The 576,716-nt window shown below is 42.8% G+C and overlaps 6 long non-coding RNA genes across 8 annotated transcripts; 3 read left to right on the top strand and 3 right to left on the bottom strand.

Annotated features, from left to right (window-relative positions):
- Positions 1-152,115: 152,115 nt before the first annotated feature.
- LOC123386844 lies at positions 152,116-154,568 on the bottom strand. Its single transcript, XR_006601287.1, has 2 exons — positions 153,016-154,568; positions 152,116-152,692 (listed from the first exon to the last, which is right to left on the bottom strand). It is a non-coding gene; the product is annotated as an uncharacterized LOC123386844 (long non-coding RNA).
- Positions 154,569-158,897: 4,329 nt separating this feature from the next.
- LOC109501778 lies at positions 158,898-165,701 on the top strand. The gene is made up of 3 exons (XR_002744019.2): positions 158,898-159,705; positions 163,139-163,196; positions 164,674-165,701. It is a non-coding gene; the product is annotated as an uncharacterized LOC109501778 (long non-coding RNA).
- A 5,744-nt stretch (positions 165,702-171,445) lies between these two features.
- LOC109501779 lies at positions 171,446-176,665 on the bottom strand. Its single transcript, XR_002160055.3, has 3 exons — positions 176,439-176,665; positions 174,553-174,679; positions 171,446-171,718 (listed from the first exon to the last, which is right to left on the bottom strand). It is a non-coding gene; the product is annotated as an uncharacterized LOC109501779 (long non-coding RNA).
- Positions 176,666-178,294: 1,629 nt separating this feature from the next.
- On the top strand, positions 178,295-190,578 carry LOC109501777. Its single transcript, XR_002160053.3, has 4 exons — positions 178,295-178,428; positions 185,774-185,946; positions 189,626-189,726; positions 190,218-190,578. It is a non-coding gene; the product is annotated as an uncharacterized LOC109501777 (long non-coding RNA).
- Positions 183,144-575,008, bottom strand: LOC123386727. 3 transcript variants are annotated; one of them, XR_006601089.1, is made up of 4 exons: positions 574,118-575,008; positions 287,457-287,548; positions 257,545-257,716; positions 183,144-186,488 (listed from the first exon to the last, which is right to left on the bottom strand). It is a non-coding gene; the product is annotated as an uncharacterized LOC123386727 (long non-coding RNA). The 3 variants fall into 3 exon arrangements; XR_006601091.1 differs by lacking the exon at positions 183,144-186,488 and adding an exon at positions 197,148-197,733; XR_006601090.1 differs by lacking the exons at positions 287,457-287,548; positions 574,118-575,008 and adding an exon at positions 258,057-266,016.
- Positions 240,187-240,847, top strand: LOC109501776. The gene is made up of 2 exons (XR_002744142.2): positions 240,187-240,429; positions 240,587-240,847. It is a non-coding gene; the product is annotated as an uncharacterized LOC109501776 (long non-coding RNA).
- Positions 575,009-576,716: the final 1,708 nt, after the last annotated feature.

The raw sequence follows: 576,716 nt of genomic DNA, 5'->3' as shown, positions 1-576,716 counted from the left end.
GGGTACCAGAAGAACATGGGACATCTGATCCATGACCATCCTCTGACCTTGAATGAAATGTCTTAACAAGGTCTTTGCTGTCATACATTGACATTTGCTTCTGTGGTTCATGCTCAGTGTGACATCCTCTTTCTGACTCTGAGTCCTTTTTGCATCAGCTACACTCCCTCAGCACTTCTGCTTTCTCCTTAATGGCTTTGAAACTCTCAGTGTCCTTGTCATTGGAGTATACAGGGCCCCACACTTAAGCCCATCCAGCAAGACTTCTCCCTCTGCCATTGCTTTTCTGAGAAGAGCCTCTCTGCAAGGTTTGCAGATTCTCCAAGAGACACTGGAAGAGAAGGCACAAGTCTTCTCTGCTCTGAGGTCTCCTCAAATCATTTTGGCCCTTCTGTGAACCACCTTTTCTTCCCAACTTTCAACCACTAGCTACGGCAAAAACTGTGGTTCCTTCCTCTGAGATTTATCCAAAATAACTGACTCTCTCACTGCCCTCTCCCAAATTTCTGGTAAACTACCTCTTCCTCTCAGCCCAGGTGGTATATCTTACTTCCTCTCTTAGTCTTCTTTATTTCTTATTTAGTGCTCATGCTTCGTTTTGTTCAGGGCTTAGCTCCTGATTATTTTGCTCAGGAATTTGAGACTGCTGTCACCATTATGGCATTCTGGAAACCAACTGAGTTTGTTGTTGTTGTTGTTGTTGTTGTTGTTGTTGTTGTTGTTGTAGTATCATGTTTCCCCATTGAGGGCAGGGCCATATAGAAAGTTTTTACTGCTGGTTGACATGGTTGGGGGCAGAGGGGAGGATTGAGTAGAACCTTCTACATCTTCCAGATAAGGCTTCTGTGTTGGGGCAAATCCAAGTTTTATTAGTAGTGCAGAGTTTTCAAGTGACACATCATTTTCACAAAAGATTCCCCTAGGGGTAGTAGTAAGTCAACATAGTCACTCTTAGGAAAGGGTAAGAGGCTGGCAGGGCCATGGCTGGGAGGAAGGTCATCACAAAGGATAGAACAGCCAGTGTGGATGCAGGTATGGAGCTGATGCCTCCACTATTAGATCGAAGAGAGTAGGGGGTTGTTACCAGCTATACGGCAAACCTGAGCACCCATGGTTAGCCCATCCATAATTCCAGTGCCAATGTATCATCCATCAAGAAATTTTTTTTCACCAATGATTGAGTACAGAACTCCTGTCCTCCAAAGAGTAAGGACGGTGGCAGTGAGGTACCATAGCTTTGCACTGCAGTGCTCTGAGGTTGGTGAAAATAAACTTAAACCTTGGTTTACCCTTGTCTGCTATGTGGCCTTGGATGAGTTACTTAATTTCTTCAGACCTCAGGTTTTTAAAAAAATTGTTTTAACATTTCTTCATTTTTGAGAGACACAGAGAGACAGAGCACAAGTGGGAGAGGGGCAGAGAGGGAGGGAGACACAGAATCCGAAGCAGGCTCCAGGCTCTGAGCTGTCAGCACAGAGCCCTACGTGGGGTTCGAACCCACGAACTGTGAGATCATGACCTGGGCTGAAGTCTGATGCTTAACCGACTGAACCACCTAGTTTTCTTATCTGAAAAATGTGAAGATGATACAATATCTAACAAACATGTGTTTGTTAAGAGAATTAAGTTAACGGTCATATGGCAAGTCCCTGGCAGAATGCCTCATACTTAATAAGTGCTTGATATTGTTCTTATCATGTCGTTTAAAAAAAATTATTTATTTTTTTAAAAGTCTTAATTTTTTTTAATGTTTATTTATTATTGAGAGATAGAGACAGAGCATGAACATGGGAGGGCAGAGAGAGAGGGAGACACAGAATCCAAAGCACGCTCCAGGCTCTGAGCCGTTCAGCACAGAGCCCGATGTGGGGCTTGAATCCACAAACTGCGAGATCATGACCTGAGCTGAAGTCAGATGCTTAACTGACTGAGCCACCCAGGTGCCCCCCAACAATTATTTTTTTAATGTTTATTTATTTTTGGGAGACAGAGCATTGAGCAGGGGAGGGGAAGAGAGAGATGGAGACAGAATCTGAAGCAGGATCCAGGATTTGAGATGTCAGCACAGAGCCCAACACGGAGCTGAATTCATGGACTGTGAGATCATGACCTGAGCTGAAGTCAGAAGCTTAACTGACTGAGCCACCCAGGCGCCCCAATCATTTAAAAATGTGGTTGTTGTTGCTGTTGTTTTTCAGGAGAATTTTTTAATGAATTTTTGCTTTGGGCCCATTTTTGTTCTTTTGCCAATGACTCATCCTGTCTGATGTCAGACTAAGGATGGACAAGTGTCAGGTGCCACTTCAGTTAGGGTTGCTTTAAGTGTTCCTTGGCAAGATCAAGGTCATACAAAAGGACAGCAACAGTGGAACCCCATCATGTCTGTTGATAAAAGTATGAGCAAAAAACAGGGGAGCTGTGTCAACATCTCAAGTTCAATCTAGTACTGATGTGGACCAACCATGTGGGAATCATAAGGGCAGTTGGGCTTTCTACTTTCCTATCACTGAGATCCTATTCTTATAAAATGGTGACCATGATAATGATACTTCTCAGGAGTGAAACAATACCTTAATATAGTGTGACATAAAAATGCTTTTCCAGATAGGTAACTTACGATCTAAGACTGTTTTCAGATAACTAGGAACCATCCATGTAATCTCAGAGGCCCATAGTTACATATTAAAAATTCCTGTTGCTGGTCCCTTTAAGTGCTAACAACCCAAGCCATCTGTCCATCCCCTAGATCACCCAGGCCAGCTCTGTACACATAGTAGGTGTATAACAGATTTATAATAGGTGTAAACCAGGCACTCATTCAATTGAACTGAAAAGTCTTCGGGACTCCAAAGTATCCATTTATGATGGTGAATGAGAAGCAATGGAACCCACGCTTCAGGGGGCTCCCTCTCAAATCTGATAACATGAGTAACTGTCTTGTACACGCCAAACTGAAGCTTTATTACCAAATTATCAGTCTGTGCAGAACTCTGCCAGAGGGAAGAGATGAGAGAGCATAGGAAATAAAGCCAAAGAAGGGAAACTGGGCAGGTGGCCAGCTGGTGCATCGAGGTGGAGGGGTGAGGCTGAAGTCAGGGGCTTGGAGACTGAGTGCGAGACAGCGTGAGAAAGGCAACACGGAGGGAAACAGAGCCGGCAGACTGGGTCTGATGACTATGAGCACATCCTGGGAGATTTATTACTTGTCTCCGAATGAGGCAACCGGGAGAAGCAGGTGTGATAGGAGGAAATTGGGAGCTCTCTTCTTTTCCTCTCAGTAAACAGATAATTTTAGACAGTCTAGTGATGATAAAGGACCTTCATGGGTGAGGTGATGGCTCCTCCAGCCAGAAAGACATCCCCTGCTGACTCAGAGCATCCACTTAGGATCTCCATGGGAGGGAGTTTGGTGCAAAGGCTTCTGAGAAGAGCCAGGGCGGTGCCCCAGACTGCTGGTGACCTTGGAAGAGCAGAGACAAAGGGTGCATCTGCGTGATCCCCCGCGCTGTGCAATTAGGACCTGCTGAGAACTGGCAGGCGAGGTCAGAAGATCACATGCAGCTAAGGAAATCCACCCCAGCATTCAATTTTTATTACACACAAATATAGTGTGTGTCAAAAATGCGCTTAGGAAGGGGAAAGATCACACTGTGGCCCAGATCCGTAAGGCAGAAGCTGTCAGTGTTGGGGTGCCCTCCTAACCCTGTCTGAGGGCAACTCCCAGGAAGCAGGGCACAAGCTGTTCCCTTTAGCCACACACCCCCCACCACCACCTTTCGCCACCCTGAGTGCCCTCTGCTCCTCCTTGGAGCCTGAATCAAGTCCTGGCTTCACGCTCAGCAGGGCTGCCCACTGGTTTGACTTTGTTCTGTAATTCACGGGGCTAGCTAGAGAAAGGCATTTCTCCAATGAGCCTCTTGAGACTGAAAACTTAACCCTTCAAAGTTTTCTTGGTCAAAGCAAGGAAAGGGCTTCCCCTGGGCTTGACTGGCAGATGCAAACTGTCCCCTGCCCCCAGGTCAGATGGGTTTGCACCCACTGTTGCTGTGCGACCCTGACCCTCAGAGCCCACCTCCAGGGTGGTGGGGATAAGGGACATTCCAGCAGAGACATCCCACAAATTTAGTCTCAGAGATTCCACACTGGTGTTGCCTGCCAAGCACCCATCTCTGTCACTGCTTAGGGGGCAGAAAGAGCTAATTAGAAAGATCTGCCTCTGCTCTTTGCCAGCTGTGTGACATCGGGCAACTTGCCTGCCCTCTCTGACCCAGTCTCCTCATCTGTAAGCCAGAGACTGCAATACCCATGTCTGAGAGTGACGGGGTTCTGAGCAAGATGATGCATGGAAAGCATCTGAAGGAGAACCTGGCTCCGTGGATCATGCAGTACATGCTTTATTTATTTGAAGTTTATTTATTTATTTTGAAAGAGACAGAGAAGGGCGTGGGCAGCGGAGGGGCAGAGAGAGAAGGAGAATCCCAAGGAAGCTCCACAATGTCAGTGCAGAAACCCACACCAGGCTCAAACCCACAAAACTGTGAGATCTTAACAGACTGAAGAACCACCCTGGACACCCTGTTTTCTTATATTTTTTAATTGTCACCTACCTGCCTGTCTGTCTCCTATCATTTGCTCTTTCACTGTGTCTTCTTCAGTGGAGAGACTTGGCCAGGATCCCCTAAAATCCATGGACACCCAATGGGGCAGACAGCCATTGAGGCAATGGCTGGGCTTGCTTTCTCGCTGGATGTTGGCCTGCAATTTCTCTGAGATTTCCTACTGGGGTGAGCTGGGTGATGGCCTGAGACCTGTCTTTGCCTGGACTAGAGGGGAGAGCAGGCTATTTGGGGGGGGGGGGTCTTACTTGTTTCCAGACTCTTCAGTCTTTGTAGTTTCCTTCAAGTATAGGAATCACTGGGTGGGAACCGTGGTGTTTCTCCTTGGCTCCTTCAGCTTCTTGGGAGAGCAGCTCCAAGAGGTGGAATAGTCCTCATACCTATGCCAAGGACAGTATTTCAGAAAAAAAGAAAGAAAGAAAGAAAGAAAATAAGCTTTCAACTTCTCCAGAGTCTCCTCTTCAGAGCTGCATGCTCCAGCACTGGGTCCAGTCCTGTCCCTGTTTCCGGTCTCAATCAGAGCAGAGCCCCGAGGGCACCCCCAGGCAGAGGTGCCTTACCCTGGCTGCACTTGGAGTCACTTTGGGAGCCCCACCCTGGACCAATCAAGTTGGAGTTACTGGGGGGATGGGCAAGGGGCATCCATATTTTAAAATCTTTCCAAAATGATTCCAACCTGCAGCCACAGTCAAGAGGTCCAGGCCTGGAGAGCGTGAGAGATCTCTCTGAATCCCTTCTGCTCTGTGACGGAGACTTATTTCCGGCTTGGGCCTGGAGGGGCTGGACGCCGTGTTCAGCCTGCCTGGCATGCCCTCTGTGCCAGCCTCAGGCCCTACAATTTTCAGGAGACCCCTCGGGGGCCTTGCCAGGGCTTAGCCCTGGGGCTGCAGAGGGACTGAAGCTGGACTTCAGTGATTGCTATTTCCAAGTCTTTGTGACATTTGCTTGCTTGGTTATTGCTGAAGGTTTACAAATACAATAGCGAGGACCCTTCATGTCCCCATTCCCCTCTCCTTGCTTTCCTACCTTATCTGTCTTCTCAGCTTTATTTTTCTGCCGGTCACTTTATTGCCGCCTGACATTCTGTTTTCTCTCTTTCTGAAATCAACACAACACTTTTTCTTATTGCTTTACTTCATTAGACTGTAAGCTGTAGGAGAACAAGAATTTTATTTTTTTGTTCTTGCTGTATCTCGAGCATTTCGAACAATGCCTAGTACAAGTTTTCTATAAAGATTAAAAACAAATCTGTTTTGAGTGAACACATGGAATCTTCTCTTCACAGTCTGGCCTGGTTTATAGAAAGGAGACAGACAAGAAGCTGGTAGCCACGTGCAGATCAAGGCATTAACATAATTAAAGCGCTAGGTGAACATCTTACACCTTCCACACGCCTGTTCCTGGATGGTGGAGGTGACCTAGCATCCCTGGCCCCCTCCTGTCGGTATCCAGAGACCAGCACGTGGGCCTTTTAACTCAAATGCCGATGATTACAGAAGACGGGCTTTTGAGGGAGGCGCACTCAACGTTCCCTTCTGGAGCCAGCAGAATCACTTGCTGAGGTCCTGTGGCTAGTCACCAGCAAAACCAGGATTCAAAGTGTGTGGCTCAGAATGAGGCTCAACTATACTCTACAAATCACCATAAACTTTAGTCACCATCAGGGTATTCCAGAAAATGTGGCTCGTTTCCACACTTAATTTTGCTCCCTCAATTTTTCTTCTTGTCTCTTCCCCCAAATTCATGGCTCAGTGTACAAGATGGTGGGAATCTCAACCAACGGCCGACCTAACGCCCTTATGAGGGCAGAGTGTCATGGGTGGGGCTCTGACCCTTGTAAAATCTACAGCACTGGGAAGTGGAGGAAATAGAAATAGAGGAAGTGGAGGAAATAGAAATTTCCTCCAGCAGCTCATAGTAAAAAGTAAGAGGCAGAATCCCTATCTCTCTCTCTCTACACACACACACACACACACACACACACACACACACACACACATATGCACGACACACAGCCATACTACAAACATATACATTCACGTGTGCACACAACACCCACTCACACAATAGACACTCACACACTCATGTGTGCACAGCATACACCCATCCATACCACATACACACCAGAAGCTCACTCACTCATATTCACTCACATATATATACGCACTCATCCAGAAATACACACTGACTCACACACATATACACAGTCACACGACACACACACTCACATACACACACACTCATAAACACATTATTAGGTAAGACACTCTTTCTTGGGGAGCCTAGTGGCTCAGTCAGTTAAGTGTCCGACTTCGTGAGTTCGAGCCCTGCATCTGGCTCTGTGCTGGCAGCTCAGAGCCTGGAGCCTGTTTTGGATTCTGTGTCTCCCTCTCTTGCTGCCCCTGCCCTGCTCACGCTCTGTCTCTCTCTATCAAAAATAAATAAACATTAAAAAAAACCACTCTTTCTTTTTTCTCTGGGAAGGGTAAGTGAAAGAGAAAGGCCAAGAGATTCTCCACACATGGAAGGAAGGATCTGGTATAGGAAAGAAGCACCCTACCCCACTCCCCAACCACAGCTGTATGGATTCTTTCTAAAACCTACAATACCTTTGAAAGTCAAATGCAAGCCTGAGAGGTGAAACATTTGATCCAAGCCTCTATAGCTAGCAAGGGACTTTAACCAGAAATATCTAGCTCAAAGTTGGTATTTTCTCCTACTGTCAGCCACCCCTAAATGGTCTTTTTTTTTTCTTTTAATGTCTATTTAGTTTTGAGAGAGAGAGAGAGAGAGAGAGAGAGAGAGAGAGAGAGAGAGAGCGCGAGCAGGGGAGGGGCAGAGAGAGAGGGAGACAGAATCTGAAGCAGGCTCCAGGCTCCAAGCTGTCAGCCCAGAGCCCGATGCAGGGCTCAGACAAACAAACCATGAGATCATGACCTGAGCTGAAGTTGGAGGCTTAACCAACTGAGCCACCCAGGCACCCCTCTAGATGGTCTTTTTAAGGCAGAGTAGGATGCAGTGAGGCTGGGTTAAGAAAGCTGGTCTCCAGGGTGGGGCATCAGCCCAGATGGGTTGAATCTCAGCCTTCTTGGAGGTCTTAGTAAGGCTCCACATAACAATGTAGACACCACCTAATTAGGGGTTAGTGGATGTGACTAGCAGATTGCGGAACGGGTGGTGTTAGCAAAAATTATTCCTAGTATCAGACCCTGTTTGTGAACTGTCAGTCAAGCTCCTATTTCTTCATCAATAGGAGAGATGGGTGTGATTCAATAAATAAAAACTCAGGGTTGTAGAGGGAATGACCATTGGCTCCGCCTCCTTTGGTGGTGATGATGGCAATCATGCCTTCTACCGTTCATCCAACACTGACTACACATCAGGCATCATCTCTAGCACTTTGATTCCTTCACCTAAGTTACCTCACCTAACAACCCTGTGATGCCAGGCCTGTTGTTATTCTCATTTGGCAGCTGCACAAACAGTGGTCATCCAGTTGGTACGTGGCTGAGGCAGGAGCCCCATCTAGTTCTGTGGACCCTGAGCCAATGTTCTTTAATGCTCTGTGCTTCCTGCATAGAAGGCAGACATCTCCTGCTCCTGGAAATGTGGTTTCACTGCCTTGGGTGCCCACAGGGTTTTTCTTGGTGCCCAAGGCATGTGCATACCTAAGAAGCAGTTCTCAAGTCTCCTTGTCCCTGTGCTGGAGTGGGGTAGAATCCTGGGACGGATGGAGACATTGGAACTGAGCCCCTCCTCATCTCCACCCTCATCAGAAGAGGTGAGAACCTCACTCTGGCTGGGACCCTGTCCAGGCCAGCTGCCAAGCTCGAGAGGGACCACCTAGATTTGACATCCACATAGAAACACCTCTCTTCCACTGTGAAGATTTTCCCCAGGAGGGGCCAACGTTTGGATTTTCCCCTGAGAAGCAAAAAGAGAATCCACTTCTGGCAATTCCATTTCTCCAGGCTTTAGCAAGGCCCAGCACCTCTATCCCGAAGGAGCTGTTTAATCTGAGATCAGCTCCTGTCACATCCAGACCCTGCTGACAGCATTAAGGTTCAAACTCATTCAGCACCAGGGCATGTTATTTCTTTCCATCTTTTACCAGGTCCCTAATATGAATTACTTCTTGGGAAAAAAGAGACCATTCGCAGACCTGGCCTTTCAAATGCCAGTGTGCTTGCTTATCAGATTGTTTGACTGGAAGGAGGTATGCTGGCTCTTTGGTGTAAGCCTTCTTGGAGAAAATGAACTGCTGCACGCCTATTGGAAATTTAAAAATTTTAAATAAATAGGCAAAAAGCCACAGAACTAATCAGTAAATCCAGAAACTTCTATGGAGCTTTTGTGAACTCTTCTACTTAAACCGGACCTTGTCCAGTGAAATGCATTTGCTGGTAACTGTGAAAGACAACTGTGGGTTTTGCCTGCCTGATTAACATTACCTCTTTTTCTGGTTATTGCACTCAGATTTTATTATGGATATGTTTGCTTGCCCATTGGATGCAGCCTGTGAGACTGTGGGTCAAGGAGCCGTACCTCCAGGGAAGGAGAGAGCACAGGACTCGTGCTCAGCCAATCAAATGCTCTTTCCCTGGAGTTTGACTCAATCCAATCCAACAACTGCCCAAACTGATCATCAGCTTGTTCCTGACTCCCAGAGACCCAGATTTGCCTTGGTTCCCATTCTTTCCAAAGACCCATTTCTGAAGTTTTCCATTTCCATTCTATCCCATACTCTGCCAATAATTCATTTTCACTGAAGTTGGAGTTGCTGTTTGTTGCTCAAAACCGAGTCCCCAGTGGCTGCTCTATTCCTCAATGTGGACACATTGCTGGCAGGGCCCTGTCTGCAGCACCTGTGCATTTTACGGTGGGGTCAGAGTTCCTGGGAATGCCCTTGTCTAGCTTTATCTGAAACTGGTCTTGCCTCACATCCAGATCTGAGGGCAGCTAGCCTGGGATAAATATGGTGGTTCTAGGTTAAAGTGGACCAGGTATAGCATGGCCTCAGGACATGGCCTGGTGTGAGCACTAAGCAATCTGACTGGCTCTTTCTGAATTTGGAAGAGAGAATATGGAAAAGAGTGGCCATTTGGTAACAAGAGAGTGCAGCAGTGGGCTCACAGGGAGAAGCAGAGCAGACATTGGTGCTCTCTTCACTTATCTGGTATTTCAGGATGACCTCAAAAGTGAGGACATGCTCTCTGCTTGATTCCTGCTCCTCATTTAGACTTAATCTTAAATGTCACCTCTTCAGGGAAGACTTCCCTGACTACCCCATTGAAAGTAGTCACTCCTCGGGAGCCTGAGTGGCTCAGTCGGTTAAGCCTCTGACTCTTGGTTTTCACTCAGGCCATGATCTCACAGCTCATGAGTTTGAGCCCTGCATCAGGCTCTGTGCTGGTAGTGTGGAGCCTGCCTGGGATTCTCTGTCTCCCTCTCTCTCTTTGCCCCTACCCCATTTTCTCTCTGTTTCTCTCAAAAACAAATAAGCATTAAAAAAAAGAAAGTAGTCACTCCTGACCAGCTTATGACATCCATCCTTCACAAACACTATCCATATTTTCTTGTTTGTGTCTGTTGGTTAATGGTCAGTGCTAGTAGCTCCCCCAATACCACCTCTAGAATGTACGCTCCCTGAGAGCAGGTTTCTTGCCTATTTTGTCTTTGTCTCCTAGATCTAGAACAGTGCTCATCTCAGAGCAGGCACTGAATAAGTGTTTTTATAAGCAAAATATCTCCCTTTTTTATAGATGGTGTCTGTTGTGGGTTGAATTCTGTCCCCCCAAAAGATCTGTCTGAGCCCTAACTCCTCCTATCTATGAATGTGACCTTATTTGGAAATAGAATCTCTACAGACGTAGTCAAGTTAAGATGAGGTCATACTGGAGTAGGGTGAGCCCTAATCCAATGACTAATGTCCTATAAGCGGGAAATTTGGATACATGCAGAAGGAGAACATCATGTGGAGATTGGGGCAGAGATTGGAGTGATGTGTCTATAGCCAAGGAACACCAAAGATTGCCAGCAACCACAGGAGCTGGGAGAAAGACAGGGAACAGATCCTCCCTTGGAGTCTTGAGAGGGAATCAATGCTGCTGCTACCTTGATTTCTGACTTCTAGCCTCCAAAATGCAGGAGAATAAATTTCGGTTGTTTTAAGCTGAGTACTGAACTGTGGTACTTTGTTATGACAGCCATAGAAAACTAAGACAGTGTCCTAAATAAATTCCTTTCTTAACATTATAAAGAATTTGCAAGCTATTTCTCTAACTTGGGGACAATTCCTTATCATTCAAAGCTTAGTAAAATATCACTTCATTCATTCACTCATTCTTTCATTCAGACATTTGTTGAGTGCTGCAGGCCGAGCAGTGGGATATAAAAATAAATAAGATGTTTTTGGTAAAGTTCCTCCCAATTAGCCACATTCTCCTCTGTGCCCACCCAGCATTTTGCAGAACCCCCTTGGTGTAACCCTTTCCACCCTCAATTTTGGTTACCCCTTTTTGTTTCTTTTTTTTTTTAATTTTTTTTCAACGTTTATTTATTTTTGGGACAGAGAGAGACAGAGCATGAACGGGGGAGGGGCAGAGAGAGAGGGAGACACAGAATCAGAAACAGGCTCCAGGCTCTGAGCCATCAGCCCAGAGCCCAACGTGGGGCTCGAACTCACGGACCGCGAGATCGTGACCTGGCTGAAGTCGGACGCTTAACCGACTGCGCCACCAGGCACCCCTTTTAGTTTCTTTTTTAAAAATTTACTTATTTATTTTTTATTTGAGAGAGAGAGAGAGAGAGAGATCCCGTGAGAGAGGGCGAAAGGGGCAGAAGACAAGAAAGCACTGGGATCATGACCTGAGCTGAAATCAAGAGTCAAATGTTCAACTGACTGAGCCACCCAGGAGCCCCACTCTTTTTTAGCTTCTTGATTTCAAGGGCCCCTAGGCTCCTTAATGGTCAATGCATGGTACCTAGTACAGAGGAAATGTTTAATAAATACAACAAATGACTGAGAGAATGGTGGACTAAGGTAGTCATCGTACAAATGGGGGAATATTAATGTGCTGTCAAAAATATTATTGGAAATGATCTGCCTGTCCTTCTCACATGTCCCTCTTATGGCAGGAGTGGCACAGTGTCAGGCGACAAGCAGGCAATGGAAGTCAGGAGACCTGGTTCTGGTTCTGACTCTTCTACTGGTGGGGGCGGGGAGGGTCTCCTTCGTGTGGCTTCAACATGGACAGCGGGAGTGAATGGGCAAGACTGGGGGACAGGGAGGGAGGGGAAGGGGAGAAAGTGATTGCCTCCAGCTCATCTTCCCAGCGGTCAGAGGTAAACAAAGATAAAATGAGTTGGCTAGGGTTGTGATGAGTTCTCCACTGCCAGAGGTATTCAAATAGAGGCTGGATGAATGAGGCTTGGCAGGAATCCTAGAGGCTAAGGCTACTCATGGGGAGGGTGGTGATCATATTAGGTGGTCTTTTAATTTCCTTTCCACCTTATGCAGGCTGTAGGGTTCTACCTGTGTGACTTGGGCCAAACCATACTTCCTCTGGGCCCCAGTTTCCCAGCCACCCAAAAGGTCCCCTAGAGTAGGAATTCTGTGAGTCTAACAGAATTAAGAGGTCTGCAGTCTAGAAAGCTGGGCGGTTATAATGGGAAGTGCTGGCAGGTCAGAGAAAGAACGACCACCAGGGACTCCTACAGGGTAGTATGATGTAAATCTTGGAGTCTTGGGAAAATGTGACTGAAATGTACCTGTTAGCTCCAAACAGACAGTGGCTCAGGGCCTTTTGCTCTTGAGGTAAGTATATCTAAGAGGCAGGATGGTTCAGTGGCATTGGCAGAAGATTACACCCTTGACTGTAAGCCTGGGACCAATGTTATTTCTCAAGTTGGAGTCCAGTGACTGACCCTTGCTGCCCCAGGCTCTTTTGCAAAAATTTGTTTCTGCAAGCATGTGATTGCCTCATATGGCTTTCTCACTCATGCAGCTCATTTTGTAAAATTTGCTCTTTCTGATAATTAATTTTCAATGAAAATGAAATCTGCAACAATAAATTAGCAAGGTTTGCAAGGAAAGCAGTGAATACAAAGCAATGGATAAAGGAGTTGCCAGAGAGAATCACCTGGAAACAGATATGCAAGGGGACCAAGTCATGGCAGAATGAGGTGGGATGGGAGAGTCAGGACACAGAGAGTGGAAAAGAGGTTCACTTTGATTAATAAAGAAATGTATTAAGATTGATTTTTAATGAGATTAAATTGAACCACAGGCTACTCAGGTTCTGACCACCTCCTCATTATTTATTATCATCTGCATGGCTCTTTACTGTTTTGCAAAATGCTATTATAACAGTTATTTGTTTAAATCTCCATAAGAACCTTGCATATTAAGATATTATTATCTCTATCTTGAAAGTTAAGGAAATGAGGTCAAGTGAACGGTCATCCCAGATCTTTCAGACCTAATTCCAGCACCTCCCTACCCAATACTCTACCCCATGCCACCCCATAACTGCCATCAACTCTTCTGGGTGTTCTTGGGCCCAATGCCAGTGTGTGTGGGGTTGGTGAGGGGGGCTTCCTTACACACCAGAAGCAAGTGATTCTCCAAACACGAGCTGGGCACCCAACAATTCAACTCAATTCTGACTCTATCCACCTGAAGACAGACAAGATATGACAGGTTAAGGGCTCAGTCCTACAAGACTGCCCCCTGTATTCAGACACCAGTCATAAGCCCAAGTTGTCACCCGTGCTTCTGACTGACCAGCTACATACTGAAGGTTCCAACGACACCCTCCAACTCAGGATGTCTGTCACCAGCTCAGGTTGTTACCTGTACTTTAGATCAACTGACTGTAAACCAGAGGTTCCCAGGACCTCTTCCCTGGGTTTGATTAATTTGCTGGAGCAGCTCACAGATTGCAGAGAAACATTTTACTCACTAGATCACTGGTTTGTTATAAAAGGATGCAACTCAGGAATAGCTAGAGGGAAGAGATGCATAGAGCAGGATCTGGGGAAAGGGCACAGAGTTTCTGTGTCCTCTCCAGGGACACCCTCTCCTGGCACTTCCAGTCCTTCATACCTTCTCTCCCCATTTTAAACACCAGTGTTTTTTTTTTAAGTTTATTTATTTATTTATTTTGAGAGAGACAGAGACAGCATGAGTGGGGGAGGGGCAGAGAGAGAGGGAGACAGAGAATCCCTAGCAGGTTCCACAATGTCAGCATGGACCCCAATGTGAGGTTCAAACTCACGAAACCAGAGATCATGACCTGAGCCAAAACCAAGAGTTGGGCACTTAACCAACTGAGCTTCCCAGGTGCCCCTAAACACCTGTGTTTTAATCGCCCATTCTAATTCCCCATCAAGCTGGTACTCTCAAGAGGATGCCTCTCTGCTCATTGTTGGACATCACAGGCTATAAACTGTCAACTGTCAGCCATCAAGATTGGTGCAATATCTTCTGTTCTGATTCTTTTATAAATGCACTCTGAGCATTTACATCCACCCCTGGGTAAGCAAAGCCTGGTCCAGAGCCAGTGTCTATTCCTGTTAGGATCCACCGGTAGCCTCTTAGAGCTACTAGCCATCAGGGCCACTTGCCAGCTATGTTTAGGGCTTTCCCACCAGGGAATCTGCCACGTAGCCATCTGTACTCTGTCTCTTTTTCTGGCAGACAGAACAGTTCTTACTGGCATTTTGTGCCTCTGAGGGTGCAAGAGGACTATGGCTAGATTCATCCCATCTCTGCACTTCTGTGGGTCCCCCATGTCCACTCACCTCATGGGCCCAGGTGGCTACCTCTGTCAAGCACACAGGGATATCAATTTGTCAATTCTAGTCATCTTTCAAATTTGGAAGGAGGTCTGATAGGCACTGACATGTCCTACTACAATGAGCGCCTCAAATTCCCATAGGGCTGTGCCCCATTCAGGTGTCCCTTTAATTGACCAGCCTTCCTCTGCCCTTAAATCTAATCATACGGTCAGGCCATTGGCTACTGTCCATAAGTCAGTAGAAACCCAAACATAGGGACTTTGGCCACTGTTCAGTTCTTTCCTCACTGCTAGGAAAACAGCATGGAATCCACCTGCTGAACTGATTTGTTTCTCTCTTCTTCCATCAAGGTGGTGGCCTTCCAAACAGGATGTTGTTTGCTCACTGTGGAAGTGCTCTACACAAACCAAGCAGCTCTTTGCCAATTGAGAGATGTTTATAGAGTGCTGTCCAAGTAACAGGGAATCCACGGCTCCTTACACATTTCCAGAGACAGTCCTAGGGGAATAGTCCTGCTCATGAGTATCACTTCCTTGTGTCCTTCCAATAGCAAGATCCTGTATAAACCATTTCCATATTATTATGGAAGTCTTCTGGGTACTGCTGTCCCCATGGGACATTTCTCCAACATCATTCCAGATATCATGGCTATTTCAGATTTTAAGATTACTTTGTCCTTCAGTTACTGAGGTGGCTTCAGCTAGTGTCCAGTGGTAGTAAATCCGCTTCGGGTGGAGATTCTTTAGTCCTAAGTCCAAGGATTTGTCACTGGGAGGCACCCATAGCCCCTTGTCAAGCCCCAGTGTAGTCCTCACAAAGGGCTATGGTACAGACAATGTGTCCCTACCAGTGCTCCAGTTTTTATTTTATACTACATGGGCTCAAGCAATCTTACTGGTTCCCATCTAGAATGTCCAATTGATATTGCTTGAAGGAAAGATTTACATGCCTTCTGTTTTGCAATACTAGAGAGGGGGGATGTTTCCCAGTGAGATACAATGTCCATCCTCACAAAATATAATCAGGCAACAGAAACACAGCCTCTTCACATGAAGTCTGTTCAAACATACCAATTCTGCAAACTTTTACCTTAATTCCATCAACCCCCATTCAACCTCCATTGATTCAACCTCCATTAGGACTTCATCAACAGATTTTGGTTTTATAATATTAGGTAGGGGAAGTAGCCATAATCAGGTGTGATATCTATTTCCATAAGGCATTTGGGTAAAGTTGACACAACATTACATAAATAACCACTTAAACATCCAGCTTTTGTAATTGCCTCAATGCTCATACTTTTAGGTTTTCCCTAGTCAGGGCTTCACCAATGGGATTTGCTGTCCCAGTTCATGGGGGTGCCATATCAAAGGGTCTTGGAAACTTCTCTTCTCCACCCACTGACCATTTTACCCACTCTTGTGCAACAGATTTGGGTCCCCAGTGAGAGGTTGTACCAAGGGACCTGGACCCTTTTGTCAATTGTTATCTTGATTAACTTGCCTGACCCGTGCCACAAATCATTGTTGGTCATGTTTCTCATTGTAATCTTTGCCTTCTGTCTTTTAACATTTCTCCAAACAGGGTTATAGAGAGTGGAGTTATTTGGTACCTTTTTTTTTACACTTATTTATTTTTGAGAGACAGAGTGAGACAGAGAGTGAGTGAGGGAGAGACAGAGAGAGAGAAAGACACAGAACCTGGAGAGAGGGAGGCTCCAGGCTCTGAGCTGTCAGCACAGAACCTGATGCAAGGCTCGAACCCACAAAGTGTGAGATCATGACCTGAGCCAAAGTCGGATGCTCAACCAACCTGGGTGGGACGCCACCCAGGTGCCCCCTTTGGTACCTTTTAATGGGGACTTCCTATGGCCCTCCCAACCTTAGGCCATGCTCTGTTAAAACCTTTGTTTTAGCTCCAGCAAGGTCCATTTTAGTCATCCCATTTCTTTTCTTCTTTTAAAAGTGTATTATTTATTTTGAGAAAGAGAGAGAGACAGCAGAAGCAGGGGAGAGGCAGAGGGGGAGGGAGAGGGAGAATCCCAGGCAGGCTCTGCACTGGCAGCATGGAATCTGATGTGGGGCTTGAACTCATGAACCATGAGATCATGACCTGAGCTGAAACCAAGAGTTGGATGCTTAACCAGTTGAGCCACCTAGGTGCCCCAGTTTTAGTCATCCTATTTCCCATTTCTTAATAACCATCTAAAGATTTCCACCCTGCTGGAACCAACCCTGTGACTGCCCCTTTCTGTTCTCTTGGTTTCATTTCTTCAACATTTGCTTTATTCATCTTATTTCTTAATGACCTTTTAAAACTTTCCACCTTGTTGAGCAGAATCCCTTGACTCCCCTTGGCCTTTTCCCATTCTCTTGTTAATTAACCTAATATTTTTATTAGTGCCTGTAAGACTCGGGAGGGGAAGCTGAGGCAGCAAATTCGATAAGGCTTCCACAGCTTTTTTTTTTTTTTTTTTTGGTTTTGCAGCAACAAAGTCATATGGAATGCCCACATGAAAGGAGCCCTCTTGGGGTGCCTGAGTGGCTCAATTGGTTAAGCATCCGACTTTGGCTCAGGTCATGATCTCGCGGTTCGTGGGTTCAAGCCCCACGTCGGGCTCTGTGCTGAATGGCTGGGAGCCTGGAGCCTGCTTCAGATTCTGTGTCTCCCTCTCTTTATGCCCCTTCCCTGCTCATGCTCTGTATCTCTTTTTCTCAAAAGTGAATAAACGTTAAAAAAATTTTTTTAAAAGAAAGAGACCCTCTTAATTACAGCATTTACCGTGACTTGGGGAGTGGGCTGTGGGTTCTGTATCTACCCAAACATGTTCTTCCACTCTGCAGTGCTCAAAACCATATAGCTCCTAAATAAATTACTCTTTAATCCACTATGGTAAGGGGCCTTCAGTAAGCCCATGATACCAATCTACAAAATGCAACTCCTTCACAATAAACCCCTGGTTTCTATAGTGTCTCAGTTTTGCCCTTTCTTCACCTTCGGCCAGTGGCCAAACCTCAGATGCACTGAAATCTGAGCAATTCATTTACCTTGATGGCTTTTGGTTCCAGTGGAGACAATAATTTCTATTTTGTGAATGTCATGGTGTCAGTTCATCCATTAGTTTCATTCATTCATTCATTCATTCATTCATTCAAGAAACACTTCCAGAGCAGCTTGCCTTCTAGCACTGGGTAAGAGGAGCTGGAGACCAGGTTGAAGACCAAAAACAAAAAGGAAGTGAACGTGCTCTCCAAACTCTAAATTGCTAACTAAACATAAACTGCAGTATTATTATTGCTTCTGGAATATGTGCATCTTAAAGGACCATGGCTGGAAGACAGCCAAATATAACACGAAAGGATAAATTCTTAATGGTGGAATTCTAGGTGTGTGTGTGTGTGTGTGTGTGTGTGTGTGTGTGTGCGCACACACACACACGCTTGTGGTAGAGAATGCTTAATAGCACATTAGTAAATGCAGAAGGAAATAGGAAGGAGGAAGAGTTTTTTACTTATGGAAAATTTCCATTAAATGCCTCTCATGGTAGGATGATGTGCCAGGCTTGTTCTACAAGTGGGAGCAGAGAGAAAGGGCTCAACTTTGTGGAGACCCAACAATGAGCTTGTATCATTGTTTGCTACACAATCATTAGGAGAAGCAGGGTTTCTGGTCTCTGATGAACTTCCCTTGCTTATAAATGCTATCTTTACTGACTGTCTGAACTTCAGAGCTGATAATGAATATATTTTAACTTTCCACAAAGGGGAAGAGGTTGCCCCTTTATTGAAAACATCCATTCTCCTGAGAAGCCGCAACATCACAGATTATACTTTTTAAGATCAGAGGGCTTGATAAAACCCTGGGCTGGATTTTAGTCATTCCATTCTGGGAGAGATGTCTTTGAAAGTGAAAAAGCTCTGGTGAAAGCTCCTTTTTCTTGCCCATCACACCTGGTGTCTGAGTATAAGTCTTCAAATACCAATTCATTCACAAGTGCTAAATATCATCTGTTTCTGGCTGTATATTAGCTCCTGAGATCTCACATTTATTACATTTAGCCTCACTCTGAGCCCTCTTACTTCTGTACCTGGTAGCTGAGAGTGTCTGGGACAGATAGCACATGCTTTCAGAATCGTCTCCATCCTGAGTCCTGCCTGGCTCTCAATGCTGCTCCCACAACCTCCCATTCTCTTTACCAAGTGTGTGCCTTGAATGATGCTCTTCCCACATCATCCTTAAACTGAAATGTCCCCCTCCACTGTCACCTCCTCTTTGAGCTTCCCTTAATAATAGCTGCCATGATATGAGGCACTATACTTAGTGCTCAGAGCACATCTCCAATCTTCATAACAGCTCTGAAGGAGGTGGAAACTGGGGAGGAAACTGAGCCTTAGCAGGTTAAGTGGCTTGCCCAAGGTCACACACCTGGCAAGGGGCAGCCCCAGTCTCTGAGATCCTTGTGACTCTTCCTTATACTCTCAGAACTACTCTAGTGTTTTTATTTATATAAGCAACCTAGGGTTGAGTACCTATAACCCAACTCTGGCGTGTATCTTTCTAGAGACAGAAAGAAATATCCTATCATCCAAAACCATTCATTCATTCATTCAGTCAGTCAGCAAATATTTGTGAAGTGTCTCCATATGCCAGCAGTACTCTAGACACTAGGAATACAGCTGTGAAAAAAATAGGCGGACCTCTGCTCTCCAGGAGCTTAATGGCTCCTTGGGGTAAATAGAATCAGTTAATCAATCAAAATTGTCAGGTGAAGATACATACTGTGGGGAAAAATGAAGCAGGTAAGAGGATGGAGAATCCTCTGGAGACATTGGGGAATTGAGTTTTCAGTTCATATAGAATGGTCAGAGGAGGCCATAGTGTTAAGGTAACATTTGGACACAAAGCTGAGAGAAATGACGGCATGAGTCATGTGGGTATTTGGGAGGAAAGAATTTCAAGCAGAGGGAGAAGCAGGTGCAAATGTCTTGAGGCAGATTATTTGCTTGGTCTATTTGAGAATAACAAGAAGGTCAGTTGATCAGAGAGAGTGAGGGGACAGTGATTGTGGAAGATATTTGCGAGGTTGCAGGGGGAAAGATTGACTTGGGCCTGATCAGGTATTATCATAAGATTCTTTCACTTTGAGTGAGGGAGGGAGCCATTGGGGGATTTTGAGAAGAGGTGTGGCATGATCTGACTTATGTTTTAAAAGGTCATTCTGGATGCTACTTATGAGAAACACAAAAGGAGGAAAGACAGAGACAAGTGGGCAGTTACAAGGCCACTGTGCTCATCCAGGTGGCTTGGACAGGGTTGTTACTGTGCAGATGGAGAGCAGTGCTCAGATTCTGGATGTGCTCTGAGGAATGAACTGACAGGACATACTGATGAGGTCCGAGAGAAAGAGATAAGCCAAGCATGAGTCACGCTGGCCATTTCCTGAGAATATAAATTCCCTCTATTAGAATATAAACTCCACGTGGGCAGAGGTCTTCATCTGTTGTATTCAGTTCCAAGTGCCCAACACATAGAAGGTGCTCAATAATTTTTAAAGAAATGAATATAGAGAAACTGACTTGGCAGTGGGACTTGAGAGTTTATATGTAAAATGTCATCTGCAAACACGTTCTTCCAGTGCACAGCCTGTCTTTTCATTCTCTTAAGAGTATCTTTTGAAAACAGTCTTCTTAATTGTGTTAATGTCCAATTCATCACTTTTAAAATGGATCAAGCTTTTGGTGTCATAGCTAAGAAGTCTTAGCTCTAAATCCAAGGTCACCGATTTATTTTCCTGTTTTCTTCTAGAATTTTAATGTGTTTATGTTTCATATTTAGGGTTGTGATTTTTAGGAGTTAATTTTTCATATGACATTTTCATATGGGTTATGGAAGTTCTTTTTTTTTATAGATATTCACTTGTTCCAGACCTGTTTGTTGACCTGAGTTAGTTTTGAGGAAAAAGCAGGATGTCACCAGCTGGACAAGTGAAGGGCGGGCAGGCAGAGGAAGCAGCAGGTGGAAAATCATGGTGGTGAGAATTACTAGCAAAACTGATCATGAGAGTGTACAAGTTCTCTGGTTGACTGGAGCATAACATGTGAATGGAGAATGATGGGATTTCAGGCTTTAAAGGGAGGCAAGGTATGCACTATGGAAGACTTGGCACACCTTGGTATTTTCCTGGAGTGTTAAGCTGGGAGTATTCTTGGAGATCACACACTAAATTTCCTCCCCATTTTACACGTGGACAAATGAAAACCCAAAAAAGGGGTATCACTTAATTTTAGAGTTTGATTACTACTCTGACTTTACATGTTTTACTAACCAGAATTACCTTATATAAAAGGAAAAGATTAAACAACAACAAAGGAGAAGCCATGGTCTTAAAGAAAAGATGAATCATGTTCTATTTTCATGCAGGACTGATCCCTACTGAGAGGGTGCTGATCAATAGATCGATGCCATGTTGGAAAGGAACCCTAATGGCACAGTGCCCTGTATGAACTGATATTTTTATCTGTGCCCAGGGTGAAGCTGGTAAAGGAACTCTCATAAAATGTGTGAAGGACCAGAGAAGTTGGGAAGAGAGAGAATATGTTGAATGAGAAGGTCAGGACCCTAGAAGATGCCAGGAGCTTGGAATTCTGGAACAAATATAAGGAGAAGATGTTTTAAAAGCTAAAGTTATACCCTTGGATTCACAAAGCAGCTGAACAAACAGAGTCAGGGAATCAAGGCTGCACAAGTCACAATGAGAACCCTATAGGGGAAGCGTGTCTAAATGGATGAAAGCTCATACAAGAAACAATGACACAATCTTGAGCTGTATTGGGAGAAGATGAAGGTCCTAATCTGCTATTCTGCTTGGATCAGACAATGCTTGAAAAGCATTCAGTTTTAGAGGGGATCACGATTTAAGAAAGTCATAGTTACCAAATATAGACTCTGGAGCTAGACTGTCCTGGTTCATGTTCTGGCCCAGTCTCCTGCTGGCTGTGCAACTTTGGGCAAAGTACTTAACCTCTCTGTACATTGGTTGCTTCATCTGTAATGACAATGCCATGACTTGTTATAAAGTAAAAATGAGTTAATGTATAAAGTGCTTAGTATATGCTCTGTAGGAATTAGCTATAATTAGTATTTGGTTACTATTTACTGAACACTTCGTCATGCTGGACTCCACGATAAAAATTCTTTGTACAATATTTCATTTGATCTTCATAACAATATTGCATGATAGGCAGTTTCTCCATATACTATAGATGAGGATGTTGAAGTGCAAAGGGTTATGCATGTAGCCAGTTCACAGATACTCTTGATGTGACATCCCTAGAACTGAACTCCAGGTCTGCCTGGCTCCCAAGCTGATAGTTACCACTGCTATTGCACTGTCCCCTGGTGCTGATTCCAAGAAGAATGTCTAGGATGGTGAAGGGCTCAGAGCCATGTCATGAAGTTTGACTGGAGGAGTTGGGGAGGAGGTGTTGGTGACTAATTCTGGAGAATAGATGCCATATGTAAAAGGAATCAAACTTGTTTGGGGGTAAAAATAGTCTTTATCTACTGGAGACAAATTTAGATCAATCTAACAATCTTATTCTCTAGAGATGGAATGGGCATCTTACTACACTAATGAGTTCCCCATCACTGGAGGTGTTCAAGAAAACACAGGTAGCATTCAAGTACCAGATAGGTGGTTGGAATTGATGTCTTTTAAAGCTACTTATAATGCAGCGATTGTCTGTTCCCATCTCTGTACCCTGGTATCTTTGTTTCCAAAGTAATTTTAACGATATTTATATCTTCCCAATTCTAAAGGGCATTGTGAGGGTTAAGAAAAAAGTGCTCATTAAGCACGCCAAGATCCAGAGAAGAAATGCACTATTTTAAGATAAACTATTATTATAACACTATATGTAATTGCCAAGTGGATAATGGAACCAAGAATCTGCTAAACTCATGTACATAACAAACTGTGATAATTTCTTAGAACCAAATGTGTTTATTGCATGTGCCCAAGTATTGCAGTTGATAATTGCTATTATATCCTATGCTTTAGTGCATAACAAATTCTTGTAAATTATTTGGAGGTTTCATGAACAAAATACAACTTAAATAAAAGCAATCTTGCTATGCATTTGAAACCTCCCCCTAGAATTTCCTAACATATAAAAGCTAAAATTCCTAGTGATGAGGTTTTTTACTCAATTAGGAGATCCAGAAAGGGGACCAAGTTGTGGCCTCCTGGGGAATGGGTGATAGATACTCCTTTTTGTCATTCCAATTTGGAAGAGTGGACCATGGCCCCTTGTCCATTTCCAGTTTGCTTCTCTAGCCAATGACGTTGGCATGTTTTTGTCCAGTTGGCCAATGAGACTTAATTGCCTGCTAATTTTGTACTGGATTGAATTAATTTTGAGACCAAATTAATTAAAACAGATGAAGCTCCCTTCATCTATTATTCATGAGCTTGTTAGAACAGGAGGGAGCACATTAGCTACATTAAGGATATTACATTGTTTTAATGAACTTCTTTTTGGTGCCCATTAATGGGACTTTTGAGGAGCCCAATGTGCTTTCCCCAATCTGTGGCTCTGAAGTTGCTTTGGTTTGCTCTGGTAAATAACACATTTTTGTAGGAATGACTGCTTTCAAATCCTCACGGACTTTAAAAGGTGAGGGGTAGGTGTGTGTGGGAGGGGGGCGGTAGAGGGCAGGGGACAGAATTACATACCAAAGGAAATACCCTTGCTGCAAATGAAACTTTTGGTTGTCCAGTTTCCACGTGCACTAGGAAAATGAATAAACCATATGCACAGATTGACAAGATAGTGGCCAAGGAGGGCAACAAGAAATAAATGATATTAGTAAGAGTGAAAAGTTTTGGTTTGGTTTGTTAAATTTACCAGTTTAAGGTTTCTGCAAGCATGATCTTCGATTAACATGCAGTCGAGGCTGACAGGTAAGAACTCGATGTACTTTTAATTTTTTGAGGAACCTCCACACTGTTTTCCAGAGTGGCTGTACCAGTTTGCATCCCCACCAACGGTGCAAGAGGGTTCCTGTTTCTCCACATCCTCTCCAGCATCCATAGTCTCCTGATTTGTTCATTTTAGCTACTCTGACTGGCGTGAGGTGGTATCTGAGTGTGGTTTTGATTTGTATTTCCCTGATGAGGAGTGACGTTGAGCATCTTTCATGTGCCTGTTGGCCATCTGGATGTCTTCTTTAGAGAAGTGTCTATTCATGTTTTCTGCCCATTTCTTCACTGGATTATTTGTTTTTCGTGTGTGGAGTTTGGTGAGTTCTTTATAGATTTTGGATACTAGCCCTTTGAGTGTTATGCTAAGTAAAATAAGTCATACAGAGAAAGACAGATACCATATGTTTTCACTCTTATGTGGATCCTGGAAACTTAGCAGAAGACCATGGGGGAGGGGAAGGAAAAAAAAAAGAGAGGGAGGGAGCCAAACCATAAGAGACTCTTAAAAACAGGATAAACTGAGGGTTGATGGGGAGGTGGGGGGGGGAGGGGAAAGTGGGTGATGGGCATTGAGGAGGGCACCTGTTGGGATGAGCACTGGGTGTTGTATGGAAACCAATTTGACAATAAATTTCATATTAAAAAAGTATAAGGCCCTCAGGTAAATATGAAAAAAAAAAATAAAGTGGCCAACATCTAATTTGGGTACTTAAAAAAAAAAAGAACTTGATGACGGCTATGTTCTGATGACTGGTGTGGTCCATTCTGACTGCCAGAATCTTGCTTCTAGGGGGTAGGTTATACCTATTTACAAATTCATGCACAGGTGGTCTTCTTAAAGCCTGATTTTAATGGAAAAAAAAGACCTATTGGGAATGACTGAATGCAGTGGATTGTGGGATTCATATTTGTAGGCTTCTCTGCCAGACTCTAAATACTGTCCCATTAAGCTTCCCTTGTTACTCTTCATTGAGGATGTAGCAAAGAACTTTTTACAGGGAATTGTTGCCTGTCCTGGGAGACAACCACATAGCCCGGTTGCTAAGTCTGTAATTAGAGTCATGATCCCTTCTAGCTAACTGCAGAGGCACCAGTCAACCTTGGGCTGGTTCCCAGAAAACCTTTTTAGGGTGCAGTACCTGTCAGGCACTGGGCCAGGCACAAAGTTGAGCATGACCAGATTCCTTTCCTTGGGAAGATTGTAATCTCATCCAAGAATCTTTCTGAGAGGAGAGGAGATAGGGAGAATGGCCCGGCACTGACACAGGATGGAAGCTGCACCCCGTTGCTGGCCAGAAACCACAGATGGGTGATTGTACAGGTTCTGCTGAAGGGCCCTAATTTTAGATATTCTGTTCATTTGTCAGGCATAATTACTGACTTGTACTTTAGAAAATATCCACACAGTGAAAGGAATGGGAACCAACACTTACTGAACATCTACTATGTGTCAAACATACTTGACACTTTATGCATCTTATCTCATTTCATCCTTGTAACTGCCATGTGAGGAGCCAGTTCCATTTTTCCTACAGCTCCTGTAACACACAAGCAAACCAGGGTGCAGTAAGGGGAAGCAACATGGCTAAGATGGCTTGTCTGCCTTTTCCATGTTGGTTTGGAATTCCGAAGTTCATTGCAGCAGAAAGGAATGGATGATGTCAAAGTAAAATGGGGCAAGGATGTGGGAAGGAGAAGAGGGAAAATGAAGAGGAGTGTTGATATGTGTCTTTGGTGGAGGTGGCAAAATGGTGCTCTAGATTTTGAAATGGGAGTGATATTTCTGTCCCACTCCTGGGGAGTAAGAGAGTCTTTTGGGAAAGGAAGTGCCTAATTGGCAATGGTGTGGGCAGTTAGGAATGAGAGGGAGAACTGAATAAGATGAGAACATGTAGAATGATTTTGAAGGTACACCCATTTGTTAGACAGATTTGGTTACTAAGCAAGAACCTGAGAGGAGGGGGAAGGGATGGGGAGAAGGGGCAGAGGAGGAGAGGGAAGGCGGCAAGGAGAACGGAATCCTTAGTAAGCATGGGATTAGCATCCCAAAGTGTTGTAAAGCTTGGCTGCTGTTTGTCCTTGGACCTTAGGAGGATCTTGACGATACCTTGAGGAAAGGTTTTCATACTGTTCTCTGCATGTTTAGAAAAAAAATGATTCCTTGTGGGATGATGATGATGATGATAATCATCATCATCATCATCATCATCATCTCCTTTTTATGGATGTTGGAGCCAAGGCTCAGTGATAACACAGAGAGCACATGACTCTAGACTCTTACTGTTACCACTGCACATTACTGTCTTCCTCTGGGACCTGTCCATTCTCCTTCTTCTGATTGGCCTATGTACCTGTTACTCCTGTCAAACCAACAGATTATAGTGATTGGAAAGCCCCAAAAGGAGCATCTTCTTTCCTTCTTCCTCCCTCCCTCCTTCCCTTCCCTTTCCCTCCTTCCTTCCTTCCTTCCTTCCTTCCTTCCTTCCTTCCTTCCTTCCTTCCAGAAATATTAAATTTCTTCTGTGTTCCAGCTAGAGTGTTAGTGTTAGGCTCTGGAAATACACCTATCAACAAAAGATCCATGGTTGCTTCCCTCAAACTGCTTACAACTTACAACTTAATGGAGGAGACAGACATCAAGCAAATGATCATGGGCATAAACACATAGTTGTGGTAAGCACTCTTCATTAAATGAGCAGATATACTGGGGAGACTGATGCAGCTGGGGATTCAGGGAAGATGTCCCTGAGGGGGTGACACTGAGCTGAGGAAAGAAGGTTGACTAGAAATTTTCTAGGTGATGAGTAGTCAAGGGAAGGCTGGGAAGGCAAGATGACAGCAGAGAAGAGGGAGGGCTGAGTCAGGAAGAAGCAGTCTTTAGTGAAGACTAAAGAGGTCTCCTGCAGCCTCAGAGGAGAGAGTGAGGTCAACAGTGGGAAATGTGGCTCCAACATGGAGGAGGACCAGCTTACCTGGCTTCCAGAACCACACCAAGACATTTTACCTTTATTCTCAGAGAAGAAAGCCAGTGGAAGGCTGTAAACAAAGGCAGGATGGAGATGCTTTGCCTGATTTTGGGGAGTGAGCAAGGAAGGGAATAAAGTGTTGGGGGGTGATGGTGAGGAGTGAGCATTGAGCTCAGGTTCACGATGTTGGTGTCTTGAATTAAAAGGGTGGTGGTAGTACGAAGATAAGGGGATGCTCCAATAGTGTGGCATCATGGACGTTTGGCAGTAACCACAGGTTATGATGTAATTTAGGACCCTATGTGCAGAATGTCCCTAACACACATTGGTGGTATGCTCTATTGCATGGAAATGTAACTTGGACCCATTAGCTCTAAAGTACTTTGAAGGACTTTAGTCACATAGAAGTGTCCATTGTTTGGCACTGGAGGGAATTTCAAGGAAATGGGTCATTTCAAGGGAAGGATAAAGGAAAAATACTTAAAGTACTTTAGTGCTTGTCTTTGGTCCGCTGATCTCCTCCACTTGCTTTGGAAAAGGAAGGAAACATCAGAGGATGGAAGGGTTCGTATATGGCATGAGAGACCTAGCTTCTGGTATAATCTGCCAGTAAGTGGCAGCAGTTACCAGGTAGCCTTGGTCATGTCTCCACCCATCTCTTGCCCTCTGCTTTTCCATTTGTGGTGTGAGGATGATCCCCAGTGAACTCACCTCTTTAAGAACCAAAGGTATCCTAATATGCATCATCCCTACCAACACATGTTATGTGCCTTGTGTTGTGGACAGCCTCAGCCTCGAGTCTGGGGGTGGACGGTGTATGAAATCAATAGTATATGGACATTTCTATTTTAAAAGGCCAACTTTCCAAAGTTAAGAAGAAAACGTTCCCTCCAAAGAAAAAAGCATCCTGCACCAAGTGTTGGATTCCATCAATTCTGTGCTCTAAAATACAAAATGGAATGAAACCAAAAAAGGACACATCCACAGGAAAATACACCATTAGAAGTAAGTGTAAAGCAGCCGAGAAGAATTGAGAACCACTGCTAAGAATGACTTAGAGTTTAAAAAAGAACATCAACCAACCCCTCTGAGTTTTGATTTTTCCAACTGTAAAATTGGGTTAAGGGTTTTTACCTCACAGGTTGGCTGCTTGGAATACATGAGGTAATGGGCATAAGTTACTAATGCAGAGAATGGCACATGGCATGACTCATCTTTTGCACGATTCTTTATTGAACATTTACTATGAATTGGAAGCCAGTTTACACTTTGAGCCTACCACCAAGATAAAGGAGGCCCCCGTTCTCACGGAGCTTCCATTTTGGGTGGACAGAGAGGAACAATGGAAAAATACACAAGGATACTTTGGAGAATGAAATCATGCTAGGAAGAGAATAAAGCAAGATGATGAGGCTCCTTTAAATTGGGTGGCCATCTCTCAGGGTAAAGTATTTATTTTATTTAAATTTTTTAAAAAGTTTATTTATTTTGAGAGAGAGAGAGAGAGAGGGAGAGAGAGATAGTGAGCAGGGGGAGGCAGAAAGAGAATCTCAAGAAGTTTCCATGCTGTCAGCACAGAGCCTCATGCGGGTCTTGCAATGTGAGATCATGACCTGAGCCAAAATCAGGAGTCAAATGCCCAACCGACTGAGTCACCTAGGTACCCCAGGGTGAGCTATCTAAATTGAAATTTTAGGGGCATGGGTGTGAAGGCAACGTTGTGACCCAATCTGATCTACATTTTAGAAAGGTCACTCTGGCTCCTATGCAGAACCTGGATTGGAGTCACAGTAAAGGGACAATGGGGAGCCCAGTGAGGAGGCTATGGTTTGTGGTTTGCACAAATGGGCACAACTGTCCCGCTTCTCCACCCTCCAGTCTCCATGCCTCTTGTGGTGTGACTTTTCAGTTCTTCCCATCAAACGGTGGAGTCTGTTTCTCTACTGTTTGAAACTGTGTGGGCCTTGCTACTTTCCTTGTTCATGGAATGGGGTGGAAGTCACAGTATGCTCAAGTTTAGGGCTCAAGAGACCACACACGCTTTCTTAGAACCTGATCCAATGGCTATGTGAATGAGCCTGGGCTGACCTGTTGGAGGAAGGATGGCCACATGGCCTCCCAGCTGAGGCCATCCTAGACCAGCCAGTTCCAGCCAAGTCCAGCAGCTTACTACATACACAAATGAGCTTAGCAGAGACCACAAGAGCCCCTCAGATAAGCTCAGCCCAGGTTGCTGACCCACAGATTCTGAGCTAAATAACTGGTTTTGTTTTAAGCCACTAAGGTTTGTATGGTTTGTCACACAGCAAAAGCTAACTGATACAGAAGCTACTGAGGTAGCCTAAAGATGACCGTGACTCAGACCAGGATGACTACCATCCTGGGGATCCATCCATGGACTACCATCCATGGGGAGGTGTAGACATGATTTGGCACATGTCCTAGAGTTAGTATGGACAGGATTTGGTGTTGGTCAGCAGTGAGAACAAAGGAAAGAGAGGAGAAGGACAGTACTTATGGATTGAACAGTAAGCAATGATAATATGGTTTTGAATTAGAAGCTAGAGATGTCGACGTTAGATGGTTTTCTGATTTGCTGGCTTTCTGCAGATGTAAACCAAGATAGTAGTTCAACTTCAAATGTATCCATTGAGGACTTACTATCTGCTAGCATCTGGGGTTGAAAACAATCATCCTAATAGTAATAACAGCACTTATATAGTATTATTGTACTATACTATATAGTACTATACTATTGTCCATGTGTTAGGCACTGTAATAAGAAATTTACATTTAACTCATTTAATACTCTTAACAAGCTTTTGAGGTGGGTATTGCTGTTATCTCTATTTTATCTGTGGGGAAACAGGACCAAAGAGGTTAAGCAACTTGCTCGGGTTCACAGAGCTGGTAGGTAAGGAAGTCAGCATACCAACTCAACCAGGGTGACGTCAGCATTGGACGGTTAGCCACCCTGCTCTGGTGAAAAGTGGATAGACTGAGATCATCCACTTCAGAAGTTTCCAACACAGTGCAGAGATGACTGTAAAAAGGGAGAGATTCGGTACAATGCAGCATGTGTTATGATGCAGGGTTTTAGAACAGGGGTGGGTAAACTTTTCTTGCGGAGGGCCAGACTTTAAGGCTTTGCCAGACATATAGTCTCTGTGGCAACCACGTGATTCTGCTGGTACAGCATGAAAGCAGCTAGACAATATAGAAATGAATGGGTGTGGCTCAGTTCCAGTAAAGCTTTATTTATAGAAACAGATGGCAGGCCCCATTTGGCCTGCAGACCACCGTTTAGTCCAAAGAAAAGAGACCCAAGCTCGACTAAGGGGAAAGGAGGGAGTTGGAGAAGGCTCTTCGGAGCTTTGGTTTGAAAGGCAAGCAACAGAGAACCAGGCAAAATAGTAGTGGGAAGGGAGGACACCGGGCAAAGGGGTCAGCACACAGCAGGGCAGGTGTGTGTGTGTGGGGGGGGCAGTATTGCTGGAGCCTCGAGAGACTTGAGCGTGTAAGAGAGGTGAGCCAGTTCTCAGACCACCCAGCCACCCATCCGAGCTCATGTCCAGGTTTGTATTCCTCAGGAAGTCCTTCCAGCAGTGGTGTGGACTGTGAGTAGGGGTGGGCATACAGAGGAGACAGGAGAACCGGGACCCAGGACACGGATGGGAGTGCAGGTCTGGGTGGGTCAGCATGTCTGGGTAGAGGAGGGAGAATTTGGTGGGAGGGAGGAAGCATTGCATAAGGAGAAAGGAGAGGGCAGGAGGAAGTGGGTGGAAAATTATTCAAGTCAGAACCCGCTCCCTCTCACCACTCTGCGTGAACAGCAGGCATTCTGTGTATGAGCATTTGGAAGAAGAGACAAGTCCCAAGACATAGGGTCCGGATATACCTGTAACTTCACGTTTGGTTTTACTTCTCCTTTTGTGGGTGGAAAAGCCACCACTAGACCCTCCTGTGGCCCAAGGAAGCAGGAGAGGCTTTAGGAAGGAAACCGCTCTCCAAGAGCTGGAGGAACACACCAGGGCCCCTCTGCCAGCCTGCTTTGTTCTGGGTCCCAGAGCCTGAGGGGCCTCTTGGATCTGCTGCTAGACTACATCATTATCCCCAATATTTTAATCTGCCTGTGTGGGAAATAACATCATCATCAGCCATGTCTCAGCTGTGAAGGAAAACAGTGACTCTATATATCTACATGTCTAAGTCCAACGGACCATGAAAAGTAACCCAGCATCCTGCTTTCAGCAGCTGCCGAAGAGTTCTCTATGGGAAAGGACCACAGCTGCTGTGGGCTGAGCCTGGCAGGAGAGCGCATGAGCATGTGGCCCCCCTCCCCCTCATTTCTTAGTCACCTGCATGGTATTTGATACCTTGCTGACTGCCTCCTGTTCACCAGAGACTCTACACAACTTGGGTCAGGAAGAGAACATATTTTATCTGTCTATCTATCTATCTATCTATCTATCCATCCATCCATCCATCCATCCATCCCTCAAAGGCCCTGGACTGAGTGCAAAGTGTTGTAAGTGAGGAAAAACCAGCAATTTCTCTTCCTCTTGCACCGGGCGTTTGTTTGTTTTTGGACTCTTCCTTTGGTCTGTGAGTTCCGGGATTGACAAACCCCGTAGCAGAAACGAAGGTGTGGGATTTGAGGGGACTGGCTTCCGATCTCTCAGGAATCGCAGAAAAAGATGCCAGCCAACTGTTCCTCAATTTACAGAGGAGTCTCTCCCACACTACATACTGACCCCACACAAGTTGGGGTGGGGGCTCACGGAACACCCCTTGAGCTCATCGGAAATCTGTGGGTACTTGGCAGAGAAGAGAAGGTCAAGCAGTACAGCAGTGTCTAAATTACCCAAGGCACCAGTGTTGCACCTCCAGAAGGCTCCAGAAGTCCAGTGATACAGTTCAAAAGAGGAGAGCTGTGATTCTGACGTGCTCCACAACTGTCCTGGTTGGGTGGGGAGTGGGGGGCAGCACGTATCTCTCTGGGGCCAGGAGCATCCTTCAGGAGCTAGTGCTTGGCAGAGGAGACAACCATCAAGGCCACCGAGCTGGCCAGGGGGGCTCTGCCCTCCCCCTTGCCATGCAGTTTTCACAGCGCTCCTGATGATCTCAGTACCTCTAAGGAGGTGGCTGGAGTGAGCAAGCATTGGGCCCACCAGTGTTGACGGGAGATTTACTGGGTGCTAGCTGCTTTCACTCTTGCTGAGTCTGCAAGACTCAATCTTGGCAGCAGCAATTAACCCCATCGTACAGGTGAGGAAACCGAGGCTCAGAGAAGGCAAGTGTCTTGCTCAATAGTATTGAAGAGAAAGGAGACTCCTCTATAGATGTTTATGGAGGAGGAGTAATATGTTCTCTGTTTTGAACCCATCTTTGATGAACCCCTGCCCTGAAGCTGAGAACAGCTGAGAACATGTCCTGGGAGGTCCAGTTAGCCCAGGCACTTTGAACCAGTTCTAGCCCCAGGTGCCGGAGGGAGGTTAAGAATAGTCACTACTTGGGCACCTGGGTGGCTCAGTTGGTTAAGCATCCGACTCTTGATTTTGGCTCAGGTCATGATTCCAGGGATGGGGGATCGAGCCCAGCTGATCAAGCTCAGTGTGGCGCCTGCTTACGAATCTCTCTCTCTCTGCCTCTGGCCCTGCCCCCCATTCATGTGCTCACTCTCTCTCTCTCAATAATAATAATAATAATAATTATAATAAAGAACAATCATTACCAACTGCTGAGTACTAGCTATGTGCCATTCCCTGTATAATACTACACACATCAGCCCATTTAAAGAGAGAGGTAGTACCAACCCCGTTTTATAGCCGACAAAACCAAGCTCACAAACCCTAGATGCATTGTTCAACAATGCTCAGTACAGAGCTAAAGTACAACTCTCTTACTCTTTGACCCAAAGCCAATTTTTCTCAGTGTTACATTATATTTTAAGGGGGTTTTCTTTCAATGTGGGGAGGCACGAAGATCAAATGCTGTATTCTGAGGATCCCAAATGGAGGCAGGTGAATTTTTATTAGTGTTGTCGTAGTTGTGGTGTTAATAATGATTTCACCGTTAATTCAGGACGTTTACTGAGTGTGGCTATAGGGTGAGTACCGTTGTAGACACTGGAGGCAGGGAAAGAACAGGCAAAAATCCCTGTCCTCATGGAGGTTTTATTCTAGTTGGGGCAGACAATAAGTAAGAAAAATAAGTATAATATATGGTATACTGGGGGCTAATAAGCTATGGGGGAAAATAAAACAGGAAGGGGAGATGTGTTAGAAGTGAGGGTACAGGTTTAGATACAATGGTCAGAAAGGCCTCACTGAGGGACACCTGGTGGCTCAGTCAGTTGAACATCCAACTTCAGCTCAGGTCATGATCTCATGCTTCTTGAGTTTGAGTCCCGCATCAGGCTCTCTGCTGTCAACGCAGAGCCCACTTCTGATCCTCTGTTCCCCCACCTCTCTCTACCCCTCCCCCACTTATGCTTTCTCTCCCCAAAATAAATAAAACATAAAAAAAGAGAAAGACCTCTCTGAGAAGATGAATTTTGAGTATGGACCTGAAACAAGTGAGGGAATTAATCTTGTGGATATCTGGGGGAACAGCATTCCAGGCAGAGGGAACAGCACATGCAAAAAAATATAACAACAACAACAACAATAATAATAATGCTTAGCTACCCTGGACCAGACCCATGGTTCTCAAAATAGGGCCAGTGCAATGGCAACAATGCCACCTGGGAGCTTCTTAGAAATGCATATTCTCAAGCCCCTCCACAGAACTTCTCTGTGGGTACAGCCCATAATGTGTGTGTGTGTGTGTGTGTGTGTGTGTGTGTGTGTGTGTGTGTGTATTTTATGCCGATTTTTATGACAATACAAGTTACGTACTATAAAATCCAACTCTTTCAGCATGCATTCCTTTTTTTTTAAGTTTATTTATTTGAGAGAGAGAGAGGCAGAGAGGGGCAGAGAGAGGGAGAAAGGGAATCTCAAGCAGGCTCTACACTGTGCACGCAGAGCCCAACCTGAGGCTCGAACTCCCGAACTGTGAGATCATGACCGAGCAGAAATCAGGAGTTGGACACTTAACTGACTGAGCCACCCAGGCGCCCCTAGCATGCATCTTTTAGAGTTTTAATACACTCATGCCATGACATAAGCATCGCCAAGATCAAGACAGAGAAGAGTTCCATCTCTCCCTAGATGCTTGGTAGTCACCCTGCCCCTTGTCCCAGGCTTTGCCACCATTCATCTGTACCTCTGGTTTTACCTCACATTTCGAGTGTTCCAGGAGTACTCCAGGTGATTCTGATTTACGCTAAGGTTTAAGAACTATTGCGTTATTCTAGATCCTCAAGCCACTTTAGGAGGCATTCTGGATACCTGTTTGACATGTGAGGACTTCCTCTGGGTTCTCTCAGGAGATCCAAATTGCCTTTGTGCTATCATGCAGAGCAGTGTCACCTCCTGTTCAAGGGCATGTGTGATGGTTGGTGGGGTGAGATTCATCTTCTACCCCAAATACATATTAAGATATTCTTCTAAACAAAGGAAGTATATGCCCTAAACAGAATGATGGTAAATAAATGCTTTTCCCTTTATTACAGCTAAAACATATCTGGCTCATAGAAATGCAAAAGCCTTTATCACCTAGCTAAAGTGTTGGGGAAATGTTCCTTTTCCCCTTCCAAAGATGTCCCACTGGTGGTATATATGTTGCCTGTCTTTGATTAAATTCATGATGAAATTTTAAAAATGTATTTACATTACATAAAAACATTCTTAAAACATTTAAGCAACATATAAATTTGAAGAATAAAAGTTTGTCCCCCTATATCTGGTCCCTGACTTCCCATTATTTTCTCGCAAAATAATCACTTAGAGTCTGGCATATCAATTTTTAGACATACGGACATACCTACACACACAGATAAGATTATGTGGGGGTTTGTGTGTGTGTTTTCAAAAGAAGAGCTACAAAGTACTGTATTTACTACATAGTTTTATATTTGATCTAGTTTTCCTGAGAACTTACATTTCTAGCAATTTAATAAATTAGAAAATCTGAAAATCTTTGAATTACAAGTTATTTAATGTATTGATTGAGTGTATCAGACATCCTTTTAAAGACATTGCTGAGTTTGAAAGGATATCTCTGGGGTTAAAAAGAAGAGGGAACTGAAAACCACAGTGTGATGTAGTCTTCCTTTTCCTTTTTAGTTTCTACTGCTAAGAGGATTGGGTTTCAACAGCCACATGGAGATAAAATGCATGCCTTTGGCACCCTGAGAGGGTTAATTGCAAATGAGACAGCCACTGAAGCCAGGACCCTCAAATAGCTAGATCCTCAGTGAAAACATGTATTAGAAAAATCTGTCCACCAGCCTAAGGAGATAATAAGGAAAACTGTGTGGCTTCTGCTCTCAGTGTAGAAAATCCCCCTTAAGAAGTTATAATCAGAGATCTACTCTCATGTAGGTATAGGATTAACATTTGTATTACCCATGCCCTCTAGGACCTGCCAAACTGAGATATTATGTAAGTGGTTTTGGGTGGTGACAATTTAAAAAAAAATGCTTATTTATTTTTGAGAGCAGGCAAGAGAGATTGAGAGAGAGAGAGAGAGAGAGAGAGAGAGAGAGAGAGAGAGAGAGAGGATGAGCACACTTGTGTACCTGTACAGGGGAAGGGCAGAGAGAGAGGGAGACAGAATCTGAAGCAGGCTCTGGCCTATCAGTGCAGAGCCCCTCTTGGGGCTCAGATTCATGAACTATGACTTCATGACCCATGCCAAGGTCAGATGCTTACCTGGCTGGGCCACCCAGGTGCAGGAAATGTCACCCACCCAAGACAGCAAAGGATTCCCACAGATAAAGTTCTGATAAAGATGGGTCCACAACAAAAAGTTACGACGCACACAAAGAAACAACACACCAAGGAAGAGCAAGTCAGCAGACACAATAAGCAATACAATTAGGTCATCCCACATTTTATACAATTGGTCTTTTTGATGGTAATTATAAAATAAATATATTTAAAATGATTAAAGCTATAAAGGAGTTAGAAAATGAAAATATAAATATTTCATAAGTCCTAGTAGATTTGAAAAAGAAAATAGCAGAACTCCTAAAAATGAAAAAAGTATGATAGATTAAAAAACGAAAAGACAGGGGCACCTGGGTGGCTCAGTCAGTTGAGCGTCTGGCTTTGGCTCAGGTCATGGTCTCACAGTTCGTGAGTTTGAGCCCCATGTCAGGTTTGCTGCTGTCAGCACAGAGCCTGCTTCGGATCTTCTACTCACCTCTCTCTCTCTTTGCCCCTTCCCTGCTTGCACTCCCTCTTCAAAAATGAATAAATATTTTTTAAAAAGAAACAAAAGACAAAAAGCAATGGTTGAATTAATCAGCAGATTAGACCCAATTAAACAGAGGATTGGTGAACTGGAGCCAATTCTGAGGAAATTATCCAGAATGCTGCATACAAAGAAAATAAAGTATATTAAATAGAAATTAAGAAAAATAAAGATAGGGTGAGAAGTTTCAATGTACATCTAGTAGGAAAGAATAGAGAATAAAAGAAGCAATGTTTGATGAATCAATGATTGAGACTTCACTCAAATTTATGAGACATGAATTAGCAGTTTAAACAAGCATAAATACTGAACATTAAATTTAAAAAATCAGATTATGCTGACATATTATATTTGCAGAATTATAAAGAGATGCTGCTAAAGAATATTCATATTTTGCTTTTATACTTGAATGGTGATTTGGTGATATCAACATTCTTGGGCCATATTTTTTTCCTCAAGATTTTGTAAATATTGCTGTATTTCTTCACATAGTGAATGTTCTGTGAAAACGTCCAAAGTGAGCCTATTTTTTGTATTCCTTTGACTTGCCGTTTCCCTCACCACTGGCTGGGTTCAGGAATTAATAGCCTAAGCATTCTTTGTAAACTTTCCAGTCATCCTTTGATGATCATTGGCTAGGTCCATGAGTGGTATGCAGTTTTAAAACTTATTTTTAATATTTAAAAAGTGAAATTGACCTTTTGGGGGGGGCACTTCTTTTTTTTTTTTAATTTTTTTTTCAACGTTTTTATTTATTTTTGAGACAGAGAGAGACAGAGCATGAACGGGGGAGGGTCAGAGAGAGGGAGACACAGAATCGGAAACAGGCTCCAGGCTCCGAGCCATCAGCCCAGAGCCTGACGCGGGGCTCGAACTCACGGACCGCGAGATCGTGACCTGGCTGAAGTCGGACGCTTAACCGACTGCGCCACCCAGGCGCCCCGATGGGGGGGGGGGGCACTTCTAAAGCTTGTGTAGCCACCAACACAATCAGAATACAGGAAAGTTCTACCAACCCTAAATCCCCCTTCTGCTATCCCTTTATAGTCATACCCTGCCCCACCTCTGTAAGATTTGTCAAGCACACACCTGTTCTCCACAGGTATAGTTTGGTTTTTCAAGAATGACATATATGAAATGAAATCATACAGTATGTAATCTTTTGAGGCTTTTTGTATTCAGCATAATGCTTTTGAGATTCATCTAAATCATCACGTAATTACATATTAGTACTTCATTCCTTTTTATTCATGAGCAGTGTTCTATTGTATGAATGAACCATAGTGTGTTTATTCACTCGCCCACTGAATGACATTGATTGTTTCTATCTTAGAGCAATTATGAAAAAAGAAACTATAAATATTTGTTTACAGTTTTTGTATGACCGTAAATTTTCATTTTTCCAGGGTATATACCCAGGAATGGGATTATTGGGCCCTGTGTTAATGTATCTTTAAGCTTGTAAGAAATTTACAAACAATTTTCCAGAACAGCTGTACCATTTTGCATTCTCATCAGCAATGGATAAGATGTCTAGTTTCTCTGCATTGTCACCAGTACTTGGTATTGTCAGCATTTTTTAAAAAATTTTTAGCTGTTATAATAGATTTGTGATGATATATCATTGTGGTTTTGCATTTTACTTGTGGCTAATGATGTTGAACATCTTGGTGAAGTGTCTGTTTTAGTCTTTTGTTCATATTTAAATTGGGTTGTTTGTTTTCTTACTGTTGAGTTTTGAGATTCTTTATGTATTCTGCATGAAAATTATTTGTTGGATATGATTTGAAAATATTTTTATCCTAGTCTGTATCTTGTTTTTTTAATCTTTTAGCAACATCTTCTGCAAAGTAAAATTTAAATTTTTGATGTAGTTCAATTTATCCTTTTTTTTTTCTTTCATGGATCATAATTTTGGTGTAATATCTAAGAACTCTTTGCTGAACCCAGCTGACAAAGATTTTTCTTCTATGATTTTCTCTAAGTTTTACAGTTTTATCTTTTATGTTTAGGTCTGTGACTGATTCTTAATTATTATTTTTTAACTTTTTTATGGTGTGAGGTACGGTTTGAACTTCCCTTTAATGGATATTCAATTAGAGTATCATTGAATTCCTTTTGTACCTTTGTTAAAAATAAAATTTCTCAAGCTTATTCTATTTCATTGATGTATGGGTCTACTCTTCCACCAATACCACACTGTCTTAATTACTAAAGCTTTCTAAGAAGTCTTAAAATTGGGTAGTGCAATTCCTTAACTTTCTTCTTTTAAACATTGTTTTAACTGTTCTAGTTCCACTGCTTCTCCCTATGAATTAAAAAAAATTTAAGTTTATTTATTTTTGAGAGAGAAATAGAGACAAAGCATGAGTAGGGGAGGGCCAGAGAGAGAGGGAGACACAGAATCCAAAGTAGGCTCCAGGCTCTGAGCTATCAGCACAGAGCCTGATGTGAGGCTTGAATCCATGAACTATGAGATTATGGTCTGAGCTGAAGTTGGGCACTTAACCAACCGAGCCACCCAGGTGCCCTACCCTATGAATTTTTGAATAAGCCTATCTGTCTATGAAAAATCCTGCTGGGATTTTTATTGGAGTTGTGCTAAATTTATAGATCAATTTGAAGAGAACTGACATCTTTACTATGTTGAGTCTTATGATCCATTAACACGATACATCTTTCCAGTTATTTGGGCTTCCTTTGATTTCTTTCATGAGCTGGTTTTTGTTTGTTTGTTTTTTAGTTTTCAGATTTCAGCATACAGATCCTGTATGTACTTTGTTATATTTGTAATTATATGTGTTTTTAATTTTACTAGGTAGTGCTCCCAAAAGACTGTATTAATTTATCCATCTACTAGTAGTCGAGAGTATCCTTTTCCCCACATTCTACCCACAGTGAATGTTGTCCATTTTTGAAATAATTTTGCTCATTATACATATTTATTTTAAAGTGATTTATTTTGTAGGATAGACAAGGTCATCTTCCTCCAACTCCTTTAGTTTTATCCCAGTGAATTATAACATGTGTCCTGAACACTGGGCACTGCAGGTATGGATGTGTGTACCACATTGCACAGATAGCTTTTACCTTCTCTCATCTCAAAAGAAAGGCTGCAATGAGCCTAGCTTGACATCTTTTTAACTTTATAAGGAATGAACCTGACCAGTTTCCAAATGAGCATTTTGGATCTGAGATTCTTGGAGATCGTTCAGAGTAAATGAACTATGTATGGATTGTTTGCTAGAGACCACAACCTGCATTTCCAACTCTGCTATTGACCTGAGATGTGAGTTCAGAAAACTGTCTTGCTGTCAGGTTTTCAGTTCTTGTGAGTTTAATGAGACTGAAGATCCAAAGATTGTTCTACTTCTGTGGTTCTGACTTATACAAATAATTGATTATACTTCTCAGGTGGGAAATAAAGAAATAGAAGAATGGAGAAAAGAAAAAATATATAAGGAGAGGAAAAGAAAGAACTATAAGGAAAAAAAAAATCCAAGGCCTGATGGCTGACTTGCCGGAGGTTGACTAGCTGTCCAAATCAGCAGTCATTCCAAGAAAGCTTTCCCAAGAGGGAATAGAGGTAACTAGAGGTTAGTCATCTCTACAAGTCAAAGTACTTGACCTTCTGACTGTGGGTCAGAAACCCCATTTGCAGACTCTAAGACAGCTGTGATTAAAAATCTGCCTTTGCCAATTTTTTTTTTAGTATTGTGATTATCTCCCTTTGCACAATAGACCAATAAATGTGTTAATCTTGTCAATCTCATATGTAAATGTGGCTTTTGAAAATGCCAGTTTCTTGGAGGCAACAGGTGGTAAACAGAAAACAGAGGGGAAAAAAACAATAATTTTGCAGTAGAGGGAATGGAGGTTCAGAGAGATCAAGACACTCAAGTCCACAATTATTTATTGCGACTCCATTTGGCTCCAGATGCTACGCTGGGCGCTGAGGTTTGAAATGAGCAAAGCATCCATGCTACTATTATTAGTGACGTTTATAGGAGTTGCCCAAAGAGATACCCAGTAAAGGGGTGGAGCCTGGATGCATACCCTGGACTGTGAGGCTTTAACATCAGCTTAGAAACCAATTAAATAAACCATGCTGCTTTTAATATCTGTGACTCGTGTGGCTGAGAACTCTGATTGACCATTCCACTTCTAGCTAACCCCAGTATTTCCTAACCCAACAGAAAAGTAACTTTGCCATTTACATTGCTGACTAGATATTTGATTATAATAATGTTGCTGTTATAATAATACCACATTTACTGAGGGATTTCACATACTAGAGAAAAAGATACTGGTTGTTTGATAGACTTTTAACTTTTTATTTTGAAATCATTATAAATTAACAGGAAGCTGTAAAGATAGTAAGGTCCCTGTACACTTCACCCTGTTTCATAACTGTATCTATCTATCTATTAATATCAAAGTCAGGAAATTGACATTGGTATAATAACTGTATATAATTCCATGCCATTTTATTACATGTGTATATTTGTGTGATCACCACTGCAATCAAGACATGGCATTATTCCATTACTACAAAGAGCTTTTTCATGCCATTCCTTTATAGCCACCCTTACCCTATTCCCCCTATGATTCCTAGCTCTGGGAAACCACTCATCAGTTTTCCTTTATAAGTAATTTTGTCATTTTGAGAATATAATATAAACAAAATCACACAATGTGTGACCTTTTTAGGTTGGCTTTTTTCCATGAAGCTTAATGCCCTTGAGATCCACCCAAGTTTTGTGCATCAATAGTTTATTTCTCAACAGTGTTCATGATATGGATGTACTGCCTTTTGACTATTTTCCTATTGAGGGACATTTTGATAATTTCCAATTTTGCCTATTATAAATAAAATTGCTACGAATATTTGTGTTTGGGTTTTTGTGTGGATATGCACTTTCATTTATTCTGCGATAAGCTTCCTGTGATTATAATTGCTGGATCATTTAGTAAGTGTACATTTAGTTTTTTAAAGAAACTGTCAAACTTATGCAAAGTGGCCAGACTATTTTACATTCCCACTAGCAATGTAGGAGAGATCCAGTTTGTCCATAAATCACTAGCATTTGTCACTATCACTATTTTTCATGTTAGCTGTTCCAACAGGTGTTAGTGATATCTCATCATGGTTTTAATTTTAATTTCCCCCTGTAGCTAGTGATGTTGAGCATCTTTTCATGTGCTTATTTGCCATTCATTTATCTTCTTTGGTGAAACATTCATTCATGTCTTTTGCTTACTTTCTAATTGCATTGTTTTTTTCACTAAAGTATTCAAAGTTTTAAAAATATCCTAGACGCCAGTCCTTTTTCAGAGATGGGGCTTGTGAAGATTTTCTCCCACTCTGTAGTTTATCCTTTCATCCTCCTAACAGATCTGTCTCAGAGGGAAATTTTTTAATTTGGATGAGGATGAATTGATCAGGTTTTCCTTCTACAGACTGGGCTTTTGGTGTCATATTTAGGAACTCTTAACCAAGCCCTGGATTCTCAAGATTTTCTCCCATGTTTTCTTCTCAAAGTTTAACAGTTTTAGGTTTTATGTTTACATCTATGATCCATTTTGAGTTCATCTTTGTCTAAGGTGTGAGGTTTAGGATGAAGCTTCCTTTATTTTGTTGCCACTTAATTGCTTTGGCAACTTGGTCACAAATCATCTGGCCATACTTGTGTGGGGCTATTTCTAGGTTCTCTAATCTATTCCATTGATGTATGCATCTCTCCCTCTGCCAGGACCACACAACCTGGATTCCTGTAGCTATGTAACACATCTCGAAATTGGGTAAAGTGAATCCTCCCACTTTATTCTTCCTTTTCAAAACTGTCTTAGTTTTGGCTCAGTTGTCTTTCCAAGTCAGTGGAAGGGTGATAGTCTTTTCAATAAATGGTGCTGGAACAACTGGATAGCCAGAGGAGGGAGAAACCAACCCAGACCTTAACCCTTACACCTTATACAACAGTGAACTCAAGGTTGATCATAGAGTTAAGCTTAAAAATGCAAAGCTATAACACTTTGAAAAGAAAACTTAGGAGAAAATCTTCAGAGCGTAGACTTGGGAAATAATTTTTACACTTGGTACCCAAAACATGATCCACAAAAGGAAAAAAAAATGGAAGTATTGGACATGATCAAAAGGAAAAACTTCTGCTCCATGAGGGACCTGTTAAGTGAATGAAAAGATGAGTTATAGGGCAGGAGAAAACAATTGCAGATCAAATATCTGACAAAGGGCTAGTGTCTGGAATACATGAAGAACTCTCAAAACTCAGCATCAAACAAACATTTTAATAAAAAGATGGGCAAAAGATATGCACAGACATTTCACCAAAGAGAGTATACAGATGACAAATAAGCCCATGAAAAGATGTTCAGCATTGTGAGCCATTAGGGAAATGCAAATTAAAAGCACAATGAGATGTCACTCTACACCTATTGGAATGGCTAAAATAAAAGAGTGACAACATCAAACGCTGGTGAGGTTGTGCAGAAACTGGATTCCACATTCATGGCTGATGTCAAATGGTACAGTCACTCTGGAAAACACCTTGGAAGTTTCTTATCAAACTAGACCTGGAAGTTCCATTTTTTAACCTGTTAACATTATAACTAGCAATGCTGAACTCTAGTTTATTCTGATGCTGTGTCTATAGGTAATCATGGCTTTTCTATGTAGAAAATAAATTCTTTGAATTAGTATCCTTTGCTTATTCCTTTCCATTTCTGGTATCTATTACTTATTTTTCTGTTCATATTGTATTGGTTAAGACCTCGAGGATAATGCTTTATTGTAGACTTTACAGATAACCTTCTAATGTTCACCACCCAATTTGAGGCTTGCTTAGGAGGTCGTATATGACGTTAATAAGTTAAAGAAACCTTTTCTCAAATCCTAGTTTGCCAAGACTTCTTTTCATAAATTAGTGCTGAATGTAGCAATTTTTGAAAGCCATACATTATTATAAACAAATTGCTTTCTCCTTGAATTTGTTAACAATTTGTGGTAAAATAGATTGCTAGATTTGGTTGTGTTGTTTTGTTTAATACTTTGACGGGAAATCTCATAGAATTGACTCATGTTTCTTCTACATCTCAGAGGTTTTCTGTTTCAAGACGACATTTCACATTAATTTCTTGCTCTAGGATTCTCATACTGTAAGAGTTGTGCAAATTCTGACCCATAGCCAACTGTGGAGTAAACTTGGACTTTTGACTTTTCACAGGAGATTCTTTATTTCTCTACTCAAATTCTTAGACAGAAGACAATCTCTCTCTGCTTTCTTGGGCTTATATTTTTCATTTGCTAAGCCCTATTTTTCTAAGCCTGAAGTGTTTATTCTCAAGCCCCAGCCCTTTGTCCTCTTTCTGAACTGGATGCTTCTGGACTACTCTGACATAAACCCAAACTTGTATTTCTTCAATTTTGAGCTATCTGTTTGCTTCTAGAATCTATGAATTTCTTATTCTCTTCTCCACCATCAAGCTGAGTGTATATTATGTTATATTCCATGTAGCATTTCTGTACAGGGGGATTAGGGGTAAACCAGCCTAGTCTATCACAGTTCTAAAAAGCTTATCCACTTATGTTTTCTTTTTTTTTTTCCAGGAAGGAATATTTTTTGATTTCCAAACTGCTGTCATATTACAAGAAAATATAATATGAATATAAAGTGAATCCCTACCAGACAGCTTCATTATTGAGGTATTAGTACCTACCTCATGGGGCATTTGGGATGATTAAATAAAATAAGGCCAGGTAATAAGTTTATTCCAGTTTTGGGACTATGGTAATGCTCAGAAATTGTTAATTATTGCCACAATTATTCAGATTATCCATAATATCTAGAGACACTTGCTCTGCTAGGGAAACTTTTCATTTATTTATTTATTTATTTATTTATTTATTTATTTATTTATTGTTGACACACAATGTTACATTAGTTTCAGGTGTACAACACAGTGATTCAACAAGTTGATATATTAAGCTGTGTTCACCACAAATGTAGCTACTATCTGTCCCAGTTACATCATTATTACAATATCATTGATTATATTCCTCATGCTGTGCCTTTTATTGTGACTTACTCATGGAAAACTGTATTGAGGATCCTCAAAAAGTTAAAAGTAGAAATAATTTATGATCCAATGATTCCATTATTGGGTATTTACCCCAAGGGAAATTACCACTAATTCGAAAAGATACGTGCACCCTTACATTTACTATAGCATTATTGATAATAGTTAAGATATGGAAGCAACCTAAGTGTCCATCAATGGACAAATGGATAAGGAAGATGTGGTATGTATATACAATGGAGTAATACACTGCCACAAAAAAGGATGAGATTGTGCCATTTGAGACAACACAGATGGGCATAATGCTAAGTGAAATACATCAGACTGAAAAGACAAATATCATATGATTTCACTCATAAGTGGAATCTAAACAACAACAACAACAACAACAACAACAAATGAATAAACAGACGAAAAGCAGAATCAGGACCATACTGTCTTGATGGTTACAGCTTTGTAATATAGCTTAAAGTCTGGAATTGTGATGCCTCCCACTTTGCTTTTATTTTTTCAACATACTTTGGCTATTTGGGGTCTTTTCTGGTTACATACAAATTTTAGAATTGTTTGTTTTAGCTCTGTGAAGAATGCTGGTGTTACTTTGACAGGGATTGCATTAAATGTGTAGATTGCTTTGGGTAGTATCGACATTTTCATGATATTTGTTCTTCCAAGCTTGAGCATAAAATGTTTCTCCATTTCTTTGTGTCTTTGGTTTCTTTCATAGGTTTTTTAATAGTTGTCAGAGTACAGATATTTACCTCTTTGGTTAGGTTTATTCCTAAGTATCTTATGGTTTTTGGTGCAGTTGTAAATGGGATTGATTCCTTGATTTCTCTTTCTGCTGCTTCATTATTGGTGTATAGAGATGCAACAAATTTCTTTTTTTAAATGTTTATTTATTTTGAGGTGGGGGAAGGATAGAGAGAGAGGGAGAGAGAGAGAGAGTATCCCAAGCAGGCTCTGTACTGCCAGGACAGAGCCTGAAGGAGGACTCAAGCTCATGAACTGTGAGATCATGACCTGACCAGAAATCAAGAGTTGGACACTTAACTGACTGAGCCACCCAGGTGCCCAGAGAAATGCTACAGGTTTCTGAAATGCTACAGTTTTCTGTCCATTGATTTTATATCCTGTGACTTTGCTGAATTCATGTATCAGTTCTAGAAATTTTTTAGTGGAGTCTTTCAGGCTTTCCACATAGAGTAGTCTGCAAAGAGTGAAAGTTTGACTTCCTCCTTGCTGATCTGGATGCCTTTTATTTCTTTTTCTTGTCTGGTTGCTGAGGCTAGGACTTCCAGTACTATTTTGAACAACTGGCACAAAAACAGACACATCAATCAATGGAACATAAGAGAGGACTCAGAAATGGACTCCACAACTATATGGCCAACTCATCTTTGACAAAGCAGGAAAAAATATTCAGTGGGGAAAAGACAGTTTCTTCAACAAATGGTGTTGGTAAAACTGGACAGCGACATGCAGAAGAATGAAACTGGACCACTTTCTCACACCATACACAAAAATCAATTCAAAATGGACAAAAGAATTAATTGTAAGACAGGAAACCATCAACATCCTACAGGAGAAAGCAGGCAGCATCTTTTTGACCTCAGCCATAGCATCTTCTTACTAGACACGTCTCCAGAGGCAAGGGAAACAAAAGGAAAAATGAACTATTGGGACTTCATCAAGATAAAATACATCTGCACAGTGAAGGAAACCCACAATAAAACTAAAAAGCAACCTACAGAATGGGAGAAGGTATTTGCAAATGACATATTGGATAAAGGGCTGCTAGTATCCCAAATCTATAAAGAACTTATCAAACTCAGCACCCAAAAAATAAATAATCCAGTTAAGAAATGGGCAGAAGATATGAACAGACATTTCTCCAAAGAAGACATACAAATGGCTAACAGACATGTGAAAAAATGTTCAACATGACTCATCATCAGGGAAATCCAAATCAAACCCACAATTAATATCACCTCACACCAGTCAGAATGGCTAAAATTAACAATTCAGGAAACAGATGTTGGCAAGGATGTGGAGAAAGGGGAACCCTCTTACACCATTAGTGGGAATGCAAACTGGGGCAGGCATTCTGGACAACAGTGTGGAGATTCCTTAGAAAGTTAAAAATAGAACTACCCTATGACCCAGCAATTGCACTATTAGGAATTTATCAAAGGATACAAAAATACTGATTCAAAGAAGTACATGCAACCCAATGTTTATAGCAGCGTTATCAGCAATAGCCAAATTATGGAAAGAGTCCAAATGTCCATTGACTGATGAATGGATAAAGAAGATGTGATTTATATATACAATAGAATTTTACTTGGCGATCAAAAAGAATGAAATCTTGTTATTTGCAACAACATGGGTGGAACTGGAGGGTATTATGCTAGGTGAGATAAGTCAGGGGAAGATAAATACCATATGATTTCACTCATATGTGGAATTTAAGAAATAAAATAGATGAGGATAGAGGAAGGGAAGGAAAAATAAAATAAGATAAAAACACAGAGGGAGGCAAACCATAAGAGACTTTTAAATCCAGAGAACAAACTGAGGATTTCTGGAGGGGAAGTGGGTGGGGGTATTGACTGAATGACTGATGGGGATTAAGGAGGGCACTTGTTAGGATGAGCACTGGGTGTTATATGTAAGTGATGAATCACTAAATTCTACTCCTGAAACCAATACTACACTATATGTTAACTAATTTAAATTTAAATAAAATCTTAGAAAGAAAAAAGAATAAAAAGCAGAATCAAACCTATAAATACAGTTAACAAAGTTATGATTGCCAGAGGGGAAGGGTGGAGGGATGGGGGAAAAAAGGTAAGTTTTAAAATTTAAATGATTTTTTTTTATTTTACAGTAGTTTTAGATGTACAAAAAAGTTGCAAAGATAGTAGCTCGTTCCCAAATAGCCCTCACCCAAATTCTCCCACTGTTCACATCCACATCACCACTGCACAATTGTCACGATGGAACGACCTTACTGGTGCATTTCTATCATCTAAACTCCATATTTTATTTGGACTTGACTAGTTTTTACATAGTGCCTTTTTATGTTCCAGGATCAAATCTTGGATACCACATTACAGTTAATTGTCATGTTTCCTTAGGCTTCTCTAGTCTGTGACAGTTTCTCAGATTTTCCTTGTTTTCAATGACCTTGATAATTTTGAGGAGTCCTGGTCAGGTGTTTTAGAATGTCCCTCAGTGTGGGGTTGTCTGATGGTTTTCTCATGGTTGGAGTGGGTAGAGTTACATTTTAAGATCTGAAGGGGAGCTATCAGGATGGAATGTGTTGCTCACTTTTAGCTGAGGTAGGAAAGAAGGGAAAAATTTGTTGAATTTCACCCCCAGTGGTTATCTTGCGCCTCTTCCAGTGACAAAAATGGCCACAGCTACCACACAAACACAGATTTTACATATGTGGTATACATCTGTATCTGTATTGGGTTTCTATCTATACCATTTCTGCCTCTTATCACTGTGTTCATACGCATGCACACATGTATGCATGTGTGTGTATGTAATAGATTATAATCTTAAATTTCCACAACAACTCATCCTTGGTAGATTCTATGTTCCCTATTTTAAAGAGAGAAAACAGGGTTCAGAAGTCTAAAGTGACTTCTGGAAGCCACCCCACTAACAGGTGCCAGAGTTGGAATTTAAACCCCTGGCCAGTTGGCCCCAGAGATGAAATTCCTAGCACTGCACTGCCCCCTACTGGCATCATCCTCTGGTCACCTCTGACCAAGGACCATAGTGGTAAGAAGGCCCATAAGATGGATTAAACCTTTGCACTTTCCCCAAGTTTGTTTTTTTTTTTTTTTCTTACTCCAATTTCCCCCTTTGGTTGTCAGTGGTAAAATTTCTAAAACAAAAAGGGTCGCTGTGATTTCTTTCAGAGACAGCCTGGAAGAAGAATGTGGGGAGCCTGAGTCCCACTCTGCAACCAGACCTTGGGAGAGCAGCTCCCTTGGGGAAAAGAGTGGGGACAACAGCGTTCAGACTAGAAGGAAAACGCTGGAACCCCCTCAAGACAGCAGGAACCAAGCCTGAGACTGAAAGAGGACCCTGGAGCCTCAGTACTTCTCAGCCGTTTACCAAGATGCCTTTTGGAATACATCTGCTCAGGAGTGTGGGACTGTAAAATAATAGCGATCCTACTAATAATAGCACAGAAAGTAATTTTCAGTGCATCCTTTCTTCTCACATTCCCCCTTCCATTGTTTATCTTCACTGGGCTTGTTCCTCATTCAGACACTTTCTTTACTAACAGTCCCTGCTCATCTCGGGGTGGATGGAGTGCTGTGCGTGACCGAAACATTCACGATTATCCCCTTATTGATTAGCTTCCATAAAATTCACTCCTTGTCTTCTAAAGTTTGCTGCAATCTGATGTCCTGATTATTCCCTTATTAGGTTCTGCTTTGGATGGAATTACTAAGCCAAATTGAAATTCATGGTTGTTATGAACCATTTCCAAAACATCACTCAAAAGCAAGTCAAGAGATGCTTCTTGCCTGCGTCTGCTCGCCAGATTTTGGATCAAGATTCACATCCCATGCCATGCCCATTAATGTGAGGTTGTTGCTTTATTTATGACCTTTATTCGGTATGCCGTAGTCTATTTCTGTTGTCACATTTTTCACCAACTTATATCAAATTCTGAATCTCACCTTGCATGGCTGTGGAGTCTGCATGTCTGTGTTACTTTATTTAGCAGATGCCTGGACCAATTACAATTCCTTTGCCTTTTCCTCCCCCTTGGACAAGGTGGAGGAGAGTGAGTAAAACCAGAACTTCCTCTATGTTTATTTTTAAACAAAGCATCCTTAACACTTGAAAGATATCATCTCCTTCCTCAGGAAGCTGGCAGCTGTCTGGGCCAGGGACACAATTATAGCTTCATCCTTAAGACCAGAAGTCACAGGTCAGTACCTCCCTGTCCTCCATTCAGTGTATGCTGAGGGGAATTCATTTACTAAATTAGCACAGAGGACAGCATAATCTCCTAGGAATTCTCAGAAGGGGAATTCGGAAGCGCATATGTATCAGTGGGGAACCACCCTGCATTGGTTTCCCCAGAAGTTCTTGGAGTTTTTTCTTGCTTGTTATCCACCCAGCACCCTGACCTCAATAGATGCTTAATTGTGTGAGTGTCAGGTGCCCCGGCTCACTTCAGGGCGATGAGGAGGCAGTTTTCTGGAGCAGAACCAATGAAAGGGAGGGAGTCAGACTGTCTTGAGTTCTAGTCTCAGTACCATCACTTACTAGCTGTACCACCTTGGGCAAGTTACATCATGTCCTGAAAACTCCATTTTCTCACCCATAACTAGAAGTCCCAATACTTAATTCCTAGCATTTGGGAGAGGATCCAGGGTGTTACTAGATGAAATGTGCCAAGTATTAATGCTTACAGCATGCCCCATTACTAGTTTAAAATAATTTTCTAGAAAACTGTAAACCTTTGGGATATGCTGCAGCACAGACTCTTGGGAAAAGGGCTTGGGCTTGAGACAGACTTATGTTCAAAATCTTGTTCTGCTACTTATCAGCTTTTTGACCTTGAATGAATTTCGAAGTTTTGGAGACTTGGAATCCTTACTTGTAAAACAAGAATAGTTATATGGAGTACCTAACATAAAGGCAAAACTGTTAGTGGTTTTTCCTCTTTCTTTGACCTTGACCTTGATCATTTGTGCCAGTCATTTCAATTAACGTGGCTGATATTTGGTCATTTTTGAGAGTGGTCATGTGGCTTGGTAGTCTTAAGATGACCCAACACCTGAAGGTATTTTCCCTGATCTAATTTGCGTGTGTGTGTGTGTGTGTGTGTGTGTGTGTGTGTGTGATTATATAGTTACATAATAAATTAATATATACGTATATGTAAATGTATGTGTTTTTCCTTTTTCTTCCCAATCCTATTTAATCCCTTTAATTCTCTCCACCTGTGATCCACCATTGGCTAAGTCACATGTCTTTTACTGACCTTCAGGTCAGCTGTACCATTGTACCTCTGATGCAGAGACAGGGTGGGCTGAGGTTGTGATGTCCTTCTGTCCATTGCCCCTCCAAAGACCCCCCAGCTCTGGGGATTTTGAAATTCCCCCCTTCTTGCCTCCTTATAACCACAGGGATGGAAGTTTAACCTTTACAACTTGGGTGCAAAGATTCAAGAGAAAACCTCAACTTCCTCTCCTTCCTTGTCCCTTCCATGAACTTATAGTGCTTCTGTCTCCCAGCAGTGATGAACCTGGCTCAGTCTTGTCACCACAATTGGCCTCAATGCCTACATTTGCAACACAGGAATAATATGTCCTCTTCTCCCATAGTTGGGATTGTCAGGGGGTGCTTAAAGAGGGTAAGCACCTCTTTAAGGGTAAGAACCTCTTTACCAAGGGTTTACCCCATTTACCAAGGGTTTACCAACGGGCTTGCAGAGTCTGTCCCATGTGACACATGGAGATAGTGGTGACTCTTTCCTTCTCCTGCAATTCCTCCTGGCTTTCCAAGGACCTTCAGAGTTATACCAAAGACAGTCTTCTTGTGTGGCAGCTCTGTATGAAGCACTTTGTCACTGTGGAGTCCTTCATAGTAGCAGTGGGGATCAGGCATTACTCCCCCAGTGTTGTAGACAAGGAAGCTGAGGCTCAATTGTGCCACTTGCCTGAAATCACCTAGTTACTAAGTTGCAGAGCTAATCTGGGCCTTAGATATTCTGAGTGCAGGACTGGTGTGTACAAGCTTTCTAAGAGCCTCCAAAAATGTTTGAGACCTGGAAAATGATTAGTTCAAATATGGTACAAGAACACTGTACATTCAAAATGAATATGCATTTAGTTACCTTTGGACAGAACATTACAGTAGGTCAGCTTGTCCCTTGCAACTTTACCCTTACATAGTTATGTGTAAATTGCATTAATGTGGAATGTGGGTGCATTTGACTGGTTTGTAAGCTGTGAGATCTGTGAGTAGGGCCTTCAAAAGCAAAGGAGCTGAGATCCTGGGAAGAGATTGAAGCAGCTGGAAGTGGAACTCGTTCAGGGAGTCTGGTTCTTCCAAGTGGTTCCAGCCTCTTCTGGAGTTGAGCTAAGTCACTACTCTGGACTTCCTGTGGTCTGTAGGTTGGGTACAGATACTCTAGGACTAATAGGTGAGCCCGCAAGTTTAAAGACTCTCATCCTTCCACAAAGCTGTCTGTGATCCTTTTTCTTCATTCATTTATGTCACATGCTCAGCCATCAGGACATACGTGATCTTAATTAAATCTCCTCGATGTTTCTGCCGTGCAAGACTGATTGTTAGTGGGACTCGTTGGATATCTGCCTCATACAAGAGGATGGGGTCCTCCCTCCCATTCCCACTCTGGAGAAACGAGGCTGTTGCCTTCATTCCACCTGCCTCTACACTCAAATCAAACCCAAGGACACCAGCCTAATTTGCCCACCACTGACGACCTCTCTGCTTTCCTGGCTAGTTTTATTGGCAGAAATGTGCAACTTATTCCCAGCCTGGACACTGCCATCTGTCACAGTGTCTTGTACCCCAGCAGGGGGATGAATGACTTGCTGGATCACAACAAAAATTAGGTACATAGAGAGCCCTGAGTGGATGAGGTGGAACATTTCCACACACGCAGAGTGGCACTAGTCATGGGAGCTTTCAAAGCCCATGGATGTGCTGTGGCTACACTGCCTTCCTTTTCTCACTGAGCATGTTCTTCCTCTAGATTGTTCTGAGTCTAGATCCCTTTCCAGAACCTTCCATGACACTATGTTAAAAGGCATCACAGCCTTCCCCCAGCAGAACTTTTGGGATTCCTGGTGTGATATTCAGAGTCTGCCATTGTTTATGTCTGACTTTCTTGTGATGGTTAATTTTATGTCAACTTGACGTGGTCACAGGGTGCCCAGAAATGTGGCAAAACATCATTCTGGGTGTGTCTGTGAGGGTGTTTCTGGATGAGAGTAACATCTAAATCGGTAGGCCAATTAAAGCAGATTGCTCTCCCTAATGTGTGTGGGCCTCATCTGATCAGTTGAAGGTCTGAATAGTGCAAAAAGGCTATAAGTAAGACATTGGTCTTTTCTGGCCTTTGGACTCAGACTGAAACATTGGCTCTTCCTGGATCTTGGGCCTGTTCATTTTCAGACTGGAGCCTGTACCATCAACTCTTGTGGTTCTCAGGCCTTTAGACTCTGACTAGAACTACTCATTGGCTCTCCTGGGTCTCCAGCTTATTGACTGCAGGTCTTGAGACTTCTCACCATCCAAAATCATAAGAGCAAATTCCCTATAATAAATATTTCTACATAGAGATTTGTTACATGATATTATTTATTATGTATACATGCATACATAAAGAAATTTATTTTATACACATACACACACACATCCTGTTGGCTCTGTTTCTCTGGAGAATCCTAATATAGATTTAATATTATGGACATAATGGATGTGGCCAATATTATATGTTGAACTCTTACCCCCAAGGTGATGTTATTTGGAGTCAGGGCCTTTTGGAGGAATTAAAGGTAAATAAGTGATGAGGGCAGGGCTGTGGTCTAATGATATTAGTGCCCTCATAAGAAAACACATGTGAATGGCCCCCCTCCTTTGAGCATGTGTGAAGAAGAGGTCATGTAAGCACATGGCAAAATGGCAGCCACCTACAGCCAAGAGAAGAGTCCTCAGGATGAAACTTACCTTCCTGGCACTATTATCTTGGACCTCCAGAACTGTGAGAAATAAGTTTCTGCTGTTTGTTTTACTTTATTTAAGTTTATTTAGTTATTTTGAGAAAGGGAGAGAGAGAGAGAGAGAGAGAGAGAGAGAGAACATGTGAACCAGTGGGGGAGGGGAGGAGAGAGGAGAGAAAAGGAATCCCAAGCTATATCTTCACTGTCAGCGTGGAAACCAACACGGGGCTCAAACTTACGAACCCCAAGGTCATGACCTGAGCCAAAGTCAGATGCTTAACCAACTGAGCCACCCAGGTGCCCCTAGTTTCTATTGTTTAAACCTCCCCAGCATGTGGTATTTTGTTACAGCAGCCCAAACAGACAAACTTTTAAGTTTTCCCAGGAAAAAACCCCACCCAGAATCACATAGCAGCTATTCCTTGCACTTGTTACAGGAAGCACACACATCTGCATGTGGACTATAATGCATGCTGGGTGTGCTGCCCACATTCTTCCCTGAGACCCAGGCCTTCAATCTTCCAGCTGTTGGGAATGTGGAGAGCTCACAGCTGAATGTCTCTCCAAGCACTGACCTCAGCAGAAATTCACATCCTCACCTAAGCTTGTGTCCTATCTTCAGGGACAGACTACATTCAGTGACAAGTATATATAGGGTTGTAAAAGCCTAATCCCCTTGCCTGAAGGCGGGACAACTCTGAAGGGCCATCCCTGTGGGGTGTGCTGAGGTCTCTGTTACAACTAGATCCCAGCTCAGCATCATCCTCTGCCCTATCCTACCCTTTTGGTCTCCCACAGCTGATCCCAGAGGCTCCCTCCAATATGCTTCCCTCATGCAGGTTTCCGTCCCAGTGTCTGTTTCCTAGAAACCTGGCCAGAGACACTTTTATATTACAAATATTTTATTATGCCCTCTCTATATGAAATTTACAGAAAATACACCTACCTCCGTATGAAATTTTTTTAACTTATTTTATTTTTTATTTTTTTAAGTTTAGATCCAAATTAGCATATAGCGCAACAATGATTTCAGGAGTAGATTCCTTATTGCCCCTTACCCATTTAGCGCATCCCCCCTCCCACGACCCCTCCAGTAACCTTCTGTTTGTTCTCCATATTTATGAGTCTTTTCTGTTTTGTCCCCCTCCCTGTTTTTATATTATTTTTGTTTCTCTTCCGTTATGTTCATCTGTTTTGTCTCTTAAAGTCCTCATGAGTGAAGTCATATGATTTTTGTCTTTCTCTGACTAATTTCACTTAGCATAATACCCTCCAGTTCCATCCATGTAGTTGCAAATGGCAAGATTTCATTCTTTTTGATTGCCGAGTAATACTCCATTGTGTGTGTGTGTGTGTGTGTGTGTGTGTGCGTGTGTGTGTGTGTGTGTGTATGGTATATATATGTGGTGTGTGTGTGTGTATATATATATTTATATATATATATATATATATGGTATATATATGTGGTATGTATATGTGAGACACACACACACACACACACACACACCCCACATCTTTATCCATTCATCCATTGATGGACATTTGGGCTGCTATAAACATGGGGGTGCATGTGTCCCTTCGAAACAGCATAACTGTATCCCATGGATAAATGCCTAGTAGTGCAATTGCTGGGTCATAGCGTAGTTCTATTTTTAGTTTTTTGAGGAACCTACATACTGTTTTCCAGAGTGGCTGCACCATCTTGCATTCCCACAAACAGTGCAAAAGAGATCCTCTTTCTCTGCATCCTCGCCAACATCTGTTGTTGCCTGAGTTGCTCATTTTAGCCATTCTGACAGGTGTAATGTGGTATCTCAGTGTGGTTTTGATTTGTATTTTCCTGATGATGAGTGATGTTGAGCATTTTTTCATGTGTTGGTTGGCCATCTGGAGGTCTTCTTTGGAGAAGTTTCTATTCACATCTTTTCATGTCACTGGATTATTTGGTTTTTTTGGGTGTTGAGTTTGATAAATTCTTTATAGATTTTGGATATTAACCCTTTATCTGACATGTTGTTTGCAAATATCTTCTCCATTCTGTCAGTTGCCTTTTAGTTTTGCTGATCGTTTCCTTCACTTTGCAGAAAGAAGGTTTTTATTTTGATGAGGTCCCAATAGTTCATTTTTGTTTTCATTTCCCTTGCCTCTGGAGATGTGTTGAGTAAGAAGTTGCTGCGGCCAAGATCAAAGAGGTTTTTCCCTGCTTTATCCTTGAGGATTTTGATGGCTTCCTGTCTTACATTTAGGTCTTTCATCCATTTTGAGTTTATTTTTGTGTCTGGTGTAAGAAAGTGGTCCAAATTCATTCTTCTGCATGTCGCTGTCCAGTTTTCCCAGCACCACTTGCTGAAGAGACTGTCTTTATTCCATTGAATATTCTTTCCTGCTTTGTCAAGGATTAGTTGGCCATATGTTTGTGGGTCCATTTCTGGGTTCTCTATTCTGTTCCATTGATGAGTGTCTGTTCTTGTGCCAGTACCATACTGTCTTGATAATTACAGCTTTGTAGTATAGCTTGAAGTCTGGGATTGTGATGCCTCCTGCTTTGGTTTTCTTTTCCAAGATCATTTTGACTATTCAGGGTCTTTTCTGGTTCCATACAAATTTTAGGATTATTTGTTCTAGCTCTGTGAAGAATGCTGATGTTACTTTGATAGGGATTGCATTGAATATGCAGATTGCTTTGGGTAGTATTAACATTTTAACAGTATTTGTTCTTCCTGTCCAGGAGCATGGAATGTTTTTCCTTTTGTGTGTGTATGTGTGTCTTCTTCAATTTCTCTTATAAGCTTTCTATAGTTTTCAGTGTATAGATTTTTTACCTCTTTAGTTAGATTTATTCCTAAGTATTTTATGGTTTTTGGTACAATTGTAAATCAGATCAATTCCTTGATTTCTCTTTCTCTTGCTTCATTGTTGGTGTATAGGAATGCAACTGATTTCTGTACATTGATTTTATATCCTGTAACTTTGCCGAATTCATGAATCAGTTCTAGCAGTTTTTTGGTGGAATCTTTTGGGTTTTCCATACAGAGTATCATGTCACCTGTGAAGAGTTAAAGTAGACCTCCTCCTGGCCAATTTGGATGCCTTTTATTTCTTTGTGTTGTCTGATTGCAGAGGCTAAGACTTCCAATACTATGTTGAATAACAGTGGCGAGAGTGGACATCCCTGTCTTGTTCCTGACTTTAGGGAGAAAGCTCTCAGTTTTTCCCCATTGAGGATGATATTAGCATTGGGTCGTTCATATATGGCTTTTATGATCTTGAGGTATTCTCCTTCTATCCCTACTTTCTTGAGGGTTTTTATCAAGAAAGGATGCTGTATTTTGTCAAGTGCTTTCTCTGCATCTATTGAGAGGATCATATCGTTCTTGTCCTTCCTTTCATTGATGTGATGAATCACGTTACTTATTTTGCGGATGTTGAACCAGCCCTGCATCCCAGGTATAAATCCCACTTGGTCGTGGTGAATAATGTATTTAATGTATTATTGGAGCCAGTTGGCTAATAACTTGTTGAGGATTTTTGCATCCATGTTCATCAGGGAAATTGGTCTATAGTTCTCTTTTTTAGTGGGGTCTCTGTCTGGTTTTGGAATCAAGGTAATGCTGGCTTCATAGAAAGAGTTTGGAAGTTTTCCTTCCATTTTTATTTTTTGGAACACCTTCAAGAGAATAGGTGTTAACTCTTCCTTAAATGTTTGGTAGAATTCCCCTGGAAATCCATCTGGCCCTGGACTCTTGTTTTTTGGCAGGTTTTTGATTACTAATTCTATTTCCTTACTGATTGTGGGTCTGTTCAAATTTTCTATTTCTTCCTGTTTCAGTTTTGGTAGTGTATATGTTTCTAGGAATTTTTCCATTTCTTCCAGATTGCCCATTTTATTGGCATATAATTGTTCATAATATTCTCTCATTGTTTTTATTTCTGTTGTGTTGGTTGTGATCTCTCCTCTTTCATTCTTGATTTTATTTATTTGGGTCCTTTCTTTTTTCTTTTTGATCGAACTGGCTAGTGGTTTATCAATTTTGTTAATTCTTTCAAAGAACCAGCTTCTGGTTTCATTGATCTGTTCTACTGGTTTTTTTTTGTTTTTTGTTTTTGTTTTTGTTTTTGTTTTTGTTTTGGTTTCTATAGCATTAATTTCTGCTCTAATCTTTGTTATTTCCTGTATTCTGCTGTTTTGGGGCTGTATTTGCTGTTCTATTTCCAGCTCCTTAAGGCATAAGGTTAGGTTGTGTATCTGAGACTTTTCTTCCTTCTTTAGGAAGGCCTGGATTGCTATATACTTTCCTCTTATGCCCTCCTTTGCTGCGTCCCAGTATATATATATATATATATATATATATATATATATATATATATATAATATAAACCTATATATATATATATATACACACACTATACTATATACTACTATAGTTATATACTATATACTATAGTATATACTATAGTAGTATATAGTATATACTATAGTAGTATATAGTATAGTACTATAGTATATATATACTATTTATACTATATATAAACCTATATATATATATATGGTAGTGTGTGTATGTATGTATGTGTGTGTGTATATATATGTATATATATATACACATATATATGTGTGTGTGTGTGTATATATATATATATATATATATATATATATATATATATGTTAATCTTTTCTCCCCTCAGAGATTCCCCCTTAAAATTTCTTGCAGGGCTGGTTTAGTGGTCACAAACTCCTTTAATTTGTGTTTGTCTAGGAAACTTTTTATCTCCTTCTATTTTGAATGACAACATTGCTGGATAAAGAATTCTTGGCTGCATATTTTTCTGATTCAGCACATTGAATATATCCTGCCACTCCTTTCTGGCCTGCCAAGTTTCTGTGGATAGGTCTGCTGGAAACCTGATCTGTCTTCCCTTGTAGCTTAGGGACTTTTTTCCCCTTGCTGCTTTCATGATTCTCTCCTTGCCTGAGTATTTTTTGAACTTGACTGTGATATGCCTTGTTGATGGTTGGTTTTTGTTGAATCTAATGGGGGTCTCTGTGCTTCCCAGATTTTGATGTCTGTGTCTTTCCCCAGGTTAGGAAAGTTTTCCACTATGATTTGCTCACATAACCCTTCTACCCCTATTTCTGTCTCTTCCTCTTCTGGGACCCCTATGATTCTGATATTTTTCCTTTTTAATGAGTCATTGACTTCTCTAATTCTTTTTAATTTTTTTTTTAATTTTTTTTCAACGTTTATTTATTTTTGGGACAGAGAGAGACAGAGCATGAATGGGGGAGGGGCAGAGAGAGAGGGAGACACAGAATCGGAAACAGGCTCCAGGCTCTGAGCCATCAGCCCAGAGCCTGACGTGGGGCTCGAACTCACAGACTGCGAGATCGTGACCTGGCTGAAGTCAGACGCTTAACCGACTGCGCCACCCAGGCGCCCCGACTTCTCTAATTCTTAAGTTGTGCTCTTTGCTTAATCTCCCTCTTTTTTTTCTGCTTCATTATTTTCCATAAGTTTGTCCTCTATATCACTGATTCTCTGTTCTGCCTCATCCATCATTGCCGCCGCCACATCCATCCGTGATTGCAGCTCAGTTATAGCATTTTTAATTTCATTCTTGCTATTTTTTACTTCTTTTATCTCTGCAGAAAGGGATTCTAATCTATTTTCGACTCCAGCTAGTGTTCTTATCATGATTCTAAATTCTGGTTCAGACATCTTGCTTGTATCTGTGTTGTTTAAATCACTGGCTGTCATTTCTTCATGCTCTTTCTTTTGGGGTTAATTCCTTCGTTTTGTCATTTTGAAGGGGGAAAAGAAATTAATGAGGTAGAAAAATTAAAATTAAAAAAATATTAAAATTAAAAAAGTATTAAAATTAAAAAATTAAACACACACACACACACACAAGATCGAATAAATGATGCTAGATCCTAGGTGTGTTTTGGTCTGGGTGTTAAAAGTGGTTTGACAGATTTAAGAAAAAAAGGGGGGGAGGAAATTGTTTGAGAATTTGAAAAAATGAATACACTGAAGTAGAGTAAAATGAGATGATGGGAATAAAATAGAACTTGAAATAATTTACACAAAAGTAAAGAATATAGTAGAAAAAAATTAAATAAAAATATTTTTAATAAAATTTGAAAATAAAAATGAATTTTTTCTCTTTCTGTATTCAAGAAAAAGAAAAGAAACGAAAAAGAGAAAAAAGAAAAGGAAAAGAAAGAAATCGTTTGAAAATTTGAAAAAGTGAATACACTCTAGTAGACTAAAATAAAATGATGGAAGTAAAATAGAATTTGAAAAATTTACATAAAAGCAAAAAATATAGTAAAAAGTTAAAGAGAATATTTTTAATAAAAATTTAAGATAAAAATGAATTTTTTGTCTTTCTGTATTCAGGAAAAAGAAAAGTAGTGCAAAAGAGAAAAAAAGAAAATTGGTAGATGGACCTGCTAAAAGATTGAAATAGGACTGAAATTACTTCGTTTTTCCCTAGAAGTCAGACAACGTAGTGCTTTATAGTCCATAAACTAAGTAGACAGTGAGACTTATGTTCTTGAAGAGCAAGGTTGGCCCAGTTGGGCGGGGCTCAGTGTAACAGCTCCACTCTCCACTAGATGGCGCTTCTAACCTACTGGGGTGGATTGTTGCTGCGCTCATAGGTGCATATGCGCACGCGCGGGAGCGGTGAAAATGGCATCACCCAGCTACCCAGACTCTAGTATCGGAACTCCGTTCTCCCCGATCAGCGATCACGCACTCGTCCTCTGTCTTCAGCTTTCATCCACTCCCTGCTTCTTCACTGTCGGCGACCAAGCCTCAGGCGGTATCTCTCTCCCAAGTTTTGTCTCAGATGCGGCTGTTTTCCCCAGCCCCTTACTTCTGAAGGACTGCGGCTTTGACCTGTTACACCCCTCTGTGGGAGGGTCTCACCGATCGATGGCTGAATGCTAGCTGGACCCAGGAACGCCTACTGGACCGCGCTGCTGCCAGTGCCCTGAGACTACGGCCGGGTGCCAGCCCGCCCCAGAAAAAGTTTGCGAGATAGTGTAACAGCAGCGTTTCAGGGATTATGGAAAATCACGACACACGTCTGGCATCAGGCTTCACCCTTAACGACCCTGTTCCAGCACCAGTGAATGTGGCCATTTTCTGGGGTCCTCTGGGACCAGGTGGCTTCAACAGTCTCTACCAAGTATCCTTCCAGCAGTGGAACCGCTTTTCCCCCGTGTGGCCTGAGAACCTCCCAGACAAAGATTCGCCCTTCCCACCAGAGCACCGCCAGGTATGGAGCTGCAGAGTTGCAGCCCTTGCGCTCCCTTTGTTTCCAGTCTTAATGGAATTTGAACCCTCTCCTTTCTCCTTTCTCCCTTCTCCCTTTTTTAATTTAGTTCCTGTGGCTGTTTCCAATTTTCCACTTTCTCTCCAGCTGCTTTTGGGGAGGGGTGCTTTGCTTTTCCCATATTCTCTCCCCACCCCCTGCCTGCCCCCAGTCTCTGTCCTCTCTCTGCCTGCAAAAGAGGCTCCCTGCCGGCCGCCGGCTTCTCTCTCCCCAAGTTCACCTCTCCGTGCCGTGTACCTGCTGAATTCTGTGGTTCAGGTTGTGCAGATTGTTGTGTTAATCCTCCGATCAGTTTTCTAGGTGTGTAGGATGGTTTAGTGTTGGTCTGGCTGTATTTCATGGACGCGAGACGCACAAAAAGCTTCCATGCTGTTCTGCCATCTTGGCTCCTCCTCCACCTACCATAATTTCAGTGTGAAATTAAAAAAATATATTTTCTAACCATGAAAAGCAAAGCCATGTTTAATAAATTAATAATGCATTTAATATTTAATAAAGTGGTAATGTATCAGGTGAGACTATATCAGAAGAGAAGTCAGGTGCTTGTGCTATAAAACCACCATGAATGGGAGGGCCGCGTGATCTGGGGTATTGTTTTGGAGCTTGAATTCTGTCAGACGCCCTGCTTTTGGGAATACTTTGTGAATTGGTCATCAACTCTTGGGAAAATTCCAAACAAAATGAATACGATATTCTCTTGATTTACATGGTAGTCATCCTCCTAGATAATTCAGGGTAAAAATAATATAAAATTAGGGAAAGAATTACTTTCTGTTTTTATGGAAAGCAGAGAAAGGTTCTCAGCTCAGATAATTATAAAGTTGCGGGGTGTTTGTTTGTTTGTTTGTTTCTGTTCTGGGAGGTTGCGAGGGTCGTGGGACAACTGTGGTTATGCGACACTAACGTGACCACTGCTGGATGTGAGCACAGTGGGCCCCCACCTACCAATGCCCCCCATCATTGAGACAACCAGAATTCATCCCCTTATGCCTCCCAGGGAAAACACTGGCTCTGGTGAAAAAGAGGCCAGCAGGGGGGAGGAAAGGAAGTGAATTTCAAGTAGTAGCCCCAGACAGCAGACGTGTGCTGCGGCTTCACACTGGTCCGCTGCAGACCCCCGTTTTGGACCCAGGATTGTGTGATCTGTACCAGTCCCTCCCCTCCCAGTCCACTCTCCTGTTCCAGCATTATTAGGGGACATTAGGGTCAAGGAATGACTTCTGGGGCTCCCACTACCATCCTCTCTTCTCACCCTCACTGATTTGCGGAGTGCAGAAGTGCAGAACCTTTGTAAGAAGCCCCCCACCCCACCTCCCATTAGCCTCAGGGGTCATACCTGTGCCCTTTGAGACGCTGCCATGTGGTCTCCACTAAATTAATAGCTTCTATTTTGAGCACCGTAATTGAGGGGCTGTGGCACTAGCCTTTTATAACTTTTGATTTTTTGTGATAGACAGTGGGAAAGTTTAGCTCTTATGGTTTGACAGCCTGATAATTGGTAATTAGTTGGTGAAGGTGCATTTTAACAGTTGCAGAGACCGTTGTGGGGGTGGTGACTCAGCAAGGCACACATGTCCAGTCCCTCTGTTTCCTTTCTTCTTTCCCGTGTCTCTGAGCCTTCTCCTTTCCTCCTGCACCTTTCTTAATTAGACTGCCCTGCTTCTCATCTGAAGATGTAGATCAAAAGGAAAGAGAGAGAGAGGAAGAGAGAGAGAGACTAAGAGACAATATGCTTACTCACAAAAGATGTAATTTCAGTCTGCGCCTCCTTTCCCAGTCCCTACTCCTGGCCACATTGTCTTAGGCTGTTCAGGCTGCTCTAACAAAATGTCATAGACTTACAAACAACAGACATTTATTGCTCATAGTTGTGGAGGCTGGAAGTCCAAGATCATGGTGCCAACAGATTTGGAGTCTGGTGAGAAGGGCCTGCTTCCTGGTTCATAGACAGCTCTCTTTTCACTGAGTCCTCACATGGTGGAAGGGGCTAGGGAGCTCTCTGGGGTCTCTCTTATAAAGGCACTAATCCCGTTCATGAAGATTCTGCCCTCACGAACTAGTCGCCTCCCAAAGGCCACACCTCCTAGCACCATCACAAAGAAGATTAGGTTTCGACACAGTTTTTTCAAAAAAAATATTTATTTATTTTTGGGAGAGCACAAGCTGGGGAGGGGCAGAGAGAGGGGGACAGAAAATCTGAAGCAGCCCCTGTGCTGACAGGCTGACAACAGTGAGCCCAACGTGGGGCTCGAACTCATGAACCGTGAGACCATGACCCCAGCCAGAGCCGGACGCTCAACTGACTGAGCCACCCAGGTGCCCCTCAACACACGATTTCTATATAGCATTCAGCCTAGAGCACACATTGACATTATAGTACATGGCTGGGGGATACTGAAGACCCCTTTTTCCTGTGGTATCTCTTTGGTCGAGCATCAGGGAGGCATTATTAAGCTATGGGTTGCATAATTAGTCATAGAACTAATGAAGTAATCCTTTCTGCAGGGGTTCTATCTTTGCAAGCAATTAGGGACTGACCCATTAGCTGGCATAGTGAAGAGCCATAGAAGTAAGTGGCACTTACTTGAAGGCTATTGGAACTCCCAGAATGAAGGGGCTTGCTGAACATCCAGCTGGCAGAAAAGCCAGGAACCAGGGCACTCCAGGACGTCTTAGCACTCAAAACAGGGGAACTGGTTTCATGAGTCGCTGCCTTCCAGTGACCAATGGCAAGCACCGTCTGGCTTTCTAAACATGTTTTGAGATTCAAAGTCTTCCTCAGAAAGAGATGCCAGTTATCTTAGTTAGGTCAAGCCCAGCCCTCCAGTGGTGGGCATAGGGGAGTGGGGTGTGTGACACAGAACAGAGCCCTGAGATTTGCAACCTCACCCATGCCACCAGGAGGGAGGAAGGGAAGTTCCCCTAATGGAGAAAATGCTGCCTGAATAAACTCAAAAATATCCACCAGAGAAACATAGGACTGAAGGTTATCTTGTCTACATGTCTTTTTGATACTTGGGAGCCCACCACAAGTGACAGACAGCTCAACAATATTGAGGCCACCCTCAGATGGAGATTTGGGCAACTCTGCCCTAAAACAGACTGAAATCTACCTCCATGTAACCACTCCTGTAGCCCTTAGTGCATTCTCTGGGAGCCCCACAGATCAAGTCAATTATGTCATTCAAGAGATGATCAGTTAATATTTGATGATGAAAATATCATGTTTGTGGGGGCATTTCTTACACAGAATTAAATATTCTTGGTTCCTTTAACCATTCCTCAATCTCTTGGTGGTTTATGACCATTGGATAACTGCATTCATTTCCAGAATTACACATCTCTGTATAGTTGCTTAAGGCAGATTCTAAGTTACAGATCATATGTTCATTCAAGAAATACTTATGGAGCTTAGGACCAGGCACAGTCCTGGATTCTGGGGATATCCAGCAAGCAAACAAAGACCTCCCTGCTACCCTATTGTCTGAATATTGGTCCAGGATTGACAACCTTCCTCACATGCCTCTTCCCTTCTATTGGACAGACTGGGTGGGGAAAAATGAAAGAGGTAACATAATTGTTAATTATATCTACTTCCTCTTCTCTTCAGCCCTAGAACACACCTAGGGAAGTTTCCTGACTTTCCAAAAAAATTGAATTCTTTCTTTTCCAAATAAATATGTAATTCACATATGTTGAGTTCTTCTGCCATGTGTCAGATGTTAGAGAATTTCTTGTATTTTATCATTTATCAGAAAACTTTTGGGAGTAAGTATACTGGCCTGCTTTTTTTTTTTTTTTTGAGAGAGAGAGAGAGAGAGAGAGAGAGCAAGCAGAGGAGGGTCAGAGAGAGAGGGAAAGAGAGAAAAATCCAGGCAGGCTCCGCACTGCTTGAACCCACGAACTGTGAGATCATGATCTGAGCTGAAGTCAGGATTCATACACATAACTGACTGAGCCACCCAGGTGCCCCTGTACTGGCCCACTTTTTACATATGAGGTGACTGGGACCCTCCAAGGCTAAGTCAATTGCCCAATGACCAGCTGGTACAGGAGCAAAACGATGTCTCTATAATTTAGCAAAAGAGAAAAAAGTCCCTTGATTTATGCTGCTAGAATACCATCATAGATGACAAGCCCAGGAGTCTCTGCAAGGAAGACACTGTGGATTGTTCAGCTCTGAACTCCTGGCACCTGGCATATACTAAGGGCTACACACATGCTGGATAATTGGACAGTTGCCAGATTCTCAGGGTGGGAAAAGACATTTGAGGACATGGAGTCTATCCCTTACCGTATATGAATTTCAAAGGGATGACCTCACTACACCCATTCAGAAATATTTGTAGCTCCCTCCATGAGTGAGATTCACTCATGCCTTTGTTGTTCCTTCTTGCATAAGCTGTCCCTTCTCCTGGAGGGCCAGTTCCCTGTCCCTATCTCCTTTTTTTCCCATTTATCTCTGAAGCATCACATCTGAAGGTTTCCCTGATTCTCTCATTTGGAGTTCCTCCACTCTTGTTTCCATAGGCTTAGCACAGACCACCAAAGTTCCAGTCACCTTGCTGTGTTAAATAGTCAGTTAGCTTGACTCTCTAGGAGTGTTTTGAGGGCAGAAGCTGTGTTTCTTCTACCTTGAATATTCCACATCCAACATAATGTGTGTCACACGGCAGATGGTCAGTGAATACTTGTGGAATGAATGAATGAGTAAATAAAGGATATATCTTGGAAGTAATGCAATATCCAAGAACAATAATGTCATGACCATAAATGTTATTGAAATCTCCGGTGTCAAAAATAATAATCAATAAAGTGAGAAGTTTAGCATTTTATTTAGATTTCAGGAAAACCATCAGAAATCACTTTATTAAATGATTCTGTGCAGCAAGAGTAGGAACCAGGAAAATCATCACTCTCCACCAGATGAGTGAGCTTTTTATAGCTCCTAAGACAATGTTCCTATAGAAAGAAGCATAGTCAGTACTGCTGATAAGATTTATGAATATGCACACATTTTCACACTGTCATTGTTTTATGACTTAAGTAGCTACCTAAAAATGTTTCAGAAACTTGAAGCTAACTAAGCAAAGTGGTCCTAGTGTGCATTCTTTCTTAGAGAAAAACAAGGTCAAAGCCAAAAAGAACTTTTGTTTGTGTGGTTGTTATTGCTTTCCTCCTTGGGTGTCAAAAAGTTTAGGGAGTTAGAAAGAATCACATGAAGTAGAAATTCAATCTGATTTGGGACTTGTTATTCTTAGCAAAACACTTCCAGATAGCAAAGTATTTTACTGCTTAAAGCAGACACATTTCTTAAAGGAGAAGCTCATAATATTTTATTTTCCTCAGAAAGATGATCTTGTATGTTTTGTTTTTCTTAATAATATGTGGAGCTATGCAAACAAAACCCCAAATACATATACCCAATTTTCTTTTAAAAAAATTTTTTTTAAACTTTATTCATTTTTGAGTGACAGAGCGTGGGTCTGCCGAGAGAAAGGGAGACACAGACTCTGAACCAGATTCCAGGCTCTGAGCTGTCAGCACAGAGCCTGACGTGGGGCTTGAACTCATGAACCACGAGATCATGACCTGAGCCAAAGTCAGACACTTAACTGACTGAGCCACCAAGGTACCCTGATATACCCAATTTTCTAGAATTTTCAGCCCTTGACATAATAAAGACTACCCACAAAACATCAGAACTGGAATGAGGTACAAATGATCTTCACTTAGAAAGGGATCTGTTTAATAAACTATCATTTATTGGGACCTACTGCATTCTGGGTGTTTTTCAGACATCACTTGACTTAATTCTCATAGGTCAACCCCTGGGATATTGTCATTTTCCAGCATTGTGTCCTGCCTGGTGGAAGGCAAACCCTGGTCCCTAAAACCATTCACCTCATGACAGTCAAGAAGGGAGTTTTAAAATGGAAGCTTGAAATACAGAGAATGAACTGATGGTTCCCACACAGAAGTGGGTAGTGGGTGAGGGAAATAAATAAAGGATATCAAGAGCACACTTATCGTGATGAGCACTTGTCGCAGATTTTGAGTCTGGAGTTCTTTCTTGTCCAGCAAGAGAGCAGATGCAGGATTGAATATGAGAGAGGCTAATGTCTGGGCAGAGACAAGAGCCCCGAGTAAGGCTCCTTTCTTCATATTTGTTAGGATCAGAAGGCTTACATACATGATGCAGAAAGAGACAATAAAACAGTGTTCATTAAATAATGGGTGTGAGAGAAAGGGTTTCAAAGGTATGTGGTGTCAGGGTTTAGGGTCAAGACAAATCAAAGTCCTAGTGCTGAGCAGATGGCCTATTACTGCAGGGCCCAGGCACCGTGTCTGTTTATCTTAACTTTTCTATGGGCTAAGACAGATAGAGCATGCTACCTCGGGGTTAACAAGGCATTTTTCTTGCTAATTAGCTCTGAGCACTTTAGCCCTGTAGCTGTTTTTCGCTCTATGCTTTGTTTTACTTGATAGATTCGGGGTGCTTTCACCCTGCTGCGGTGCCTTTCCACTTCTACCTGTTCTCAGATGCTTTAGTCCTGTGGAAGCGGCTTTCCGCTCTATGTTTTGTTCTATGCTGGGTGCTTTTACTTTGTGGTGGCTTTCCACCCTAAGCCTTGCTAACCCATTGGTGCTAGCTCAGGGAATTTTTAAACTAACTCCCCACAAGCACTGAGTAATGTATAGAATTGTTGAATTATTATGTTGTACACCTAAAACTAATATAACACCATATGGTGGTTATACTTTAATAAATAATAAATAAATAAAATGGAAGTCTGGTCATGTGGCTCTTCTACTCAAAACCACCTGTGTGCCAAAGCAATCTTAAAAAATAAAGACAAAAGTGGAGACATCACAATTCCATACTTCAAGTTATATTACAAAGTGGTAGTAATGAAAACAATATGGCATTGGCATAGACCAATGGAATAGATTAGAAAACCCAGAAATAAACCTGCAATTATATGGTCAACTAATCCCTGACAAAGGAGGAATGAATATACAATGGGAAAAACACAGTTTCTTCAATAAATGGTGTTGGGAAAACCAGACAGCAATATGCAAAAAACTGAAACTGGACCACTTTCTCACACCATACAGAAAAATAATCTCAAAATAGATTAAAGACCTAAATTTAAAATCTTAAAAATCCTTGAATAGATCACATGCAGTAATTTATCTTGACATTGGCCATAGCAACATTTTTTTTAAAATATGTCTCTTGAGGCAAGGTAAGCAAAAGCAAAAATAAACTATTGGGACTACATCAAAATAAGAGGGTTCTGCACAGCAAAGGAATCAATCAATAAAGCTAAAAGATAACTTACTGAATGGGAGAAGATATTTGCAAATGATACATCTGGTAAAGGGTTAGTATCCAAAATATATAAAGAACTGATACAATTCAACACCCAAAAAACAAGTAATCCAATTTAAAAATGGGCAGAAGACACGAACAGACATTTCTCCAAAGAAGAAATCCAGATGGCCAATAGATACATGAAAAGATACTCAACATCATTCATCCTCAGGGAAATCAAATAAAACTACAATGAGATATCACCTCACACCTGTCATAATGGCTAAAATAAAAAACATAAGCAACAACAAGTGTTGTTGGGAATGTGGAGAAAGGGGAACCCTCTTGCCTTGTTGGTGGGAATGTAAACTGGTGCAGCCACTGTGGAAAACAGTATGGAGGTTCCTCAAAAAATTGAAAATAGAACTACCCTATGATCCATCAATTGCACTACTGGGTATTTACCCAAAGAATAAAAAAATACTAATTCAAAGGGATACATCCACCCCAATGTTTATAACAGCATTATTTACAATAACCAAACTATGGAAACAGCCCAAGTGTCCATTGATAGATGAGTGAATAAGGAAGATGTGATATGTATATACAAGGAAGTATTAGCCATAAAAAATGAAATCTTGCCATTTGCAACAACATGGATGGAGCTAGAGAGTGTCATGCTAAGTGAAATAAGTCAGTCAGTGGAAGACAAATACCATTTGATCTCACTCATATGTAGAATTTAAGAAAAAAATGAACAAAGGAAAAAAGAGAAAGACCCCAAGAAAAAGACTCTTAACTATAGAGAACAAACTGATGGTTACTTGAAGGGAAGTGAGTGGGGGAAAAGGGGAAATAGGTGATGGACATTAAAAAGTAATACTTATCATGATGAAAAAAATGAACACTTAAAATAAATGACATGTTTTAAAAAAATTTTTAAAGGAAAGATACTAGATATTACCAAGAAAAAAATACCACCTGTGGCACCCTGTCACAGTGGGATGAGAGATTGAGAATGGCTGGTTTAAGACCCATCCTCCGGACCTTGTCACCTTTCTGGTCTCATCCTCTCCTCCTTCACTCCTTTGCTCCAGTGTTTCTGGCCTCCTTGCTGCTCCTCCAACTTACTAGGTAAATGCTCTTCTCTCTGCCTGTTACCCTCTCAGGGTCTTTGCCCTTAGTCTTCCCTCTGCCTGGAATTTTCCCCCCACCCCCAGATATCTACATGGTTTTCACTCACTTGTCAAGTCTGTGTCAAATGTCTCCATCTTAATGAGATCTTCTTTGACTGCCGTATTGAAAACTGGATCCCTCCAGTGCATAGCCTCTTTTTTTTCCCCCTTACTTTATATCCTCAGCTTTCAATGCCTTCGAATATACTAATATACTGTACAGATTACTTATTTATGTTGTTTATGGCCATCTCACCCCCCACACCTCCACTAGCTCCTCAATAGACCACTAAAATGTAAGCTCCACGAGCACAGGCTTGTTTATACCTGATGTCTTAATTTGACAGTTGTTGGGTGCTAAATAAATATTTGTGGAATGATTCTCAGAAATCAGCTTAGAGTGGTTGAATAACTTGGCTGGAGTCACACTGATATTATACAGAGGTGCAAGTATTCTCACCCAGGGTTGTTTCAACTGGAGCCAGTGCTATCCCCATTCTGTGACACTGGGTCTGCATCTTAATGGGTGAAAGGAAAGAATGATTAAAGCATTGTACCTATTTGAACTGCAGGAAAATCTTGTGGGGGTGGTGGTGTCTTTTCATCAGACTGGGTGAGAAAACACATTGGTGATGCCAGACCTGAGTCTGGGTCCCAGTTCTCAATTTTCTAGCTGTGTGACCACAGCTAAATCACCTAACTTCTCTGAAACTCAGTTGTGTTTCTACAAAGTGAGGATGAGGACAGTCATCAGAAGGTTGTCATGAGAATGAAGTTAGGCAGTGCTGGTAAAAGTCAAGGTAAGAGTTCCATAGATACAGGTCATTACTTTGTGAAATGATAAGTTATTAGGGCTTGCGTGCTCTCAGGTTTTCTACACCTTTCTTATTGCTTAAATGAATCCTGACTTAGCCCCATTCAGTCTCCCCTGCTCCCCATCCTGCACAGTGGAAGAAACATCCAATGTATGTATTTGCTATATGTACCCTGCACAGGGTTCAAGACACCCAAGCAAGTGCTACTTGGAATTGTTTGTAACCATTTGAATTCTGCTCTTTGGCTACTACTCTGCTCCAAGGGCTAAGTGTTGCAGGTCTTAGCTCTCTGAAAAGTGTGCTAATATTATTGAATTTGTTTGTGACACCTTCTTCTACAACGGAGCCTGCTCTCATTTATCCCTAACACGTCCCTAATTCTCCATCCAGATTGTGTTAGGTTTCACATTCCACCACTACTCTAAATAATTTACCACTTCCTCTCACAGCTAGCTCACCATCTATCACTGTGAATTATTTACAGAAGAAATTCTGACTTCAGAAACTAAGATAATGGCACAAGTTATTTATGCAAAAGGAATGTGAGCTTTCTCAGGCTTCATTCCTGCCTTCTGACTTCCTTTATTGCAATTCTTAGTACTTGCCTGGCACTTTAGAAGCATTAACCAAGTTGATATTTACAGCCAATCTCCCATAAAAATGGGAGAAGTTACTGTTCCTATTGAACCAATGGATAAAGGCACTAGTTCACAGACAGAGTCTTGGGAGCATGTCCTTTCAAGACCTGTGAGTAAAGAAAGCCCTGGAGAGTGAGACCCATTTCCCCTATAGCCTATTTAGGGTATAATGTAATTGTGTCTTCTATGTCAACTTAGTTGTCATTCAGGGCAGCAAAAAAGGTGTCAGAAATTTTCTGCCAGTCTTCTATGTGTACTTGGGTTGCTGCTCACAATAACAAGAGGAGTTTATTCTTTCAGTAACTAGTTCTTGACCCCTTTTACAGTATTAAGAAGACGTGCTGTCCTGAAAATTTCTCTTTGCACAAACACAGGTGAGGAGTTATATAAGGAGCATAAAATGACTTTTGTCATGGCATGTCCATAAGCATTATTGTCTACACTCCATCATGAAAGCCATTCTGTTGCCTCAATTTGAGAAGTGGGAATTAATCACACCATTTCTCTTAACTTTGACTCCAAAACAAATGAGAAATAGATGTCACATAATTGAAAGGCAAAATATCACTTTTATTATGGGTTATAGTAAATTGGGGAGTGTGTCTTAGATCTGCAGTGACAATCAGGCATCCTAGTTTTTACTCCTGAATTGAGACCTCAGGATGATGCATCCAGGGGAAAGCTGGGATATTTGAAGCTGTCACCCTTACCCAGAATAGATGCATTAATCCTATTGAGGTTGAACAGTGAAGCCAGAGAAGGATAGGCCTTGAGACCTCCATTAGAATGCAGGCATGAGCCCTGACACTGATGAGTGTGCCCCATGGTGGCAGCAGTAGACTATGAAGTATCCAGTTTGCAAGCAGGTTGGTCAGAAAGGGAGGGTCAGATGGGACAGACCTACACATACTTATTTCCATTTCCTGATATCACCTGTCAGATAAGTCATCACTACATCCAGAAAGGAGGTGGAAGAGTTACATACTTATTTCATCAGGGAAGCAGAAGTTTCCTTATGAGAACACAAGGGCTGAGGATAAGGGTGGCCCCCAATGTCTCTCTTGTAGATTTTGGCCCTAGACTGTTATCCTCAGACCCAGTGTGTTGGTCAAGACTCTTGTGGTGGCAATTGATTGAAACCCCAACTCATGCTTGCTTAAGCAAAGGGACTCAAGTGGTTCATCAAACTGCAAAATTTGGAGGCTAGCACTCATTTTGCACATGACATGTTGGGAGCTGAAAGGACAAAATCAGTACTCTTCTGTCTTTATTCCTGTCTCAACTTTGTTTTAGCCTCTGTCTTGACACTATTTTCAGGCAAGATGTTGCCTTGTGGTAATGGGAGGGCTGCCAGTTTCCTCTCAGTGATCCTGGTGGGGTGGGGGAGAGTATCTCTTCCCTAGTAGTCCAACAAACACTGGAAAGGAGTCTCATGGGCCTGGCTGGGTCACATGCCCATACCTGAACCAGTCACAGTAGCCCTGGTGATGGGAAACTTTGGTTGGCTACACTGGGATCATACTTTTCCCTCCACTGGAATAAGGATGTAGGGAGGTTTTATCCAAACTATGTGGACTAAGGTTGAGTGGAGAAAGGATTCCCCAAGAAGGTTAAGACGCAAACACACACACACACACACACACACACACACACACACACACACACACCCCACATAACCAATCACAATCTTTTATCTTTTTACTGATCCCTTTGGACTTTTATTTTATTTAAAAAAAAATTTTTTTTATTGATTTATTTACTTAGAGAGAGAGAGAGAGAGAGAGAGAGAGAGAGAGAGAGAGAGAGAATCCCAAATATGCCATACACTGTCATCACAGAGCCTGACATGGGGCTTGAACTGACAAACCATGAGATCATGACCTGAGCTGAAATCAAGAGCTGGATGCTTAACTGACTGAGCCACCCAGGTACCCCAGTCCCTTTGGATTTTTAAAATATAAACTTTAAATTTTAGTAGTTTTAAATTTAAAGAAAAATTGTGAAGATAGTACAGAGAATTCCCATATACCCCACACTCAGTTTTCTCTATTATTATACATTACTGTGATGCATTTGTCACAATAAATAAACCAATATTGATACATTATTGTTTACTGAAGTCTATATTTTATTCATATTTCCTTAATGTCTAGCTAATGGCCCTTTTCTGTTCCAGGATCCAATCCAGGATACCATATAACATTGAGGCATCATGACTCCTTGATTCTTCTTGGTTGTTACAGTTTATCAAAATTTTCCTTGTTTTTGATGAACTTGACAGTTTTGAGGAGTACTGGTCAGGTATTTTATAGAATCTCCCTCAGTTGGGGTTTGTTTGATATTTTTCTCATAATTAGACTGGGGTTATGGGGTTTTTGAAGGAAAACCATACAGGTAAAGAGTATCATTTTTATCTTTTTCCCATCTTATTAGGAGTATGTGCAATCAACACGACTTGTGACTATTGATGTTTATCTTAATCACCTAGCAGGGCCATTTTTGTCAGGTTTTCCAGCTGTAAAGAATTTATTTTCCTATTTCATCCACACAGTTTTTTTTGGCAAAAAGACACTAGACACCATCTACACATAAGTAATGAGAATTATTCTCCATCACCTCAAGGGTACAATGCTCACATTCATTATTTGAAATGTTTCTATACAGAAGATTTGTCTATTCTCATTTATATTTATTCAATCATTTATGTCAGTATGGGCTCCTAGATACTTGTTTAATAATTTGGATTATAATCCAGTTCTTATTTATTTATTATTTTTAATGTTTATTTATTTTTGAGAGAAAGAAAGAGAGAGTGCGGGATGGGCGGGGGGAAGGGCAGAAATAGACAGAGACACAGAATCTGAAGCAGGCTCCAGGCTCTGAGCTATCAGCACAGAGCCCAATGCGACGTGGGGCTCGAACCCACAAGTGGTGCGATCTTGACCTGAGCTGAAGTTGGACGCTTAACCAACTGAGCCGCCCAGGTGCCACCCAGTTCTTATTTATTTGGCTCAAATTGTTCTAGCTCTGGCCTGGTGGTGGGGGCGTCTTCTTGCAGTTGACTCACATGGCCCTTTGTCTTACTCCGTCATTGTGCGTCTCCTCCCTCCCTCCCACACACTTTCCTGCTTCAGATCACTAGAAGCTGCTCCAGGATCATGTGTGTATGCTTGTATATCTCTGCCCCAATGTTAGAATCAGTCATTTCTCCAAGAATCCCTGGTCTATTTTATTGTAGAATATTAGGGACCAAGATCTGGGTGTTAGATGTGCTTGCTGCTTCTGAGGTGTCCATGCTTCCAGGCTTTTTCAGAGACAGAGCAAGGAAATTCATGTGTGAATACTAACAGGTGCATATACACATATCTATAATATTTCTATAAATAAACATCTGAATCTATATTGAGCTAAACATGAGTTCATACTTATGTGTTGAACACTGATCCTTTCTCAATCCCATGGATTATTCCAGCCCCCTCTCCTTGCTTGTCCGAAACTTTGCACATTAACAGTGAGCAACTTGGTTTCCACCATCTGCCATCTATTTACTTGATTGTTCAAGTCCAGTATAAACGGGTAGTGGTGTCAGAATTGCAACCTGCAATCCCTTTGGATTTGCTCTTTACCTTGCCTTTCCACCAGCTATGCTATACAATCCAGTAGCTGTTAACTGTGTGTAGCTATTTAGATATCAATTTAAATTCTTTAAAATTAAAAAAATGAAAAATCCAGTTCCTTAGTCACAGGAGCCACATTTCAAGTGCTGTATTTCCACCTGTGGCAAATGAGTAGTATTGGCTATAACACACTTTCATCATCACGTAAAGTTCTGTTACATGGTCTAGATCCCATTTTCCCTGAGATCCTCTGCCACAGATCTGCTAGCCACAGGCCAGTTGCCTCTTCCTAGCCTTGGCTCTCCGAGGTTACCTCGCTCAAGTCAGATACAAGACCTCTTCTTTACCCAAGGAGGGGAGGTGAGGCACCATCTGCTGAGAGCTGGGGGCCAAACAGACTCTGCACTGAAAAGCAGTGTCTGTGTAATGGAGGAATATGCAAGCCGTCATGGCTGCCAGAGAAATACAAGGCTTGGAGTGGGGGTTGACTACAGAAAGCATTCTAAGAGAGGCAGATGCTGGATCTGGGTCCTGAGGATTGGTGCAGGGATCATGAGCTGGCTAGGGGCAGGCCCAGGGACCAGAGCAGCAGGGAAGCACGTGGGGCATGAGAGTACTAGACACATCGTATTCACCAAACAGAGCATTAGAGTGTCAGTGTGTTCCGTGCAGTGAATGAATCTTGGAGCCTGGAGGAAGCAGAGAGCTTGTTGCGTGTAGAGTACGTCTCACAAGCAGTTTTGGGCTATATCATTATGGAGATTGTGAGCAGTTAAGAGAGTTTTACATTGAAGAATGATGGGATCGGATCCCTATTTGAGAAATACCATCTTAGTGCCTGTTGGCTCTTATGATGGGGAGTGGAACTGGAAATAGAAGGTGAGGGTCAGCAGGAAGAAGACCAGGATTTCTGGTCTCCTTTAGAATTCCAGTAATTCTTATAACAGCCACCTGCTACTTCCTGAACCTCTAACCTGCATGGGGTTTCTTGACAAACGCTTTCTCCTGTTTTCACATCTTCCTGTTTTTCTTGAGTGTATTAGTTTTCTCTTGCTGCCATACATGACAAATTACACAAATTTAGTGGCTTGACACAACATAAATTTATCATCTTAAAGTTCCAGAGTTTAGAAGTCAGACACAGGTGTCACGGGGCTAAAATCAAGGGGTTGATAACACTGTGCTCCCTGCTGGAGACTCTGGGGCGAATCTGTTTCCTGGGCTTTTCCAGCTTCTAGAGGCTGACCACATTCCTTGGCATTCCAAGTCTTTATGGTAGTCTTCTGACCTCTCTTCTGCCTTCCTCTTCTACCGTTAAGGACCTTTGTGATTACATTGGTCCACCCAGGTCATCCAAAGCAAGCTCTCCATCTCACAGTCCTTAATTCAAGCAGCCATTTCTGCAAAGTCCCTTCTTCCATGGGAGGTAAGATATTCACAGGTTCCAGGGATTAGAGTGTGGACATCTATAGAGATGGTACTTTTTAAAAATGGAAATAGATGCAAAGACTTTTGGCAAGGAGTACAGACTGATTGCCCTGAGCTCTCACATTTCATTAGTAGAAGTGGCTGCCTAGAACATAATGATAGCTACCATTCAGTGAGTATTTAGTATGTCCTGTGCACTTGTCATACCATCTGTATTTAAGAGATTAGGGAATCGAGGCTTAGATGTAGAAAGGAGAGCCAGGATTTATACGAAGGTCTGCAAGATGCTAAAACCAGGGCTCTTTCAAAAACTTGAGGGAAGTAGTTGGGAAAGGGAGATAAGAGAGCCAGAGATCCACAGAAGACCAAACCCCCGCGGTGGTGAGGTCAGCTTGTGGTGCTGTCCCAGGAATGGTATTCGCAGACAAGAGTGTGTTTAGAGAAGGCCAGTGATGATGGTCAAGAGCCTGGGAACCATATACGAGAACTGCTTTACGAGAAGTCTAGTCTGCTGTAGAGAGGACTCCGGAAGCAACTAATTTACTTTTCCAAATACCTGAGGGTTGACACCTGGAAGGACAGCCAAGAAGAAGTCACAGAGAAGTAGATTTCAGTCTTTTAGAAGCAAGTGTTCACTTGCCTTCATGGCTCACTGACCCGGGGGGGGGGGGGCGCCTGGTTGCTGCTGTCATCCTGCATGGTGCGTCTGTGCACTGCAATAGTTCCAGCATAGACTGTCTAACAGGCATCTGTCAGGTGCCATCCAAAGAGGATTCCATCCTGAGGACCAGCTGCATAGGTGTCTCTAAGGTTCCCTCCATGCTAGGATTCTTGCTTTCTCTTTGCCTTCTCTTTACCTGCCAACTTCTTAGGGCTCTCTCCAAAACCTTTTTTGCCCCCAGAGAGTCCTCCCATACCATTTATTTCTGAGAGAGAGAGAGAGAGAGAGAGAGAGAGCGAGCAGGGGAGGGGGACAAGCAGAGAGAAAGGGGGATAGAGGATCTGAAGCAGGTTCTGTGCTGACAGCAGACAGCCCGACATAGGGCTCAAACTCACGAACCGTGAGACCATGACCTGAACAGAAGTTAAATGCTTAACTGACTGAGCCACCCAGGTGCCCCTCCAGACCGTTGAAGTTCACCATAATGTAGCCTCCTTTGAAGATATATCCTTTTTCATATAGGCCAGGAGACGGAAAACTTTGCACAGGGCCAGATAGTAAATATTTGGGTCTTTGTGAACCACATGGTTTATGCCACAGCTGCTTTGCTATCTTGGTAGGAAAGTATCCACAAACTACTGAAACAAACAGGGTGGCTGTATTCTAATAAAATTGTCTTTACAAAATCAGGTGAGGATTGAATTTGGCTCCTGGGCAGTAATTTGCTGTCCCTTGACCTAGACTATTTATTCTGTTAGCAATAATGTCTTGTTTAGAGTTATATTTAGCCATAAACAACATATTATTTTTAACTCTTTAATTATTCTTTAATATTTTCCATGTGGAGTAAGCTCTAGTTCCCCCATTAAATTGGAAAAGCATGTTAGGGTAAAGGATCATCTTCTTCGTTTCTCGGAAATCTAGTGTAATGACGCCAACCCCAATGCAATTTAACTAAGATTTATGGCCTTGAACAAGGAGTCATGGAATCAGTGACATGTATGTGGGCCAGAGTGTATCACAGAGGTCAAGTGGTTAGAAAAACCCATTCCTCAGATGAAAACGCCAAAGCATAGGCAAGAGCTATGTCCTTCTTACTATCACACTAGTTAGAACTCGGTCTCCCGATAAGCTGGTAAATAGTCTCATTCTTCACTTTTTAGGGGGCCATGGTTGTGTCCACTGAACCAGCCAGGCACTCGTCCTGAGCCTACTCTTTTCCAGGCAGAGATCTAGGGACTAGAGACCGAGAGGACAGAACTAAGCCTTTACCTTCAAGACATTGAGTTGAGTCGGGGGCATCAGATGTGCCATGGGCCCAAGTCTCCCTTACCACCTTCAGGGAATCCTCTGAGGTAGTTAGCTTCAGACAACAGTACCATTTACTAGGCGTTTCCCCCATACCTGGCATCATATGAAGCACTCTGAAGGCATTTAATTCCCTTTCCTCGAGCCCTCCTGCCACAAACATATTAAAATTTTAATTAAGAGAACACACCGTGGCACACACATATCCTCTATTAAGTGTGTTGCTTCATTAAGTATTTCGCTGCTGACAGGCAGTGGGAATTTCTGGGCAACCTCACTCAGCAAAACTCCATTTACCTCAACTACATGGGAGAAGTGCAGCTATTTCAAGAGTCAGGCCTCACGGCTTCTCTGTGTTTTTGCAGCTGAACACTCCCTGCCCAGGTTGCCTCAGGAAATGGGCTTCGGGGAGGGCACATTCTTGCTTCTATGCAATCAAGGTCTGGCTCCTCAGCCCTCAGAGCTGTGCATACATGCCAGTTCCCACTATGACCACAACACCATCTTCTGATGAGATTTCTTGTATTAGTGATGTGATTTTAGTCATTGCTGTTCCAAATTCCCATCATAGCTGGGTAGATAAACAAGAAATTCTTGCCCTATGGAAACTCTTTTAAACTATCAGCTCTGCTTACATGGGCAGGAATGCATGATAGGCACTTAATAGATATTTATTGATCGATCATTTATTTTTTTCATAAAAATGTGCTTGCACGGTGTTTGTAACACAATATGCACACCATCAGTTTTCTGTAAAACTACAGAGGCTTGACAGCGGGCTCCCTTCAAAGGCCTCAAGCCTCCTTTGTTTATTTTCTGCCATCAGTATCTGGTGGGGACTGTGCTCATGGGGAATAATGGGGCAGAGGCCTTTCTCTTTTGTCTTCAGCCACCATGCCAATATTCAACCAACCTCTTCCTATGTCCATGTGGATGCCCATAAATCATCACCTGAGCAGACAGGAAAGAGGAAGAAGAATCAGTTTGGTCAACCTACGATTCTGTGCTCCAAAAGCTATGTTTGAAGTTGAATGGAAGTCCACTGCAACACAAGTCCTAAGGAAAAGGTGACATTGGCCCGGAATGACAGCATGGTGTATTTTATAAAAGCACAATGGCATTGAACTAGCTGGGGTTGACCTAATCGGACCAAGCAGAAACATGGGGGTGGGGGTGGAGTAGAGCCCTGGACGTGCATTGATTTCCCCAGGGAGAGCAGTGGAAAAGTACAAGGGAGAGAGCTGGGCTGGGAGGCCGGATTCTAGGCTCAGCTCTGCTGCTGGGAATAGTGCAACTTGGGGCAAATTATTGTACTTCTCATAGGAAAAATGAGCGAGCAGTAGAGAGGGGGCAGTGGTAGCCCCCCACTGCCCCATCATACTCTGACATTTAGGGATTCTCTGGAATCAGGGAACACTGCTTTGGCTCTGAATCAGACCATGAGACAATCCAGGTAGGATTCAGTAGGGCCCCTCCACTAGATATGCCCACATTCTAATCCCCAGTACCTGTGAATGTGACTTTATTTGGAAAGAGAGTCTTCTCAGATGTACTTAAGCTAACGATCTTGAGATGAAGAGGTCATCCTGGGTTATCTGGGTCCAATGTCCTGAGGGGGCTGCAAGTCCCAGAACCAAAAGCTAGAAGAGGCAAGGAACAGCATTGCTCCCCAGCCAGCCAGGTGGAGTACAGACCGGGTGCACCTGACCTTCAGGCATTTAGCCTCCAGAACTATGAGAGAATAAAGTCTTGTTTTTTTTTAAGCTCCCCAGCCCCCATTGTGGCCATTTGTTGCAGAAACCACAGGAAGCTAATATACACCCCCCAAAGATGCAGAAAGAGGGGACTGTACCAGGAAGCAAGCAAAGACGTGATTTTTCAAATTCCGTTTAATTTTTCTGAATTAAGAGCCCTCAGCTTTTTCTGCCGGAGCTTTCTGCCCAGTGTACTTGAAGCATGAGCACTTAATAACTGAGCTCCTGAAACATTAGAACACTGGTGGCTTTGCTACCTGCCTTCCCTAAAGGATAGAATACCGTTATCCCTTTCCTGCCACATCCCAGAACAGTACGCACCAGTGAAGGTAGCCAGCTGGTCAGCTCTGCGCCCACAGGTGTCCACAGCAGTGCAGTGCTTTCAGAGGAGGTGGTCTTTCACACCCAGATATTTTTAGGGCCATTAAAATCAAGAGTGTGGCCTCCGGAGCCCAGCAGGACTGATCCCTGATCCAGGCAGAAGCTCTGGACAATGATCCTTTCAGACTCTGAAGACAACATGGGAAGGATCAAGTCCCCAAAGTTTGGTGCTGGCAGTGAGGTCTTTCTCCCCATGCTTCTGTCTACCAGAAGTCCTGTCTTTGGGTATGTCCTTCCTCTCACAGTGAGGTGAAATGCACAGGAACTTGAGGCTCAGGGGGATCCCAGCTTCTCAGCCAGTGCTGACTCTTTCCAGCTTCATGACCTCAGGCATCATCCTTAATCCTACCAGAGACTTTTCATCCTCATCCATGGTGCACAGGTGATGAGAGCCACTTTGCGGGGCTGCTGATGATTAAGTGTCTTCTGATATAATTGCAGCTAATATTTACTGAATGTTTATTCCATGTCAGAGACTATGCGAAGCACATTACAAGTGTTACCTCATTTAGTTCTTGTAAAACTGCTGAGACAGGCTCAGCTGTCATCTCCATGTAATACAAGATGAAACAAAGAGTAAAAAAGGTCAAGTAATTTGCCCCAGATTATCTAACCAGTATAGGGGCAAAGCCGGACTCCTACACAAGACTGAGAGTTACATAAAACCTGTGCTCGAACCCTTATGTCATATGGCCAGCTGGTTTGTCAGTACACTTATTCTGGTAGCATTTGGTGCAGTGTTAAGATTACTTCCCCTCCCTCCTGTGTGAGTCCCTGCAGTATCCTTTTTTTGTTTCTTTTTGTATTAGTGTGGGGCAGGGGTGGCCAGTTATGTCTCACATGCCAAATTTGGCCCACCTTTGGGTTTTGTAAATAAAGTTTTATTGGAATACTGCCGTGCCCATTTGTTTACATATTGTCTATGGCTCTATGGCTGCTTTTTCACTACAATAGCAGAGTTGAGTAGGTGCAGCAGAGACCATCTGGCCTGCAGAACTGAAAATATTTGCTTTCTGGAGCTTTACAGAAAAAGTTTGCCAACCTTGGGGTAGAGGAGAGAGCATGAGCTTTGCAGTCAGGAAGAACTGGGTGTAAGTCCTAACTCTCAAGGGTCTTTGAACCTAGGTGAGCCCTGTGAACTCTCTGGCTCTCACTTCCCTCTGGGAAACAGGAGAACTGACAGGTATCCTGGAGGTTCATGAGAATACCTAGCAGAGTACCTGAACAGAGAAGAGATAGCTCCCTCCCATATCCTCTCCTCTCCTCCCTCTCTTTTGTGACAAATGTAACCAGGAGCATTTCCTGGCAGCCTCCTCTGCACCATCTCTAGCCTTCCTGGAAAGAGCCTATTTTACAGTATTCTGGTCCTGGGTGGTCTGCAGGCCTCCCCCCTCAAACTCTGCCCTGGCCATGCAGGACTCCTGTTCACACTGAACATGTCTGCCTCTTCTTCTAGGCTTCCAGTCTCTAAGAGACCCAGAACCCTCCTCCGGTGGTGAATGGGACCAGTCCAGCCTGGTCCAGACATCCCTCCTCCAAGCTGGGCAGAAATCTGGCTTCCCCATAGCGAGCAGCCTTTAGATTCTTTGAAACATACCGCGGCTTGGCCCCCGTTTTCCTTGACTCCCTGCCAAACCTATTACACGTGTCGGAGCAGCAAGGGACTGGAAGAATTACGATTTCCATTTGGCTTCTGTGGCCGCTTAGTCTAATTTGCACTGGCTTGAAATATAGCAATTGCTGTTTTCGTTGTTTGGATTTGGAGGCTGTTTCAAGTTCTGTCTCTTTTCTCCTCTTCTCTCTTAGCTCTTTCTCTTTCTGGGATGGAGGTGGGGGGAGAAGGAATCACAAGTGGGAAAAAGTCAAGTTCAGTGCCACCATCAGAGCCCCCCTCTCCTACGTGCACTCATTTGCCCCAGCACCACATTTCATTAACTGAAAGGCTACATTGCAAGGCAAAGCATGGTAATGAGGTAGTAGCTAATCAGAACATATGGAATGTTTTTACTCTTAGCTCCAATTCCTGACTTGGGAGGGGGTGTGCTGAAGGTGCAGTTTAAGCGGGCTACCATTCCCCACATGGGGATGTGTGAACGCTCCTTGGGTCCCTTCTCTCCAGCACTGCCTCCCTCTCCTATCTGCATCCTCCACCCTGCAGCCCCTGCCAGTGCTCCCATGGGGAGGCCATGGCCACGGGAATGAATGACAGCTCATGGAATCAAGGAGTTGCCTGTCATCTCCTTGTTGACATATCCAGTAAGAACTCTTTCACCCTTCTCTGTTTGACCTCTTGGCACATGTGACACTGCTGACCATACCCGTTGACCTCAAATGGGTTCTGAGACTTTGGTTTCCCTTGCTTGATCTCCTCTTTCTCTGGAGGCTTCTTCTTCATCTGTCCATTTTTGCAGGTTCATTTGTACATCTTTAGAAGTATCCTTGATACTATCTAAAGTTAGGAAATTTGGAGGATCAAAGGCATTAAAATGAAATAACTATGGTATTTCCTCAATACTTACCCAACTGACCTGTTCCCTCTTCTTTCTCTACCTCCCTTTTCCTTCTTTCTCTTTCTTTGTATGGACTTTAAATGCCAGTTGCTGGCTGGGTACTGGAGATGCAAAGATGAGGGGCTATAGCCACTAGCCTGGAGAACATCACAGTCTGTGGCCCATGGCCATCATTTTACTTCTCTCTCCATACTCCATTCTTGAATTTTCCACCAAGCACACACTTCTGGGGTTCAAGGTGGCAGAGACTAAAATGTTTTCAGGTTGTAATGTCCAGCCAACTCTAACTTTATAGGAGTTAGGATCCATGTCAGAAACATGGATTAAAGTCCCCACTCACCTCGGGGGGAAGCCCGTGACCAATGGCTGTTGCATGGCACCAAGTCTCCAGCTCTCTTGCATTTGGGAAGGACAACTTCTATGCTGCAATTTCTTCCCTTGATTCCTAGAGGAATCAGGCCGAGTGTAGGCTTTGAGTGAAGCCATGTGTGGTCTAGTTTCTTCCCTCCCTCTCTCCTCTCCATGTTTCTCCCTTATCTCAAGCCTATCCTCTAGGAAACTTGCCACATGACCAGTGCCACCACCTCATCGGCTTCAGTAGGCCTCAGTTTCCCCATCTCTTAAATGGAGTGGTCTGCCTACAACATGGCTGTTGAGATGGCCCAGGCAAAAATCATACTATAACTGCCCTCTGCATGATCTCAGAAGTCCACACCAAGAGGTGGCCATCATCCCTGTTCTCTGTCCTACTCAGAGTGCACTGTAGGCTCTTGAAATATGTAAGATGAAGAGGTGGGGGGAAGCATTTCTCTGGGAGAGTGATGAGGATGTCTTGACTGAATAGACGTGGTTATTAAAAAACTGGATGCCAGCACAAGAGCATGAAGCACTGTCTCTTTTCTGCCAAGTGTTACACTGCACGGACACAGCAGTTTAATTTCCTCCCGGCAGATATGGTTTCTATGGCACGACACAGGTTAAGTTGCCTTCATCTGAGAATCACTCAGAATTAGATGACAAGAAGGGCCTACATTTAAGAAGAGGAAAAACAGTCTGGATTGGATTCAAGCATTTTTCTTTTTGGTGCTTTTCAATTCACACCCATCTGAGAACTTAGGGATGCTCACTGCTGGTACATTCCATCCAGAAGTCAGCTCAAAGAAACACATAAATTGAGAACTCCTTTACGTGCAAGGGGCTGGCCTGAGGGGGTGTGTGTGAACACACAGTTTGATGGGAAAGGTTTGTAACTGGGAGGATCTTGTATTTCTCTAGCATATGACCCTTGAGATACACCATCTCCACTGCCAAGTCCATAGTCCAAGCTCCATCCTTTCTTTCCTGGACCAGAGCAATTACTTCCTCATTGGTATCTCCACATCCAGCCTTTCCTCCTTTCCATCTAGTCCCAGCACACCAAGATGCAATGAGCTTTTAACAAGGTAAATCATTCAATGGCACACTTTTGTGTTAAGAATTTTATTGACTTCCCATTGCTTGGACGGACCCCCCCCGCCCCGGCCCCTTCCCTGCATTGTGTATATGGGATATTAGCTTCCCTCACTCTTGACCTTGCTCCTTGGCTCCAGCTACTTTGGCTTTTGCAGCCATTCCTTCTTGGCCCCAGGCCCCTTTCATATGCTCTTCCTCCTACCCAGAACTCTTACCCAACCTTTGGCTCTCAACTAGAGCACACCTCCCCAGGGAAACATTCCCTATGCTTTTGGAAGACATCCGTCTCCCTTCTGTAAGCCTTCACGTTCCCCAAATTCTGCCTTTGTGACATATGTGAAGATTATTTATTGCCTGAGGAATGTGCAATTGCTGGCTTCCCTGCTTTATTCACTAGATCCTATTAGGGTGCCATGTACATTATAGGCCTTTGATATGTCAAAAAATTTTTTTCAGTTTATTTGTTATTTATTTTTGAGAGAATGAGAGCAAGCACAAGTGAGGGAGGGGGCAGAGACAGAGGGAGAGAGAAAATCCTAAGCAGGCTCCGTGTTGCCAGTGCAGAGCCTGATGCGGAGCTCAGTTCAAGAACCGTGAGATCATGACCTGAACTGAAATCAAGAGTCAGACACTTAACTGACTGAGCCACCCAGGCACCCCAGCCTTTGATGTATTTTAATTGATTATATGAATGAACATAGAAGTTAAATCATATAGGGGTGCCTGGATGGCTCAGTCAGTTAAGCATCGAACTTTGGCTCAGGTCATGATCTCACGGTTCATGAGTTTGAGCCCCATGTCGGGTTCTGCACTGACAGTTCAGAGCCTGGAGCCTGCTTCAGATTCTGTGTCTCCCTCTCTCTCTCTCTGCCCCTCCCCTGCTTGCACTCTGTCTCTCTCTCTCAAAAATAAATAAGCATTAAAAATTTTTTTAATTAAATCTGATAAACTGATCATATTGGACTCACGTTTTGATCTCTATAACTCTCTCTCTCTTTTCCCTTCCCAAATCCTTTGGCTGGTCTAGAATAGCCTGAAAATAACAATGAGAGGGACCACAAAAAGCACTTACATTTCATAAAATACCGTCACATGTATTCCCTAACTTGGACCTTACCACAAGCCTATGAGGTAGGTCACACTATTCCCACTTTACAGATGGGAAAACTGACACCCAGGGGGATGTGGGTATTTGGCAGATGCTGGTACCAGCTCTGCTGCTTACTAGCTGTGTGGGTGTGGACAAATCGGGAAAATTCTCTGAGTCTCCGCTTCTTAAGAGAGAGTCAAGCTCTTCATGAGTGTCCCCACAGCATCTCTGGCCACCCCCATTGTGGTGTTTTTCATACCAATTTTCATTAAGAATTTTTTCTCTTCCCTGCACCAGATCTGAAGCACATTGAGGGTAAGGTTTGTGTTTTATTCACAAACATGGTGCTCGACATAGAGTAGGCCCTTGTTTTAGTCCATTCTAGGCTGCTATAACAGCATACCGTAAAACTGTGTGGCTTATAAACAACAGACATTTAATTTTTATACTTCTGGAGGCTGGAAATGCAAGATCAAACTGCTGGCAGGTTTGTTCTCTGGTGAGTTCTGCTTCCTGGTTCATAGATGGCTATCTTTTCACCGTGTGCTCACCTAGTGGAAGGGAAGGCAGATCTCTCTGGGGTCTTCTTTATAAGGGCACTAATCCCATTCATGCGGTCTCCACCATCATGACTACTCAATACCAAAGACCTCCACTTTCTATCTAATAGTATCGTGTTGGGGGGTGGGATTTTAACATAGGAACTTTGCAGGGACACAAACATTCAGTCCCATAGCAGCCCTCAAAACGTTTGCTGAGTGAAAAATCTAATGGGACAGTGCTTGGAGAAATTTCCCAAACCATGATACTAACATGGTAACTAACTGTATCATCACATAAGGCAAGAAAAGACCAGGACTTTGGAGTTAGGCTGACCTGAGATCAGGACCTGCCACCACGCTGGGGTGTAGCCAGGATTGCTCCCAGAGTTAATCCTCATTACTAACCACATGGGAGGGACTTGTGGGGCAGACATATCACCTAAAATTCCTGCTTGAATTCATCTTGCAAGGTCCAGCGGCATAGTATGTATCTCCATAATTTGTATGGAAACTTCCAGGCCCCTAAATCGTTAAGAACCACTCCAAATGGAGTGGGGCTGAGGCTGCTTTTCAAGCCCTTGATTGCGAAGTTGAGTCACTACATCATGCCCCCGATTGGGCTTTGTCTTGATTTTGGTTGTGTGTGTTTATTAATCTTCACTTCCCACTGAGTTACCTGAGTTTCCTCACCTATGATGACGGCAGTGATAGGAGAAGCCGGCGGCACGCCCCTCTTTCCATGACCCTACTTTTTATTTTTCTCCTGTACCTCCCAGGAAATACTCTATTACATCTTAAGAGTTGCTTACGGAAAAATGTTAATTTTTTTCCAGCAATTATTTATTTGCCAACATCTGTCTTCATTCTCTTGTACTTGGTTAGAATGGTCCTATAAGGCCGTATTCTTCTCAGGCAACCACAGTGTGTGGGTGTGTGTGTACGTGTGTGCATTTGCGTGCACATGTGTGTGCATGCAGGTTGGAGGGGGGGTCAAGGGTGACCTTGGTGCATGATATGCACAGGAATCAAGTAACTGCACCAGGTTATTAGTATTTTTTTAAGTCTAATTTCGGCTGGTTTCTGTGCCCGGGTGACTCTGGTTATTTATGGCACATGGTGAAACTGAACTACGAAATGAATTTACAGCCTGGAAGGGGCCAAATAAATCTTAATAACAGTATCTCCCCTAAGAGCCCCATTAAGGGCCCTCACATCTGTGGCTTTGCTGCCCGTGTGCTCAAAATGGGTTCCCAGGCCTCAAAAAGCCCATGCTTCAAGGGACGTTTCCATCTCACGAGCACTCCCTCCATGGACCCACCTCCCAGGCCACCCTCAGAGCGCAGCATTTAGAACTCCTAAATCACACAGAGGAAAGGTAGGAAGAGGGGATTTCCTTATGTGGGAGGAAATACAGATAGGAATTAAATATATGGGAAAATATTCAACCTCCGTTATCAGGAGAAAATACACAGGTTCCATTTTATCTCTATTATGTAATAAAAAATAGCAGTCTTCCACACAACCCACGCAGGCTGGACAGCTCTATTAATGCTGTACTTACAGACTGTGTGTGGTGGTGCAAATGAGTACAACATTTTTGCAGGGCAATTTGGCAGGACATTTCCAGAACTATAAGATGCTTCATACCTGTTGGCCCAGCATTTTCCCTCATCTGTATGGAAAATGAGGAAACAACCCAAATGAAAGAGGGAAAATGCCTGACAAGCCTGAAATTCTCATAGGCAGTGTTATCAATATTACTTAAAATTAGAAATACCATGCAACAGTGTAAGAATAATTGCTTACATAACCATTGCATAGTTGCTCATGGAAATGGTTATTAAGAAGTGATTCTAAAGAACAGAGAAACAGTAAAAATATGTACAACATTGTGCTAAGAGAGAAAAGGGCATAAAAATCTAATCTAATCTGTAATTACAAAGTAAACACATACTTATAAATGCTTATGACAAAACAAAAGGAGAGAACTCAGAAAGGAATCTTCGCAAAAAGATTGTTGTATATACATACGTGTTTTCTGTGCGCATGTATATGTGTGTTTATGAGATAACGTTTCCCTTTTTAAAAATCTTGATATTAAAAACCCTGTGGAGGTCAGGGAAAGGCAGTATTGCATAACTGTTAAGTTCATAGGTTTTTGTAATTAAACGTGATGAAATATGAACCACTTGTGTAATCTGGAGCAAATCACTTAACTTCTCTGAATCTCTGTTTCTGCATCAGTAAAATGGGAATAAAAAAAATACAACCTGTGTTTTGGGACTATGGTGGGGATTAAATGAAACAATATATGTAAAGAATTTACTGTAATATTGACACACCTAACTTTCAATGATTGCCCATTATTATTATGTCTATCTGCTTATCTATCATCTATCTATCTATATATCATCTATTTATCCATCCATCACCTATCTAATCTTATCTATTATAGTTTTAAATGACACAGTAATTGACTCTCCAACATCCATCATTAGTCAAAGTCATGCATCATTAGTCAAAGCCAGTCACTGTTATCCCATCCTCTTGCCAGTGATTGATCCAGGCCTTGGCATATGAGCTAATCCCAACTAATGAGACTTGAGAGAAGAAGCACACACACAAAACTGGTATGTTTTCTTTCTCTGGGCATTGTCAAGTTTAGAGGTAACCCTGGGACCTGTGGAGGCCTTCATCCTCTGAGGATAGACATAATACTAGGAATGGCCAAGCACAGGGATAGAAATGTTGACATTATTGAGTCTTTGGATGAACAGTACACATGTCCACCCTACCTTACTTCTTCCAAATACACGAGAGAGTAACTTTCTCATTATGTTTTTCAGTTTGAATTAAGGCATTCAGTTACTTGCAAATAAAAACATCTCAATATAATCAGAATATAGCAGCTATCTTTGGGATATTTATCTTGGGATACCTGAACTTTATTGGTCCAAAAATGGTTTATATGGCACCTTGCTGCTCTGATGCCTTCCTTTCCTTGCTATTCTCATTGAGCTCCAGACCTTCCTACATACTATTGACTTGACAGTTACTCTTGGTCTTGGTATGAAAAGATGCAGCCTGAACTTAACATTTCAGAACTGGACTTGTGGTTTCTGCACGTGCCAACACACACACACACACACACACACACACACACACACACACACATATTTGTGCTCTTACACACCTTCCATCGTTCCTTGTCTCAAGGAACATAACCACTGCCTATTCAGCTGTATAAGTTGGACCTCACCCTTGATACCTCCCTCTGTTCTCTTCCCCATATTCAATCTATAACCAAATCCTATTGATTTCACTTTTTAAATATCTTTGACCTTATCTACCTCTCTTTACTTCCCCCACCACTACCCTGTCCAGGCTATGATTCATCTCTCACTTGACCCATGACAATAGCTTCATAGTGGGATTCTCCATACTGAGTGTTGCCCCCCTCTATGTATGTATGTATGTATGTATGTATGTATGTATCTCTCTATCTCTCTCTCTCTCTCTCTATCATCTATCATCCATCATCTATCTTCCTAACCTCTATCATCTACCTATCTATCTAAGCAAACACATCATATCACCTTTTTGTTTAAAACCCTTCAGTGTCTTTCTTCCATTTGCTGTTGGAAAAAAGGCAAAAATAGTTTAACATAGGCTAAGGACCCTACATGATTTGACTTCTTCGGCTCTAAATGTCCACCCACCATTGTTTTCCAGTGCTGGAGTTTTCTCATTTCTTTCCTATATGTCATGTTTCTGCCATCAGAGGGTTTTAGCATATTCTTTCTACAGGGAAAAATCTTCTGTTTTATGCCAAGCTAATTGCATTAATTTTTTTAGACCTTGGCTCAACTGTCATTTCCTTGGGGAAAAGCTCCAAGACCAAGTCAAATCTTTCTGTTAAACACACTCATGTATCTTCCAAATGGGCACCTAAGGCCACTACAATTTTGAATTTATTTGCATGACTGTTTGATCAAGATATATTCTCCAGTAGACTGTAAGTTTTTATTGTCCACCATTCTGTCCCCAGAGGAGAGACTCAACAAACAATTGTTGTGTGGCTGATGAATGAATGGGTGTGGTCCTCACACTACGTGCACTATAATAATAGCCCCATAAATGGTTTTGTCTCTCCAGTTGTGCATACGGCTGCTAGAGTCAACTCTGAATCGTAAATCTGATTGTTGTTCTTTCTTTGCAGAAACTATCTGATGGTTCTCCATTGCATCAAGCATAAAGCATGTTTCTTCTTAGCCTAATTTTTCAATTTTGTCTCCTAATTTGACTCTTTCCACTGCCCTCTGCACTTGTTATTCAACGTATATTCATACCCAATACTTGCTGTTCCCTGACACTTTTGCTCTTCCTTGCCTCATTCATGCTCTTCCCTTCAACTAGACCCCCCTCATTCAACCATGACCTCCCATCAAAATTTAATCCATCCTTCTAAATTCAGAGCAAATGCATTCTGCTTAAAGTTTTCTGTAATTTCTCTGATTAATATTAATTTCCCTTCTCTCAATGTTCCCATAGTCTATAAGTTATTGGGCACAAAATAATTCAGAACTATAATATGCTTTAATTAATACACCTGCAGGTATCTTGCATGGTGTTAGAAGGGAAGAGGCACATGATCCATGTTTCTGTACAATAAAGAATCTATTTTTAACTTCACTCCTGTGGTTGCCTGTCCTGGTGATCACAAGTATTTCTACTCTCCCTGGGAGCCTGAGTCAGTGTACAGCCCCAGAGTTTGGGGTGGTACTGGGGAGAGAAAGGAGAGAAGGCACTTAGGAGAAGGGATGCAAACACTTGTACGTATATGTGTATTTCACATGGGGGAAATAGGCTTCTATCATCCAGCTCTTGGGATTGTGACCTAGGCAATCTCTCTTTGAGGCAGGTGGGACTGGGGACAGTGAGTTATGCATGGCAGCAAGGAGCCATTGACACCCAAATACTCCTTTGCCAGCTGCATTCCCTAACTGCATTTCCCCGGCACCCACCTTACCACGGTGCCCTCTGGGTCCCTCCCCGAGTACATTTCTGTAAATCCTTTCTAGGTATAAAAGAAGGAGTTCTTGCCCTTGACTCAGAGTTTCCTTTTAAAACACATTTACCCAAGTAAAATTACATGCATCAATGTAAAGAAAAAAGTGACAAGTAAATGGTTGGTCATATGGTAGTAAACAGATGACTGAGGTCTGGGAAGTAGGGCCATGTACTGGACAGCTGCCTGCAGATAATCTGGATGTCAGTCCATAAGCTGGCCTCCTCCAGGCTGCCTGACCAGGAGGCCTTTGAAAGAAAATTAAAGCAGCTACCTGCCATTTTGTTGTTCACTCCTTTTTAATAGTTCTTGAGTTGTTGACTTTTCTTCCTTAAAAATAAGTGGAAAACGTCCTGAACTGACAGATAAGACTTGATTTCCTCCTGGGAGTTTACTATACAAACAGGCACTGGTTGGAGTCTTCAAAAGATAGAACAAAGCAACGTTTGAAAACAGGGAGGTGGAAATACTGCTGACAAGGAAATTGGAAAAAAGCTAGCCAACAAAACATGTCCGCAGGTCCCCAGGCCGCTCCCAGACTGGGGAAACTTGTAGCAAATCATGACACTGTCTTTTTAAATTAGACTTTTAGATCTTTGTTAGGAAAAAAGGAATTCTGCAGCTCTCCACTGCAGAATGTAATGTGTTGGACAAAACTGTTCAGCTTTGAGCAGAGAGAGGACTACCCTCACTCATCTCTAGGGGGCTGTTGGCAGAGGCGGTGCTGGCTGGTGGGGGCAGGGTGTGTGTGGGGAGGCTACAAGGGCTACAATGTGTGGGCAGTCCTGTAGACACCTGGATGTCTGGTTAGTAAGCACTGTACCAGGGTCTTTAATTGCTGTCTGGGCCTGAAACAAAAGCCTCTACCATCTATCTGGCAATTACCCCACCATCTCATGGTGCTAACCCTTCAATTACCCTGTCTCCACATGCTACCCGCCAGATCATTAACTGCCGTGCCATGCCACTCTGCATCACAGGTAAATTCCCTGTGACCCAATTCCGGTGTTTCTCAGGTGAAACTAGAGCACCACTCGCATGTGTCCATTTTATATTGGAGATGATTATGAGGCCTGCCGGTTTCCATCCCGGCTCTGCCACCGTGTGTCCCAGGCTTTCAATGTGCAGCGTAACTGTCTATAATTGACGGGTTTAAATCCCAGTCTGTCGGTCCACAGGACATAACGAGGTGCTGTGGAGAGCTATTGAACATTTAAAAGATGTGTACCAATGCTAGGTTGAAATCCTGTTGAGAGATCTGAAGTCTCTGGTGTATTTCTCCTCTCCCTGTACAAGAAGAGCTGGCATGGATGAGACAGGCTCAAGGTCAACTTTGTGGGAAGAAGTACAGAAGGAAGGTCATGTGATAAACAAAGTGATTAAAACTTTGATCTCAACATGGGGATGTTCTCTCCCTCTCTGTCTCTTTCAATTCTCTTTTTCTCACAAAACAAGTGCAGCGTAATGGACCAGAGATTGTTCCTTTGAACACATCCTCACCATGAGAAGCCAGGGATGGGCAGGACAACTGCATTAGACATCCAGCCAAGCTGGTGTTGTCTGGTGAATGTTTAACCACAGATCTCTGGGAAACAAAACAAACCAAACATTCTGGCTTGTATGTTTGCCACTTTCTGTGGTGTAAATACTCCCTCTGTGGCTGGTTTCAAGCTACCAATGTGAAGTCACTGAACGTGATGTTGGGAAGAGATACACACACTGTGGCTCTCCTGAGACCACAGGAGCCAGCTCCAGCACACCACTGAGGCCACCCCCTTTGCCCTTTCTTTCCCTGGAATGCTTTTCCTTAGGCTTATCTTTCCTGTCCACTGGAGAGCAAAGACAATGCAGAAATATATGGTGCATCCATAGGGAAAGGGAAAAAGAGACAGCTCGATCTACTCTGGTCCTGGCCTTGGGCATGTAGCCTTGGGGCTCTCTAGTCACTAGGACTGGGCTTCCACATAAAGGTTTTGGGTTCAGAGTCACAGGGGCCACTTGCTTGGCCTTGTCCACAATGCAGATGGGTGATTGAGGAAGGACAGGGTTTCAGCTCAGGATTTAGGGTCCCATCCCTACAAGGCCACTCACGTAATAGGGACAGCAATGGACTTCGATCACCAGGGCAAACACTGCCTACAAGTTTGTATTCTTCTGTTCATTCACTTTACTTAGAGTCTGAACCTTGCCTGCCCAATACTGCATGCAAAAGGATATTAGACTATCCTGGACAAGAGCACAGGGTGGCCCTTGGGCTGGTACAATTCCTGCTTGGATAGAAGTAACATGGTGACCTGCACATATGGATTAGGGTCTCCTCCAAAGTGCAGTGACTCAGGAGCAGCTTTTCCTCTCATGCCCGGGGGCTCCTGTGTAAGGCACTTAGCCAGTCTCTTCACTCAGGCACCCATGCTCAATTTACAGCTCTGACTGGTCCCTTTGGGAAATGTCTGAGTCCACTCTCCCCTATGGGTGTGTTGCTGCTTCTCCTGTGATGTGAAGACCCTAGGAATCTGGGACCTCAGGTAGGTATCCCTAGACTAAGGGTCATATGAGAATAAATACATATTCTCATATATATAAGGATCTATATATAAGTATACATACACACATGCACATGCATACACATATCCCTGGATTAAGAATCATGCTAGGAATAATGCACATTCTCATGTATATAAAGATACATATAAGATACACATATATGTATATATGCATACATGCATATACATATACCTACCCCTAGATTAAGAATCATGCAGGGGTGCCTGGGTGGCTCAATTGGTTGAGCGGCTGACTTCAGCTCAGGTCATACTCTCACAGTTTGTGAGTTCAAGCCCTGTGTCAGTCTCTGTGCTGACAGCTTGGAGCCTGGGAGCCTGCTTCGGATTCTGTCTCCCTCTTTCTCTGCCCCTCCCTTGCTCATGCTCTGTCTCTCAGGAATAAATAAATGTTAAAATAAATAAGTAAAAAAAAAAGAATCATGCATTTTGGGGTGCCTGGGTGGCTCAGTTGATTAAGTGTCTGACTTCAGCTCAGGTCATAATCTCACGGTCCATGAGTTTGAGGCCCACGTCAGGCTCTGTGCTGACAGCTCAGAGCCTGGAGCCTGCTTCAGATTCTGTGTCTCCCTCTCTCTTCCCCTCCTCTGCTTGCACTGTGTCTCTCAAAATAAAATAAAAAATAAAAAAATTAAAAAAAAAATAATAATAAAAGAATCATGCATTGAGTATATGTGTGTGTGTATATATATATGTATATGTGTGTGTGTGTGTATATATATATATATATATATATGTAATATTTATAACATGATTAATCTGGAATATTCTTAATCTTCTGTACCTAAATGAGTATTTATATTTGGTAAGAAGCAAGTCAGTTTCCATTTTGGCCCCTGGCTCAATTTTCCTCTAAGCTCCATGACCAGATTTTTATCCCAGTAACTTCAGTCTCCACCTCCCCTACCTCACCATCCTTGATCTATTCAGGGTCTATGCCAATGACCCTGACCCTCACAAATCTTTAACCACCTACTCTTATGGCCACATTCTGGCTTTTTTTTCACTTTTTTTTTTTGAGGTGTGATTTACATTCACAGAATTTACCTTTTCTGGAGTACAGTTCTACACATTTTGCCAAAAATTGTTGGTACCACTACATCCAAGATACAGGACAATTTAATTTCCTCAAAATATTTCCCTGGGCCTCTTTGTAGTCAACATTTCCCCCTCCCCAGTTCCTGGCAGCCATGGATGCTTTCTGCCCCTATGATCTTGCCTTTCTGAGGATGTCATATAGATGGAATCATATAGTGTGTGGAGAAGATTCACCCGTGTTGTTGCATCGATTTCATTGCTGAGTGGCACCCACTGTATTAATGTACTGATTTTGTTTATGCACTTACCAGTTGAAAGATATTTGCATTATATGCACTTACCAGTTGAAAGATATTTCCAGTTTTGAGTAATTATGAAAAAAGAACTATATATTGTATTAACTTAAGTTTTCATTTCTTTTGACATATGCTGGATCTTTAAAATTATTATTGTGGGGGTGCCTCCCTGACTCTTGATTTCTGGCTCAGGTCATGATCTTACTGTTCATGGGATGGAACCCCAGGTCAGGCTCTGTGCTGACAGCATGGAGCCTGCTTTGGATTTTCATCCTTCTTCTCTCTCTGCCCCTTCCCCACGTCTCAAAATAAATAAATAAAACTTTAAAAAAATAAATAAATAAGAAAACTTAACATGAGATCCACCCTCCTAACAAATGTTTAAGAGCAGAATGTAGTATTGTTAACTACAGGTGCAATGTTGTACAGAAAATCTCTAGAACTTACTCATCCTGTGTAACCGAAGCTTTAAACCTGTTTAACAGCAACCCTCCGCACCCCCCACCCTTGGCTCCTGGAAACCACCATTCCACTCTCTGTGACTCTGAGGTTGACTATTTCAGATATGGCATGGAAGCAGAATCATGCAGTATTTGTCCTTCTATGTTGGGCTTTTTTCACTTAGCATAATGTCCTCCTGGTTCATCCGTGTTGTCACATATGGCAGGATTTTCTTCTTTTTTAAGGCTGAATAACATACCACATTTTCTTTATCCACTCATCTGTTGATGGACACTTAGGTTGTTTCCATATCTTAGCTCTTGTGAATAATCCATACTGATGACTCACTAATCTCTGCACTTTTCGCACAGAACTCTCTTGAGCTTCAGACCTATAAAATCAACTCCTCATTAATACCCACCAGCCTGTGAATTTTATGGGCATCTAAAATACAACATGTCAAAAATTAACTCATGTCTTTCTCTCCAAACTGTTTTCTGATGTTCCTCCTTTCAGTGATAACACCCATTTAACTGTCAACCAAGCACAAAGCACAGCCATCATTCTTAACCTCATCTTCTTCTTTTGTCTCCACATGCAATTAGTCACCATGTCCTGTGAATTCTCCCTCTGGATTGTCTCTAAATTCTCTCCTCTCCATCTCTACCTAGTTAAGGCTCTTACTATCCTTTGCTGGATTACTACAATAATCTCTAACCAATTTCCCTCCACATAATAGCCAAAGGGATGTTCCTTAAATGCAAATAAGCAATTCCTTATGTAAAAAGTATTTAGTGGGTCCCCTTTTGCCCTAAATGTTAAGCATGACCAACAAACAATGCCATTCCCTGGCACCTCCTGCCTGTCCAGCTGCATCTCTTTCCAATCATTCTCCAGACCTACACTTTAGTCACAATGAGCCATCTGAGGTGCCTCTGACATGTCATCTCTATGAGGGTCAAGTCTCCTTTATTGGAGCTTTTCCACATGCTGCATCCGGAAGCTGGCATGCTCCCCTGACACCATCTTTAAATATTTTTTCATTTAATTTTTACTTGCCATGCTCTATTTTGGTGGAAGATTATATTTATTTGTATCAGTGTGTTTCTATTAATAGTAGACTTGGAAATTAATATTTTTGCAGTTTTATTGACAAATAATTGACAAAATTATAATGTATTTAATGTGTACATGATAGCTTGATATATGTATGCATTGGGAAATGATTGTCATAATTAACACATTCATCACCTCACATAGCTTTTCTCTCTCCCTCTCTTTCTTTCTTTCCTTCCTTCTTTCCTTCCTTCCTTCCCTCCTTCCTTCCTTTCCTCCCTCCCTCCCTCCCTCCCTCCCTCCCTCCCTCCATTCTTTCTTTCTTTCTTTCTTTCTGGTATGGTGAGAATGCTTAAGATCTACTCTATAAGTAAATTCAAGTATACAATACAATATTATTATGTTTCCCATACTGTACATTAGATCCTGAGAATTTATCATCCTGTAATTGAAAGTCTGTACTCTTTGACCAATACATCTCATTTCCACCACCCACAGCCCCTGGCAACCATCAATCTGCTACCTATTTCTATGAGTTGAAGTTTGTTGCTGTTGTTGTCGCTTTAAGATTCCATTTGCAAGTGATCCCATACAGTGTTTGTCTTTGTCTGGCTTATTTCACTGAGCATAATGCCCTCTAGGTTCACCCATGTTGTTGCAAATGGTAAGATTTCCTTTTTTTTTAAGGCCAAATGATTTTGCACTATATAGCATATGTTTATCACATTTTCTTTATCCATTCATCTATAAAAGGACTCTTAGGTTGTTTCTATTTCTTGGCTGTTGTGAACATGGAAGTGCAGTTATTTCTTTGAGTTCATGACTTCATTTCTTTGGGCATATACCCAGATGGAATTGCCGGATGATACAGTAGTTCTAGTTTAGTTTTTTGAAGAAACTCCATATTGTTTTTCTTAACAGCTGTATCAATTTACAGTCTCATCAACAGTGCCCAAGGGCTCCACTTTCTCCATATCATCACCAACATTTGTTATCTCTTGTCTTTTTTGATAGTAGACATCCCAAAAGATATGGGGTGATATCTCATTATGGTTTTGATTTGCATTTCTTTGATGATTGATCATGGTGAGCAACTTTTCCTGTATCTGTTGGCCATATGTACATCTTTTTGAAAAAAAAATGCCTATTCAGGTCATTTACATATTTTTAAGTCAGGTTATTTGGAGGGTTTTTTTTTCTTTTTGCTATTAAGAGTTCCTTATAGGGGCGCCTGGGTGGCTCAGTTGGTTAAGCATCCGACTTCGGCTCAGGTCACTATCTCACTGTCCGTGAGTTCGAGCCCCGCGTCGGGCTCTGTGCTGACTGCTCAGAGCCTGGAGCCTGTTTCAGATTCTGTGTCTCCCTCTCTCTCCAACCCTCCCCCATTCATGCTCTGTCTCTCTCTGTCTCAAAAATAAATAAACGTTAAAAAAAATTTAAAAAAAAGAGTTCCTTATATATTTTGGATATTAATCCATTATTGGGTATATGGTTTGCAAATATTTTCTCCCACTCTGCGGGCTGTCTCTTCATTTTGTTGATTACTTCCTGCGCAGAAAAATTTTAATATGACATAGGCCTACTTGTTTATTTATGTTTTTGTTCCTTTGCTTTTGGTGTAAAATTCAACAAGTCATTGTTTTTTTATTTTGTTTTGTTTTTTAGATTTTTTTTTGAGAGAGAGAGTTGGGAGAAGGGGCAGAGGGAAAGGGAGGAAGAGAATCTCAAGCAGGCTCCATGCCCAGCATGGACCCTGAGGCAGGGCTTGGTCCCAAGACCATGAGATCATGACTTGAGGTGAAATCAAGAGTTGGACACTCAACTGACTGAGCCACTCAGGCAGCCCCAAAAAGTCACTGTTAAGACCAATGTTAAGGAATGAGGTACTTGGAACAGACAGGATTTTTTTTAATGGAAAGTTTAGTCTTAGGGAGAAGAGGAATATTTTTTCTACTGTTAAAAAAAATTAAATGAGGGGCGCCTGGATGGCTCAGTTGGTTAAGCGGCCGACTTGGGCTCAGGTCATGATCTCACGGTCTGTGAGTTCGAGCCCCATGTCGGGCTCTGTGCTGACAGCTCAAAGTCTGGAGCCTGCTTCTGTTTTCGTGTCTCCCTCTCTCTCTGCCCCTCCCCCATTCACGCTCTGCCTCTCTCTGCCTTTCAAAAATGAATAAATGTAAAAAAAATTGAATGAATTTCAGATGGCATTAGATAAAAATAAGGTCATAATTAGAGCAGGAGATTTGGATGGCACTTCTACTCCTTGGCTATATTTCTTATGTGAAGTAAGAAGTGAACTAGGAAGGAGATCATATACTGCAGTGGGGTCCGGGAGGAACTTGGTGGCTCAGGTTGGGAGATAGAGTTTATGAGATCCTGTACCTCTCATCCTCAATGAAATTATTATGTTCTTATGTCCTGTAGCACCAGATTCCCTTGGTGGATTAATTAAGAGATAGGATCTTGTCAGGCAGGGATTAGAGGTCAAAAGGCAGAAGTGAGATTGAGGGTAATGTCACAAGAATAACCAAATCATTGATTCTGGGGCACGTAGGGAAAGTAGTGAAAACAGAAAACTCCTCTAATAGATTGGGGGCAAAATCAGGTGTTCAAGGAAGTAAAGACCTCAATGAGGGAGTGAGATCTAGAAGGACAAGAAGTTGGGATTATAGGTAGGGCAGATTTTTGGTAGTATCAAAATCCAGGGTAGGTATGATGTAGTCCTACTTAACCATTTTTACTTCTGTGGCTTGTGCATTTGGGGTCATATCCAAGAAATTATTGCCTAGATCAATGTAATGAAGGTTTCCCTGTATGTTTTTTTCCAGGAGGTTTAAAGTTTCACCTCTTATATTTAAATGTTTAATCCATTTTGAGTTGATTTTTGTGTATGGTATAAGATAAGGACCCACTTTCATTCTTTCACATGTAGATCTCCAGATTTCCCAACACTATTTGTTGAAGACCCTATCCTTTCCTGTTGTGTCTATATTCTTGGCACCTCAATTGAAGGCCCATTGACTGTATATATGTGAGTTCATTTCTGGGCTCTCTATTCTATTCCATTGCTCTATATGTCTGTTTTTATGACAAAATCATATTGTTTTAATTACTAAAGCTTTGTAGTATATTTTGAAATCAGGAAATGTGATGGCTCCAGATTCTGTTTCTTTCTTGGGATTGTTTTTGCTACTGGGGTTCTTTTGTGGTTCCATATGAATTTTAGGATTGCTTTTTCCATCTCTGTAAAGAATGCCATTTAAATTTTTATAGGGATTGCAACTGAATCTGGAGATTGCTTTGGGTAATATGGACACTTTGAAAATATTAAATGTTGCAGTTAACGAAGATGGGATATCTTCTCATATATTTATGTCTTTATTTTTTTCGTCAATATTATGTAGTTTCCAGTGTACAAGTATTTTCACTTCCTTGGTTAACTTTATTCCTGAGTATTTTATTCTTTTTTAATCTATTGTAAATAAGATTAGTTTCTTCGTTTCCTTTTCAGATAGTTTGTTGTCAGTGTATAGAACACAACTGATTTTTGTATGTGGACTTAGTTTATGGGCTCCTCTTATGGCTCCCACAACATTTCATACTTTCATCTAATGTACCACTGATCATATCATATTATAGTAGTTGTGTTACATGACAGACACCCTCTACAGAGAGGAAGTCTTTAACAATTTTTTTTAATGTTTGTTTCTGAGACGGAGAGAGACACAGCATGAGTGGGGGAGGGGCAGAGAGAGAGGGAGACACAGAATCAGAAGCAGGCTCCAGGCTCTGAGCTGTCAGCACAGAGCCCGACACGGGGCTCGAACTCACAAACTGTAAGATCATGACCTGAGCCAAAGTTGGTCCCTCAACTGACTGAGCCACCAGGCACCCCAGAGAGAGGAAGTCTTTAAAACCAGAAATTCCTTATGTTTTTCAGGAATGATTACTGCTAGACAGTCAATATAATATCGTGAAGAGAGCACAAACCTTGAAATTAAAAAGACCTGAGTTCAAATCTTGACTTCCATTTATGAGGTGTGATGACGAGAATCAAATGAGAGAGCAATTGCAAAGTGCCTCATAAAGTGTCTTGCACTTAGCAAGCATTAGGTAAATGGTCATTATTATCATTGTTGCTGCCTGCAATCCTTGGAAAATTACTTAACTTCTTTTTTTTTTTTTCAATGTTTATTTATTTTTTGGGACAGAGAGAGACAGAGCATGAACGGGGGAGGGGCAGAGAGAGAGGGAGACACAGAATCGGAAACAGGCTCCAGGCTCTGAGCCATCAGCCCAGAGCCCGACGCGGGGCTCGAACTCACGGACCGCGAGATCGTGACCTGGCTAAAGTCGGAGGCTTAACCGACTGTGCCACCGAGGCGCCCCTTTTTGTTGTTGTTGTTTTTGTTTTTTGTTTTTTGTTTTTTTACTTAACTTCTTTATTGAAGTTTTGTTTTCTTCTTTTGTCAAACGGGGGATAAAAATGTATTTAATCAAGCAGACACATGTAATTCTGATTCCTCTTCTTCAGTGTTTCTATTCTAGAATGCCCGTGTTTGTGTGCGCACGCGCGTGCATGTGTATGTCTGTGTGTGCGCGTGTGCTTGCTCAAACATTTCTTCCCCATTAATATTCCTTCCCCTTGCCTTATGAGAAATCCTAGCTCCAATCTGATAATGTGAGGGAGTGAGAGTCCTTTAATACGCTCCACCTATTTAGATTTGAGAAATTTCTCAGCAAGTCTAGCTCATACTCCTTCATGTCTTTTGTTGTGTGTTTACTGACTGGGGGCTTAGTTTCTTAATGCATGGTGGTTGTTATGGGGTCAGTGAGTCTCCCAACAAAGGCTACCTTTACTGATTGAAAAATTCAATATGGTATACAACAGATTTTATATAACTAATTTTTGTGATTCTGTGTTATTATGATAGCTGACAGCAGAGGATGCTTTAGTCAAATTAATCTCAAAATTTTAACTATGAAATATTCAATTATACAAGAGTGTAGATTAGGGTTGTCCAATGGAATTTTCTATGATGATGGAAATGTTCTATAATCTGCTCTCTTGCATATGGCAGTCACTAGTCTTCCAGTATGGCAGCCACTAGCCACATATGGCATTAAGCACATGAAATGTGGTTAGTGTACTAAGAAACTGAATTTCAAATTTCATCAAATTTTAATTAACTTAAATCTAAAATGAATTAGCCACATGTGGCTAGTGACTACTGTATTGGAAGGGATAATATTGAAAAGCCCCTTGTCTCTACTACCCAGATTTATCAAAGATTTTTCATGTGTGTTTCAGACTTTAAAAAGGAACGAAACATTATAGATGCAGTTAAATTTCCCTATAAACACGATCTGCATTCCCCGCCCCATCTCACTTATATCCCTTCCTCACCAGTTATAATCACTCTTCTGAGCATAGTTTAACATTTCCACGCACATTTTTATACTTGAACAAAATATCTATCCATAAGCAAGATGTTGATGTGTTTTGCACATTTTAAACTTGGCTTATATCATACTTTTCATATCTTTCTACAACTTGTTTTCCCATATGCCCTTGGGACTCATCCATTTTGATATAGATAGTGCTAGTTCATTTTTTTGCCTCCCGTATTCTACTCCAATAAATGAACATAGCAGGAGCTGTTTACCTGTTCTCCTGTAAATGGAAATTTGGGCTGATGAATCTCTCACATTTACAAATCATGTTGCAGCTAACAATCTTGTACACGTCCCCAAGTGTGTGAGAGATCCTCTACAGCTAGGACTTCGGTCATAGAGTATGTGCATCTTCAACTTTGCAAGATGCTGCCAAATTGCTCTCCAAAGGCTTGTCCCACTGTACACTCCCACCAGTGGTACATGACCATGACTCTCACTCCACATCTGGGAGTGTCCAGGAAATCTGTCTCAGGGTATGCACAGGTGTTCTGTGCATACTATCCTGGCCAAAAATTTTGTATGAGGAACTGAAAGTAAACTATTGACCTTTCCCAGCATTTTTATTCTTTTGCTATATTAAGAAATGCCTTTCCAGGGGCGCCTGGGTGGCTCAGTCGGTTAAGTGGCCGACTTCGGCGCAGGTCATGATCTCGCGGTCCTTGAGTTCGAGCCCCGCGTCGGGCTCTGTGCTGACAAATTAGAGCCTGGAGCCTGTTTCAGATTCTGTGTCTCCCTCTCTCTGACCCTCCCCTGTTCATGCTCTGTCTCTCCCTGTCTCAAAAATAAATAAAACGTTAAAAAAAAAACCTTTTTAAAAAAAGAAATGCTCTTCCATTCATTGCTCAGACCCCTCCTTTCCTCCTTCCCCCCTTTCCTCACTCCCTGACTCTCTCTTCCTTCCTGTTCACTAGGGCAGCAAATAGTTACAGAGGCATTTAAAATGTAGATGGACATCAAGATGAAAGGCACAGCTGTTTTCTTAAGGAGCTCCCAGCTGAGTGCACACACAGGGCTAAACCCCTGTGCACACACAGGCTGTGGAGGATGAAAGATGGAAACATAGAATCTCTGGCAGTCTGAGCATCAGGAAGGGCTGTCTCTTAAAAGATCACATCAAAGCAGAATAAAACACGGTTTGGGCAAAGAAACAGTCAGGGGGCATTTCCAGTAGAGGTTCAGAGGTGAAAAAGAAAGCAGGGCATCCTCCAAGAACTGCGGGTTGTTGGGCATCACCAGAGCACAGCTAGAGTCCTAAGAGATGAGTCAGGGGAGGCTAACAGGGCCATATGGTAAAGGTCCTTGTATGTCACGCTAACAGGCCTGTATTTCATCTTGGGGGCAGTGATGTGCCATTAGTAGTTGCTGTCTGTTGTTTCTGTCTGCCACATGTTCGTTTCCTTCCTTTTGTGATATGGCCTTCCCCTGCCCCTCTTTTGGCAGAACTGACTTCCTCAGGTCTGCATGGTTCTGAGGAGCTAGCCAATCACAGCCTTCTCCCAGCTGCATGATCCAGGCCTGACAAATCACAGTTCTCCAAGCCCTTGTCTCAAGTTCTGGGTATGTGATCTAAATGGACCAATCAAGGTCCTTCTCAGGAGCTATAAATAAAGACGTGGAGAAGGAATGTTTCCTTCGATATAAAGGAGATAAAGATTTTACTTTTAGATTCATCATATAATATTCAGGAGGAGATGTTGAATGAATGGAGAAATGTTCTGTCCTGGAGATATGGATTTGGGGGTCTTTACTTGATTCTCACTTTCTGTCATCTCTTCCACTCCAGAGTTAAGTCCTTCAAGCTCTGCCTCGAAACTCACCCAGAATCCACCCATATTTCTCCATTTCCACTGCTGGGGCTCTAGTGTAAGCAACTGTCTTCTGTCTTCTGGGCCATTGCACTAACCACCCATCGTCTACAGTGTCATCTTTTTCCTCCATACGATATGCTCTCCACACAGCAGAGTGATCTTTTCAAAAATACAAATATGACACTTCTTTACTTCCCCAAAAGTTTCCCATCAAGTGTGGAGTGGTTTAACTTCCTAGTGTGGTTTACAAGGCTCCATGTGTTCTGGCCTCTGCCTCCTCTAACTTCGCCTTACAGCACATTTGGTATCCATTCACTCATTCATTCATTCAACAAATATTTATGTAGTACCTACCACTTTTCAGGCAATGGGGATGCAATGATAAACCAGGTAGACTAGATCCCTGTGATGATAGAGCTTACATTTTAGGGGGTAAGGAGGGAAAATCAGTAACATATAAACAAGATGCTTTCAGACGGTGATCAGCATTTATGAAGACAACACAAGTAGAATGATAACAAAACAGTGATCGGTATTGATTAAATGGGTGACACTTAGATTAGATAATTTTCTTTTTTCTTTTTTTTTTCTTCACGCCAAAAGGCCAGGATGTTAGGAAAAATAAGTAAAACGATCTGATTTACATTTCAAAGTATTTTTTTTCTAGCTATTGTGTTAAAATACAGTGTAGAAATCAAGGACAGAAGCGGGAAGAACCAGTTTGGAGGTTCTTGCAAAAATCGAGGTCAGAAAGACTCTTTTTATTTTAAGTTTATTTATTTATTTTGAGAGAGAGAGTGTGTGTGTGCACACAAGTGGGGAAGGTGCAGAGAGAGAGGGAGAGAATCCCAAGCAGGATCCACAATACCAGGGCAGAGCCCAATGCAGGGCTCGAACTCACAAACTGTGAGACCATGACCTGAGCTGAGGTTGGATGGTTAACCAACTGAGCCACCCAGGCACCCCTCCCTTTCTCTTTTTTAATGTGAGTTGTGTTTCTATCTCAGGGCTTTGCTTGGAGCCCTTTGCTCTTGTGTCTTCCCCTGGCTGCCTTATTCTTGCCGTTCATGACTCAGCCCAAATGCCATCTTCTGTGTGAGGCTTCTCTGACCATGCCACCTAATGTAGCTATAACTGTAGTTTCCCTTTGTTTCATGAGTTGCCCAAAGGGGGACCTGGCCATCCGTGAACTAGGACAGGGTATGTATCCTCAGAAAGGGGAGGAGTGCTAAAGGAACATCCACTTCTCAACCCTTATTCCAAACTCCTACTCATTTTGGACTGTGAGGGGCTGTCTCCACAGGAGTGCCCTAGAATGCTTGTATTTCATATAAAGTAACAAAACATGAAATACTAATAATATAGCTTAAAATAAAATCTGGAAATTGAGAGGTAACCAGAGATGTAGGCAATTTCTTCAATCAAGCTGAAAGCCACAAAAAAGATTCTCCCTTTCTCTCTCTTCCTCCCTCTCCCTCTCTCCCTTGTTTTCTCCCCTTCACAGGATCTCAGCTTTTTCATATGTAAAGTGAGACCATTAAGACTAGGAGGTCTTGGGAGATCTTCCATTTTTCTGAGTTCTGCCCACCTCCCTCCTAGTGTTTGCAGCACTGAGCTGCTCCATATGGTTCTGGAGTGCTTGGTGCTGGCACAGGCAGAGAAGAGAGACTCCTGTTTGCTAGAAGAGTCCGTGTTCACATTCAGTGACCCTGGGGGCTTCACCAGAGATTCAGCAGCAAGCCTGGAGGAGAACAGGAAGGCCAAGGGAGCTAATTAAAAGCTCTCTGATTGATCACTGGAGGAAGGATGAGTTACAGGGGTGGGCCCAGGAGTTGTTATGCATTTGCAGCTACAAATTGCTTTTCGGACTCAGAATTGGCTCTAAGGAGGGACCTATTGCATATGAAGTGCTTGCTCCCCACCACCATCTCCCAGATTGTCATGTAAGCCTCTCCAAGGAACTCACAGAGAAGGCAGCCAAGGCACTGTGTGCACAAGAGGCTTGCCCAAGAGCAGGAAGTTAGCATCATCTGTACTATTTTGTATATCCAAGGCTGCCGTGTAGCCTCTGTGTATCTAATGAGGCCAGAAACCAATGCACCTTCAGTCTGTCTGTTGGAGGTTCCTCCCAGAACCTGATTCCATCTGGAGGAACTGTTGTTTCTGCCCCATAGGAGCTACATCTCTGGGACTGCATGTATGGGGAGGGTGAGCCTGGGCATCTGTGTGGGCATTGAGCCATTCAGCCCAGATTCGTGGACAAGCTTCCTACTTCAGTCTCCTCTTGAACACATCACTTCTCAGCTGTAGTTGAAGCTCTGTCTTGACCCTCAGCCTCCTGACTCTTTTACCCATCTCTACCTCTTAGCTGTCCTCTGGGGGTCCTGGCCCTGTTGCTGGAGGGCCTTCTGATGACTTCTGATGACTCACATGCAGATCACAGATGTGACCTGACACCTGACTCTGAGCATCACTATTGTCAGTCAGACAGCCAGACCTGTCTGACTAGGTTGCTGAGCCCCTGCAGATATGATGGACTGGGCCACGGGGTGCCGTGATGGCTGACTCCATACCCTATTGCTGCCTAGACCCATCTTCCCACCCGCACACCTTGTAGCTGAGTCCTCCCAGTCTGTGACTTGACCCTATGTGAGCCATTCTGTTTGGGAGCTAGGCCACAATGGGGAAAGAACAAGGTCCTCAATCCCAGTGGGTCTCGAGGAGGATGTTCACACTGATCAGAGCATACCTTGGAACAGATCAGGGGAGGTAGAAACAGATGTTCTGGGGATTAATTACGTGGAGAAGGTGGAAAGCAGAGACTGGTCAGTTTCAGTCAGGGAAGCAAGGCCTCTGCTCCTTCTCACCCATCGACCACCATCTTCCCCTTACCTGGTGCCAGGTGTCCTGCCTTTTTGCTGTTTCCTGACTGTGTCTGGCAGGGTCTGCTTCTTCTGGGTCTGCATGGGTCTTTCTTTCATTTCATCCAGGCCTCCACTCCACTGTCATCCCTCTCCTGAGAGAGCCTCCCCTTCCCACCCTTCCCTCTGTGTCACCCCATCACCATATACTGCTTATTCTTCCTTAGAGCACTAGTCACCATTTGCCATGGTGCGAGTGTTTATTTGTGTATTTGCTTATTTTCTGTCTCCTCCCACTAGAAGCTAAGTCCCCTCAGGGCAGGGAATTACTTACTATTTGTGCTGCTGAGTCCCCAGTACCTCAAAGATTGCCAGGCGCATAGTACCTGCTGAATTGATGCTTCTTAAATGAATGAATAAATAAATAATACAAAGGGTGGCCAGCAGATGGTAGACCTTGGGTTGGCCTTGAAGGACAGATGGGGCTGAATTGAGTAGGCATTCCAGGAGGAAGCATTAGTGGGGGCAAAAGAATGGAGGCAAAGAAGTGCAGGAGAAATTCAGCAGGTGGGGGATTGGGATAATGGAAAGAGGAAGGCATGAGTGTTGGTAGCCAAAATGGGACAGGTGCATGTCAGAATAGATAAGGAAATTCACATCAGCCTGTGATTGTGTTGGATCCCCACCCATCCACCTCTGGGCTTCTTCCTCCATCCAGATACTACACATCCCTCAAGCCTTGGCGTCCCACCTGCCTAACAAACTGGGCTTTGGAATCTCGTAAATTTTGGTTAGTTTTGTCCTTGGCACTTACTTGCTGTGTGACCTTGCAAGAATCCTGTCTCAGAGCCCCTGTGTCATCCCCTGCACCACACATTGTAAATGTGCTGCTCAGAGTGGTCTCTCAGTGTTTCAGGTGATATTTTTCATCCATTGTCACGAGCTTCTCTAGCACATGACTCTGATTGTTCATCAGTATTATGAAAAAGTGACCCTCAGGATAGGGAGAAAAGCAGAGATGAATCTGATTCCTGGTTCTACCCCCCTTACAAGTTGTGTGACTAGTAGCTGGACCTCAGTGTCCTTATCCATAAGATAGGAGTGAAAACACTTCCCTCATGGGTTTGTTGTGAAGATTAAGTGCAATTCCACTTACAGGTGCTAAGCACAGAGAGGTGCTCAAAACAATATATCTTGCCTCCCTCACTACCAGTCTCCCACCCCCACCAAAAGGACCACAGCTTTTTGCTAGAACTTTCTTACCAGGCCAAGTCCCCAGCTCCTGGTGGGCCTGGACCACCTCAGGCAGCCAAGGCTCTTGCTAATTAATGGGTTGAATTCTCAAGCAACCTCAGCCTCTTAGAGGGGATCATCAGCCCCATTAATCAGAGGAGGCCTTCCCAGTTCTCCTGTAAGGCAGCCTCGGGCATCGTGCAAAATTCATCATAAAAGCCAAAATGAGATGGCAAAAGTATGTTTCCATTTGAAAACTCTGATTACCAGTTTGCTAATGCAAGCTGGCTCTGAGACATGGGTGACATTTTTATTTATTTATTTGTGGGTTGGTGTTTGTTCTTGTGATGATGTTTTTACCCTTCTTCTGAAGACTGATTGGACCTCCTACAGCAAGTGGGGTATGTTTATTTGCTTAGAATCTAATTACATTATAGAATGGTCAGGCGTGGCACCTTGCCGTTTTTCTAGCCTGCTTTCCCTTTCCAGAGCATGTGGGAAGGTGGACAGCAAAGAAACGTTATAAAGCAATCATTCCTCTTGGATTTGGTGAATAAGTGGGGACCAGAGGATGTTCGTGGATCCATTTCTGAAGGTGAAAAGGCCAAACCATCCCTTTCAGTTCCATGCCATGAAAACACTTCCCATTCTGCTCATGTAGGTCAGTGGAAACTCTGTGTCCAGAGCATACCCTGAAAAACGTACTTTTTCCTTCCCATATTTACACAGCAGTAAGTACTAGTTGGTACTTATATTAGTACTAATATTAGTAATAAGTACTAATACTTACTGAGCTTTTACTAGGTGCCAGGCACTGTCCTAAAGACTTTAGTTGCATTGTTTCATTTAACCCTCACAAAAACCTTATTTATTAGCTGTATTATTCCTATGTAACAGATCAAGGAATCGAAGCATACAGAGGTTCACTTGCCCACCCACCATCAGCTCTTAAATGGTTGAGCTAGGTGTTGATACCAGGCATATTTGATCCAAAGCTGTGTTTTTAACTGTATTAATATATTAATATTAATGTTAACATATTAATTTGTATTGATATTATTATTCATATTAGCATATTGTTAATAAACAAATTAGTTGACAGAAAATGACAAATAATTAAATTGATAGGATTATGACTGTGGCAGCTTCATCTGTTTATTTCCCAAGCAGTTTTCCTTTGGGATTCCTGGTTGCTCAGCTCAGGCTATACTTAACATCCCTGGCTGTGAGGTGGAGTCATGTGACCAGGCACACCAAAGGAATGGAAGTGCAAGAAATGTGTGCAATTTCTGTATCCCTTGGATCATAAGAAGCCTCAGTCCTGGGCTTTGTTTCCTCCCCACTGATGGGATATGGTGATGACTGGGATAGCCTTGGGAGCCTCGTGTTGAAGGCAAAGCCACACTCCAATCCTGCCCCAGCCCAGTTCCTTTGATGATTTTATGGAGCAGAGGGTGGCAATCTGCCCTATACTGTTATGCACAAGAATCATAAATTTCTTTGCTCTTTAAATGACTGAAATTTGAGTCTCTTTGTTATGGCAGCCTAGCTCTTACTCCAACTAATGTAGTGATTTCTCCTCCTTTCATAGAATCAAAGGTAATCTAGGCTAACTTTTGAATCTATCACCTGATAGACCATCTCTTGAAGACATTTAGTTGTAGATGGTTTACTTCCTATTGAGTCAGCCCTAAAGCTCTACCATTAGAAAGCTGTATCATTAGAAAATTGTTAAAATTTAAATTCTAAGGTAAAATTTGTCTCAGTAATTCACATGCAGGGTCCCATTGTCCTGAAGGCCATATAAAGCAATTGTGATTCCCTTTCCAACATTGAAAGCCTTTTTTTTTTCCCCAGAAAGAGAGTGCAAGCAGGGGAAAGGGACAAAGAGAAAGAGAGAGACAGAGAGAGAGACAGAGAGAGAATCTTAAGCAGGCTCCATGCTTAGCTCAGAGCCCAACACAGGGTTTGATCCTATCACTCTGGGATCTTGACTTGAGCCAAAATCAAGAGTCAGATGGCTCCACAGACTGAGCTACCCAGACCCTCCAAAGAACCTTCCATTTTCTGAAGACAACAATCATGCCCCATGAGTGGTCTTGTGCACCAAATATTCTCCATTCTTTCAATTTTCTTCTTACAACATTGTTTTGAGATCCAGGCACCAACTCCCCAGCTATATTCCAGGGTGTCTATAGTTCTCAAAGCGTGGTGACTCAAGACAAATCTCAACCTCACATGTGTTTTGTCCAGTTGGAGAACAACAACATAGTTATTCTTATTTTCATTTCTGTGCTTGTATTCATTCATCTTAATATTAAATTCAACAAACATTTATCCATCTTTCTGCATTCAAGGATGCTCAGAGCTTGTAGGTGTGGCTTCTGTGTATGCTTAGCATGGCTGATTTTCTCTGAGCCTCCTGCGGGCTGCTGTCATATTGTCCTCACTGTTCTGTGAAGACAAGGGCAGCTGGTGTCAGAGAGCCAGAGAGAAGGGGTGTCCTATCCCCTTCAAAGTCTCTCTAGCTGGACTAAGAACCAAATTGACATGAGACAGATTAGCAAGAGAAAATCAAATTTAATGACGTTCAAACAGGGAATCCACACAGACAAGGAAATACCAAAGACAGACCAAATGAGGTATATATGTCATTCTGGAGTAAGGAGAAGGGGCTAGGGAGCTGGACCTACAAAGAGAAGGAATGCAATTTACAGGAAGATGAAAAACAGTACATGTTATAGTAACTAAATGTTTGCTGAGCTGCTCAGAAACAATGGGACATGAAGGACTTTGATCAAACAGGTCTTGCTAGGCTCCTCTGTGTCCATCATACCTAGCTTATAGTATAATGTAGTTCTCTGTGGTGACAGCTCTCTTCCTGGAGCAAGTCCTCTATCCAAATTCTTTTTAGGCAGTTGAGGGGGAGGTAAAGAGCTTTTCTTTGATCTGCTGAGTTTTGATTGCTTTTTAGCTCAAAATAATCTTCATGCCGAAGTAGCCCATCTTGGGGCAGCCTACGCTGGTTTCTTTAGACACAAGTGCAGAATTCCATATAATGACAGTTAGTTCCTCATATTGTCCAATCAAAATTGTCCTCTCCTGATTCTGTCATTTATGTTTCCTCCCAGGAAGGTGATGGAAAAATAGAGATAGTTTTGACAGAGAGCCTCTAAAGAGTTATAAGCTTTAGTCCGTCACCCACACACCACATCATTTATCCTCAATCTAATATTTAGTTTATGTGCATGAAAGATGTCATTTTTAATACTGGAGAGGATGATTTACTTGACCTTGAGAACTATGTTACTCAGATTATTATTGTATGGAGTTGTTGCTTTAAAAAGCCTGTGTCATATTCAGTATAAAGCCTTTAGGTCTTTAACTCAGGTTTGAGTTATTTTCTGGTATTTGGTAAAACAAACAGTTCCTTTAATCAAAATTAAAGACATGTTAGAGAGCCTTGGTGGAATGAATGGACATGGCATCTGAGGTATTTGAAATGTCTGCAGAAGAAAGAATTCTTGGAGGTTTCTCCAGGGAACATTGCTTCATTCGTATACTCTCTCTTCAAGTTCACCCCTATGACCATGTGCATTAGCCCATCCCCCCTCTCTGTCATGTCTCAGTCTCTGTCTCTGTTTCTCTTTCTCTCTTACACACAGACACACACACACACTCACACACATATACACAGAGCCAGGAAGGTCTGTTTTCCATGACCGTGCCTTCCACAGCTTTTAGCTCTGCTTCTGGCTGTCCTTTTTCTCTCTGGCTAGGTATCCCTGGTGACCACTGTGAGTACTGCTGTCCAGATCCACTGCAGGGACCCTCATCCTGGTCAGGACCCTCCCTGGCTTCTCAGCAGGGGGTGATTTCTGCATTTCTGATGTCCTCAGACAACTTACAGACTGGTCACCTTCCCGAGGATGGCTTGGGACTAGGAAATTCAGTGACCCAGGGACCAAGAATGACACAATTAAAGGAGACACAAGAGACAGACAGAGAAGACCTAGTCATTCTGTCATTTCTGGGACACCTGAGAAGCTTGGTGGGGGAATCGGGTGAGACAGGTGTTTTGGTCAAGGCTGCCAGGCATATATGTCTCATGAGGACAAATGTCTCAGTCTTCTCAGGCTGCCATAACAAAATACGATGGGCTGCATGACTTATTTACTTCTTACAGTCCTAGAGGCTGGAAATCCAAGATCAGGGTGCTGGGTGATTTGTCTCCTGATGAGAACCCTCTTACTCGCAAACAGGCGTCTCTTGCTGTGTCCTCTCATGTGGTAGAGAGTGAACAAGCTCTGGTTTCTCTCTTCCTCTTATAAGGGCACTAATCCCATCATGGGGGCCCCACCCTCATGACCTCAGCTAAACTGAATTTCTTCCCACAAGCTCCAGATCCTAACACCATCACACTGGGGTTAGGCCCTCAACATATGAATTTTGGGGGACAAACCTATTTAGTCCTCGGCATCAAGGAAAATAAGCCAGCTCCTTTCATACCCAAACTTAGAATCCCAGCTCTGCCATTTACTAGCAGGAAACATAAATTCTCCAAACTCAGTTTCCCCTCTATGCAGTGGGGGCATGAGCATTCATGTTGATGCCCTTAGTGATATCCTCATGATCTTATCTCTTTCCCTTGGAAGCCTGGTCATACTTCTTTCCAGCATTTGCCTTTGGTTATCAGTAGAGGTGGGGTTAAGCTGCAATGGATTGGAGGCCAAATGTGTGGATAAAAAAATATCAGACCATCATCCCAGTACAGCTAACTTGAGAAGAAGGCAGAGGCCCACCCTCATGCACACATTCAGTCTCGGTATCCACTCCCTAGCCTCCCAAGGGTCACGGTTATTTCACAAGTGCAAGGAAGCAGTGGCAGGATGGTTAAGTACCAATCTCCCTCTACTCCCCCAAAGTTGAATGCGAACCAAAACTGGGCCCTTTGAATGCCCAAAACATACTGTGATGGCCGTGTGGTGTTCTTAATAAAGAGCTTTTCATCTAACACATATTTACCTGGAATTTCCATGTGGTGGGTTTTCATACTGGAGGCTGGGGAATCACAATTATAATGGTGAGTAACAGGTGTCACCACAGCTTTGCTTATGCTGTTCCCTCTGTCTCAAACACCCTTCCTCCTAACCTCCTTGTTTGCCTGGAAAACTGATACTTCACACATCATATCGTTTCATGCCTTCCCTGATCCTTCTAAATATCATTACTCTCTCCTCTGTGTTTTTATGGTACCTGTTCATACTCTTATTTTAACGAACCACTTTAAGTTATAGTGCTTTATTACAGAGAAGTAAGCTCCTCCAAGGCAAGGACAATACCTTAATATTTGTCTCTTGGAGATCTTGTAGGGATCTCAATAAATGGAGGTACTCAATAAATGAATGAATAAAACGATTCTTAAAAAGTTCTCTGTCGGGGCGCCTGGGTGGCGCAGTCGGTTAAGCGTCCGACTTCAGCCAGGTCACGATCTCGCGGTCCGTGGGTTCGAGCCCCGCGTCGAGCTCTGGGCTGATGGCTCAGAGCCTGGAGCCTGTTTCCGATTCTGTGTCTCCCTCTCTCTCTGCCCCTCGCCCGTTCATGCTCTGTCTCTCTCTGTCCCCAAAATAAATAAACGTTGAAAAAAAAATTAAAAAAAAAAAGTTCTCTGTCCTGGAGAACTCAGGGTCTAAGAGTGAAAGAGCATTTATTTCCTCTACATCCCAACAAAAATAACAAATGGTAGGTTTTATTATGTTCATTTTATGGATGAGGAAACTGAGTCTCACATTGGTGAAACCACTTGCTCAAGGTCACATGGTGAGTGGTTACCAGACTGGAGATTCCAGTCTGAAGCCAGAGTTTTTCCCACTGCTTCAAGTACACAATTAGCTGTGATATGTTGGGCTGAAGATGACTGTAGCCCCAGATGGAATCCATACTCTTCAGGCTTGAAAGTGTCATAAGAAGATTTGTTGGTTCTTCCAGGTCCGGAAGCGATGGAGAAGGCTCAGAATAGATATTAGGGAGGCAATGGCTTCTCACTGATCAGATATTAAAACAAGACTCTGATGGGGCTTGGGATTACCCGGCTGAAGTAAGGCCATCAGCCTCCAGATGGCAACTCTGCAAATTTCCCTTCCCTGACTCCACCCTGAGCCTCCTGAGAAGCCGGGGAGGAAATGTGAGACCATATTCAATCCAGAATATCCATTTGGTAGAGTGGAAATGCCCTGATGTTTGATCCCATTTACTTGAGTAAGACTTTATATCCAGGCATCTCAGGTTCTAAATTACATGTTGTAGGCAATTTTTCTCTTTGGACATGACACGAGGGGCTGTCCTTTCAGGGAAGCCAATATGAGCTCAGTGTTGGGCATCTCTCTGTCTCAAAGAAGGGGAGGTTCCTTGGTTTCATACATTCAGCATATCTATGCTGAGCATCTCTGCAGTGCCGGGCCCCATAGTAAGTGTTGGAGATACAAGCAGGAGTGAAACATGACTCCTCGTTTTAAGACGCACAAAACATGGTAACACTAATAGCTACGATTATTCTATTCATTTCTTCCACAGATACATGTGGTGTACCTACTCTGTTCAGGCCCTTGGAATCTATCAGCTGGAGTTTATATTTTAGCAGGGGAGAGAAGTAGTAAATAACACAATAAATGAGTAAATTATGTAATATGTTGGAATGTGATACATGCTTAATAGAAGGTAAGGACAGGGTTAAAGAGCTGGAGAGTGCTGATAAAAGGGAGGTTTGTCACTGCAAAAGGTGGTCATGTGGATATTGTTCAGGAAGCATCCTGTGATGGAAAACATGAAGGAGAGAATGAGTACATAGATTATATTAGGAATGCACTTTGAAGCAAGGGCATAGCTTGTGCAAAGGCCCTGAGGTGGAGTGTGCCTCATGTGTTTTGAGGCACAGTGCAGGCATTCCTGTGGCTTCAGAGGAGAGAGCAAGGGAGAATAGGAGTTGAGGTCAAAAAGGAAAAGGGGAAGCACAGTAGGCAGGGCCTTGTAGACCATTGCCAGGACTTTGGCTTTGATTCTGAGTGAAATGGGAAGCTGCTGGAGGGTTTTGAGCAGAGGGGGGATGTGATCTTACTACGGCAAACTCCACCAAGGGTGGAAGCAGGGAGACAAATGGGGAAGCTGTTGCCTAATCCAGGTGAGAGATGGTGGTGACTGGGTCAGCTGGGGCCATGGAGGTGGTGAGAGATGGTCGGGTCCTGGGTATGCTCTGAATGTAAAACCAGTGAGATGTCCTGATGGATTAGGTGTGGGATGTACTAGAAAAGGGGGATCATGATGTTAGCCTGAGCCCTGGAAGGTTGGTGTAACCATCCACCGAGGTCAAGGAAGCTGTGTAGGGAATAGGTTTTGGCGGGAAAAGCCTATTCCCTTTGAACACTTTGCATCGGAAATGCCCATTAGGCAGCAAAGCAGAGAAGCTGAGTTTTTCATGCAAGCCCAGAATCTGATGTTGTGGGAACAGATTTGAGGGGAGGCTTGGACTGGAGACACGAATTAACAGAGCACTTACTAATTGCCAGCCCTGTAGTAAGCAGTTTATATGCTTCATCTCACTGAATTCTTAACACTGTCCTGGGGGGTAATATGTCCTCATTTACTGTCGAGGAAACAGAGGCTTACCCGGTTTCAGGTAACTAGCCCAAGGTCATGCAAGGAAGCAGCTGTACAGCCAGATCTCAAACTCAGTGTCACTGTGGGATGAGCAGTGGGCACTGGGGAGATTGGTCCACCCAGCCTGGGTTATGCTGTGTCAACTGCTACACAGCACTGGGACAGAGCTTGGGGACAAGGCAGGTTTGTGGTGGTGGTGGTGGTGGTGGTGGTGCAGGGCCACTTAAAATCTGGAGTATCGAAGAAATACAACAAGTTGGTGTGGGTGGGACCCGTTAGGTAGCCAATCCAAAGGAATCCCAGGCTGCTAAGCCAGAGTCTGGAAGGGTTGGAATTAGAACCAGAGAGTGATAGAAGGGAGAAAAGGAAACAGGTTGTGGGGATCCCCTGGATGTCCTAACCTCTGGTGGCCCAGCCTCGGACTCCCTCTGCTCCTCATGAGTCTTCCAGAGCCACACTGGTGAGTCTGATGCACAAAGTCAGACATTTCACTGTAAATTATTCTCTGTATGACACAATTATGACATCAGAACCTTTTGGCAGATCTGAGGGTGACTCCCAAAGGGAAGGGTGTCTGCCAGCCCCCATTGTAGATAATGGGCAGTTAAAAGGATCCAGGTGAGACTGCTGACCCTGAGACTCCTCAGCATCCCCTAGCTGGGAGGATGTAGACAATGAAAGATGAAATAAATGTCCTGACCAGATTTCCATGCCATTCTTGCTTTGGATACTTGTTTTTATCCAGGAGAGCTCCTCTTCTTGATCTTACTTGAGAGCACTAGAGATTGACCTAGTCTAGAATGGAATAGCCAAGCGAGCCTTCTCGGCCAGTCCTACTCACAGGATGTCAGAGGTAAAAGGACATTAAATTATAATTCTATAATTAAAATTCCTTATATATTTTCCATACATTTCTAATCTTTTCTTGGATGCCCTCAGTATGAGAGAATTTCTTAGACTATTGATGGAGAGAAGACAGGTTATGGCTAAAAGTGAAGGAACAGCCTTTGGAATTAGATGGCTATCGGAATAGGCTCCTCTACTGATCCATCCGTGACGCAAGCCCCTTCATTTTCTAGCAAGTTGCTACATTCTTGCCTTCTGATGACTCATTGCTAGAATGAAGATGCTGTCCTCTTCTTAGCTGGTCGTTGTAAGGATCTACTGAGGCAGGATAGTTCTATGGTCAAGAGCATGGGCTGTGGAGTTAGACTGCATTCAAATCTCCACTCTGCTCAAAACCTGTATATTCTTGGGCAACTTACCTAAATTCCCTTAGGCCTCATTTTGTTTAGCTCCAAAATGAGAGCCAGAATAATGCCAACCTCCTAAGCAGGCAGGGTTACTGCCAGTTCATGCATCACCTGGACATGAATTAGAGAAAGGTTCTCTTTTCTCCAAGCCAGCATAGCCCAACACCTGGGCTCAGGACTTGGCAGACAGCATGGCCCCTCAGCAGCCAGGCAGGCCTCTTTCTGCAGAACACGTGTGCGTGATGGGTCACGGCTGTCTGTTCGTGGAGCTCTTGCCACAGTTCACTCCTGTGAGCCACCCGGAACGTTGTCTGATACACATAAATAGGTACTTCATTCACATCAGTAATTATTATTATGTAAAAATATGGATTCTTAAGGCAGCCTGTTTTACTGTGGGACAGTTTGGACTATTTCCTCTTGCATATTCTGAGATGAAATCTGCCTTCTAACAATAGCTCTTCACCCTGATCCCTGTGGCTTCACGATCTCTCCTCTGCAACACTGTTGGGCGGGCTACCCTTTTGGAAAAGCGATTGTCGGAATCCCCACCTCTCTTGGTATCTGTGCCCTTTGCCATTGGACTTCTCCTGCCAAGACTCAAAACCTATGTTTCCCATCCCAAGAATCTGGGCCTTGAGACTCAATCTTTTGTGCTTCCATTCTTTCTTGGAACTTGGCTACCACCATAGGGCAAGCCCAGGCTAGCCTGTGGGAAGATGGGAGACACCTGGGGCAGTTCAGTCTGACCCCAGCATAATGCACCTTGGCACTGCATATTTTAAGCTGAGGGAGTTTGAGAAAATGGCAGAAGCAGGAAGGCCACTCCGACTTGTTTCTGCCCTTCTCCCCTGCAGCAGGTCAGGCAATCCTCAGGTGAGAGGTCCTCTCCCTGCACTCACAGAAAAGGAGCATCGCCCGTCTGAAGACAAAAGGACACGGAGAAGAATTCAAACAATCAGGACTTGCTAAGTTTCCCTCAGTTTCCTACACTGACCTCATAATCTTTGCTCTATCATATTTCTCTATGCCTGGCCACTCTTCATCAAACCCAGCATACAGACACTCCGCTTTAATGGCTTCTTTGGGTCTCCATTTCCTTATGATGTCTCCTCTGTCATATAAATCATATTAAATACATTTATATGCTTTTCTCCTGTGAATCTTTGCCAGTTTAATTTTCAGACCCAGACAGAGGGTCAAGAAAAGCTTTTTTTCTCCTCACACCCTCATTGCCTCAGCTGATAGCCAGTCAACTGCCAGACTTGTGAAAGAAAATGTTCTAGATCAGCCATGCCCCGGTGGACCCACCCGCCAACCACAGACACAACAGGAAGACCAGCTGAAAAGAGCTCCACCTGACTCACAGACCTTGTGCGAGAAAAATCGGCGCTGACTGTTGCATGTGTCTGAGGTTTGGGGACCGTTTATTATGCCGCGTTATTGTGACAGTAGATAACTGATTCCGGTCCGGACTTATTGGTGGCTATATCCAGATTGTGTCCCTGTTGCCGGCAGAATCCAATCTGGCCCATATCATTAACAGCCTCCTTCCCCCTTGTCCTGCCCCCCACCAGGCTCTGAATTTATAAACCTCCCCCACATCTCTCTTGAGCCCTGCCCCTAAAGCCAAAGTGATTTTCTGCTCCCCCCAGTTCTTCTCTGCCACATCCTAGATGAGGCTATGGGGACCAGACTTGGTCTGAAGGAACACAGCACGAGCCCTGAGGCTTTCTCTCTGCTGGTCTGGATTTCAAAGGACATTTGATTCTGGCCCCGCCGCACACAGTTCCGGGCTTAATGACATCTCAGTGCTCCCACTAGAAAAGCCCTGGTTTTTCCAAGGGTATATAACTTAGCTATTATGACTCACTCTAGGGTAAAACTGGGCACACAAGTCCTACCGCCCGAAGGCAATTTTGATTTTTAAATTATGAAATAAATCATCTTGAGCTTTTATGTTTTCTTGGGGTTTGTTTTTGTTTTTCTCTTTTGCTCCAAAACTTCCACAGTAGCTTTCTGGTTTGGGATTATTTATCACTTGGCTCTCTTCTTGCCCAAACCATATTTGTTTTGTAAAATGACAAATCACCCCATACACTCCAGGCCAGAACCTGGTGCTGAGCGGAGCATGCGGGCGTGGAAGGGGTCAGAAGTGGAACAACAGAGGTTAGCTTCACTTCTGCTAAGAGGCTAAGGTTCTGGAGGTAGAAAGGGGCGGGGGAAGGAAGAATGCCCAAGCTATGTTGGTTATGAGGACAGGTTTGGATACACGTTAAGTCTCTGCTTTGGCACATCTGCTTATTATGTTTGCGTGTTTGTTTTCCTTATTGAAAAAGTCTCGGGGCGCCTGGGTGGCGCAGTCGGTTAAGCGTCCGACTTCAGCCAGGTCACGATCTCGCGGTCCGGGAGTTCGAGCCCCGCGTCAGGCTCTGGGCTGATGGCTCGGAGCCTGGAGCTTGTTTCCGATTCTGTGTCTCCCTCTCTCTCTGCCCCTCCCCCATTCATGCTCTGTCTCTCTCTGTCCCAAAAATAAATTAAAAAACGTGGGAAAAAAAATTAAAAAAAAAATAAATAAAAAAAAGAAAAAGAAAAAGTCTCCACAGATTTGTTGTGAACCCCAAATGTTTCAAACCAGGAATCAGACCCTCCCAGAAGTTATGGGGCCATTGTTTAGGGTCCTCAAATCTATGAATGTTCCAGAATTGTCTATAGAGTAGATAGATATGATGTCTCATAAATTCACATGTTCATCTTCTAACAAAATGGATAGTCATCACTGCACAGGCAAAATTCTATTTGGATTAATAAGGCAGCATTTTTTTAAAAAGCATCTCCAAATTCATCACAGATTTTAGCCTTTATCCACCTTCTCAGTTAATGAGTGTTAAATGTATGACTTCCACCGCTGGGGAGGAGGTGGGCTACATTTTATTATTATTATTTTAGATTATAAAAGAGGTTTTGCACTTGAAATCTTTGGGAAGCAGTTTCTTTTTTTATATATAAATTTTTTTAACGTTTTTTAATTTATTTTTGAGACAGAGAGAGACAGAGCATGAATGGGGGAGGGCCAGAGAGAGAGGAAGACACAGAATCTGAAACAGGCTCCAGGCTCTGAGCTGTCAGCACAGAGCCCGACACGGGGCTCAAACTCACGGACCGCGAGATCATGACCTGAGCCTAAGTCGGACGCTTTACCGACTGAGCCACCCAGGCGCCCCTGGAAGCAGTTTCAAATATGGAGGGAGTAAGGGTGCCTGAGCATTTGGGCATGGGGAATGTCAGGAGGACTAAGTATTTTCCTGCTGGGGGTTGTTGGCCAGATTTATGGATATAAATTAAGATTGCTGCAGAGGTTGCAAGTCTGGGAAAGCAACGACAAAACAGTCAATGGCAGGTTCCTGGCTGGCTCAGAGCCACAACCCCCAGCTATGTGTAGCTGCACTGAGGAGCATGACTCATGGTGGAGACATGAGTGGGAAGGGGAAAATGGGAGAAGGTGACCACATGGCTACTCAGGGGCCATGCAGACTTCCTGTCCCAGGAGGAGACACATTTTTACTGCTTAGGTCACTGTTATGTGGGTATTCTGTTACTTACAGTTAAGAGCATTCCTGATACCGCAGATACACATGAGTGCTTGCTGGATATGAGCCTACACTGCACTGCACATCTTGAGGGTAGAATTCAATATTGTTAACATCTCGGCTCCCCACGGCCTTTAACGTAGTGCCTATTTCGTGCTTGGGCTTAAAACACATGGCGTTGAGTTACATCCCTCTGTTCCCTGCCAAGTAGGAAACCCGAGTAAACCTAACTAATCTAGCTGCTGCTAGTCCCTGCTCCAGTGTGTCCTTTGCACAGACACCAGACTAATGGCAAAATTTCTCTTTCCCAAAACCTTCCATGGCTCCCACCGGCTTCCATAATAAAGTCAAAAGTTCATTTATAAGGCAATCAAGTTTCTCAGCAACTTGACTCCAGCTTGTTTCCAATCTCATTCCCCTCTGCATCCCAACCAATCTTCCTGCACACGCCAGTTTCTTCATTGTCCTCACCCCAGGCCAGGCGTATTCCCACGTGATTCTCCCAGCCTGCATCACCTGTCTGCCTCCCCTCCATGCATCCAAACTCTCTCCTTTTTAGATAGAACCCAAGCTCCAACTGCCATGTGTGTTCATCCTAATGAGGGGGAGCAAAGCCTTGCTTGGAAAGGACAAGACCGATAGAAGAGACTTAAAAAGAGAAAACCAAAAAAGAAAAACCAAAAAAGAAAACCAAAAAAGAAAAATAAATAAATAAATAAATAAATAAATAAGAGGGAAAGCTAATGACTGACAATTGAACCAAAAGGACAATTTAGCCTAATCAGATAGAAACTGGCCTGTGAATAAATCCATACACTTGCAAGAATTTTTAAGAGATTACCACTGAGTCTGGTATTCCACTCAAGTGGAATCAATCACACTGTGGACTTCGATACTGTAAAGCCATAAGATCAGAAGCTTGTTCCGGGAAACACATTTCGAACTGCTAAGCCGTAACTCTTGTGCTGGGTTTCCCACCTGGCCTGAGCCCCTCCTCCCACAGGGCTCCAGAAAAACATGATGAAGAACAGTATTATCCCTAATTGAAAAATTATTCTTGCACCTGCGAGTTGTAAACGCTCCATTCAGATGGGGGCCACATGCCCATTTATGCAAAGGCCGCTTGAAATTCATAGCCACACAGGGGCTGATGTCTGGCTCCTGCAGCCTGTGGTTGTTTACTGCTATTGCTCAAAGTGGCAGTCAGTGAACATATGCACATTTTGTCTCTTTTGTGTGGGGGGGAGTGGGGGGGAAGCAAGTGAAGGCACCTGAGTGCATAAAACCCCAGTCCAAGTTCACATACTCAGGGAAAGTCCACTGAAAACAATCCCTGTGTTGTTCACTCAGAAATTCATTTGGAAGGGAACATTTCAGGTAAAGCTGGATGCCAAGCAATTTCTTTTCCAGCCAACAATGTGTGGACATGGCATTAGGTGTGTTAGCAACGAGAAAAGGAGAGAATCGGTACTTACTGCACTATTGTGTGCAAGGTGCTTTACGTGCCTTCTCAATTATTCTTTCTAATAAAGAAGGAGGAAGATATTGCACTTCCCATTTCACAGATACAAAAAGGGAGGTGCTGGGGGCTCCTGGGTGGCTCAGTCAGTTAAGCGTCCGACTTCAGCTCAGGTCATGATCTCACACTCTGTGAGTTGGAGCCTTGCATCGGGCTCTGTGCTGACAGCTCAGAGCCTGGAGCCTGCTTCAGATTCTGTGTCTCCTTCTCTCTCTGCCCCTCCCCTGCTCATGCTTTGTCTCTCTCTGTCTCAAAAATAAATAAAAACATTTTTTAAAAAGTTAAAAAAAGGGGGGGGGAGGTGCTGGGAGCCAACCTGAGTAACCAGACACAAGTGTGTAGAAAATGGTGGCGCTGGTGTTCACATCCATGCTTGGCTAATGTCCCCGAGTCCCATTTATTCATTTAATTAGGATCCCTGAGAGCCTACTGTGTGCCAAGCACCAGTCTACAGCTTTATGGGAGACACCAGATTGCAGTATGTGCAACCTTTGGAGATGAAAAATGAGCTGGAAAGTCTTGGTCACTGACTGTGCAAGACCGGGGTCTGGAGGGCTTTATTATCTTTCCCCAGGTCACAGGGCTAGCACGCAGTGGTGCTGGAACTAGAACTCAGTTTATTCTGGCTTCAAAGCCCATGCTCCCTTTACTGTTTGCCACTTCAGCTGGGCTGGGCTTGTGTCTAATTTCTGTGCCCATGACCATCCCTGGAGGAGCCCTCTCAAGGCTCAACTGCATTTTCCTGCATTGTGACCATTCACTGCCTACTGGGTGGTTATTAGCCAATCCAATAAATTAGTTGTGCCACAGTTTTAATGGGCACCTTAATGTTTTGTGGAGCCCAGAGAGCACATTTGCATTTTAACAGAAGCTCTTAATTCAGCCCCATGCACCCCGATTTAATTCAACAAATACGATAAGGCTCAAGGTTTGCTACATATGAGGCACTTTGCTATGTGATGTGGGGGGACAGAAGGTGAAAATGACCCAGAATCTCTTCAAAGGACTCTCCAGTTCTTGAGCAGTGGTGGGAGAATGTACACAACAACCTAAATACACAGAAAAATGATCCCAAGCAAAAAATGTAAAAGTTCATTATAGAGGCACAAAGAAGAATCATTTTGCCTTAACCCAAATGAGTGACTAAGGTTTAAGAAAAAGGTAATGAGGGCCCTTGTCTCCCAACCCCTGAATAAGGAAACTGAAATCCAAGTTCAAAAGCCAGAAACAGAGGTAATCTAACTTCACCAAACATGTGTTTAAAGAATTTAGGGGCCAGAGGTTCCAAATGAACCAGCCACCATCTGGAACACTGCAACAGCTTACTGACTGATTTTCTGCCTTTGGTTTTGATTCTTCCAATCCATTCTCTTTTCTGAAGAGCTGGAGTGATCTTACAGAAACTCAATTCTGTTCATTATTCTCCTGCTTAAAATCCTGCAGTTATCCTCCATTGCCTTTAGGATAACATTTGAACCTCTGAACATTTGTGAAGTGACTGCAGAAATAAATAACTAAAATGTTGGGTAGGACTTCTTCTCCCACTCAGTCATGCCCCTGCTACACAACATCTCGAATATTGTGTCCAATCATAGGGTCTGTGCTGTAGAGGGATAGAGACAAATTTGCACCCATGCAAAGGATATTATGAGGACATTAACTGGACATAAACTCATGTCATAGGAGGAAGGGATAAAGGGACAGGATATGTTTAAATGAGAAGACCAGATGATAGGACAGTGACGGGAAGTAAAGGCTGAGGCTTAAACCCAGTCCTCAAGTCTCTTTAAGACTTCCATGTGTAAGAAGGTGGGATCTTGTCCTTTTAGTTTATAGAAAGTGGAAGCAAGTTTAAGTAATGGAGGTCAGAGGGAGTAAGACTATCGCTTAACCAAAGAATGTCCCAAAGACTAGAACACCTCAAAGATACAGACAGGGTAGTATTTTGAGATATCAGTTGAGAGTTATTTACTGTGATATCCTCTACTCGCCTTGAACTGCCTCAGACTCATTCCCCAGCCTTATCACAGTCATGGCCTGATGCCAAGGACATAGCTGATGTTCTGAATGGATCTGAACTAGAAGAGACAGCAATCTTGAAAGACAAAGCTTTTGTCATTGTCATTGCTATTCTGAGACAGTGAGTGCATTTTTGTTTTTGCTTTTGTTTTGATTCTGCATGCTAGATGTTGAATATCAAGAAGAAAAGTTCTCATGGAATTTAAACTAGAATCAATAGTTTGAGAGGAATGCATGATGATAAAGAGCTGATTTTTACCACAATTCATTTATTTGTTTATTCAACAAATATTTATGAACACTTATTATTATTATTTATTAAGCACTTCTATTGGGGAATAGAAGCAAGCAAAAACGAGAACTTACATGTAGTGGGGTGGACAGCTGGCCAGTGTCAGCCTGACTAATAAACCAATGTTATACATATTAGAAGGTGAGGAGGACTATACATAAATGAGAAACGGGCTCAGGGGTGCTGGCTGAAAGGGAATTGCTATTTAAAAATGGTGGTCAGGGTAGACCTTAGTGAGGAGTTGCAATCTAAGCCCAAACTTGAAGATGTGGAAGTTAGCCATTTGGATAATTGGGAGAATGGCACTGTAGGCTGAAGGAACAGCTAACATCGAGGCTGAAATTTGAGATTGTTCCTGGCAGGTTGTGTTAAGGAAGAGTAAGGGGACCACTGAGGCTGGAAGAGGTGAGTAAAGGGGAGGAGACAGGAGACAGAGAGTGGAACCTAGGAGAGGAGTCTAGAGGGTGCTTGTAGGTTGCTATCAGGACTTTGGCTTTTTCTCTGAGCAAAACAGGGAGCTGTTGGAGGGGTTGGAGCAGAAGAGGGATGTGATACAACTTAATTTATAATGGGATCACTCTACCATGGTTGAGTATGAGCTGCAGAAGAGCAGGAATGATAGTGGGAAACCAGGTAGGTGCAACTACAATAAAACAGGCATGAGAGAAGATGGGGTGGAGAATGCCACATGATCAGATTCTGGGTGTATCTTGATGGTACAGCCACCAGGATTTCCTGAAGAACTGGATACCAGTGAGAAGAAAGGAGGAGTCAAGGATGAGTTGAAGGTTGGGGGGAAGTAACTTGAAGTCCCTACACATGGTGATGGATAAGACTGAGTGGAGCAGGTATTAAATTGGGGGAGAGACCTGCAGTCCAGTGTCAGACAATTTCAGTTTGTTCTGCTTGTCAGACCTCTAAGGGAAGATGTTGAGCATGCAGGTGACAGACAAGATAGGATTTCAGGGGAGAAGTCTGGAATGGAAATACAAATATGGGAGTGGTCTTTATGGAAAAATCTTCACTCACCTTACTTTATAGTTTCATTCCTGGAGAACTCAATATATATTAAATTCAATGTATATAAAATGCAAGGTATATTAAAGTAATGCAAAAATGTTTTGTGTTGATTCTGACTCAGGTTATGATCTTTACAGTGCTGGGGTTGAACTCCATGTTGGGCTCCATGCTGGCGTGGAGCCTGCTTAGGATTCTCTCTCTCCCTCTTCCTAAGCCCCTTCCCTGCATGCTCACACTCTCTCTAAAAAAAAAAATCTAAAAAAATGCTTTGTGTTTATTTGTAATGAGAGTCTAAGCACAGATCATTATAAGCAGCAAGAGAGTCATGCAAGATGAAAGATTCTTTGTGTAGGAATGTCTCCAACATTGTAGGACATCTAGAACGCCTGGGTCCCACCCAGTAAAAGGCAGTTAGTGTCCCCAATCACAGTGACAGTTTAAAAATTCCTGCATACACTTCCAAAATGTCCCCTGAAGGGTATTGGGACACTTCCCTTGTTAAAAATCCCTGCTCTGCACCCTCTACTCCAGGTTTTAAGGACCACGTGTGCACTAGTGACAATTCTGTATTGCCAGGTGGAACTTTCTTGCATTTGAGACCCACTGGATGCTAGACACCTCTGTATGAATGTCTTGCTGGCAGCTAAAACCCAACATGTCCAAAGGTGAATTTATCTTATCATTCTGCCGAACTGGATTCTTACCTATCATTCCCACAAGCAGCACATGCAGCTACCTTGTTGCACAAACCAGAAATTAAGGCTTTATCCTTCTATTCCTTCACCCCCAGCCAACCCCCTAATTTAACACGTCATCCCCATCTATTCATTTATACCCTCTGTATCTCACAAAAGCTCCCACTTTCTTCCAACCCTGCTGCCATTATCAAGTCTGGGCCACCACTCGAGACATTGCAACATCCTTTTCTGGCTTCTTGCCTTGTCTTGATTCCTTCAATGCATCTTCTCCTCTGGAGAGCTGGAGTGATCTTCAGGAACCTCAAATCAGATTATTGTTATCCTGATAAAACCCTGCAGTGACTCTCCATTGCCTTCAGAATAAAGTTCAAACCTCTAGACAGTTGTATACTCTTTCATCTGATCTTCCCCCTGCAATATATTGGGGGTAAGTTACTTATCCTTTATTCTCAACTATACATATTTTTCTTCAGAAAGCATTCCTCACCCCCTGCCCCCAAATCTGGGCCAAATTCTCCCCCTACACGCTCTCAAAGTGTCCTGTTTTCTTTCTCTTGCACATTTATCCCGTTGCCTTGTAACTGCTGTTTGTCACTCTCTTCACTCAACTGTAAATGACACGAAGGCAAGAATCTTGTCTTGCCTTCTGCTGTCTTCTTAATGCCTCAAACAGTTCCTGGAACATGGAAGTGCCTTTGAAAATGACCCAGTGGGGTGCCAAGGTGGCTCAGTCCATTAAGCATATGACTTTGGCCCAGGTCATGATCTTGCAGTTTGTGAGATTGAACCCTGCATTAGGCTCTGCATTGACAGTACAGAGTCTGCTTGGGATTCTCTAAACAAACAAACAAACAAACAAACAAACAAACTTAAAAAAAAGGAAAATAACTCAGTGGCAGTGGATGGATAGTTAGATAGAAGGATGCATAGACAGATGAATGACAAATGCAGGATTAATATTTGATTCAGCCCATTGAATATATCCTGCCACTCCTTTCTGGCCTGCCAAGTTTCTGTGGATAGGTCTGCTGCAAACCTGATCTGTCTTCCCTTGTAAGTTAAGGACTTTTTTTCCCTTGCTGCTTTCATGATTCTCTCCTTGCCTGAGTATTTTGTGAATTTGACTATGATATGCCTTATTGATGGTCAGTTTTTGTTGAATCTAATGGGGGTCCTCTGTGCTTCCTGGATTTTGATGTCTGTGTCTTTCACCAGGGTAGGAAATTTTTCTGCTATGATTTGCTCACATAACCCTTCCACCTCTATTTCTCTCTCTTCCTCTTCTGGGACCCCTATGATTCTGATGTTGTTCCTTTTTAATGAGTCACTGATTTCTCAAACTCTTAAATCATGCTCTTTTGCCTTAATCTCTCTCTTTTTTTCTGTTTCATTATTCTCCATAAGTTTGTCCTCTATACCGCTGATTCTCTGTTCTGCCTCATCCATCCTTGCTGCCGCAGCATCCATTCAAGATTGCAGCTCAGTTATAGCATTTTTTATTTCATCCTGATTAACTTTTACTTCTTTTATCTCCACAGAAAGGGATTCTAATCTATTTTTGACTCCAGCTAGTATTCTTATTATCATGATTCTAAATTCTGGTTCAGACATCTTACTTATATCTGTGTTGGTTAAGTCCCTGGCTGTCGTTTCTTCCTGCTCTTTCTTTTGGGGTGAATTCCTTCATTGCATCATTTTGAAGGGAGAAAAGGAATTAATGAGTTGAAAAAATTAAAATTAAAAAAATAAAACTAAAAATATTAAAGTTAAAAAATTAAACTCATACACACACAATCGAATAAATGATGCTAGAATCTAGGTGTGTTTTGGTCTGGGTCTTGAAAGTGGCCTGATAAATTAGAGAAAGAAGGGGGAAAAAGAAAATAAAAAGGAAATTGTTTGAAAATTTGAAAAAATGAATACACTAAAGTAGACTAAAATGAAATGATGGAAGTAAAATAGAATTTGAAAAAAATTACACAAAAGTAAAAAATATAGTAGAAAAAAATTAAAGAAAAATATTTTTAATAAAAATTGAAAATAAAAATAAATTTTTTCCCTTTCTGTATTCAAGAAAAAGAAAAGAAAGGAAAAAGAGGGGAAAAAAGAAAAAGAAAGAAAATTGAACAGTTGGACTGGCTAACAGACTGAAATATGACTGAAATTACTTTGTTTTCCCCTAGAAGTCAAACTATGAAGTGCCTTATAGTCTATAAAGTAAGCAGGTGGAGAGACCTGTGTTCCTGAAGAGCGAGGTTGGCCCATTGGGTGGGGCTTAGTATAATGGCTCCATTCTCCACTAGATGGTGCTGCTAGCCTACTGGGGTGGATTGTTGTGGCGCCTGTAGGTGTGTATGCACATGCACGGGAGTGGTGAAAATGGCGTCACCCAGCTACCCAGTCTCTGGTATCGGAACTCTGTTCTCCCTGATCAGCAATTATGAACCTGTCCTTCGTCTTCAGCTTCTGTCCACTCCCAATTTTACAAAGTCTGTGACCAAGCCCCAGGCAGCACCTCCCTCCTGAATTTTGTCAGATGAGGCTGCCTTCCCTGGCCCCCCACTTTGAGGGATTGCAGCTTTGACCTGCTCTGCCCCTCTGCGGAGGGTCTCATGGAGCAATGGCTGGGTGCCAGCCACACCTAGGAATGTTCACGGGATAGTGCTACTGCTGATGCCTAGAGACTGTGGCTGGGTGCCAGCCTGCCCCAGAAAAAGTTCACGAGACAGTGTAACAGCAGCACCTCAGGGATTATGGAAAATCACAACAGACATCTGGCACCAGGCTTCACCCTTAATGACCTTGTTCCAGCACCAGCGAATGTGGCCATTCTCTGGGGTCTGCTGGGCCCAGGTGGCCTCACAGCCTCTGCCAAATGTCCTTCCAGTAGTGGAACTGCTTCCCCCATGTGGCTGGAGAACCTCCCAGACCCCACTCTGCTCCTGGGGATTCACCCTTCCCACCAGAGCACCGCCAGTTATCGAGCTGCGGAGTTGCAGACTCTGCACTCCCCCTGTTTACAGTCTTAATGGAATTTAAACCTCTCCTTTCTCCTTTCTCCTTTCTTCTCCTTTCTCCTTTCTCCTTTCTCCTGTCTCCTTTCTCCTTTCTCCTTTCTCCCTTTTTAGTTCAGTCCTTGTGGCTGTTTCCAATTTTCCACTTTCTCTCCAGATGCTTTTCAGGAGGGGTGTTTTTCCCATATTCTCCCCCACATCTCTGTCTTCTCTCTGCATGCAAAAGCAGCTCCCTGTCCTCTGCAGCTTCACCTCTCCATGCCACGTACTTGCTGAGTTCTGTGGCTCAGGTTGTGCAGATTGTTGTGTTAATCATCAGATCAGTTTTCTAGGTGTGCAAGACAGTTTAGCATTGGTCTGGCTGTATCTCATGGATGCGAAGCACACAAAACCTCCATCCTGTTCTGCCATCTTGGCTCCTCCCCCTGCAAGATTAATATTTGAAATAAACCTGTGAGATGCGGGCTTCTACCAATCAGAGTAGAGTCTGACCATAAAAAATACCACCTAAATCATGCACTTACTGAATATCAGCCCTGGATGGATGGATAGATGGATGGATGGATAGATGGAGCACAGCCCTGAGGAATACAGAAAAGTAAAAATCTTTGAGAAATGAGATCAGAGAGATAGATGCTCAATGGGGTCCTTCAGAGAAGATTTGGAAAAGACACCTTCATGTGGACATCTTGGCCATGATTTCAGAGTAATAATCCTTATCATGGGGTCTATGGATACTGTTCAGGATGTCCACAAGCCATGGCAGTCACTGACAACTTTTCCATTAAACTTGTTGATTATGTTTTTGGCACATGACTCTATAGCTTTTTATTAGGTTTCCAGAAGGGTCTATGACCTAGAAAAAGGTTAAGACCACTGCTTTAAAGGCACCAGACCATCAAAAGCTAACACTGCCCTGTCTTTGAAGCTTTGCCCACCACGGTGGCTTTGAAGCTGAAAAGGCCATTCTCAAAGTTTTTTATGTTCAAGCAGGGGACTGATATTTTTCTGATGAGAAGCTATTTTTGACTTCTCTGAAGCCTCCTGAGAATGGGGCTCTCAGGTGGAGAGGTGAGGGGGGCTGGCTCTAAAGTGTAAGTAGGTGAGGGTGGTGTGGGCAGGTGCTGTGGTCTGGTCCCTAATGGGGATCCCAGTGAGCTCCAGAGAAGGGAAGCTACATGATAGCAGCATCCAGCTGGGCAGTCAAATATTTTGCATTCATTTGGAGATTTTACAGACAGCTTTAGAAAAGATCATTCCTGCTACTGACACTGTGGATTGAAAACTCTGCATAATATCTATCCCTGGGCTTCTTCCAGAGGGTGTAACATATATATATGATTTGATATTTGATTTGATATATATATATAATACATATGCATACAGAAATATATATTTTTCTTTATATATACATGTATACATTTCTTTTCCAAAGAATTGCAGAACTAATTATTTTATAAATATGCTCATTTATAGAAAATTAATTTTTTAATGTTTATTTTATTTTTTAGAGAGAGAGAGAGAGAGAGAGAGAGAGAGACAGAGTGTGAGCAGCGAAGGGGCAGAGAGAGAGACACACGCACAGAACCTGAAGCAGGCTCCAGGCTCTGAGCTGTCAGCACAGAGCCCAAAACCGGGCTTGAACCCACAAACCATGAGATCGTGAACTGAGCCAAAGTCAGATGCTCAACCGACTGAGCCATCCATGCACCCCTATAGAGAATTTTAAATGAAATCAGATTTGTACCGTTCAACCATGGCCTCAGGAGCCTTGAAATACCCAATCTGAAGAGGCCAGATGAGCCCCAAGCAAAAATAAGGTGCACATTTCTTGACCCCCAGGCTTGACCTTCTCCAGACATTGTTCCCTGCCATTCACATGCTTCCCTTGTCTAATTCATTCTATCGTTTACACACATGCTAACACACACACAAGGAACTTGTCCCCTGTTAATTTTCCTTTGGGACAGTGAATCTTTGCCTCATGAGGACCCAAGATGGATGTACCCAAGCAAATGAAGCTTTGTTCTTTTACATGAAAATATAATGTATATTATATGGTTGGAGAGAAGGGAGGGTGCGGGTTGGGCTACCATGTCTTGTCTGCAACTGTAACCTATGGTGTCCAGATTCCTTTCTGAAAGCATGAGGCCACAGACTTTAATTAACTTCCTGCACTGAGCCCGGCTGTGGCTAATGAAGCAACTAATTCCCTGGCAAAGCAGCTTCTCACAGTGTGTTCAGGAGCCCCAGAACCCTGCAGTGCTCAGACTCTCAGCCCCTGCCTGTCACCCCTCACATTTCTGCACATTTCTGCCCTCTGTAGGGTGGTTTTGCCTGGACTGGTTTCTTTGGCATTAAAGGCTTGATTTTTCTTGAATGTAGTCCTGATGGGGATCTCACACCCCTGGCCAGGCAAACCCCAGAGGCCCTCCTGTGTGTGTTTGTTGTGTGTGTATTGGGAAACATGGGCTTCTTCCCATTTTATAGTTGTTCTGTGACTGTCACTCCGGAGTCCACAGCATATAAAGAGTGAGTGGGATATAAGATGACATACCTACTCTTTTTTTTGAGGGACAATGAAAGGTGCTCTTAGCCCCTAACCACACTCTAAATACTTGTACAAATTCTTAAGGTGCCCTGAGGGGTCAGGTTCCCTCATTCCACAAGGAAGCCTAAGGGTAAAAGAGAAAATGTCCCACAGAGAGAAGACCCTTTGACCTGAGTTTATTTATGAAAGAAGCATTTATCTGGACAAGACAAGCTGCAGTGATTGTCTGGCACCTACTGAAACAGCTGTCAGGAGGCAGGAGGGGCACCTTGGTCTGGGAAGCCCCCAGAGCTGAGTTGTGTGAAGCAGAGTTGGTGTAGAAAGGTAATTCCCCAAGGTGGGAACAACATAAAAGACAAGAGGAAAGTGAGACATTCTCCAGGTGAAGCAAGGGACCAGCTGCTGATACGTTGGGGATTGCCCCTCTGCTCCAGATGGGCATTTCAAAGCCATAATCTCTACAAGCCTCATCTCGTTTAAGATTTGACAAGAATCACTGATGTCTCCATGAGAGTTGTGGACTTAGAAAGGGTGAGGGAGAAGAATGGGAGAGTCTGAAGGATCTGAAACGAAACTGGTGTACCAGCAGGGCAAAAGAGTATAGGAGAGGATTCTGGGCCCTGGACCTGAGCTTGGCCTGTGTCTGAAGAGGTAAAAGTGTGCCCTCTGCAGATTGAGTGGCTGGGCATTAGATCTCAAAGTCCCCTTTTGCAATGTGTTGCTGACTGCGAGTATCAAGGTTTAATCAGGAAAGCTAGGAGAGCATTCCCAAGAACTACATCATGGGTAAATTTTATTTACAAGCAAGCATCAGTGTTAGCAAACCTTTAATCTAGCAGTCAAAACTCCGCACCTACATTTCCCAACAGCGATGCCAGGTATTATGATTCTGTCTTTTAGAAAGAAGCCATTTCCCACCCCCACCCTCCAAAATGCTTGCATTTCCTGACAGGCCAACACTAACACATACAAGAATGGCTCACAGAATACGGACACTTCTCTACCACTCAGGTGACTTGGAAATGTCATTCAACATCTCCCAGCCTGCTACCTTATCTCTAGCCTACAAATGACATGTATGGGTGGTTACAAGTATCAGAGGTTCAGAGTGTGGGGTTGACTATTTTACAGCGATCTCTCCTCTCTTCTGGGAAGGAATGTGCACACAGGGAGCCAGAACCAGATAAGAACCACTGGCATAGGCCTGGAGACCCAGCAAGACATCCTAATTCATGCCCCTAATGGGAGTTTTAGAGGCAGTAGGAACAGAGGGGATCTGTGTCCACTTGTCCAGTAAGTCACGTGATGAGGAATAATGTAGTTGTGAGTACTTAGCCTTACAGGGCCCAGGGTAAGATAAGAAGCTCAATTTACAGTAGCTATTAACTATTATGAGTGATAATTTGATCTAGGATCATAGTCTCCTAGAAAAGATAAGTACATTCCTACATCTTTTATATTGAGAACCTCCTCCTTATTGCCAAATAAATTTAAATTTCAAAAAACATGCTTAAGAAAGGCAGAGGTGCCTGTGGTCTAAGTATAGCCATTAGATGAGGTTAAGAGAACTCAGGTACTTAATTTATTTGGGTGACACGCGCTGAAGAACAATAAGACACAGGTAGATTTCCAATACAGTCAACCTTCGTCTGTGCTGGTGTACCTTTAGCAGAGGCATCCCTGACCACCTGCCGTGCCTGTAGGATGGCGTGTTGTCCTCATCAACTGTGACATCATAGTCACTCTCCGTGCCTCAGTTAACACGTCTGTGAAAAGACTATAATAATGCCAGCTTCACCACATTGCAGCCGGGTCACATAGACCTTCTCTCTGATGTTTGGCACATCAGAAATAGGATACTCGATAGAGTTACTTGTGGTCTCACTAAAAAAAAAAATCACTGACTTAGAAGTCTTGTTGTCAACCTCTGCTTCCCTCACTTAGAAACGAGGAACTTAGCCAGCTTGGGTCTTTTCATTTCAGTCCTTCTGCGTTTCCATGTTATGATCGTGACTAAGAGGTGCAGGTGGAAATGTTATATAGCCAATGCTAAAAGAGAGTTCATAATAAGAGAACATGGATCAGACGGTAGGATCACAAACAACTGAGCCACATTTAAAGAGAGAGCTAGAAGTCATATTCAAGAGATCCAAAAGTGAGAGTTTTTCTGACCCAGGACACCAATTCTGAATACTCAGCTCTGGGACTTCTCACACCTGTCCCCAAAGACACAAGTGAAAGGGTATTCGTGGGAGTGTTGTTTTCAGCGTCTGGGAGACAGAAGCTACCTAAGATCCAACACTGGAGGGAATGGCTAAGAGAAAAGAATGGATGCTAGCTAAAGAACATTAGTTAGCTGTAGTTAGAAACAGCCAACTAGTATGTACACAGCAATAGGTAGAGCTGGTAAATATAGCTGAGTAAGAAAAGGAACAGAATGAACCCTATTCTTGCAATGCCATTCTTTTAAGTTAGACACCAATGCTCATATGACAAAATTACAGATTTACAAAGCTCTACATAAATTCAAGAATTGCTAACAAACACATCGGAAAGGCTGTTCAGGAGATTAAGCAAAGTGAGTTGGGAATGGAGATTTTTTTAAAAAGGACACATGACTCGAGAAAAGGAGGAAAATATGAAAAGGAAAACAAAGTAAGAGTCTTAACATCAACCATCAGCGACCCACACTGGAGGATGTTATGTGCATTCTGGGAGATTGAGAACATATGAAAAGAACAGGAAGCAGGGCCTCAGTCAGAGTGAAGTGATGGCCAGGTTTTGTGTGGAGAACATATGGTTTGGAGCTGGGTCATGGTTCCGGAAATGTTCTGTGTGCCTCTCCAGATCTGCTCCCCACCTTTCTCCACTTGCTCTGCATCCAGGAAGCAGGTTTCAATCAACAACATCTGCCTGGATCCCTTGCCCTAGGTATCTTGATGGTTTGGGCCAATGGGAGAGGCTGGCAGGAGATGAGTGGGCAGGAAGAGGGAGAGGTTGGGGTGTTCATCTCGGGGGGTTCCTCCCCACCAGGCCTTTGTTTAGCAATGTTGTGCTCCTATCCTGAAAGTTCCAGCTCTAGCTGGCCAAGACTCTCCTAGGCTTCAATTCTTGCTAGTTATGGTAAACATTCCCATCCCTTGTCCCTTCTAGACCTAGGAATGGTTACAGCTTCCTGCTGTGGATGACCTTGGCTGCTTTACCCTCTCTTGCTGCTGCTCCTTACCTCTGCTCATGCATTCATAAATAGTTCCTTCCTTAAACTCTTAGGACCCTGGTTTATACAGTGACTGCACCAGAACTAGTCAAACAGGATTCAGGGTTTGGCTCACTCACATATCTGATGAGTGCTCTGACAGCCTCCTTGCTGTGGGGAATGAGACACTGGTAATTCGTGGCATGTGTTGGCGTCAATTACTTAAACTATTGCTGGTGGCAGCATGGGAGAGAGTGCTGGTGGAGACCAAGAGTTTGGGAGATGGAAGGACTGAGATACTTAGTCACTATGGCAACAATAGAGATCTCAGAGATGTCATGTGGGCAGGTTGCATCTGGTGTCACTAGAGAGAAAATACAGAGAAAAGGACAAATTGCAAGACTTAAATATCCTTGAATGAGCATGGGGGTAAAATCAGAACGTCCTTATGGTCATTGTGAATGGATCTCTTACTTCCATGAATAGCTGCTTGGCAGTAAAACTCAGGGCCTGATTGTTAGGGCTAAGGAGTTGCAGAGCCAACAGCTGCTGGGTCTCTTATGCTTAAAGCAAGGGACTGGAGGAGAGAGTGAGGCCCTAAGACATGGGATAGGGATTTGGGACAGATGTAGCTGCAACTGAGAGCTGTGCCCTCAGGGCAGTGGCACAGAGAGAGAGAGAGAGAGAGAGAGAGAGAGAGAAAATTTCAAGCAGGCTCCATGCTGTCAGCACAGAGTCCAATGTGGGACTTGAACTCATGAACCATGAGATCATGACCTGAGCCAAAATCCAGAGTCAGACACTTATCTTACTGAGCCACCCAGGTGCCCCTAGGGTGGATTATTACTTAGCAAACTAAAACAAATAGCAAAGCATTTGCAGCCATCTTTACCAGATTTACATGTGCTGATAAATTTGCAGTGTCTTGCTGACTTTTTTCAACAAAAATCTGGAGATTATGAGAGTTGATTCTAAGAGTGACAGATCAAGGGGATTACAATATAAGATTAAATCAGAAGAAATTTGTCAATAAGGGACGTTCATTTAAGATTTGGGAGTGATATATTGATGTAAATGGCAGGGAATGGCAGTAACTATTTACTGGACTGGGTAATTGAACATGGATTCAATAGCACTCTCTAGTACCTTTTCCATCAATTACAAAGAACCAAATTCTGCCAACAATCTGAATGTTCTTATAAATGGCTTCTTCTCCAGTACTTGTATGTAAGTGCCCAGTCCAGGCAACACCTTGACTTTGAACTTGTAGGACCCCACATGGAGAACCTTTACCTTCCTCTCAGGTGGGCTTGTTTGGTTACTACCACTTCTGAGTGCCCAATTCACCAGCAGAAGAGGCCATTGCTGAATTTCTGATTTGGCACTTTTCTTTGGGGGATGTCATCTTCCTTAATTAGGTAGATTCAATTAGATTTCTTTTCTTGTGGAAGAAGTAGGAGTTTATCTTCAAGGGAATGTGTGTGTGTGTGTGTGTGTGTGTGTGTGTGTGTATAGATAGATGATAGATAGATAGATAGATAGATAGATAGATAATACATAGACAGATGATAGATAGATATACAGATAGATAGATATTCTAAGTATAAGCTAACCTTCTTGTTTGCACTGCTTCTGCCAGCACCACCAGCCAGGGACTTATAAATGTTTTATCTATTGCCATGGCATCCCACAGTTTATGTCTCTTCCTCTGACAAAGAAACTTATTTTATGACCAAAGAAATACACCACTAGACTTACATCCATTAATTTCCATCATTGAAGAGAAGCTGGTTTGATAAACTGATGGAATGCCTGTTGAAGCACTTCTGGTGCCAGCTGGAAGACAATACTCTATGAGGTGAGAACTTGTAGGGTGCAGTGTATACTGTAAATCAGTGGCCCATGTATGGTGCTGTCTGCTTCCTCTAAAGGGGTAGAAGTGAAAGTGTACTTAAGGAATTTTCACTTCCTTTCCCAAGAACCTTACCCTTAATGTGTTTGGAGGCTCTTGTGCCCAAGGGAGGAATGCTACTGTCAGGAAAGACAGACGTGGTTCTGTTAAATTTGAAGTTGAGAATTCTCCTATTTTGGGTTCCTCATGCTGCTGACCCAACAGGCAAAAAAGGTGGTCACCGTAAAGGATGGATCCTGATCACCAATGAGAATGTTATGTGTTGTCGTAGCCATCACTGTGGTAGCCCACAATATGCCATCTATAGTATTATTGATCTATTACTGTGTAGAAAATCATCCTGAACCTTGGTGACTAAAAACAATAGGCACTTATTAGCTGAGTCTTAGGCTTCAGGGTATCTCACAGGGCTGCAATCAAGGTGTCTGTCAGGGTTACATCTCATCTGAAAGCTCAACTGGGGAAGGATCCACTTTGAAGTTTACTCACATGGTTGTCAGCAGAATTCAGTTCTGCAATAGCTATTGGACTGGGGGCTTCCATTCCTCAGTTCCTCGCCTGTTGACCAGAGTCTACCCTGAGTTCCTCTCTATAGGGTTCCTCATAGCACGTCAGTATGCCTCATCAGAACAAGTACACCTGAAGAGCGAGATACAGGGAGGGAGGGAGGGAGGGAGGGAGGGAGACAGGGAGAGAGATCAAAATCCTTAATGATCTAATATCAGCATGCCATTTGTGCTGCATTCCATACATTAGAATCAACTCACCAAGTCTATCCCCCTACACTTAGGGGGAGGAGTTTACACAAGGGTGTGAATAACAGGAGGTAGAGATCATTGGGGGCCATTTTAGAAAGCTGCATGCCTCAAGGTAATTCATTTTACGATAAAAGAATTGAAGGAGTAGTCTTACATCCATTGTGTTCTATCACCTAGAAGGACTAAATTGAAGACAAATCCAGGAGCCAAGGAAATTCTCTTGGTCCTTCTTAGTACTTCCTTGACCAATTGTCCTGATCAGTGGAAAACTGTTACCTTTCAATAAAGAAAGGTGATCAATTACTATGAGTCTAAAAAAGTGAGGGTTTTGTTACCCCACCAGGTAAAAGATTAGGAGATGTTCTGTAGATAGTAATTGTAACATGGTAGAAGGAAGCTATGGTTATCAATGCATGCCTTGTGATTGTTACAGAAGTGTGAACTGTAGCAGCTAAATTTTAGGTGAATTAATTATTCCCTTGCCTTCTTCCCCCACTGGCTTTATATTAAGAGCCCTCTTGGTGTTAATATTTTAGGTTTAAGGTGGGAATGACTGAGTTGGCATTATCAGGTGATGATATCATAGCTGAGAAAATTTTGGGTGTTCCATCTGTTAAGGACAGGAATTTTCCATCCAAAGGATAAAAGTAAATGAAAATGGACAAAGGAAGGTGGATTATGTTGGATGCTCTTCGTTTGTTCTCCCAGCTGCACTCCCTACTCTTTTCCATGGCTCTTCTGTGCCCCAAGGGACCAACTTCTAAGGGCTGTTGGGTTCCTGTGGAATTCAGCCAATGACAGTCATTGGCAGAAGTTTATAGGGGGAAGGGGGAAAGACTTGAGTATTTACTTTCTTGTGTCCCTTCTGGGTCACAGTTTGAAAATGGGGGCTTTCTTCTAATGAAAACCACAGTTCCAACTGGGAGGCCATGACCTATAAAAATCATAGCTCTCTTCAATTCTGATAGCAGCCTCTTCCCTTGTCCCTTTTGTGTAGGGAAGGTAAAAGTTTTCACTGTTTCTGGCCCCAGGGTACATCACTGTCCCTTGTGGGTTTCTCTTTCTTCGCAGGCTTTTATAAATAGTCTCTTCTTCAATCTCCATCCTTTTGTGCAAACCATCTGTTTCACGTTGGGGCCATGATTTTCATGAGCAACTTTGCTTTTCTCTTCTATTCAGAAAATATACACAATTTAAGTTTATGCTCATGAATTATTTAGTATAGTTTATTATAAAACTTGTTTTGTGTTTCACAAAGGATGTTCAGCAAACACTTATTGAATGGAATGTGTGAGTTGTGACCTGAAATCTAACAGGAGCATCCTTTTTATAGAGACAGAAGCTAAGGAATCTTCAAACATAACAAGTCACTGCCACAGTCCAGAAGGTCTTATTTGACTGGCCAGAGTTCATTGAATGAGTTAGAGAGCTCAAGTCATAGGACGTGCAGTCCTGAATTTCCTCAAAAGGGGAGCTGGCCAAAGTCTGCCCTCTACAGAGATAGGAGAGAAGGAGGGAGAAAGCATAGTGGATGATGACCTTCTCTGGTGAAAAGACTGGGAATGTTATATACAACTTTCTGCAAGTGAAACCTGCCCAAAGCTGTTCCTGAAATTCCACTCTGGTCTCCCTGAGAGCCATCAAACCTGGCCCTCCTTCACATCTGCCAAATGAAGGCTGATGCTATTCAGTGTCCATCAGAATATCTCAGAGGCAACTAGTTAGGCTTACAAAATGGCTCTGACTATTTTTAAGACTTGACTTTCAGTTGACTTTAAAGCAACATATTTGGCTAAAATGCTATCCTTGGCTTTGAGAAGCTGGCTTGAGTCAGCTCCGCTAGGCACTGTTTGATCTTTTCCTCCAGTGGAGAGAGCCCTGGACACGGTGAGCACCAGATATCTTAAGCCTTGTTCTGAAGTTCCTTCAAGACTGGCACCCTGGCCCCTGGAAAGTACCTGCCAAAATTTGGATCTCAAAGTTTCCATCTGTCTACATTTTCTCTTTTAATCTTTCTAGAAAGATAGTCCCTGGAGCTCTTTGTTTATTTTCAGCTATCTTTGGCCATTCTCTGAGTTCCCTAAGATTTGATGATGTCTTTCTGATTGATATCTATGGATGAACCATTTAAAGTGACACTGATAGAGATTTGTAGAACATGAAAGAGCCTATATTATAATGTTATATTAGGAAATAACTGTACAAAGCCATATATATATACAGTATGATCAGAACTCCTTGAAATATACTCAGGAAATACAGCAGCATACAGGCCTTTGGGATGTGGGAAATTGAGTTAATTTGTATACATATTAGAAATATTTTTTATAAAGAGTATGTATTACTTGTGTAGTATAAATATTAACTTTATTTGAAATAGAGTTAAGATCACCATTTGCAATTGCTGAGTTTGTACACTGCCCCAGGCACCTGGCCAGAGGGGTCAGCTGGGGCTGAAATTTAGACCATGCTTGGCTGTGGCATGGCTTGGCATGGGCACATTCCCAGGGTACCAGTTCTCTCACATTTATCTGTTCAGAGGAGGCAGCTTTTCCAATCTCTATGGGGGCGTTAGAAAGAACAATGGCATTTCAGAATATGTAGCTGGTGAGTAAACTGGTTAGCCTCATAATGGTGAGGCTAGGGTCCTAAGTAATTCTTCTAAATGTGACAACTGTGCTTTACATGTTCCCCATCCTCTGACATCATTTAGAAGCCCAGAACAACTGTTGTGTAATTGTGCTTTGTTGGTTCCAAATAGAGCTGAACGACTTAAGTCCAATCCCCTGTGCTAGGAAGACACGCCAAACTCAGTGGCAACTTCTCAGCCTAAAGTTTGATTTTGGCAAAACGTGGTAAGTGTTTTGGATTATTCAGCGTTAAGACTCTCTGAGTAAGTGTTGTTCTCAGAGGGAAGTTGGGCTGATTCTATCTGGTGCAAGTTAATCAGAAATTTCTTAGCCCAGGTTTTGCAAATTGAGCTCTGCAAGATGTTAACATGGTTTATGTCCACGCATCCACACATGGATGATAGAACAATGATTTGTTCTAAAGTTCACATAAAAGAATATTAAATGAGGTGCTTCCTATTTTCTCAGGGGCCTCAAAGGTCAAGAACAGCACAGTAGTCTGTGGTGTTCCCTCAGGCTAAAGAGATGTGTTTCTTTCTTTTTTCTTAATGTTTATTTATTTTTGAGAGACAGAGAGAGACAGAACACAAGCAGGGGAGGGGCAAATAGAGAGGGAGACACAGAATCCAAAGCAGGCTCCAGGCCCTGAGCTGTCAACACAGAGCCTGACACGGGCTTGAACTCATGAACCATGAGATCATGACCTGAGCCGAAGTCAGATGCTTAACCAACTGAGCCACCCAGGAGCCCCTAAAGAGAAGTGCTTCTAAGGATGTGAATACATCACGGCTTACACTGGCCCCAACCCCCTTCTAGCCTCGGTATTAGGAGAGGTTGGGTGGATAGAGGACTTCGGAGAGATTAAAAAGTGAACACTTGTCAGAGAAAGAGCTGCCAGGGAGCTGTGAGTCTCCACTCCCCTCTTCACCATAGAGCAAGGGATGCTTCCCCCACAACTCCAGCCAAGCAAAGAAAGCTTCAAGAAGACATTTCAAGAACTTGACATGTGTTCCCTGGGGTTGAGGAGTGCAGGGCCTGGTATCTGACTCACATTCGAAAATTCTGGAAAGGAGAGCTGGTGCGGATGTCCCTCCAGTTGGCATGAGAGCAAGGAACAGCTGATTTGGGAAGGATCTGACTTCTAGCGTTTTGTGGTACAAGAATACATGCCTATTTCCAGAGGATCAAACGTGGACCCCTAGGAAAGGCACATGGAATGGCAGTCATGAGAGGGACTCTCCTCAAAAAAGGCCATCTGCAGGGGTAGAGAAGGAACAAGAATAGGAGAGTGGGCCAGGAGAAACCAGGGAGCCAAGGAGAAAGTCATCAAGGGGACAACAGTGACTGAGAAAATTCAATGGTCCAGGGAGTTTATGAAGAACTGACAAAGACGCTGGAGGAAAGGAAGGGTCGCTTCTGGACATTGAACTTACCTGTAAGATTCCAACATGAAACACAAACAGTACTTGTCATAACGTCTCACAATGGCAGGCATCTCAGGTAGCAGCTGGTGAATGGAGAAGGTTAGCATAAAGAGGGAAAAGAGACAGAAAGGAGCTATAATTCTCCTTTTGTATCTCAGCTTCCCAGCCTAAGGTTCACCTGAACGGGAGGCAGAGAAAGGTTTTAAATTGCCTGAAGTTTGGAGTTTTGATATTTCACTGGACTATATATATATGTATATATATGTAATATACATATATATACATATATATACATATATATACATATACATATATATATGTATATATAATATATATATGTATATATATACATATATATGTATATATATACATATACATATATATGTATATATATGTATATATAATATATATGTATATATATATACATATATATGTATATATATATTAATATCAGGGCAAAGTCTACTTGTTTAATAACATAGTTATAAAATGATGATATCTTCCAGAGATTTCATCACAGACAAGGAGGAATAAGTCAAGAGAGGGGGCTCAAAGAGAAAGTGGTGTGAAAGAACAGAGTGAGTCTCTGCTCATGTCTTACCAAGGTTAGCTCAATTGAAAAGCTGGTTATGGATGTCTAAGTATAACACCTTGGGTATTGATCTTACCTGAAGTTAATAGCCACCTGGACTCCTGCTTCCTTTACAGCAAAATATTATAGAAGGAGCACCCACCCTTCTACTTGCTAGAAACGATTTCACATTTAAGTATTCCCCCCTTCTGTCATTTCTTTTTTTTCCCCCTGTGGAATCGCAATCCTTACACAGAAGGGCACATTTTTCTGATCCCCGCATGTCAATTTTCTGGTTGCAAACTGCGGCCTCTCTTGTTGGTGAATCTTGTGACAAATTGCTAGTTTCCATTGGTTCCACGGGACAGGTGACTCTTCCCTGGCCCCAGTGACAAGGCACTGCCTTCCTCGTGTGCACAGTATCAACCTTGGCTCCTCAGATGGCTACTCTGGAGCAGGAAATCCAATCTTCCCCTTGAAACAGGAGGTTTTATAACTGCTGTCTATTTCAGAAACTAGCCATTTCTCTGTGCTCCAGGTGCTGATGCTGCCACCAGTTGAGAACTCCTGCAAAATCAAAATGCTCAGTGGTGCCACTTATGCTTCCCTGTCTCCATATATCCCAGGATCTCCCACCTCAATTACCATCCCAGCTGTGTCTACATGTTGCCATTGCTCCCAGCCCCAGAGAGAAGAGTCTCTTTCTTCTCTATTCCAAATCCACTCCATTTCCTGGCTCCAGATTAACTACTTCTCCAGGATGCCTAGAGGGCAATTGTTAATTTCCTTTAGGAAAGTGCCTTACCACCAACCACTTGTGTATCACTTTGGCCCCAGCAACCTAGCAAGACAATAACAAAATTGACTTTTTCTAGGGTTCAGATTATCTATGACTAACTTTCCACTTAGGAAACTAAAAGTGTTTGTATAATTGCCTTAATCATTATATGATAAACTATCTTTACAATGTATCCTACCATACCATTGACACCACATTAGCATTGCTTTTGTTATGGACAGTGTCCTATAATTTCAACACACTTTTGTGACGACATTCAAATTGTATTGCATAATAAATATTTGCATGATTCCAACTTATTCCCTGGGGATCTATGGCAAAAAGAAGGAAACTTTGAACCTATCGTGGAGTTTCAATTCCCTCAAACTGTCTGAATCAAACAAAAACTCAGAACACAATCCCCAGTGAGGACAAATGATTGCACTTTATAATGCATGAGCTACTGTTGGCATTCCATCAATGCATAAAAGCTATCACAGCGTGCCAAGTGTCAAATAGTTTAAGAAATGCTGTATTATCAGATGAGTGGGGGCTGGTAAGTAGAAGGTAGGTGGGTGCTGGTCAGGTTGTTTCAGAATCATGTGTCTGTGTGTCCATTGTGCTAAGGTGTCAGTGGCAGAGGATGAATAATCAGACTTTGCTTAGCAGTTAAGGGTGTGGGAGTTTTAGAAGGTGCCACAAAGATCGTCATTTATCTTGCTGCCCAGGAGGTGTGGACAGAGCTCCAGTGACCTGCAGGGAATGAGTAATGTTTGTCTTTCTGCCTGGAGGCTCTTGTCAATTATGGGTTCTATAAAAGTACACTGGGTGCCCTGCTGGGGAGAAGGTGAAAAGGCCTTAGGGATTTCTCTCTGCTATTCTTCTTATTAGTGAGGATGAAGCAGTCCCTGAGTGGGTGGGAGACATAATCCAACAAAGCAGTCAAAACAAAACAAAACAAAACAAAACAAAATAAAAGGATGCAGGGAGGCAGAGGAAGGATTAAAACCATTGACGTGAGGCTGGTCACAGAAAGAACGCAGCTCACAGCTCAGAAGAGCAAGGGACGGGAAAGGCTTTGAAGCGGGAAGACTGGCAGGTCTGGGGCTCTGCCTGCCACAGGGAAAGCTGTGCCTTCTAACAAAGCTGCTGCAGCTCATGCTTGGAAAGCAGGTTCAAGGAGACTTGTGCCTCCAGGGGTGGCCTGGAAGTCTGCTGAGCTGCATGGGGTGTCTGCACGCAGATCCCATCCACCTGATCTGGCGGGAAGCTGGCTTCCTGAGCTGACTGCACATCTGCCCAGATGTATCAGACCCAGCAATCACTACCCACTTCCTTCAGGCTGTGTGGGTGAAATTGATCCAGCCCTAAGCAGCTTGAAACTTGCCTCAGTCTTAATAGTTTGATGTCTGGGGAAGAAGACTGAAGGCCCTCAAGACGCTGATATTGACATTTCTTCTTTCCCCCATGAAAGGATGATCATTTAGAGGAGAAAGGAAGGTGTGTGGAGTGAACCTGGTAGAAGATTTCAAAGAAATGGGTCACGGCCTTCTAGACTGTATGTTGAGATACCAGAATAATGAGCTTGCTACTGCTAGAGGCTACTGGGAAGAAAGGGTCTTGTTAAAAGTGAACTTCTCCCCTGATCAAGGGGGCTTTCAACTGAAATTTGAGAGGAGTGTTGGAAGGACCCAGATAAAAAGGTGTGCCAGGAGATTGTGGAGGATGAAGGGCATGATCTAGAACAGCTATTCTCAAATGGGGGAGCTTCAGTTCTGCATGAGGTTAATTGTTGTTCAGCTAAAAACGGTTCTGTGATGAAGGAAGAGTGAGAATCCCCAGGTTACACCTCAATCAAGTTTCTCTAGGGAATGGCGGCTCACACCACAGGCATGGTGACTTTCAGAGGGGGCTAGAGACAAAAGTGTTCCATAACTTATTGGACCACAGAATGTGTTTTTTCTCCTCATTGACATGTTTTAATGTTTCATAAAAATGCCAGTGACCCATAGCACCCCATTTGGAAACAATGATCTGGAGGCATGTAGCAGTTCTATAGAACCCCCTCCATCTCTTTCCACAATTTTACAAATCTCTGAGTAGGTCAGTGGGCATTTAAGACAGCTCAGTAAATAAAGTCCTATTCCCTGCCAGAGTTAGGAACTGAAATAAAGCAAACCGCTGAACCAGAAGGAAGAACATCCAAGAGTCCCTTTGTTACTAATCAGAGTTGGGCAGAGAATAAGGTGTGAGGTCTTTTAGTCATGTGGTGCTATGGAATGAAGTTTGTCCCCCAAAATTCATATGTGGAAGCCCCACCCCCCAGTGTGGTAGTATTTGGAAATCATACCCTTGGGAGGTAACTAGGTAACCCCATGATGAGATTAGTGCCCTTGTAAGGAGAACCCTGCCCCTTGCCACGTGAGGGCACAGAGAAGGTGGCCATCCACTGAGCCAGAAAAAAGCTCTCACCAGAACTCAGCCATGCTGGTACCCTGATCTCAGACTTGCTGCCTCCAAGGTTGTCCAGACTGTTGTATCTTGTTGGGGTGGTCTGAGCTAACTGAAACATGTGGCCTCCCAAAGTGAACTCCACCCATCCAGTCATAGAGAACACTGGAAAAATGCAGCCTTCCACAATGGAGAAGTTTACCTTTGGCTAAGAACTGACCAGAATCCATGCAAGTGAGCAGATCTGCCATGCAGGCTAAGTGTGTTCTCCTAAACTCATTGATTACATATGTCATGGACCCTACTTTAGGATGGTTGAGAATGTGCTATTTCCTCACAAGTTTTCCATTAACCTAAAAGGGAAGTTAAACTGGTGAGTAAGCATTTGGAACACTACTGATGTCCTGTATGACCATGAAATGAAATCAAACAAAGAGAAGCAAGAGGGCCTGGTATATTGTATGTGCTCAGTAAATATCTGCCAAATGGGTAAATCTGTGAGATGCATCTGTGTCTCCCTGTATGCTCACAGAAACTCCAATGAGCTCATTAAGATGAGTAAACACTTCAGTACACACTAGTTCATACCTGTGGACCCACCTTGATGGCATATCCAGGACCACATGCAGAGAAGAGAAAAGACCGTGAGCTAATTATGTCCTTAGACACTACCAAGAGATCAGAGATCTGACCAAGAGATCAGAAGCTCAGTGTGGATTCTAAATATTCTTGGCAGAGAGGTTGGGAACTGGGTACCATAGTTCTGAGACCTGGTCAATTCTGACCCTTGTAATATTCTTCCATAACGGATTCTTCTGTGAGCTTCTCCCTCCATTTCTGTTGGTTTCCATAATGATTTATAGTTATAAAAAGTTATAAAAGGAAAATTCCAGAAGAAGAGAAACAAGAGAGTCAACTGGGAGAGGGAATCCCAGGGACAGAGGAGCTGTGAATCCATGGCAAGGAAGAGAGGGGTGTCCAAGCTGGTCTGGGCCAGAGTAGGGCCTTGGTCTTCAGCAGTTACAGAACTCTGGGTGGTACTTATGCCCAAATATGAGATAGAAAGATGCAACTTGTTTTTAAAAAAGTCTAAGAAGGTGGGCTTGTTCCATCCAGAGAATGAACAGTGGAGTGGAGAAGTTCAAACATGCAAACTGAAGAAAGGGTTCTGTCATCCTGAACTCACCCCATAGGCATCTGCAAGGTGCACACTGGCTCTTAAAACCATGAATTCATTTATTAATTAAATACACAGCTTGCCTTATGTAGATCTCTACTGGTTATCACACAACTGAGAATTAGAAATGCACAGTAAAAAATAATAATTGCTGAACTTCCCTTGTGTGTGTGTGTGTGTGTGTGTGTGTGTGTGTGTGTGTGTAGTTTTTGTTTTGTTTAAACTCTTATGATCTTTGGCCTCTTAGTTTACTTAGGTATATGCTACATGCAAAACTGTTCATATAATGGTCAATGGTGGTAAGTAAGACTACCTGTGACTTGAAGGGCAGACAAAACTGCATTGGGGTTTGGTTTTGAACCATTTTTAAATGAGTTTATTATTTTTAGCTTGCAGTAACAAGACCAACATTGAGCTATTAAAAACACCTTTAGCTCTGGATTTTTGGAAGAAAAACAGCTTTGTTATTTTGACTCTGAAATTCTCTACTCTGAATTCTTTCTTTCCTAAAAGAAACAATTGTTATTGTAACATGATTTCCCAACCAAAGTTGTGTTTTCTCAAGAACACAACTTCCATGTTTTCTAAGAGAACAAAGAGTGCTTGCAGGATCTGTGATTTCACAGGTTCTTCTTTTCTGTTCAGTGTCTTACCTTGGGTGTCACTTTTCTGGGCAATATCCCTTCCCCCATCTCCATTCCAAAGTTGGACCATATCACCATGGGCTATTCCTGTGTATTTACAAGTTGGTCACCCCTTCTGGACTAGTATTCACCTTCCTAAATGGTGGGAACTGTGCCTCATTCACTGTTTTTACTACACTAAGCACAATATAGACCTTCAATAAATAGTGGTTGAATAAATGAATTGACGAAAGGCAGATTTTCAGTGAGGTTAAAAGGGAGAAGGAACAGATGAGGTCTTGTGGGATTCTGGAAGAGCTCATTTGACCAAGCCAAGACACAAGTAATGAACAGGAGAAAGTGAGTTGAAAAGGTGCTGAGGTGGGGAGGAGGGAAAGAGTTGGGCAAGAAGAGCTGCATGAGGTGGGAAAGGTATTTAGAACCCAAAGAAAGCAAGGACGTACTGTGCCTGTTCTGCTAGAACAAGAATGTAATGTTCTTGAAAAACTTCATATGATAAAAATTCAAGTTATTAAAGTATCATTTCAATGGGAAAAGAGGGTTAAGGGGTTAGAGATTTTCAGGCTCAAAATAACAGATGATGCTTTTTCTATATAGATCTCAAAATCTGCAAAGAATTAAGATCTTTTACCAGTGGGAATTTCAATGAAGCAGACATCTGCTGGAGGTCTAACTCTGTGAAAACACACCAACTGATAAATTGTTATAAAAATCTAATAATCATTTCATTTTTCAGAAGCTGGAATAAGCAATAAAGGGAATAGAACTTAATAGCGATGGGCACAAGACAAGGCAGAGATAAGGAAGTGGAGGACCTTTATTCAAGCCCTCCTCTCTTCTTCCTTCCTGTTCTCCTATTTTTCTTCAACATTTACTGTGTGCTCAGTGCCAGAGACACAAAGTGATGATTAATAATGTTCCATTCTTTTCTGTCTTCAAGGAGCTCACAGGCCAGGAAGAAAACAGCAGAACACAACTAAAAAGTAATGTAAGAAGTCGCATTGAACCCAGAAGTCTGGGTTCAAATTGTGCAGCTATCTGCAAAGAGTTATTTGCAACTGCTGGCATTGGCTAGGAGGCTGGTCCCACTTTGTACAGGAGTTTCTTCTTTAATCAAGTGGGATAGGCAAAGGGATTTTACAGAATTCCCAGTGCAGGAGACAGCTTGAGTAGAGGCATGAGGGACACAAAAGGGTGTCATGTGTATGTAGGGGAATCATGACTGTATGGTATAGCTGGAATTAAGATGATTAAAGAAAAAAATAAGGCTGGAAACGTGAGCCTGTAAACAGTGTCTGCCTTCACACATGTTATGTGTCAGATAAATGTGAGTTATAAAGACAAAGAAATAGACAGAAGGGATTTAAATTGATGAGTTAAATGAGTAGGTTTGCATTTTAGCTGATAGAATCTACCGAGTGGTTAATGGCACAAAAGGGAGAGCTGAACATAATACAATACAATCTACCGTACTTAGCTTTAAGACAGTAGACTTTAGCAGGATCAGAACAAAGAGGGGGAGTCTTACAGGTTCAGATGTGAAAAGAGAGAACTCATCAGGATATTTCACAAAATGTAACTCTTGATACATTTATTTATTCACTATTCAACCAAGTTTCACCAAGTAAAAGTGTCAGGGATTGTGGCAGGTTTCAGAGATATGGCTGTGAACAAGAGCTGTGATCCCTGTCCTGGTGGTGCTTTACAGTACTGGCACAGCCCATTAGTTGGCTGTGAAGTGAATGTAATGGGTTCTGTCCAGTGGCAGAGGAAGAAAAAGGAGGGTGGGGGAGGAGGAGAGGGAGAGGGAGGGAGAGGGAAGGAGAAGGAGGGGGAGGGGAGGGGAGGGGAAGGAGAACAAAGAGGAGGAGGAGGAGAAGGAGGGGCAGGGGGAGGAAGAGAAGGAAGAGGAGGAAGAGGAGGAGGAGGAAAAGGAGAAGAAGGAGGAGGAGGAGGAGGAGGAGGAGGAGGAGGAGGAGAAGAAGAAGAAGAGGAAGAAGGAGGAGGGGAGGAGGAGGAGGAGGAGGAGAAGAAGAAGAAGAAGAAGAAGACAAGGCAGGGGAGGAGGAGGAGGAGAAGGAAGAGAAAAAGAAGAAGGAGGAGGAGGAGAAGGACAACAAGAAGAAAAAGAGTAGGGGGAGGAGGGAAGAGGGGAACAAGGAAGACAAATAGCATGGCATAGAATTAAGGAGAATAAGAAATATTGGGCACATCTCACAAAGTGGGAGTAAAACTGTCTCATTTCCTCCTATGGCATCCATATATGAGTACATGTACTGAGTCATGATATAAGATGTATGCCTGACTGTGGGTCACAGTCAAGAGAGTTTGAGAAGCTGCTGGTTTTGGACATAGCACTTTGACGGCTTCCTCGTTGGTATCCGTTGTAGAAATAACCCAAATGCCAACATCCCCGAGACTTTCCTACTGATTCCACACCATTTGCTTTCTCTCTCTTCTGCTCCTGATACTTCTTTTTCTCTTCCATCCTTTTGGTCCTTTAAAAATTAATCTTACAGTTACTTACCTTTGTGTGGAATTGGCCGGTAATTATTTAGTTAATATAACATTCATGGAGATTCCCCATCATGCTAAACACTGATGATTGAAAAGTGACTTCAGTAAGACTCCCTGGCATAATAGGGTTTATAATCTAGTGGGGAAGGTGAATGTCAATAAAAAGATCACACGAATAAATAAAGAACTACAAACTGATGAGTGATCCCAAAGAGAAGCTCAGATTTCCAGCACAGTATATGAGTAGGGTGTGTGCATGGGAGGCGGTGGGGTGTTTCTGATGAAGCTGGAGGGGAGAATGTGTGTGAGGGAAGGTGTACTCATTTCCTGTGGCTGCTCTAACAAATTGTGCAAAAGTAGATGGCTTAAAACAACAGAGATTTAAACTCTTAGGATTCTGGCAGCTAGAAGTCCAAAATTAAGGCATTAGCAGAGCCTGCTGCCTCTGAAGGTTCTAGGGAAAGGGCTTCTTCCTGGCTTCTGGTAGTTTCCAGCAATCTCTGCTGCTCTTTGTCTCATAGGCTCATTACTCAGATGCCTGCCTCTGTTGTCACATGGCCCTTGTCCCTGTGTGTACTTCTTGTGTCCTGTCCTCTTTCAAAAACAAAACAAAACAAAACAAAACAAAACAAAACACCAGTCACTGGATTTAGGGCCACCCTAATTCAGTATGATCTCATCTTAAGGAATTACAGCTGCACAACGACTTCCAAATAAGGTTCCATTCTAATGTTCTGGATGGATGTCAGTTTGGAGGAGTACTATTCAATCCCCCCCACCAGCCAGCTTCTCTGAGCTAAGAGCTAAGGGAGGAAGCATAAAAAAGGGTGCATTAGGCAAAGAGGTTTGGGGGACAGAGTGATCCAGAGAGAGGAAAGGTGTGAGCTGGAAGAAGTGTGGGAGAAGTTAGAGCCTCATAGGAACTAGCAGGATATAAAGTACATTATGGTTCCCCTCATGGGGGCCAGATCATGAGGCCTGACCTACCATGTAAGGGACTGGGTCTTCTAGGATAAGGAGCAACAGAAGCCCCTGATAGCTTTAACCTGGGCCAGATTCACATTTTACCTGTCCAGCTGGCCTTGTCCATGAGAATGCTCTGTCTCAGGGGTGCCAAGGATAATTTGTCCTCTTGTCAAACATCTGCTTTTCATCAAGTCCTGGCTGAATAGACCTCCTTAGCCAAACCCTTCCTGACACTCTATCTTTCCCAAAACAGGACTGGGCCACTCATCACAGGACTCCCATTGAACCTGGTGTTTCCTCCTTCCCAGTTGGACTGGAACTGACTATGGAGACTTGGCTCTTTCTCTCCATGAAAGTGTGAGCTTCCTGAGGACACCTAAGCCCTGATGCTTAGCATAGATTTAGCAGGAAGTACTTAGCGAAGGAAGGAAGGAAGGAAGGAAGGAAGGAAGGAAGGAAGGAAAGTAGGAAGGAAGGAAGAAAGGGACTGAATAGGCCAAGATCCTCTCCAACAGGGAGACAAAGATCTTCCTCCCCAAAGCAGAGGATGGCCAAAGAAACCATGCACTTCTTTCAATATATATCTCTGTAGGGCATTTTCTCCTGTCTTCCCCAAACCCTGTGGTCAAATCAACCCCTTGTTTCCATCCCACAGGCTCCATTAAATATGCTCCATGTGTGTAGCCTGGGAGCTGAGAGAAGAAGGATATTTCTGATGGAGTCACTTATTCCACTTTGTAGTCTACTGAATGCCTAATGCAGCTTGGGAGGTGGAGACAAGTTCATTACTTCCCAAATTAGGAGTTGAAAGTGAATTATAGTATCACTGACTGGCTCTCGTTTTAGCCATAGTTCTGCTTAAGAAGTTTTTATATTTTATTTTTTCTAGGTCCATACATAAGATATGTGAGCTGGACTCACTCTGCTATTTAGGCTTTATTGATGGGCAAGACTACTGCATCTTCTTCCAGATCATTCCTCTGATCAGTACCTGCCTTCAGTATGTGCTTTCCCTCCAGGCTAGATGAAAATGGTGCTTCTTTTGGTCTGTGTCTGTAAGGCAGAGGCAAGGAAATCAATTGGCTGCCAATATCAGTGTGATTCAGTGGTCACTGGGCAGAGGCTGGGGCTCATTTCTGATTCCATGGGTAGGTAGGGAGGCAAAAGACCACGAAATAAGAATTACCAGGCATGGAAGATGTGAAAGTGTTTTTTAAGATGAAGACACATAGCACCCCGGGGCTACTGGAAGAAGGGGACTCTGGCATCTTGTAAGCACGGAAAGAATAAGAAGAAAATACGTTAAAAGTATCCTTCTGGAATCTAGGAATCTCAAAGATCTGATTCTACCCTAGTGATTCCAGCTCAGCTCTCAGGTCCCTCAGATGGTCTTAGCAAGGAATCCGTGCAGTGAGGTGACCAAAGCTCTGAGAGTCAATTCCCTGCCAGGTGCTGTGCAGGGTACTCTTCATCTCCAGGCTCGGCCAACCTCCTGACTATTCTATGAGAAAGACCTCATCATGCTGTGGACAGCTCACAGTACCGAAGCTTCCAGAGGAAAGTAGCTTGGACAAGGTCAATCATTCATTCTACAACAGCAATCTCTGTGTTCAGCTCCGCAATGGGTAAGGGGATACTGTGGTTAACAAAATAGGCAAGATCTGTACCCTCCAAAAGCTTCAAAAGGATAGACAGCTGGTATGTAAACAAATAAAAATAAAATTTTAGAGTGATGAGTGCCATGGAAACAATAATGGTATAGTGTGATTAAGAATGACTGGGGTTTATTTTAGAGGCTCTGGCCAGGGAAAGCATCATAACAGCGGTGACATTTGAGCTGAGAATACTTGACAAGAAGGAGCCAGGCATGGAGATATATGGGAGAGAATGTTTTGGGGGGAGACAGAAAATGTAAAATGTTCTCAGTGGGGAATAAGCTTGTTATGCTCAAGGGGCAGGAAGAAGGCCAGTGTGGCTGGAGCATCATGAGAAAAGGATCATTGAGGCCCCTCAGGTCAGGTTAGATCAAAAAAGCAGGAACACTACAAATTATATGGATAAGCTATTTGTTATGGGGTTTGACCTTGTGCAATTGTAGGAACTAGTTAAAGAGTTTATGGAAGGGGGCGCCAGGGTGGATCAGTCGGTTAAGTGTCTGACTTTGGCTCAGGTCATGATCTTGGGGTCTGTGAGTTCGAGCCCTACGTCAGGCTCTGTGCTGACAGCTCAGAGTCTGGAGCCTGCTTAGGGTTCTGTGTCTCCCCTCTCTCTGCCCCTCCTATGCTCATGTTGTCTCTGTCTCTGAATAATAAACAAACATTAAAAAATTTTTTAAAAAGTTTATGGAAGTCTGTCGCTTCTACATCTGGTGTTGGGCCTGAAGTCAACTGACAGCCAGCTGGAAAGGAAAGATGGACATGAGGTATCTCCATGTGTGACCTGCAGAAGCCTTATTCCAGCTTGCTAGATCAACTCATACTTTACTCTTTGTTAACTTGGTGCCCATTAATGTCTCTTGCAGCAACATTTTCCTCAATGATAATAGCAGGAATATTGCTTTCACCTAACATGCTTTTTAACAAATTTTTGTTTTAATTTTTTTTTCAACGTTTATTTATTTTTGGGACAGAGAGAGACAGCATGAACGGGGGAGGGGCAGAGAGAGAGGGAGACACAGAATCGGAAACAGGCTCCAGGCTCTGAGCCATCAGCCCAGAGCCCGACGCGGGGCTTGAACTCACGGACCGCGAGATCGTGACCTGGCTGAAGTCGGACGCTCAACCGACTGCGCCACCCAGGCACCCCCTAACATGCTTTTATATACAACCAAAAACACAAGAACACTGTCCCCAAGAAAGGACACAAAGTCCTTTACTCGTCTTCAGGTGGTGTCCATTCTTTTTCCAGCTAAGTCACACTTCTCCTTTGATACCTTGTGACTTAAATATTGACATATAGGATTAAACACTGTTACACACATTTTATGTTAAATTGTGGGCAAATGAGAGAGCAAAAGAAAAAATAGCTAATATATATGTAAATATATTCACATTAAAATAAGGAGGAAACACAACCATTTCAGTCTTTATTTCTGCAACTGGTCATGTAGTGGTAACTGATATTTATAACTTCCATTTACCATACATTCCATATTCCCATTGCCCTCAACAAGCAAGTTGGTTCCTTATGTTTCTGTGCCTGGTGGATGACTCCAGAGTTTATTCCTGAAGGGTGTGGGTCACTGGCCATCTTGCCTGTATTGGGTTGTAGTTTTCCATTTGACTTTAATCATAGGACATAGGGGTAGAAGAGGCACTCTAGAGCATCTCTTCTTCCAGACATCTCCCTTCTTATCCTGATTGTGTAAGAATATCCCAATTTCCTCTTGATAGTCAAGATCAATCACCCCACCTGGTAACTCTCTTCATAGCTTGTTGACATGAGAAATTCCAAGTGGCTGAATGCAAGTCTTGACTTCCAGTTTAATGGAAACATTGTTTTGTCCCCAGAGGCAGCATTACATGATGGGTACCTAAGACCTTTAGACCAGCAGAGTCTGAAGATGCAAGAATAAGAAGCAAAAATTTCACTTGTAGATCATTAAAGGAGCCGCTCCTACTTTTATCCATTGATTCTTCACCTGTGAAACCTGGATGTGGGGAAACACACCATGCATTGGTTGCTGATCAAGAGTATGTACTACAACATCCAGGAGGACATTGCCCTGATTCTGTAAGATGTGACCCTGCTGGTGCCATAGCTGAGACTTCATACAATTTGTTCCAACTGTCTGCTGTTGGGTAATGAATCATCCCAAAACATGGTGGCTTACAGCAATAACAATCATTTTATTCTTAATCTCTCCCAGTTGTAGAGTTGACTTGGCTTAGGTAAGGGTTTCTAGCATAGGGTTTTTCATGTGGTTCAAACCAGCATAGGGGATGGAGTCACCTCAAAGGACTCCTCACTCACATGTCTGGTATTGTTCTGGCTGTTGTCTGGAACTTCATCTGAGACTGTCAGTTAGAACACGTACTTGTGGCCTCCTCACGTGGCTTGGGTTTCCTCTTAACATGGTGACTGCATCCAAGAGTGAGTGTCCCAAGATACAGGAAGTAGAAACTGCCACTTTTAAGGTATGGACCTGGAAAATGGCTGAGCATCATTTCCACCATATCCATTGGTCAAAGAAGTTATAGAACACCTGGACCCACCTCTTACTAAGAGAAGCAGATAGTCATTGACAAAGTGAGTTTTTAAATGCATATCTAGCTGAAAGCTTATGAATTCTCTACTTATCTGTGCTGTTTTTGACTAAGAACCCTGGGTTTAGGTCTGGATAAGGGACTGGTTAATTCTGTGATACTTAAGAGAGTTTTGTTTTCCTCCTCAGTTATAAGTGAAAATGAGGGCATGGATGAGGTCCCTTCAAACTGTAAGGCATTAGGCCTTCTCAGGATCCTCGGGACAGTCTTAGTCATGACTGATTTTGCACATGCTGAGGCCTCGTTGGAAGCCTTCCCAAAGCTTTCCACAAATGGAACACCCTAGATGTTCACGTCCGTAAGTGAGACGCCCCAGGTGAAGTCCTACCTCCTCTTTGACCACAGGCTGCACTAGTACTTCCCAGTGCAGTTTAGCATCTCGGCCCATAATTCTGTGTTTTAACTATTGGTTAATTAATTTTATAGATTTGATAGTTCACCCTCCTGCAAAGAACATTTGGGATATGTTCTCTGAATTTCTGGATTGTTTTGGAAGGGTGCAGGGAGCAGAAGGAAGAGTATTGCATCTGGGCTGCCACTCCGCCTCTGCCTTAACTGCGTTCTCTAGACTAGGCAAGCCACACCTCCTTTCTAGACTTCAGTTTTGTCCTCTGTAAAATGAGATGGGGGACAGGCTTGGGTAGGATGATATTTAAGGCTGCTTCCCCCCTCCATTTTTTAATTTAAATTTTAGTTAGTTAACATACCACAATATTAGTTTCAGGAGTAGAATTTGGTGATTCATTACTTACATAACAACACCCGGTGCTCATCACAACAGGTACGCTCCTTAGTACCCATCACCCATCTAGCCCATCCCCCATCCATCTCCCTCTGTCAACCCATAGAAAGGCTGCTTTTGACTCATCTCGGCATCATGATTGATGCTTTTATATTTTATTTAAAAAAACTTAGAGCTTTGTATATAGTAGGTGCTTAATGTATTTATGCTCCTGACATGATGACTTCTTTTGTTTTATAGATATTTCCCATTTTTCTCTCTTATCCCCAGTGAGATTATTGGTTCCTTACAGAGAGGGGCACAAAGAATTGGTACGTGCCAAATATTTGTTGAATTGATGCTGAAGAGTTAGGACTAACAGAATACCACTTCAGGCTGGAATAGGGAATCAAAGAAATATAACCAACAGGGGCGCCTGGGTGACTCAGTCAGCTGAGCGTCCGACTGAAGCTCAGATCATGCTCTCGCAGTTCGTGAGTTTGAGCCCCATGTTGGGCTCTGTGCTGACAGCTCAGAGCCTGGAGCCTGCTTCAGATTCTGTGTCTCCCCTTCTCCCTGTCCCTCCCCTGCTTGCACTCTCTCTCTGTCTCCCAAAATTAAATAAATGTTTAAAAAAAAATGAATTCTAGGCTCTATGGTTAAAGTCTGGACAGAGTCTTATGGGAGATCACAGGGAGGGACAGTGAATTATAACTGGGAGCAGGGAGGGGTCCATTCAAGAACAGAATGCAGGAATAAAATCTTGGTGGCAGAAGGGACACTAAGAAGGCTATTCAATCATTTATTTGACAAACTTCTATTGAACACAAACAATATGCTAAGTGGTTTTGTGGACATGGGAGATATAGGTGCACAGAAATTACTTTAAAGTGGAAAGGGTCAAACTACAATATAAAATCCAAATAATAGCAATAATATCTGACATTTATTGTATTCTTAGCAATGTGCCAGGTACTATATTCTAAGTGCCTTTGTGAATTAACTTAATCTTCACAACAACCTTGTGAGGTATATGTGGTTATTCCTCCCCTTTTATAGATGGGAAACTGAGGCATAGAGATGAAATATAGGTAACTTTCCTGAGGTTTTATCATCAATAAATGGTATGGCCAAGATTTGAACCTAGACAGCCTTAGCAGGAAAAGAGGAAAGTCTTAGCAACAGGGTCACATTACCTCTTCACTAATGGATAAAGAGATTTTGGAGAATGAGAAGTGCCATAAAGAAACCAAAACAGGGCAGAGGGTAAATGAGATGGGGTCGGGGCGGGTGGGGGGGGGGTTGCCACTATAACGGGATGCTTGTGAAAGACCTCACACGGGAGGTGATATGTGAATGGTATCTGAATGATGGGGAGACTATGGTCATGAAATGATCCCAGAAGGAGAGTCCAGCGGACTCCACTGGACGATTGAGAATAAAGGAGAGAAAAGCAACAAACATGCACATTGCCTTCTGGCTGGATGTACGGGTCAAGAGACGGCTGAGCTGGAGATGCTCTCAAAGGAGACATCAGAAGGGATGCCAGCAATGACCAGCTTTGCAAGGCCCAGAAGTTTTCCCCGCACTGCCTAACTGCCCTGGACGCCAGCTTGCCACGAGTCTTCCCAGGTCTCAGCTATTTCTGGCTAATGTTCATTGGCCTGATGCTCTGGTTGAGAATTTAATGATACACATAGGCAATCTGGGCTTTGAGCAGGTGAACATGTATTTCCTAATTCTGCCAGAGCTGAAAGCCAAGTCTTGGGGAGCAAATATGTAACCAGATGTCTTTGAAGTGGGTGAGGTGGTTAAGCTTGCAGCAGAAGGTGGAGGGGCTCTCTGCTGGTCAGAAGACCAGAAGCCTCATCCAGAAGGTTGTGTGGGAGGCTGGGTCTTTGGAAGGAACTCTGGCTAAGTTTCTGGGAAAGCAGATGGGGGGTAAAATGCTGTTCAAGTCCTGGATCAAGAATTTGAAGATCTGGGTATTTACACTACTTTTGCTGCCAGCTTACTGTGTGATCTTGGCCAAGTCATTTTTTTTTCTTTCTCTGGGCCCTATTCTCCATGTAAAAACAGGGCATTGGATTGAGTGAACTCTATCCTGATAGGTGCCTTCATCTTAGGGTTCAAGCACTTAATACATAAGGCAACTGTAAAGTAAGGATGGAAATTAAAAAATTTTTTCAAATAACTTAGTATTTCAATATTTCAACAAATGTACCTAAGTCTCTATCATGGGAGAGGTATCAGAAGTTTGTGGGACTCTATTTTTGTTGAGGTTTAATATGATTTCTTGAAAATGAGAAATACACATAGGTTGCTCAGGAAGCACTGTCAACTGATTACTGAGTATCCCTGAAGGTCTAACCCAGACTTGCTCAGTCCTGCTCTTGCCTTCATTCATGTCTAGAGAGGACAGGCATTTGGGGGGGAACAGGGGAGTCTTACCTGCTTTCCCAGATTCTTGTTCTCAATAGAAAACTTAGGTTTTTGCCAAAAGTTTTGAAAACATGGTGTTTAGGGATGGTACTGGGTGGTGCCTTTGGGCTAAAGGAATCTCCATCAAATTTTTGCTTCTATTTCCCCCTGAGCTCTGGATCAGTACTCAAGACCCAGAACCGAGCTTGAAGAATGGAATTGTGAAGTGCAGACACTCTGATTCCCAGAGGATGTGACAGCAGATGTTTCTACAGGTCTTTCAAAGCTTGGTGCATTTGTTCTTCCAACTTAGAGGCCTCTCCACCATCCCTATTGAAATGAGTGTGATGCTTTAATTCAGAGCTGATGGCCAATTGGGCACTTGGCTAATCAACTTCACAGTTAGCAGGTGGAAGGGTCCTTGGTCACAGCCAGAAGGCCCACTGCAAGTGCATCATTTCTCAGAGAAATCTGAAATGGCTATTTCTCTTACCCCTCTTACTCTTTTCCTTGTCTTTCTTTCAGGGAGCTTGAAGCTTCCCTGCTTCTCCCAGAGAGATGGGGACAGATTAGCACAAGTAGGGACAGAGCAGACAAAAGGCAGAGACTATCCCAAGCAGCCCTCTCTTCCCCAGGGTTCATCACCAGAGGTGGGTTTATCTTAAAGGCAATAAAGAAGCTGAAGATTCAGGACCCCCAACTGCCCAAGACCATTTGGAGGCTCTGGAGGAAGTCCTATCAGTGTGTTCACATGAGCAAGTCTGTCTTAATCCATTTGGGCTGCCATAACAAATATCATAGAGCAAGTGGCTTAAAAACAACAGAAATTTATGTCTTAGAATTCTGGAGGCAGGAAGTCCAAGACTGGGATGGCGGTATGGTTGGGTTCTGGCGAGGGTCTCTTCCATAGTGCAGATTGTTGACTTCTTACTGTATCTTCTTCACATGGTAGAATGAGAGCTAATTAGCTTTCTGCCCTCTTCTTAGAAGGAAACTAATCCTATTCACAGAGGCCCCACCCTTATGACTTAATTACCTCTCAAAGTCCCCACCTTCAAATGCCATCACACTGAGGATTAGATTTCAAAATTTGGAATGTTTGGAACTTAAAGATTCAGCCCCAAACAATGTGCTATTATAAAATTTGCCAGAATAGCAAGTATTGATCACAATTATCCCCCTAGTGCTGGGTGGTTGTTGGTTTGAAGTGGCTCTGGACCTCTTTGGCACTGGCGAAAGGAACATTGAGATGGGGACACATTTGATTTGGGGTTAGTGACCTATATTTATGTAGTTGAGGCCATTTCTATTTATAATTACGATATTCCTGGCCATCCTGGTTAGGAATTGCTTCCTGTTATGGCAACTCACTTTTCAGTGGGACCCACAGATAGAGCCTAGGGCCTATTGTGGTATGAGTATGTACTATACCATCTCGTGCTGGAGGTCCATGGGTGGTGGGAGAAAGCAAGTTTGAAATGCACTGAGCCAGAAATTAGTACATGGCCTCTTCTTCCCCTCATGAGAAATGCAGATTTGTAAATGGAGGATTGCTTCATCTCTAACCAATACCTGGTCCCTAGGGAATTTTCCCTTGTCAAAAATATACTTGATAATGCAACACAAACAATTATGGACTGTTTGGGGGTTGGGGGTTTGAAGGGAATTGTGGCAAATACTGTTTATCAAAATTCCCATATTTTTAGGGAGAAAATTTATAGCTGTAGCACAAACATAAGTACACCCATAGCAGCTCATATATAAAGCATGTGTGATAGAAGATTTACCATATTTTGACTATAATCATAAACATTTACATGAAATTACAATATGAAGTTGTGAAGCTACAAGAGCATTTTCATAAGCCATTAATAAATTGTTTTGATCTAGAGCGAAGCTTAATTATCTCTCTGTGTTTTCCATAGAATAATACAATTGTTATCACATGGAGAGCTTATAGAAGAGTATATAGCCACAGGGAGCATTATAGAAATGGTCACTTGATAATAATATTTATTTCTCTAATGTTGTGATTTTTGTATGTGTCATCTTTTAAAAAATATTTAAAATTCTTTTTTAAACCTAGTTTTGCATTCCTTTCCTTAAAAGGGTCCCCAGGGATGCTTGGGTGGCTCAGTCGGTTGAGCATCTGACTCTTGATTTCAGCTCAGGTCATGATTCCAGAGTCGTGGGATCGAGCCCCATATCAGGTTCTGTGATGAGCATGGAGCCTATTTAAAATTTTCTCTCTCTCTCTCTTCCCCTGCCCCTCTGCCTTGCTTATGCTCTCTCTCTCTCTCACTCTCTCTCAAATTTAAAAAAAAATTAAGAAGGCCCCAAACACACAGGCATCAGACCCCATAAAGCATGGATCCATATTGCACCTCAGCTGTGGCTTCCGATGCCCCCACAGTGGACTGCAGCCCACACCTCCTCCTGTACCAAGACAGGAGCTTCCTTTCCTCATGTCTGTAGAAGTTGGGGTGCAGTCCCATTCTCGGGTCTGGGCTGGGGCTCAGCACTCTTCTGGGGTCTTCTTCTACCCCTGGAGCCCCCATGCATCCCACTCAGGTCTGGATCCAGCAGTGCAGAGGTGAACCCCAGATTTGGGGGGCAGTAGCCCCTCTCCCAGCCACACATGCACTCCTTATTCTCCTCCTCAACCTCCCACCAGAATGACTGAGGCCAAGAATCCAGGCCTCTGTCCAGGCCTGATCCTATTCAGGCCAAACATGCACACCTGGGGCTTGCTCTGGGTCAGGATCCAGGGTGCAGGACTGAGCAGGATGCAGCACTAGGACTATCGGAACGAGTGGCAATGAATAAGAATGACAAACCTTTCCTGACATCAGGTAAGGATGGTGACATGCAGTGTGATGTGGGCACTCCTGGAGGTTGCATGGAGGGGACAGGGGGGTAGGGAAGAAAGCAAACTCTCCTTAGTTACTCGTAATAAAGATGACAGTAACACTACACCTTCAGCTGACAATAATCCTCAGCAAGAAGAGCAGTCCATGGTGAGCTGTATAAGGGCAGAAGCCACACAGGTTTGGAAACTTGCTTATCTGCAGCATCTGGACCAGAATGTGGTGCTTAGTAGGTTCTCAATGGATGGTGTTTGTGAGTGAAATGATAAGAATTTTGTGTGCTTACTTTGTGTCAGGCACCGTGAAACGTGCTCCACTTCATTCAGACCTTACAACCACCCCATGGAAGGTGATGTCAGTATCCTGTTTCACAGATGAGAAAACTGAGGTGGGTGTAGCTTACATGGCCAAGGTCCCACAGCTGCAGGGGTGGGTCCTGTCTGGTACTCAGCTTTCTTGCTTCGTTCTAAGCCTGGAAAATTGCTTTCCCTTACTCAGTCCCCATCTGCAGCCAAATCCCAGACCGTGTGGTTGGGAACCAGATATCCCAACTGCCAGCCTTTGGTCTGGTCCTAGAATCCTGCTGCCTGCAGAGACAGGTGTTCTGGCATGACGACAGAATGGCCGGATCCCAGGTGTTAGGCCATTGGTTGGGCTCGCTACCTGGACTGCTCCACCAGTTGGCTGAATGTGATCTGCTTCTGAAATTAGGGCTCATCTGGCTGCCCAGACTAAACCCACAGAGTACGGCCAGGCTGTCCTACATGATAGATCTAAACTCACACCTCCCTGCCACCTGCCTGGGGGGCTTCTATTTGCATCCACCTCTCCCCCTAGTCTACCCATCTTTAGAAATTGCTAATAGCTTGTACCCCTGTAAGTATCATCAGTGTTTATGTGCCTGCCTCCTCCAATGAACCACGCATCCCCAGAGGTAGGGGCTGTGTGATATATGCACCTTCATGCCCTGTGCCCTTCATGGAGTCCTATATGTCCAGGTAGTGGCAATTTCGTACCTCATAGGGTTGTGTGAGGATTAATTTAGTCAGTAAACATGAGGGAAAAAAGTGGCACCTGACACAGAGAAGCTCTCTATCAGCGTTAGTCATTATTATTCTTAGTGACCATGGAGGACCTGATTTTCTTTCTTTTTAGCTTGTTAATAGTGCATGCAACACATTTTAACACCAAACCATTGGCTGTCTGGTGTTTTTCTCTGATTGTTTCTTATGGACACATTTTGTTGTCTTGATTACATTTTATAAACTCTCTAACGTTAAGGACCATTTGTTCGGAAGCTGCAGAGTTTTCACCTGGTGTGGGGTATAGACCTCTTCAGGAATCTGAGGAAAATCATGACTGCTTCTGCTCAGGGACTCATAGATGCAGAGTATCACCTCCCTTGTCTTCCCACTGCCAGCAAGGGCTCTCTAGTCAAGAATGTCCAGCCTGACTCTAGATCTGAACTGTCCCTCTTTGGGCTTCTGCATAATAAGGGAGACCATAGGGGCTTGATGGGTCCTTCTAGTAGGGACATTCCACACTTTTCATCTTTTGCTTTACCAAGCAATAACTTCCTTCTAAATTCTATTAGATCCGATAGAGGGGTAAAAAAAAAAAAAAAAAAAAAAAAAAAAAAGTCTCATTCCATTACAGCTCAAAGCTTTCTCTTCTCTTCATAGTGCCTTTTAAATGGGATAGACAGAGAGAAAGCTTCATAAATCTCCAATAAGCCAGGAGCTTGACTAAAGTAATTGCAATGTGGGGCAGACAGGGCAGTGTGGGTCTCCACTTGCCGTGGCTGGACTCAGCTTCCCTCAATCTTTATATATCAAAAGCCAAAAAGGAGGGCACCGTTGTATATCACCTCAACCACAAATGGAGGTGGGGTCAAGGACTGCTTCTGATAGGACAATCGGACCCTGGGGACCTGCTCTCCCCATCTCCAGTCTCAGGGGTCCATTACTCTGTCTCCATTTCCTAAACTTGTCCTTCCTCCACACTTCAGATGCACTCCTCCACTGCCCAGATGTTGGTACTGGGCAGAAAGTACACAAAATATGTCATCTTTTGTAAGCTCTTGGCCCTTTTTTTTAAAAAAAATTGTTTTTATTTTATTTTGAGAGATAGTAAGCAAGCGGGCGAGGGGCATAGAGAGAGGGAGACAGAATCCCAAGCAGGCTGTGCACTGTGTGCAGACACAGGGCTCGAACTCACAAGTGGTGAAATCATGACCTAAGCCGAAATCAAGAGTTGGACGTTTAAACAACTGAGCCACCAAGGCGCCCCTTGCCTTACTTTCTTAGACTTTAAAACACCTTCCCACCCCACTGGGTTGGCATTTCCAAGGTAAGGCTCCATCAGAGGGATAATGACACGCAAAAACCCTGTGGTGGGCAAGCTCTATAGGAACTAAAAGAAGGTCAGAGCAGCTGGACACTGAAGGGTGTGGTATGAGATGTGGTGGTGAGCAGAGGCCAGTTCTTGCAGGACCTTGAATTTCCTACATAGTATTTTAGTGTCCAAGAGAAGTAGAAAGCCTACTGACAGGTTTCCAGCAAGGGTAGGGACGGGATAGTGTTTTAAGTTCAATGGCAGCTTACAAAGCAGGATGTCTTAGGAGAGAACATGGTGTTCACCCAGACAAGGCTCAGGCCACAGGGAACAAGCACCATATGGGGCCTGGGACACAGGAAGCAAGCAGAGGCTTGGCTTCCAGAACTGGGATGCAGGTTAGCAAGAAAAACAGCAAAGCATCCTTAAGTTGTGTTTAAACTGGAGATTCTTGAAACCACACCTCTCCTCCTTCCTAGGGAGTGGGTCAGTGATGGCCCATGCTGGGGAAAGGACAACTCAGTCTGCAGGTGAGGGTCAAGTGATACCAGCTGGGGACTGGAGGGCTGCAGGATGGGCCAGGGAGAGTTTAGGGCCTAAAATCAGGACCTGCACTTGGTCCTGTCTTTGAGGAGCTGTGGAGGGGACTCCTGAGGAGGAGGAAGAGTGCAGAAGACGGAGGGCTGGTGCACAGGTAGAGTGGCTTTCGGAAGATGATGTAAAAGCACAAAAGAGGAAGCCCATTTCCTTATTTTTAGTGCATTTGCATTCAGGATCTCCCTAGCTGAGAGCTGGCCAAGTTCATTGCGATAGGCATTTTCTCTTGCAGGGACCTGTTAATGTATCCCATTATAGCCACGCCTCTCCTTTCTGTAAAGGTACTTAACATACATCTAAATTCTTCCTCTCTTAAAGCTGAGCCATGGAAAAGGCCCACTGAATTATGGGGGTGGGACCCTTCTTCCCACTCCCTCCCCCCAAATTCCTCTAACCTTACTTGTCACAGAATCATTATCACCTGTCTGCAGTAGCCCATTAACTAAAGAGCATATTAGCATAGATGGCTTTCTCAGATGTACATCTTCAGGGTGCAATTCCACACAACCCTGGGCCTTAAGGGGGTGATCACGAAGGTTCATTTTTGTGGAAGGCAGCGTGGTCTCCTAGAAAGGAACAGGACCCCAGGTTCTAGTTCTCATTATGCCATTTCTCATCTATTCATTCATGTAAAAGGTTTGCCCTCATATTTCCTAAAGGCAGGAATCGACCCTGCCCTTAAGGATTCTTAATATTCTGCAGGAATGACATGATAGTCATACAGAGACTTATTTTAGTGTATCCATGTACTCAATTAAATGAATTTGTATTTCAGTTTAGGGTAAATTAAGAAGTCTTCATGGAAAAGTTAGCATTTGGAGAATGAAAAGGGACTGAACAACTCTTGGGGCATCGTCTGTAACATGTAACTTATTCTTTCTGTGTCACAGCTTCTGACCAGATCTGCAGATGGAGAAGCTCGCTTCTAGGCATGCGAATCGACTTTTAGTAAGTAACTTTCATGAGGCAGGGGCTGAGTTGCACACTAGGGTGTAACGATGCAGTGACTGGGACCTCTTGGTAAACAACCCCCAAGGCCATCACAACACAGAGCCATCTGCTTCAACCCCTGACTTACCCACACAGGCCCACATCTCTATTTCAGACCAAAATCAGCACTTCTGTTGCCTCCTTCCTGGGGGAATCACTGTTGGTCAGATTCTACCGCTGACTTGTTTCTATCTTTGACATGTGTGCAGTGCTCATGCACAGTCTTGAGGTGTTGCACAAACGTGATTAACACCATCATGTCTGGTAAGATAAAAAGCAGAGTATGGAACTTTCTAGCACAAAAAGTTCTGGGATAATGGAAAGAATCAAAGTAAGAATCTTGAAAATAAATTGTAGTGAAGAAATTACAGATGTTGTGGTCTGCGTGGGATGATTTGACTGTAGAGGTACCTCCAAAGGGCAAAACGCACACCATGAAGTATATGCAAAAAAAAAAAAAAAAAAAAAAAAAAGGCTGAATGTGTGCAATTGTCAATCTCCAGAAAAAGCAATCATAGTGACAATGGCAGAGCACCTACAACTTGCCAGGCAATTTCTAAGTGCTCTGTATACACATTAACATGCCTGTTTCTCACAAAAATGCTCGGGAGGTAGGGATCACTATTAGCATTAGCTCCATTTTACAGATGGGGAAACTGCGCCTCAGAGTTGTTATACAACTTACCCAAGGTTAGGGAAAAGCATCCCCTAGCAAACAATAAATAGGCACAATTAAACGTGTGTTGAGTATGTATTATGTGTCAGTGGCTGTTCTAAGGGCCATTGATCCACCTATTTCCATATAAGTTCATTTCATACTTACCGTGGCCCCATGAGGTAGCCTCTAATTGTGCCCCTTGTCCTGACGTGGAGAGAGGTGAAGTGACGTGGTCAAGGAGGCAAAGCTGAGAAGTGAATCCAACCTTCCCAATTCCAAAGGCTTCCCTTGCACAGGAGAACATTAAGGCAGTGCAGTGTTTATGGAGAGAAGGGGACCAAGCTGAGAAATGCTTGAGGCAAAACCCAAATGGCTTCGTGGCTGAGGGTGCAAAACAGGGAGAAGCTGAGATTTCTCTAGGATTTCTTCCAGCTTCCCCTCTATGATTCAAAGGAGGATAGCAGATGTGGGGGCCTTGGTGAGCTGTCTGAGCATTTGAAGCAAAAATTGAACTGGCATGGCGATGTGAATGCTGGCTCTGGTGTGCAACCAACTTCTGACTTCAGGCAAATTATTTTTACCTCAATAAGTCTGTTTCATCATCTGGAAAATGGAGGAAATAAGATCTGCTCTCCACTTACTTCACTTCAGTGTTTTTCAGATAAAAGACTGAATTATGCAGAACAGCATGTCTCAGCCACTGGGGTCGGGGAGTGGGGAGAGCACAGGTGTGAATGACTGACATCTGCAAATTCATTTATTCCCTCACTCATTCAGGTATGGGATCATAGACTCTTACAGCTGGAAGCCTTAGAAGCTCACTCCATCACCTCCCCAATGCAGGAATCCCACCCAAAATCTCCCTGAGTGTTCTGTTGCACAAACACCTCCAATGATGGCTACATACTGACTTCTCAAGGAATGTTCTTTCCATTGTTAAAAAAGAAAAAAAAAAAAACTGTCAATGGAGGAAGTTATCCTTCCATTGAACTGAAGGTCATCTCTTAGTAGCTTCCTCCTATTGTTTTTATTTTATTCATTAAAAAAAAGTTCATTTCAACATGCAACATTTGGTGATCCACTGGCCATGTAGTAGACACTGTGGAGGACCCAAGGGAAACAGCCACTGACATTGCCATTGAAGAGCTGCTAATGTGGCTAAAGATATAACATGAAAGCTCCTAAAGACCTGCACAGCAAACGAAAAAAATAAGAGTTATCAGAAAACTGAGCCCTGTAGGGGCCGCACAGGAGGTACAAAAGTAAGTGCCAGAGGGACTCAACAGAGGAAGAGAATCCAGTGTGGACTGAGTGGTCAGGAAGACCTGCCATAGGGGGACTTTTGGGGGATCCTTAACAGAAGAGTATCATTTGACCGGGTAGGGGAAAGGAGATCATCCAGGCCTGGGGAAACAGTAGGAGCAACGTTCAGCGACAAGACAGCACAGAGGCAGTACAGAATTTCAGTACTTCAGTACAGTACTTCAGAATTACTGTGTGAGGCAAAGGATCGGACCCAAATTTCTCTCCGGATTTATGTATGAGAGCAAGTTAACATCCCAGTTGTGAGGAGCCTGAAATGGCAGCTCCAAGGACTATAGATAGGACTGAGTGAAATGTGATGTGCCCAGTGGTTACAGTCTGGAAACTGAGAGTCATACTGGCTTCCATGAATCTCTGTCTTCACCTCTTAGAGCCGGTGGCCCACGCAACTTCTCTAACATCTGCAAGCCTTAGTTTTTCATCCGTAAAATGGAGTCAATAGTGACTTCTTACTCATAGGAATGTAGTGAGGATAAGGTGAGATATGGGGGTCAGGTGAGATGCTGAGCAGGTGAATGTGAGCTGCTATTGTTCTTGTTGATGCTTTGGTGGTTTTACCTAAACTCTCGGCAATGTGGAACCACTAATCCTCTATAAGCCTCAGGTTAGCATAGTTTTCTTCCTGGGAAAAGCCATTTATCTTACTAAGACCCAAACTGGCAGACAGACTGTTCTCTTTTGATTGTTCGGATCCTTTTCTGGCAGAAGATAGCAATGACCCCAAAAATGGCCCAGAGGCCTCTTTGCTAAAGGAAAGAGAGGGAAACCAGCAGACCAGAGGAAAAAATGTCAGTGTTAATCTCAGCTCTGTCACTGACCTTGAGTGAGCCCCCCTACCCTTTCTTGCCCCGTTTTCCTTACCTGTCACGTGAGGGGCTCTGTCCTGGCAATCACTGACATCTGTTTCCTTTTCACTCTGGGGCTGGGATATGCAGTCTATGAATCATTGTGGCTTGCCTCTATATGAAGTGTAATCATTATTCAAATTAACTCTTATATTTGTCTAGCACTTTTTACACTTCATGGAGCTTCCACATCCATCATCTCACCTGTGGCTTGTCACAGCCCTCTGACAAAACCAGGGAAACTGCTTTTGTATCTCCTGACACATAGGGAAACTGAGGTCTAGAGCAGAGAAGTGTCTGGCCAACCAACCCAGAGCCTCCAAGTCTCTGGATTTGTGCTTCTCATCTCTGGGCTGATTTCATCCCAGGGAAATCTTTAAAAAATAAATAAATAAAACCACCCCCAAACATCTTATGTTTTAAGTTGAATGTTGTTTTTCTATTTCCAAATGAAACAGTCTATTTAATTTCTCCTCCAACTGCAATCTTGGTCCCTAATTTCTCTAAACCTTTTCTTTTTTTAATTGAAGCTGCCAAAATTTCAGGTTGCTTGCAGTACAGATATTAATTTGACTAATGAGACTTGGAAACTATGTGATCCCATTTTCCAGTTCGTACCACACTATAGAAATTAAAGAAACATGCAGAGATTGGAGTGACAAAGAAGTATCAGATATTTCTCCCTGAGGAAAATCTTGATAAAGGCTGAGGTCTCTGGGTGGGTGAGAAGTTTGGACAGGTATATGTACCCACCGAAGCTGGTTGAGTTAAACTTGAAAACATACTTGAATATTCAAAATATCAACACTTGAGGGACATCTGGGTGACTCAAATGGTTAGGTGGCCAACTCTTGATTCTGGCTCAGGTCATAATCTCGAGGTTTGCGAGATCGAGCCCTGCATCAGGCTCTGGACTGACAGTGCGGAGCCTGATTGGGATTTTCTCTCTCTGTCTCTTTCTCTCTCTGCCCCTCTCCCCACTCACACTGTCTCATTCTCTCTCAAAATAAATAAATAAACTTAAAAAATATCAACACTTGAAACATGGGGTTTTCAAGTATGAAGAAAAAGTGCATGGACTAGGTTTTGAGTTGTGTCTTTGTCACTTACTAGGTGTGTGATATGGGAAATGTCATTTAAACTTTCGGAGCCTTAGTTTTTTGTTTTTGTTTTGTTTTGTTTTGTTTGTGGGTTTGTTTGTTTGTTTTTCTTTGGAGCCTGAGGGTTTTTTTTTTTTTTTAATCTTTTAAGTGGCAATACTAATAGCATCTGACTCATAGGATTGGATTGAAGTTTGAATAAGGCAATCAGTATAGACTATCCTTTGTAATGTTTGGTGCATACTAAGAGCTCAGAAAGGTTAGTTGCCATTAATATGAGCTTAGGACCTAGAAGCCCATGTTTCCAAGATGTGCTTATATGTTGAAGTCCTCAGGCCCTTTACATCTCAGCCCAGCTCCTCAGCAGAACTTCTGACCTACCTATCTCCCATTCAACATCTTTTTCTGAAAGTCTCACAAGCACATTGGTCTCAACAGATCCCAAAGGGCTCTAATGATCTTCCTCCCAAACCAGCTTCTCCCCCAGGCTCCCCTGTCTCAATCAACAGCATACATACCATCCAACTATTCAGCCAAAAAAGCTGGAAACATTCCCAGGTCTTCCCTCTCTCTCCTGCCCTACAATCCCATTAATTCCACCTCCTCAGCATGTCTCAACTCTGTCCATTTCCTCCTAACATCCATTGCCATCACACTAGCTTGAGAATCACCATGTCTCCCTTGAAACACCCCCACCATCTCTCCCCATCATTTCTGGCTTGTCTCTAATCCACTTTTCACAATCAGTCACATGGACTTTTGAAGTCAGTCCCGGGCTGCTTATTGGGATCTGTGCAGTTCCCCTACACACTGATAAATTTCTGACCACAGTCCTGTGCATCTCCACGTGATCCACAATCTGTTCTGGCCTCCCCACTGTACTTGCAGCTCAGGGCTCTGGATGGTTTTCATTTTTATCAATATGCTTTATTTTTTATTTTTTAGGAAAATTGAATATATGGTACAGGGAGATCCCATACATACCCTCTCCCCACATCTTCCTCTATCAGTAGTGGGATAAATTTGTTAAAATTAATGAACTAATATTGATACATTATTATTAACTAAAGTCCATAACACAGAGTTAACTTTCCATTGAACGACTCCATGGGTTTGACAAAGATGGAGTGCCATGTAACCACTGTCACAGTCTCCTGCAGAATAGTTTTGCTGTCCCCAAACGTCCCTGTGCTCCACTTACTCATGTCGCCTCTCCTCCTCTAAATCTTTTTCCTGTTGCTATAGTCTTTCTTTTTCCAGAATGCCATACATTCTGAAAGCCATACAAGTGGAATAATATAGTACATAGCTGTTTTAGATTGACTTCTTTCACTTAGCAGTGTGCATTTAAGGCTTCTTCCTTAGTTTTGTTACTTGATAGCTCATTTCTTTTTATTGCTGAATAATATTACATTATATGGCTGAATAATATTACATTATATGGCTATAACTTGATTTGTGTAGCCATTCACCTGCTAAAGGACATCTTAGTTGCTTCAGTTGCTTAGTTGATGATTATGAATAAAGCTGGTATAAACATTTGTGCGCAGGTTTCTATGCGGACGTAAGTTTTCAATTCTTTTCGGGAAATCCTTAGGAATGCAATTGCCGGAGTGTCTATTGTTAACTTTGTAAGAAATCACCACACTGTCTTCCAAAGTGGCTGTTCTATTTTGCATTCTCATCAGCAGTGAATGAGCATTCCTGTTGCTCCCCATCCTTGTGAGCGTTTGGTGTTGTCGATGTTCTGAATTTTAGCCATTTTAATAGATATGCCAGAGGTATCTCATTGTTGCTTTAATTTGTAATTCCCTAATGACTTATGACGTTGAGCATCTTTTCATACACTCAGTTGTCATTTATACAGCTCTTTGATGGGGTATCTGTTCAGTTGAAAAGACTATCCTTTCCACATTGTACTGTCTTTGCTCCTTTGTCAAAAATCAGCTGACTCTAATTGTATGGGTCCATTTTTGGGCTCTTTATTCTGTTCCATTCGTCTGTCTATTCTTTCCCCAATACCACACTGTCTTGATTACTGTAGTTCTACAGTAAGTCTTGAAGTTGGATAATGTCTGTCTTTTGTTATCCTTTGTTCTGTGGTTTTGACAGCCCTAGGGTATACCTGTCAGCCTCCAAGGTTGATTCCTAAAGGATTCTTGATAAGCCTCACAAATGTAAGAGGGGTGGGGTCATAAGCAAACATGTTCATCCAAGTCCCTTTCTCCAAACCCCCAAGTTTCTTACCATAACTTATTCAGACTCTACAAGTCAGGCCCTGGCTTCCTCCCTGAACTCATCATTCTCCTCTTTCCCTCTAGCACATTCTGTCCTAGCTACACTTGCTCCACACTGTGGGTCATACGTGCCATGCTCTAGCTGGCTTGTGGTCTGTGCTTCAGTGTCCCCTCTATCAGGGGCACCCTTCTTTCAGACTATGACATGGCTCAGTCACTTCATGTAGGCTCCTGTTCCAATGGGACTTCTGCAGATGTCTCCCCTGGCACCTGTAGCCAACTCCCTTGCTCTCTGTTCTCTCATCCTACACTTACCATTATCTGTGTATTGTCTCCCGCAGGGCCCTTGAATATAAGCTCTGTAAGGGTGGTTGGATGTCTTGTTCACCTCTGCATCTTCAGTGCCCAGACCAGTGCCTGGCACATCACAGGTGCTCAGAAAATATTTGTTAAAAGATTCAATGCACTAATAACCCTGGCAGTGCTGATTACATGCTTGATATGGACCACGTCTCTTGGAATCATTTCTACATTTTATTTCTAGCATTTCCCAAATAATTTTGATTCTAGGATAGAAATAATTACCATGAGATTGTTAGAGGACCTAGCACAGACCTGGGCACACACTGAGGACACAATGACATTTGTGGATGGATGGAGCTCTGCTGGACCTTTGCTTTTAGGTTGTGCCTTGAGCTGAATACAGTATATGCAATATCTGCACAGAGCCTATATGAGTAGGAGTTCCAGCAGCATTTGATAGGATATTTGATAGTGTACTAATTTTTCTCGGCTGCTTTTAATTTTAATTCATTCTAACCTTTTCTTCTCGTTCACAGTCCCACTGTGGTGCCTGTGAGCTGATGTCTTCATCAAAGCAGCATCGCTGGTGAACGTTCTGGGATGGCCCTAACTCTCCCTCAGGAGCCTGCTACTAATTCCACCCATTACAACATGCATGGAGAGTTACCATTTTCCTTCCAACACACTCTACCAAGCACTTTTTTGTGTCTTATTTTGTTGTCTGCTGTATTGAGTAATTACCCAATTAAAAAAAGTTCCTAAAGGTCCTCACATTCTTCCTTTTCCCCAAATCCTCTTGATCTAACTAGAAAACTTTTAGTTTCACATAAGTCTGAATTTTAGGAACATAAGATAACTTAGACAGACTCTTTTGATCTACTTCACTCTTGCATGTAGGAGGGACGGATTGCAGTGGCTCAAGGGGTTAGAAATGGTGCTATTTCCATAGGGCAGAAATTTCTAACTGACTCAGCCAAGGGTTTTGAGAACCTGAGAGTCATATAAAATCAGCCTTTCCGGGGCATCATAAATTCAAACATCAGACACACCAAGTTAAAGCCCCAAGTCCAGGGTACCAGGATCAGAGACGAGGATAGTGTCTCAAAGCCAAGAGCTGACAGCTCAGCTTTGATGGGAAGAAATTCAGAGGAGGTTGGATGGGATTTGGAATGTTCTCAGTGGCTGAAGCCTCATGAGGAGAGACAGGTAGGCCAAGAGCAGGGAGAATAATCACTTCTTCGGGAGGACTTTTGATATTTCTGTGTGACCACAACTGTCACATGGGCATTCAAATCTTGATATAGAGTTTATGAAGGATTTTAACATGTGCTATTGTGTGTGACCAGTTCTGCTAGTTAGAAATGATTATATTTTCTCATTATTATTGCTTAGAAAACTAAAGGATAGAGAAGTTATATGACTCGCCCAAAGTTACAAGCTAGGAAATAGTTGAGACAGGATTCAAGCAGAGTTGTATCTAATTTAGAAGTTCTTTTTATTTACTCTATAGATACTTACTCAGTACTTACCATATGCCAAACACCATTCTAGAGGCTTAGGAAATATCAGAAAATCAGAAGGACAAGCACCTACCCTTCTGGGTCTTACATTCTCTCCGTTATAAGTACATCATGCAGACCTTCTTGGTAGGCTCTTGATCTAACGAGTACAGGGTGGTTGTACCCAGTGCAATAATACAGCATATCTGTTTATGAAAGAGGCATTTTCCAACCACAATTAATAAGAAGAAGAACAAGCATTTATTAAAGATGTATTATGTGTGGAGCATTGCAAGAAGTGTTTTCTGTGCATTATCAAATTTATTTTCACAAGCACCCTCTGAGGCAGGTACTATTGTTCCCATTTTAAAGATGGAGAGATTGAGGCTTGAGGATTTTTTTTTTTTACATGATTCACACAGCTAGCCATATTACAGCTGGATTTGGATCCAGGAGAGTCTGACTCCAAAGCTCATGCCCTTTATCATAGCACCTCACTGTTAGCGGTTTTGTTGCTTGACAAAAAAAGAAGGAAAAAAAAAGAAGTGGTCAGAGATATACTCAAAAGGGGGGGGGGGTACCATTTTGACTGGATGTCAGCAGGAGCCGCACTTTTCTTTTTTCTCACCCACATCAATAGGACAGTGTTTCTTCAGGATTTCCAGCAACTGTGGGCTATGGTCCCTCTCCTGATAAGGTCTTGTGAGATTAAAACAATCAAAAATCAAAATGACTCTCAGTGACCTTTGTTAAAGTACTCACAAAAGAGGGCTCAAATGTATTTTTTAAAAAGTAAATAGGGGCACCTGGGGGCACTGTATCCTAGTCAGTTAAGCATCTGACTCTTGATTTCAGCTCAGGTCATGTTCTCACAGTTCATGAGCTCAAGCCCTGCATCAGGCTCTGTGCTGACAGTGCAGAGCCTGCTTGGGATTCTCTCTCTCCCTCTCTCTCTGTCTCCCCACCGCCAAAAAAAGATAAACAGTAAAAAAAATAATAGGGCGCCTCAGTGGCTCAGTCAGTTAAGCATCTGACTTTGGCTCAGGTCATGACCTCGCAGTTTGTGGGTTTTTGCCCTGCATTGGGCTCTGTGCTGACAGCTCTACCCCTCTCTCTACCCCTCTCTTACTTGTTCTCTCTCTCTCTCTCAAAAATAAATAAACATTAAAAAAACAATAAAAGGGGCACCTTGGTGGCTCAGTTGGTTAGACGCCCGACTTCGGCTCAGGTCATGATCTCAGGTTGTGAGTTAGAGCCCCATGTCAGGTTCTGTGCTGACAGTTCAGAGCCTGCAGCTGCTTTGGATTCTGTGTCTCCCTTTCTCTCTGTCCCTCCCCCACTCATGCTCTGTCTCTCAAAAATGAAGAAATGTTAAAAAAAAATTTTTTTAATAATAAAAAATAGAAAAGCAAATGTAAAAAGATTTCAAAAATAAATAAAATATTTAACAATAATAATCCAGGACTAAACTCCAAATTCTATAAGCAAAACAAGAAAGTTGTGGAGAAACATTCATGGAGACAGAAACTTGCTCCTGTCTTCATTGTATGGGGAAGTAAACAGGATTTCATTGTTGAAGGTGATAATAAGAAAAGTTAATTTTGAGTATTTTTTAATGCACAAAGGGTTTGACATTAAAGACACGCTATCTCCTCTTCTCAAAGTCCCACTAAAGGAAAAATGTCCCACACGATGATCAGGATGGGAGAAGGCTCCTTAGCAGCGGGAAGAATGGAGGGAAGGCAGAAGGGAGAAGCGGCAGCTAATCACACTGTGTCAGACTCGCTTTATGGCCCTGTATATTGTTAATTTTAACAAGTATTTTTTTTCCTGTATCCCCTTTAAAAAGTAGGCATTTGCAGTTTCTAAATGCATGTTTTGTATGTTTCATTATTTCTAAAATTAAGTACGTACCTGTTATTTCTAAATTATCATAGTAGGAGCTGTGGGGAAAGAGCTTTATTTGAAAGCAGTGGTGCCTATTTTTAAAGAGCTTAGAGCACAGCTCCCATCGCAATTTGAAAAAAAATAGGTTTATGTAGGCAATAAAACCACCTGTAATCTCATGGTAACCTAATAAAAACATTAACATTTTATTTTACTTATTTTAGTCCCCCCTCACCCCAAATACCTATTACTCATCTAAATCATGTCACTCGGGCAAACTGAAACACTGCCTTCCCCCTCTCTGTTAGATACCTTTGCTCTTTCTTTCTACACCCACTCCCCTTAACCCTATTCTGTGTCCTGGGAATCTGGCTGGTATGGACACATCAACACTTTCTCCTTCCTCTGGCATCCAGTTGGCATTTGGCTAATGGGAAATCCCAGCAGGGTTGCAGAAGGAAGGAGTAGAATGATATTGGGTTAATTTTTCTCCTTGCTCTCTTCCTGCAGGTTCACTGCAGGTAGACTTCATTTTTCAGTTGAAGATCAAAGCTCCTGTCAAGGAACTCCTGTCCATGTGACTTTCTCCTTCCAGGTGCCAGTAACTTTATCCTTCCATCCACCCTCCAGATTTAGGGGGTTGCCACCACCCTGGGGTAATGTACTATGTGACTGTACTGCACTCTCCTCTCATCTTTGTAAGGAGTCTGTTTATTAAGCTTATGTCAAGTTAGTCTAACTAAAGCTTGCCATTTATCTCCTGTTGGGATCTTGATTAAAACAATAAATGGTATCGTATGAGGTCCCAGAACAGAGACCTTCAATATTGGGTCCTGGGATTGGGTTGCTCATATGTTTGACTAATGTAGGGATAACCTCCTTGCCGCGGGGAGGTGGGATGTGGGTAATCCATGGTAAGTGGAGACATGCATCATGATTAGGGTTTCATCAATAGTAGCATGGATAATGTGCAGGGGGGGATAAAGTGCTTGTGATACCTTATGGATATGGTGATAATTATCATAAATATTGTGAAATCACATGGCTTCCTCTGTTGGCTCTGGAAGGTATTCTTGGGGGAGAGGAGAATTTGTAAGCTGTAAACACTGAACTGAGAACATGGTGGACACCTGGAAGCTTTCAGGCTGTGTTTGAAGAAGCCCTTCAGCTGCTATCATAGGGCAACTACAGTGAGGATGAGGCCACATGTCTTTGTAGCACCACTTATTATGCATCTGGTGCAATGCTACACCACAGAAAAGACTGTCATGGGAGAAAGTATGTGATCCCGAGTTGTGGGTTGAGTACATATGAGCAGGCAAGTATGAGACTGAGACTAAAACTTTAAATCCTTGAATTTCTCAAATTCCTCTGAGCTCCCTTTGGCTACAAGGCAGTTCTACCCATGCACCGCCTCTGACTCCCACCACCCACCCCCAGCCACCGTCAGCAGCAGCCTTACCATCAGAGGGGCAGCTGCGTCAGAAGCTGAAGTTGATTATCCCAGGGCTCATTCCCAGCACACCTCCCTGTCTCCAGGCCTGTCACCAGACCCAACAGAGCAAGAATTGAGGAGCAGAAGGCTATTCCTACAAGAAAGAACTTATTCACCAGAAGAATTTCAAGGCTGGGACAGCAGTGTGGGACTGAATTATAAGGGTGTTTGTGCAAGTAGGAGAGAATAGCAATTTCTAATGGGCCAAGTTCATGAACACTGGAGCATCCTTCTAGGATTTGGGACTTAATGTGTTGGTTAAGCCATGTTCCTTGGGCATTCGTGTCTCCTAGATTGGATAATTGAAATTCAGACTCAAAGCATGTGAGTTAATGAGGTTGAAATACTGGAACTTCCTTGATAGGTTTCAGAGAAGGGAGTCTGAAGGTTCAGGGAGACGGAAATGTGACAATGTGTCTACCATGTGCCATCTCGTAGCCTGCCTCTAACCATATCCTCATAGGAGAGCCTGGAGACATGCCCTTCACCAAGGCATTAACACATTCACTAGCGAGAAGAGCAGAAGCATCCTTAAAGCATGTTGTGTTGTCTGTATCCTGTGGGCTGGAGATTTGGGAACTGGATTTCCTGATCTTGATGGAGTTAATGGGATCCCACACAGCATAAGCTAGGTGGCAGCTCTTCACCATTAGACACAGAGTGGGTACAGGTAACAAGATAGACACAGGGATGGAGTGGTCACAAAAACACTCTAACTCTCAGGGATCTCTGAAGTTGGTTAATTGACCACAATATCCCTAAACACAAAGTAATCTACTAGGGTGCTGCTTTATATATATAGTAAAAATTCTAAGACTACTGGCCAGAAATATGACTTGAGTCTCTGCAGTGAGGATTTTCAACTTTTTACTTAATCCCAAAACCAAAACCGATTCACATATCCACAATCTCTCAGCCGTGGGTGAGACTGGCCCTCCTTGAAGAAGGATCCTGCTATGTTTCTCCACGTGTATAATGTGAATCTTCCTCAAATATTTCTCCAAAGGGGACTGCAGCCACTTACTAAGGTGTTATGCACTGAAAAAAAGGATAATAGCTATGTTTTCCATGGTCATTAGATACTGGCTCCTAACTGATGCTAGTATCCAGAGACCCAAAATATCTCCATGGTCCACCCTTCAGGATGGGGTCTTATAGAGACGAAGTAATAGATGGGATCTTGGCTCTAGAAGGTCTCACACGGACCCAGTGGCCCAAACACCCACCTGCCATTTCTCCCCAATCCTGGAATATGTAGTGGGAATAAATATACAGAATTGTCAGAGTAAGTGCTATGATAGTTGAGAGGGTCAAGACCAAGTGAAAGGCCTTGTAACTAATGTGAATTGATAACTGTCCCCAGAACAAGACACATAAATCAGAAATTAGCACTTACAGCAAAGATTTGAGAGACTGCAGGAGTCCTGATTCCTACCCAATTCCCATTTAACTCATCTGTTTGGCTGCTACAAAGGGCACTTATATCATGGAGTGTAACAGTTGGTTATCACAAATTTAGCCAAATGGTACTGCTACTACCAGCTATGATCCCAGAAGTATCATCTTTACTGGAGCAACCCAGCACAATTCCTGGCACATGGAGCTATGACTTGGCAAATGCTTTTTGTCCCATCTCAATTAGTAAGCAAAATCAGAATCATCCTGTGTGTACAGTAAAGCAGTGTATGACCATCTTGATCTGGAGCCATGTCAGCTCTCTTGGTGTTTGTCACTGTAGTCTGGAGGGGCCATGATTATTCTCATAACCTACTAAATATCACCCTGGTCTGTTACATTGGTGACATTATGCTAATTGGTTATGGTTAGCAGGAAAGAGCAAACACCCCATATACCTTAAGATATATCCATGTCAGAAGACACTGGACAAATCCTGTTAAATTTCAGATGCCTAGCACATTGATGAAGTTTCTAGGGTCCAATGGTCTGTGCTTATCAGCATTATGCCATTGAAATCACAGCCTGTTTGCTGTGCCTTTCATCTTCCACCGCGAAGAAAGAAGTGCAGCACTTGCAGGCTTCTTTGTGTGTTGTAGACAACATGCATCATATTTGGTCATGCTCCTCTGACCTGTTTATTGAGTAACTCATAATGATGACAGCTTTGAGTGGAGCTTAGAGCATAATAATGCTCTGTAACAAGTCCAGTCTGTGATGTAAAGCATTACAAAGCTTTGTGATGCTGCAGGCCCAATGGTATTGAAAACATGTATAGCAAACAGAGATCCTGTATGAAACCTCTGGCAAGCCCCAAAAGGTGCTTGACTCCTAGTGTTTGTAATGAGGACTTCTTCTGTGACAATTATTCTCTATTCGAAAAGCATTTACTGGACCCTGGTAGAAACTGAATGTCTAGCCATCAGACACCAAGAGACTATGAGACCTGAGCTGCTCATCATGACCTTGATGTTATTTGATACATTGAAGCATAAAATTGGCACATACAGCAGCCTTGCATTATAAAGTATAAATGGGATATACAGAACGGGGCCCCGATTGTCTGGGAGATACAAATAAGCTGCACTAACAGATGGTAAGACTCCCCTAGAGTCTCATCTACTGCTTTGCTACCTCTTCCTCAACTCACACCTCTGGCTTCATGAGACATTTCCTATTGCCAGTTAATGGAGGAAGAAAAAGTATGAGCCTGGTTTAATGATGGATCTGCAAAGTATGAGCGTATACACTGGAAGTGGATGGCAGCTGCATTTCCCCCATGCTGGGATGTCACTGAAAGAAAGAAATGAAGGAGACTAATCCAATGGGAACAGCCTCAGGCACTACATCTGGTTGTCCAATTCATGGGGAAGGAAAGATGGTCTGAGCTGCAGATATACACCACCGACACATGAGCAATGGCTAATGGGTTGGCTGGCTGCTTTAGGGAAAGAACAAGATTGGAAGACAGGAGACAAAGAGATCTGTAAGGAAGAGATGAACTGGAACCTAGAATAGGTAAAGAGAGTGAAGACACTTATATCCTACATTGATTCCTATTTGAGGGCATCCATTGCAGAGGAAGCTCTTACAAACCTAGACAAGAACAAGTGTCTTGTGGATGTCAGTCCCTACATACCCTTGGGCTTGCTCAGTGGGCCCATGTATGAAGTGGGCATGACAGCAGAAATGGAGGTCATGCATGGTCTCAGCATCATGGACCCCCCCTCATCCATGCTGGCCTGGCTGTGCCATGCTAGGTGCCTACCTTGTCAAGACCGGAGTCCAACTCTAGGCTCCAGATATGGCACCATTCCAGGGAGAAGCGGCCAACTCTCTGTTAAAATACCATATCATTGAACCGCTCCTCTAACAGATAGGGAAACCCTCTATTCTAACAGGGATAGGCACAAATTCTGAGGGTAGATTAACCTTCCCAGCTCAAACTGCTCTTTAGCAACAGTGCTGTTAGTTCAAAAATACATTATGCTTTATCCATACTGTGATATCTGAAACACCATCTCTGTGGACTGAGAAACTCGCTTTACAGCAAAGAAAGTACAGTCGTGGACTCATATCCATGGTCTTCACTGATCTCACCAGTCCCTTCACTACTCAGAAGAATTGGCTTGACAATATGAGGGGATGGTTATGAAGGTCCCATGTATGGCGCCATGTGGGAGCCACACCTTGGGTGCCAGTGAGAACCACCACAACCCAGGAAATGAGAATCACTACAACCCAACCAGTGAGAACCACTACAACCCAGCCAATGAGACCACCACAACTCAGCCAATGAAAAGTTGCCACACCCCCAAACCCTCCCTTTCCTCCAATGGACTTTCATTTCAAACAGCCCCTTCCAGCTCCCTTCTTTTATCTTTAAAGGTAAGGCCCACTCAGTGTTCTTAAGACTTGCCTATGGTTGGGCATGTTTTGCATGACCTGTATTATAATTATCCTGCTACTCCTGAATAAACTCATTTTGCTGGTAAATTAACTCACTATTTTTATTTCCAAGGTTGATAGGGAGAAGGGGAATGATACTAGAATATTCTCCTGGATCACTCCACGGAGACTGACTTTAGGATGACTGTGTTCCTTGGTTTAATAAAGGCATAGCTCCTATCAAGGTGGACCTCTCCATACTACTTTCCTTGCCCCTTTCCCACACCTTATTAGACTTAGAGGTAGCAAGAGCTCTTTTACTAGCTCCTTATCATAAGTTTTCCTATACTCTGTCCATGCCTTTGTAAATAGTTTCCTTCTTGAACCTGTCTCAAGTCATTATTTAAAAAAAATTTTTTTTAAATCTTTATTCACTTTTGAGAGGCAGAGAGGGAGCATGAGCGGGGGAGGGGCAGAGAGAGAGGGGGACACAGAATCCGAAGCAGGCTCCAGGCTCTCAGCTGTCAGCACAGAGCCCAATGAGGGGCTCAAACTCACAGACTGCGAGATCATGACCTGAGCCAAAGTCTGCCGCTCAACCGACTGAGCCACCCAGGTGCCCCTCAAGTCATTCTAATGTAAACCCATCGCCCATTTCCTTCCAGAACCATGACTGATTTACCTACCAACACCCTACAAGCATGGGTGAATATATCATAATTAACTCCATTTCCTCCTTGTCGTTAATGTTACTTATGATTATTATTGTGAATTATGCTGCAGAGAGCCTCTCGCTAATGTGTCTCCTTCTGTGTCTTTTCTCGATCTAACATTTCAACATATTTTTAGCTTAGATTCTGAAAATTGAAATGCCCCTTAAAAAGTATCTGAAGTCTTTTCAAGTGTCTTAGTACAAATTATGAAAATGTTTTGTGAAAGCATTACACAAATTCATACCATGCAGTAGATAAGTGTGATCATTTTTTATACTTTTACCAATATTGAATATTTGTATTTAAAAATAATTTTGCCAATTCTGTCTTACAATCCATACTTGATTTCTAAAAATTTACCATTCTCTTAATTGCTAGTGAGCTTGTATCTTTCCCCACATTTGTTTATCAGATATATTTTCCTCATATGTGAATTTTCTGCCTTCTCCCATTTATTGAGCTAGCTAGTAGTGTTATTTTATATTGACTGATATAAGCCATTTATAGGAAAAATTAATACTTTGTTAATATTTGCTGCAACTGTTATTTCAGGTCTGATTTTAGCTTTTGTATGTCTGTGTGTCAGGATTTTAAAAATTAAATTGTAAGTGGTTGAATCTGTTAATCCTCTTTGTGCTTTATTCTATTGGTCTAAGCTTAGAAAGTTCTTACTCCTCTGGGGATTTAATTCTTATTCACTCTTCTTTTTTCTCTAGTTTTTCTGAGATTTGATATTTTTATATTTAATTATTTAACCCATCTGGAATTGATTTCTCTGCATGATGTGAAGTAAGGGCCTAAAATTGATTTTTTCCTCCTAAATTGCTACCCAGGGGTCCCAGCACCATTTGCTAAATAATCCTTCCTTTTCTTATTGATGTGTGATGTCTCCTTTATCATATATTAAATTCTCACACATACTTTAATCTATTTCTGGACTATTTTGTTTCACTGGTCTATCTATTCCTACGTATTCTAGTAAAAAAGGACTTCTTTAGATATGCTTGGGGTAAGAAGATATGCAAGGAAGAAACAGGCTGGTTATTTGGGATCAGCTGCAAAATTTTAATGCAATGATGAAAAAAAATCATACTCTTTATTTTTTCCTGTTTCTCTTTTCTCTCAGAAAAACACTTCATTAAAAAAGAAAGGTCAAATTTTAGTCAACAGGGTATTAGCAGTTAAAAATGGGTGCAAGTTATTAAAAAAAAGAATAAAAAATTTCATTTACTTTTTTAAATGAGCACAAGTCTCCTGGCCTCATAAGCAAGTTACTGGTATCTTCCATAGTCCAGGAATTGTGTCTGAACTTAAATCCATGATCTCATTTAATCCTCAGATAATTTCTTTGTGGGACACATGTTGTTATCTCCATGTGTCGTGTCCCCAGGATTTCTTAGGCTTCAGTAACCCAACCATGATTCCAAACAGACCCCCACTAACAGAGACAGAATGCACTCTTTCTCTGGCTTCATCCTCGACTGTAATGTAGGAGCCATAGTACTCTCCACATTCTTTACAAATAAGCCAGTGGAGTCCAGTGGTGTCCTCTGTCCAGTGGTGTTCTCTGTGATTAGTTGTCTCATCACCAAGTGGCATCTTACAACTTACCTCCTGTCCTGCTCCAACAATCTTGCTAATGCTCCACCAAGGCAGCATCAATTCTGCTAAAACTTGCCAATACCCAGCCAAGGCTGCTGGTGCCCCATGTTGAAGGGAATAGAGTAGGGCTGGAAGAGTCAAGATGAGGGAACTTCAGCAGAAAGAGGATAACTAGGCTCCATCAAGGAACTGATCAGGATATGCAAGGAGCAAAGACAGAACATAGGTTATGATGTTAGTAAGGTTAGGAAGATAATTATGGAGTTGTTTAACTATAACCACAGAATGCTGAGTAACAGTTCCCATAAACCTGGAGGAAGTCATCAGGGCCTAGGTGACCATCTCCCTCTGTATCTCTGTCCTATTTAATCTTTTCCTCAATGAATTGAAGAAGGCACATTCATCATGTCTGAAATTAACACTGGAAGTGTAACATTGGAAGTAAACATAGGGTGATATAATAGGAACCCAAATCATTCTCAGTGGATTGGTTAGTGGACCCATATAACTGACTTGGAATATCATAGGCTGCTCAAGTCCTGGATGAGGACAGTAGTCCAGCGATACGTTCGAGAAAGGCTAGGTGTTAACTGAGTGTGACTTCAGCATGGCTGCTCAAATCTTAGCTGTCCTATCTTCCAGTTTGCTTCTTTTCCCCACCACGTTCTGTGTCACACAAATTATCTCCCTGAGAAGTCTTTACTTGGTATGGTAGGCAGACTTCTAAGATGACCCCCAATGACTTCTCCCACATACAATTCCCTCCTCTGTGAATATGGTGAGATATCACCATGTTAGGTTATAAGACAAAAGACATTTTGCAAATGTAATTAAGGTTACAAAGTTGACTTTGAGATAGATTGGGTGGGCCTAACATAATCACATGAGCTCTTTGAAAGCAGAGTTTTCTCTGGCTTGTGGTATAAGAGGAAATCAGAGAGATTTAAAGTGGGAGAAGGACTTGACACAATGTGGCTGGTTTGGAGATGGAGGGGCTATGTGAGAAGGGATGTTGGCAGCCTCTAGGAGCAGAGAGTGGTCCTGGCAGCAAAGAAATGGGAGCCTCAGCCCTGCAACCAAAGGAACTGAACACTCCCAACAATCTAGATGAGTTTGGAAGTGGATTCTTCCATGGTGTCTCTAGATATCTGCCTGGCCCAGTTGGCATTATCATTTCAACCTTGTGATATCCTAAGCAGAGAGCCCAGCTAAGCACATCCAGACTACTGAACCACAAAACTTTGAGTTAACAAGTGGGCATTGTTTTCAGTTGCTACGTTTTTGGTAATCTGTTATAAAAAGCCATAGGAAATGAAGACACTTGGTTAATGTGCCTTGATGTCATAATAACAAAACAATAAAAACAACAATAATAGTAATGTATTGCAAGCTTGCTATGCATTGAACACTTTATAGGATTCCTCTCAATGAACCCTTAGCTCATCTCTATGACCTAGTTTACAAATTGCTCAAAGTGACCTGCTAATTAGTAAATCCAGGATTTGAACTCAGCTGAACCCTTCCATTCAATTATAAAATGATCCTACTCTCCACGCTTCCTGGCTTGGTTCATCAATGTGCCCCCGGCCTGCAATCTCTTTGCATGATTCTCAGATACAGACGCCACGCTCTACATATCATCATCCACAGTCTAAGGAGTTATTCCCCAAATAACCCTTCAAAGCTTCTCTGGCTACTCGAACCCTTGGATCTATTTCCTCTTTATTTCCTTAGTACCAGTTATTAGCACCATTTTATTTGGCATTTAGTGCCATGCAGCATTATGAGAATTTCCCCCATATTTTATTTCCTGTCTTTCTACTCCCAGTAGAATATAAGCCCAATGAGAGAAGCAACATTTCTGTTTGGGTACCGGCTATAGGTCCCAAGAACCTAGAATACTTGCTAACTCATTGGAGATACTCAATGCATTTTTGTTAAATGAATGAATAAACTTAGACACTTTTCATTCTCTCCTTCAAATTATGGTGATCTGATCCATTTAAAATCAACTTTTTCCAGAGTTCTCTCTGCATGGCCTTCTGCTCTCTACTATACTTGAGCTTCTTGGAATTCATGCAGAAGATGAAATGTCGGTGTTTTCCCTTGAACATATAGCCATTAGCGCTCTAGCTGTGGAAGGGAAATACTATTTATTGATTAACTGCTTTGTTCCTGGTCTTTACCAGGTATTTTACATGTATGCATTATCTCATTTAACCATCATGCTACTGTACAAAGTAGGTGTTATAGCTCATACTTAACTAGTTAAGAAATTGAAGATCAGAGAAGCCAGCCCAAGGTTACATGTCTAGTAGAGGCTATAACTGTCATTCAGGTGTTTCTGAATAAAAGTCTACATCTTTCCACTCTACCATGACCACTAGAAAGTCAACGCTGTGAAAACAGGCTCTTAGTTTTTATTTATTTCTCAATCTTTAGTGCTTAGCACATATTTGGAGATCAATATACATCTGTTGAATAAAAGTGAATCAAAGAACAAATGACTGAATCAAAGAACAAATGACTGAATCATGCTTCTTCTCTAGTCTTACTTCAGAGAGAAAGACTCTCATCCAAGTAACTTTGATTTATATTCTCCTATGCATGTTTCTGCATACCTTCCACATTCTTCTTGGCTTAATAGGGGTATTAGCATATTGGAATTGGAAGGGTTCTTAGAAGGTGGTTTTTCAGCTTCCCACCAATGTAGAAATCCTTTTTATAGCATCCTGGACAGATGGTTGGCCAGTCTCTGCATGAACACCTCCAGCGATGGAAGACAGAGGAGAACAGGAGGTGGCCTGCTTTATTTTGGAAGCAGCTCTGATGATTAGAAACATTTTCATTGAATTGAAATCGATTCTGCTGTGTCAATAAGGATTCTTCATGTTGTAAGAAGCAGAAAGCAAAACTGAGGTTGGATTTAAAAATAGAATTGGTTGACTCCATGATTGAGAGGTTCAGTGCTCAGGTGAGTTCTAGGTACAGTTTGAGTCAGAGGCCCATGGTGTCCTCAGAGTTCTGTACCATTTTTCAGGAATCCTCTGTGTCCTGACATCTTCCTTGGGTTGCTTTTGCCTTGTGGTGGGAAAAAATGGCAACAGCATATCTAGAGCCTTCTAGCCACAAACTACCATTACAGAGAGGAAGAGAGAAAGCTTCTATTCCAGCCAATCAAGCAGAAGTCATGAGACTTACTGAGGAGACAGGATTAGAACCTAATTAACTCATGGGTCCGGGATAATGAAACATGGTGATTGAGCATAAGTCAAGGGTTCCAATACTGTTATGTTGTAGGAAGGGAACTGTAATGAACACTGTCAACTACCCTGCAATCCTTCCACCTTTCCAATAGGAACCACATTTTATTCATGTGTCTACTCATTGGCCATGCAATCCATGTGACTCAGAGGAAGCCACTCTATCCTGGCATAAATTCTATGGTTAACCTCTGATTAGCCTAATATAATCAGTGCATGAACTCTCCCTGGTGACTGCTATTGGCCTGGGGTTAGGCCATAACCTAACTTGAACCAATCAAATAGAAAGGAAAGATGGAAAGATCATATTCTGTGTTTTGGAAAGAGGGGTTTCTCTTTCCTTCATGGAGATGAATACGAAAGTGTATAGTCCTGATTGCCACCAGCTACCACTTTGTGACAATAACAATAAGAGGTCAGACCTCAGGCAAAGCTATTGATACTGGCAGCAGAATATAGATGAAAGGACCTGGGTATCAGTATTGTTGAGCTCCTAACAGCTCCATGCCTGAACCCCTCCCACCCATAGCTTCCGATGTCTTCATTATTTAATTCTTCGTGTGTGGGGATTTCTCTTTGTTTAAGTCAAAGTTAACCTTACTGGCCCAGGTAGAACAGATATTGCAGTGGCTATCGACAGGCAGGTGCAGCCTCATGGGATCCCTCTGTCATCTGTCCACTGGCTCAATTTCCACCACTCAAGAATTTAAGAATGGGTGTCCTCTGACATGGTGCAGTGTTTTAAGTCAGCTAACATACCTACCTTCAAATTCACACAACTGCTCCCGGTGGAGATTGATCATGGTATGTTCTACCTTGAGTGGTTGTGTCATCCACACTTAGGGACCTCCGTCTCTGGTTTCCCTTCCAAGTAAAGCAATAGCATTTACCACTGTTCTACTGGTGTTGACTGTGGCTATTGCTGGAGTCTGGTTCTGATATGCTCACAGACAGGGCTATGATCTTAGTTTCCCAGGACCAGGGAGTGAATTGGGGAGAGAGAGAACAGGTCCCTGAAACCCTGATGGTATATGCATGAGGATGTGTTTCTTGGAGGTGTGCAACAGAGAGAGTGTAAATCTGCTGGTTAGCTGGAAATGAATACAAATCAGCCCTCATTTGTATTCATTGATTCACAAGCAAGCGGGTTTGGGAGGCTGCAGATGAGGCGAGAGAAAGCCTGGTCTCAGCCGTGCCTCTAACTTATAAGTGAACTTGGGCACATTATTTGCTGAATGAGTCCGAGAGTCTTCTCTGTGAGGCAGGTTCATTAATAACTGTCTGCAGAACAGTCATGTACTTATGGGTCACATAGGGCCATCCTTGAATCCCAGCTCCACCGTCTGCCATTTGTGTAGCACTGAGCATGTTACTTAAACTTGTGAGCCTCGGTGTCCTTATCTGAGCAGTGGGAATAAGTAAGGATAGTAATCCCTAACTCAGAAGGCTACTGTGAGATTAAATGAAGTAGAGCATTTATTTCACACAGAACTTGGCACATGGTAAGCACTAAAGCAGCGTTAGTGGTTCCCATCAATATTATTCTCTCATAGGGTTGTTGCACATAGAATATGAGACTTTATTTTCCCAACTGATTCAACCCCAAGAAATAATCATAATTATATATCAACAGTAAAAACTGCATTATGGATTTAAAGGATCACTGATATTGACCAGTACATAGCAATATACTAAGATAATAGAAACATCTATCTTTTGACTAATAGAATTTTAGAGATGATTTAATCCTGCTCTCTTGTTTTATAGGTGAGGATACTGAAGTTCTATGAAATAGAATTGCTTGCCAATATCCAGAGCTAATTAGGGCAGATCGGGACCAGAAACCAGATCTCCTGACTCAGATATGGTTATATTTCCATCTGCTTCATTTTACATATACAGAAGCCAAAGTTGGAGACTGAATGCCCATGGTCACACAGGTCAGCAGCGATAGATCTAGGACTCCTATTTATGTAACTCACAACTACGGTGTACTTTGTATATGCTGAGCACTGTTCTCCGTGCTTTGCGTGTATCCAAACATTTAATCTTCCCTGCTACCCTATGAGTTACTATCAGGACTCCCACTTTTCAGATATGGATGGGGCTGGAGGACAGACCAGGTCAAATAAATTGCCCAAACATTCATAGGACATGCCTGCATTAGAACACAGACCATCTGGTTTCTAGGTCTGCATACACCCCCATTACAGTGTCCCTCAGCACCAGTAAGTCTGAACTAACCAGCTACAGCCCACACAAGGATCAGCACTTGCACCTGGTACCTGCAGTTCAAGTGTGGTTGTCTCTGAAGAACAGCCTGTGGCAGCATGCCAGACTACTGACCTGCGCTCCATGAGGGAAGGAGACTGCTTTGCCTTCCACCTCTGCATTCTGGAAAACCCACTGCTGGACCAGCATTGACATCAAACAGCAATCCACTGACTCACTGGATGACACAGGGCCAGGTTTTCAGTCAAGCCTGTATGAAGCAAGAGTAGGAAATGGGGGTCAACCTACTGACTGGATTCTCCAGGTCTGGGTTCTGGATTCTCCAGGCAGCAGAACTGCCTCCTTTGTGCTGATTAAATACTCTTGGACCATTCCAGGGCAGTGGAGAGGGCCCCAGTAGGAAATTCTGGGCTTCTTTGTAATCTGGGCATATGGGGAGCTTGACAAATTAATTGCACTATTAAACGAGATGCGACTTTATTTGTTCTGCGACTAGTTACATGAAATAATAGCAGGGACATTTAATGAGAACTTACGATGCTCTAGGCACAGTATCAAGTAATTTACATAACTTAACTCCTTTAATCTTTGCAACACGAAGGGGTAAGACGTACAATCCACCCTTGAGACACAGGACGACTGAGCCCCAGGAAGTTACATCACTTGTCCAAGGTCACAAAACTAGGCTGTGGCAAAGTATTCATAATCAAGATTTCTAATAGCAAAGGATATCCCTTTTCACTGTGAAACACAGCCTCGATTAAAATAGAGAAGGAGAAATATCATAGTAAACATAGTAGATAAAAAGATGCATATGTGTTTTTGTGAGTTCTCTGGCAGGGAAGGAACTAAATGGCCAGTGAGTCTTGCCTTTAAGAGAGAAGCTTTAGTGGAAGAAACTGGTGTCCAAAGTGGGGAGGTAGGGGGAGAGCCTGCTGAGTGAATAGGCTTGCCAGGTGAACTTGGCCAAGTCAATTTTCTTTCGAGTCTAGAGAGCAGCCCAGCTGGAAAACTGGGCATAGCACAAGAGCCTTTTCTGAAAACCAGATCTCGTCACTGAGCCAAGCTTTGTCCCTGGGAAAGAAATTGCCACAAAATGAAAGGCAGGAAGGGTCCTTTTCTAACTGCAAGAGCTATTTCAGAGCTGCATGAGAATGCTGTGCCAGGAGGCAACACAATTAGCAAATCCTGACACCAGTGGCTGCTTCTCTCCTGGGCAACGTCTGTGTCGGAGCCAACATCTGCTGGCTTACCTTGCCCAGCCAGGACAGGGACTGTGCCAGCCTTGCTGCCCACACGCTCCATGCCAGGTGCACTTGGCAGGGCCCTGCTGTCCCCCTGAGGGCTGTGTGGCATGGCTATGTTGAGGAAGGGACAGCCGAAAGACCACAGGTGGCCCCACAATCAATGTTACTGCTGCCAACGCAACCTCTTGCTGTAAATACTGACCATGGCTCAGAAGAAAAGATAAGCCCAATAAATAAGATTGAAATGGACTCTGAGCATATTAGGATGTCTTTGCTGCAAGGCGCCGGCAGAATGTGTTTGTTCAACAGAACTAATAATATTAGTTACCACTGACTAAGTGGAGACTCAGTGCCAGTCCCTCTTCTAAGGCTGTGTGACCATCATCTCAATGGATCCTTACAACAACACAGAGAGGAAGGTGCAATTGCACACTCCATTCTACAGGCTGGGAAACCGAGGCCAGGAGGCTAAGTAACCTGACCCACAATATCAAAAGTGACAGAGCCCAGGTAGAGTTAGAATCAACCCCAATCCTGAAAACTCTCACTCCACACTGCCTTTGCCTCCAGTTCCATCCCTGGCACAGTGGATCTGGAAGCACATACCCCAGAGAGTCAATCCTTTTGAAAAAGAACACAAACACAAAAGACCATGTTTACCTATTGGATATGCTTTTGTGCCTCTAGATTCACACTCATCACTAGAAATAGCAGTTTCCCAGGAGTCCTGAAGCTAGATTGTGACTCTGGTCAAAGAAATGATTCTCAGAGCAAGTTTTGGACTCTTAAGCAAAAGTCTACGTATTCTTTTTTCTCTCTGGGCCTTAATCTCATCTCTAAATCCACGGGGAAGGACAACAGAATATCTGAAGTGCCTTCCACCTCCAAAACGCTAAGGTTCCTCAGAAAATCTGCACCACACACATGCTGGGGCCAAAGAGAACACAACCATCCCCAATGCACAGAGATGGTATATCAATGTTGGATCTATTAGCCTCCATCATTCTCCCTACAAATGGCCTCTTTTTCCTTTTCTGTCTGTCCAAATCCTCTCAAGTAGTATAATCCCAAATCATGGACCATCTGCTTCCTGAGGCCTTCTATGAGCCACTGAGCCAGACGTAGCCTCTTTTTCCTCGAAACCATGTGAACTGGCAGCATGTTAGTGCCTCTTCCGTGCTGTCCTATAGCACACCAAGGTTGGAAACTCCATACTTGCCCCCCCTGGACTGGCCGGCAGATGTGAGCAGAGCAGGTGCCCAGGGGATGGTTATGCTGGGGTAGAGGAAGGAGGAACATGGCAATGAAACATGCATGTAAAGACTTGGGGAACAGAGGAAGGGGCAAGATGTTTCATAGGTGCTGAGTGTGAGACTTTGGGGAGAGGGACACAAACCTAAACAATAATATTAGGAAATCTTAGAGTCAACTGTATTCCTACCCTTTGGTATTTTTAAGTAAGATCACTGGGAAAAAATTGATTGCCACTGATTACCTCTTGGTAACTAGACTCTTTCTTTGAATGTGACTCTGTACAGGGACTGGGCCACATGGAGCATGGGGATGTATACAGTTTATAGCAGTGTTAGCTGACAGTGTATTCCCACCAGACTCTACATCTAGCTGCTTCCCACCCCATGCCTGTGATTTGCCCCACTGCCTATGGTTCCCTTCATGTCAGTTTGCTTTTATTATTTTTTTAAATGTTTATTTAGAGAGAGAGAGAGAGAGAGATAAGGGGAGAGGGAGAGAGAGAGAGAGAGAGAGAGAGAGAGAGAGAGAAAGAGAGAAAGAATCCCAAGCAGGCTCCATGCTAATAGCGCAATGCAGGGCTCAATATCACCAACCGTGAGATCATGACCTGAGCTGAAATCAGGAGTCAGATGCTTAAATGAATGAACCACCCAGGTGACCCAGTTTGCTTTTGTTCTTACTTTTCTTTCTGCCTAGAATTCCTTTTCTTTCCATTTTTTGGAAGCCATCTTTCTAGACTTATCTGTAGCATCACCTTTTTGAAGTGTCTGCAGACATTTTGGCCAAATAGAAGTGTCCAGTCACTCTGATCCCAGCATTGTAGCCATGACAGTTATGTCAGACGATGGATGCTATAGACTTACCTCCATTGATTTGTTGTTTACAGATCTGTCTCCTCCCCAACACGGTGCAACCAGAGGGCTGAGACCCATATCTGATTCCTCTCCAATCCCCAACATTCAATAAATTTTTGTTGAGTTCACAAAGGTGAGAACTTTCAGAGCTCTAGTACAGAGTTTTTAAAATTATGTATAATTAATAATATCTCGTATTTACTCTGTTTACTATTTACCAGAAAGTATGCCAATGTTTTTAGTGGATCACCAGATTTAATCTGTTTAACAACTCTGTGAATAACCTTATGTGATAGGTTCTACTATTATCATCATTTTGCTAAGGAGAAAAATGAAGCATAAGAGGGTCAGCTCAAGTCCCCACGACTAGCCAGCATCTGAGGAATCTAAACTAAAGTGAGCTCATGTATTCAACCTCAAAACTATATTGTATCAAGAAAGGATAATGCATGGAGGGAACAAATTATATGTAATATGAGAACAGAGGCTGAATATTACTAAGGTGTACTAACAAAGTAACATATCTAAATTTTAAATAAGAATGCCTCATCTTATAAATCTTGGTAATTATTGATTATATATTCTATGTTTAGTATACATAGCTGATTACTCTCCCCGCCCCAGGCAGCCACCTGGAGAAGCTTGGGATACACCAGAGTAACAAAGCCATGATTTGGAATGTTCCTGCTCCTTCTCCATAGGCAGCTACAGATCCCTGAGCGCATTCACCTGACTTTCTTCAGCAAGAGCAACCAACTCAAAGACATCTTTGTGCACTAAGAAAGGATGCCCTGTGTGGAAAGAGTCAAAAGTCACAGGGATCCGCACCTGGTGGGCTAGGAGGCAAGAAGAAAAGCTCCATCCTCTTAATTAAGAAATAGAATGCAATGTTACAGGAAGAGTAAGGTCTCTGAAGCCATGAGGCCCTCAATTCCCATCTCTCACATGACACTTCAAAAACTTTGGTAAAGTCACTTAACTTTGAGTTTGTATTTCTTATAGTAAAATGGAAAGGCTAATAGCACCTACTTTCCAGTGCAGCTGAAATAAGAATGTACGTGAAGAACATGCACAGTGCCTGGTACATAGTAAGCATGAGATAGTACTCTGGCAGGTATGACTTTAAAATTGTGATCCTTACTTTCAAGCATACATATGAGTGTGTGCTCATGAAGTTCAGGCCATCATCAGAGATCCAGAAAAGTTCCGAGGAAAGACTGTATCGTGTAACTTCTGCAAAGAGTTCCCCTTTGAAGGAGAAACTTCATTCTGGTGCATTAAGTCACGTATTTTGTGAAATCAGGGAACATCTTCATTTAGACACAACTCATATACCTCTGGGCCCTCTAAAGTGCTTTGTGTGCAGAAAGATCTCACCAAACGTGTAGTGAGTTGATTCATAATTTGAGAACTTAGCTGGAAGTCATGGTGGTGGGGAAGTAAATACTCTAGATTTATCCTTCCACATCTGCTGGTCACCTCCTTCTAGTATGCTTTCTTTTGTGCTGCAGAGACTGGAAAACTAAAAATGGCATTTCCTACCTAGCCTTGCCGCTACAATTTCAGATGTGATTTTGGTTGTGCAATCAGCCACAGCTGGCAAGACTTGAATCAGTCTTAAGCTAGGCAGGGAAGGTTGCAACCTAGGAGGCATTGTGTTGTTGGTATTGACCTTATAGTCTCTATATGAACCTGTGCACAAGAGCCCCTGTAGTGCATTCTTGGCCTCCATCATTCTCCTTATGATAGAGGCAGTAGTTCCTCTAGGAGCCAAGTGTAGTTCCTCTCCAGTGTTATTCTAGAAATCAGTCTCAGAGGCCAGTTTCACAGCCAGGTTCTCTGGATCCTCCAATAATTCCCTGTTTTAAATCTCTCAAAAATTGTTAAAGGAGTCCTGTCATATACACATCAGCCTTGATGGATATAACATCTGGTACCAGAAATGGCTTGTAGGTGTTAGACTCCCAAGGATGGAAATCTGAGATAGGTTATGTAACCTGGATGGACTGAAGGTAGTAAAACCCTGGATACCGTCAGAGAATAGAAAACTAGTAGTCTATAGTACCCAGTGGTAAAACAGTGCTTAAATGCTCACTTGTAGTCATCTGGCATGAAGCAGCTATTGAAGCCATAGTTTTGGCAAATGGAGTGGTGGCTGCTTTGGTTCTGCCGACACCCAGTACCTGGCATCTGATGAAGGTATGACGGACTAAGAGAGTAAAAGGGACAGCAGGTCTGACTCACCTTCCTGTCCCAACAGGGCAACTTATTTGAATACCCTCATTACCCTCCCCTTAACGGAATTTCACATTTGCCTGAAATTGGCGGTGGCCCCATGACTATAGCATGCCATTCTTCCAGCTAGAATTATTACAGTTTTAGGTGAATGAGCAGGTATGTGTTCACAAGTGAGAAAAATTACTCCCTAAAATGACTAACATTCATTTTAGGGACAACAAAACTGGCTTTATGGTTTTTTTTATAGATACATCACGCTAGTATGTTTTAGTTTTTTTGCACATACTTTCCAGCCCAAATTTGAGAAATGCCAACCTATCAAGGGCACATGAGGGCACCTGCTCTCTCTGCCTCACCCCTTCCCCAGCTGCTCGGCAATCCCACCAGTTGTGAGGGTTGGACTGGTCCCTGTTGGCGGCATCCGTGAGGAAGCCCCGAGGCCCTTCTTCACAATTTGGAATTGTGTTTACTGCAGTGTGTACTGAGGCATCCTGTTCCTGACGCCAGATGACACTGTCTACATAAGAACAAACTGAATCTGTGCCTCGCGCTAATTGCCAGTCTCCCCCAAAGTTGATGGGTTGATGTAGTGGAGGTAAAGTTTCTCCAACCCTCAGCGCATTTGGCACCTTTAATTCCATATTCATACTTAAAAGTTTTTTCCTACATTACTTTTTTTTTTTTTAAGTGCTGTAACCATTTGTCTTTTGATAAGACTCAGGCAGCCACATCTTGGTCTTCCCTTGGGTCCTCCACAAAGCGGTTTTATTTTTCCACTGCCTGGCCACAGACCACTTGGAGATCAAGGCTTCTGCAGCCCTTGGTATTGAATGCAGACAGGAGAGGAAGCTGCACTCTTGAATATGTAAATCCTCCCTGGCCGACAGCCTTTGTCATCTCATCTTGGTGTGAGGAGTCTCAATTAAGGGCTGAACTCTAACCCTGGAGCCTAAAAGCCTTTGAAGGAAGCTCTGCAAGGTGTCCACGGAGAGAATATTGAATATTGAAGGTTAAAGAAGAAAGCTAAAAAGGGATCTTAGAGAAAAGGCCTTGATTATAGTGGGACTTTTTTCCCCTTCAATTCAAAGGATAGACTGGTAGCACCATGCTGTCACCGGCAGAATCGATCCTAATGAAGGCTACTCTCTAGAAGGTTTCGGGGCCTGGAGTTCCTCAATGGGCCGAGTAAGTGTTGTCGTCTTCAGGGCCATTTACCTACACATCCAGATAACACCAGAGATGATGCCAAGCAACACCGACTTTAAGAATCAGTGGTACCCAGGCTGAGCAGAACAGAATAGTGATGAGTTCCAGTGTGCCAGGGGGTGGCACCTGGAATTGAGGTTTTGCTGCCCCGATGATGCCTGCAGCTTCTCTATTTTTAATTCACCCCATCTTATTTCTGATGGACTCTTCAGTGCCCCTGCTGGTGCTAGAACTCACTCCTGAGTTTCTCCCACCCCCTGTAGCCTGCTTGATGGCTTCCGAAAAGCTGCCCCCGCCTGTCTGTCTGTCTCACCAGTGTCTCCACATGACAGTGGCTCCCTGGTATTTGTTGAATGCATGAACTCCTGGCTCTGGGCTTAGGGCCTGCATTGTAGCCCAGACTGCTCTGATCCAGGCTGCTTGGAATTATATGGCTTCCACCAAAATGACTCAGAGTATTGCCCCTTCCTGAGCTTTCTGGGTGGTAGGGTGTGGTTGCAGCGGGCACTTACCAGATTCGGTCCCTGGGAGAGCAACGTTGGCACCGAAGAAGCTTGCCATGAACTTTGAACATGCTTCGGCTTTCCCTGAAGCATAACTACTCTCCTTACCCGCAGGTCTTTGCTCCTTCCCTCCCTCTGCCCAATCCTTTCTTTTTCCCTGCCCACTGGCTAACTCCCACTTAGTCTGCCCCCTTCAGACTTTGCCTCAGGTGTCACTTCATCAAGGAAGAATGCCCTGATGTACCACACTCCTGCCACCCAAGGTTTGGTTGAGAAGCTCCTGTTTCCATTACCCTTGTCCTGTAGTGTAACACTTACCAATCCATAGCCTTGCTTTCTCCCTTGTCAAACTTCCATTTGACTGGAGCAGAGGATGGGGTGGGGGCCAACTGGGTACAGGGGTTCAGATTGTGAAAAGGTCTGCGTCTCATAAGAAGGAGATGGGAGCACATTTGTGACTCTAAGGCAACCCCCAAGCCAAATCTGGCCTGTTGCCTGTGTGTTTTAAGTGGAGTTTTATTGAACACAGCCATGGCCATTCACTTAACTTGTGTTTGGCTTCTTTATCTCTATAAGGGCAGATTTCAGTAGTTGCAACGAGGGCTGTCTGGCCTGAAAAATCTAAAATATATACTCTCTGGCCCTTTATAGAAAGTTTGCAGACCCTTGCCTAAAGCCAAGGAGCAATATGGCCAGATTGACCTTTTGGGAAGATCATTCCAGAAACGGCATAATGCTTCTCATAAGACCTCATTTGGAAGAATAAAAGATGATGTTTCTAGAAGACTTGGAAACCTCCAGACTATGCAAAAACGTCAGATCCCCCTGCCACATGCGGCATGATGATGATGATTTCTTTGCCTCCTTCGAACCTGTGATCATGTTTATGTTCCAGTCTCTAAGAACACATTCTTCCAGGGCAGGGGATTGTAGCACTGTAACTTTTTGTCCTCATGCCCCTGATATCTATCTCACTGCCTGCCACCCATGGCTTAATATTGAATTTCAATGCATTGTTGAATGCTCAGCTGACTTAGAGACCCACTATCATCCCATTAACCCCTCTGACTGTCCCCCTGGCTGAGTGCCCATCTGCAGGCAGGAATGCAGAGAGGAGACAATCTGGTCCCTTGCTCTGCCTGGAGCCCTAGCAAAGACTGAGTTGAGAAGGTTTTTATACTGCCATGTCTGCAGCTCTTTTGCTCTTTGGTACCTTGAGGAAGATCTATTTTGAGGACTTTTCCAGGCTGTGTCCCCAGGTTGGCAACTCCTTGGCTGAAGTCCCAGAGAGAAGAAAGTGAGGTGAGGGTTGGGTTTACTCCTGGCCACCGGGAGTCCTTTAGGAGGCTAATCGGAATTTGCAAATGAAGATTAAGGACCAGGCAAACAACCCAGCAAGTGATAACTGCAAAGCTGACCTAATCTTAATGAAATCTGCAACATATATTTATATAAATCATAATGACTCTTGCTTGCTTTCCATGTAATTTGCTCAGATGGGTTTGGAATGACACGGCCAATTGTTTTGCCACTGCCTTTGCCCTATTTTGAAGAGCTTCTCAGCAGCCCACGCCATGCTAACAATGACATCCAGCTGGTCTAGTGGGACCTCAAGCCCGTGGAAAATGCATTATGTTTAACTCCTTATCCTCCTAGGAAAGCCAAGGATTATCTTCTCACCTGAATCTCAGAGAGGATGCGGTGGAGGGAAATGTGGGTGTGCCATTACTGGGGTCCCATTAGGAAGAATTTCCCTCCATCCCATACCAATTCTCTCTCTGGATGTCCTTAGGGATTCCAAGATTCACAGAATCAAGTTCTTTAACATTCCTTGCTGTTATTATGACTCATCTTGCTGATCTGGGCACAAAGAAGCCAGATACAAGCATGTCATGGAGAAGCATGGACAAGGATGCTGACGGTACACCTTCCTCCACCCTTCCTCTGATTCACTGCTTCCCCCGCTCCGCCACACCCTGCACCTGTCATGCCTCTTCTGTGTCCAACCGTAAGCCTCCTTCTTGTCTCTTTAATTCCGTGCTTCTCCAAATGTGTTCTGAAAATGGTCTGCATCAAAGCCAACTCAGGTGTTTGTTGAAAAGTTTTCTAAATTTCTTGAGGTGAAGTCCCAGAATGTGCTTTTTAAACAGACTCTGAATTATTCTTACGCTCATTCAAGTCTGACAACTATTGCACTTAACCTAGATATTAGAGGACTTTGTACTTACTTTGTAGCTGGGATTGGTCTTGTTTTTAATTCATCCAGTGCCCAAAACCCCTTCCTGTGATATCCTGGTTTCTTTCTATCCATGACTGAGATTACCTGGGTCATTTCTGATTCTGTCTTATTTTTTTATGGCTAGAGTCTTATACATGTGGTCTCATCTAGCTGAGCTAGGCTGTTCCCGCCTCTCTGCATGGCCAGTTCCACAGCCTGTTTTCAGATCCAAGTTCAAACGTCACCTCCTCAGAAAGGACTTCCCTGACCCTCACATCTAAAGTATCCCCCACAGCTTAGTACCTACCACGTTGTTCTGCTTCTTTCCTTCAGAGCATGGAGAACAATCTGTCATCACGCTGTTGTTCATTTATGTGTGTTACATCCAATGGGAATGTAAGCTCTGTGAGGTCAGGAGCTTTGTTTATATCTTTGAATCCCCAAAACCTAGCCCAGGGTCTGACATGTGTAGGCACTCAGTAAACATTTGCTAACATTTGCTAATGAATGGATGAATGAACATTGCTGTGTTCAAGGAAGATGGCAGACGTCAAGTGGAGTGTAGTCACATGTGTCATCATGAGCAAAAGTTCTGGGGCTACCAGATGATGGGGCAGAGGCAGAGGTACAATTATGGGGCCCTAAGTAGTCACCACAGGGCCCTAATTAGTCAATCTTAACTATGCAATGAAGCCTTTATAAAACCCAAGAGGATGAAATCCAGGAGCTCTCTGGTTGGTGAACACTCAAAGGAGCAGGGACAGTGTTGTCCCTGGAGAGGGCATGGAAGCACCACACCTTTTCCCCAGACCTCGCCCTATGTATCCCTTCATCTGGCTGTCGATTCATATCCTTTATCATATACTTTAATAAACTGCTGAATGTTAAGAGAGTGTTTCCTTGAGTTCTGTGAGCTGCTCTAGCAAATTATAAGACCCCCAAGGAGGAGGTAGTTGGAACCCTGGATCTGTAGTGCGTGGGTCAGAAGCACAGGTACCACCAGGGGGCTTGTAGCTGGCATCTGAAGTGGGTGGTAAAGGGGCAGTCTTGTAGGACTGAGCTCTCAACCTGTGGGATCTGGTACTGTCTCTGGGTAGATAGCATCAAGATTGAGTTGAATGAGAATTGCTGGCTGTTGTGTGGGGGACACCACCCCCACGTTGGAATTGGGTCCAGGAACCTAAAAGCAGAACTTACAACTACCCTGTGCTCTGCTAAGCTCTTCTTCCTAAACCACTCATTTTATATATTTTTAAAATGTTTTTATTTATTTTTTAGAGAGAGAGACACAAAGCAAGTGGAAGAGGGGGCAGAGAGAGAGGTGGGGGGAGACACAGAATCCAAAGCAAGGTCTAGGCTCTGAGTTGTCAGCACAGAGCCCTACTTGGGACTTGAACTCACAAGCTAGGAGATCATGACCTGAGCCAAAGTCCGACACTTAATGGACTGAGCCACCCAGGCGCCCATGAACCCCTCCTTTTCTTGCCTCTAAGACCTTCCTTAGATTATTCCCTCCTCTAAGAATTCCTAACTCACAATTCTATTCCGTTGAAAGTGCTAAGACTCCATTGGCACATACAGAAATGATTAGGGAGTGACCCCCTGCCACTGGAGCTGAAGGGCTAAAACTGTTTCCTGTACCACGCCTGGTGACCTCAGGAAGCCGCATTGCCCTGCCCCCACCCCAGCAGTTCTCAGTTGACTCATGTGCCACTGCCCAAGGTGTTTGGATAAAGTTCTCTGCAGGTTCCCCCAGCTCTGAAAGTACTATAATGCTCATCATGGAACCGTGGGCGCTGTGTCAGGCCAGAGGAGACAAGGCATATCTGGGGCAGACTTTTGTGCATTTCCTCAAATGCTGGCATGTCGGAAAATTCCTCTCTGCCTCTGATCAGCCCTTGTCTTCTCTCGCCTCGGTGCCTCCCAGACAGCCGGGTGACGTTTAACGTTGGGCAGAAATCAATGCGGCCAATTTCTGAAAAACAAACAAATAGCCCCAGTGTCATGTTGAGGCTGATAATAGATTAGCAGCACCTTCAGATCAGAGAAGTCATTAAATATTGGGCTCCCCTGAGCGCTTACAGGAAAAGAGCTTCCAACACCAAGTCGAACCTACCCCCGCTGAGAGGTTTCCTGAATATGGAGCCTGCAAAGATAGCCATGGTGATGAGAATATGGCCCAACCAGCCCAGGGCCTGACACTCCACCTGCCCTTTCCAAGGCCCTCTTGTTGGAACAAAAGACATCAGAATTAACTTCATTGTGCTTATGTCTACATCTATTCAGGACACATCTGAGCTGAGTGAGAAAAGGTCTCCCAGGATCTCCTGAAAGCATAAGGACTTTGGGGATAGACAGATCCGAGTGTGAATCCTGAACCCTCTCTGTATTGCTTAAAGTGGACATTGATCACATTGCTCAACATTTTAGTTTTCTCTTCTGTCGAAGATGCCATTGCCAGAATCATTAGACGGCATATATGAGGTGCCTGCCCACGTGCTGGGGAATACTGGAGGTGATGAGCAAGTTAGGTTTCTTTTCCCTTGGTCTGTTATTCGGACCACTGCTGTGAGCCAAACTGGTCATCTCTGAATATACAGTTCTTTCACCACACGCTGCCTGCCCCCACCCCCCATTTTTCAATCCAGGTGTTTGGTGGAAGGTATGCAGCTCTGTTCCCTCCCACAGGCCACATTCATCCCCAGCTTTCTGACTGGCCTTCCTCACATCGCAGACCACCACCTCCCCGCCCCCAGCCTAGTGCTTATCAAAGTCCATCGCAGTTGGCTGAACCATGTCCCTGCTTCCCGCCCAAGATGGAGAGTTATTTAAGGAGCTATGGATTGTGTTTGTTTCTGTATCCCTATTACCAAGCAAACCGCCTGGTACATAATAAGTGTTCTGATTTCCTGTGGCCAAGAGATTAGAAACAGCACCCTGGAAGAGGGGAGATACAATGACAGCAGGAGATTCAACAGCTGATGGCTTGACATAGAGGTCAAGAGGGACACATCGTTCTACTGGCTACAGAAACCCAATATATAACAACAGAACTTCATAGGGAAGAAATGACTTTCTATTCTCTATGCGCTCATTCATTCAACAAATATTTACTGAGCATCAATTTTGCATGAGACACTGTGAGGCAGAACTAGAAACAAACTTCGAATCCAGCCCTATTCAACTCAGCCCAGTTCAGTTTCGAGAGGAGAGATACCCTAACCCTGAAATAGAGTCACTGTAAAACCAAAGACATCCCCTATGCCTTCCAGCTCCAAATATGGCTGCAGACACAAGATTGAAAAGCAGAGAGTAATTACGTATTTAAGGTTTTAACCGTATGATCTGTCATGTTAGCACAAATATTGTGTCAGTTTGTTATTTTCTTTTTATTTTGTTTATGTGGGTTTTGATATCGAGAAACTTAATTTCTATATAGTAATCTATCAGTCACTTTCTCCTAGCCTCTTGGGATGTATGTGTATATGTGTGAAGGCTCTGATTGTTTCTGTGCTGGTGGGATTTTTCCCCCCTAACTGGCAATTTTTATTTCTATTCAGTAAGACTAGATTGCATTTGTAATAAAAACTTTTTTTTTCATTTTGCAAAGGAAGTCATTTTAAAATCAAACAAAATACATGGGCATTGAACAAAGAACCTAAGGATAGCCATGAAGAATGAAAATGTGTTCCAAACCTCTGCTTAAGAAAGCAAGGAAATATGTATTTACTTCCTGTAAGAATTATTTCCATGAAATGTCAAACCAAATGCTAACAATAAACCTTAACCTGAGCTGTATTGACAATTGATCTCACTTCTTTCCTAACCTTTTTGAATAAGGAAAGCATGATTACAAAAATGCGATATGTGTGAGAGTGAGCAGCATCCTAGTCCAGGTTGTGCCATCAGAGGAGGGACTTGGAAATTAACTTATGAATCATTGTCAGTGTGCAGGTGTTGAGATCCTTAGAATGTAACTCATTTTAGCCAGTGCAACAACCGTGCGGTTCTGTGTTTTTATTTCCATTTTCAAGAGGAGGAAACTAAGACTCAGAGACACCAAACTATTTCCTCCAAGAGGTGTGACTGGTGAGTTGTACATTTGAAATCCAAACCTGTAAATTTAAATAAAATGTAACTGGAGACCCTCCAGAGTCTCCCTACATGGAGCCTAAGACCTACCCATACCCCCCTGGAAGCTACCGGCTAATGTTTGTCCCTCTGGAGGAAGCAGCTGAGACTGTTAGAGTAACATGGAAGCTTGAACATCTCTCAGGCAGAAAAAACCATGTAGGCCACTTGAGCAACACTAAGCCTGGTTTATTTCAAGGACATGAGCGACACTTTACCTAGGTTATATAATGTAGATACCTCTGATAAGCATAAACAAAACCGAAGCCATCTTTCTAAAATGGTACAAGATGATGATTTAAAACATTTTTTTTATGTTTATTTATTTTTGAGAGATAGAGAGAGAAAACAGGTGGGGGAGGGGCAGAGAGAGGGAGGGAGACACAGAATCCAAGGCAGGCTCCAGGCTCTCAGCACAGAGCCCTACACGGGGCTCGAACTCGCTAGTTGTGAGATCATGACCTAAGCTAAAGTCGGACACTTAACCAACTGAGCCACCCAGGCGCCCCCAAGATGATCATTTTTAACCATGCCCCTGCCTTCTGGAAACCCCCACTGTAACAACCACTCACTGTAAAGGTTGAACAATTTCCTCATTTTCCCTATATAAGCCATTCTGTAACATCACTTCCGAGCTTCATATTAGTTTTGGGTTTGAAGACTCCCAGTTCATGAATCGTTCTTCTGTATGCAATAAACTCTTACTAATTACTCTCTTGCTGATCTGGTTGTAGTCTTTACCGTTCCTAGATTTTTGACAAGATACACAGACTGTAGCTATTATCAATTATTTGTAAACAAGGGTACCCCAGTTTCTGGTTGCCCATCTCAAAGATTCATTACCCCTTTGCCACATGAGAAAAAGCATGTAGGGTTTGCAACCTCTGGTTTAATGACCCTTTCTTTGCAAGCATGCTCACTGGTCTGTCCTGTTTTTTACATTAGGAAGAGACATATGCCCTTTTGGAACTTAAATAAAACAAAAGAAGATTCTAAATAGATTTTCCCATAAGGGGGGGGGCTTATATTTGAGGGGCTGGATTATCTGCAGCCTTCTCTCCCCTCTCCAGAAACTGAGTGTGCAATCAGTCACAGCTTTGGAGCCCTGCCACCCATAGGGCTGAAGATTCCCACCTTCATAGAGATTCTGGGGGAAGAAGGGCCATTGAACATGGCCTTCTGCTTCCTCCATCACCACACTCAACTGATGATGAGGGGTTTTTTCTGTTTGTTTTGTTTTTAAAAAACTTAAACCTGTAAGGGCAAAGAAAGTAGAAAAGGACAGCTTATTGGGAGATGGGAATTCAGTGGATCCAAGAAAGCTAAAGGGAAGCAGTGTTGAAAGCACGTGGATCACCCCAGAAAGGCTCAGAGCATGGACAGAGTCCAAGCAAACATGGCAGTGAGTGTGGGGCTGCCAACAGAGGGGTGTCTGAAAGTCTGTGTAAGGAGGGGTTAGTGCCCATCTCTCTCAACTGTGGCAGATGAGTGTTGTTTCCACTCCGGTGAAGGAGAGATTCTGGCCCATGGAATGGAAGATTGAGCAAGGGCCTTCAGGAGACCTGGGGCTTGAGGGAGAATCTAGATCATGTGCCCTCCGTTATTTCGACTTTTGGGCCCTATGAAATGGAAGCCAGGCCATTCTATACCTCAGAGCAGGAGATGTGATGATTCTTCTCAGGAATCTGGGTGGCTCAAGAGAAATATTTAAAGATACTGTCAAAAGAAAAACCAATAGAGCTTCACTTGATATGAATATTTTATTGCACAAGAAACAAACGGTTCACAAACAGGGATACTTCGAACCCAAAGTATGGGTTCTGAGTATGAAGCTCAGAGGCAAATTTACAGGATGGTTTATACAGGGCAAATGAGGAAATTGTTCAACCTTTTACAGTGATTGGTTACTACAATGGGGGCTTTTAAAATGCAGAGGAGTGGTTAAAAGTGATTACTTTGTATGATTGTAGGAAGACAACCTAAGTTTCATTTATGATTATCAGAGGCATGTACAAGAAATAATGTAGGTTAAGTTTCAGTCATGTGCATGAAATAAACAAGTTTTAGTTGTCGCTTATGTGGCTTACATGGTTTTGTTTGTGTGCGAGATTTTCAAGTCTGATCTCCATTTAATTTTCTTTTAGCAGTTCTGACTATAAAAGGTCTCCTAACCAGGTACTCAGGCAGACTCCTTTGGGGCACAACTCCCTAGTTTTGATTCCAGGTTCTCTTAATATGAATATGTAGATAAATGTTGCCAGACATCCGAGGAAAGCCTGGAAAGATGGAGACAAAAAAATAAGAGAAAAGGAAAGAAATGAGATGAAAACAGTAACCTTTTGAGAGGCTCTTTCCAAAGAAGACAATGAAGAAAATTAACTGCTCAGGCAGATCAGGAATGATAGTATATCCACATAACAAAACCAAGGCGCCATAAAAGGGAACATTCAGAGAACAAAAAAGAACTTTGGAAAATTAAAGACAAGACAGTAGAAATGAAAGACTCAATAGTGACTATGAAAGATCAGTGTGAATAAATATGTCAGAATAGAGATTAAAAAAGATCGAAATGGGCACTGGCAGCAGTTCTAGGAGGGAGAAAATACAAAATAAAGAGGGGGAAATTATTCATAAAATCTATAAATAAAAGCAAGGTTTCCAGAACCACAGGGACCCAATTCTTAGACCAAAAGGTCCACAGTTTGTCTAGCCTAACGGATGAAAAAGACCAACAACATGGAATTTCAGAACACTGGAGGAAAAAAAGGAGATTCTTCAAGTTTCTAGAGAAAAAAAAAAGAAAGATAATTAAAAGACCAAGTATGAGGATGGCATCTGATTGTACAACAATAGCACAAGAAGATAAAAATGATGTAAAAATCCTTTAAAGTTTATTTATTTTGAAAAAGAGAGAGAGCAGGGGTGGGGCAGAGAGAGAGAGAGAGAGAGAGAGAGAGAGAATCCCCAGCTCTCAGTATGGAGCCTAAGGGGGTGCTTGATCTCACGAACCTCAAGATTATGACCTGAGCTGAAATCAAGATTCTGACCCTTAACCGACTGAGCCACCCCAAGAATTCTTTTATGATTCTGAAGAAGTTCTAACAATGCTGAACAAACTTCCAGTTCCGCCTTCAGCCAAAAGAATCAATTATGAGTATATCATAAATTATCAGCTATGGAATCTTCTCAAGATTTCCCTCCCCTGCAGTCTTCTTCAGGAAGCTGCTGGAAAAAGGCTTTACTGAAATAAAGGAGTGAGCCCAGAAACAGGTGTGGGAGCTAAGAAACAGGTGCACCGACAGGGAAGGGAGGAAAGGCAGGTTCCCAGGATGAGTGTGATGGCAGGCGTGGGCTGAAGCAGCACTTCAGCAGACATCTCCGGGAAGGCAAGGCTGATAAATCCCAAGGCATCTGAGTGCATTGAAGGGAGATTTACACACAGACGGGAGTTTGAGGTTCTGTGATGGGAACATGGGAAGTTATGACCTGAAGGAGGAATAAATGGTTACTTTCAGGGTAGGGGGCGGGGCAGAAACAGGGAAGGAGATGAAATCAGAGCCTCCTACCTCGTTTGGCTATAAATGTGGTCACACAATCACGGTAATATCATGGGATGAATCCCCCTCGTCTAATAGTGAGGAAATGAACACACAATGACTGAAACTGGGAGGGTTAGGTTTTGCAATAGAGGGATATTATTTTTAGATACAAAAGTGAATTGCAAAAAAACACAGAGGAGTTAAAAATGGTTGCCTCTGGGGAACAGGAGTGAGGAGGTTGAGGACAAGGGTGGGGCAGGGGCAGGGGCAGGAACCACTGTGTGTTACAGTAAGTCTCTCTTTTTTTTTTTAAGTTTATTTCTGAGAGAGAGAGAGAGAGAGAGACAACACAAACGGGGGAGGGGCAGAGAGAAAGAGAGAGAGACACAGAATCTGAAGCAGGCTCCAGGCTCTGAGCTGCCAGCTCAGAGCCCAACGTGGGCCCAAACTCACAAACTGTGAGATCATGACCTGAGCTGAAGTCAACACCTAACCTACTGAGCCACCCAAGTGCCCCTGTCATAATAAGTCTTATAGAGCTATTTGACTGATTTAATATTCAGGGATAAAACCCAATACCTGCAGACAGAGGGCAGGTGGCCTGCAGATCGTACCTGGATAATGCTTTGCATTGTGTTTGATAAGAGATAAAAGAATGATACAGGGCACGGAATAATCATACAATTTAGCTCTCATGGAAAGAAAACAAAGATCAAAGTTTGGCTTGGATATGAGGGTAGGTGGCCCAAGTTCGGCAGACCCTCCCTAGAACCTCAAAGTCAAAGTTGCAAGGTAAAAGCACACACATGGTTTAATTTGATTCTCATGTGAATCCATTCTCATTATAGGGAAAGTAATAATTTGTCTCCATTTTGCAAACGAGGGATCTGAAGCTCCCAGAGACAAAGGGCACCTGGCTCTTGAGAAGCAGGACCGGGACGCCAACCATCGAGTTCAGCATTTCTTCTGGTGTTTTGGTGCCTGTTATTCTAAAGGACTGAGCCTGAGCTCAAGGATAGATTATCGATACCGAGAGCAAACAGCCCAAGAGGTGCATTTATTTAAGCGATTATTGACTAACCATCCATATTCATTGAGATGGTTACAAGATGCTTAACCAGATGGTCACTATTCATTGCCCACATGGTCCAGAACTGAATCCAACAAAGAAATTGGAAAAAATAAGGTGACCCAGGCACTGGCAGCTTTGACTCAGAACAGAGACTTCCTTAGATACCTTGCCTTTACTGCATGGTTCTTCTCCTTCTTTTCGGTTGGTGTTCTCTGCCTATTGCTGCCTTTGGAAACACTCCAGCCTTACCGTGTGGCTTAAAAACTGACATCTGGCCTTGGCTTGAGCCACAGTGACCAACTTGTTTCAGTTTACCTGGTCTCAGCCCTGAAGGTCCCCTACCCTGGAAAGTTCGGCTGGCCCAGGCAGATGGGACAGCTGGTCAAACTAGGGCAGGCATTTCTTTGCCATCTCTATGAATATGAGCTAGTCCAATCCACATGCTCAAAGATGATCCAACAACTTGTGAATGCTTCTTTGAGAACTTCTCACTTCCTTTCCAGGTCATGGCTTCAACTGTCTTGAAAAGCAGGCGGATCCTTGTGTGCACATGCACCCAACTTGCCTTTCGTTCCCTCAGGGTTCCAAACTAAACAAAGATCTGCCTACAGGATCTTGAGAAAGTTATTTAAACAGCTTCAGATCCCTCACCAGAGCTAACAGTGCTTCATAGGAATGATATAAAGATTAAATTACACCATTTGTGAAGTGTTTGCTCTGTGCCAGAAACTCCAAGTCTTTTATATACCTTCTAATTATTTATTTGTTTTCTTTCCTATCTCCTTTCAATAGCATATAAGGTTCATGAAGGTAGGAATTTTATCTTTTTTTCCCAGTGAGGGGGAAATGTATATATGAATATACCCTGAATATGTGTTGGGTCAATAAATGAGGGGTGTTATTTAGTCCTACACAAAACTGTAAAGTAGCTGTACCCACTCCAGTTCCACAGATTAGGAAATGGTTGCTCACAGGAGTTAAGTAACTTGCTTACGGCAATAAGTGACAGACTCAGGGGGCGTCTGGGTGGCTCAGTCGGTTGAGCGTCCAACTTTGGCTTAGGTCACGATCTCGTGGTCTGTGAGTTCGAGCCCCGCGTCGGGCTCTGTGCTGACAGCTGAGAGCCTGGAGCCTGCTTCTGATTCTGTGTATCCCTCTCTCTCTCTGCCCCTCCCCTCCTCATGCTGTCTCTCTCTGTCTCTCAAAAATAAACAAACATTAAAAAAAAATAAGTGGCAGATTCAGAATTCAGAACCAGGTCTGCCCAACCCAAAGACCAGCCTCTTGGCCATTATGCTGAACTCACACAAGGCATGTGAACCTCCCACACGGTGCTGGGCCATAGAAAGATGATAAATCCCTTCCTCCTGCTTGACTATACCTCCACTCTTTGATCATGGCTGCAGCCTGCACAGAGATGCATGGCCTGTAAGTTTCTAGCCCTGAAAACTGCTTCCTCGATGCCTTCCTAGCTCACTTAGGTCTGTTCCAATAGGAAGGCAAACCCAATGGAGCAGCATTAATTGCTGGTGACTGGTGTGCACATCTAAACCAAGGAAGTGGCACCTCCTATCAGTGTTTGTCTCTTCACATCATACTGGGAGTAATCTGACCTGACACCCCATCACCATTTGACAGGGACATCGCAGCCTGGAGACACAAAAATAATAAACAGAAAAAAAGCCCCGGCAGAGTGACAGTCAGAACGTCTGCACGGGACAATTGTGAGTGGCCGGCACAAGCAGAGCTTCAGGCTTGCTAGTGGTTGCTCACCCCATTCCTCAGCCTGTGTATCCTGCATCTGTATCTGGCTCTGTTGAAAGTACAGGTTCCTGGGTTTGCATCCTGGCTGTGCTCCCCCCACAACTGTGTCCTTCCGTGGCTCCTAGATCCCTTCTTCCTCCCTTGTCACTTACCTTTTCCTGGTTCTCCCAAGGCTCTCTAAATTCCTGGAGTTTTGCAGCTGTTCTGTTATGCACCTTTATTCTCTCTTCCACCCCCAGTATTCACCTGCAGGTGGGGCATACCCTGGTGTAAATTTCTTTTATTCTCTAAATAAGATAAAATAAAAAGAACATGTGTGATAGATCCCCCCCCCACCTCAAGATATCCAGAAACAAAGGACGTTAGAAGGTAGAAAGCGAGAGGAAAAAATACCCTGTTGCCTCGTTACTATTAACGACTGCATCATTCTTCGAGATGGCCCCCTCTTCCGCTTTGCTCCTGCAGCAGCTTGCCTGGGCTTCTCTGCAGCTCCCCCTCTGTGCTGCTCACAGTGGATTCATGCTTATGGTGCTGTCACCTCTGGTTGACCACAGACAGCTCTCCTTGTTCTCTCCAGCCTAACATTCATTCACCCTATGGCACTTAGCAAAGAGCAGGTGTCCTAGGCTCAGAAGCTGGCTGCATTCAGGCTAATGAGGGCAGGTGTATGACTAAGCCATAGGCGAATGAACTGATCACGACTTGACTCAAACCACACATGCCTCCAGAATCAGCTCTCACCGACCTTCTTTGTGCTTCCTCTGGCCCTAAAGCAGCCTTCAGACTCAGGCTCCACCTTTACTTCTGATGAAAAGTGGCTGCCCACCTGTGGATTGTTCCAGCGTCCGCTTTCCCAACTCTGCTTATGCTTTCTTCCCACTGCATTTTTTGAAACCACCTCATCCACAGTGAAAATAAAAAGTGAATATATGGCAAAATTGAATCACTGGATGCTGTACAATTTATTGGCATTATTATCACTGCAGTGTGATAAGGTATGACGTATTCATTTCTGAGAATCCCTAGCATTTCATTCTTCCTTCTGATGCCTGCCTCTCATTTAGGAGAATTTTCTCACTCAACTTTTTCCTCTTTCCCCACCCTTTAAAGGAGTTCTGTATTTGCTCAGAGGTCCCCAAACATACTAAGCAGAATCAAGAATCTGAATACAGAGATTCCTAAAGAGATTAATCCAACACCAGAATGTAACATTTGTAAATATCTTTGCACCCAACACAGAAGCACCTAAATATATAAAGAAATATTAACAGACCCAAATAGGGAAATGGACAGTGATACAATAGCAAGGGATGTAAATGCCCCACGTGCACCAATGGATAGACCGTCCAGACAGAAAATCAATTAGGAAACATCTGGCTTAAATGACACGTTAGACCAGATGCACTTAACAAACATATATAGAACGTTCCTTCCCAAAGCAACCGAATACACATTCCTGTCAAGCACACACGGAAAATTCTCCATGATACATCAGGTGTGAAGCCCCTAAACAAGTCTTAATAACGTTGTGAGGAAGGAGACATCGAAGACTGGGGAAATCAGGGAAAGGAGACATTTGCTGTTCAGCTTCCAGGCTTCACTGTGAGCGGTGGGTGAAGCGAGAAACCTCCAGAGAGGGGATGGTGTGGGGGAGGAGGAGATACAGCAAAAACAGGACAGGGATGTGGCTGAGAATGTGTAGGAGTGAGGATGAGACATCTGACAGCTGGGCCATCCATACAGTGGCCACCAGACATGACCACCTATAAAATCTAAACTTAAAGTAAGTAAAATTAAACAAAAGTAACAATTTGCATTCTCAGTCACCCTAGCCACAGTTCAGATGCTCACATAGGCAGTGGCTACTGTCCTGGACAGCTGGACATAGAACATTTCCAGCATCACAGAAAGCTCTTTTAGATAGTGTGGTTCTGGGGACACCTGGGTGGCTCAGTCAGTTAAGCGTTTGACTCTTGATCTCGGCTCTGGTCACGATCTCATGATTCGTGAGTTTGAGCCCCACTTCAGGCTCCATGCTGACAGTGCAGAGCCTTCTTGGGATTCTCTCTCTCTCCCTCTCTCTGCCCCTCCCCTGCTCATTCTCTCTCTCTCTCTCTCTCTCTCTCTCTCTGTCTCAAAATAAATAATAAACTTAGATAGTGTTGCTCTAAAGGTATTATATAATGTGAAAAAATTAAAGAGAGGGGATTTTTAGGAAGTATTGTTGTGAGTTATAAAATAGATTTTCTTTTATCCTATGAGAGATACAAGTAAATGTTGGATTTTTTTTTTTCTTTTTAGGTGGTGGGAGCATTTTGACAGCTGATATATGTCGTGTGTGTGTGTGTGTGTGTGTGTGTGTGACCAGGAATAGAGTAGGTCTCCATGAGAACACTAAATTGGTTCTTGTTACAATGGCTGTAAATGTAGTATTGATTGGGAGGTACCATTACATAGGAGAAAGAGTATTCGTGTTGGCTTCAGAAAATCTGGGTTCAAATCCTAGCTTCTCCTCTTACCACTTTCATTCAAAAGATGCTGGCTGAGAAGAGTGGATCATTTTCCACTGGCTTTGTCTTGTTCTACAAGAAGAGAAATGCCACTCAGGGAATATTTACTGAGTTGCTACTAAGTCCATCCTAAGGCTCAGATAAGAGAGCAAATCAGATGGAGGGAAATGGCTTTTCTAGAGGAATCCCGATCATAGACAGAAGACAAAACAAATAAGCAACTGAAAGAAAAAAAAAAAAAAACACCCTCAGGATTTCTTCACGTAGACGTACAGACACATGACAGTCTCAGAGAATCTGGAAAACAGATAGAACTGAGCCTGACTTGAATGGATCAGGCACCCGTTAGTCCTGGGCTATCTGCCTGGGGCTATCTATCAGCCTCTCAATTAGTCTGTGCCACTTGGAGGTGATTTTATCTATATCCACTAAGTCAAGACACTCATTGCTACTCAATCTCTCAGACTTGTTAGGCATTCGTTGGCATAAATGAGATGAATTCATGTTTGCAAAGAACCTATCACCAGACGAGGGTTTGTACCTGGAAGCTCCTCAGGTATAAAAAGATGCTTAGATTAGTTTTGTCAAATCAGGAACCTGTTTGGTTTTTCTTCTACCAGCTTAAAAAAAAATCTTTCCCATGGATCTGTGTGTTCATAAAGTAGGATTGTTGTTTGAGTTTCCTTTTGAGCTTAATATCTAGATGCCTGGTGAGAACTATCCCTGAGTAAAACCACAGTTTAAGGGACATTTTACCCTTCCCTTGCTTTGACCAGATGTTGAACTGGGTTTCGGAAAGGCTGCCAAAAGACGATGGTTTCCCCAAATACTGTGAAGATGATCACAGGCTCTGGTGCGTTATAGCCATGTACACCAAACCTCCTTCCCTAACCCCACGCTTCACCAATTCACTCATCCGTGTTTCTTCCCTCCTATTTTATGACTTGACCTACTGGGAAAATGAAACCACATGCACTGAAGCCACCCTGACTAGGCAAGCCCTAATAAAATATAACTTAAAAATCTTTGATAGCAACCCTCTCAAATACTCGTTGACTTTGTTCTTAGCCTCCCATGCAGCCAGGCTTGGTCGGTAATGCAGTTCTTAAAAACAAGAATGACAACCCTAATAAAATATGTAGCATTTACCAATTTCCATGATGCAAATGCTTCCACCATGGTTGATGCCGAGCCACCAATGGTTAACAGCTGGCACACAAATTCCCTAAGAATTTAACAAGCAACTATTGAAAGTTGGTATAAGTCAGCTTAAACAGACAAGTGGTTCTAGCCAATAAGACATTGGCTAGATTCTGCTGGGATATCTGGGAATTTTTTTTACCTTTCTAGCAGGGGAAGATAAATATTGCAGGTGCCATGCTTTCTCTATCCTTCCTGTCTTGAACATGGATGTGATGTCTGAAATTTCAGCAGCAATATTGCCACCGGAAGGCAAAGAAGTGCAATGCTAGTGTGGTAAGATAGGAAGATGAAGGGAATCATGGAGCCATCTTGCCAGTCACGGCTTGCCTACCTACAGTCTTCTCAATTTATGAGATAAAAACAGACCCTATGGCTTCTAGTTGCAGGTCAAAGGAACTCCTATGTGAAGGGGGGTTCTAAAATGAGTGTTAGGGTAGAAAGAAGAAAAGAGACAGGTGGGGTAATGAGTCACGCATCGTAGCTGGACGTTGAAGCTCAAGTTACAGAAATGCTTGGGGCACCATTTTCTCCCTCATACTGTATCTTTCTTCTCTAGTGTTTGGAGGTTATATCCTCTATTTCTGTTATTTAAGAATTACCCTAGTAATTTTAATGTACATACTTAATAAGTCTAGAGTTAATCTAAAGTCCCTCTGTGGGATGGGGGTGAAAGTCAGTCTTTCAGACTAAAGGGCAGGTCCTCTCACTGGTATGTGGGTCACACTTACAGACACAAAAAAGAGGCTGGAGATGCCAAGGGCTCTAACTGTGTTGGAGTGGAAATCCCTAGGGGAGGCATGAACTCTGTGACCTCCCTCGACAGTGTGCCTGGGTCTCCAGCGACAGGGAGCTCATTACCCTCCAGGGCAGCACTCCTAGGTGTCAACACTTCCTATCATAAGCATTCTTTCTGTGTGTTCTTGGCCACGGGTGTAATTTCTGAAGTTAACTGAACCAGCTTAACCTTTATTTCTCTCACAACCTTTCAGATATATGAATACAATAATATCCATTTTAAGCCAATGTCATCAGATAGTCAGAGAAGTGGTTGGTAGGAGGAAGGTACACTGCATGTAGTTCCAAATCTATAGCTGTCTGGAAAATCACTATTTGTCCTGAACCCAACAGTTTCCGAAACACTCTTTCTCATAAACACTGCCTCCTTCATCCTGCAGGAACTCTGAGAAGAGTATCTCATTCCCTTTATGCAGATGGCACCTGGGAGGCTCTGCAAGTTTCCATGACTTGCTCAGACCACAGGCTCTGAACAGTGGAGAGTTCAATGCAGAGCTTCTGTGGCCAAACGTGTGTTCTTGCCACTTCTTATTTTCACCGGATTCTGCTGTCCCTCTGCCCATCCCTGTTGCTGAACAAGCATTTCGATTTCATAACTGGTTGCTGGCTGATTTATTTTGGAAGCAAGGATTGACCACACATGTGCCCATCTTACGAAGGGCACAAACTGAAAAACTCAGAGGAGGAGGGGGCAGGGTCTTCACAAAAGAAGACACATTGGAAGAGGAAATGCAAATGGGTTTGTGGGGGACAGACAGCCAAATTCAGTCCTGGGTTTCAGTGGCCTTTGCTGATAATGGGAGGTAAGTCAGACACCCAACTCTGGGAAACACGAGGGACATGAATTCTCAAAGGTTCTTTGCCTCAGTCAGAGCCCACATGAAATGCAGTGAATCTGCTCTAGAGCCCTCCCCCTTGTTCCAGCTTCCGGTGCTACTGGCTGATGCATGGTTTTGAGGCAGAATCCAGACAGATTCGATGGGGATTTTGTACCCTATCTTCAGAGGGAAGGATGATGGGGAGAACTACCATTCTGGCAGCATAGAAACAGCATGAGGTATGGAGCTTAAACCATCAGGTTCCAGTTATGACTCATTAACTTAATTTTTCCTTCCAACAAACATTTACCTAGGGCTGACTCTGCATCAGGGACTGTGCAGGTGTGAGGACACAATGTTGAGCTGAACCAGGTGAGGCCGCTGCTCTCAGGTGAGGCTTTGAGCTTGCCCTATGATAACAGCAGTGAGGCCGCTGCTCTCAGGTGAGGCTTTGAGCTTGCCCTATGATAACAGCAGTGAGGACTCTGTACCAGGGACCAGTGTCAAGTACTTTCACATAATTAGCCTTCACAAGGACCCTCTGAAGAAGAAAGATGTCACCTGGGAAGACAACGGAAGGTTACACAGTTGACCCCAAATCCAGTAATCATTAAATGGCAAAGTCAGATTCAAACACACATCTGTTGACACAAAAGCCAGTATCCTTAAATCTCGGGACTGCAGTTTTGTGACCCATGAAACAGGACAAATTAAATAATCCTAGCTTTTAATGGGCTTGTTGTTAGTATCAAATAAAAACAGTTTTAATTTCGGGGCACCTGGGTGGCTCACTCAGTTGAGCATTTCAGCTCAGGTCATGATCTTGCATTCATGAGTTCAAGCCCCGCATTGGGCTCTGCACTGACAATGCACAGCCTACTTGGGATTCTGTCTCTCTCCCTCTCTGCCCCTTCCCCACTCGGGCCCGCATATGCCTGTGCACAGGCTCTCTCTCAAGTAAAATTTAAAATAAAAACAAACAAACAGTTTTAATTTCATCTGGGCACACCGTCATCTGGAGTTGACAGTATGTTTCTTGGACCTAAGGTGGCCACATGACCAAGTCCTATGTAAGCAGAAGCGTTGTGTATAATTTGTGGTCACACTCTTAAAGGGAGGGTATAGTTTCCCCTTCCTTTTTCTCTCTGCCCTGTTGACTGGAATGAAAGTGTGTGGTGACCAGGAGACAGAGAGCAACACCAAGGGATGGTGAAGCCACAGGACTGAAGGAGCCTGAGCCTGTCACCATGGGGAGCTATGCCAGCCTCAGACTTATTGGAAGACTATTGTGGGAGGAAAATTAACCTTATCTTGTTTAGTCTTCATTACTTTGGATTTCTGATATATACAACTGAACCCATAGCCCTACCAAAATACATCCTTACCAAAATATCATCTATGTAAAATGGCAGGATAGCAGAAAGGACCTGTGACTGGCGATCAGGAAACCTTCTTTATCCTTTGTCTCTAACTTACTGTGTGACCTTAGGCAAGCCACTCTCCATCTCTGAACCTCAGAGTACTTTCATGTGAAATAAAAGGGGTGGTATGAGAAATAATAACTCCAGCCTGGGTGGTCTCTGGACCAAAGAGTGTTACTTGTGATAGAGGGCTATGTATTCCATAACTATTACCAGTTCTTCCCAGTACTGGGCTATGTACTAGGGCTCTAAAGATGAACAAAAATAGCCTTGTTTTGGTTCACAAGAAATTTATAGTCCAGAGAAGACATACATGCAAGAAACCAGTTACAATCCAATGAGATTTGCAGTTTGGCAGACATGTATGAACTTGTAATGTGGGCATAAAGGAAAGCACTTTCTAGATCTGTCTGGAAAATCTGGGAGGCATCCAGAAAAGTAATGACAGCCTAACTAAAACTTGAAGAGTAAGTAGCATTCTGCCCTATAGATTAGGTGGGGGAGAAGGCTAGAAAAAAAGAATAATATAATCAAAGGCTTGGAGGAATACACTCAATGGTGGGTCTGAAAAACCGGAGACAATTCAAGATGGCGACAGGGCCGGGGTGTTGGAGAGGCTGGCAGGATATGAGGCTGCACAGATGAGCAGAGAATAGGCAAAGAAGAAACACTGCTTGACAAGGAGCTGTGATCACTATCCTGGAGGCAGCCAGGAGCTATTGAAGGGTTTTAAAAAGGAAATGGCATGATCATATTCGCAGGAATAACAATTGTGGCCAAAGTGGATGGAAGAATTTAATGGGCATAAAAACATCAAGGACACAAATTAGAGACTACCACCATAATGCAGACAAGATGCTTTGTGCCTGCAAAGAAGATGGATTCAAGAATATTCAGGGGATATACTTGACTATTTGACAGGTCTTTTTCAGTACCTGGATGAGAGGTGAAGGAGGAGGCAATGTCTAATCTAGGGTTCTGGCTGGGGGTGTGAGGAGGCTGAAGAGATGATGGAGGCATTAACCAGATAGGCAATCTAAGGATGTGAGCAAGCTTCTTTGTTTAGAAGGGAAGAGATGAATTGAGAATGGGCATATTGATGGTAAGGGTCTGTGGACATCCAGGTGGGGGGGGGGCGGTGCATATCTGATGGCAGCAGTCATAACTTCTGGCACTTGCTTGGAGCCTGGCACTGTTCTGCATGTTGTACATATATAGTGAAGCTTTTACCCCTCACAACAGCCCTACAGGTATGGTTGCTCTCCCTGTTTTCAGAGAAGGAAACAGAGGCAAGGAGAGTTTAAGTAACCCACCCAATGTCATGTCTAGCAAGTGGAACACTGGCAGATGGGCTCCAGGTCTGTGCTCCGCACCACCAGAGCACACAAACACGAGCTATAAGGGTATGGTGCTCCGGCACAGATCCCCAGTTCTGCAGCAGAAATCTGGGCTGGGAGGCACCAACATATTTGTAGCATGATGAACTTAGGCTAAACGAGATCATACAAGGAAGGAAATCAGAAGGGTGAGTTTGTGACTCTGGAAAACAGCAATATTTAAAAGCTGGGCCAGGAGATCTCCAAAACAATAATAAATACGCACAAAGTGATATGGATGACACCACACATGGGAAGCAATTAATCATATGACATTTCATATGCTTCTAGCACCTACTAAGTGACAGGTCTCGTGCTAGAAGGTTTAGCACCTGTCCTTGCAGGTGTTTATTGGGGGATAACAGACGTACAAACACACAGCTACCCAATACAATGTGTATGACAGAGGACATGTCTATGGGGCACTATGGATGCCCACAGGAGAGATCCGCTAAGTTTCTCTGGGACATCCAGGAAAGATTTCATAGACGTGGGGAAACTTGAGCAGAGATTGCAAAGAAGAGCAGAACTTTATTTGACTGATAGGGAAATAAATGGACATTCCAGTCATAAGGGAAATATTATGTTCTAGATCCACTGTGACTCATGTTTGCATCAGCTAACTCAACAAACTACGGCTTGTTGCAACAAGAAGCAGGTGGGGTGGGGGCAATCTCATGTTGCGGTAATGGCTCCACAATGCCATAATGATATTAGACTTTTTTTTCTCTGCCATTCTTAGCATTTTGTCCCACAGTGAGTTACCTCATGGCCCCAAGACGGCTGCTGTGCTTTCAGACTCCTATGTTTATGTTACAGGCAAAAATGATAAGAAAGGGCCACAAGGGTGAAACGATGCACTGAATCTGTACTGACTAAAGTAGTTTCCTAAACACCTCACATGGTCAGTGCAGGCCCACATGGTCACAGCTGCAGGAAAGTATGGAGAGGTGAGTATTGCCAGCTGGGCATGCTGTTCTTTCTTAGTGAGAAGAGGAATGGAGGTTGGGCAAGTAACAGGTGTCTACCATATTGCTATAGAAAAACTGTGGGTCTGGAGGATGGGAAAACATGTCCCTGGCTGTAGCTATGACTTTAGCCAAGTAAGATCAAAACTCTGTGTCCTAATTTTGCCCTCCATGAAAACTAGACATAGTGATATGAACCCCTCCCCCCATGTCACACAATTGTCATCAGCATCAGGGTTGAAGGTGCATCACAAAGTGCTTGGGACAAAGAGTAGACAGCTCTGCCTGAATGTGAAGAAGCACTGTGGTATTCTATTAATCATTTTGAGAAGGAGACTCAGGAAATTGACTACCATCCATTCAGGAAAATGTTCTCCAAGGTGCTAAAGGGACGTGTGCAATGTGTGTTTATCTCAGCAGTGACATTTTTAGCAGATGCATCTAGTGCCTTAGCCTCTATTCCAATTGTAACGGATAGGTTTTTTTGGGGTTTGTTTTTAGCATTCACAGATAAAGTATGTATTGTTGGAACATATTGAAACCAGATTAATCTAAGAAGTAACAATGCTGGAAGCATAAGAGTGTTGTACTGGGGGTCTATAGCCCTGGATAGCTCAGCAGCAAGAGAGAGGAAGGAAAGGAAGCTGATAATGCCCTTATCTGATGGGGAGAATGTGGTTTGTGGGGCCGCCTCTTCCAACAAATCCCATCTTCTTTCTTCATTTCCTGAGTAATCCCGCCAGTGGCTGGGAAGGGGCAAGCTGGCATTTTTGTTGCCTGCCTGCAGAGTAAAGCCAAGATGATTAATTTTCATTTGCAGAAGGCTGAATTATCTCTGCCCCCCACATGTTAGCACACATTGTCCAGTAATTTCTTTTTTCCTCCAACTTCTTTCTAACAGGAGTCCAGATGGGACTCTGGGCCAGCAAGTCAAGATCTCTAAATGGCTGTGTCTTTTGGGAATTAGCATGTTTGCCTGAAGATGATAGCCAATGAATATTTATTATTAATAGTAATAACAGCCAACAATTATTGAACACTTAGTATGTATTGGACTTCTATGTGCATAATTTTACAGATGATGAAATTGAGGCACAGGAAGATGAAGGAACCTGCCTCATGCTTTACAGCTAATAAACAGTGCGGTTGGGATCCAGATCCAGTTTTATCCAATTCCTGTGTCCTTAACCGCTATGATATACAGTGATCATCAGATCAAGTACCTACTATATGCTGGACACCGTGCTAAGGAGGGGCAATATTGTTCCCGACCTTGAGAAGACAGGCTTGTAAACAAGTGTTACAGAGGCTCACTGAAATCCAGACGGGAAGGTGACACAGAGGAAAGTGAACAGTTCTAGAAGGGAAGAAAAGAAAGGTCATGAAGAAGTTGAAGCTTGAGCTGTGTATTGCTGACCAGTGATTCAGGAGTCCTGAATGTCATCCCTTCCTTACTCTGGGGGGCCATGTGACAGTGGGCAAAGTGATTCCCTCTCTAAGCCTCAGTCTTCCCATTTACCAAATGGGAGAATCGCCTTGACCGTCTGGCTGGGACGTGATGAGAGTCTGTAACTTTGTAAACATCACAGCTGGGTAAAGCCAGAGGGTTTACCACTATGGGCTTTCTCTTATTCTATGGAGTGCAGAAGTGGAGCAGGGAAAATTTACTAACTTCCTCCTCCATTTCCATGTTCTCTTCTTGTTCCTTTCTCTATCAGTGCATTTCATTCTGATGAGCAGCCTAGGACCAGAAACCTTCCCCTGCACCTCAGATAGAAGCCTGGAAGGGCCACCCTCAGAACAGAGGACTTTGTGACTATCCCTGCACTGACTGAATCATCCACATCGATAGGTCAGCACATGAGGGTCAGTGGACAGCCTGGCAAACCTCCAGGGCTCACATCTTGATTTAGCTGTTATCCTTTAGTCTTTATAGCACACATATTTAATAGGGACAAATTTAGGGATTCGTGAATTGATTCAATCAGTCAACAAATATTTATTGAGTTCCTAGTGAATGCCAGGCACTGATGTAGATCATGGGGATACAACAGTTAACAAAATTGGCAAAGAACTCGCATTCATAGGGCTTATATTCTGGTGATAGAGGCAATTACTATAAACCCAACACCAGGTAAATGGGGATCTGAGGAAGCCTTGTTATCAGGTCTTCAAGGCTCCTATTTAATTCTCTCATGGTTTATCCCGTCTTCCCCATAATCCACCACACTGAACCTCTTACAGGTTTTGATAGGGTCAGGCTCCTTTTGTCACTGCTTTGTTGTGAAAGCAGTTCCCTCTGCCCAGCCTTTATCACCTTCTTACTTGGATAATTCCTCTTCATCTTTAAAATTTGAACTTCAATGTCACTTCAAGAAAGACTTTCCTATGTACTTCCACATTTACTCCACACTTTTCCCAGTATAGCATAGATCAGGCTGTATTAGATTCACTGGTTTTCCATCTTAAGGACAGGACCAAGTCATTTAATCGTGATAGGAATCAGATCAGTGGTTGTCTCTGCTGGAAGGCAAGGGGAATTGACTGGGAAGGGGCAGAAGGGAACGTTTTGGGAGGATGGGAATTTTCTATGTCTTGAATAGGGTATTGGTGTATGGGTGTACACATACGGCAAAATATTTCCTATTACTCACTTAAAATGGGTACACTCATTTATTGTATCTAAAGTCTACCTCAAGAAGTTTGATTTGAAAATACTCTCTACTGCTCTATAATTGAGTATTCTTCCCAAACTTCATGTGCAATTGGAGATTGGATAGGCACACAGCTAATACTTCCTGGTCTGTGTTCAGCCTACAGAGGATCAAACCTTGCCCTGCTCCTATTGGTAACATCCTTCAGTGGGCTCGTCTGTGGTGGTGATTCTTAATGACAAAGCATCTCAGAGCAAGTCCAGGTTGACTCTTCCTCTCTTTTTTTGCCCAAGGAGGAGGGCACTGGCAGTGACAGAAGACACCTCATGTAAGCTGTGTCTCAGGAGTCAGTAGGATCTCAGGGGGCATTGGCACACATCATCCCCTGGCATGGGGAAGTGGAAGCTGGCAAGATGCTTCTCCTTCCCAGCAGGGCAGGAACACCAGGGCAGAAGCTGGGCTCTCCATTCTGGACACTGTCATGGGCTTGGAAACAATGTCCTTCAATTCACTCATGCAAGCGCATTCCAGGTCAGGATAGTGTGTGGAGTCCAGTAAAGACCCTAGACAGATTATTTGTTCTCCTTTCCTCTTGGTCCTCTTCTCGGTCTCATTGCATTTTATTTTAGGACCACAACACACACAGGGTCAGATCATCTGAGGACAGCTCCCAGAGACTCTGTCTGAAATAAGGGACCACATGAAGTGGCTTCAGGGTACTCTCCTGCTCCCTCCCATCTGCCTTTAACTCTGAGCATCTCTGCTCTTTACCTCAGACTCCAGCAAGTCCATGTTATTTTTTGGCACCTACTTTGGTGAAGTGGGGGTGGGGGAGAGAGTGTGGGGTGGCAAAAAGGCATTCTCTAACAGGGCTCCTCTCCATCTCTTTAAACATCTGTTTCTCGGGAGATTAGCAGCTTTTTGAGGGTGGGAATAGTGTTTCATTCATCTCCCTACCTGCAGAGCCTAGCACAAGCCATGACGTTGTGTATTGAATGAACATTTATATCCTGAGCATTGTCTACATAGATTAACCATCATTAGGGGACAAAATAAAGTGAAGACATATTGTTTTTTCCTCAAGGAATGTGTTCTGCTGTCATGAAGATAAAACATTTCCACATAAAACAATTAGGAAAAAACACAAGTGAGCACAAACTTGGCTCCCAGCTCTCTTACAGTCAATTCCCATTCCTGCTATGGGGAAGCAGACACCAGGAGCGATGTGTGCAGAATGCACTTGGTATTAGGAACATGGTCTTGGAGGGAATGGGATTTGACCCAGTATTTGGGGGGATTGGTGCATTTTAGGTAGACAGGGAGAAAAAGGAGAGTGACTTCGCGGTAGAGGACTGGGCATGAATAAGACTTGGAGATGCACATTATTATTATTACTAGCATTGCTTATCCAGTTGAGACTCACATCTTTCATAGACTTTTCATTTCAAATGCTTTCCAGATTTCCCATCACTCGGGGATGTGAGCTTCCTTTTTCTCTCTTCCATGTTGTAGGATAGCAAAAAGCTTATTGGCATGGCAATCTGGAGAGCAGGGCTCAAATGTCTGCTCCATGAGTGTAGTGCTGGGCATCCAATTCAGTATTTTTTTGCACAGGGGTGAAAAACAATCATGTACATGTATCACTTCACCCACTGGAGTGCATACTCTGAGAATTGGTTTTACGATTTATCTCTAAGACTAATACCCTAGTACCTGGAATAGAGCCACATACGGATTAAATACTCAGATTAAATATTTACAGAATTTAGTAATTAGCTTCTTTTTTTTCAGCTAAGCCCCCAGAGAGCAAGTTTTCATGAAATGGGAATAAGCAAAAAAAATTTCAATACCCCAGGCTTGGAAGTATGGGGAGACCTTGGTCCTGGTATAGAAGTGGTATAGAAGTGGTATAGAAGTGGTATAGAAGTGGTAGCCTGAGGTGTAGAGAATGGTATGAGGTTATGGGTTGGGCTTAGGTGGGGAAAAACACTGGAAGGGTTGGCTGTGATCACTGCTCCCCCTAACTTCTGGCTTGAGACCTGGATTGAATCCTGGATGTGTTAGCTTGCCTTAATGATCCCAGTTTTGTGCCCCTTCCTCTATCTACATCCTTTATCATGCAACTTTGTATTATCTCTCTATTATGATTCTGGGCTCATCTATTTGATATTCTTTAGCCAGTAGAATGAGGTGGAAATAACTCTGTTCCAATTCCAAAACTTGCTTTGGCCAATAGAATGAAACAGAAGTGACCATGTGCCACTTGCAAGACTTCGTACATGTTTCTACTTGTTCTCTCTGACCTATGCCATAGCCATGAGAAGGACCTTCCCAGGCTAGCCTGATGGCCCGAAGAGGATTAGAGACACATGGATCAAACTTATCCATAGCAGAGGCCAGTCAAGACTGGCCAAGCCCTGGAAAATCTGCCAATACATTATAAATCATAAATGATTAAGGTTTGCATTTCTGAATTTTGGAATCGTTTGTCAGATAACAATAGTGAACTAGTAATACACTGGCCCTTTCATATATTCATTGGGTGGCCCTAGGCAAAATACTGACCCTCCTATCTTAGCCATCATGGGCCACCATAACAAAATAACCATAGACTGAGTGGCTTAAACAAGAGACATTTATTTTCTCATAGTTCTGGAGTCTGGGAAGTCCAAGATCAAGGTGTTGGTGAGAGCCCTCTTCTCTCTTCATGGCTTGTAGACAGCTGTCTCCTTGCTATATGCCCACATGATATCTTCCCAGTCACCCTGTGCAAGGGTGAGCGGTGGGGTAGAGTGAGCAAGCTCTCAGGTGGCTCTTCTTATAAGTACACTAATACTATCAGATGAGGGACCCACCCTTATGGCCTCATTTAACCTTAATTACCTCCTTAGTAGCCCTATCTCCACATACTGGAGGTTAGAGCTTCAACATATGGACTCAGTAGGGGAACACAAACAATTAATTCATAAAATCCCTTAGTTTTCTTTTACTCATCTGAAAAATAAGGGTGCTTGGTACATGATACACATTCAATAAGTATTTGGTGAATGGAGAAAACTGGATTTTATAATTTCTAAAAGCCCATCCAAGGTGGTTTCCTTTTACATTTTCTTTTTCTTTTTGCCACAAAGTCATCCAGAGTTGATGTGAAAGGAAACATGCCCTCCTCTACTGAAAGTAAACTGTCAGTGAGTGGGGGGTGGGGCATGGACATGCCTGACATTATATACATACAAGTACAGTTCATATCATTGAGCAAGGAATGCAACCATTTCGTTCAATGTGGTTTCCTCCATTCTGTATAGCTTTTGCTATATAGTAGGTACCTTAGTATATTTACTGAAAATGAATGATCAAATGAATGAGTCAAATAAGGACTCATGCCTGCCTGCAGCTGTCCTCAAAGAGTTCAGGGAGATGAATCAAAATGAAGTGAGTCATTAGAGAGACTGGGTCATCTGCTCCACTAACAGGAAGTCCAAAGAAGGAGGCAGAGGGGGTTCTGAGCTATTTGGATGGTTGGAGTTCCCTTGCTGCAGTCAGCAACTCCTGCCTCTTTCCTTGGCTTCCCTTCCCGATTATCCTCCTTCCCCAGGTGTCCCAAAGGTGCGTCAGCTGCAACATTCCAAACCACACTCATTTTCTTCCTCCTTCTCCAAACCTAATTTTGCTTATCCTCAGTATCCGCTTAGTTGTCCAAGTGAGAGATGAGTCATCTTCCCTACAGCCACTCCACTGAAATGGAGAAATCCAACATGACCGTAATTCCAACCACTGACCTACCACCTGCTGGGATTTACCATGGGTCAGGCACTGTTCTAGATGACCAGTGTAAAAGATCTCATCAAATCCTAACAACAACTCCATGAGGTGGGTATCATCTTATACGGTAGTAAAGACATGCGAACTCAGAAAGGCTACATGACTCCCAAGGTCACAGAGCTGGATAAGGAATTTCACCTTACCTGATGGACTTTAACACCCCTGCCCTTTCCAAGCTGTCAGAATGCCTCCAGGTCAGATATTCCCTCCTCTTCTTTCTCCATTGTCTCCACTCTGGAATTGGGTTCTCATCTCTATTCCCATGCATATCTCTCTACTATTAGCCCTGATCATATGAGAGGCTAATTTTTCACTTGCTCCTTTATGACCTGCTGGGAAGTGTCTTAGTTCTATATTCTTTATTCTCAGCTCAGAGTCAGCTCTACATAGCACCTACTCCATAGATATTTTCAGAAATAAACTCCTATGTTCTCTTTTATGGTGTAGAGGGTTACATCTCACATAAATTGTGCGGGAGAAGAAAATCTTCCCTATCAGTCCAATCTTTTCTCTGAGAACAAAACTTTTACCGCCCCCCCCCCAAATGTTCAGGCCTTCCTGCTATAAGATAAGAGCTGTGGAACTACCTCCATACCCCCACTGGCTGGAGGGGATGGATGCTCTTGAAAAGACTGACCTGCCAGGGGAAGCTTAGTGCATCCAGCTGAGCCAGGCTAAGTCAGAGACCCCTCTCCTTCTAGAAGCCTGAAGGGGCTGCACCCCATTTTCTTACTGTATTTTCCAGACCTTGTCATTACAAGATATACTCTTAAACAAATAAATAATAACAACAAAAACAAAGAAAACAGTAACCTTTGGCTTGCTGTGTATAAACCATGGTTCTTGCTACACAGCTGTGCTTCTCTTCCCTCCAATATCACAACTCAACTTTTCTTTAACGGTTCCATTCTCTCTGTCTTTCAGAATTCATGCTTGGGCACCAAGCAGACTCAGGAAAAGACTTCTAAAAATTGCTTGCTGTTCCAAAGGGGAAAAATGAAGCAGAACAAGCCCGATTTCCTGAATTGCAAAGAGGCAGCCATCTTGGCTGCCGACTCATTCCAGCATTCAAGTAATCCCTGAATTCACTTGGCAAAAAGCAAACCAGCAATTACCCAAGACAAGAAGTGAAATGGTTTTTATTCTTGCCTGCTTTTTTTTGCCTGCAGGAGAGAAATGACTGAGTGATTTTTATCTTGCTCTCAAAATAACTAATCTTGTTGGCCCAGAAGGAAAAAAAAAAAAAACCACTACTGTGTTATGTCCTACACCGGGAAATATTTCCAGGATGTTTCAAAGAATGGATCATGGGTTGGGGGCCTTGAGAAACTACAGTGAGTGCCACTGGTGTGGTTTGGTGAGGGCCAGAATTTGCGGAAAACAGGTGATTCTGTGGAGAAAATAAAGCAGGGCTTACGTCTAGTTGTCCTAACTTTAGCTTTTTCAGACTCCTCTTTGTCTAAAACTCTGGACTCTTAGGAACATGAGTGCAATTACTTCTGAACCATCTACCTGGAGTTAAGACAAACTTTAAAGGGTACATTCACAGTCCTCCATAAGACCACCCTCACCTCAAACATCAGCCATGAGTTTGGGAGTTCCTAGGACACCCCCACTTCTCACCAGCTGTCTGCAAACTTGTGGATTCCTGCTAAGTCCCCAGGTTTGGCAACTCACTAAAATGACTTACAGACCTCAGGAAAATGCTATAAGTTTGGTGTTATTATAACAACAACAACAACAAAAAGATACAAAGGGAGAGAAACACAAGGTGAGATGTGGGAAAGTCTCAGATGGGAAGCTTCTGTATCCCCAGGGATGTGTACCCTCTGGATGCATTGTTAGGTATTGTCAATGAAGGGAGCTCACTAGAGCTTTTCACCGGGGTTTAATTATAGGGGCATGATTGACTGAATCACTGGCCATGTACTGGAACTGGATCTCCAACTGCTCTATCCTGCTGGAGGTGGGATTAATATCAACAGGGCACAAAGCCCCCCTCTTTTAGTCACTAGGCTGGTCTTTCTCACCTGGCAGCCTCCACCCTGAGCAATCTTATTAGCGTAAACCATCTAGGGGGCCATCTAGAGTGACCTTGTTAGCATAACTATCAGGTGTGGTCAGAGGCACTCACCAGGAATAACAAAGACACTCCTAGTACTCAAGAAATTCCAAGGACTGAGAGGTCATCTCCCAGAAATAAGGACAAAGTCCAGCCAGTTTCTTTATTAAACAATAAAGAAGCCCAGATTCAGACTTTATGTCTCAGCTCGCAGATTTCACCATTTCACCTCTGTATATAAAATGTGTGCCCTTATGCATGAGTATCTGTAGTACAAAATTCCCAGGAGAAGAATCGCTAGGCTACGGGAAATCATGATTGTGTGGAAAATCCCAAAGTATCTACAAAAATCTCCTGCAACTAATGAGTGAGCACAGCAAGATGGAAAGATACAAGGTCAATAAGAAAGTCAGTTGTTTTTCCTATTTACCATCAGTGAACAACTGGAATATGAAAGTTATAAAATCACCAAAAATAAAATATTTAGATATAAGTCTATCAAAATGTGTTTGGGATCTGTATGCAAAAAACTGTAGAGCACTGATGAGGGACATTAAAGTTCTAAATAAATTGAGACATGTACCGAGCTCATGAATCAGAAGACTCAATGCAGTTATTAATTCTTCCCAACTGGACTTATGGATGCAACACAAATAGCAATCAAATTCCAACAAGTTATTTTGCAGTGTTGGCAAACTGCAGAAGTTTCTCCAAAAGTTTTATGGAGAAACGCAAAATATCTAGAATAGTCCATACAATACTAAAGGAAAACAAAACCAAAGGACTCACCTTAACCTAATTTCAAGACTTGGTTATAAAGTTACAGTAATCAAAACAGAATAGATGACACAGAGGTCAATGGAAAAGAACACAGAGCCCAGAAACAGACCCACACAAATATAGTCAACTGATTTTTGATAAAGGAGCAAAACACTTCCATTGAGATAGGATAGTCTTTACAACAAATGGTATGGAATAATTAGACATCCATGTATGAGCAAAGTAACCTAGAAATAGACCTTATACCTAAAGGAAAAATTAACTCAAAAGCTATCATAGACCTAAATATGAAATGTAAAACTATAAAAATGTCTAGAAGAAAATAAAGGAGAAAATTGATGTTGATGAAGTTTTGGGGTGATGAGGGGTTCATGGGGTCTGGAACCGACAGCCAAGAAAGAATTCTTGAAGACGTCTTTGGTGCAAAAAGGTGATTGTATTAAAACATGGGAACAGGACCCACGGGGAGGGAGAGCTGCACTAGGGTTGTGACCAGTAACTCATTACACACCCTCAGGTTGGCAGGGGGCAGGGGTAGAGTGAGACTCTAAGATATTTTGGAAGCAAGGTTTCCAGGACCTTGAGGGGCTAGCTGTTGCTAGGGAAACTCCATTTATCACCATTTAATAAAACCTCAGTCATGAGACCCCTCAGATGTATATCAGGGGGCCATAAGCTTGAAGTGTTATTGCCAGCATATTATCTTGGGGCAGTTGAGATAAAGGAAGTACATTTACCATATCCTTGAGGTTGGGATAATGTGAAGCTAAGGTTCTCTTCTGCCCCTAGCAAAGTGTCATCATCAAGGCAGCTGAGCTCCTGGAGGGAGGTCACTCTGCCGACTTCAAGGACTTGTCAATGGGCTGTAAGCAGTAAAGGAATTTAATTTTTCATTTGCCTTAGTTTCCCACATCACCACAAAAAACACTTAAACCCCTTTCCTTTGTTCTTGGGTAGCTGGGAGAGTCCAAGGAATATCACACAGATCCCACCTGGGGGTGGGGGTGGGGGTGGGGTGTGTGTGCCAGCCTGTATTTTGCCCTCAGCTTGCTCCAAGCTCCCTCATCAATATGATTTTGAGTTTGGTGATGAATTTCTAGATACAACATCAAAAGAACAATCCATGAAGGGAAACAATGATATGTTGAACTGTACTAAAATTGAAAGCATCTGCTCTGTTAAAGACAGGAAGACAATGCAAAGAGGAGGCACAGAATAGAAGAATATATTTGCAAAAGTGCATCTGATAAAGGATTTGTATCCAAAATATATAAAAGAGCTCATAAAACTCAACAATAAAGAAAAGAAATAATCCAATTTAAAAATATGCAGAAGATCACAACACCTTACCAAAGAAGATATATAGATGGCAAAAAGGTAGAAGAGGTGCTCAACATCATTTAAATTGAAACCATAATGGAATGCCACTACATATACTTATTAGGCTAAAATAAAAAAAAAAACCTGATAATATCAACTGTCATCAAGGACACAGAGCAACAAGGACTTTCATTCATTGCTAGTGGGAATGCAAAATGGTACAGCCTCTTTGGAAGACAGGCAGTTTCTTACAAAGCTAAGCAAACTCTTACCAAAACCCCCCAAATCATGCTCCTAGTTCTTTCAAAACTGATCTGAAACATCATGTACCAGAATGCAGATTTTTATAGCAGCTTAATTCATAATAGACAAAGACTGGATGCAGCCAGGATATTCTTCATTAGGCGAGTGGATAAATAAACCCTGACACACCCATACATGGAATATTATTCAGCAATAAAAAGGAATAAACTATTAAGCCACACAAAGATATGAATGGATGTTAAAGTACATTGTTAAGTTTACAAAGCCAATCTGAAAACACTCCAGACTGTATCATATTTATAGAACATCCTAGAAAAGATAAAACTATAGCTATGGCAAGCAGATCAGGGCTTGTTACCATGTGGTCAAGGGAGGGGGCTGATTAGGTGAGAAACAGAGGATTATTTAGGGTGGTGAAGCTATTTTGTATGATCTTGTAATTGACACTTGGCATTGGTCAAATGTAGACAAATTTGAAAATAATATATTTAGGAGGTCAGGAAATGCCAGGATGGAGTGCAGAACAGGACAAAAAATAATCTAACTCTATTCCAAGTGTACAAAGCAGCCTCACTGAAAGAAGTGCTGATTTAAGTTAATTTTGGGGAATGAATGGATTCTGTAAGACTGAAGGCAATATGAGCTGCAATACAAGTCCTCTACTCTGGTCGATAGTTGTTTCCCCAGGAGATATGGGATAATGATTCTGGAACCACTATACATACAGGCAATTAAGTAAATGGATGATGGGAGTCAGGCTCCTTGCTGTTGGGAGTCTGATGTTACAAATAGGCAAGAGGAGAAGACTAGAATAATCCATGTTGTAATGGATTAGAATTGGACACATCAGTATCAATTAATATGTTGTCTAATATAGATGCAGTTATTTACATATAGAAATATTTAAAGATAGGCATCTATAAAGCAATTAGTATATTCATTCTGTAGGCAAAGAGGGCTTAGAAACCAAGAGTCACCTCCGTAGTAAGAACACCTTGTACCTAGATCTTGGTTTCTAAGATAACATTTTCTAATAAAAGGAGCCAGTGCTCCTTGGAGAAATGGATGATTCTAGGACTGGGGTAGGGAATTTACAAGATGAGCCTGGAGCATCTTGTAGTTCCAGAAAATAAGAAAAAAATTTTTTTTGTTTTAAAGTACAATGATGAAGACATGTCAAAGGGATAGGGAAGGAAGCCTAAGGAAAGAGTTCACAAAGGAAACACTGGAACAGTTTGAACCACAAAATAATGTAGTTATTTGACTCTAAATATAAAATAAAAATTTATGAATCAATACTGATGTAAAACAATGTTGAATAAATAAATGGAGGAGAAGAGACAAATTCCTCACGCAGAAGGACTTTAAGTAACGTATGTAGAAAATCCACCTGCAGGGAGTTGGGGCATGTCTCTCCACTCCATAAGTGGGGACTATACATAGTGATTTCCTTCCAGACAGCCCAGTAGGGAAGAGGGAAAATACAGAGGAGAAAACCTGGCAAACACTGCATCCGCAGTAAAAATTCATGGTGATAATATGTACCCTTATTAGGATGGGATGGGTTCCAGAATGTCATTTGGCCTGTTTGGTCTTCCTCCCAAGAACATGTGATACATGTTGATACATGAGAAAAACATCAGCATATCCCAATTAAGGGACAATCTTTGTACACAGACTTTGTAGTACCTGACCAGGACTCTTCAAAACTGTCAAGGTCATCAAAAACAAGGAAAAATCTGAGAAACTTCATAGCCAAGAGGAGACCAGGGAGACAGGAAGACTAAATATAATATGGTGTCCGAGATGAATCCTAGATGAGAAGAGGCACATTAGGTAAAAGCTGAAGATATCTCAGTGAATTAAAGACTTGACTTAATCATAATGGATCAATATTGGTTCATTACTTGTGACAAATGTGCCATAATAATGGGAAGTGTTAATAATAGGGGAAACTGGCTGTGAGGTGTATGGGAACTGTCTGCATTGTCTTCTTAATTTCTCTGTAAATCTAAAATAATTCTAAAGTTAAAAATTTGTTTAAAAATGTTGATTGAGGGGAACCTAGGTGGCCTCCAACTCTTGGTTTCGGCTCAGGTAAGGATCTCACAGTTTCATGGGTTCAAGACCCACGTTGGGCTCTGCGCTGGCAGTGTGGAGCCTGCTTCACATTCTCTCTTCCTCTCCCTTTGCCCCTCCCCCACTTGTGCTGTCTCAGTCTCTCTCAAATAAATAGACTTAAAAAAAAACCACTCTATAAAAAAATGTTGATTGATATTGACAAATTACCCCATTAAAATGTGTTCATATACACTTCCACCAACTATATATGAGAGTTTCTGTTGCTCGGTACCCTTGACAAAAGTGAATATTATCAGTCCTTTTAATATTTGTAAATTTGAAAGGTGACAAATGAGATCTCATTGCTTACATTTGCATTTTTAAATTACAAATGAGATTTAGCATCCTTCTCATTGATTGGACATTTACATTTCTTTTTCTATAGCTGTATGTTGCTATCGTTTGCTCATTTTTCAGACTGGTTGTCACCTTTCCCTTGTGTAGAGCTTTTGATGTGGTAAAAAATAAAAATAACCCTTTCTTTTCAGAAGTTTGTATTTTTTTGCAGAGTGTTTTGACATTCTTTATGTTTTTTCTTTAATGTGCAGAAAATGTAAACACTTTTAGAAAATCAAATCTCCCTTAAATTGCAATTTAAGAGTTTCAACCCATTTCAATTTTATTTTTTTTTTTTAATTTTTTTTTTCAACGTTTATTTATTTTTGGGACAGAGAGAGAGACAGAGCATGAATGGGGGAGGGGCAGAGAGAGAGGGAGACACAGAATCGGAAACAGGCTCCAGGCTCTGAGCCATCAGCCCAGAGCCCAACGTGGGGCTCGAACTCACGGACCGCAAGATCGTGACCTGGCTGAAGTCGGACGCTTAACCGACTGCGCCACCCAGGCGCCCCCAATTTTATTTCCAAATTAAGTGCCCAGTGGCTTGATTACCATAAGTGGGGTCCCTTCAAGCTGGTTTCTAATTATTTTACATGTTCATGAAAGGATGTCTCCCACGGGTTCACAGTCCACTGTCCGTTCAGATCCCTTCCGGGTTTTGCTCTTGCTCTCTTCCTGACCTGCCACTGGTTTTCTGAAAGCCATATGGAGACAGGCAACTGAGTCAGCCCTGGAGACACTAACACCCCCACCAAGAGTGCTGTTCTATCGTTTTGGGTTCTATTCTTCTGCACATCAGAATAGTTTGGTTCACAAAGCAATGGTAGGAATGCCTTCTTTTCTGTTTATCATGAGGATCATGTTGTAATGTATATAAATGCTGACTTACGATGTTATACACCTGCAGCTAACATGATATTGTATGTCAAGTACACTTTAATAAAAAAAAAAAAGAGAAAATAAATAAATGTCTTCTTTTTTGAAGGACATTTTTCATTTGGTTCCTGTACACACACCTCTGATCACTCACCTGTTCTTCTTAATATCCTTCTTTGGTTTCTCCCAACTTCCTAGGGATTAAATGGTAGGTTTATGCTCTAGGTTTCAGTTCTTGACCTCTCCAGCAGCAATCATTTCTCAGGTGATGTCAGTTCATTTCATGGCTATAGCTAATGCTTCCTGAGATTACATATCCCCAGCTATAATTCGACCCTGGACCTCCTCTCTCCTCTCTAGACTCATATATCCAAACCTACTCAGCCTTTACATTGTTTATTTAATACACCTCCTATGGTTAGTAAGTCCAAAGTTGAACTTCTGATCTTCATTCCCTGTCTCCAACATCTCAATAATTGGTGACCCCATTATTCCAACTGCTCAGGCCAAAAATATTGGAGTCATTACTTATACTTTATCCCACACCCCATATCCAGTCTGCCTAGAAATTCAGTTAGTTCTTTTAAAAAAAATTTAACATTTATTTATTTTTGAGAGACACAGAGAGACAGTGTGATCAGGGGAAGGGCAGAGAAAGAGGGAGACACAGAATCTGAAGCAGGTTCCAGACTCTGAGCTGTCAACACAGAGCCCGACGCAGGGCTCGAACTCACGAACCACAAGATCGTGACCTGAGCCAAAGCCAGACGCTTAACCGACTAAGCCACCCATGTGCCCTGAAATTCGGTTAGTTATAACTTCAAAATATCCATAATCCCAAGGTCTTCCAGCACTCCTACTGCTATGACCTTGGTCCAGGGTAAGGCCATCTCTCTTTTGGAATGCTGCTTGAGTCTAAGTGATCCTCCCACTTCAGCCCTTGTCCCCCCACCAGCCATTCTTTAAACAGCTACTGGGGATGTTCTTCTAGAACATGTCAGAGTATTTCACTTCTCTGCTTAAACCCCTCAAATGGTTTCCCCTATTATTCCTGATAAGACTCATTAAAACCCCAAACCCTACCATTGGCCTCAGGCCCAACATTATCCTGGCTCCTGCTGTTTCTCTGAGCTGATCTCCAACACCCACTGCTGTCTCCCCGAGAACCACCGCCACCAAGGTTCTTTGCCATCCCTTGAATACACCAGGCGTGCATCCACATCAGGGCCCTGGCCCTCCCTGGTTGCTTCCTCCACCAGATAATTACGTGGCTCCTTATTATTTCACTTAGCTCCCTTCTCACACACAAGGCTCCCCACACACATCTTCTCCGAACCCCCAAATAGCAACTCTCCTCACTTTCTGTCATCCTGTCACCTGTTTTGTTTTCCACCTGTGCACTGGTTCCCAACTGACATTCTACGGTTTTGTTTGTTTATTGTGTAACTCCCCCCACTAGATGATAAACTCAAAGTAGAACAGAGATTTTATTATTTTCCTGCTTAAGGCCCTAGCAAATAGAACAGGACCCAGTGCCCAGCATATACAGTAAGTGACTGCATCTGGTTATGTGCCTGCCAACCAAACTTGAAATAGACATCATTACTTCTAAGCTGCGGCCATATTTGCATCCCTTCATGTCTCAGTGGTCAGCACACTGGGGGCACTGAATGCTTTCTTGAGAAATAGAACTCAATTCCCAGGGTCTTGGCAAGCTAAGAGGAGGCCACAATGAAAGCAGAACAGAGTCTCTGGGAACACGTTGGAGTATGACCCTGGGGAGAATACACAAAAGCACAAAGTACAGATGACCTATGAATGGCATGTGCCAGATCTAATGTCAAGGTGGATGCAGAGAGAAATGACACGACTCAACCATTTTTCTGCACCCTTTTCCCTTCTATAGGAGCTCAGTTTTCCTTCAATCCACTTCCAATGTCCAGCTGCTCTTGGAAAAGGCAGCAGGATCATGAGAAAAGAGCCCTAAACTTAGGAATCAGAAAGACTTGGGTTATAATGCTGCTTCTGATATGCAGAGCTGAACGAACTTGGACATGTCATTTACTCTCTGGGGATGTCACTGTCCTCATCTGCAAAGGGCAGTGAACAATGCCTTACCTCCCTAATTTTGCAGGAGTATTACATATGACGAAAGCCAGAAGAAAACATTTGTACCCAACATAGAGTAGATGCTCAGTGAATGTAAATGAAACCTATCCTACTGGCAGAAATTGGTAGACTTTATGCATGACCTTACAGCTTTCTTGCTTTATTTATAGCATCAGCTGGTGGAATTGGAGTTTTTTCCCAATCCTTGCTTCCTTGAGTGTTTTGTTTGTTTGTTTGTTTGTTTGATTATCTGGACCCGTGGAATTCTTAAGTCAATCTGATTCTTCTCTTTGTACACACGATGTTGAACTCTGAGTTTTAGAACAGATAGAAGCAAAAGAGAAGATGGTTGGATATTGTTACCTAAAGAAATGGTCTCTCTCTCTCTCTCTCTCTCTCTCTCTCTCTCTCTCTCTTTCTCTGTTTCAAGGTCCACAGTGGGGGAAAAGAAATGATTTCCATATCCTGCCCCAGCAAGCCTGCTACAAAAGCAGAGCTGGTTAACAGAGCCCCAGGACACCTCTTAAATGCATTCCTCCCAGTGTGGCATCAGCAGGCTCTACCATTAAGAAACAGCAAGGACAAGTAAGGGTTCAGAATAGCCTGGGCCCCTGGGGCACACAGAGCTGCCTTGATGAGAACAGACTGGGGCACCCTCAGGAGCTGCGACTTCTGACCCTTGGGAGGGAAAGAGAGGCTCAAGAATTAGAACTGAACTTGAATTCTGGGAGGAGAAAGCGTCTCTAGGCCCAAGGGGCGTTGTCTCAAAGTGACACAGTTGAAACCATTAGAGAGCATGAGAGCCACCTCCAGGGTGCGTCTGGGCTGCCCCTGCAATTTTCTTGGGCTCCCCTCTGAGTTCCAAGACTGGACAGAATAATTCTCACCTTGATTAAGACAAAGCTTTCTTCCCAGCATGGTAGCCTCAAAAAGTACACTTTCAGGGCCATAAAACTCTGAATTCCATCTCTGCCATTCTGCCAGTTACTAGTGGTTGGCTTTAAGAAGGTTAGTTAACATCTGGAAGCCTCAGTCTCCTATCTATAAACTGGGGGTAGTGATACTTGTCTCCCAGAGGTCTTTAAAGCCTTAAATGGGAGAGCATACACAGAACATGAATCTGCAGGTGTCAATCATTTCTATTTGCATAGAATATTTCCACGTGGCCAAACTCTTTCTTCTTTTCCAGCTCCCTGGAGAATTTCTGAAGTCTGGGATATAAATGTTAGCAGAGGGAATGTAATTTATATTCTTATCACTGATACTCATCCATATTATCTCTGCCATGTTTCCACCTCACCAAGATCTCTCCTTTTCTCTACTGTCTACTGTCAGAAAGACAATATGGTCACCCATGGACCACTCAACTCAGCTGGTCCTCCAAAAATATGTCTCTTGGAATTGTCTTGTATTCCTCACCTCTGCTTGCAACCAAGGAGCCCCAAATATTCTACCCTCATTAATAAAGGCAACAGAGTACACAGCAATGTGATATTTTCTGTTTTAACTCCTGCCCTCCCACGATTCCATTCTCCATATGGCCATAGAGTGCTCCTTTAAAAATTCATAAGGATCTCACTCTTCTGGTAAAATTCTCCAACAGACTCCCATCTTATGGAGAAGTACAAACCTTTTACAATCACCTGCAAAGTCCTCCTTTGTTCTTCCCTCTGTTTTCTGTTCTGGGCTAAGTAGCTAAGAGTGGTATGTAATTCCCTCATTCCTTGCACTACCTGGCCAACAGAATAATCTTCCTAAGTAGCCAGTCTTATTACTTAACTCTCATCTTAAAATTGTTTACCAGTGATGTTTGTTACCTGACAAACTTTTTGAAAAACTCCTGCATAAAAAAAAAGTACTTGGAAATGAACAATAAAATGTAACAGCATTCTTTTAAATGCATAGCTGAGCTTTTGAGAAGAAAGGATAAATCTCCAGGGACCTGAAACAGACATGAAAATTCAAGTTTTAAGCTGCCACCCATGCAGCCACTCTCCTGGAAGCATTTGCTATGCTTATTAACCAAGATATTTGAGTTTTAGTGGCTGTTACAGGAGGAAACAAGGCTTTTAGCTTTTTAAAGGTGGAAGTTGGAACTGAAACTCTGCATAAACCGGAGACCCTCAAGGGGCTACACTATAGGTAAAATAATGTAATAGAAAAAGTGTGTCCTGTAACAAAGGAGGCTGCAAGGGAATGTGTTTGCTTCAGCATGGGGCTTTGGGAAAGAAAAAGTCTTCTTTGAATATATATAACCATAGGCTGCCCATTCTGAGGGGCTGGGGTACTGAGAAACCCCAAATACATCAGGGTCCGTTCTCAATAGAACGGAAAATCCTCTCTGGAGGGAAATCCTCAGTCCAGGCTTCATAGGGTTTTCAAAGCTGCAGATGTGCTGAGGAAGATATCTAAGTTCAAAAGGGAAGCATAAAAATCTGAGAAATTGAGTCAGAGAGCAAGAGTCAGCAGAAAGAGGGGTGCCTGGCTGGCTCAGTCGGTTGAGCGTCTTGACTTCGGCTCAGGTCATGATCTCACGGTTCATGAGTTCGAGCCCTGCGATGGGCTGTGTGCTGACAGCCCAGAGCCTGGAGCCTGCTTCAGATTCTGTGTCTCCCTCTCTCTCTGTCCCTGCCTTGTTGACACTCTGTCTCTGTCTCTCAATAAGTGAATAAACGTTAAAAAAAAAAGAATAAATATCAGAATTAGACCCTCAGTATCCTCAGATAATAGAACTATTGGATTCAAACTATAAATAGGTGGAAAATTAAAAGCAGACTTGAAAATACAAGAAGTAAGCAATATCCAATAAAATAATACAACACAGGGTTGGCTTAAGAACCAAACAGATCTTCTTAAAAATAAGATAGGATTATTGAAATTGGCAATTTAGTAAATGATTTAAAAAAGGAAATAGATAAATGTTTGAAGTGGAATAAATATTAGGAAATTATTAAGGATGCAGTACAGACAGTAAAAAAGAGAGAACATATCAGGTATAGAGAACAAACTGAGAAATTTACAACACACATCCAATTAGATTTCTAGGACAGAAATTGAAAGAATGGGGGTGTGTGGCAATTGTTGAAGATATACATGGGTAAGAATTTTCTATGAATGATGAAATCATATATTCAGATTTAGGAAGCACAATGAATGCCAATCAGGATAATTTTTTTTTAACCCACATCCAAACACATATTGAAGAACCCAAAATGGAGGGAATTTGCTAAAGTAGTCAAGAGGAAAAGACAAGAGATTTCAGTCTAAAATTACTAATTTCTTATTTTTTAGGGAAACAGAACTCTGTTTATTATTAAAATTCTCTTACTAAATGAATGTCTAAAAAAACATGTCAGAAAGAAAAAAACTCCTGCCCAGAGGGAAGACTTAGATACTGCAAAGATACTGAGTAAAGCAACAGTTAATTGTTGTGTAGGCTTTTGGAAGTATTATCTACATAAAATAATGATAATAGCGACTAACTTGGGAGCATGTTAACAACAAGTCGTAAATAAAAATATACTAGGTGATAATAAAAATAATATGAGAATGTGATGGCAAAATTCTAAGTTGCTTGAGTAGTTCTGAAAAAAGATTATACACTTAATTATTTTATTTATTTATTTTTAGAAGTTTATTTATCTTGAGAGACAGAGAAAAAGAGAGAGTGTACATGCAAGTGTGCAAGCAGGGGAGGAGCAGAGAGGGAGGGAGAGAGAGAATCCCAAGCAGGCTCTGTGCTATCAGTGTGGAACCCAATGTGGGGCTCAACCTTACAAATCGTTGAGATCATAACGGGAGCCGAAATCAAGAATCAGATGCTTAACCAACTGAGCCACCCAGGCACCCCACACTCAATTAAATTTTAAAGACCATCACAAAAAGAAACAAAATGCAGTGTATAACTTGCAAGAAATGAAAAAAGAATTTAAACTATTTGATCAATCAGAAATAAGTCAGGAAAAGAGAAATACAGATGTAAGATAGATAAAGTAGAAAGCAAAAAAGTAGATGTAAGTATATATATATTTACAAATATGTTTATATACATCTCTATATACAAAATATTTACAATATTGTATATAATATAATATATATGCATATACACATGTATTTATATTTTTATTTATTTTTAAATTTTTTAAATGTTTTTATTCATTTTTGAGAGAGAGAGAGAGAGCGTGTGCGCACTAGTGGAGGAGGGGCAGAGAGAGAGGGAGACACAGAATCTGAAGCAGGCTCTAGGCTCTGAGCTGTCAGCACAGAGCCCAATGTGGGGCTCGAACTCACAAACTGTGAGATCATGACCTGAGCCTAAGTGGGATGTTTAACCATCTGAGCCACCCAGGAGCCCCTATTTATTTTCATTTTTTTAAATGTTTTTATTTATTTTTGACAGAGACAGAGTGGGAGCAGGGGAGGGGCACAGAGGGAGACACAGAACCTGAACCTGAGCTGTCAGCACAGAGCCTAACACAGGGCTCAAACTCATGATCCCCAAGATCACGACCAGAGCTGAAGTTGGATGCTCAACTGACTGAGCCACCCAGGCACTCCTACGCATGTATTTTTAGGTTGAACTTTTATTTATTTATTTTTTTAAAGTAACTTTTCTTTTTCTTTTTTTTTAACTGATTCTTTTTTTTTTAAGTTTATTTATTTATTTTGAGAGAGAAAGTGTGCATGCATGTGCACATAAGCAGGAGAGGGACAGAGGGGATCTGAAGTAGGCTCTGTGCTGACAGCAGCGAGACTGATGTGGGGCTCGAACTCACAAACTGAGCCATGAGATCGTGACCTGAGCCAAAGTTGAACACTCAACAGGCTGAAACACCCAGGTGCCCCTGGATTGAATTTTGAAAACTAAGAGTTATAGTTTGAATTGTGTTCCCCTAAAATTCATATGCTATAGTCCTAATCCCCAGTACCTCAGAAAGTGACCTTGTTTAAAATTTTTTAATGTTCATTTATTTATGAGAGAAAGAAAGAGACAGACCCTGAGTGATGGAAGGGCAGTGGGGGAGAGAGACACAGAATCCAAAGCAGGATCCAGGCTCTGACCTGTCAGCACAGAGCCCCACACAGGGCTCGAACTCACAAACTGCGAGATCATGACCTGAGCTGAAGTTGGACGCTCAACTGACTGAGCCACCCAGGTGCCCCCAAAGTGACCTTACTTAGAAATAGGGTCATTGTTGGGGCGCCTGGGTGGCGCAGTCGGTTAAGCGTCTGACCTCAGCCAGGTCACGATCTCGCGGTCCGTGAGTTCGAGCCCCGCGTCGGGCTCTGGGCTGATGGCTCAGAGCCTGGAGCCTGTTTCCGATTCTGTGTCTCCCTCTCTCTCTGCCCCTCCCCTGTTCATGCTCTGTCTCTCTCTGTCCCAAAAATAAAATAAATGTTGAAAAAAAAAAAAGAAAAAGAAATAGGGTCATTGCAGATGTAAAGAGTTAAGATGAAGTCACATTGGAGTAGTGTGAACCCCACATCCAATATGACTGGTGTCTGTAGAGAAAGGGTAAGAGGTAGACCCAGAGGCATAGACATAGGGAGATCACATTTGAGGATGAAAGCAGAGATCAGGTGATGTTTCTACTGACAAGGAATGCTGGAAGTTACCATCACATCAGCCAGCACCTAGGGAAGAAGTATGAGGCAGATTTTTCCTCAAAAGCTCCCAACACCTTGATCTCAGACTTCTAGCCTCCACAATTGTGAGACTTTCCAAATTTTTGTGTTTAAGACACCCAGTTGATTGTTCTTTGTTATGGCAGCCTTAACAAAGCAAAACTCTCAGGGGTGTGTGTTTTACAAGAGACATACATACATACCTGAAAGATAAGGACAAACCAAGGTTGGAAGGAAAATGATTAGAATAAAGATGTATTAGGTAAAGTCAGGGGGAAAAAAAAACACAAAACTGGTTTATTTTAGTAATAGCAGCATAAAAATTTAACCTCAAAACCAAAGCTTAATGATTATAAAAAGGATCATGATATGATCATAAAAAATGAATGTCACCGGGAAAATGCGGCAATTCTGAATGTATATGCATGTTACATAGCTACATGCACATTATGTACATGTACATACATACATACATACATGGTTTATGGTAGAAAAACAAACAAAAATTAAAGTGGAGAGCTATAGGATATTTTAATACGCCACTTCTAGTATTCAATAGGAAAAGCAGACAAAACAAACTATGTACAGAAAGGAATAGAACAACACAACCGACAAATTTGAGAAACATGATTAACAAGCTTGATCGAAGAGTCCTGCCTTACAAGAATCCTGTCTGCAATTCAAAAGATAGATATTCTACTTGAGAATACAATAAACAGTCATGAAAATTAATGACTACTGGATCAATAAGCGAGTCTTCACAAGTTTCCCCAAATTACTATTATTACACACATCACATTGAGGAGGGTATCTATATAAACTCATGGTAGCAGAGTCCTACTTTAATACAACTAAAACCCAAACAAAACACAGAGCATAAATAAAAGTTACATTATACTACATTAAAATCAGTAAATTAAACATCAGAGCTAATGTGGGGCGCCTGGCTGGTTCAGTGGGTAAAATGTGCAACTCTTGATCTCGGGGTTGTGAGTTCAAGCTCCATGTTGAGTCTAAAGATTACTAAATAAATAATAAATAAATAAATAAATAAAGTAAATAAATCTTAAAAAAAATCAAAGTTATGGGCGCCTGGGTGGCTCAGTCAGTTAAGTGTCCTCAGGCCATGATCTCACGGTCCGTGGGTTCGAGCTCCATGTCGGGCTCTGTGTTAACAGCTTGGAGCCTAGAGCCTGCTTCAGAGTCTGTGTCTCCCTCTCTCTCTGTGCCTTCTCCACTCACACTCTGTCTCTCTCTCTCTCTCTCTCAAAAATAAATAAAGATTTTAAAAATTTTGTTTTAAAATACACATTTAGGGGCACCTGGGTAGCTCAGTCGGTAAAGCGTCCAACTTCAGCTCAGGTCATGATCTTATGGTTCGTGGGTTTGAGCCCCAAGTTAGGCTCCATGCTGACAGCTTGGAGCCTGGAACCTGCTTTGGATTCTTTGTCTCCCTCTCTCTTTGCCCCTGCCCCACTCGCTCTCTGTCTCGGTCTCTCAAGAATAAATACACGTTAAAACAATTTTTTAAAAATCAAAGCTAATGTGAGTAAAGAAAAAAGACCACAGGTCTCCAGAAGATATCCGCATTTCAATGTGATAAATAAGAATGACTAACTTAAAAAAAATTACTAACTAGAACATATAAGCAACTAAGAAAATATTAATTTTATTAAAATACCCAATAAAATATGAGAAGATACTCTATCTCTCCAATATCCAGGAAAATGAAAATTAAAGCTACAATGAGGTACCTGTCAGGTAGGCAAAATCTAGAAAATATGACAAAACCGGGGCACCTGGGTGGCTCTTTGGTTGAGCAACTGACTTGATTTTGGATCAGGTCATGGTCCCAGGGTTGTGTGATGGAGCCCCACATCAGGCTCTGCACTGAGCATGCAGCCTGTTTAAGATTCTCTCTTTTTGTCTCTCTCTGTCTCTCTTCCTCTGTCCCTCCCCTGGTCCGTGAGCGCGTGCATTCTCTCTCTTCAAAATAAAAAAAAAAAAATTTTAAATGACAGTACTAAGGATTATGAAGACAGGGATAAATGAGGACTCATACGCTGTGGTGGAAGGGAAACTATTTCAAACACTTTAGTGAACAATGTGGCAATATTTATTATGGTATAGCTGAAGATGAACATACTTGATGACCCAGCAATTCCACTTATGGATATAAATCATAGAAAAACAAGACATCAAAGAGAAAGAAAAATAAGGCAGACTGGCTTGTTCTAAAGGAGAAACAAGGACAGAAAAACTCACCTCTGGAGAGAAACAACTACTGATGCTAAAGCTGATTTTCCCACAGAATCTCCAGAGAAATGCCAAGCTAAGAGTCACCAAATACAAAGATCTTCAGGGATCATGGGAAAATAATCAGAGAAATTAACTAGAGAATTAAATTTGCAACAGCTGCTCACATCCTGCACATTGAATATCTCGTGGCCATCTTCTGCCCTCGGGGAAAAAAACCCTGAGAACCAGTATATAGACCAAGCAAATGACTTATTTTGGAAAGGCTCTTAGCATGAATGTTGGCATTGGAGAAATAGACATAGCAGAATTCGAGGCAAATGTGTAAGCATATACATACAAACAGACACTTTTGTTTTTGAAAGAGTTGGTTGCATTTAAAGTCTCCCACAAAGTAGTGAGAAGTATCTTGGGAGACTTAGCATGTTCTATGTCCAGAGAATCAAGATACAACACCCAGGTGATACAGCACAAAAACTGGAGATATGCACCCTTCTGCTCATGTGTCATCACTGATGAAATGCTCTTGGAATGTCCAGAATGTAGATTCATTGATGAGGAAATAGAGATGTATATTTGATGTAATAAAGGGTGTGCCAGCTTTCACTATTGTTCAGTTTACCCTTTAACTGCAAACTGGACCAGCCAAGAGCGGTCAAATATTTGAACAGACATGCACCTTGAAAGAGGACCAGGACCGAATGTCAGAAAAATTGGCCCTCCCCGCTAAAGAACAAATGTGATTGAGGATATAGAGAAAATACTTCGGAATAAATATAGTTATGTCCTCAGGGAGATTAAAAAGCCATCTGCTATGAAATGGAACCATAGTTCTGGAACTTAAAAGTAAGATAATTAGACCCCAAATATTTCCATATTCTAATCCTCAGAACCTGTGAGTGTGAACTGTTATGGCAAAAGGGACTTTGCAGATGCGATTAAGTTACAGATCTTGAGATGGGGAAGATAATTCTGGATTATTCAGGTACTGTTGTATTTACAGAGATCCTTATGAGAGAGACACAAGACTGTCAGAGACAAAGGACAAAGTGATGTGTCAACAGAAGCAGAGGTTAGAGTAATGTAGCCAGGAGCCACGGAATGCCTGCAGCCTCCAGGACCTGGAAGAGGCAAGGAGCAGATTCCCTGGAAGTCTCCAGAAGGAACCAGCCCCACGGACACCTTGATTCTGGTACTTTAAGAATCACTTTGGACTTCTGACATACAGAACTGTAAAAGAATAAATGTTGCTTCAAGCCACTAAGTTTTGGTAGTTCGTTACAGCAGTAATAAGAGAGTAGTACCTATGGCAAAGAGGAATTAAGGTTACAGATGAAATAAAAACTGCTCATCAGCTGGCCCTACACATCTGAAAATCATGAAAATAATTCACACATTAACAGATTAAAAATAAAAAATCATATGATCACCTCAAAAAAAAAAGAAAATCATTGCGAAATTCAATATCCATTCCTGAATAAAAAAAAAAAAAAAAAAAAACCTCCACAAACTAGGAATAAAAAGTAAGTTTCTTAACCTGATAACAAGTATCTATGGAAAATCTACAAGGAACATTTAATAGTGAAAGACTAGGGGGCATGCGGGTGGCTCAATCGGTTAAGTGTTCGACTTCAGCTCAGGTCATGATCTCACAGTTCGTGAGTTTGAGGCCCGCATCGGGCTCTCTACTTCAGCACAGAGCCCGCTTCAGATCCTCTGTCTCCCTCTCTCTCTGTCACTTCCCCACTCACACTCTCTCTGTCAAAAATAAATAAATAAACTTTAAAAAAAATGTGAAAGACTAAATAATTTTCCCCTAAAATCCCCTAAAAATGACTTGTCCCCTAAAACAAGACAAAGCTGTCCATGCTCAGCACTGCTTAACATTGTACTGAAAATTCTAGCCAGTATAAGGTAAATAAAAGAAATCCCAGTCAGAGAGACAGACATAAAACTCCCTGAATTCACAAATAACATTATCATTTACATTTTAAAAAATCACATGCACTACACAAAACTACCACCACAAATACGTGAATTTAGCAACGTTGCATGATATAACATCAGTACACAAAATCAACTCTATTCCTATATACCAGCAGTGAACAATCAAAAAATAAAATGACAGAAACAATACTATTTTCAAGGGCATCCATCAAAAATATAAAGCACACAGGGATAAAACCAGCAAAGGGTGTTCAAGACAGGCACTTGGAAAATTAAAAAACCTCGCAAAAAGAGTATGAAGAGGACCTAAATAAATGAAGAGATGTGTCATAAATTGAAAAACCTATTAACTTAAAATGATGTTTTTCTCCAAATTGATCTATAAATGCAACACAATACCAATAAAAAAAAAACCCTCCCAATTATTTTGTAGCTGATTCCAACATGCATATAGAAATACAATGAACCAAAAATGGCCAAACCAGTTTGAAAAAGAAATCTGAAGGCTGTACACTATCTGATATCAAGATTTATTATAAGTCTACAGAAATCAAGACAGCGTGGTACTGGTGTAAAGATAGACAAATAGATCAGTGAATCAGTCCAGATTCCCTACAAGTAGATCTACACTCGCATGGTCAACTGATTTTCAACAAAAGTGCAAAAACAATTCAGTGGACAAAGTACAGTGTTCTCAACAAATGGTACAAGAACAATTATCTATCAATATATTTAAGAGCTTCCATTTATACTTTGCACATACACAAAATTAACTCTAAAAGAATGATAGAACTAAATGTAAAATCTAAAAAAATATACTCAGGATATTTGTTAGAACAATAAAAAGGCAAATGACTGACTGGAAATAAAGATTAGCAAGTTACAGGGTGCCTGGGTGGCTCAGTCGGTTAAATGTCTGACTTTGGCTCAAGTTATGATCTTGCATTTGTGGGTTTGAGCCCCATGTTGGGCTCTGTGCTGACAGCTCAGAGCCTGGAGCCTGCTTTGGATTCTGATTCTCCCTTGTTCTCTGCCCCTCCCCCACTCACGCTGTCTCTCTCTCTCTCTCTCTCTCTCTCTCTCTCAAAACCAAATAAACATTAAAAAATTACATATTTAAAAAAGATTAGCAACTTACATATTCAATACCTGGACATTTACCGATATAAATGAAAGTATATGTCCATAGGAAGACTTGCACATTAATGATCATAACAGTGTTACATATAATCATCTCAAACTGAGAACTACCCAAATATCCATCAAGAGGTGAGTGGATAAACAAATCATTTACCTACACAAATGGCTACTACTCAATAATGAGGATTGAACTATGGATATGTTCAACATTGATGCGTTTCAAAATAACGCGGCTGAGTTTTTAAAAAGACAGACAAAATGGGGTACATACCATCGACTTCATTTATAGAAACTGCTAAAGGATGCCAACTAATGTACTGTGACAGAAAGAAGATAGATCTGTGGTTGCCTGGGGGTAAAGAGGTTTGGGAAGGGGGGATTACCAAGGATATTAATAAACTTTTGGAGATGATCTATATGTTCATTTTCTTGATTACCATGATGGTTTCATGGGAATACACATAAGTCAAACTCATCAAAATGTACACTTCAATTACGTTCATTTTATCATATGTCAATTACACTGCATTAAAGATGATTAAATAAAAAATTTTCTAAAAAATGACAGTAATGAATTATAACTTATTGAATAAAATTTATAATCATTTAGAAAGTTAGTTCTAAAGGGATAGTAAATCTAAATGTGAAAGATAAAAAAAATAAATCTAAAAGAAAATATATGACGTATATTCATGACATTGGGATAGGCAACGTTTTGTTAAAGTAGATACATGTCCATCAATAAATGAATGGATAAAGTAGACATGGTATATATACAATGGAATATTATACACCCATAAAGAACGAAACCTTGCCATTCATGGCAATATGGAGGGACCTAGAAGGTATTATGGTAAGTGAAATAAATCAGAGAAAGACAAATACCATATGATCTCACTTTTATGTGCAATCTAAAGAACAGAATCATTGAATCCACAAGCAAACAAACAAAAACAGAAACAGACTCATAAACACAGAAAACAAAATGGGGGCTGCCAGAGAAGATGGGAACAGAGGAATAGGTGAAATAGATGATGGGAATTAAGAGGTACAAACTTCAAGTTATCAAATAAGTGGATGCAAAACACAACCTAGGGAATATAGTCGATAACATCGTAGTAACTTGGGATGGTGACCAATAGTAACTATACTTAGCATGGCAAGCATTTCATAATGTATATAATTGCCAAATCACTATGTCGTACACCTAAAACTAATAAAATATTATAGGTCATCTATACTTCATTTAAAAAATAAATACATAAAGTAGGTACAAAGAAACTAACTGGAAACATTTGGATAATTTAGTTAAGTTAAATTTTCTGTTAGTTAAAAGACAATATTAAAAAAAGTAAAAAATGCACACAGTGAGGACAGATAAATACATGATAGATAGATAGATAGATAGATAGATGATAGATAGATAGATGATAGATAGACCCAAATAAATAACTTTTATCTGTAGCCTTAAAGGAAGTTTAATCACCTAAGTGTGACATCTAAGGCTTTTCTGACCTGGATCCTATCTACCTCTTTGTCCTCACTTCTATAACCCTCTGGTTGGCACATAAAACTCCTCTCCTGAGCAATTTACTATCTTCTCCATATGCTAGGCTACTTCAGTCTCTGCCCCTTCTCATGTGCAGTTCCTTCCGCCTAAAATAGCTTTACTTCCCTGTCTAATTTGTGAGTGTTCTTGCTGACACCTCTTTCAGGAAGCTCTCACTGACCCCAGCACAGAATTAGGCACCCACCCTCAGGTTTCTGACATCACCCTAGGCACTTCCTTTCAGTGCAGCACCACTCTTTATCACAATGGTCTGCTTAATTGCTCAATATACCTTATTAAATTGGGAGTCTGAGTGGCAGAAACTATGTAGCTTATCTTTGCATTCATGGTCCCGGAGATAGTAGTTGCTAAATTAATGTTTATTGAAGGAATGAAGGAAAGGAAGAGAAAGGATACATCAGCTCTAATCTTACAAACATAAATCTCAAAACACTTGAAGAAAGCATTCCTGTCCCACAAGATAAAGCAACATCTGGCAGGCATCTGCAGTCCCCCTCTGTTGAGTAGCTTCTGGGAAATCAGAAATGCATGTAATAAAAGGTTTGGGCTTTTTTCTTCCATAGGGTGTTCAGTGAGCCCCATGGAGAGCCAGGGGAGGAGTCAGGACAGCAGCCAAGCAGAACCTGATTATAGATCAGCTGTCAGATTGCAAAAGAAGTCTTTCTCATGCTGGACAGATTGCTTGCTGAGGATCATTAACCATTTAGGACACATGACATTTTTTTCCCCCATTGAAATTGCTTTCCAACCTAGCAATATGAAAATGAAACCCCATTATGACAAAATCATCTTTCATTCATTATCAGAATCTCATCCTTCAAATGCGATTAGGGAGAACTTGAGGTCATCTCCCACTTCTTGAGGTCGACCAGGAGGAGTACAGTGGCAATTCTGAGAGGGGTTGAAGGTTTGGCTTAGAAGAGGTGGTCTCTTTCTACTTATATATATCGAGCTCCTACTATGTACAAGACACTGTACATAATTTCTTCTTAAGATGATGAGATAGTCACTTCATAATGAGAAAGATGAGTCTCCAAGGGTGTAAGTAAATGCCACAAATTCACAGGCAGTGTCAGAGACAGGATCTGACATCAACTCATTAATTTATTCATCCAATAAATATATAATTATTGACTGCCTCATGTAAGTTCTATCCCAGGGACAGAGTGGGGAGGAAAATAGTCACAAGCCACAGGGTCACACAACCTCCAGCCCCCCCCCAAAAGATAGACTATAAAGCATTAATTACCATAAATTAGGATACCAGGTACTGTACTGTGGCCACATAGAACCAGGGAAGCTAGTCTGTGGATTGAGGGCTGGCTTCCAGGAAGAAGTGACATTTAAGCCAAGATCTGTAAGTACAAGTCAGGGTTAGACCCACGAGAGTTTGGGAAGGGCTTTTTCTCAGGTGGAAAAAGATTTAGCTAAATGTCCCGGGATTGCGGAAGATCCTGAGTTGCTAGAGTAAGTGAAGTTTTCAAAGTGAGCAGGCATCAGGGAAAAAGAGGGTTCTGGGAGAATCCACAACAGTCAGGTAGATCTAGGACCTTCGAAGCCAGTGGGCACAGCTGGACATCATCCTAACCGCAAGAGGGGGCCAGTGAGGACTTGGAATCCAGAGGGCAGCCCAGATAATAAGTAACTAAGGACTGTGCCCTCCTTGCCACTTTCCTAAGCAGCATACGGGCGCTAACACTTTAGTTGCAGTAGCATAAGCCCCGACACTGGCCTTTGGTAATGGCAGAGCCCAGACCTGAGCTTTGATTGGCAAGGTATCTGCTTCAAAAGGGGGGCTACCTTCGCAAACACATTGCCAGTTGCTCTAGGTGAGGAGCCCACCCCCCCCACCTGTCTTCTTTGTTTTAGAGATTTGATTTGATTTGATAACTGACCCTTTCGGCCCCTCGTTTTTTCTCTTTCTGTGCTTCAAATTCCATCCTTATGTTTTAAATTCACCAATAAAGAGAGTCAGCCTGAGAAACTCTAGGCTCCCAAGCTGGACCCCAATGAAAGCAAAACCCCAGGCCTATTCTCTCTCTCTCTCTCTCTCCCTCTCTCTCTCTCTTTCTCTCTCTATCTGTGAACTTGCTGTGTGGCCCAAAGTGTACCATGTAAGTTCCAGGACTTGCAAGTAATGAACCTAATTGTCTCCCCCCATTTCCCTCAGGGTCACTGTAAAGACATCCCGCGGTCAGAAAACCACAGGGCTGGTCCCATCACAGCAGTGGTTATTGACAGGCTCAGACCAGCACAAAACAGTTGCCTTATGATTTATCAGCCAAAGCAGGACAAGTTTGAGAGTGAAAATAGTAATTAATAACTAGGCTGGGACACCAGCAAAATTGTTCTAAGCAAATCAGAATGTATGGTCACCCTACATCTAATCCCCAGAACAAGCTCATGAGGTAGGTACTATTATGTCCATTCTGTAAATGAGAAAACAGATAAGCAGGGGAGTTAAGTTACTTAATTAACCAAAGCCATACAAGGTCTGTCTAAGTGACATTTCAGATTTGCCTCCTTTGAAAGATTTTTCTTTCTTTTAAAAATTTTTTTTCGGGGCGCCTGGGTGGCGCAGTCGGTTAAGCGTCCGACTTCAGCCAGGTCACGATCTCGCGGTCCCTGAGTTCGAGCCCCGCATCGGGCTCTGGGCTGATGGCTTGGAGCCTGGAGCCTGTTTCCGATTCTGTGTCTCCCTCTCTCTCTGCCCCTCCCCCGTTCATGCTCTGTCTCTCTCTGTCCCAAAAATAAATAAAAACGTTGAAAAAAAATTTTTTTATTTTTATTTATTTATTTTTGAGAGAGAAAGAGAGATTGAGATACAGAGAGTGAGTGGGAGAGGGGCAGCAAGAAAGGGAGACAAAGAATCCAAAGCAGGCTCCAGCCTCTGAGCTGTCGGCACAGAGCCCGACCTGGGGCTCAAACCCATGAACCGTGAGATCATGACCTGACCTGAAGTCAGACACTTAACCGACTGAGCCACCCAGGCGCCCCAAAAGACTTCTTTCATGGGTGCAATCAAAACTGACTGGTTTTCTATCTTGTGCCAGGCACTTGGTATGCGACAGTGAGCCAGAGGGCCAGTGTCTCCCTCTATGGAGCTTCACTCTAGTGTAATGGAGCTGATGGGATCACAGAACTCCAGGATCCAGAGGATAGACCAAGTAAATAAATCTGTGACATAAAGTCAAGCGGTGCTAATTGCTCAACAGGGGCATGAGACAGGGCAGTGGTTCTCAACCAGGGCCGATTCTACTCCTCCTGGAGACATTTGGCAATACCTACAGACATTTTTAGTTGTCACAGCGGAGGCAGGTGGTACCAGCTTCTAGTGAGTAGAGGGCAGGGGTGCTGGGAAACATACTGCAGGCACAGGACAGTCCTCCCCAATAAAGGATAATCTGGTTCCAAACAGTCATAGTGTTTGGGCTGAGAAACCCTAACACACACTCCTTCCTCCACAGACAGACACCCACACATAGTCACACCCCGCACCCCTACAGACACACCCACAGACACACCCACAAACACACACACTTCACTGCCACCGCCTACCCTCTTGCCCACCATTTTTTTTCTTAATATAAATGCTTCTTCAAGGCTGCAGAATGTGAACTCTTCAGTTCGTAAAATCCAGTTTTATTGAAACCATCCAGATTTGGGCACTGCATAGATGCATGTTATGACTGAATAAACACACTAAGAGTAGATAAAAGCTGCAGTTTGGAAGATTAAATTGGTTTTATTAATTTAACCCATTACAGGTACTCTAAGCAATTTTCCACGCTTCTAATAATTTCATTTAAAAGTTAAAGACTGCAGTTATTATAGGAAATGGGTGTCTAAATGGTAGGGTCTTAGGATTCTCTCAGGTGTTTCGGTTTGAAATTTGGAATACAATTTTTTCCCTATAGAAATCCAAGAAGATATCAAGACATTCTTGTTTATGGGAATAGGGAGCAAAATTATTTTGTTTCTTTCACAGTAAATAACAAGAACAACAATCCAACCTCTTTTAGTGTTCTCAAACCCAATTTCAATGTCAGAGAACTTCCCCCCACAACACTGAGCAATTCTCTGACACCAGCAGGGTGATAAAGATTTCAACTCAATTCTGACGCTGTCTACCCGGGGACAGCACTGGATCCCACAAGATGAGGGCTCAGTCTCCATCTTAGACGCCAGTCGCAAGCCACCCGCTGGTATCTGCGGTTCTGACCCACTCGCTACAGATCTGGGGTTCCAACCACCTCCTCCTTAATTTGCTAGAGCAGCTCACAGAACTCAGGGAAACACTTACGTTTATTAGTTCATTAAAGGATATGATAAAGAAGAGGAGTCAACAGCCAGATGAAGGGATGTATCGGGCAAGGTCTGGGGAAAGGGTGTGGTGCTTCCATGCCCTCTCCAGGGACAACACTGTCCCCTCTCCCCTGTGTGTTCACCAACCAGGGAGCTCCAGAACCTAGTCCTTTTGGATTTTTCTGGAGGGTTCCTTGCACAGTCAAGACTGACTCAGTCTCAGGCCTTTGGCTGATGAACCTCCAGCCCCTCTCTTCTCCCCTGAGGTCCGGTGGGTGGGACTGTAAGTTCCAATCCTTCAGTCACCTGGTTGGTTCTCCGGGCAGCCACTCCCACCCTCTGGTTACCTAATGGCTTTCCAAATGTTGCCTTAACATAACAAAAGATGCTTTTATGGCCCTTATCACCGGAAATTCCCAGGGTTTTAGGAGTGAGTCAGGAACATTGGACAAAGATCAAATACATATTAGAAAGATACATTAGAAATATATATTTGGTCATTCAGGTAGACAAATATATATTTCTGACAAATCACAATGTCGTACAACCTTATTCCCACATCCTGAAAACTGAAGAGACTTCTTCAGAAAGAAAATGTTATACTTTATAGTATAAATATAATTTATTTATACATTTTGCAACTTTACAATAGCCCAAATAATATGGGAAAAATCATAAAATACTGACAGAATTAAAAACTGAATGGTTATAAGCACTAAAGCCTGATCCTCCTCCCCCTGTGTTACCGTTAACACCCTCTCCTGAATCACTCCACAGTGTTGTCCTATAGGAATCCTCCCTGCCTGCACCCTTCCCACTCCATCTATTCCCCACAGATGAGGAATTATGTAAATTTCATACACTGCATAAAACTCAATTGTTGTGCATACTATTTACTTCCAATCTTCTTTGCCAGCTAGAATGTAAGGTCAGAAGATCTTCGTTTTGCTCAATGATATCTTACAGGAACCTAGTACAGTGCCTGGAGCAAAAGAGGATTTCAAAACATGACCCATGAATGAGCCCCTTTAATTCTTATCCAGGCACATGGTAGCTAGCCAGACTCGCTCGCCAATGAGAGCCTTGTGCACATTATGCATCTCTTAATGTGCAATCATACACCCATGCTAAGATACTATTTTGCTTTTGGCCCTCATCTAGGTATGAGCAAAACAAGCAATGAGGCCTGATCTCTATCCCTTGTATCCCCCATTCATTTTATACTCCGTCCTAATCAGCTCAGTTTTCCCCAAATATGCAAAATTCTTTCAGACTCCTTTGCCGCTAAGATTTCGTCCGCCCGATGAATAATACTGAATGACAGCAAGCGCTAACACGCATGGAGTGTGCTGTTCTAAAGGCTTTCTATGCATTTACTTCTTTAGTCTTTATTACCATACCATGATTTTGGTGCTTTCAGTATCCCTCTGCTTACAATGGAAGAAAACTGAGGCTCAGGAAAGCGAAAATAAATTGCCTAATGACACGTGGCTGGTAAGCAAGGAATCTCTGACTCAAATACAGGAGGTTTGATTTTAAAATGCCCCTCTTTTAAACCACTCTGAGGTGGGAAACAAAGGCAGAAGGAAATGGCGGATAGAACTAAGTTTCCTTATAGCCTGCAGCCCATTGACAAATACTTGAAGCTGGCAGAGTAAGACTTTTCTCCAGGAACTCCCTACATCTTAATGCTAATACTTTGCTAGAGGGAAAAAACATTAGCTTGACAACAGCTAGGCCTCCAGTATCCTGTGAGTCTTCTTTAGCATATGAAAATCTCATTGAAAACTTCCCCTGGACTTTACCTCCCCCAACTCCATAGTATATAACCAGTCTCTCCTCATGGTCCCTGGGCAACTCTTTCTGCCCTTGGGTCCTGTCCCTGTGCTTTAATAAAATCACCTTTTTGCATCAAAGAGGCCTTCAAGAATTCTTCCTTGGCCATTGGCTCCAGACCCTATGAACCCCACTATCCCCCCAAAATCTCATCACACTGTACAACAGAGAAGAGCCCTTTTCTGTTCTTTGTATGCCCCAAATCTTCTTTTGGTCTAAATTAGAAGTCTTGAACTTAAATTCATTCAGGAATCAGGTGGGTAACAAAAATAGTGAAGGTGTTGATTGAAATGAAAGGGAATTGTAGGTCTGTAGTGAATTTGGGACTTCCCCAGTTTTCTTACAAACGCCATATGTGTCCACCAAGCCATGTTTCTGCTGGATTCAGCCCATAGGTCGAGATTTAGCAACAGTGCTGTGGATGCGCCTCCAAGGTCAGGGTCAGTCACTCCCTCTTGGGCGTTCCCATGGCCTTTATGCCACTTAGTACTTCATCTATGACAGTACTGAGCAGGTTGTTAGCACACAATGGATGAGCACAGACACATGCAATATGGTGGTGTCTAACACAGTGAAACATCCTGTCTTCTGAAGCTTCAATGCGGTAAGAAGAAAGACCCACAATAATGGCACTCAAGTATTACAGCCGCAGTGATAGAAGCCTGCTCAGGAGAAGTAGGGGAACAAAGGAGAGGGTGAAGCCATGGAGAAAACAGGGAACAAGGTCATTCCAGGCAGCATGAACTAAGTCATGAAGGCTTGAACAGCCAGAAATCATCAGAGGAATTTAGGAATATCCATATGGCCAGAACTAAAGATCTACATGTACAGGGGGGAAGGGACAGCAGAACAAGAGGAAGGCAAGAGTTTTCGTCTGGATACAAAATTTCCACTGTGGGCTAAAGAAGGATTTTAAGATGACAAGTCCCCCGAGCAGGAAGGTTAGGTGATTTAAATAGGTGGATGAGAGATAACATGCTTTTGTATTCTTTGGAGAGGAAAGAAGGCAATGAAAAACAGATTTTAGAGATGGAAAACATGGAATCTTAAGGGCTTTCTAACTAATTGGGTCTAGATGAATGAGAAGTAGTCTAAGATGATGGCCAGATTCTTGGCTTAGAGGGTAAGTACGTGACAGAGCCACCTGATACAGAAAGCATGGCTGGAAGGGTAGGATTTGGGGGGAGACATACTAAGTTAAGTAGACTTTTAGGGCTCAAGAAACATCTGCGTGGAAGTTCCCAGTGAGGTTTTAATACATAACGTCTGAAACTCAAAGAACAGCTCTGGGCAGTTGTTGAACCCATGAAGAGTAAACGATTTCAAGTGGATGCAGAGTAAATAGAGCAGAAGAAGCCAGGACAGACCCCTGGGGGAAACAAGAAGATCTATGAGGCAAGAAGAGAAAGACAAGGCTGCAAAAGCAGCTGAATGAAGAAGGTATGGCCAGAGATCTGAGGAGAATTGTGGCAGAAGGGAACTGAATAAACATCACTGAGGACATCCAAGTATCTGCTGCATTCATCAAGACAGTGCTCAATGGTGGCTCTGCCAGGGCAGTGCTAGTCAACAGAGGAGGAGTATCCTGATGGTAGCGATCGGATGGTGATATGTGCAGAAGTAGACACAAGAAAATGTAGAAAATTCTTTTGAGAAACCTGGCTCTGAAGATGAAAGAGAGAGGACTGGAGGGAAATGAATGGTTGGGGGAGGAGGTTCTCGCCATGGAAAACACTGGAGTGGGTTCTTCATCTCAGAAGAAGCAGTCAAGAGCAAACACAGACAGCAGCATGTGGGCTGAGACGGGAAGGCAGGAGATGCTCTGCACAGGTGGAGAATGTCCACCCGAAGAGGGAGGGCCACTGTCTCTGAGGCTGGGAGAAAGGAGGTGAAAGTGTAGATACAGGCATATTATAGGGCCCCCCCCAGGAAGTGGGGGGAGTTTCCATCTGACACCATCAGTTTTCTCAAAGAAGTGGGAAGGAAGGGCCTCCATTCAGAGCACCTTCTTCACAGTCACATGGTCCACCTTCCTCCGCAGAGCTGCCCTGGGTTTTTGTTTCCATGTGTGCTTGTTCCTCCCTAGGTGGTTGGAGGGCTTCTGTTGCCATAACAACAGAATGCGGCATTTTAGATTAGTTCTTAAAGCATGTGTGTGTGCGTACGCCTGTGTGGGTGCACGCTTCAGTGTGCATGGGCTACAAAAAATGGACTTGAATGTTCTAGTAACTGTATGCGAATATGTGAATATCTAAGAGTATTAGAGTAGGTACTTCTATGACTGTGCATGTGGATAAGTTGGCAACATGTAAGTCATTTTTGTGTGCTGGCTTGTGGAGATGGAAGTGAGAAGCAAGTGAGTGTGAATATCTCCTTAAGGCATGAGTGTGTTTGAGTGTATTAGCATGATGGTGTATCCACAAGGGCAAGTTTGGTGTCTGGGCATGTGTGTGCATGCGGTATGTAGGTCTGTGTCGGGAAGGTCTTATAGGTACATGAGTCATGAGAGTGTATGAACAGCTGAATAGGTATGTGTCTGTGTGGGTGTATCTGTGTGGTGATAAATGTGTGTGAATCTGTGCACATGGGGGTGTGAGGATGTGTGTATGGGTTGGAGTGTGCCTGGTATGTCCCACAGCATCCTAGGTAGCCTTAAAGTCCTTATGCAGACTAGTGAAAAATTTCCGTGCGCTCCCTTTCATTCCCCACATAGATTTCAAATTTTATTCTGGCCATCTTTTTCTATGTCGGTGCTCCCTTGGAGCTGGTCTCAGCTTTTACCTGATGTTAGGAGCAATCACATGGGGACTTTGTGGAAACCCTATAGATGTGAAAGTGTACCTCAGAGGGTATGTGAGGACTATGGTGTATGTATGTGTTCGAGTCTGCATATAAGCTGTATGTGACAGCCGGCATCCCTTCTTTCCGCAAGAATTTATAGAGTAAGTTCTATGTCAGAACAGGCTTTGTGTCAGATACAGAAAACAATAGTAAGCAGAAAAGCCAGTTCCTGCACTCCTAAAACTTAGGTCCCTGCGAGGTGTGAGAGACAGTAAATTAATAAACTGGTAGGTAACATGTAGAAGGTGAGGACTAAGAAGAAAAATAAAGAAGAAACTGATATGGGGAAGCTCTTTTAAATAAGATGGTCCAGGAAGAGCTGCTCCCTAGGGAAGTCACATCGGAGCAGGGACTGGTTTGGGGTGATGGAACAAACTGTGGGGTGGCTGGGGAAAGTGTTCCTGACAGAGGAAGAGCAGAAGCCCTGAAGAGGAGGGTGAGGAAGCCGGTGTGGCAGGAGCTGGTGATGCGGGGAGAGAGCGGGAGCAGGGGGAGGAGAGAGTGGGAGCAGGGAGAGGAGTGAGGGGTGGTTCAGAAGCCAGGTCAGGACTTGGGATCTTACTCCAAGGGTGCTGTGAGGGGAGTGAGGGGAGAGTTTTAGCAGAAGACTGTCATGAACCAATAAAAACTGTAAAAGATTGCTCCACTTGCTTGCGGATGGACTTTAGACTCTAAGGAAGCAAGATTGGAAGCAGGGGCACTGATCAGGAGGGGCTACGACCAAAGTCCAGAGGCAGTGGAGACTGTGAGAAGCTGTCAGATCACGGGCACATTCAGTAGATCAGACAGGACTTGTCAGTGCACTGCAACTGAGAAGGGAGTCAGTGGATCTCCAAGGCTTGTGGCTTAAGCGACAGGAATGGGGCAGGTACCATTTACAAGAATAGGGAGGAATACAGAAAATGTAGGATTAGGTATGGAATCATGACTATGTTGTTGGAAGTGCAGTCTGAGATGTCCCCTGGATTTCTGAGTTGAGAGGTCAGGTAAGCATTGCAGACAGGAGTCAGCAGTGTGAGAAAGGGCTCTGAGAAGGAATGAGAAATCTGAGAATCACCAGTCCAGAGGTGGTGTTTAAAGCTTTGAGATAGAGTGAAACCACGTGGAGAGGGTTGCGGAGGAGGAGAGGCCCCAACACTTAGCGTTCAGGAAGTGAGGAAAGATCCCACAAAGGCAACTGGTAAGGTGCCTCTGGGAAGGTAGCGGGAAACCCATTTGGTTCCCCAGTCCTAAGACCCAAGAAAGGATATTTCAATGAGTCAGTCACTCCCTGTGTCAAATTCTGCTGATAAACAATTTAGATGAAGACCCAGCATCGGCCACCAGATTTGGTGATGTGGCAGTTGTGAGTGACTTTGACTTGAAGAACTTCCATGCAGGGGTGGGGCCAACAGCAGGTGTAAGGACATGGAATGCTGGGTAGTGGGCTTTGGAACAAACTCATTCCCAAACTGTTAGGGCAATAGCCCTGAGGCCACAAGATGGGAAATCTTTCAGCCACTTGCAAAATGCATCTATCACGAGACCCATTGTTTTTGAACAGGAAGCCAAAGTCCTTAACATGACATAAAAAGGTACTGCATGATTTGACCTCAGTCCACCTCTGGGGTCTCATTTCTCTACTTGCTTGTTGCCCCCTCCTCCCCCAAATGGTAACTCTCCCAGGAGCAGAAAAAGAGACTGCATTTTCTCTTCCCGTTCAGTCCATTAACCGCATCTCGCTTCTTCCTCAATACCTTGCTCTGTAGATGCTGCATAAATGATTGAATTTTAAACTACATGATATGGACCAGAAGAAGGGGGAGCCCAGGGTTGCCCTTCATGCCGGGGAGCCTGACTCCTTCTCACTGGAACCTGAGAGCCCTGCAGGGCATTCGGAGTTTGAATCTGGCTTCTAGACCCCAGCATGCTTTGATTTACTGATGTTCATTTCTGTTCCCTGGCTTCTCAGAGCTGTCCCCTCTCTCCTCCCTTACTCCCTTGTGGCCTCAATCAGGGGCATGAAACCCCAGCAGGAACAGTGGATGAGCACCTGTTCTGGTCAGGCTGCTCCCTGGCTGGAATCCTTGAGTAGTGGTGACCCATCTAGGACCACACAGTCAAGGGAAACACCCTGGGAAGCCAGAAGAACAGGCCAAGTCAGTTTGGTGGGGGATGCCCCTTACCTACCATATGCTCTGGCAACTGACCCTTCGGAAACTGACTTTGAAGAAAGTAAACCCTTTCTTCCCTCCAGCTCTCTGTAATGTCAAGGGAGGGTGACCTCCATCCATTATTAAACTTCTGCTTCGGTAGGGGTGCCTGGGTGGCCCAGTCGGTTAAGCCTCCAATTCTTCATCCTGGCTCAAGTCATGATCTCATGGTTTGTGAGATGGGAGCCCCGTGTGGTGCTCTGTGCAGACAGCATGGAACCTGCTTGGGATTCTCTCTCTCTCCCTCTCTAAAGTTGAAGGCTGAAATAAACCTTTAGACTTCTACTTACTTACTTACTTTATTTATTTATTTATTTATTTATTTATTTATTTTGAGAGAGAGAGAGAGCAGGGGAGGGGCAGAGAAAGAGGGAGAGAGAGAGAGAGAGAGAGAGAGAGAGAGAGAGAGAGAGAGAGAAGAATCCCAAGCAAGCTGTCGGCTGTGCTGTCAGCCCAGAGTATGATGAGGGGCTCAGTCTCATGAAACATGAGATCACGACTGGAGCTGAGATCAAGAGTCAGACACTTAACTGACTGAGTCTCCTAGGCACCCCAAACTTCTTCATAGTTTTAAATTTCAAAAAGGTCACACATGAAATCACTGCTATTTACACATATGTGCTTTGGGGAGAGCACCTTACATTTCCTGTGGCTCAGCTTCTTCATCTGTAAAATGGGGACAAACATAGTATCTTCCTCATAGTGAAGGACAAATGGGTCAAAAGGTGTAAAGTGCTTAGGAAAGTGCCCAGCACATAATAAATGCCATTAGCACTATAATTATTATTATTCTGTGCAGGGATAGGTTTAAGTTCAGATGGCTTCTCCATAAGCCTATTGGACAAATTCCTTGAATACCAGGTTGCCCTTCCAGATTTGCAAGGGGGTTATAGGTCTCTGACAAACATCAGGATGTAGATGTGGCTGCATAACAAAGACCCAAAATAAGGGTAGCTTGAGCAAGATGGAGGTGTATTCTTTCTCATGGAACAAGTTGGGGCTGGAATCACTTCTCCACAAAGCCAGCAGGAAGCCAGGCTTCTTCTCTCTTGCTACCTGGTTTCCCTGGGGTGTAGCCCATGACTATGTGGCCCAAGGTGATCACCACCCTCCCCCTTTCAACCAGGAAGCAGGGGGAAAGAGGAAGACAAAACCATGAACTTGTCATTATCAACACTGCTTGCCCTCCATTGGCCAGGACATGGTCCCCAGATCCCATCTGGGGTACTAATTCTCTGTGGCCATGTGTCTGGCCTCAAATTCTGTTATTCTGGAAGAAGTGTAGAATGAATGTTGGAGGACAAAGTCCCTACCATACTCTTGGTGTTCATGAATGTCTATTTCCAAGTTTCAGAGATCAGGGCATAACCTGCGGCTAAGGCAGCAGTTAATAGCACTAACTCTGGAGCCAGACCATCTCAGTGTGAATCTGCTCACTAGCTGGGTGATCTTGGGCAAATTACTGGAGGTCTCTGTGCCTCAGTTTACTCATTTGTAAAATGCAAAAAAAAAAAAAAAACCATCTCATAAGAATTAATTATACACACAAATCTCTATCTAGCTTAGACTGTGGTCACTTTATATTAACCAGGAAAGTGTTCGCTATTATTGTATTGGTGAACGCTGTATTATTATAAACTCACTATTTTTTTTTTTTCTGAAATAAAACATGTATCTAACCTCTTCTAAGGTAATAGTATGTATGTGCTGATAGTATATAAGGTTTAGCATACCAGTTATATGTAAGCTTTCCTTTAATATATTCTACTTTATAATAAAATAAACATGTAAGTCCTAAAATACTATTTTAGAAATTTACACACGCGACACCTGCAATCATCTTTACATCACCAGTGCACGTGCTTCCCACTTCAGGAAAGAATATCTGACCGAGAACCAGAAGACTCAGATTCCAGTCACTGGCTGTTTGACCCTGGGCTATTTCTTCTGACACTCAGTTTCCTCCTCTATTAAACAAGGAAGGAGTCAAATCCATCCCAGGGTATGGCAGGGAAGAACGGATAAGGAGGACGTGGGGCAGCATGGAGACTTTGCACCCGGTGCGGGACAGGTATGCAGCCGAGTGCAGCCGAGTCTGAACCTACCAAAGACAGATTATGTCTTCATTACCTTGTGAGAGGGGTCGACTGTGGGCAGCTTCTTCATCTGAGGGCTTTTGGAGAAGAAGTAGCAATTTTAGAAACCAATGGCCCATGACTGTCTTCCTTGCTGGATCCAGAAGTATTTTCCTTGAAGAGTGAAGTCATGAATCTGCCACATAATTGTCTACTTCTTAAAGCTCCTGTGAAAAGGAGGGCAAACCGAGGTCAGGAGCCAGGCAGTCTCCAAAATGGAGGAGAATGCCCTTGAGACAGCAGCTCCCTTCTGCCCACCTCCCCCACCTCCATTTCCTTTTTCCTTCCCTCTGAGGTGGATTACATCTCCCCTGACAGGCTCTGGAGATGGAATTTTCTGAGAACTGGGGCAGAATCTCTAATAGAGAGATGCAGCTGCTTATCTGAGCCCTGTCACAGCTGCCTCCGTCTCTCCTCTCCCTTCTTATCTCTCCCGGCCCCTCCAGGTCTCCAACTCAACTGTTTCTCCTAGTTTCTTTCTTCTCTTTTCCCTCCCCCCTCCATTACCTCTTGGGTTTGCTTTGCAAGCTTCACAAGAAGTGAATTTCCTGTCTTGAGACCTAATGTGGCCTCTGTGTGTCTTCTTTCTTTTCAGGGAAGCTTGCAACTTTCCTTCTATCTTCCATCCTGATGGCAACTGTGGATGCCAGGCATGGAAAGTTCTGGAATCTAACCACTGCACTAGTTGTGTGTCTTTAGTCAAGTCAAGTTACCATACCTCCCAGAGGCCTGGTTTCCTTCTGTGGAAAGGACAGATGTCCTTTCCATGTGAGGACCATGTCCTGGCCAATGGAGGGCAGGCAGTGTTGATAATGACAAGTTCCTGGTTTTGTCTTCCTCTTTCCCACTGTTTCTTCTCCTGCAGGGAAAGTCAAACCGGGAGGTACACTTGGGGGTCCTAGCACAATTCCTGAATGGGGACAGCCATTCAGTGGATAGTTTTCTCTTCTTTGCCTTCTTTGACTTTCCTCATGGCACTCTGACCGTTTCATTCCTACAAAGGCTGTAGCATTTACTCACAAATGGCTAAAGTCCCAAAGCCCACAACTGGGACCAGGAAAAGAGGTGAGTCTGTTTCTTGTTGATATTGAAGAATATGACTCTAGGTTACTGAGTATGGACCATGTGCCAGGTTATTTTCATACCATTTTCATCTAAATGTGAATGTGAATTCACTGAAAATCTTCCCAAGGAGTCTAGGAAAACAGCCAATTGGCTTTGGCTAGAGGCTGCGCACCTTGTCTGAAGGCCCTGGAGTCAAAAAAGCAGACCTGGAATCTGATCCTGGGTATCTTTTGTGATGAAGATGAAAACACTTTCCCCAATCTCACGCTGTCTTCTCCACGTGGGGGTGAGATGATGCATCTGGGCCGGTGAGGAGCACGAAAATTATCTTAACTATTTCAAGCAGAGGAAATTTAACACACAGGATCAGTTACACAGATGATGAGGGAACTGACAGATCATACAGGGTTCCAGCAGTAAGAAGCTGCTGCCTAAATCTTAGGACTTTAGGGTCATGGGGAAATGACGGTGCTACCAGAGTCTAGGCATGAAGACCCTCCAGGAGATTTGTTGTAGTGGGAACCGCAGTGGGAACTGCCCTCCAGGAGCTGGATCCCAGAAGAGATGGTGCTAAAGTGGGAGATGTTTCCAGAAGCCCAGCTTCTCTCCTGTCCAGTCTTCTGCCAAGGCCCACCCATCGGCTGAAACCACTTGAAAGCCAAAGAGCAAAAGATCTTGGGGAGTATAGTTCCTTGCAGTGATGAGTACAGCAGGAGATGACCTTGGAGTAGACTTGGACTTGTGGGAACAAACAGGAAAGAGGTCTGCTAAAATAGCAGTGATGAGGTGCGCCTGGGTGGCTCAGTCGGTTAAGCTTCCAACTTTGGCTAAGGTCGTGATCACACGGTTCATGAGTTCGATCCCTGCATTGGGCTCTGTGCTGTCAGTGTGGAGCCTGCTTTGGACTCTCTCTCTCTCTCTCTCTCTCTCTCTCTCTCTCTCTCGAAAAGAAATAAACATTAAAAAAATTAAAAAAAAATAAGAAGCAGTGATGAAGCAGTGATGAAACAGGAAGAGAACTTAAACAAGGCCCGGTTAACATGTCACAGGTGCACTAAGAGAGGTACGAAGGGAAGTTGTTTGTCAAAGGAAGGAGAGCTCACTTCCACATTAGGTCGTGTTTTCCCAGGGAGATGGAGAGAAAGCACACCTCAGGGGAAGGAAAGAAACAGTCCAAGAGAAGTTTTCCTATGACAGGAAACACCTGTACCTGCAGGAAACTTGGGCACAAGTACTGGAAGAAAGTTTTTTAACGGGCACTGGTGAACCATTGCAGGATTTTGAAGGGAGCGCTGGTCAGCACTGGTCCCAAGGCCATGTTCAGGATGGCAGCTGCCGATGGGGTAGCTTGGAACAGAAAGGGCTTGAGAAGCCTGAAGAAGCCCATCCCTGGCCCCATTACCTCCTGAGGGGAGGGGATGCTGTGGGGGTCTGCCCCCTTTTCCTCTAGGAACTGGATGTCTACAATCAGTAGCTCTCCAGCACAGCCCCTGTGCTTCAAGTCTATCCAGCAGGGGTCAGGCCACAGACAGCAACACCCCAAGGCCACAGAAGCAGTGTGGATTCTCTGTTAGACAGGACAGGGTGTTTGTCCCCAGCTGGCAGCACAAGAGTTGGAGAGACATCCACCACACCCTCCTGTTGTCTTCAGCTTCCGTTTGTTCCCCCAGATCTGGAATGTGCCCTGCTCTGCAGCAGGGAGACGGTATCCCTGGGCGACCTTCTATGCTGGCTTCTCACTGGACTCAGTGGGAGGTGCCAGCTAGAGTCTGAGGGTGCAGGAGAGAGGCATGCAGGCATTTCTTCCTCACTCCCTCTCTGCCGGCCTCAGGTGGCTTTCTCTCCTGAGGTTACAGGACAGTAGCCACCTACTTTTGCCACTCCGGCTGCTTCACCCAAATCTCTGTAAACAATCCCCTCATTAAACTTTTTCCAGCAAACCCTCTGAATGTGCCACTCGTCTTCCTGCCGGGACCCCGATGGAGCCAGCATCCTGAGGAGAACTGCCAAGTCACAAAATCTCTATCAACAGGGCATCACAGAAGGCCTAGATGTCATCGGCAGCGAGAAGGGCATTGGCCATCACTAGGTCTGACTTTTGTCATTTTTCATTTGAGGGAATCGCAGCCCACATCACAGTTAAGTTTTGGCTGGATGAGAAAAGACTCTTATCACAGAGAATTTCCACAACATGACACCCATTTTGTGCCTTAAGTAAGTATAATTTTGTTGTATTCAGTCACCTCTTGAAAAACTAAAAAAAATAAAAATGTTTCATCAAAGCAGAACTTCCTTACATAGAGATTCAATAAGCTGCTATAAGCATAACATGCACTAAAGATAACAGTAATTTATGTTTTGTCGTATTGCCCTACTGACGCTGAACTTTGGTGTATTTGCAGAATAAAAAATTCTCTTTCCATATCCCATGTCTGTCGAGTCAACCTTTCTTGGCAGCAAAATTTAAAAGGAGAGCTAGCATTATAAATTGTAACCTTTACTGTGAACACAAAATGGCAGGGTCTTGATCATACCCTGCACCTGACAGCAATCGGCAGCCCTGGTTCTTGAGGAGGAGTCAAAAGATTTCTCTCCCATCTTTGTCAAAATGAAGATCTCTAACAGTCTGCCCGGTTCCTAACAGCTTCTCAAAACTCCTTCTCACCCCAGGGGTGTGGTTCCCAGTAACTAAGAGTATAAGGTGATCCAGTGTCTCTGGCCACAGACGACTGGACCAAGCCTGTGAGCCAAATTCTCTTCTCCGGGGATTTGGACTTAAGAGAGGTAGACTGCAAAAGAGAAGGGCAGAGGGCACAGAGTCACGTGGCCAGAAAACCCCAGAGGTGTGGGTGGCTATTTCCCATCATGTGAACTGGAGAATGGAGAGAAATGAGACCCACAAAGCCAGAGTGGTAATACAGTCTCTGTTACCAACAGTCCCCACCAAGACTTTACCACCTTCCAGTCCCGGATCATGGTCCGTGTCCTATATCAGGATACTTTCTGCTTTTAATTTGCATAAAGCATAAGTAGGTTCCTGCTAGTTAAAAAAACATGCCCTTGCTGTTCACATGTCCTGAAGGAGTTGCAGTCAACTATGAAGACACAGAGCTTCCTCGAGAGACAAACTCACAAGTTCTAGGCTGGAGGCATACTTAGAATCTGTGGGTCGTGGCACCTCTGATGCACTAGGTTTCCTTTGGTGACCTGCTCGGGTTGGCTCAGAAAAATCCCATGTCACCCAGATAAGGGAAGAGTTTCCTTTCAAAATTGTTTACCTTTTACCCTAAGGGTGGAGACCCAGAGAGTTTGGGCGACTACTTATCAAGAGGCTGCTATGTGCCAGGCACTTCCCACAAGCTGCTCATGCAGCTTCAATTCCCAGGAAATTTAGGAGGCAAATATCTTTGCTCTCCCCCAGCCCTTGCAGATAAAGAAATCAGTGAAAAAGGTCAAGAAATATGAAGCAAGATAAAATAACAAGTGTGTGTTAGAGGCTTAACTTGGAGGCAGGATGCTACACACAGAACGCAAATTCATTCATTTCTCCTGCCTTGAGGAAGTGACTTGATTCTTCCCTCAGTTCCAGCCACAGCCATTTTTCTAGGGCTTTCTGCCAGATGCAGAGTCCTTATACCCAGCTCACCCACCAGTTCTTCAGCTTTATCACGGTCAGAACCTCCTGGAGGGCTGATTAAAACACAGATTATTGGGCTCCACTATCAGGGCACCTGATTCACTAGGTCTTGGGTGGGGACTGAGATGTGCACTTCTAAGCAGTTCCCAGATGATACTGACTGATGCTGCTGGTGTGGGGACCACAGTTTAAGAAACTGGTTCAACACTTTCATTGGACATGTGAAGACCCTAAGGCTCAGAGGTGCAAGCAACCTTCCCAAGGCCATACAGTGAGCAGTGGAGCCTTACAGCTCATACCTGCAGCTCCTTGTACCACTTTTCATTCCTCTTTACCCTGCTCATGCACCTTTCAAGGTGACCATGAAGGTAATTATAGCAGGTAATTTTTCAGTTCTTCTGAGAAAGAATAATTTAGGATGAAACTTGGAGGTAGAGTAAAAGCCAGAAGCTTGGTTTCCTAAGTCTTGGGACTATGCGCCCTTTCTCTGTTCCATGATGTTCTCTTGTAGGGATAAGAGTACTGAGTTAGGTAAGGGACCCTGGTATCTCTGAGGAGTAGGACAAGCATCCCACTCCCAGCGTCCATGTCCTCATCTAGATTAGGAAGCTCTGCCACTTACTAACCAGGAGCAATTTGGCCAATGTCATTAATCTCTATGACATTCTCCATCTACCTGTGAGTAAAGAGTAATAGTAACTCCCTCATGGGGTCGTAGTGAGCCTAACACGATACTAAACAGAGTATCTAACAGAGGCCTTGCAAGCCAACAGGTGCCCAAGAACTGCTCATCTCCCCTCACTTCTCCTTCAGGAACAGAACAAAAATAGCTCCAAACTGCTATAATAACAATGGATGAGAGTAAGAAGAGAGTGTAAGACCTTCTAGATCATCTAATTCAACCCAAGCATTTTGCAGATGGAGAGATGGAAGCATGAAAGTGCAAGCTGGATGGACGGAGAACTTTCCAAGGATAAAGCTGCACAATCTCCTCTATGTTCTGGTTTTCTTCTTAGAACAGAGTGCATTTACACGTGCAATGGTCCTGCCTGAAAGCCTGAAATTAGATCAAACAAGTACTAGGTGTTATGAGACAATAAAAGGGGGAAAAAACCCTTGTAAACTGAATAACTGTGGAAAAGAACTTACATTTTTGAGTGTCAAAGCAGTATATTTTAAGTGTCAAGCATTATATTAGACCCTTCACTCGTTTTATCCTACTAACAACACTGTGGGGGAGGATATTGCTTCTCTGGTTTGCAAATATAGGGGGAAAATGAAGTCCAGGGAGATAGAGTAGCTGGGCCTAAGGGCACAACATATAGCAAGTCTTTTAAAAGACAGAAAGCAAGGTTTGAATTGGGTGTGTCTGGTTCCATAGCTCTTATTCTTGTATGTTTACCACAATCTCTCTCTCACTCTTGGATGATGTATAAAGGCTTTTTACTTGTTATGATGTATAAACACTGTCTTTATGTGTATATACTGATGCCCCAGGTATACCAAGGATCACTTGACCATCTGGCACCTAAACAAGGATGCTATTTGCATGCAAACTTCACATTCAGCTGATGTTAGGAACATTGGGTAGCAAAGCCAAGTCTCCTGTAGGGCTCTGAGAATGGGCTGCTTCATCACAAATGAAATGGAGATGTTCCAGGAGCCATGACTTTCATCCATACCCATTACCTGTACTCTGGATGTCGCACTCCATTGGGTTGTGTACACAGAGGGGGTCTCAGATTGGCAGATCAACAGTGGCTTGCCTGAGCTGAGCACTGAGCAGAAAAGTCAATTACAGAGAAACAGCCAACACTTGGGAATATCTCCTTCCCGCGGGTTATCAGACCTTGACATAACTAGGGGGAATTGTAGTCAAGTTGATGTGCCGTTACACTAAAAAGGAATAGACTTTGTTAAGTTCATTCCATTTTATCTCTGAGGGATAGAAATAGGGCCATGAGATTGAAATTACTGGGGATCAGAATTGGCTCGATCCACAAAGGAACTTCTTATTCATCACAAGTGTGCAAAGGTGAAAAGACTGGCTGTGTAAGGTAAAGAAGTCCCTGTCACTGGAAGTGTATAAATACAGCTTGCATGAATGCTTTCAGAAGATGCTGAAGATAACATTCAGTCAGTAGATAAATGGCTGTAATATTAGAAATTCTTTCTTTTGCAAACTGCGACAAGGTTCTGATAGCATCGTAGCCAAGAATTCTGGAAATAGCAACATCATAGCTTCATCTCAGTAACTCCTTCCCTATGAAGTTCCTGAGGAAACTTACAAGGTACAATGGCAAGTGAGAAACAAAATGAATACTTTATAATTGATTGAACTAGCATGTTTTACCCCAAAGGAAAAAATCTGGTATCCCTGGATTACACCAAAAGCCTCACTTATACAACCCATTATGATTTCTATCTTTCTTCAAGCCCCAGTGGAACTTAAAAACTCAAGCTCTTTGGTTTGGTGTACTGGTCATGAAAACAAACTGATCACATGTTTGTCACATACACACGCAGGGAACAAAAGAGAGGAGATTATAATAGCTGGATATTAAGTGGCCTCTAGCTGAGCTTTCAACACAGCTGCATGGAGAGAAGACCCATGTGCATTTATACAATGTTTTGATGCACATGACACTGTGCACTTGCAAATGTGGTACAGTGTATGGTCTGGATTAGGACCCATCATTGGTAACTCCTCTGTCCTTGCGGAGGATTGGCAGGGATGGGGGAGAGGAAACTTCCCTCCCACTTGAGCCTACTCCCTCCGGCACATAATGAATGTATTAAACTGTGGAAGAGCCAATGAGTAGAAGTTGCAGTGAGCTGAAGTTCTGAATCAATTTTAGGAAGGTGTTTCTGACATAGCTGCTCCAAAATGGAATACGCTACCTATTACAAATTCTTAGAGTGGGGACACTTTCTTTCTTACCCCTATATCCTCCAGAATAGGTAGCACAGGGCTTGTTGTGAAGCAACAAAAACATGTTGTTGGGGAATTGTGTGTTGAATTTGGGCTGACTAGATCACCATAAAGGCCAAAAGACCATTCAGAAGGCTCCAGAGGAGCTGCTCACATGAAGTGGGTCATTACATTACACAGGCTGTAAATCATCCATATCTAAAAGCCAGTGGCTTATTTGTGTATTTCAAGAGGGGTCAGGCATATTGTGAGCCCTGATACTACTGAAATGAATCTTCTAAAGTCATAGTTGTAGTTTTTAATTGATGAGGGAAATTATGATTCTACGGTATGGTAGAAAAAGTTTGGGTTGGAAGTTAGAGAAACCTGGGTTGGGTAATGATTGAATGAGATAATAGAAGGGGACAGATTGTAATGGAAACTTACACAGGCTGGTGTGTTGGACTAGCTAGTTCTGAAGACCAGCTCTGCCACCATAAAAGGCGTAGAGTCCAGATGAGAAGCCAGAGATGAAGAGGGTTCAGGTTGGATAGTGTCCAAGTCAGAAACAAGTACAGAGATGTTGCTGTATTAACACTATGAGACAAAACTGTGGTCACAATCTGGGAATTCTCAAGTAATACCTTCCTTCTCTTTCATAGCTGAGCAGCCATAAAGGTAGCTTTAAAAAATCATATCTAGATTGCTTTGGGCAGTATGGACACTTTACCAATACTAAGTCTTCCAACCCAGAAACATGGGATGTCTTTCCATTTATTTGTATGTCTTTTAATTTCTTTCATCAGTGTTTCACAGTTTTCAGTGTACAAATCTTTCATTTCACAGGTTAAGTTTGTTCCTAAGCAATGTATTCTTTTTTTTTTATAAGACAAGAACTGTCTTGTCTTTTTATTTTTATGCTTGTAGGCCTTACTTGATTTTCTTTTTGTTTTTTAACGTTTATTTATTTTTGAGACAGAGAGAGACAGAGCATGAATGGGGGAGGATCACAGAGAGAGGGAGACACAGAATCCGAAACAGGCTCCAGGCTCTGAGCTGTCAGCACAGAGCCCGACGCAGGGCTGGAACCCACGGATCGTGAGATCATGACCTGAGCCGAAGTCGGACGCTCAACCGACCGAGCCACCCAGGCGCCCCAGCAATGTATTCTTTTTGATGCTATTATAAATAAGATTGTTTTCTTAATTTTCTTTTCATATGGTTTGTTATTAGTGTATAGAAATGCAACTGACTTTTGTATGTTGATTTTGCATCCTGCAACTTTACTAAATTTGTTCATTATTTTTATCAGGGTGTGTGTGTGTGTGTGTGTGTGTGTGTGTGTGGTCTCTAGGATTTTCTATATATAGGATCATGTCATCTGCAAACAGAGACACTTTTACTTCCTTTTTGTTTTGGATTCCTTTTATTTCTTTTTCTTGCCTAATTGCTCTGGCTAGGACCTCCAGTACTATGTTGAATAGAAGGGACAAGAGTGGGTATCTTTGTCTTGCTCCTGATATTAGAGGAAAAGCTTTTATTTTTTCTCTATTGAACATTGTGTTAGCTGTGGCTTTTTTATATATGGCCTTTAATATGTTGAGGTACATTCCATCTATAGCTAGTTCGTTGAGTGCTTTATGTTATAAAAGGGTGTTAGATTTTGTCAAGTGCTTTTTCTGCATCTATTGAGATGATGTGATTTTTATCCTTCATTCTATTAATGTAATAAATACAATCTATTTTATTTATTGATAGGTGTATGTTGGAACCTACTTGCATTCCAGGATAAATGCCACTTGATAATGGTGTATTATCCTTTTAATGTGCTGTTAAATTTGGTGTACCTAGTATTTTTTTTTTGAGGATTTTGCATCTACATTTATCAGGGATATTGACCTCTAATTTTCTATTCTTGTTGTATCTTTGTCTGGTTTTGGTATCAGAATAATGCCAGCCTCATAAATGAGTCCTAATGGAAATTTTTACAGAAATAGAATAAAAATTCTAAAATTTATATGGAACCACAAAAGACCCATAGTAACCAAAGTGATCTTGAGAAAAGAAGAGCAAAGCTGGAGGTGTCATATTTCCTGATTTCAAAAAATGTTACAAAGCTACATTAATTAAAACAGTATGGTATTGGCATAAGGACAGACATATCGGCCAATGGAATAGAATAAAAAGCCTAGAAATAAACCCACAAATATAAAGTCAACTGATCTTTGACAAAGGTGCTTTGAATACATAATGGGGAAAGGATAATCTCTTAAACCAATGGTGTTGTGAAAACTAGGTAGCCATGTGCCTTAATAAATAAATGGAAAGAGAAAAAAGAAATTGAATCCCTACTTTACACTATATGCAAAAATCAATACAAAGTAGAATAAAGATTTTAATATAAGACTTGAAACTATAAAACTGCTAGAAGGAAACATAAGGGAAAACCTTCCTGACATTGGTCTTGGCATGATATCTTGGCTATGACCTCAAAAGCACAGGCAGCAGAAGCAAAAATAGATAAGTAGACAAAACCTTCTGCACAAAGAAACAATTAATGGAATGAAAAGTCAATATATACAATGGAAGAAAACATTTACAAACCATATATCTAATAAGAAGTTAATATCTAAGGTATATAATGCACTCTTACAACTCAATAGCAGATAGAATAAAATAAAACAAAACAATTCAATTAAAAAATGGGCAAAAGACTTGAACAGATGTTTCTCCAAAAAGAGTATACAGCAGCCAACAGGTACATGAAAAGATGCTGACAATCACTCATCATCAGAGAAATGTAAATCAGTACTACAATGAGATATCATTTCACACATGGTAGGATGGTTATTATAAAAAAAAAAGATAATGTGTGTTGATGAGAGTGCTGCGAAATTGGAACCATTGTACGCTGTTGACAGGGATGTAAGATAGTGTGGTAGCTAGAGAAAACAGTACAAAATTCCTCAAAAAATAAAAATAGGACTACCATATGATCCAGCAATCCCACTTCTGGGTATCTATCTGAAAAAACTGAAATCAGGACCTTGAAGAGATACGTGCATTCTAATGTTCACTGCAGCATTATTCAAAGTAGCCAAGATACAGGAACAACCCAAGCGTCCATCAACAGATGAGTGGATAAAGAAAATGTGGTATATGCATGTAAGGGAATATTGTTCAGTCTTAAAAATAAGGAAACCCTGCCATTTGTGACAACATGGATGAACCTGGGGATATTATGCTAGATGAAATAATCTAGTCCATAGAAGGATAAATACTACAGGATTCCACTTACATGAAGTATCCAAAATAGTCTACCTCATAGACACAGAGAATACATTAGGCATTGCCAGGGGCTGGGAGCTGGGAGAAATGGGGAGTTATTGCCCAATGGGTATGAAATTTCAGTTATGCTAAATGGATAGGTTCTAGAGATCTGCTGTACAACATAGAGCTTATAGTTAAGGATCTACTACTGTGCATTTCAAAATTTGTTAAAGGGGTAGATTTCACGTTGAGTGTTCTGACCACAAAACAGATCAAAAGCAAAGAGACAACAAGGAAACTTGGGGAGGTGATGATTGTGGTGATGGTATCACAGGTGTTTGCATACGGCCAGCTCATCAGACTGTACACATTAACTATGTGCTGTTCCTTGTATATCAGTTATACCTCAGTAAAGATGTTCTATATGTTTCCATTTTTTTAGTACTTTTTTGGGTTTCCATTCTTTCTTCACTGAGCATGGCTTCCAAATTTATATCACCACTTTGAACTTCTTTGAACTTCAGACTCACATATGCAACTGTATCCTTGATTTTTGCACCTGGATGTTTAATGAATGATATCACCCCTCCACTCAAAACCTTCCAGTGGCTTTTCTTCTTACTCAAAGGATGACATTCTTAGGCAATTATTTATAAGGCAACAGCACTCCTTTAATGTTCTTCCCTCTGATAGTCCCATGGCTTCTCCATCACATCCCTCTGGTGAGTGCAGAGTTCCTACATCCCTTGAAGTGCTATCTTCAAGAAGCACTCCTTCTCTTGCTAGCTTTCTCACCATAATATATATTATCATCTCACACACTATATGCTTCTATTTACCATCTATCTCCTTCACTAAAATGTAAGCTTCATGAGGGCAGAAACTTTATTCCCCAGGGCCTTGACTTATACCCAGCACATGGATCAGTAAATATGTGCTGAGTGAATGTACATTGAACTTTTTTTTAGCCAGAAAGGGTAAATAAAAACAAAAAATAGTAGAGAAGCAAAAGTTCCTTTAAAAAAAAGCACTCAGCAGTGGTGAGATGGATATTCACATACAGACATGTCTCAAATTTCAGGGCCATATTAATGACTGCCGTGATTTGAGTGACATCTCTGATGTATTAGGCTTCTCACTGTGAATTCAATTGGCACCCTCAATCGTTGGCACAAATTTATTCATTTCTCACTTACAAAATAAAATTCCTTTAAAAAAAACCTGTCCCTATTTTGCTGATAACAATAAAAAAAATCAACTAAGAAAAAATTGAAGTACAAAATTGCTGCATTTTATATTTTTGCAGAATTTTATAGTTTTCAAAGATCTTGTATATTCTTGGTCTCTCAGCAACCATAATGAGGAGCCATGTTCATACCCATCTTATAAGTGGAGCGGCAAAGGCTCATAAAGGTGAACTGACTTGCGCAGAGTCACTGCAGAGCAGAAGTGGCAATGCCAAGGCCTCCGGACACCAGGGCCAGTGATCTCTTCTACTGTCCAAGTTCCTTCAATCTCCTATAAGGTGCTGTGTGAAATCAAATCACATGAGGGGAAGTTCTCTACAAATGGCAAGGTAGGTGATGTGCTCTTGCTATTATTAACAGGTCTTGCCACCACTACTACCATTCTCATGGCTTATTTGGAAAACTGTGACCTCATCTACAACTGAAGGGTCTGGACAAAGGCGTCTCCCTTGATCTTTCTCACCTTCAACAGTCAATGATTTATTTTCCTTTAAGATCCTCTGGCATTCCTAAATGGGCCTGGGCAAGTCCCTCCAGAACAGATCAAAGGAAAGCCTGTCAAGGATGAGAGGCGAACATGAGAAAATTCAGCACCTTAAGAAAAGAATTATTTCAGAGCAGGAGAAGCCAGACAAACAAAAACACCACACTCAAGGGTTTCAAATGAAAGTGTCTCTTCAACCATGGCTTTAATGGAAACCACTAATGAATCAGGGCATCTGGTAAGGAATAAACAACTTCAAAGGGGCTTGGGGCTAAGATGGACCACAGAGGCTGATCTAAGACAGTCAAACAGGGTGTGGAAGGTTGCTTTTGTTCTGCTGGAAGGCAGTAGCATGGGACATGTCCATTATTTATTGATTCATATCCCTAAATGCTTACTGAATGCTTACTACGTGCCAGGCATTGCTCTTAGAGATAATACACTTTCTAGCTGTGAAAAGAGGTAAGGAAGCTAACAGGAACCAAGTTAACCAAGATTGTGTGATATCTCAGTGACTTAAACACTCAGCTTCTTTCTTTAATATTAAAAATTTGGAAGGAGCTACATAGGTCCTTAGATGCCTGGGTTCACTGAACAATGTGCATTTGTTGGTGGGAATATACCTGTATTTGTTTGCTAGGATTGCTGTAACAAAGAGCACAAACCAAACTTCTTAAACAACAGAAATTTAGTGTCTCCCAGTACTGGAGGCTAAAAGGCTAAGGTTAAGGTGTCAGAGGGGTTGATTTCTTCTGAGTCTGTAAGGCGAAGATCTGTCTCGGCCTCTGTCCTTGGCATGTAGATGGCCATCCTTCTCCTGTGTCCCTTCACACTGTCTTCTCCCTATGTATCTCTCTCTGTGTCCAAATTTTCCCTTTTTATAAGGACATCAATCATACTGGATTCGTGCCCCACCCCCACCACCGCATCACCTCATGTTAACTTTACCATTTCTGTAAAGACTCTATTGCCAAATAAAGTCACATCTGAGGCACTGGGGATTAAGTCGTCAACATATGAATTTGGGAAAAGACATAACCCAACCCATAACATACCCCTTTGCAGGCAAAACCAGCCACGGAAAGGGAGTGGACAATGTAGTTTTGTTCTACTGAAATTTAGTGAAAACCTAGCAATCCATCACACACAGAGTATATTCAGAGATGACTAGGACATGGCCCTGCCCTGAGCAGTAATTATATTCATGTCACAATCTTGTTTAGTGGGCTTGAAGCCAGGACGTAGGCATCTAAATATGAATAAGAAGTGACCCTAATTCTACAAGAAACAATTATTGAATAATGAGAAAATTCAACTAGCCCAATGTGAGATACTAGGGAAAACCTCACTTTGAAGGTGCCATTTGAACTAAATCATGAGGAGTGCTGATGCACAGGGGCACTGTACCCCAATGTTTATAGCAGCACTTTCAACAATAGCCAAATTATGGAAAGAGCCTAAATGTCCATCAACTGATGAATGGATAAAGAAATTGTGGTTTATATACACAATGGAATACTACATGGCAATGAGAAAGAATGAAATATGGCCTTTTGTAGCAATGTGGATGGAACTGGAGAGTGTTATGCTAAGTGAAATAAATCATACTGAGAAAGACAGATACCATATGTTTTCACTCTTATGTGGATCCTGAGAAACTTAACAGAAGTCCATAGGGGAGGGGAAGAAAAAAAAAAAAGAGGTTAGAGAGGGAGGGAGCCAAAGCATAAGAGACTCTTAAAAACTGAGAACAAACTGAGGGTTGATGGGGGGTGGGAGGGAGGGGTGGGTGATGGGTATTGAGGAGGGCACCTTTTGGGATGAGCACTGGGTGTTGTATGGAAACCAATTTGACAATAAATTTCATATTTAAAAAAAATTTTTTTAATGAACTAAATCATGAGGAAGGAATGGGAATTTTCTAAATGTGAGTGAGAAGTCCATTCCCCTCTATGCTAGTCAGAGGTCTCCAGAGGAACAGAACCAATAGGATATGCATGTATGTATGTGGATAGAGAGATATCTATCTGTCTGTCTATCTATCATCTATCCATCTATCTATCCATCCATCCATCCATTCATTCTTCTACCTGTCCTTCTTTCCTTCCCACCCACTGACCCACCCACCCAACCTTCCATCAACCTATATATCCATCCTTCTATCTATCTATCTATCTGTCGATCTATCTATCTATCTATCTCTCATCATGAGATTGATGCATGTTAAGGAATTGGCTCATTGGCTCACATGACTGTGGAGGCTGTCAACTGTAGAATCTGAAGAGTAGGCTGGAAGGGTGGAAACCCAGGAAGAGTTGATGCTGCAGCTTGAGTCCAAATGCAGACTGTAGACAGAATTTCTTCTTCCTCAGGGGACATCTGTCTTTTTTGTCTTAAATTGATTAAATGAGGCCCACCCACGTTATGAAGGGTAATCTGCCTTACTCAGAGTTTACTGATTCCAATGTTGAGGAACACCTGGGTGGCTCAGTTGGTTAAGTGTCCAACTCTTGGTTTTGGCTCAGGTCATGATCTCATAGTTTTGTGAGTTCAAGCCCCATATTGGGCTCTGCACTGGTAGCATGGAGCCTGCTTGGGATTCTCTCTCTCCCTCTCTCTCTGCTCCTCCCTGACTTGTGCTGTCTCTGTCTCTCTCAAAATAAAGAAGTAAACTTAAAAAAATTGATCTCATTTAAGAAATACTTTCACAGCAACATCTAGATGAGTGTTGGAACAACTATCTGGGCACTTGGCCTAGCTAGGTTGACAAGTATAATGAACCATCACATCCTCCATTCCCTGTGTACTAAAGGACGCAGACTATACTAGTGTGACTTGGCCTCACTCTCAGACAAAACCAGGGTACATCCTGCCATTGCACTTAGCATCTAGAGGTCCTCTAGAGTCACTCATGAATGACCATGATGCTGGGAGGCATTCTCAACGGCAGTTGGTCATCTGGTGTGTGAGGATTCTTAGCACGTGCACAGTATTGATTGCATTTACTTGGTGAGAGAGTTGAAGACAAGGTCTCAAAACCCAGGGTGATGTCCCCTCTCCTGTGACTCCCAGATGTTCCACATGCAAGATCCAAGAGCAAAGCACACTATCATTCCGGACAATGGGACTAACCTAGGGAGACTTCCCTGCTATGGTGCAAGGTTGGTTTTTCTATCCAGGACAGTTCCTGGACACTCCCATATGGCCCTTTTCAGTAGATGTGTCCGCCCACTGGCCTAGTAGTTTCTCTTTCCCTACCAATATTAGGGCCATTCCCAGGAAACAAATCCCTCATCTAATTCATCTAATTTCTTCAGTTTCTTTGTAAAAACAAACGCTCCCTGACATTAAATTGATGTGTTTTCTATCTTCTTCACTAGAATATAAGGACCCCAAAGGCAGACTTTTAATTCTTTTGTTTACTGCAATTTCCCTGGTATCTAGAAGAATGGCACATCGTAGGCACTCAATATATAATTGTGGAAGGAAGGAAGGAAGGAAGGAAGGAAGGAAGGAAGGAAAAGAGGGAGAGAGGGAAGGATAATCCTCAGACCCAGTGCCTCTTCTCCCTGACCCTTTCCCTCCCGGTATTTTCTCAGGGGCAAATTTCCCCATTAATTCTCTATCTTCCCTACTCCCTGGCTCATTAGCAAATAATCGTGGACTGTAGTGACAGTAATCACTAATACTTATCATGTGCCTAGAACCATTCTAAGTGCTTTACAGTAAATCTTTATGACAATCCTATGAGGTCAATACTATTATTGTCTTTACAAAGAAACTGAGGCACAGATTGATGATTATACTTGCAAAGGTTGCCAAACTGGTATGTGGGGCAAAGCTTGGAATTAAGCTTAGCAGTCTGGATGCAACGTCTGTTCTTTTAACCATTCCATTATTCACACACACACACACACACACACACACACACACACACGGGTACACACATACACACACCCTTGAAGGAATTTTCCTACTTCCAGGTAGCTTTGTAGAAATACTTTTTTAATGCTGAGTTACCTCAACTCCAAAAAGGTTGGCAGAAGGACTTCTATAGCCCTGAAAACCCACAGAGTGATTTTTCAGTAGGTCACTGGGTCACATCTCCCTCCACGTTTGCTGGGCCATCTGTATTGTCTAGTCTACTGCTATTAGAAACAGTGGTCCACACATAATTGTAATAAATTGTACTGATGCTGTGGAAGGATCTTAGGACTACAGTTCTTTTATTCCTATAGTAGAGTCACATATTTTGGTCTTTTCTCTCAGTGATGTTTATTTTTTAAAGTATCAGCATGGCCTATATTTGGCAAGCTGCAAATGCACTTATTAGGAAAAAAAATGATTTTCAAAAATTTTACATTTTATTCATGGTGCCCAAAACAAGTCTGAGCACATCAGACATATGCTAAATAAAGTAATAAATAATTGCACTGTGACTCATGAGGGTATTTCTATCAACTCAGTGCATCAAGCTGTTAGGATCTAAGTGTACTTATGCTGAATCACTGAATCATCTGACTCCATTTATGCACTGTCCTGCCACTGGAAGTATCCAATATTTCCCATTTGCTTCCAAAACCAAACCATCAACTCCTTAACACAACATTCAAATACTCTCCCAATCTGGCCCATTTACTTCTCCAGCCATATATTTTTCCAGTTTCACATATTTTCCTAACATATCATATACTTTTCCAACTTTCTAAGTTTGCTTATATTATTGCCTCTTCTTAGAATGGTTGTCTCCCATTTTTCTCAACCTAGACAACTCCTATTTATCCTTCAAAACCCAGTTCAATAATGACTTTCTCCATTTAGTATTTATTGACAACTAGAGTTGGTTATTCCACTCTGTATGCCCACAATTCTTGGTATGTAATGGCAGCGTAGAACATAATATATCATGATTTTTTAAAAGAAACATATTCATCTGCACTAAGGCAGTTCATGGCATGAGCTATGTATTCATGAAATCTTTTTTGAATAAAGGCACTGCTCTCTCATTTCCTTAAAAACAAAATCAAGCTGGTAAAGAATGGCACATAGAAAATCCTAATATTCAGTAATCAGAACCATCTGGATGCTTTGGATATATAGCCATCCAATACCATCCATGAACTACTGACTGACAACCAAGCAGAAAACAGACTCAACATACTGAACAGGCTATGAATTTAAAAAACTCTAGATAAGAATTGCTCATAACTCCTAAGCTCTACTGGGTTAGATTGTAAGACCCAAAATGTGTTTTATTGCCAACTTAAAAAAAATTAATTAAATTTTAATTTCTTAAGTAATTAAGAAAACAGATTTTTATAGTATCTTTTAAAATAGTTGTTATGATTTGCTTCCTTATCTGTAGACTCTTAAATACAGAGAACAAACTGAGGGTTGCTGGAGGGGTGTTGGGTGGGGGGGTGGGCTAAATGGGTGATGGAGATTAAGGAGGGCAATTGTTGGGATGAGCACTTGGGTGTTATATGTAAGTGATGAATCACTAAATTGTACTCCTGAAACAAAAAATAAATAAATAATTAAAAAATAAAATAAAATAAAATGGTTGTTTATCTTGATAAGTAGTTCCCACTACTTGCACATAACTAAAAAATACAACAATTTATGAAGGAGGAAAAAAAAAACCCCAAAACATACAGTTCCACATTCCCCCAGATAATCATGATGAAGTATTTTATTCTAGCCTGTTCTCCTACTAGCCTATTACATTAAAAATTAGTGAAAAATTCAATGAAAGTGTTTACTATTCTATTGTTTTCACTTAATATATTTTGAGCTATTTTCCATGCCATTAAATATTATTTGAAAGCATGATTTTATAACACAGTACTATCTGCTCACATTTATTTAGCTGTACTCTGGTTGTATATTTGGCTCATTCCCTTGTTCTTTTGTTTCTATAGGCAATGCTGTGTGCACACACTGGAACATAAAGCCTTCTCCAATACTAACTAGCTTGCATCAAGTAGCAGGATAATGTTTTAAGGTAAGTATACATTTACAGACTAAATTTATTGTCCAGACCAGTTTGGAGGAGCCTAGACCTAGGAATAAGGATGAGCCTGATCACTGGCCATTTCCTGACCCATCTGACAAACCCCGGAGGTGATGGGGTTGTGTGAGTGTCTGTGTGGCAGAGTCCTTGGTTCTGAAAGTGGGACTCTGGTCCTAGAAGAATATCACGTAGCGCCCTTAAAGAGGAAATGCCACATTGTCACACAGGAGCTTCCACCTCTTTGGGGATAGATGGAGTCTCAGGTACAAGCCCACTCAGGAGGAGAGTGCTGGGGGCGAACCAGACTGTGTTGGATGAGGGACAGGGAAAGCCCTCCGAGGTGGCCAAAAGTAGCTCAAGACTCCATATCCAAAGGGAGTGCCAACTCAAGCACAAGCAAAAATGGAGTCCAAGTCCAAAGGGAAGATCCAAGGTCAATCTGGTCAATTCAATATGATAAACTGGGTATCTCTGGCTTTAAATTCTCCTTGCACCTGGATTCCCAGCCAGGCTTTGCCTTTTGCCAGCTCTTTGATCTAGGGCAGGTATGTAACCACTCAATGCCTCAGTCTCCTCCTCTTAATACAATAAGTAATATCTGCCCTGAGTTAGAGCTGTAAGGTCTATGCATAAGACATAGTGCATGGTCTGCAAATAGCAAGAAGAAGAGAGAAAAAGAGAAGGGAGAAGTGTATTATGTCCGATGCTCTGGGAAACAGAAACAGAGATGTGTGTGCAGGAAGTTTCTTGGGGAGGGATCTCAGGACCCACACCTCTGTGAGAATAAGGGAAGCAGGACAGGGACAGAGGGATGGTGATGTGGCAACAGAGGCCTTGGCCAATCCCAAGGGGACTCTGAAGCTGAGGTGATCCTTTTAGAGTTGTTTTGAATCTCAGCAAAGGAGCCAGGCCTGCTTGAGGAATGACTTTCAGATGCAGGCTGTGGCCCCATGGAGATGTGACCTTGGGGAAGGCAGCCCCTCTGCCAACATTCCCTGCATTTGGGGGAATGTGCATGTCGGCCCGAAGAGGGGGGCTGGCGTCTAGATGGCAAACCATTGCATCTACTACAGGGAGAAAATGTGTCATTCATCGAATGCTTCTACCATGTTTCAGACACAGCATCACAATAAAATAAAATACTTCCAGTATTTACTTTGTTCCAGACACAGTTCCCAGTTATAGACAGTCACTCATTTATTCCTCAAAACAGTCCTGTAGGAAGTGTTATTGAGGAGGACACTCAGAACAGTTAAAAGATGGACCCAGTAGAACACGTTCACCCAGTAGAACACGTCAGAGGCAGGATTTGAACCCAGGAGATCTGGCTCCAGAGTCTGTGCTCTGAATTTCCAAGATAATAGCAGACACTCTCTGGAGGAAACCACCACCTCATCGGATGTAAGGCACATTCTTGTTAAAGGCAGCGATGATTAGTTTTCTATTGCTACCTTAACAAAGTACCACAGATTTAGCAGATCTTCCAAGGTCATTCCAAGTTGCTGGCCAAATGTGGTTCCTTATGGTTTTAAGACTGAGGTCCTGTTTCCCAGCAGGCAGCCATAGGGGACAAGGGGGACAAGTCCCACCCCCCCACCCCCCCCCCACCCCCCGTGAAGATGAGGGAAGGAAATCTCACTGAAGGTGGAGTGCGAACCCTGCAGGGGGCGCTCTCTGCAGATCCTTCTCCTCGCAGCCTGCATGTCCAGTGGAAGATAATTCTTATCTTGACAAGGGAGGATACTTTTCACACAGGAATTTTATCGCTTGCTTTTAAGAAAAAGAAGGAAGATGTTTCCCTGCCCAGTAACTAGGCACTACCCACCGCTGGCGGCCAATGAGGAACAGCCACAACCTCCAACTCCTCTCCGGTGAACTTTTGTTCAAAACAACCCTCCCGGTTTCCTCCTAAACCCTAATAAAAGCTGACCTTTCCTTTGTCTCTTCGGACTTGCCTGTAGTTTGCCATAGTTTGCTTGTCCCGAATTGCCGTTCCTCTGCTGTTCCCCGAATGAAGTCATTTTGCTGGTGAAATAGCTATTTTATTTTTAAGGTTGCCAGCCCAGAAGTTGTCCCCATTCCTCCTTAAGCTTTCCAACTGTCCCTTCCTCCAGGAGCAGCAGGCTGAGTCCCTCTCCTGCTTTAAATCTCCCTGACTTCTCCTTCTGCCACCTCTTTCGTACTCTAGACCTTTCTTAGCTTTTAAGGGCTCCTGTGACGAGGTAGGGTCCACCCAGTAATCTGGAATAATCTATTTTAAGGTCCATAAATTTAATGACAACAGTAAAGTCCCTTGTGTCCTGTAACATAACATATTCGCAGAATCCAAGGATTAGGACATGTTTCAGGGGTTGGTCTGCCTTCAACAGGCAGTTTAGGGCTATAGGCACATCATCACAGTGATTGGTCTCTATCACCTTTACTTTTCAGGCAGACCTTCCCCTTATCTGTGCAGCTGGCACCCAGTAATGAGGGGGGTGGGGCACCATAATTCAACTATCACTGTTATTTTGGCTCTCCCCTACTTAAGGAGCTTCCCACTTCATTCTTGAATTTGCCTGGATTTTGGCCTTCTTGTTTTTATCTCCCCCTTCTAACTCTGCCTTTGTCCCTTGGGCTTAAAAGCAAATCGGGCTTTCCTGGTTTTCACCCATGTCAACTACCCTAACAAGGTTCCTTCTGTGGTTGATGAGTCCAGGAAAACTCTCCATCTGATTGGCCAAGACCTTCACTACCTAGCATCTGCCTACCTCTCCAGCTCCGTTTTCCACTGTCCCTACTCCCCACCCCACCCCCTTCCAGAACCTCCCTGGAGGGCAGAGACAGTGTCTTATTCAGATCTGTAGCCACAGCTTCTAGAATAGTGGCTTGCATAGAAAATAATCAATACAAGCTTGTCAAGTTTTGAATGGGAGTAAAGTGGATGGATGGATGGATGGATGGATGGATGAATTAAATGAACAAAAGAACTCAACTAGTTATGAAGCATTGCTTTTTCCTAAGTGTTATGATTCATGAGGTAGGCCAGCAGGGTGAAACCCAAATGTATTTTCCTTTATAGTTTGTTTATTAAACAAATATTTACTGAGTGTCTACTGCAAATTAGATTCTATAATAGGTTCTTCTGGTGATGCATAAGACATGCTCCTTGAGCTGAGGGAAGTTTACTTTCCATCAGGAAGTGTAGCTGTATAGACATTTGTTTCCATTTTTCTCCCTCATGTCTTCTTTTTTTTTTAATTTTTTATTTTTTTTTTAACGTTTATTTATTTTTGAGACAGGGAGAGACAGAGCATGAACAGGGGAGGGGCAGAGAGAGAGGGAGACACAGAATCCGAAACAGGCTCCAGGCTCTGAGCTGTCAGCACAGAGCCTGACGCGGGGCTCGAACTCACAGATCTCGAGATCATGACCTGAGCTGAAGTCGGACGCTCAACCGACCGAGCCACCCAGGCGCCCCTCCCTCATGTCTTCTGACCCATCCCTTCCTCCTCTGTTTCTTCCATTCTGCCTCTCCTCCCTAAATCACTCCCAAAGCCCGGACCTGTGACAGCAGTTCCATAAAGAAAGAAATTTCCCATCCTAGGTTAAAGTTTGAAACTATTAGGAAGAGTTTGGGAGCTGGTTAAATGTCCTCGGTGGCCAAAAAAAAAAAAAAAGAGAGAGAGAGTAAAAAATAATTTTAAAGAATTTTGTTATTTTGATTGTCACTCTTGAGGTCATTTGCTTTTACCTTCCATTCTTTGTAGCACAGATCTATTTTGGTGCTGGTCTCATGATCAGAACCAAATGAGAAAAGCGTCATGGCCATGGCAAAGCAAGAAGACCACAAGCTTGGGGCCAGAGTGGCTGGAATGTTTTTGTTCTCCCTCCCCCCCATCCCCCACTGCCACCAATGGAGATGAAATTCACTTGACATAAAATTAACCATTTGAAAGTGAACAATTCAATGGTATGTGTGATGTTGTGCAGCCACCACTTCTATCTAGTTCCAAAACATTTCCATCACTCTATAAGGAAGCCCTGTATCTTTTAAACAGTTACTCCCCTCCCCAAAGCCCCTGGCACACACCAATCTACTCTGTCTCTATGGACCTTTCTTTCTTTCTTTCTTTCTTTCTTTTTCTTTTTTTAATGTTTATTTATTTTGAGAGAGAGAGAGAGAGAGAGAGAGAGAGAGAGAAGTCCATCCAGGGGAGGGACAGAGAGAGAGGGAGAGAGATAGAATCCCAAGCAGGCTTTGCACTGTCAGTGCAGAGCACGGTGTGGGACTTGAACTCACAAACCATGAGATCATGACCTGGACAGAAATCAAGAGTCAGACAGTTAACTGACTGAACCACCAGTGCCTCTCTAAGGACCTTTCTATTCTGGGTGTTTCATTTAAGTGGAATCATATAATATGTGACTTTTTATGTCTGGCTCTTCTCACTTACCATAATGTTTTTGAGGTTCATGCCTACACCTTGTAGCATGTGTCAGTATTTCTTTCCTTTTTATGGCTGAATATAATCATTTGTATATGTGTGCCATAATTTATTTATCCATTTTTCCATTGATGGATGTTTGGGTTATTTCCACCTTTTGGCTATTGTGAATTATGTTGCTATGAACATGTGTGTACATGCATTTGTTTGAGTAACTATGTTATCGATTTTGGGGGGGGGGCATATTACTGGGTCATGTGATAATTCTGTGTTTAACCTTTTGAGGAACCAGTGCCACTTGGGTTCACACCATTGGGACATATGGATGAATGGGTATATTTCTGCACATACTTGCCAACATTAGTTATTGTCTGTTTTAAGGAAATTATCGTGACCCTACAGGGTATGAAGTAGTAGCTCATCCCTTACCCATAATTTTCTCTCCACCCCACTTCCCACTTTCCCTCTAGTTGGAAAAGGCTTATTCTTCTGAACTTTTGCCTCTTTTATGCCAACATGATCTCACACACTCCAGACTAAGCCTACTTATTCTGCAGGGATGCCTTCTCGGTTCTTCCAAGACTTCAGAAGATCTGAGTTCCAGTCTCTGCCCACTGCATACTACCTGGGTGATTTGAAGGAAGCTACTTTACCAACCATCCCCCACAGGGTTGGTGTGGGACTCCAACAGGCTGTGAGTTGTTCATGCTATTGTTATTATTGGTTAGAAGGACTGGCTTTATTTTACTGTGTTTCCCTAGCACAAGATCTGGCCAACAATAGAGGATCTAGGATGAATAAATGAATGAATGACTATTATCATTATTATCTCACTGTGTGAATGACATTGAGCTGGAAGAGATATTCTAGTTTGTCTTTAAAGAGAGTTTAATAAAGGATGCACACGCTGTAGAGTGCATCATCTGGTCTCAGAAGGGGACTCCTCCTTCACCTGGATTGTACAATCTTGGGTCCACTTGCAAAATGAGGTGCCAGGCTCAAAAGGGGGCCCACTTTCCACCATTTTTCTGGCTTATCTTGGTCACAATATGAAGTGGAAAGTCAGAGGTATTAAGATCTCAGTTTATGGGCCATTAAGGCCCTAGTTCCAAATGGACTACAGAGGTATGGTCATTTCCATTTATGGGATGCACTCAGTCCCTATCCCCATCTGGGAAAGGGGTCTCCCACCTGCCTCTGATCCAAACCCCCACAGTTCAAGATGGTTTAGCTTCAGGATTACTACTCCGGGTTCTCCATTATCTATTTTCTTCTCCCCCCCCCAATGCTTTTGAACACAGCCACATTCTCCTTATTAGTATATAAAATATTTGATCTATAATTTCTATGCAATTGGATCAGAGAGAGAAGTGTCAGAGAATACTCACATCTCCAGATTGTCCTAGAGGGCAATGTTCATTGCTCTTTCTACCTTTCCATTAACAGGGCCCAGAAGGTTCATACCACGCCCCTTCCATTTATAAATAAGTAAATAACAAGCAGAAAGTAACTGACATAAGGCTTACTATGTTTGCTGGTTATACAACCCTATGCAACAGATGGTATTATCTTCATGTTATGGAAGAGGCACCAGTTTGGCATGTTCAGGATGCCCCTGTGAAACTGGATTCTGGTTTCGCTCTGACTCTATCACTAAATGTGATGTCTGTATATACTGCATCGGTGTGAGGAAGAGAACACACGCATGCGCGCACACACACACATATTGTGCAATGGAGATGCACTCTGCTGCGAATCATACATTGAAAGGATCTTTGCTTAGAGCTTGTCAACACCATCTACTTTTCTGCTGTTTAAATAGCAGCAGAATCACTTGTCTTTCCACTTGATTGATGGGAGAAATCAAGGCCTTTGCAGTGGGCCCAGCCTATTAACAGGCTACAGAGTGGGTGCCCTTTGCCCCTTCCCACTACCCCCCCCTTTTTTTTCCCAGAAGCCAAGGGATATGGAGAGACAGGGAGCACTGGATCCGACAGTAATGGACTGTAATTTGAGTTCTCAGTTTATTTTAACTGCCCGGGTGTGATTGCCTGTGAAAATGGTTTGATTTTATGTTCTTTGTGAAGCTGCGTCAAGCCCCATTTGAAATAACTAGGCCCTTACTTTCTCTTGTTTCTGCTCAAAGTGGGGATGAGTGGGGTGGGGAGAAGGGAGGGTAAGTCTCCAAGAGAACTTGCCGGGGAAGACTGCTTGGTGATCACGTGCGCAAGTGAGCGGGCAGATGGGGGAAGCAGTGCTACAGAACTGCCCTCAGGCAACCTGCAGCCTCGGCACATAACAGGTGGGACACGCATCTGGCACCTTCTACGCTTCTCCTCCAATCAGCAGCTGTTCTGTCAGGCCTGGTTAGGCAGGCATGTGATGAGATCTGCTCCATTTCCATGCACAATGGTAGCTCGGAAAGGGAAAGTAGGAGAGGTCAGAGGTTAGGCGTACTAACCAGAGCTCCGTAGAACCCACTGGAGAAGGTCACATGGCTTTGTCCTGGCTCTTTTTCACACAGGCAGAGCTCAGAGCTGTGATGTCCAGCTCAGGAGACACTATCCACAGGTAGCTGCTGAGCACTTGAAATGCAGCTGAATTGAGATGTGCTATTAAATATAAAGCACACACTAGATTTCAAGAGCTTCATGTGATAAAAAATGTGGAAGAGCTCAATAATATTTTATTCCACGTTGAAACGGTAATATTTGGGATATATTAGGTTAAATAAAATATATTATTAAAAGTTAATTTTTGCCATCTGTGTTTTGTTAATGTGGCTAGTGGGAGACGTGAAATTACACGCATGGCTCACGTTGTATTTCCATTGGATGGTGTGATCCAAGGACTTCCCCAAATCCAGCATCCTCGTTCAGGATGAAGCACAGACAAAACTAGCAGGGATCCTGCACAGTTTCGCTGACTAGAACCTCCTGTCTTGAGGAATCATATTGAGATGCAAGAGAGTGGGAGTTCTATTGTCACAGGAATTCACTAAAACAAATCTGATGTTTCAGTAAAGTGACTCATTCAACGCTGTTGTGTTTTTGTTGTTTAATTAAGAGCAAATTCCTTATGTCATATGGGTATCAGGTAAGACCTCTCCCGAGCTGTTCAGATTTAAATTAATTTGTCTGGATGACTTCTAATCCGTGGTCTATGGAAGTTTCTCAAGTCCTGCTACTGGTGTAGGTGGTACAGGAGAGAGCTTCTTTCTTCAGGCCCCCTTCCCCATTTCTCCACCATCAACCGGCACAAGGAATATCCCCACCTGGGGTTTCCTCCACAAAGAACTCACATACCAAGCATTCATGACTTTAGAAGGCTGCAGTGAATACAGGGACTGAGGAGCTTCTGGGGGGAAAAGTCACGTCAGGCTGTGCAGAGCCCTTCTACACCATTTGGCTGTACATTGGTCAGTATTTGCTTGGGCTATCCTGTGATGACCCAAGATCTCAGAATCCTATAAGGACAAAGACTTATTTCTCACTAACACTGCACGGTTCGCAGCAGGTGGCCAGTAGCAGGTGGCTCTGCTCCCACGGGTCTTTCATTCTAGGGTCCAGGCTGAAGGAGCAGCTTCTAATTGGGAGGCTGGACAACACAAAGGCCTCCTGTTTAAATGTGACATGTTGACGTCTTCTGCTCACATTCCCCTGGCCAAAGGTGACCTCACTGGGAGGAGGAAGAACTCCACAGGAAGGTGCTGCAAGTCACATAGCAACAGACTAGAGTTGCTTTTGCTCACAGTCTGTTAGCCAGAACTAGTCACGTGGCTCTAGTACAACCACAGTGGAGGCTGGGAGGCAGGGAAGTATGAGCCATTTGGTGAGAACTGTTTCTGCCATCGTCTCCACTCCATTCAGTCTGTGGTGGCTTCCCAGAGCACAACCCTTTGGACCATGGCCGATTCAGGTGGTCATTCCGAGACATGAGCAGATGTCTCCAATGGAACTTTGGAGCCTTTGGCTCAAAAAAGGACACACCAACAAATCTTAAGAATTGCTTAGAAAGAAGCCTGACTTCTCAAGACTTCTATATGTTCTTCACCCTCAGGGTTATCTGCTTCACTTCATAAAGGTGCCCTAACAGCAGTTGAGACTGTTGTCTTAGAGATTCACATGCCATCTCTCACTCAGTGAACAACCTAGAGTGGATGGTTGACTGGGATCGGCTTGTACTCGCACCAAGGACAGGTGACCACAGAAAGCATAGAACTGTCAAGAGTGTGTGGAGGGTGATAATCTGCTCTGGTACTTACACCCTGAGTAACACAAGAGAAGTCCCTCCACTCACTATGCCTCGGTTTCCTTGTCTGTAATATGGTGACGATAATCTTTGCCAGCTCTGCCTCCTCAGCATGTGGGAGTGGGGGGCATGTGCGTAAGGAAGATGTGAGTTGGAAAACTCTTACAAACATAAGGTCAGAGCATTGGCTGGAGCGCAAGGGCTGCATTTCTCAGTTCTGGCAGGAGCTCTCGAGTACCCGGAATATATGCAAAAATGTGTTTGAAACTGTGAGGAGATACTGATTTGCAAGGTAACCCCCCCTGCTCTTGAGGAGGCTGGAAACTAATGGGAAGGCAGCCCATCCATATAACCAAGTTACCTATAGGTACAATCAGTACCTGTAACTCAACTTATGGCTGTTGAGTTAGAAGGATCATGGTGAACACGGTCTAGATTCTCATAGACGAGGAAACGAGGAGGAGGAAGGAGAGAAAAGAGAGAGAGAGAAAGAACAACTGCAGCTCATTACTGGCAATGTGTAAACAACCTCTTAAATGTCGTGACTCTCCAAAATATGTTGGACAGAAACTGGCATATTGTAGGTGCTTTAATTAGTCAGGATATTCAACACTAGTTGCTTTAACAACAAACCCCAAAATAAATCTCAGTGGTTCAACAACACAACAGAAGTTTACTTCTCACTCCTTTGCAGTTCCATAAATGTCAAATGGATCAAGTGGGCAGCTCTTTGCCAAGGATTCCCTTGGAGCCCAGCCCCCCTACATCATGTGGCTGTCCTGTCACAGAATCCTTCACTGTCATCCATGTGGCCAAGGGAGAGAGAGAATGTTTATAACATCTGGAGAAGAGGACCATGCATTATTGTTCTTCTTTCCTTTTCTTTTACCCTCCCATCTCCCCTACTCCTTCCTTTCTTTTCTATTTCTGTCCATTCTCCCTGCATCCCCTCTTTCTAACAAATATGTACTGAGTATCCTGGAAGAAATGTGAGTGAATGATGAGAGGGAAGCAGAATAGCCTTACTGAGGAGCTCTTCCAGCACAAGGGTCTTCTTGGGGTGGTATTAGGAGTGGGAGATGGGGAGAAGCCAGGATGTGTCCATCCCCCCTCAACAGATGGCCAACATGCAGTGCAGTAGATGAACCCCTAGGTTTCAGTTGTGTTGATAGGTCAGGTAACACAATGTTAAAAACACTTTCTGTGAGAAGATGTTGCATATCAGAAGAAGAAAGCTGTCACTGATGGAGTTGGTGAGACCAGAACCAGTCTCCTGGCCCACTGTGGGGCTCTTCACCAGCCTCCCTCTGCCAGTGCCCTTCCTGAGCTTCCTCTCCACCAGCTGGAGAGAGTGATGGCCACAGCATTCTTCCCATCCACTGCTTTCAATGTCACCTTTCCAGTGGTTAGCGCTGAGCTCCCTACATGGCGATCTCACTTTGGCAACCCCAAATGTAGCTCAGTTTATTATAGACTCATAAGAACAGCTTTATGAGCCCTTAATTGCTGCAGTAAAGGCTCAAAAAGGCTTGATATTCTAACTCCAAATGCAGTCAGAGCTGCAGGGTATTGTGTGGGCAGAACTGTGAAAAACAGACGGCACAGAGGTCACAGTCCCCAGGAAGGCACTCGTTGCCTCTGCCGTCCACACCAGTGGCTTTGTTCTTCCCTCTCTTCAGACCTCCATCTTGTTTCTTAGCTTTTCCTCATGTCCCCTAATGCTGGAGGATCCAAGCAATATCCACTGGATGGCTACATGTGCCAGGTATGTGCCCATGACCGTCACAGCACTCCTCCGAGTGGCTACCATTGTCTCAACAGAAAGATGGTGGAACTCAGGCTCTGAGAGCTGGGGGCATTTGTCTGAGGTCATATAGCCAGGCAGCAGCAAAACTGGGACTCAGAGTCCAAATTCAGTGCCCCCGCTAATTCATTGACTTATTCATCTCCCATTTTGCCGAACCACCTCCGGCTGTTAATTTTACTACCCTCACCCTCACTTATTACAAGAAGCCCTGGGCTTCATGCTTCACAGAGGGAAATAGTAGAGGAACAGGAAGGAGGCAGCTTTGTGTTACCTTTTATGATAAATATATTATCTTGCCTTTTTCCCCCCTTTGATTGGTTGATTTGCCGCCTCCACATTCAGGATATTGTCTCCTGTGCAGCAGAACACTCTGTGAAATGTATACGTAGAACCAAGGGAGTCCTGCATCCTGGATGCCCATCTCTGACCTAACTGGCTTGCTCACCCTTTGTCCTTGTAGGTTGCATTCTTGTTGGTGTGACCTTCATCTTTTGTCCCAAAGCCTAGAGTACCCAATGCCACCTCCTTTAGTTTATCCTAGTCTACTTCATCTCTAAGGACCAGCTTAAACGTATCCTCCTCTTGGAAGTCTTCCCTGATCCTGCTTAACCAAACATGATCTCTCACTGTACCTATCATATGTTGTCCGGTTGGCCCTTTTCAACCTCGTATTATAATAAGGATGCATGCATGCCATCTCCCCTATGAGATTTTGCAGGAGAAGCAGGCATTGTGGTAATTACATGGATTTAGATGGCAGAGAGACTTGAGTCCACTGCTGGTTCTGCTACTTACGAGCTCTGGGACCTCAGGCAAGTGATGTAGACTCTCCAACTCTCAGCTTCTCTGGCTCCAACGTGGAGACTTTAACATCCACATCATGGGTGCTGTGGGTGCCAGAATAAGATAGAGGAAGGAAACACTTTAGCATAGTATCTGACACCCAAGAGGCTAGCAAATAGCAGGTACTATTACCTTTGTTATTAAATAAACAAGGATTTGAATCCCAGATCCACCTCTTACTTTGACTTTAGATCTCTCCTAAAACCTCAGTTTCTTTATGCTTAGAACAAGGGAAATAATACTTCTCTGATAGGGTTTGAAATTAAAAGAGATCATATGTAAAATGCATAGCACAGTGAAATAGACATAAAGCAGGTATTCGTTAAATGTTTATGGAATGGATTAATAAATTAATAAACAGGCATAATGGTGATAGGGGCCACAGATACACAACAGATAGAGTCAGAGTTAATTCTGGCTTATTTAAAGGCCATATGACGATTTATTGAAGATCTTACAAAAAAGTAAAGAAGAATAATAGTAACCATTTAGTGAGCACATCCTCTATGCAAATATTTTAAAATAGTATCTGATAACTGCAAGAGACAATAATTATTACCCTCAACAAAGATCTGGCTGATTTAGGACTCAAACTCCTAAGCACTACATTGGTTTTCCACTCATCAGATGGGAAAATCCAGGTGTTTTGAGAGTCATATTACTGTTAGTCTGAGTGGTAGAAAGGCAGGTCAAAATAGCTCAAGCCAAAAAGAACTTATGGTCATAAAGCTGGGAAGAATATAGGATCTCTCTAAGAATTGAGAAAAGTCCTGGAACCTGATGTTTAAACCAGCAGCCCCACCTTTCCACCTGTTAAAAATTTGCATATCATTTAAGTGCAGAATCAAAGCTTCATTAATCATTATTTCTCTTCCTCTTCCCCACCAGACACGAACTGCTCCATTTTCAGATTCCCCCAAATACTTTGTTCATAGTAAAGTACTTGCCATATCTTGCCTGGTAGTGGTAAATAGCACAAATAACCTTTGTTATTCAATAAACAAGGATTTGAATCCCAACTTCAGCTCTTACTTTGACTTTAGATATCTCCTAAAACTGCAGTTTCTTTATGCTTAGAACAGGGATAATAATACTTCTCTGACAGCATCTGAAATTACAAGAGATCATATGTGGGGCGCCTGGGTGGCTCAGTCGGTTAAGCCGCCAACTTCGGCTCAGGTCATGATCTCACGGTCCGTGAGCTCGAGCCCCACGTCAGGCTCTGTGCTCACAGCTCAGAGCCTGGAGCCTGTTTCAGATTCTGTGTCTCCCTCTCTCTGACCCTCCCCCAGTCATGCTCTGTCTCTCTCTGTATGAAAAATAAATAAACGTTAAAAAAATTTAAAAAAGAGAGATCATATGTAAAATGCATAGCATTCTTACATGGTAGTGGTACTTACCTTTGTATTCATACACAGACCAATTCGGCATTTGGTGCTCAAAAAGTTTCTGAATAGATTGATGAATGGACCAAGGGATGGATTGATAGGTCCATCGATAAATGGGTAGAGGTAAGGTAAAAATAGAAATTAATGGATAGACGAGTGAATAAATGAGTAGATGGGAAATATATTGATGGGTAGAATTGTCATTGGGTGAATGGATTGAAGAACAGATGGACACAAATAAATGGATGAAGGGGGATAACTTCATGACTGATAGATCGACGGGTAGATGGCTTACTGAATGAGTAGATGTATGGGTGAATGGGTAGATGGATAATGAGGTGGGCAGATAGATGTCAAAGGCTCCTCTCCCTTTCAGGTATATATAGAATTTTAGTCCCCTCTTGTATAAATAAAATGGGCAGCTGGAACAATTTTCTTTAGTTTTATTTTTTTGCCATGATAATTCTCTTAGAAGACATCAGGACAAAGTTGATGCCTTCTTTAGATGGAGTCTGAGAAAATGCAAGCAAAATGTCTACCTGCTGTCGTTTTTATATTACTCGTCATAATGTGTTTGAGTATCTCACTGAAGAGGAAAAGGAAAAACAGATTTTATATAATACGTGACAGTCCATTAATCCTGACTTGCCTCCCTCTTGGATTCTGAGAGTAATGCCCCCCCACGCTGACTAGGGAGGGAAGAAAGATCTGGGAGGTGAACAGAGCAGCAAGATGGACAAGTTCATCGCTTATTATCATTCATGGGGCAAACAACCCCCAAGAAACATATCCTGCTGGCCCCCTCTATTTTATTTTATTAAAAAAATTTTTTTTAATGTTTTTATTTATTTTTGAGAAAGAGACAGACAGACCACGAACAGGAGAGGGTGATAGACAGAGGGAGACACAGAATCTGAAGCAGGCTCCAGGCTCTGAGCTGTCAGCACAGAGCCTGGCACTGGGCCTGAACTCATGAACCGTGAGACCTGAGTGAAGTTGGATGCTTAACTGACTGAGCCACGCATGTGCCCTCTGCTTGCTCCCTTTAACCCGCCCTCTGCTGCACTCCTGACTCTGGCTCAGAGGGGCTTCCTCTGCTTTGGAATGACCTGGAATGAGCAGGAACAAAGTTGTATTGTGGAGCAGAGTCATGAAGAAAAGTCAATGAGTTCTTAGAATTCAATATAGCCCCAGGTTCTAGTCTGATTAAATTGGAACAGTCACTACACTCATGTTAGATGTAATATGGTTCCAAAGTGATGCAAGAGGATGGTGTTTAAAGGTCCTTGGAGGCAGGCAAATTTGAGTTTGTGTCCAAATTCTTTCTCCTGTCAAGTGAGGGACTTCTGTTTCTAGCGACATGGTAAACCAGGTGCCTCCTACCAGCACCAGCCCCCAACCCTCCTGTCAATGTTGGATAAAATATTTTCATATCTTTTTGAATGCTTCTTTGAGCTGGCCAGAAGTTAAGTGACACTCATGATAGAGACATAGAAATGTAAGGATAGTACCAAAAGTACCTTGTGCCTGAATGACATTTTCTGATCTTTGTGAAACTTGATTTTAAGTTCTTGCAGCTTTACAGGCTGGAGACAGAAGACAAACCCAGAACCCACTCAAGACAAGGTGATAGCTGCTGTAGGATCTCCCCAATAAAACTGGGCTCTGTAGAAGTCAGTACACTTTAATGCACAGGAGAATTAGAAATAATACGTCCTGGAGAATTGCAAAGAAGTTTGTAATAAAAAGAAGTTTGCCTTAGAAACCATAGCAATAAATAAAGAAGAAAATTTTCCCATGAGAAGTTACAAACACAAGAGCCATCATCCAGGCTGCTGCAGTCAGAATTCACTCTATCTATTGAACATCTGGCTAAGAGTTTAGTTTAAAATGGTCTTAGTCTTGTAGACCCCCCTGCCTTGGGCAGTAGAAAGAAACCTAGGTAAATCTTGACTGCAATAACCCACCCCAAGTTATTTCCAGAGGTAAAGTATCAGGGAAAATGTGCATATCTCAGTAAAGTAAACCACTAACTTTTTATATTTTTTTATGGGCTAGACATAGCTTTCTCCCTCAACCCTATAGTTGTCACTTTTCAAAACGGCAAGCTCTCATTTGAGTCCTGGGTAATATAGCTTTCTTTGAAAGAAGAAAATAGAACGGATGATAAGAATAATAATGAGAGTAACAATGAAAACAGGAGAAAAGATGCAAATGTACAGAAGGAAACATAATTTACATGACTGTTACTGTATTGCTGGATATACAGACTGTGACCAATTTCAATTAATATAAATAATGCTGAAAAGAGTACTTTTATGTTGAAATATTTGACCAGATTCTTTTCATTTACCTGGAATAAATTTCCTAAAAGTACAATTACAGAAATGAAATGAATGGCCATTGTGGGGTCTCCCAATTCCCAATGGGATCATGTATACAAAGAGCCTTATGAAACCTCAGTCAGGTAAAATAGAAGGGATTTTATGTTATTTTTATTAAAGGTACGGATAAATGAAGAGTAATAAATGCATTGCATTTCAGTTTGATTAATTCACCAAATATCTCTTAAGCTCATGCTGTTTATCAAGGAAATCCTAGATGCTAGGGATACAAACATAAAAAGTCACAATCCTTGCCCTCCAGAAACTAACCATAAATAAGACGGGATGGGTAATTAATTGTATATCCATGCTTGGCACTGTGCCAGCACCTAGTAGCTGCTTAGTAAATATTTGTTAAGTTCAATGAACAAGCAGTTAGCATGTAATAGTGCCATGGTAAGGATGTAGGAGGGATTTTTCAGTTGAGCCTAAGCAGCGACAGGATGTGGGGTTGACAGAGAACTCAGCACCCAGCTTCCAGGCAAAAAGCCAGTGCCCTGAAACAAGATGTGAAAGGTGAAACGCCACCTTCTCCTGGGGGTTCCCCTTGCACAGATGTGGGAAGCAAATCCTAGCAGGCATGGGAGGTGGTAGAAAGTGGAAGCACGGGGCACCTTGAGTTTGAGCTTTCGGGAAAACCTCCAAGATGCAAGCCTGTGTGCTGAGCGCTAAACACCTCTTGTCTAGGAACTTGGAATTTGCTGCTTTCATGGCTGGACCACTCTTCTCCAAGAGCCATAGCCTACAGCTCAGCCCCACACTCCACGTGGATCAAACATCACCTCCTCAGAGAGGATTTTCCTGGCCCTCTTGGTACTCAGACCTCCCCCCCCATTCCTGCCTTAATTATCTCCATTTTATTACCAGATGACTACTATTCTTATTAGTTAAATGTTGATCCCCCCTCCCCAACGAAAGGAAAAGGGTCTTTGTCTCTTTCGTTCCTTCTTGCAACCACAGTGTTCAGAACAGCCACGTAATATGCAGCAGAAGCTCTGGGTAGTGTTTATGCTTAACAATACTCACGCTCAGATGTTAAGTGTTCTTACATACACAAAAGGGACTCAAGGAATTTTTGGAGGTAATGAATATGTCTACACATTACCTGGATTGTAGTGATGGCTTCATAAGTGTATGCATATGTTCAAACTCATCAAATTGTTTACATTAAATAGGAGCAGTTAATAAAACTTGTAAAACAAACAAACAAAAAAGATACCCGATGAATATTTGTTGAATGGATAGATGAATGAATAAGTAAATAAAGGCTATTTTGCCTGGAAAACCACCTTATTTAGCTACTTAGTTTCTTGTAATAACTGCCATTTCCTAAGTGCTTACTATTTTCAGGCACCATTTGGCTTTTCTTTGTACATTATTTCATTTAATCACCCAAGAAACTTATGCAGTGAGCCCTACTTCTATCTCATTTTATAGACAGAGCGATTATATAAGCCAGAGAGGTTATAAAATGTTCGTGGCATAGTGGCTTGATCTTGCTGTTGTTCTGCTTGTTGTTGTTTTTGGTTTATTTAACATTGAGAGGGCTTTGTGTGTCCTCTTAATCATATCACCTAACAGCTATAACATAGCAGAGGGAGGTTGCGGAGAGAACGTAGGATTTGAAATCAGGTGACCTGAATTCTGGCTCCAGCTCTGCTCTGTCAGAATACAACTTTGGTGGGAGCCTCACTTTCTTCATCCATAAAATGGAAGCTCCTTCCTGTCTGTCCTGCTTTACAGAGTTATTGTGAGCAAAATGCAAATTAATAAATGGGAAGGTTCTCAGCAAGCAATAATTTGCTATACAAATCTGGCTATATTCTTACAGCTATACCCTCAGGGGAACTAAGTCTGAAAGACCTGAAGTTTCTGAGCTTCCAAGTTTATCTTCCTTTGCATATTTCATTTGCCTGACTTTGGTAGACAGGATCATTAATATTAATGTTCAGGCTTCATGAATTATGCACCTGAACCAAGAAAATTTTCTTCTACCTTTCCCATCTTCTACTTTGTTTCACTGGCCCAATGAACTTCTGCCACTGACAAAGACCCCACAGAAAAGGAAGACAAGACCTGTCCTTGGAATGACAGAACATGCGGCCATCCCCACACCAGGCACCGTCCACTGCCAGCACAAAGTCTAAACTTCCGCATATGCCAGCACACATTTGAGTTTCCAGGTGTTGATCTCCGTGTTCGCAAAAGTCCTGTTGGGCCACCTACTGACCTGTGGTTGGAAACACTTCTGGCAGAAGTCCAGCCACACACTCAGTCAATGGCTTGTCCAGTAATGGACACTAAGGAGGTATGTTGAAGATATAACTCTCAAGGAAGAGAGGGAAGAGCATATATATTTGGTAACTTACATGATCTCAACATCAATCAACAAGGTATCAAGGGAAGTGGAGGGAAGTGGAGGGAAGATGCCTGGGCAGAACATTGCCCCCACCCCAAAAATGTCCTAATACCTAGAATGAGTGACTATGTTACCACACATGGGGAAGGATTAAGGTTGCAATTAGAATTAAGTCTGCTGATTAGATGACTTTGAGACGAGCCAATTCTCCTGGATTCTCCAGGTGGGCCTAATGTAATCACAAGAATTCTTAAATGGATAAGAGAGACAGAAGAGAGAGCATGTCACAATGTGATACAGTGTGAGACCCAACTTGCCATTGTTGGCCCTGAAGATGGAAGGGGGCCAGGAGCCAAGGAGAGTGGGCAACCTTTAAAAGCTGGAAAAAGCAAGTAAATACATTTTCCTCTAGAGCCTCCAGAAACAAATCTAGCTCTGCCAAAACCTTGATTTCAGCCCAGTGAGGCTCCTTTCAGATTTCTGACCTCTAGGACTGTAATGCAATAAATCTGTGCTCTTTTAAACCCCTGAGTTTGTGGTTATTGTTTATAAAAGTAATAGGAAAATAATACAGTGCCAATACTCTAAATATCACCTGGAAGTTTCTGATCAGAATTGTGGCTCATTGCCCTGAAAGCTAGAATATTCCTCTGCTATATCAATCTGGAAGCTACAAGACCAGACACATTATCCATACACTAAAATCAGTGAGCTGACAGATATACCTCCTCTCTGAATCTCCACTTACTCACAACTGAGAGGGTTCAACATTGATCTCCAGGGTTCTTCTAGATCCAAAACCCAAGTCTGCAGGAACGTTTTGCCTCTGTGGCTTGCAACTACTGTCCTGATAGGAATGGACTCATTCATGTGGCTATAGAAGACTGACATACAAACACCAAGATTGTTTTTTTTTAATGTTTATTTATTTATTTTGAGAGAGAGAGGGAGAGAGAGAAGGATACAGAGAAAGAATGGAGGAGGAGGGACAGAGAAAGGAAAGAGAGAGAATCCTAAGCAGGCTCCATGCTCTCAAGCACAGAGGCCGATGTGCGGCTGGATCCTAAGAACAGTGAGATCATGACCAGAGCTGAAATTAAGAGTCAGATGCTTAACCAACTGAGCTACCCAGGTGCCTCAACACCAAGATTGCTTTTAGAGACAATTCACTAATACATGAAGCATTTCATAACGCTGCTGAATCAGGTACTCACTGTTGCACAAAAATTTTGCCCCAGAACTTTCAGTTCAGGACAACAAACACATGTGTCCCAGTTCCTGTGGCTAAGGTCTCTGGGTGCACCTTAACTGGGTGCCTCTGGCTTCATGTCCCTCACAAGCCTGCAGTCGAGATGTCAGCTGGAGCCACAGTCAAGGCTTGACAGGTGGAGGATCTGTTTCCAAGCTCCCTCGTGTGTTCATGTGGCTGCTGGACTTCAGGTCCTCACTGGCTACTGGCTGGAGACATTAATTCCATGCCATATGGCCTTTTCATAGAGCAGCTCACAACAGGGCAGCTGGCCTCCCTCAGAGTGAACAACATCCGGTGAAGCACATGACCCTTCTGCTCACTAGGAAAGAATTAGTGAGTTCAGCTCACACTCAGCTGTTGGGGGCTGCAGATGACACAAGCGTGTGAATATCAAGAAGCCCGGGTTGTGGCAGGCCATCTCAGGGGCCACCTGGTTCAGATGCCCTCTATAATATGTAGGATGATGAATCGGTGAATATCCCCAACTATTACAGGGAATAATGAGTTTCATTCTTGGATGAGCGAAAGAATCATATCTTACTGTGGCTGGTTTGACCAAAAGTTAGGAGATTGATCTAATGAGCCTGAAGTCGTGTCTTTAAACCTCTTACAGGCCCAGGCCCACTACCTTCATCCTGGCCTGAGGCTGCTGAGGGTGAAGGATAGGAGCGTTTCTGCTCTTACCCTCACATAGGCTGGCATCATTTCACACCTGGATGACTGCAAGAGTTCCTTAATGGCCTATTGCCTTTTAATCTTGCTCCTTTTCAACTCATTTTCTACAAAGTAGCAAGAATATCTTTAAAATAAATTATGCCACTCCTCTGCTTAGATCTTTCAATGGTTCTCATTTATTTAGGATAAAGCCTGAAATTCTTAGCAGCCTACAAGACCAGCATGATGATATGGCAGCTGCCTATTTCTTCATCTTATTTCATGCTTCTATTTCCCCCTTGCTCACTGCTTTCTAAGCACTGGACCCTCCTGTTTGTCCCTTGAACCTATCCAATTTCTTTTTGCCCCAGGACACTTACACATGCTATTGTTTCTGCCTCATACATGCTCTTAGAACTCCATCTGGCTAGTTTCTACCTAGTTTAAATGCCATATCTTCAAGTGATGTGATTTGTAATTATATATGTGGTTTCCTATTTGACTCTAAGTTTCTGAGAGGAAGACCCATATCTCACATGCTTACCATTATACACCAGCCTAGCACATAGGAGCTTGGCATATAGTTATTAGAGTGAATGAAGAGAACCCAAGAGTATCTAAGCCCTAGTTTGGACAAGCCACATCTCCTTCCCATAGGTCTTAGAAGAACAACATAAACAAAAGCAGAAGAACAAAGTAGGGAACTTAGGGTTAAACTCTAATAAGTGACACTCAGCCACAGGTAGGATTTCTTTTTCTCCTCTACTTGTTAGCTTTCAATATAACCTTGAGCCGATCAAGCTGAAGGCCTAGGATGTCTATTTCTTCCCATTGTTCAAATATGTCTCCTGCTTTTTCAATGAACCTAGAGGGACCATAGGAAAAGGGTCTGGGATGGTGGGGCCAGGGGCGGGGGGAAGAACACTTACCCCATGGTGGAGAGCCAAGCTTGCTAAGGCTGCCCACAGACCTCTTGGTCTAGGGTTGTATCAATGGGCCATATTGTGTCTCTTGGAAGAAACGAGAGCATCCAAAAGAGAAAAAGAGAGGTGAGACCATATCATCACCAACTTGAAGAAGGAAGAAAGAGGGGGACAGGTGCACTATCTTATCTTTCCATTTCCTTGAAAGTGCCACCCATCAGAATCATAGTTCTCATTAAATAGATGGAATGAGGCCACTCAGGCCAGCATCCTTCCAACTCTTCCTCCTCAATGGGAGAATGCTGTGACCTTGATCCTGCTACATCTTTGGGAAGATAGGAAAGGAAGAAGGATGAATTGTGTGCTGGACTTTTCTACTTAGAGAACAGTAATGACAGTTACTGGACTAGAGCCATTCCTGTGTGTGTGGAAAATGGAAGCCTATCTTGGGCCTTTTATTCTTTCCCATCAAATGGCACTTTAAATTTTGAATAGGGACTTCACATTTATTATCTCATTTGATCCCTATAGCGCCTCTACAACATCGGTTGGGGTAGGATGTTAATATTATTTGAAAGATGAATCATGAGACTTAGGTCATCTTACATATTTGAAAACATTACCAGCATGAAAATATTTTGAAATAACTTTTTTTAACTCTATACATTTTTTTTTAATGATACTTCTCGAAAGTATTAGAGGATCTAGCATTGTTATCAATTTACGCACATATTTGTGAAACACTTGAGTTTGATTGTTAAAAAACAATTTTTTTCCTCAAATATTTCTCCATTCTTCTTCCCTCCCCTCCCTTTGCTTTCTCTGTCATTGAGTCAGAGAATAATTCAGCCTTAAGTCAATTAGGTGGGACAGAAGAGGGTAGGCATCAGCATTTGCAGGGGAGAGAGTGCAGTGCTCTGGAGTGGGGCGGGAGGGGAGAGCTCAGGGAGGGGAGGAAGGCTTCATGTGAGGGCTGCCCAAGCAGAATAACCTGAGCCTGGCCACGCAAAGGAGTAGCCTGATGTGAAGTGTCAGGGCCTGGAACGTGTGAAAATGTTGTCTATGTCAGGGAGAGCCATCCCAAGTGTGCCAAGGGGGGGGGGCATTCACAAAGTGGAGCAGCCTTCAGGGCCCAAGTGGGGTGAGAAGTATATCTATTCAGTCAAGGAGGGGCAGCTGCCTGGCCTGGGAAGTCAGAACCTTAGCAAGATGAAGAGTGTGATCCTCAGGACGGACAGTCCATGGGGAGTGTCATATGGGGGGGAGGGTGGCAGGACTAGCTTAGAGTGGAGAGTCAGAGCACGAGCAAAGTGAGGAGGGGTGCCTGGCAGTGGGGGGGGGGTGCAAACTGCAAGCATGATCCTTAAGAGTATGCCCCTGTGTGGGGGCAGCTCAGTGCAGGCGTATCCAAGGCCCAGCAGGGTGAGGCAGGTGTTCATACAGTGTGGTGGCCCCACAGGGGATGTTGGAATTCAAATGGAATGAGGGGGCCATCCGCTCTGGGAGAGGCAGTGGGGACGGGAGATTAGCTGTGTAGGAGAAACTGACCAAATATAAGTAAATAAAGTAGGGGTGGTGGGAACCATTTGGAGAAGTGAGATACAAACGTGGAAAGAAAATTAGAAAAGAAACTGCGGAGTTGGATTACAGTTGGAGCAAATTCAAGGTTTTTAATATTGATAGTCAGAAACATGAATGCGTAAATATATGCACATATGTTCCCTGACTCTGTCCACTGAGAAGATCTGGGAGCAGCATCACCCCAAGAGCAGTGAGCACACCTACAGCTCATATCTTGGTTTCTTAATATTATTCTCCACTAAAAGAAACTCAAATTCACTGGGAAGTAGCTAATTTCAGGAGTGGGGCAGGGATGAGATTACAAAATGGAAAGGGAACACCGTGTGACAGAGAGAAATAACTGAAGCGTATTAAAGGGGCACAAACCTAGCTTGAATGAAACACTGCTGGCCAAACTGGAGAATAACCCAAGTAATCAAATAAGTCATAGTAATAGATTATTGCACACTGAACAAAATAGGAAACCGTGAATCCACACTGATAAAAACAACTTAAGAGTTTGATGACAGTGGCATATTTAAATAGTCATAGAGTACTTTCCCATAAAATACTTGCTAGTGACAAAAAGAAGAGGAGTGAGTTTACAGGGGGGCAGACACTGGCTTTTAATCAAAGAATCAAAGTAAGCAAATGGACTCATCCACCACCTGGGGGGATGGGATGGGAAAAACACAGCATCGCTTCTACAGTATTTCTGCCAAAGAAGCACAACCCAAATCTAATCATAAGGAAATATAATATAAGACCAAATAGAGAGGTATTCTACAAAATAAAAGACTGCACTGTTCAAAAGTGCCAAGGCCATGGGAAGTCAAAGAAAGACTGAGAAACAACTGAAGGACACCCAAGTAGGTTCAATACATGATTAATAATGGAGTCCTCTCGCTATCAGGGAAATTACTGGGACAACTGGAGAAACTTGAGTGGATGGTGGTGATGTACTAATGCTGATTTCCTGATTCAAGGGATGTGTTGTGCTTCTTCTTCTTCATTTTAAATGTCTATTTATTTTTTGAGAGAGAGAGAAAGAGAGACAGCGTGAGGGGCTGAGAGCAGGAGACACAGAATTAGAAGCAGGGTCCAGGTTCCAAGCTGTCAGCCCGACACAGGGCTCGAACTCATGAACCATGAGATCATGACCTGAGCAAAGTCAGACGCTTAACTGACTGAGACACCCAGGCACCCCGGGATGTGTTGTGCTTCTGTAAGAGAATGTTGCTGTTTGCAGGATAGACACACTAAAGTATTGGGGTAAACTGGATATCTGTTTGCAAACTTACTCTCAGATGGTTTAGAAAACAAAATATCTGTACGTGTTTGTAAAAGTTTTCGAAGTTTAGGGTTGTTTTAAAAATTTTTAAAGGCAAATGGAGGGATAATCCTTCATTGTCAACAAAAATGCCAGGTCTTTGCTTTTTATTGAAATTAGTCAGATCACACTGCTGTCTCCTCCCTACCCCAACTCCTAATCAGAAATCCTAATTTGCAGTCATGAATGTCTCTGATCCATTTTAATGAAATGGTAGGGGAGGAAAGAAATTAAGCATTACTTACGTGATTGAATAGACCAAAATTTCCAATCTATGGATTTCCTGGGGAAAAGGACAATAAAGAGGGCCTTACTAACGATAGTAACAGCTAACAATTTCTGGGAGTCTTCTATGTTCTAGGTGTTATTCTGTTTTATATTTCTTAATTCGGGCTAGTATTTTTCACAGCCCTATGGGATAGGTTTTAATAATGCCACATTTTTTGGACAAGGCCACATAGTTGCTAAATAGCAGAACTGAGATTCAAAGCCAAGTGGTTTGACTCTTGGGCCCACAGCTACCAGGTTGGCAATAATAATTATTGTTATTGTGATAGTTGTTAATCAGTATTAAGTATTTAATATGTTCAAAGCACAGAGCTAGAAATCTATTTAGTTGAATGTTCACACAAACCCTATAAATTCGGGTTTCCAGATATGTAAAATTTGACCAACGGCACTCAGTAAGTGGGAAAGCACAAATTCATAGGTGGGTCTGTGTGACACCTAAATGTGGTCCCTAAGCAATCACACCAGATTATCTATGTGTTGGTGGAAAAGTCAGTAACTCTAGAACTTTACTGTGCTTTTCACTGTTCCTCATGAGGTCTGGATTCTTTGTATGATACCATTTAGGAAGAAGTAGATATAAGGTTTGATCTTTGTCAAACTCGGTCAGCGGCTGCCATATTTAAGTGATTCAGCCCTGTGAGTGGTTGGTCAGTTAGTCAATATACTTCTGTGTGACCTTTCCTAGCAGAAAACTGACTTTGAAGGTCCCCCTCGCAGTAGTGATCACACGGTGCTCTTGTAATCCATTTTTTTCAAAGGCCAAGCTGATCAAAACCTTCTAACCGGGAGCCAAGTTGTTTCCTGAATCTTCATCTAATGGGCTCAGAAGCAGCTGTACTTTGCAGAATTGCCTGTGCTCTGCTGTCATGTCTGAAATATAATGACTGGCAAGGAGGGATCTGATCAACAGCTGTGTATAAATAAAGCCCAATGTCAAAGGTAGCCCTCCCTGTTGTCTTAGAGTTTCAACAGAGGCCCCAGAGGCCTAGAATGCATAATGGGTGATGTGCACCCCCATATCCTAAAATAAGATGCCATACTCCCTACATGAGACATGGAAAGGATGTGATAAGACTGGTTCTGCCACTGAGATCACTTACCTCCAGCCTGTAAAATTGTCAAACTGGAGGTATTTGCAGAACAGAGCCCTTTGAAGAGGGCTGTTGGAGTGCTATAGGTTCTCTCTTCCTCTTTCCCTTCAAGGTGGAAATGTCAAGGGCTGCACCTCTGGACATTAAATTAGATGAGAGACAGCTAATGGGACCACACAGGGAACATGGCCTGTGTCCCTGAGGATTGAGGGAATGTTAGGGTGGCGTGAGCTGCTGTTGAGCCAACTGTGAGTAGGATTTGAGCACATGAAAGCCATCCCTTTGCTATGGTGGGACACAGTTGTGGATTTTCTTGGACCAGATACTGGCCACAACTCAGAGAGCTTGCCTGGCATATCTCAGGAGGATTCTGTCCAGAGGACACATCCTGAAGGCACCCAATGAGAGGATGGACTCTCAGAAGACCCAGGGCTGACCGGAAACACAAGGTTGTCCCCCAGTGACACATTGATTTCAGTAAAGGAATTGCCTTGCTGGAAGATCCCAAGGGAAACACACATAAGTGGTCTAAGAAAGAAAAGTCAGTTTTAACTGTTCACCAAACTTAGACCCGTAGCACCAGCTTTATGTGGTCAGCCACATGTAGGCTGACTTTCTTCATCTGGGCTTACCCTAAAGGTGATGGAAGCAGCAGGTGGCCAGGGGACTAGAAGGATATCAAGAGAAAGACAAGAAGCCGAGCACACCCTCTATCCTCACTGGGGGCCAGTTTGCAAGCTGAGTAGGGGATGAGTTCAAACTTGAATCATGCTTGGCTTTACACTGCATGTGACATTGTCATTCACACAGATCAAAAATTATCAAATATTGGCATCTTCTCGTGGTTTAACCTAAATCAGTAGATTGGATTTGATGGTTTAATGGACAACATGAAATTACTCTCGAGAATGAAAAGAACCCAAAAAGCAATGGCACATGCATAAGATTTCTTGCAGGTTCAGGGTAAGAACTAACCCACACAGCAGGCTTGGAGGCCAGTGGGAGAAAGAGCTAAGCTGTAATAAAATTGCCCTCATTAAGTCCAGTTCTTCCCACATAATGGGAACATGTATGATGCATTTTCCTACTGGGAAAAAAATAACCTTTGATATGTTCATGAGTTAATGCGCTTGGTAAAGAGCAATTCTTTAATAAATTGATTCATCCAGTAAATACTTACTGAGGTATTAGCACTCATTGGTTCCAAGATTACATTCTGAGGTGAGAAAGACAGACAGGATCCTTGCCCTCAAGGTTGGAAGGTGTAGACGGATGGTGGCCACTATGAAGGAAAAAAATAAATAAACTTATAAGATCTTCCCAAGATGCCCAACAAATGTTACGAGGAAAATGAATACCATGGTCTGACCAAGATTATCTAGGGCTTGGTAATCAAAAAGGTCTGCCTAGGAGATGACCTATGAACTGAGATGTCATAGGAAAAGGAATCATTCAATGAATTAAAAGAGGAGGGGAGAGGGAGGAACAAGTGTAAAGACACCAGGCAGGTGTGAAGGACAGAAAGGATGCCAGTATCAATGGCAATGATCAAGTTCTTCTCCTTGACTGTAATTGACTTGAAAGCTGAACCATGTCCCCTTCATGTCAGTTTCCTGATCCCCAGCTGGGCATAGTGAAGGTGCCCAAGTCAGGTGCACAATTCTTGAATGCACCTCACTTGTTATGTTTGGGGATACTGCCCAGGCCCCAAGTCCAAACCAACTTTTGAGCAAATTTCACAGTCAGACATGAAGTCTGACCAGTGAGAAGATGCACAGATGAGTGTAAGCCCTTACTTAAAGCCCAGGCTCTTCTGGCCGCGAATGAGCATGTGACCTTCAAGTAGAAAGGAAAGAGGCACAATGAGGAGGTGGAGAAAGAGAAACGGAGGGACATTTTCAAAAGAAAAAGAGTTCAGAGGGATGGTCAACAATCATATTTGACCTTCCACTTCAATACGGGCCTTCTTATTTCATCATTAAGAAGTGCTATTGAAGGTAGATGCTGTCCATTTTTTAATCATAAGGAAACTAAGGCTCAGAAAGGGTAACTTTTTGCAGAATATCACATAGCTAAAAACTAAAAACTGACAAGGCCAGAACTTGAAACCAAAACCATAGGATTCCAAGTCTAGTGCCCTTTTTAACTACAATGTATTCCTCTAAGGTACAAGGCAAATGAGCTCATGAGAAAATAGATGTTGAGATATTGAGATGTTTTCATGAGAAAATACATGTTGTCTACCTGTTGTACACCCCTATTGTATATCATTCAATCCTCTTTCAAACTCACAATGTTGGCATGACACCATGTCAGCTACACTTCCCTGGGAAGCAGTAGCCAAGATGGAATTAGAAGCCCAAGGCATTCAGGGTGCTTGGGTGGCTCAGTCGGTTGAGTGTCTGACTCTTGATTTCAGTTCAGGTCATGATCTCACAGTCACAGGACTGAGCCTTGCATCAGGTTCTGCACTGAGGGTGGAGCCTACTTAAGATTCTCTGTCTCTCTCTCTCTCTCTCTGTCTCTCTGTCTCTCTCTTCCTCTATCCCTTTCTCTTGTGCACACATGCTCTCTCTCTCTAAAATAAAAATTTTTAAATTAAAAAAAAAGAAGCACAGGGAATTTATTGAGGTAAATGCACATGGAAGATAAAAGGGAGCAATGGCAGGAGTAGATGAGGAGGGTCTCAGACCAAGATGCGGGTCTGGCACCTGTGAAGGGAGGGAGGGTAGAGGTCTGGGTAGGAAGAGCTTCTAGGGCTAAGGTGTAGATCTGAGCAAGTCTCAGCAAGGCTGTGGAAGTTTTGAAGCAAAGATGGGCGGTTAGAGGAGTCCCACAGAGGGCAGGTATGTCTGACGATAGTCCCCTCACGAGCTCAGTCCTCGGCTGGGACAGCCCAACATAACTTCTGCCACAGGTCATGAAGGTGTGACAGCTGGAGCTGTCTGCTAACTCCTCCCCTCACAGCAGGTTCTCCCATGAAGGGAGATCTGAGTGGGACCCCCACCCCCCCACCCCACGGCCATACAGACACCTACTTTATAAGTGGGTGTAACTGAGGTGCGGGGACATAGGGCGCCCGGCCCAAAGTCCCTCAATAATTGGCGGAGCTGTTTTTCTAAACCTGGTCCATCCCAAACCAAAGTGTTTTCCATCAAAACAAAAGGACACAAAGAAAGCAATGAAAAGGTATGGTGTCTCAGAGGGTCCCTCACTGTTTCCCTTCGTTTCCATTCCCCTTGACCTTTATCTTCACAGACCTACCCAGACTTCACTATTTCGACCTTTGCTTTCTCTTACCCAAGGCCCTAGCCACACAAAAATGTCACAGACACCGTTTCCTGTTTCCATGACTTCACACATACTGTTCCCCCATCTGGAAAATCCTTTCTGCTCTTATCTTCAATTGGTATTTGTGGCTGTTTATTTTCATTATCCGTTTATGTGCCTGCCTGCCGCACTTGACCGCACGTTGTGAGTTCCGTAGCCTGTAGGTGACTCATCTTTGTTTCTTTATTCCCTGCTCCAGTGCCAAACACATAGCAGGATCTCAGAGAGTGTTTATGGAAGGAATGAATGAATAAACAAATGAATGAGTGGCTATTACCACTGCCATGAGTCAGTCTTGGACCCTTGGCCTTCCTTCTTATCCCCTATCTGTGCAACCAGGTGGAGATGAAAGCATTATCTGAGCAGTTCCATCAGCTTACAGTAATAGACATTTCTCCTGTTTATCAGTGGTTACCACTCTGAGACACACAGGGATGACTTCTTATTTGCCCCCTTTACATTATTTCTAGCAAGCAGGGTTTACTTGGAACAATGAAATATAAGCCAACGTGGTGTGTATCACTTTGGGGTGAAAGTAGCCCATGGCCAGGGCTCTCCTCCCTGCTGGGGAGTATCCCAGAAGCATACTTTGTCATGATGGTACCCTGGGTGAAGACAGCCTGGGATGGGCGCCACCACGTGGAGGACCGCTGCTCTGGAGAGGCACCCACATTGACACCCGATGTTGCAGGAGCGGAAAATACACTTGTGTTAAGTGTCATACAACAAAATCTGGGATTTGCTTGTTACTGCTCTGCCTTGCTGCACCTGACTAACACAGGCACGGTCTCATCAAATCCAGGGACTAGAGAACTGACAGTAGTTTGCACATTCTTCCATGTGTCAGACATGAGCTTGCTCAACCTCAGACTCCCAGGTCCTATCCACAGAGATCTGTGAGTCTCCAGGCTTGGATTAAGGTTTAAGAATCTGTTTTTATGAAGCTTCTGGCGGCAAGTCAGATGTGTAGGCACATTTGGGAATGACTCTACCACAGAATATTAAATACAAAGTTTTTTTTTTTTATATGAAAGGGTTTGCCATTTGGCAGAAGGGTTTTGCTCCAGGATACCGCATCAGTACCGGAAGGATCTGGATTAATGCCATGGTATTTCTAGCTCTTCCCTCCTGCCACAGTGCTCCGAGTCCAAGCTTCCCTGAATCACCTACGTGGCCTTGGACAAGTCACTTCACCTCTCGGAGCCTGCTTCCTCACATAGGAAATGGATAATAAAACTTTCTCTGCTGGGTTGTTAGATGCATCAGGATGGGTGTAACTGAATGCATTGCAGACATCTAGTAAATGTTGCTTATGGTCACAAAGAGATTGAGGTCCCAAGAATCACATGAACGTGCCAGAGCTCACACAGGAAGCTTGTGGTCCAGAAGGGAACAGATTGCAGGATCCTTTCTGCCTCCCCAGCTACACATCTGGGTAACTGAAACAGGAGGGGAACATTTAGGTAAGAAAAGGGTCTGGGCTGGGCTAGGAGGAGCTCGGGCCAGCTCTGCTCTGTGAGGCATCAGGACACGGCTGGCTGCCTGGCGCATGAGTTCCCAGGTACCCGGTACAAAGTGAGAGCTTGCAGCCAGGCAGCGGGAGCGCAATTAAAAAACTAATGGCTTTTAAATGGAGCTGCCTCTTAAGCTGGCAAAAGTCAAGTTGCCTCCAGGTTGTAAGAGAAGATGGAGAGAGAGAAGGAGGGGCTTTTAAACCCAATCGGAGAGCATTCATTTCAAACTACCGTGACTCTTCCTTCCTTCCAGCACACAGGTAATGTCTTCCCTGAAGGCTGGGCTAGCGTTTCAATGGAGGGAGAGCTCAGACCACCAGGATTTTGACCAGATCCCCTGTTCACTTCTTACAACCAGCCAGTTCTTCTGGAACATCTGGCTGGGCTCAGTGGTCAATCGGTTACTCGACAAACAAGTTTGGAGCTGTCAGTTCAGGGTTGGGTTAGGATCTGTGATGTCCTGCTGCCCAAACAGCCCTGCCTGGGAGTTAGTATGTATAAGTTCTGTCTCAGCTCTGCCACTCGCCAGCCGTGACCATCTAAGTGACCTTAGAAAGGTCCCTCCCGTCTTTGTGCCTCATCATCTATAAAATAGCAGAGAGGCTGGTTGAATCAGGCCATAATAATAACAAGCAACATTTATTTCGTGCTTATCACTTCTCAGGCACTGTTCTAAAGGCCTTATGCTTATAAATTTATTTAATTCTGGCAACAAATCGACTTGATCATTCCCATTTTACAGATGAGTAAATGAAGGCCCAGGAAATTTCATAACTTTCTGAAAGTGACACATTTGGCAAAGCACCAGGGTCCTCCCCATCTCAATTCTCATGGTCTGGCTTCCAAGAATGCACTCTTAAACACTGCACTGTCCAGCTCTCTAGACTCTGCCTAGCCTTACCAGCGTATGGTTCCAAAGACAAGAACTGGGCCTCCTTCCCTTGGAGTTTTCTTCCCTAGTAGAGAAACAAGACCAGTGCCAAAAAAAGTAATATTGAGCATGACGGTCTGGACTGGAGAACTCAGAGAAAAGACAGAGAGGATAGGTCCCAGCAGTTGGGGAAGGCTTCATGGAAAAGTTGACATTAGACATGGTCCTTGAAGAGGAGGTAGGATTTGGACAAATAAGAGAAGAGGGGGGGAGACATTTCTAATAATAGAAATGCATCAGCGAACCCCTGGAGGTTAGAACATGTGTGATGTCTAAGTCAGAGAGCATGTCTGAGGATCTTATCCTTTTCTGTAAGCACTTAGCCTCTTGGAACACTCCTGCCCCATCCTCCCAGGTTCAACCCCAGCAGCATCTTCTTTTAACCCTTTTTATGACCACCTTCCACCCAACACAGACTTGGCTATCACCATCTGTGCTACACCTTGCCTTTCCTGATGGACCATGAGATTCTTGAGGCCAGATATAGGAATCTGTATTTGGTTCCCACCTCTGCACCCCAGCTCACAGAGCCTGTCACCGTCTGGTATGCACTAGATGAGGAATTCATAGTGGAGATAAGATTTATACCAAATGAAGCCAGGGCATGGTCCGACTGGCAATCAGAAGAGTTTGGATTTGGGGCATCTGGGTGGCTCAGTCTGTTAAGCGTCCGACTTCAGCTCAGGTCATGATCTCACAGTCCATGAGTTCGAGCCCCGCGTCCGGCTCTGTGCTGACAGCTGGGAGCCTGGAGCCTGCTTCGGATTCTGTGTCTCCCTCTCTCTCTGCCCCTAACCCACTCGCATTCTGTCTCTGTCTCTTTCAAAAATAAAAAACATTATGGGGCGCCTGGGTGGCTCAGTCTGTTAAGCGTCCGACTTCAGCTCAGGTCATGATCTCATGGTTTGTGAGGTCGAGCCCCGCATTGGGCTCTGTGCTGACAGCTCAGAGCATGCAGCCTGCTTCGGATTCTGTGTTTCCCTCTCTCTCTGCCCCTTCCCACTTGCTCTCTGTCTCTCTCTCAAAAATAAACATTAAAATAAATTTAAAAAAATAATAATAAATAAACATTAAAAATATTTTTTTAAAAGAAGAGTTTGGATTTGATCTGAATTTAGACTGGGGAGTTGAATAACCTTGGGCAGAGGAATGACCCCATAAAATTTGTGTTCTGTGAAACCCACATTGGTGGGGACAAGATTTGGGGTAGGACAATAATCTTTTATCTTTTTAATATGAATTTAAGACCAGAAGAGGAGAAACCAATGATTCATATTCTGTAAATTTTACGGGTTATGGTTAAGGTTATTGGTAAGGAGGAGAATGACAGTGATGGTGATGTTGATGGTGGTTGATGATCCAACTTTGTTCTTTCAAGAATCTTTTCTCTCAAACCAGGCATATTTTTTACTTATTTTTTTTTTTTTTAGAATTTTCTCCCTCTCACTTCCCATCTCACTTTCAGGTTCTAAGACAATGCTTTTTACACAGTAGGTTTAAAAATGAGGACAGGGAGGGTAACTTTTACAGTGCCTGGCATTTAGTAAATTTCAGGTCAAACTATCTAATCAAGGATTTCCAGGAAAAAAAAATTTCAAATTACTCAGGTAGCCAATTTGAGCATTATTGAAATTCTAGTGTAGCTCTCTGTAGTTAATCAACTGCCCTACAGCTACATCAAGGACACAGGAAAAGAAAAAAGAAAGACGGATCCTACACCTAGAAGCTCCAAAGTGCCAAGAACATTTTTTTCCAAAAAGTGAAAATAGATGGAACTCAAGATAAATTGGGCTGGAGAGTTTTGAGGTCATTCACACAAGGAGGAAGGTGATTCTAGAGCTGGGCAAAAGACTTAGCAGGCACTTAGAGCTCTTATCAGCAAAACTATAAAAGACAAGGAAAAGGATAATTCTTCAGAAATATCCTAGAGGAAAATGAGCCTCTCTAGTTCAAGAACAAGGAACTGAACTTGCAAGGACACTTATACCTTTAGAATTTAATTGTTCCGATCTTAGAAAGTGTCTAGGACCTTAGAGGTAAAGCCTTGGATCTTTGAGAGAACACACACACACACACCACACCACACCCATAGACTCAGCACATGACTGCTACAAACAAGCAAAACCAACTGGACTTTAGGCTCTTGTGTTTTATAGCCACATCTTACAGGCATCCAGGCATACCTGCTTCTCATTTGAGGGATCACTTAAGAAGACAGAATTCTATTTCCCTTAACCCCACCTATGCCACCTGTGCCTACTGGACAATTATGGTTTCTGAGATCCAGCTGTGGAGACAGATTCCTCACTAAGAAGACACAATACAGCGTCAGGTCCCTGGAACCTAGGGGAGTCAGTGCCTGACAAGATACACTCCAGTGAGTCAATGGAGATCGCAAATGACATTTGCTGTAACATAAATATATCCCATACCTTCTTCCTGCACATCGCCCCCAACCACATCCTCAAGCACCCATCCTCAAGTACACATACACACTTTCAAGTACACATACATGCTTTCAGCGCATGCTCATGTGCACACACTGCACAATCACGCACAACGCCTATCACTTCCGCAAACTTCACTTCACCTCTACACTAACTCACAGATGATCAGCTATGTGATCTCATTTCCACTGTCCTAGGAAATTCCCTGAGACCATCTTATATACACTCAGAGGCATGGACACCCCACTATCATGTCACCCCCTCCCCACACATCCATTTATTATCTCATGCCATGCACCATTCTAAAGAATCGATGTTACATCAGCAAATAAGATAGCATGGCTCTGCCTTCCTGGAGCATACATTCCAGTGGACAGATACACGACCAGTTATAAAAATAACACAGATTACATAGATAAATAAGATAATTACAAGTGAAAAATAAAACAATTTAAATAAGGTAACGTCAGGGAGACAAGAATCATTGAGCAGGATCCACGAGCCCACACCCACCACTCATACGCATCACACCTCAGACCCTCTACTGTGAACAGTCCCACAAATATGCCCTCCATACAGTGGTGCACAAGTGTATTTTCCTCACCCACCCCATGTCATCACCCTCTCACCATCCCCACCCCATCTCTCCTGCAGACAAATAACCACACATGTACTTCCTTCCCTACCGTGCTCTATCGCACAGCACACCCTTGTCAGCTCTATCGCTCCATCACACCCTTGTCTGTTCACATACCAATATACCAGGGTCACGGTCCCACACACATGCTCTCCCCATCACAATGACCCCAGTCCACTGCCCGCCACACACTCTCACACATGGATGTACCTACACATGTCACCAGCATGCGTCATGACTCATGAGTTCCACACATCACATCACAACATTCCGTGGATCGACTATTGTGTCTGCACAGACCCACACTCACACACACACTTCATTTATGCACAGATATACACAGTAGATCTTGCATTCAGCCTCATTTTGCTTCACAAAGGAGTGCATCTGGTCTATCACCAACTTACTTTAAGAAATAACACATCTCGGGGCGCCTGGGTGGCGCAGTCGGTTAAGCGTCCGACTTCAGCCAGGTCACGATCTCGTGGTCCGTGAGTTCGAGCCCCGCGTCGGGCTCTGGGCTGATGGCTCAGAGCCTGGAGCCTGCTTCCGATTCTGTGTCTCCCTCTCTCTCTGCCCCTCCCCCATTCATGCTCTGTCTGTCTCTGTCCCAAAAATAAATAAACGTTTAAAAAAAAAATTAAAAAAAAAAAAAAAAAAAAAAGAAATAACACATCTCCAGGGTGCCTGGGTGGCTCAGTCGGTTAAACATCTGACTTCGGCCCAGGTCCACGGTTCGTGAGTTTGAGCCCCACGTCAGGCTTTGTGCTAACAGCTCAGAGTCTGGAGCCTGCTTCAGATTCTGTCTCCCTTTCTCTCTGCCCCTCCCCTACTCACACTCTGTCTCCTTCTCTCTCAAAAATAAATAAACATTAAAAAAAAAAAAGACATAACACATCTCCTATTATTCTCCTCACCAGCCCCAAGGATTATTCAGTCTGTAGTTCTGTTAAGAAAGAACAGAGCTTACTCTGAGCTCAGACTAGGTGATATCTGTAAACAGTAATGGGAGAAAAACAATTCCAACTTTATTTGGTTGAGACCCGAGTCAGGAACTTTTTCACCATTTCCCCTGAAGTCAAAACCATGGGGAGTTTGCCTCTTCCTTCCCCCTGACCTCTGCTTCTGCAGCTTGTTAGCTGCCACTGTCATTGTTGGAAACAAAGATTGTTCCAAACAGGGCTCTATGGGAGCCACTGGTGTGGGGTTGTGGTTGACTGTGCAGTGAATGAATCCTCCGTGATGCCTCTACACAAGGGGACACATCAGAGGTCCTCATGACATATCAATTTTCTATGGCTCAGTGCCTGGAAACAACACCCACTTGTCATCTCGCAGTCTGCAGATCAGGGACCCCAACATGGCTCTCTGTTAGGGTCTCAAAGGCTGAAATCAATGCCTCCACCGAGCTGAGTTCTCATCTAGAAGTTTTGCAGAACTTCTTCCCGACCCACTCATGCTTGGAAGCTGGTTCCTTACAGTTATAGGACTGAGGCCCCCATTTCTTTGTTGACTATCAGACAGAAGTTGTTGTCAGCTCCTAGAAGGCCCCACATACCCTGCCATCCGGGTCCCCCACCTGCCTCCATCAAGCCCCTCTCGCACTTTCTATCTCTGACCTCTGTCTTTAACCTCTAGATCCAGATCGAAAGGGCTCAGGTAATTAGGCTGGGCCACCAGGATAGTCTCTCTAACTTAAGGTCAACTAATTTGGGACGTTAATTCCATCTGTAAAATCTCTTCCCAGCAGTACCTGGACTAGTGTTTGAATCTCTGGGAGAAGGGGTGTGTAATCACGGGCTGGAAAACTTGGGCCCATCCTAGAACTCTGCTTAGCACACTAGTGTTTGGTCTGTACAAATAGCTCGCTTCTCCTGGGTTTCCCTTGGCCCGTATTTAGCCAGATATCTCCGTGTCCATTCTGAGGGTGGCTCCAGTCTTTATTCCATTCTTCACTAATCACTGTGCTGAGGCCTGGGCGCACTCTCCTTTATGTGTCCAGCCTTCAGATATTTGGCCTGAGTAGCACAGCCCTCTCGGTCATCATTTTGCTTCATCTCACAAAGAAAGGACCTTTCATTTTTCCTTATAAGGTGCTCTTCACAATCTTCCTTATCCCAGCCCTGGGCCGCATACTCTTGAGAACTGAGAAATGCCATCCCCGACATGGTATTTAAAAGTCACTGAGTCCCAGCCCCTCGTTTTGCTGTTAGGGAAGCTCAGGTTACCAGAGAGACTGCCCAAGGTCACACATCAAAGAGGCATTAGAACTGCAGCCGCCCTAGCTACTTGTGATCCATGCACCCCGGTGGGGAAGACCTGTCTTCCCACCAGACAGACCAGAGCCGGAGGTCTGGTGCCAGCGACAGGAAGGCAGAAGGAACTTGGTGTTTTCTGAGCCCATGCCATGTGCCAGGCCTGGGACTGGGCAACTAACACACCACATCTTGAATTCTCACGGTCACCCTTAGTCAGTGGTTCTCAATGCGGGGCAGTTTTACCCCCCACAGGACATTCGCAATCTGGAGAGATTTTTGGTTGTCACAACTTGGCAGGGGTGCTTCTGGCATCTAGTGGGTGGAGGCCAAGGGATGCTTCAAGTATACTACAGTTCATGTGACAGCCCCCATGAGAAAGGATTATCTGGCCTACAATACCAACAGTGCCAAGGTGGCGAAAGCCTGCTTTGAGTTAAATGCTACTACGCTTTATGCATCCCCATGATTCTTAGCCTGCCCAGACTTTTTTTTTTTTTAATTTTTTTTTCAACGTTTTTTTATTTATTTTTGGGACAGAGAGAGACAGAGCATGAACGGGGGAGGGGCAGAGAGAGAGGGAGACACAGAATCGGAAACAGGCTCCAGGCTCTGAGCCATCAGCCCAGAGCCCGACGCGGGGCTCGAACTCACGGACCGCGAGATCGTGACCTGGCTGAAGTCGGACCCTTAACCGACTGCGCCACCCAGGCGCCCCTGCCCAGACTTTTTAAAGGTAGATTGGGATATAACTATAGATCATCTTTGTTATGCAGGCTGTTACCCCTCTTTCTTCTCCAAGCTATAAAGACTCAGAATTTCCCTCAACATTGTCTCATGTGTACTCAGAAACAGCTGCCTCAGCATCTCAAGGCACTCACCAAGCTCTTCTTCTATATCAGACCTTCGAGAAATGTCACCTTGCCAGAACAGTGAATGTCTACATACCTGAAGGTACCTCAACCTGCCTCTGATGTCTACCCCAAACGCCACTTTGCTGGGCACAGTGACAGCCTCTCCTGATGGCTGATGTAGTTCCCAAATGGGCATTCTTTTCCCAGGGAGCTCACAAAGAAAGGGCCAAAGCCATGAGGTGGCCCAGAGAGAAAAGCTCCCTCTCTGCAGCCTGGTTTCTCCCTGGGTTGCTGCAGCATCCAGACAGGATTGCATTGGCACTGAGATCTCAAGGAGATTTTTTTTAATGTTTATTTATTATTTTGTGTGTGTGTGTGTGTGTGTGTGTGTGTGTGAGAGAGAGAGAGAGAGACAGAGCACAGTGGGGGAGGGGCAGAGAGAGAGAGAGAGAGAAAGACAGAGCACGGTGGGGGAGGGGCAGAGAGAGAGAGACAGAGCACGGTGGGGGAGGGGCAGAGAGAGAGAGGGAGAGAAAGACAGAGCACGGTGGGGGAGGGGCAGAGAGAGAGAGGGAGACACAGAATCTGAAGCGGGCTGTAGACTCTGAGCTGTCAGCACAGAGCCCAACGAGGGGCTCCAACTCATGAACCCTGAGATAAGCACCTGAGCGGAAGTCAGACGCCCAACCGACTGAGCCATCCAGGTACCCCACAAAGAGCTTTTTTAAAAACAACATCAGAAATCATTGCTTCTGCTTCTGCCTACATGGTTTCATTTTCTAGGATCTGGGTGCATGGTTAGTCATAGTCTGGGTGAGAAGGACAATCTGCAAGGGGCGCCTGGGTGGCTCAGTCAGTTGAGCGTCGACTTCAGCTCAGGTCATGATCTCGAGGTTCATGAGTTTGAGCCCTGCATCGGGCTCTATGACAGCTCAGAGCCTGGAGCCTGCTTCAGATTCTGTGTCTCCCTCTCTCTCTGCCCCTCCCCTGCTCACGCTCTCTCTCTCTCTTTTTCTCTCAAGAATAAATAAACATTAAAAAAAACCTTTAAATAAATAAAAAATAAAACACACTTTTTTTTTTTTTTTTTAAGAAGCACAATTTGCGAGATAAACACCGTCTGCTTCTTGCAACTCCCCTCCCCTGTGCTCTGGCATTGATGGTTCTCTTTTCACCAAAACCCTTAAGCAAGTGGACTCGTGAAAACTGCATTTGGGGGTGTCTGTCCCACCATCCTCCATAGCTGTACACACCAGACAAATCTCAGGCCAAATCTGGGACGTTTGACGGGGGTGCTTCTGGCATCTCCCAAAGAGTAAACTTAGACACAGAAAGGTTGAGAAATGTGCCTAAAAGTACAAAATATTCTTTCGGGCTCCAAAACCGACACTGGGGCATCTACATGTTTCTGCAGAGATGGGATCAGCCCCCTACCTGCTTCCTGAAGGAAGAGAATAGCACATCCTTATCCCCTTGAATCCATAGACTCAGCCCTCTGACGGCCGTAACATATAGCGCAAACCACTAGGACAATTCCAGCTCCTCCTCTTCTAGGCCTTGTATTTCCCTTGACTTAACACTTCTTTTCTTCATAGTATTTGTCCGAAAGTGTGAGTCACACAAAAAGGTCATTTGACTTAAATTTGCTCCGTGCCCGGGCAAGCTTATTTCTGCATGTGTTGGCCTAAGTCACTCTTCTGAAATTCATTCATTTCAGTGTTTTCTCCAAAATTTGGGGTCATCCTCCCTCAGGAGAGCTGGCGTTTCCTTCTAGCCCATTCTCCCCACCTCTCCTTCGGAAGTTCAAACTGCCACCCCACTGTTTTCCGTGGCCTCCGGTTGAACAAAGGCGGGGCACACCCTCCTCCCAGTGCTCTCAGGGCTTCTTCTGTCAGTTCAGAGAGACCCTTCTGGTCCGGTTCCCATGGGAATGGAGGTTCACATTGCCAAGGCCTCCTGTGGCCGCAGCATCAAGGTTTCTCAGGGAGAAATCACCCTGACATACAACAGGCTCTGGCCTCCTCTGCTTTGTTCTAACCCAGAGCCTGTCAAACCTTCTTGTGTATCACCTGAAGGGGGTCAGGTTCAGTGGGTCTGGAGTGGGACCCAGGAATTGGCATTCTCAATGATTTTAATTATCCAGGTGAGTTTGATGTTTATCCAAGTTTGGTAATCACTGTTCTAATCACTTTGCAAACCTGCTTGAGACATTCTGGGATCCAAGAGTTTCCTGGTTTCATTTTTCAACCAAAGCTTCCTACTACTGAAGGTCCAGGTCCTGACCGGATAGGATGGACCCATTGCCAAATTCAATGTCTTGCTCCTTCTAACCATTCACTCATTAGCAGATGATTATTCAGGACTTACCATGAGCCAGATTCTGCTTTCAGGTAACATAGTCCACGGAGGGGAAACAGTCTTCATCAAGAAAGCATCTACAAGAGCTCTCTCTCTGGGCAGATCCTGACCCTAGTGCTCCATGCAGGTTTACCCACCCAGGCATTGACAAGCCTAGGTCCATAGAGGGTTTGTGCTGTGTGTGTGGTGGGGGAAGGGGCACGGAGAGTCCCGAGGACAGAAAAAGATGAGCACACACACAGGTGAGGGAGGTGGCATCCAAGTCATGCTCATGGATACTTACACTGTTAAAAAAGTAAAGACCCCACACCACGCATGGACCAGTGATGTAGCTGTAACCCGAACACAACATTACAGCTAATCCAATTCTGGTCAACAATGGCCCAGCCAGGGAAAACAATCCTAATCTTTCTCATAATCGCAAAAGGGTCTATGGAGAATCGTTGGACTCACGCCGAAGAATGGGAACTAAGTGCAGTTTATTCTAGAACTTTGTATATTATAAACCACAAAAGCCATGTGGTGGTGTCTGTAAAGTAAATTTCCTAAGATTTCTTAAATTTTATAAGTACCACATATGCGTAGGAGAAAGTGAATTAAGTAGCATGACAAACAAGTACATCATATAAAAGCTTGGAAAGATGTAAAGAAGAATATTAAAATGACCCCTAATTCTACTACCCAGCTATAACCTCTGTTAAATTTTTGGTGTACTTCTTCATTTCTCTGTCTGTCTCCCTATATAGATACACACATGATAGATAGATAGATAGATGATAGATAGATAGATAGATAGATAGATAATATATTATATGTTTGTGAATGTGTAAACATTTTATGGATTGTATTTTCTTGCTTAACACTTTACTGCAAATTATTTCTCTTATCGTTAAATATTTTCTAAATCCCCTGCGTCAATAAATATTTAAAATTTTTAAATGTTTATTTATTGTTGAGAGAGAGAGAGATTTCGAAGCAAGCTCCAGACTCTGAGCTACCAGCACAGAGCCTGATGCGGGGCTTGAACTCATGAAACATGAGATCATAACCTGAGCTGAAGTCAGACATTCAACCTACTGAGCCACCCAGGCACCCCATGTGTCAAAAGTATTTAAATTAGAATGCCATTTTTGTGCCAGACACTAGGTTTGGCTCTGCAGATCTGAAGGTGATGAAACACACATGGTTTTTGTCCTCCTGGGTATTACCCTCTGATAGGAGATAATCATGTGATCATATAGATAAATGTAACATGACAAGTGTCATACAAGCTATGAATCCAGAATTCACAGTGCCAGGAGAGAGCATATCAAGAGGGAAAACTGGTGTGCACGTCAGAAGGCACCATAGTGTGTGTGTTGGGGGGGTGTGTTTCTTGGGCAGTATGGTGGATGAACTGAGTTCCCCCTGCCCCAAAGTCCAGGTCCTAACCCCAATACCTGTGAATGTGACTTTATTTAGAAATAGGATCTTTGCAAATATAATTAAGTTAAGAACCTTGAGATCATCCTGGATGTAGGGTGGGCTCTACATCCAATGACTAATATCCTTGTAAGAGAAAAGAGAAGAGATTTTTTTTTTAATTTTTTTTTCAATGTTTATTTATTTTTGGGACAGAGAGAGACAGAGCATGAACGGGGGAGGGGCAGAGAGAGAGGGAGACACAGAATCAGAAACAGGCTCCAGGCTCTGAGCCATCAGCCCAGAGCCTGACGCGGGGCTCGAACTCACGGACCGCGAGATCGTGACCTGGCTGAAGTCGGACGCTTAACCGACTGCGCCACCCAGGCGCCCCAAGAGAAGAGATTTAAAACACACAGACTTAAGAATAGGGTTATGTAAAGATGGAAGCAGATACTGGAGCTAAGAATCCCCAAGCTGAGGAATGCCAAGTGTTGCCACCAGAAGCCAAAACTCAAAGAGAATCATGAATGGATTCTCCTTCAGAGCCTCCAGAAGAAACCCACCTTAATTTGAACTTGATTTGAACTTCTGGTCTCCAGGACTGGGAGAGAAGAAATTCTGATGCTTTGAGCCACCCAGCCTGTGGTGGTTTTCCAGAGCAGTCCTAGAAGATGAATACAGGGGCTTTCTAGAAGAAATGACATGTGAACAAGCATCTGAAGGATGGGAAGGAGTTACTGAGGAGGTATTCTAGCCAGAGGACATGACTTGCTCAAGCAGTGTGAGGTGGGAAGAAGATAGGTCAGCCTGAAGAACTCAAAGAAAGGCCATGTGGGTGAAGGGCAGAGCATGAGACTGGACAAGAGCCTGGGCCCCCCAGGTCCATCTACTGTCTTGTGAGGTCATGGTGTTTATGCAAAGAGCCAGCAAAGTTATTAGAAAGTTTAAGCAGGGCAGGATGTGGGGCTAGAGTGTGGAGAACAAATGGTGGAGGTCAAGGTGGATAAAGAAAGCTGGTCAGAGGCAGACTCCATGGAAGAGATCACTGAACAGATTATTCCATTCTAAACAGATTCCATATATTAATCCTCACAACAACCTTCAGTAACAGGAAGCCTTATTTTCCCCATTTTACAGCTGAGAAAACCGAGACACAAAGAGATGAACTAACTTTCAAAGTGTTGTATTGATAGTAAGTGATAGAGTGGAGATTTGGATGCATAGAGTCTGGCCCCAGATCTCATTCTCTTAAGTGTTAGCACAGATTAGAGGGAGGTGACTGGACAGGGTCCAGAAAGCCTGCTTTGAAGGGTGGATGGAATTGAGGTAGGAGGAGAACATATGAAAGGACATTCCAGGAAGGAGAAAGAACATGTATATAGAAAGAAGGTGTATTCATGGCATATGACATCATGCCATCATGGCAATTAGTGCCATGATGAGGCCACTTTGCTTGAAGCAGAGACTGTACACGAAAGAAGTTAGTCACAAAGATTGTCCCCAAGAACTCTCCCCAGGCTTTACACTTTGGTCTCTTCCACATAACATTTGAGGTCAATGTAAGAGACTAAGGAAACAAAATTAAAGTGTGGGGATCCAAGAGAGGACAATGGGGGCAATCGTTATCTCCTTTGCATCCCAGAAGTTTCTGTCTTCTCCATTTCTTCCTTTCCCCATTAGGTGTCATCTCAGGAGAGAGCCAGGAAATTTATCGGGCTGCAGAAGTTGAGCCTTACAGTCCAGTAAATCACAAAGCTCATGTCACTTGGACTGCTAGAGAGCTTCTACCAGGGTCTCCCACAGGGTACTTTTGTGCTCACGTGTCAGCCACTTTCCAAGATTTATTCACAGCCTATTCCCCTGGAAGTTTCCCCTTATGATCCTGGGACAGAGAGCTCAGTATGTGCTCTAGGTAGGGAGAGAAAGTGGGGAAGCAGAACTGCTGGTCAGGCTCCACATGTCAATGGCTGGAAGAGACCTCCCAGGCCATCTACTCTCAACCCACAGATGTGGAAGCCAAGCCTCAGTGAGAGGAGATTTTCCTATGACCTTTCAATATATACAGGGCATGATTTGTTCAAGGTCATCTAGCAAGACAGCATGAGAGCCAAAGCTGAAATCTTGAGTGGATTCCTTTCAGCTTTACCAGAAAGTGTCTATATATGAAGCTGTGATATTTCTCTATATTGTAGAAATATAAATTATATTTAAACTTTATATACATGTCTTCCTGTTAGGATGAGAATTTCCAGAGGTCAGAGACTTGCTTTTAATGCCCATATTTTAATACTTGTCAGGTAATGGGAACTGTGTGAGTAATAAAAGAGTGGATGGGGGGATGGATGAATGGATGGTTGGATGGATGGATGGATGGATGGTTGGATGGATGGATTCAGGTGGAAATTTTTTTCATCTTATCTCTTTCTCAAAATGTGATCTGCCTTCAGGATTACTGTAGTGTTTTCAAAGGTGCTAAGCAGTGTCTAGGGTTGCACTAGAGAAAACCATAAAATTAAATGAATTTCTTGTGACATCTTTTCCATGGTCAGTAGATTCTTCTCACCAAACATACATCCTCTCACAACTAGAGAAGTTAGAAAACTTCCTACTATGCCACATCCCCAGGGCCTTTCTCTTCACCTGGTACCTATATTCTGCATCTTTGACAAGCACCTATTTTTTGTCAAAACTTCTCCATCCTGGCTTCCCTTCTTAGTCTCTTCATTAATTCTGTCTCCACAAAGAGCCAGCTGGTAATAATCAACACTGTTCTCCTTTCTGTGGTCTAGATGCAAAATCGTAGGGCTATCCTTGACTCTTATCTTAAAATCAACAGTCAAGCTGCCATTAAATCCACTTGCTTCTCTCTCCACAGCATCTCTCTGTTTATTTGCTCCTTCCTATCTTGGTACCATTAACCTGTGTCAGGCCCTCACTCTCCTTGTCCATTACAACAACCTAATGGACATCGTTCCTTGCCTCTCTTTCTCACCTAGATTTGTTTAGTTTAGCACTAACGTGGTTATTTCTCTGGTCCTCTCACTACCCACCCCCACTCACACATGTCCCCTCACACATTCACACATATGTGTTCATACATGGTCTCACGCGTGGGCATACACATACTCACATTTCCTTCTCCGAGCCTCAGTTTCACCACTTGTGAAATAGGGTCAGTGATAACTATTTCTCAGGGTTATGGCGCCACGGAAATGAGAAAGTATTAATAGACACCCTCATTTAATGTGAGCGAGACACTCACTGTGCCATGGTATTTGTGGTCTTATGCCTTCGAGCTTTCACAATAGTCCCAGAAGATAGGTATCTGCCACCTTGGTTTTATAAACGAGGACCCTGAGGCATAGAGGAATTTAATAAGTTTCCTGAGTTTAAGTATTAAGTTCTGAATTTAAACCTAGGCAGTGTCTCCTGAGAGCACTGTACTCAACTACTAAAGAATACAGCTTGTGTTTTGTATAAAGCGCCTTGCAAACTGCCTGGCAACGTTAGGCACTCATTGAATATTTTCACTTCCATTCCCAATAGAAATGTTGATTGCACTGAAGTGAACATGTACCATGTTGTTGAATCAAGCGCAGCTGTGGTTGGGAACTCCCCGTTTCACCCAAGTTGGAGAAGCTTGTATGAGACCAATCGTCTTGCCAAGAACTATAAAAGCTAAATCAACAACTATAACAACTACAAAAACAGCTGATGGAGGGCTGTGGACAGTGGCCAAGGTAGTCAGCACACAAGAGAAGGAACCTGTCGATTTGTTTGCAATGGGAAGCAAGGCCTTGGGTTGGGGGCTAAGCTTTTAGCAGTCTGGAGGTACTGGGGAAACGAACAGCAGAGTTCATGGCTACTAAATCAGCCAGGATTTGAAGGGTCAATATTCTCTGACCATTCTTGTTTGAAGATTTCTTATACCAAGGAGTTTGTTGAATCTGGACCCAAGGGCCTCGGCACAGCCCACTCTGCTTCCATTTCAGGGCTGATTTGTCACTGATAAAAGCAACTCTGGAGAAGGGTTTCCTTGCCTTCCCCTCCCACATCCCCTGAAACTCCAGTTCCTTTTGTTCTGCTGCTTTACTATCTGCCTCAGTCACCCTACTTTTCCATCCCCAAAGCCCAAGGATGCTGCCTTGAATTGCTTGGATCCTCACCATCCCTCTCCTGGATTATCAACCCATCTCCCTGCCACAGGCTCTCCCTGCTCTAATCTGTTCTTTGCACAGAGGCTAAACCTGTCTTCCTAAGGCACATGTCCAATCAGTTGACTCATTGATTGAAGACTTTCCACAATCTCCCACCAATCTTGGGGGGGGGGGCGGGTGGAAAGCCCATCCTTGTAGCATGATCTACAAATCTATTTATGCCCTGGGCAAAACTTTGTAGCTTCCTTCTCTTCTCATCCCCTTCCCCTCTGTCTGTCACCTCAACCTACAGTTCTTCAAAGTCTCTCCACGTATAAATCCCTTCTTCAGGAAATGGTCTCACCTTGTAACTCCTGCTTTGACCTGGCTAGTTACTATCAGCTGCCACACCCAGCACATGTCATTCTATCAGGAGACCTTCCTTAAGTGAGCCTACTCTTCCACCCTGGCAGCTGGATCGCATGATCTTTCCTGTGTTACCACAGCACTTTACGTCTCCTGTATTGCAGTATCACCATGCCAGAGAGAACTGGCCAGCTACTCGCTTCTCACCCTCCTTGATCACAAACTAGCTAAGGGCAGACAGAGCCCAGGTGGTTAGTCTTTACATATCTAATGCACATGCAGCTCTGGCCTATCACAGCCACTATGTTTTGAATGAATAAAGGAAAAAAGCATGGAAAGAAATGTCTATGATGATAAATGCTTCCAGATGCCAACTGCATTTAAATTAAGCTAGACTGGGCTGGGGTTAGAAGTAACTCAACAGGCAAGACCTTTCCCCGGGTCTCATAGCTCAGGGAAGATCATTGGCCACGGAGTAGGTCTCACTCGGGACTCTGGTTGCAAGTCGCAGAGGCCTAGCTCATACTAGCCTAGAGAAATCGCGGACATTATTGGTTCACATGTCAAGTCCACACCAAGGTCAGGGAAGGGTGACACCAGGGACTCGAAGTCCACCTGCAGAGTCACCCTCTCATGATTCAACTTTGGTCTTCCGCTCTATTTCCCTAGATCAGGTTCTCCTTTTGACAAGGAAGTCGGTCAATGGTAGCTTCCAGTTGGCATCTTTACAGTCTCTTTTCTCATTTGGAAAGAACCTTTTCTTACTCTGCTTCAGTTTTCCAGTTGGGAAGTTCCATGGCCTTTGATTTCCCTAGTTTGGTTCACATGCCCTCCCCACATTGGACTAATTACTATTGTTTGGGAATAAAGTACTCTGATTTTGTCCAAATTGGGCCCTATGCTCATCTCTGGCCTGTGATGGAGGTGGAGTCAATAAGATGATGGCAACTCTCCCTTTGTTCCATGTGGCTAGAGAAAGGATAAGAGGAGGGGCAGTTCCCTGGCTGCCACAGCCATGGTTGCTGGGGGTGTCTTTGGAGCTAGAAAGGCAAGCCAATTAGGAAAATGGCTCTAAGGAGGATTTGGAAATGTATGAAATGGAGATATGTCAATCTAGCTATTGCTGATTTAAAAACAACTCTAAACTTAGTAGCTGAAGATAACACTATTTAGTTAGCTCACAATTCTGCAGGTTGACAATTGGTCTTGGCTCAGTTGGATGGCTTTTCTGGTTTTGGCTTGGGGACATTCCTCAATCAATAGTCAACTGCCAGTCAATGCATGGCTCTGTTTTTGGGGGTTGACTGGCTCAGCTAAGGTGCCAGGGCTGACAGGGCTATGTATCTGTTGTCATCCAGCTGGCTAGCCTGGGGTTGTTGACATAGTGGCTCAGTATGATGCCAAGAGAATGAACAGAAATGTGCAGGGTCTCTTCAGTCCTAGGCTCAGAATTGGCATAAGGTCACTATTGCCATATTCCACTCCTCAAAGAAAGTTACAGGACAGCCCAGATTCAAGGGGAAGGGAAATAGAATCCACCTCTCAATGGGAAAAGCCAGCAAGTACAGGGAGGGTGGAGAAACCGTGTCTCCTAGGAGGAAGGAAGTGGGAGAGTAGGAGGAAACATAAGAAAAGGAGGGTTGGCAGAAGGGAGAACATGGTGGAACCAGAGGGACTAAGTTCATTAACAGTGTTCTGGGATGACAGGGAAGTACAGCCTGGTGGGATCTGTAGGCCGCAGAGTCAAGTCCAGGTGTTGTCTATCTGTCCAAGGAACTTGATGGTAGAGGCTGGAAGACAAATGTCCCATGGGCTCAGCTTCATGGCACCCAGTCCCAACACTGGATCTTTGACTTTTCATCAAGGTTTTCTCTTAATTGGCTATCTCTAGAAAGACACTGAGACTATGCCTTGGCCAAGGAGGGCCAGGGACACAAACAAGCCAGAGAAGACTGGGAGGCATTTTCCAAGCAGATCTTAGTTGGTTTCTCTCCTTCGGTTTATGCATTTTGCTTTATAAAAATTAAAAAGATAAAAGAAAGGCAGCCCCTGTGTTCCACTAAACTGGCTGTTAGGGGACTCCAGAGGGGAATTAGCAATCGTGTGTTATGATGATAGCATCTAGTTAAACCAGCAAAATGGCTCCTCTGACTCCAGCAGGGGAACTGGTGGGTGGGAACTCTCACAGCATCTGAGAAAGCTAAGCATGTGTTCCTAACAGGCAAGTTAGAAGCTACAGCAGAGTAAACCTGCTTACTCAGGAATTTCTGCCTGGGGCAAATGTATGAAGAACTGGCAAAGGAAGTGACTGGGTAGGGGGAAGGTAAGAATGGAACCCTGGAAAGAGCTCATGGTTTGGCAACAGAAAACCCATATCCAGGAAAAGTTTCTTTCTGCCACTTTCAGGCTGGGTGACCTTGAGCAAGTCAGGCTGAACCGCAGGCCTCACATCTGCACAATAAAGATAATAATATCAGCCTCAATAGAAAATGTTAATGATTCAGTGAGATCAGCTGGTAGTAATGTGAAAAATTTAAACACAAGACATAGTTCTAGCTATTTTGAGGAAAGTGAGTTCCCCGAGTCAGAGGCAAGATACAGAATGAATGATAAAATTTCCTCTCTGAGCTATAAAAATCCCTACTCCCTTTCCATAGTCCCAAATAAATGAAACTTCTCTAATCAAAAATGTAAAGGAAAAGAGCTCCCCTATAAACATGGGCCTGCATCAGTAATTCCAGAGCCAGTTTTTACCTACATAATTATTCAATTATGGCATTGTGGGTTGTGCTCAGGCTGAATTGGGACCACTGGACCTGCTGTCCCAGGCTCAGGTCTCCAGCACTTCCTATTCCTCACTGAAACCCTGGACAAGGCACCCTGGCTAGAGGGATCGTGCACTAAGAGTCAGCAAATATCTCTGTATTCAAACCAGTATGATTAAAAATAAAAATAAATATTACCCACATTTAAAAAAATGTTATCTCTTTTTATATTTTTGTAATGTTTATTTTTTTTTCCAGCTTTTTTTTTTTTTATTTTTGGGACAGAGAGAGACAGAGCGTGAATGGGGGAGGGGCAGAGAGAGAGGGAGACACAGAATCGGAAACAGGCTCCAGGCTCCGAGCCATCAGCCCAGAGCCCGATGCGGGGCTCGAACTCACGGACCGCGAGATCGTGACCTGGCTGATGTCGGACGCTTAACCGACTGCGCCACCCAGGCGCCCCTGTAATGTTTATTTTTGAGAGAGAGAGAGAGAGAGACAGAGACAGAGCATGAGCAGGGCAGGAGCAGAGAGAGAGGGAGACACAGAATCTGACGCTGGCTCCAGGCTCTGAGCTGTCAGCACAGAGCCTGACGTGGGGCTCAAACCCACAAACTGCCAGATCATGACCGGAGCCAAAGTCCGACGCTTAACTGACTGAGCCACCCAGGTGCCCCAATTATATCTCTTTTTAAAACAAAACAAAACCCAGGAACTATAGCAAGTACAATTGCACTAAAGAGTTGTTTACTGTTTGTCTTTGAAGTCAGGACGTTTGTATGTGACTAAAAGGTGTTAGTAATTATGCCATGAGCACACATGTATGTATGAATGTAATACGCAAGCATCCCTGAACAAACTTTTGGTGCAGTGGAGCTGTGGGTGTTGGATAGTGAGAGGTTTGGGGGTGGGGGAGGAAGGCAGTGACACCATAACACCAAATAGTTTGGGCAGAGAGGTGGACGAGAGAAAGAGAGAGAGAGAGAGAGAGAGAGAGAGAGAGAGAGAACAGGAGGGAGGAACCCAAAAGAGCGTATTGGAGAAGAGTCTGTTCCATGGAGGACTGGGTATTTTCTTTGTTCCTTTTTTCTTTTTCCTCATTATCATTTCCCCAGTGACTTGCAAAATGCAGGCACATATGTTCTCAATCAATGTTTTCTCAATGACTGAATAAAAAAGTAAATGAAGAACACACCCTCCACCGCAAATCAGGTGGCATCCCAACCGTGGGGGAATGTAAATTAAAACAATACATTTTGAATAACTGGCTTTCCCCCCCTAGATCTAATCTGTAGAACCCCTAGAAGCAAACACACTGGGCCACAACATTTCCCAGAAGGAAGAGGGAACAAGGCCTCCCACCCTTCCCCCGAGGGCACAAGTCTCTCTCACGCTCATCTGGGACTGGGACTGTGCTACATGCCACTTCCCCACCAGTGTCTGGAGCCTGTTGCTGTGGCTCTTCAGAAGCAGCAGAGGGCTGGCTGGGCCTCTTGGCCCAGTAAGAGGCTTTGGCACAGGATGGCCACTGTGTGAGCAAGTGAGATGGTTCGGCTTTGACTTTAGGAGGTTTGTGTATTGATTTGGTTGTTGTTATTTGCTTCTGAACTTCAACTGAGACAAATTACAAATGAGGCGAGCCAGGTTTGTTCAACAAGTATTTGTAAATCTCCTACTGGGGTGCCTGGGGGGCTCAGTTGGTTGAGCATTGGATTCTTGATTTGGGCTCAGTTCATGATCCCCGGATTGTGGGATCGAGCCCTGCATCAGGCTCTGCACTGAGCATGCAGCCTGCTTGGGATTCTCGCTCTTCCTCTCTCTCTGCTCCTTACATGTTCACGTGCACTCTCTCTCTAAAATAAAAACAAAAAAACAAACAAAAAAAAATTCTACTGTTTTCCAGGATCCATTCTGGGCACTGAGGATACAGAAGAACATTACAAGAGAGAAAGAAAGAAAGAAAGAAAGAAAGATGATTATATACTGATGTGGGGACCAATTAAAATGATAGTAAATAAATATACAAAATGTTATATGATAAGTGCTCTGGAGATAAATAAAACAAGATAAGGGAAATGGGGACACACTCTACTAAATTGGGTGGCCTGGGAAAGAGAGCTACACGGAGGACCACAGCTTAGGGGAGCAGAGAGGAACACATGACCCAGTGGGCATTTCCTTTTAAGAAGAAGAGAAAGAGAAAAGATTGAGCTACTCATGTATAGTGTCTCCTTCTCAAGTCACCAAAGGAAAAGTCTCAGCTTCCACAGAGGCAACAATGAGGGTGGAAGGTGAGCGTGTACGAGTGTTACACTACCATACGTCCCTCCACATGGAAGGGAACAGCAGGCACAGAAAGGAGATGTTCTGTTCTCACAAATAATTCATTGGGAGAACCCATGTAAAACACACAGCACGGTTGACCCATAGCAGGTGCTCCATCATTATTAAAAAAAAAAGCAAGATTAATAGCAACCATAATCATGTGTGCCAGGGTAAGGTTGTGCACCAAACATAATGCCAGGTGTCTCCTGTGTGTATTCTCCATTTTCAGAACAAGTCTAGGCGGCAGGCATGACTATTAAGTTCAGCCAAATGGAATTACCAACATTTTACGGTTCCATCGACTATGAACCCTACTTAACAGACTGGAAGATAAGCTGGTTACTATTGTTGCTGTCAATGTACACGGTCAATTTCTGAATTCACAGAAGCCCAACAAACACAAAATGAGAGATAGAACAGGTACAGTGGTTTCTTCTTCTCTTAACGAGGCTGAATTTGAATTGGCTTATCCTTCCAGCCTATAGCGATTGTCCTTGCTCCCTGCAGCATATTCCAGAAGATCGGGATTATTTGTGGCTTACTGTATGCTCTTCCTGGACCCTACCCTCAGCAACATTTTCCTCAATAACTTGGGTTAAGGGTTAGTGCCCTGAACAAATGTGTGGAGGACGCAGTGCCAAGAGAGTTAGATGAGCAAGCATGACTCCAATCAAAATCTAAGTTACAAGTTCCATCAAAGTGACCAAATCCAATTAGATTATATGGAGCAGGAATAAACTCATTCATGCATGTATGCATTTTTTTTCACGCAAAAATTATTGGTTGCATGTTTACCATATGCCAGGCACTGTGCTGGATGCTGGAGATTCAGAAACGGTCAAGGGAGGCAAGGTATCCACTTTGCTCTGTTGAGCTTTACCATCTAGTTCAAGAGACAAACGGTATACATGTACGCCAATAATAATCGCCACCTGTGACAGGTGCTATGAAGTAGGATGAAATGGAATGCAGGTAGGCAGAAAGGGCTATTTAAGTTGTGTGTCTCAGGGTTTAGGAGGGACCTGTATCATAAGAAAGAGGCAGTCCTCTGAAATCGTGGGAGTGGGGAGAGCATTCCTGGCCAAGGCACTACCTCGTGCCAGATTCCCGAGCTGGCAATGGCATTGGTGAGATGCACGAATTGGAGATCACAGGGACTGGAGGGGAAGAAGTGAGGAGGAGGAGGAGGAGGAGGAGAGTGGCAGGAAATGAGACAAAACAGACCAGATTGCACAGGGCCTTGGGAGGGGAAATGAGCTTTATTTCTTGCGGCTAAATATGTACTAATCCACCCCCCTCCCCCCGCCAGGCTCAAAAATTACCTCCTCAAATACTGGGAGAAGCGGGAGAGACCATGAACTTCCTTAATGACTTAATGATGGAACAGTGCCATGAATGGGCACAGCAACAGCAGATTAGGTCTATGGGGAGCTAAGGCAGCCTGGCGCTGTGTGAATAGAGCTGTGTTGTTCCTTACAGAGGAGGTGAGTAGCCCGGTCCCTCTGGGATACTCAGAACACAGCTGTTGCCCTGTGCACAGACCTGAGCTCCACATTTTCAAAGCAGTATCAACAAATGGAAGCACACCTAGAAAACGGAAAACAAACTCCTGAGGGGTCTGTAACTAAACGTGAAGTGCAGAACCATTGAGGGAAATGGCTTTTTAGATTAAAGAAAAGATTTGGGATGATCCGGGAAACATGGACTTTACAGTCCTTATCTCACTGAATCTATCCAACAATCCTTGTGAAGCATGGGGTGTCGTCCTCGTGTTCATTTTTCACATGAGGAAACTGGTTCTCAGGAAGATCCCTTCCCAGGATTTCATAACTATTCAGTGACAAAGTGTGATCTGAACTCAGGACCAGATTGGTGTTCTTTCCAATATGTCTACCCTCAAAGGAAAGAGAGTATTTCACTTGGGAGCCCAAAGGACAGAGAGAAGTGGGAGTTATAAAGAGGTGGAACTGGTCTGCAGAGGAGGGGGAGCTACCTAGGAACATGTGTGCTGTGTAACAGTGGAGTTCTGTAGCATCATCACATGTGGTATTGACCCGAGGCTACAGGATCCTTTGTCTAGGAAGTTGTAGTGGGGTCCCACATATGAAGGGAAGGATGACTTGGGCTCTCGAGGCCCTTTTAAGAGTAACAAGATTCTCTGTTTCTCTCGAACAGTTTCCATCTATGCCCAAAATACTATAGGAGGCATAGAGACCAATGCAATAAAATTGAGAGTCTAGGAATAAACCTATATATCTATGGTCTGTTGATTTTTGACGAGGATGCCAAAAAAAAAAAAAAAAAAAAAGAATGTATGATAAACTCCCTCCCATCTCTTTGGCCAGTTCCCAGGGGGATGAGCCTCCTACTGCCTCTTTCCTCATAACTCTGTCCAAGGTCATCTAAGGCCAAGTAAAACAAGCACATGAGCTGTAATTTGACTCTTGGCTTGGTTCCCCTCTAGGGTAAAGAGTCCTATCTCAACATTGTTGGCTCAAGGATTCTGCACAAACTCCTTTATAGACCAGACTCAAATCCATTTCACAGATCCATCTGGCTCAGAGGCCAGGCTGATCTCATTCTAGACTTAAGTTCCACAAAAAGAGAGAGGTCAAGAAAGTGGATTATGCATGTCTTCTTGAAAAACTAATCATTTGAAATTAGTAGGGAAGTCCCTCCATGTAGATTGATATAAGTATAACTGTACCTCACACAGGAGAACCATGTGACTTGTGCTCACAGTATATGTTAAATTAGCAAGTGCACCTTACATTCCACATGAGTGAATACACACACAAAGCCACAGCACATTCCATGTACACATGTATGCAACGTTCTACACACCTAAATGCACATCTCCTGCACAATCACAAATATTCAGCATACATGCACTGCTGAATTCCGCCCCCCACAAATGCATACAAATGCATGTACATGCATGATACAGTCATATTCATAAGTGTGTACACATACTTATTACTAACTACTACCTTTAGAAAACTATCTCAACCTGCCTGATTCTCCTTCAGAATCAGAGTCAGACACGGTCTCATCACTCTTCCCCAGGCCCCTTACACATGGGAAAACTGCTTGCTCCTACCAGAGGAAGCATGTGACCCTTGCCTTCTCACAAACCCATTACAATAAATGTAACATCACAGTCATGGGGCCCCTGGGGCTGGGGATTAGTTAGGAGCTTGAGTTGGTAATCTAGATAAACAATTATTCCTGTCTCCCAAATTAGAAACCAGGTGATCTTGGCCAGCTGAAAAAGTATAAGAAGGCCTCCCCCTTTGTCTTGAACAAAATGAACTCTCTTCAGATACCCTTTAGCAGAAAAGCAGGAGATAAGAGGCAAATGGAAGGCTACTAATCTCTCTTTTCTTTTATAATAACAATGCATATTTTTATTATTATTGCTTATTTCATTCCACAGAAAGTGCTAATAGAATTGTAAACCAGTATAACTGCTCATGGAAGGGGAGAGAAATAAAGTTGTAGCCATAGAGATTCTAGCCTTAAGACATTGTTCTCTTCCCCCTTGTCTGATTCCCCACCAATGGGATGGAACGGAGTCAAAGGAAAAGTCTCCTGGCTCCTTCTCATGTCCAGTGTCCTATGCAAGTTAGTTCCCCTTCATAGTAAATATCAGACTGGCCTAGATTCAAATTCTACCTAGGATGCTTACCTAGCAATTTCAAGTAAACTAGTTCATTTTGCTAAACTGCAGATTTCTCTCCTATAAAACAGAGAGCTAATACCCCACCCTGCAGAATTACTGGAGAATTCAATGAAATAATCATTGTGAAATGCTCTGTAAAATATAACAAATCTAAAGACATTAGTTGTTTGTTGACTTGGGGAAATATCTCAGCAACTCATTTTTCACATTTGTAAAAATTGAAAATTATGGACCATAAACATATGGTAAAGGGTGTGTGTGGCACAGAAAATAAAAAGTACTTAATTACATTAATTCCTTCTCTCCTATTACAGAAAGATTAGGGTATTACCATACAGCTAATATCACACACACAATATTTTTATGACCTCTTCATCTTTTCTGGGGTCTTATCCTCCATTGATGTGTGTACTATATATATATAGTATGTATATATGTATACGTATATATATGTGTATATATACACATATAGTATAAAATAGACTCTCTGAGGGCATCAGGCAGCAAAGGCTACACTTTGTCTTAAAAGGCAGTGCAATATACTGAAACAAGGGTCATGAGGTTAGAGCTTCAGTCCTGGCTCAGCACTTTCATGCTGAATAATTCCAGAGAGTTATCATTAGGACTCCTAGGTTCTCATATTTCTCATTTATACAGTATGGGTGCTATTAATCTATTAATGTTCCACTTCATAAGACTACAGTGAGGAGCATAACCAATGTGGAAGAATTTTGAAAACTATTCTGTTATTAATCAGGTCCTTGTCTGGATCAGCAGATATTACCTAAGTAGTTACTCAGCCAAGGGGCCTGGCTGGTTGTTTAAAACCTCCCAACCATGACCTCTTGGTCGATGGATCATCTAGACTGGGGGTTGGCAAGATTTTCTTATAAAGGGCCAGATAATAAATATTTTATACCCACTCACCTCAATATCTCTAGGTGGAAAGAGGGAAGATGGTCTCTGTCATGATTACTCAACCCACTTGTGGCAGCACAAAGGAGCCATAGACAATATATAAAATGGGTGGGAGTGGCTATGCTCCCATGTGACACTATTTACAACAACAAAAGGTAAAACTTATGGTCCAGATGAGATGATATAGGCCTGATTTTCCCTGCTCCTCCCCAAGAAGCACAACTATAAGCCCTGAAAATGGCACAAGAGACAAGCAAAGGAGAACTGTAACAGGCAGTAAGAAGGAGACAAGCAGTTTGGGAGGAGGAAGAAAACTGCCTGGACTTCTTGTACCCCTCATCACCCAACATAAGATGGGCACCCAGACCTAATGTTTTTTGACCCATGATGTAACACCAGAAGACATCTCATGTAGATTCATTCCCCCACCATATCAACATCAGGTGAGACTAAATCCACCACAGGTGAAAGACTCTCATTTCTCACTGTGCCAGAGACTCCCCTTTTCTGTTGAGGGATAACAAGCAGAACAGGCAGAACTGGCAGGGGGCAGGGGACAGCTACAGCAGGCATCCAGTCCAGAAAGCCTCTTTGTATTACCCATGGGCTTGAGAATTTACTCCCCTGCCCAGAGACACCAGGTAACTTAGGAGTACCAATAGAAGGATCTCACCACATGCATCCACAGCAAAGAGACATTCAGCAGCCCCACCCCCCACCGTTAGTGAATCCCTTCCACATCAGGCAGCACCACAAGGAACCCAATGGGAACCCTAGCAGCACCAGATAAACCAAGCAGCCCAAAAATAACACTGCAAAGTCTCTAGAAATTAAACTGCCTTTGGAACCATAGTCCACAGAAGTGGGCCAAGACCCACATGCAAAACCAAAAGGAGGTGATCGCCTGCAAAAATAAAAGAATTAAATAGAACCCAACGTCTCTTGACATAATAAATATAATGAATACAATGTAAAAAAAAAAAAAAACACCCATCATACCAAAACCAAGAAAATCACAACTTGAATGAGAAAAGACAGTTAATGCCAACACTTATTTGAATGCAATATTGGGCTTATCTGACAAGAATTTTTAAAGAGGCTATCACAAAAATACTTCAATAATCAATTACAAATTATCTTTAAATAGTTTTTAAAAAATTTAAACACAGAAACAGAACTTATTTTTAAATAACCAAATGGAAATTATGGAATTGAAAGATTCCATAATATAAAATTTAAAAAGCCCTCATAAGATGGGCTCAATAATAGAGTGGAAGTGACAGAAGATAGAATCAGTGAACTTAAGGACAGAACAATAAAATTCACCCCATCTAAACAATAGAGACCAAACAGAGAAGGAGAGAGAGATCTTTGGGACAATAACAGCAACCCAACATTCATACATCACAGTTGTAGAAGGAAATTAAAAAAGAGAGAGAATGGAACCAAAACAACATTTGAAGAAATAATTGCTGAAAACTTTATAAATTTGGTGAAAGACACAAATCTATGAATCTAAGAGGGTGAGTTAACACCAAGCAGGATAAACCCAGAGATATCCACACCAAATATATTATCATTAAGTTTTGGAAACTGGGGCGCCTGGATGGCTCAGCTGGTTAAGTATCCAACTCTTAATTTCGGCTCAGGTCATGATCTCACAGTTTGTGAAATGGCCCCACATCAGGCTCTGTGTTAATAGCACAGAGTCTGCTTGGAATTTTCTCTCTCTCTCTCTTCCTCTGTCCCTCCCCCCTCCTCAAAAGAAATAAATAAACATTAAAGAAAATGTTAAAAAAAAGATTTTGAAAACTAAAGTCAAAGAAATAAATCTTGAAAGCAGCCAGTGAGAAGTGACATATTACCTATAGTGGAATTTAAGTGAAAGAGGTTCTCATGCGAAACCATGCAAGCCAGAAGGAAGTAGTTAATTCTATATCCAATGAAACTGCCCTCTAAGAATTAAGGGGAAATAAAAACAGTCTAAAATGAAAAAAAAAAAAGAATTTGTCTCCAGCATACTTATCCTTAACGGTAGTTCTTCAAACACAAAGTAAAGGAAAAAGAAAAAAAAATATTGCAGCACCAGGAAGCAAGAAGGAAGAAATGATCAGAAATAGGGACATACATTAAATAGTGTCTTTTTCTTCATGAGTTTTATGTCATTTTTTATAACTGAAAAAAAATTAGGATATCATCTGATATTCAAAACAAAGATATTCAAAAGTGAGGAAGAAAAAGTGTTCTAAATTCAACTGAGCTTTCCACATTTCTCTCTTTTTTTAATTTTTTAAATGTTTATTTATTTTTGAGAGAGAGACAGAGCATGAGCAGGGAAGGGGCAGAGAGAGAGAGAGGGACACAGAATCCCAAGCAGGTTCCAGGCTCTGAGCTATCAGCACAGAGCCCAACTCAGGGCCTGAACTCATGAACCACGAGATCATGACCTGAGTCAAAGTTGGATGCTTAACTGACTGAGCCACCCAGGTGCCCCCTCACATTTCTCAAGTAGCAAAATGATACTAGGTGGCTATTATAAGACACATATGTATACTGTAGTGCTCAGAGTGACCACTCTGAATACTATACAAAGAAATACACTCAAAAACACTATAAATAAGTCAAGATGGAATCTTAAAATATGTCAAGTAACCCTGAAGAAAAGAAAAGACAAGGAAACAAATAAAAAAACAAATACTAGAAATGGCAGCCTTAGGCACCCAGATTTTAATGATACCTTAAATGTAAATGGTCTAAATACCAATCAAAAATCCAGGATTGGCAATATGGATAAAAATAAATAAATAAAACCCAACTCTATACTGTTTATAAGAAATTTACTTCAAGAGTGAGCAAAGAAAATTACTAGAAACCAAGAGGAATATTGTATCATAATGATAGAAATATCACACTGCTGGAAAGACAATGATCATAGTTGTACACACATCAAACAACAGAGCTCCAAAATACATGAAGCCAAAATTGATACAGAACTCACCTTTCTCAGCAACTAATAGAACTACTAGATTGAGAATAAGTAAAGATACAGAAGATTTTAACACTATCTACCAGTAGGATCCAAAAGGCATATATAAAACACTTCACCCAACCACAGCAGAATACACATTTTTTTCTCAAGTGGCCAAGGGATTTTCATCAAGATTACATAAAAAGACCATAAAACAAGTCTTAACAAATTGTAAAAAATTTAAAAGAATTTAAGTCAAAGTGTGTTCTCTGGCCATAATGGAATCTAAGTAGAAATTACTAGCAGAAGAGCAACAGGAAAATGTGTAAATATGAAAATTAAACAACATGTATCTAAATAACCCATGAAGCAATGAAAAAGTCCCAAAGTCAATTTAAAAAACACATAAAACTGAATGAAACTGAAACATACCAATTTATGTGGGATGCAGCTAAAGGGTACTGAGAGGGAAATTAATAGCACTAAATGCTTACAATACTAAATTCTTATCTCAAAAAACTAGAAAAAGAAGAGCAAAATAAGCCAAGAGCAAGAAAAAGAAAATAAATAATAAAGATAAAAGTAGAATTCAATAAAACCAAAATAGGAAAAAGATCAATAAAATAAAAACATATTTCTTTGAAAAAAATCAATAAAGTTCATAAACCTCTAGCAAGATTGACAACAAAAGACACAAATTACCAATATCAGGAATGAAATGGGATATCACTGTAGGTTCTGAAGCCATTAAAAAGATAATAAGATTTCAATGACTTTATGCTCATAAGTTAGACAACTTAGAAGAAAGGGATCAATTCCTCAAAACCACAAACTACCAAAACACATCCAAGATGCAGTTCACAATCAGAATAACCCTCTAACCATTAAATAAATTGAATTTGTAATTAAAAACTCCTGAAAAACAGATGCATAGGACCAGATGATTTCATTGGAGAATTCTACCAAACATTTAAATACGAATTAATACCAATTTTATACAATGTCTTCCCAAAAATAGAGAGGAGGGAATTCTTCTTAACTCATTTTATGAGGCCACGATTACCCTGATACCCAAACCATACAAAAATAGTACAAGAAAACTACAGACCAATATCTTGAACATAAGCACAAAAAGTCTCAACGTAGTATTAGTAAACTGAATGCAATAATATATAAATATAATCTTATACACCATGAAGAAGGGACATTTATTCTACGGGATTCAGGGCTGGTTTGAAAATTAATCAACGTAACCTATCATCTCAACAAACTAAAGAAAAAAAATCACATGATCATATCAGCTGATGCAGAAAAAAAATTGACAAAATCCAACAGCTATTCATCATCAAAAAAAAAAAACCCTCAGCAAATTAAGAATTAAGGGAAATTATTTCAAATCAGTAAAGAGTATCTACAAAGGTCCTATGGCCAACATCATATTTAATGGTGAAAGACTGAATGTTTTCATTCTAAGATTGGAAACAAGGCAAGCTCTTAACCACCTCTTGTATCACTGGGAGCGGGAGGCAGGTAGATGTGGTCATAAAAGGCAACATGAAGGAATCCTTGTGGTGTTAGAGCTGGTCATTGTCTTGAGAACTGTGGTGGATACATGAACCTACACTGGTGATAGAATTGTAGAGCACCCGATAAACACACAAAAGCAGAATGGGATATATCTGAAAAAGATTGGTGGATCGTATCGATGTCAATTTCCTCGTTGTGATATTATACTACAGTTTTGTAAAATGTTATCATTTAGGAAAATGGCAAACTGTCAAGGGATCTCTCTTTATTATTTTTTGCAACTGCATGTGAATCTACAACTATCTCAATAAGAGTCTCAATTTTTTAGAAAAAGAAGAAAACTCAGGCAGTGGGCTATATTTGTCCTATGAGTCAGAGTTTGCAAACCACTGAGCCAGACCATTGTTTCCCAATCCTAAAAACAGGTTAAAAATCACCTGGGAAGTTGTTTGTTTTTGATGTTTATTTGTTTTTGAGAGAGGGAGAGACAGTGTGAGCAGGGGAGGGGCAAAGCGACAGGGGGAGAGAGAATCTGAAGTGGGCTCTATGCTGACAACGGGGAGCCCGACTCAGGGCTCAGGCTCACAAACCCTGAGATCATGACCTGAGTCGAAGTCCGTCACTCAACCTACTGAGCCACCCAGGCACCCTTCACCTGAGAAGTTTTTAAAGATGTCTAGGCTATACCCCCACAGTTTTTGACTTAATTGTTTTGGTCTAGGACCTATGCAGCTTTTTCAAAGCTTCACAGGTGATTCCAGTATACAGTCAGATCAGTGAACCTTGTTCTCTTGAACATAACATATCTATCATTTTTGTCTTCTTTTTTCCACTTAGCCCACATTTAGTCAGACACCAAAACCTAAAATATACCCACAGAAAACTTTAAAAAATTTCCTGTCTATGAAGAATACCAATGCCTTAATTTGACCTTCATCACCCATCACCTGGACCAGTATAATGGACTCTGGACTGCTCTGCTTCTCTCCTGTATTTTCTCTAGAAAACTAGTTCTGATGTACTTCCAGACTGCATGCCTGATTGTGGCATTATTTTGCATAAAATCCTTTTTAAATTCCACTTTGCCTGAAAGAGTGGAACATTTCTGTTGTTTCTTTTGGCATGTTCCATCCAATCCCACACTCATCTCCATCACATGCACCTGTGTCTCACTCATTCAGAACTTCTCACCATCCTCTGGACACTTCTGGACTTAGCACAGCTTCATACTTCTGCACATGCTGGGCCTAAAGTAAACTTTTTAATCCTTCACTCGAGAAATTCCACCTGTTCTTTCAATACTCAACCCTCTCAATGAGCTTTCCTCCAGAAGGAGTAGCTCTTCACTCCTCTGCATAGCACTCTGCCCAGACCATCTTTCCATGTGCCTGTCCCCACACTCCATTTTATGTTCTAAAGTCAGTAGCCAGGAGGCTAGTAGTTGTCTGGTATAGGACTTGGAATACAGTAGCATTTTCAAACACAGAAATAATTGAAATAAAGAAATAGGGTCAAGGTACCTGTTAGAACCCAATCCTGCTACTCATCCTTGAGTCTTGGTTTAAACATGGCCTTTAGGAAGCCTTTTCTGAGTCCCATGAGTGAGGTTGGATGCCCTCAACTACTTCCCTAATAACACTATGCTTTTTCTATGGTAACACCTATCACATTTTCTCCTATACTTGCTGATTTAATTGTCTGTCTCCTACAGGTTGGAAACTCCATGAGATAGAGGGTCTGGATTTTTGTCACTCTTTGCTTTAGGCCTAGCACCTGGTATGGAATAGATGCTCAATAATCAGTGGTTTCACGAATGAATGGATAATCTCTGTCTAGTGATCTCTTAGTACATAACTAATCTCTCTTCTTTGCTTCACGCTCTAGAACTACAGCTTTGCTGTCCTGACATCATTTCTTAACGACAGGATATACTGTTTCCAAGCTAAATTGTTGAACTGTCTGTACTACCTTGACTTGGGAACGTCTTTGCTGCCCAAGTGGTGAAGAGGTGATAATACATGACCAATCTTCTTTGTCAGGACTTGGATAAGACATCACTCTGCCTGCTGAGTGTACAATAGTCAATTCCAATGGGCTTTAGGACCTGTTTACAATAATTATAGAACATCCTTTTGTTTAGGGAACAGGAGAATTTGAGCTGAATGTGAGGGATCCCAAGAGGGAAGGCAGCTTTGAAAGATGTGATGTTATCATCTGTGCTATGCAAATTGAGTTTGGGTTGAAATATGAGTTCTGTTTGCCTGACTCAAAAGCGCCCGGTGAAAACATTAGTGTTACTGTAAAATATGGTGACACACTGGAGCTCACACATTATGCCAAGAGCCTCCAGTAAAGCGAGACAGCCCAAACAGTTCTCTTTTATTCTTTTATTCAGTGTTTGAGGGAGTTGCCGATCTAATAATAAATTCTTCTTCCTAGGAAGAGGGCACCCGATGAGTACAAAACAGCATTTTTGATTAAAAAAAAAGTATGCATGTTGGGGGAGGAAAGCACTTTGCATTTTTTCAGCTCCTTCCATAGAAGAAGGAGGTGGCACTGAAAAACACACACTCATTTATTGTCACAGCAGCAGAACAGCAGGGACTCCACACTGTCTGTTTTTCTAAGGAAGTAAAATGGAGCCAAAGGAGAGTTCCTGAGAGCTAATAGCAAAAAGGACCAGGAACAGGATAGAGAATTGGCCAGCCCTCTTGGGGCCAGTAAGATTCTGGGGGAAAGAACCCTCTGAAAGGGCAGAAGACTGTCCAGTTGTATTGTGATTCTTAGCCTAATAAACAGTTTCTAAACTTTCAAAAATTAATTACTCCATAAGTGTTTTTTTATTTTTCATGTTGAACATGCATCACCAATATATCTGTCCCTCTTTTTCCCTCACCTTTCACAAGAAAAACATAAGCTCTGTGAGGACAGAGACTGTCCTATTCAATGCTGTATGTGAAGGGCCTAGGATAGTGCCTGGGGCACAGGGAGTGATCAATAAACATTTGTTGAATGAAATAATAAACACATGAGTAAATACACATGTATTTATTTATGAATTATATTCATGTACTCAAACAAACTAATGTATATTCATGTAGTGAAATATTATGCAAATTGCAATTCCTATTGAAAAAGGGGAAAACTCAAAAAAGAGAGGCAAATAAATATGAATAGCAGTTCCGGTGATTTTTCCCTCCATTCCCCCTCAGCACATTACTATCTACTCCACTTTAAATTGCATATAAAATTATTTTTAAACTTCAGGGTGAATATGAATCACCAGGGAAGCTTTTTAAAAGTGAGTATTTTTATTCAGCTCTCTCCTTTTTCTTCCCCTCCACCTTTGCCTTAGATTCTGATTTAATAGGTATGATTAGGCAAGGCTTGGAAATTGCATTTTTACAAGTCACAGGAAATTATGTTGTAGATCTACTTGGAACTACATTTTATGAAACTCATTGTGGAGAAAGTGTTGGCTTCATGGGGCTTAAGTCACTCCAGTTCCAAGCTTCCGAAATGAGCCAGCTCTGCTACCTTCCACAATCATGGAGTTCTTTGGAGCCTGGCTTTACAAACAGGAACATACACATACACACACACACATTCCCCACAGTATGTGGTACCCTAAGGGTCATATTCAATTACAGCAAATACATGGCAGAATCTAAGAACTACAGCAGTGCCTTGGCCAGATAGGGAACTACAGACATCTCAGAACCACGGACAGCTCCTGGGAGCCAACCAGCGGCCCAACTCATGGCCCCCTGTGTATGGTTCTTAGTGATATGCTGCCCCCTACCTGGTGAGTGTGGAGCAGTACATAGGCCGATAAACTGCGGGAGCCTCTCCTCTCCTCCCCAATCCCCTAATGCCTGTGCTGTGCCTGAGGACATGGTAGCGGCTTTCAATCCCCATATCCACCTTTGTTTCTTCTCTAGTGCTTCCTACTCCAGAATGCTCATGTCGTTCACATCAACATCAAATAATTCATGGCCATACATAATGTCATAAAAACAAACCTGGAAATGTGAGGATGAGAGAATAGCACCCCAAGTGAGGGAGACTGATTGAGATCATGGACATGGCAGCAAAACAATTTGATAAGCATATATTACATTTATTATTTTTTTATAAATAATCTTGTTGTTTAGAGGAGCAGAGTGTTTTGTTTGTGTGTGTGTGTGATATTTTGCTTTTTTTAAGTTTATTTTTTTAGTGATCTCTATACCCAACATGGGGCTCAAACTCACAACTCCAAGATTAAGAGTTGCACGTTCTTCTGACTGAGCCAGCCAGGCACGCCTATTACATTTCTAGACATGCCAGGCACTGTGGAGGAGGCAACCAGACTAAGGGTTTATTTTTCCCTTTTTTTTAAACTTTTTATTTTTAAATAGTTTTATATTTACAGAAAAGTTACAAAAATAGCTGAGTGTTTACATTTTATAATGTTAACTTAATTAACCATAGTTTAATGATCAAAATCAAGAAATTAATATTATAGACTATTCAAGTCTGACTAGCTTTACCCCAATGTTTTTTTTCTATTCGAGTCTCATCTAGAGTCCCACATTCCATTTATCAATTAGTAGTGATATTTCCATAGTATCCTTAAATCTGTAACAGTTCCTTACTCTTCCCTTGTTTTTCAAGACTTTAATGTGTTTGATGGGTACTGATCAGTTTTTTTGTAAAATGTCTCTCAATTTGGGTTTGTCTGATGTTTTCTCATGATTAGTTTGCATTCAATGACACTGCTGAAGATCTCTCAGTGGCCAGAGATAGGAAATGTATTCATGCATTCATACATATCTAATTTACTTCTCTGTATATCTATCTGTATATATTATAGAGCTGTAAGTTCATATTGAAACCTACCATTCCAATCCAATGACACTAAGTTTATTCTAGCTGTTCCACTTTCCTTGTGACTTCTTTCTCTGACAAAATACCTGGATCTCATTATCTACAATTTACTCACTTGTTTGTACAACAGTATAACATGCAGTAATAGAACTGTAATGCATATACTATAAGGTTACAGTATTTGTGCCCAGTTCTTTTTGTCTTTAACCTTATAGCATCCTGTTTAAAAAAGCACTGCTTTCCAAATGTAGAGTATCTTTGATGTCAGTTTATAGTGTATGTGTGTACGTTTATGAGCGTATGTGTTTTATTCACTACCTTCCATAATTTAAATGTGTCTCCTAGTCCCATTTCCCAAATGTAAACTGAAATTAAGCCAGTAGAAATGGCTGTTAATATATCAACTATCTACTGTAGGTGAGGGAAGAATGGAAGGCTCACAGAAGGCATTCTCAGACATTAGCTCTTCCTTGCTATAACCCTCTTGATGTGTATCCTGACATGTTCCACAAAGCTTAGGATTAATTGCTTGCCAGAGTTTTACCAGAACAATAATCAAACCTTCTATGACCACCATTTTCCTAAGTCTGTGTTTCCACAGATACCTGTACTTGCCTTTGTCGTAACGTTTATTGCCCTCTATTATAAACTATCTTTTTACTACTCTCTTGGTGCCCAGAATGGAGCTGGCACTCTATTGACATTTCCTGAATGACTGAATGAAGATGGGGCAGCTTGGCTTAAACAGTGTCCTTAAATCCTTGAAGAAGATCACCCAATGTGCTTGCTCAATATGTCAACCTGGGGCCCTACCTGGCAGTCTTCAAATTCAGTAGATTGAGACAATCCCCAAGAATGCATTTTTGCAAGACACCCAGGAATCCTTATTGACTTTCAAGTTGGCTAACCGCATGCACACTGGCTAATACAATCCTGACAAGAAAAGTTTGGTGGAATGGAGTAGACAGGGGAGGCTTCTTGAAAGAGGAGTTACTATCTGCCTTCTTAAAAATGGACCCCACCAAGCCAAGGAAAAGCCAATGTACCCAAGTGACAAAAGGGTTGAAAAAAACTATTTCACATCTCTTTCAGTTTCCTGGGAGAGTAAGGAAGCCTTTAGAAATTCTTCTCAGAAACCCCAACCCCTCCCTATGACAATTGTTACTATTTATAGAAAATGCAGAAGACGTGTTCTGGGGCTGGCTCTTCCATTAAGCCTCTGAATCTGAATGACGTTGAGAAATAACACTCATAATAATTACTACTGTGGTAATATCATTATCATCATTATTATTACTTACCCAACATTTAAACTATTCCATACTGTGCTAGGCCTTCTTTGCACATTGCCTCTATATATTGACCATAGACCTCGTCACTATTATAATTTCTGTATTTGGGGAGGACATACAGATTCAGAAAAATTCAGCAACTTCCCCTAATTTGCAGAATGGCCATGTTCCTCCTCTGTAAACTGGGAATGATAGCACCTCCCTCCTAGGGGGTGTGACGAGTTTTAAATTATAAGAGTTGCTGCAAAATTTTCTGATCAAATGCAAAAAACTACTGACAGCTCCAACTCTTTGGAAATGGATCAGGAGTTGGGATGACAGGGAGGTTAACAGTCCTTGTATATTTTTTGGTACTTTGTAAAATTTCTGTGAGCTTTCAATATCAAAAACAAATGAAGTAAAAACAAAAAAAATTCAACACAGAAGAGAGTGAAGGCAAAAAAGCAGAAAACTGCTATAAGCCCTAGGCTGGAGACACAAAGGGAAGGGGCCGCATTATGAAAACCCAAGGGCCAGAGTCATCAGTAGAAGCTGGAACCAAAAGATGTCTTCCAGGGGAAGCTGGAGTCATTAGGAAATGCAGCTCTAAGCAGAGACAAGGCAGAGAGTGAAGGAAGGAATATTCCAGTGTGATAGATTATCCAATATTTAAAAATATTACTCCCGGCTCCTGCCCTCATGGGAAAAGTACATTTTCCCACTCCATTGATGTTAGGGTTGGCCATGTAACTGGCTTTGACCAAGACAGATTAGCATACAGGACATAAGCAGAGTGTGCTTGCACAGTTAGACTTGTTCCCCTGCACTTTTGCCATTGCCATGCAAAGAGCATTCCCTGGTAGCCAACTTGTCCCTGAAGAATAAGAGACACATGGAATAGAAATACCCCAGAAAACTTGCAGAATTGAAGCAAGGGGTATAGTTTCCTTGCCACTGTAGATCAAAGCAGAGCCAGCCCAATAGATCCATTGACATGGGAGCCTGAAATGCTTGCCATCGTATGTTACTGAGTTGTGCTATTACACAGCAATAGCTGATGGCTGTACCAGCTGTTCTCTTCCTCCTGCTCTCCAGTCTTCCACCCATGCCTCCCATTGGCTACACCAAGCCAGAAGCCAGTTGATGTAGGATCTTAGCAATTATAGGCTCCTTGTGATACAGAGATAAGCAAGGAATGGATGGGGTGGTGGGCAGGAGGGTCGGGGAATAGAAATAGGCACAGATCTGTCACAGCTTATTACAATGTTACAGTGTCTGGAATAAAATATGTTACCCGATAAATGGAGATTATTGTAATTGGGGGAAAAAAATCTCTAGATAGAGTAAGGTTTACGACTGGGCTCAAGGTCACCTTCCAGGACAGTGTTCCTGGCTTCTAGTTGAAGAATACTCCTGAGAAATAGATCAACCAAGAAGCAAAGCATAATAATTTGATGACAACAATGATGATAAGGATGTAATGGTAAAATAGTTAACTTTGAGCATTTAACATGTTGCAGTCAGTTTTTTAAAGTTCTTTACATGTGATGATCAGAACAGCCCTGTAAGATTGGTACTAATATACAGACAATCCCTGACTTAAGATGGTTTGACCTACGACTTTTCAACTTTACTATGTGCAGAAGTGATATGCATTCAGTAGAAACTGTACTTCATATTTTGAATTTTGATCTTTCCCAGGATAGTTATATGTGGTACGACCCTCTCTCTTGATGCTGGGAAGCAGCAGCCACAGCTCCTGGTCAGCCCTTGTGATCACCAGAGTCAACAACCAATTCACTTACAGCCATTCTGCACCGATGCAACCATTGTGTTTTTCACTCTCATTACAGTGTTCGATGAATTACATGAGATGGTCAACACTTTATTATAAAACAGACTTTGTGTTAGATGATTGTACCCAACTATAGGCTAACATAAGCGTTCTAAGCATGTTTAAGGTAGGCTAGGATGAGCTACGATGTTTTGGATAGGTTAAGTGTATGAAAATGCATTTTTGACTTGGGATATTTTTAACTTACAATGGGTTTATCGGGACTTAAGCCCATGATAAGTCAAGGAAGAACTGTATATCTATTTTACTGGTAAGAAAGCTGAGGCACAGACAGGTGACCAAAGATCATATAGCTAGTAAATGTCAGGGTCAGTATATGAACCCAGATAGTCTGGCTACAGAGTTCATAGTTTTGACGACTACAGTATGTGAGAAAAACTCTGTGTTTTACATAGTGGAAATCAAGAGATATGAGTAGGGGTGTGTGTATGTGTGTGCATGTGTGTGTGTCTGGCACTGATGGGGGAGGCACTGGCTCCTAAAGCTTAATCACAAGGCATTGTGAATTTATAAGCCTCGCTCATGCCGGGGAAGATGAATGGGGAAGAGGGAGCTGAGCTAGGGCATGGCATCTTGGAGCCAAGTTGATGAAGCTGAAGCCATAAATCCTCCTTCTGAAGCACTCCCTTCTTCCTGGAAGACTGTAGCTGACAAGCAGAGGAGAGGGACACTGTCACCTGGACTGGGGACATCACTGGTGGGTCCTTCTCTGGGAGTTCAGGCAGCTCAGAGACAGAGAAATGTATGTGTGACAAGAGTGTCCTGTGTTCTTTTCTCAGGTGGAGGAGGAGGGAAAAGCCTGGGGACTATCCCCAGAAGCTCCAAGGGATAATGGACTTTGGAATTAGGGAAACCTAGGCCCCAATGTGGGTTCTTTCTCCTATCAGCTATATGACGCTGGGGAAGCCATTCAATGTCTCTCAATCAAACCACTGACACGAAAACTGGATGATAACAAATAATATCTCCCTGGGAAGGTTGTCGGGGACATTCAGTAAAATAATGTTTAATAAAATACTAGCTCAGTGCTCAGCATCTGATGGCATTCAAAGCTTATTGGAGACAACCCCTTTCTCTCCTTAACTGATCGTGATGAAACTAATAATGGTTGCAGGTGGTTTACCTATAATCAGATGGCAAACATCACAACAGCACATTCTGTAAGAAATACAGTTAAAAGGAAAGACCTTCCCCAGGTGTCAGAGGTGGTATAGCTGATAGGTTATGTACATGGGCTTGGGCATAAGCTGTCCGCATTCTCCATCCAACCCAACCCAACCGCTCACCTTCTATATGGCTTATAGCAAGCCAGTTAATTTCTTGAAGCCTTGGTTTCCTCATCTGTGAAATGGGCAATAATAACAGTGGCTGTACCATTGGGGAGTTACGAGAGCTCACTGAGCTACTGACACAATCAACACTGTCCGTGGCACACAGTAAACTCTTGATGCATGCTCCTTGTGATTATCATGGATGTTAGATACACTGATCAAGGGTGTAGGCTCTAGAACCAAACCTAATTAACTCAAAACCTGGCTCTTTCAGTTACCATTGTACAGTAAGCGTCCTTGGACAACAGCTTGGTCCTCCTGTGTCTCAGCTTGCCCACCCATGACATAGCAATAACAATGCAATCTTCTTCACGAAAGTTGCTGTGAAGATGAACCAAGTCAGTACATGAAAAACAGTCAGGATACTGTCTGGCTTAGATAAAGATTTGGGAACCATTACATTGTCTGCACTTCCAAAAAGTATCAACTTTTTTGGGCAAAGGACATTTTATCAGGTGGGCAAAGGACATTTTATCAGGTCACAAGATCACTGCATATATACTTAAAACTGATTCCATCAGGGACATGAAACCAACAACAAGCAAATCAAATCTCTATGAAATACCTAGGATAAAGGAGCTAAAAACAGGCAGGGGTTATTGATTGGGCAGGAAATGAAGTTAGAGGACGGTTTCTTTGTAAGCTCCATTAAGAGGGAGAAATCACACAAATAAATGTATCCATCATACAGAAAAAGTCCTCAAAAAATTATATATATAATTTATATATTTTACATATGCATGTATGCATATATTTTTAAATATATAAGGTTATGAAAAGATGGCAAAAAAAGAAATGATTCTCTATACCTGATATCTAGGACAGTTAACCTGGTCTGTCGTTAGGGAAGCAGTGTGGTATATGCTGATTTAGGAACAATAATAGGCATGATCAAATAGGTGGAGACCACTGGTCCACAGAACCCCTTTCCCATTCCTACCACAGGAATTTAACTTTCCCACCTCGACCCCACCTCCCTTTCTTTTCTCTTGTTCCTACATCCATCCTCTATCTACCTATGATTGTTCCTTCCTCCCCAGACATAAGCTGCCTTACTTCCCTCTTCTCTCTGAGATGTCCTTCCTTTTGCCTTGTTAATTGCCAACCCATCCCTTCAAACCCTATTTAAATGCCCCATCCCTTCTGAAGTCCTTCTCAACTACCCCAACTACCTCTTTCCTCCTTGCTTCCATATCATCTTGTTCAAACATTAATTCTAGCTCTGACCACAGTGTTGTGATCACCCATTTTTGAATGTGTCTCTCCCTCTCCCTGATTTACTGTCATAGTACAGTGTTAGGCACAACAGTTGATGTTTAATTTCTATTTGTGAAAAAAAGGGGAACAAAATAATGGATGGATGAATATTTTCAATTCCTGGATGGACTTCTGCCCTTTCCTCCCTTTCCCTTCTCTTCCCACAGAGACTTCCCTCTCCCCCACCTTTCTTATGCCTTCTTGCCACTTCCAACCCTTCCTTTTCTATACTCTATACTGGACCTTCTGATCTACCTGTTGAATCTCAGATGCCTTTCTTGCATCCCAATCTCTGACTGAGCCCTATGACCTCAAAAGTCTTCTAAAAGATCTACTTGGCTCTTTCCTACTTGACAGTCAGCATTCTTGCCTGGCATTACCACCTCTGCAAGACTTCTTGTACAACCAACCTGGACTCTTTCAAAGAGCCATTGAGGATTCAAGCCACACTAAACTAGGACTCCACAACCAGGATGGACCACCCTCATCTTCCACATCCTTGCTGTGTATTCATTTCCACTTGATGCATTTGCAATGTTCCTGGAAATCTTCCCACTGTTCTGGCTCAGCTTCCAGGCTGCATGCTGCGACACAGGGAGTTCTGTGTCAAACTCGTAATTAACTAACTACTGTACTTAAGCTAATCTCAGCCTAATTGATGGCTGCTCAAGCCATCGGTGCTGATAAAGCAGGACTGTTCCTGCTCAGGAGCTCTATTTCCTGCAGACTCAACTGTGTCAGAACAGGGATGTGGCACACATCCAGACTTCTTCAGAGCCCAGGGGCTTCTTAGTTCAATCACAGGGGATTGAGTACAAAGATGAATTTTCATTTTCCGACTTTCTAGGACTCTTGGGAAGTGCTCTCCTGGGGTCCCAGCTCCACTCATCTGCCCCACTCACCTAGAGGGGCCTTTGGGAGCCTGCCATACTCAGTGAACTAGTTGCTAGGTAAATTTGCTTACGCGTAGTCAAACTGACATTTTGCTGGCAGAAAACTTTTCCAAACTTTTCTATTTATTTCCTTTAACAATTAAGGTATCATAAGCATATAGTTTTAACAAGCATATAAAATTAAATTTCCCCATTAATAAAATATGCTGATCACAGAAGATGTAAGAAATACAAAATCATGAAAAGAGACACCTCTTCTAAAGGCAATCTCTTAGATAATTTTTATACATTTTCCTCCAGTCTGTTTCTCTAAAGTCTTTTCCAATTTTCATTCTCAATGTTTGCATAGTTTTGACAACCCTGTGGGTGCAACCTTGAATCTTAATTCTTATTAGTATTTCCCAAGACCCTCTTTTGCTTGCTATGGATATCAACATGCATCTTGAATGTAACAAAATAATAATATCTCATATTGAACATTTAGTAGGGTCCACAGTACATATTCCCATTCTCTCTATATTTTTCTAACTTAAATCTATACACCGATCCAGTGAGATAGTACTATTTTACCCACTATTACCCTCTCAGGACACTGGGGCTCAGGCAAATGAAATAACCCACTCAAGTTCACAGCACTGGGGCACAGCAGGGCATAGTTTGAATTCAGATCATTTAGATCCCAAACCTACTCTTACAATACTAAGCATATTGTAGCCTAAAAACACTTTGATCAGTTTTCTCTAAACTGATGGATTTTGCACATATTTATGCGTATGTGTAAGAAAAATCTAATTAGATTTCAACAGATAAATACCTACTTAGAGTTCAAGCATTTTTAGGGCTCAGATTTTCTGCTAAGGCAGAAGCAAAGTAGAATGAGACCTGCATGGATTTCTCTATGTCATCAACTTAAACCTGACCCTCAAGGACCCATTATCCTTTCCCCGATTTTATTATTATGATAATATGATCCTTATGTCCATTGATATAGCAAGGGCTTGGGAGCACACAGACTTAACTTGAATGCTAACTCTGCCATTTGCTGTTGCCATGGCCTTGAACAAGTGACATACACCCTTACTTTTCTCATTCACAAAATAGGAATAATCAGGCCCATTCCCCGATAATTGCTTTGAGTCTTAAATGAGAATAAATGAGTCAATAGATGTAAAGCATTTCAGACTGTCCTAGATAATTAGCACAGTACGGGAAATGGTAGATACTTCCTTCTGTACGAATCAACACATCTGGGGTTTTAGCCTTCCTGGACAGTCATCTGTTATCATTCATTCGATCACAAATTTTTCTTTGCACTCAGTACCTATCTGAGCCAGCCTTTGAGGTAAGTAAGAGAAATGTGAATATTAAAATTTTTTACTCATCTCTGCAGTTCTCTCTCTTCCGAGAGATCTAGATACTCCTGCTTAAAATCAGGAGGCTGGGAGAGAAAATAAGCCACAGGCTACTGCAGTGGCTCCTGTCCTGAGCAACCGGATGAACCAGGAGAAGTCGCTCCACCAGCCCAACATCTCTCCACACAGTGGTAGTGCTGGGTGATGCATTTGTGGCATGCGGATTCCAGAAATGTTTACTTCATTATGTGTACTCATCACAACTGTAGTTGTGGTTTAACCAAGGAGAGTCTGAAAATGTTGGCCCCGTGTGACTGCCTTTATTTACATACAATTACTCAGATTCCTCTCCTCCTGAGCTCCTTCTTTGTTGCACAAATCCTAACTAAATACCTCTCTGGACCTGCTTCCAGAATGGAATGGGCAGAACACTGGCTGCTGGTATCTAGTTAGGATTTATTTCATCAACATATGGATGGGTTCCTCATTTCAATATCATTATCACGAGGTGGCTCCACTCCCAGGATACAGCTTTATTATATATCTGTACCTTCTGCTTCATTCGGGAAAATTCTGTATACGCACACAGCCAAGCTTGCTTTTGTGATCGTGAGGGTGTAAGCACGCACCAGCTCCTCTTCCTTATTTTCTGATGCCCCATCTGCCTATATGCTTTTTTTTTCTACATTCATTCATGTTTCTTATTCTACTTCTGTTAACTAATACCGATATTTTTTCCTCATCTGATAGAAAACATTTCGCTTGTGATCAGTGCTGCCTATTCAGCAGAGTTCACCATGCAGTAGGGTAGACAGACATAAAATCAAATACCAGAAAACATTATTAGGTAAAACAATCTTACATCTGAGTACTATACAAACTGTAGAGGGATAACAAAGAGGAGTTGCTAATTCTGTTCAGAGCAGTCGAGAAAGGCTTCTCAAGGGGGTAAAATTTGAATTGTGTCTTTTTATGGTTCATCCCCCAATCACCAAAAACACCCAAAACCAAAACAACAACAACAACAACAACAACAACAAAAACCCACAAGAATTGAGAGAAGATTAGCCCGAGGCCATAACATGTACAAAGACATGGAGGCCTGAAATATCACGATGAACCATGTAACTATGAGGTTCTTCCATAAGGGCTAGGATGTAGGGAGTGGGGTTGACAGATGGGAGATAAGGATGGGAAAACAGGTTTGAAGTCAGGTAACAAGAGGTTGTAAGACTATAGTGCTTCAAACTATAGGTGATCAGGAGCTATTAAATAATACACAAACAAAACAAAAATCTATACTATCTATAATTAAAACAGCAATCATTTAGTGAGCCCAAAATAATGTGGCAGGCCTGTGCTAAGCACTCTACATCCATTTCATGTAAATTCACTGTTAGAGACTAAAGGGAATGTTTGACAATATTGTATGGTATTACAGTGAGAGATCTAGGAATGCCTGGATCTCATAGGAAACCATCCCAATCCTACCAAGAAGTTCTAATAAATAGAGTAAAATAGGCAAATGGACATCTAGGCCTGGCCCCACCACATTTTAGAAGGACTGCTGGTGACTCAGTGCAGAAAGCTGGGAGGAGGTGGAAAAGGAAGCAGAATATCACTGCATGGGTCAAGGTCTGAAAGGCCTGAATTAAAGAAGTGGCCAAGGGGAGGAACAGAAGGAAATAGAGGGAAGTATGCAGAAGCTGGAATAAACAGGGTTTATTAGTTGAAAGAGAAAAGTGAGCAGGAGAGAAAAAAAGTCTAGGCTGCCAGCTCTGAGCTGTTAGGGTGGAAATGGCAGGTGTGAGAGCTCTCTAGCTCTCTTTCAGAACCTCAACTTTTCTCATCTTGAAACTCTGTGAAAGTTTTCCCCACATGCCAGGGCACCCACTGCTCCCAGCCTTTCTCCATAACCACTACAAACCCCGAGATGATTCATCTGCTCCCTGTCAAGCTTCTTGTCACCTTTCATTTGCCAACCAACTCTTCCTCTTCTAATGCTAACCACTCTGGCAGACACAGCTCATGTTCTGTCATTTCTGGTCCCGCTGGGCCAGCCTGGCACAGGGCCATTTCTCCTGAGCTCCTGTGGCCATTCATAGAGGGATGGGAAACTGAGTTTGACTCTAGTTTTTATGCCTCCAGTGCTTGGCACAGTGTCTGGCACATAGAAGGTGAATGAATACATGAACCTTGGACTTGACTTTCCTGAGCTTGAGTCTCCTTGTACACACAAAGGGGATGGGAAATCCTATCTCAGCGTACAATTTTGAGGATAAAATGTGGTTAAAAAACAAAAACTAGGGGTGCCTGGGTGGCTCAGTTGGTTAAGCATCCGACTTCGACTCAGGTCATGATCTCACGGTTCGTGGGTTCGAGCCCACATCCAGCTCTGTGCAGACACGCTCAGTGTCTGGAGCCTGCTTCAGATTCTGTGTCTCCCTCTCTCCCTGCCCCTCCCCTCCTCATACTCTGTCTCTCTCTCTCAAAAATAAATAAACTTTAAAAATTTTTTCATAAAAAAGGAGAAAGTGTCTTGCAGGGTGCAATGCACAATGTGCAGCGAACATGGAAGGAAATATCATTGCCCTCATTATCATACATGATGGTTAGGTTTATGTGTCAACTCAACTGGGTCATGAGACATTCAGACATTTGGTTAAATATTATTCTGGGTGTGTCTGTGAGGGCGTTTCTGGATGAGAGGAACATTGGAATCAGTAGACTGAGTAAAGCCGATGGCCCTCCCCAGTGTGGTGTATATCATCCAATTCATGGAAGATCTGAAGAGAAGAAAAGGCTGACCCTCCCTGGAATAAGAGGGAACTTCTGCTTGACTGCCTATAAGCTAAAACAACACTTCTCTTCTTGCTTTTATACTTGAACTGAAAAATCAACTCTTAAGCCTGTAGCTTTCAGACTGGACTTTGGCCTCAGTCTAGAACTATTCCATTGGCTCTCCTGAATCTTTAGTTGGCCAACTGAGATCCTGGGACTTCTTGGCCTTCATAATCATATGAGCCAATTCCTTATAGTAAATCAACCTCTCTCTCTCTCTCTCTCTCTCTCTCTCTCTCTCTTCTTTTTCTCCAGATGAAGAACACTGACCAATACACTATGGTTACTCCTAAGGCCAATATTCAGGAATTCTCCCTCTTGGGAAGCTTGCACTGAGATCCAGGCCATGGTGAACAGAACAAGAAACACTGTTCTATGGGGCACCTGGGTGACTCAGTTGGTTAAGCATCCAACTTCCGCTCAGGTCATGATCTTACAGTTCATGGGTTTGAGCCCTGCAGTGGGCTCTGTGCTGACAGTTCAGAGCCTAGAGCCTGCTTTGGACTCCCTGTCTCTCTTTCTTTCTCTCTCTACCCCTACCCTGCTAGTACTCTGTCTCTCTCTCTCTCTCAAAAATAAATAAAAACATTTTTTTAAAATTTTAAGAAATTTTAAGGGAACTTGGGTAAATACAAGATATGGGGACTGGAATGGACTAAGCATGTGGGGTCAAGCAGGGGAGAACAGCCAAGCCGGAGGCATCATCCAAATTTCTACCGAGGAAGAGACCTTAGAACTATCTTCCAACCCCAAGGCAATAACAACTGCTGGGCCATCAACTACTGGAAAGAGGCATGACCAACATGTGACAATAAACCACAGGGCTGCAAGCCAAAGGTTCTAGTTTCTCACTTTTTGTTGCATTGTATCAGGACGTACTTAGATTATTTCAGGAAACATGACAGAAGTGAACAATAAAACAGCTGGTGAGTGGCACAGGGGTGGGTATCTTAGAAAATCATGGAAAGGTCCAGAGATGCAGCGTAAGTTTTATCAAGTGGTTCGACACTAACTTAGTAACAAAGGTCAGGGGGTCAGGGGTCTATTTTTAACTCCTGTTTGGTATGACACCAGGAGGTACATGGTATCTTAAAGAAGTCAGGCAAACTGAAGGCTCTGAAGGAAAGTCTTTTCATGTTTTCATTTTAAAAAAATATTTGAACATAAGCATTACACTTTCCAAAAGATAGAAACATGTGCAGGTGTAGCCCTGGACTTGAGTTGGAAGTGAGTGCTTTCGATACAGCTTCAAACTATTTGCCGGGTCATAGCCTGCCCTGAAACAAATTGCCTCTGAAGCTGGCTCTGCAAGGTTCCTGGGAAATGTATATCCATAGACAGCAGAGATGCAGAAATACGAGTGGCCCGGGTGACCTGAAGGGAGACTGATCAATGGGTTATTCAATGTCCAGGAAGGACCCGATATCAACAACATCAACCTCACTGTGAAAGCATGTGTAGAGTGCTTGAGGACCAGAGGAACTCTTCAATCTGGAACCAATCATAAAAAACTCAGACATAGTAAAGGATGAACCGGAGGGTCCATGCTGGGTCTGGGCCAAATGGGCTGGCAGAGCCGGATGAGAGTTACTCAATTTCAAGGTCACATGTCTGAATCAAGAAGGGTTACACATAATACATTAGGCCAAGAGTGTGGCTCGGCCCTGGGTTGATCTCCATGAATATACATATTCTTACAGATCCACCTCTGCGTTAATAGAAAGAAGATATCGCCTGAAAGAAGATTTTTTTCCCCAACATTATTTATACCACTATAAACCATGAAACTTTTATAAGTTTACATAATGTCTCTGATTTATCCGTTAAATAGAAATTAAAGTACTTTGGGTACAAGTAAGATAAACCCAACTTAATGAAGCTTAAGAAAAAAGGAATTTGTTGACTCATTGACTTACATCATTAAAAAGTCCAGAAAAATACAAAAGTTAGGCAAGCAAGATCCTGGAGATCAGTCAAAATAGTGGAGATTCTGTTACTCTTTTCTATTCTCAGAAATGGTCTTTCCATGTGAAGGAAAAGATGGAGGCCAGCAACCCCAGACCCACAGTTCATTTCCAGTGGAAATAAGTCTTTCCAAAAATTCCAGCAGAAAGCCCCATGGAAGACTATAATTGGTCCAGCATGGACCATATTTCTAAATCCTTAAACAAATCACTTCGGCAAGGAGAATAGGACATTCTTACGAAAAGAGAGAAACGAGAAAAGGAGAGGCAGTGGTAAAATGGGCACTATACAGATGAAAGGAACAGATGTCTATACTTGCTTCCTTTTTTAGGTGTTTAAGACCAGCTAAGATAACTGCTTGCAGATCGGGTGGCAAAGTGAACTTATAAAAATTCAGGGATGTCTAGCACTTAACTTAGGGGTAGTAAATATTAATGTTTTATTTATCAGTGTCCACAAATAGCTGAGAGATGAATATGAGAGATTTTCTTGATTTTTCTCCCTGAGCAATAGAAAGCTACGGTTTCTGGAATAATGAGACCTGAGTTCATTTTTTTCCCTAAGCTTTTATTTAAATTCCAGTTAGTTAACATACAGTGTAATATTAGTTTCAGGTGTAATACGTAAGTGAATCATCACTTACATACAACACCCAGTGTTGATCACAAGTGCCTGAGTTCAAATCCAGACTCCTCTCTGTTACCAGATCCATGCTCTAGGGCATAATATACTGGTTCATAGGACAGCTAGGAGGGTTAAAAGAAGGGCAACATGTGGAAGTACTTTGTGACCCAGAGAGCTGAATGCAAACAAAAGAGGAAATAGTAGGAGTTGTGAAGCCAGATTCCAACAATACGAGGAGAAATGGGCAAGGTGCAAATAGCTAGGAGCTGAAAATTCCTCTCAAAGCCTGCAGGGCAGCTTCAAGGACTCAGATGGAAAGGTCAGTGAGACAAAATCCTCAGTAGTGGTCACTTACAGAAGCAAGGACAGCCTTGGACAGTCATTGATGCCAAGGTCTTTTGGTGGATCTTTTAAGTGCAGAGAAGATCAGGCTCAAGACTTTTCTGTCATGCCTGCTTCTCTCCATCATTCTACATCACTCTCATCCTACAGCCTCTACTTCACTCCTCTTGAGAAGAGTTCAAGACTGAAAGAATCCACTGAAACAAAGGCTATCCAGAAAGCAGAGTTTACTGTTAGTATCTCATTACCGAGGGTCAAGGAACCCTGGAGAGTCTTGGTCTATCCAGACCCGCCTTTAGGGAAGATGGGAAGGGCAGGAAGAGACAGATTGGAAAAGGAGCGGTCTGGATGATTTGGCTACAGTACACGGATATCTTCTACACCAGATTCTTGGGTTTAATCTTATCTGGTGGGTCTTGCCAGATAGAAAGAAAGAGCAGCCTTTGTTTTGGACCATGCCCCACTTAATTCAGTGATTTGATTAAGTTACTTTATTTTTACTCTCTAAATATCCCATAGTGTTGCTCAATTCAGTTCTATTAAAATTCATTGAGTCCCTCTTCTGTGCCAGGTCTTATGCCAGGAGCGGGGGTGTGAGAATGAGTAATATATGATCCCTGTCATCCCAAGGAGCCAAGGAGGCAGGTACAGTGCAGCATGATGAATGCCACAACAGCAGAGGCACAGGTGAATTGGAAGAATGGGAGAGTGGTGTCACACCCAGTCTAATGAGGCATTTCAAGACCGCTTCCTAGAGGAGGCAGTCCCTAAGCAAAGTTGGCATTATCCAGGTAAAGAAATGTGGGAAGGCCATTTTGTAAAGAAATACAAGAAGCAGCATCATACGTGTAGAGATTATGAAAAGATTTGTTTTATGGGAGGGTGAAGTGTGAGATGGAAATTAGGTTGTTGAGGGGGAAATATCTTGAGGGTGTGTGGTGTGTGCTAAGGAGCACGGACCTTATCCTGTTAGGGAGCAGTTGAAGGGCCTTACGTGAAGTTCCACGGTCTTATTTTTATTTCAGAAATATCTTTATGGTGCCTGCATGGATGATATATTAGAGGTGAGCCCGCGTATAGGAAATAGAAAGCTGAGGCAATAATTCAGGTGAAAGATAATGAGGTTTTGAATAAGGACAGAGCTCTAGGAGGGATGAGAGAGGAGAATTAATTAAAATATATATAAGGTAAAAATGGCCAGATAGGCAACTGATTGAATGCAGAGCTGAGGAAGAGGACCGAATCAAGAATAACTCCTAGGCTGCTGACTCCAGAGACTAATGGCACCATTAAATGAGTTTGTCGAAAGGGGTGGAGCAAGTTTAATGGGGACCACAGTAGGTTTGGTTTAGGACATGTTTGAAATTGTGATATTCATGGAACATCTAAATGAAGACGGCCATTAAGTAGCTGCATCCACAAGTGTTTATGTTGGCAAAAACATAAAGGGGTGTGTGTCATCAGACGAGAGGTGGTAGTTAAAACCACAGAAGCAAGTGCAACTGCTCAAGGATAACTCAAAGACTGATAAAAGAAGCTAGTCGTGTATGCCAAGAATCTGAGCTATAAGGGAAAGAGGAGGCGGCAGAGCAGATAAGGGATGATAAGAAAAGAATGGCTTAAAAAGGAAAGACGAGAGAAGTTTCAAGATTGACAGGAAGTGGTCATTACTACCAAATGCTACTGAGATATCAGGTGAGGTAAGAGCTAAAGAGTCTTTGGACAAGGCCATTAAAAGAGTGGTTGCAACTGAGCGTGAGTAGTTTGGGGAAGCCAATTAATAGCATCCCTACCTTCCCAGGCTGTGGACGGAATCAGCTGAGGAATTAAGACCTGAAAATCAGATGGAAAGCAAAATGTGGCTTAGGTGTGTGGTCAAATGGACTGAATACTTCTCCCTTTCCCTCATGCTGACCATCTTCTCTGCAGTGTGGTTCTCTCGGTTGCAGGGTAGAATTTGCCCAAGGAAGCTTACTGCATGGGGATGAACAGATACGCCTGAAAGAAGTGGAGGATTGTTGAACAAGTAAACTTCAGGATTCTTCCAATATCATCAGTAAGATGAGTCTATCCATCCACAGAGAGGAAACAGAGAAGCTAGCTTTTTCACAAAGCTGCCTTCTAGAAAGGGAGAGAAAAGTTGCCTTCCCTCTTCGAAATAAAAATGAAAGGGGAGGGGTGCCTGAGTGGTTCAGTCGATTAAGCGACAAACTCTTGGTTTGGGCTCAGGTCATGATTTTGAGGTTTTTGAGTTTGAGCTCTGCATCGACTCTGCATTGATGTTGTAGAGCCTGCTTGGGATTCTCTATCTCTCTCCCTCTCTTTCTGCCCCTACCCTGCTCTCACTTGCTCTCTCTCTGAAAATAAATAAATAAACTTAAAAAAATTTTTTTTTAATGAAAGGGGAAAATAAAGCTCTCCTCCAACAGCGGTAGGGATAAAATCCAAATGCCAAGACATTGGTAGGGGCAATGAGTGGGTGTTGAAGAAGTAGGGACCACTGATGTAGACAATTCATTTGGGGAACCTGTTAGCACAAGCAGAAGAGAGAGATGGGAGAGAGATTTGAATGACTGGGTCAGAGCACATGGATGTTTTCTATAACTAACTCTTAGATTTTTGTCTTACCTGCCCCAAGGCTATGACTCCTTCTTCATTTCAATAAACAGCACACCCTGATGCAAGCGAGGGACCATTTCATCCTAACCAAACTGAATTATCAAAGTCAGTACTTTTGCCTCAAATATTTTCCCTGAGTGTTGAAAGAGCACTGGGCTCGAAGTCAGAATATCTGGACTCAAACATCAGCTCTTTTACTCACACCTTATACCTCCTTGAATAAATCTATTCTGAGCCTCAGATTTCCCATCTCTGAATTGGAAACAATTGGCCATATCTCATAGGGTTGTGAAAATCAAGTCAAATGAAATCAAATCACCTTAGGTTAATATCAATGAGAATATATATAAGGAGACCTCAGCACATACCTTAGGTGCTCAATAAATGCTCTTGATCCTAAATCCATTTACTGGCAACAATGGTCTTCCATAAAAGCATCTAAGAACTACAATTTAGGATAATGATACATTAGTAATATTGTTAGTATATTGTTAGTATAGTAGTATAGTATATTGTTGTCCTTTGGGGAAGATTCTTTTTTGTTACAGAAGAAATATCACACTAGGACTCTGGCCTGCTCCCTCAGGGCACAGCAATACCTTGTTAGGATCATTTTTCCCCCTACAGTTTAGTCTCCAGTTTTGTAGATTTGGATCCTCAATTTTGTCTCAATACCTAGAGGTGATATAACTCAAGGAGACAGAGTAGCACTTCCCAAATTTACAAGACTCCTGATAGGTAATGTAGGTGCCAATATATATTTTCAGCAAATCTCCTGTTTATTGATGATAATACTCAATAGGCTAAATTTATTTATTCAATCATTCATTCAGTGCTTAGTTGCATTATGTGTTAGATCTTGTGGAGACAGAGATGAACAAAAATGAGCTCTTTCCTTAAGGAACTCACAGTCTGTTAACCAGACAGGCATGCAAACAAATGCACATGAAGCTAGAGATGAGCATGAAAATCCAAGTCGAGGGACCTCACTGCCACTGAAGAGGGGTGAATTCACCCTGCTTGGAGGAAATCAGGAGAGATTTGAGAGTAGCAGCTGCTTGAGCTGAGTTGTGAAGGGTAAGTAGGAGTTTGTCATATGGAGATGGTGAGAAAGAGCCCTCCAGACAGAGGGAACCATACCCATAAAGCTATGGAGGCATGAAATGGCCTCTCTTTCTAGGAATTGCCCATTCAAGACACAAGTTTAGTGACAAGGGAGAACAGGGTGGAAGTGATGGAAGGGGGACCAGAAAGGGAAAGACAGATGCCACTTCAGGGGGCACCATGAACATGAGGAGCTTGGACTCAGCCTATAGGCAAGAGGGTAGTGATACAGAGGGACAAACATGAGCCAATCTCTGCCTTTAGGGAGGATGCCTGGGAAACCAAATTCTCCCAGAAGATTGTTTGCTGATTCTGATGCCAGAACAAGCATATTGGTAACATTCTTCAAGATCATACAATTCACCTTACTAGTTCATTACTCAGTTGGCCTGCCATCATCCTCTGTAAGAGCATTTCACTCCCCACCCATGAATGAAGGACATATTCTAGGCTCCATAGGGTAACCTATTTCCATCAACAAAATCCTTTTCCTAATGCAAATACAATACAGCTTCGCAGTTAAAAGCATGCAGCAGACCGTGTGGATGTGAATCCTGGCTTCTCCACTGACTAGTTGTGGGACCTAAAATGTGAGCTTGTGCCTTTTATGCCTGTTTCCTCATCTATCAAATGGGAAATAATGTAAGTATCTGCCTTACAGTGTTGCTGGATTAAATGAGTTAATATTTTTTTTTTAATTTTTTTTTCAACGTTTATTTATTTTTGGGACAGAGAGAGACAGAGCATGAACGGGGGAGGGGCAGAGAGAGAGGGAGACACAGAACCGGAAACAGGCTCCAGGCTCCGAGCCATCAGCCCAGAGCCTGATGCGGGGCTCGAACTCACGGACCGCAAGATCGTGACCTGGCTGAAGTTGGACGCTTAACCGACTGCGCCACCCAGGCGCCCCTAAATGAGTTAATATTTTATACATATGATGTGCTTGGAACTGGGCCTGGTTCACAGGAAAAGCTATGGAATGTTAGTTGTTGCATCTCAGCAATTAGATTACAGCTTTGAAGTTCTGTTACATACCCAAGGGACTCCTCTAGACTCTGGGAGATTTTGTCCAGTGTTAATCAAGGAGATACAAACCCTAGTTCTGGCCCACAGTATCCATTTAATCTTTGACAAGCAACAAAATTCTCTTAGCATCAATTTCCTCATCTATTACCTAAAAGCAATAATATGCACTCAAAGGACTATTGTGAGGGTTTAACACGAGAATTTTGTAAGTGTCCCCATCATACAGAGAAGATGCAAATAATTTTCTTTTCCTTCCGTCAGGAATTGGCCAACACTGATTCTTTCCTATGTCCTGAATGAGAATGTAAACCCAACGAGCAAGAACACATGGAGAATTTTTGTCAAATAGGTATCAGAGATGAAAAACTGAAATGAGAACTGACTTTGAATTTGTCTTTAAAGCCGGTGAATAGATTAGTTATGATTTATCCAGACATGAGTTTGCCTAAGCTGATTTGAAAATTGTGAAATATGTCTTCTTCCACATTGACCCTGAACTCAAGTCCTGGGCACATCTATCCCAGATCCTTTTCATGCGTATCAATGATGCTGGGGTGGCAGTAACTGTGATAACTCACCTTGGTGACAGCCTCTGGATTCCAGTAAAAGTTGCTTTTGAAGTCCCAAGACCTGAAGAGATGCCTATTGGAAGGTGACTTTGAATTAATCTAGCTGCCTTTCAAGAGACACTCAAACTTCCTCCCAGTGTACAGCCACCTTATGTGAACATCCATTTACCAACATTACTTTTGGAATTTACCTATCTGGGCAGCCAACTTCTCACTGGTAAGAATGCAATTTAGATGATCGGAGATTCTGAATGAAAATAAATGGGAGGGAAGGAGGACTGGGGAGTTGTCAATGTTTTCAGGGCGGATACACTTTCTTCAAACTGTGCAAGCCTCTTGGGGATGCTGATCACTGCTCTCCTAGAGAAAGAGGGGAATAGTGCAACTCTCCCTCCCCCTACTCCTATTACTGAAAACTGGTTTTATACAAATACGAATAGCATGGGTAGGAGAATGTTGAGAGCTCTGGCAAGCTCTCAGAAGGGAGGCAGTTGGAAGAGTATATGGATTTAGACACTGGAGAAGTGAGAGTCAAGTCCCAATTAGATCTTTTATCAGAGTGAAAGTTGTTCAAGTTGGTCTAGCACTGATTTACCCATCCACAAAATGGGAAAGATGATCACTCTCTCACAAAAGAGAGATTGAATGTAAACTCATAACCGTAATAAGAAATAATAAGTGCTCAAAAATGTTAGGTCCCTTTTCTGTAACATTCTGAATCTATGATTTGATGGGTAGTTTACAGGCAGGCACATTTTCACTGCATATTAGGAAGAACTTTCTAATACTAGGGTTTCCCAGCAATGAAACAGACTGCTTCACAGAATTCAGAATCCCCCAGCTCCTGCTGTCTCCTGCCATTGCTGACAATATTCGGACACAGACTCAATAATCTGCTTTTATGGCCATTTTGAAAGATGATGAGCTAAGAAGTTGGACTGAATGCCACTTAAATTCAAAGACTTCAAGATTCTTTAAAAGTCACTGCTAATGTTTAAAATTACCTAACGGAGAAACTGGATGCTTCTAAAGGCATCACAGGAGTTCACAGTGAGACACCCCTATGACCCAGAGAAAGAAGAAGATTCTCAAATTTGAACTTGATTATCAGAAGGGAATTCTAGTGATATTAACCCTAAGGGCATCTACCTCCTTGAGACACCATCGAATTAATTACTTTAGTGTGTAAAAATGGAGATTAGACGGTGTCACAGCTGTCAACTAAAAAAATGAACAGCAAAAAAGCATTCAACAAAATGGTTGCTCATTTACATGACCCCAAAACAACCATTTTGACTTCTTGTTCTCTGTAAATTGACTGGAACTAACTTTGGTGCTTCTTAAAGAGAGGAAGAATATCCAAAGCGTCTTGGAGGTTGATGTTGGCTCTTTCACTTAAAGCAAATCTTCATGATGAAATCCTATACTCCAGCCCCCTCACTGCCCCTTGCAGCTATATGTCCTTGAGCTAATCATGAAATGCCCTGGAATTTCAATTTCCTCATCTCTAAAATAGGAGTAAACTTTTAAACACCTTGCAGTGCTGTTGGAAGAATAATCGAGCTCTGATTTTTCAAAATGTGTTTCCTCGCGAAATGGTGCAGCCACTTTGGGAGACAGTTTGACAGTTTCTTATGAAACTAAACATGTTCTTACCATACAATCCAGTAATTATGCTCCTCGGTATTTACCCAAAGAACAGAAAACGTATGTCCACACAAAAATCTGCACAGGGATGTTTACAGAAGCTTTATTCATAATTGCCAAAACCTGGATGCAACCAAGATGTCCTTCAGCGGGTGAATGGATAAACTGTGGTGCGTCCAGACAATGGCATGTTAGCAATAAAAAGAAATGAGCTATTGAGCCATGAAGAGACATGGAGGAACCTTAAATGCAAGTTACCATGTGAATGAAGCCAATCCAAAAAGGCTACATTCTGTATTATTCCAACTCCATGACATTCCGGGAAGGGCAAAACTATGGAGGCACTAACGAGATGAGGGTTTGCAAGTGTTAGTTCTGGATGGAGTGGGGGAGGAATGAATAGATGAAGCACAGAGGATGTTTAGGGCAGTGAAAATACTCTGCATGATACTATAGTGATGGATATATGTCATTATACATGTGTCAAATCCATAGAAACACCATTCACAACACCAAGACTGAACCCCAAGGTAAACTACGGACTTTGGGTGACAATGACGTGTCAGTGTTAAGTTCATCAGTTGTAACAAATGTACCGCTCTGGTGGGGAATGGGAACAGTCAGGGGGAGGCTACCCATGTGTGGGGGCAGAGGGCAGAGGGGAAATCTTTGTACCTTCTTCTCAATTTGCTATGAACCTAGAACTGCTCCCCCCATGCCTCCAAAACAAATTTTTTAAAAAATGTGTTTCTTGACTCACTATGATTCTGCTAGTGAAGGGGGTCCCAAGAAATCAAAGTCTGGGCCTCTACTCCACAATGTCCAGAGCCACGCCTGACTCATTTTTCTTTTCAAATTTGGAAACCCTTAAGCTATTTCATGGATACATTCTTGCACTCACACATGTTTAGTCTACCCTGCTATATGCCAGGCACTGTCCTAGACCCTGGGGACACAACAGTGACCAAGACATACAACGTCCCGGGCTTCATGGGGCTGTATTCCAATGGGATAATGCTCATAACACTGTGAGGAAATCGATGGGAAAGTGATTATTACTTCACTAGGGGATCGGCTCGAAGGAACCCATCTGGCTGTCATTTGGAGAACATGTGAACTCTGAGTGTGGAAGCCAATCTTTGTGTCAGGCTTCTCAAGAAGTTGTGCCCATCTGGCCCCAAACACTTTGATTTTGGGGAAGGGAACTGCCAAATGGCAAGGTAGGCTCCAGGGGCTTAGTCCAGGCATCCTTCCCCCAACCCCCACCCAGGACACGAAGCCCACTGGTCAAAATTACTAGCCAAACATCCTCTTTGTGATATGCAGAATTCACCCCTCGGCACTCTAATTAATTGAATCAATGCTTAACCTGCAATCAAAGGCTATCTCTGTATTGCCTTGGGGGAAGTTTTCCTTAAACCTGGTCATTGCCCTTCCACTTTGGAGATTTTTTCCCCCCTCTCATTTGCTCTACCCGTATACTTCTGTTATTATTTTCTCACTATATAGGCTTAATCCTACTCACATTTTCGTCAAATAAATTTACTTAAACAGGAATATCTAGTAAATGAAAAGAAACTGGAACCGCTTTCCATGAACCAGAAGGTATGCGTAGGGAATAAATAGCACTCAGACAAATGTTATTAAACTCTAACTGGCTGCCTGCTAAAGATTCAGAGCCTGAGGCCTCGTCTGTCTTTGTTAAGATGTATTGCAGCAAGGGTTAAGATCCTGCTAAAGATTTGCTGACACTAAACCAGGACTTTGCTCGCCTTAATCAGAAATACGGAAATTGAAAAAAACTAATGATCTCAGTGTGCTGCTCAGTGTTGTGTAATTCCACGGCTGCCTACCACCTGAAGGATCTCTCATACCACCTAAACTCAAGTCCTGCCAGCACCCAGTGCCCCACTTCTGGAAAGCCGCTTCTAGGGACTTTGCCATTAGGCTCTGTGAAGCCTCAGATTTAGGAGATCAGCCCCGTAGATGCTTCCACACATCACCCAGTCTGTGAGCCAGGGAGGAAGTCACTGCGTCTCACCTCCAAACCCACCCTGTGCTTTGCTTCTGAGGCTGACGCCGGGGCTCTACAAACCATGTGTCTCCCTTAGCCAAGGAGTCCTCATTAGATTCTGCCAGTCAGAGGCATTGAAGAGATCCCACGTGGCAAGAAGAAGAAAGGGACTTGATCCTTTCCATTTGCATACGGTTTCTGCCAGCTTTGCACCAGCAAGGGCCTTTCACCCAGCCTAGGCATGGATGGCCACTATCCAGCCTTTTTATGCACTTGCGGGGTCAGCCTCACCGCACCCCTTGGGGATGTCCCTGGCAGCCCGTCTGCACCCTCCCCTTGGACCCTCCATACCTCTGCACCCCATCTCCACGGGGACCTCTGAACTTTAGAGGTACCCCCGCAGAGGCTGACTCCCAGCTCCTCTAACTTCTGAAGTTCTGGTGACTCCACTCTCTCCCGTTGTCCTCTTGACCCCATAGTGGTGGCTGCTCCCTCTAGTAACCATCTCTGTAGAACTTCAGAGCCCTCCTTTGGCCCTTTCAGCTCCCCAACATCTGTTTTGCCAATTCCTTTGATTAAATTCTCTTAGTCGAAATACGTGGTCACTTCTGTGTGCTGACTGGCCCCTGACTGGCACAAATTTGTTCACATCTTTCTGACTAGAGGGGGCTCTTTAAGAACAGAGGTCATTATTAATAATTCCCCCAATGGCTTCTGAATGAAAAAAACAATTCTGCCTCTTGTGATCACCACTCCTTACCCTGTCCTGACTCTGAGTCTGTTCCCCTGCCGAGAGAGATCTGCTAATCTGATTGGTTAGCCCCCAACACCTTGGATTTGCATCAGTCTCTAGGGTCGGGATACCCAGGCTTCTGCACCTCCACTTTCACCCTGTGTTGAGCTGATTCAATAAAGGCCTTTTCAGGATCTTTCTCTTTCCCCCCACAGACAGATGAACACATGCTGTCCCTAAGGTTTCGATTCAGAGGCAAGTGGGAGTCTCTCTTGGACCTCCAGGGCCAAAGCTCAACACAACTTTTATCATAGACCTTATATATACATTGGGGTTATTGGGTGCTAGATCTGCAAATGATAAAGTAGAACTTTAACACAGCCTTCTATTGGTTCTAACGTGTTTTGCTTCCTTAGGAACTTGGTGGAGATAGGGGTTGTATTGTTTTCTATTCCTGCATAACAAACCACCCTAGTGGCTTAAGAAGACCACCATTTATTTGCTCATTCTGTGGGTGGACAGTTTGGACAGGGCTCAGCTGGGATGGCTTCTTTCTACTCTGCGTGGTATCAGCTGAGTTCATTCATATGTTTGTATTCAGTTGGTGGATCAGCCAAGGGCTCGCTGGCCCTGGATGCCTGATGACTGGCTGGGCTGATGGGGGCCACTGGACCACACATCTCTCTCCATCTAGCTGGTTTGTCTGAACATCTTCGTAGGGTGGCTTAATCCCAAAAGCAGCAAGAAAAAGAGCAAGCTCTAATGCGCAGGTGATTTTCATGCCTTCGCTACCATTCCGGTGGCCCAAACAAATGAAGTCACATGGCCAAGCCTAGTCAATGTGGAAAAAGACATGGGTTGTAAGGCCTTCAGTGATTTGTGGTCATGCTCATCTCCTTGGTTTTATCTCTCTCTAGCCTCCCCGAGCCCAATCACATCTCCTCCCTGCAGCCTCCTACCTGCCTCGTCTCAACCCTGTCTTATAGTCCAGACTTATGGAACTGATTGCATCCCCTGTCTCCTCCATGTTTATTTATACTGCCAGGCCTTTGCACATGCTGTTTCCCCAGGCTTGGACTCCTTTTTTTCACTACCACCCACCCTTCCTCTGCTTCTTGTGATCTGCTACTGGTCATCCTTCAGCATTAAATGAAACTTCCTACTGGAAGCTTTCTGCCAATCTTCTGAGGCCATGTAAACCGTTCCCAAAATGTATTCCCATGGCACCCAGCTCCTGTCTTATTATATAACATAAAGCTTGTCTGTTTGTTTCTCTGTATCCCCCACCAGACGATGAACTCTATAAGGACTGAAACCATGCACACTGGACAAGGACAGAGCTCCTTTTCTGTGAACACAGCCCATCAAATTTGTTTTCTTTAGCCTTCTTGAAGAAAGACTTCTCTAGAATAGAAGGAACTGGTCTGTTTCCCTCTGGCATTAGGATGGTGTGAGGGCTGGGCAACCCTAGGATAATGAGATTTGGTATTTTCCCATCATTTTGAAAGATGTTTGGTTAATGTGCTTTATAATAAGCTTCTGGAATTCAAACTGTTTTCCTTAGAAAGCAGTTTACCTGCCATACACATTTACTCTAAATTGTTCCTTAGGGGCATTACTGGGGTGGAGATGAGAAGCTTTAACTGCTAAGATATTAAGATTTTTTTCACCTTATAAAGATCTTATATTTGTAGACACAAATGGGGTAACATTTATCCATGTTGTACGACAAATGGGAGATCACTCAGACACCAAGACTAGAATGTAACAACTCAAGAGCCATACCTCAGCAGAATCCCCAGTATCTCTGCTTATAGGATTCATGCTGTGGGGCAAACTCCAAGAGTCCCTTATTGAGTAAACTGCCCCACCACTCCCAACATCAGTGTGGAAACAACAGAAACTTTTGCAAAGTAGTCATATAAAAAGGGACATCGAGAAACCCATTCCCCCACACTCAGTGGCCATCAGATTTGAGTGTCATCTTGCAATGTTTACATACAGTCTAGGGCATAGAAGATACTAATAATTATATGATGAATAAATTGATGATGTTGGCCAACAATAACATGGAGTCTCTATTCAAGCCCATGTTCAAGTGCATAAAATTACAAACATGAGACATATCTTATAGAAAGTGCTTAACAAATACCTGTTGAATGAATGAAGCTCAGGCCCTAGGGAAGGCCATAACTCCCAATAAAGTCAGCAGTCTCAGGAATCAGCCTCTTCCTCCCAACATTTTCCCCAAAGTCAAAGTCAATTATCCTTGAACTGACACTGTGTTTCTGATTATTCTCAAATATGGTAACAAAGGGAAAAACAATAAGAAGGTCACCTGGGGAAATAAACTTTATGATGGTAGGCTTTGAAAGAGAGATTTGATTCAACCTGGCAACCCAACAAAGAAACTGAATATGCGACCATGGGAAAAAAGTGGGAATGCCTCTGGGCAGTGACGTGAGTCCTGCCCTCTGCTTCTCACCCCATCCCCCATCCTGGGAAGATACAAGGTCATTAGTCTGTCAAGGCTGGATCTGGATAGAGGCCCACTTGTCTCTGCATCTTCTTGTACTGCATGGAACCACAAACTCAACTCAAGATGAATAAGGTGGGCAGAGCAGGGCATAAAGGAAAGAGCCCTGTGTTGCACGTTGATAGACCTGGGTTCAAGTTCACTCTCCAGATTACAAACTTTAGGAACTGCATGAATTATTATCCCCCTTGGGGGCTTTAGCTTTCTAATGTGCAGATAACTCATGTGTAAATAACAATAATGCCTCAGGTTGTGGTGAGCAGTAAAAGAGAAAATGACTTATAATGAACAGAGCTACATAGTATGAGCTGCCATTATCATTGCTATAAAAGATGGAGATCCCAAGTGCAGCAACTTAAAATCTAACGAGAGAAATAGATCCATGTTTGACACTAGAATTCATGGAAATCTATACTCCTAATCTGTCTGTTCCTTGAGTGATTTTCAATTGTTATTTGTTCATTTAACAAATATTTATTGAGTACCTATAAGTGAGGAGATAATGCACTTGGCATTGAGGGGACATCATGGCAAGAAGAAGGGAGACTATCACTCTCCTAACTGGATACTATGATCACTTTAGTTATTTTAGCTACCTGAGTTGGAAACAAATAGGCAAAGTATATTCTGTGTGTGTGTGTGTGTGTGTGTGTGTGTGTGTGCACACGCGTGCATGCTGAATGGGACAGCAAGACCACAGAATGGGCATCAAAAGCCTAGAAGGATGACAAAGCTCAGTGATATGTGGATTCCCAAACTGAAAGTTCTTAGACATTAAGAATCCAGGTTAAATGAAGGTACTCCTATGTTTTTCCCCGGACTGGCTCTTTAGGCTAAAGTTTTAGTTAGGGGCCCTTTACAGAGGAAGGTAGGAGTCAATATGGCTCCCTACTCTAGAGTCAAGGCTAAAAGGAAAGAAAATTAGTGATTGTTCCTGGGGAATTGTTCCTCATCATCAATAAGAAGTTCATGACAGACCCTGGGAAGAGAAACATGGGAGTTTGTGAAATACAGACACTTTTTCTCATGGGTGTTTTCATACAGATCAACAGCGAAAATCCTTACAGGAAAAAAAAAGGAAGAAGGGATCACTTCGTTGGGAGAAGCTGAGAAAAGATGGTGGGTAGAGATGATATTCCACTCTGCAGCCAACTGGATACCAAGCAGAAGCCGGGGCTGGGGCTGCTGCAAAGACGGTGTTTTCATGGCTCTGCTGGATGGAGAGGGAGGCGAATAGGCTGTTTGGATGCTGACCTGGGCCAGGGAAGGATACCTGGGCTGAGCCCCAGAAAGACAAAGGAAGATTCATTGGATGAGGCTTTTGCTTACAAAACCAGAGAAAGCCAACTTCAGGCAACTTCTTCATCCCACAGAAGACAAAGATGAAACCAGGTTAAAAGTGGTTGAGATTGGAGCAAAGACCTGACTTCAAAACACATCCATGAACGAATGTAAGAGTAAACATGTAAGTGTTTGTTTTTGAGAGTAAATAACAAGTAAGTGGAGCCTAAACATCCCAGTGCAGAGATGATCTTATCATACCCATGAATGCCACAAAACTTCACAGCCCCTGTGACATGCAGGTGCCTGGGGCCTGACTAGCAAAAAGCTCAGTCCTCTTCAGTTTCCAAAGTGTTGCTTGGCTGACGAGGAAGACTGAAGAATTCAGACAGGGGTAGGAGGGAGGAGGAAAGGGGCAGGAGTTGACCGAGTCCTGTTCTGTTCATCCATTCTTTGGCTTGACACATGGTTTTCTCCAATTCAAAAAGAAATAAAACAGAGACCTCTTTTGCCTCCCTCTGCTCCTCCTAAACTCTCAAGCTCATTCCCACAGGTCCACAGAACTATCAAATATCCATTGAAGTGGAAAAAACAAGAGGCTCTTTATCCTTCAAGTCACAAGCTTGGGAGCCCCTTCATTACAAGAAGACTTGATCTGTCACCTCAGTAATCAGACCGTCTTCCACGAGCTCCCATGGTGCCTCCAGCTGTCCTTGCCATCACCGCAAAAGGTGACCCAGAACTGGGAGCGCCTCACCTTATCGATGCAGGTGAGGGGGTACCTAGAGTCCTCTTACAGAAGTAGATTTTTCTCGAGCTCTCAAGACTAGGGCTGAGCACACCATAGGGTTCCCCCAAAAAGCTGGCTTCAGGGGTGTAGAGGTACCTGGGCATTGTGAGGCAGGCAGGATTCCCAGACTCCCGGACTTCCCTCAGAGGCTCAAATGCTTTCACACTTCCTACTCTCTCTTACTAGTCTCTCTTTATCAAAATGTGCTTCCCTGATCTCTTCCATGCCAACCCAGACTTGCGGTTTCACCCAAAATATCACCTCCTCCAAGAAGTCTCCCTTGACCCTCAGATTTTTTCAGAATAGTAGAGTGGTTAAGAGCACGGCCTAGGCCTGGAGTTGGACCCACAGCTACCACTTACCAGCTGTGGGCTTTGGGAAAATTACTTTACCTCTCTGTGTTTCAGTGTCCCCTTTCGATATTAATTTGGGGGAGTAATGTTGTGAGAATTAATTAAGTTATGGCACATAAATCACACAGAGAAGTCCCTGTCATATAACAAAAATTCCATAACTATCAGTTATTGTCATTTGTATTATGATTTCCCTTTATTGCACTCTTGACATGCAGAGTTATTTGTTCAATATCCACATTTGCTCCCAGACTTCAAGATCCCAGAGGTTCAGAGAGTGTGTCTGTCTTGTTTACTGCTGAATTATGACTGCTTAGCATGGCACATCAATGGCTGAATAGATTTTGAATAATGAGAGAATCAATCAATGAATTGAAAACCTTCCATAAATGCTGAAGTGACACACAGACCCCTCCAAGAATATTTATCATGTTTCCTTTAAAATTCCCAGGGCCTAGCACAATTTCAGGTTCCTAATAGACAAGAAATAAATATTTTTTGGGTGAGCAAATGATACTTTTGGGGGGAGGTGGAAGAGTAGTAGAGACAGGAAATGCAATTGCCAAGCTCCTGCAAAAATGCCAGAAAAGGCTTGTTCGTGCAAGCACTTAACATTCAATGAAGAATACCTATGATGAAGGTGCTTGCAGTGTAAAAGCCCATGAAAACGCAAAGAAAGCATAGTCATGGCTATCACATGAGCATCTTCAGAAAGGTGAAGCCAGATTGTGTTATTGGGAGAAAGCAAAAATAAACACCTCGCCACTTAGATCAATGGAGTTTTATTTCTGCTGCTGCTATCTGTGCAGCACTGAGCTGCAGGGAGTCCCTGGTCCCTGGAACCGCCCCCCACCCCCTCCCCCGGGGGCACCGGGCTAACAGAGGCTCTATCATCATACAATACTGCCATCTCAACACAAGACTCTGGGGTTTGCAGCAGCCATGGGAAGAGCATGGGGAATCACACGCCTGGCAGTTCAGGGAACAAACCAGAGACTTGGATCATTAAAAAAAATTTTTTTTTAATGCTTATTTATTTTTGAGAGAGAGACAGAGACAGAGTGTGAGCAGGGGAGAAGCGGGGGGTGGGGAAGACACAGAATCTGAAGCAGGCTCCAGGCTCTGAGCTGTCAGCACAGAGCCCTATGTGGGGCTTGAACTCATGAACTGTGAGATCATGACCTGAGCGGAAGTCAGGTGCTTAACTGACTAAGCCACCCAGGTGCCCAAAGCTTGGATGATTTGAGCTCTGGTTTGAATTAGCACAGCTGGATCTTGATCTTTTGTGCAATCCCTGAGAGGCAAAATTCTTTGGAAGTGGAGTGGAAGTGACAATGTATTCACTTAATAGTTGGTACCAGAAATTTTTCTTAAGGAGGAAATTGTGTGTGTGTGCGCGTGTGTGTGTGTGTGTATGTGTGTGTTTAAGGGACATACCTTAGTATGTTTCTTAGGGTAGAAGGTGGGACTCTGGAAGCATGGGTTTCGGCAGGAGCTCGGGCAACAAAGAAAAAACTAAACCATTCTGCATGAGATAAAAGAGAAGAATATAAAGGAGGGGAAAAAATCTCTTGTTCCAAGGAAGGAGCATGTGGTTAGAGAGCAAAGTGAAATGCTTGAAGTGTAAACTGGGCTCCAACATTCCTTGCTTACACACAAGTCTTTAGCAAGGCAACCAGCACAAGGATAGCTTCCCATGTGCCTTTTGTGTATGAATGTGTGTGGGTGCAGGAGGCTGAGCTCCTACCCTGGCTAATCACAGATGCAAATGAGACACCATGCACCAGAGGGCAAGATATCCCAGAAACCAAGGGAGCCAGGCTAGTGCCAAAGAAGCTACGGGAAGGGTAAAGCCCCTGGGGATTGTTAGAAATACAGGACACTACTTTGAATTTTCAGAGACTAGGATAGAGGCCAAAACACACCTCATTTAGATCACAAGGGCTGGGAAGACTTTGGCTGGAGTCTGGGACACCTATAAATTCTAAACACTCCTCCAAATGTTTCTGCTCTCATGCCTGGCCATTGTAAATACCACATGCTAAAAATAAAAGCATTCATGGGAAGAACAGGTCGGGGAGGATGGGTCAGAACTGCTTGTAACCAAAGATCTTACAATACAATCACAACCCTAGGACAGTTAACTTTGCACCAGCAGATGTACCCAAATCACACTTCATTCTCAGCGGCTTGACACCCTGGGCCTTCTGTCTCCTTTGACTAACAATTTCATCAAAATTAAGAATATGACTCAGAGGGTAGTCTTCTTCTGGAGTCCACGGCTTTAATATGGGGGAAATGCCATCCCAGATTCCCTAGAACCTTAACATGTGGGAAGTACAGTGGTTACTGGAGCCTTAAAACTAGCCATTAGATGTACTAGAGAAAGCGATTTTTGTCTTCTGTTACAGGGTCTTCTTTAATTATTTGGAAAACTCGCTCCCGATGACAGTAAAGCATTAATGTGCTGGGGAAATCTCAAGGAACTAACATGACTTCCAAACTACACAAACGTGTCCCTCTTAACTGATCACATAGGAGATGATTCACTCAATGCAATGTGACAAACAGTTTTGACTACGTGCTTCTCTCCATCCCTGCTTTGGCCTTTTGAAGGACAAGATGGACACTTCTGGTATCTCAGGACCCACCAAATCGCCCATCCGGGGCCCTGCATACCCCAGGGAACATCCTTGGCAACAGAGATGCAGGGATCTTGGGAAGAAAGCCAGAGAAGCCTTGAATGTCGTGAAAAGTTTCTTGTCCGAGCCCCTGCTTCTTAACTGTTCTGTTACTCTTTCAGGATCGAGTTTTGTCGCAGAAATTTAATCATATTTTCAGAAACTTTTCATTGTCATATATTCATTTTTCTAGCTTTTCACTTATTCATCTTTTTATTAAATATATATTAAGTGGCTGCTGTGTTTAAGTGGAGGATACAAGGCATGAATATATATTAACATATATTTGTTTTCTAGGCAATCTCCCTCTCTAGATGTTGAAATCGTTTAAATCCAAGGCTCATCTCCCTATCTGCATGGTCTATGTCATGGCCAGGCGTACAACCGGCCCCCACAAATCCTGCTCAGTGAATGAATACAATTTGAACTTATTCAGCAGTGCAAAGCACATGGTCTGGATCCAGAAGAGCCAAATTTGAATCCCTGTTCCACCACAGACTTAGACCTGCTATTTAATCCCACCAGCCCCAATTCCTTATATGTGTAATGGGAACAATAGTTGTGACAAACGAATGAGATAATGTGTGTGAAACAACACAGTGCATGGTACGTGTATTCAATAAATGTTGGTTGTTTGTATTATTAATTTGTTATTTTATTATCTATTATTGAAAGTATATGGATAAGACATTTGCCTTGCCCCCAATTTATATATTGATAGATCTAACTGACTTCTAGGTATCATTTAAGTGTTTTACAGATTGGGGAGATGCTCAGAGATTTAGAATGATTTGTTCAGGGGCAGATTTAACAAAATCAGTTAAATAAGATACAGCACCATGAAGAGATTTCTAAATCCTAGTCTGTCTGTTGTTTCTGGCCCTTTTCTGAATCTATTTTACTCTCTCAGCATCCATCCAATGTTTGTTGAAAAGAAATAGACGCTACACTTATTCGAAGGATATAATTTTATATGTTCTTCCATGTGTATTACTGATGCTACCTTGGAGCCCTGTAGACCCCACGAAAAAAACTGTGGTAGGGGCGCCTGGGTGACGCAGTCGGTTAAGCGTCCGACTTCAGCCAGGTCATGATCTCGCGGTCCGTGAGTTCGAGCCCCGCGTCGGGCTCTGGGCTGATGGCTCAGAGCCTGGAGCCTGTTTCCGATTCTGTGTCTCCGTCTCTCTGTGCCCCTCCCCCGTTCATGCTCTGTCTCTCTCTGTCCCAAAAATAAATAAACGTTGAAAAAAAATTAAAAAAAAAAACTGTGGCAAATATTATCCTCTCCATGAAGCAGGAAGGGTTTTTTAAATTGCAAGGAGTAGAAGACCCAACATAAAGTAGATTAGCCAATAGAGAAGATGGCTTGGCTCATGTGACAGGAAAGAGTGAAAACTGGCAGACGTTAGTGTGAGCTAACCCCGTAGCTCAGTGATACAAAATTAAAGATATGCTTGTTTCTGATTCAGCTCTGCTCTCCAGAGTCAGCGGCATCCTGGGGATGGCCCCATCACGGTCACAGAATGGCAGAAAGCACCAAGCTCACGTCCAGTGAAAAGCTGCCAGTTCCATCTTGCAGTCATCAAACAATGTCTCAAACTCTGTGGGGACTAGACCACCTCTGAACCAATACAGTTGACCAGGGAAATCCCATATGCCAATTGGCCCAGACCTAAATGATATTCTCAACCAGTCACTGTGGAAAGCAAGGTGGAATTAACCAGATTGGCTTGGACCCAACAAGGCCCACCCGTGGAGCTGTGCATGGGGAAAATGCCACCCAAATCAGACGGCTGTTGGACAGTGGGAAAGAGGTCAAATGAAGAACCCTAGTTATAAATGAGTAAGACTAAAGGAAAAGCTGGGCATGTTGAAACTCTGTTTAGAATAGGGTTTGCTTGATTCTCATGCCAGCATGTTTTTTCTTCTATTTGCTCACTTTGTGAGAGGTGGGTCAATTTACTATTGATTCTATCTTTGCTCTGTGAAGGGAGTGGGGAGTGGGTGCCCAATCACTGACAACAGGGGTGCTTTCTAACACATCACTACCTGGTGTGTACCTGGTCTATGTTATTGTCTGCAAAGGGTTAGAATGAGTTTGGGGGACCCCGGAGGTCAGAACAATTTTAGGGTCACCATGTGAATCTTATAGGACAGGGCAATTAGAAAGAAGTACACAGATCTTGTGCTGTCCAGCTTCTGCCCCTACATTTGCCCAGTCCTAAAGCCCATCATCCTATCATGATAGCCAGATGATACCTAACCCCACCAAATCATTGCAGGTTGGAGTTCACATGTGCAGAGTTCCAGGAGGTGGCTTGGTATGTCTCATCACCCAGGTTACAAGAATGACAGCACCACCAGGACCCCATGTTTCTGAAAGTCTGTCCCAAAAGTCTGAATGGCGCCTATGATTGCTCAGGGCTGAGCACAGAATCAGGGATCACTTTGCTCTTTAAACTTGAAACAACCATATGGGAGGAAGTCTCATTAAGCAGAAAGACTCCTATACTTTGAAGAGCAAAGCCTGTGTTGAAATCCTGCTCTATCACGTGAAATTTGCTTTTCCTAAGTTATTAACTAGCATATATATTCAGCCTATAGCCAAACTTCCAAAACAAAAACAAAAGCAAAAACAAAAACAAAAAACACTTTTTGATTCCATGCACTCTCAAGCTACTGCTATCCTCTCCTTCTGTCCTCATCCAAAATTCCCAGGGGCGCCTGGGTGGCTCAGTCGGTTAAGCGTCTGACTTCAGCTCAGGTCATGATCTCCCAGTTTGTGAGTTCAAGCCCCAGGTCCTGACAGCTCAGAGCCTGGAGCCTGCTTCAGATTCTGTGTCTCCCTCCCTATCTTCCCCTCCTCCCCTTCTGCTCTGTCTCTCTTTCAAAAAGAAACATTAGAAAAAATTAAAAATTCTCAAAAAGTGTTACCTGTATTTCCCTACTTCCTCAACTATATTAATTCTTCTTTAACAGTTTTATTGAGGTATAAGTCATATGTCACACGTCACCTATTTAAAGTCCACAATGTGAAGGCTTCTAGTATAGTCACAGTTATATAAATATTACCACAATAAATTTTGGAACATTTCATCACCTCATAAAGAATCCCACACTCCTTACCCAACACTCCCGATCCCCTCATTAGCTCTTCTCGAAACTCTTTCTACTGAGAAATATGCCGTAGGTGCAAAGGAGGGATGTAATGTAGGTGTCAAGTTAACAAAACACAAATAAAACACTTGAAAAACAAGCACTTGTAGAGTACAGAACTCATGTGTAAAAGACAACTGAAAAGTGGGCAAATGAACACACATCACACCCTCACTCCCCAAATGGAAAAATAAAATTTTGCTAATACTATTGGTACTTCCTGTGTTTTTATCTGATTTCATCCCCTTGCTTTTCTCCTAGAGGTCCCCAGTGTTTTGAATTTTTAACAATCAAGTTGGTTGCTTTTCTTGATAGTTTTACCCAAAGGCATGTGTTCTGAAACTACATATTTTTAGGTTTTCCCTGCTTTTGAAAGCTGAATTAATGACAGCAAACTGAATACATTCTTCGGCAACTTGGTTTTGTTTTGTTTCTTTCTTTTTCCCTCCCTTACCAACATAGATTTTGAGACTTACCCATGTTGATGCTTATGGCTGTATTTGGTTTCACTGCTTATTTATGTGATGTCTGCATGAGGCACAATTTATTTAACCATTTCATAGTAGACAGACACTTTAGAGATTGTTTCTGCAATTTAAAAAAAAAATGCCACAATAAGCATCCTTTAGATGCAGCTCATTATTCATAAATACGCCATTTCTACAGCGTGTGCTCCTTGGTACAGAATTCTGGGGCATTTCACATAGCAGGCACATGTTCCACTTTAGAAGCGGGGCCAAGTTGTTTATCAAAGCAGTTACCCCGATTTCCACTTCCTCTGTGAGTGAACACCACATCTTTGGTAGATTTTTAACTTTTTTTCAATTCAATATGTTTATCTTGCCTTTTCCTAACTACTAATGAGGTTAAGAACATTTTGCTATATGTTTATTGGCCAATCATATTCCCTGTTCTGTGAAATGCCTGATTTTGTCTCCTGCTCATTTTATATCTTACATTATGGATACATCCTTCGTTGGCCATATATACTATGAAATATCTACTCCCAACTTTGTGGCATGTGCTTGTGATGTCTGTTAAGATGAGTAAAAATTCGGGGCACCTGGGTGGCGCAGTCGGTTAAGCGTCTGACTTCAGCCAGGTCACGATCTCGCGGTCCGGGAGTTCGAGCCCCGCGTCAGGCTCTAGGCTGATGGCTCAGAGCCTGGAGCCTGTTTCTGATTCTGTGTCTCCCTCTCTCTCTGCCCCTCCCCCGTTCATGCTCTGCCTCTCTCTGTCCCCCAAAAAATAAATAAACGTTGAAAAAAAAATTAAAAAAAAAAAGATGAGTAAAAATTCTTAAATTTCATGTGGTCAAAACCATCGAACTTTTCCCCATGGGTTGCACATTTTTAGACGCTGTTAAAAAGTCCTACCCTTTCTGAGATCAGAAAGCCATTCTCTTACACTATCTTCTAGGAATTTTCAAAGCTTTCTTTCACATTGAAATCTTTAGATCCATCTGGAAGGGATTTTTACATGTGATGTGCAGAAAAGATCCATTACTATTTTTTCATCCATCTAAACGCTGATGAACATATATTGAAAAACGGACTATCACTTCCACTGGTCAGAAACACCAGCTTCATGCTATATCATGACTGCATATGGACGAGGGTACGTCTAGGGTACTTTATTGTGCTCCCTTGGAATAGCTGTCTCTTTCTACACCAGAATGATAGACTACTGATTATCATAGCTTTATAGTGAGTTGTGATGTCTGTAAGGGCGAGTCTCCTTGCTTGGTTCACCATCTTTAGGAGTATCTTGACTATTAGTCAGCTTTTGGTTCTCCTGTGTGCTTATTGGAATCAGTGTATCACATTCCACAAAAGTGCTTCTTGGCATATTGATTGAAGTTTTGGGAAATCGAGAGATGAATTTGGAAGGAATTAACACATTTCATGGCATTGAGTTTTCCCGCCCACTAGCTTAGTATCCCTTTCCTGGTATATTGGATCTTCCTTAACGACTTTTCTGTAACACTTTATACTTCTCACCATAAAAGTCTCAGATAACTTCTCTTATATTTTGATGATTTTCATTTTTTGGAAATGTTATTTGTTATTGCATTTTCTCTTTAAAATTTTTTTTTTAATGTTTGTCTATTTTTGAGAGAGATTGAGAGAGAGAACGCGCGAGCCAGTGAGGGGCAGAGAGAGAGACACAGAATCTGAAGCAGCCTCCAGGCTCCAAGCTGTCAGCACAGAGCCCGATGTGGGGCTCAAACTCACAAACTGAGATCATCACCTGAACTGAAGTCAGACGCTTAACTGACTGAGCCACCCAGGTGCCCCTGTTACTGTATTTTCAACTTGACTGTGAGTAATATATAAAAATGCAAGTGACTTGTGTATGTTTTTTTTTCATCTGGAAACTTTGCTCAACTTCTTATACATTATAATAATGTACTATAGGTTCTTTGAAAATTTTAATATAGAAAATCTCATCTTCTAGTAATGACATTTTGAGTCTTGGTTTTCAGTTCATTTACCTTTTATTTCCTTTACCTGTTCTATTTTGCTAACTAGAAATCTCCAATGAAATACTGGAAATAACTAATGATAGATATCATTCTCATCTGTTTTTCTGACCATAAAGGGAATGCATTAAATATTTTATGAGTATAATGTTTGCTTCAGGATTTTTGTGTCTATGTAGGAATAATTTTTTTTTCTCAATTTCAAGTCTGAGAAGAGTTTTCATGTTATCATGAATGAGGGTGGAACTTTGATAAACTGAGTTTTGTACCCATGGAGGTGATCATTCATTAGTAATTTTCCTTGAACTTGGAATGTAGTGATTATAATAATAAAATTTTCTAATTTCGAACAAACCAAACATCCTCAAGAGGAAACTCAGCTTGGTCATGTTATATTACTGTTTCACATACGACTATATTCAGAGTATATGTGTACATTCAGGAAGAAGAGTGGGCTATAATTTTCTGTTATTACAATAGCAAGGTACAGTTTTGATGTCTGCGTTTCAAGAAAGATATAAAGAGTGAGTTGGGAAACTTTTCATCATTCAACTTACTTTTTAAACAATTACTTTAAATTTACAATCGTAAAATTCATTCCTTTTGATGCACATTTGGTATGAGCTTATTTTTTCTACTTCAGCTGCTGTCCTACTAGGCCCGTGGTGGCATCTCACCCGGTGACCAGTAACTGTATTGCCTGTCTTTCCATGTGCCATTCATATATCCTCTTGGGAAAGTGTTCAGATCTTTTAATCATTTTTTTAATTGAAAAAAATTTTTGTTGTCTATTGTCAGATTTTAAAAATTCTTTGTATAATCTTGACATAAGTCCTTTATCAGGATATATGATTTACAAATATTGCCTTGCCCTTACAGGACTGGTCATTCTTCAGGGGTTGACTTCCTGCCCCAAATGGCTTATTAATTATTTTTTCAGAATCTCCAGGTAGTTGATTTTTTTTTTCACCTAGGGTTTTTAGTTGTAATTAGTGGGAGAGATAGTCTATGAAGAATTCCAGGGGCACCTGGGTGGCTCAGTCAGTTAAGCATCTGACTCTTGATCTCAGCTTAGGTCTTGATCTCAGGGTCATAAGTTCGAGCCCCACATTGGGCTCCATGCTGGGCGTGGAAACTACTTTAAAAAAAAAAAAAGAACTAATTCCACCTCAGCCTGCGCCAAAAATCAGTCAGTTTTTATTCTTAAAATAGTTTTCTTGAAATTTGGGATGATCGGTCCCTTTACCTTCTGTAGAAGTCACACATGAGATTGTGTGAACGTTTGTGGGTAGGTGGTAACTGCTCGTGTGTTTTGAAGCGGTCATAAAATCATTTGATTTTTCTCTCTGTCCTTCAGTTAGTTTGTCACAGTCTCTTTTGTCACAGTATTCTTTCCCTTTGCCTCCCCTTTTCTGGGAGGGACATATCAGCCTTGCCAGAGGTTGACAATTCCTTAACTGTTTGTAGAGACTGACTTTCTTTTCTTTTTTAAATGTATATTTGCATTTTATTCCACTTCATCCCTTCCTGTGCTCTTCGTTATTATTTCCTTCCTTCTACTTTCTTTGGGTTTGAGCACTTATTCTATTTGAAACTTCTTTAGTTGGATGATTATTGCATTTGTGTCCCTTGATTCTGCACTATAAGCATTATACCCTTGATCTTAACCAAAAGGCCAAGAAGCGATGCATTATAAGCATTAGATACAATGCTTCCCTTCTGTGTAATACTTTAGTTTTTTTTTTCCATAAGATTGCAGGTTTGGGGCACCCGGTTGGCTCAGTTGGTTGAGCATCCGACTTCGGCTCAGGTCATCATCTTGCGGTTCATGAGTTCAAGCCCCGTGTCGGGCTCTGTGCTGACAGCTCCGAGCTTGAAGCCTGCTTTGGATTCTGTGTCTCCCTCTCTCTTTCTGCCCTTCCCCCTACTTGCGCTCTGTCTCGCTCAAAAACAAACATTAAAAAATTAAAAAAAAAAAAGACTGTAGGTTTGTAGCTAAGAATTCTTAGGATAGACTTTTACATTTCTATTAGTTGTGTATTTTTAATTCTCTATTCCATGGAGGATAATAACCCTTTCTTTTGAGGCTTCTCAGTTTCTAGTCCATTCTCCTAGCCCCACACAACTGGCGCACGCTCTGCCGGTCTCTCCCCCAGGAGAGCCCATCCGTGAGTGCCATGCCTGATCTTCCGCCTGTACCTGGAGAGGCAGGATCCTTGGGGAACAAATGCATCAGCTCACCCAGAAAAGGCTCTTCTCTCTCTGTAATTCTCATTCATCTATTGCTCTTTGCTTTCACAGCTCCCAAATGTTTTTGAAAATGTGAGTTTTTGCAATGTTTTCTCCCTAGTTGATGCAATGGGAATGTGAGCCTACTATAACCTACCACATATTACTTAGAAGTAAAAGTCCTCTTTGGAAAAATTTCTTATGTCCTCATGACTCATAAATTTGTTATCTCTAGTTCTGAGCTTTCCCCTGAGCTTTGAATTCATATATTCAACTGCCCTGAGACCCATCGACCTGAATGTCCTACTTATGGTTCTAACTCAAGAGTATCCAAAATCGAACTCCTCGTGCACTGCTTCTCCTTCCTGCTCAATCCTCTCGTGCTCCTGGCCTCAGCTGGGGGCGCCACCGTGTCTCCAGTCATCCAGGCTGTCTCTATAAACACTTTCTATACCAAACAGTCCTAATGTGACTTATTATCTGTTTACCTTATATTTGTCACAAAGACAATGGATAAAAACCTGACTCAAGATGAGCCGATTGGAATCTTCTGTGGACATTTTATGTCTAGACCCAGAATAAGAAGGTCTTTCCTCTCTGGGACGATGTGCGCCTGTAGCATTTGTGACAATGGTTCCAATGGATGGAGAAAGCAGAGCTAAGCGGGTAATACAGACATGAAGAGAGTGGCAAAGATGAGGGGGCAGCGAAGAGAGGGGATCCTAGCATTTGTGCACATTGCTCCAGCTCTAGGCTGGGAATTTCTATGGCCTCAGCTAGTACAAGTCAGGTTTTCTGTCACATACAACCAACAGAGCTCTGACCTGAGAGGTGATTCAGCACATCCTTATTGGGCTTGGAGTGGTGCATGAAGCTAACGGCTAAGGCGTTAAAGTGGAGAATATTCCTAGCATCTCACTGTTAAATGGGGGACAGAGAAGTAAGGCACACACTTAAAATAACCCTCTTGTGAGTGTCACCAACCATCATTATTGCATGTGCCAGAAAGGGAAGTGCCCTTCTGCATGGGGTCATCTATGCCGGCTTCATGGAAGACAGAAAGAATCAAGGGAGGCAGCCATGGACGGAGAAAAGTGATAGCTCACGTCAACTGAGCACACACCATGTGCCTGGCACGGTTCTTAGTGTCGTGTGTATTAACTATTTAATTCTTACAGTAGTCCTGTAAGGTAGGTGTTATTCTTCTCTCCATTAGACAGATGAGAAACTGAGGCACCAAGGGATTAAGTAATGGCCAGGATGGCACAGGTGATCAGCACCAAGGCAGAGCTCCAAACACAGGCAGCCTGGCTAGTCCCTTAGCCACTACACTATACTGCCCCCTGATGGTCAATCAGGCATTGCAGATGAAGCACGCCATATGGCAAAACCATGATCACATGCAAGGTCATGTTAACTAGAATTCCCATTCGTGTGGACTAAATGTTCTTCTTTAAAAGAAACAGAAGAGAAAGTCAAAAACCAGCTTGTAGGTCACATGCTAAAAGCCTTTCAATGCCATGTGAGTTTGAACTTGCTTGTGTCGTCCTGAGATCAATGCAGCTAAACCATGGTCAGGTCACAATGCTGATATCAGTCTTCTGAGTCACCGGGGAAAAACTGTTGAAGTTGTGCACTGCACACAGGAACCTAGCTGCACAGACAGGTGGGGCCTGGCATCTAGCCTACACATCTGTCCAAACCAGGGGCCCTGGCACAACGTATATCCACTTGGAGAGTCCACCCTTTTATTTTATTTTATTTTAATTTTTTAAAGTTTATTTATTTGGGGGGGGGGGGTTGGGGAGAGAGACAGAGTCCACACAAACAGGTGAGAGGCAGAGAGCAGGAGATACAGAATCTCAAGCAGGCTCCACGCCATCAACAAAGAGCTCCATGTGGGGCTTGAACTCACAAACCACAAGACCATGACCTGAGCTGAGATCAAGAGTCAGACACTTAACCCACTGCACCGCCCAGGTACCATAAGAGAGTCCACTTTTTAAAATTTGCGCAAAGTCCTATACTAGCTAGCAGCAACCCACCCATCTTCTCTGAAAGGTTGTTTGCTAGTAAGAAACTGAGAGACCTTTCCAGAAACTATTACTGAGAGCATCCTCCGTTTCAGGCAATGAACTGGATGTTTAAATGCTCTGACTATGCTAATCCTCTTTTCTAAATTTGGTTAATGTTTATTTATTTTTGAGAGAAAAAGAGGGACAAAGTGTGAGCAAGGGAGGGGCAGAGAGAGAGGGAGACACAGAACCCGAAGCAGGCTCCAGGCTCTGAGCTGTCGGCACAGAGCCCGACGCGGGGCTCAGACTCACGAACTGCAAGATCATGACCGGAGCCAAAGTTGGATGCTTAATCGACTGAGCCACCCAGGCACCCCATGACTATCCTAATGCTTACACGACCCAGCAAGGCAGGTTATAACATCCCATTACAGAAAAAGACTAAACGCCAAGAGAAGCTACGTCACTCACTCAAGGCAGCGGGGCCAACATTCAAATCCAGGTCGGACACCAAAACCGGTGACGGTTCACTGCTCCCGCCCTACCCCTTCCACGTGCAAACTGACCCCAAACCTCAACCTTTCGACACTATGCCGCTAACCTGCCAGTGCCAGAGGGAAGCTGGCCAGCTGGTTCCTAGTCAACCACACCAGGACCGAAGACACCCCTGAAACCTCCTTGCAGCCACAGGGGGGTTAAGAAAGTCAGCGCCTGGGCTGGAAGAGCAGAGACAGACGGAGTGGACTGCCGTTGGCTTTGAATCCCACAGGAACTAAAGCACGGGAGACAGGTGAGCGGTGTTCCTGGCAGCAGACGAAGAGTGAAAATAAAATCTATTCTAAGCTGCCAGCTCGCACCTCTCCTTCAGCTTAACAAGTGTATTACTGTCGAATTTGCAGCTACGGACATGCCACTTATAGTTCAAAACCATTTCTGTTTCAGCCTCAACTCACTCAGTCAGGACTAGCAGGGAAGGATTTTTAAAAAAGAAAAAAAACATACCTTCCGAGCATTGTTCTCCAAGTGCATCTGAAGTCACTGTGACTCGGGCGTGAAGATGGTCAGGGAGTTCCCCAGAGGGCTCTCTCGGTTCAGCAAGGAGGGCATTTTGCCGTATTGCCACCCCCTGGTCCTTAACAGATAGCTCTTTTGAAACAGAAATTTTTTTCCTCTGAAATTGTTTTGAATTTCAAACGTCAAACAGCCTCCAGAAAATCCTGGTTGAGGGCATAGGATCCTTGCTGAGCCAAAAGAAAAAAAGAGATGATTTTGAATTAAGGTACTTCCTCACTTGAAGAGATGCTACATGGGGACCAGCAGATGGATGTATAGTTAGAGAACCAAGAGATTCATTGTAAGAAGGTGAGAAAGAAGGGAGCCCTCTTGCATGTGCTGTGTCCAGTGCTGTTCTAAGACACTTAGACTTATTCGTTCACTTATTTTTTTCTATTGTTTTATTGGTTTTTTAAAATATAATTTATTGTCAAGTTGGCTAACATACAGTGTATACAGCGTGCTCTTGGTTTCGGGGGTAGATTCCCATGATTGCTCGCTTATCGCTTACATACAATGCCCAGTGCTCATCCCTAACCAGTGCCCTCCTCAATGCCCATCATCCATTTTCCCCTCTCACCTGCCCCTCCCATCAACCCTGTTTGTCCTCTGTATTTAAGAATCTCTTATGGTTTGCCTCCTTCTCTGTTTGAAACTAGTATCCTTCCCTTCCCTTCCCCTATGGTCTTCTGTTAAGTTTCCCAAGTTCCATATATGAGTGAAAACATACGACATCATATGCTATTCGTTCATTTAAACATCACAACAGTCCAGTTGGGCAAATAACCGATTTTCATCCTCACTTTGCAGAGGAGGAAATGGAATCATTAAAGAGGTTAAGCAAGCAAGTCACCCAAAGTCAAAAACACTGGGAGTAGGGCTCTGGTTGGATCTAAGCAGTTTGTGCTCCTAGCCACAACACCATACAGCCTCTTGGTGCTGGGTGTGCTTTCTGGGACATTCGTGAGGACAAATTCTCACACAGCTGGATGGAGGAATGCTTAACAAAGGCACAAGCTACACACTGTGGGTGCACACAGGGTGAAGTGAGAAAGAGTGGGAAGGTAGGGATCCCTTCACAGATTGGGAAGCTTTGGACAGGGTCTTGAGAACTCGGTCAGATTTTGAAAGGTTATAGATAAGAGGAGAGCCTTTTAGATGGTTCCTTCTCTTGATTCTGTGAAACCCTTCAACTTGGCCAACCAGTGGGACTTCAACAGGTCTGAAACTCTCCCCTTCCTTCCAAGCCTGCTTTCCTTCCATTCTGCCTCTGATGGCGGCCCCTTCACTCACCCAACTTAATTTGATTTCACCCCCTCAATATCTCGCCAATAATTATCCTGTCCTCCACAGTCTTATCTTGAGAATAAGCCAATTTAACAAGGGGCTTGGCCTGAGGAACACAAAGGGGAGTCTCTGAGAAAGTCTCTGTGGGAAATACCACAAAGTCAATCCATGGGGAGCAAGCACACGGGGGAACAATTCAAGAGACGGTTTCTTAGACTTGGTGCTCCCTAACTTGTGCAAAAGGAATTCATCTTCCTGGACTTCAAATGCCCCTTCTGTAAAATGGTGGGTGAAACGGGAAAGAACAGAAGTTGGTGGACTAAATTATTTCTAGGTCTCCTCTTAGTTAAAACATCCTGTCATTCTTTGCCTTCTGTCCCATCACCTCCACGCTTATTAATCCTCTTCCCAACCTATGTAAGTTACGAAGCCAGACAGAGCTTGAGGTACCTGTGGACTTTGTTCCCTACAAGGTCAGGAGCCCTAGGAAATTACCTCACCGAGGTCATCAGGTCTCCACCCTAATTTCAAGGTGAGTCCATTCATACCTCTATCCTAGACCAGAGGGCGGGTCTAAATGACCTGAACAAAGCTTCCTTTTCCAGGAACCACACTCTCATTCTGCCTAGGTCCCTCAAGAGGAAGGCTTCTCCCCAAAAGAGGTATTCCTGGCTTGTCCTATCAAGCCAGCCACATAGGAAAGAAAAAAGAGAAAAATCCAGATAAGACAGAGAGAGAGAAGAGTCCGAGACAAAACGAAGGAAAGAACCCCAAGAAATCCCAGAATGGAAAGGTACCCAAATACAGTAAAAAGTTGATTTTCCATCCAGATATTCTGCACCACCACCATCAACACCATCCTTTCCCCCACCCCCTGCCAAGATCACAGCTCCAGACTGCTTTCAGAGGTGAAATTGTGCCACAATGGTCCAGTGCCAAATAAACAGTATACAATCAATAACTGTCAAGTGAGGAACAAATGCATTAACATTGTAATGTTCCTCTCAACAATACTTTAATAACAAAATCCAATTCAAGGCATCATAAATACTTGACCAAAGAAAACAAGTTTCCTTCCTTCCTACTTTCCTTCCTTCCTTCCTTCCTTCCTTGCAACTACTTGTGCTCTGGGTCTCTGTTCATTTCATTTTTATTTTTGTTTTAGAAGCTTGTTGATTTAAAACATACGATTATCATCACATTTATCCTATCATTGAGGAAAGAGAGTTTTAGAGCTCCAGGTACTACTGATTGCCAAGTCACAGATTATGAGGGGAGCCAGGGAGCAAGTCTTGTTCTGCCTCACTTCCAAGCTGGTACTTTCTCCACTCACCTTGCATCGCTAGAGAGAAATGTGAACAAAGTCCGAGAAAAATAGGCTCACATTTTAACATCTTCCTTTCCTCCAGCTTGCTGAGAAAGGAGGAACTTTGCTTGTCTGTTTGCCTGTTCGATATATGCCTCTTAGAAGCCATGTCAAGAGGGAGATTGTGTTTCTTTAAGGAGTATTCCTTTCCCCATTTCCAGAAATGATGACTTTACCACAAGGCTAACATTGCATTACTATGGATTTTTTTTTTTTTTTACTTAATTGAAATGAATGAGTTTTTCAGCTAGACTCCCTCCTCCTAAGAATCTGTCTTAAGATGCTGGAGGTGCTATCAGGCACATTTAGTTATTCTTTTTCATTCCAAAGAATAGGGACAAACAGCCTTGTTTCTGGGGTGTGATGATGGGGGAGAGGACAACAGTGTTTGCCTTTTGCCTTGCCTATCTCTGTCACTATAACTAAATCTATTCCACTTATAGTTTAACTTTCCACACCCCCGTTGATTCTTTTATTATTTATTATTGAAGTATAATTGACACACAATGCCATATTAGCTTCAGGTATACAACATATTGATTGGACAATTCTGTACATCACTCAATGCTCACATCCCCATTGATTCTTTTTTTTTTCTTTTTTTTTTTTTTAACGTTTATTTATTCTTGAGACAGAGAGAGACAGAGCATGAACGGGGGAGGGTCAGAGAGAGGGAGACACAGAATCTAAAACAGGCTCCAGGCTCTGACCTGTCAGCACAGAGCCCAACACGGGGCTCAAACTCACGGACTGCGAGATCATGACCTGAGCCGAAGTCGGCCGCTTAGCCGACTGAGCCACCCAGCCCCCCCCCCCCCGCCCCGCCCCATTGATTCTTATAGCATCCACCGGTCTTTCCAAAAGACCTCGGCCAGAATACGAAGGCCTAAGTCAAACTCTTCGAGACATCAGCATGAGCAGGCTGATCTAAATATTAGCTCAACTGAATGTAGGCTGGGGCTAAATCTTGAAAAAATGAAAAAGAGACTGTTTATACTCTGCAAAAGCTTTGTCTTCCAGATGACTAACCCGTACACTTGTAGTTTTAAGTTTCTGTCCTTTGAAGATAATTTTTGTGATGATCTTTCAATTTCTATATGTTCTCAAGGGAAAATATTAGTAGAAGGACTGCTTGGATAATGTCAGTATTAGACAATATTGATGTAGGTACACGTTCACACATGCCTGTGTGCAACACACACACACACACACACACACACACACACAGCCATTCCCTTCTCGTCCTTTTCTACTTTAGAATTATTGGAGAAGAAATTCTATACCTATAGCCCAAAGCTTCCTTGCACACAATTCCTGTCCCCTAGTGTGACCCCCTCCTCTGGCACATCGCACTCATTCTCCCGGTCCGACCCCCACGCCCCCCACCCCACCCTGGGTGCTGGGAGCAGTGCTTGGTCTAACAGTGAGTTTGAGAAGATCCAGGTGTGTGTAGATCAGCCTCTTCCTACTGCTTTCTCTTTGGTAAGTAAGTTTATCTTTATTTTTTTTTAATTTTTTTTTCAACGTTTATTTATTTTTGGGACAGAGAGAGACAGAGCATGAATGGGGGAGGGGCAGAGAGAGGGAGACACAGAATCGGAAACAGCCTCCAGGCTCTGAGCCATCAGCCCAGAGCCTGACGCGGGGCTCGAACTCACCGACCACGAGATCGTGACCTGGCTGAAGTAGGACGCTTAACCGACTGCACCACCCAGGCGCCCCAGTAAGTTTATCTTTAAAGTCCCCTGTCCTGTTGGTAGGACCTTTCCCAACCTTGCCCGTGTCTGAGGTGGAGAATCCTGTCTCATCCTGAAGTTTAGTATCACAAAGCCCACGTGAAACTCATCTGAGCTGCATACTCTAGCTTTAACAACGATAATACCTCATTTTGCCATTCACTGGATTCCTGTTTTTTTCTCAGTTGGTTCAGAACACGGGCAGGGGAAAAAGAGGATTTGCATATGGATTTATGCCAACAGTCCTCAAGAACTGCAACCACTTCCATTTTCCTTTTCCTTTGGAATGTGTATTCATTTTTTTTGAGAGAGAGAGAGACAGAGAGAGCGAGACAGCGAGAGAGGGCACGAGGGAGGAGGGGCAGAGAGAGAGGGAGACACAGAATCCGAAGCAGGCTCCAGGCTCCGAGCTGTCAGTGCAGAGCCCGATGTAGGGCTCAAACCCAAGAATCATGAGATCATGACCTGAGCCAAAGTCAGACACTTAACTGAACCACGCGGGCACCCCAACCTCTTCCATTTCCTAACCTGTAAGCAGACACTGGCTACAGGAAGGGAGCAAACTCAGCTATCTGGGTGGAACATGAAGGGCACCTGTAGATACCAGCTACCAAAAGTCCCTTCCTTTTAATGTTGGGGGCAGGAAGGGAATCCTGGCTTCCTTTCTGGACCCAGTCATCAAACCAGCACCATAAAACAACTGTCAAACAGGAATGAAGACCCTTCCACACTCCCCTCATGAGCATAAGTGTTCTTTACTGACCCACTTTACAGATTAGGCACCTGTCTAGGCTGCACGTCCCTCACCTATGCAGATAGAGGTGCCTCTCACCTCATAGGCTTATGGAGGACAGAATGAGGTAAAAGACGCAAAGTACATAGTTTCTGGCATTCAAAAGATCTCAGTGAAGTTTCTCTAGGTTTGCTGCTTCTTCAGTTTTGTTTTTATTTCATATTGTTACTGTGTTGCTGTAACAATGACACTGAGTCCCAATAGGTTATGTATCTCGTGCAAACATTCATTTCACTATCTGCCATCTGTTGGCTTTGACGTCTTGCCCATCTTTCCTCTGGTTGCCAGCGTGATGGTAAATTAGCCTAGGTGGACAGATCTCCCTTTTATGGAATGTTGTGAGAGCCCTAATCATTTTTTTAAGTGATCACCTTTAATTAAGAGAGACAGGACTTCCATGTGCCAAGAATCCTCACTCAGTCCCACATTGATTGGTGAAGCTGTTAATGGTACCAGCCTATAAATAATTATGCCGCCTTCCAAGTCAGCATTTCTGTTATCTCCAGCGTCATCACTAATGTGTCTAAAGTGAGGGAGGCAAGGAACAAGGGAAGGGCCTGGCATGCCCTTCAAGGCAGTTCCACTCCCTGGAGGCCCGGGGGACCCACGGGGCACTGGGAGCAGATCAGATAAGGAGGAGGCAATGACTTTAAGAGAATAATAGTTTAGAGCCAGATACTGTAGTGGTAAGGGTCTTAGCCTCTAAGTTGGGGGTTCTGGGTTCAAGTCACGTACTTGCCACTAACTCGCTGCATAAACTCTGGCAGCAGAAAGGAACTAACATTACCAACTGTTACTCCTCCAGGCTCCTAATGGCATGATTTTATTTCACCTCTTTAATGCCACCACGAGAGAGACATTGCCCCCCCCCCCCCCCACCGATTTACAAGGAGTAAAAATTAAGCTCAGACTAGTGAATACTTACTCGAGGGCACACAGCTAGAAAATGGCAGATATGAGATTCAAACTCTGCAGACCGGCTCACTGCACCACATCCTTCTGTCTCCAAGAGATCACGCTCCTAAACTACAAGGAGAGGAGCTGCCTCCACACCACAATCCCGTATATTCCCACGCTACCTCCTCTAAGATGCTGCCTCTGACCCCAGCTAGATGTGACATCTCTTCGCTCTTTACAAGTCAGGGTTGTAATCAGTGAGAGGAATCTTGTCAGCCCCCTGCCTCAAATATACCAGCTCTTTTTAAAGAGCCATTTTGTTTCTGCCTATAATGGATATACATTAGTAGGTCTTCCCAGAATCCCTCTGTTCCACTGGGAAAAGCATCTTCTTTTCCGGGAGTTTCTCCTCCTGTAATTTCAGCTGTGACCCTCAAGGGGGCACTGCTATCTTCTTACAAACCCAGTGTCCTTGATTACATCAAGTTCAGGCCAGCCAATGATGAGGCCACATCTCCCCTCCTGTATCCATTCTCCAGTGATTGGCCCGATGGTGAAATAAGCACAACAGGGTGTCTGCAAGTGGAAGCAACTGGATGCAAAGTGCAGAGCCCATTGGTGGCTGTGTCCTGTGCCGTGGGGGGTAGCAGTGTGCACTGGAACAGACGGCAGCACAGATGGGAAACCGAGTCAAAGAAAATCCAGGCAGTGCTCAAATCCTCCATATCAGCTTCGCTGCACCCCTACGCTGCCTGCCATCTTGTGGTTCAGCTGCCACCAGGGTACCCTTGAAACAAGTCATGTTCTGCCTGCCTACGCTCACTTACTGGGAACTAACATATCTTCACATAATATCTACCCATCCATCTTGGGGCACACGTCCCTTCATTCCTCGCTATTCATGGATTCCATATTTGCAAATTTGCCTACTTGTTACAATGTATTTGTAACCCCAAATCAATACTCACAGCACCTCTGCAGTAATTAACAGACATGTGCAGATGTGCAGAGAGATGAAAAATGGGTCTCCTGACACGCATGTTCCCAGCTAAGGTCGAACCAGACAGCAACACTCTGCCTTCTTGTGTCTGCTCTCATAGTATAAACAAACAAGTGTCCTTCTCACAGGCTACGTAGCACTACGTTTTTTACTTTTTATTTTTTGTTGACAACTTCACCATTTAAAATGACCCTTAGCCTAGCACTGAAGTGCCATCCGGTGTTCCCGGCGGGGATGTACCTTAGGGAAAAAATAGGTGTGTTAGATAAGCTTCATTCAGGCATCAGTTACGGTGCTGTTGGGCCACGAGTTCGATGTTAATGAATCAACAATATACATCAAATTAGATGTCTTTAGGCAGACACACATACAAAAAAACAAAGGTTATGCATTGATGACTTGATGAAAATGTTGTGATCAGAGGCTTGTAAGAACCTAAACCTGTATTTCCCCTTGGAGCAATGGCTGAGTGTTTGCAATGACTTTAAAGAATATTACTGTGAATAATAAGAATCATCTGTATATATAGTATATACTATATATACCTATGTGTGTATGTGTGTATACACACACATATATAGGTGTGGGTGTGTGTGTGTTTACACACACAATTAGTGGTATTGTGTATATTGTATATACACTAACTGTATATACATATACACACTACATAGACATAGACATGTGTGTGTATGTGAGAGAGAGAGAGAAAGAGATTTATCATAAATATTTTCCAACACTGTGTTGGAGAACAGGAGCAATTTCTTACATATTTCTGACCTCTTTCCTCACCACTACCCTGCTTCATTCTTAATATTGAGTAAAAAGGGGCACCTGCGTGGCTCAGTGGGTTGCACGTCAGCTCTTGATTTGGGCTCAGGTCATGATCGTGGGTTCAAGCCCCAAATCAGGCTCCTCACTGAGCATGCAGCCTGCTTGAGAGTCTCTCTCTGTCTCCTTCTGCCCCACTCCCCCACTCGCGTGTCCTTTCTCTCTTTAAAATAATTTTAAAAATTGAGTCAATAAATGTCTGCTGAGTGAAAAAATGTTGGCCATCTCACTTTCCCTAACAGATGTAAGTTATCAAGCACCTATTTATAACCATAGAACATATATTGAGGCAACCCTGCTGGGATGATACCAATCAATCCCACAGGAAAGACAACTGCTTATCCTGGGTTTGCCGATTGTCAGGACACCATGCCTGAGGATGTATGGACCGCGGTCTCCACACCAAATCAAAGACCTGGAGAGTACCTTCAAGAGGAAGATGTGAAATAGAGAATGCGGACTTTGGAGGTCCAAATACCTGAGTTCAGTCCTTGGCTGCACACTCTGGGCCTTTGGCTTGTCACTTAGTACTCCCTCCATGAAATATTCCTCTTGGTATGAGAAGGTGCTCTCGACTCACCGATGTCCAGAAACCCTTTGTGCTGTGTGCCCATGGGGATGTCCCTGCAGTCACTCAGAGGATGGGGCAGTTCTAGAGAACAACACTCTCATTGCCTCCCCTCGTATCTGCTCATACCACGGGAGAGACGAGAAAGTTCTGTGTGACTCCACAGAGCACCGCCATGCAAAAATGGCTCCAAGAGGCCTTGAGCCTACAGCTGGTTGCTCAAACTGGCGGAAATAAACAGCCAAAGACAGAGCTAAAGAGGCACCCAGGGCGGAGAGGAGACCGAGTAATTAAAAGCCCTGGTGAGAATTCTGTGATAAGGGGCAAGGTGAATCATGGCACGACGGGCAGACGTCATCCTGAGGCTAGTCTCAAATTAGGAGAACAAACAGACAGCTCCCTGCGGAACCTTCAGTGATCTGGAGAGCCAGGCCTCTGGGACCAAGCCTCCTGTGCACGCACTGAAGCTGCTGACTACTCAAATTCCGTGCATAAAAGAGAATAAGTGCTTACATAAGGCCCAAACACTTTTTAGTCGGCAAAGCACTTTCCTTATACCGTCTCATGTTTGATTCTCTCAAATACTCTAGAAAGTAGGCAACTGAGATTTTACCGAAGAGGAAATCAAGGCACAAAATTGAGGTGAATTGCATGAGGCCACGTTGCCAGTAAGGGGCAGAGCTGGGGCTCGAACTCCGGTCGCCTGATTCTAAGCCCAGGGCCCTCTCTGCCCACCATCACTATCCCCACTAAACTTAAGGGCACTGGGGACTGAGCAGCAAGTTCTGGGCTCCTTCAAAGGAGACCAGCAGCGATAAGCCTGCCTGCCTGTACAGACAGCAAAGAGACTGGATGCCTACAAAGGACAGTTTTCAGGCTGGACCCAAACATATTCTCATGGAATGGTAGAAAACACTTTTAAATATTTCCCTGGCAATTCCAATGCACAGCCAGGTTGAGAACCACTGGGTCAAAGAGTGTTTCTCAAATGTTGGCAGCAGAATCACCCGGAGAATTTGTTGAAACACAGATGGCTGCCCCCGCCATTCCCCATCGCCACTTGCATTTCTGATTCAATGGGTCTCAGTGGGGCCTGTTAATTTTCACTTTTAATAAGTTGCCAGGTGGTTCTTATTGATATGGCTGGCTCAGGGACCACACTTTGAGAACCACTGGATTGGAGTGTAGGGTGCAGTCTTGCCTCTCCCTTCTCAGCCCCACCAGCCTGCAGGGACATTTCTTTCCAGACAACTCCTCTTTCAGTGGTAAACTGTGCAATGGACTCAGACTCTCTGTAGTGAGGTGTGCAACTTTTTTAAAGGAACCCCAAAACTGCTAAGGTTGAAGCCCTATTTCCCGATCCCACTGTGCTTGAAATGATACTAATCTTTCTTTTTTTTAATTTTTATTTATTTTTGAGAAAGATACAGAGAGCAAGCAGGGGAGGGGCAGAGAGAGGAGACAGAATCCCAGGCAGGCTCCACACTGCCAGCACAGAGCCCTTGGCCAGGCTCAAACTCATGAACCGCGAGATCATGATCTGAGCTGAAATCAAGAGTTGGATGCTCAACCAACTGAACCACCCAGGCGTCCCACCCCTTTTTTAAATGAAGCTAATATTTCTGATCCCTTGTACAATTTTTCCATCATATCTGTACTCAGAAGAGGCAGATAAAGGTGTTATTTGTAGGTACTCTTCAAGTTCCAATGATAAAGAACACAATTTTCTGACCTTTGAGCTTGATGCTAGATTGGATGATGTGACAGATGAAATCACCAGCCCAATGCTTCATTCCCTTGCAGCGATTATGCATCCACAACTTTGCCATGGCATCGATGGCTTCAAGGCCCCCCATGCCTTGACTTAACCTTGCTTGATGGAGTATCAGCACATGTGACATGGTCAGGATTTTTTTAATGTTTATTTATTTATTTTTGAGACAGAGAATTTTTGAGACTCGAGCAGGGGAGGGGCAGAGAGAGAGAGAGAGAGAGAGAGAAGGAAGGAAAGAGAGAATCTCAAATAGGCCCTGTGCTGACAGCATAGAGCTGGATGTAGGGCTTGAACTCACAAACAGTGAGATCATGACCTGAACCAAAGTCAGACACTTAACCGACTGAGCCTCCCAGGTGCCCCGACATGTCAAGATTTAAAATAGGTCTGCCTGTTTGGATCTTCCTCTTATTTTCTGAACCGCATCGCTCTAGAGAGGACATGTCTTAACCATGCCCCAAGAAGGAGGATGTGGAACAAAGCTGACCTGACTAACACTCAGATATGCAGACCAAGAGGAGCCATCCCAGCTGATCTGAGAGCACTTGAGTGAGAAATGCACGATTATTAAACGCCCATTGCGCTTGGGTGCAGCATTAACATAACCATTGCACTTGGGGGTGGACTGTGATGCAGCATTAACGTAAGAATTCTTGACTAATACAAGAGGGACAACAGATATCCCAAATGATATTTTAAAAGATACAGAGGAATGGAAATATTTGGAGAAATTATGAATGGTTTAGGGTTTTCCAGAGAAATGAAAATAATAGAGTGTGGAGTGTATGTGTGTGTGTGTGTGTGTGTGTGTGTGTGTATGCGCACATGCTTTTAGGGCAGCAGTCATGGTCTAGCCCCTCACTAGAGTCAAATAAAGCTAAGCCAATTACTAGCAACCTAACTTCTCTATGCCTCAGTTTCCTTTTCTAGAAAGAGGGCCAATAATAATAATACCCACTTTTATGGGGCTTTTAAGGAGCAATGAATAAATGGATACACATTGTGTACTTAGAATAATCTGGCACATCAGAAGTGATATGTGAGTGTTTGTTACTATTGCTTACATCAGAATTTTTTTTTTAATTTTTTTTTTCAACGTTTATTTATTTTTGGGACAGAGAGAGACAGAGCATGAACGGGGGAGGGGCAGAGAGAGACGGAGACACAGAATCGGAAACAGGCTCCAGGCTCCGAGCCATCAGCCCAGAGCCTGACGCGGGGCTCGAACTCACGGACCGCGAGATCGTGACCTGGCTGAAGTCAGACGCTTAACCGACTGCGCCACCCAGGCGCCCCACATCAGAATTTTTAAATAGCATCAAATACTAAGAGAAGTCAGGACATATTCAAGTGTTAGTGTATGATGGGAATTTTGAACTTATATTTTACATTCTACTAAATTATAATTTAAAGTTAATATAAAGTAGGGGCACCTGGGTGGCTCAGTCAATTAAGTGTCCGACTTCAGCTCAGGTCACAATCTCACTGTCTGTGAGTTCGAGCCCTGCATTGGGCTCTATGCTGTCATCTTGGAACCTAGAGCCTGCTTCAGATTCTGTATCTCCCTCTCTCTGCCCCTCCCCGGCTTGCACTCTGTCTCTCTCTCAAAAATAAAAACAATAAGCATTAAAAAAAAACCAAACAAATAAAATATATTCTTGGATGTTTAAGGTCTCATGGTGTTTAACCTTTGTGAAATGGAAATGACCCAAAGAAAGATAGGACTAATGGTAAGTAACGTAATAAAAGTTGATGTTGTTTCAATAAACAGTAACCAAGAATGCAAGGAAAGGAAGCACATATCTGTGGTAGCACAAAGCAAAACTTCTTGACTGAATCAATGTGGGAGGGGTGCATGGTTACATAGGTATACATGGTGAGAAGTGAAATCATATGTTCATGCAAAATCTGTACATAAATATTCATAGCAGCGTTATTCATAATAGTAAAAAAGTAAAAACAACTCAAATGTCCAACAATGAATGGATAAGTAAGATTTGGTATCCATATAATGGAATATTATTCAGCAATAAAAAGCAATGAAGTGTTGATATATTCTACTACATGGACGAATCTTGAAAACACTGTGCTAAGTGAAAGAAAGAAATCAGTCCCAAGAACACATAGTATATAATTCAATTTACATGAAATGTTCAGAACAGGTACCTCTATAGAGACAAATATAGATAAGTGGTTGTCTAGGGTCAGGGGTGCAAGGTGGGGATGGAAGTGAGTGTAACTGCTAATGGGTGTGGGGGCTTCTTTTTTGGGTTAATGAATATATTCTAAAATAGATTATGAAAATGATTGTATGACTCTGTAAACAGACAACAACAACCGAACAGTGCACTTTAAATGGGTAAATTGTATGGTATGTAAATTACATCTCAAAGAAAACAAAAAGGAAGTCTTGAGCGCATGTAAACAAAAGTCTTTTAAGAATTATGACAATAACAGGATCAGAAAAATAATTCAAAGCACAAATCATTTCAAAAAGGTCACCTTAAATTGATAAAATATTAATTCCAGAGTTAAGATAAAAGAATCATACATTTCAAAGGCCAAAAAATGAGGCAAAAATATGAAGAAGCTTTTCTGTATTAGATGAGAAATTTACAAATACACAGCTCTTGTGAAAGACTTCAATGCACCTCTCTCAGCCCTTGACAGAAGAAGATGTGGATGTGAAAGGAAGAGTGTGATGGAGAAGATTTAATAATTTACACAGTGTGATAAAATTAATAAAATATATATGCAATTATATTAACATCAAACAGAAAATATACTTTTGTAAGCATTCATGTGGTGTTTACAGAATTTAATTATACGGTAGAAATTGTAGAGGCCATATTCTCCGGCAACATTGCATTAAAGCTAGTGTAATCACAAAGTGTAATCAAAACAATGTGAGAAAACCTCTTGGAAATTAAACAACATTCTATTAAATAAGGATTGGTTCAAAGAGGAAATAAAAATTATAATTACATGCTATCTAGAAAATAGCAAAAATGAGAACAATATTTATCAAACCCAATGGAAAAGGTTACCCTTTACCTAAAGTCAAGCCCTTTAAAAGCTGTCATTATTAAATAGAAAATCATGTAATTAGAGTAACTAAGGATTTAATTTTTTAAAACGAACTAAAATAACATCAGGAAAGGAGAAAATGATAATGTTGAAGGCAGATATTTGTGAAGTACAAGTAAGTAAAATAGAATTCTTAATTAAACTCTGGAAGGAATTCCTGGACTTCCCAACACTAAGACTATGACAACAGAAGTCCAGAGAGACATCTCAGAACAACATACAAAATGCTGGATGAAATATGGGGCTTGAGCTTTTGAATACATCATTCAGCTGGAGAGGAAGCAAGAGAAATCATAAAAGGCCAAAAACAAAATAAAAAGAACAGATAACAAAGAGATAAGTGAGCCTCGTAGCACCATTTGCCCTCAGGACTTAGGTCATCTGCTGCTGACCTAGACCGTAGGTTCTAAAGGATTCCATGTATCATGGGGACAAGACACATAATCAAAGGACAAAACCTGAGATACACAGTTGGGAGACCCTTGCATAAAGCCAACCCCTCTAAGGGCAACACCATCCTCGGCGAATTAAAATTACACACAGACACAGACACACACACACACACACACACACACACACACCTTCAGAGATAAACAATATGGATTCTGGTCCATACTGGCTCAGGTTTCTGTGAAAACCAATAATGAAAAACAACAAAACAAAAGGGTGCCTGGGTAGGTCACTTGGTTAAGCGCCCGACTTCAGTCCAGGTCATGATCTCACAGCTCATGAGTTCAAGCCCCACATTGGGCTCTGCGCTGACAGCTCAGAGCCTGAAGCCTACTTCAGATTCTGATTCTGTGTCTCCCTCTCTCTCTGCCCATCCCCTGCACTCTCTCTCTCTCTCTCTCTCTCTCAAATCAATAATACAACATTAAAAAATTATTTTAAAAAAAGATTCAAGATTTAATCCCATGAATCCTTAATGCCAAGTTGACACTTGCATGAGTTTTAACTACCTAGACCATTGTCCTCAAAAATAAAATAAAACTATATTTTAAAGTGTTCTGGAATGATAATTTTCCCTAAGCCACCGACAATAGCAAATGTATTCCTCTCTGGAATTCACACACCCAAAATTCCCACTGATAACATTTCTCAAAACATCATCTCATAATCATAAATCACAGGACTTATGTGGGAATTAGGCATCATAATGCAAGGCAGCAGAAACAACTAACCATACCCACAATGACTGTAGATACAGGAATATATAATTAGATATGTAATTTATTTAAAATAAAGTCAAAGTGATCTATAGTTCAATGTAATCCCTATCAAAATGCCAATGGCTTTTTTTTTTTTGCAAAAATAGAAAAATTCCTTCCTCAAATTCACATGGAAACTCTGAACAGCCAAAAGAATCCTGAGAAGAAAGAACAAAGTTGGAGGATTTATTTACATGTCCTGATTTCAAAACTTAATGCAAAGCTACAGTAATCAAAAGAGTGTGGTACTGGCATAATGGCAGACATAGACCAATGGTATGGAGAACCCAGAGATAAACGCTTGCAAAGATGTGACAATGATTTTCCTCAAGGGTGTTGAGATCATTCAATGGGGAAAATACAGTCTTTTCAATAAATGCTGCTGGGAAAACTGGATATCCACATGCAAAATAATGAGGTTGGACCCTACATTATACCATATATGAAAATTAACTCAAAATGGGTCAAAGATTTAAAATGTAAAAGCTAAAACTCGAAAACTCTTAGAAGAAACCGTAGGGGGGCAACCTTGTGACACTGGTTTGGCAATGACATCAAAAGTACAGGCAACAGAAGGAAAAACTGGTGAAATGGACTTCATCAAAATTTAAAACTTTTGTACATTAAAGGATGCTAGTGGGGCACCTGGGTGGCTCAGTTGGTTAAACGTCCGACTTCAGCTCAGGTCATGATCTCATGGTTTGTGAGTTTGAGCCGTCTGTTAGGCTCTGTGCTGACAGCTCAGAGCCTGGAGCCTGCTTCAGATTCTGTGTCTCCCTCTCTACCCCTCCCCAGCTTGCACTCTCTCTTTCTCAAAAATAAATAAACATTAAAAAATTTTTATAAATAAAGGATGCTATTGACAGAGTAAAAAGGAACCCACAGAATGGGAGAAAATATTTGCAAATCATATATCTGATAAAGGATTAATATCCACTATACATAAAGAACTCCCGCAGCTCAACAACAACAAATCAAAAGATGGGCAAAGGACTTAATAGCCATTTCTCCAAAGAAGATATGTGGATGGTCAATAAACACATAAAAATATGCTCAACATCATTTCTTCATTAAGAAAATGCAAATCAATGGGGCACCTGGGTGGCTCAGTCGGTTGGGCGTCTGACTTTGGCTCAGGCCATGATCTCGCGGTCCGTGGGTTCGAGCCCCGCATCAGGCTCTGTGCTGATAGCTCAGAGCCTGGATCCTGTTTCAGATTCTGTGTCTCCCTCTCTCTCTGACCTTCCCCCATTCATGCTCTGTCTCTCTCTGTCTCGAAAATGAATAAACGTTAAAAAAAAAAAAGAAAAAAAATGCAAATCAAAACCACAATGAAATATCACTTCATACCCATTAGGTCAGATATTAAACAAATAAACAAACATCAGAAAATAACAAGTGTTGGTGAGCATATGGAGAAATTGGAATGCTTGTGCATTGCTGATAAGAATATAAAATGGTATAGTCGCTTCGGAAAACAATACAGTGATTCCTCAAACAATAAAACATAAAATTACCATATGATCCCTCAATTCCACTTCTGAATATTACGCCCAAAAGAATTGAAAGAGAGACCTGAACATATATATTTTTGTAACAATGTTCATAGCAGCATTATTCACAATAGCCAAAGGTGGAAAACCACACAAATGTTCATGACAAGATGAATGGATAAATAAAATGTGGTATATACATATGATGGAATATTATTCAGCCTTAAAAAGGAATGAAATTCTGATAGAAGCCTCACATGAATAGATCTTGAAGACATTATGCTGAGGAAAATAAACCAGACACAAAAGGGCAAATATTGTATGATTCCACTTACATAGGTACTAGAGTAGTCAAATTCATAGAGTAGAACTGTGGTTGCCAAGGACCAGGGAGAGGGGGCAGGAGGGAGGGGGAAGTTATTGTTTAACGGGTGCAGAGTTTCAGTTTGGGAATGATGAGCAAGTTCTAGAGCTGGATGGGGGTGATGGTCACCCGACAATGTGAATGTGCTTCATGCCACCGAACTACACACTCCAATTTTATACTATTTATAATTTCCCACAGTACAAAAAATATTGATTAGTTCTACACAGATATCATCCCATTGGGGGTGGGGGGCTAACTAAAAATGTTATGAATATCAAACCAAACGAAACCAAGTTACTGAAAGTATGATACAGGAAGGTAAGGTCGCTATCACTAATACCCACGCGGACTTGAAAAAGAACCAAAAAGAGCTTCTAGAAAGAAATGTCTATATAATAATAACAAGTATAGACTCCCACAAGTTAAAGAGCAGATTAACACATCTGAACAGATGGCTAGTAAATAAAGATAGAGCTGAAGAAATTATGTAAAATTATGGAAAATGTAGCACGGAGGGACAAAAAGAAAAAAGTGTGAAAAAGAGGTTATAAGAATAGAGGAAAGGGAGAAAGTTTATTATGTGTCTAATCAGAGTTCCATGGGGAGATGATAAAGACAGAGGGGAAGATACAACATTTGACAAGGCAGTGGCTGAAACTTTGCTGAATACATGCAAAATCGCATCGCTTCAGGCTTGAAAACCCCAGCGAAACATGAGCAGGATGAAAAATAATAATAAAACTTACAACCTAAACTGGTCACAACCAAACTGCACAACATGGCAGAAAAAAAATATCTTTTTTTTCAATTTTTAAAAATATTTTTATTTATTTTTGAGACAGAGAGAGAGAGACAGAGCATGAATGGGGGTGGGTCAGAGAGAGGGAGACACAGAATCTGAAGCAGGCTCCAGGCTCTGAGCTGTCAGCGCAGAGCCCGATGCGGGGATCGAACTCCCAAACCATGAGATCATGACCTGAGCTGAAGTCCGACGCTTAACTGACTGAGCCACTCAGGCGCTCCTAGAAAAAAAATATCTTAAAGGCTGATGGAGAAAAATAATAAATTGCACAGAAAACGATTAAGATGTCAGCTGACATCTCCCAGCAAAAAAAAAAAATGGAACCCTGATAGGGCTGATAGGGGTGGAATAACATTTTCAAATTTAGGACAGAAAATTACTGTTGACTTAGGATGTATACCCAGTAAAAATATCATGTCAACACTATGGCACAATTAAGACATTTTCATGGAAAAAAACAAACAATCTGGCACAATTAAGACATTTTCATGGAAAAAAACAAACAATCTTTTATGCATAGACTCTTGCTAAACTTCTTATAAAGAATGACTTTAGAGGGTTCATTTTAGGAAGGAGTAAAACATCTCACAGCATATGCGTAAATGTACACATCGAAACAAACACTAATTAAACAAAAACAATGTCTAAATGTTAGACTTTAAAAGAAGGTAGACTAATGTGGTGGCTAACAAGCAAACAAACCTCAGGAGAAGAGGGTGGGGAGGGGTTAGAATGCATTGTTCAGAAGGAGAATAATGATACTGATGAACTTCTGACTTTGTTGTAAGTATGTTAAAAGTTCTGGAGTAATCACTGCAGAATTGAAACAGAACACAGAGTTTTCCAGATTATTAGAAGGGAAACGTGGAAATGGGGGAAGAGCACAATGAATCCAAAGGAGGAAGAGGTATACAGAAAAGGTATGATAGCAATAAATCAAATATGTAAGAATCACCACCTACAAAACTCAACTAACCCGTCACAATATAGGACAGAGTTGTCAGATTAAAGTATAAAGACATACCCTAGAGGCTTTTGGTGCAACCACATGTGACATTGGACACTGAACTTTACTGTCTGAGCAGGGCATTCTGACCTGGCAGTTCATTAGAGGCTTGTATAAGGCCAGCTTCTGACTGATGAGGCCTGGGCCTTCAAGCCTTAGAGCACGTGTTCTTTGATGTTGGCTGGTGAATTCAGCTGATGGTACCTTGATCTGCAGGCAAGTGGCTCCTTCTATAAAGGCAGCACAGATAAGGAGACGAATTCCAGAGCCCAGCAGCTGGGCTTTGATAATAGGCACATTATCAAAGTCAGTGACACAGTCAGAGATCTGAGGGGCACCCATCCAAGACTGCCATACTAAGCTACCTTCCTTACATTGGGTCATAAGTAAAAGCCAAGGGACCACAAAGACCTCTTCAAGGATAATGTCTGCTGTTCAGACGGCCTGGTAAGCAGAGGCACTGACCTTCTGTTCTCAGCAGGTGTGGGTCACCAGTAGATGTGCTCTACATGGGGCTACGAGACCAGCAGAATCAGCCTGGCCTGGAAGTCTGCTAGAAATGTAAATTCTTGGGCTGCACGCTTGAACTTCTGAATCACAATCTCCAGTAGTAGTAGGTAGGGCCAGCAATCTGGGTTTTAACAAGCCCAGCAGCAGATTCGGATGCATACCGAAGCTTGAGGACCACCGGTCTACAGCAACAAGGGAAGTTTCTGGAACTCATGGGCTCTTAGCACTATGGTGGATTCAAGATGCAGACTGCTACAGCCTCTTCCACAGCACAGCTTTTCCTAGGCATCTGTGTCTGTAGCAAATAATCCATGATAGAGAAAACAGCATCTCTATCAGACTTTGAGGCATTTGGGAGAGGAGAAATATTTGCTGCGTTTATACTGTGCAACAGCTTTTTTCCATGTGTGCCTCTGAGTCCTATTGGAATTTCTAGCTTTTAAATGACTGGTATCCAACCTAGACATGAAGGACTGGGCAGCTGCCCCAATTTCCCTTTAATGATCTTACCCTAGAAGGAGACCGGGAGTTTAAAACTTGGAAAGGGTAAACAGAGGGTGTTTGGGCTGGCAAAAGTTAGAAACAAGACCAGTCTGCTCATAATCATCACTTTTACTTTACACTGCACTGGACGTTTCAGATGCCACAATTTAACAAAAAGCAATGAAAAATGGGAGAAGTAAAACAATCATTAGTTTCAGATTACGTTATTGTAATCCAGGGAAAAAAATCAAATAAAAAAACTGAAAATAAGGGGCGCCTGGGTGGCTCAGTCGGTTAAGCATCCGACTTCGGCTCAGGTCATGATCTCGCAGTCCGTGAGTTCAAGCCCCGCATCAGGCTCTGTGCTGACAGCTCAGAGCCTGGAGCCTGTTTCAAATTCTGTGTCTCTCTCTCTCTCTGACCCTCCCCCATTCATGCTGTCTCTCCCTGTCTCAAAAATAAATAAACGTTAAAAAAAATTTTTAAAAATTAATAAAAACCTGAAAATAAGAAGAAAGTGCAGGAAGGTAGCTCAATATGGTGGTCATGAGTGGGCACCTCTCAGATCTGTGACTGCATCATCGACTCTGAACATATAACTACAGACCCAGCTGCTGGGCACTGGAATGCATCTCATTTGTGCTGAGGGCTGGCATACAAAGACAGGACCATTCCTAGGAGATGGAGGCCTCTGGAAAACCTGATCCATAGGAATAGAATCCTGCATGGAATGACATCGGGCTGGGGTGACCACATCAAGGTGACAGAGGTGTTGGTGGGCCCATTACTCATGGGTTCCACTGGTGGGCTCACATACTGAACCACCCAGAGGCAGTCTTCCTCATGGGACACTGCAGTGGCCTTCTAAAGCTTAGATGGAATGCCAGATTTAGGGTAACACTGAAGACAATGGGGTACCATTCTTCAGGATGCAATGTATGTGTTAAATTAGAAAGCTTTGCATGATACTAGATCCCCAAATAGAAGGATGGGTCCAGAATGGATGAAGGGGTAGAAGTAGGAGCGGCTGTGTTTATGGACGCTCCCAATGACCTGCTGGGGTATTCTGTGCCTCCCATTCTCTCTGGATTCTGCAGGGTTTGAAGGTCTTATCTCCCAAGGAGGAACCTTGGCAGGAAACATAGCAAGGGTTCCATTGAGCTACAACGTGTGGCTACCACCATACTTGGGACTCCTGGGACAAGGGACCAGGGGTGAGGAGAATTGTCACTGGCAGGGGTAATGGATCTCAATCAGCATGAGGAGGTAGGGTTTTTACACAGGAAGTCAGGGTGGAATAGTGTGGAATGCGGGTACCACTATAACTGACCAAGAAGGATACAATTATGAAGAGTTCATGTTCTCATCAATGAGGGTTTGGGGCATACTACCAGAAAAGCCACCAACTTGCTGAGGGGAGTGGAGGGAATCCAGAATGGATGGAGGAGGGAGCAGATGAGTGTACTTACAGCCCTAAGATCACTACGGTGACAAGGGCTCCACTCCCTTCTATCTGCTGTGTTTTCCCTCAGGAGGAAAGACCCACAGGAACCATGGCAGAGCTGCTCCCAAGTCCATGTGGAGAAGTGCAATGCCAGGGGTGGACTGTGGTAGCCAAATGATGTGTTCTCAGACCTCAGGGTGCATAATTGACCAGCTAGCCCCACTGCTTGAAATCCATCACCACATGCCTACAGAGACCATGTTGCCCACTGGCTGCTCTCACCAGGGCTGAGCGTTTCAGGGAAGATGAATGGCTCCCCTAACAGGCGACCTTAGCTTCAGGACCACCCCCCACCACCACCACCTCCAGTGGCCTTGCTGAACTTTCCTTAGAACTGGACTACACTCTGACATACTTCCACCCAGCCTTTCTCTCCTCACTCAGTGTCACACCTACATCTCCCAGCCTCCCTCACTCTCAGAGCATTTCTGTTAATCAGTCTCTGGCATGTCTAACTCCCATCTTGGCATCTGCTTCTTGGAGTTAACATACGTAACAGAAAATTAACATATCTGTCATATACTCATCCAACAAGCTCTTTGTATCCTTCAACACCCATCAGCAATCAAGAGCAGACCCCATATACAATCACAATAAAAAAGATGAACTACCTAGAAAATAGAATAACAAAAAGTATTCAAAATGTATGTTTAGAAAAGACTTGTGGAAACAAACAGAATTACTGTGTTTTGGGATATGTAAATTCAATGTCATAAAGACTTTAATTCTTCTTATACAGTTTAGAGCTTTCACATAATCCCCATCGAAATATTAATGGGTTTTGTTTAACAAAATAGAAGTATTGATGGTCAAGTTTGTATGGAAAAAATTCAAATGCCTAGACGGACTATTTGGCCCTGCAGTCCCAACTTGGGGAAATGACCTCTACAAATGGTAAGTTATTGTAGACTTGTTTATGATTGCTAAAGACTGGAAACAATGAAATACCTCTCAGTAGTGGACTGGTTAAATAGAATGTGGTGAATCCATACAATAGAATTTGCTATCCTGCTCAAAAGAAAAAAGAAAAGAAAGAAAAGAAAAATGAAGCTATCTACCTACTGATTTGCAAAGATCTACAAGTCACACTGTTAAGTGAAAAGAGCAAAGTAGATAAGAGTGTATATAACATGCTACATTTTGAAAAAAACATATGTGACACTTTGTGTATAAAAAGAATAAAATAAAAATATATAATCGTATCTGTGTGCATTTGCATAAAGAAGGTCTGGAAGTTATGGAAACTAACAAATGGTTAACTCTGACTCAGGATAATGGGGACTATATATAGTGAGAACAAAGTTGAAAACAAGACTTTGTCTTTGAACCATGCGTATAAATTACCTGTTCCCAATAATCGCACAACTTTATCTTTAAAATGTCACTGGGATTTCACACTGACTAGAATACTATTTTATACCCACAGTTTGGCAAAAATTAAAAAGCCTGGCAATGCTAAGTGTGGTGAGGGTGTGGGGTGTTCCAAAGCATTTCCAGTGTCTGCGTGAACTTGCTCAACCCCATCAGAAAAGAATATAACCTAGTAAGGTTAAACTCCAAATATCCTATGATCTGGAAATTTCTCTCCTTCTTATATATCTGAGAAAGGACACAGGGGTACTGGAAAATATGTGCAGGAATATTCATGGCAGCAGAAGTTGTGATAAAAAAACACTTTATCTGGGGGGCACCTAGGTGGCTCAGTCAGTTGAGTACCCAACTCTTGATTTCAGCTCAGGTCACAATCCCAGGGTTGTATGACTGAGCTCTATGTTGGGCTCCACACGGAGCATGGAGCCTGCTTGGGAACTGTCTCTCTCCCTCTCTCTCTGCCTCTCTCCTGCTCACATGCTCTCTCTCTCTTTCTCTCTCTCTCTCTCAAAAAAATAAATAAGTAAAAAATTAAAAAAATAATAAAACACTTTATCTAGAAGTCCTTTCAAAACAAGATGGAGGAACTGTATTATAATTCATTTGTGGGAATACCATACTGCAGTGAAAAAGGATCAGCCCCACTACATGCATAAACTACAGCAAACCTCAAAAACTTGCAACTGAATAAAAAATCATATGGCATGGGTCATCTCACAAAAAGTTCAAAAATGGCAAAACTAAATTAGATCTTATTTAGAAAAAGTACCTATGTTACAAATATGCCACTGACTCATATGCTATCTCAGGATATTGTTACTTCTCAGCAAGGGAGGAAAGGGCCATTGGGAGTGCGTGAATCTGGGTAACCGGTATTATCTCTATTTACCTCAAAACTAGAATAAAATGTTTATATTAGTTTTAGCACTTAAGTGTATCTCTATTTAAATGTAGTTTTTTTCGGGATAGAAGGAACATACTTAAAGATCATAAAAGCCATTTATGAAAAGCCCACAGCTAACATCATCCTCAACGGGGACAAACTGAGAGCTTTCTCCCTGAGAGCAGGAACACAACAGGGATGCCCACTCTCACCGCTGCTGTTTAACATAGTGCTGGAAGTTCTAGCATCAGCAATCAGACAAAAAAGGAAATCAAAGGCATCAAAATTGGCAAAGATGAAGTCAAGCTTTCGCTTTTTGCAGATGACATAATATTATACATGGAAAATCCGATAGACTCCACCAAAAGTCTGCTAGAACTGATACAGGAATTCAGCAAAGTTGCAGGATACAAAATCAATGTACAGAAATCAGTTGCATTCTTATACACTAACAATGAAGCAACAGAAAGACAAATAAAGAAACTGATCCCATTCACAATTGCACCAAGAAGCATAAAATACCTAGGAATAAATCTAACCAAAGATGTAAAGGATCTGTATGCTGAAAACTATAGAAAGCTTATGAAGGTAATTGAAGAAGATTTAAAGAAATGGAAAGACATTCCCTGCTCATGGATTGGAAGAATAAATATTGTCAAAATGTCAATACTACCCAAAGCTATCTACACATTCGATGCAATCCCAATCAAAATTGCACCAGCATTCTTCTCGAAACTAGAACAAGCAATCCTAAAATTCATATGGAACCACAAAAGGCCCCGAATAGCCGAAGTAATTTTGAAGAAGAAGACCAAAGCAGGAGGCATCACAATCCCAGACTTTGGCCTCTACTACAAAGCTGTAATCATCAAGACAGCATGGTATTGGCACAAAAACAGACACATAGACCAATGGAATAGAATAGAAACCCCAGAACTAGACCCACAAACGTATGGCCAACTCATCTTTGACAAAGCAGGAAAGAACATACAATGGAAAAAAGACAGCCTCTTTAACAAATGGTGCTGGGAGAACTGGACAGCAACATGCAGAAGGTTGAAACTAGACCACTTTCTCACACCATTCACAAAAATAAACTCAAAATGGATAAAGGACCTGAATGTGAGACAGGAAACCATCAAAACCTTAGAAGAGAAAGCAGGAAAAGACTTCTCTGACCTCAGCCGTAGCAATCTCTTACTCGACATATCCCCAAAGGCAAGGGAATTAAAAGCAAAAGTGAATTACTGGGACCTTATGAAGATAAAAAGCTTCTGCACAGCAAAGGAAACAACCAACAAAACTAAAAGGCAACCAACGGAATGGGAAAAGATATTTGCAAATGACATATCGGACAAAGGGCTAGTATCCAAAATCTGTAAAGAGCTCACCAAACTCCACACCCGAAAAACAAATAACCCAGTGAAGAAATGGGCAGAAAACATGAATAGACACTTCTCTAAAGAAGACATCCGGATGGCCAACAGGCACATGAAAAGATGTTCAGCGTCGCTCCTTATCAGGGAAATACAAATCAAAACCACACTCAGATACCACCTCACGCCAGTCAGAGTGGCCAAAATGAACAAATCAGTAGACTATAGATGCTGGAGAGGATGTGGAGAAACGGGAACCCTCTTGCACTGTTGGTGGGAATGCAAACTGGTGCAGCCGCTCTGGAAAGCAGTGTGGAGGTTCCTCAGAAAATTAAAAATAGACCTACCCTATGACCCAGCAATAGCACTGCTAGGAATTTATCCAAGGGATACAGGAGTACTGATGCATAGGGGCACTTGTACCCCAATGTTCATAGCAGCACTCTCAACAATAGCCAAATTATGGAAAGAGCCTAAATGTCCATCAACTGATGAATGGGTAAAGAAATTGTGGTTTATATACACAATGGAGTACTACGTGGCAATGAGAAAGAATGAAATATGGCCTTTTGTAGCAACGTGGATGGAACTGGAGAGTGTGATGCTAAGTGAAATAAGCCATACAGAGAAAGACAGATACCATATGGTTTCACTCTTATGTGGATCCTGAGAAACTTAACAGGAACCCATGGGGGAGGGGAAGGAAAAAAAAAAAAAAGAGGTTAGAGTGGGAGACAGCCAAAGCATAAGAGACTGTTAAAAACTGAGAACAAACTGAGGGTTGATGGGGGGTGGGAGGGAGGAGAGGGTGGGTGATGGGTATTGAGGAGGGCACCTTTTGGGATGAGCACTGGGTGTTGTATGGAAACCAATTTGACAATAAATTTCATATATAAAAAATAAATAAATAAATAAACAAATAAATAAATAAATAAATAAATAAATGTTTTTTTTGTGTGTAGGATATATTTTATTATTTTTTAAAGGTAAAATAATAATTCTTTCAAAGATTAGTAAAGTTGATACCTCTGACATATTAAATCAGGAAGAATAATTACATGAGGAAAGAAATCTTGCTACTGATGAGGAGGAAAAAAATAAAATAGTGAAAGACTATGAATCTCATTGAAATGGAAAGATTCTGGGGAAACAGACACTTTAAAAAATTCACTCATGAAAAGGTAGAAAATTTGAACAGACAAATTACTGGAGAAGACTAAAAAATTCATCAAAGAATTACTTTGCAAAAACTCCTATACCAGACAGTTCTGAGATTTAGTACTTTCAAACTTTCGGGGGACTAAAATCCCTATGCTATTAAAATTGTTCCAGGCTTAGAAAAATATGAATACATTTTTCATTTTGTAAAGCCAACATAACCCTGATTCCGAAATGCAAGAAGTGAGGATAAAACTGTAGTAAAATTGGGAAGTCATGTAAAATCCTAAATAATACATTATTGGACCAAACCAGTGGCAGAATTAAGAGAATTATTCACAATGGCCAGGTAGGAATTATCTAAGAAATGCAAAGATAATTATTATAAGATCTATTAATGCAACATCCCATATAAATATATTTAAGGAGAAAACAGGAATAATCATTTTAATAGAGGAAGAAAAAGTGCTCAATGACATTCAAATACATTCAATAATCCCCAAATTTGTTTTGGGAAGAAATGAGAAATAGAAGTTTGTTTTTTTTTTTAACATAGTAAGACTTTATATCTTAAGCTAACTATCAACATTACCCTTAAGAGTGGAAAACTAAAGAGAATTCTTATTAAAACCAGTGGCAAAAGCAAGTAAAGAAAGATACTCGTCATTATTACAGTTTAGCATTTTCCGAAAATTCTCAGCAATGCAATTAGCATAAAACAGGAAGAGATATGATTATTGAAAAGATAACGAAATTATCACTTTGTAGCATAATGCAATGGTACCTTTATAAAACTCCAGAGAACCTATGTTTAAAACATATCTTTTAAGTTAGTGCTTTTTTAAGTTTATTTATTTATTTATTTTGAGAGAGAAAGAGGGCACGAGTGGAGGAGGGGAAGAGACAGAGGGAGAGAAAGACAATCCCACGCAGGCTCCCCACTGTCAGCATGGAGCCCGATGTGGGGCTTGAACTCACGAACCATGAGATCATGACCTCAGCTGAAGTCAAGAGCCGGACACTTAACTGACTGAGCCACCCAGGGGCCCCTTAAGTTAGTTTTATAAAGTAACTTCACAGAAGGTATTTTTTAAAGTTGTATATTTCCTATATGTATCAATAATAATCCATGAAAAATGACCCCAAAAAATGACTTTACAGTGGTGTCCAAAACATATAATTCTGAGGGGGGAAAAACGTTTTGAAGAATAAGTAAGATCTGCAGTGTATGCCCCTCAATTTGCTGAAAAATAACAATAAACATTTTTAACATATAGGCAAAAATATTTATGTATGAGAAATTCATACATTAATTCTTCTGAAATTAATTTATGGGCTTAATAAAATTCCAGTTACATCCCTAATGGAATTTGTTGGAAATTAATTATTGGATTCTTAAGTTCACCTGAGGGGGGGGGGGGAAGTGATAATAGTACAAACAAAACAGATTAATGAGAAAACAGCTGTGAACTTTCTAAAGAGTGATTAAAGAGAGAATTTTCCTCCAAAAAAACACAAATGAATCAAAACATACAAACATCAGAACTGTGTGATAAAAGCAAAAGAAGAGGGGCACCTGGGTGGTTCGGTGGGTTAAGCATCCAACTTCGGCTCAGGTTGTGATTTTGTGGTTCCTGAGTTCAGGCCCCGCATCGGACTCTCTGCTGTCAGGGCAGAGCCCAGAGCTCACTTCAGATCCTCTGTCCCACTTTCTCTTTGCCCCTCCTCCCCTGCTTGTGTGCACTTTCTCTCTCCCAAAGTAAATAAACATTAGAGAAGGAGAAGAAGAAGGAGAAGGAGAAGGAGAAGGAGAAGGAGAAGGAGAAGGAGAAGGAGAGGAAGAAGAAGAAGGAGAAAAAGAAGGGGGGAAGGAGGAGGAGGAGGAGGAAGAGGAAGAAGAAACACTGTTTGAGGAGGTTGAGAAATAGGACTGGTTCCTCACCAGGAAGGGAGACCTCACAAATCGACAAGGCAGTGAGAGGTTACCCAGGACTCTGCAATGGAGAGATTCACTTTTGGGTGGGGGCGTACAAATGGCAGCCTCAACTGAACCACTAAAAACTCATTCTGTGCTGACAAAGAGATAAGAGCACAAATAAGCAAATACACACACCCAGAAATCAGAAATCCAGGGGAACACATATGGGTGAACGTTCATCTGTCTTTGGTTAGCCTGGGCTTCTTCACCAAGACCTGCCTCCCTCCTCACCCGCCAGATTGCATCCCACGGAACTGAGTTCTAATGCACGTCTCTTGACGCGTCCCCATCTCTCCATCTCTGTGCCACTCTCCCCAGGGCCACTACCATAGTCACCACAGCTCTCCTGGTTCCACATGCCTCCCATCCATCCCCTACCCGGCTGCCAAAGTGACCTTCATCACACACAAATTAATTTGCATTCCTGCTCTGCTGACTTCCCTTCTTGATTATCCATTGCAGTTGGTATACATTCTGAAGTCAAAAAACGTGTGTTATCTGATCCCCTCACTACCCGTCTCACCCCAGTTTTGCTGGTGTCCCTTTACTCCCTCTGCGGCTCTAGCTACCTTGGCTTCATCAGCTTCTCAAAAGTAAGAAGCTTGGGGGACACCTGGGTGGCCCCGTTGGTTGAGCATCCAACTCAATCAAATCTCGTGGTTTGTGAGTTCGAGCCCCACATCAGGCTCTGTGCTGACAGCTCAGAGCCTTCGGCCTGCTTCGGAATCTGTGTCTCCCTCTCTCTGCCCCTCCCACGCTCACATTCTATCTCTCTGTGTCTCTCTGTCTCTCTCTCTCTCTCTCTCTCTCTCTCTCTTTCTCTTTCTCAAAAGTAAATAAACATTAAGAAAAAAAATTTTAAGAAGCTTGGGAAGAACACAACAACAGGCGATGAAAGGAAGAGCCAAGAGAAAAGAATGATAGATCAGATTACTTAAAACTTTAAACTCTCTGGGGCGCCTGGGTGGCACAGTCGGTTAAGCGTCCGACTTCAGCCAGGTCACGATCTCGCGGTCCGGGAGTTCGAGCCCCGCATCAGGCTCTGGGCTGATGGCTCGGAGCCTGGAGCCTGTTTCTGATTCTGTGTCTCCCTCTCTCTCTGCCCCTCCCCCGTTCATGCTCTGTCTCTCTCTGTCCCTCAAAAAATAAATAAACGTTGAAAAAAAAAATTAAAAAAAAAAACTTTAAACTCTCTACATAAAAACCATCCTTGGAAAAAAAAGCTGATGACAGAAAATGAACAGGGAGGAAGGATTTGCAACAAACAACTAGACAAGGATTCAGAGGCACTGCTGTTTAACAAGGCTGTTCAAGTTAGGGAGGTAAGAACCCAGATTCCTGTTGGGACCAGGTCTGGAACAGGCACAGGCAATTCACCAAATAAATGCTTAAGACAGATAAGCGTGTGAAAGATTTTCTTCCTCATTCAGTCAAAGAGAGGCAAGTTTGAACCACAAGACAGCATTTTCCACCCATTGCTTTGGTGTTCTCCTTTTAGAAAGCTTTCATTGAGCTACAATTTACATAAGGGACACCAATGTTTGGCATACAGTAGGCTTACTTTTTACATAGTTTTTACATCTGTGTAACCACACCCAGGTCAAAATATACAACATTTACAGCCCTCTGGGAACTCCCTTGTGCTCCTCCCTAGTAAGTTCTCCCCTCATAAGAAGCAACTCTTACTCTTTTTTTAAAAAAGTTTGTTTCTTGGGGCGCCTGGGTGGCTCAGTCAATTAAGCATAGACTTCGGCTCAGGTCATGATCTCTCAGTTTGTGAGTTTGAGCCCCATGTCAGGCTCTGTGCTGACAGCTCAGAGCCTGGAGGCTGCTTTGGATTCTGTGTCTCCTTCTCTCTCTGTCCCTCTCCTGCTCATGCTCTGTCTCTCTCTCTCTCTCAAAAATAAATAAAAACATTTAAGAAAATTTTTAAAATTTTATTTTTTTTTCAACGTTTATTTATTTTTGGGACAGAGAGAGACAGAGCATGAACAGGGGAGGGGCAGAGAGAGAGGGAGACACAGAATCTGAAACAGGCTCCAGGCTCTGAGCCATCAGCCCAGAGCCTGACGCGGGGCTTGAACTCCCAGACCGCGAGATCGTGACCTGGCTGAAGTCGGACGCTTAACTGACTGCGCCACCCAGGCGCCCCTAAGAAAATTTTTAATAAAAAAGTTTATTTATTTATTTATTTATTTATTTATTAGAGAGAGAGAACAAGCAGGGGAAGGGCAGAGAGAGAGAGAGGGAGACACAGAATCCAAAGCAAACTGCACACTATCATCACAGAGCCTGAGGCGAGGCTCAGTCTCACGAACCGGGAAATCATGACCTGAGCCAAAATCATGAGTAAGGCACTTACCCGAATGAGCCATCTAGGTGCCCTGCTATCCTTATTCTTCTATTTCCAAAGTCTAGTTTTGCGTGTTGCTGAACTTGATAAAAACAAAATTTTACACAATGTACCTTTTCTGTACCTGCCTTTTTTGCTCAACAAAATCCCCTGGGGTTTGCAATTGTTAGTAGTTGCTTTGTGTTCTGTTTAAACTCGCTGTGTGGTACCCCACTGTAGGAAACACCTCAAAGTATCTCTTCATTCTCCTGTTGATGGACATCAAGGTTGTGCCACTGGGTCTAGTCTGAATAGATCTTCCATGAATGTTCTTGTGCATGACTCATGGTGGGAATAGATACTCATTTCTCTTAGATAGAAACCTTGCAGTAGATTGCTTCGATCATAGATCAGACAGGTGTATGTTTAGTTTTAGTAGATAATGCCAAACGGTTTTCCAAAGTTATTGTACCAAGGATTGGTGCTCAAACCTTCTAAAATGAAGTTCGGTGCCCTTTCTAGTCATCAAGGGTGAAGGTGGAAGTCTCCTCCCTTCCTTATGTCTTCTTTCTGTCTTCTCTCTCTCTCTGTCAACCTTTTTTTTTTCCATCCACACAAACTCCCTGCTCAACCCATCTGCATCCCCCTCCCTTCTTTCCTCTTCCCAAACCTTTTCAGACCACTTACAGTTGGAAGATGTTCCAGGCCTAAGCAAGCCTTTAAACTAGATTCTGAGCTCCCTGCATCAGCAACTGCCTAATTAGAGTCACGATTTGCAGCCCAGTGAAGTCTCCACCAGGCTAATGTGCCTGGCGGAGCTGTGCTTCTGGTAGTAATTACCTTCAGCTTCCAGTTAACAGAAGGGAGAGAACATCTGTATCAAGAGTGATGAGAAAACCCCTGCCCAGGTTCCTCTGGAGCTGGAATGTGAAAGCAGGGGGCCAGCAGAAACTCTCATTAAGTGGACCATCCATGACTTACCCCCTGACAGCTCCTATCTCCTGTTACATTTCTCTCTCGCCCAAGGAAGGGAATTTAGTTCCTACTTCTGGAGCTGGGTCTCTGTCCAGTATGTATTATTTAAGTGGGAGAACAGGAAGAAAATGTGGCAGGGGGGGCATAGATTCTTAAACATGAGAACACTGAGGCATGTAACAAAATTAGTTCCTAATAATTAAAGGACCACTCACTGTCCAAGGGAGTCTCTTTTCCAACAGAGAGAAGAGGCAAGTCTTTCCTCACAGGAACACTCTTCTCATTTACAGTTCCAACACCACGTATTAAACTCTCTTTCTAGTACCTACTTGTGCCCAGCAATGGGTACCAATTGTGAGAAAAACAGAAGTGGTCCCTGTTATAGTGGTTCTATGGTCTAGTGATATATTAATCAAGTAATCGCTCAGCCATTTCCCTAGTGGCTGTTTCATGTTGGGAAGGAATGTAGAGAGCATGAAGGCATATGAGAGCTTCTTACAAGGGTCTTGAAGGGGGTGGGAGGGGCAGGAAAGGCATCCCTTAGGATGATCTCCAGGATGAATGGGGGTTGGGCGGTTGGAGGGCAAGCCACCAGATAGCCTACAATGAGGCTGTTTTTGTGGTGGGAGAGAAAGGGCCAGAGTTCCAAGAGGGCACCCCAAATTACTAACCTCCCTGGTGGCTCCCATTAAAGTATCACAGGCATATGATGGTTTATACTAGTCTCATGTACTGAGGCAGAAGAAAACAAAAAGAAACATGGTCTAGCAGCTAGTATTTTTTGAGCACTTACTATGTCTCATGCATGAGAAGTATTTTCTCATTTAATCTTTAGACGCCTCTTTTGAGGTTGGCCTTCCTATCACCCTGATTGTACAGAAGTGGAAACTGAGGTACAGTGCAGTTAAGTAAATTTTACAAGGTCGCCCTACTCCTAATTGCGGAGTGCTAAAAAACCAAATTCAACCGAGTAAAATCTAAAGTTCATATTGTCTTTATTCAACCATTCGTGAATTGGACAGCAACCCATCTAGCAAACTGAAAAGAGCTCCAAAGAGCTGCACAAAATGAAAGGCTTTTATAAGGAAGAGAGGGTGGGGGAAGGAAATTACTAGCAAAGACTGGATTGTTCCAGGCAAAGTCACCTTCCCTTAGGGGATGGCAGGTGTCTATCAGGCAGATGACCTCACTGGTTCTGATCAGGTGAGCCCAGATTAACCAGTTTAAGATGTCACTCACGGAACAGGTTGAAACTGTAATTAAATTAGGTCTTGAGTGTTCATTTGGTGACAAAGGCTTAACACTAGTGACTCCATTTGGGGCCTGTAGTCTCTTTTTAAGGGGAGCCAAGGACACATAAGATTCCTGTGTTTTGCAGAAGCCGTGATAGCCATCATCCATCTTCGGCCTTCTCTCTAGTAACAAATCTTCTGTCAGCCCCGGGAGTTCCTGTGAGAACTTAATGGAGCCAGCAGGCTTCCCAGGGGCCCCTTCTTTCCTGAGGCCACGGGTGTCAGTCCCAACTTTGCCCAGCCGACCTTCAGAGACTGGCTCCTGGGGAAGGACCGGGGAAGCCCAGGAAGGGCATGAGGAAGTGCACTGTAACAGGTCGGAGGAAGCCCCGCACACAGGCTGCACACAGCCCTGCACACTCAGGATGACGTCACCCAGTGAGAACATCAGGGTAGCAAGCATGAACTTACTCCCTAAATTTCAGGTTTAAAAAATACATTCTTTCGGAAGGCATTCTCTTTCTGAACCAAATGGAATCTGGCTTCTAGGGCCATTAGTGAGTATTGGTTCCTCTCCGTAAGGTCGCCGGAGAACTCAAAGCGACAGAATCAGTACAGAAAACATCATGGGTAGCACTGTTCTTTCCTCCCTCCAGGCAGTCTCCCCAGCTCCCTCTACAGAGGACGGCTCCTCTCTCCATGGTGAAAATTCCAGCCCTAAAGACCACCCCTGGGAGGGAAAATGCTCATCCGTTCCCTGTCAGTGCAAGTGCAAGTCAACCCTCCGTATGCTGGTGGCGGAAGCAAATTGATATACCACTTGGTACTTCCTGATGAGCCTAGGGAAGAACCAAATTATCCTCTGTGCATGCATGCGTGCGTGTGCTTGCGTGTGTGTGTGTGTGTGTGTGTGTGTGTGTGTGAGAGAGAGAGAGAGAGACAGACAGACAGACCGACACACAGAGACAGAGACAGAGAGAAGACAAAAATCTAACTCAAGAAAATACTCCAAATACGCATACCAATCACCTCAGCATATTGGGATTTGGGATGATTTTTATTTCTTTCTTTGTACTTTTCCCTATTTTCTAAATTTTCTGAAACTGCCTTGTAGTCCTGCCATAATCAGAAAGGAAGCCATTGTAGCCCTTCCTTCCTCCCTCCTCTCCTTCCTTCCTTCCCTCCTTCCTTCCCTCCTTCCTCTCTTCCTCCCCTCCATCCTGCCTCCCCCATTCTTTCCTTCCCTCCTTCCTTCCTTCCCTCCTTCCTTCTCTCTTTCCTCCCCTCTTTCCTTCCTCCCTCATTCCTTCCTCCCTTCCTCCCCACCTCCTTCCTTCCTTCCTTCCTTGCTTCCCCCCTCCTTCCTCCCCTCTTTCCTTCCTCCCTCATTCCTTCCTCCCTTCCTCCCCACTTCCTTCCTTCCTTCCTTCCTTCCTTCCTTCCTTCCTCCCTTCCTTCCTTCCTTCCTTGCTTCCCCCCTCCTTCCTCCCCTCTTTCCTTCCTCCCTCCTTCCTTCCTCCCTTCCTCCCCACTTCCTTCCCTCCTTCCTTCCTTCCCCCCTCCTTCCTCCTTTCCTTCCCTCCTTCCTTCCTCCCTCCTTCCTTCCTCCTTCCTTCCTTCCCCCCTCCTTTCTCCCTTCCTTCCCTCCCTTCTTCCTTCCTCCTCCCTTCCTTTCTCCCCCTCCTTCTTTCTTTCCCTCCTTCCTTCCTTCTCTCCTTCCTTCCCTTCTTACTTCCCTCCTTCCTTCCTTCCCCCCTTCCTTCCTTCCTCCCTTCCTTTCTTCCACTCCTGTCTTCACTCAGGCCTGTGAACTTTCAGGACGCCTCCATTGACTGTAAGCCCTTAGAGTTCCACTGCACATGAAGCTGCATTTTGTTCCCTTCTGTCTGACTGCCATGAGCGGCCGCTGTTATTATTACCAGCTTTCCTCCTGCTTCACCATCTAGAGAGACAGGAGCTCAGAAATCCAGCCTCCTCACCTCACACACAGTAGGTCTAAGGTTGGGATGGCTGGGACCTGTGCCTGGAGTCTGGAATGGAAGGGGAACTTCTGGGGGTCATAGCAGTCTTAGCCAAGAGGAGAGAGAGAAAGACAACTGGGACAGAGGGATCTAAGACGCCACGGTGCTGGTTCTGCAGTTCTGCGTGTTTTCACGAGAGTAATTTAGTTCTAATTACTGACAATAATTATTTCCCAACCCACAGTGGGAAGCTGTTGGGCTTGTAGCTATGGCAAATTCCAAAGGCCTCTACTTGGGCTGTGCCTCTGTTGTGAAGCAGTCTGGACCCCAGAGGTTCTCTGGTAAGAAAGGCCGAGCCAAAGGAGGCCAGGCTGGTGGCCAGAGTATCAGCAGGAGAGCATTAGCCTGTGGAAAGAACACCCGCTACAGGGCCGGGAGACCCAGCCGCGTGGCTAACTTGGACCTCTGTGCAAATGTGGACCTCCTTTTCTTTAATTTTTTTTTTTATTTGAGTATAGTTGACATGCGCCCTTACATTAGCTTCAGGTGTACAGCTTAGTGATCTGACATCTGACATCTGTCATCTCTACATGTTATGCTAAGCTCACTACAAATGTAGCTACCAAATGTGGACCTGTTTCAGCCCTTGCTGTTGCAAATGTAGACGCCCCCGTCCCCATCAAGCCTCAGTTTTCTCATCTGTAAAATGACAATAACATGCCAACCTCACAGGCTTGTTGTGAAGATTGAATGGAAGGTTCTAGAACAGAGGGCCTTTGTTGGATTATGGCCTTCCATCACTCTTTCTACCTTCCTTGAGTAACTACAGTTCAACTTCCGACTGAAGAACTTTCCCCTCCCCCACTCTGTTCACATGCCTCAGTGGGCACCCCTCACGTGGCTCAAGTGGCCAGAAGCCAATCATGTACACAGGTCCCTGGCCCGCTGGTTCTCACAGGAAGAGTGCGTGTGCACATCCAGTTACAAAAGCCAAATAGAAATTGTACATGAACCCAAAGTGAGGCCACGCAAGCAAACTGAAATGTCAAGTTTTCTTTTTTTTTTTAAGACTCAAACTATATTCATTCAATGTAGGAAAACTGATTAATTCATGCCTGTCAGAAGGTCTTTTTGTGGAATGCCTTTGGTTTTTTAAAAGCATGAGTACAAATTAATTATTGCTTAACAGATGCACTGTTTTAGACATAGCCTTCTGAAACATTAGATCCCAGGGGGAAATAGCTACCGGGCTGCTTGGGTGTTAAAAATGATGAAATCCTAACTAATTCCCTTCTGGCTCTAACAATCTATGAGCATCATGTGGAAACTGTAAGCCTCTGACAGGCAGAAGGGAGTATTTGAGGATTTGGGAGCAAAGCTCAACAATCAGGAAACCATACTGTGTCATCAAGCAAAGGAAGGAATAACTAAGCAGAGGTTAGCACTCTGCTGGGCTCTTTCCGTGAGTTTTCTCACTGAAGTCTCACAAAAACCTGACAGGTTGGATTATTATGCACACTTTACAGATGGGGAAAACTGAGGCATGGAGAGGGTATAATCATTTCCACAAGGTCACCCATAAGACAGCAGTATAGTCAAGGTCACAGGGCAGGGCTTCAGAACTTTAAAGGCATGCGTGCCCAGCACCAGGAGAGCCCCTCTGAACAAGCTCGGAAGAAGCAGCCACAGCCAGTTCACTGAGCCCTGCACGGTAACTCAGTTGTATTGTCGCTGGAGCCAATAGTTTCTGCCCTGGAACTTCTTGATTCCCCAAATTCTTGATGCTGCTGAGGAAGCAGCTCCATGGGCACATTGGTTCCTCCATGTTGTTCTGCGTAGCCCCAAGCCCAATGGCTGCTGCTCCAACCTTCCCAAAGATATGGAAATATTCTACTACTCTGTTTGAAATAATTCCTGCTGAAATTATCTACCATAGCCTCTGTTACCTGCATCCGATTCCCAGTCAGGTCAACTCCAAACCTCATTCAGGTTAGGAAAGGAAGGGAGGGAAATAGCCAATGTGAGTATCTGAACACAGAGCAGAACTCTTCCATGGGGGGGTTCACTTTCATTTCTTCTGCCAGTGGGTTCCACGTTCTTACCTTGGGATAGCTATGACTGGAGCGAGTTTGGGACTGTTGATTCCTATTCTTCCTTTTCCACATTGTTGCAGAATTGCTCACAGAACATATATATTTAGGAAGCAGTGATGAATCTTCTTTCTTGGATGCCCTCTAATTATAAATCAGCATTTAGGAAGCCCTTGCACATTTACACAGAGTTTAACAAAAATGTTTCATTAGATATTCCTTAGGCTGATGTGCCACACCAGGCTCTGGAACGGGCTCCAGAACTCATGTGGGGGAAAACTAAGCATTTGTGTGACCAGAGTAAGAAGGAGCATGTTCTGGGATTGGAGTCCCACTTCCATTGCCTCCCTGATGGAAGGCAACGTGGGGCCCTAGAGTCTCCAGGCTTTGTGTGAGCATTTCACATCCATCCCAGTGCTTCATAATACTATGCACCCATGGACATTTATTTAACCATTTGGTGTTATCTGAGCCTTGACTATAAAATTAGTCGAAATTATAACAGTACATGATTCCAGAAAATTGTTGTGGAAATTAAAGGAAATAATGTGTATGCTTCACTTAAAACAGGTCCAAACAAAATTGAGTTCTATCTAAGCATTTTCACCATTAGTATTTTTCACGTGATTTATACATTTTACATTACATTTTACATTTGAGGGATGGGAGGCTCAGAGAAATGCAGTAGCTTACCTCAAGTTTCTGCTGTCACTTCCTGTCTATCTGACAAAATGTCATCCTGCTTCTTGCTCCAGTTCAAATGCTCCCTTCTCCGTGAAGCTCTCAGTCATACATACAGACTCAGCACCGCCCCCCCCACACACACACACATACACTCTCCAGGTTAGGCGTAATATTTCCTCTCATTGTACGTTACACTTTTCATAAGACTTAACACATTTGTGCCATATAAAGTCAACAAGGGCACTAATAGTGTCCCTTGCTATGAATGTATATATTTTAATGTTTATTTATTGTAAGAGAGAGTCCATGCATGCATATTCCGGGGAGAGGCAGAGAGAGAGGAAGAGAGAATCCCAAACAGGCTCAGCACTGTTAGTACAGAGCCCAACATAGGGCTCAATCTCAGGAACCATGAGTTCATGACCTGAGCGGAAACCAAGAGTTGGCCGCTCAACCAGATGAGCCACCCAGAGGCCCCAGTGTCCCTTGTTATGAATTGCAAGACTCCACAGAGACCCCCAGTGGCTAGCATTGTGGCCTTGCACATGATAATAATAATCATAACCTGTGTATGTGGAACAATCTTTCATTTGTGCCCCATGATGCAGTTCTAACCCTCCCCCTATGGACTAGATATTGCTCTCCACATCCTACAATAATGAGATAGAAGCTGAGAGATGTGATGTCATACACCTTGTAAGAGGTAGAGCCAGTGTCTCAACCGAAAAGCTTCTGGCTGTTCTAAGACACTACTGTCACATCGGTAAGAAGCTTTGGGATGGAATGGAAGCATGGAGAGGTGGGGCAGAATGGAGACATAAAACACAATGAGGAGAGGTAAGGAGAGGACAGTGCATGCAGGGAGAACAGCATGCACTGTCCGAGTCCTAGGGTAGAAAAGAACAGTACAACTTGACCAGTGGACCACATTTCCACAATAAAACCAATAAAACCATCTGTCCTTTCCTTTTCTTCAAGGCTTTTGTGAACATGAAAAAAAAACCCAAAACTAGAACATGTTGAAGGAAAAACCCAGTGCTCCCCAGAAACAAAGGATTGTTAATGTTATCCCAGTGACAATGGAGATGACTGGGCCTCAGGGTGCTCTCCCAGTCAGAATATCCTGGCCTGTCCATGCTGACATCAAAACTACTGGGGGAGGGGCACTGGGTGGCTCAGTCACTTAAGTGCCCCCCACTCTTGGTTTTGGCTCAGGTCATGATCTCACAGTTCGTGGGTTCTAGCCCCATGGGCTCCATGCTGATGGTGCAGAGTCTACTTGGGATTCCCTCTCTCTTTCCCTCTCTCTTTGTCCCTCCCTTGCTTGCTCTCTCTCAAAATAAATAAATAAACTTAAAAAAAAATACTGGGGGCAAAGAGTCATTCCTCCTCCTCCTCCTAGCCATGGCTGTGTCCGATTCTCCTTCTCTCCACGGGGCTGAGATATGTCAGAACAGAATATGAGGACCAGACCTACTGGGCTCAGGTCAGCCTGGAAGGAACTGGGTCCCCCAGGCAAGAACCGGTCATGTTTCTGGCAGGTCAACAGGATGTGGGAGTCCCACAGTGTCCCACAGTGTCCCACAGTGTCCCACAGTGGGGGTGACACTGGGGATCTAGGCTAAAGGCCACAGCTGATGGTTGGCATCTGGGCACCCTAAGCAAAGGCAGCTAGGACCCACTTCACAAGAATATGTTTGACGATCAGAACTCCATTTTTAAAAATGCACAAATTTTGTGCAGGAAAAAAAAAAGGGGATGGACATCCTTTCCCCCAGGTAAAACACAATACAACACCATGAGCCAGGAACTAGGCCACAGGAAATTTCTTGGTCACATCACTCAAATGGAGCGCCAGGGCCAGAGCAAGTCTAGGAGCAAAGTTTCTCTGATGCTGTATTGCTGGAGCCCCTGACTAGAAGCCATACTTGCTTCAGGATGGGCCAGGCTGTTCTTCTAGGTGGAAGTCAGGAGTTTCCATCTCCTGAGTCCTATCTCGGCCCCTGCCCCACAAAAACTCAGGACCTTGTGCCATCTGAATTCACAGCAAGTTATATCTCTGCTTTAATAACTGATGGGATATCAAGAAGCACCTAGGAGGCTCAATGCTTGAACATGTGATGTGATTAGGAACCAAGGCACACATTAATTCATTCTTTTTTTTTTTTTCATTTATCAGACATGACAAATTAAAGACTGTTCCTGACTTTAAGGTGCTTGCATAAGACAGACATGTAAATAAATTATTATGTTCTTTGAGCAAAGGGCCATGCACAGGCAAGCCCATTCCTATGAGGGCTTAGAGGAGAAGTGTCTTAATCAGACTTGAGAGAGTGAAGGAAGGCTTCTAAGAAGAGATGAGGCTTAGCTCAAATACTATAGGATAAGAACGAGTCCACTGGATTAGGAAGAGAGAGAAGAACATCTGGGAAAATATCTAGTTTACTCAACATGTCTTTGCGGAGACTATAACATGTGCCAGGTACTCTACTAGGGAATGGGGACATAGCCAGTGAATGAAATAAACATGGTTCCTGGCTTCATGGAAACCGCACCCAAGTACTTACCATAGACACCTTATAAAACCCTGATTGGCATCCCTAATGGACAAAGCAATTTGAGAGAAATTTATTTTATAGAAATTGGCAGAAGGAATAGACGAAGGTCAAAGAAAAGCCAGAATCAAGCCAGATGTGAATATAACCAATGACTTTAGTCTAGGGACTTGAGCCAAAGTCCTAAGAAACCAAGTAGTATGATGGGGTAGCAGGCTGATGCCACAATAAGGTAGATCTGATGAAATAGCCACATCTCTGAGTCCTTTGGTAGGAACCAAAACTTTATAACCCAATGTGAGAGGAGGCCAATGTGGGCGAAATAGATGATGAATCCCTGGGTATTCACTTGATGGCTTTTGGAGAAGAAGAAATTTAAATTGTTAAGGAGGTAGGACATTATCTCATATCAAGAGTTTTGAGGCAAAGAAGGTGACCCTGCAGCTGAAGGGTCACTTAGTGGTCTGCATCAAGGGAAGAAGTACTAGCAAGTGCCAGGAGGTGGAAGAAAATGGTGGGTGGGTGCAGCCAGTGGTGAGCCCCTATGAGGTTCCTCATGGACTCCTGAGAAGAACAGAAAGATTCAGGTGGGGTTAGAGTCCTAAGGTCTCCGTGGTAGGAACTGAGCCAGAGTAACCATTTTGGTGTTTACCCTCAGAGAAGGCAGGATACCCCAACTCAAATTCCACCACCTCTTGTTCACCAAGACTCTTCTTGGAGGTCAGAACACCAGATCTCAGGCCAAGACCCCCTGAAAGACAGAATGGCCAAGAAAGCAAAGTGAGCCTGACTGACCAGTTTCTACATAAATAGCAGCATTTCCCTTTCAAGATGGAGTAAAAGAAGTAGGAGTGAAACCAGTGGCCAGTGTTGGGGATCTTAAGGAACCCTGTCACAGACTTTGAGACATACATGGATAAAAGGCAAATGCTCCTCTTACAGCAAGATCGCCTTGCCCTCTGAGCCTCCACATTCTTTCTTCAACTCCTTCTGTTTCAAAATATCTTACCTCCCCTTACTACATATAACCTTCTTTACAGGACCTAACCTCAACACCAACCGCCCCCACAGTGATAGGCTGGCCTGACCCCCAAATAAGCCCAGAACTGCTCACTGCTCTCTGCCAGGCCTTGATTCTCCATGGCAGGAACCAGGATGGGAAAGGAGAGGTCTGGGAGAGGATGATGAAGAAAATGCCCAAGGGCATGATGGGTGGGAAAAAGTTTATCAAAGGGCAGCATTCAGCTCAGCTTACAAGTCAGGAGAAACTGGGGCACAGAGAGGCTAAGGGACTCAGCATATATCACACAGCTCAGAAGTGGCAGAACTAAGCTGTGAACCCAAGTCAGATTTGAATTCCCAGTCTAAGTCAGAAATTACATCATGTCCACGGAATAATCCCAGTTAATATCTGTTGAATGTTTAGCACATGTCATGCCCTTTTAAGCACATTTTACATGAAATAACTCACCTAATCCTCACAACAAACCATGATAAAGATTAGTATTTGGGGCGCGTGGGTGGCTTAGTTGGTTAAGCGACCAACTTTGGCTCAGGTCATGATCTCATGGTTCATGAGTTCGAGCTCTGCGGCGGGCTCTGTGCTGACAGCTCGGAGCCTGGAGCCGGCTTCAGATTCTATGTCTCCCTCTCTCTCTCTGCCCCTCCCCAGCTCATTCTCTCTCTCTCTCTCTCTCTCTCTCTCTCTCTCCTTCAAAAAGAAATAAGTATTTTTTAAAATACTTTTTTTAATGTTTATTTATTTTTGAGAGAGAGAGACAGACAGTGTGAGTGGGGAAGGAGCAAAGAGAGAGAGGGAGACACAGAATCCAAGTAGGCTCCAGGCTCTGAGCTGTCAGCACAGAGCCCGATGTGGGGCTTGAACTCACCAACCCCGAGATCATGACCTGAGCTGAAGTCGGACGCTTCAGGTACCCCCATACACAAGTAGAACCCCCTCACTTTTACAAATGACCTACATTACTACATGTTTTTGCTATCTGAAAGCAATCTAAAGAGGGCTTTCGCTTTTATGGAAAAAGTCATTACTGGACTAATACAGGTCTTTTGTAAAAGTGAAGAGGCACAATGTGAACTTCCAGAAAGTAGGAGATACTCGTACATCTATTTTACAGATGACCAAAAAACAAAAACAAAAAAGAAAACAACTTGAGGTCACCCAGTTAGTGGGTTTAAATCTAGACAATGCACCTCCAGACTTTCTACTTTTTGCTCACAGTAAATAATCACTTCATTAAGCCTTTGATGGGGAAACATACATAGGCTGTACCCAGAAAGCAAAGTAACCCTTGATTTATTCACTGGGACAGACTGAGTCCAGTACAGAGACCTCTGCCAAGATGGACAGGGCAGCACAGCACTCCTTCCCCTAAAATCAGTTTACACGCTTCTAACCCCAACAAGCCTCGAGGATGCTCTATTTTCATGCCAAAACTGTACCCCGGATCTTCCTGGCCTCAGACCAAGACACCTGGTCATGAAATGGGTGGGTCCTTAATCTGCAGTCCAGAACTTAGGGAGGTAGAAGTGATACCTTGCAAAGGAATTTGAACTTGGCCAGGCAGGAGTTTGGACTTGGGGAAAACACATGAGTGAAGAAGGTCAAAATCAGGTGCGAGAGGATCCCATCCCAGCGTGGTTTTGGATCACACCATGGGCAGTGCTCTAGAAACCCCATTCTCCAGACTCTGTTAGCAGCCAGTGTCCTGGACTTTGGACTCTAAGGCATTGCAGAAAAGGGACAAGACATGATGCTGGGTCTCCTGCCTTTTCAGCTTTGACTCTGAACTTTGTGGGATGTGAAACCATTTGAACGAGGCCTCTAGCACAATGGGTTTAGCTCCTGGCCCTGAGCTACCCCATCCTTCCTCTCAGTGTCAGGAGCATAGAAACACTGAGGGTCAAGGTCTACCTTTGTCCTTCTGGGCTGTGCAACATTGGGCATGTTACTTAACCTCTTTGAGTCCCAGATTCCCACCTGTCAAATTAAGAGAGCTGATAGTGATGGGACCTAATTTGCTGCATAATTATGAGGATTAAATGAAAGTGGTGGTTTAAAATACTTAGCATCAGGGCGTCTGGGCAGCTCATTTAAGCATCCAACTCTTGATTTCGGCTCAGGTCATGATCTTATAGCTTGTGAGTTCGAGCCCCACATCGGGCTCTGTGCTGACAATGCGGAGCCTGCTTGGGATTCCCTCTCCCTCTGTCTCCCTCTCTCTGCCTCTCCCCGCCCATTCTCTCTCTCTCTCTCTCAAAATAAATAAACATTAAAAAATTTGTAAGTGCTTAATATCACACATTACAAGACCTCAGCAGATGTGTGCTAATGCATTATTTTTTCTACCTTTCTTGAGGTATGATTGACACATAAAAATTGTATATATTTAAGGTGTACAAGGTGTTGTTTTGATATTCATATACAGTGTGAAATGATTAGCATATCCATTATTTTGAAGGCTAGAGCACACTGTTGAAACAAATCCCAGTTGCCACCCACTCAGGGACTGCCACCACCCTCAGATTTGCCCAGTTAGCCATGGAGGGCTCCCCACGCCCCTCCCCCCCCCTCCAGTGACTGCTGAGTGGTCAGCTCCCCCTCGCGCTGATACCATGTTCTGCTCAGAAGGAAGAGCAGATGTGGACATGACCGGCAGAACACTACTGGGGACATGACGTCAGAACCCGAGATTCTGGGAACAGAGCAGAGTGCCAACACTCACTCTGTCCCTGTGAATTCCGATACTCTTCTTCCCAGAAAGTTTTTATTTTTTATTTTTTTAAAATTTTTGTAATGTTTACTTATTATTTTTGAAAGCAGACAGAGCGTGAGCAGGGGAGGGGCAGAGAGAGACAGGGACACACAGAATCTGGAAGCAGGCTCCAGGCTCTGAGCTGTCAGCACAGAGCTCGACGTGGGGCTCCAACCCGCTAACCATGAGATCATGACCTGAGCCGAAGTCAGACACTTAACCAACTGAGCCACCCAGATGCCCCCCCCCCCAGAAAGTTTTTAAAGAGAGAGAGAGAGAGAGAGAACACATTATTTTACTGACTTTAAAAGCACTGACCTTTTAATCTGTCCTTCCGGGGAGAAAATGGTTTGTGCTTCACAATTTCTTTGGAGTCAATGATCCTGAATACATTCATCGAAGCCGACTCTCATAAATCTCTATATGTACAAGTTAAAAAGATAATGAAGCTCTCTGATTCTGAGAGCCATCCGTCCTCGACAATTAAAAGTCCCAAAATGCATTCACCTCAAACTCTTCTCTTTCTGAACCCAAAGAACTTTCCTTGCCTTCTCACTCCTTCTCATAATAATTCAATAAAAACAATACCCCCTGAGCATATTTTCTCTCTCAGTTCCAAGGGAGCCCTGGAGAGAATACAAAGTAAATAAGAGAATGGGAGCCCATATTCTCTAAGAACTTAGATCAGGTGCAAGGCAAATTCAATTCTTTATCCCACCAATATTGTCAGGTGGGTGCTAGAGACAAAACAGTGACCCAGACAGGCATGGTCCTTAAAGATATGGGGGTAAGGGGCACCTGGGTGGCTCAGTTGGTTGAGCATCTGACTTCGGCTCAGGTCATGATCTCATGGTTAACGAGTTCGAGCCCCGCATCGGGCTCGCTGCTCCCAGTCTGTCCATGTGGAGCCTGCTTTGGATCCTCTGTCTCCCTCTCTCTGCCCCTCCCCTACTTCTGCTCTCCCAAAAATAAGTATTTAAAAAGAAAAGAAAACATCGTTTACGAAAACAGGATATGGAGGTTAAAATCTAAAACACTATTGAAAATAAGTAATGAACAAATGCCCAGCTAAAATCAGGGGCACAGACTGGTAGTGGGGGCCAGACTAATTTGAGTTCCTACTGTGTGACAACATGATAAAGGACACTCTGCAGGTGGGATAGGATTGAGCTCTACAAGGAAGGGGCAGCGATGTTCTGCTTTGTGAGGGCATTAACTGACTGGCCCACAGTCACACAAAGAGAACGGTGGCAGAGCTGAGGTTTGAAACTCAAGTGTGTGTTCTTTCAGCAGTAGGAGAAGTGCTACAGTGTGAAGATTTGCCTGAGATGCTGAATCCAGAGCCCAAAGAACTGACTGGCTCCCGAATTTCTGGTGCCTGCTAAAGCAAATTCCTCATCTGATACTGAGGTTCGCAGAAATGGACATGTGTTGTTCTTTCCTTGCCTCGGGCCAAAGCCTCTTGCTCTGGGGAATTCCTGCTCGCAGCTCCCCTTTGGGTGAAATGGAAGGTTCCCCTGTTTGTTCCTCTGTGAAGAGCCAGCCTTCATTTCCTAGGGCTGCCATAACAAAGAACCACTAACATGGTAGCTTTCAACAACAGAAATGTTTTGTCTCCCAATTCTGGAGGCCAAAAACCCCAAATCAAGGTGTCAGCAGGGCCATGCTCCCTCTGAAGTTTCTAGGGGAGAATCTTTCCTTGCCTCTTCCAACTTGTGTTGACTTTTCGTATTTCCTACCTTGTGGTTGCGTCCCTCCAATCTCTGCTCCTGTCTTCACATGGCCTTTTTCCCTGTGTCTCCATGTATTCTCACAGGGACACCAGTCACTGGATGTTGGGTCTACCCCAAATCCAGGATGATCTCACCTTGATATCTTTAACTAAATATATCTGAAGAGATCTTATTTCTAAATAGGGTCACATTCTGAGGTTGTGGGTGGACCTGAGTTTGGGGAGATATTCTTCAGTCCACCACGGGACCCTATCATCTATTTCTTTGGCTTTGTTTATTTGTTTGTGTGTTTTTAAGTTTATTTATTTCGAGAGAGAGAGAGAGAGAGAGGGAGACAGGATCCCAAGCAGGCTCCACACTGCCAGTGCAGAGCCCAATGTGGGGTTTGAACCCACGAACTGTGAGATCATGACCTGAGCTGGTCAGGAGTCAGGCGCTTAACCAACTGAGTCACCCAGGTGCCCCTCTATCTCTTTGTTTTATAAAGACAGATGTTGGTCAACTCAAAATAGTCTTTCCTAAGTTTATTATTAAGCTATGAGGCAAAAGTGGAGGGGACAGGGTCTAGAATGACCTGAAACGTTTTTATGATACCATCAGGTAAGGTACTAACAATACAGAATACGAGCTATGAGATATGGCTTGTGGTATTAACCTCATCATTTGCCAACTGTGTGAACTTGGACAATTTATTTAACCTCTCCAGAAGCTCCATTTCTCAGATAAAGAATGGAAATTTCTAGAGGTTTATTTTTTTTTTTAATTTTTTTTTCAACGTTTATTTATTTTTTGGGACAGAGAGAGACAGAGCATGAATGGGGGAGGGGCAGAGAGAGAGGGAGACACAGAATCGGAAACAGGCTCCAGGCTCTGAGCCATCAGCCCAGAGCCTGACGCGGGGCTCGAACTCACAGACCGCGAGATCGTGACCTGGCTGAAGTCGGATGCTTAACCGACTGTGCCACCCAGGCGCCCCTCTAGAGGTTTAGAAATAGCGAACTGCCCACCAAAGATTTTTGTTATCTCTTCAATACTAGAGATTATTGCTTGAAAGCAGCTCACCTACCAAAGATCACATATCAGGTTCACTTTTCATCCCCTTGGGGCTCCACGGCACATACTGATGGTATGTGCGTCACCTCCAGCCTGTGTTGGCTAAGGAGTAGCTATACCTTCTCCACCCTCCATTTCCCCATATTTAGACGGAATGAAAGGGACGCTGAGGGCTCAGGGGGGGATGCAGTCCCAAGGCGGGCAGAATCAGAGTCCCTGAGTCACCACCACAGGGAAGACTAGCCAGTAACAAGGAGCAAAGTTGTGAAACTGGTAAATGAACCAAAAAGAAGCATCTGCTACACTGTCTCTTCGAGTTGGGGCCTTATTTGTGATAGCACATAACATCAGCCAGACGATACGCTACCCAAAGTCATGGGACAGGAAGACTGAGATACAACTACACTCTTCCTCTGAGCCCCACACCCTTCCCACCATGCTTTCCATTCTCGGATACGAAAGGGAGTGGGATCTGGGCTCAGGCCAGAATCTCCATCGCAGAAGCAAGATGAGCATTTGGCCCGAAAAGAGCTTATCCTGAATCTCTCAGGAAATGGCATTCGATGGATGTGGTGCAGAAAATCAGTGCTAAGGGGGGCCGCAGAGGAATGCTAGAAAAGTGGACTAAGCCTATCAGCATGAAGATTGAGGGTGAGCTCAGTGCAGATTTGGAGGGAAATCTCCACACGGATGAGCAATTCCTCGGTTTCTACAAAGGGAGAGATCTTTGAAACCCGGAGTGACCTCTTTCAGACTTAACCGCGTCTTCATTTTCCACACAACCAGCCCAGCACAGGACAATGTCTCAGAGACAGTTTTACTGTTCTTTTAATAAACCTAAGCCCTCTCTTCTCACTCCTGCCACAGAAATGTATGGGCCTGACGTAAAGAAATTGCTAACTACAATTGCGAACATCAGATATTGAAACTCAACTGTTGGAGTTTAAAAAAATAAAATAAAAAGAACGCTTCTTGTAGAGTACATTCCTTTGAAAAGCCTTTGTATTTCCCAGTATTGAAGTGATGGTGTTTCATTCAGCCAAACATAAGAAATTTGAAGCCATTGTAGAATATCCAGAGGAAATTTGTGGATGGAATTTTCTGCCTGGGATTAAAGGCATGTTTGAGCAAACGCTTAGCATTTTATTGTACATAGGAGATCCCATCAGAGCTGGGGCTTTGTTTGGTGGCAGAAAGGCCTTTATTGCTGCATTTAATGCCTTGTGTTATAGATAGTTTTATACATTCAGAGCCCTGGATTTGAAGTCTGACAGACATGATGTTCAGGAATTCATTATAAAGTTTTGGTCCTTAGAACCCAAAACAATATTCAGATCTAGCCATCCTGGCTTCATCCCAAGGGAGAGACACTCACAAGGGACAATGACAAATGGGAAAAGTCAGTAAAATTTTATTGTTGTTGGGCTTGTACCCAAAGCCACAGGCATTGCCCTCTGGCAGATTTACCTGGAGAATGTAGAGATGTTCACCTGATGCCTGTCAGGGATGGATCTACTCTGACCCAATAGGGCAAAACCCCACATTTACCAAGTGATAACATTCAAGTCTGAGAGAGAGAGACAGAAAGAGAGAGAGAGAGAGAGAGAGAGAGAGAGAAGCCATTATCATCCCTTTGCTAGGCAGTCAACCACCTTCTAAAATACCAAGCCTAGTCATATTTCTAGAACTTACTTATCAGATGAGGAACTCCTGAGTAGAGGGCAAAAGGAAAGCAAAGTTTGGAGGGTGGGAGGTGAATCATTTGGATGCAATTCACACCCAAATACTTACCTTCCCTCAAAACACAATCCTCTCTCTCTTACCACATTTTGTGCCCCTGGGAAAGTCATCAGCCTTGCTTTAACCTTGTCCAGATGACTGATGCAAATAATAAAAGGAATAAAATACATAAAGTTTCTAAAGCAATGCCTGAACTCTACCGAGGTGGCGCCTTTCCTAGCTCAGATCAAAACAGGCCCTAGAGATTAGGGGGAAGTCTGAGCATAAGCTGGAGGTAAGGTGGCCTCAGCGGCAGAAAGGAGGAAGGCAAAATTAGAAGGTGCTGGTCTGAGAGGGCTTTGGGAGAAGCGCTTTCATCTTTGACAAGGCAAAACCTGGAACAAGAAACAAGAGGCAGGCTCGCTCTAGGGCTGGAGTACAGGTCACAATGAGATCCTCAGCTAGTCTGAGTATCTGGGATTTTTTATTCCTCCTCGGATGAATAAGCTGGTTGGTTCCAGAACCCGAGGCAGCCCCGGCCTGCTGTGGGGATAAATGGCCTGGGCTGCAGAGGATCGGAGAAAGATGGAGGCAGGGAGCCAGGCAGGTTATTACAGATTCCAGGTGCCAGCATACAAAGGAAGTGGAGTCTGGCGATCACAGGCCGAAGAAGTGCCAATGCTTTTTGACAACTGTCATTTGATTTAATTGTTCCGAGGCAGCATTGCTCAGCAGTAAATACACTGTGGAGGTTCAAGAGAACTCGGAGGTTCTGGTGGCCACTGTGGCGTGATGAACAACTGGATAACTCCATCAAAGGGGGCGGGCCGGGGGAGGGGTGGAGATGGCCGTGAAGGATGCTGTGCTGCTCTATTGTTCTGGCAGGAAAATGTCCAGGAGTCAGAGCTCAGCAGCTCCTCTTCTGGGCCCTGCTCCCTGATCTAGAAGTTTATTCAAGGTCATCCTTGTTCAGTCCTCCCTGCCCTACCGGGGAGGCCAGGGAGAGCTGGCTTTTGTAGGTCTTCCAATGACTGGGCAAGTACAAAGCGTTTTCCTTAACCAGCACTGTTCAATGAAGGTTATAATGACCTATATTTATTGAACATTTATAATTTCTTTTTAAAATTTTTTTAATGTTTATTTATTTTTGAGAGAAAGAGACAGCATGAGCAGGGGAGGGGCAGAGGGAGGCACAGAATCTGAAGCTGGCTCCAGACTCTGAGCTGTCAGCACAGAGCCCGACACGGGGCTTGAACTCATAAACTATGAGATCATGGCCTGAGCCAAAGTCAGACACTCAACTGACTGAGCCACCCAGGCGCCCCTGAACATTTATAATTTGAAAGCACGGCGTAAGTGCATTTTGAGAATTACCTCATCTCATTCTCTAAATAAACGTACGGCTTCATAACAGTTATAAAAGCAATTGCTCCAATGAAGAAACTGAGGCTCATGTGTGTTGAATAATTGCCCACAAATATGCAGCTGGTCAGCCAGCCAGGAGCTCACTCCCGTGCCCACACCCCCAAACTCCATGGCCTTGCTTCCAGGAACAAGAGCCTGATGGAAGCATATACTTGGTGCCATTTCCTCTAGGATGCATGCGGTTACAGGAAACAGATTGCTTGCCAGGAGTTAGTATTAGAATTGTTAGTACTTGCTTAATAAATTCAGCACCTCACCAATGTAAGGTCTCTGGCCAAAGTCTCTGAAGTTTCCTTGGTCTTTTCCTGGTGGCTGAAAGATACTGTCACAGTTCCAAATGTGACATCCTACCTAAGAGCTACCATTCCTCTCCCTGCTCCCCTTTAAAGGGAGACTCTTCAAAAGAATTTTCCTTACCCTCTGTTTCTCCTTCACCTCCTGCCATTCTCTCAGGAACCCAATCCAATCAGGCTATGTTTTGCACCAACCCCATTAAATCGGCTCCTTTGAAGGTCACCAAACTACCTCCACACCACCTGATCCAACAGTCAATTCTAGGTCCTAAACTCTTAACCCATCAGTGGCCTTTGATACACATGACGACTCCAACCTTTGTGAAGGACTCTGCCCACTCTTGGTCCTCCTATTACTTTTCCATCTCACTCTTCTGATGGCTTCCCTTCATCTTTGCCAGCTCCCAACTCTTGGTGTGTTTCGGGGCTCCTTCTTCTGTACGTCTTTAACGTCCATGGGTAATACTACCTGGTAGGGCTTTAAACACCACTCATAAACTTAATCAGTCAAAGAGTATGTCTCCAGCACTAAATTTCACACTGAAATATAAGGTTGGCTTTTTGACCTCTCTACCTAGTTGTCTCCAGAGTTTACATGCCCCCAACCTGAACTTTTGATCCCACTCTTTTCTCTGAATCTAATTCTTCCTCAGATGACCCTTCTCAATAAATGGTAACTCTATTCTTCCAGTTGCTCAGTCCAAACCACTGGAATGATCCTTGATTTCCACCTTTCTTTATCACTCTACATCCAAACCATCAGAAAGTTTTGTTTGGTCTAGCTTTGAAGTAAGTCTGTAATCAGACTACTTCTCACCATCTCTTCTACCAATCTTCTGACCCAAGCCACCTTCACCTCTCACCTGGGCTGTTGCAATGGTCTCTTACTCTTCTCTGTCCTTCCACCTTTGGTTTATCATATTCCATTCTCCAAAGAGCAGCCGGGGTCATGTTTTAGAAACATAACTCATTCCTCAACAATAAGTGTTCTTAGCCTTCCTACTCAGCCCCCTTCAAGAATGTGAAAAGCCCATCTTCTGGCCACCCCCCCCCACTACCTCTCTGATTTTAATTCCTAACACTCTCAGCCTATCCCAGTGTAATTGTAGGTTCTGACTACTGGCAGATTATGTAATCAGTTTACGTAGTCATGACCAGAATTTTTTAATAAAATAGAATAGACAATATTACAGAACACTGCATATAGTAGAGGTGAGTATTCTTTTGTAAGACTCTGAATTTGGTGAGAGTGTGTGTGCATGCGTGTGTGTGTGTGTGTGTGTGTGTGTGTGTGTACTGGGTCCCCATGTAAAATTTACGTCTCACTACGAGTCATGGCCCAACAGTTTAAGCCTTAGCTCACTCTGCTCCAATCACTCAGATGTCTCTTTAGTTTCCCTAACATGGCAACCATATCACCACCTGAAGGACTTTACCCTCTTCCTGGAATTCTCTTGCACCACTCACCTATCCCCTCACTTCTTAGCAATCTTTCCTCAAGGTTCACCTGATGAGAGAAGTCTTCTCTGGTCACATTATATAAAATAGCTCCATCCATCCTACCCTGCTTAATTTCTTTTCATTTTGCTTCTTACCACTTGACATACTACAGATTAATTTGTTAACTGTGGGGTGCACAGTAGTGCAGAACCATAAAAATGACCATTCGTCTCATGAACAATGCAATCTCAACAATGGGGAAAATTATGATTGTTCCATGACCTTGAAAAATGTTTGTCAAGACAGTACTCTTACTACCATTTGTAAATCTAGAGAGAAATGATAAAATAAAACTAATAACATAGTCCTATTTCCCTTCTTATGTGTCCCCTCTCTGTGACAAGGTTATATGTCTTGACGTCATTTCCCTTCCCACTTGCCAAGGACAATGGAACATGAGAGCAAGTGATACCTAACTTCAGAGCAAAGTCTTAAGAACTAGCTCTTGGTTCATCATGTCTCTCTTTTCAGTCCCAACAGGGCCTTCTCCATATGCTGGCAAAATAAGATGATGCAGAACAGAGCTACAGACAACCCCCAGTGCTCCTGTAAGGTAAGTAAGGAACAAGTCTTTACTGTTCTAAGCCAGTGGTTCTTAAACTTTAGTGTGCACAAAAACACCCAGAGGGCTTGGTAAAGCAAAGACTGATCAGCCCCATCCTAAGATGGTCTCAGTAGGTCTAAGGGAGAGACAAGAATCTACATTTCTTTTTTTTTTCTTAATTCAAATTAGTCAACATTACAGTGTAGTCTTGGCTTCAGGAGTAGAATCCAGTGATTCATCTCTTACATATGACACTCAGTGTTCATCCCCAAAAGTGTCCCCTCTTAGTGCCCATAACCCACCCACCTCCCCTCCAGCAACCTCCAGTTTGTCTTCTGTATTGAAGAGTCTCTCATGGTTTGCCTCCCTCTCTGTTTTTATGCTGAGAGAAATAGGTCAGAGAAAGACAGATGTATGATTTCACTCATGTGGAATTTGAGAAACACAACAGATAACATAGGGGAAGGAAAGGGAAAAAAGATAAAAAAGAATCTGCATGTCTAACAACTTCCTAGGTGATTCTGATGCTGCTGTTCAGGAACCACATGTTGAGAATCACTGTTGTAATTCACTAAAGATTTGGGGGCACAATTGTTACTATAGCACAACTTAGCCTATGCTAACTGGCACAGAGCAGAATAAACATATACAGATATAGGAAAAGAATGACTCAGGCAGAAGGTACTTCAGGGCTTTGGAATCAGACAGATTCCCCAATGTGTCAGAGATTGTACCAAGATTCATGAAGGTGAGTTAGAGTTTCTTCTCTCAGAAAGTTCATACCCTTTGGAATATTATCTAGATTTTAAAAAAATGACTCCTTAATCACTTCCCCAATGGTGTGACACTTATGATTCCCTCAAGTGACATTACACTGAATCAATATGGGCCCATTTAACTATTTCTCCCAGAAAAATTAAAATTTGATTTAAGGTATAGTAGTTAAGTTAGTTATTTCATTAGTCAGTTTATTTAATTGTTGTTGTAAAAGTAACAAAAGAGCCTGAGGAAAAAAAGAGAAATGAGATATTGAGAGAATTTTGATGCCATATCAAAGAGAACATGCTCTCAGTTTTGGGGTTCTAGAACATCGATGGAGGCTCTCACCCCAGCTCTCTGGAGAGCAGAAAGAGAAGACCAAGGCCTCCTATGGCTGCCCTGCAGCTGACCTGGACCTGCTTCTCACCTCACAGCTGATCTTCACCCTATCTCTTTTCTCTGCTTCTCACCTTCTCACCCCTTACTCATCACTCCATCCCCAGGCCTCCTGCCCATTCTCTCAGGGCTGGCTTTGGACGTAACTGCCTCTGTGGTGTTTTAGGTAATATGGGCTGAGCCTTCCAACTCTCCATTACTGTGCTTGTCACAGTGCTCAGCATGTACTAAACTCTCATTAACCATCAGATGGGTAGATGGATGGGTGGGTAGGTGGAGGGTAGAATAGTATAGGTATTAAATGTATGAGCCCTGGAATCAGGCAGAGTTGGTTTGGAATACAGCTCCATCACTTACTATCTCAGTGACTGTGGGCAGATGATAAATTTTTCCACGCCACAGTCTTCTCATCTGAAAAATATTGCCTACATCATGGAGTAGAATTTTCAGGAATATCAGCTTTTCAAAAATCATTATAGGAGCTAGTTTAGTGGATAGTGAAGGACGCTCCTTCAAGATTGTTTTGACAATGATGGACGAGGAGAAAGACAGATATCAGATGCTGAAGTAAGGAGGGAGGAAGAAAAGTTTAAAAGAATTTAGAATTCAAGAATGGGTGAAATGATTCTTGGCATTCTGAAGACCCACACTGATAAAAGTGGATGAAACAATCAGCTTCAGGGATCTCCATGGACATCCAGAGGGGAGGGCAAAAGGGAGATGCATATACTCCCTTTCTCCTTCTACAACCTTGAGAAAGTGAGTTAAGAAGTGGCTTTAATTTCCATCTGCTGGTGCTCTAAGATGGGAAGGCATTGGAAAGCAGTTAACCCTAAGAGCTCTGATACTAAACTACTTGTAATCCCTCTTCCTGTGGGGTGAATAGATAGAAGTCACTGCCTTTAAGAGTCAATGTCCATGCAGGAAAACAGAAATCCAAGTAGGAAATTTGAAAAGGGAAGATGCAATCCAAGGAATGAATTATGAAGTGTTGCTGAGGCTGAGAAAGCAAAGAGCAGAAGGTGTGATGACCTGGGACTGAAAAACTGCGGGAAGCAGCAAGCACCCTAGGGCAGGAGGAAGGCTGGGGGAATGGCGCAGGCAGAGACCAGGGTGCATTCACACCAGTGCTGTAGCCATGCCGCCTGGTCAGCGCAGAAACTGCCCAGGAGAGCGGGCCCCAGTCCATGCTCAACCCATGGAGAAGGGCTGATGATGGCAGACACATGGAAGGACGTCCCCTTCTGAGGCTTTGATCGCCAAGAATCGGGTGCTGTGTCTGACACCGGGATCATCCCAGTGCGAAGCAGCCCTCTCCAGAGATGCTGCCAAGAGCAGAAAAAGAAGAAGCCAATGCAAAGCCTTCCCTTTCTGACAGTGTCTCCTTATTGATAAAATTGAACAAGGAGCCAGATGGCAGGGGAGTTCAGGAAATGTAATTTACACAGGCTCCCAGCCTCAGCATTACAAAGAAAAGTACAAGTCTATTACCTCTTCTGCAGAAGGGAGGGTAAGCTGGGAGGGAGGAGATGACGATGGTGATGATGTTGACGATGACAAGGACAGTAAAGACAGTGGTGGTGATGACAACAATTATAATAGAAATACATCAACAGCAGCAAAACCAGCATTTATGGCCAGGCACTGTCCTAGGCACTTCATGGATTTACTCAGGAGCAAGAAGGAAGAGGAGAGGAATCAGAGGGAAACAGAGTGAAGGAGAAGTAGCCCCTCCTGCTCTGAGACTGAGGATTTCATCGCTGAGAAACTTCTGTCCTTGTCCTCTCTCACACCCCTCCCCTTACACACACAGACAGAGGAGAAACACACACACACAAAGAACAAGTATTGGCTGACAGCTGGGGGCTGGCCATGGTGCTGAGAACTCTTTATCGCATTACCTTATTCAATTTTCACAAAAATCGTATGTTGAAAAGAGAAACAGGACAAGAGACGTTAAGTAAGTCACTCACAGCCAGTAAATAGCTCACAGATGGCAAAATTTAGTTCTGTCTGATTTCAGAGCCCATGCTCCTTCAAATTAAGTAGAAAGAGTGAAAGCTGTTCTTACCCAGATGTCCAAAACCAACGCTCCTACCTGCTCCCTCTCAGAAAGCTGCCTTCATTTCCAGAGAGGTTCTGGCTTCAGGGCTGTCTTTTAACTGGGAATCTACTGAGGGAGCACGGAGCCTCTGGCCTGAGGCTAGCCACTCTGGCCTAAAGGGGATTTGCTTTGAGAAAGGGGTTTTGAAGTTGACAATGAAAGTAATTTCCCTTCTAATGGAGCCTAAATAGCAGATCTTGAAAGCCCAGCCAAGTAAAGAATAGTTTAAAAGAAAGAATGAAAAATTCAAAGTACTGCCACCAACTGCCCACCCCCAAAAAGGGGACAGGATTCAAACACACTGAACTATCTAAACTAACAGAAAGGACCAATAACCCTTTTTTGTCCCCAGCTTTACTGAGGTATCATTGAAATGCAGCGCCTGTCAGTTTAAAGTGTACGATGTGATATTTTGATACAAGTATACATTGTGACACGATTATCACAATAAAGTTAGTTAGCACCTCCACCTCCTTACATAATGACCTTTGTGTGTGTGTCGATTTACTCGCTGGACAGCTTTCAAGTAAATAGCACAGTCCTGACAATATAGTCTTTCTACTGTGTACTAGTGATCCCCAGAATGTATTCATCCTATAGCTAAATTTCCTACCCTTTGACTAACATCTCATCTCCCCAACCCTTGCCCCTGGTAACTACCCTTCCACTCTGTATGAATTTGGCTTTTTCAGATTCCACGTGTGACAGCCTACATACAGTATTTGTTGTTCTCTGTCTGACTTACTTCCTTTAGCATCATGCCCTCAGGTCCATCAATGTTGCAAATGGCAGAATTTCCTTTTGTGTGGCTGAATAATATTCCATTGTTATATATCTATCACAGGTTCTTTGTCCATTCAGCCACCAATGGATACTTAGACTGTTTTCATGTCTTGACTCCTATGAATAATAGGAGTCCCATGCCGCAGTGCATGGGAGTGTAGATGTCTCTTTGAGACAGTGATGTCAATTTCTTCAGAAATATTCCCAGAAGTGAGATTACTGGACCACGTGGTAGTTCTATTTTTAATATTTTAAGGAACCTCTATACTGTTTTTCCATCATAGTTCCACCAATTTATATTTTCACCAACAGTGCACAGGCCTTTTCATTTCTCCACACCCTCGTCAACACTTGTTATTTCCTTTCTTCTTCGATAATAGCCATCCTATCAGGTGTGAGGTGGTATATCTCATTGCAGTTTTGATTTACATGTCCCTGATGATTAGTGATGTTGAGTGCCTCTTCATGTATTTGTGGGCCATCTGTATAACCTCTTTGGAAAAATATCTGTTCAAATCCTTTGCCCACTTTTAAATCGGATTTATTAGTTTTTTTGTTTTTTTGTTTTTGTTTTGTTTTTTGCTATTGATTAGCATGAGTTCCTTATATATTTGATAAGGTGTTAATGCCCAATAGAGTTTTTTAAAAAATTTTTAAGTTTATTTATTTATTTTGAGAGAGAGAGAGAGAGAGAGAGAGAGAATGAGTGGGATTGAAGCAGAGAGAGAGGGAGAGAAAATTCCAAGCAGGCTCCACACCGTCAGTGCAGAGCCTGATGCAGGGCTCGAACCCACAAACTGTGCAATCATGATCTGAGCTGAGATCAAAAGTCCATCATTTAACCAACTGAGCCACCCAGGCACTGCTAATAGACTTTTTTTTTACAAGAAGCCACAGGTGTTAAGGTGTGGGTGCCTCCATTGAGAGAGAAGCAACCCAAGCTGCGGTCAGTCAAGTTCATGCCTGTATGAATGGGTTCACTGTCTTTTTCCAAGAGACTTTTCTGATGATGGAAAAAGATAAAAGTATCCACTGGTGCTCAAGGCAAGAAGGAGAAGGGGCCACTCTATTTGTTTTCTATCACTATTGATTTCCATCACCAGAACGGATTACAACAGACTTAGCAGAGCCTAAGAGAGCACACAGTTTCTATGCTTTTCTATCAGGAGTCCCAGCATGGCTTAAGGTCCTGTAGTTAAGGGTCACAAGGCTGCAACAAGGTGTCAGCCAGAGTGGAGTTCCCATCTGAGGCCAGAGATCCTCTTCCCAGCTCATTCAGGTGTCAGCAGTACTCGGTTCCCTGCAGCTGTAGGACTCAAGGAGCCTTGCTTCTTCAAAGCCAGAAACACACACACACACACACACACACACACACACACACACACACGATGAAGGAGAAAGAGAATGTAGGGTGAGTCAGCTGGCAAAATGAGACTTCCATACCATAATATGATCCCAGCAGTGATGCCCCATCACCTTCTATGTATGATTGGTTAGAAGAAAGTGACAGGGCCCAGCCACACCAAAGGAGGGGATCATACAAGGGTGAGAACACCCAGAGGTGAGGCTCACAGGGAATACCCTAGAGTCTGTCGGCCACAACCCCTGAAGCTGCCAAACATGACAGTGATGCCATGCTGCTGAGAACTCGCCTGCCCTCCTACTTTCTCTTCCCATCTTGTACCTATATACACCCACTCCTTGTCCACCTTCCCTCCTACGAGACCACTCAGCAGCTCCTGATCACACATCCCAGGGGCCCATTTGTCTGAAAACACAACCAGAAGCCTCTGCTGCTCGGGGCTCTCCTGACAATGGGTCTGGGACAAGGAGGAAGGCCCTGGAGGGCCCTGCTTGCGTTGGCGGGTCCACACCTCAGGCCCCACACCTGCACCTGCTGTGGGAATTGAGAGGAGGGGATTAGCAGCTGATGAGAAGAAGCATGGGTGTGTTTAAACCTTCTCCCCACATAATCTCTTATTGACCGAGAAGCATCACAGGGAGGTGTCTGGGAGGAATTAACACTAATCCCTTTCCAACTCTTGGGCGGCTTTGCTCACCAGCCCCTCCTTGCCTGGACAACCACAGGAGTGGGTTAGTCACAGAGGATGCTGGGTAATCAATTAGGATGCTAACACACCACCTTCAGAAATGCATTAGCCCTGGTCCCACCAGCACATTCTTAAATAAATCACAATAAAAGTGAGATCTGGAGCATCACAAATGAATTAAAAGAGGAAGATGAACGTAGAGAGAAACACAGGCATGGCATGGGGTTTCATTTAAATAGGAAAGGAGTAGACGGGACATAAAAGGTAAGAAAAATGAAGGGAAAGAAGAGGAGAGGAAAGGAAGGGACGAATATTTTTTTCTTTTAAAACTTAATTCTGTGGCTATAAAGTGGGCCAGACGAGCCCCTCAGGCCTGCTCAAAGGGAAGATTCACAGCAGTGAAAGTGTAACAAGAGCCAAGTGGTCTGAGGTCAAGTTCATGATGATTGAGAGAAGACCGGCCCTGTCTCTTGGGTCCATACTGCCAATCACACAGCTGAATATGGAAGAGGTATTCTGGAAATGATTGCTGAATGGATTGGTCTTTTGTTTCCTACAGCAGCCACATCATTCCCCCCCGCCCAGGGCCCTGGTCACCCCATCTTCATTCATGCTTCCATCGATTCATCTATTCATTAGATATTTCCTGAGTGCTACCAGTCTGTGCCGGGCACTATGATCATATATGGTGTTATCACAGTGAGTCAGAGGACATGGTTGCTTTCCCCACACATTCCTGCTCTTGGGCAGAAATCCTAAAAGCTAGAAGACAGTATAAGTAATAAGTATAAGTCAGTACCTATAGGAGAGGCACTTAACCCCAGTTTTTATGGGGTATAGAAAACCTTCTGGAGCTAGTTACATCCAAGTTAAGACTAACAGGTGACAGCAGGCAAGAGAGCTTGGGACAGGGGTCTTCCGGTCAGAGAGAAGAATGTGTTCCAAGCCCTGGTGTTAGCACAGCACACTAGAGGAAACCTACATGGTTTGGAATGACGTAGGCAGGACCAGGTCCAAGTCCCCAAGTACAAGAAGTGCAGGAGCATCCGAGATACAAGACTGGAGGAATAAGCAGGGTCAGATAAAATTGGCTATTCTGTTCTGAGGCAATAGAGACCACCTGGAGGGTTTTAGGCAGGAAAAATGGCACAATTCAATTTGTGTTTAGCACAAAACTAGACAAAAGGAGATAAAAATGGAAGGGAGTAATGGACCAGGTGAGAGATGAAGGTGGCTTGAATGTGAGAGGTAGGACGGATGCCGGGAAGAAGTGAAGAGATTGGGCGGGGGGTGGAATCTAACAGAGCTTAGTGGCCGATTGGACATGGCGGAATAATCATCAGTGACTTTCCTCCTGGTATCTATGTTGCCCAACTGGCTGGATGGTGGTGCCATTTAGTGGAAGGATAGGAAGGTGTTTCGAGAGAAGACAAATGAGGGGTTCAAGTGGAGAGGAGTCCATGGGACATCAAAGCAGAGAGATGTCCAGAGGCTTCCTGGGAGCAGTCTGGGCTAGCAGCACCCGCATATAGGTGCTAATCAAGGCCACAGGACCAGAGGAGATTACACAGGCAGATGTGGGTCCTGCAGCCACGCCCTGCCCTATTCATTCTTCTCCTGCCAGACTCTTAACAGACCTGTCAGATCCCTGACCAGAGGTATGCATGTAGCTGAGCTCCCCTAAAATGGACTTTGTAGCAGCTTTTTTTTGGGGGGGAGGGGAAGACAGCTTCCTTAGCATCAGGTTTGGGCAGCAGAAAAGCTTTCTGCTGTTTCCACTGTGATTCTTAGAGCCAGAAATGTGTATTTGGAAAGTTGGCTATTTTTATACTGCCTGTATTTGCTGCAATTATTTCCTTTCAGTTTCCCTTAGTGTTTAGTAAAAAATCTTTCTGAAAATATCAGCCTGTCTCAGTTGTGTTACAGGGATGGAGGAAAACAGAGTCTTGTCAAGCTTGGGCTCAACTGTTGAAAGGGACGCTGTCGCCCTTGGAGGCTTGGCATGGTGTCCCAGGAGGAACCAGACAGAAAGAGACCCAAATGGAAGGTAAAACCCTAAGGAGTGGAGTTGGGGCCATTTGTACATCTTGCCCACTCCAACCTGAAGATACAGTCTTCCAACCTGGTTCTCTACTCTCGCTTGCTCTGTGAGATATAGCAGAGTGCTGTGAAAAGAAAAAGAATGTGGGAGTCAGACAGAAATGGTTTTGACCCCTAATGCTGCCACTTAACAAGCTGAGAAACCTTGGGCAAATTATGTAAGTATTCTGAGCCTCTGTGTTCTCACAGTAAAATGGAAGTAATAATAACCAACCTGCAGGGTTGTGAAAATGATGTCTGTAAAGCTCCAGGCTTAGAGTAGGAACTCAGTAAATGGTGCCTGTTGTTATTATGATCCCTATCATGGGTAGCCAGAAGTAGTGAAAACAGCAGAGAATTGAAACTCAGAAGTCAAAGAGGAGCCTAAAGGGAACGAATCTAGGGAACTTAAAGACAAAATTAGGTCAACAATGGGGGTGGGGCCAAAGCCAGGTTCGGATTCAAACCCAGCACCTGATCAGAAACAGGAGGCTTTTAGGAAGCAGAAGCAGAGAACAGAGAGGACATTAAGAGGCCCCAGCCTTCGAAAGATATCAACTTGAGACTAAGTTATGCCCCCGCTCTTCCATTCTTGCATTTTTCCTGCTGGGATGGCAGCCTGGCCCTCAGCTCCACTTCCCTGTGATCTGAGGTTGGTCCAGTGGCCAGAGGGAGCATATAGCCAGAACTGAAGAGGGCATTCTGAGGTTCTTCCTGGGATGAAGTTCTCTATAGACCCATTTGCACTGAGCCCCTACAGCTCACCAGTGGCTCTAGGTGCAGCCCATAAGCTCTATCTACTCCCTACATCTACTCTTTCCTTCAATCCCCAAGACACCAAGCAGAAAAAGACCTCAGTTGCATCCCACACTGATCACCTTTTAAAGGCTGGGTGAGTGACTACAAGAGCAACCCATGTTCTCCAGTCTGCTTCCTCCCTTTACCGTTGTCTCTATTCTTCTCCCCACCTCCCATGGGAGGAGGCAGACAGAGAGCAGTCACTTCCTGGGAATTAGAACTGCAGAGATGACCAGATGGCTGGGAAGGAGGTACCCTGGCATGGATTTTTCTAGATATTTTTAATGCCAGAGCTGGAAGTGTTCATTAGATCACAAAATCCAGGGGTTGCAAACTCAAACAGTCACCCCAATCCTGTGCCCTTGTCCTAGGCCTATACCACCAGCCGTGGCATCCTCTTGTGGGAACAGGACTTACGCTGTCAAAAGAGAACAAGGTGCAAGACTTTTATTCACTGGTTGCTGGATGAAAGGCCATTTCCCTGCTCCTAGATGTGAGTGAAGAACCAAGTAGCCCCAGGAGCTGTCAGCATCTGTATCATTAACATAAGAAGTCAGCTTGAGATGAAAGCCAAACTACAAAGGAGAGAAGAACCAAGGGAGGTGGGGGGGAACTGGAGCTGTGGCCCCACATCCATTGTGAGCCCCTAAATCAAACAGACCCTGAAACCTTCTCCACTTCTGGGTCAGCGCCAGTAAGCCAGCTTGAGGCAGATTTTCATTACTTGGAAACATCAGCACTCCTTCCTGACTTACTACTTTGAGAGACTCCTTCTCTTCTCCTCCCACTTTGGATCAACACGGACCTCAAACAAGGGGCCATGTTGCCACACTCCTCACTCCCTCTGTTTGGAGGGAGGACTACCTTTTGACCCTGGATAAATTACTTAGCCTCTACACCTCTGGTTCTTTATCAGTAAAATGGGACAATAACAGATGCACCATATGTAATGTGCTTATGCCAGCACTCGAGTGCTCAGTATATATTGGGAGTTGTTATTATAAGTAGTCGTAGAAACAGTGGTAGAAATAGTATTAGTGTGGGTATTACTACCCTCAACTCTGATTCTGGGCGAATCCTCATTCGCTTCCTTTTTCTGTAGCCTGGGTAAGTCACTGGGTAAAGATCAGTTAACTCTGTAACAAATATCCCCCAGGTCTGGGGAAGAGCCCAGGGATCTGTGAGGTGCCTGGGCGGGACACCTAGTCAAGCACCAGTTCAGTGGACTGTGGTGTTATCTGGGTGACAAGGGGTGAGAGCCGGACTGAGGTTTCTTATCGACGACTTGGGAAAGAAAACAGCTGACCAGGCAAGTCAAAGCAAAACCCTTACTGCTCATGGTTAGCCAACCTAGGCAAACTCAAGTCAACCAGCAAGCCCAAATGTGAAGAGCTGAGTCACAATTCAGGTGCAAATCAGAACAGAACTGGAGCGGGGCAGGAGGAAAGAACAATTCTAAGGAGACTGCTATTCAGCCGTGAAGCCTTTGGTGAACTGGACCGCATCCTCTAGATACTATTGTTACCAAGGGAGATGCCATATTCTCCACTCCCTCTTACTGGTCACTGGCTGTGTGGGTCACAGGGTTGGGGTGGGTGAGGACTGGATTCAAGAATCAAGGTCCAAAGGGACAAGAGGTACTGAGGATTCGGTGTCAGTCATTGAGAAGCTTCTATGGGTTACGTGATTCTGTGAACCCTAAAAACAGGGGCCATCATCGCTGAGATTTACTCTGTGCAACTGGCAACATCAAAGCTTCCTGAAATCTTCCTCTGAGAAAGCAATCACCAGCCTGTCTGGTTCCTCCTGGATCAGCCCCTCCCCCTGCTACCAAATCACACCAGGTGGACAGAACAGTTCTCCAGGGAAACCAGGAGCTCTCACTTCCTTCCTTCCTAATACAATTGGTCTCTGATAATCTACTTGTCATATGTGACTTTCGCCCTCGCTAGCAGCAGCAACAAGGGCCCCTCTCATTACATGGCTGCCAGGCCTGCTCCAGCCCAGCCTGCTGCAGAATTAACTTGTCATGTCCGCCCCACCACTGGGGACCCACAGGGTGTCACAGCCTCGAGCAGCTGAAGCGCCAGTGGGAACGAAGATTGGCCACCTGAGTCACTCCCCATCTGCAGCACGTTAAGGAGCGCGCTGGAAGGTGCTGTGGACAGATCCACATACAAGCAGGATGGGGACCTGCTTTTGAACCCAAGGCCATAGGACACATGTTCATAAGACATTTTACACCTTCCGGAACAGCTTCTCACATTCTCCTATGTGAAGCATGCCACGGGGAGGTGATTATTTCTCCTTTCACTGAGCTAGTTGCCAAGCTGCAGAAAAATCCCTGAACTCTGAGTCAGGGACACCCGTTGCAGTAATGTCTCTGCTCCTGACCAATTTGTGAATCTGTGCGAAGTCCCCTAGCCGTTTCGATCCTCCGTTTTCTCGGTTCCAAAATCAAAGCAATAAAACCAATGTTAAGAGCACTCGATCAAACGAACAGAATTTTAAAATGCTTTGTAAATTTTAAGAGACTACACCCATCGATCCATTGTAATGATTCTACTATGAGATGATGAAGTGTCAGCAAAGGCAGGAAGAGGAGGGGGTGCCCTGGGGCCAGACTCCCTGGGCTCCAGTCTCTGCTCTTCCTCCTCCTCCTCCTCACTCTGTGGCCTGGGGCATGTTTCTCAGCTTCCTTGTGGCTCCGTGATTGCATCTATAAAACGGAAAGTAATAAAAGCTACGTGGAGGTTTATTTTGAGAATTAAGTTAGACAGCACAGGCAAAGTCCACGGCACAGAGGCTAGAATAACACCGACGTGCAATGAATAGCTGGCATCCTTATCTTCACTACTAACTTCCAGTTACTGCACTTTAGGATCAGAATCCAGCCTCCATGATCACTGGTCCAGTGCTGCAGAAGTCCCCTGTCAACAGGATGACTCTAATGACCCTGACCTCAGACCACAGATGGTTGGAGTGAGGGGAACGGGCAACCGCAGTCCCCCTTTCTGAAGTCCTCCACTTCACAGGTGGAGTTAGGGAAGGAGCTCAGACGTTAAGCCAAGCTCCTGGGCTCCCAAACCAATGCTCCTTCTACCATCCTGCTGACCCAGAGACTCACTGACCTTTGGCCTGCAGAAACTGAGAGACCACCGAGCTCACCCCTTTTCCCACAAAGGGAGGCAGTCTCCATGCGGACAAGGACAACCACATTGCTACCCAGCGTCTTCCTCACTCACCTCAAGCCGCCTTAGAACTTCACACTGACCACGACTGCGGAAGCGAAAATCGCGAACTTGCAAACAAAAAGGAGAAATCGCCTTCAGAGAAATAAAAAGGGTAAGGTGACTCACTCATCAACAGATACAAGGAATGCCAGAAACAAAAGAATGGCCGCTTTAAAGCTCTGGGGAAAACCAACCAACCAACCAACCAAACCAAACAATGGCCAGGCTAGAATTCTACTCAGAAAAACTGTGCTTCAAAAACGAAGATAAAATAAAGACAAGCCCAGACAAACACATACTGAGAACATCTGTGACCAGTAGGCTTACACCACCAGGAATGAGGCTTTCCAGAATGAAGGGAAATATTCCAGACAGATGCGTGCAAGTTCAAGAAAGAATGAACAAGCATTGGAGAGGATAAATATATGGGTCACATTAACAAATATATTTACGGCTTAACGCAACAATAGTAACAATGCCTCTTAGAAAGCAGGCATGTGTTGAGGGAAACATACAACAACAAAAAACAGGATGAGGCTAAGTGGAGTTAAACTACAGAAAAGATGTAGCAGTGTTCTGAAGGTGATAAACAATAAAAAAAATTAGAGGAGATAAAACAGACGAAGGAAAATATGCACATGATAAATACCAAAACTAGTAAACAGGGAGTAATAAAGCAAAGAACATAAAGGACCCATAAAAAACAGCAAGATGATAAATTTGATCAATTTAACCTCAATTATATCAGTAGCGGTATTAAATTTAAATAAATAAATACTCCAATTAAAAGGGTGTCAGACTGAAGTAAAAAACAAAAACAAAACACAAGATGTGCCTATGTGCTGATTACAAGAAACATATTTTATTTTATTTATTTTATTTTATTTTATTTTATTTTATTTTATTTTATTTTATTTTATTTTATTTAAGTAGGCTCCATTCCCAATGTGGGGCTCGAACTCACAACCCTGAAATTACGAGTCACATGCTCTACCGACTAAGCCAGCCGGGCACCCCGAGAAACACATTTTAATTATTTCTTTATTTTTAATTATTTTTTTTTTATTTTAGACAGAGAGAGAGAGTGGAGGAGAGGGGCAGACAGAAAGGGAGAGAATCTTAAGTAGGTTCCATGCTCTGCGTGGAGCCCGACCTGGGGCTCAATTCACAACCGTGAGATCATGACCTGAGCCGAAATCAAGAGTTAAAGGTTCAACTGAACCACTCAGGTACCCCAAGAAACACATTTTAAACATAAAGGACAGGTTGCCAGGATGGAAAAGTATATGTCATACAATATGCAAATACTAAGCAAACATTACGCAAGAGAAAGCAGGCGTAGCTCCATTAATACGAAGGAATGGCAACTGCAAGGAGAGAGTTATGAGTGAAAATGAGGAACATATTATAACAAGAGAGTAAATTTAATTGGAATATACAGCTATCGTCAAGTTGAAAGTACTTCATAATATACTGTTTATATAAACTTGAAGTAGGCAGAGCCAATAGGAGAGAGAGACACAAAACCACACAAGGGTTGTAAGTTGTCACACACGCATGTCAATAATCACAGACCAATCAGAAAATATTAGTGAGGCTACAGAAGATTAGAACCATGTGGCCAACCTGACCAGTCGGACCAAACTGAATACATTCAACCACGCCAAATATGTATCTGTTGCAAGTGTACGTGTAACATTCATCAAAACAGGCCAGACTATTTGCTAGGAATCCCATCTCAAAAAATTTCCAAAGAAGGCAATAACTTAATGTGTATACTCTGATGACTGTGGAATTAAATTAAAACTCAATCACAGAAAGATAACTAGAAAATCTTCAAATGATTGAAAATTAGATAACACATCTCAGACAGCCCATGTGCAAAATGGAAATTAGAATGGAATTTAGGAGATAGTTTCATCTGAATATTGAATATCTCAAACACTAAATATCTATATTTGTGAAATGAAGCTAAAGCGGAACCTGGAGGGAACATGTGTATTTATGTGCATATATTAGGGAAAGAAGGAAAGTTGAAAATCAATTATCTAAGCTTCTAACTCGATACACTTGAAAAATAAAAAAATAAACTAAGCCTAAAGAAAGTGAAAGGGAACAAAAGTAGAGCAGAAAAAAACTATAAGACAGTGTAAAATATAAGACCTGTGATAGAGAAAGTAACACAGTCAAAAGTTAACTCCTGAAAACATTAATCACATAAATAAAAATGGAGCAAGACAAAGAGAAAATATGAAATACAGAACTACACATATCAGGAATAATCAGGTACATCATTATAGAATTTGCTGACATTTAAAGGTAAGAGTATACCATGAATAACTTTAGGCCAGTAAATCTTTTAAACAGATGAAATGGACAAATTCTTGAAAATTTGTGAAATTTACCAAAACTCTTGCTAGAAGAAATGGAAAATGTGAGCTATCCTATAGCTAAATGGTTTCACTGGTGGGTGCTATCAGACAGTTGGGGAATAAATAACACAAATCTTTTTAAAACTCGTCCAGATAATGGAAAAACAGAGGACGCTCACTAACTTGTATTATGAATTCTTTATAATCTTGTCCTGAAGCCTGACAACAACATTCTAAGAAATAAAAATTAAGGTCAATATCCTTCATGAACACAGAAGCAACAATCCAAAACAGAATATTCTCAGTCTAATTCAGTGGCTATTTTTATTTGTTCCAGGAACACATTGAAAAAATAAAGATTACAAGAAACATTATTGAAAAACTGCATGTCAACTCTCTTGTGAACATAGAAGTAAAAATCATAAATAGCAAGAAAAGGGGGGAGGAGGAGGAGAAAATCATGTAGTAAGATTTATTCTGGGAAGGCAAAGTTGATTTTATGTAAAAAATCAGTCCTATAATTCACCATAAACAGAAGAAAGACAAAAACTATATGATTATTTCAAAAGATGAAGAAAAAGCATTTGATAAAATTCAATACCCATTCATGATCTTAAAGAAAAATTCAATTGAAAAAGTTTTTCAATCTGATAAGGGATGTCTTCAACAAATACCTACCACTAACATACTTAATGGTGAAATGCGACATTGGGAACAAGATTAAAGATTTCTACTAGGGTGACATTTATTCAATTGTATTGGAATTCTTAAAGCAATAGGACAAAAAAAATAGAAATAAGAGTCATAAAGATTCAAAAAGAAGGAATAAAACTATCTTTATTCCCAGAAAATGATTCATAAAATTGTGTAAGGAGAAAATCCAAAGGATCCAACAAGGAAATTATTAGAGTTAATAAGTGAATTTAATAAAGTCAGTGAAAACAATATAAGTATACAAAAAACAGGTCTATTTATATATGCTACAGCAAACAATTAAAAAATAAAATTTTTAAAAAGGAAAATATTTACAACAGCATCAAAAATATCAAATCCTGGAAGTGCTACACTTCCATACCAAACAAAACAAAACAAAACAAAACAAAACAAATTAAAACATTGCTAAGGGACATTGGTGTGTTTAAATAAATAGATAATCCATATTTATAATTTAGAAGACTTCCTATGATAAAGATGTCAATCTTCCTTGAATGAATGTATAGATTAATGCAAAATAATTCCCATCAAAATACCAGAAGTGGTATGTGCGCACATGCATGTGTGTGTGTAAATTAACAAGCTAATACTAAAATTACATGAAAGTGGAAAGAACATAGAGTAGTCAAGAAAATCGTGAAGATCAAATTTGGAGGGCTTCAACTATCACTATTAAGTTATGGTAATTATGACTGTGTGGTATTGGCTCAATGATAAATAGAACAATGAAAGACAATAGAAATGCATGTGAGACATAAATCCTCACATACATTGCACTTAATTTGTGGCGTGCACTCCGATGCAACTCATTTGGGGGCGGGGAGAAGAATGGTCTTTTAATACATGATTCTGAAACAACTGGATATTCATATGAAAGAAAAAAAAAAGGACCTTGACTCCTATCCCACATCAAAAGTTCATTTGAGGTGATCACATTCCTAAGCATCAAAGGCAAAAATAGAAAGTTTCTGGATGAAAATGTGGGAGAATATTTTTATGACCCTGGGGAATGTGAAATTTTAAAAATAGGACAGAAAACAATAATCATAAATGAAAAATAGATAATTTGTACCTCATTAAAATTAAGAACTACTATTCATCAAAAGAAATGATAAGAAAGTAAATAGCCAAGCCACAGACTAGAAGAAATTCTCAATATATGTATCTGATGAGGACTCATCACCAGAAAGTGTATTTTTTTAAATGTCAACCCAATTTAAAAATGGGCAAAAAAAATTGAATAGGCAGTTCACAAATGACAATATTCAACTGGCCAATAAGCCCATGTAAAGGTATTCAACACTGGGCAAATGCAAATCAAAATCACAATAGGACAGTGACTCACCCCCATGAGAACAGCTAAAACTAAAAAGACAATTCCAGATTTTGGCAAGGGTCATAAGTGACCAAGAAATCTCACTGCTATGTATGTATACGCAAGACAAATGAGTGTATATGCCCACCAAAAAATATATACAAAATTTTTAGAGCAGTTTATTCATAATAGTCAAATCTTAGAAATGATCAAAATGTCTAACAACAGAGAAAGTGATAAAATTTGGTATATTTGGTACAGAACAATAAAATAAACAATAAAAAGGAACACAACATCCAAACATACAATGACATGAATGAATCTCACATTATCTGTATTAGGTTAAATGAAAGAACCCAGTAGTTTCCATCTTCTGGTTGGACTCTGATGGATACAAGTACATACTATATGATTCCATTCATAGACCTTCAAGAACAGATCAAATTATTCTTTTTTTTTTAAGTTTTTTTAAAATTTATGTATTTTGAGAGAGAGAGCACACACAGTGGAGGAGAGGCAGAGACGGAGAGAGAGAGAATCCCAAGCAAGCTCTGCACTGTCAGCACAGCCCAATGCAGGACTCGAACCCATGAATTATGAGATCACAACCTGAGCCGAAACCAAGAGTCAGATGCTCAACTGACTGAACCACCCAGGTGCCCCCAGACCAAATTATTCTATGGTTGATAGAAATCAGAACAGAAATTACCTCTGGGGTGGTGGTATTGACTAGAAAAAGGTAGGAAGGAATTTTCTGGGGTGTTGATGGTATTCTGTTTTGATCAGTATGGGAACTACACAGTTGTATACATATATATTCACTGAGTTCTTTACTGGATGTTAGGTCTCAATAAAAAAGAGAGCAAAAGGGGAACCTGGGTGGTTCAGTGGGTTAAGCGTCTGACTTCGGCTCAGGTCATGATCTCATGGTTTACTGGTTCAAGCCCTGCATCAGGCTCTGTGCTGATAGCTCAGAGCTTGAAGCCTGCTTCAGATTCTGTGTCTTCCTCTCTCTCTGCCCCTCCCATGCTCATGCTCTGTCTCTCTTTCTCAAAAATAAATAAAAAAAAACATTTTTAAAAATAAAAAAAAAGAGTGAAGTATTGAACTGCCCTTTCAAATCAATTTTCCAGTTGTGTTATCTTTTCCTTGTCAAATTTTAAGCACATTTTTATTTTATAGATGTCATGTCTTGATCTATTAGCAATATTAAACTTTTTCAGATCTATTATTTATTAATTCTGTCCACTGATTATGTTATGGTATCTTTCATCATACAGAGTTTTAAATTTTTATATAGTCAAACATTTCTATCTTTTAAAGCATCTGGACCTGTAACTATGGTTAGGAAGTTCTCAAGATCAGATTGTACATGTAGCTCCCTGGACACTTTATAAGATTTTTATTCATTCATATATATGTATTTAAATATATTAATATATATTTAAAACTTTATATGGAATTTATTATTGTACATAGTGTTTTCTATGGACTGAATGGTGCCTCCCCAAATTCATATGTTGAAGCTCTAAACCCCAATGTAACATATTTGAAAGTAGGGCCAAATGGAGTAGTTCAGGTTAAATGAGGTCCTAAGAATGGGGTCCTGACACTACAAGATTAGTGCCCTTATAAGAAACATGAGAGAAATGATCTGCCTCTCCACCGTGTGAGGACCCAATGAGAAGGTGGTTGTCTACAAGACAGGAAGAGAATCCCCACCAGAAACCAAGCCCTTCCAGAACCTTCATCTTGGACATTTTAGCCTCCAGTACTGGGAAGAAATAAATCTCTGTTGTGTAAGCCACCCAATCTATGGTATATTTTTACGGCAGCCTGAGGAGACTAAAACAGCCTGTTATGGGAATCCATTCTTCTCTTCTCCCAGGTACATACTCAATCCCTCTTATTTATTTATTTTTTAATGTTTTTATTTATTTTTGAGACAGAGAGAGACAGAGTATGAGCAGGGGAGGGGCAGAGAGAGAGGGAGACACAGAATCTGAAGCAGGCTCCAGGCTCTGAGCTGTCAGCACAGAGCCCGACGCGGGGCTCGAACTCACAGACTGTGAGATGACCTGATCCGTAGTCAGCCGCCCAACCGACTGAGCCACCCAGGCGCCCCATAATCAATCTCTTTTAAATTACCTTTCTTTCATCTACTGATTGAACTTCTCAAGTATTTTGGGATCAACATGTGGATTCTCTATCCTATTCCATTGAAAAGTTTGCCATTTCCACATGAATTTCAATATCATATGAATGAAAAATGCCCAGGAACAGCCACGAAAAAGGAAGAAGAATACTAAGTATCAAACTAAGTATTATGGCTCCTGTCTGATTAATATGGGAGTTGCCAATGGGCATCAAATGAGAAGCGTACGTTTATGTATTGTTGGTGGAAATGTGAAGGCCATAGCATTTGTAGAAAATGATGTGTTCAGCATCTATTAAATTTCATAATACATATTTCCTTCAATGCAGCCATTTCAATTCAGGGTATATGCCAATGGAAATAAAAGCTTAAGTACATGAAGACATGAATTCTAGGGTGTCCATTTCAGTAGTTTTCTAAGAGGCAGTGTACTGGAAATAAAAGTGAATGTCCGTCAATAGAGAAATGGCTGAGTAAACTGTGGAGCACTCCTACCATTAACTACAGAAAAGGAGTTAAAGTTACCTAAGGACTTGGAAAGCTTTCCAAAAGGCATCACTGAGTGAGAAAAGCAAGAAAATGCAGCAAATACTACGCAACTAAATGACTCTATTTCCTAACCTTCCTTGTAGAAAGGTGTGGCCATGTGACTAAGTTCTGTCCAAAGAAGATATAAAGGTAGTTGGTAACTGCTTCTTTTTTTTTAATTTTTTTGTTTGTTTATTTATTTTTGAGAGAGAGAGAGAGAGAGAGACGAAGACAGAGTGCAAGCCGAGAAGGGGTAGACAGAGAGGGAGACACTGAGTCCAAAGCAAGATCCAGGCTCTGAGCTGTCAGCACAGAGCTTGACACGGGGCTTGAACCCACAAACTGAGATCATGACTTGAGCCAAAGTTGGACACTTAACCAACTGAGCCATCTAGGTGCCCTTGGTAACAGCTTCTTGAAAGGAAGAGGATATGCTCATCCTTTGTCTCTCTTCTTCCACCTTATTTCCTCAAGCACAGATGTGATGCCTGGAATTTGAGCAGCCACCCTAGAATATGAGGATTAGCCATGAGGATTGAGTCTATCCCAGGAGTAACAGACACAAGAGCTGGAAAGTTCCAGAAGTAATCACCATTAGCAGTGGTCCCCAACTTGACTGCATATTTGAATCAGCTGGGTAGAATTTAAAACTCCTAATGTCCCCCCAAATTAGAACTTCTGTGGGCATCTGTATTTTTAATAGCTAGGGTTTCCTTGTATGGCCAAGGTTGAGAAAGATTGTTTTAAATTCTCTTCAGTGTTTTCCCAATGGTGACCGAAGAATGACAAGAGTCCTTATGCCCATACGTGCCCATCCAATGGAAATTATAATTCAGTAGGGCTTAGGTGGGGGCCCAGGAATCTGTTTGGTTTTGGTTTCTTGTTCTTACCAAGCTCTCCAGGTGAAGCTTATCTTCAACCAGGTTTGGGAAACACTGGGTAGATCAGTGAGCCAAGATCAGTGCATCTAAATCAGAGTAAAGCATCAGGATCACTTGGAGAGCTTGTTTGGCTTTTTAACAGCTTTACTAGGGTATATTTTACATATCATAAAATTCACCCATTTCCAGTGTACAATTCAATGATTTTTAGTAACTTTACTAAATGGCATCGTAACTTTAGATGCATTTTCATCCAATTTTAGAACATTTTCATCCCCCTGCCCCCAGTAAGATCCCTCATGCCCATGGACAATTAATTCCTATTCCCACCCTCTGCCCCAGGCAACCACTAATATCCTTTCTGTCTGTATAAATTTGCCTTCTCTGGACATGCATAGAAATGGAATCACACAATACTTGTCCCATGTGTCTGGCTTCTTTCACCAAACATCATGTTTTTGAAGTTCATCCATGACAGCACTTGCCAGTAGTTTGTTCCCTGTTGCCGAGTAGTATGTGGAGAGTTTGTTAAAATCCAGACCTTGTCGGGCACCCGGGTGGCTCAGTCAGTTGAGCGTCTGGCTTCGGCTCAGGTCATGATCTCACGGTTCATGAGTTTGAGCCCTGCATTGGGCTCCATGCTGACAGCTTGGAGCCTGGAGCCTGCTTCAGATTCTGTGTCTCCCTCTCTCTCTCTGCCCCTCCCCTGCTCATGCTTTCTCTCTCAAAAATAAATAAATACTTAAAAAAATAAAATAAAATCCAGACCTTATCTTGGGCTCTGCCTTGGAGATTCTTATTCAGTGGGATTTGCATTTTTTAACATACTCTCAGGTCTTGCTGGTGCTGCTGGTCTACAGACCACACCTGAGTATCACTGGTCCAGAAAATGCCAAACCAAGACCACCTAAAACTAACACACCAGCCTACAAGTTACCATTCCCCGCCAAGTTACAAAACCTCATTAGGAATGTGCCCTGGGCACACGGATTCATCCTGAGAAGGTTTATCATCAGAAGTTGCCTTTTACTTTTACCTTGTCATTTACCAGCAAAGATGTCATTGCACACAGGTCCCTGACAAAAGCTCAGAGAAGCCAGTTAGAAAAATAAAGAATAATCAGGTCATCAACACATGGGAGCAGTACATTTGTCCAACAATGGGGAAGAAAATGTTTAACTTCACTAATAGTTCGAAGGATAAAAAGTGAAATCATATTAACCGATTAAACTGCCAATGATACATTTAAATATCAAATAATCAGGGTGGATAAAGGCATAGCGAAATCAGTGCCACCATTTATAGCTGGCGGAAGATTAATTAATAAAACCATTTGGGATGGCAATACTGTCCGTATTGAGATCCTTAAAACGTTCACGCCCCTTTCTCTTCTTAATTCTGCTTTTTGAAATTAATCCTAACAAAATAGAAACACATGTGTATATACAATGTTGTCTGAGGCTGTGTTGTCTTCATGTTGAAATGTCCAACACAGTAGAGAGAGGGGCTATACATATTTTAATGCATTAAAAATGGTCAGAGGCCAAGAGCAGTAATGAGTCTAACCTAGAGGAGTTGAGATCCCCGCTGTGCTGATTGCTGACCGCACGACAATGGGCAGATCACTTAATCTCTCTCTGCCTCAGCTTCTCCATCTGTAAAATGGCAATAATTATATTACCGACCTCAAAATGTGTGATGATTATTTTTGTATGTCAACTTGATTGGGTCACAGGTCACAAACACTTGGTCAAATATTATCCTGGGTGTATCTGTGAGGGTGTGTTTGGGTGAGTTTAGACTGAGTAAAGTGTCCTTCTAATGTGAGCTTCATCCAGTCAACTAAATTAGGCATGAATAAAACAAAAAAAAAAAAAGGGCTGACATCTCCCCAGATAAGAGAGAATTCCTACTACCAGACTGCTTTCGAGCTGAGACATTGAATTTTTCCTGCCTTTAGACTCAACTAAAATATTGGCTCTCCTGGGTCCCCAGCTTGCTGCCTACAGATCTTGGGACTTGTCAGCCTCCACAATTGTGTGAACCAATTCCTTATAATGCGTCTTTATTCCCCCTCTCTCTCTCTGTCTCATATCAATTGATTAGTCGATTGATCACCTATTGGTTCTGTTTTTCTAGAGAACTCTGATACAAAATAGCAATATGTCCAATAACTGGGAATAAAATGTTAAAAATAAATTTTAAATTTGTTCTGAAAATTAAAAATATAATTATCAAATGACTCAGCAATCCACTTCTGGGTATATACCAGAAGAATTGAAAGCAGGAACTCAAACAGGTATTTGTACATCTGTGTTCACAGCAGCATTATTCACAATAGCCAAAAGGCAGAAGCAACTCAAGTGTCCATTTATCTATGAATTGATTTTTAAAATGGGATATATCCAGGGGTGTCCACGTGGGTCATTTGGTTAAGCTTCCCACTCTTGATTTCAACTCAGGTCATGATCTCACAGTTTGTGAGTTCAAGCCCTGCATTGGGCTCTGCACTGACAGCATGCAGCCTGCTTGGGATTCTCTTTCTGCCTCCCTCTCTCTTACTTTCTCTCTCTCTCTCTCTCTCTCTCCCCCCCCCCACCCCTCAAAATAAATAAATAAACTTAAAACATGTTTTTAATGGGGTATATCCATTCAGGCTTTAAATAAAGGAGATGCTGACATGTGCTACAATGTGGATGAACCTTGAAGACATCATGCTCAGCAAAATAAGCCAGTCACAAAAGATAAAATACTGTGTGATTCCATACCTAGAATTATCAGATTCATAGACAGGAAGTAGAATGGCAGTTACTAGGGGCTGCAGTGTGCAGTGAAATGGGGGCTTAGTGTTTAATGGGTGCAGTTTTGGTTTGGAAGACAGAAAAGTCTAGAGGGGTGCCTGGGTAGTTCAGTCAGTTAAGCATCCAACTCTTGGTTTCAGCTCAGGTCATGATCTCATGGTTCATGAATTCGAGCCCCACATCGGGCTCTGAGCTGACAGCACAGAGCCTACTTGGGATTCTCTGTCTCCCTCTCTCTCTCTGCCCCTCCTCCGCTCGCTCTCTCTCCCCCCCAAAGAAATAAATAAATAAACTTTAAACATTTTATAAAAAAATTTAAAAAAAGGAAAAGTCTAGGGATGGTTGGATGGTAGTGCTGATCACACAACAATGCGAATGTACCTTGTGCTATGGAAACGAACACTTAAAACGGTAAATGTTACGTACATTTTACCATGATTAAAGAAATGGGGGAAAAAAGCATGTACCTCATAGGATATCTGTGAGAGATAAATGAGTTAATATGTGTAAAATGGCCCAAAATAGGCACGATATCAGTAATATTTGATTCACAAATGAAGATCCTACATATTTCCAAAGTATATTTACATATGAAAATACTCATGGGAGAAGGTGAAATGAAAACACAGAATACAAAACCAGGCACTACCAGTATAATCTGAATTTGGCTTGAAATATTTTTTTGAGATCTACGAAGACCTGGGGCGCCTGGGTGGCTCAGTCAGTTAAGCGCCTGATGTCGGCTCCTATCATGATCTCGCAGTTCATGAGTTTGAGCCCCGCGTCTGGCTCTGTGCTGACAGCTCAGAGCCTGGAGCCTGCTTCAGATTCTGTGTCTCCCTCTCTCTCTGCCCCTCCCCCACTCATGCTCTGTCTCTCTCAAAAATAAGTAAACATTAAAAAAAATTAAAATTAAAAAACCGATGTACATATAGCTGTCTATGCATAGAAAAGAATGCAATCAAGACCAAGCACATGTTAAACTAGTGAGTTCTGAGTGATGATACAGGATACTATATGTTCACTTGTCTTGATATGTTTCTGCTTGTCCCCATTTTGACTAAGGAGATGTGTTATTTTTTATGCGTCACCCCTAAATGATGATTTTAGGTGTTTAAGGGGAGCATGTCTGCATCCCATGACCTGTTTACATTTCCTCATTAACTGGATATGCCCTCCTCCTTCCAGGAGGCAGCCCGCTCTCTCCATCCCCACAAATGCCATCCGCATGTCCAAGAAAGATCAGCAGTCCCTCTAGCATGGGCACGCCTGGCAGCTTCTGTCTCACTCCCTGCATGCAGAAGAATTTCGAGAAGCAACGGGGACCTGGAGCCTGGAAGTTCAAAGGAAGAGGTGGCAGGCAAGAGAGTTGGCTCTTGTCACTTATGGACACACTTGACACTTTTGTGTGTGACAATCGGTTCTGGTGACCTCAGGGAAGTCCCCCACATCCTGTGTAATCAGGGCTCATTTCAACATCTCCAAGACAGTACTCCTCTCTGGGCTCTCTGTGTCAATCACACCCCCTCTCTTGGCTTCTGTGTGATTGGAGGGTTTCAGAAGAAAAGCAAAGCTCCAGAGAATGTCACTGCAGGTCCTTCACAATCCAGACTCAAGTGCCCCCACCCTGCTCCAGGTGTCCGATATCTGAACATGAGGCTACAGCTTGCGGCATCCCATGCTATGAATGTTCAGACCGTGTGTGTGATTTTCTCTCTTCCTGGGCTTTCTCTCTTCCTGGAAGATTAGGCTAGTTCTTCCTAGTCTTCTGCCTTTGTGAGAATATTTCCCATTTTTCAAGGCCCAAGGGCATTGTCATCTATGTACAGCCTTTCCGATTCTTCAGGAAGAGTGGAGTTCTCCAGCCTCGGAGGGCAACTGGAAACTACCCAGCTGATTCTTGTGATGCACCTCCCCAGACAACTAGAATGTGAGTCTCCTATAGACCTGGGTGGTACTAACTCAGCTCTGCTAATACAGATCAGATATGTTTTGTTCAGTTTTACCTTGACTGTGACATATCACTAATGGGAGCCACAAGCTCATCTGTTACATGGAGAGGCCATTCTTACCTACTCTGCATGGCTGGCAAGAGAAGGTGAAAATCTAAGAGGTTCTTCTGGTGGGGGTGGTGGAGGGGAGACAGTGAAATCTCTTATTCAGAAAGTTTTGAAATCATCCAAAGGATCGTGATAATAATCATGAACTTGCCTGACTCCAAATAAGCAAGTTGGGCCCAAAACATTGCCCTGGTCACAGCTTTGCTTTGTACTGCTAGAAATGGAAGCTTCACTGCATTCGCCTGAATAATTGAATGGTTCACTGCTCGGGAGAGGAACAATTGAGCTCACTCCATTGTTTGGGAGAGGACTGATTGAATGTTTCATTGCTTGAGAGGAACAATTGAGCATGAGACTATTTGGAAGAGAAATAATTACGCATCCCATTGTTTCAGAGAGGAACAATTTAATATCTCATTCCTTGGGAGAGGAACATTTAAGGACAGACTTTCACCAATTTAGGACTCTATTCTACCTAAAAGTTAGCTTCCAAGCCATTTATTTGTTTGTAACAGAGAACACATTTACCCAGAGACACAATGTTTGCCATGATTTGTAGATTTGTAGGCTTCCTTCCAGAGTAGGACCTTCACCCCCATCAACGTCTATTATCTTTCCATTATATTTGAAGCAGGCTGGCTTTGATTTCATTTATACCATACCGCCACTTCTGATACTGCATCCGTAAGGATTTTCATTTCCGAATCCAGCTCTAGGTGCCAAGAAGTTGCATGATCTGCCTTCACTGCAAACATGTGACCTCTGCTTCCACTGTCCTTGTCAGTTGTGTTCCTTCATAGATAGATAGGTTACATGATCCAGCTAGGTCGCTGTAATTCTCAACCCTCCCATGTAACTGAAATCAGCTGTGTGTGTTTGCATGAGAGAAAGTAACTCTCTGGGCCAGTCAGTCACTCTCCCAGGTGTCGTAAGTGGAACACTGACTCAAATATTCTGCATCCAAAGGTCGTATTAAATCTCAGGTTACTAGAGTTCCATTGCTTTGTATGTCTTGTCTTCCAAGTGTAAGTGACAATGAGTGGAACCATCTGCTGAGCCACTGGACAAGATTTTAAAGAGTTTCTTCAACTGGTTGTCCCATCTAGGCACTGAGATAAATCTCTGACATTGGGGCGCCTGGGTGGCACAGTCAGTTGAGTGTTCGACTCTTGATTTTGGCTTACGTCACAATCTCACAGTTGGTGGGATTAAGCCCTGCATCAGGCTTTGCACTGACAGCCTGCATGGAATTGTCTCTCTCCTCTCTCTCTGTCCCTCCCCACCCCTCTCACTCATGTGTGTGCTTCCTCTCCCCCTCTCTCTCTATCTCTCAATAAAAATAAACAAGCTTAAAATTTTTTAATAAAAAAATAAATAAATTTGACAGTGACAATGTCCTTCAGATAGGATCTTATTTTAGTTTTTAAATGTTCGTTTATTTTTGAGAGAAAGGCAGAGCATGAACAGGGGAGGGGCAGAGAAAGAGGGAGACACAGAATCCGAAGAAGCTCCAGGCTCTGAGCTCGAACTCACAGACAGTGAGATCATGACCTGAGCTAAGGTTGGATGCTTAACTGACTGAGCCACCCAGGTACCCCCTTCAGATAGGATTTTAAGTAAGTCTTGCCATCTTTCCATCTCTCCATATTATGATGGATTGCTTGCAAAACTGGCTGCCGTGGTTATCCTCCCTGTAACCTCAGCCTTGGTTATCTCCTCCCATGCTGCCTTGGGTTTGGCTATATAACTTGACTGACCAATGGGACAACATGAAATACAATGCAGGCAGACTTGAAAAGTGCTTATGGACTGGAGCTTGCTCTATCCTTAAAACTCTGCTACCATAAGAAGAAGCCTGGGCTAGCTAGTTGGGTGATGACAGACACTTCGCCAAGTCCCCTCTATTGCCCCAACTCAAAGTCTGTAAACTTCCAGGTGTGTAAGTGAGGCCATAGATTACTCAGTCACCAGTCTGCCAGCTGACAACACGTTCAAGAGCAACCTAGCAGAGCTCAGCCACGATGACCCACACCAAGAGAACCAGCTGATCCACAGAATCAGAAGCTGAGGAAATCATTGTTATTTTAAGCCAGTAAGTTTTGGAGTGTATTGTGACACAGCAAAAGCTAACTGGTACAGGAATTGATACCTAAAGGCTGGCTGCTGCCATTAGCAAAATCTTATACATGTGGCATTGGCTTTGGGACCAATGGATGGAGCCTGGAGAAGAAGCAAAGAAAATGTTAATGAAAGGGATAAAAATGATGAGCAAAGTGTTAGTGGAAACTGGAGAAACAGTGATGGGAGTGCAAGAGAAACAGGAAAAAATGTTGACTTGTATTATATAGCAGTGGGGCAATCAGGGCAATCATCAACACTGTCATCCATGGTAAAATATAGCAAAGGGTCTCAAGCTTTTGGACTTTGGCACAATCACTTCCAGGCATAATGCTGAAAGAATCAGTTGGCTTATTTAAGAGTCTGTGTAAAGATACAAAAAAAAAAAGAGGATAAAGGAACAATTATCCAGTTTTGGAAGCAGAATTTAGAAGGCATAGAAGGGTCAGAATTTTCTTGACGGTAACATAAATGTGTTTCTCAATCCGAGTCTTGAGCAGGCAAAAGATCTCAAAGTGAGTAACAGCCTCAAGGTAAAGATAAATTAAGATGTGGCTCCAAAAAACTGTAAACCTCATGAAAAGATTTGATGAGCTGCCTATCAGACATTCTTAGTTAGAGAAAGGGACTTATCAGAGTCTTAGGGCAATTGTCCCATAGTAGAGATAAGCTTTTGTCAAATGGAGTGGAGTTATTATTTGATACCTAGAAAACCCACCATGTGTTGAGGGACTTTTATCAGTAAAAGAGCCATCAGCTTTAACTGGGTAAGACTGATATTGCTCAAACTGCAAAAAGACCTCTAGGCTCTGGGCTCTACATGGGCATAAAGTGAGCAGAGAAAGCTATTCAGCTGCCAACATGGGCCATTTCTTATGGAAAAGGAAGTATATCTCAAAAGGTAAGGGTGAGAACCAAGAGAATGGACCCTTTAAAAATAATAGACTCAGAGTCCCTATCAAGGAGCTGACCTGAGTCCTCATCAAGGAACATTTCCTTTGTCCACAGTAGGGAGACAGGGCAGCATCTGCCTGGAGGGCTTTCAGAATTTCTCTGGGTCAGGATTGCCATGTGCATCCCATTATTTTCACTTGTATGGCTGTCCTTCCCTGTATTACTAAGGTATTTTGGGGGGGTTGGGGTCAGACAGCTTTACTAGTTCAAGGGCTCAAGATGAAGGGGAACCACATTCAAAGAACCACACCCAAGAAACCTTATCCATATCTGGACTTGATGGCGATCAGGAGATCCTGATTCTATAATTGGATGACATGTAGAGGACCCAGAGATGGGACAAGCACGCTTTGTGTGTGAGTGGAATGTAAACAATTTTGCAGAGGGCAGACTATGGTAGATTGGAAAGGTAGCCCAAGATTCTTCTTCAAAAGGCTTACCTCGGGTTTCCCAATCTTGGTCTTCTTGAATAAGCCATCAATTGAATAAGCTGGGCTAGCCTGCCACGTGAAAATTCCTGAGCTAGCCCCCTGGATGATTATAGATTGTGGCACAGTTACCCCCATTGCTCCTAACCAGCAAATCACCAGACATTTGAGCACCACCTACTATCACCCAGCACCAGCTAGCCTCCAGCCAACCTGCTAGGACCAAACAAACTTTTGATTGGATGCAAATATATGAGCAAACTCTACTGAGATTCACTGAGTCTAGCCAATCCAGAAGATCCACCCATCAGAAATGTGAGCAGAAGCTGACACACTTCTAAATATCTATGATCTATTATTAACCACCTTACCAGGAGGGTACTATAAAACCACTGGAATAAATTACACATATTCTAATTTGGAAGCCTTAACACTGGTTAATGACGTGCTCCATCCACGTTATGTATTTACCACTTCCCCTTCTCCATTCAAAACACTTGCTACTTTATTTACTGTGGAGAAAAGTCTCCCCTCTTTCCCAACTAGACTGTAAACTCTTTTAGGAGGAAATGTGGCACAGTAGTTACTAGCACAGACTCTGCAGCCAGAGTGCCTGGATTCAATCCCTAACTCCAGGACTACAAGTTCTGCGACTCTGAGTGAGTCACGTGACCTCATTGTGCTCAATGTCCTTAGCTCGAAAATAAGGAGAATAACGGTATTGGTTGTAGGGCTATGGGAGAATTACATGAATCAACATGTGTGTATATGCTGACAATGGTTCCTGACATATATTAATAGTGAATGATATATGTTTGCATTATCTTAGGTTCAAGACGAGTCTTGGGAATGCTGGACCCCCTTCACTTCCTGGTGTTTTGAGGGGTAACACATATCTACAAGGAAGCAATCATAAATCAAAGAAGTGGAGAATTCCAGGGCACTAATAAGACTATAAACCAGTGAAGCAGATGTAACATATTCATCCCATTACCAGTATAAGGTATGTGGGAAACACTTTTCATTTGAGGATCTGGGAGTGTTCCCCAGCTATTATCTCAACCAGCCCCGCCACACGCACTGCTAAGCTCTAAGCCCAAAAATAGGTAGATGATTTTTCCACATTGGTTCTCTGCTTTATTATCAGAATGTACCTTTGTGTGCAGAGGAAACAAGAAAACATCTGTTGTGCCACCTCAAAGGCTGGCCAAGGCTGAGAAGAGCCCCCACGTGTTGGCATCCCACTTTCTTGATAGAATCTACCATGTGGTCTGTGGGCTCTGATTTCACAAGAGATTTTTCTTTTTTTTTTTTCTTTTTTTTTTTGCAACGTTTATTTATTTTTGGGACAGAGAGAGACAGAGCATGAACAGGGGAGGGGCAGAGAGAGAGGGAGACACAGAATCGGAAACAGGCTCCAGGCTCTGAGCCATCAGCCCAGAGCCTGACGCGGGGCTCGAACTCACGGACCGCGAGATCGTGACCTGAGCTGAAGTCGGACGCTTAACTGACTGCGCCACCCAGGCGCCCCATAAGAGATTTTTCAAATTGCTGGACAATCAAGCAGCACAGTTTCTTTGAAGGCAGTGCCACAACGCTGTTACCTGAGACAAAGCCTGGGAATGAGTCCTCTATGAGCCAATGACAGTAGAATTTCCTTCAAGGAGGATGAAATGATGAATGGATATTTCCATGAAAAGAGGAAGCTGCTTCAATGTCAAGAGTCCTCATCTCTTCAGACATGAGGTATGTCAACCTCGAGCCGCTCATGGTCCCAGTAAGAATGGGGACCATTGAGCAAGTCAGACACAGTTTGTTGGCATTGATGGAGACCTGCACAAATTCAATCTCTCCCTTTTGCTTATGGATATCTGTAAAATGTGGTCTTGACCCTGCATCAGTATCTCCAGGAAGCCAGCTACAAATCTGATGCTGAGGCTCAACTCAGACCTATCCAGTCAGTGTCCCTAGGGTGCATGGGGCCTGGGAAGCACCTCTCACCAATCTCCCCAAGAAGCACACCTTGTGTACAGTGACTGATATTTAGGTCAGGTGCTGGCTTGAACTATAATGACAAGAAGCACTGTGAAGAGATCTGGAAGTGAAGAATCAGATATCCTTTCTTAACAAGTTCCTCCAGTATTCAGAAGAAAGAGAGGCAGAGATAGAGGGAAAAGGAGGAGGAGGGGGGAAGGGTGGAGGAGAGAAGGAAGGGGGAGGGGGAGGAAGAGGGGGCGAGGAGGAGAAGGCAGGGAAGAAGAAAGCTAGAGAGAATGACTATTTATACAGAACACTTTTTACGTCGAGACCTGACATACAAGCCCACAAATGACACACACTTAACCAAAACAAAAGTCTCAGGAAACAATACTTACTGAAACCTCCTGACACAGTGTGGACACCTATTCTTTTTATTATATTTTTTGTGAATCCTGGTCACATCCAAGTAACTTGGTGCTTCCATCCATTAATGGATTGCAGAAAGTACTGGCGTGCAGGACCCAGGGGTAGTGGTAGTGGAAACCAAGGTAGACAAGAATCAAACAAGCCTGGGCTTTTTCTCTTTGCACTGAGAGCTAGTGACTGTTACCAATCAGAAAGAGGATATGAGGAGACTCCTTCCTCCTCCAGCTTCAGCAATGAGCCTCCTGTCCTTTTTATGAAGCGCAAGTCACGAATCCCCTGAGATAACTACAAATCTTGGGGAAAATGAATCGAGAACAAGAATGGTGGTTAGACAGGAACGAAACACACTGACCTGAGGGAAGAGAACAGAATACGATAATTTTACTATTTGTGGGGACTCTGATGTTTCTCTCACGTACAAGAAACTGCACTTAGGTTGATATGAATCTGCGAAGTGTCCAGAGACATTAACCGGTGCCTCTGTGGCCAGAACACTTAGTTTTCCATACCATTCTTTTGTTCGTTCAACATATATTTACTGAGTACCTCGTAGAACTAGCGATACAACAGCAAATGAGAGATGAATAGTCCCTGCCTTCATGGAGCTCACATATCAGCAGAAGAAGGCAGACTTTTTTTAATGAATGAAATATAGAATATACTAGATGGTGATAGAGAGTCCTTGTTTCTTCTGTTGGGAAGTGGTATCTGAAGACCACACTGTGGGGACTCAGAGCGCTCACTGCTGCAAGGTTGGTCATTGTATCCAGGTCTTTCCAGTGGTCCAAGCTTGAAGACAAGGTTTTTGTGATCTGTTTGCATAGGAGGAAATTCATCACAAGCCACAGTTAAACTTCCAAATCAAATTTAGGACTAAGGAGACTTGACTTAATCTCTTCAATCTGACACCTTCATATCATTTCCGCCACACAAGTAATTCTGGTCCTTGACAATATTAACACAAGCGCTTAATCTATCTCATGGCATACACACACACACACAGGTCTCAGAAGAGCCCCATTAGGGGCACCTGGGTGGCTCAGTCGGTTGAGCAACCGACTCTTGATTTCGGCTCAAGTCATGATCTCACAGTTCGTGAGATCGAGCCCCACATTGGGCTCTGTGCTGACAGCGCAGAGCCTGCTTGGGATTCTCTCTCCCCTTCTCTCTTTCCGCCCCTCCCCCCTTGGCACTCTTTCACTCTCTCAAAATAAATAAATAAAAAGAAAAAAGAACCCCATTAACCCCACACCAACATTAGGACCACTGCAGATGTCCACGTTTATTTTACTAGTGTTTCTATCCATAGAGTGTACGCCATTAGAGATGTAGTTATCTACATCTACATTTTGAAGTCATTTGAAACAATTCTTCTCTAATTTGATTGTTGAACACACACGTTCATTTATTTCACTTTGCTTTCAATCTTCAGAGACTGCTGTTTCCTAGATGTGATTTTGCTTTGTAATTATGTAAAATGTCTTCCTGGTTCCAGGGTTCACCCTGCCTGTTTCCCTCATCTTGTTTCTTCACTGCCTTATAGATATGCATAACCTTTCTTATCTGTGTTTGGTTTCTCTTCCTATCATTATATATATACATACACATATGTATACATACACATATACATATATACACACACATATATGTGTGTGTATATATGTGTACACATATGTGTGTGTATGTATATATATGTATATATATATATATATATATATATATATATATAAAATTTATATGCTTGTCCTCATGTTCTTAAATTACACATGCTTTTTTCCACTTTGCTTAATTTACCTGCTTTGGTCCAGAATATATTCCAGAGACCACTCCACTGTTGTCCTTAAACATATTCTCTTTTACAGCTATGTGGAAATCTCAAGGTTTATTCAACTAGTGCCCTGTTGATGTACATTTAGCTTTTTCTACTCTTTTGGGCATCTTTCTGTTTGCCCAAGGGCATTTTTAGATCCTCCTGTAAATTCTATGAAAACTTTGGTTCTATAGACAACAGAAATCTCGAGAGACCAGTTTGGAGGCAATACATGGAGAGAAATATACCCTGTTTATGTCTTATTTCAACCTAACAAGGGTTATTGATCCTGTGTTGTGTCAAAAGCACAGCACTAAGTGTCAAGGGGGAACACCACAATGTAGAGAACCATCCTGCCCTAAAGGGCCCCAAGTGGGTCAAAAAGGCAACAAACAATTAATTGTGTAATAAAAAAGTAGAATGAGCTCAATGTTACAATTATGGAGGAGAAAACAAAGAGAAAATATGGGATGATGTATAGATGGGAAGAATTAGATGTGACTCATGGTGAAAGACTACTGGATCCTTTAAAAAAAACTGCAGACATTTTGGCCAACATGGGTGGAGGATGGTACCTTGGGAAGAATTAAGGGCACAAACATAGATACGCTCAGGAGATATGTGAGGCAAAGCTTGCAACTATTAAGAGGTGACTTATGGAGAGTACAGTGGTTCAAGCTTGGGGTAGACACTGGAGTCCAAATCCCGGATGTTCACTTAATTCTGATCTTCACCAAGTTCACTCAACAGCTACCTATGCCTATACGGGATCAGGCATCGTGGGGTAGCCCTTGTCCAGCCAAGCCCTGAAATAGAATTTTGCAGTGTGTGACACCGTGGACGACCTCCATCTCAAAACTCTTCGCCTTGAACTTCTGCCATGACCTCTCCATTTCCTAACAAAACTGTCTATTCTGCCCTCCCATGGGCTGCCTTTCTCCTAAGGACACAGGGGGCAATGTCTGCTGCAGAGGAAACCTGGCCTTTGTTCTTAGCACAAAGGTGTCTTCTTCCCCAGGTGGCCACCTCCTTGGCTGGAGATGTGTTGGCTTCCATGGCAACCACCTCTGCTACACATACATCTCTTCCCCCCAGACATCTCCAGAGAACTTTCCCAAGCTTGGGATGTGGCTTGCACCTTGAGCATCTCAGCCATCCTGCGATTCTATGTCAGACAAGATTCCCCACTTTGTCTTTGCCTCTAGCACACTTTATTCCTCAGAGCCGGATCAAACTCTTCCAGACATTGGGATGTAAAGTCACCCTTCATCTCTCCACAGTAACAACAATGGCTAGTTTGACAGCCAACATTTTCACATGCATTCGACAAATTTCTTTTGATTGCCTATCTTGTGTCTGGGAGGCTTTAGGCACTGAGGATAAAGGTGTGAACAAAACACCCGGATGAGGGGGTTATGGAGCACACAATATGTGCCAGGTGCTCTGCTAAATATTTTAGGGCAATCGGATGGTTGGATCCTTGCACTACGTCTCTGAGAGCAATATTTTTGTCAAGTCAATAGATAGGTGAATAAAACGAGTGCTGGTCGGATTAACTAACTCAATACCTGAGCTTGTATCTGGTTTTTGCTCTGACTTGTTATCCAACTTTAGGTAAGTTTCCTTAGAAGTGCTTGGGGCACCTGGGTGGCTCAGTCAGTTGAGCAACCAGCTTTAGCTCAGACCTTGATCTCACAGTCTGTGGGTTAGAGCCCCGGGCTCTGTGCTGACAGCTCAGAGCCTGGAGCCTGCTTTGGGTTCTGTGTCTCCCTCTCTGTCTCTCCCCCACTCATGCTCTGTCTCTCTCTCTCTCTTTCTCTCTCAAAAATAAATAAATATTAAAAAAAAATCTTAAAAGAAGTGCTTTGCCTTACCTTCCCAATCTGGAAAATGGGGATTTTAGTAGCTACCTCATAGTGTTTTGTGAGAAATAAAGGAGCTTTTATCTGGAATGAAAGTAAAGGGGTACCTTACCTATTTCTAGTCTTATACGATGTAACGACCATTTGTTTAAGCATTTTCTCCTATTAGATCATGAGATTCTAAGGACTTCAAGTTTGTTTTTATCATCTTGTGTAAAATGGGGTTAATAATACTGACTTTGCAGCTGAGTTGCAGGATTAGGGAGAATGTTTCTACAAAGGACTTCACACAGTTCCTAATCTATGGTCAGTGCCCAGTAAATTTCCATTATTATAATTATGATTGTTATTGCTATTATTGCTACCAGTATTATTCTGTAATGATTAGCACAGTTCTAGGAATGGAAAGAGTGTTCAAAAAGCATTTTGTGACTCACATAGAAATAAATGGCGTAGCACTGATTCAGAAGCGCCCCCCACCGCCCATGGGACCTGAGGGATTAGTACTGCCTCCCTCTGTTTCCTGAGTGGCAACTCATCACTTGCTTTGGTTAACATTGAGCGGTAAGGGCTCACCCCTGCTAACTACTTAAAAACTAATATTGAGTTTGCAAAAACTGCTTTTTAATGATCTTTAACAGCCCTCCAGAAAACCTCATTAGCAGGCACCAAATCACTCAGGGCTGTGCAGAAGAAGGTTTGCACGCATGGCCAGTGGCCTTTAGCCTCATTTGTCTCTGACTGAAGGCCAAGCACACGCCATGTACAGGTTCACAGAGGCCCCTCCATGAGGTCTCTGAGTCACCCCTTCCCTCTTGTCCACCTTGTCGGGAGCCTTGGACCTTCCAGAAAGAGTACTGCAGTCACTTGTCAGCTGATCCAGCTGACTCCAGTATCTTTCTGCACAGGACCTCCCTGCTCCTAACAGCGAGGCATCACTCCTCTGCTTAAATGCCCAGCATGGCTCCCTATTGCCTCTTTCACCAACTCTGAGCTCTTCACCGGGGACCCTTCCCACCTTCCTCCCTTGCCTCTCATGATACCCCCACACTGAGACTGTCTACATCAAACGAATTAGGATGCTTTTCCCAGATCAAAGGCTTGTGGTCCATTTTCCCTGCTTCTAAGTTTTTACACATACAGCTCCCATAGCCTGGCTTGGCATTGCTCATTCCACAGTTGTTGTTGGAACAATGTAATGGAGGACAAAGAACTCAGAACATGGACTCTAGAGATAGAGGTTATCTCATTTTTGCCCTGACCAGTTATTGGGTTGAGCCCAAATACATCATTTTATAGTCCACCTATTCTTTTCCATTGTTCAAAATATTACAACAGTGTTCCTAAAACTTGGCACAATTGACATCTAGGGCAGGATAATTCTTTGTTGGGGGTGGGGGAGGGAGTGCTGCCCTGTACATTGTAGAATATTTAGAAGCATCCCGGACCTTACCCACTAGATGCTAAGATCTGTCCCCTTTCCCCCAGTGATAACAATCAAAATGTATCCAGACATTTTCAAACGCCCCCGTGGGAACAAAACTACCTGCAGGGAAGGAGCTTTTCTTTACAATGACTATAAGAGCCCCTGTGATATTCTCCCCAAGGTAGTGTAATTTTCTCCTCTACTTGTCTGGACCCCTTGTTAATAAGAACAATCATAGCTAATACTTATGTAGCACCCACTATATGCCTGGCATTGTCCTTACGAGATTTACTTACATTAGCTAAGTCTCATCACTTACCCCGTGGAGTCCATGCTTTTGTTGTCCCCATTTTATTATTTTTTTAAAATTTTTTTTCAACGTTTTTTTAATTTATTTTTGGGACAGAGAGAGACAGAGCATGAACGGGGGAGGGGCAGAGAGAGAGGGAGACACAGAATCGGAAACAGGCTCCAGGCTCTGAGCCATCAGCCCAGAGCCCGACGCCGGGCTCGAACTCACGGACCGCGAGATCGTGACCTGGCCGAAGTCGGACGCCCAACCGACTGCGCCACCCAGGCGCCCCTTGTTGTCCCCATTTTATAGATGAGGAAAATGAGACACAGAGAAGACAAATAACTTGTCAAAAGTCACACAGTCAGAATTCAGTTCCAGGTAGTGTGTCTCCAGATTCCCTCTTCTGAATCTATAATGCATCTTAGAATGAGCAGGTACTTTGAAATATGAAAGACCTACGCTTATATTCTAGCTCCAGCATCTATGAGCTCCAGAGCTTTGGGCAAAAGGTAGATCCCCAGTTTCCTTAGTCAGCAAGATAGAAATAATAAAATCTATACTGGGGGTTTGTTTGAAACTTAAAAATAACACATACATAAAACTCCTATCATTGGGTCTGACCAATAGAAAATGCTTAATGTTGGGGGACTGATGATGGTAGTGATTGAAATAAAAGAGACAAAGTTGAAAAAGCAGAAGAGAAACAACAAAACCCTGGGAAGAGTCGGTATATTCCTATGGTCCAGACAGTGCCTGGCATAGTATAGCTGCTACATCTCCGTCTTTCTGGAATCCTAGAGCATGAGTTGGCAAACTAGGTCCCACAGGCCAACCCGGCCCTCCATCTATTTTTGCTAATAAAGCTTTATTGGAACACAGCCATGCCCGCTCATTTATTCATTGTCTATGACTGCTTTCATGCTACAATGGCAGAGCTGAGCAGTTGCAACAGAGACTGATGACCCACAAAGCCAAAAATATTTGCCATTAGGCATTTTTCACAATGGGGTCACTTACCTCCAATGTACAATTTAAATTAGAAAACACTGAATGTGAAGATCACTCACATCCTTTCGTGGCTCAAACACAATTCTGTGATTTTCTCAATTCTCAGCTCTAAATTCGCCTTATCTTTGTAACCTTCTGTAATTGACCACATCCAGCAAGGGCTTTGTTGACTATTTCCTCTCATTGTCCACCCTGCACCCTTGGATGAAAGCACCATGCTATTAACTTTCCCTATCTCTCGTGTTGTTCATATGCAGGTGTCCGTGAGTGCTTTCAGCATGTGCTTCTGCTGACTCCCTAGTGTTTGCTCAATGGTGTTGCCACGGGCTGCCCTCTGAAACTGTTTGACAGTGCAATTGCCAGCCTCACATTCAAAGGGAATAAGAGAAAAGACTCAGGCCAGCCCACAAGTGGCCCAGACCTTTCCATCTTCATTTCCCTTCCATCTTTGCTGGTGGCTCCAGACCTGGCTGGTCTCCTGTAGGCACCATCATGCTACTCCCTGCCTGTCAAAACTCTTCTCTGTCTTGACCAGTTATGGTAGGATAGATTCTCTCTTAAGAAGAATTCTGGGGGTTCCTGGGTGGTTCAGTCAGTTAAGCAGCCAATTTCGGCCCAGGTCATGATCTCACGGTTCGTGGGTTCGAGCCCCGCATGGGGCTCGATGCTGACAGCTCAGAGCCTCGACCTGCTTAAGATTCTGTGTCCCCCTCTCTGCCCCTCTCCTGCTCTCTCTCTCTCTCTCTCTCTCTCTCTCAAAAATAAACATTAATAAAAACTAAATATGAGCTCTGAACTGGAGAAAAACTCCGAAACTACAGCGGGAAATAAAACAAATCTGAAAGTATAAAGAAAAATAATCTCTGAGTTAATTTTGTTTCCTAGGGACTAATGCTTAATTTCCAAGTTAGATTCCAACTCAGAAATTGCATCATTCCTCAGAGTGATGCTATGATATTAACAGACATGGTGTTCAAAAACACAGCTCAGGGCCACCTATTCACCATGTGACAAGGAGGCATCTTTCTTCATTAGGGAAGAAAACTCTCCCCAGAAACACCCTCAGATAGGTTCCTGTGCTCCTGCCATAGCTGCAAGGGAGTCTGGGGAAGTAAACGCCTATCATTTCGGCTTCTGTTGTGAGAAATAGTCTCTTTCAGAAGGAAAAAGAGGTTGGGGAGCGGCTACTGAGCAGGAGCAATCTGTGTTTGCCCTGAGTAGTTTCCACTCGATAAAAACATATAATAAAACATCCCATTTCTATATCCAACAATGTATATTCTTGTTTACAAATGTCAGCTACTCAGAGGGCCCATGCTGTGAGCCTGCTTTCATCTTTGTTCTCAGAAGGACAGGCATCTGTTTTCTCTAGGATGATGAGTTTTTTCCCCTTCAAGAGGCCGGAAATTTCTAACAGATTCCTAGGGTCAATTTCCCAGAGTCTGGTGAGACTGGAACACTGGGGCTAAGAAAGGGAAGGCCCCAAATATCACAGTTCCTGTAGATCAGACACTCTGCTAAGTACTATTTGTGTGTGTGTGTGTGTGTGTGTGTGTGTGTGTGTGTTTGTGTTTTATTTATTTTTGAGAGCAAGAGAGACAAAGCATGAGCAGGGAAGGGGCAGAGAGAGAGGGAGACACAGAATCCAAAGCAGGTTCCAGGCTCTGAGCTGTCAGCACAGAGTCCGACACGGGGCTCGAACTCACAGACCACAAGATCATGACCTGAGCCGAAGTCGGACGCTTAACTGACTGAGCCATCCAGGTGCCCCGTGTGTGTGGTTTTATTTGATTGTCACTGCAGTCCTATGGCATAGATATGATCATCACCAAGGTTGGGGGATGAGGGTGAGGAAGTGAGGTACATAGGGCTAAAAATTTAAGGTGGCACTCATTCTCAGGGCCGAGCCAGTGGCATCCCTGCACCTGCATGACCCAGAGAGTAAGTGCCCCCTTAAACTTTACCCACTAGGCTCATCACTCACCTCAGCCTTATCCTGGCCACAATCCTCGTGACTGTATAGATGAGACAATCAGAGAGGTGGCAATTTATCCAAAATTACATTCCTGAGAATTGACATTAAACCCAGTCTGCCCAACTCCAGAGAACTCACACTGGGCAATGCTCCTTAGGGCATGAGTGAGGCAAATATCATAGAAACAGGGTGGAGGTATGTTCAAAGAGCTGGAACCAACAGGTAGACCAGATATCTTGAAGAGGGAAGACTCTGCTTCACTGAGCATTTATCCATTAAGCGCTCCATGTTGACCACAGCTGATAGAAGTGTCTGCCCACTTCCCCTCCCTGGTTTGCTGTCACTCCCACCCATGGCTCTGCCCCCTTTTGTTCCATTCTTCTTCTGTGCCATTTGCCATCCTTCCTGGTGAAACATACATGCAAGTCTCTATAGCACTACTGAACCTCTCTTTCAGGTAACTAATTAAAAATCTAAAATGAAGCATTACCCAATGCCTCCCTGGTATCACCCAATAAGAGATGTCTCCCAACTGGATGCCTTTGTTGTCTGCTCCTTAGTTCACATTTCCTGTATGGTAGCCACGGAGGAAACTGAGCAGCAGAGTTCTTTTCTACACGTGGGTAAATTTCACAGGCCAGTTCATCTAACTCTGCCTATGTTCTTCTAGCTAACCACAAGAATCTGAGTATAGAAAACAAATCCATCTGGCCCCTGGAAAAGAGGAACAGGTTCAAATTGTGTTTACTCCCTGATTAGCAAGTACACACTGAGCTGCTCTGATATGTGAGCCACTGTGCACGTCTTTACCAAAGACACAAGGGCACATGTGCTGAGCTCCTGAGATTCTGCCCCCCTCCAACCTAAATGAATTTAAACTGGGGGGCAATTAACCCCCACCCATAGGTCCACCCTGCCACAAACGTGAAGACCAGTGTTTATTACCCAAGTAAGGGGTCCATTATGTGAACACCTCCAAATCTACCCAGTCCCTTGTTCTCACTTTTATTCCCCTACTTATAGGAAGTGGCATTTTATTATTTAACAATCAAGCTTCTCTCTACATTGTATCCCCAGTTTAACAAGCCAGTCTCGGTCCATCCCACCAGACTCACACAGCTCCTCTCCTAGCCCTGGGTAGACATCCCCGTGTGATGGAAAGAACACAGGCTTTGGAATGAGTTAGGTCTGCTTCAGAAAGCCTGAAGTTAAGCAGAAAGACTAGCTCCTGGTCTAAACATACCCTATTGACACCGGTTAACAATTATACAGCACAAATCACATGCCAGGGACTGTTCTAAGTGCTTAATGTAGATTGACCCATTGCATTCTCACAGAAGCTCTACACAGTAGGCACAATGTTGTATCTACCTGATCACCGAGGAGATCGAAGGGACAGAGAGGTTAAATTGCTTGTCCAAATTTTCACAGCTGGAGAGCGGCAGAGGCAGGATAGCACAGCAGTCCAGCATGAGACACTGCACTCTTAACGACGGTGCTTCACAGCCTCTCGTACAGAATTCTTGGACAAAAATAATTACAACCAAGACAAAAATGCAGTAGCATTTGAAAGCAATAGGGAGGATTCTCTGCTGCGAAAAAGAGGGAATTTAAAGCCAAGAGGTGAGCAAGGGTTGAGGGCAACATCCAAATTGGGCCTGGGGTTTTGATATCCACTCAGGAACAGGAACAGAGACCTCACTTCCTAGGTCCAGAGACACCTTCCCAGTACAGAATTCATAAAAACTCTGAGTAAAGTATAAACAAATGAGGAAATTCTACAGAAGCTAGAAACGATGGGAAAATAACAAGAGTCCGAAGAGAAAGTATCACTTTCGTTAGGGCTGACAATTCTTGGCAGCTAAGAACTTTGGTTTTAACAATCCATGCAGCTAGGGGACAGCAGACAAAATATAGGACTTGCAGTGGGGGGCCTGGGGTGTCGGGGGAGTTGAATTTGGAACCCATATCTAAAGATAAGACTCTCAAAAGTGATTTAAGAAAAATTATTTTTTTAAGGTTTATTCATTTCTCAGAGACAGAGAGACAGAGCACGAGCAGGGGAGGGGCAGAGAGAGAGAGAGAGGGAGACACAGAATCTGAAACAGGCTCCAGGCTCTGAGCTGTCAGCACAGAGCCTGATGGGGGGCTTGAACTCGCGGACTGCGAGATTATGACCTGAGCCGAAGTTGGATGCTTAACCGACTGAGCCACCCAGGCACTCTAAAAATAATTTTTTTAAAAGACTTGCTCTCCAAAAGCAAGGTTGGACTGTTTTTTTTATCTCTTGGTAAACCAGATTAAAGCCTCTTCAAGGATCTCTCCTCTTGGGGCTCCTGGGTGGCCCAGTCAGTTAAGGGTCCAACTCTTGATTTCAGCTCAGGTCATGCTCTCACAGTTGTGATATCGAGCCCCACATTGGGCTCCACGTTGGGTGTGGAGCCTGCCTGGGAGTGTCTCTCTCCCACTCCTTCTTATGCCCTTCTCCACCATTCTCCTTCCCCCCTCTCCCCCACTTTCTAAAAACAAACAGATAGATAAAAAGGGTCCTTACCCATAAGTCTATCTGCATGTGGGTTCGGGTCCAGAATTCATATCTGATACATAGTCCAAAAAATATCCCAAACCAAAAATGTAGCTAAAAGTAGTCCAATATTGTAGTAGTGCCCCAGGGTCCCTGGGGCCTCCTCTAAGAGGCCTCTGAAGAATGATGTTCCAGGGAACATGCACTCACAGTAACAAATTACATAACATATAGAAGCAAGTCAGTATGATTAAGATTAAAATCATGAACAACACTACCACCCCAAATTGCAGAACTAGACTCATAAAGACTCAGTGTTGGAACTGACATAGGAAGATAAAAATAAGTGTAAAAAATATATTTAAAGGGGTGCCTGGGTGGCTCAGTCGACTAAGCATCCAACCTCAGCTCAGGTCATGATCTCATGGTTCGTGAGTTCAAGCCCCATGTCAGGCTCTGTACTGACAGCTCAGAGCCTAGAGCCTGCTTCAGATTCTGTGTCTCCCTCTCTCTCTGCCCCTTACTCACTTGTGCTCTGCCTCTCTCTCAAAAACTAAATAATAAACATTAAAAACAAAACTATATATATATATGTGTATATGTGTATATACATATACATATACTTAAAGAAATATAATAGGGTATTGAAGGTATGACAAAACACCATTCCCCCTCAAAAAAAAAAAAACTATCAAAACTAACCAGGAAATATTGAAAAATAATAAAATGGAACTTTTAGAAATAATAAACAAATAAATGAAAATTAGAAACACTATGAATAGATTGAGTAGCAGATTACACAGAGATGAAGAAAGTCTTGCTGAACTGGAAAATAAGTTTAATTAATTACCAAGATTGTAGTCTGGAAAGACAGGAGGCAGGAAATATGGAAAAGGACTCACAGAGAATAGAGCAAGGAGGTCTAACAAACAAGCAACAAGTGTCCACAAGGGGCCAATAGAAAGACTAGGGAGATGGAAACCATGTGAAGATTACCATCAGAGAAATGTCCAGAATAACCAAAAGGCACAATTTCATAGGTGTGCTCAATCTAATGAATCCCAGAAACAAAAATGCACGTTACTATCAAAGGGGCTATGGACATAAGCTGACCTCTCATTCACCATCCACAAAAACGGAAGCCAGAAGTCAAAAGAATAATATCTTAAAAGTAGTGAAAGAAAATCTTTGTCAATCTAGAATATGTATTCTGAGAAATCATTTTTTTCAAGAACAATAGTGAAACGAAGACATATTCATACAGAAACCAAAAAAAAGTACTTACTACCAAGAGACCTTCATAAAGAATGTATTTTGAAAAGAAGAAAAATGAGCCTCAAGAAAGGCATGGGATTCAAGGAGGGAGGGTGAAGGGGAAAAATTAACAGGTGTGAATCTCAACCACGTAGGAATGTATAAATAAATCAGATGTTCTCTTTGTGAGGTTTAAATAGAACGAAAATTGGACATCATTTTATTATTGGAGGGTAAGCAGCACAAAAACATCCTGTGATCCTTTTATTGTTTAGGAAGAAAATAAAGACAAATTTTGGGCTATTTGAAGTTAAGTGAAGCATCGAGGATAACCACAAAAAGAAACGAAATAGCTAACATGAACATGTGTAGTCATAAAAATATAATTGAAAAGATCTCAATTCAAAAGATGGCACAGAAGGCGTGCCTGGGTGGCTCAGTCAGTTAAGCGTCCGACTTAGGCTCAGATCATGATCTCACAGTTCGTGAGTTTGAGCCCTGTGTCGGGCTCTGTGCTGACAGCTCAGAACCTGGAGCCTGCTTCCGATTCTGTGTCTCCTCTCTCTGCCCCTCCCCAACTTGTGCTCTGTCTCTCCATGTCTCTCAAAAAATAAATAAATGTAAAAAAAATTTAAAAAAAGAAAAGATGGCACAGAGGGAGATAAAATTGATCAGCACATGGAAATCAAAAACAAACAAAAATAAAACGTATGATTTTTACCCCCTTCCACTGCTTGGAGAAGAGCAATGGAATCTGCTGATCCCCTGAGCTAGAGGAAGTCAGCCCTGAGTAATGGAAGCTCCCATCCTTGCCACGAAGCATGGCATCCAAGTTAACACTGTCCACATGGTGTCCACCCCAAACTGGGAAATGTACAAAAAGACTGATCCAGAACAAGTTAATCCTGTAGCTCCTCCATAGAGGCCAATGGTAAAATCCTCAATAGGATGCTTGCATAAGTCAGGACATGTAGGATTCACAAGAGAAAACAAATGCCACTGAAGACAAGCTTGCAGTGAAAAACTACAAAGTATAGGGGGAATAAATGTCAATGTGACCCAGCCGATGGAGCAAATGTCAGAATCACATCCCATGGAAGAACCAAGGATAATAATAATAAGCAAAAAATAACAGCCACTATTCTGCAGACATAGAACTCAGTGTTTAGTGAAATTCAGTCGCCTTTCTAGTCCTCAGTATATTACACTTTATCCATATTTCTGACAGTTTTGGGGCCGAGGCCAGATTGGAGATGCAGCTTCCACTTATGTATGTTTAAAATACTCAAAGAGAAAAAGGATGAAAGAGACTCAATAGTATAATAACTATGAAAAAAATTGCCTACAGATTTGAAAAAGAACCAAATACAAATTGTGGAAATAGAAAATATAGTAGTAGAAAATAAATAAATAAATAAATAAATAAATAAATAAATAAAACCTCAGTGGATAGCTTATATGATGAATCTGTAACAGAATTTCAATTCTACCACCTACTAACTAACCTTGGTTAAGGAAGTTATTTTATTTCTCTATTTTACCTATTTATTAATAGGTGTTTCATTAGGTTATTGTGGCATTTAAATGAATAGTACACATAAAGCCTGGCACATGGTTAGTCTCAACCTTGTTCCTTTTTCACATTCCTGCCTAGTTTTCTGCTTTGTAGTATAGTTATATCTGTATTTGGTTTTCCGACTATTAGACTGTGAGTCTTTCACAAGCAAGACCTAATACAGAGCTTGCATAAAGAAGTCTTTAGATAAATAAAATTGTATAGAATATACATAATATGGAACATATACAACATAAGGGAAGTAAAAATATATTTGAAAATGAAAGTAAGGGGAAAATCAAGGATCAGTATCCAAACATAGTCAAGAATTCTGAACAATTGCCCCAAATTTGGACTGATGGTTCCTAGAAGTCAACCACACTTCTTAAGTTAGCTCAGGAAACATTTTCTGTCAAGAGCAGAGAGTAAATATTTTAGGCTTTGCAGATCACACGATTTCTGTTGCCACCACTCACTCGACTCTGCCCTTGTAGCCCAAAAGCAGAGGTAGACAGCATGTGAGTAAATGAGCATGGCAGTGCTCGCTAAGACTTTATTCATAAAAACAGGTATCAGGCTGAACGTGGCCCAAAAGCCACAGCTTTCCAACCTCTGAGGCAGGCTACTTTTTTTCTATGGCCTTCTGCCATTTAGTTCCTGCCTTTTCTAGCTTTTATCTCACCACATGGATATGAACTTCCCCAGGTTAGGGACACGAGTGATTCACTTCTACGGCCGCCATGAGTAGGTAGCAAAGGCCTGGCACTGGGTGGGTGGTCTGTAAATATTTGTTATGGAAGTGAGTGCTTGAGAGCTGAGGTCCATCTACTCCCCCTCCCCTTGAATCCATACCAGTTTTAAGGACTCCCTTGACTAACAGGATGTGATGAAAGTGACATGGGGGATGTCTGGGGCTATGACGTGAGAAGTCTGACAGCTTCTGTGTGGGTCTCCTGGAACACGGTCTGGTAGCCCTGAGAGCTATGTAAGAAGTCTGACTGCTCTGCAGGAGAACATTGGGAGAGGCAGACTCTGAGACTACATGGAAAAGGAGAGTGACCCAAGGCCATCCTGCCTGCTCTCGTCATCAAGGCATCAGGCATGTGAACAAGCCATACTGTGAACAAGCCCTACGGTAGCCCAGCCTCCACCAGCATGTGTGGCTGTAGCTGATGCAACGTGCAGCAGAAGAATCATCCAGCTGAGCCCCGCCTGAATTCCTGAGCAAAGATGCAAAGATGTCACAGGAGACTACCATAAAATGGTGGTTGTTTCGGGGTAGTTTGTTATACCTCAGATTACTGGAACAGTTGGAGATATGACCACACCATTGGGCTCAGTAAGCTCCATCCATTTCTCTGAGTGCTACTGTCTGAGAAGCTGTCTCTCTCTGCCTTGGAATTTTCATGTCCTGTCCTTCACTCCCAGAGGGCTCCCCTGACTCTTGTTGACCTTTGAAAGTTCTGCCTTGATGTAGACCAGGCCACGGTCTACACCCTTCTCTGTATTTCAATAGTATGTATTTCCTGTACCACCCTTTGGAAGTTCCATCCAAATCACTATTTGTATGAAATTGTTGTTTAAATCTTATCAGGGTTTTTACTTTTGTTCCTGTATTTGTGGGAGGTGGAGCTATAGGACCCCTGAGTTCTCTTCCAGCTCAGCCATTTCAAGGTTCCACTGAGGATAGCTGAACACTTAACTCTAATCAGGTCTAAACTTCTCCTCTTTGGAGATCTATCAGGGATAGGGCCTGGGGCAAAGCCCAGGATGTCACTTAATGTGCAGGCAGAAGGGCAACAGCTCATGGCTCTCCCATCATCTCTGCATCCTGCAGCCAGGTGTGCTTAGACTTGGGGACAGCTGGACAACCTGTGGGTCTGGGCTCCAGGGAATGGACCCCTACCTGCTGCTCTGCCTTTTTAAGGGATGAGCATGAGAGTGGCCTCAGAGAAAGAAATAAACAATTTAGACTCAGATACCAACCAGATTGAGCCTAGCTGCCAGACATTTAGAGGAGCCCTGGAATGTCCAGATGCCAAGCACACAGAGACCTTGGGAAGTGGGTGTCAGGCATAACCCTTCCCACTAAAGGGTGGAGCTCAGACTTAGCTCACTGGTTGCCAAGCAATTTGAAGAGGGCTGAAGGGATCATTCAGCCCTTCTTGTCTGCACAGGGGGTCTTGCCTTCCCCTGTCATGTCCACTAAACCGTGGTCTCTCTTGTTTTGCCCCATTGACCCAAACCATCCTAAACCACTGTCTTTGTGTACCAGGCCCGTCCCCCACCAGCTTTGCCCAATGGAGAACAGACATGCTCTGTGCCTCTTCAGGGCTGTCAAGGATTTCTTTTGCTCACACTCTGCATCCTTGAGCAGTCCTTCACGAATCCACAGCAGATGTTTCTTAGTCCTTTCATTTTCCGTTTTCAGAGGAATTGTAATCGGCTGTGCTTTAATTAGGATCTCCCTCAGGATACTCAGGCTTTTTCCACACCCGGGAGTTTGCAGATTCCCTCTTAGTGCACCAGGCTGATTAGATTTCTTAATTCCCTAAAATTTGCTGTCTCAAAGCCTAATACCCTTGTAGTGATGAGGTCTGTTTCTCTTCCTCTCCTCTCCTTATTGGGCTAAATCCAGGTGCCAGTCACTGGTAAGGTGTTTAGTCTCTGACTTGGTATGAATGCCTTTCTGGAATGGGTGAGCTGGCCATGCTGATGGAGCCTCTCCTGGATGGACAGATTTGCTGGAGCTGAAAGGTGCCTCTGCCCTGATTTGGACAGTCGTCCCCCATTCAGCAGAGTGGGGCTGGCCCCACTGGGTTGGATCTCACTTGGAGCGACCAGAGCAAGCCTAGCACAGCGCTTAGTTGTAGCCTCTCCTTTATTGTGCCATGAGTTTGTATTGGGCTCCCACTCTATGCAAGGGGGACACAATGATAAACATGGTTCTTAATTTGCTAAAAATTATTATCTAATGGGGGAGACCAATAAGTGAAAAGACAAATACTCTGTAATACTAAGAAATGTGCTTGCAGCAAAGCAGGACACCAGGCTCTGGGGGAACAGAGAAGGGTTTCTGGGAAAATCGACATCCAAATTGAGACTTGAAGGGTAAGTAGGAGTTTCGGGCCAAGGAGACTGAGGATAGGTTGAAAAGGCAAGGTAAGAAAGAGGATAATTTTCTGGGCAAAGGGAAGACCCTACAAGGCAGTGAGGCTTGCCCTGGGATCTGCAAGCAACTCATGGCTGCTGGAGGACAACTCAAGGGGCAGAGAATTGAGGGGCATATGTGTGAGGGATCTTGAGAGCTGAGGAACAGCATGCTAGGACCAGTGGGCCATTTTAAGTCATTGACACTGCACTGGTGGAAAGGGATCTTGCCCCTTCCTATCATTTATAGTATGGATTTCAGGACCCGGAGCATCATGCTCCCGGGAACTGAGAGAGCCCCTAAATACTCATGTGCTAGTGAAGACTGGTCCTGGTAGCAAGTGTCTCCAAAACCGAAAACACACACCATCTCTGCTAGTTGAGGCCTGCAAGCCTTCTGACAGAGGGAGCAGCCTTGGAAAGACAAAGTGGATCCAGCAGAGATGTAGATGGAAAATACCTACAGCCTCAGTGAACTAGGAGCTGGGTGTTCTGGGCAGTGGAAGAAGAAGCCAGAGTGATGGGCCCGAAATGCTTTCAACTCTCTGTTGTCAGTAACATCCTTGCTAGTTCCACACATGGCCCAACAGCCATGCCACGTAGACCTGAGTGTGAATACTTGTCACAGATACACGGGCAAGTTGTAACATTTCAGACTTTGTCTCAAAAGATTCTTGTTGGTCTGGAGGGTAGAAGAGTGGAGGAAAGGGGCAGAGAGGACAGGCATGTTTGTGTTATTTTTTTGTCCAGATTCAAAGCAAAGCAGAAAATAGAACTCTCTTGGAGGATACAAGTCCAGGAGAAACAAGAGCCCGTGGAGATTGTAAATCAGAGCAGGCTTGGAGTTAGGGATCAGGGTGGGAAAAACACAGATTAAAGGGTAGGAAGACACCAGAAGACGAAGTTGGCCAAAAGACAAAACCAAAAACCCCCAAGAGCGGATTGGACCAAACTATCAGCTACACAGAACATTACCAATTATCAATCAATTGATAACACTGTTACCAGTGTTAGTTGATAACAATAATTGTTAGCAATGACACTATTGCTATCAACTGATTACATCAGCAATGATCATCATTGATAATAAAAATGACACACGTTTGTCAGGCACTTCCTGTGTGTCAGACACTACATTTTATAGAAGATGGGCACACAGACACATGCATACATACACACATATATGCATGCATACAGTCAGGTTACTAGATACACAGGTAGACAGATAGCAGGAAGGTCTGTCTCCTTGTTCCCTCTGATAAGGAAATAAAATCTAAGGACTTCAAAGCCGTAATTGGGCAAAGTGCTTTCAAATTTAATAGAAAATGTCTATGTAGAGCAAGAAATAGACACAGCCACTCTTATCAGATTAAAAATTATAGTAGTGTAAAAAATGGAATCTTATATGTATCCTGGGTGAGGACTATTGCTACAATATTAACCCATACAGGACAAGGTATCTGTTTTGTTTGGGGTGTTTTTGTGTTTTGTTTTGTTTTGTTTTGTTTTGTTTTACTACTTCAGGATACTGAAGAAACATGGGGAGTAAAAAGTCAAAGGGGGATCCAAGAGCAGATGGTTCTCACGTCTTTCCCCAACCCCACTGTGTCATCATGGCTTTCCACGTCCAGCTACCCAGCAGCAGAAACAGACGCAAGAATCCTGAGATGCAAAAGGAGCCTGGGAGCTTGACAATTGCTAGGGAAGAATGACGGTGTGGGGAAAGAAGGGAGAGGAAAGGAGAGGAGGAGGGGAGAGGGCTGCAGGAGAAAGGCAGTGACATTCTTCACTGGCTGAGAGATTGTCTGCAAGGCGCCTGGAGGCTGGCAGCTGGTGCCATGAGCTGCTGTGAAAGCCCTGTTATCTGGAATGATTAGAACCAGTGAGCTGAAAGAAGAAAATCTTTAAAAATGAAAGATGCACCCCTTAAAGGTTTTGTTTCAATCTAAAACATATCAACGCACCTTTGTTTCCCTTTTGCTGTAGAGCGCACTTCTTTCTTCCAGTAGGGGCTTGCAAATTGGAAACCCCAATCTTCTTGTACAAAACCCCTTTCCCTTTCAATTTCCAGTTTCAAATCCGTTAAAACAGGATGAGGATGTAGAGACCGAGTGAAGGAGTGTGAGTGAAGGCTCGGTCTCTATTTTTATGATTGTTTTCCAGCCGCTTACAATGATCTCACACATATCAGAACAACATTTTTAAATGACTTGGCTTTTCAAGTTTTCTTCAACTGATTTAACTTAGTTTTTATGGAAACACTGCTCTATTTCCTTTTACATGCACATTTTATCGACTTATATAATTTCTAATTAGGTTAAGGTAATAAGAGTTGCGGGATAGCAAATGGCACTTTTACTGTTGACCCAGAATTAGCTACTCAGACTCAAAGCAAATGGCAAAGAGGCATCCAGTACCCCAAATTTTGAAGGGAACTGAGAGTATTGGGTGACCACACACCCCCTCTGGAGTGATGGCATCACTCAGCAGCTGAACCAATAACAACAGACTCCTTAATGCTATTAATAATATCCACTTCCCAAAAGCCTTATACCTCAACTACTACACATCTAGATTTAAAACCCCTTCCATTTGTTGTACATTTAAGTACATTATGTCAGTAATACAGAATGAAGTGATACAACGATATCAACTGTACATTAAGAAACAAAAATAAGGCCTCTTTGGGAGACCTGAAATGAGTTCCTAAGAAGAACGTATAAATACAGTAGTACTCTATGGAAAGTAACTTCTGTATAGTCAACCTCAAATAAAAAGCAATTGAATGGCTTAAAAACAAGGTTCTGATTAGAAAAATTATATCATCACAGGGTTTGATCAGAACAAGTGAAGTTATGGTCTCATTAGTTTTCTGAGTATGTCTATTCTAATTATAAGAGAATAAGATTTAAAAGTGAAGCAGAAGAGGTGTGCATTGGTAGCTGGGTTTCCTTAGGAGAGAGAAAAAAAATGGGTGGCGGGAATATTTGATGAGTACAAAGACTGTTTCTACACTAATTAGGAATAAATCATAAAAGGGAAGTCAAAGTGCATATTGAACATGAACTTCTGCTCCCCAAGCCAGCAGACCAAGCTGTCCAGGGCAGCTTCGGTTAACATGCATCGTGATTTAGCAAGCATCTGTTTCTCCCCCACTTGTGGAAGATGTGCATTCAGATCCAGGCTGCAAAGTACCCTGAGTGAATATTAACCACTTGGCACTTGTGGGCTTCTGAATGGACTACCCTTGACACAGGTAAATCTGCTCTGAAGAAGGGATTAATAGGATCTTCAATTTTTGAAAAGCAGAGGCCAAGAAAGTATCTTGGTCAAATGTCTTTTGATTGCCAATGACAGAACCCAACCCAAACCACCTTTCAAAAGGGGGCAGGAGGGTGTGGTAAACTGTTTGTGGCTCATTCAAAGAAAAAGTAGGGTATTCTAGCTTCAAGCAAGGCTGGATCCAGTTGGTCACACAATGTGGAAATAAATCAGTCTTTCTGTCCCTCAACTCTGCGTCCCATTATAGTGGCTTAATTTTCAGTCTTCTCCACACTGTGGAGGGTGGGGATAGAGGGCAGAAGCTCCTATGAGCTCGGTGCTTGTGTGATCCCAACTTCAAATCAAGTGGAAAGACAGCTCCTTTCCAAAAGTAACAACAAAGTTCTATAAGTGCATTTCGTTGAGGCCCAAAATAGGTAATATGCCCAGTGTCTTAGTCTGCTCAGCCTGCTCTAACAGAACACCACAGATTGGGTGGCTTAAACAATAGACATTTCTTTCTTGCAGTTCTGGAGGCTGGAAGTCCAAGATCAAGGTGCCAGCGTGGAGGTGTCTGGTTAGAGCCCTCTTTCTGGCTTTCAGACTGCTGCCTTCTTTCTGTGTCCTCACACAGTGTGGGGGGGGGGGGGAGAGAGAACTCTAGTCTCTTCACTTCTTCTTACAAAGACACTAATCTCAGTATGGGGTTCCCCATCTTCATGACCTCATCTAAACTTATTACCTCCCAAAGGCCCACACTTACAGATACCATCACATGAGAATTTAGGGCCCCATATAATTTAGTGGGGACCCAAACATTCAGTCCGTAGCACTGAACCAACTACCGTTGAAAGGGATACTACACAGTGAATGGCCACACTCATGGGGTTTTATGCCCTTCCCTGATGCCAGAGGGGAAGTCAGCTCTGTCTGGACCATACACACTGACTGGACCAGGAGGGCTTTTCCAGAGGAATATTGAGACACTGTAATAAGGAGAAAGGGGATGGGTCCTTGGCAGGAAAAAAAAAGAGAGAGAGAGAGAGAGAGAGAGAGAGAGAGAGAGAGAGAGAGAGAGAGATTTCTTCTACAGCCAAGGAAGGTCATTGAACTACCATTAACTGAGCATATATTATGTGTGGAGTAGGCTACATGCGTTGTGTCTTTTGATCTATACAACCACTTTCAGAGGTGGCTATCATTATCCCTATTTACTATAAAAGAAACTGAGCTCTGGAACCATTAGGAGACTTTGCCAGGCAGCACAGAACTAGTAAGTAGGGCTGCAGGGGCTCTAAGACAGAGATACCTCACCCAAGGCATCCACTGCCCAGTGTTCTGACTTCCACTGTGCCGTTTATAAGCCCACCAACATGGCATGCTCCTGCTCAGTCTGAGGCAGGGGTGAGGCTGGTGTGTATCTCCCACGTGCTTGGGGCCAGCAGGTAATTTCACAGATGAGCAGAGAACTGAACGGGACCCCGAAGTGGAGGCAGAGTTCGTTCATTGGGAAGAAAAGGCACATTCAAAATTGTAAACACCAAAGAGTCTAATTCTGTAAAAATCCAGCCAGGAAAAAAAAGAAAAAGAAAAATACCTACATCATATTCAAAAAGGTTGGGGAGGAGATGTTCAGGGAGTTAAAACTTAAAGAAATTATTTTCTTCTTTATACTTTTCTGATCTTTCCAAATTTTATACCATGAGAATGATTTATTTTGAATCAGGGAAGATCTATTTTAAACAATCCTGGAAATACAAGGTGAGAAAAGGTAAAATAACCTCTAAGATTTTTGAACCAGGTTGATAAGCTGGAAAAAGCTGTAAAAATCTTGTCAGGTTTCTGTGAATGAATTTTTTTAAATGAAGCATTGGAGTTAATAGCAAATTCTCTGCATGAACAGAAGTTAATATTTTCGTGCCCTCCAGCACTTGGAGGCCAGCAGCACACAGTGCAGGCATATATATTAACAACCTGGACACTGGTGCAAATAGCAAGGTTGAAAAACTTGATGACTCAGCCAGGCTCCCCTGACTGGTGGGGTTGAAGCAAGGACAAATCCTGAGGACTCCTGAAGACTGGGAGATTCTAGGATCACAGGCAGAAGAAAAGTGAGCATAAACCTGAGAAAGGAAATAAGAGCGATTCTTCTCTGGAGCACAGGACCCTGGACAGCTCCCGCCCACTCGCCGCCTGAAATCCTGGTTCCTGGTGAAATCCGAGAAAAGAATCCTTGTCACAATCATGATCCCTTAGGTGTCTATCACTCATCACAGTTTACAACCCGTTTTCTCATTCACTGTCTCATTTGAGCTTCACCTTTCCTCATGAGACAGGCAGAGCAGGAGAACCAGGTAAAAGTCTGGCTGTAATTATCTCTCATTGGAAGATAAAGAAAACAGTAAACCTCAAGCTATGTTAGGGGCTGAACGAAGTGTTTTAAGAAAACCAAAGTGAGCTTGGAATTATTATCAACGGCTGATTGCAAAACTGTGTGCAGCGATGCTGTTGCTGTGTGTTGCACTGAGGGGAAAAAAAATAGATGTGAGCCATTAAGAACTAAGCCTCCCTCCAGTAATGGGACGAATCAACATCATAAGCCTCCCAACATGACACACCAAGAAGGACACAGCAGCACTTCTGTGATATTCCTGCCAAAAATTTGTAACCTGAATCTAATTGCAAGAAAACATCAGACAAACTCAAGTTGAGGAATATTCTGCAAACAACTGGCCTGTTCTCTTCGACAATAACAAGGTCATGAGCTACAAAGAGTGAGCAACTATTCCAAACTAAAAGACACCAAAAAGATGGCAACAACTGAATGCACTGTAGGATTCTAGATGGGATTGTAGACCAGCAAACATTTTTGGTTTGTTTTTTTTCTGTTGTTGTTGTTTGTTTTTTTACTGTAAAGATCATTATAAGTACTACTGATGAAATCTGAGTAAGTTCTATAGACTAGATAATATTATTAAATCAATGTTAATTTCCTGGTTTTGATCATTGTACTCTGGCTATATAAGAGAATGTATGTTTTTAGGAAACACACACTGAAATATTTGGGGTAAAGGAGCAGGGGCATAAAGCTTGCAATTTGCTCTCAAAATGATAGCTGGATAGATAGATAGATAGGTATATAATGATATAGAATGATAAAGCCAATAGTTACATAGGTAAAAAGACAGATATGTAGGTATAAGTATAGAAATGAAATGATAAAGCTTATTGACAATTGTGAAATCCAAGTGAAGTATTTCTTTGTACTATTCTTGCCACTATTCTTGCCACATTTTGAAACTATTTCAAAATAAACAGTTTGAAAAGAAGGAAAAAAATAAATAAGTCCTCATTTCTGTTTGGCAGGTCAGAAGCAAGTCTCCATAGCATTTGACAAAAGATGCAAGAAGAAATTAGGTGGTTGAATATGGTCACAGGTGAGGCTCATAAAGTAAACATTGCTTGTTTGCAAAGTGGATTGGACCTGACTTGACCCTATTCTTTCCTTACATATGCTACTGTCCTAGAGTACTCATTATGATCACTAAGAACTTCCAGCCGCACCTTTACCTGGAGAGACATCGCGGCTCAGGTGAGTATCATGCCCTGGAACCAAGGATTGGAGATGAGGGAGAACTAGCCACTTATGACTCGTCTAATAAATAGACTTAAGTCTTAAAAAAAAAAAAAGTAAGTGTTAAGGGGCACCTGGGTGGCTTAGTCAGTTGACCATCTATCTGACTCTTGATTTCGGCTCTGATCATGATATCACAGTCATGAGATTGAGCCCTACGAGGGGCTCCGCACTGAGTGTGGAGCCTGCTTGAGATTCTCTCTCCCTCTCTCTCTACTCCCCAACGCAAAAAATTAAGTGTTAAAGCACTTATTGAATTGGTCCAGGTGGACCGACTGCTGAGGACTGTAATAAGCTGTTCTTACAACTGAAATACTGGAGCTTACCCATGAGCTGAACACTACATCCATCACTTTAGCTATAGTAAGATGGCCCAGCAGAGCCCAAATGTTCCTGTCTTCATCCTACCCAAACAAAATGGATGGACCATAGAAACCCTGCCTCCTGCAAGATGCCAGAGTGGTGCATAAGACTCAGTACCCAGACTAGAACAACATCTGCAGAAATGGGCACACAAAGACTTCTTAAATAATGTGTGTGACTTGTTCACAGTTTCTCAGAGGGCAATCGATACCATCCCACCAGTGGTTAAATTTCAAGTCCCCCAAGACAGGGTAAGGGCTGATGCTTATTATTCTGGCTAACCCAAGGTCTATTTGGAGGAATAATATCATTTCCACCTTGAAGATGAGAAAAGCCGAGAGATGTTAAAAGGCTTGCCCAAAGACACACAGAGCAAAAGCAGAGACCTGATAATTACACATTTTATATCCTCTAAATTACACATTTTACCTGAGACACTTCCAGAACTTGTGATTTCTACACTGTTTCCATTTTTTATCCCTGGCCATTAGACAAAAACATTTTGTGGACAAGATTTTTGTAGATTCAATTTTGAATGCACATCATTACTGGTATAATACCACTTATATAGTTAGTGCACAATAAATGTGTTTTGACTAGATAGTAATGAAGGCTTTTGGCCATCTAGCCCTGTGGTTCTCAACCTTGGCTATTTATTATATCTATCTTTGGGTGGTTTTTTAAAAACCCCAAAGCCGAAGATCCACCTTAGACTGACTAAGTACAAACAGTTGGAGCTGTTTGTGTGAGGGGATGGGAAGGGACAGGTTCTATACCTCTTTAAAGTTCCCCAAATTGTTCTAATGGAGCCAGGATTGAAAACACAGATCTAACCAAAATCTCTCACTTTTCAGATGTAGAATTGAGGTATGTGGAGAGGTGAAGTGGATTTCTTAAGGTCCTATGTAATTCAGTGGTACTATGGGAACTAGAAGGCGCCCTTCCTGGCTCTCTGCCTTGCAATCTTTCCATTTATCATGCTGCTTCCTAATGCAGTCATATTGTTTTAAATTCAATGATACGGGGTTCAGTGGTATGGAACAGAATGGAAAAATATAGAAAGAACAGGAATAGGATGGGAAGGGATGGGATGGGATGGGAAGGGAGGGAATGGGATGGAATGGAATGAAATGGAATGGGATGGAATGGAATGGAATGGGATGGGATGGAATGGGATGGGATGGGATGGAAAAGAACAGAAAGAGGTGGGATAAAATGAGTTGGGTTAGGATGGATGGATGGATAAAGTGGAGTGGGATGGGTGGGTGGATGGATGGATGGATGGATATATGGACTGGAGTGGGATGGATGGATGGATGGATGGATGGATGGAATGGAATGGAATGGAAGGAATTGGGGGGTGATGGAATGCTATGGGAAGTAAAGAAATAGGAGAGCTAGGGTGCAATGCAATACACTGCAATGTGATGTGAAAGGATTATAAAATGAGAAAGATACTGTCAAGCAGAAAACACAATGTGCATGGTAGCTCCTGACATTCACGGCATGAGATAACCTAGCACCTAGACAGTGCTCTTCAAACTCAAAATTTGGGGTGATTTTATTCTGTGCTTTTCTATCTTTTCTTCTCAGCTGAAGACACAAATCCATAACATGAGCATTTGATTTTCTTTTTTTTTTTTTAATTTTTTTTTTCAATGTTTATTTATTTTTGGGACAGAGAGAGACAGAGCATGAACGGGGGAGGGGCAGAGAGAGAGGGAGACACAGAATCGGAAACAGGCTCCAGGCTCTGAGCCATCAGCCCAGAGCCTGACGCGGGGCTCGAACTCACGGACCGCGAGATCGTGACCTGGCTGAAGTCGGACGCTTAACCGACTGCGCCACCCAGGCGCCCCGAGCATTTGATTTTCCAGTCAGGAAGCTCTGGATTTTTTTTTTTTACCCTGGCACCACCACTTTCCAGCTGGGAAATTTCTGGAAAGTCCTTCACATCACTAAACCCCAAACCCCCTTGATGGGAAATCATGCCTGTGTCACAGGGCTTTTGTGAGGAAATGTGAAATACATGAGAAACATCAAAGAGAAAAGAACTTTTTATTCTGATTTTTATCCACTTTTATGTTCTCAGAATCTGGCTGCCTCTGTGTCCCAGAGGGACTGGAGAGCTAGGCCGAGCTGTAGGCTCTTCCCCCTGGAAGGGTTTCATCTCACCACTATCCACTGAGTGACCATGCCTGACCTAAGACTGGGATCATGAACCACTGGGAAACCTAAGTTTCCTTATAGAAACTTACCCTCATACACACCAAGTAAACATTTTGAAAACATTTTTATCCAAAAACAGATGATAAAACCATTAGCAAATGTAATGGAAAATATAATATGAACCACCTTATCTCTTTACAAAGCCACGAAAATGAGGCACCATTATTAATAATGAAAAGGGATGCTTCATTGCATTTGGCACAATTTGTGATTTTTGTATTTATTCGTTTTTTTATTTTTACAGTGTCTCTCTCCCCTCTAGACTAAGCACCAGAGGGCAGGAATTAAGTCTTACTCATCAATGTTTCCCTAGTACCTAGTAGTTTCTAGCACATGGTAAATGATAAATATATGTGTGTTAGGTGTATGAAAGGCAAATGAATGAATGAATGAATGGGATTTTCTAGGTCTGGAGGGGCTTCTAAGAGCCGATGACTTTGGTTTGCATCCATTGAACTTCTAACAGTCCATTCAATTCTCAAAAATTATCCATAGAGACTTGGAATATGTAAGTAGACATATTCTAAACCCATATTCTAATCTTGCCTACCTCAGTTTGCTGGGACTCATCCTGAGAGGATATGCCTCCAACCCCCTGGGTGCAACCATGTTGGAAGAGATTCCCTGTGTCCCTATTCTCAAAAAGCTGAAGATAAGTGTCCAGGGGACTGACCTGGAGCTATGTTCTGGAGGGATCTTGTCACCTCCAGATGAAGAACCATCAGCCTTCCATTTACAAGCTAAAGTGGCCAATTAGTAGGGGACCTCAGAAACCAAAGGAGATCTGGAGGGGAGCCATTGGAAATCAAAGCCCATCTGCACAAGAGTCAGAGTAGAATGAGTTTCTGTGTCCTTACTACCTAGGCCTGAATCCCAGGTCCACCAGGCGGGTGCTCTGTGACCTGGGGAAAACCCCATCAGTTAGGAATACCTGTTTCCTTGTCCTTCAAATGGAATGGGACAATAGACTATATTTCAAAAGATTTTGTGAGCTATCAATGAGGTAATGCAAGTGAAGAAATTAGAACAGAACCAGGTACGTAGTAAGCACTCAGTCTTTGCTTTTTTTATGGCGAAAGATCCAGGGCAAAGAACGAACAGGTATGAACAAGAGACCAAAATAAGAAGACGTCAAAGTGGAGACAAAAAATGACTTAAAAACTTCATTAGAATGTTTCTGGGATAGCATGCTCTTAGAAGCCTGCAGCACAGCCTCTGGACCATGCTATAGCCTTCTCAAAGGTTCCAGGAGCATCTGATAATGGCCACTGCTGAGTGCTCAGAGAGTATGGCTGACTGGCAGAAATGCATTATGTGTCCTCTGCCTGAATTCAGGGTTTGCTCCCTCCTGCCCCATCACAGGCTCCTGAGAAGACCAACTTGAAACTCATATCAACATTTAAATTGTCAGGATATGATTAAGCCTTGGAGAAGATTAATTACCAGCTTTCTTATGCATCAATCCCCCCTGCCCACAAATGTTCCCTACCCCCCACTAAGCCTCTGAAAGAATCTAACATTATAAACAAGGATCTAATTAGCAACTTGAATTCAGACTTAAGATCTTTTGTGAAGGTTTGGTCACAGATGCTGCTTTAATCTCTGAGGATTATTCTTCAGCATCCGGAGAGACTTCAGTTACTTTCCTAGGCCTTTGAGGAATTTTATCTCACTTGAATACTGCTGCCAGCCCCAAGGACCTGCTGAGGAGTGGACCCAAGATTAGCCCTTGCTGGGCTATAAAGAACTCTCTTTTTTGTATTAGAATTCCTTCCCATTTCATTTACATCTTCAGAGGAAGCTAAGTAGGGGGAGGCCCCCCCCCACTTAAGTTTCTCTTAGTCGGGGTGACAAAGGAGATACGGATCTTCAAATGCTGGCTTCAAGCGGCAATTCAGCTTTAGTGGTAAAGGCTCACCATGTGGCCTCCAGGGCTCCTGTTCCTTCCCCCTCCTCATTCCCACTGTTCTGCCCTCGTGGACTCCACATCGCCTCTCGCCAGGACCACAGTCTATCTCCACTCCACCCCGTTTTCACTCCCAGATGGCTTTCACCTTCCAGCCAGATCACGGTCCTCCACATGGCTCTGGTCACATCGCTGTCCACATAAAACCGTTAGAGGTTCCCAGCTATCCAATGACGAACGTGCAGAGTCCTTACTCTGACACTGGCAAGCCTCCCTGCTATGGATCCAAACCACCATACCTGCCCTTCTGCTTTAGCCACTTTTCCACACCTCCATTCTATAGGTCTCCAAGCTGCAGGCAGTGGCTCATCAAGGAGGTCCTGAAATCAATCGAGTGTGTTGTGACCAGCATTTGTAATGTGGTTCACAGCAAAAGAGCAAACACTCACATGACGTTTACCATACAGCAGGCTCTGTGTTCAATCCTTCACATAGATTCACGGACTTCTCACACCGACCCAGTGATGGAGGCACTGTTGCCATCCCTGTTTTACAGATGAGGATACCATCACATGGTGAGATTAAATAAATTGCCCAAGGTGATTAAGGTAGGCTTGCCCCCAAGCAGCCATGGTGTCAGAGGCCATGTTCCTCATCACTATGCAATACTGCCTCAATATACTGTAGAACCGTGTGGAAGAGGATAGAAAATCTAGGGTGCACTGAACACAGAAAGGTGACTTTCATGAAGGTCTGTAGCAGATAACTAAAAATGTATACAGGCATAAGTGCAATAAAAAGTGTTCGTCGTATTGAGTGCACAATGTAAAATCTGTGTCTTGCTGTAGCTTGTGGTCAAAACAGGTGAAGTCCTAACCAAACCATAGGACCGGCCACCAGTCCCTCACCCTTCCTTGCCTCTGTGCCTTCTTCACCCACTCTGACCCTGGCCCTTAAAATGTCTTTCCTCATCTTTCCCCTCACTACACCTCTTCAGTCCAAATGTTGTCTCCTACACACAGCCTTTCTTAGTTCTTCTTCCATTCTGTCTTCCGAAGTATAAGCTTTTGGAGGACCTGGGTGCTTTGAGTTCCCCACTGGGACTCACTTTCTGAATGACTAAGCCCCATCTTCCCGGAGGCTTTCTTTCTCCCTCGCTCCCTGTGGGTCTGACGGTTTTGCGGCACTCAACTTTCTGTGTTAATTCAGGGCAGTGGGAAGTGTGGTCCCCAGGCCAGCAGCTTCAGCACCCCCTAGGAACTTGTTAGAGATGCAAATTCTCAGGCCCCACCCAAGACCTGCTGGATCAGAAATTCTGAGGCGGGGCTACAGCCATTTGTGCTATAACAAGCTCTCCGGATGATTCTGATGTTCACGCAAATTTGAGAACCACAAGATTAAGGAAAAGCCATCTTTATTCAGTATCAGAGAAGGGGTCTCTCCATGAATCTGGGCCAGTTGACTGCAATGTGATGCTTATGAGGACAAGGTCATGAGATCATCCTCACGCATCAAGGCCAGTGATATTTCTCCCCCTATACTGAATCCCCTAACCCTAGCCTCTGTGCACTTGCAGGCTATTTAGTCCTAAGAGAAGGGACGGACGTCGCAGTGCAAATCTGTTTGCTCAAGACTAATTCCCAGCTCTAAATTACGAGTGCAGTGTCCTTGCTCATTCGTGGAGCCCAGCTTAGGGCAGTGAGCTATCTGCACCCAGAAGGAGGCAGTAAAAGCAAAACCAGGAGTAGACAAGGATATTGTGCAAGGCCAAGGGAATTTGCGCAGAACACCAGTCTGTAAGGCGAAAGCATTTTAGGAGGTATGATCAAGACAGACTGCAAATGACAACAACAGGCAATGAAAGAACATGTGGGTTTAGAATAGGAATAAAATTTCACAGAAAATCCAAGGTCACGGAAACAACAAGCCAAGAAGGCCTGGGAGCTAGCTCTTGCATTCAGAAGCATTTGCATGAACATTTTATATTTGAAGAAACTCAGATCTGCATTCTCAGATCACACAGTGAGGAAGTGGCAAAGCTGGGGTGCAAACCGAGCTTTTACTGCCCCAGCCTCCCCACCCTCAGGGAGCTTCCCAGTCATCTGAGTGTTCCCCCCGCCCCATTCTCTTTCCTCTCTGCTCCTGCCACAGGTCCCTGATGTGCCACCATGCCTGACAGCAGGGCTCCACACCTTCTGGTCCTTCTGGAATCACCCTTCCCTAGATGTCCCTACAGCTGTCTCTGCTTATCCTTCCAGCCTCAACCCCAAGGTCACTTCCTCACAGAGGCCTTCCCTGACCCCTCAGCCGACCCTCTGCCCCATGCTAGTTTCCTGGGGCTGCCAAAGAAATCAATGACTACAGTGGGTGGCTTAAAACAACAGAAATGTATTCTCGTACAGATCTGAAGGCTGAAAGTCTGAATCACATCAGTCCGCCTGCATGCCACATGGCACTGTCCTTTCTGTGTCCATGTCCACATTTTTTTCACAAGGACACCAGTCATTGGAGTAGGACCCACCTTAACACAGTATGGCCTCATCGTTACATCCGCAAAGGCCCTCTTTCCAAATGAGATCACGTTTCATAGGCACTGGGGGATTTCAACATGTATTTGGGCAAGGTGGTGGGGGACAGACATAATTCAGCCCATAACAGTGCCAGACACTTCCCATCACAGCACTTTATTTTATCTTCCCCATAACGCTTTGCTTATCTCTACATGAAATTATCTATTTACTCAGAAGTGTATGTATCCATTGTCTTCCCGCTCCCATTGTAGAAAGTAAGCTCCTTGCAGCCCGGGTGCCTCTGTCTTGCTCACAGCTGAATCTCCAGCACCTAAAATGAAGCCTGGCACAAAGTAGGACTTAACAAATATTTATTGGCTGACAACTGTCTCTTCCCACTGGGGTCTTTCATTACACGGACCAAACTCACCAACCATAGGGATGAATATTTCCCCTAGGCTAGTCATTCAGAACCATTTTAAGAATAGACTATGTGAGAGTGGGAGTCGTGCTCTTTCCTCTGAAGCTATTGGCTATGAGGATGATAGTTGCTAGCAAAAATACAGAATGCTTAATGCATTTTTAGTGTAAGTATATGCCAAACATTGCATGGGGTATACTTATGCATGCAACATACAATATTTTTTAAATGTATTAAGTTATCTGAAATTCAAATCTAACTGAGCTTCCTATATTTTTATTTGATAAATCCAGCAAATTAATGATGTCAGCCCCAATTTATCAGCAGCCATGTTGTCCACCCCATGTAGAAAGCCTGCCTAAAAGTGAAGGCTTTCTTCTTTTTTCATAGCTTTTTTTAAAGTTTCTTTCTTTGTTTCTTTTCTCTCTTTCTTTCTTTCTTTCTTTCTTTCTTTCTTTCTTTCTTTCTTTCTTTCTTTCTTCTTTTGAGAGAGAGAGAGCATGAGAGCTTGAAGGAAGGGCAGAGAGACAGAGACAGAGAGAGAAAATCCCAAAAGGTTCTGTGCTGTCAGTGCAGAGCCTGATGTGGGGCTCGATCTCACAAACCATGAGATTATGACCTGAGCCAAGATCAAAAGTCAGATGCTTAACCAACTGAGCCACCCAGTGTCCCAGGACAAAGCCTTTCTAGAAGAAAGCAGAACCGAGAAAGAAAGACTGATTCCTGGAGGTATTTTCCAAGTGCCTGGGTCCAGTCAGGCCTAAATGCTTCCTTTACCCCTGGGACTCCCCAGTAATCCAGGTCAATAAAATCCTCCTTTTTTTTTCTTTCTTAAACTTTTTGTTGTTGTTCGATTAAGCTTTGCCACTTTCAAATCAAGGAGGCCTGGGGCAAGCAAGTTACCTTGCAAGTTACCTTGCAAGTTACCTTGCAAGTTACCTTGCAGTCTTCTCTCCAGGAACACCAGAAAGTGCACAATGTCTCAGTCTCCCTCCTTGCTCTTCCACCACTTCCCCAGGGGGCCCGATTTCTTTCTGATGTGGCCCTTTGTGTTCAGGCCAGACGTCTCAGCCACCACCCCTGCACCTGCATCATCAAGTCCCATCAAGACACAGAACAAGCACCAACAAGGCACAAAAAAGAAGTGAAGAAAGCAGAGAACCCCATCCTGCTGCAGCAAAAACCTCAGCCACGGCTCCAAAGAGACAGGCCCCGTTGCTAGGGCTGGGCACTGTGCTACAGGCAGCAGCAGAAGCCCAGCCTTTCGGTCTCTTCCCCAGCTTTACTGCAGTGGTTCAAGAAAGACCCAGTTGACCATACAAGAGTGAAGCAAAGGATAAGGTCCACAGAGGCAAGACAGCACCCAGACAGCTGTACCCACAGGTGATCTGTGCAGTATGCCGGCTATAAATTGTGTCCTTATGGTTCTGCATAATGAGTCTCTTGGGAAGTGACAGACAGCTGGGATTGATACATTTAGTTTTGGCAGAGCCTGATTTGATAAAGATCAACTCCTTCATTCCAAGAAGGAGAGAAAGAACAGGTCCAATACTAAGGTGCCAGTCCCTTAGCATCCGGGCAGGAGAGGAGACAGAAAACTCAGGGCCTTGCCAAGAAATCACTCAAATGGCCATGGGCAGGGACATTGACCTCCCTCCAAATTAAACACCCAGGCTTCTGAGTATCTGCCAAGCATACACTTTGCAAATCGAGACATTGTTTATCCATCCCGCAAATATTTATTAAGATCAAACAACATGAAGACCCAGTGCTAGGCTCTTGGGAAACAGTAACGGGCAAATGTAAACACTCCCCCTTCATCTGCCTGCTTCTCTCCTTGGGAATACAGACATTGATCAAATAAATACTTAGGTAAGTGGAAACATTATTGTGTTAAATGCTACCAAAGAGAGAAACGTGCAATATAAGAACAAGCGGGGGAGGCTCGACAGACTTCATTCGATATTCAACTAATTCTTTGCTGCTCTGTGCCAGACCCTGTTGTGAGTGCTAAGAGTGCTAAGCTACAACCACACTTTATCCATCCAGGGTTTGGATCTATTTATTAACTGGAATTATTTACACACACCCCCACCGCCATGTGGAAGCTCATCTCCGTCCCGGCTTGTGTGGTGAACGTTCCTCCCATCCGATTACCGGCTTCCTGGGTACCTCCGTCCCAGAATACACGCTCACCGTACTTATTAGTTCAAGCCCAATGAAGTCCAGGGTCTGCAATCAGTCTCCCTGGGCTCCTGAGAAAGCAGGGCGCAGGCAAATGAGGACTCACATCAGAATGGAACAGGCTGTTATTTCAGTTTTTGGACTCCATCTGTGAGACTGTAGAATTCAGAGAATTACACAGTGGAATTAATGTAGTGCCCAACTGGTTCGTATTCAGGAGCTCTACACGTCGCTGGTGAGTCACAAGCCGGGCACTTTGGGATTTTAACTGCTACGTAGTAGCCTTTGCGTTTTTGTTTAACATCCCTGGCCGCCCGTGGCTTCTCTCCAAGTCTGATGGTCCCCGTGACAGCTGGACTGCAGACCCACCCTCCACCGTGAGCTGAGGAAAACCCAGTCGTCCTTTCCTTGCCAGGAAAAGTGCCCTTGCTCTTCCCATAGAGTATTCTGGCTGTTTGCCCAGACTCAAAATTCTCAAAAATTCTATAAACTTAGAAAGCATCCTCCAGCTGCTCTGGACCTTAGCATCTCATGTGTTAGTCCTTTGGCTGAAGGTAAAACAACCCACTTCAAATGAGCCTAAGCAGCAAAAATAGAAGTGGGGAGGGGGTGCAGGGGTTATTAACGGGACACGTGGATGAGTTACGAAACCCAAGGGAGTAGAACACTGCTGGGCCCCACAAGGGTCGGGAGCCAGTAACTGAGAAGCCAACAGGAAGCAAGATGGCCCCAGATCCATCCCTCTGTGTCCCCAGGTCTGTCTCCACTGACCTCTGCCGTATCTGGATCATTCTCTTCCCCTGCAAAGTCCCTGTGTCTTTTTTCTGTGCGCAGATGGAGAGGATGACTCTTCTACAGCTCCTGCTCTTCCCTGTCCTTGCTTTCTGACACACCAGAGACTGACTAGCTGCCATTTTCTTCCGAGGTGCTAAAACCTGCCACTTATTCATTTCGCTGCAATTAGTAAGGACCCGCAACATTCCAGACACCGTCCTAAGTGCACTATGAATATTCACTCATTGAGTCGGGCCCCTCAGAAACCCCAAATCATCACTGTTGGTTAGGGTCTTTTGTTTTTGTTTTTTAAAGTTTATTTATCCATCAAGTGAGAGAGAGAGGACAAGGAAGTGTGCGATGCGGGAAGAGGGAGAGAGAGAATCCCACAGAGCCTGATGCGGGGCTCAAACTCCCAAACTGTGAGATCATGACCTGAGCCGAAACCAAGAGTCCGATGCCCAACCAACTGAGCCACAGGGTGTCCCAGTTCGGGTCTTCTGTAAGGGTCCAATAAACAGCATCCCCTCCCGCACCCGTGTACGAAAATGTACTTTGAGAGACGAGAATATCAAGCCAAAGTATGGTTTTTATTATTGATAAAGACTAGGTTGGATGTGTATGCTCTCTAAAACTGAACCCCAGAATTGAAGGGACTTACTTACCTTCTCAGACACAGACAAACCTGCCAGGATTGGCCTGGGGCTCTGAGCAAAGACAAGGTGCACTGCCTCAAGGAGAAGCTTAGAACTCATTTACCCTAAGGGCAGCTCAGTCCCAAGGAGAAACCAGGAAGAGCTGAGATGAGTGTGATCCATTTGCTTCTAAATTTACCAAATAGATAAATCCCTTCACCTCCCCTGGGGCAGGGTGTCTGAAGAAGCCAAGAGAGACAGAGAGAGGTCAGGAGGAGTGAAGCAACCTTTCCACGTGGAAACATTGAGAACAGGACAAGCACAGCGTATTAAAACAATCATATTCGGTTCCTTTCTTTGTCTTCATCACTTAAGGTTTTTAAATCTTTCATTAAACAGTCTGATTTCCTACTTGGCCTAGTTATTATAGGGTTTATCATTCCAGGCCAATATCCCCAGGGTGTGTGAGTGTGTGAGTGTGTGTGTGTGTGTGTGTGTGCGCGCATGTAATTTCTGAAAATTTTTCATGAATTATGTTTTGGTTGTTTTTCCATCCCACTATTTAAGGAAAAAGTTTTTTAACGTTTTATCTTTTGAGAGACAGAGAGCAAGAGAAAGTGTGAACAGGGGACAGGCAGAGATAATGGGAGACACAGAATCTAAAGCAGGCTCCAGGTTCTGAGCTGTCAGCACAGAGCCTGATGCAGTGCTTGAACCCACGAACACAGATCATGACTTGAATTGAAAGTGGATTCTCAACCAACTGAGCCACCCAGGTGCCCCCATCTTACTATTTAAAAAGATGTATTCTCTGGGGCGCCTGGGTGGCTCAGTGGGTTAAGCATCCGACTTCAGCTCAGGTCACGATTTCACGGTCCGTGAGTTCGAGCCCCGCGTCGGGCTCTGGGCTGATGGCTCAGAGCCTGGAGCCTGTTTCAGATTCTGTGTCTCCCTCTCTCTGCCCCTCCCCCGTTCATGCTGTCTCTCTCTGTCTCAAAAATAAATAAACGTTAAAAAAAATTTTTTTTTAAAAAATAAATAAAAAGATGTATTCTCTCACTGTGTTAAAAGGAAACTAAAAACAAAAACAAAAACAAAAATAGAGACCACCCATTATGTGTATGTTGTATCCCCTTTATCCACCTTCCATCACTATTGTTTTATTTCGAATCCATTCTCGTCCTCTCTCCAGGGACGTTTCATTTAACTCACTTTTCTTAATCTCTCTTCCACCTCACTCATTATGTTTTCAGCCATGTGGAAGTCTTTATTATTGTGCCTCCTCTTGTAAAAATCTTCATTCTTGTGATGGTTTTATTTTTATCCTTCTCTCTCTTTTTTTTTTCCTGAGATCCACCAGATCACATTTAAACTTTTCTGTTGTTTTATGTTATTTCCCCTGACCAATTTTATGTCCACTTTAGATTAATTTTACAAAGGTTTTTTTTAACACAGTGATAAAATGTGTTTTCAAAATGTGCTTTATAGTAATATTTTGTAGAAAAAATGGCAAAGCCCCAGAGATCAGCTTGATCCTCAAATGCATATAACCCTGATGGGTATTGAGAAGGGTACCTTTTGGGATGAGCACTGGGTGTTGTATGGAAACCAATTTGACAATAAATTTCATATTAAAAATATATATATAAATAAAAAGTAAACAAACAAATGAACGAACAAATGCATACAACCCTTGTGGTGCCTGGGTGGCTCAGTCAGTTAAGCATCCGACTTTGGCTCAGGTCATGAACTCGTGATTTGTGAGTTCGAGCCCCACATCAGGCTCTGTGCTGACAGCTTGGAGCCTGCTTTGGATTCTGTGTCTCCCTCTCTCTCTGCCCTTCCCCTGCTCATGCTCTGTCTCTCTCTGTCTCTCAAAAATAAATAAATGTTAAAAAAAAAAAGTTTTAATGCACCCAACCCTCCGACCAACCCACACTCATACACAAGGAACATACCCACAACCTCACCACCACAAACTGCCCGGGGAATGCACAAGACCAACCTCATCATGCCTGTATTTCTATTTGTCAGAACCACCAGACTTGTCAGACTCTCTGGATAGCACTTATCATTTTGACTCTCAATCCCAGCTGGTGATGTGTACTCTTTGATTTAACCACTCGCCTACCTTGCTTCATTTCTGGGAAACTCTGCCCTCTGGAACTCATAGTCCATTATCAGCAAAGTCCCTTATATTCTCACTTCTTCTCTGAGTTATTCCTTCATGTTCCTCCTCTCAGTGAAGCCTGGCCCTAACTAAAGACAGACAGTTAATCTCCTACAGAGTTTTCCAGAGCTGGCTGATTTCCCCCAAATCCCTCTGCACCACTGGACCTGGTATGGTGCTTGCCTGCCTACTCATCAGTGTTTTTTTCTCAAATAATTTTCACTGCTTTCCCCATGGAAAAACCTTGGCTTTGAAGCTTATACCATCAGCTTATACACCATTCACTACCCCACCCCTTCCTGCACTTGTCTACAGAAGTCTGGATCAATCCTCCTCATCCATCAAAGATTTTAGTACCTGGGTCACCTCAACACTCTCTGATACTATTCTCAATTATTTCAGTATCTCTACGTAAGATCCTCCCAATCCCTAGGTTTCTTTATGTCTTCTAGTTCAATGATTTCACTGTCCACCTAACCCAGGCTCTCATTCTTAGAATCACATTTGATTTTACCATTACTCCTGATTGCACTCCCTCCTCAACAGTTTTGTGCATCCTAGGCCCTACCTCCTTTGAAGTGTCCAGCCCATTCTTTCTCTTTTCCCAACACCAATGACTTCTGAATCCAACAAGGACCTTCAATATACTGATTCTGCCACCACTTTCCCAAATCCCATTTCATATGCTTATTTCCCTGCTTATCGAGCTCCGATTTTATGTTCCCTTATGTACATCTTCAAATACTTTCCTTTTTTCTCCCTTCAAGACATCATTAGCCTGGAGAAATAAAAGAATCTTGGTTAGATATTTCCTACCCAAACAAGGGAACCTGTTCATAAGATATGCATATTTACACACATGCACACACACACACACACACACACATGCACACATTTTCACTGGGCTTATTTGGCCCTGTGGCCATCATATCATATGGGCCCTTTAGGTATATCCAACAGCATAATAATAATTTTTTCCTTTGCCCCTTCATTCTCTCTTCTAGAAAATAGTTGTTAATTTTCTCTCTTCTCAAGTCTTCCACGTGTCCTTCCCTACTCTAATCTCAGCTGATAGTAATGCCTTCTGGGACTTTGAAAGCATAGAAGCAATGAGAACCCCAATAAGCTCCTCTGACATACATGAACCCTCCAGATCTAATCCCATGTACTGCGTTCCCTTCTATTGCCAAAAATACACATGCTCCTGTTAAAAGTCTAGTTCTTCTCCTGTGTGGCAGACCCCCTCCTGTCTCACCTCTACAAGAATACTGCTCTCACATTTGCTTCCCTGTTCCCCCACCTTAGTGGGATCTCTCTTCTAGCAACTACCCTCAGCACCCTAGCGTGCCCATGCTCTTGTATTAGTCAGGGTACTCCAGAGAAGCAGATCCAACCAATATATCTGTATCTATAAACAGAAAGAATTGACTGACCACACAAGCAGAGCTTTTGAACAAGATGATTTTGAAAAAGCCAAGGACATTTTAAGAAAGATGAGATCAAGTTAGAGAAGATTCCTCTCTACTGATTATTAGTTTAAAAGTTTTAAAAATAAAGTTCTTGTATGTTTCAAGAAAAAATCTATATCTACATCTTTTAAGAGTGTATTATGAGGAATGGGTTCATGCAACTCTGGAGGTGGAGAAGTCCTATAGTCTGCCATCTGCAAGCTGGAGACCCTACAAGCATTGGAGGCCAGTGGTGTAGTTCCAACCCAAGTCCAAAAACCCAAGAACCAGGAGAACCAATGATGTGAGTTCTAGTCCAAGTTTGAAGGTCTGAGAACCAGTAGCACTGATGATCAGAGTCCCAGTCCAAGGAAGGAGAAGATGAATATCTCTGCTCAGTCAGGCTGAGACAGCAAATTCCCCCTTCCTCCACCTTTTTGTTCTATCCAACCTCTGAACAGATTAGATGATGCCCACCCACACTGGAGAGGGCAATTGCCTTTACTCAATCTATGAATTCAAATGCTCATCTCATCCAGAAAAGCACACACAGACACACCCAGAAGTAATGTTTAACCACATATCTGGGCACACCATGACCCAGTCAAGTTGACACATAAAAATTAATCCTCACATTTCTCAACCCCACCTTCCTGCAGCTGCTACCCCATTGCTTTGCTCACCTTTATAGCAAAACTCGTGTTGCACTTCGTCACCGCCCATTTTGACCTTACCCACTGGGTTTTCATCTCTACCCTCCAACATCCCAGTAAATGTCATTCTCCTTTTCAACTGAGAAGGGCACCAGCCTCTTCTGAGCGAGTAAAATAAATAAGCTTCTTCATCACCATTTCTTTGTTTATTCGTGCCAGATGGTTAATACTGTCGCCAGGCTGGCTGAGAGCTATACACATTACTCTGTTCTGTAGGGGCTCACTATCTCTTCATCATCTTGCAAGACTGATCCCAATCACTTCCTTTTCCACAATACTTCCCTTGAATTCTCCACCAGTTCAAAGTGAGGTCTTCGACTTCTGAGTTAGTTTGACACTTCTATCTGTATCTCTCTGATCATGTCTCTAACCTTCTACTTGACATTAAATAAACATGATGGAGGCTGCATTACCAGCCCCAAACCTTTTACTACCCTGTGATATTATAGATCTGCATTCTTGGTGTGGTCAGGAGTACTTGGCGTTGGGCTTTGACGTGTGACTTGCTTTGGCCAATGGGATTGTTAGAGAATGTGACTCAAGATGAAGCTTGAAATGGACCTGCAGAGCTGGGCCTGTCTTCTTGCATTTCTTTCTTTTTTTAATGTTCATTTATTTTTGAGAGAGAGCACAAGTGGGGGAGGGGCAGAGAGAGAGGGAGACACAGAATCAGAAGCAGGCTCCAGGTTCTGAACTGTGAGCACGGAGCCCGACGCAGGGCTCGAACTCACGAACCACAAGATCATGACCCGAGCCCAAGTTAGACGCTCAATCGACTGAGCCACCCAGGCATCCCTGTCTTCATGCATTTCTGCCTTTTGCCAGGAGAACATCCTGGAGGTACACACTGCTCTAAGAGGATCAGAAGGACCCAAACTACAACTTGAAACCAAGCCCAGCCTAACCTAGACCAGCCAAATCCCAGCCAATCCAGCATCTGCATGAGTGAAAAATACATGCTTGTTTTGCACGCCAGTGTGATTTTGCTAATGTTTTTATACGGCAGTCACATACTAAACACACATCAATGCAATTTCAGCTCCTTTCTTAGCTGGGGCACTCCTGGAAGGCAAGCTTTCCAGCTTACTCTTTGTACAGCTTTGTGATGACAACTGCATCCAAACATTATAGGATGCTTACTACAGACCCTATGAAAAAGCTGAGGCCCAGAGAGGTTCAGTAAATTATCTAAAGTTCCCTAATGAAGCAGTAGTGGAGATGGGGTTCCAATCCAGGCGGCCCGGCTACAAGGGCTTGATGCAATGCATCCATCTGCATAAAAAAAAAGGTTCACAAAAATATTTGTGGATGCAAAGGAGAAAGAAAGGGAAAGATAAAAGAAGAGGGGAATTAAGGAAGAGCTCTAAGATTTTTGTTGTATTTTAAAAAAATATTTCTACATTTACTACTGAGAGTTCTGAAGTATCATTGTAGTTTATGCCCTTGAAGAGGATGTTTACCGTTTGGATTGCTCAGGAGTCATTCCTCTCCTAAGAGCACCTGACTACCTTTTGGGGAACACCTGTACCCATATGTCTGGGTGAAGTGTGCATCCTGGCAAGGCCACTCACTTACCCCTCCATCTACAGGATTTCCTGCCCCTCTGCCACAGAACAGAACAGCCAAGGGATAGGCTTGTGAGCCAAACTGACCCACTGGCCACTCTTCCCAGGACTCAGGTGAGTGGTGGACGTGTGCACGCCAGACTCCCTGGTTGGGACCCATGGTTGGGGCTCCTATGCCGAGTTCTCCTTAGCTCTCCCCAGCTCCTCCCCTTTTCCCTGCCCAGTCTCAGCCTCCTTAATTTTTTTTTTAAAGAGAGAGACACAGGCAGAGAGAGACAGACAGACAGATAGAATTTGAAGCAGGCTCCAGGCTCTGAGCTGTCAGCACAGAGCCTGACGCGGGACTCAAACCCACGAACCATGAGATCGTGACCTGAGCCAAACTCAGACGCTCAACTGACTGAGCCACCCAGGTGCCCCTCAGCCTCCTTTAGACTGAGCCACCCAGGTGCCCCTCACCCTGCCAGTGAACCTTCTTGCACCTAAGAAACCCAGGGTTGGTTTCTGTTGTTTGCAACCAAAAACCCTGATTGACTCTATTCTTCTTCCCAAAACAATCCACAGAGCTATGGAACTGTGTGCTCCATTGACCTGAAATCAGGAATGCCTTAGATTTTGAAAGAAGTCCGTTCAAGGCCAAGTTGCCTGTTGGTTGCTCTTTTGCCAACTGTGGTCTGAATGAGAACAGTTCTGGGCCCAGTAGTCAGTGGTTTGAACACATCTACTGTCTGGAGAGGAAAATGAACATGATCTATGTAACAGCTTCTGTCACTAAATCACAGAATGTTAAAACTAGATAGGCTTTTAGAGAACATCTAGACCAACTCCCTCGCTGAACACATGAAAATAAACAAGGCCCTGAGAGGGGAGATGACTTCTCTAGAGATGAACAACTTAACGGCAGGGCAGAGACTAGAATGAGGGTGTCCTGATTCTCATCCAGGTCTGGTTCCACCCCACCACCTGCTGTCCATCTGCCAGAATGTTTCATTCTCTTGGTATAGTGGTTAAGAGTGCAGTTTTAGTGGATAGACCACTGGGCTCATATCTTGGCTAAGCCACTTAGCAACTCTCCAACCTCAAGAGCACTGCTTGACTATTTGCACTTCGGTTTACACATCTGTAAAACAGAGATCATTACAGGATCTATCCCCTAGGACTGTGATGAGTGACAAAGAGTATAAATATATTATCTCAGTACCTGGCAGATAGCAAGTGCTCGATGAATATTAGACATCATTACAATTATTCATAGAGGAAGTGACCTTGAATATCAATTCTTCTTCATCTTAGCATTTTAGCAGAGGTAAAGGGAACGCACCAAGCTCATGCATCTTGAAACTGGCATGCTATTCCCACACACCATGCATGCGTTGTCCAAGACCAGGCCATTTTCAGTTGCATTGACAGGAAATCTCAACCTCAGCAGTGAGAACTTACTGATTCATGTAACTGAAAAGGATGGTTGCTGATTTCAGTACTGTTGGGTCCATCTACTTACACAGTGGTCTATCTGTCTGTCTGTCTCTTTCTTTCTCCCTCTGTCTCTTCTCCCACTGCTCCCCCACCTCTTGGCCTTGTTTCCTACTTGGTTGGTTTCATCCTTAAATAAGCCCTGCCCACATGGAGATTCATGCATCTCCAGGCTCAAATTATTATTATTAATTATTATTATTATTATTATTTTTATTATTTTGGGTGATAATCCCTGTGGGAAAACTATTCCTGCAAAATTTCTGGAATTCATGCTGATTAAAGTCAGGTGTTCGAGTCTAAACCAATCATGTTGGCCAGGGGCACTTGAGTGATGAGGCAGCCTGACTAATGTGCCCATTTCTGGATCTGATGGGATGGTCACTCCCACTTAATCACAGAGACAGAGTGTAGAAAGGGATTCAATACCAGAAGAGAGGATGGGGATGTGCGGGCCAATGCAACCAGAATCAGGGGCCCACCTTTCCACTCTTCTCGATTATGGAAAGACCCCTAAGGCACTCATTTGCCATCACTGCTCTTCCCTCTGGCCTCCTCCATTCTGTCAATCTCTTCATTCTGCTTCTATTTCTTCTTAGAACTTAAAGTTTCTTCTTTTAATGTTTATTTATTTATCTTGAGAGGGAGAGACAGAGCACAAGCAGCGAGGGGCAGAGAGAGAGGGAGACAGAGAGAATCCCAAGCAGCCTCTGCATCGTCAGTGCAGAGCTCAATGCGGAGCTCCATCGCCCAAACTGCAAGATCATAACCTGAGCTGAAATCAAGAGTCAGACACTCAACAGACTGAGCCACCCAGGCACCCCTAGAACTTAACATTTCTGGACCCCTAAAAGATCCCCGGTCCCAAATCTGAGCCTCAGTCACCGTGTACAACTCCCTGCACCAAACATAGAAATGTGGTAACCTATAAGCACAGTTATCTCTGAAGCAGATCTGGAGACTCAGCCAAAAGGGTGGCCTACTTCTCTTTTCTTTAGCACCTCAGACCCCTCCTGGGTCAGGGACTCATCCGTCAGCAGCCAGGATCCTCTAAAGAAGAAACAGTGGGGGCTCAGATTTGCTGAGAACCGGCATGGCCTTGAGCACAACTAGGGAAAATCAGAGTCATCCTCTCCTACTGGTTATGGTACCATAACAGCAAGCAGGCTGCCCACCTGCTCACTCATAAGCCTTGGGGCCATATAAAGGGGCACACATAAGGGCTTTGGAAGCATGGGTTCTAATACCACACCTGCCATTAGTAGGCAATGGCCTTGGGCAGAGCGCTTCTCCTCTTGGACATCTCAGATCGTCACCTGTAATATAGAAACAATAATATCTATATGCCAGGGGTGACGTGAGCATCAGATGAGACAGTGCATGTGTTGACCTCTGGTGGGGCTCAGAACTCTTTGGTCCCCACCCCCTAGGCCCAGCCATTCCTCTCCTTTGGGATGAGCCAGGATCTGGGAAAAATATCTCTACCTCCTTAAACAGAAGAATGCCAAACTGGTGAATTAGATCGCAAGACACAAATTGGGCTATGTGTTCAAAGGGTCACCTGTTCAATGGGTGAACAGGTCAGTCAGTGTAGACACACCAGGGCTCTCTTCCTCTTCCTCACCCCTGCAGTGTGAGCGCTGGGACTCCCTCTGGATGTGAGAGGACCCAGTTCTTTTCCTGTCTCTGTCTCTCTGTCTATCCCCTGTGGCTACTGTTGTAGATTAAGAAATATTAGGGCAGGAGGTTCTCAGCTTTGGGGTCGGCCTTTCTCTTTCTGTCTGTCATCCTGATGCCATATCCTCCAGGGCTGGGGGAGCCTCTCTTGTTGCAGTGGCATACGGCTGTGTGACACTGGGCAAGAAATTTAGACTTTCCTGGCTTCAGTGTTCCTTTCCACAAAATAGAGATAAATAAGACCAGACCTCCAGGTCATTGTAAAGGTGATGTGGGATTTCAAGAGCAATGCAACGAGCACAGTGCTTGGAATATTGTAGGTACTAATTATAAGTCATTTATGTTTTGCTCTCGTTCTGATTCTTTTTTTTTTTCAATTTTTTTTAACGTTTATTTATTTTTGAGACAGAGAGAGACAGAGCATGAACGGGGGAGGAGCAGAGAGAGAGGGAGACACAGAATCAGAAACAGGCTCCAGGCTCCGAGCCATCAGCCCAGAGCCCGACAGCGGGGCTCGAACTCACGGACCGCGAGATCGTGACCTGAACTGAAGTCGGACGCTTAACCGACTGAGCTACCCAGGCGCCCCTCTCATTCTGCTTCTTGTAAACATAATGTAAACTGGCTCCCTAGCACAGCTCCATCAAGCAGCTTCTGATAAATGTATATCCTGCCCAGACAGTGGCCAGAACCCAGAACTTTCCGTTTGTTCCACTAGTTGTTTTTTTGTTTTTTTTTTATTCTCCTTGTTGGAATTCATGTGAACATCAGGTATTCCTGGCGTTAGCAAGAACCATTTGTACGTTTGACATCTGACATTGGTCAAAAGGTGTCTGACCAATGTCCTGTCTACTCAGAGCTTCATGCCCTCACCGCAGCCAATAGGATCTTCTGATGGGCTTTTCTTATCTTTTTGGTGGCATTCATCCCATCTCGCTTTGTGGTTAAGGGGAAAAGAGTAGCCATGCATGGAGCCATGGACGTGTAGCCATCCTAGGTGTGAGTCTTGGCTCTCCTAAGTGCCAGCTGGGTGACTTTGGGCATATCACCGCCCCTCTGTGAACCTATTTCCTTTAGCGAGATGAACATAATAATAGTTTCTTCATTAGTGTTGTGAGGATTTGGGGATGGTTATGATATAAACCCATGTACATATTGGGTATTACTGAATATTTTGTCTGTTTTCTAGAAATCTCTCTCCCTCTCCTACTAGACAGTAGGTTCCTTAACGGTGATATATCATTGCATCAACAATACCATTCATTCATTTACCACTCATCATTTATCACTGATATGATTCAATGGTGTCAATCATTCATTTGAGAACCCCACAAGTTCTAGAGCACAGAACATATCCAATGTGTCGACTAATCAAATGGATTGATGGGGATTCTCTTCTACAATATATTTAATTTATTTCATTTACAGGACCCTTTGGTAAATAATCTTTCTGATTCATTTCTGGATCCCCATGTCTAGCAGCTCTCCAGTAAATACTTTCTAAAAGAATAATTGAATAAATGAGTGATAGAGAATTCATATCTTTCTTCTCTCCGTTCCTTTGTTTCTCCCTTCCTTTTAGCATACATCTACCACCTAGCTTGTGTTGGCCACTTTACTAGACTTCATTCACTCTGTGCCCTTGGCATACACAGCCTGCATCACACAGTAAGGACGGGCATAAAGAGGCAGTATGGTGCTGCTGTTTAATTACCAGCCTCTGAACTAAGACTACCTGGGTCTGAATTCCAAATCTGCCACTTACTAACTATATGACCTTGTCCTGGTTAACCAACTCCTTCAACACTTAGCTTCCTCATTTATAAATTAGGAATGATAGTAACTATCTCACAGAACTTTTGTGAGAACTATATCAGTATGTATGTAGAACAGTACTTAGAACAGTACCAATACATATTATTAGTAGTACTACAGGCTGAACTGTGTCCCCTAAAAAGATATGCTGAGTCTAACCCCTGGTATCTGCGACTATGACTTTATTTGGAACTAGGGTCACTGCAGATGTAATCAAGTTAAGATGAAGTCCTTAGGGTAGGACCTAATCCAATATGACTGATGTCCTTATGAGAAAGGGAAATTTGGACACGGAGACACAGACATGCACAGAGGGAAGGTAATGTAAAGACATGGGGAGAACACCATGTGAAGGAAGAGAGAGAGATTGGAGTGAGCCTCTATAAGCCAAGGAATTGCAAGGATTGCCAGCAAATAGCAGAGGCTACAAAGGAGCCAGGAAGGATCCTCCCTTAAAGCCTGGAGAGAGGGCATCGACCTGCCAACACCTTGATTTTGGACTTCTACTCTCCAGAACTGTGAGATGATACATTTCTGTTGTTTTGAGTCAACCCACCTGTGGTACCTTGTTATGGAAAGCCACAGAAATGAGCACAATTAGCCGCCATTATGAGTATGTGGTTTAAGTGCTTTTTAAAAAATTTTTTAATGTTTATTTATTTTTATGTTTTATTTATTTTTGAGAGCAAGAGAGACAGCATAAGTGGGGGAGGGGCAGAGAGGGAGGGAGACACAGAATCTGAAACAGGCTCCAGGCTCTGAGCTGTCAACACAGGGCCGGACAAGGGGCTCAAACTCACAGACTATGAGATCATGACCTGGGCCAAAGATAGACGCTTAACTGACTGAGCCCCTAGGTACCCCATGTTTATTTATTTTTGAGAGAGAGAGAGAGAGAGAGAAGGGGAGGGGCAGAGAGAGAGGGAGACACAGAATCCGAAGCAGGCTCTAGGCTCCCGCTGTCAGCACAGAGCCTGATGAGGGGCTCAAACCCATGAACTGTAAGATCATGACCTGACCCAAAGTGAGACTCTTAACTGACTGAGCCACCCAGGCACCCCTTAAATGCTTACTGAATACAAGAATGACAAAGGGCACCTGGGTGGCTCAGTCAGTTAAGCATCTGATTCTTGATTTCAGCTCAGGTAATGATCTCACAGTTCATGAGTTCGAGCCCCACATCAGGCTCCATGCTGACAGCACAGAGCCTACTTGGGATTCTCTCTCTCTCTCTCTCTCTCTCTCTCTCTCTTCCCTTCCCCATTCACACTGTATCTCTCTCAAAATAAATAAATAATCTTAAAAAAAAAAAGAATGAATTCATGTATTTTGGACTCTCTCTCTGGGTTTCTGGGACCCTTTGGGAGTCCAGAGTAATGAAAAGGATTCAGAAATAAATCTGGTTTGCAGAATCTTAGGAGATTTTATTGCAACCATTGTTTCATGACATCATGGAAACAGGGCCATGAATATCTTCAGCCTAGTTTACTAGGAAATTTATTTTAAGCGTATTTATTTATTTTGAGAGAGAGAGAGAGAGAGAAAGGGAGGGGCAGAGAGAAGGAGAGAGAGAATCCCATGCAGGCTCCATGCTGACAGCACAGAGCCCAGTGCAGGGCTCGATCCCACAAACTGTGAGGTCATGAACTGAGCCAAAATCAAGAGTAGGCCACTTAAGCGACTGAGTCACCCAGGTGCCCCTCACTAGGTGAATTTTAACTGAGGCTTTTATACAAATCACAAAAAAAAGCCTGCTCCCTCACTAATGCCTCCTCATTCTTATACAGCTTCAACCTTATGCCCATCTCCATGATTAAGCCATATCCAAGGACAAGCAACAGGCATATCACACAGAGAGATGAAAAGAAACAGCCAGGTCATGCAGCCTCTGTCCCCATTTCAGAAGGTTGATCATCAGAGGTCACATCCTAACTGGTCTACTCTCCGAATTTGATTTGATTCTCTCCCATGAGTTCTAAAAGGGTTCCACATGGAACCAGTCTTCAGTCAAAATCTTAGCACCAAGTATATATATGACTTGAAGATCTCTTCCATGTCCTAAGAGTATTATTCCATCAAACGTCCTCCTGGTGGTCAGATCAGTTGGAAGGTATGTACCTTTGTGGATTGATGCACATTCATGGTGGACTGAGTTGGTTGCCTACCCAGTATCCTTTTCTCCACTTCTCCTTCTGCCTGCTCCACAAGCCACGAGCCTTAGGACACTCATACCCCTGAGTTCAGGAATCGATCCTAATTGGTCCAAGTGTAGTCCTGGCCAAGGGTTGGTTCAGGAATGGGCACTACCCAATTCAGGGCCATAAAATGTGAGGGGTATTCTGCAGATGGGCCAGGGAAAAAATTTCCTCAATCAACCAAAGAGGCAAGGAGGGAGAAGAGGAGGGGAGAGAAGAAAGAGATATAACCTCTCTCCTTCTCCAGACATTACTGACTTTTGATATGACACTTTCAGCCTAAGATGAAGGGAACACCCAGGATAGTGGAGGAGAGATTTACAAAGAATCTGGATCTTTAATACAAATATTGAACAGCTAAATCAACCAATTTGGAAGCCTGACATGTTTTTGGATATGTTCTATTAAATGAGCCTATAAATTTGCTTTATTATTTAAGCCAGATTGAGTCAGTGTCTGATACTAGCAAAATCAAAGCATTTCAATAAATAAAATATAAAATATTTTAAAAACAAAATTAAAATATTGAAAGTAATGTTTATCTTGCTTTTTCACTTACCAAGAGATTTTTCCTACATCAGTAGATAATCTTTATAAATTAAATTTTATAGGGACATTATTATATTTTGAAAATGCATAATAATTTATTTAACTATTCACACACTTTATTTAACTATTCACACACTTTGGGGTAATCAGGTTATTTCCATTTTTCACTATTATAAATAACATTGATGTCAACATCTATAAACAACCTTATTTAGTTCCTTAAGATGGATTAGAGATATAGAAATTCTGGTTTAAAAATAAAACTTTTTAAAGGTTTCTGACGTTGCCAAACTGCTTTTGAGAAAGACCAAATCAATTTATACTCCCATTAACATGGTATAAGAGAGACTTTCTCACTACAACATAAGTCATAGGCAATTTATTAAGATAAAAGAATAGTATTCTCATCTTAATTGAAATATTTGATTACTAGTGATGCTGTGTTTCTTTTTATTATGGCCACATATATTTTTCTTCACCAAATTGCCTGTTCATGTTCTTACTGATTTTTAACTGAGATTTTACATTTCCCTACAGACCTTTGAGAGCGCTAGGACTAACATGTACAATTAACCTTAAATTCATAATTTACTTTAATACCCAATATAATTTTTACAGTAGGTTTGATTAAACCCATCTTACAGAGGAGAAGACATAGGCTCAGAGAAGTTAGATAACTTTGTAGTAGTCATCAAGGTGTGTTTCAAGTGTGAGGGCAGGTGCGCACACCCAAATACCAACTTGACATTTGCCACTTGGAGTGACTTCAGCTACCACCCACACTGTGCTCTTTTTCCTGAGGGTGGGCCTTTACACCTTGGTAATTGTCTGGTTCTCCATGTAAAAGGGCTTCTGGTAATTCATTTTAATTTTTTTTTAACTTTTTATTTATATTTGAGAGATAGAGACAGAGCATGAGTAGGGGAAGGGCAGAAAGAGCGGGAGACAGAATCTGAAGCAGGCTCCAGGCTCTGAGCTGTCAGCACAGAGCCCGACGCGGGGCTCGAACTCACAGACCATGAGATCATGACCTGAGCTGAAACTGGACGTTTAACCGACTGGATCACCCAGGCACCCCCCTGATAATTTACTTTTGAAAAAGGTAAGGTTGTATTTCTTCTACTAGGTATGTTTCCTCCTCTTTTGATGACACGTATAACCTCACCCACCTCCCTGTGAGTGAGATATTTCCCACCATCAGAATGCCTCCCAATGTGGCAACTGTAGCAGTAAATACAGATGTTCCTAATGCGTGAAATCCGGCCAATAACTGACTATACCACCTGCTTCTTGGTTGTTAGCAAGTGCAGGGATAATTGCATCCCATGCTTGAACTGACAGATGATACAAGTGGTAGGGGACACTTTGAGCTCTCATTTTGATAGAGATCATAAAAGGAATCCAAAGGAGGAAACTGATGGTGTTTATCGGGGCTGGGAACTATAAAGCAGTGGTTTTGAACCCGCATGTAAGAATCACCAGGGAGATTTTTAAAACCGCTCCTACTTCAGGCTACACTCAATACCAACTAAATCGGGATCTCATGGGGTGAGACCCAGACATCAATATTTTTTTAAACTCCCCAGAAAATTCCATTGTGCAGCCAAGTTTAAGCACCAATGCTATAGAATCACACCTCTGATTTCCTGTCCTAAAAAGGAAACCTTGCACCTAGAGATGCAGGAAGGCTTCAGGAGAGAGAAGAAAGGAGTGCTCAGGGAGAGTGTGGTGATCTGGCAGGACCAGCAAGACCACACTGGGATGGCATCATTCCTCACAGCATGCCTCAATGTGAAGACGTCCTTTGATATTAAAGTAAGGTATCTCTGCTTGTTTAGGTGATACATGTTGAGAATCTCCCATCCACCTTTGAGTAAACTTGTACACTGAAAAAGTCAACTCACTGTCCGAAGAGAAGGGCTTGTGTCAAAGACTGAGGCAGGTCCTTGGCTCAGAAAGCAAGTATACACTTTTAATAGATATCTCTTTTGATCCAGTGAAATACATAGGAGCTTGGAGGCAGACAGGACCCAGGAACCCTCCTCACTGAGTGTGATAATGCTATGAGACTCCCCCAACTCCAAGCTCCAGTCATGTGCTTCTGAGCCAGACATTTTCCTAGAAGCTGAGTAAAGCTGTAAGAGGATACCTCCCTTGCCACACCAAACAAACCAAAACAAAAAGGGCAAACATGTGGAAGTTACCACTGGCCTCTAAATACAGTGAACTCCCATTTCATCCTTGCCTCTTTTGGTTCTTCTTCACAACTCCACACTCTCTCTCCAGAGGCTAATTAAATGGTAGTTGTCTATGCACAGATGTGCTTCAACATTTCTGTTGTCTCAGAAAAATCTTGCTCTCACATGATCACAATTCAAGCTATTGCTTTATGTTTCCCTGTAGTTAAGTGTTTCCTAAGCCTTCTTTCCCATCATAATTAGCAACAATGTCCTAAAAGTCCCCTAGTGCAGAGCAGGAACTACAATTCTCAACTCACATATGGACAGGTCAAGAGCATTCCCAGACCCAAAGCTGCACAATGGGAAAGCTGAGGGACACTGAGGCAGGGATGTGCAGAGAGAGACAGCAGTTCAGAGATGATTAGAAAGCAGACAGATGCTCAAAGATCCAAAGAAGGATAAAGACACAGAGATTCTGGGGGTTTCAGAGACATGGAGACATAGGAGAAAAAGACCCAGAGTCAGGACTAGAAGGGTCTTACTTCCTGGTTTGAGAGTAAAGCACCTACAGGCAAGTCTTAGCAACAAAATCTACAGATGGGTGGTGCTAGGTCATTTCCACTGTTCCTTTCCCCTATACAACTGCTGTGACCAGATCAGGGGTGACAAATGAGTTTCAACATGCCAACTGCAATCAATCAGCAGTCACTTAAATGCTGTATTGACAGATTTGAGGCTACACGTGCACGCACAGCAAAAGACTACAGTGATGGAATCGCGATGTCTGCCATGGATGTGGGCGAGGAGAATTACAGTGCGTGTGCCAGGTGTTCATCTTCGAAGCAGATTACTTCTAAATTCAAATTTCAGTTCTAACAGTCTATGATTCAAAGCAACTATAGCAAAAATGCAAGATTTTTTCACTAGACCACGTTTTTCTCTAAAATTGTGACTATTACCTGCCACCATTGGGTATGAGGAGAAGAAAATATGATACAAGCAATATTTCAAGAGGGAACATTTGTGGTTTTTCTTCTTTTCTCCAAGAGCTTCTAGAAATATGAACATTTTAGAGTGCTAGAGGCTGCTTTTTGCATCCCTTGGAGAGGTGGAAGAAGGGAGACAGCTGGAAAAATTTAGGACAGTTCTAAATTATTTAAGACCCTTTGCTTTACTTGTACTTTCCAAAAGAACACAGGCACCAAGATTTCAGCCACATGCACCCTGCCCGCTCAGTAAGAAATATGGAAGCTTAGGCTGCAAAACTGAAGACCACAGCATGTGCTCAGAAACATCTGAAAGCTGGAGTTTAGTGATTTGTGTTTTACAGTACAAGCACTCTGTTCTCCAGGAACTGAAATCTGTGAAGGAGGAGGAATCGTTGGCAAGGAGTTCAGATACATGGTGGTTCAAAGGGTGGTGATCTTTGGGAACAGAATATTCTAGCTTGGGGCCTAGCACCAGGCTGCCCTTGGGGGGTCTAGCCGTCCTATGCCTTCCGGCAGAGGCATCTCTATAATGAGATGCTCTGGGCTGAGACATCTAGAAACTGATTTTAGATTCTAAGAACAGTGGGCCCTTGAACAACATGGGGGTTATGGGCACTGATCCTCTCACACAGTTGAAATTCTGAGTGTAATTTCTGACTCCTCAGAAACTTAACTATTAATAGCCTACTGTTCGCCTGAAGTTTATGATAACATAAACAGTCGATGAACACCTCTTTTGTATGTTGTATGTATTTTTATGCAGTATTTTTGTAGTAAAGGAAGCTAGAGGAAAGAAAATGTTAATAAAATGACAAAGAAGAAGAAATACACTTATAGTGCCGTAGCGTGAAAACTCCATGCAGAAGTGGACCCGCACAGTTCAAACCCAGTTGTTCAAGGGTCAAGTATATTTCAGAAATCTTCTCATCTCTTTCTGACTCTCCTACTGCCGCGCTGGATGAGATCCTCATTAATGCTCTCGCAGACTCTACCAAGGTCTTGTTTCTCCTCTCTTTGTCTCTTGTGACACACTTGTTCATCCTCAGTGCCACAGCCACACTGACCTTTTCAAAGTGTACCCTTGACTGTATCGCTCCTGTTGAAAACCCTTGATGGCTCCTTTTACCTTTGGATAAAACCCAAGGTCCTGAAAATGTCCTAGGAGATCTGACCTTACCCACGACTTCTGATCCCCACTTGTAATATGCTGCTACCTCCAACACAGTTGAGTTTTCCTGCAGAATGTGCTCTCTTCCCTTCATTCCTGTCTTCGCTCAGGTGGTTCCATCTGAAATCGATGATCCATAGGTGTTCACCTGGAGAATTCTTTAGCCCTCCATTTTGCCTCCTTCTGCATATCATGATATTTACCATATTTTGCTAAAACAAGTATATTTTTTTCTTTGCTCTTCCAGACAGGAGATCCTTGAGAATAAGAGCCAACCTTCTCATCCCTAATTTTTGCCATCTGAATTTGTGCCAGGCACCTTACAAATCTTTGTTCAATAATACAATGAATGAATGATATATAAAAAGTGCCTACCTTATACAAGACTCAGTCCTGTTTTTTAGCAAATTTACCCAAGGGAGGTAACAGTGCACCTTAAAAGGATTAAACCAAAGTCAACTTGAAATTTTAAATGGGTTATACTAATAGTCTACCTACCCTTTTTCTAACTAATCTTCCCATTTTGACCATTTTTTCAGTGAAAACTTACTCAGCTTCCCATCTCTTTCCAGTCATGTGGAGCTATTGGCCCTCCTCATGCCTCCCTTAACAGCTAAGTTCACATCTTCACTTCAGCACAAAGGGAATCTCAATTTCATATATCAATGTAAATGTCAGTCTCCCAAGCTAGAACCCAAGTGTCTTGAAGGCAGCAATTGTGGTTGGCTTGTTTGTCTTGGGAGTAAAAAAAACCACAGTGCAGACAGTAATCATGTACTACTTTTTAAAATAAACAAGTGAATTCTTTTTTTTTTAATAAATTATATTTACTGAGTACATATTAACTTCTCACAATGAGATGAGGTAGCTACTATAGTTTTGCTTATTTTGTAAATGAACAAATGGTGGCCTCTAGATGTTAGGTGACTTGTCTGAGGTTAAATTACTCCCAAGTGGCTGAACCAAAACTTGAAGCTGGAACACCATCTAGTGCCTCGATGAATGGATGAGTAGATGGATGAGTAGATGGAGTGATGGGTGGATAAGTGACTTATGGATGGGCAGATGGATAGATGGATGATGGATGGATGGGTGGGTGGAGGGATACGTGGATGGACAGGTAAATGGCCAGGGCTCTGAAATCATATGGAAACATTAGACATTCTTCACCACCATCGCCCCCTGATGTCTTGAGACGACTAGCAATTCTAGTATTCATTTATGAAATAATTTCAGTGGGAAGGAGAAGAGAAAATCTGAAAGAAAAAGCTTAGATTGATTCACCAAAAAAGGAGAGTGCCTTACTACCTATATCCTATCTGCAAATTTATTTTAAATAAATAAATTTTTTAAGTCTTTGTCCAGATTCCCTCATTTGTTTTGCTCTCTGAATATTGCTGTGCTTGTGTGTGTGTGTGTGTGTGTGTGTGTGTGTGTTAAGATGAGAAAAATTTTTTCCCATTTACAAAGGAAATATTGATATTTTATATTGTAAAAGAAATTATATTGGGGCACCTGGGTAGCTCAGTCAGTTAAGTGTCTGACTTTGGCCCAGGTCACGATCTCACAGTTTGTGGGTTCGAGCCCCGCATCGGGCTCTGTGCTGACAGCTCAGAGCCTGAAGCCTGCTTCGGATTCTGTGTATCCCTCCCTCTCTCTGCTCCTCCCCTCCTCATGCTCTGTCTCTCTCTGTCTCTCAAAAATAAACGTTGAAAAAAAATTTTTAAGAAAATTATATGAATGCACTACAAGAGACAAATGGATTTATCTGGTTTCAAAAGCTGCTAGAAAAAAAAAATTATTTCTCCCTGACTCTTGATGCTTTCCTGTTCCAGAAGGAATTCCCACTTAGTCTAATTAGGCTCTCTCTCTTCTTCACTGGGTCTCCATCACTCATTAGTTTCCAGCTGGGTGATGCATTACAAGGAGCTTTCTAATTACCTTCATTTTGTAGACATCCTAACTTGCAGGTGGCCAATGAATGCTTACTTAAGCCAGATTGCTGATCTCCACTGACCAGTGACCTGATACCTACAATCTGCTTGTTCTCCCTTTCTTATCCTATTAGGAAACCAGGAACCAAAACTCACACCAAACAGAATAAAGAGTATCACCATTCTAGGTCTCTTAAAGGATTGACATACTCAAGGTAAAGAAGCAGGGATTCACTTTCTGTACCTTTCTCAAAGCCTAGAGTTTAACACAAGATTTCTCCATCAGACCATCCTGGTCCAACAGCAGCTCTCTCTGTGCTCCATCATGTAAGACCTATAGCTTGTTGCCAGCAATCACACCACTCTCTTCAACACATCGGTAGCTCACGGAAATTTTCAATAACCAGTGTTGCTGTATAATTTATCATTCAAATTAGGGAACTTGGGGAAGTCAAAGTAGGCACTATTGCAGTTACACCAGGAAAAAAAAAGCGCCAACTAGGACCCTCCTGATCAATAACCCTATCAATAACTGACTCAAGCATTTGTACATTTCTCCCCTTAACCTCCACCCATGTTTTCCAAGTCAGGTTAGGCTTTGTGGTCAGGCCCCTGGCCCTCTGACTCAGCTCTCACTGGACACACTGTGCGCTTGAACCAAACTCCCCATGTAACAGAGGTTTACTTTATCATGATTGCTTGGGTCATTGTGTTCCCTCAGAGACTATATGCTACATGATGGCACGCACTGGGTCTCTCCTGTGTCCCTAGCGCTTAGCACAGTTCCTTATACACAGTAAGTCTCTAATAAATAATTGTTTTGCCCTTGAATGTAGAGAACATACCATGTAACCTGGTCACTTGTGACCCAATTAAGACCTTCAGATGGTGGTAGTAAAGTTGACGACAATTCACCCATTCATTCATTCTTTGATTAATTTAGATAAATGTAAATAAGTGTAAACAATAATAAAAGTAACTGATTCACATTCACAATTGCACCAAGAATCATAAAGTACCTAGGAATAAACCTAACCAAAAATGTAAAAAATCTGTATGCTGAAAACTATAGAAAGCTTATGAAGGAAATGAAGAAGATATAAACAAATGGAAAAACATTCCGTGCTCATGGATTGGAAGAATAAATATTGTTAAAATGTCAATACTACCCAAAGCTATCTACACATTCAATGCAATCCCAATCAAAATTGCACCAGCATTCTTCTCGAAGCTAGAACAAGCAATCCTAACATTTGTGTGGAACCACAAAAGACCTCGAATAGCCAAAGTAATTTTGAAGAAGACCAAAGTGGGAGGCATCACAATCCCAGACTTTAACCTCTACTACAAAGCTGTAATCATCAAGACAGCATGGTATTGGCACAAAAACAGACACATAGACCAATGGAGTAGAATAGATACTCCAGAATTGGACCCAAAAAAGTATGGCCAACTAATCTTTGACAAAGCAGGAAAGAATATCCAGTGGAAAAAAAGACAGTCTCTTTAACAAATGGTGCTGGGAGAACTGGACAGCAACATGCAGAAGATTGAAACTAGACCACTCTCTTACACCATTCACAAAAATAAACTCAAAATGGATAAAGGACCTGAATGTGAGACAGGAAACCATCAAAACCCTAGAGGAGAAAGCAGGAAAAAACCTCTCTGACCTCAGCTGTAGCAATTTCTTACTTGACACATCCCCAAAGGCAAGGGAATTAAAAGCAAAAATGAACTATTGGGACCTCATGAAGATAAAAAGCTTCTGCACAGCAAAGGAAACAACCAACAAAACTAAAAGGCAACCAACAGAATGGGAAAAGATATTTGCAAATGACATATCGGACAAAGGGCTAGTATCCAAAATCTATAAAGGACCCACAAAACTCCACACCTGAAAAACAAATAACCCAGTGAAGAAATGGGCAGAAAACATGAATAGACACTTCTCTAAAGAAGACAGACAGATGGCCAACAGGCACATGAAAAGATGCTCAACGTCACTCCTCATCAGGGAAATACAAATCAAAACCACACTCAGATACCACCTCACCCCAGTCAGAGTGGCTAAAACGAACACATCAGGAAACTATAGATGCTGGAGAGGATGTGGAGAAACAGGAATCCTCTTGCACTGTTGGGAATGCAAACTGGTGCAGCCACTCTGGAAAACAGTGTGGAGGTTCCTCAAAAAATTAAAAATAGGGGCGCCTGGGTGGCTCAGTCGGTTAAGCATCCGACTTCGGCTCAGGTCACGATCTCGCGGTTCGTGAGTTCGAGCCCCGTGTCGGGCTCTGGGCTGATGGCTCAGAGCCTGGAGCCTGCTTCTGATCCTGTGTCTCCCTCTCTCTCTGCCCCTCCCCCGTTCATGCTCTGTCTCTCTCTGTCCCAAAAATAAATAAATGTTAAAAAAAATAAAAAAAAAATAGATCTACCCTATGACCAGCAATAGCACTGCTAGGAATTTACCCAAGGGATACAGGAGTACTGATGCATAGGGGCACTTGTACCCCAATGTTTATAGCAGCACTCTCAACAGTAGCCAAATTACGGAAAGAGCCTAAATGGCCATCAACTGATGAATGGATAAAGAAATTGTGATTTATATACACAATGGAATACTACGTGGCAATGAGAAAGAATAAAATATGGCCTTTTGTAGCAATGTGGATGGAACTGGACAGTGTTATGCTAAGTGAAATAAGTCATACAGAGAAAGACAGATACCGTATGTTTTCACTCTCATGTGGATCCTGAGAAACTTAACAGAAGAACATGGGGGAGGGGAAGGAAAAAAAAAGGTTAGAGAGGGAGGGAGCCAAAACATAAGAGACTCTGAAAAACTGAGAATAAACTGAGGGTTGATGGGGGTAGGAGGGAGGGGAGGGTTGGCGATGGGTATTGAGGAGGGCACCTGTTGGGATGAGCACTGGGTGTTGTATGGAAACCAATTTGATGATAAATTTCATAATCCATACATACATACATACATACAATAATAAAAGTAATATAAATACATATTAAAAATAAATTTAAATAAATATTTACTGAGCCCCTAATTATCTGCCAGCCACCACATCTTTATTTGCAGGCAGACTAAGTCAGGTGTATTTGGTCTCTGTAATTTTGTTTTTCATTCTCTTCCACAGTGAATCAGCTGATAGATGGATCCTATCCCTTTTAATTCCTAAATTTTCATTTTCTTTTTGCTGTTTTTTTTTTCTGCCCAAAACACAATGCCTATTTCTTGGCTGTGAAGGTTGTATCTTTTTTAAACTGGGTCAGCAGATTTTGATCCCGATACACCACAATGGGATAATATGATAGATTAAGCCTAGACAGTCACAATTAATTCCTAAACAGACTTAATTTGATTTCCCTTCTCCAATAAACCCAATTTACCTCGGTGGAGGTGTGACACGTCTGATTAGGCACAGCGATGCTCTGAGCAACCAGCCTGAGAGGAAAAGGCTTGTGTGTGCAGAGCGATATGAGGTCAAAGCTGAGCGGGATTCCTCCACACAGTTTGATTAGCTGTAATTCAGCAGAACCTCCGGATTGGTGGTCTGCCCTTTGCTCTTTAACTGGAGAGATAATTACACGAGGAGGTGGGGAGGGGGAGCCAGGGTCAACCCTCACTTAGCACTGGCATTACAGAGAAGAGACTAGTTCAGGGGAATAATTATATAATTTTCTAATGCTAACCCAAAATCCAAATTCATCTCCCATGGCATCCCACTGAGGAGAGAATGGGGTCAATTCCAGTGCTGTGGAGACAGCCACCTTCCTCAAGAGAATTAAGAGATGCTGATGTTTAAGTCAATATGCAAAGTATTTTTTTTTAATTGAACAAATGTTGATTAGGCCCTATTCGTGTTTGGGGCACAGGACTTTTGGACCACACTGTTTTGACTTTGGGTGTTGAGGGTAGTGAAATTAAAAAGACACACCAATTCTTGTACCAGTTCTCAAAACCTTTAGAGGTTGAGGGTTGCAGACTTTGGATTTCCCCCATTTAGTCATCATTGTTAACTGCTCCTGAAAAACCTTCAGATATTCGAGAACTCATCCCTTATGTGGGCAATTTCATCAACCTACCCCTCATTCTCTTTCTTTTTTTTTTTAAGTAGTCTTAATACCCAGTTGGAGCCCAACACAGAGCTTGAACTCATGACCCTGAGATCAAGACTTGAGCTGAGATCAAGAGTCAGATGTTTAACCGACTGAGCCATGCAGGTGCCCTGTCCTACTTATTCTCTAGCATTCCTCCCATGATGTGATGCAGACAGCTGACTCTGTGTTTTCAATTCTTGTTCTTGCCCTGACAAGCTGTGCAGCCTTAGGCGAGCTACCTGACCTCCCTGAGCCTCAGTTCCTTCTCAGGATGAAAGAGGATGATATTACCTGCCAAATCTCCATCAAATAAAGTAGCTAACAAAAACTATTGCTTCGTATGTTCTCAATAGAACACAGCGCCTTTCTTTTCTAGGAGTTGTGCCAGTGACATACTGCCCATGAAAATATTTCAGACCATTTCCTGATTAAGCAAGGAGGCATCACGATCGGGGGTCCAAAATGATAGCAGAAGAAAGGAAGACAAAAAAACACCTCTTAATTGTGACTCTGTTGAACAGAACTGAATTTTAATTAAGCAACAACATGGGAGACACCATGCATTTCCAGGCAATTATGGAACACTATAGGGGGTGTTTGTAAGGTAGAAGGCTGCAGGCTGAGTGACTTCAGAAGTTCACCAATTCCCACTGACACACAGCCCAGGATGTCTTGTAGCCAATAGGGAGCGATATTTGTCAATGAAAATAAGAGACAGTTCTGGCAGTGAGACAGAGAAGGTCACCGGAGGGAAAAGATGGAATTTGGTGGGGAGGGGAGGGTCTGAGCAGAAGGATCCAGGGCCCTTTCCATCTCATGCTGAGCGCACACAAAATACCTCCTGATGGACAGATTTAATATCTTATTTAATATCTTACCCACAGTCGGCTCTCCTCACGTCAGCCTCAGGACCAGAGGAAGCAGGCAGGGCACGTGCGGGGAGAGATGCAAGGACCAAAAAAGCTGGCTGGGAGACCAGGAGAGAGAACCCACAGAGGAATGTGGAAATCTAGAGCCAAGACAGAGGCAGAGAAAGGAACCTGGCACAAGACCCCCAGTGGGAATACAGATGGTATGTCAGTGCTCATTCACATCCTCAGAGCAATGCCAAGTACTTAATAGACATAAGAAAAAGTCTGGTTTATTACATTTAACAGAAAAAAAAAACAATTGAGGCTCAGAGGGATTAAATATATATGTTTTGGAATTTCCCCAAAGTTACATAACTAGTAAGTGATGACTGAGGATTTCAATCCAAGTGTTTGACTCAAAACCCACACTCGATTGCTACACAATCATGATATATAATCGATACATTCAGCGGGATTCAAAATTGGAGGAGACGGATTCCGAAAGCAGGCAGGTGGAGGGTTCAGAGTGCATACCAAGAGTGAAGCTATAACCTGGGTGGGAGTCCAAACATCATAGCTAAAATGTGGAGCATGAAATCACCCTGTCAGGCCAAAGCAGAGAGATGGTCGAGAGGCATGAATGTAGTTGCACGGGTCAAGATCAAGGCAAGGAGAGCAACCAGCCAGGAGAAACTTTCATACTATGCCAGCCGTCTGTGTCAGCCTAGGAGATGTGTGTACTCCCTGTCGAGAAGGGTCCTGTCCTCGGGCTTTTTAAACCACTCCCTGGGGTGCTGCTTTGTCTTGTCTGCCTGGAGCCTTCTTACTCACTGGTTCAAAGGCACAGGTTGAAAACTGGCGACCAAAGCATCCTGCAGTGTTCTTTTTTTTTTTAATTAATTAATTTTATTTTATAAATAAATTTATTTTATTTTATAAACAGTGTTCTTTATTTTTTTAATTTATTTATTTAAATTCAACTTAGCTGACGCACAGTGTAGTAGTGGGTTCCAGAGTAGAACCCAGTGATTCATCACTTACATATGACACCCAGGGCTCATCCCAACAGGTGCCCTTCTTAGTGCCCATCACCCATTTAGCCCATCCCTCCATCCACCTGCCCTCCAGCAACCCTCAGTTTGTCCTCTGGATTGAAGAGTCTCTTATGGTTTGCCTCCCTCTCTGTTTTTATCTTTTTTATCCTTCCTTTCCCCTATGTTCATCTGTTTTCTTTCTTAAATTCTACATCTGAGTGAAATCATATGATATTTGTTCTTCTCTGACTGACTTATTTCACTTGGCATAATACACTCTCATTCCATCCATGTTATTGCAAGATTTCATTCTTTTTGATCACTGAGTAGTATTCTGTTGTATATATATATATATATATATATATATATATATATATATACCATTCTGTTATATATATATATATATATATATATATATATATATATATATATACCATCTTCTTTATCCATTCATCACAGTGTTGTGTAAAAGGTTCCTTTGGAGGGGAGGGGATGGGTATTCCGTGCTTGCAGGATGCCTCTTCTCTCCCAATTGTCCCAGATCTGGTCACTTTAAATATTTATTTTACCTGTCAGCTCCAGGAAGGATCTGAGTTTGTAAGCCCAGTTTAAGGATCACCGTTGTGATGAAGGTGCCCCTGAATAACTCAGGCAGAACCTTCCTCTCTTCTCCCCAACACCTTGCATCTAACTCCATCCTAGAGTTTATCATGCAGCCAGTGTGCTTGTGTACTTCTCTCCCATAAGAAAAAGTTCTCGCGGGACAGGTTCCCAGGCTTGTTCATCTCTCCAGTACTCAGCATACTGTGTGGAACACAGAAGGAGCTCCATAAATAGTAAGTGGATGAATGAATATTTGGACCTTGGAGACTTCCTGGGACAGGATGGGATGATGGTTGAGATGGTAACTCATTGGCTATCCTCATAGAAATCTATACAGCCAGTGCCATTTTCAGCCCAAGAGACTAAGAGTTTGGGTCTCAGATGTTCGTCCTCCTGTCTCAATATGCTGCTGAAGGCAGCAGAGGTCCTTGGCATAAATGTTGATAGCAAGAGCTATTTCAGTCGCATGCCAGCTGCTGGTGGCCATCCTGGAAGCTTCTCCATTCCCAGAGTGGGTATGGGGGGGGGGGCTCCACTTACATGTTCCTGGGAGGAGTACCTAATCACACCACACACATACATGTGCACAATACACACCACTCCAGAGTCATCAAAAAGTCATCTAAAGTAGACCGATACAGAAACTGTGGAAGACACATGGTGGCAAGGAGTACAGCCCTAAGGCAGGAAGATGTGATGGAAGAGGGCCCTGGACCACCAGGCAGGCTTGGGAAAGCCCAGCTGTGTCACTAATAACTTCAAACTGGGCACGTCAGTTATCCTACATAGGGTACGTGGTAGGATGGTGGGGGAGAGTTTCAGGAGGCATAAAATCCAACTTGAGTGGCTTAAATAAAAGGGGGATATTACTGATTCATATAAAAGCAAAACACAGGAATAAACTGAGCTTCAAGTATGGCTGGATCCAGGCCAGGGTTAGGTGATCGGGACTGTTTCTCTCCATCTACTGGCTCTGCTTTTCTTTGTGTCGGCTTCATTCTCAGGCAGCCTCTCTTAAACCGGTGGCCCTCAGAAATCCCAGGCTTACTTAATATTCCTGGGTTCGAGTCCAGCCCACAAGAGAGCATCCTCCTCCTAATAACCACAGAAGTCACCAGATTAGCTCTGATGGACATTCTGGGTTACATGATTACACCTGGAGCTGCAGGGCAAGTCAGCTCACCTTGAACTTCGTAGAGGACCTCCGAGTTTTGTCCTTGTTCCTTTATTTTTCTTTCTATAATTCCCCCCTAAATGATCTCATCCAGTCCAACAGCTTTAAATATCTTCTATACCCTGAAGACTCCTAATACGTCCCTATAGCTCTGACCTCTCTCCTCCAGAAGTCCAGACTCATGTATCAAACTGCCTCCTTCATGCATCTCCACTTATTCATCTATTAATCATTTCAAAGAAAATTTCCAAAATAGAATTGTTCATTTTCTACCCCAATCCCTCTTTTCCTCTAGTCTTCCCAATTTCATTAAACAACACCACCACCCACCATGCTGCTCAAGACAGAAACGCAGGGGTCATACTTGATTCCTCTCTACCTCTGCATTTGTCTGATCCATCAGTCCCTTTAGTCCCTCCTTCAAAACACATCCCACATCTAGGGAAGAGCATGGAAGTTTTTTTTGCGTGTCTCACATCCCTGAAATACAGACAGATCAACACTAAACCATCCTGCATACCTAGAAAACTGATTTGAGGATTAGCACAACAATCTGCACAAACTGAACCACAGAATTCAGCAGGTACATGGTGTGGAAACGTGAACTTGGGGAGAGAGAAGCCACGGAGGGCAGGAAGCTGTTTTTGCATGCAGAGAGAGGACGGAGACGGGGAGGGAGGGAAAATATGGGAAAAGCACCCCGCCCTCCCAAAAGCAGCTGGAGAGAAAGTGAAAAAATGGAAACAGCCACAGGGACTGAACTAAAAGGGGAGAAATGAGAAAGGAGAGGGTTTAAATTCCATTAAGACTCTATAAACAGGGAAGTGCAGAGTCTGAAACTCTGCAGCTCAATACCTGGTGGTGCTCTGGTGAGAAGGACAAATCCTCAGGAGCAGAGTGGAGGCTGGAGGTCTTCGGGCCACATGGAGAGAGTTGGTTCCCCTGCAGGAAGGACATCTGGTAGAGGCCGTGTGGCCCTCCCCCCACAGGCAAAGGCGCCACTGGTCGCGGGAGAAAAACTACATTCGCTGGTGCTGGAACAAGGTCATTAAGGGTGAAGCCTGGTGCCAGATACGTGTTGTGATTTGCTATAATCCCTGAAACGCTGCTGATACACAACCACCCAAACCTTTTCTGGGGCGGGCTGACACACGGCCACAGTCTCTGGGCATCGGCAGCAGCACGGTCCTGTGAACGTTCCTGGGTACGGCCGGTATCCAGCCATTGCTCAGTGAGACCCTCTGCAGAGGGGCAGAATGGGTCAAAGCCACAATCCCTCAGAAAAAAGGGGTCAGGAAACACAGCCACATCTGAGACAAAACTCAGAAGGGAGGTGCTGCATGGGGCTTGGTCACGGACTGTGTAAAATCGGGGAGTGGATAGAAACTGAAGACAAAGGACAAGTGCGTGATTCCTGATCAGGAAGAACAGAGTTCCGATACTAGAGACTGGGTAGCTAGGTGCGCCATTTTCACTGCTCCCACATATGTGCATACGCACCTACAAGCACCGCGACAATCCACCCCAGTAAGCTAAGCAGCGCCATCTAGTGGAGAACAGAGCCATTACACTAAGCCCCGCCCAACTGGGCCAACCTTGCTCTTCAGGAACACAAATCTCGATGCCTGCTTACTTTATGGACTATAAAGTGCTTTGTAGTTCAACTTCTAGGGGAAAACAAAGTAATTTCAATCATATTTCAATCTGTTCTCTGGTCTATCTATTCAATTTTCTTCTTTTTTTTCTCTTTTTGAGTTCTTTTCTTTTTCTTGAATACAGGAAGAGAAAAAATTTATTTTTATTTTAAATGTTTATTGAAAATATTTTTCTTTAATTTTTTCTACTATAGTTTTTGCTTTTGTGACAGTTTTTTTCAAATTCTATTTTACTTCCATCATTTCATTTTATTCTATTTCCGTTATTCATTTTTTTCAAACTTTGAAACAATTTCCTTTTTTTTCCTTTCCCCTTTTCTTCTCTAATCTATCAAGCCCCTTTCCACACCCAGACCAAATCACACTTACGATCTAGCATCATTTATTTGATTGTGTGTGTGTGTTGCTTTTATTTTTTAATTTTTTTAATTTTAATTTTTTTAATTTTTTCTACCTTATTAATTCCTTTTCTCCCTTCAAAATGACAAAACAAAGGAATTCACCCAAAAAGAAAGAGCAGGAAGAAATGACAGGCTGTGACTTAACCAACATAGATACAAGTAGGATGTCTGAACCAGAATTTAGAATCAAAATAATAAGAATACTAGCTGGAGTCAAAAATAGATTAGAATCTCTTCATGTGGAGATAAAAGAAGTAAAAAGCTAATCAGAATGAAATAAAAAATGTCGTCACTGAGCTGTAATCTCGAATGGATGCCACAGTGGCAAGGATGGATAGGGCGGAGCAGAGAATCAGCGATATAGAGGACAAACTTATGGAGAACGATGAAGCAAAAAAAGAGGGAAACTAAGGCAAAAGAGCTCAATTTAAGAATTAGAGAAATCAGTGACTCATTAAAAAGGAACAACATCAGAATCATAGGGGTCCCAGAAGATGAAGAGAGAGAAGAAGGGGTAGAAGGGTTATGTGAGCAAATCATAGTGGAAAACTTTGCTAACCTGGGGAAAGACCCAGACATCAAAATCCAGGAAGCACAGAGGACTCCCATTAGACCCAACAAAAACCGACCATCAACAAGGCATATCATAGTCAAATTCACAAAATACTCAGGCAAGGAAAGAATCATGAAAGCAGCAAGGGGAAAATGTCCTTAACCTATGAGGGAAGACAGATCAGGTTTGCAGCAGACCTATCCACAGAAAATTGGCAGACCAGAAAGGAGGGGCAGGATATATTCAATGTGCTAATCAGAAAACTATGCAGCCAAGAATTCTTCATCCAGCAAGGCTGTCATTCAAGATAGGAGGAGAGACTAAAAGTTTTCCAGACAAACAAAAATTAAAGGAGTTTGTGACCACTAAACCAGTCCTGCAAGAAATTTTAAGGGAAACTCTCTGAAGGGAGAAAAGATTAAATAAATAAAATAAATCTTTAAAATAAATAAATTTTAAAATATTAAATAAATTTTAAATTTTTAAATTTTTAAATAAATAAATAAATCTTTAATAAAGATTAAATAAATAAATAAATAAATAAATAAATAACAAAAGCAACAAAGACTAGAAAGGACCAGTGAATACCACCAGAGACTCCAACTCTACAAGCAACATAATGGCAATAAATCCGTAACTTTCAGTACTCACTCTAAACATCAATGGACTCGATGCTGCATTCAAAAGACATAGGGTAATAGAATGGATAAGGAAACAAGATCCATCTATGTACTGTTCCCAAGAGACCCACTTTAGACCTAAAGACACCTTCAGATTGAAGCTAAGGGGATGCAGAACCATCTATCATGCTAATGGTCAGCAAAAGAAAGCCAGAGTAGCCATACTTATATCAGACAATCTAGACTTTAAAATAAAGACCTTAACAAGAGATGAAAGGCATTATATCATAATTAAGGGGTCTGTCCACCAAGAAGACCTAACAATTATAAACATTTATGCTCCAAATGTGGAACACCCAAATATATAAATCAGTTAATCACAAACATAAAGAAACTCATTGATAATAATGCCATAATAGTAGGGGACATCAACACCCCACTTACAGCAAAAGACAGACCATCTAAACAGAAAATCAACAAGGAAACAATGGCTTTGAATGACACAGATGAACTTAACACAGATGGACCAGATGGACTTAACAGATATATTCAGAACATTTCATCCTAAAACAGCAGAATATACATTCTTCTCCAGTGCACATGGAACGTTCTCCAGAATAGACCACATACTGTGACACAGATGAGCCCTCAACAAGTACAGAAAGACTGAGATCATACCATGCATATTTTCAGACCAAAACTCTATAAAATTTGAAATCAACCACATAAAAATTTGGAAAGGTAACAAATACTTGAAGACTAAAGAACATCCTACTAAAGAATGAATGCATTAACCAAGAAGTTAAAGAGGAAATTTAAAAATACATGGAAGCCAATGAAAATGATAACACCACAACCCCAAACCTCTGGGATGCAGCAAAGGCAGTCATAAGAGGAAAGTATATAGCAATCCAGGCCTTCCTAAAGAAGGAAGAAAGGTCTCAGATACACAACTTAAACTTACACCTTAAAGAGCTAGAAAAAGGACAGCAAATAAAACCCCAAACCAGCAGAAGACAGGAAATAATAAAGATTAGAGCAGAAATTAATGCTATTGAAACCAAAACAAAAAAAAGAAAACAAAAAACTAGAACAGATCAATGAAACCAGAGGCTGGTTCTTTGATAGAATTAACAAAATTGACAAACCACAGCAAGTTTGATCAAAAAGAAAAAGGAAAGGACCCAAATAAATAAAATCAAGAATGAAAGAAGAGAGATCACAATCAACACAGCAGAAATAAAAACAGTAATAAGAGAATATTATGAGCAATTATACTCCAATAAAATGGGCAATCTGGAAGAAATGGACAAATTCCTAGAAACATACACACTACCAAAACTGAAATAGGAAGAAATAGAAAATTTTAACATATCCACAACCAGTAAAGAAATCAATTAGTAATCAAAAACCTCCTAAAAAAACAAGAGTCCAGGGACAGATGGCTTTCCAGGGGAATTCTACCAAACATTTAAGGAAGAGTTAACACCTATTCTCCTGAAGCTGTTCCAAAAAATAGAAATGGAAGGAAAACTTCCAAACTCTTTCCATGAAGCCAGCACTACTTTGATTCAAAAATCAGACAAAGATTCTACTAAAAAGGAGAACTATAGACCAATTTCCCTGATGAACATGGATGCAAAAATCCTCAACAAGATATTAGCCAACCATATCCAACAATACATTAAAAAAATTATTCACCACGACCAAGTGCGATTTATACCTGGGATACAGGGCTGGTTCAATATCTGCAAAACAATCAATGTGATTCATCACATCAATAAAAGAAAAGCCAAGAACCACATGATCCTCTCAATAGATGCAGAGAAAGCATTTGACAAAATACAGCATCCTTTCTGGATAAAAACCCTCAAGAAAGTAGGGATAGAAGGATCATACCTCAAGATCATAAAAGCCATATACAAACAACCCAATGCTAATATCCTCAATAGGGAAAAACTGAGAGATTTCCCCCTAAGGTCAGGAACAAGACAGGGATGTCCACTCTCGCCACTGTTATTCAACATAGTATTGAAAGTCTTGGCCTCTGCAATCAGACAACACAAAGAAAGGCATCCAGATTGGCCAGGAAGAGGTCAAACTTTCACTCTTCATAGACGACATGATACTCTATATGGAAAACCCAAAAGATTCCACCAAAAAACTGCTAGAACTGATTCATGAATTCAGCAAAGTTGCAGGATATAAAATCAATGCACAGAAATTGGTTGCATTCCAATACACCAACAATGAAGTGACAGAAAGAGAAATCAAGGAATCGATCCCATTTACAATTGCACCAAAAACCATAAAATACTTAGGAATAAATCTAACCAAAGAGGTGAAAAATCTATACACTAAAAACTATAGAAAGCTTATGAAAGAAATTGAAGAAGACACAAAGAAATGGAAAAAGATTCCATGCTCCTGGATAGGAAGAACAAATATTGTTAAAATGTCAATACTATCCAAAGCAATCTACATATTCAGTTCAATGCCTATCAAAATAACACCAGCATTCTTCACAGAGCTAGAACAAACAATCCTAAAACTTGTATGGAACCAGAAAGATCCCAAATAGCTGAAGCAATCTTGAAAAAGAAAACCAAAGCAGGAGGCATCACAATCCTAGACTTCAAGCTGTATTACAAAGCTGTAATCATCAAGACAGTATGGGACTGGCACAAAAACAGACACTCAGATCAATGGAACAGAATAGAGATCCCAGAAATGGATCCACAAACGTATAGCCAACTGATCTTTGACAAAGAAGGAAAGAATATTTAATGGAATAAAGACAGTCTCTTCAGCAAGTGGTGCTGGGAAAACTGGACAGCGACATGCAGAAAAATGAACCTGGACCACTTTCTTACACCGTACACAGAAATAAACTCAAAATGGATGAAAGACCTAAATGTAAGACAGGAAGACATCAAAATCCTCGAGGAGAAAGCAGGCAAAAACCTCTTTGATCTTGGCCACAGCAACTTCTTACTCGACACGTTTCCAGAGGCAAAGGAAACAAAAGCAAAAATGAACTACTGGGACCTCATCAAAATAAAAAGCTTTTGCACAGCGAAGGAAACAATCAGCAAAACTAAAAGGCAACCAACAGAATGGGAGAAGATATTTGCAAACAACATATCAGATAAAGGGATAATATCCAAAATCTATAAAGAACTTACCAAAGTCAACACCCAAAAAACAAATAATCCAGTGAAGAAATGGGCAAAAGACATGAACAGTCACTTCTCCAAAGAAGACACCCAGATGGCTAACCAACACATGAAAAAATACTCAACATCACTCATCATCAGGAAACTACAAATCAAAACCACAATGAAATATCACCTCACACCTGTCAGAATGGCTAACATTAACAACCCAGGCAACAACAGATATTTGTGAGGATGCAGAGAAAGAGGATCTCTTTTGCCCTGCTGGTAGGAGTGCAAGCTGGTGCAGCCACTCTGGAAAATAGTATGGAGGTGCCTCAAAAATTAAAAATAGAACTACCCTATGACCCATTAATTGCACTACTAGGTATTTATCCAAGGGATACAGTTGTGCTGTTTCAAAGGGGCACATGCACCCCCATGTTTATAGCAGCACTATCAACAATAGCCAAAGTATGGAAAGAGCACAAATGTCCATCGATGGATGCATGGAAAAAGAAGATGTGGTGTATATATACAATGGAGTATTACTCAGCAATCAAAAAGAATGAAATCTTGCTGTTTGCAACTATGTGGATGGCACTAGAGGGTACTATGCTAAGCAAAATTAGTTGGTCAGAGAAAGAGAAATATCATATGGCTTCACTCATATGAGGACTTTAAAACACAGAACAGACGAACACAAGGGAAGGGAAGCAAAAATAATATAAAAACAGGGAGGGGGACAAAACAGAAGAGACTCATAAATATGGAGAACAAACTGAGGGTTGCTGGAGGGGTTGTGGGAGGGGGGAGGGGCTCAATGGGTAAGGGGCATCAAGGAATCTACTCCTGAAATCATTGTTGCACTAGATGCCAACTACTTGGATGTAAATCTAAATACATGCATGCATACATACATACATACATAAATAACACATCCCACATCCAACCATATGTCATAGTTGTAGTATCCTCCTAACTGAATCCTCGGCTCCCTCTTTTTCTTCGTATAATTTATTCTCCACATAGAAGCTTCAATCATCTGTAAAGGACATAAATCCCTCTCCTACCAAAACCCCCCATTGGCGTACATTCACTCAGAATAAGATCCAAATTCTTTTCTAGGACCCACATGATCCTACATGATACAGTCTCTGCTGGCACCTCTCTGCTTTTATCTCCCTTCACACACCCTTGCTCACTGTACTTCAGCCATGCTGATCTTTTTGCTGTGTCTGAAAATTCCAAGCTAGTTGCTACCACAGGGCCTTTGCACCTGCTTTTCCTTCTGCCTGGCACACTTGCCCCCGACAACTATCATATGGCTTGCTCTCTCACCTATTTGATTTTCGACTTCAGTGAACTTCCTCAAAGAAAATTTCCTTGCTACATAATCTTCTTTTCCCATCCTTCCCAATACCTAATTTCTATACTTAGTTCTATACCTAATTTCTACACCTAATTTATTCTATACCTAATTTCTCTTGATCACATTTGTCCCTTCTGTAAATTACATACTTAACTTATTTCCAATTTTCCCTACTAGCATATAAGCTCCATCAGGACAGGAATCTTGTCCGTCTGACTCACCACATCCTTTATACCTTTCTTAGTATGAAGCACACGACATAAGCTCAGTAAATAAAGAACAAACTGATGGTGGAGGATAGGTAGCTATGTTTTTAAAAATGAGGGCGAAGGGCACCTGGGTGGTTCAGTCAGTTAAGCGACCGACTTCGGCTCAGGTCATGATCTTGTGGCCCGTGAGTTGGAGCCCTGGATCCGGCTCTGTGCTGACAGCTCAGAGCCTGGAGCCTGCTTCGGATTCTGTGTCTCCCTCTCTCTCTGTACCTCCCCTGCTCATGCTCTATCTCTCTCTGTCTCTCAAACATAAATAAACATTAAAAAATGTTTTTAAAAAACGAGGGCGAATTTACTGGCACCAGGAGACATGAATGTAGGGCAGGTGCCGCCCACAATATAACCCTACCTAAAAATATCTGATGATCGAATCCACCCATTTTCTCAGAATTTCCAGTAACATGGTTACAAACAGAAGAGTCCAACCTTTTCCTAACTCATCCCAAATGCTAGATTCATGAAATACTTCAGGTTCAAGAAAGACTACAGAGGTTGATACAGGGCTACGGTTGGAGTCTATGTAGGGCCTTGGTTCAGAAGTTCAAGAGTGAGCACAGAGTTTGTGGAGTGGCGAGCAGAAGCTGTGGTCGGGAAAGGTGCACAACACCAGCCTCCATCACATACTTCCCGTCAGCATCAGGGCACGGTGAGGAAATGTTTCCGTTTTCCGTATTCACACAAGACGAACTGTGAGGGTGGGTATTTAAGAGGGTGAGGGTAAGGGTTCCATCATCCTGAATGGGGTTGATTTCATTTCCTACATAAAAGTTGAATGACTCAGAATACATGAACTAGATCATTCTCTTCCTATTAATACACCCGAGCAGCCTAACCTATTTTCAGATTGCGTGACACCTTTTTATTTTTTTCCTCCTGAAGCTTGTAGTAAGAGTCTGATTTTAAGAGCAGGTGAGCAGCAATGTGGCCTTATTTGCAATGATGACAGGCTGATATTGTTTTTACCCATTTTCTTTACCCTCTTTCAATCAGTTGCCTTGAGATGTTAGAGATAGCTGCATTGATTCCCCAAATCTTCCTACCCACCCTTCTATCAATAGTGAGTTCAAGGTTACAGGAGGTACCATTTGTCTTATTGATGTAATTCCTCCTTCTACTTCCACTGGCCTACCTTGGATCAATTTTATTAATAATACAATTGGTATCTTTCCACACCCCGCCCCTCCCTCAATCCTCAAATACATTTCAATGTTTGCCTCCCCCTTAAAAGCATTCACTCTGTCAGAACATTCTGAAAAACTGCACTCTCAAGAATGAACCCTCCCTTGATTGTCTCTGAACTGAGGGTATTCAACCTTCGAAGAATATTTTTAAAAGCTACATGGTATATTTAAGAAGGTACAAGCTTAGGGAGTCCTTATTTCCAATGTTACATGTTCTTTTCATTCCATAGGGTTCTAAAGTCCAACCTCACTTTATTTATCCTTTTACTAGGAGAGATTATTGTTTTTATATACTTCAAACTCCTTTTTCTATTGTAAGCTTCTTGAAGGTAGATATTGTATCTCAGCCACCACTGAGTCTCCCTTAGGGCTTAGCAAAGATCTTGGCAGATAGGTGGCCCTCACTAAGTATTTGGAGAATGCAGAAGCAAGCGAATAGCTAAGGTTTCTGCAGGGGCATATATGTTATCCACAGATTTCCTAGAACATAGTCTCAAAATGAGTGAGCCAAACACCCTCAAATGAGCTTCTAAGAGCCTGGGTGACCCTCACCTCTGTATCCCCAGGAACAAACCAGCGCAGCTCATGACAGAGAACAGTAGAGGGTTGTTAAATGGGAGAACAGCAATAATTTAAATTACATACCTACTAAAGTGAAAAGTTGCAGGTAATGCTCCTTGGATTTCATAGGATGTTAGACTTTCTCTGCTGGGAAGAGAAACTTGATGAGGGGCACTTGATGAGTTGAACGGTGCCTTCCCTTCCCCAAAAGAGAAGTCCACTGGAAAACAGTATGGAGGTTCCTCAAAAAATTAAAAACAGAACTATCCTACGACCCAGCAATTGCACTACTAGGCATTTATCCAAGGGATACAGGGGTGCTGTTTCGAAGGGGCACATGCACCCCCATGTTTATAGCAACACTATCGACAACAGCCAAAGTATGGAAAGAGCCCAAATGTCCATCGATGGATGAATGGATAAAGAAGATGTGGTGTATATATACAACGGAGAATTACTCAACAATAAAAAAGAATGAAATCTTGCTGTTTGCAAGTACGTGGATGGAACTAACATGTATTATGCTAAGTGAAATTAGTCAGAGGAAGACAAATATCATATGACTTCACTCATATGAGGACTTTAAGATACAAAACAGATGAACATAAGAGAAGGGAAGCAAAAATAATATAAAAACAGAGGGGGACAAAACATAAGACACTCATAAATATGGAGAACAGAGGGTTACTAGAGGGGTTGTGGCGGGGGGATGGGCTAAACGGGTAAGGGGCATTAAGGAATCTACTCCTGAAATCATTGTTGCACTAACTAATATTCTAACTAAATAAGTTATTTAAAAATTTTTTTAAAAAAATAAATCTTTTAACAAATGGTGCTGGGAGAACTGGACAGCAACATGCAGAAGGATGAAACTAGACCACTCTCTTACACCATTCACAAAAACAAACTCAAAACGGATAAAGGATCTGAATGTGAGACAGGAAACCATCAAGACCCTAGAGGAGAAAGCAGGAAAAAACCTCTCTGATCTCAGCCACAGCAATTTCTTACTTGACACATCCCCAAAGGCAAGGGAATTAAAAGCAAAAATGAACTATTAGGACCTCATGAAGATAAAAAGCTTCTGCACAGCAAAGGAAACAATCAACAAAACTAAAAGGCAACCAACAGAATGGGAAAAGATATTTGCAAATGAAATACCGGACAAAGGGCTAGTATCCAAAATCTATAAAGAACTCACCAAACTCCACACTTGAAAAAAAAAATAATCCAGTGAAGAAATGGGCAGAAAACATGAATAGACACTTCTCTAAAGAAGACAGACAGATGGCCAAAAGGCACATGAAAAGATGCTCGATGTCGCTCCTCATCAGGGAAATACAAATCAAAACCACACTCAGATACCACCTCACGCCAGTAAGAGTGGCTAAAATGAACACATCAGGAGACTATAGATGCTGGAGAGGATGTGGAGAAACGGGAGCCCTCTTGCACTGTTGGTGGGAATGCAAACTGGTGCAGCCACTCTGGAAAACAGTGTGGAGGTTCCTCAAAAAATTAAAAATAGATCTACCCTATGACCAGCAATAGCACTGCTAGGAATTTACCCAAGGGATACAGGAGTGCTGATGCACAGGGGCAATCGTACCCCAATGTTTATAGCAGCACTCTCAACAATAGCCAAATTGTGGAAAGAGCCTAAATGTCCATTAACTGACGAATGGATAAAGAAATTGTGGTTTATATACACAATAGAATACTATGTGGCAATGAGAAAGAATGAAATATGGCCCTTTGTAGTAACGTGGATGGAACTGGAGAGTGTTATGCTAAGTGAAATAAGTCCTACAGACAAAGACAGATACCATATGTTTTCACTCTTACGTGGATCCTGAGAAACTTAACAGAAGACCATGGTGGGAGGGGAGAAAAAAAAAGGTTAGAGAGGGAGGGAGCCAAAGCATAAGAGACTCTTAAAAACTGAGAACAAACTGAGGGTTGATGGGGGTAGGAAGGAGGGGAGGGTGGGTGATGGGTATTGAGGAGGGCACCTTTTGGGATGAGCACTGGGTGTTGTATGGAAACCAGTTTGACAATAAATTTCATATTTAAAAAAATAATAAATAAATAAATCTTTAGCAATTAAAAACAGAGAGAAGTCCAAACCCATGGATGTCCAAACCTATGGAACCTGTGGATGTGACCTTACTGGGGAAAAGAGGCCTTGAAGATGCAATTTAGTTAGCAATCTTGAGATGTGGGACCATCCTGGATTACCTGGTGGGCCCTACATTCAATGACAAGGAATTCTGTCCTTAAGAGAGACAGAAGAGGAATATGGCACAGCAAAGAGGAAAGACCATGCGAACAAGGAGCCAGAGATTGGGGTGAGGGATGCCACAAAGGAGGGAGCAGACACCAGAAGCAAGAAGAGGCAAGGAAGAACTCTCCCGAGAGCCTCCAGAGAAAGCACAGCACTTCTGCCTCCAGAGAAGGGAGAGACTGAGTTTCCGGTGTTTGAAGCCACCACGTCTGTGAAGTGTTTTCCAGTAGCCTCAAGAAACCGACACGGGCACGCACACTGGGTTTTTATGCCACTGAATCCGCTCAACACTTAGTGTTTTCATTGTTACACAGGAGGAAGGTGAAGCATGAAGAGTGAAACAACACTGGTGTCATAACCAGTCAGGAACCGAACTGAGGTTTCAAACAAGGCTGGCCTTGAACAGCGATGCACCAGACCTTCATTGAAACGGGGCTTCGCTCCCGGCCCAGGTGAGGCTCTGGGAGTACAGACCACACAAGATAGGAGATCTACTCGTGAGGGGCTTCCAGGGGAGGTACTACCTTCAAGCCCAAGTCCTTTCCTCTGTACACGTTGTGAAGAGAAACCTCGTAGCACCACCTTACACACTTGTCCATCCTTGGTTCCACATGTCCCAGCAAGTCATCTACAAACAGTCTACCCAGGGTCTGAGACACAGGAGAGGAAAGGGGGGAAGAAGAAAAAGTCGATTGACCAGGAAGGGGTAGTAGCATGGGAGTTGTTCTAGAATGAAGGACACTGGCTTACCTGATACGCACCTGGTTGCCAGTGCTGCCCTTGGGAGTGACAGAGACAGAAAGAAAGCCCCTTCTGTCTTCCCCTGGAATTCCTTCAGACATTTGAGAACAGCTGCTGTGTGCTACCCCTGCGTACTCTGTCTCAGGCTAAATCTATCCACGGCGTACTGTTTCGTGACTTGTGAAACCTATCACCACCCAGTACCATGTTGAACTTCCACAGTCTAAGGAGGTAGGAATGGTTGTTCTCGCTTTGTAGCAAAGGAAGCAGTTGCATAGATGTTCGGTGACTTTCCAGGTCAGAGACAGGATCCAAACCCAAGTATTCTGAATATGGATTCCCCTGTATCTACGCGTGAAAATTTATGAACAGAGACGCTTTGTATCAGGGAATGCTAGTCCCCTAGTATCTACTCTCGCTTTGGATTTTAGCAGGGCATCAGGCCACTCAAAAGAAAAGCAACATTTCCTAGCCTCCCTGGCAGTTAATTATGGCATGTGGCTGAGTTCTAGCAAAGAGACACGTGCAGAAAGTTGCATCCAATTTCCAGAACAAATCCATACATGGAGGAACTGTCTTTTTTATTTCTCTGTCCTTCCCACTCCTGGCTGGAATGCTGACGTGCTGGCAGGACCTGAGCAGCCACGATGGACTACTAGCTGAATGTTGTTTTGAAATGGCAAAATAGCTGCTAGAAATGATCTGGGACCCAGTGATCAAGTAACTGCCTCATCCACCCAGCATTATCTATATTTACCTATATTTACATGGGGGGGGAATGAATTTCTCCCCATTTTGTTTAATTCTGTATTGTCTGGAGGGTTCTGTTATGTATCAGCCAAACTTAATTTTAAGTGATACGGTGCCTAAACTTTCAAGGAAACCAAATAGTTTAAAATCTCTTGGTTTTAAAGAGTTCAGGTTGGGGGGGGCACCTAGGTTGCTCAGTCGGTTAAGTGTCTGACTTCAGCTCAGGTCATGATCTCTGGGTTTGTGGGTTCAAGCCCCACCTCAAGCTTTGTGCTAACAGCTCAGATCCTGGAGCCTAATTCAGATTCTGTGTCTCCCTCACTCTCCCCCCCCCCCCCAACTCTGTCTCTCCATCAAAGAAAATAAATAACATTAAAAAAAACTTTTTTAATAAAATAAAAAATAAAAATTCGGGTCATTTGCTGGTTCTTGTAAGTTTCCTAAAACTGCTTCAGTATCTGAAGATTGTGAAGATGGGGGAAGTTAAAATCAGAATTACACCAAAGCCACAGAACAGTTAGGAGGCGTCAGGATTATATTAAGAAAGAATTACCTACATCAATACCAAGGCATCTATTCTTTTAGGTCTTACTACAGGTTGAATTATTGCCTATTATAGAGACCACTTAAACAATTACATTTTTTGTAGCCTGCTTATTTCATCCTTTTCTTGGTACCAGCTTTATAGAGATATAATTCATGTACCATTCAACTCACCCATTTAAAGTGCACAATTCCATGGTTTTTATAGTCACAGAGTTGTTGCAACCATTGCAACAATCAACTCTAGCACATTTTCATCATCCTGGAAAAGAAACCCCCTGCACCATAACAGGTACTCCCCACTCCCCCACCCCTCCTCAGCCGTACGTAATCACTAACCTACTTCCTGTCTCCGTGGACTTGTGCACTCTGGGCATTTCATGTACAGATCTCTCTTGACGTACGATGGGGTCATGTTCCGATAAACCCATCACAGGTTGAAAATGCATTTGCTACACCTAATGTATCGAGCATCCTAGTTCAGCCTAGCCTACCATAAATGTCCTCAGAAAGCTTCCATTAGCCTACAGTTGGGCAAAACCATCTAACACAAAGCCTATTTTATAACAAAGTGCTGAGCGTCTCACGTAATTCATCAAATACTGTACTGACACTGAGAAACAGAATGGCAGTCTGGGCGCAGAATGACTGTCAGTGTCCAGGTTGTTGACCCTCGTGATCACATGGCCGACTAGGAGCTGTGGCCGCCTCTGCCCAGCATCAGGAGAAAACCATCCTGATATCACTAGCCTGGGGAAAGATCCAAATTCAAAATTCTAAGTATGGTTTCTACTGAATGCCTATCGCTTTAACACTATCATAAAGCCAGAAAACCCTAAGTCAAACCATCCTAAGTCAGGGACCTTCTATAAATGGAATCAGGCAATATGAACGTCTGTGCCTGGCTTCTTTCATGTAGCACAATGTGGTTGCAGGTTCATCTATGTTGTCATATGTAACAGTACTTCCTTTTATTGCCAAACAATATTCCACTCTATGGATATACCACATTTTATTTATATAATTGTCAGCTGACGGACATGTGGGTTGATTCCAATCTGGGGCTATGATGAATAATGCTGCTATGAACATTCTTGTGCTATTTCATCCTCAAAGAGTTCTATTACAGGGCTCTTTTTTTAATTTTTAATTTTTTTTTAAGTTGAGAGAGAAAAAGAGAGCATGAGTGGGGGGGTGGGGGAGAAGAAAGAGACAGAGAGAGAATCTTAAGCAGTTTCCATGCTCAGCACAGAGCCCGACACAGGGCTCAATCTCACAACTGAGAGATCATGACCTGAGCCAAAATCTAGAGTCAGACACTCAACTGCCTGAGCCACCCAGGCACCCCCCCAAAAAGCTCTTATTTATATAAACCACATTCTAGCATTCTCTAAGTTACAACTTAACGTTTATTCATTTTTTGATAGAGACAGAGCATGAGTGGGGGAGGGGCAGTGAGAGAGGGAGACCCAGAATCTGAAGCAGGTTCCAGGCTCTGAGCTGTCAGCACAGAGCCTGACACGAGGCTCGAACTCATGGACTGTGAGATCATGACCTGAGCTGAAGTCGGATGCTTAACTGACTGAGCCACCCAGACGTCCCACAACTATTAGTCTTAATTTAATTTTTTGATAATTATTTTAGGACAAAATATGTTTTGTCTGGTAACCTGGTGTTATAATCACAGTACTGTGGGAAAAGCAACCTGTTCCTAGCATCCGAGGTTAACAGCACCAAAGTTACTAATATGTTACTAATAACAATAAGAACAGCAGCTACCAGTTGTCGAGATTCTCCTATGTGTTAATTACTTTCCATTCATTCAGTTCAGGCACCTAATTTATCTAATAAATCTCCTATTGCTGATGAATTTGGGCTGTTCCCATTATATAACATTAAGGTTAACACTTCAATAACCATTTCATGCAAATTTTTTTTCCTTCTTCCCGAAGTATTTTCTCAGGATAAATTCATAATCCTGGTAAAAAGGATAAACCCTCTTCTAGTCTCCATGCTTAATTGCTATATTGATTTATAAAAGTATTGAGAAATACCTGTTTCAGCACACTTCACCAGGGACAGGTGCTAACTTCCTAAACTTTGACAAATGTTGTCTGTGAAAAACACAAACTCCTCCATAATGCTTTAGTTTGATTATCTTTGATTATTTCTTTGTTGTTTTGTTGAAGAGTAAGGCTGGGATACCTCATGAAGTCTTTGTCAAAAGCTAAAATTAAATGAACACAAACGTTGACCCAAGAGCCTATGAAGCCTGACTGAAGGGGTGATAACATAGTTAAATTAAAGATGATTATTTGGCACAAGAGCAAGCCTCAGTGGAATTACCCAGAAATGGCTGCAAAACTCAATTCAATTCAATGTTTTATCATCATTAATGATTTGGAAGAAAAGAGTAAACAGCACTGAAATTAACTTCACAAATGGCTCTAAACTGAGAGAATTGTAAATAGCAATGAATAATGAGAAATTTCCCAGGGACCAGAAAGGTGAGAACTCACAATATATAAAAGCTAGTCCATACTGGAAAACAAGGCTGCCAGGTCAGGAAAATAGAGCATCCGGTACAAAAGTAAGGAGGTGCCATAGGCCCACATCCACCGGTCACCCACCTAGCACACAAGTATCAGGCCCTCTCATATCCCCCAGGTAACTGCCTTTTCAATGCCCTGACCACTCACACATGCTGTTCCTTTTGCCTGAATATATTATCCTCCCTTATTTGCCCAACGGACTTCTCCTGGGACTCAGTTCAGACAGAAGTTACCTCTTCTAGCTGACCTCCAAACCACCCTCCATTCACCTTTCTTTGCATCTCAGGGGCATCCTGTGCCTACAGCCTTTTTGGCAATTTTAAGACCACATTTTGGAGTAAAAAAAAAAAAGAAGATGGCTACTATGGTATACTAGATTTTGAATCCCTTCCCATAAAAACATACAGAACACTTGGGATAGCCAAACTGAAATTCCACAGACAATATCTACAATACAACCAGATGACTAGATATTCTCATCGACACCATAATAAGACCCAGTGAAGACAGACCACTGCCCTTCATCAGCATGTGTATCTGTGTGTAACGTAGGAGAGGGAAGCAGAGCAGCATCTGAGAGACTGGGACTGCAAGAACTCTCAAAAGAGCATCCCATATTCCTCAAACACATAAGTCAACTTAAGAATAATAATGGACACTAGGAGAGATTGCCAACATAATCTGTGAGTGAATGCCAGGGGGTTCACGCAACACTGGAAGGGCTGAAACCATCTATGCCATATCAACACCCCAAATTAACTGGTCAACATAACATGCCCTTTAAAACAAAGTTCTGGGGGCACCGTGGTGGCTCAGTTGGTCAAGAGTCCACCTTCAGCTCAGGTCATGATCTCATGGTTTGTGAGTTTGATTCCTGCATCAGGCTCTGTGCTGACAGCTCAGAGGCCTGGAACCTGCTTCAGATTCTGTGTCTCCCTCTCTCTCTGACCCTTCCCTGCTTGCACTCTGTCTCTCTCTCTCAAAAATAAATAAACATTTTTAGAAATTTTTCTAAAAAATAAAACAAAGTTCCACAGTGATGACAACTTCTGTGAATAGAGGTGAAATTAATAGGATGAGGAGACAGGAGAAAGGACAAAGACATCCAGATAAAAATGGAGGAAGGAAAAGGGGCCAGGAGATGTCAGAATTAATAATGACTTGATTTTTGAACACTTTACAAAACAACAGAAGAGAGAAGTCCAGAGCCAAAGGTAGAAAGTCTTTCCTACCATCCCCAGAGGTGCCAGAGAATACATTCATGTAAAAATAACCATCAGGAAAAGATTATGCACAAATCCCACACAAAATTATTGTGAAAACAGCCGCATGAGCACAGAAAAATGTCCTCCCATACCAAGGACAAAAGAATGACCAAAAATTGAATGTTTTTAAAGAAACAGATGAGGGGCACCTTGTTAGCTCAGTTGGTTGAGCGTCTGACTCTTGATTTTGGCTCAGGTCATGATCCCAGGGTTGTGGGATGCAACCCCACATTGGGCTCTGTGCTGGAGACTACTTAAGATTCTCTCTCTCTCTCTCTCTCTCTCTCTCTCTCTCAATCTCTCCCCCTCTGGCTCTCTCACCCACTCATGCACCCTTGCTCTCTCTCTCTCTAAAATAAAACAAAATTGAAAAGAAAGAGAGAAAGAAAGAGATGAAACTGTTTATAATCTAATATTTCCAATGATCTAACAGAAACTAGAAGTGATCATAGAAGATGTGAACTAACAACATAAGTCAGAATAAGAAATACTAAAAACTGGGATAATACTCAGGAAACCATAGGAACAAAGGCAAAAGAGCATTTTAGAAGTGGAGATTCACACTGAAAAAAAAAACACAAGAGGAAAAGAAACACAACGGATAATGCCTTAAAAGAAATAGAAGATGTAAAGGAGGAGTTTTTAAATAAAAAAATAAATATGAAGAATTGAACGAGAAAGTGACAAATGCAGAAGATAATCAAAGACAATCCAGTACATGTATAATTAGAGCACTAGAAGAAAAACAACCAAAGAAAAGTAGCTGAACAAATTCTAAAACTATAGCTTAAAAAGACTATCCAAAAATAGTTTTTTAAATTTGAAACCACATTTAAAATGCCACATCCTATATCTGGGTACAATCAACCCAGGACAACCAGTATAGAGACATATTCTAATAAAATAGCTTGACTTTGAAGGAGAAAACACCTTAGGGCATCCAAGTACAAAAACTAAGTCACTTCCAAGGAAAGAATATCAGATTGTCATCAAACGTTTTGAAAGTACTACATACAATATGCCAGAAGACAAGGCGCAACAGTTAGTACACTCAAAGAAAGAGAAGGTGAATGTTGAGTGAATGAAGCCAGTCCTAAAATACCACACTTGTATGATTCCATTTATTTTAATATCTAAAATAAGCAAATCTACAGAGACAAAAAGTAGATGAGTGGTTGCCAGGGCTGCAGAGAGGAATTACTGCTAACAGATACAGGGTTTCTTTTGAAGATGATGACAGAGTTCTTGAAATAGACAGTGGTGGTAGTTTCACAACTTGGTGAATATATTAAAACCATTGAATTGTACACTTCAGAAGAGTAAATGTTATAATATGTGAATTAGATCTCAATAAAGTTGTTAGATTTAAAAAAATGAAAGGAAAGACAATGTGAGCCAAAGATTTTATATCTAGCCAAACTAACCTTCAGGTATAAGTGCTAACAAATGGTTCTCATCAAGAAAGTACTCAAGGAGCACCTGGGTGTCTCCATCGGTTAAACATCCAACTTTGGCTCAGGAAATGATCTCGCAGTCTGTGAGTTCGAGCCCCATGTCGGGCTCTGTGCTGAAAGCTCAGAGCCTGGAGCCTGCTTCAGATTCTGTGTCTCCCTCTCTCTCTCTGCCCCTCCCCCACTCATGCATGTGTGCTCTCTCTCTCTCTCTCTCAAAAGTAAATAAACATTTAAAAAAAATTTTTAATAAAAATAAAAATAAACAAAGTACTCGAGGAGTACTGTTGCCAAGAACTCTTCCAAGCATCCACTTGAGTGTGAGCTTCAGCTTGCCAAAATCACTGGAATATTAAATACATACAAATATAAATAGATAAGTACTTGCATAAATATATGTAGTAGAGCTAAGACTTTTATAAGGGAGAGTATGCAGAATGCAGTGACTATATGTGTGACAGCATAGCTATCAAAAATGGGTGGGAGAGACAAATAAATAAAAAACAGATTCTCAAATATAGAGAACAAACTGGTGGTTGCCAGAGAGGTGGCGGGTCGGGGATGGGTGAAATAGGTGATGGGGATGAAGACTATGCTTAATCATGATGAGCACTGAGTAATGTACAGAATTGCTGAATCATTACATTGTACACCTGAAACTAATGTAACACTGTACGTTAATTATACTTGAATTTTTTTAAATGGGTGGGCGATGAGGAGAGTGCCTAAGAATTCAGTTAAGCTAGTTGATTTTTAACTGGGTATTAGAAGGTTTTACTTGGGGGGGAGAGATGAGCAGAGGAAGAAGAGGTTACTCACTGATTTCAATAATGCTCATTGCAAAGAACCAATAGACCATAATTAAGAATGAGGAACTGAAGATATTATGTAAAGCTATTAGTATACAGCTGAAAAAAAAAGAAATGAAGTGTATCTCTATCTACCTCTATGGAGTAATCCCAAAATATATGCTTCAGAGAAAATAAGAAGAAATAGAAAAGCACATATAATATGCTCCTGTTTATTGAAAAAGGGGGGTATACATATTTGCTTCAATTAAAAAATCAATGAAAGATAAACCATAAATTTTTAATGGTTGCCCATAAGGGAGGAAAGGAATAAGGTGAAAGGTACAGAGACAGAAGCTAGACTTGAATATATCTTGTTTTGTAGATTTCATTTGGAGTCACGGATTATTTTATGGAATTGTAAAGTAAAATGAAAAGCAATGACTAAACGTTAAAAATAAAGAAGTTTAACAATATCAAAGATCTCCAAAAGCATATCCAATTGTCAGCAGAGCCACACAGAGAAGAATTATTCCAAATAACTTTAAAGACAGTAATTTTAACTGTAAATCCTTAGTAGACTATACACCGAGATCCACCACATTATTGGAGCAACTACTGCTATTGTTTTTCTGTTCAGGTGTGTAATCACAAAGCAAATTTTTATGATACTCTCATTCTATTATTCCCAATTTTCATGAGATCAATCCCAGAATAGAAGAAATACAAATGTAATAGAGAAAAGATTAAGGGAAAGCTCTATATTCCTGACATTTGATTGTAAGTACCATGAATTCAAGTATTCAAGTATAAATAAAGTATAAATCTGTCTTAGCACAGTCCACTGAAAACACCTAAAACCCCAATGAAAACCCCAACAGCAATGAGCATTCCTAAAGTACAGATTGTACTCTTGAAACTTCATTTACCAGTAGAAGAAATCAGTACTCCTTGGAGAAATGACTGATTCCGGATCTGGAGCAGGAAATACACAAGGCAAGCCGAAAACAGATTGCCATACCGAGATCCTAGAAAACTATCAAATATTACCAATGTCAAAACAGATCAGGAACCAAACCGAAGAGACTCCCCCTGGCCAAAAATAGGACATTTTGAGCTTCAGTGGATTGAAATACATGGAATTTATTTACACCCACGAATAAATAATGATGCTTTAAAAATTTAAACTAATCGGTCACTGCTGGGATGATATAAGAGAACTCAATTTACTATTTTTAAATACCTACTTTCCTTTATTTCTAGGCAACTAAATAGAATTACAATGTTGCCATTTTATAACTTCTAATTCATTAACAAACGTAGGCATTGATCATCACCAAGATCACAAAAAGAGACACTATTGCCTCCTGATGGAAGAGCCTTGCTAATAATAATAATAATAATAATAATAATAATAGAACCTGAATGTGATCATTGCCAGTTTATGGGAAGTAGAAAGGACAGAGAGATAGTTTAAAATATAACAGTTGAGTACAATCACTCAAATTCAGACCAGCCACAAAGAACAAAATACATACTTGTAATGGGGTAGGGAAGAAAGAGAGGAAGAAAGAACACATTAGATTTTAAGAGTAAATTACATATCAAACAATCACAAGGTATTGACCTTATTCAAAGAAGTTATTAAAACTGACACGAAAAATGGAAATTTGAACAATATCTTAGTGTTTGATGGTATTAAAGAATTACTGTTAAATTTTTAAGATATGAGAATATTGTGGAATTTATTTCAAAAATAGTCCTTATTTTGTAAAGTTATATAACTATAACAATTCTGGAAGCAAGTACATAATGTCTGAGATTTGCTTCAAGATGATATGGACAAAACACATACATACAAAGAAGTACAAGAATACAGGAAAACCTGGAGAAATCTGAATAAGACAGCAGATTCTACCAATGTCAATATTCTGGTTGTGATATTATACTATAGCTTTATAGATATTCCCACTGGGGGAAACAGGGAGAAGCATACACAGATTTCTCTGTGTCACTTTTTTTTAGGTTTTTTAAATGTTTATTTATTTATTTTGAGAGAGAGTGTGCATAGGCAGGGGAGGGGCAGAAAGAGAGGGAGAGAGAGAATCCCAAGCAGGCTCTGCACTGTGTGTACACAGCCTGATGCAGGGCTCGATCTGCCAAACCATAAGGAGGTCATGACCTGAGCCAAAATCAAAAGTCAGCCACTTAACTGACCGAGCCACCCAGGCACCCCTCTCTGTGTAATTTTTTTATAGCTTTGTGTAAATCTACAATTATCTCAATAAAAGTTCCAATTTAAAAAAAAAACACAATATGGAAGATGTTGGTGGAGGTAGAGACATAGTAAGATCAGTGAGGCTGGCAATGAATTGAGAATTGCTGAAAATGAGTGATAGGTTCAAGGGAATGCGTTATATTATTTTATTCATGCTTGTATATGTTTGTAATTTTCTATAATCTAGTTTTTGTTTGTTTGCTTTTAACGTTTATTTTTGAGAGAGAGAAAGAGGGAGTGTGAGTGGGGGAGGGGCAGAGAGAGGAAGACACTGAATCAAAGCAGGCTCCGAGCTCTGAGCTGTCAGCACAGAGTCCAACATGGGGTTCGAACTCACGAACCGAACTGCAAGATCATGACCGGAGCTGAAGTTGGACACTTAACCGACTGAGCCTCCCAGGCGCCCCTATGATCTAGTTTTTAACGCTCCTTTTTTTCATATATCTCCATCTATGAACTTCTGAAGACAGGATTTGTGTATTATGTATCCCGGATTATTTGCGGAGGACTTGGATGAAAATATGTCAGCTAGATAAACTCATGAAGAAATGGATGGAAAACTCGTTATGAATGAGTGTACAACCAGCTGGAAAAACACATAAAGCTCTGATGCCAAAGCCTTATTGTTACCAATTAGTGCCAACCTAAGGACCAAAATACACCTATATGGTAGACTAAACTGCTTACCAACATCTGATTCCCCACCTTGGCAGCGGATTCAGAACGGAATCAAAACGGAAATCAGATTTGTGGTATGACTTCCTCTGGCCAATTAAATATGATTAAAAAGTCATTTGTGTCATTTGCAGGAAAATCTTCAAGAGACCATTCACCATGTTCCCTCTCTTTGTCGTGGGCAGGGACTCCAACAGAAAGTGGCCGCGCCATTCCAGTGTGTGGGTCCCCTGAGTAACATGAGGAGGAGATACAGCTGGTCAGTGCTGAGTAGGTAGTATGTGCAAAAAGTAAACCTTGGCTGTTCCACACGACCGAGATTTTGGAGCACTTTGTTATTACACCATACAGTAGCATAACCTGATAGAATTACCGGGGTTTGCTTTGTTTTGGTAGAGCAGGAGCAAGGAGGGTAAAATCCAGGCTTGCAGTAGCCCAGAGCAGGTAGTGAGAGTATAAACCAGAGCAGAGGCGACAGAAAGAGAGCTGAGATGCTATAGAGGGAGGATCCACAGGGCTGGGAGGATGCATAGCGGGCATGAGGGAGAGAGACGCAAGGATGTGGAATGAATGGCGTCACGGTTACTGAGGAAGGGAGGACTAGGGGTCGAGGGGCAGGCTGCTACTGAAGGCGAAGAGGCGGATGACTTTGGTCTTAACTTGAAAAGGCTCAGGCAAGATGGCGAGTACGTTTTGTACATTCCAGCTGCACAGTAAGCAAGGCAGAATCTCAACACCGACTGCAGGAATGGGAAGACTGGCAATGTGAATAAAGGCCCCCCGCCCCGGCCTCCAAGCTGGGCTGGGCTCGCAAAATCCCTGGCAGATGGGCACATTCCCGCTTCTCAACCTTTGCCAGGAAAGGCGAGTTCCCTGACTTCTCCAGGAACCCGGCAGTGTCTGACAAGGCCGGCGGTCAGCAGGTTTTCCCCTTAGTAAGCAGGCAGCATTCACCCCTGGGGGAGGCAGACCACAAGCATTAATCAATAATCGCTTCAATCGGGGCTTTCAAGAATTGGCTTTGGAGGTAGGGTTCCAGAATTTCTGAGCTTTAACCTTGAAATGACCTCTTTCCAGAAGTCTCTTCTTGTCAAAAGTAAAACACGCCATGAGAGATCTAAGTAATACATCCTTATTTGGTAGTTTCCCACAGTAGCAGTCTCTTATATACAGAGACTTTATATATATTACATATAAAGCAGGCTTTATGTACATTACCTCACTCATTCATGTAGCCCTCAAATCAACCGTATGAAGTTATAAAATAATGTGATAGAAAACACAGACATGGCATGCCGACCGAGTAAGGCAAATTCTGGAAGTAATGGCTTTTCTGTTTGCTGAGCAAGGTGACGGTTGTGGGGATGTAAGCTTGGAAGAATCAGAGGTAAATTATTGTATCTAATCAGAGGACAGGAGGATGCAAGAGACAGAAGAAGAAGGTGGAGGAGCTAGAGGACAATGCCTAGAAGCTGCAGCCCTGAGTAGGAGAAAGAACAGTGCATGCACACGCAGGCACATGCACAAACACACACACACACTTGGTGAGGCGTCTGGAAATATCAAACAACTTGATGTTTGCTGCAGTGCATAGCAGGTGAAACATCTCTGAGTTCCCTCTACAAAATCTTTAATGAAATATACATTGCACACTAACGCTTTGAGAGGAGAATTTTGTTGGGGGGATGGTTATAAAGAGGTAATAATGCCTGCATGAAGGTTAAGGAAAAGCAAAACCAAGGATGCTCAAGGCATTATTCTAAGTGAAATAAACCAAAGATAAATACTGTATGGTATCACTCAGCTGTAGAATAAAAAAAAAAAAGACATATTCATAGAAACAGAGTAGAATGGTTGCCAGGTACTGGGGAGGGAGGGTAGAAGAAATGGGAAAATATTGATCAGAGGGTACAAACTTCCAGTTATAAGATGAATAACTTCTGAGGATCTCATGTACAGTATAGTGACTACAATTGATAATACTGTATTGTCTATTGAAATTTGCAAAGAGTAGATCTTAGACATTCTCATTATTAAAAAGGTAATTATATGAGGCGATGAATATGTTAATTAATTAATTGGGGCAAATATTTCACAATGTATACATATATCTAATCACCTCCTTGTACATGTTAAACATATATAATTTTATTTGTCAACTACACCACAATAAAGCTTGGGGGGTAGGAGAAAGGATGCTCATGAGTTCTTTACAGTAACAATGACAGCAACATTTATATTAAGCTAAAAAAAGTCCAAAACTCTAAATGGACCCATCAAACAGTGGTACATCCATACAGTGGAATACTACCCAGCAGTAAAAATGAGTAAGCTATTGATCCAATGGCAACAACGATGCATCTTAAATACATTTTGCTAAGTGAAAGAAGTTCAGACCCAAAAAACTTAATGATATATGGTTCTATTTATATGATAAAATGAGGGGCACCTGGGTAGCTCGGTCATGTAAGCATCCGACTTGGGCTCAGGTCATGATCTCATGGCTGGTGGGTTCGAGCCCTGTGTCGGGCTCTGTGCTGATAGCTTAGAGCTTGGAGCCTGCTTCGGATTCTACATCTCCCTCTCGTCTGCCCCTTCCCCGCTTGCACTCTGTCTCTCTATTAAAAATAAGTAAACATTAAAAAATTTTTTAAAAATTATATGATAAAATGAAAAAGGCACAACTAGAGGGGCAAAAATCAGATGAGTAATGGCCAGGGGTTGGGAGAAGGGGAGGGGTTGACTCTAGTGGAGCACATAGGGGAATTTTTAGGGTGATAAAGCTGTTCTGTGTGTTCTGAAGTGGTTAAATACATGAATCCACATTTGTCAAAATCCTTACAGAGTAAACTTTATTGTATGTAAAAAATGTTTAAGCAATCAGAATGTCTAGGGATCTCAGGATGGAATGCAGATCATGAAAAATAAATCTATCTATATAAAGTACATATCACATAACCTTACTGATGGGAAGGAGTTGATGTAGGTAATTTTGATTGCTTACAGTATTTTAACAATTTATATAAATAAGTTGTAGGTAACGAGAACTAGATTTCCTACTGTCTGAGAAAGAAGGTAAAACTCAGAGAGAGAAAGCTAGAATAAACCTTGGGTATAGGCTGGACTTATGACTCATTTCCAAGGAATAAATTATGGAAAGGGGAAAATATAACCCTTAAAATGGAGAACGTGGCAGACCCAACTGGAACCAAGAGATCAAGGTTAACATCATGAGTCTTAAGTCATATGGATGTCCTGTTTCCTAGACACGAAGGAACAAGGACACTTCCCCTCAGTGGTATTCTTCTCCAAATCCCATAATCCTAGTCTAATCATGAGAAAAAGAAATCCAGAAAAACTAAAATTGAAGGACATCCTATAAAATATTTGACCAGTTCTCTCAAAATTACTAAATTTGTGAAAAACAAGCACTGAATGAGAAACTGTCACAAATTAGAATAAACTAAGGAGATAAGGTGAATAAACGTAGTGTGGCATCCTGGGTTGGATTCTGGAACATAAAATGGGGTAGGAGTGGAAAAACAGTGCCATCGGAATAAAGTCTATAGTTGAGTTATCAGTAAGGCACCAATGTCAATGTCTTAGTTTTGACCAGTCCGTCATAGTTATGTAAGATGTTAACATTAGGGGAAGCTGGGTGTAGGGCCTATGGGAACTCTCTACTCTATCTTTGCAACTTTTCTGTAAGTCTAAAATTATTTCAAAAGAATTGGCATGGGCTGGGAGTAGATTATACCACCTCTACCCACACGCTATTGGCTAGAAACTAGCCACACATCCCTAATCAACCCGTATGGGTATCTGGGAACTATAATCAGCCTGGGTGCACAAGAAGGAGAACATAAAACATGATTTTGCAAACACCTAGCACTGTCTCTATCTACCACTCTAAAGGTACAAGGCAGACACAATAAGCAAGAGAAAATTCACCATCCCAAGCTCCAGCAGCATCTTCCCCCAAACCTTGGGACCCTGACCTTTAACTGCCCACAGAGTAGCCAGCCACATTTTGGGAACAGCTGTGGTGCTGGGAGAAGAGTTTGTGCAGCAGTGTGGGAATGAACACTTCCAGCTCATGAACCACTTTATGCTTTAAATGTATTGTCACATTTTATCCTTTCACCAGCCTCCAGTTTTAGAGATGAGGAATCTGAGAGGTTTGGAGGTTCTCACCATATGGACTTACCAAAGGTCTTAGTGGATGTTTGATGAGGCCATGTAGTTAAAAATAAAATAAAACAAAACGAAAAACTTACTGGGACTCTGTTATGGCCTGAATTGAGTCCTTCTTCCCCCAAATTTATATGTTGAAGTCCCAACACCCAGAACTTAGAATGTGGCTGTATTTAGAGATGTGTTTTTTTTTTTAAGCTTAGTTTATTTTGAGAGAGAAAGAGAGAGAGCTTGCTCTGGGGAGGGACAGAGAGAGAGAGAGGTAGATAAAGAATCCCAAGCGGGTTCTATGATGTCAGCGCAGAGCCTGATGCGGGGCTCGATCTTAGGCACTGTGAGAGATTGTGACCTGAGTTGAAATCAAGAGTCAGACACTCAACTTACTAAACCACCCAAGTGCCTGAGATATGATCTTTAAAGAGATGACTGAGTTAAAATGAAGCCTTCAGCGTTGTTCCTAATCCAATATAAGCATAGGAAGAGGAAATCTGGACACAGACACATGTGCACAGAGAGGAAAGCCCATGTGAAGATTGCTGTCTACAAGCCAAGGACACAGCCCTCAGAAGAAATCAACCCCACCAATACCAGAATCTTGGATGGTCAGCCCCCTGAACTGTGGGAAAATAATTCTATGGTTAAGCCACTCAGTCTATGGTCCTTTGTTATGGCGACTCCAGCAGATTAACACAGCCTCTCTGTGGTTGTCCTCAGGTCACTGAGCCCCATAGGAAGGAGTGAAGAGTGAGTCTTTTTCTTCTCAGCTGGCTTTTCCCAGGGAAGCAAGGTGCTACCCACTCACTCGGCCCCTAAAGAAACAGGAGATTCATTCTGCCCATCCCCACTACCGACCTCAATCACCTTTCCAGGTCTAGCGTGAAAGGCGAGGCCATGTCCCTCACCAGCTGAGTCACCTTGAGAGAGTGACAACCTCTCAGAACCCCCACTACTCCATCAAGAAAATGAGAAAAATGGGCAATGCCGGCCCAACAAGGTGTTAGTCAAGCTAAATTGGTCTAACGTCTGTGAAAGCTCTAAACACCAGGCCCAGTATACATCCAGTCAAAACATACACAGCATCCCCCATCACTACAACTTGGATATTCTTTTCTCCTGTGAGTCACGGCCAAGAGTCAGGATGCAGGAATCACTGACACCTGGGCACACATCCCCAAGTGACCTCAGTTAAGTCAGCCCTCTGAACTCTGCTCGGCTGTAAAATGGAACAGTGGCTCCCTCCCAGGGCTTTTCTGGGGCCCTGACGAGATCGTATGCATAAAGCTCTCAGCGTGGAGGCTGGCCCATCGTTATGCTCATTGCCAAGGTTATTAGAATGTTGAGTTTTGTTTCATTTTCAAACGTCTCTTTTTCCGTTTCCCTGTGACGCTGCTAACATGAGCACAGCTCACATAAATTTGTCTGAGGCTACCGTGCTTTAATCACCAGTCGGACCAGTCTGCGGATGGGCAAACGCGGGGCCTCATCGACGTTCCTTGGACTGTGTTTTTAAAGCAGCCTTTTATTGGCTTCTGGGGAATGGATACCTCCTAACAAATCTTTGTTTTAGAGATGGCTCTACTTAAAAGGGCAAAAAAATGTTCAAGGAAGGAGTATTATATTCTTGTTCTCAGACATTGTTCTGGAAAAGGAACAGAAAGTACTCCCAACAGGTCGGCATCAATACAATTCTATATTTAATCGTGTGGTTTGCTTTTGTGAATTCTTTATTAGCCGGTCATTAAGAGCATAATCGCTGATTGGAATCGGTGCACAGGGAGGAATTTTCTTGCCTCCTGCTTTTGAATCTTAATTGTAAGGCAGATGGAATGAGTTTGTGTACTGACCTGGGAATGAGCCTGAAGACATCTTTTCAGCGGCGTCAAAAACAAACAAACCAGCCCACGCGCCGCCTGGCTCAGAACCAAACAACCTGGAAGGTGGTTGGAAAAGGGGGAACTGGAGACAGACCCCTCTGGAGCTGAACTCTGCTTCCAGAGGCCAAGAAATGTGAAGTGTGGATTGACCACCAGAGACAAGGGCTAAGGAGGCTGAAGATTTTCAAGCCTGTACTGAGCCCCTAGAAAGCACCCCACGCTAGGTGCTTCATGGCATACCAACCACACAGCCCTGGGAAAGCTCCCTATTCTCCCTGAGCCTGTTTCCCTCGCTGTAGAACGGAAATAATAATGCCTACTTACTAGAACTGTCATGAGATTTAATGAGCTAATGTCTAGTAATGCGGCTGTGCAGTAAGAAGTACTGTGGATAATATTTATTAAGTGTTTACGAGGTGCCGAGTGCTTCCCATGGCTTGTCTCATTCAACACACACAATCCTATCCTTCAAAATTTCTTATTTTAAAAGAAAAGAAACTTTAGACTTCAGGGAGTGGAGAAGCATGCCTTGCCCTCAGATCCGGCAAATGTAGGCTAGAACCAGGCTTCACGTTCAAGTTATTGATTACAGTCTCAAGTCTTAATTAACCCGATAGCGTGGTCAGTGGCAGAGGCAGGGATATCTGGATTCACTGATAATTAAGCCACAATCCTGGCCCCTAAATAGCTTGCAGACTGATAGGGGAGCCGGACACTGTAAACACATAAATGACTTAACAATGCATTAAGTACTGGAACGGAGTCACAGACAAGATGCTGTGAATATGTAAAGGATACAGGAGCTTATCAGCCTGTTAGAGCTAGAACAGAATCACCGAAGAGGTAATATTGAAGCTAAAGAGCTCGCCAGGCAGAGAAAAACAGGAGAGGTGGGGGCAGAAAACAAAACCAAAACCAAAAATACCTTCAAAACAAGGTATAAAGTCACAAGATCATGAAAGAACCTGTTTTGTCCAGGCCATGATGACAAGTCCAGTGTGCCTTGACTTGATGGTGCATGCATAGGGCAAGCAGTTAGTCGTGCACAGAAAGGTCCACGGAGGCCAGTGATGAAGGGTCTGACGGATAGCAAGTTATGGAGTTGATCCTTGTAGAAACCAAGACGTGAATGGTGGTTGAAGCAGGGCAAAAACTTATCAAATTGTGTTTTTTAGGAAAAACTCTCCTAGCAGCGGCTGGCATAGTTGAGACAGTCCCTGAGAAGATGAAAAAACTCTGAGAATTCGATCAGGAACTGATGAGTGAGCGACAATTAGGACCACAGTGTCTGCAAACCGTAGCTTACAGACCAGGCAGGATGGGCTCTGTGGTCTAAAAATGAAATACACGTTCCAGAGATGGAGAAGCGTGTCTGCTTGGAGGTCAGATACAGCAATGGAGGAGGCCTTGACATGAGAAATGAAGGAAGGGGCAAGTCAGATAAAACCTTTTGCCTGGGAAAATAAGGATGCATTCAGACATTTGACAAATTCTCACTAAGCTACTTATTAAATTGTAGGCACTGGAAGCACAAAGATGAACAAATCACCATAGTTCCTGATCTTAAGGAGCACACAGTCAATACATGTGAAGAACACTGAGTACAGGAGGTGTCCAAGGGTCACATGGGAAAGACCTTGGTCAACATGCCCAGGGGCTCTCCACCTTCCTGCAGAGCAAACATGGATGACGAGCAAGGTGACCTAGCGGTCACTACCCAAGGAGGCAGGGCACTCCCAGAGCATCACTGAGACCGGGTGAAACACGATTCAATAAAGGCTGACCAGGACATAAGAAAGGATTCTTTTTCCCTTCAAGATGAAAACAATGGAGATTCCACTGACCAAAACTGGTGACCTAAATGACAACGGAGCAGCTTTCTATATTAGCATTTTAATAAGATAGAATCACCTGGCACCATTTTAGGAACATAGGATTTGGAGTTTTGCCAACCTGGGTTCCATGTCAGACTCCCAAGTTGACCATCTGAGCAACCTTGATCGGTTGCTGCATCTTTCTCCTGCTTGTATGGTCTCTTTATCTGAAGAATGTGGACAGTAACACCTTCCACTTAGGTTTGTGGTGAAACATACATGAGGGAACATTATAAAATGCGTATTGAAGGGCCTGGAATACAGCATGTGAATGTCAGAGTCTCTGCAGCACATCCAGTACATATGTATCTCTCCTCCCCATCTAACTTTCTTTTTTTTTTTTTTTCCAACGTTTTTTATTTATTTTTGGGACAGAGAGAGACAGAGCATGAACGGGGGAGGGGCAGAGAGAGAGGGAGACACAGAACCGGAAACAGGCTCCAGGCTCCGAGCCATCAGCCCAGAGCCTGACGCGGGGCTCGAACTCACAGACCACAAGATCGTGACCTGGCTGAAGTCGGACGCTTAACCGACTGCGCCACCCAGGCGCCCCATCTCCTCCCCATCTAACTTTCTAAACAAGGAGAGAAGTAAAAAGCAAGAGCAAAATAGAGGCCAAATATCAACTTTATTACTGATCATCTACTGCTGTATAACAAACCACCTTAAAATTTAGGGGCTCGAAAACAATATTTATTGTGCTCATAAAGCTGCCATTTGGACAGGGCTACATTTTGGACTCCCTGTCATCTCTGCTCTACTCGCATTGGTTGGAGCAGCTCAAAGGTCCAGGGCTAGAATCATCTGAAGGCTCTGTCACTCGCATGTCTGGCAGCTGGGCATGTGACCCCCTGGCACCTGGGACCTGTGACCAGGACAAGGATACATGTCCTCTCCATATGCTGGCTGGGTTCCATGAGCAGGCAGGCATCCCCGGAGGACCAGGTGGAAGCGATACTGCCCCCACCTTGGACTCCACCAATGACTCAGCCTTGGAATTCACGTGGCATCATTTCTGCCATTTTCGTAGTCCTGCCCAGATTTAAGGAGGGAACATGGAGACTCTCTTGGTGGAAGAGTATCGAGATTATGTTTGAAGAAGGAGGGGTGGGATGGGATATATATTGGTGCAGCCATCGTTGGCTAACCCACTGATAGAAGCTAACCAGTCAGGCTAAGTTACGGAGGAAGGTTTAATAAAGCATCTATTTATAGGCACCTGGGTGGCTCAGTTGGTTAAGCGTCCGACTTCAGCTCAGGTCATGATCTTGCTGTTTGTAAGTTCAGGCCCCACATCAGGCTCTGTGCTGACAGCTCAGAGCCTGGAGCCTGCTTTGGATTCTCTCTCTGCCCCTCCCCTGCTCAAGCTTGCTCGCTCTCTCTCACTCTCTCTCAAAAATATGTAAACATTAATAAAGCATCTATTTACAAGGGTATGGGGAAGAATTTAGGAAAAGCAACTAGACCTGCATACAGTGGGAGCTGCCACTATGCTTAAGCTCTAAGGCATAAGGGGAGGGAGTGACTGCCTGAGAGAGCCACATACTTTAGTTAAGGAATGCAGCTGACCGATGACAGCCGGCAGGGAGATTGCCATGGGAATAAATGCCCCAGCCTTACCCTCTTCCTTCCAGACCTCCCCGGTCTGAGACCAGGGCTACACTTATTTTCTGAGACCGGGGCGAGCACGTATTTTCGAATGCAGCAAAGAACAGAGAAGGTAGGATCTGGAGGGGTAAACAAAAGTCATCAAGCACAAAGTCCATGTTGGAATATCTGGGGGTTTTGGTGGGACTGCTAAATGGATCCATCATCTTCCGGCCTCCTGATCCTGAACTACAACCAGCCCATTGGGAAGAAGTTTGCATCTGCATTTACTGGGGTCATTGCCTCCTGTTGGTCATGTGGAAGAGGAGGATAAGGCCAAACCAGCCCCCTTTGTTACTTGAGTCCAAACAGAAACGTGGACAGATCACCACCCCCCCAAAGCACACACACCCCAGACAATTTACTGCACCACTCTGGAGGTGGGAAGCATAAGAAATGCAGGGGTTGCTGTTTTTGTAATAGGAAAAGTCCATACCAAGAACATGGGAGGACTCCCCCCTACCAGGGCTCAGCCGTGTTCCTCCTTTTGTTTACCTGCCCCCTGCCTTCCACTGAAAAGGAAACCCGGGCTGTGTGAGTGCAGTGCGTAGCATAGAAGGAGAGATTTTTGTCTATATTAAGCCAGCGGCATCATCCATCAATTTCAGGCACATCAAACAGACCAATTTAAAACAAAAGACTTTTCATTGGATTTCTGCATTTCCCATGTACACAAATAATACGAGAGGAGACAAGCAATGCCTGAGCATTTCAATCTTACTCCTTCCAGATCTTAACAAAACCTGACATTCTTCAGGGCAACTTTTCAAACAAACAGCCAGGGATGGACAGGAGGCAAATGCTTTGTGCAAACACCAATAATTCTCATTCTATCCCCTTACATATTGACATGTTCTAGCTGTAATCTTTTTATTTATTTTTTTTTCTTAACCTGTTCTGCTTTGGGAGAAAGTGAAAAGTCTCAGGAGGCAATTTAAGTGACAGAAAGAGTAGAGGCTTAGTAGTGGCCCCCCAGGACCTGCCCCAGATCTCCCAGGCACTGTTGACCACTCCCTCTTTTCACTGCCCCCACGCCATGAATTAATTACACGTGGCATTTCCTTGTTCATGTGCTCTACCCTTCCACCCTCCTTAAAGGTAGAGACAGCTTCTTGCAGGTGGAAACTATGTCTTTCTCAGTGCTACATAGCTGAGTACCTGGCTCATTAAACATGAGGGGTGTGATAGCATGAATTAAGGCAGACTGGAGGGAAGACACCAGCTCTGGAGATAATTGTAACACTCTTCCCCTTCTCCAGTGATACATGCCCAACAGATAAGATGTGTGAGATTGCTGTACAACCTGTAATCCCGTTACTACATCGTACTGGTTAGTCCCAGGGCTGGGAGACACAGTGGTCAGGACCCCGAGGCTCCACCGTGAGACCAGAACAGTCTATTTCAAATCCCAGAAATACAGCCCAGAGGTTAAAAGCGGGACGGGCTCAGTTCATATCCCAGCTGAACTCATTACTAGCTGTGTGATTTTGGTGAGGTCACTTCCCTTGTCTGTGTGCCTCAGTTTCGTCATTTGGAAAATTGGGAGTATAACAGAACCAACCACCCAGAGTGGCTTGAGCCAAATGAGCCAAAACATAAAACTTTTGGAACAGTGCCCGGCATATGGTGAAGACTATATTAACATTAGCTACTATTAATAAGCATTGTGATTTTCATTATTAATGTTACTAGCTCGTCTCTGGCTGTTGCCACAGTCTCCTGAAATCCCAGAAGTGGAGAGAATCTTAGAGGTCCTGCGTTCCCACCTCCTGCCAGCGCACCTCTGATGGGTGGGTGGCCGACCACAGAGGGAATCAACATGTTTCAAACACCTACTATGTGCCAGAAATACTGCTAGATGTCTAGCCCACCGCATCACACTCTTGTCTTGATAAAATTCGGTGAGAAAGATATGGCTATTCCTCCATTTTACAGAGGGGGGATGGAAGTTCGAAGGGAAAGCTGCCTCTGGTCACACAGCTAGGAAAAGCTGGAGGCGGATTCCAACTGGGATCGCCTAAACCCCTCCTTCACAATTTGTTGCAATTTGTTAGCTCGAGTCCCGCCCTGCGCTCCAGTCACTGTGTGAGTGCTAGCCTTCTCTCTGCAACCAGACTCAGCACCTGCCATTTCCTCCTGCGCCATCCCCTCCACCCACGCCCATTTAATAAGTGTAAAAATACTTTCACTGAATCATTTATTCATAATTCTCCAGACGCCCACCAAATGTCAGTCACTACCATGTGTGCTGTGGGTACAACAATGAGTAATCCGTAGTCCCTGACCATGGAGTCTAGGGGAGTCTTGGGAACTCTGTGCTTCTCATGCCAGGTAAATATCAATTAGGCCATTTAATTCATTGAGACAGCGGAAGAGATAGACAGCCATAGTCAATGTCTTAGACTGAGTTTCCTCTGGAAAGCAGGGCCTGAGTCAAGGACTTGCATGCAGGTAATTTGTTTCGGAAAGTGAGCCTAGGAACAGGAGTGGGAGAATGGATAGTGAATCATGGAAGGGGGGAAAGCCAATGTAAGGGCATGATGTATAACACCAACTTGGTCACCACCATGGGCAACTGGGGTGCTACTTCCCCTGGGACCTTCAGAGCCACCGTCCAGAATGCATCTCAGAATGAGAGACGCCTAGGTGGCTCAGTCAGTTTGGTGTCTGACTCTTGACTTTGGCTCAGGTCATGATCCCAGGGTTGTGGGATCCAGCCCCGTTACAGGCTCCACATGTGGAGCCTGCTTGAGATTCTCTCTCTCTCTCTCTCTCTCTCTCTCTCTCTCTCTCTCTCCCTCTGCCCCTCTCCCCAGCTCACACTGTCTCTCTCTCTCTCTAAAAAAAGAAAAAAAAATTGCCTACTAACATGTAACAGCAGCTCTTATCTTCTATGGCTCAAGGGTTCATCATGAGGCCTTAAGTGCCTTGCACTTCCAGACAGCACATGCTGGAGCCCCAAGCAGTTTCCCTGCAAACATCCACTGCTAAAAATGCAAAGATGCCCCAGGGCAGAACACGTGGCAACTGCATTCACTTGGACAGAGGAGGTTACTTCCGAACAGACTGGAACAAAGGAACAAGCAACATCAGCACCACATCAGAAGTTAGTATAAATACAAATTCCCATACCCCAGCCCAGACTTAACTGACTCAGACACTCAGGGAGTGGGCTCAGCTATCTGTTTTACCTCCAGGTGATCCTGGCGCACACACAGACCGGAGAATCTCTGGCCTATGGAACTTTGGGTCAGGATGCAAGAGGAGTCTAATCCAGTTAATACGCTGATCTAGAATTCTAGCAACTGAAAGGTCCAATAACTTCAGGTCCCGAAGTAGAAATCTGCAGGTGGCCTTCAACTCACCTCCCAAGTCTGACACTGCCTCTCTCCCTACAACACCTATTGTCTATGGCCACTGTCGTGCAAACCAGACCATGCGGTCACAAGCCTACAATATTTACGATTTAGCCCTTTAAGAAAACTTTCGCCAACTCCTAAAATAGACTCCAAAAATATACCTACGCAGATATGGTCATAACTGACTTCTGACAAAGTTGCAAAGGCAATTCAAATGATAGTCTTTGCGGCAAGCAGTTTGGGAATGAATGGGCATCTATACGCAAGAAAATAAACTTCAACCTATATCTTGCACCTCATACAAAAATTAATTCAAAACAAGAAACAGAGACATGAGTGGAAAACACAATCATATTATACGCTTGGAAGAAAACATCAGAGAAAACAATTGTGGCCTTTGATTAAGCAAAAGTTCATAGACACAGTAGTGAAAGCATGATCCATAAAATAATAAATTGATCAATTGTGCTTCCTTAAAACCTTTGGTCTGAGGGTGCCTGGGTGGCTCAGTCGGTTGAGTGTCTGACTCTTGATTTTGCCTCAGGTCATGATCCTACAGTCATGGGATCTAGCCCCACATCGGGCTCTGTGCTGAGTATGGAGCCTGCTTAAGATTCTCTCTCTCTCTCTCTCTCTCTTCCCCTCCGCCGCTCTCCTCTACTCTCTCTTTCTCTCTCTCTCTCTCTCTCTCTCTCTTCCCCTCTGCCGCTCTCCCCTACTCACTCTCTCTTTCTCTCTCTCTCTCTCTCTCTTCCCCTCCGCCGCTCTCCTCTACTCACTCTCTCTTTCTCTCTCTCTCTCTCTCTCTCTCTCTTCCCCTCCGCCGCTCTCCTCTACTCACTCTCTCTTTCTCTCTCTCTCTCTCAAATAAAAAAATAAATAAAAACACTTTGCAAATCGCTTTTCAACAACAAAAAAGAGCTTCTAGTTAGAATATATAAAGAATGTCAAAACTCAACAATAAGAACACAAACAACCCAAGTTTTGAAATGGACAAAAGAATGGAGCAGATACTTCACCAAAGAAGATATGTGGATGGCAGAGAAGAACAGGAAAAGATATTCAACATCGTAAAGCATTAGGAAAATGCAAATTAAAATCGTGAGATATGCCCACACATCTATTAGAATGGCTCATTTTTTTCTTAGAAAATGTTACATCTGACATGACTAAGTGCTTATAGGACAGGTGGCAACTGGGTTTCCTGTGCATTGCAGTCGGGAATGGAAAATGCCGCAACCCCTCTAGAAAATACCTTGGCAATTTCTTTGAGAGCTTAAACATACACACAACTGCATGACCAAGAAATCACACTCCTTATACGGACCTTGGAGGAATGAAGACGTGTTCACTCAAAACCCTGCGTGTGAATGTTAGTCAAAACCAGCCAGTGGGACGCCTGGGTAGCTCAGTCGATTAAGCGACCAACTCTGGACTTTAGCTCAAGGCATGATCTCACATTCCGTGAGTTCAAGCTCTGTGTCAGGCTCTATGCTGGCAGGATGGAGCCTGCTTGGGAGTCTGCCTCCCTCGTTCTCTGCCCCTCCTCCACTTGCACTCTCTCTCTCTCTCTCAAAATAAATTTTAAAAAATCACCCCCAAAACTGAAAATAACAAAAATGCCCTTCAGTAAGTAAATGGATAAATAAACTGTGGTACATTCATACAATGAAACGCTACTCATCCATAAAAGGAACAAACTATCGATAGTCACAGCAACGTGGATGAATCTCAAAAGCATTATGCTGAGTGAAGAAAAGTCAATTTCAAAAGATTATGTACTGTATGATAATATAGGACATTCTAGAAAAGACCAAACTATAGTGGGTGCCAAAGGCTAGGGGTGGGAAGGATGAGATTATAAAGGAACACCGTGAGGCTGATTTTTGAAATGGTGGTGCTGTTCTGTGTCAGAATAGTGAAGATGTTTACAAAAATCTACACATGTATTAAAACTCATAGAATCATACGCCAAAATAAAATGAGTTGTGTTATATAGCAATGAAAATCAAGCATCCAAGAGCACAGAAGGCAGGCTCTGGGTCACTTGAGCCGTTTGGTTCCCTTCTGTAACTTTACTGGCTGTGTGACCTTCAGTGGGTCTCTTAACCTCTCTTTGCCTCAGCTTCCCGAATTGTAGAATGGAGATAATATTTCCTACCTCATAAACTTTTTGTGAGGATCAGTTGAGAAAATGATATAAAGAAAGCACCCAGACACAGCTTGGCATATAAAAGAAATGTAATAATAATAATAAATGCTAACTCTCGTTGGAGTGCCTGGGTGACTCAGTCCGTTAAGTGTCCGACTTCAGCTCAGGTCATGATCTCACAGTTTGTGGGTTCAAGCCCTGGGTGGGGCTCCATGCTGACAGCTCGGAGCCTGGAGCCTGCTTCGGCTTCTGTGTCTCCCTCTCTCTCTCTGCCCCTCCCCTGCTCATGCTGTGTGTCTCTCTCTCAAAAATAAAAACTAAAACATTTAACAAAGTTTTTAAATGTTTACTCTCATTAAGGTTAGTCCAGCTGTTACACTGAATGGATTTTATTTTATCATTCAAAAACTGATCTCTTCAGGGGGCTTGAACAGTAATTCTCGCTTAATTCAGAATATCCTATTTCATATAGCAACTCTTCCATCCGTACCAGATTCAGAAGGATTTTATGAATTTTTGTGATTTATCCTTGTAAGACCATGAGATCATCCCTCCGTATTAAACTGTCCGTCGCCCGGGTTGTGAGGCTTTCTCCAAGTCTAAGAGTTTAAGATAGTTTATGGGAAGAAGTCAGGACCCAAGATTAGAGTCCAGAAATGGAGAGACGCCTCTTCTAACACTGTGTAGTTGATATTCCTTCCATCTAGTCTTGAATCCCATTACTTTGATGGAGTGAATCGTGATGCTTAACACCGAACAAGTGACTCACCCTCTGTTCCCCCACCATGGAATCTTCTCAGTCATTCTTTCCTTTCCTGTCCTGGGGTTCTTGCAATAATCCCTCTTTTATACCGCTTCTATTCTCCTGCCCAGAGCTTTCCACCAAACCCAACTCCCTGAGTAGATGATGGCCTTTGATATGTCATTTCAGTCTTCAATGGCCCCGAGATTCTCCTTCCCCTTCACAAATCATCATTAGGTTTCTTTAGCACATTTTCCACTGGAGATAATTGTTGTGACATGTCCTCGATCCCTTTCTAATGAGAGTGGAGCGTAACCCAGGGCTTTTCAAAATTTGAACAAAAGGACTTCACCTCAATCATACATAATACAGTCATAGCCAGCTGTCAGTTCAATAGCTTAACAAACGTATATTGAACATCGTTTGTGCCATGTGTGGTGGGAACAAACATGACTAAAAATGGCCCCATGGAGCCACAGGGATTTTCATATACTGCTGATGAGCATGTAAATTGGAACGACACTCGAGAAAACAGTGTGCCATTATTATCAAAGCTGAAGATGTATCCTATGACCCAGCAATTCCACTCCTGGGTACATATCCTAAAGAAACCTATATGCACGTGCTCCAAGAATAGAGCATTCTTCCAACAGCCCCAAACCAGAAACAACCCAAGTGCTTATCGGCACTTGAATGGATAAACACATTGCTGTATATTCGCAGGATGGAACATGGAAATGAAAATAAGGACAGCTACACACAACCACGTAGGTGAATCTCACCCTGGTGAACACAGGAAGCCAGACATAAAAGTACGATTCGATTTATATACAGTTCAAAAAATGCACAGCTACCGTGGTATAGATGGCAGATAAAAGATAAGTTCCGAAATGGGCACCATCAAGTCCGGAGATAATGGGTGCTTCTAGCAGAAAAGTGAGAGAGTCATCACGGACGCTTTTGGGATATCGGTAATCTTTTACTTCTTAACCTGGAAGATAAGAATTCGAACGAGCAAACGGGAGGTGAGTCTGCCGTGGCTTTTCCTCTGGTGGTGCCCAGTGGGTGTACACAGCAGCCCAAACCCAGCAAGTGAGCACCCAGGTGAACACAGACGTCTCCAGAAGCAGCTTCTGGTCGTGAATCCAGGCGCAGGACAGGGCACATTTTCCCCTCTCTCCGTTTGCAGATCTAGACCCCAAACAATCCTGTGATGTCAGTGCCAGAGGCCCAGCAGGAGGCTACGGGGACCAAAACGCTGAGGGAGGGGGCCTGGCTCAGCTCAGTGCAGCAAACACCCATTTGAGGTTTTTATATTTTTAATTTTTTTAATGTTTATTTGAGAGAGAGAGAGAGACAGAGAGAGATGGATCGTAACCGGGGGGAGGGGGGGGTGTGCAGAGAGAGAATCCAAAGCAGGCTCCAGGCTCCCAGCTGTCAGCACAGAGCCCAAGGCCAGGCTCGAACTCACCAGTCAACCAACTGATCCACCCCGGCGTCCCTCTCCATTTGTGTTTTATGAATGCACTTTTTAAACTATTTATTTATTTATTGAGAGAGAGAGACAGAATCCGAGCAGTGTAGGAGCAGAGAGAGAGGGAGACACGGAATCTGAAGCAGGCTCCATGCTCTGAGCTGTCAGCACAGAGCCTAACATGAGGCTCAAACCCACAAACTGTGAGATTATGACCTGAGCCCAAGTCAAAGACTTAACCAACAGAGCTGCCCAGACGCCCCTGCACTTTTTTAGTTTAGAATAGTTTTCAACTTACAGACAGCCCTGAGGACAGTGGGGAGACTCCCCATGCACCCCAGAGGCAGTTTTCCTATTGTTAGCATCTTACATTTGTCTCTATTTCTCTGTCTTCCTGCAGCTTGGCCCCAGATACAGGCATAGCTGCTAAGTGCTTAGCAAGGTAAGCTAACTAAAGCCCCAACTTTCTAGCCAAAGGAAGGAAAAGGGGAGCCCCAGGAAAATAAATGAGAAGCACCGGAGACATAAAGCAGACACAGGGGCTCAAGAGAGAGGACCCCCCACCCCACCCCATAAAGTGGTTGATGAATTCGTGTGCTCACACCCAAGCTGTGCCTGCATGGGGTCGGATTCAATTCAGCATACCTAACACTGAGACCTGGACTCACAGATGTACCCTGACCCATGTCTCTAGACTGACCACCGGGTGGCGCAGCGGTGGCCAGATCTAAATACCTGGATAGAGGTTTGAAAACCAAACTCCCGTTGGAGCCAGAGTTCACAAAAGGGAGGTTGGAACTTGCTACCTGAATCTAACCCACTGATTTCCTGCTCAAGCAAAACAATTTCCATAAGAGTTAGTTAAATAAGGACCAGAGTTGCATAATATGCAACCCAAATGTTCAGAAGCTAACTCAAAATCAGTCAGTATACAAGCACCAGAAAGCTCTTAGCTCCCTTGGGAAGAAACGGTTAACAGACAACACAGGTGTTGGAATTAGTTGACAAAGGCTTTAAAGCAGTCATTATACAAATGCTCCAACAAGCAATCATAAACCATCTTGAAACAAATGTAAAATGGAGAATCTCAATAAAGAAATAGAAGATCTATCAAAAAATCAAATAGAAACTTAAAAGTAGCTAACTGAAATTTTTTTTTAAAGAATCCCTTGGATGGGCTCCATTGCAGACTGGAGATGACAGAGCAAATATTCAGCGAACTTGATATTTTAATAAAAATGATCCAATGTGAAGAACAGAGAGGGAAAAAAAACATTACATAAGTGGACCATTATAGACCTGTGGCACTATTACAAAAGGTCTAATATTTGTGTTATCTGAGTCCAAAGGGGGAAGATAGAGAGTGTGACGCTGAACACCTTTAAAAAATAAAGACTGAGGGGTGCCTGGGTGGCTCAGTCGGTTAAGTGTCTGACTTTGGCTCAGGTCACGACCTCATGGTTCGTGGGTTCGAGCCCCACATCGGGCTCTGTGCTGACAGCTTGGAGCCGGGAGCCTGCTTTGGATTCTGTATCTCCCTCTTTATCTGCCCCTCCCCTGCGCGCTCTCTCTCTCTCTCTCTCTCTCTCTCTCTCTCTCTCAAAAATAAATAAACACTTTAAAAATTAAAAAAAAAAAGGCTGAAAACTTTCCCCATGTTAGGCAAAACTATATAAAGCTACAGGGTAAAAGTGTTCAGTGATACTCAAACAGGATATACCCAAGGAAATACACATACAAAGACACATCACAGACAAATTACAAAAACTGAAGATAAAGAAAAAATTCCTGACAGCAGCCAGAGAAAAAGAATGCATTACTTAAAGAGAAGCAAATATTCAAATGACTATGAATTTCTCATCAGAAATCATGGAGGCCAGAAAAAAGGACTCTAATGTTTTTTAGTGCTGAAAGAGAAAAATCGCCCATCTAGAATTCTGTATGTAGTGATCTGTAACAGAACAAAGTTAAAATAAAGGCATTCTCGGATGAAGATAAACAGAGAATTTCTTGACAATGCACCTGTAAGGTACACCTGCTTTTAAGGAATTTCTAAAGCAATTTCTCCCGGCATGAATGTACATGAAACCAGAAGGAGACGAAATATTGTCAGAATGAAGGAAGAACAAAAGACATAGAAAATATCAGGATAAAATAATAGGCAATTCTCTCCTCTTGAGTTTTTTAAAATGGATTTCACAGTTGAAAGTAAAGAGCATTTTCTGGTGGAGTTTTAAATGAATTCAGAAGCAATATGTAAGACAGATACGAAGGTGGGGGAGTAAAGGCACCTAAAGGATGGTAAGTTTCTGTATGTGTCTTGTTTATAAGTAGATTACAAGAAAATAAGTATGTATATTGACATCCCTTTGTTGAATACTGAAGTAACTATAAAAGAGATATAGTCAAAATCTAAATATATAATTAAAATAAAACACTAAAAATATTAAAATAACCCAATAAAGGGCAGGGAAAGGGAAACTGAGAAAAACAAAGGAAACAAAAGGAGAAATAAAATGATAGATCTAAATAAAAATGTAACAGTAAATATATTAAATTATAGTAAATATAGTAAATTTTATTTACTATAGTAAATATTACTACATTTTATAGTAAATTTTAAAAATAGTAAATTTTCTAAGCACACTAAATAAAAGAGATTTTCAGAATGGGCAAAAACATATGCCCCAACTATAGGCTGTGTATAAGAAACTCACTTTGACTATAATAATATAGCTAAGTTAAAAGGGGAAAAAATGGGGGCGCCTGGGTGGCGCAGTCGGTTAAGCATCCGACTTCGGCCAGGTCACGATCTCGCGGTCCGGGAGTTCGAGCCCCGCGTCAGGCTCTGGGCTGATGGCTCAGAGCCTGGAGCCTGTTTCCGATTCTGTGTCTCCCTCTCTCTCTGCCCCTCCCCCATTCATGCTCTGTCTCTCTCTGTCCCAAAAATAAATAAACGTTGGGAAAAAAAAATTAAAAAAAAATAAAAAAAAATAAAAGGGGAAAAAATGAAAAATGACATATCACACAGACACTAATATTTATATATTTTTTAACATTTATATTTTTGAGAGACAGAGAGAGACAGAGTGGGAGTGAAGGAGGCACAAAGAGAGAGGGAGGCACAGAATCCAAAGCAGGCTCCAGGCTCTGAGCTGTCAGCACAGAGCCCAACGCGGGGCTCCAACTCACAAACTGCGAGACCACGACCTGAGCTGAAGTCGGACGCTTAACCGACTGAGCCCCCAGGCACCCCTCATAGAGACACTAATAAAAGGAAGCTGCAAGGGCTATTCTAAATAGACTTCAGAGCAAAGAAAACTACCAGCCCTGAAGAGGAACAAAACATAATGGTAAAAAGGTCAATTCGGCAAGAAAACATAATATAGTCCAAAATGTGTATGCAACCTAACAACGATTTTCAAAGCACACAAAGCAAAACTGAAAAACTGAAAGGAGAAATGCATAAATCCACAAATACGGTTTCAGATCTTAACCCTCCTCTTTCAGCTATATATAGAACTAACACACAAGAAATTAGCAAGGACATCAACCAATTGTATTGAACTGATATTTATTAATTATGAGTGTTGTGTGCTTTCCACACAACAACATCCAAATACACATTCTCTTTAAGCGCGCGTGGAATATTTACCACAATAGACCATATTCTAAGCCATAAGACAAACCTAACAAGCTTAAAAGAGTTGAAACCATACAGAACATGTTACTGGACTCCAATGAAGTTAAACAATAACAGGAAGTCTGGAATATCTCAATACCACTTGTGTTTTAACAACATACTTTTCAATAATCAGTGGGTCAACCAGGAAGTCTTAAGGGAAACATACACTGAACTGAAGAAAAATTTGCCAAATCTGTCAGCTGCCGCTAAAGTGCATAAAGTGCATAAAGGAAAAATTATAATATTAAATGTTTATTAGAAAAGGAGAAAGGTCCCAAAGCAATAAGCTAAGTTTCCACCTTAAGGATTAGAAAAAAATAAAAGAGCAAAATAAAAGTAAGCAGAAGGAAGAAAATAATAAATGTAATGAAGAACGGACAAAGTGCTTGAAAAACCGTAAACTACCCAAGGTGAAACAGATAACCCGTAGCAGGATTCTCACAGAGTCCTGACACTGAGGCTTTTCTTTCAGGAAGTGACTTTATTCCTGTTGGCACAGCTCAGTTGGGTTTGTACCCAAAGAACTGAGCCCTGAACGCCATGTGGCATAGTTTTTTTATATATTTTTTACTGTTCTGTCTCCCATATATGGTAACACACAAACATGCAGTCTGATTAAGTGGTCTCATTGTTACAAGGTCAGGAGGGATGTTGTCACATATAGCCAGGTTGCCTACAGGTTTGTCTGGTTTTTTTCTTTCCTTAGGGAGGGGACCTTACCACAAACACACACAGACTTTTAACTATTAAGGAAATTCAATTGCGGGCATCTGGGTAGCACAGTTGGTTAAGCGTCCAACTCTTGATCTGGGCTCAGGTCATGTTCTCACTGCTTGTGAGTTCAAGCCCCACATCAGGCTCTACGCTGATGGTGCAGAGCCTGCTTGCGATTCTGTCTCTCCTTCTGTCCCTCCCCAGCTCCTGCTCCCTCATGTTCTCTCTCTCTCTCTCTCTCTCTCTGAAAATAAATAAATAAACTTACATATATAAATAATTTTTTAAAAAAGTAAATTTAATTCAGAGCATAAAGTCTTCCAAAAAATAAATCTCCATGTCCAAATGGTTTCACTGGAAAATTCTCCCAAACGTCGAAGGAATACATAACACCAATTCTGTACAATCTCTTGCAGATATTATAAGCAGAGGAAACACTTTCCAACTCATTTTATGAGACCACATTCCCCTGATATGAGGGGAGAGTTCGGGGCTGGTGGTTGGAAGCTGGCAGAGTAATAGCAAATAGCAGTGCATGTAAAAATGCAATGGCTGAGATGCCCCAAGCAGAATGCATCTAGTAGAAAGAATTGGGGACCCAGGAGAGAACGCTGGGAAACCACCAGGGACTGGCAGGGCAGAAGGATGTCAGTGAAGGAGACCAAGAAGAAATGGTCAGAGTTGAGACCAAGAGAAGTAACAGCTTCAAAAAGAAATGAGGGGTCAATAGTATCAAATGAACTGGTGTGGTTCAGACAAGAATAAAGGTGCCCACAGTTAAGAAAAAGTGTAGGCTCCCTAAAAGGGAACCATTGTGCACTGATGGTGGGATCATAAATTGGTTCAGTCACTATGGAGAACAGTGTGGAGGTTCCTCCAAATATTAAAAATAGAACTACCATTTATGATCCAGCAACCCCACTTCTGGGTATACATCCGAAGGAAATTAAAATAGGATATGGAAGACATCTATGCCCTGCAATGTTTTTTGCAGTATTATTCACAATAGCCAAGATTTGGAAACAACTTAAATGATCATCAATGTATGAATGCATAAGAAGATGTGATGCATACACACACACACACACACACACACACACACACACACACACACTGAAATACTATTTAGCCATGAGATAGAAGGAAATCCTTCCATTTGTAACAACATAAATATGGACCTTGAGGGCATTATGCAGCGTGATACAAGACAGAAAAAGACAAATACTGTATGATACCCCGTATATATGGAATCTAAAAAGAATCCATCTGGAAAAAAACAAGAAAGTAGAATGGTAGTTACCAAGGACTGGTAGGTGGGGAATAGGAGAAATGCTTAGGGGTACATACTTGTAAGTAATGGATACATACATGAGTCCTGGAGATCTGATACACAGTTTCAGATTATAGAAGACTGTAGGGAAAGGTCATCAAGAAGACATGACCGGCAGTTGACCTGTTACGGCAAGGTTATCAGAGGCTCTTCACCCCCATCCCTGTCCTTGGAATGTGGGTTCTGCTTGCCTTTACTCCCCCAGAGGCTACTCCAAAGACATAGCTTTGAGATAATGTTTCTATTTACTAAAATTGCCACCTAACAACTTAGAATGGCCTATCTCTTTCTTCTCTCTCTGCCCTCCCAGTTCAGGGGGCCAATTTCCATTACACCCAGGAAGCTCCTGAGGAGGTTACTAACGGACATGAAAACTGTACTATAAACATTAGACTTGCTAAAAGAATAGATCTTAATTGCTCCCACCTCTAGAAGAAATGATCATTGATTGTGTGACACCACAGAAATGTTAGCTAGCTCTACAAGGGCAGTCACGTTGCACTATAAATGTATCAAATCAATATGTTGTAACCCTCACACTTAACAATATTATATGTCAATTACAGTTGACCCTTGAACAGCATGGTTTGAACTGCACTGGTCCACTTATGCAGGAATTTTTTTCCATAAAGATAGTATGGTACTTTAAAAGCTATGATTTCCTTAATAACGTTTTCTTTGCTCCAGCTTACTCCATCACAAGAATACAGTACATAATATATAAAACATACAAAAATATGTGTTAATCAACTAGTTATGCTATCGGTAAGGCTTCCAGTCAACTATTAGCAGACTCTTTAGTAGTTACGTTTGGGGGAATGAAAAGTTACACTCAGATTTTCAGCTGTGTGGGGAGGTCAGTGCCTCTAACCCCCTCATTGTTCACTTGTAAATTGTAAAGTAATAAATAATCAGCTTTAGAAAGAGCATTAGTTCCCAAGTCCATCCTACTGGGCTCAAACCCTGGTTTCACTACTTAACTCAGATAAGTTACTTAACCTTCTATGCTTCAATGCCTTTATCTGTAAAATGGGCCAATGATAATCCCTGCTTCGAAGATTGCTGTGAAAGAAAAATGGGGTAACGGGAGGGAAACATTAGCACATAGAAAGTGCTCAGCAAATATTACCTGCTAATACTTCAGCACCTTACCTGCCAACTTGCCCAGCAAGAATCAGACCTAAAGTATGTGGAGGAAAAAATGAAGCAAATAACAGCCCCTTACCTCAGGCGGTCTCGTTGCAAACACGTCACTCTTGTCTTGGCAGTGAACTCTGCTGTCAATAAAGCCTCAGTCCTTCTCTGAAAATTCTCAGCACAGTGAATCCCTAATTATAGGCATCATCTTATTTTCTGATTGTTCCAAGTCAATAAGCCTTATCTTCCACATATAATTAAAAGGCAGCACGGTGTTTATACAGGATCGGTAGTCCAGTTCTCCAAAGGCAATGTTTGCAGCCCTTGGCTCAGCCACCAAAGGGCTGTGTGAATCTCGGGCAATTCCATCGACGTCCCCGAGCCTCAGTTCCTGGTCGCCACTGACATGCTTCCTTCTTAACGTAATGGGTGCAACGGCTTGAGCAGTCCACTGACAGCAGAGTCTTGACCTTCCTCAATATTCCCGAGCATCGCAAATAGGCAGCTGTGTCTAAAATTCCAAGCCCGAAACAAGCGAAGACTTTGAAGATCAGCAGGCCAACGTGGATGACCGAGAGAGAGTGACCACATTGCTCTCTGGTTTTCCAGATTCCCTTTCAACCTCTGCTCCCTACTTCCAAGTGATGGAGATCTCACTGGTCATCAAGACCAAGCCCCAGGAGCCTGGTTCCACCTTTGACCAGCTCTCACCACCCAAAAGACGCCTTAGTATGTGGAAGCAGAAGAATCCGGGGAGTCAGGGCACCTGGGTGCCCAGCCAAGTCCTGACCCTAATTAACTATGAGATCACAGACAAGGAAACTCCTCTCTGTGGGTATCCGTTTTCTCATCCAAAAAAATGAGAGTGTTGGCCGGGGCCCTGAGAAGTTTGCTTCTAGCTCTCAGATCCTTCATCCTAAAATGAAAGCGACAGAGAAGTCTTCCTGACTTCAGTGAGAGAAACTTACTGGAAGAATCACCTAAGCATGAAAATAACAACACAGAGTCTCTGGGAACCACCCATGAGCATGTTAAGTTTGCAACCAAAGTACATTGTTGCTTTTTAGCAAGGAATCCACCCCCCCTTCTTTCTCTCTTGGGTTGGCATTTAATGTCCACAGAAGAGTAGGTTTTATTTATTCTATTTTTTTTAATTTTTTTAAATGTTTACTTATTATTGAGAGACAGAGAGAGCATGAGCAGGGGAGGGGCAGAAAGAGAGAGAGAGAGACAGAATCCAAAGCAGCCTCCAGGCTTTGAGCTGTCAGCACAGAGCCTGATGCAGGGCTCCAACCACCAAATCATGAGATCATGACCTGAGCCGAAGTCGGAAGCTTAGCCGATTGAGCCACCCAGGTGCCCCAGAGGGTAGGTTTTAAAGCTACAGTGGCAGAAATGCAGTATGATGGTGACAAGAGGAGCTTATTCTCAAAACTGCTTGTTGTTCAAGGGCACAGAAGGAAATCAACCCACTATCATTTCCCAATTATTTTTCCTGAAGCTCATTAAGGCTTTCTCAATTCATAATCAATACATTAAAGTCCCTCTGTTTTATAAAAACAGTTCATCAATATTTTATGGTTTTAATAATTTATGTTTTATTACAGAACCAGATGGAACCCTACAGCACACATGTTCTCTAGAGACGGCAGAGGAGAGAGAAAACCTGAGTTGCAGATTCCAGACTTAACTAATCAGCCTTTCCGGGCCTCTGCCTCCAATTTGGAAGTTTTTGCGTGGGGGGTGGGTGATGACCCACTTGACTATGAACTTCATGAAGGAAGGGATCAGTTCTGATTATTTCTTCACCATCTTACCATGTGTCAGCCACCATGCTAACTATTTAACAGACACTCCCTCATCTACCCCCCCCACCCCGCCCCCACCAAATAGCCATAGTGGAAAAGTATTATTGTCCCCACTGCACAGATGAAGAAACTGAGGCTCAGAATTAGCAAGTAACTTGGCCAAGCCTGCACAGCCAGGAAATGCCAGTGCGGGGTTTGAAATGAGGTCATCTGACTCCAGCATCCATGCAGTTTGACACCTCTGCCATACGATGGTCAACATTCCTTCGTTTGGAAATATTACTTATTGAGCATCGACTTCTGTAAGCAGTGGGGATGCTGAGATGAACTGCACAGGCCGACCTGAACACGTGGGGCTAATGCCCTGGTGGGGTTAGACCACATACAAGCAACGGTTTTTAAAAAATCCAAAGAACTCGGAACTTCCACCAGATTCCATCTACTTCCCCCCTTGTGGCAACGCTTCCTGCAGCCCATTTCACTAACCAGGTTGTGGCACGACTTGGTCATCTTTGCTGGGCTCACGTGGTCCAGAGCAGAGACCTGGACTGGATGGTGGAGAGACCAGCTTCCAAACACGTGCTCCAGCGGGGTACATGTTTTGAGGACCTATCCCCTGGGAATGTGTTTTCCCAGCACACTGGTGAGTGGTCTCCTGGGTGTTAATGTTTTCCCAGTGGCTGTTATTCTTAGGGGGCCTGTGGTTTATCAGGACAGTTAGCTTCTTTCGAAAACACACAAAGGAACCTCAGGCTGGTGGAAACATTTTGCTTCAGTTTCCAAGGTGGAGACCAAATGTATAAAGGCTCCTGTCACTATAACTTCATTGTCTGCAATGCATCTGTTTCCCACATCAAGTTATTAAACCTGGGCTTTATG

Source organism: Felis catus, chromosome B4 (assembly GCF_018350175.1).
Source record: "Felis catus isolate Fca126 chromosome B4, F.catus_Fca126_mat1.0, whole genome shotgun sequence".
Taxonomy (NCBI): domain Eukaryota; kingdom Metazoa; phylum Chordata; class Mammalia; order Carnivora; family Felidae; genus Felis; species Felis catus.
This window is presented reverse-complemented; position numbering and strand designations above follow the sequence as displayed.